This window comes from Choloepus didactylus, chromosome 3, assembly GCF_015220235.1.
Source record: "Choloepus didactylus isolate mChoDid1 chromosome 3, mChoDid1.pri, whole genome shotgun sequence".
Lineage (NCBI taxonomy): Eukaryota > Metazoa > Chordata > Mammalia > Pilosa > Megalonychidae > Choloepus > Choloepus didactylus.
In genome coordinates this window covers 153,854,244-154,430,959 of record NC_051309.1, presented here as the reverse complement: position 1 = coordinate 154,430,959, position 576,716 = coordinate 153,854,244, and the positions used below count along the sequence as shown (strand labels likewise).

The following is a 576,716-nucleotide window of genomic DNA, read 5'->3' as shown; positions in this document are numbered from 1 at the left end:
CCTGCAGCAGGCGCCTGCCTGGGTCCTTGGGGTAAGTAGTGCGAACGACTCCAGTGGTCTTCTTCAAGGCAGCTGGAACTTTGTAGAGCTCAGTGAATAACAGCAACTCGAATGCTTAACCAGCCTTGTCAGGCATGGATGAAGCTGCGGCGGCTGCCAAAGTGACCATGGGACTGCGAGTGTGAAGAGCGGCCTCGGGAAGTGATTGCTCTCCCTTAACAGGTCAGGGGCTGTTCCTCCTCAGTACGAACAAACAGTGCCCTCTCCTGACCGACGGAAGAGCTTCTCTAAAACACAACAGGCTTATGGAGCCTTATGGAGCTTTCATTAGTCAGATGTGTTCCAAAATGGGCCAGAGAGAATGAAAAATAACACCGATGAGCCAGGGACCTGTTTGTAGGAAAGCTGTCATTCTGGCTTTGCCCTAAATGCATGTCCCAAATTTTCAAGCATCCTATTTTATCTACAGAAAAATGATGAAAAGATTTAAATAACAGGGTAAGTCCCGTCTATTGAACTGACAAAAAAAAAAAAAAAAAAAAAAAAAAAGGAAAGTGCTTAAATTTTATATTGCTGTGATAAAGAGGAGATATTATCCATGACAATGAACATCACTTCAAATTATCTGAGAAGCAATCTGGCAATAAGTTACAGCTTTTTAAAAATTTATTACCTGTTAGCCTAGTCATTTGGGAACATTTCCTAAGAAAATATCCCCAAAGTAAATAAAGTAATTTATAAGAAATATGTTTAGAGTAATGTCATATTTTATTATTATACAGCAAAAAACTGGAAAAACTTAAATACAAATGGAAAGTAGTAAAGAATTGTTATTTGAAGTACAGCATACTATTACAACATGTAATATAAAGTCATTAAGAAGTGTAATTTCAGGGACTAACATATGTATTGTGTGCATGATGCTATAGGAAAAAGAGCACAGAGTGATGGTCATACTATGAAAATGGAATGGTTAATAACTATACTAACCACCTTGATTTGCCTAAGCTTCCACTTTATCCAGGGAACTATGAAGAGAAGGAAGCTGGCTGAGTTGATGTATCTACTATCCTTTGCAGTGGCAACAGAGACCTCTGCCCCAATGAGAGAAACAAGTCAAATTTGGCGACAGATGGCCCAGATTTTGCCCAAATGTCCTGCTCCTGGAGCTTGCTGATTAAGTGACTATTTGCCCAAAGACATTCTGCCCTGAATGACTCATACCTACCCCTCACCACTCCACCCCCTGAGCGGCCGTATAAGCCATCCCCAAAATGCAACTCGCTGAGCAGGCCTCTGTTCTGAAACTGCTCCAAATGCATGTTGCTTTCATTCAATAAAACTTCATTCTTGCCTTTACGGCAAGTCCCCTGGTTATTTCTTTCATCAAAAACACTCTGATTACAATGCAAGTGTGTGCAATAGCAAAGTTTTTTAGAATAACTAGTTAGGATTTAGTATTCACTCTTATCTATAAAGATGATTAAGTATGAAAGAATAGAGAAATGTAGGAGAGGGAAAGAAAGCAAGACAGAAAAAAAAAAAAACCTATTAGCTGTTGTTTCATGCCCCATTCCTCACTGCTTCATTTCGAAGAATCATTGTCTCTGTTTTGGAAGCCAAGGAAATATATATTTTCTGCATTAATAGTTTGTTAATAGAAAGTTTGTCATTTAATTAAAATATAATAAAGCAAAATAGCTTTAGAGAACTATGACGAATCCCCTTTCTCTTTTCTTAAACCTACAGTTTCACACTTTTGGCTCATATAGACGCAAGATTAAGAAAACTCTAGGTCCATTTGTTAGCATCTATAATCACTAATCTAAGGTTAAAAATCAATGTTATGCAGAAAATTCAATGATAAGAAAATCAGTTTCAAAATGATAGAATGTTTCACCCCTGACAAGGCTGAAATGTGACAGCTTGCTAGAAGCAGCACATCTTCAGGGTTCAGAGAAAAAAAATTTTTTTTTTGTAACTCTCATTACTAAGTTCACAATATGTTCTTAATTCTGGCCTGCAGGGATTTAAAGTGTAGGCTTGAAATGGCTAACAAGACACAACCTTTTCAAGGGCTTAAATCTCTCTTCTATAAGGGCCAGGCAGTGGTTCCAAATTTATCCTGCATAAGAAACACAAAAGGAGTGTGGTAAAACTTCATGTTCCTGGGCCTCCTTTGCCAGAGATTTTATGCAGGTCTAGGATGAATCCCTGGTGATAAATCCCTGGTGCACCAACTGATAAATACTAGTTGGTGTTGATAAATACTAGTGTAACAGAAGTAGGATTCCTTGAGTTGACTTCCATTAAAATTTGTAAATAAGCCTCCTTGGAGATGAAATTCCAGACAATGTGTGAAAAAATAAAGACTCCAACCAATCTTTACCATCCTCATTACCCAAACCCTAGCCCCAGCCTCCACTGTCTCTCACCTGGGCTCTTGTGATAGCCTCCTACCTGGTATCCCTGATCCCCACACCCCCTCTTCATTCTACACAGCAATCCAAGTGAATCTGAAAATCCAAGTTAGGTCTTAGCCCTTTTCCTGCAGATGTTACTCATCTGCTCAGAACCCTCCCAGTTCCTGACCATGGCTTATAAGGTGTAGAGAATCTTGCTCTCCTAGCTACCTCCCTAACCTCCTTACCTCTCCCTTTCTTCCTCTCTATTCTAACCACAGTGACCCCCTGCTGTTCTTCTACGTACTGAGCTTCCCCAACCTCAGAACTTTGCACTTGCAGTTCCTTTGGACTAGAATGTTCCTCCCCCCAAATACCCGCATGCTGATGCTTTCATTTCATTGTTGCCTTAACAAAGAGGCTCTCCTTGATTCCCTAGTTCCAGTCAGGGTCAGTCTTTGTCTTCTTTACTTTACATTATGGCACTTGCCACATGACATGTGGTATATTTAATTATTTCTTTGTGAGAGCAATGGCTTTATTGTTCTCTGCATTAGTCAGTCCCAGCAGCTAGAGCAGTGCATGACACAAAATAGGTGCTCAATAAATATCAAAATATCCAAATTGAAAAGTAGAAGTAAAACCACCTCTGTTTGCAGATGACATGATCTTATGTAAAGAAAATTCAAAGGAATCCACAAGAAAACTATTAGAGTTAATAAATGATTTCAGCAAAGTGGCAGGTTATGAGATCAACACACAAAAATCAGTTGTGCTTCTAAACACTAGTGATAAACAATCTGAAGAGGAAGTTAATAAAGTAATTCCACTTACAATAACACCTAAAAGAATAAAGTCTGTAGGAATAAATTTAGACAAAGATATAAAATTCTTGTATGCTGAAAGCTACAAAACACTGTGGAAAGAAAATAAAGACGACCTAAATAAATGACAAGACATCCTATGTTCATGGATTGGAACACTTAATATTGTTAAGCCATCAGTATTACCCAAAATTATCTACAAATTAAATGAAATCCTTATCAAAACCCCAGCAGCTTTTTTTGTTGTTGCATAAAAAGCATATGAAATATAAAAGCATAAAAAAAATAAAATAAATGCACATGAAAAGATGCTCATCATCATTGGCCATTAGTGAGATGCAAATCAAAACCACAAAGAGATACCATTCACACCAACAGGATGGCTATTATTTTTAAAAAGTGATAATTAACAAGTGTTGGAGAGGATGCAGAGAAATTGGAATGCTAATGTATTGTTGGTGGGAATGTAATAGTATAGCCACTGTGGAAAACAATATGGTGGTTCCTCAAAAAAGTTAAATATAGAATTACCGTCTGACCCAGCAATTTCACTTCTAGGTATATACACAAAGAAAGTGAAAACAAGGTCTCAAACAGATACTTGTACACCAATGTTTATAGCAGTATTATTCACAATAGCCAAAAGGGGGAAAGAGCCCAAGTGTCTATCAACAAATGAATGGCTAAACAAAATGTGGTTCATACCCACAATGGAATATTATTCAGCCATAAGAAATAATGAAGTTCTGAGACATGTGGCAACATGGGAAAACATTGAAAACATTATGATGAGTGAAAAAAATAAGACATGTAAGATCAATATTGCATGATGTCACTTAGAAAAGATATGTAGAAAGAGCAAATTTACAGAGACAGAAAGTAGACTGAAGTCACCAAGGGACAGTGGGGAGGGGGCATATATAGAAAAAAAGTAACAGCTGACAATGCATTTGTCAAAATTCAGTGAATGTACATTTAATATTTGTGCATTTCATTGCATGTAAATTTTATCTCATAGAAAAAAACAAGCATTTATTTAACTCTTGTTAATGATATTTACTCTGAAATACTTAGGGGGAAGTATACTGATGACTGCAATTTACTTTGAAATGCATTTTAAGAAAAAATGGAGCAATGGATGATAATATATAAGTTAAAGCAACTGTAGTAAAATGACAATGGTAGAAACTAGGTAGTGGGTATATTTTAGAGTACATATACCAAAGATAAGTAAATACTCAAGTTCTAAAATGGTTACTCTTAAGGCATTTTTCCCAGACACTCTAGTAAGATAGAAAGACTGGTTGAGTTTTAGGTCCTTTCTAGTTTGGGATAAATCAGATCACATCATCTATATAGAAGACAATACAGTACTTATATTTTAATTCTATATAGTGGGAGCATATGCATCCAACTGATCCCAAAGCAGTTTTAAGTCATTTAGAGTCAAATTTGGAAGAAAAGTTTACTGAATCCATCTCTGATTCTTTATGTGAGGCTTGCTCCTGATCCTAAAAAGATAATGCAGTTACAAGGCAGATTCTGGAGAAGTATTAGTAACTGGGGTTCAGTTATAAGTTCATGAAGCTTAGACTACAGTATACTGTCCACAAAGTTATTAGCTCTGTAAATATCAATAAATGGTGCAAAAATCTGTCCATTCTGCCGGATTTCTCCACAAGGTGATATGGGGCATAGTAATAGCAAAATAACTGTGACTAACTTTCTATAAACTTCTCATGCAGACAACCATTCTAAGAAACACATATTGGCAATCTTCCTAGAAACAAACTAACATATATTTTAGGTGAAAATATACTAAATTAATGGATCAATAATCTGGGGAAACCCTTTAAAATATTTTAGAATGATTGCACAGATTCTATCCTGACTGGACCACACATACCAAGGAACTGATGAGAGGAAACAAATGTGTAGCGATGAGGAAACCCCAGTCAGAGATATGGTAGCAAAAATCTTCACTGGCTGTTTTACTGAACTTCAGTGTTCAGCCTGTATCCTATGAAAGCACATTACCAGGAGATAATTTGAAAGGACCTGGATCATAAAAGCTTGGAGCAGTTGCTGTTGGCTAATCACATTTTGAAATGAGAGCCTCTCCGATGACCATAAAAATCTTCATTCCACATCTTCATTATTACATTCAAGTCAAAGGTATCTTTGATTCAGTTTGCCCTTGTTACTGTGCCTATTACAAGGGCTTCCCAAAGGTTTTATTTTACTGGAGGGTTTGGAGATGCAATAACAAACATATAACATTTGTATCTCATAAGACGTCTAGTGACCTCTTTAATATTTCCATCTGGCATCTCTCTCTATAACCTAGCCAAGGTGTTCACCTAATAGTCTTTTCAAATGAAGAATTATAAAAGCAATGCCTGTATTTGTTAAATACACAGCTAAAAAATAGTAGTTTTCATTATTCAACAGTCCTCTGCTGTGGGGGTGTGCGTGCTTGTGTCTGTGTGCACATTCAAATGTGTGCTTCTCAGGAACAAAGTAACTAATGGAATTGGACTATCCCTGCTCCATCTCACTCTTTTCAATTACAGAAATTCATTAGCCAAATTGTAAGGCTAACATGGCTCCAGAACGACTTTGTCAAAGATTAAAGTGAAGGTGAAAGATTATGTTTTACCTAGCTGAAAATACTTATCCAGAATTGATAGTGGGTAGGAGAGGCTAACTAATGTAATACACATCTTAGAGGTTGTTCTGAATGAAAACTGAAATTTGAGTCCCCATAACAAACTGAGGAAGGGAAGAGTTTCACATATTATGCCATGTAATGATATGAGATTGGCTCTTTCTGACAATCTTTGATGGTATCCTATCCCTTGCCACCAAGTGTAATTGGTTATTTTCCTCCATTTTCTCTCATCTTGCTCCTTCTCCCATCTCTCTTTTCCTAATTCAGATCCCTCACTTAATTTTCCTTTCCCCTCTGCATTGGCAGTGCCTTGGCATCCACACCACCATGAGGCCTGGCTGACAGTATTCTAGTTCTGAAATGACTGGATGAGTCATTTTCAATCCTTTTCCACCCTCAAACACCTGAGGGATTTACCAGACACTCCCATCATATTTGTGGCGCTCTTCAACACTGATTTTAGAGGTGGAGAAGGCATATCAGATACTCTCAGGAAAGGGAAAATTCTGTAGGCTGAAAACTTTTGAAAATGTTTTTTCTAAATGCTTCACTAAAAGCCTCTGAGCAAATTTCCTAGTTTAGTTTTCCTTCCCCCTTTCTGTGGGGCATCCCGGCTGTAAGCCTGGCCATTCACAGCAGTGGTCCACAGACTAATGCCACCAGCATCACCTGGGAGCTTGTCAGACATGCAGAATCTCAGGGCCCTCCCCAGACCACTGAATCAGAATCTGTGTTTGAAGCAGATCCTCACACTAAAGTCTGAGAAGTATCACTCTAGCATAGTAGGAGTAGAGTGAAACACAATGTACCTAATGGTACAAATGTTATTCCACTAGCAGTTGCAACATATGTAAACAGAAATATGATTTTTGGAGCAAAGCAAGCCATTTCTTATTTCTCATACTTAATAGCCTGTGGAACCTTTTGCAAATTATTTAACCTTCTGCAACTTCAATTATTTAATTCATGTGTAAAATGGAAATAATAATACAACATTGCAGAAACAATGCATGGAAAATGTAGCACAGAGCCAGGCATAGAGTAGCTGTCCAATTATCATTTAATTTTTGCTACCAATTGTTGCAACTATTATTAATATCATTATTATCATCATTATTTAATCTAACCTGGCTTTGTGTGTTATTAGAAACTATTCAGAACAAGTCACACAGACGTGATCCTCATCTTCCCAAAGTTCAGAACATAAAAGTGGGAAAAAATTATATGGGCATTCATACACATTAAAAAGCAATGTGTTGACAAGAAAACACATTCTGCGGTAGGAGGCAGTCCTAGCATGGCCTGCCTCCTTTCCTTGGGATCCACAGATACATCCTGTGCTCCAGACAAGGTGTCAGCCTATTGAGATACAATACCATTCCCAGTATATAAAGGAACTGCTTGTACATTCCTTTCCCTCTTGTCCCCAGCATGTGTAAATATCCACTGGAGACAGTCTGATTCTGGTGGGCTTGTTTTATGACATCCAGTTCACACCCTGATTGTTTTTCTGTCCCTGGTGGGGAGAGAGGGAAGTTCTGGCACACCAGGGCACAAACATGAGACAGGGGAGCTGCACACAGGACACCTTCCTGCATTGGCCACAGATTGAGACCTCCTGACTGTGGGAAACCAAAGTCCACTAGTAAAGCTGATCTTGCTCTGTCTCCTCTCTAGGTGAGTAGAACATCTTTCCATCAGAACCAGTGTGAGTCTTGCTTTTGCTGACGATTCTGACACCTGTATTGGCATGGTTGCCATCTCTTTAAGCGTCTCTCCTTCTGACCAACACATTCATTCTATCTGTTTATCTGTTTATGCTGAAATCTTAGTGAGCATGAGCTTGGGTTTATTAGTCTGACCCATCAATTAAATACCATTATCTGAATCGTCAACTACAAAATCAGGAATCCACTAAGAGATGAGATTAAAACATTCACCAAACAAAAATTATGTCAAAGAAGACCTGAAATTTTGGTGACAGAGAGGCTTTGTCTTGCTAGATATACTTTTTTATCAAAATGTCAACAAAACTCTGTAATGGAATTTTTAATGATCTACTGCAATTTGAACTGATTAAACAGAAGTTCCTTATAAGCTCAAACCAAACATTTAATTAAATGTACCATGCACAAATGGCATACTTTTAATCCAGTCCCCCAAAGCAAAAAATGTCAGAAAAGGGCTTTTACTCATTTTTTATTGAAAAATAAACAGATTTCCAGAAGAGCCGAGCCAACATTTTTTTTTTTTTTTTTTTTTGACAATCTATCCACAACGCAACTGTGCTGTTTATACCTATTCTAGGTATGAGCACCTGTCATTGCTGAGCCTCAAACTTAGGAATAAAAACTTGAAATAAACTTTTAAAAGTTATTTTTTAAAGTCACATCAAGCTCAAGCTCTTCTTTATAGTACTTGGTATTCAACTCTCAATTCCCAACATGCCTTCATTATGTTTCAAACAGCATTTAAAGAAAAATTGCTTACATTGCCTTGATAAAACCAAACGTCCTTTTGTAGCTGTTTTACCAGTAATTAAATGATACCTATCAATCTTTTCCTCAATCTTTTCCCTTCCTAAATGTTTTCACTCACTTGAGTGGAACTTAGAGGTCCAAATAATCAAAGTCCATTTCCAATTGGCTTTTACCAAGACAATGTCTCTCCTTTCTCAATAGTTCTACTAAAATGTCTCACATCCTTTATCTCAACTAATTTTGAATATTGATAATTTTAATTAATTTATCTAAGTCAAATAACATTCTGGTTCATAAAAACTGATTTTAAGCCAAATTCTTCATATTATCCATATGGCCTGGAGCCTTGGCATTCTCTTGGTCCTCATCTCCTACTTCAATCCCCATTTCTCACTCTACTCCACAATGCTTCTTTGTTATGCCTCTGATACATCAAGCACAATCTCACCTTAGAAATTTGCACTGGCTGCTCTTTCTGCCTAGAATGATCTTCTACCAAATTTCTACTTGGTTAACTCTCTCCCATCCTTCAGGTCTTTGCTCAAAAGTCACCCTTTATGAGTCCCACCTTGGCCACAGGAACCCCCAACCCCATGCTTCCAATTCTCTTTACCCTGATCTATTTTTTCCATAGCACAATCATCATCTATCCTCCAACTTATTTATTATGTTTATTCTGTTTATTATTTATTGTCTGTCTCCCCTCACTCATTCACTGGAATATAAATTCCGTGGGACAGAGGTTTTGGTTTATGTAAGCCACTGATAAGTCCCGAGCATCTGGAACAGTGCTAACCACTCCCTTTCTTCTCAAAAGAACATTTTTCAATAAATAAATGAGTGAATAAAGATGCATATTTGTAAGTTAACTCAGGAATCTGGTTAAGGTCACCTTTAAGGTGACCATGTGTTCTAGTTTGCTAATGCTGCCAGAATGCAAAACACCAGAAATGGATTGGCTTTTATAAAAGGGGGATTATTTGGTTACACAGTTACCATCAAGGCCATAAAGTGTCCAAGGTAACACATCAGCAATTGGGTACCTTCACAGGAGGACGGCCAATGGCATCCGGAAAACCTCTGTTAGCTGGGAAGGTACATGGCTGGCATCTGTTCTGGAGTTCTGGTTTCAAAATGGCTTTCTTCCAGGATGTTCCTCCCTAAGCTTCAGCTCCTCAAAAATGTCACTCTTAGTTGCTCTTGGGGCATTTGTCCACTCTTAGCTTCTCCAGAGCCAAGTCTGCTTTCAATGGCCATCTTCAAAATGTCTCTGTAAGCTTCAGCTCCTCTCTCAGCTCCTGCGCATTCTTCAAAGTGTCCCTCTTGGCTGTAGCAAGCTCTCTCCTTCGGTCTTAGCTTATATAGTGCTCCAGTAAACTAATCAAGGCCCATGCTGAATGGGCAGGGCCACACCTCCATGGAAATTATCCAATGAAAGATCTCACCCACAGTTAGAGTGATCACATCTCCACGGAAACATCCAATCAAAAGTATCCAACCTAATCAACACCAATACCTTTCCTGCACACACAAGATTGCATCAAAGATAATGGTGTTTTGGGGGACATAATACATCCAAACCAGCACACCATGCAAACCATGTATTAGAAAACCTAAAATAACTGTAATAGCTGAAAACATTCTGCTGGAGTATTTGGAGTTTCACTACCAAATAAATATTCAAATTGTTACATGGTATCTATCACTGTCAGCCCTAAGCTCAGATCTTGCATGGTAAAATTAGTTTTTAATTTGATATCTAGGTTTCAGTTTCCTTTTTTGTAAGATGTGGGGATTGCACTAGATCATTATCATCATGATCTGCTCTAAAATGTTGCAATTTCACAGGTATGATTTTCAGGTGTTTGTTCCAATATTACAGTCCGACATTTTGCCAGTCCTAGTTCCTCACACAACATGATGACTGGCCTTTAATTGTATAAAACTGCCTTTGATTCACCTTTTTAACTTCTCTGGATTCTTTGACAAAATATGAAAATGTAAGTTTATATTTATAAAGCAAAAAGTTTGAGAGGCTTTTCTTAATCAGAGAAAATCTCTGAATTTTGGAAACATTAAAAAAACTAAGATGAAGAAGCAGAGTCTACTGATAATGACCACTAGTAAAACAAGACTGTAAAGCAAAGTGCATTTAGTGAATTTGAGAAAGGAGGTATTTCTCCTTATTTTTTTCTTTTTCAATCTTTTTTCTGAAAATAAGTACTTTCTCTTTTGCATAACATGGCAAGTTCACAAAAGCCAGTATCGATCATTATTTCCTATTTTTTACTATTACTAAAAAAGTAGCTTTTATTCTCCAGTTTTGAAGACTTCACAAAGGTTGGTAAAAAATATGAAGAGATACTAAATCCCTAAGTTCAGCAGTTTGTAGCTCCACTTAGGATTATTTCAAATTCATTAAAATAAAGCAAAGCCAAGTAACCAATCTGTAAATTCAGCATTGTTTAAATTCACTTGGATTATACATTTAAATTTAATGTACCAGAAAATATGATTTTATAAGTAAACCATACATACATAATATACCTTCTGCATTCCTAAACCAAGGAAGTAGCCCCCTAGGTTTAAAAGGGGGGGGGGGGTAGTAAGTTTCACATTTATTTATTTATTTTAATGTACACCTTCCTCTGTCTAAACTTCTCAATCTATCTAGGAAAAAGAGTATTTTATTTCATACCTTCAAAATTGGAGGAAATAGTACATCTTTAAGTAAGAACATTTCACTGTTACTGCTTGATCAATGAACAACTAAATCTGTTTAATATGTTACAATGATCTTCACTTTAATTTGCCCTAAATAAAAACAGCAGCTCCACACAAGATTGATCAAATGACTTTTAAGTCACCAATGCTACATTCTTTCAGAATACAAATGCAAGTGCATTATACCCTCATGAGCACTCAGTGAATTCCTAATGAGCAGGTGCCATCATGGTGATTGCAATATATAATGACACCACAGCAGATTAAAGTGCCCAGCATTCTGCATTTGAAGACCAGGTACTTCACTTACATTGCAGCAGGATCAATTCAAGCCTCATTAAGACTGTAAATGAATGTGCTCTGCAGGAATGTATTTTATAAATGGACTAAATGGATAGCTTTTGGTTTTTGGTTTTTGTTTTCCCAGAATTCTCCAATATCCCTGATTTTCCATTAGAAATTATCCTTTCCTTGGCTGGGGAATGTCAGGCTAAGAATTACAGAGATCTGAAAAAGAGTTCCAGTCAAATGAACCACCATCCACCCTCCTCCTCCATGAAGTACCTTTAGTACAAAGGTTATAATGGCATAAAATAAGTGCCAAGAGAAAAAGAACTTTAAGGAAGTCTCCACATCAAAATGAGTACTTCCTCCCTCACCATACTTATTCAAGAACAAGGATTTCTGGGGAAGAGAGAATGTCATTTCCTCAGTCATTTTTATCAAAGTTAGGCAAGCATGCTGTTACCTAACAGTTTCCAATTTTTCAGCAGTTCCAAAGTCCTTTTCTGCTATCCAGGTGGCATCCCATTCACTGTTTCCATTGTATACTGTGTTCACCCATAAAATCAAACAAATGGAAAAAAATGTCCCCCCAGAACTTCAAGAAATTCTCCTTGCTGAAGCCAATGCAAACGAATTAGAAAGCATTGTACCTGTAAATTATGTCCGGTGTACAGCATTTGAAATGGTACTAGTGAAAATGTGTAAAGCCTTCAGAGCTTCACACGCTGTAGAAAAAAAAAGTCATCAAAAAGCAGTCAAATTTTGGTAATAAACACACAACTATATAATGGTACTGTGAACAACTGAATGTACGCTTTGTATAACTGTATGTGACTATATCTCAATAAAAATGAATTAAAAAAATAGCATCAGGAAACAACTTCCCTGAATAGATGAGAGTTTTCAAAGTTGGCTTAAAGCTAACAAAGCAGATACTTAAATTTTTGTTATAAAACTAATTTGGCTAACCAAAATTTATGTTACCAAAATATCTTACCCCCATTTTTTTCTCCTGTAGTAATTGCTGAAGTTCAGATTCCTTTGGAGAACTTTACTTTATCCTGGCAATTGAAAACCATTAAAAATGCTGGATGAAAATTGCCAAATATTCCAATAATAAAAAAAAAAGCAGTCAAAGACGAGTACACAAGGAAAACCAGAATGACTGCCAGTTAAAGAACAATGTAATTAAAAACAAAAATGGTATCCACGTATGTCAGTCAGGATTGGTTAAGGCTGTTGTGATTTTGACAAAAAAGAAAACACCAACATATCAGGGATTTAACACAACAGAAATGTTGTTTTTCACCCACCCAAAGTTCTCTAAGGCCTGGGAAACTGTTTTTCTTCCAGGCGTAAGCTCAGCATTGCTGACTGCTTTGATGTCAAAGCAGCCCGGTGCTCACAGGCTCTCCACAGCAGGGACAGTGTTCTGGGCAGTCACATCTGGCTATGACACTTCTACTCACATTTTATTGGCTGAAACAAGTCACAAGATCACATCAAACTTCAAGGGGGTTTGGAAATACAAGCCCACCTCTGCACCCCAACCATGTGTGCTTGGAAAGATTAGAACCAGAAGCACCAGTAAGCAACCCAAATATCTTACACATCGTGGAAAGTCAATGAGCCAAATTTTCCTTCTGGATGTCAACTCATCCTCCGCCTACCTTTGTTCCTTGCCCTAACCTGTTCTTTTTGTTTTCCCCCTTAAACTTTACCAGTAATGTATGTGGAGAGAGATGTACCTAATCACTGTTGGTCAAGCAAAATCTATATTTTCTGTAGCACACTATATAATTTAACTTGTAAGGTCAGTTTATTCAAACACCTGAATTACATGGAACTTTGAATAGGAAATGAGATCTGGTTGGTTTGTACATGTTAGTGTGAAGGCCCGAAACATCCCTGAGTAATCTGGGCAGAGATTAAAAATGTATTTGCAAAGCTCCCTTGAAGGATTGTGGGAAAACGTGGAAATATTACACTTCTCCACGTGGGGAATTACTGATATTCTCAGAAGCATTGGGGATAACCAATTTAGAAGACCGAGCCCTCAATCTTGGGGCTTGCCCTTATGAAGCTTGTTACTGCAAAGGAACAAACTTATAATTGTGCCTAAGGGTCACTCTCAGAGAACGTCTTTTGTTGTTCAAATGTGGCCTCTCTCTCTCTAAGCCAACTCTGCAGGTAAACTCACTGCCCCCCTACATGGGACATGACTCCCAGGGGTATAACTCTCCTTGGCATTATGGGACATGACTTCCAGGAATGAACCTGGACCCAGCATCATGGGATTTAGAGTGCCTTCTTGACCAAAAAGGGAAGAGAAATGAAACTATATAAAGTTTCAGTGGCTGAGAGATTTCAAATGGAGTCAAGGGGACATTCTGGAGGTTATTCTTATGTGTTATATAGCTAACACTTTTTAGTTTTTAGTGTATTGGAATAGCTAGAAGGAAATACTGAAACTGTTGAACTGCACCCAGCAGCTTTGATTCTTGGAGATGATCATATAACTATATAGCTTACATGGTATGGCCATATGGTTGTGAAACCTAATGGCTCATACTCCCTTTATGCAGCGTATGGACAGATGAGTAGAAAATGGGGACAAAAAGTAAATGAATAATGGAGGGCAGCAGGGGTATAAGATGTTTTGGGTGTTCTTTTTTACTGTTATTTTTATTCTTATTTTTATTTTTATTTTTGAGGTAATATTCAAAAATTGTGGTGATGAATGCACAACTCCATAATGGTACTGTGAACAACTGATTGCACACTTCAGATAAGTATATGATATGTGAATATATCTCAATAAAACTGAATTAAAAAATAATGCATGTGGCATTAGGGAATAAATTGTTTGGAAAGTTGAGTGGAGCAGATAGATGGGTAAATTAATATTGGTGGGAGAATATTTACATAAAAGATAGTATATCATTTTGCTCTTTATACCAGGACAGATAAGAAAAAAATAAATTGAAAGATTTATATTGAAAAAAATTGATACTAAGATTATCCTCATTTACAAAAGCAATTTAAAGAATGAATGAATGGAAAGGATATGGAAATAAAAATTTAAAACAATATTCATGCTTCAATTCCTATTTCCAAAATTGTTATGATTTTTGCTAAAATATTTAACCCAATTTTAGATGTTCATAAAGACAGACACATGACACTTAAAAAAAAATCTAAAGTGTATCATTTTACCACTAGCTCTGGCTGGATGAACAAAGATTTTTTTAAATCCTAATTAACAACCACAAATAAAAAGCTTTTACATATTTCCCTATATCATCCAGCAAAGCACAACTGATTGCTTTTATTATTCAATCAACTATTGAATATCAAATTATTCCATTCAATCAATACCAGAAATATAAGCTGGGTCCATAAAATGGACACATTTTAATAAATCTACCAAACCTTCTCTATCCAAATGAATGTTTATCCCTCTATGGTAGTCACATTGTGAGACAGTATATTCACTCCAGATGCTTCAATTTCTCAGAGCCATTTTGGATTCCTCTGCTGAAAATGTCAAGTCCAAAGGAGGCAGTAGTATCCCCAGGCCTGAAAATCCCACATTTTCTCAGTCCTGATTTCATCATATTAAGAAGGGCACTGATAAGTGAAGCTCAAGGAGATGGGTGTAAGTAGGACAACACAGGATTTAGAGAAATACTCTTATAAAGAATGCATGAATTTCCTAGGGATATTTAATCTAGAAAAGAAAAGCCACAGGAGTAATATAACTCTCCCAACAGTACTTCTAGAGCTATATTGTATAAAGAGGATTTCATTTATCTTCTGTAGTTGGAAAAGATAGACAATGACAGGAATATGGGTAAATATAAGAAATATAGGTAACAGTTACAACTGAACAAATAACTATTATATGGTAGTAAACTTCCTTTCAAACCATAAATTGCAAAGATCGGAAGCTTCTCTTTTGGAGATGATGTAAGAAAACATTTATATTGAATGGGAATATAGATGAAGGCTACCAACCCTGGGAAAAAAACAAGCCTTCTAGCTTCTGAAACCATGAGCCAATAAATTCCTGTTGTTAACCCCAGAGTCCTTCCAATAGTCTGATTATTACAATCTATGCATCTAGAGTTTTGGCACTTTTCTTAAGTATAAGTATAATTTTGGGAAAAGTCATTGATTCAAATCTGGTGATTACGGTGGACAATCAAGCTGAGTAATGTCAAACAAAACAAGGACTTTGTTGTTTATTTTTTAATGAAGTAAGACAAAGTATGAATTAATTTTTGTGTATTGCTTTAAACTAATTCTGAACAGAATGCCAAAAATGTTTTCCTCTGTTTTGTGGGTTTTCTTGATTTGTTTGGTAATTTTTTTTACTTTGTTTTGAAATAATTTCAAACTTCCGGGATGCAGAGACTATCAGTATACCTCTGTGGTGGCCTGAGTTATGCACTCCAAATTTAGATATGTTCTTGGTCTTAATCTGCATTCCCATGGGCATGGACCCATTGTAAATGTTATCTCTTGAAGATATTATTTTAAAAATGTGGCCCAACTGTATGAGGTTGGGCCTTAATCCAGATTACTGGAATCACTTATAAGCAGAATAAATTCAGACATAGTGAGAAAGCCACAGGTAGAAACCACTGCCAGAAGTCAACAGAACCCAGAAGATAAAGGAGAGGCATAGCCATGTGATGGGGAAGCCAAGGATTGCCAGCCAGCCAGAATGCTACTAACCCCAGAAAGAAACAAGCCTTTTAGCTTCTGAAACCATGGGCCAAAAAATTCCTGTTGTTTAAACCATTCTGTTGTGTGTATTTGTTTTAGCAGCCTGGCAAACTAAGACAGCCCCTCATCCAGATACCCAGATTTACCAAATTTCTACATTTTGTCACTTTTGTTATATTATTCTACCTATCATCTATCTATTTTCCTATCTATTTTCTAAACATTTGAGAGTAGGTTGCATGCATTATGCTCCTTTATTGCTTAATACATCAATGTATATTTCCTAATAACAAGGATATTCATTTATATTACCACATTAAGTACAGTTATCAAGTTCAAAAAATATAACATTGATATAAAACATACAGTCTCTATTCCATTCTTTCAATTGTCCCAAAAATGTACTTTTGGCATTTTCACTTTCATTATTAGAGTCAGTTCAGAATCAGTGATATGTTTAATTCTTATTGTCTCTTTAGTTTCTATCTTTTTAAAATGATAGTAACATATATGCAACATAAAATCTCCCATCTTAACCACTCACAAGAGTACAATTCAGTGGCATTGCTCACCTTCACATTGTTGTGTTACCATCACCACCATCTGTTACTGAAAATTTTTCGTCACCCCAAACAAAGATCCTGCACCCATCACACAGTAACTCTCCACTCCCCCTCCCCACCACCCCTGGGAACATGTATTCTGCTTTCTGTCCTATGAATTTGCATATTCTAGTTACTTAAAATGAGTGGAATCGTACAATATCAGTTTTGTTTCTGGCTTATTTCACTCAACATAACATCTTCAAGGATCATCCATGTAGTAACATATATCAGAACTTCATTCCTTTTTACAGATGAATATGCCATTGTATGAATATAGCACATTCTGTTTATCCGTTCATCTACTGACATTCATTTGGGTAGCTTCCACTTTCTGGTTGTTGCAAACAATGCTTCTATGAACATTAGTGTACAGACATCTATTCGAGTTCCTGCTTTCAATTGTTTTGAGTATATAACTAGAAGTGGGATTGCCGAGTGATATGGTAATTCTGCATTTAATTTTCTGAGGAACCGCCAAACTTCCACAGCAGCTGAACCATTTTACATTCCCACCAATGATGTACAAGGGTCCCTAAAACTCCACATCCTTGCCAACATGTTATTTTTCATTTTTTAAATACTAGCCATTCCAATAGGGGTCAAATGGTGTCTCATTTTGGTTTTGATTTGCATTTTCCTAATGATTTATGATGTTGAGCATGTTTTCATGTGCTTATTGGTCATTTATATATCTTCTTTGAAGAAATATCTATTCAAGACCCTTGCCCATTATTAATTGGGTTGCTTGTCTTTTTGTCATTGAGTTGTAGGATTTCATTATATATTCTGCATATTAAATTCTTACCAGATATATAGCTTCCAAACATTTTCTCCCCTTCTGTATCTTGTCTTTTCACTTTCTTACTCTTTGATGCATGAAAGTTTTTAATTTTGCTGAGGTTAAATTTATCTATTTTTTCTTTTGTTGCTTGCACTTTGGGAGCCAAGTCTAAGAATTCATTGCCTAATTAAAGGTCCTGAAGATGATTCCCTACATTTTCTTCTAGGAGTTTGATAGTTTTCTATGCTTGAGAGTAGGTTGCATGCATTATTTATATTATATTTAGGTCTTTGATCCATTTGGAGTTAATTTTTATATATGATGTGAAGTAGGGGTCTACTTTCTTTCTTTTAAATATAGTTATCCATTTTCTCCTGCATCATTTGTTGAAGAGACTATTCTTTCCCTATTGAGTGGATTTGGCACCCTTGTCAAAAATCAATTGGCCATAGATGTATGGGTTTATTTCTGAACTCTCAATTCTATTCCACTGGTCTACGTGTCTGTCCTTGTGTCAGTACCATGCTTTTTGGATTAATGTAGCTTTGAAATAAATTTTGAAATAAGGAAGTGTGAGTCTTCCAACTTTGTTCTTTTTCAAGATAGTTTTGGCTATCTGGGACTCCTTGCTCTTCCGCATGAATTTGATCATTAGCTTTTCCATTTCTGCAAAAAACAAAGTTGTTGGAATTTTGATTATGATTGCTTTGAATCTGTGAACATTCGGTATAATACTTACATTATCAATATTTTAAGTCTTCCAATACATGAGCATAGGATATCTTTCCATTTATTTAGGTCTTCCTTAATTTCATTCAGCAAAGATTTGTAGTTTTTCCATTTACAAGTCATTTACATCCTTGGGTAAATTTATTCCTAGATACTTTATTCTTTTAGTTGCTATTGTAAATGGATTTCTTTTTTTTTTTAATTTCCTTTGTGGATTGTTCATTGCTGTTATATAGAAGAAGCACCACTGAGTTTTTCATGTTAATCTTGTGCCCTGTCATTTTACTGAATTCATTTATCAGCTCTAGTAGTTTTCTGGCAGATTCTTTCAGATTTTCTGTATACAGGATCACATCTCCTGTGAAAGGAATAGTTTTACTTCTTCCTTTCCAAGTTGGGTGTCTTTTATTTCTCTTTCTAATCTAACTGCTCTGGCTAGAACTTCCAGTACAATGTGGAATAACAGTGGCCATCCCTGAAGCAACCACAGTGACCAGGCAAATCTGACATTCTGATGGGTCACGTGTACCACCTCTAGAGGTGGAGTGTAGTCACGTCATCAGTTCACATTGATTCAGGGTGAGCAGGTACATAAACAGAGGGTTGAGGACTGAGGTTATGTGTTAAGAATCAAAGCAAGAGATGTCCACTGGAAGAGTTCTTTATTTTTCATTCCTAAAAATAACACTAGTATATTTTCATTTTTCCTACCCATGCCTAGCACTGCCAGATGTTTAAGTGGTGTTATCTCCTGAAATGAACCATCAGCATAGCCTAAGACTGTGTAGAAGTTAGTTAGTTCTACCATAACTCTGCCTTACTGTTTTCCTCCAAGCAGTAGGCTAAGCCCTTCCTTCAGAATAGAGGTAATCCGTTTTATTGGATTTCAGGATTTTGCAAATTCTAGCTTCATTTTTCCTAATAATCTTACATGATAATAGATATTATGTATAGTTTATTCACTGTTTTATCAACAGTACTTAGAATGAGCCTGATAAAGAGTAAATTTCAAAAGAAATTTTGTTGAATTAATTGTATTTGTAGTTGTATCTAATTATAATTATTATCAAAGTTACCATTCTGTATTCATACCTGGTTACGTGCTCTCCCTTGCATGTTTTATGCACTTTACATATTAAGCCCTCCAGGTATGCACTTGTTTCTTTTCTAGATACATACAAAAAAAATCATTTACTATAATAAAATGTTATATTCTATTCAATCTTAGAAACAATGGTTATAGAGCACTATTTGCAAGAAACTACATTTAAAAACAAAACAAGGACACCCTTGCATGTAGCATAATATACAACATTGCAAAAGTTTCAGGGAATTCAGATTTTGATATGTTCATCCCTCTGTCTCTGCATATTTTTACAAACTTTTAAAATGCATAATGAGAAGGGGCATGGTGGGTATTTTATACCATAGTTAATACGACACAAGTGTGGAGTGTTGTACTTGTTTTGTGGATTAGGAACTGCATATTCAGAGCAATATCATGGCTTCACCAATGTCACACTGGTGAAGTGTGACTGAATCAGGGTTTAAAACCAAAACTGAGGTAACTACAAAACCCATGCTGTTTCCTCTTTGTTGCATACATCTCGTGTTGTCAGGAATTTGCACTGGGACCTTACATAAGTTAAGACATTAACGAATATGGCTTAGAGCTGCTTTGTCTCTTCTTATTATGTATTTTTAAAATCTGTCTAAATAGGGATCAGTTGAAATGTAGAAGGCTTATCAAAGTCTAAATAAATTATGAATATCATCAGAAAATTAGCCATATTTTTTAAAAGGCTGCATAAAACATGAAAGACGTGATTAATCTCTCATTTGCAATTCACTGTTAAAAGGCAAAAATTACCTAATTTCAAAGCTTTGCTCTACAGGAAAGACAATGCAAAAAATTTCTTAGCAATTTTAAAAGAATAGCTAGAAAATGGGTTGATCATTAAATCCTCAGAAAGTTCCCTCAAGTCCATCTATATAAACATCAGAATATTTTAAAGCAAATGAATCTAAAGGGGGATTTAAATTGAGCCCCACCTACTCTTAAACTTGGCTTCTGTCCTTTGGACATCTTTTGCCACAGAGGAACACACAATTTCTTTTCTATTATTAGATCAACATTCTGATGTTGATTTTCCTCCACTTTCTTCCTGACTTAACCAGTATGATAACATTTATTAGAAGCTCACCATGGTACTCCATGCTTTGCAATCATTCCCAGGATCTGGGAGGCCACAAATACCAGCCTGTAATTTACACATGGTTGACATCTCTGGTCAAGAGAAATATGGCACAACTGAGACATAAGAATGTTTACTAACATGGAAAATTTAGCCTCTGGCACCAGGGCACATCATTAATTTGATGGTTATCATTACCTTCACTGCCATTATATTACTCAGTGTTGAAAAGGACAGTATTAGTTTCCTGGAGCTGCCCCCTTCCCCCCATCCAAACACACACATAAAAGTACCATAAATTGGGTGGCTTAAAATAATAGAAATTTATTCCCTCACAGTTCTGAGACTAGAAGTCCCAAATCAAGGTGTCAGCAGGGTCATGCTCCCTCCAAAAGCTGTGGAGAAGACTTTCCTTACTTTTTCCAGCTGTTTCTTGGCTTATGGCAGCAAAACCCCAATGTCTGCCTTTGTCTTCACATGGCTGTCTTTTCCTTCTGACTCCAAATCTCCCTCTCTTGATAAGGACCTCATCTTAACTCAATTTCATCTGCAAAGATCCTAATAGGGTCTCATTCACAGGTTCCTGAGGTTAAGATTTCAACATAACTTTTAGGAGAACACAATTCGACCCACAGCTGAGGGTTCTTGGTTGACATATATACATGAAATAGTTCTAATGTGCCTGTAACTTCTACCAAGTCAGCTCTGTGGAACCTTATTCTCAGAAGGCTACCTTATGGGCATCTCAGTGTGACTCCTTAATTTTTAAATAATTTTTAATAATTATGACAATCTCATTTTGGTTACAAAGCTGTAGTTCTCTCCATTGTAAAATTTCAATCCACTTTATGGACTCTGCCAACAAAAGACCCAATCACAAGCAGTTTTCCTGAGTACTGGAAGTCCCTTGCAAGACTTGGCTATAACTTTTGGCTACTGCCCCTCATTGTCTCATCCATCCTCTATGTCTCCCCAACTCGGGGCCTTCATGAATTTCAAGGAATCTCCAAGTGTCTCCCTCTTGGAAAAGAAATTTAAGAGGATACCCCACCCCACCCTACCCCACTCCGCTCACAGCCTAGATGTTATTACCATATATGTCTTAGTTTTCCTATGCTAATATTAAAAATGCTACATATTGGATTGGCTTAAACAACATAAATTTACTGGATTATGATTCCAGTGGCTAGAAGGCTTGCTTTCTCTGGGGGTCCGTAACCTTCTAATTGGATGGCAATCCTTGAGATCCTGGGCTTTCCTGTCAAATGGCGATGGCCTCCCCTCCTCTCTCCCAGGTTCCCGCTGACTTCCTAATCCAGCTCCTCCTGGTTCTTTCTCATTATGTCTGAATTTCTTCTGTTTATAAAGGATCCCAGTAATCTGGATTAAAGCCCCAGCTCATTCAGTGGGGCCACACATTAAAGTAATATCTTCAATCAATCCTATTCACAAGGGGTTCACACCCACAGGGATGTGGATGAAGACCAAGAACATGCCTAAATTGGGGTACATAATTCAATCCACCACACCCTCTCTTCCCATTATTTTTTCTCAGTCTCTTGTGGTAGCAGAGCAGGTTTGCAAGTTTGGAGGCTTGGCAAACATCTAATCAACGAGAAAAACATGTTTACTCTTCTGCCCACGCAGAGCTTACAAACAATTGCCTCCAACCTCCACTGATGGAACCAGTGGAGAAGAAAACCCCTACTTTCCCTGTCACCTCCCAACACAGTATCTTCCCTCTTGCTCCCATTTCCCATCTTATATCAAAGGCCATCAGACCAGTGTGGACTCTATCTATCCAGAACCTGAGGCAACTGGGATTCTTACACCAGCAGGCAGACAGATGTCTTTGAACTCAACCCTGGAGCACTGGCTAGATAGGTCACTGTGGTGGCCAGCCTCTAAGTAACACCACAATAATCCTTACCTCTGAGGTTTCACGCCTTTGTGTGCAGGCCTCTCACACAATGAATCAGGATATTCTGTGTGACCAAAGGGACACAAGAATTGCTGCTTTTCCCTTGGTCTCTTGGATTGCTAGTTCTGGAACACTCAAGATTTCTTTCTTGTGGGAAGGTCCAGCTGGGGAGGGACTGAGGCCTCCCACCAATAGTTAGCACCAATTTTCCAGCCATGAGAATGAGTCACCTTTGAGGTGGATCCTTCAGCTCCAGTCAAGTCCTCAGATGAGGGCAACCCCAACTGACATCTGAGTGCAGCCTCACTGAGTTAAAAATACTCAGGCAACACACTTTAGGATTCCAGATCCATGGAAGCTGTGAGAGATAATAAATGCTTATCTCTTTGTTGTAATCCCTATCTTCAGACTAACCTCCTAGGGACAGGAAAAAATGTTCCATCAGTACCTTACTTCACTCCATTAAGTTTGAAAATGCTGTAAGCATTTTAATCATGTTGGCCTTTCATACCATCTGCTTTCCCACCTCCATTATAATAACCAGCTTGAATGCATCTGATGCATGTCTATTACTATCTCTTTGCTATACTCCAGAGGCAAAGCACTGGCCCTTAGAGCCAGTGAATTTGTCCCCCTGACAGTACCTAATGGCAACTATATCTGATTTCAGAGACCCCATGGGCTTGCTTAATGGAGAGAGACAAGTCTCCACTGTCTGCAAGGCCAAGAAGCCATCACTCCCTACCATATGTATACTCTTAAGAGGAAACCTAAGTCACTCCGCTCTTTTCCATGGCACCTCTACAGAATGGATAAGTTGAGGTGGAGAGACTCAGTACTATAGCACTTCCCTCCTTCTCTGTCAGGCTTTAATACTTGTTCTTTTCAAGACACGTAACTAAGAAGGACAGTTAAACCATTGGCATATTATTTATCAAAGCCATGTAGGGACACTATCACTATATGGTACAGGATAATTCTGTGTTGTATCAGACTGTCCAATTCATTACAGGATGGTAAACATACCTGATCACTGCATAGTAAATAGTAAACATCAGGTTCCTCCTCTTCCTCTCTCTCTCTCTCTCTCTCTCTCTCTCTCTCTCACACACACACACACACACACACACACACACACACACACATACAAACATATGTGCACATTTCCAAACATCCCCTAGGGGAGTAGAATTTCCCACATTTGAGAAGTACTGCTAACAGATGGGCTATGTTTCTTGCTACTACAGGATTTCTAGTCTGAATGGGACATTCATTTATCAAAAAAATATTTATCATGTGGCAGTCATTGTGTTAGATGAACACTAGGCATATATTGATTATCTCTTTCTTTGACCTTAATTATAGAAAGGAAGCTAGACAATAAATAAAAACAAATAAGTAAGATAATTTCAAATTGTGAAAAACGCTTTGAAATAGAGGTATGTATGCTGCTATTAGAGGCTAGAATAATACACATAGATAGTACTAATTTTGAAGGTCAAGAAAAACTACTTGAAGAAGAAACACCAGAGCTAAGGAAAGCAGAGAGGAAGGAGCATTCCAGGCAGAAGCTACAGCCTTGGCAAAGGCCCCAGGGTGTGAAGGAATGTGGCCTAGCTAAGAGATTAAAACAGTTTGACTGGAACAGAAAAGGCAGGGAAGAACAAAGTACAAGATGAGAGTGGAGAAGTATTTTGGGGGCGGACTATATCATGAATTTGGGGTTTTGCTTTAGAACAAAGGTGCAGGAGTAAAGTCTGGTAATGTGGGGCCATTAAAAAGAAGGGAAGATGATGTCTCATGTAGAAGAACAGTTGACTGCATAAATGCAGCTAAGGAGTCAAGTCCATCCGTGTGGACGTAGTGACTCACTTCTAAGAACAGAATGCAGTGGAGGTGATGCTGCATGACTTCTGAGAGCAGGTTAGAAAAGAAGATTCAACTTTTGCCTTGCACTTTCTTAGGATGCCTGCCCTTGGACCCAAGACATCATGCTGTGAGGAAGCCAAGCAACCCCAAGGAAAGACCATGTGTAGATGCTCTAGCAACTACCCCAACAAGTGAGTGAGCCTTCAGATGACTGTACACCTCAGCCTTCAAGCTCCTCTAGCAGTTGCTGAGTGAAACAGAATAAAAACTGTATCTGTCAAGCCCTTTTCAAATTATGGACTCATGAGCCAAATAAATGTCATCATTGTTTCAAGCCACTAAAGTTTTGAGTAGTTTGTTATGCAGTAGTAGATAGCCAGAACAGTGATATATTTCATATGGCACAACCACAAGATGGAAGGAGTCATCTGACCAGCATTAGACTGAATGTGATTGAGAAAGGAACCTTTATGATATTGTGCTAAGCTACTGATATTTTGGGGTTTGTCTATTGTGAAAGCTTGCATTACTTACCCAGACTAATACAGATGGGAACTGAAAAACATCAGCAGGGTTTAGTAATAAAGAAGTCATTGGTGATCTTAGAGAGAGTTATTTCAGTGGAGAGATGAATGAGAAAGCCAGATTTGAGAGAGTTGAATATGAGGATATTGAGACATAGACAAAAATATCCAGTGATTGGATTATGAAGAGTGGGAGAGAAATAGAGTGGAGACTGATGGGGATCAAGAATCTACTGATGCTTTAGTTTTTATTTTGCATATGTAAATAGGAAATAATTAGGCTTTAAAGCCAATGGAAAGAACCAAGGTGGGAGAGAGAGGTTGAAAGGAAAAGAGAAAAGGGATTTGTTTAAGGCTCCTGGGAAGGAACTTAGATTTAAAGCAGGTGGAGGAATTAATCTTCTATAGAAGACATCTGTGCTATTTCCATGGAAGAAAAGAAAAGCAGATGGTTACATATAGGTAGGCTGCTGTGCTTCATATTAAAATATAAGAATTCTTTTTCACTGTAAAGTATAGGCATGCTTATGTGCTGAGAAGAAGAATGGAGGAAAGGGCCCAAGAGTTGAGGAGTAGAGCCAAGAAAGGGAAACAATGCAGCCTCCTACAGCTCCAACTGTAAAAATGTCCTCCTGCCACAATTCTAAAGCCAGAGCACCTATCTGTACTCTCTGAATTTTTCCAATGAGACAAAACTTTCTTCTGCATTCACACCCTTATCCCAGCTCAATTTACCTAAATCTATTCTGTCAAGATCCTCCCCAGGCCACCAACCCCTCTTCACCCACAAACACCAACATACGCAACCTTTTAATCCAGGACAGGCAGAGCCAATAATGATTGCTTGAAGTTTCTGACAACAGGGAAACACCCTTTTTTATTTATGCTCATATCTGTCACCTTACTAGGTTATGCTATCCTGGAAAAGCAGACATCATGCCTTTTTCATTTTGTATCTCCCACAATACCCACTTCTTAGTAGATATATAAGTATCTACTTGATATATTTGTTAACTGTCTAATTTTAAGTTATTCTATTTAAAATATAGGAGTTGTCCTCTCATATACATTTAAATGTCACTATTTTTCATTCCTGCAACTAGAACCAAGGAAGTAAAAGAAGTATTGATAACAAATTATCCCCAAAGATCATTTGTCTTCTACTCATGAAAAGAGAAGCAATTTCTTCTCTGGTTGTATAGTCAAAGCCAGGCCAGTGGTATGGTAAAACAGAAAAAGAAAAGAACAAAACAAAACAGGTACTCTGGGATCAGAGAGTCCTGGGGTGAGAACTCAGATCCAGAACCTACTAGCTATGTGTTTCCTCAAATTTCCTATCCTCCATTTTCTGGACTATATAGTGGAGAAAATATAGCATACATTTCAGGACTACTGTGCAAGTAACAGGAAAAAAATGCATAAACTGCCCAACACTTAGTGGGACTTAATAAATCATAGCTATTAGTATTCATTCAACAAACATTTAATTGCAAATCAATATGTCTCAAGTCCTGTGCAGACTATTGCCAAGGAAAGGATTCTTGCGGGACACTGTTATCGAGTTCCGACTTGGCGGGCCTGGGCCAGGGGAACTGATCAGCCCCTAGGAAAGGTAGTGGGGCACGGGTGGTAGCGCCCTCCACGGCCCCCCGGGCCTGAGAAAGTGGAGCCGAATGCAGGCCCCATTTCCTCACCCCAAAGTACAACCGTTGGGGAGGGCTTGCTGGAGAAACACCCCCCCCCCGTGCCTTACCCGCACCCTCCACCCTCTTCGTTACCGGAGCAACTCCCGCCTCTTTTCAAACAACCTCCGCGCCCTCTCAGAACCAATCCAAGCCTTCAACCCCTACAGCTACCCTGCCCTCTAAACCGCCCGATATAAGCTTGTACTCTCCCCTAATAAACTCTCTTGGCTTCCTCACCCTAAAAGAAACGTGTCCCGCCTGTTCCTTCTCGCCGCCCTCCACACCTTGCACGCCACCGCCGGGGACCGGGCCCAGTCCCCCGCCTCGCCCTCGCCTCCGGGAAAGAGCCCCCGCCGCCGGTACCCTCCGAGCAATCCCGAGAGTATAGGATTTAGCAACCGGCCGCCACCCCCCCCCCCCAGAAGAGTCAACAACGACCGCAGATTCTCATCTGGAGAATTGTATTTTCCTCAAGAGCATAAAAGTTACATAAGAAATGAGAAGTTAAGGAAATGATTTCTTTACAACTTAAATTTATTTAGTAAGAGCCATATAAATTGTGAAATAAATGTGGAAAGAACTGCTAATTCTGTCAGTTTTGCATGTATATACACAGTGTGAAATCAAACTCTTGCTCTCTTTGGCACTGTGTATGGTTACTTAATTCAAATTTCTATTAGGGTTCTTATTCAGGAGACATTGCCCTGAGGCTTCTAGAGGAAAAAAAAAAATTTCTCAAGACCACGGCCCTGAGTTTTAAGACAGCCTCTGCGATAACCCTGGGCTATGTTATTAATTAACTCACCCTAATCTTGATGGCCAATCTCTTAACTGTACAGGTTGGTAATGACCATGAAGATAGATGTCTGGAGCACAGCATTGCTAAATGTCTTCATATTTTAAAAGTAGACAAAATGAAGTGTAGATTTTCCAGCAACTTCCGATTAATTGAAGGAACCTAGAGCAGAGGAAAACAGTCTATCCCAATTATTCTAAACCTATCTGCTTGCACTAACAAAATTAGCACTCATAAGGCTAAGCTTTTTAAAAAATAAAGAAGATTTTTTGGCTAGAAACAGTGATCATTCCAGGAGCAATAAGCACCCCAGCACCAAGAATGTAGTCTTGAAATACCTCTTCTCCAAAAAAAAAAAAAAACGGGTTTCTTGGAGAACTAGGTAATTCTAGGTCCAGGGAAGGACACATACAGGAAGAGCCCGGAACATCTTATCATTCCAGATAGCAAGGAAGTTATCAACAACAGCTAGGATCATGTCCAAAGACCTCGAGCTCAGGAGCCACATCAAAGAGGTTCGCATTGGCAAAGGTGGATCAATTTGAGCTTCAACAAGAATAAGAAATGTAATAGTTTAAAACCTGCAACATGTGTAAAAGCAAAATTTCACAATGATATTCAAAACAAGAAAGAAACTAATTCATCAGCTTCAAAGGATAAAGAGAAACAATCAAGTATTTAGCATGCATTTCTTTTATGAAATCGATAACTAAATAGTAGAGAAGGGAAATATCTCTTTATGAAAATGTTCCAGTTAATAAAAGAAAAAGAACTACAATGTCACCACGATGCAACTTCCAAAGAATTAATGGATCTAGGCCATGGACATCAATGACTGTTGATATCAACCAAAAGAGAGATAACTGGATATTATGTACTTTCTGGTAAGAGAACACAAAACCATCTTGCTAAGGAATCAAACATGAATTGAATAAAACCTTTCAATTCAGTTGCCTATTTCCAGGAAATATAGAGGACAAGAATATATTGAACCTCAACAAGGTTATGAAATCAGCAAAATACAGACTATATGAGACTACATGTCACAAGGACTGAGTTCAACAGATAAATCATCAGGAAATAAAAAGTATGTTGGAGGGGCCTATAGATTAAAAGGCACTTAAAAGATATATCAAAATATTTTTTAAGGAAAGGCTAAAATATAACATTTACATATTCATATTGGGATAATCAAATTAATTTTAAAAATATATGGAAGTGATTACTATAAAAGTTATGATAATTCTTTTGAGGGTAGGAGTGGGTTGTGATTGAGATGAGGCACATGGAAGGGTTCTAAATCTTGACCTGGTTGTTCATTTAAAATAATTCATTAAGACATATATTTTATTTGTGTGATTTTCTAAAACTATGTTTTATTTTACAATAAAAAGATTTTTTTTTTAAAAAACAGGCCTTTTGAATGGATGTGAATAATAAAGAAAGAAGGAGTCTCCTACCCTTGCTACCCATATTAGATACTCAAAAAGAACAAGAGTCCTCCCTAAGGATTTTGTAGACTACATATTGCTTGCTCACATGAGGGGCTCAAGTTGACCCCTTAGCTGCATGCAAACTTCTTGAACTGTTAAGCTACAGTCAAAGATAATCTCTAAGAGTGTATTGATGGCCAAATATTCTGATTCTAAAGGATAGGCATCTTGTATTCACTCATTGATTTCTCTACTCATTCATCTATGCAAAAAATATTTTAGAGTGTCTATTATGTTCTATAAGCTGGAGATATAGAGATGAAAACTCAGTGAATTCAAAGAGATGGACAAGGAAATCATGAATTACAACTCTATAACTAATGCTAAAGCACATATGTGTGTGAGGGTCCATGAAAGCATAGAAAAGTCGTAACTAACCCCAAATGAGGAAGCAGATGACACAAGTTATCTTACAGAAAGTGATATTTTAGCTAAACTTCAAAAACGAGTACAAGGCAGTTCTGTGGCTGAAAAGGAAAAGGAATTTCCAGGCAAAGGGAACGTCTGAAGCAAAACCCATCAGATATGAGAAATCATAGCATATTTGGGGAACTGCACATAGTTCAATGTACATGAAGGCCATTTGGAGAGTGAGTGGTGGAGTGGAAAACCCTGAGAATAAATAAGGTTTTATAAATAGAAATGGCAGAGAGATAACGGAATGCCCAGCACTGAGTAGGATCTCCTTAATGGATGGATAAGTGAATGAATGGATTTCTGAATGAATGGATAAGAATGCCATGCTACAAAGTTTGTACTTAATCCTGAAGGTTACCTACATCTATGAAGGTATTTTAGGCAGAGTGGCATGGGAAGATTTGCATTTTAGAAACATAACTTTGGTAGATGTGCGGAAGGCTTGGTGGGTTGAAAAGTTGTGGAAAAGAGCAAGGGTTCATGTGAGAAAAAATAAAATAAACAGATATTATAGCAGTGAGAATGAGAAGGGTGGCATGAATTTGAGATCAAGGGTAGAATCAAGGTAAGTGACAATTTTGATATGGGAAATTTTGATGGAAAAAGCAAATTTATTTTCAGGTGTCTGCTATGGGGTGATATCACTAACATGGCAGAAATGAAGTGAGAAAAATTTAAAATATATGCAGAGTTCAACCAGACAACAATTAAATATCTTAGAAGACAATGAAAGAAAAAATCCAGTGCATGCAGAGAAGAAAATTAGCTGCAAATCTTGTGGGGGGTTGTAGATTCATCAGACTTAAGTGTTAAGTAATGTGTAACTTGAATCCAGGGAAAGCATTTTAAGCCCATCCCATTTGGTAAGTGCTAACACCATGGCTAGAAAGCAGAGCTCAAGCTGACAGATCTAGAGACAAAAAAACAAAAAGTTCACCATGCATATTTGCAGTATTAAATTTCACATACAGCCAAAACTGCTTATTGATATGCAACTTCAGGCAGCTAAGATGTTATCCCACAAGGCTCTTGGGATGGCAACTCAAAAGTTAGATGAGCTAGTATAATTATAACCTCAACACCAGGAAGAGTTAAATTAAGGATCAAAATGTTGAAACAAATAAAATCTATAATATTAATATTTTGGTGTTAAGGAAAATATTTGTGCACATTACATATTTTAGTTTTAAGAGAATTTTCCCTCTAAGATTAATTTTGTAACTGTAATATAAAATGTTTTAATGACAGTTGTTTACACTTGTAATTTTAAATTGAAATTTTCCTTGGTTTATAAACACTGGAACATTTCAGAGAATCTAAGACTCAGTGCATCAGTAAGTTTAATTTACTAGATTTACAAGATTTGCTTAAGTACTTGAGAAGATTTTACTTGTTAAACAAATGAAGTACTTCTAAAAGAAATCTAATATAGTAAATATGTAAATGTAGTTTACAATGTTCAAAGAAATTTAAACAACTGATCAAAACAAACTTAAAAGTGATGAAAAATTACCATGTTAATAAATATAATAATTAAATTTGTAGATTGAGCTAAAAATATAATATTAACTTGGAGAAGATGTGGCCTCTTAATATCTTTTTCGGGTCCTCAAGCCATCCATGAAGGCATTAAAAAAATCACCTTACTGGTCTTGTCACTGGGGGATACAGGACAAAGAACAATTACGGAGTTAAATGATGAGGTGCCTGTGGGATATGCAGATGGGCATTATCAGTGGACATTTTGAAAGCTGTATTTTATTCTGAATTTTGTTCTTTTAAAGATATACACTGAGTGCCTATCAAATTACATAAACACTGGCAGCATAGTAGTAAAAAAAATGTACCTATTATTGGAGAGATACATAATGAATATGGAAAAAGCAAGTACCGATAAGGACAATGGAAAGAATTAGAATAGTATGAAATGATAGAGAGTGAATAGAGACTACTTTAGATTGGGTGGACAGGGAGGGCCTCTCTAAAGAGGCAAAATTTACATTGAGATTTTGATTATCCAGAAGGAATCAGTCCTCCTTCAAAGAGAGGACAGGGCATTCTGTTCAGAACAAAGGGCTAAGGAAAAGGCCCTGCGGAAGAAAGTTCAGTGAGTTTGAGGAAGAGAATAGGACTGTCTGGGTAAGGAATGGGGTGGGGAAGTCAAATAAATCATCTGCAAAGATCATATCTTGTAAGACAAGGTAGATTTTGGATTTTTGGAGTTGAAAGCCCCCAACTCCAAAAGTTAATTAATTTGTTAATTAATTCTGTGATTGAGGCTGCATTGAGCCCCTCTTCTTGCTCCCAGCAGATTGTTTGTTTGTTTTTTCCCCTCAGGGAGCCAGCTGTAAGATGGTCTGCTGGGTTTGGGAGGGGAGGGGCACAGAACCCTGGCCAGAAACTTACAGGTTTCTCTATGACCTTATCTGTTCCACCTGGTAAGAAACATTTTGAGAGTTTTGGGTAGGGCAGAAATACCTGATTTCAGTTTTTGACAAAATCACTGTGTGAAGAATAGATGGTAGAGGGCAAAAGTGGAAGCAGCAAGACCAATTACAGGACACTGAAATTGTTCCATTGAGAGATGACAGTGGCTGGGACAAGGGTAGTAAAAAGATGGAGAAGCAGATGGATTCAAGATATATTTTAGAGGTTGAAGCAACAAAACATGATGATTGGGGTAGGGGAGTGATGGGAAAGGGAAAGAGAGGAATCAAGAGTAACTTCTATATTTTTGACCTGAGGACATGGATGAATGGTGGTGGTTTTGTACTGACATAAGAAAGACAAAGGGAGGAAGAGGTGGGAGTATAAACATCAAAAATCCAATTTTGGGGGGGCAAGATGGAGTGGTGAGGTGTGGAATTTAGTTACTCCTCCAGGGCAGCTGTAATTAGCCAGGAACACTATGAAACAGCATTTTCCAGGTCTCTAGTGACCAGTCATGCATCGTGCAATAGTTGGAAACAGGTGGAACAAATAAGATCACAGAGAAACCTTTAAGTTTCTGGCTAGGGTTCTGTGCCCCTCCCCTCCCAGACCCAGCATACCACCTTACAGCTGGCTCCCTGAGGAGAAAAAAACAAACAACCTGCTGAGAGCAAGAAGGGGGGCTTGACCCAGCCTGAATCACAGAATTAATTAACAAATTAATTAACTTTTGGAGTTGGGAGTGTTCAGGGTGCTGGAAAAGGGCTGGGCTCCAGGAAGGGAGGGAACATATAAGCAGGCACCCAGTCGGTCTCTCACTACGTGGCTCCAAAATGGCTTGTTTATTTTTTGTTTTGTTTTGTTTTGTTTTGTTTTTTACAGTTTGTCTCTTTTCTTTTCTTGCTCTCTGACTCCTTATCTTTTTACACTTCAATAGCCCCCTGGCAAGAGCGGAACTAAAGGTGTTAGAGGGTAACTATCCAGGTGAAAGACTTAATAGCCTAAAGCACATCTCTTTAAATAATCTATGCTAAGACTGATAAAACTTGGTGGCTGGAGAAAGACTTAAAAAGGGATTTTTTTCCCTTTTCTTTTCTTTTTCTTTTTTCTTTTTAAAATAACTATTCAAAGTAGCTCCTTACAGAAAGCCTCAGATATCTGCAACTAGCCTCTAGAACCAGGCAACAGAGAGCTGAGATAGGTCTGACTGGCAAAGCAATGAACCTAGTGGGGGAGACAATTCCTAAAAGGGCATAACTTCCTCAAGAAAAGGGGGACATAGTCCAGCTCGAGTGGCTGCCCTCCTTCAAGAAACTCAGACTCCAGGGGCTGGAAAACAGAAGCCAGTTTCAGTCAGCCACAACCTGGACGGGGACCAAGTCTGCAGAAAACTAAAGGCACTGCACCTCTTTGAACTGATGGGGAGCTGCAGGCTGACAAGCACCACCAACAAGATAGGGTATGAAAAGTACAGAGTCTAGAGACCTTACAGGAGGGTCTCATTCTTAGGGAAACTCCATATCCTCCTCCTGAGACCTGGGCCTCTCTGGACTGGGAAAACCTGATTGGGGTTGAACATATCTGAGGACAGCCTTTCACTAAAAGGTTACATAGAAGAAGGGCAAGAGATAGAAAAATAAGAGGTGAAAAATCCTGACCAACCAAATAGAAGCCAAGTTAGAGGTTGAGAATAAGCTGAATTGAAAGCAAAGGATAGAGGACAAAGACAATCAACAAGAAAACCCTACGTAAAAGATTGAAAACAAGCTCCAGAATAAACTAATCAAGAAAGTCAGATGCCTAGACAGCTTAACAAAATGAGCCATACTAGAAAATACAAAAATATGGACCAGCAAAAAGAACAAACTAATAGTTTAACCAAGAAACAGAAGTTGAGACAACTAATTAAACATGTTCAATCAAATCTCCTAAATCAATTCTGTGAACTGAGGGAAGATATGGCAAAAGAGATACAGGATAAAAAGAAGACACTGGGTGATCATAAAGAAGAATTCATAAGCTTGAAATAATAAATGGCAGAATTTATGAGAATGAAAGGCACAATAGAAGAGATGAAAAACACAATGGAGGATACAACAGTAGATTTGAACAAGCAGAAGAAATGATCAGTGAGATGGAAGACAACACATTTGAATTCATACATACACAAGAACAGGTAGGGAAAAGAATGGGAAAATACGAGCAGGGTCTTAGGGAGCTGAATGACAACATGAAGTGTGTGAATATATGTGTTAAGGGTGCCCCAAAGGAGAAAAGAAGGGAAAAGGGGCAGAATAACAGAAGAAATACTCATTGAAAATTTCCCAACTCTTATGAAAGACAGAAAATTACAGATTCAAGAAGTACAGCATACCCCAAACAGAAAAGATCCCAATAGAACAACTCCAAGACACTTACTGATCTGATTGTCCAATGTCAAAGACAAAGAGAGAATTCTAAAAGCAAGGGAAAAGCAATCCATCACATACAAGAGAAGCTCAATAAAGCCATGTACAGATTTCTCTACAGAAACCATGGAGGCTAGAAGGCAGTGGTAAGATATAATTAAGAAATTGAAAGAGAAAAAGAATTTTCTGTATCTGGTAAACCAAGAATTCTATATCTGGTAAAACTGTCCTTCAAAAATGAGGGAGACATTAAAATATTTTTACACAAACAGACACTGAGAGAGTTTGTGAATAAGAGACAGACAGTACAAGAAATATTAAAGGGAGTGCTATAGGCTGATAGGAAAAGACTGGAGAGAGAAGTTTGGAGAAGAGTGTAGAAATGAAGACTACCAGGAAGGGTAAAAGTAGAGAGAGAAAAAAATAAGACATGACATATAAAATCCAAAAAAAAAAAAAAAAAAAGTGGCAGAAGAAAGTACTCCCCTTACAGTAATAACACTAAATGTTAATGGATTAAACTCCCTGTGTTAGTTAGGGTTCTCTAGGGAAACAGAATCAACAAGAGATATCTATGAATATAAGATTTATAAGTGTCTCATGCAACTGTGGGTAGGCACGTGTCCAAATTCCACAGGGCAGGCAGCAAACTGGCAACTCCAATGAAGATGTTTGATGAAATCCTCAGGCAATGAACTGGCAACTTTGATGAATGTGTTCAATGAACTCCTCAGGAAATGAACTGGCAACTTTGATGAACTCCTCAGGAAATGCTTTGCTGGTCAGTCAAAGAAGAAGTGAAGGTCCTCTATCTGTCTCGCTTAAAAGCCTTCAACTGATTGGATTCAATCTAGCTGACTGCATTCTCTCATTGTGGAAGACACACCCGTCATTGATGTCACCAGTCACAGCTGCAGCCAATTGACTGATGATTTAATAAACCAGCCTGTTGGTTTATTAACCAGCCACAACTATCCTCACAGCAATAGCTAGGCCAGTGTTTGCTTGACCAGACAGCTGGGTACCATCACCTAGCCAAGTTGACACATGAACCTAACCATCACAGTCCTCCCCTTGTCAACTTGGCAGCTATACATATCACCTAAAATCATACTTTATCTCTAAGTAGAGAACAATAACAGACATATATTTCACCTAACAATACTCTGCTATCCAGTGTACAACTGGAAATGTACTAAATCTCTCCAGAAGAGGGTGCAAGTCCTTGGGTGACATTAACTCTTAAAATTGATTTCCTTTAGCTTAAATACAGCAAAATGAACAATACATCTTATGCCATATAATAAGGGGATAAGACAGAGAAGAAAACAAATATATTTGCTCTAAAGACAAATAAAAATATACTCACAGCAAAACAAGGAGGATATATTCATGCCATCATAGTCTTCATTTCTGTAACTGGTCATGTGGCTGTAGTTCATATTTATCACTACCTTCTTCCACTATCCATTCCATGTTCCCTTTAGACTCAGCAAATATTTCGGCTGGCCATGTTTCTTTGCCTAATGGGGTGATCCAAACCTTCATTCCTGAAGTTTCTTGGTCATTGGTAGTCCTGCCTGGATTGGGTTGTTGTGGTTTTCCATTGACTTTAATCATAAGACATGGTAGTACTAAGAGATGCCCTAGGGGATCTCCTATATTCCAGGGAAACTCTTCTTTACTTCCATTGTGTAGTTGCAGTGCTATTTCCCCTTGATAGTCAGGATCAATTACTCCAGCCAGTACAGTAATCCCCTTCCTTGCCTGTTGATTTAGAGGCATAAGAAGCACAAAGGGGCCAGGTGGCAACCTTAACTTCCAGTTCAATGGGATTGTTGTTGTGTTTCCTGATGGAAGCACTCCTCCTTTTGGAACAAAGACTTGAAGACAAGCAGAGCTTAAGCTTGCAGGGACAGGAAGCAAAACTTTACCTAGTGGATCACTAGGAGTGATAGTGAGTGATGCCACTCCTCTTTCCAACCCTTGATTCCTGGACCCATGAATCCTGGCTATGGGAGAAATAGGACCATAGAGTGGGTGTTGATTCAGAGCATACACAGCCTCCTGGAGAACACTGCCCCAACCCTGCAAGGTATTGCCACCTGGTTGTCACTGTAAATGAGTCTTCAACCAACCATTCCACCATTCTATCAACCCAGCTGCCTCTGGATGGTGTGGAACATGGTAATACCAGAGAGCTCCATGAGCATGTGCCCATTCCCTCACTTCATTTGCTGTGTAGTGGGTTCCTTGGTCAGAAGCAATGCTGTGTGGAATAACATAATGGTGGATAAGGTATTCTGTAAGTCCATGGATAGTACTTTTGGCAGAAGCATTTCATGCAGGGAAGGAAAACCCATATATGGAGTAGTCTATTCTAGTAAGAACAAATTGCTGCCCCTTCCATGATGGAAGTGGTCCAATGTAATCAACCTGCCACTAGGTAGCAGGCTGATCATCTCAGGAACTGTTGCCATATCGGGGACTGAGTGTGGGTCTCTGTTGCTGGAAGATTGGGCAATCAGTGGTGGCTGTGGCCAGGTCAGCCTTGGTGAGTGGAAGTCCATGTTGCTGAGCCCATGCATAACCTCCCTCCCTACCACCATGACCACTTTGTTCATGAGCCCATTGGGCAATGCAGGAGCTGCCGGGGAAAGAGGCTGATTGGTATCGATCAAACAGGTCATTTTATCCACTTGGTTATTAAAATCTTCTTCTCCCGAAGTCACCCTCTGGTGAGCATTCACATGGGACACAAAATCTTCATGTTCTTTGCCCATTCAGAAAGGTCTATCCATACACACCTTCCCCAGACTTCTTTGTCACCAATCTTCCAATCATGTTCCTTCCAAGTCCCTGACTATCCAGCCAAACCATTAGCAACAACCCATGAATCAGTATATGTGCCGGTTTGAATGTATTATGTCCCACAGGAAAAGCCATATTCTTTGATGCAATCTTGTGGGGCAGACATATTAGTGGGGATTAAGTTGGAACGTTTGGATTAGGTTGTTTGCATGGAAATGTGCCCCACCCAACTGTAGGTGATAACTCTGATGAGATAATTTCCACAGAGGCATGGCCCCACCCATTCAGGGTGGGCCTTGATCAGTGGGTCCATATAAATGAGCTGACAAACAGAAGGAACTCAGTGCAGCTGTGAGTGACATTTTGAAGAGGAGCTACAGCCAAGAGGGACACTTTGAAGAAAGCACAGGAGCTGCAGATGAGAGACAGTTTGAAGACGGCCATTGAAAGCAGACTCTTGCTCTGGTGAAGCTGAGAGAGGGCAAATATCCCAAGTGCAACTAAGAGTGACATTTTTGAGGAACTGCAGCCTAGAGAGGTACGTCCTGGGAGAAAGCCATTTTGAAACCAGAACTTAGTAGCAAACACCAGCCACGTGACTTCCCAGCTAACAGAGGTTTTCCAGACACCATTGTCCATCCTCCAGTGAAGGTACCTGATTACTGATATGTTACCTTGGACACTTTATGGCCTTAAGACTGTAACTGTGTAACCAAATAAACCCCTTTATAAAATCCGATCCATCTCTGTTGTTTTGCATTCGGCAGCATTAGCAAACTAGAACAGTATACACTCACCTCTGGCCAATTCTTGTTTCCAAGCGAAGTGAACAACCAGGCACACTGCTTGAATTTCTGCCCACTGGGAGGATTTTCCCTCACCACTGTCCTTCAGGGACATCCCAGAAAGGGGCTGCAGTGCTGCAGCTGTCCACTTTTGGGTGGTGCCTGCATATCGTGCAGAACCATCTGTAAACCAGGCCCGAGTTTTCTCTTCCTCAGTCAACTGATTGTAAGGAAAGCCCCAAGATGCCATAGCTGTGGGCTGGGAAAGAGAAGGTAAGGTGAAAAGAGTGGGGGCCATGAGCATTTGGATCACTTCCTCATATAACTCACTTGTGCCTTCAGGACCCGTTCAAGCTCTATCTTGTATATACCATTTCCATTTTATAATAGAGTGCTGCTGTGCATGCCCAACTTTATGGCTTGGTGGGTTGGACAACACCCAGCTCATGATAGGTAACTCAGGTCTCGTGGCAACTTGTTGGCCTATGGTTAAGTGTTCTTTCTCTTCTAAGGCCCAGTAGCAGGCCAACAGCTGTTTCTCAAATGGAGACTAGTCATCTGAAGAGGATGGTAAAGCTTTACTCCAAAATCCTAAGGGCCTTCATTTTGATTCTCCTATAGGAGCCTGCCAAAGGCTCCAAACAGCATCTTTATTTGCCACTGACACTTCCAGCACCATTGGGTCAGCAGGATCATATGGCCCAAGTGGCAGAGAAGCTTGCAAAACATCCTGGACCTGTCGCAGATTCTCATCTTGTTCTGGTCCCCACTCAAAACTAGAAGCTTTTCTGATCACTCAGCAAATGGGCCAGAGCAGCACACCCAAATGAGGAATATGTTGTCTCCAAAATCCAAAGAGGCCAACTAAGCATTATGCCTTTTTTTGGTCATAGGAGGTGCCAGATGCAATAGCTTATCCTTCACCTTGGAAGGGATATCTCCACATGCCCCACACCACTGGACAACTAGAAATTTTACTGAGGTGGAAGGCCTCCATATTTTTGTTGGATTTATCTCCCATCCTTTTCGACACAAATACCTTACCAATAAATCTAGAGTAGTTGCTACTTCTTGCTCACCAGGTCCAATCAACATGATATCATCAGTATAATGGACCAGTGTGATGTCTTGTGGGAGGGAGAAATAATCAAAGATCCCTGTGGACAATATTATGACATAGGGCTGGAAAGTTGATATAACCCTGAGATAGCACAGTGAATGAAAACTGCTGGCCTTGCCAGCTGAATGCAAACTGTTTCTGGTGGTTCTTACTAACAGCAATTAAGAAAAAAGCATTTGCCAGATGTTCTAGTTTGTTAATGCTGCCAGGATGCAAAACACCAGAAATGGATTGGCTTTTATATAGGGGATTTATTTGGTTACACAGTTAGTCTTAAAGCCAAAAAGTGTGAACAATTGAGTATCTTCACTGGAGTATGGCCAATGGTGTGTGGAAAACCTCCGTTAGCTAGGAAGGCACATGGTCTGCATCTGCTCCAAGTTCTGGTTTCAAAATGGCTTTCTCCCAGGATGTTCCTCTCTAGGCTTCAGTCCCTCAAAAATGTCACTCTTAGTTGCTCTTGGGGCATTTTTCCTCTCTTAACTTCTCCAGAGCAAAAGTCTGCTTTCAACAGCTGTCTTGAAACTGTCTCTCTTCTGCAGCTCCTCTCTTTTCAGCTCCTGTACATTCTTCAAAGTGTCCCTCTTGGCTGTAGCTCCTCTTCAAAATGTCACTCTCAGCTGCGCTGAGTTCCTTCTGTTTGTCAGCTCATTCATATGGCTCCGGTGACTTAATTTAAACCCATCCTGAATGGGTGGGGTAACACCTCCATGGAAATTATCTAATCAGAGTCATCACCCACAGTTGGGTGGGGTGCATCTCCACGGAAACCCTCAAAGAATTACAATCAAATCAACAATGATACACCTGCCCACACTAGATTACATCAAAGTCAATGGCAATTTGGGGGACACAATACATTCCAACCTGCACACCAGATCACTAGCTGCATACCAGGTACCAGGGGATGTGTTGATTTGCTCAAGCAATGATACCACAGCTGAAACAGCAGCTGCAATTGGAGTCACCACCTGGTTAAGTTTACAATAATCCACCATCATCCTCCAAGACCCATCTGTTTTCTGCACAGGCCAAATAGGAGAGTTGAATGGGAATGTGGTGGGAATTACCACCCCTGCATCCTTCAAGCCCTTACAAGTGGCGTTAATCTCTGCCATCCCTCCAGGAATACAGTATTGCTTCTGGTTCACTATTTTGCTAGGCAGGGGCAGTTCTAGTGGCTTCCACTTGGCCTTTCCCACCATAATAGCCCTCACTCCATGAGTCAGGGAACCAATGTGAGGATTCTGCCAGTTGCTGAGTATGTCTATTCCAATTATGCATTCTGGCACTGGGGAAATAACAACAGAATGGATCTGGGGACCCACTGGACCCACTGTGAGAGGGGCCTGAGCTAAAACTCCATCAATCACCTGACCTCCATAAGCCCCAACTTTGACCGGCAGACCAAAGTGACATTTTGAGTCTCTTGGAATTAATGTCACTGTTGAACCAGTGTCTAATAATCCACAAAATATCTGATCATTTCCTTTTCACAATACACAGTTACCCTGGTAAAAGGTCACAGGTCCCCCTGGGGAAAGCTGGGAGGAAGATTAATAGTAAAAATTTTCGGCAGTGTAACAGGGTCCTTCCCCAAGGGTACCCAGCCTTCTTGTCATTCAAGGAGCTCTGGATCTGTAAACTGTCTCAAGTCTGGAATTGATTAAGGGGCCATGAGTCCCTCTTTTTGTAATTCAAGGGAAACGTTTGTTCACTTGACCTAGAATTCTTCTGCTTATATAGTTCAAACAAGAATTTAGTTGATTGCCTATCTATTTTACCTGGTACTCCATGATCTACTAGCCAATGCCATAAGTCTCTGCAAGTCAGATTATTCTGATTGCTGCTTTGATCCTGTTTTCCATTATGGTAGCCATGCCCACTTTGTCTGTGGTGATTAACTGCAGCTACATGGCTTCTGCTGACTTGGGATCTTCATTGTGTTTAAGGAGTCCAGCTCAGTGACAGCAGTTCCTACAGTAATATCTGACCTGCAGAGAAGGGCAACTACAGAGCTCTTCAGGGATGATGGACCTAGTCTCACAAATTTATTCCTCACAATCCCAGTAAAAGGTGTGTCCTCTGGACATTCCAGGGGTGTGTGAGGAGATCTTCCCTGATAAATCCACTCTAACATACCAATATCTCTAAGCCTTTGAATCCCCTCCTCTACATTACACCAGCACAGTTCTGGGATTTCAACCTCCCATAATGCTGGCCACCTTTTGATCCATGTTTCAGCCAACCACCCAAACTATTAACACCCTTCTTACTAACCCCTCGAGCTACAATATTGAATACAAAATCTCTGCTTAGTGGGCCCATATCAGTAAATTCAGCCTGACCCAACCTTACATTACTTCCACCATTATTCCACACCCTTAATATCCATTCCCACACATATTCCCCTGATTTCTGTCTGCATAAGTAGGAAAACTCATACAGCTCTTTTGGAGGATAGTGTACCTCCTCATGGGTCACACTTTGTACCACACTCTTCAAGGCCTGTTGGGACTTTAGTTATAGGTCTTGAAGCTAAGACTGGTAGTGGGGATGGGTCAGGAAAAGAATTAGAAGTATCCCTCAAGCCATTTACCTCAGGACATTTTGTTGCATTTTCATCTCATAAAACCGGATTAATCTCTCCAGACAGAGGAGTGAAGGCTGCTTCCTCAGTGGAGGTGATTACAGGATTAGCAGGCACTGAAGGGTTAATCTCTTTAAATAGAGGCTGTATCACAGGTTCCTTAGGGCAGACTGGAGGTGGGGAAACTGTTTCCTCAGGGCAGACTGGAGGTAGGGGTGCTGTTTCATCAGAACAGACCACTACAGGTATATCTAACAATGACTCAGTAGAATCCAGGGTTCCAGTGTACTCACTGACAGTATTCTCAATCCATATGTCTTCATCCCAAGTTTCAGGATCCCATTCTTTTCCAATCAATGCCTTTACTTTAACAGCAGACACCCTGTGAGGTTGAGATTTTAGTTTACCTTGTAAATCTGCTATTCGTACAATGAGACTTTGAGTCTAATTTTCAGAAATTTCAAGTCTGTGGCCACAAGAAGTAAGATTTTTCTTCAGGGCACACATAGAAAACTTTACGTCTGTCATACAGTGCCTAAGTTTCAAATTTGAAGACTTTGGCTCTTTGCTTTCTCTTATAACTTTATCCAGCATATCTAAGATCAACCAGCCAACATCATTATACTTCTTACCTCTGCAAAACTCTGTGTAGATGTCAAAAACACTGTCACCCAGAGCTTTCTTCATACAAGAGTATGATTAGGAGAAGCAAATGGTGCTATTTTGCATATCTCCTTTGCCAACTCATGCCATGGACTGTCAGTGCCATCTTGATTATTGGAAATGGAGTCATTAGTGCCTTTGAATCTAATCGGAGTAGAAAATAAATTGTAAAACCCATTTCTGTTTCTCAAGAACCACTCCTGATACCAAGTTGTATGAGTTAGGGTTCTCTAGGGAAACAGAATCAACAAGAGATATCTACAAATATAAGATTTATAAGTGTCTCACACAATTGTGGGTAGGCACAAGTCCAAATTCCATAGGGCAGGTAGCAAACTGGCAACTCCAATGAAAGTATTTGATGAACTCCTCAGGGAATGAACTGGCAACTTTGATGTATGTGTTCAATGAACTCCTCAGGAAATGAACTGGCAACTTCAATGAACTCCTCAGGAAGTGCTTTGCTGGTCAGCCAAAGAGGAAGTGAAGATCCTCTATCTGTCTTGCCTGAAAGTCTTCAACTGATTGGATTCAATCCAGCTGACTGCATTCTTTCATTGTGGAAGACATGCCCTTCATTGATGTCACCAGTCACAGCTGCAGCCAATTGACTGATGATTTAATAAACCAGGCTGTTTGTTTATTAACCAGCCACAAATGTCCCTGCAGCAATGGTTAGGCCAGTGCCTGCTTGACCAGACAGCTGGGTACCATCACTTGGACAAGTTGACACATGAACCTAATCATCACACTCCCCACTAAAAAGACATAGACTGGCAATATGGATTAAAAATCAGGACCCATCTATATGCTGTCTACAAGAAACCCACTTCAGGCACAAGGACAAAATAGGCTGGAAGTGAAATGATGGAAAAATATTTCACACAAACAACAACCAGAAAAAAGCAGGAGTAGCTACATTAATATCAAAAAATTAGACTTCAAAAGTAAAACAACTATAAGAGAAAAGGACACTATTTATTAATAAAAGGGTCAATTCATCAAGAAAACATATCGTAAATATTTATGCACCAAGCCAGAGTGCCCCAAAATACATGAGGCAAACACTGAGAACACTGAAAGGAGAAATAGATACATCTAGAATAATAGTTGGAGATGTCAATACACTTCTCTCATCAATGGATAGAACATCTAGATGGAGGATCAATAAGTAAACGTAGAAGCTGAATTGCACAATAAATGAACTAGACTTGACAGAATTTTATAGAACACTACACCCCAGAACAGCAGGATACATATTTTTCTCAAGTGCTCATGGAATATTCTCTAGGATAGACCACAGGTTGGGTCACAAAGCAAGTCTCAACAAATTTAAAAATACTGATACTATGCAAAACACTTTATTGAATCATAATGGAATGAAGTTGGAAATAAATAGGCAGAAGTTCATAAAATTCACAAATACATGGAAGCTAAACACCACACTCTTAGAAAACCACTGCATAAAGGAAGAAATTATAAGAGAGACTAGTAAATACCTTGAGGCAAATGACAGTGAAAACACAACATACCAAAACTTATGGGATGCAGCAAAGGCAGTGCTGAGAAGAAATTCATTGCCCTAAACACCTATACTAAAAGAGAAGAGAGGGCAAAAATTCAGGAATTAACAGCTCACCTTGAGGAATTAGAGAAAGAACAGCAAACTAACCCCAAAGCAAGCAAAAAGGAAGAAATAATAAAGATTAGAACAGAAATAAATGAAATCAAGAACAGAAAGACAGTAGAAAGAATCTACAAAACCAGAAGTTGGTTCTTTGAGAAAATCAATATAATTGATGGACCCCTAGCTAGGTTAACAAAAAATAAATAAATAAGAGAGAGAGAGGATGCAAATAAATACATTCAGAAATGGGAAAGGAGACATAACTACTGACCCTGCAGAAATAAAGGACATAATGAGAAGATACTAGGAGCAACTATGAGCTAATAAACTGGACAACTTAGATGAAATGGACAACTTCTTAGAAAAGAATAAACAACCAAAATTGACTTGAGAAGAAATAGACGAAATCAGCAAACCAATGACAAGTAAAGAGACTGAGTTAGCCATTAAAAAGTTCCCCCAAAAGAAAAGCCCAGGACCAGATGGCTTAACATGTGTATTCTACCAAGCATTCAAGAAAGAATTAGTACCAATCCTGCTCAAACTCTTCAAAAAAGTTGAAGAGGAGGGAAAGCTACCTAACTCATTCTATGAAGCCAACATCACCCTAATACCAAAGTCAGACAAAGATGCTACAAAAAAAAGAAAATTATAGACCAATTTCTACAATGAATATAGATGCAAAAATCCTCAACACAATACTTGCAAATCAAATCCAACAGCACATTAAAAGAATTATACACCACAACCAGGTGGGATTTATTCCAGGTTTGCAAGGCTGGTTCAACACAAGAAAATCAATTAATGTAATACACCACATCAATAAATCAAAGCCAAGGAACCATATGATCATCTTGATTGATGACGAAAAGGCATTTGACAAAATTCAACATCCTTTCTTGATGAAAACACTTCAAAGGATAGAATAGAAGGGAACTTTCTCAATGATTAAGGCAATATATTAAAATCCAACAACTAACATCATTCTTAAATGGGGAAAGACTGTAAGTTTTCCCTCTAAGATCAGGAACAAGACAGAGATGCCCACTGGCACCATGGTTATTCAACATGGTGCTGGAAGTTTTAGCTAGAGCAATTAGGGAAGAAAAAGAAATAAAAGGCATCCAAATTGGAGAAGAAGAAATAAAAATTTCACTGTTTGGAGATGACATGATTCTATATGCAGAAAATCCAGAATAATCTACAAAACAGCAACTGGAACCAATCAAGGAATACAGCAAAGTGGCAGGCTACAATATCAACATGCAAAAATCTGTAGTGTTCCTATGCACAAGTAATGTGCAACAAGAGGAAGAATTTTAAAAAATTCCATTTACAATAGCAATGAAAAGAATCAAGAATTTAGGAATACACTTAACCAAAGCCACAAAATAAACTGCTAAAAGAAATCATACAGGACCTTTCAAAACTGGAAGAATATATTGTGTTCATGGATTGGAAGACTAAATATAGTTCTCAATTCTACCTGTATATAAATTCTGAATCTATAAATTCTGAATCTATAAATTCTGATTCATAGATTCAATGAAATACCAATTAATATCCCAAGTACTTACTTTGCAGAATTAGAAATACTTTACAGAAATAGAAAAAATAATCACAAAATTTATTTGGAAGGGCAAGGTGCCCAGAATAGCCAAAAGTATCTTGAGAAAGAGGAAAGAAGTGGGAGGTCTCACACTACCTGACTTTGAAACATATTACAAAGCTACAGTAGTCAAAACAGTATGGTACTGGAGGGGGGCAAGATGGCAGCATAGCGAGGAGTGGAACTTAGTTAGTTCCCTAGAGCAACTCATAAACAACCAGGAACAACTAGTAAATAAGTTGGAATAACTGCTGGGGACAACTGTGACTGCCCACACATCGTACACCACCTTGGATTGGGAAGAATGCCTGAGATCGCAGCATAAAATCTGTAAGTAAAAACTGCAGAACCAAGCCGGGAGCCCCGTCCCCCCATGGCAGGTTGACCTGCAAAACCTTGCTGTGGTAGAAAGCAGCACTCTCTGTCCAAGTAAATATAGCTCAGTCCAACTCCAACTGGGGTTTTAAATAACAAATGTGGACTGTTGAATACAAGCCACAAACCCCTAACAAGCAGACAGAGGCTTTTAGTGACTACTGACCTTAAACAACCAGAGGACTCCTCTGTCCTGGGAGGGGGAGTCCAGAAGACCAGGTGTTACCTCTGGTCAGTGGGTGAAACTGGGGGGTTGTGAACTGGCTCTGAAAGGGGGCTTTCTGCTGCTTTTTCTCTATCTCAGTGGAGAGAGCCTCAGCTATTTTTGGTTTGCAGTGCTCTGACCCAGACAGGGATAGAGATAACAGAGTCAGAGAGACAGAGGAGCTATTCAAATGCAGATGATAACTCCCTAGGGGGTGTATCTTCCCTATGAGGAAGGAGGTGGGGCCCAGCTCTACTATCAGTCTTCCCTTCAGAACCAGACCCCAGAGCCTGGGGGAAAATTGCCAGAACAGAAAGTAAAGGAGACACACCTCCTTACACCAGTTGAGCAACAGACTGACAGGTGCCCCCTGCTAGGCAGGTTAGGAAAAGCACAACATCTAGAGACCTCACAGGAAAGTCTGTCAATCTCTAAGACACACCTGCAGGGAGACTTGAAACTGAATATAACCCGATTCTGAGACCTGAACCTGTTCTGGTCTAGGAAAATCTGACTGGGGTAACCAAGGAAACCAGATACCTAGACCACAGAAAATAACAAAATTCACTAGGAAAAATGAAGATATGGCCCAGTTAAGAGAACAAACTTACACCTCAATCAAGATACAGTTGAGATATTGTTTCACTTAAATGAAAAAAATCTATTAAAGATTTTCAAGGAAATATGCTAAATCAAATCAAAAACCAAATCAACAAGTTCAGGGAAGATATGGCAGAAGAGATGAAGACTATAAGAAAACACTGGGTGAACATAAGGTAGAAATCAAAAGTTTGAAAAAACAACTGGAAGAATCTATGGAAATGAAAGGTACAACACAAGAGATGAAAAGCACAATGGAGACATACAACAGCAGATCTGAAGAGGCAGAAGAAAACACTCAGGAACTGGAGAATAAGACACCTGAAATTCTACACACAAAAGAACAGACAGGGAAACAAATGGAAATCAAACGAGCAATGTCTCAGAGAATGGAATGACATGAAGCACATGAATGTACATGTCATGGGTGTCCCAGAAGGAGAAGAGAAGGGAAAAGGGGCAGAAGCAATAATAGAGGAAATAATCAACAAAAATTTCCCCTCCTATGAAAGACATAAAATCCACTTCTTGGATCTGCAGCGTACCCTAAACAGAATAGATCTGAATAGACTATGCCGAGACACTTAATAATCAGATTATCAAACATCGAAGACAAAGAGAGAATCCTGAAAACAGCAAGAAAGAACCAATCCATCAAATACAAAGAAAGCTTGATAAGACTATGTGTGGATTTCTTAGTAGAAACCATGGAGGCAAGAAGGAAGTGGTGTGATATATTTAAGATATTGAAAGAGAAAAACCGCCAGCCAAGGATCCTATATCTGGCAAAACTGTCCTTCAAATATGAGGGAGAGTTCAAAATATTCTCTGACAGACAATGACAAGAGTTTGTGAGCAAGATACCTGCCCTACAGGAAATACTAAAGGTGACACTACAGACAGATAGGAAAAGACAGGAGTGAGAGGTTTGGAACACAATTTTGGGTGATGGTAGCACAGCAATGTAAGTACACTGAACAAAGATGACTGTGAATAAGGTTGAAAGAGGAAGCTTAGGAGTATGTGGGACAACAGAAGGAAATAGGAAAAATAAAGACTGGGACTGTATAACTCAGTGAAACTTAGAGTGCTCAACAATTGTGATAAAATGTACAAATATGTTTTTACATGAGGGGGAACAAACAAATGTCAACCTTGCAAAGTGTTAAAAATAGGGTGGTACGGGGGAAAAATACGATCAATGCAAACTAGAGAGACTATATTTAACACAAACATTGTACTATGCTTCCTTTATTGTAACAAAGGCAATATACCAAAGCTAAATGCCATTAAGAGGGGGACATAAGGGAGGGATATGGGACTTTATTTTAATTCTACTTAAGTTTAATTCTATCTTTCCCTTTGTTGCTTTTTAGCTGTCATGTTTTGTTTTGTTTTTTTCTTTTTTTTTTTTTCTCTTGTCTCTCTACCTTCTTTGACTCTTCCTCCTGCTTTGTGGAAGAAATGGAAATATCCTTATATAAATAATGGTGATGGTGGTGAATACATAAATACATGACTACATAGGGATCCATCGATTGTTTACTTAGGATGTAATGTATGGTGTATGAACAAAACCATCTTAAAAAAAGAAAAAAAAACGTGTTGATGAAGAAACCTTGAGGGCACAATATTGAGTGAAATAAGTCAGACACATAAGGACAAATATTGCAGGGTCTCACTGATACGAACTAACTGTAATTTGCAAACTCATAGATATGAAATATAAGTTACTAGGATGGAACAAGGCTAAAGAATGGGGAGTCGTTGCTTATTATGAGCAGAATATTCAACTAGGTTGAAATTAAGTGTTTGGAAATGGACAGAGGTGATAGTAGCATGTTATTGTGAGAATAACCAACAGTGCTGAATGGTGTGTGAATATGGTGGAAAGGGGAAGCTCAGAGTCACATATGTCACCAGAAGGAAAGCTGGAGGTTAAAAGATGGGAATATATAAAACAATGAATCTTGTGGTGGACAACGTCTGTGATTAACTACAGTTAGTAGTATTTTAACATTCTTTCGTCAACAGTTACTAATGTTCTATACCAATACCATGAGTCAATAATGGAGCGGAGGGGGGAGGGGCGGGCAGGCAGTTAGGGGTATGGCCAGATTTGAGTTTTCTTTTTTTGTCTTTATTTCTTTATTTCTTTTCTGGAGTAATGAAAATGTTCTAAAAATTGAAAAAAAAATTAATTGTGGTGATGGATGTGCAGCTGTGCGATGGTACCGTGGACAATTGATCATGCACTTTGGATCTTTGGTTAAGTGTATGGTATGTGAACAACCTCAATAAAATTAAATTTTAAAGAAGTGTCAAGGTCATGAAAGACAAGAAAAGACAGAAATTGTCACAGAATGGAGAAAAGCAAAGAGACATGATAACTAAATGTAGTGTGGTGTCCTGAAAGGAATCTTCAAACAGAAAAAGGACATCAGTGGTAAAATTGGTGAAATAAGAAAAAATCTGCAGTATTGCACCAATGTTAATTTCTTACTTTTGATGATTAAACTATAATAATATAAGAAGTTAACTTTAGGGGAGGGCTGGGTGATGGGTATACTGAAACTCTATACTTTCTTTACAACTTTTCTGTAAATATAAAATTATTTAAAATAAAAAATTAAAACTAAATAAAGACATAAACAATACTATTTCCTATGACCACACATGAAGTTTGCAAAAGATTTTTTAAACAGGATTGTATGGCTACATTCCAAACACATACCAGTGAGTATCTCTAGGGATAGGGGTGAAGGGCTAGGATTGGGGACAATGATCAAAGGAAGTATTAGCTTTATTTATAATACATTAGAAGGTAAATGTATTCATGTATCACTTTTGTAATCAAGAATTATTTTTAAATGCAAAAGAAAGCATTTTTTATATTTGTTTATATGGTAACAGAATAAAAAGAACTGTGTATATGGTAACAGAATAAATTTTTTTTTTAAAATAAATTACAAATAAAATCCATGGAACTACACTACACAAACAGTGAACCTTAAGTTAAACCACACTTTAATTAATAGTATAGTTATAAAATGTATAAAATTGTAACAAATGTTCCACACCAACACAAGGTGTTAATAATGGGGTGGTATATGGGAATCCTGTATTTTATGCATGATTATTTTGTAAACGTATAACTTCTCTAATTTTAAAAAAAGTGGAAAATAAAAAGGAAAGCAAAAGGAAACAAAAAACAGCAGCTTGATACTGACACAAGGATAGCTATACCGACCAATGGAATCAATTTGAGTGTTCAGAAACAGACCCTTGCGTCTAGAGGCAATTTATCTTTGAAAAGGCAGTCAAACCAAAGCAACTGGGACAGAGCAGCCTCTTCAATAAATGGTGTTTGGAGAACTGGATATCCATTTCCAAATGCATGAAAGAAGACCCCTATGTTCTGGTTTGCTTATGCTGCTGGAATGCAAAACACCAGAAACAGGCTTTTATAAAGGGGGTTTATTTGGTTACAAATTTACAGTCTTAAGGCCATAAAGTGTTCAAGGTAAGTCATCAACAATCGGGTACCTTCACTGGAGGATGGCCAATGGTGTCCGGAAAACCTCTGTTATCTGGGAAAGCACATGGCTGGCGTCTGCTCCAGAGTACTGGTTTCAAAATGGCTTTCTCCCAGGACATTCTTCTCTAGGCTGCAGTTCCTCAAAAATGTCACTCTTAGTTGCTCTTGGGGTGTTTGTCCTCTCTCAGCTTCTCCAGAGCAAGAGTCTGCTTTCAACGGCCATCTTCAAACTGTCTCACAGCTTCTGTGCATTCTTCAAAGTGTCCCTCTTGGCTGTAGCAAAGATTGCTCCTTCTGTCTAAGCTTATATAGTGCTCCAGTAAACTAATCAAAGCCCAGGCTGAATGGGAAGGGCTACACCTCCATGGATATTATCCAATGAAAGATCTTGCCCACAGTTCAATGATCACATCTCCACAGAAATACCCAATCAGAAGTCTGCAACCCAATCAACACCAATACATTTCCTGCCCACACAAGACTACATCAAAGTTAATGGCATTTTGGGGGACATAGTACATCCGAACAAGCATACTCTATCTCACACCTTATACCAAAATTAACTCAAAATGGATCAAAGACCTAAACATTAGTGCTAAGACTGTAAGACTCTTAGAAGATAATGTAGGGCAATATCTTAAAGACCTTGTGATAGGAGGTGGTTTCCTAGACCTTACACCCAAAGCGTGAGCCACCAAAGAAGAAATAGACAAAGGGGATCTCCTCAAAATTAAATGCTATTGTACATCAAAGAATTTTGTCAGAAAAGTAAAAAGGCAGCCTATGCAATGGGAGACAATATTTGGAAACCACATATCAGATAAGGATTTAATATCCCAAATATATAAAAGGGTCCTACAACTCAACAACAAAAAGACAAACAACCCAATTAAAAAATGGGCAAAAGACATGGACAGACACTTTTCTAAAGAGGAAATACAAATGGTTCAAAAACATACCAAAAAATGATCAACTTCATTAGCTATTAAGGAATTGCAAATCAAAACCACAATGAGATATCATCTCACACCTACCAGAATGGCTATTATCAAAAAAGCAGAAAATTACAAGTCCTGGAGAAGATGTGGAAAAAGAGGCACACTTATCCACTGTTGGTGGGAATGTAGAAGGTTTCATCCACTCTGGAAGACAGTGTTGTGTTTCCTCAGGCAGCTAAGAATAGATTTGCCATATGACCCAGCTATTCCATTACTAGGGATATACTCAGGAACTAAAAGTTAAAACGCCAACGGACATTTGTAAACCAACGTTTATCATGGCATCATTCACAATAGCCAAGAGATGGAAATAGCCCAAAAGTCCATCAACAGTGGAGTGGATAAACAAACTGTGCCAGTTTAGATATATTATGTTCCCCAGAAAAAGCCATTTTCTTTAATGCAATCTTGTGGGGGCACATATATTGGTGTTGATTAGGTTGGAAACTTCTGATTGAGTGTTTCCATGGAGATGTGACTGACCCAACTGTGAGTGACACCTTTGATTAGGGTTTGACCTCTTGATTGAATGTTTCCATGGAGATGTGGCCCCACCCTTTCAGGGTGGGTCTTGATTAGTTCACTGGAGTCCTATAAAAAGAGCTCACAGGGCCTGAAGCTGTACTGCAGCTGTCCCTGTCGTTTGAGGGGCCTCCAGGTGCCATGTGCCTCCCATGGGCACCTCCAGTGTCAGACATTCAGGTCCCTTGTTTGCACCAAATCGCTGCCAACCACCGCATGCATCTCAATCATGACGGATGCCAAGTACCTCCTCTGCAAATGGAAAATGGATTATGGCCTGCAAAGGTTTTGTTCAGAATGGAGACTTCAACAAAAAAATAAGAGGAAAAAGGAATTTTTTCTAGACATTCAAATACTCTCTCTAGATGAAAAAGTGAAGGTGAAAAGCCTGGAGGTCGACAGCCTGAAGAAGTCTCAAACTGAAGACCTCACCTCCTTGTTAGCCTCACAGAAGGAGGTTACTGCTGCACTCCTCGAGGAACTGGCCTACAGATGGTCACTGCAAGTGGCCCTGATTGTTTTGAATAAGACAACCAGCTCAAGTCAAGGAAGCTCTTCGGGAGAAGAAACAACGGCCCTGTCTCAAAACGAGAAGCCTGCAGCACCAGCTCCCTTGCTCTGTGATTCCAGCATGTCCTCCTTTTGGCGTGAGGACCCATCAGGCAGTTCTGGACCTGAGGGCAGTGAAAGTGGACGACAAAGTGTGTCACGTTCACTGACTCGTACAAAGGCTCTCAGGTGCAGAGCGGACCGGAGGAAGGAGCTGGGGAAAAGTGACAGCCCCCAGAGCCCTGCTGGTCTCTTCAGCCGGAGTCCATGCGAGAACACTCCAGAAAAATTGGAGTAGCCCAAGTAAAAAGGAAAGAAATTCAGCAGAGAAGTCCGACTTGTGCCAGAATGTGCCCTCACTTCCAGAGGGAGCTCCTTGGCCTCCCCCAGTTGGGGAGGAGGATACACGTGCTCAGGCCCAAGGGGACGACCCCGTCCGGCTGCTTGGTGGCCTTGCTGTACTCCTGCCCTGGCAGAAGAGGGTGGATGACGCCTGCCAGGGACCAGGACCCGTTCCCGCTGGGCCTGCCCAGATGCCAGAGGATGCCCCGCCAAGAAGCTGTGCCCGGAGAGCAGCCAGAGCGCACCTGCCTCGGAATTCACGATGGGGGTGGTGTGGTCCCCCAGGTGGGGGCCCAGGGGGCACATGACATTGCGCAGTGCCTCTAAACGCAACTTGCCCCTTCTGCATGCTCCTGTGGACAAAACCAGGAGGCTTCATCTCCCAGATTCTGAGAAGGCGGAGGAAGACTGTGCGTCTCACAGGGAGCCGGTGGAGTTCAATTCCCTGAATTCTATTCTGAAAGAAGATGAGGACGACAAGGAGCGTCAAGAATACACTTATACCACGAACCACGTTCATTTGAAGTAGGAATGCTAGTCTGGCTTAAATACCAAAAATACCCCTTCTGGCCAGCAGTGGTCAAAAGCATCAGAGGAAGAGATAAGAAAGCAAGTGTACTCTTTATTGAAAGGGACATGAATCCAAAAGGGCGAGGTATCACAGTGTCTCTTAGAAGATTAAAACACTTTGATTGTAAAGAGAAACAAATACTTCTGAAGGAAGCCAAGGAATCTTTTGACCAGGCCATCGGCTGGTGCATCTCTCTCATCACTGACTAGAGTCCGGCTGGGCTGTGGTTCTTTTGCCGGCTCTTTCCTGGAATATTACGCTGCCGATATCAGTTACCCCGTGAGGAAGTCGATCCAGCAGGATGTCTTGGGGACCACGTTTCCCCAGGTGAGCAAGGGGGACCTGAGGAGCCCGAGGAGGGGACCTCCAGTGGGAAGGGGAGATGGCCCTGCAGGAAAGCCAAGGGCGCCGAGAGCCATCTCCGGGCGATGTTGAAAAGCAGGAAACCGTCCAGGTGGCTGAAGATGTTTGTGAACTCGAGCCAGTATGTGACCTGCGTGGAAACATACCTGGAGGGGGAGGAGCAGCTGGACCGTGTGGTGAAATATTTACAAGGAGTCTACCAAGAAATGCACAGCAGGATGCTGGCGCGGATAAATGGCGACAGGATAAGATTTATTCTGGACGTGCTGCTGCCAGAGGTCATCATCTGCCCGATTCCTGCAGTCGATGCAGTCGATTACAAGACAGCCAACGAGAAGTACATAAAAGGATCATCGCTCAGTTACCGGGAAAAAGAAATCTTTGATAACCAGCTGCTGGAAGAAAGGAACCGGCGGCGACGCTGAGGAAAGCCGGGGCCTCGGTGGAATCGGACGTGTCTGGGCTGCAGGAGGGTCTCAGCCGCGCTGCCGTGGGAACTTGGTGGTGTGGGGTGGCACCTGCGCCCTGCCGTGCCGGAACAGCATCTGGAAAACAGGGGACTCCGGGAACGTGTGGCTGGATTTTGGATTTATCTCTGGGTTCCCTGTATCCTGATTTCCTATTTCCACATTTGTGAATAGTCACTTTCATTAACCTCTTGGGGGCCAGGACTTTCTCAACTGTCTTTTGGGAAAGTGCAGCCCCTGGAAAATTTTTTAAAAGGACAAAATAGTATTTTATTTTGTATCATTACTTGAAATTGTACTCACAGTAAATATGAAATGTACATTCTTTTTTTATGTTAAAAAGCAATGCTATCAGATAATAAACAGCAGGACTTTTAAGAGTGTGATTTAAACACAGAGGGACCTCAGCAACTGAGAGTGCCATTTTGAAGAGGAACTGCAGCTAAGAGAGGACAAAATGCCCCAAGAGCAACATTTTGAAGAACACACAGGAGCTGAGAGGAGCTGAAACACAACCTAGGAGCAAGCAGATGCCAGCCACGTGCCTTCCCAGATAACAGAGATTTTCCAGATGCCAACAGCCTTTCTCCAATGAAGGTACCCAATTCTTGATGCCTTACCTTGGACACTTCATGGCCTCAAGACTATAACTGTGTAACCAAATAAACCCCCTTTATAAAAGCCTATCCATTTCTGGTGTTTTGCAAAATGCAGCATTAGCAAACAAGAACAGATACCTTAATACTTAATACATTCTTCCTAATGGTGAGTATGCAGTTGGAATGGGCTTTCTGCCAAAACACAAGCTGATGGACTAAATTGTTTGATTCAGAATATTCTCACTTCTATTTCAACAAAAATTGAGACATTAGAGGCCTCCTGCTGAGAGTTACTCCTGAGCCAAGGAAGATCATTCAGGGAGGATTGTGGGAAGATGGTGGAGGTGGAAGCTCTAGGAATCAGTTCCCACAGCCGAAGAACTATTAAACAGGCAGGGACTTCTGAATCAACTCCTTCAAAACTCGAGGGAAGAGTGGGAGGAAGAAACTGAAAATTGCAGTAAATACTAAGGAATTGCACTCCCCAGGCAGCAACTAACAACACCCATCTGCCAAACCAACAGCAGGCACAGTGAAGTACTGTTGCAGCTTGCTGGTGCCAGAGTCAGACATAAAGACCTAGTTCTCCAAGATCCAGGGGTGTGTGCTCTGATCACTGTTCACTGTTTTTGACTGGCTACTTCAGATCACTGAAGATCTGTCTCCGAGGGCAGCCATTGTTCTGACCTGCCCCAGACAAAGGTGGTGGACGAGACTTAAAGACAGTGAGCATCCTCAGAGCTGTGGAGGACAGTTGAAGGGCTCCATTTACTGAGCAGTTGCTGAGACAAGAAAGTACAGTTTTGGGGAACTGTGGTAAAGCTCCTGCTGCCCTTCCTGGCCCCTTCCTCCACCCCACTCCAGGGCAGTTTGGAGCTGGCCAGTACTCCATTTGTGGTCCCCGGCCTTGTTCCAGTAGGAAAAGGCTGACTTGGGAAAGTCCCCTCTGACATGCTCCCCCAACCCAGAATCTGTCTTCTAGGCAAAAGCAGGTTGGAACGGTAAAAGCAAAGTAAAAAACAATTGAGGTGGAGGGACTGGGACAAAGGTATACCTGTTTTGTGCCAAGCAGTAGAATACTCAGGAGAAAAATTATCTCTGTTTCCTAGGGAGTAAGGAAGCATTCAAAGTCCTGTAATCAGGGAAAGTCCTAAGGGCACTAGCTAGCATAAGCTCAGGAAAAGACACAGGCCCAGAAAAGACAGGGAGGACACTGTACTTCGAATTCACGTTAGGCTGACCTTCTTCTTAGGAGGGCTGAACTGTAAAGAAGAGCACCAGCCAATGCAAAGCCAATTTGCAAAGACTATGAACACCATTTTTTGCTTAGATTTTCTTGATTTTGAAAGCTCCTGACACTAAAGAAAATCTCTGTCATAAACTAGCTGAATACAAATTCAAGAAATAGACGTCTCAGGGAATAAATCCCAGAGTTAACATTTTAAAATATTAAAAAATACAATGTACAACAAAAGATTACAAGACAAATAAACAGGAAATGATGGCCCATCCAAAGGAATAAGATAAAAAATACAGAAAAAAAAATCAAAAAAGAAGATCAGTCTGTAGAAATACCAGATAAAGAATTGTAAAAAATGATCTTCAGCATGTTCAAGAAGATGAAGGAAAATGCAGAGAAGGAACTAAAGGATATAAGGAAAACAATGAAAGAACAATATGAGAATTTAAAAAATGAGTGAAATCTTTAAAAGGAACCAAATAGAACTACTGAAGAAGATCACAATAACTGAAATGAAAAATTCCAAGAAGGGTTTCAACAGAAGAGGGGAGCTGGCAGAAGAATCATTGAACTTGAAAACAAGACAGTTGAAATGAGTCAGGCTGAGAAGCAGAAAGTAAAAGAATTATAAAAAGAAAAATAGCCTAAGAGACCTGTGGGACACCTTCATGCATACCAATATCTGTAGTGTGGGAGTTTTAGAAGGAGAAAGAAAGAGAAAGGGGCAGAAGGAATAGTCAAAGAAATAATGACAGATAACTTCCCAACTGTAGCAAAAGATGAAAATATGCACATCCAAGAAGCCCAGAGAACACCAAAACTTGAAGAGAAATATGCACTATCACATACTGGTCAAGTTGTTGAAAGCAAAGGACAAGGAGAGAGCCCTGAAAGCTGCAAGAGAAAAGTAATGTGTAATATACAAGGGAGTCCCAGTTAAATTAAGTCCTGATTTCTCATTAGAAACCATGGAGTCAAGAAGGGAAGGGGTGGCTAAGAGAAAACAATTACCAACTAAGAATTTTATATCTGGTGAGACTTTCTTTCAAAAATGAGAGAGAGAGAGAAAGACATTCCCAGACAAACATAAGTGGAGGGAGTTAATTACCCCTAGACCTGCCTTACAAGCAATGCTCAAGTGAGTTTTTCAGACTGAAAGGGAAGAACGATAGACAATTCTTCAAAGTAGCATAAAGAAATAATGTCCTCTCATAAAGGTACCCATATGGGTGATTATAAATGCCAGTATTACTGTATTTTATTTTTTGGTATGTAATTCCATCTCTTCTTTTAGGTGCTACAATGCAAATATAAAAAGTAATGACAAATCTATGGTACTAGACATAAATGTATAAAGATATAATTTGTAACAAGTACAAAAAAAGGTGGGGGGACAGAGAAGTATAGAAACAGTGTATGTGTATGCTATTGAAGTCCAATTGGTAGCAAATCAAATATGACTGTTACATATTTAGGATGGTAAATTTTAACCACAAAGAAAATACATGAAAAATATATCCAGAAAGAAATGAAAAGGGAATCAATATAGTAGAACACAAAAAAAATAAATATGAAAGTAGACATTAATGGAAGAATTGCAGGAAAAAAGTCTAAGACTTAAAAAGATTAAATAGCAAAATGGCAGAAGAAAGTCCTGCAGTATCTGTAGTTACTTCAAATGTAAATGGATTAAACCTTCTAGTCAAAAAGCAGAGATTGGCAGAATGAATTTTGTAAAAGGAAAAAAAAAAAAAGCATGATCAAACTGTATGCTGTTTTTACAAGACTTACCTTAAATTCAAAGACATAAATGGTTGAAAGTGAAAGGGTAGGAAAAAAATATACCATGCAAGTAATAATCAAAAGAGAGCTGGGGTAGGTATACTAATATCAGATAAAATAGACTTAAATCAAAAATTGTTACAGGGGGCAAAGATGGTCATTATGTACTGCTAAAGGGGTCAATTCAACAAAAAGATGTAACAATATTAAATATATATGCATCTAACACCAGAGTCCCAAAATATGTGAAGCAAGTATTGACAGATATGAAGGGAGAAACAGTTCTACATAAATAGTAGGAGACTTTAGTACAGCACTTTCAATCGTGGATAGAACAACCAGACAGAAGGTCAAAAACAAAATAGAAGACTTGAATAATACTCTAAATCATCTAGACCTAATTGACATTTATAAAACACTTCACCCAACAGCAATAGAATACATTTTCTTCTCTAGTGCACCTGTATCATTCTCCAGGACAGACCATATCCGAGGTTACAAAACAATTCACAACAATTACAAAAATATTGAGAGCATACAATATATCTTCCCTGACCATAAAGGAATGAAGCTAGAAATAAATGTCAGAGGGAAAAATAGAAAATTCACAAATACATAGAAATTAAAGTCACTAAAAAAAAAATAGGTTAAAGAGGAAATCATGCAAAACTAGGAAATATCTTGAGGTGAATGAAAATGAAAACACAACATACCAACACTTATGGCATGTAGCAAAAGCAGGACTGAGAGGGAAAAATAGCTCTCAATGCTTACATTAAATAAAGAAGATTTTAAATCAGAGATATAATTTAAAAACTGGAAGACCAAGAAAAAGAAAAGCAAACTAAACCCAAAGTGAGTAGAGGAAGCAAATAACAAATATTAGAGCAGAGAAAAATGAAATAGAAAAAAAAAGAGAATCAACAAAACCAAAAATTGGTTCTTTGAAAAAATCAGTAAAATTAACAAACCTTTAGTTAGACTGACAAAGAATAAAAGAGAGTGGATACAAATAACAAAAATCAGAAATGAAAAGGGGGACTTACTACCAACCCTGCTGAAATAAAAAGAACTATAAGAGGATACTATGAAAAGCAGCATGACAACAAATTAGATAACCTATATGAAATGGACAAATTCTTAGAAACATACAAACCACTTACACTGACTCAAGAAGAAAGAATTTGTAACAAACCAATTACTAGTAAAGAGATTGAATCAGTAATCAAAAACTTCCCAACATAAAAAGCCCAGGACCAGATGGCTTTAAAGGGAAATTCTACCAAACATTCCAAGAAGACTTAACTCCAACTCTGCTCAAACTCTTCCAAAAAATTGAAGAGGCAGGAACATGCCTTCATTCATTCTACAAGGCCAACATCATCCTCATACCAAAGGCAGATAAACATTCCACAGGGAAAGAAAACTACAGACCAATATCTATTATGATTATAGATGCAATAATCCTCAACAAAATAGTTGCAAACCAAATACAATAGCATGTTAGAAAAACTTTGAAACTCCTAGAACAAAACCCAGGGAAACATCTTCAGGACCTTGTATTAGGCAATGATTTCTTAGACTTTACCTCCAAAGCACAAGCAATAACAACAAAAAATTGATAAATGGGACATCATCAAAATTAAAAACTGTGCATCAAACAACTTTATCACAAAAGTGAAGACAACCTAGTCAATGGGAAAAAATATTTGAAAACCACATATCTGATAAGGGTTTACTATCCAGAATATATAAAGAAATCCTACAACTCAACAAAAAGACAAACAACCCAATCAGAAATGGGCAAAAGTCTTGTATAGACATTTCTTCAAAGGAGATAAACAAATGACCCAAAATCCCATGAAAAGATACTCAACATCATTAGTCATTAGGAAAATGCAAATCAAAACTGCAATGTGATACCATTTCACATCCACTAGAATGGTTGCTATTTTTTAAAAATGGAAAATTACAAATGTTGGAGGATGTGGAGAAATAGGAAGACTCATTCATTGTTGGTGGAATGTAAAATGGCGCAGTGTGTTGGTTTGAAGTTGTTATGTACCCCTTTATGAGATGATAAAAGAAAGAAGAGAAGCACCAGAGAAGCTGAGAGACATTTAAAAGAGGATCATAGATCCCTTAATGTATAACCTGATTGGTCTCTGGAACATTGGGTATCTGTGTTATACCTGAAACTCAGAGCTAGAGCTCAGGAGGTATGAATATCAGTACAGATATTGATATAAATTAGAGATATCAATAAAGCAGATCCGGTTAAGACTAGAGCAAATTGGGCCAAAGGGTAAAGGTTGAAACTGACTGTGCTCAAACTTCAACTTCCATGTGAGACCAAGGGAAGAGATGTTTATTTGGTATAGGATCTATATTTTCTAAACTGTAACTTCTACAGTAGGTTTGTTCAAACACTACAATTACATGGAACTTTGAAAAGGAAGTGAGCTATGGTTTGTCTATATAGATTAGAATGAAATAGCAACACATCCTAAAGTAATTTGGGTGGAGAATAAAAATATGTATTCAGCCACCCCCCCAAAAGAGCTAGGGGAGAATGCAGAGGTGTTGGATTTCCTCATCTGGCTCATTGCTGATGTTCTCACAGACATTGGGGACTTATGGCTTGATGTGTTGAGCCCTCTGTCTTGGGGCTGGCCCCTAAGAAGCTTGTTGCTGCAAGGAGAGGCTAAACCTGCTTATAATTGTGTCTAAGAGTCTCCCCTTGAGTGACTCTTTGTTGCTCAGATGTGACCCTCTCTCTATAACTAAGCCACCTTGGCTGGTGATCTCCCTGCCCTCCCCTCTATGTGGGACCTGACTCCCAGGGGTGTAAATCCCCTTGGCAATGCAGGATATGACTCCCGGGGATGAATCTGGACCCAGCATTTTGGGATTGAAAACAACTTCTTGAACAAAATGGGGATGCAAAATGAAACAAAATAAAGCTTCAGTGGCTAAGAGATTTCAAATGGAATCAAGAGGTCACTCTGGTGGACATTCTTATGCACTATAAAGATAACATTTTTTAGATTCTAACATATTGGAATAGCTAGAAGTAAATACCTGAAACTACCAAATTCCAACCCAGTAGCCTTGACTCTTGAAGACAATTGTATAACCATGTAGCTTACAAGGGGTGACAGTGTGACTGTGAAAACCTTGTGGATCGTATTCCCTTTATCCAGTGTATGTATGGATGAATAGAAAAATGGGGACAAAACCTAAATAAAAATAGGGTGGGATGAGGGGGGTGATTTGGGTGTTCTTTTTTATTTTTATTTTTTATTCTTATTCTGATTCTTTCTGGTGTAAGAAAAATGTTCAAAAATAGATTGGGGTGATGAATGCACAGCTATATGATGGTATTGTGAACCGTTGATTGTACACCATGGATGACTGTATGGTATATGAATATATCTCAATAAAACTGAATTTAAAAAAAAAAAAGAGTGGATCATAGAGAAAAGCCATGTAGTAGCTAAGAGGGGACCTAGAGAAGCTTGGAGAGGAAACCACTGGAACAGAAGCTGAAAGTAATGAAACCTGGGAGCAAAGGACCAGCAGATGCTGGCAATGTGCCTTCTCACGTGACAGAGATGTTCCAGTTCCAGTGGCCTGTCTTCAGACAAAGTAGCATCCTGTTGATGCCTTAAATGGGACATTTTCACAGCCTTAGAACTGTAAAATTTTAAGTTAATAAATCTCCATTTTTAAATGCCAACTACATTCTGATATATTGCATTCTGGAAGCTTTAGCAAACTGAAACATGCAGGCACTGTGGAAAACAGTTGGCAGTTCCTCATAAAGTTAAATATAGAATTACTATTGACCCAATAATCCCACTTCTGGGTATATGGCCAAAAGAATTGAAAGGAGGGACTCAAACAGATATTTGCACATCAATTTCTTAGCCACTTTATCCACAATTGCCAAAAGATGGAAGCAAACCAAGTGTCCATCAACTGATGAAGGGATAAACAAAATGTTGTATATACACACGATGGAATATTATTCATCCCTAAAAAACACTGAAGTCCTGATACATGTGAAAACATGGATGAAACTTAATGACATCATGTTGAGTGAACTAAGCCAGGTACAAAAAGAGAAATATTGTATGAGCTCACTGACATGAAATAATCAAAATAAGGAAACTCATAGTCAGAATCTAGAATGTAATTTACCAGAGGACAGGGTTGAGGTAGGGAATAGGGAGTTAATGCTTAAATTGCACACTTTCTATTTGGGATGATGAAATAGTTTGGCAATGATATCACATCATCATGAATGTAACTAACAGCACTAAACTAAGTATTTGAATGAGGTTAAAAGGGGACATTTTTAGTCATACATATGTTATTAGAATAAAATTTTTTGAAAAACCATGGGACTGTACAACACAGTGAACCCTAAAGTAAATCATGGACTATAGTTAATAGTACAATTATTAAATTGTGCTTTTATCAATTGTAACATATGTACAACACCAATGCAAGATGTTAATAATAGGGTGGTATTTGGTGCATGATTTTTCAGTAGACTCACAACTTCTCTAATAATAAGAGATTATATAGAATAAGGACTGTGCTATTCTTGCTATTCTATGTAGACTTATGTGACACATATTTTAATAAATTACATTTCTTTCCTGTATTGTTCTCTATCATGACTATTTTAGGTCCTTATTGTAGCTTCTTTTCACCTCCATCTAAACTCCCTACTTTCAGGGGGGAGAGATATTGAGTGGGCATTTCAGACTGGTAGGGTTTAGGGAAGCATATTTTACAGAGCGTAGCCTAAGTAACCAGGTTTCTGCATTGAATTAAAGGAAAATCTCTACTTGGGAAAAAAGTATAAGTTTGCCTTCACTTTTTGCTCTATATATTTATTTCATTCATTGAGGGGTAACTATTATAGGGCTGGATTCTGCTATTCTTTTGTCATTTGACCAAATACTATCATAATTAATGGCAACAATTATGTTTTCTTGTCCCAACAAAAGCATAAATTTTTAATCCATGAATCCCTTTTAGTCTTCTCTCGTATCAACCACAGAACTTAATCATACTGGCTATGTAAGCTAATCTTTCAATAAACATTAACTTTTACCATGCAGAAGGGCCTGAACAGATATTTTCAGAATGGAAATAAATGTTATTTTGAGAATTTTTACTTTTTAAAGCCTCTAAGTTAACAGGACAAATCCAACACTTCCCACTATTACTTCCAAACCAATCTAGGAAGGAAGAATAAGATTTTAATGAACAATATTTCTGCAGTCCACTTGGTAGGGTAGACACTTAGGTGGGTGTTCAAAGGTTAAACAAAAAAGACACCTATCTTGCCCCCAAAGGCTTTACATTTCTAAACACATTGACAAGCATATATAAAACAAAAAGGGGATTTCAAAGAAGAAGGATATATTGTTAAGTTGAAAGATAAGGCAGATCAAACATTTTCTTTAGACTGAAGTTCAAAGCAGTGTTGGGAGGCCTGTGTGGCATTCCAGACTGAAGTTCAGAGAAAAAATATTTTCTTTAAACTTTCTTTTTATCCCCACCCCAAAAAGAGTTTCCAGGTGAATATAGCTTCAATAACAATGCTTCTTTTTCTATTATGATTATCTGGTACCAGTAATTACAGCATTTCCTTTTTAAAATAAAGATACTATCAGCAAAGCAAGATAATTTGATGAGCTCATATTTAAATTCCAGTATATTAAACACTCATGGTCTTAGAAAGTAGTTGGTACCAGATACCTTAGAGGTCAAAACTATATTGACTATTGCTTCCCTTGTGTGTGAGTGCATTTTAACATTGATTTCTTGTCTTAGAGACTAAATAAAATTTGATAGCTAAGATTTGAGTAAATAAATGTTATATATATTGGATTGGTTCCCCCTCCAAATTTTATATGTTCAAGTCCTAATCTCCAGTCCTGTGAATGTCAACTTATTTGTAAAAAGGATCTTTGAAGAAATTATTAGTTAGGTTGAGGCCAAATGGGAGTAGGGTGGGCTGTAATCCAATATGATTGGTGTCCTTATAAGGAGAGGAAGTTTGGACACATAGAGACAGAGACAGAGAGAGTTATGGCCATGTGGCAGACATTGAATTTTGCCACAACAAGCTAAGAAATGTCATGGATTGACAGACTCCCACCCAAAGCCAGGGGAGAGGCATGGAAAGGAATGCCCACTTTAAGAAGAAGTATGGCCCTGCCAACACCTTGATTTTGGACTTCTAGCCTCCAGAACTATAAGACAATAAATTATGTAGTTTTAAGCCAACTAGTCTATGGTATTTTGTTACAGCAGCCCTGGCAAACTAAGACAGACCTTTATGCTAAATTTGTATAATAAGGAATCTTGAGAATCATCGACAGATGACAGATTAGGCAGATGATAGATAGATATCTAAAGATAGAGAAATAGATATAAAGAAATTGATAAATTAGATATATGATAGATATAGATAGATATCAAGAAATTAGATAAACAAATTAGATAGCTAGATATATGACTGATAGATGGAAAGATGATGGATAGACTATAGAAAGAAAGCTAGGTAAGATGGATAAAATATGTAAAATCATTTTTTACACTTTAATTATCAAAAAAAATTAAAAAAAAAAACATTTCAAACAAAACAAAACAAAGGAATAAGAAAAAAAACAAATAACCTAAAATAACTACATTGCTTCCAACATGTTCCTACCATACTCCAAAAAAACTAACAAACCATAGTCATTACTGAGCATTCCCATATCGTTAAGATTACCCTCAATATCTTATCTGTTCTTATTAGATTATCTTTCCCCCTTCACTAGTTGCTGTCTGTCTCTAGCTCCCTACCTTCTAAAATACAAGACACTCATATTATATTTTTCATGGGGTTCACATTAGTGGTAACATACAATATCTATCTTTTTGTGTCTGGCTTATTTCACTCAGCTTTCTGTCTTCAAGGTTCATCCATGCAAAATCTTATAGAGATGTTAAACAGCACCATGTAAACCTCAAACTTTAAAATGCCAATATCTATATGTGTGTATGTATGTATGTGTGTCTACCCTACATATTTATAATGGTGATTCTACTGTTGGTAGTCATTTCCTTGCATTAACTATGTAAAAATTAATTTTTGCTTTACAGTTGCATGAGCTGCTTAGAGAATCTACTGCTGTTTTTACTCTAACTTTTATACCTGTGTGTAGCCCAAAGATTTTGCTCAGAAAAGAGCTACACCCTCTAATTGGTACATCCATGGACACCTGGAGTCACAATTGCATTCTCAGGGCTGTGCAAGCACTCAAGGATGAAAAACAATGACAGAGCCTTTCTTCTCCTTCCTTACGTTTCCTTAAACTAACTCAGTGTGAAATTCTCAACATATATATCTAATCCAGGGAAGTTGTATTGCAATGAAATCTTACTTTTCCATTGTTTAGAATGAGATTGTTTTGAGGTTTCATTAATGTGTTAGTCCTTGTTGGTCTACATATAGCTTATAGGTTTATGTAGCATTTAATAAAGAACTCTGGATGCCAAAAAGTGTCTAAATACTGTTTTGACACACAAGGGGAGCAATAGTTGATATAGTTTTGACCTTTAACAGCCCTGAGACTGTTTGGTACCTTTAGCTTTAAATTTAATAGCATTCTAGGGCTAGTATCCCAGAGATTATAGAGTTTCATGGATCAGTTTTAAATTTCCTTGTTAGTGTAACATTTTTGGACAATGTGCTAAATTCTAATGTTGTAGGTGACTTTGTGTTTTCCACCCTCTACTTCCTTTCTTTGAGGAATTCTATTGCTTGAAATTGCTGCACTTAACCTATGGGTTAGCTAATACATGCTCACAGTAAATTCTGGGAACATTTAAATTTTGTTTGGAAATAAATAACTATTTTATGTAAAAGCATTTGATCCTATAATCACATATAACAGGCAAAAGTGTTTACACCTTTGTTTGAGGTTTTGAAGAAAAATAAGTGTATTAGCATCCTATTGCTGCTATAACAAATTTCTGTCTAGTTAGTGGCTTATAACAATACAAATTTATCATCTTTCAGTTCTGTGGTTTAGAAGTCTGACATAGGTTTCACTGGAATAAAATCAATGCGTTGGCAGGCTTGTGTTCCTTTCTGGAGGAGCTAAGAGAAAATCAATTTCCTTACTTTCTCCAGCTTCTAGAGCCTGCTCCATATTTCTTAACTCATGGCTTCCTTCCTCTAGTTTCAAAGCCAGCAATGGCAGCTTGAGTCCTTCTCAACTGCATCACCTTGACCTTCTCTTCTTCCTCCCTCTTCTACTCTAAAAGAACCTTATGATTATATCAGGACTATCCAGATAACTTCCCTATCTTAAGGTAAGTTTATTAGCAAATTTAATTCAACCTGCTACCTTAATTCCCCTTTGCCATGTAACTCAACATATTCAGTTTCCAGGGATTAGGATGTGGACATCTTTGAGGGGCAATTATTCTGTCTGCCATGCTAAGATATTTTTAATCCTGCCAAAAAAAAAAAAAAAATCCAAAAATCTGTCTGTAGGTAACAACCTCATAATTTATCTATTTAAACCTCAAGAAAAAAGAGTTTGTTATGGATAATAATATTCATTTCTTGTTAAGATACAGAGACAACTATGTAGTTCTAAAAAGCACAGTTTTTAAATGTCAGAGAAAACAACTCAGTGATGACACTTAAACTAGATGACATTTAAGGGTCTTTATAACTTTTTAAATCTGCTAAGGATCTGAAGAGTACTGTGCTTTCTATTTATACCTTCCTCTCAGTCACCATGGAACATTAACACACTTAACTTGTTTAGGGTATGTAAATTAATAAAAATAATATCCTCTCCAACAGATTCATCAAAACTACAGGATTTTCACCAAGTTATCCTTAGGACTTTTATTTTCTGAATATGGAAATATACCTTTTAAAAATTAAGAATAAAATCAAGGATCACCAGTTGCAATAGCAAAATCAAGGATCACCGGTTGCAGTAGCTCCTCTTGAGAAGTAAAAAGTTATACTTAAATTAAAACTTCAATAAATATACATTTAAAAAATATAAATATCAAATAAATGTAACAGTAGTAAGAATTATTTATATTATACGGATGGAAAACAGTATAAGTAGGGGGTGCCCACATCAAACCTAGCAGACTACCTGAGTTGAGGAGAAAGAACTCAGTTTGGGTAGGCTTACAACCAGAGTATTTAAGATATTATGGGCATTATAACATATGTAAAAGGAAAATTCATGACAATAACACAAAAATTGAGAAGAAAGAAATGTCTGTATACTGTTGTAAGGTTCTTATACTATACATGAAGATGTAGATTGTGGTAAATTAAAGATGTATACTATAAACTCTGAATCTATCACTAAAATAACATATCAAGTTACAGCTAATAAGTCAACAAAGGATATAATATAAAATCATCAAAACTATTCAATCATTCCAAAAGAAGTCAGTAAAAGAGGGGAAATGAAACAAAGAACAGATGGGACAATTAGAGAAAACAATAGCAGGATGATAGATATAAACCAAACCATATGATAATTACATTAAATGCAAATGACCTAAACACTCCAATTAAAAGGCAGCAATTGTTAGACTATATGAAAAAGCAAGATCCAATTATATGCTGCATAGACAAAACCCATTTAAATACAAAGACACAAATAAGTTAAAAGCAAAAGGCTGGAAACAGACAAGCTGTGTAAAAAGTAATAAAAGAAAGCTAGTGTTGCTAAATTAATATCAGAAGAAATGGATTTCAGAGGAAAGAATATTCCTGGGGGTCCAATCCATCATAACACCATAGCAATTCTAAATGTTTATTACCTAATAACATTTAACAACACATCTATTAGAATGGCAAGGACTGACCAAACCAAGTGTTGGTGAGGATAAGGAGGAATTGGGTGATGATGTAAAATGATACACTGCTTTGAAAACAATTTGGCAGTTTCTTACTATGATTCAGCCTTCCCACAACTAGACTTTACCCAAGAGAAATAAAAGCATATGTTCATACAAAAACTTGACACAAATATTTATAGCAGTTTTACTTGTAATAACCCAAAACTGGAAATAGCTCAAATATCCATCAACAAGAGAATGGATAAACAAATTATGGTATATCCATGCAATTGAATGCCACTCAGCTATACAAGGAAATGAATGACTACTACTCAGCTATACAAGGGAATGAATAACTGCTGCACACAACACAGTTTCAATCTCAAAAATAAAATTAAGCTGAGTTATAAAGTAAAAAAATACAGAGTATAAATTGTATGATTACATTTAAATAAAATACTCCTGTAAATCAGAGAACTCCAAAAAACTAGCAAGCAAATTTTCAGGACAAGACAGAGGTCCAGAAAGACAGGGAAAACCCTGCACACTGCATTTTCCTTGGGCAGACCTCCCTGACAGGAGGGCTGAAGCTAAAGAAAACCTCTGTCTTATCACCAGCTGGTTACAAAATCACAAATAGGCATTTCGGTAAGTAAATCCCAGAGTTAACATTTTAAAATACCAAAACGTGTATTTCATATGTGCAAAAAAGAGTACAAGACAAAGAAACAGGAATTGATGGCCCAACCAAAGAAAGAGGATAAAAATTCAGAAAACACCAATGAAGAAAACCAGGATGTGGACATACCAAACAAACCCTTTAAAAATATGATCTTAAAAATGCTCAAGGAGAAAGAAAATACAAGAAAGAACTAATGGATATCAAGAAAGCAATGAATGAGCCATATGATAATCTTAGTAAAGAAATAGAAAATTTAAAAGGGAACCAAACAGAACTACTGGAGTTGAAGACCACAATAAATGAAATGAAAAATGACCATGAGTGTATTAAGAGCATATTAGAGATGGCAGAAGAATCAGTGCACTCAAAGACAAGATACTTGAAATGAGTCAGGATGAGGAGCAGAAAGAAAAAAAGCATATAAAAAGCAAAAATAGCCTAAGATACCTCTGGGACAACATCAAGCATACCAATAGACACATTATGGGTGGGAGTCCCAGGAGAAGGAAGAAAGAAAAGGGCAGAAAGAATATTGAAAGAAATAATGGCAGAGAAATTCCCAAACTTAGGAAAATACATGAATATGCACATCTAAGTAGCCCAGAGAACACCAAACAGGATAAACATGAAGAAAAATATGCCCCGTCATATACTGATCACACTATCAAATGAAAAAAACAAGTTCTGAAAGCTGTAAGAGAAAAGTAATGTGTTATATACAAGGGAGTACCAGTTAGATTGACTGCCATGCTCTTATCAGAAACCATGGAGGCAAGAAGGCAATGGGTTGAAATACTTAAATTACTGAAAGAAAACAACTGCCAACCATGAATTTTATGTCTGGTGAGAATTGCTTTCAAAACTGAGGGAAAGGTTAAGACATTCCCATACAAACAAAATTTGAGGTAGTTCATCACCTCTGGACCTTCCCTACAAACATGCTAAAGGGAGTTCTTTAGACTGAAAGGAAAGGACACTATAAAGTGCTTCAAAAAGGCATAAAGAAATAAAGACCTGTGGTAAAGTTTAGCCATTTGGGTAATTATAAATGCCAGTATCACTGTAGTGTATTGTTTGGTATGTAACTCCAGTTCTTAATTCCTATACATGCTAAAATGAAAACTCATAAAAAGTAATGATATATCTATGATTTTGGACATACAATATACAAAGATACAAGTGGTAACAAGTACAAAAAAAGGTGTGGGGACAAATGGGTATAGGAAAAACATACATGCTACTGAACTTAAATTGTTATTAAACCAAATATAATTGCTATATATTTAATACATTAAATTTTAATCCCATGATAACTTCAAAGAAAATAGATGAAAAATATATACAGATATAAAAGAGAAGACACTTGATATGGTACAATACAAAAACATCAAATAAATATAAAAATAGGCATTAATGGAAGAATTGAGGGACAAAAAAAAAAAAGGTATATGACATACAAAGGCAGAAGACAGTCCTGAATTATTACTAGTGACTTTAAATGTAAATGGATTAAACTCTTCAGTCAAAAGGCAAAGACTGAAAGAATGAATAAAAAAGCATGACCCAACTATATGCCATCTGCAAAAAAACTGCCTTAAAAATTCAAAGATACAGGTAGGTTGAAAGTGAACAGAAGGAAGAAACTATACCATGTGAACAGGAACCAAAAGAGAGTTGTCAGATAAGACAGATAAGACAGATTTTAAATCAAAAACAGTTATGAGGAACAGTCATTATATGCTGATAATGGGACAATTCAGCAAGAAGATGTAACAGTTATAAATATATATGCACCTAACAGCAGAGCCCAAAAATATATAAAGCAAATATTGACAGATTTGAAGGGAGAAATTGACAGTTCTACATTAATAATAAGATTTTAATACACCATTTTCAATAATGGATAAGATATCTAGTCAGAAGATCAATAAGGAAATACAAGACTAGAATGATACTCTGAACCAACTAAACCTCTAGACATATACAGAACACTACACCCTACAAAAACAGAATACACATTCTTCTCAAGTGCACATGGATCATTTTCTAGAATAGACTATACGTTAGGTCACAAAACAAATCTCAATAAATTTAAAAATACTGAAATCACACAATATATGTTCTCCAACCAGTGAAATGAAGCTACAAATCAATAACAGAGGAAGGAATGGAAAACTCACAAATACATGGAAATTAAATATACTCCTAAAAAAAATGGGGTAAAGAGGAAATCACACGCCAAGTTAGGAAATGTCTTCAGGCAAATGAAAACTAAAATACAACATGCCAAAACTTTTGGGATGCAGCAAAAGCAGTGCTGAGAGGGAAATTTACAAACTTACAAACTGGAAGCACTAGAAAAATAAGCAAACTAAACCCAAAGCAAGCAGAAGGAAGGAAATAACAAAGATTAGAGTGGAGACAAATGAAATAGAAGTAAAAATGGAGACAATCAACAAAACCAAAAGTTGGTTCTTTGAAAATATTTTAAAAATTGGCAAACCTTTAGCTAGACTGACAAAGAAAAAAAGAGAGAGGATACAATTAATGAAAATTAGAAATGAAAAGGGGGACATTACTACCAACTCTGCTGAAATAAAAAGGACTTTAAGAGGATGCTATGAGCAACTGTATGCCAATAAATCATATAACCTAGATGAAATAGGCAAATTGTTAGTAAAACATACACTACTTACACTGACTCAGGGAAAAATAGAAGACCTCAACCAGTCAATTACTACTAAAGAGATTGAATTAGTAATCAAAAAGCTTCCAACAAAGAAAAGCCCAGGACCAGATAGCTTTACAGGGGAATTCTTCCAAACATTTCAAGAAGACTTAACTCCAGCTCTGCTCAAACTCTTCCAAAAAATTGAAGATGAGGGAACACACCCTAATTCATTCTACAAGGCCAATATCTCCCTCAAAACAAAGCCAGGTATGCTGGTTTGAATGTATTATGTCCCCCAAAAAAAGCCATATTCTTTGATGCAATCTTGTGGGGCAGACATTTTAGTGCTGATTAGATTGGAATCCTTTGAGTGTTTCCATGGAGATGTGACCCACCCAACTGTAGGTGATAACTTTGATGATACAATTTCCACGGAGGCATGGCCCCACCCATTCAGTGTGGGCCGTGATTAGTTTACTAGAGCACTTTATAAGCTCAGACAGAAGGAGCAAGCTTGCTACAGCCAAGAGGGACACTTTGAAGAATGCACAGGAGCTGAGAGAGGAACTGCAGTTTTCAGAGACATTTTGGAGACACCCTTTGAAAGCAGACTTTTGTTCTGGAGAAACCAAGAGAAGACAAATGCCCTAAAAGCAACTGAGAGTGACATTTTGAAGAGAAGCTGAAGACTAGAGAGGAACATCCTGGGAGAAAGCCACTTTGAAGTCAGAACTCCAGAGCAGATGCCAGCCACATGCCTTCCCAGCTAATAGAGGTTTTCCAAACACCATTGGCCATCCTCCAGTGAAGGCACCCAATTGTTAATGCATTACCTTGGACACTTCATGGCCTTAAGACTGTAACTGTGTAACCAGATAAACCCCCTTTTATAAAAGCCAATCCATTTCTGGTGTTTTGCATTCCAGCAGCATTAGCAAACTAGAACATCAGGTAAGAATTCTACAAGAAAAGGAAACTACAGACCAATATCTCTTATGAGTATAGATGCAAATAATCCTCATCACAATAATAGCAAACCAAATACAACAGCATATTAAAAGAATTACACATCATAATCAAGTTGGATTTATCCTTGGAATGCAAGTTTGGTTCAAAATGAAAAAAAAGAATAAGTATAATGTACCACATTAACACAATGAAGGAAAAAATCACATGGTTATCTCAATTGACGCAGAAAAGGCGTTTGCCAAAATTCAGCACCCTTCTTGATAAAAACACTTAGAACACTAGGAAGAGAAGAAAGCTTCCTCAACATGATAAAGGGCATGTATGAAAAGCCCACAGATAATGTCCTACTTAATGGTAAAACACTGCAAGCATTCCCTCTAAGATCAGGAACAAGACAAGGATAACAGCTCTCATCAATATTATTCAAATTGTACTGGAAGTTCTTGACAGAGCATTAGGCAAGAAAAGAAATGAAAGACATCCAAATTGGAAAGCAAGAAGTAAACTTCTCTATTTTCAGATGAAATTATTCTATATACAGAAATAATTTCTGTATTATTTGGCCATCCTCCAGTGAAGGCACCCAATTGTTAATGCATTACCTTGGACACTTTATGGCCTTAAGACGGTAACTGTGTAACCAAATAAACCCCCTTTTATAAAAGCCAATCCATTTCTGGTGTTTTGCATTCCAGCAGCATTAGCAAAGAAAAAAATTTTTAGAATTTTTGCATTCCAGCAGCATTAGCAAACTAGAACACCAGCTAGTAAATGAATTCAGCAAAGTGGCAGAGTACAAGATCAACACCCAAAAATCATTAGTGTTTATATACACAAGCAATGAACAATCACAAGAAGAAACAAACAAACAAAAAAATCCATTCACAATAACAACTAAAAGAATCAAATATCTAGGAGTAAATCTAACCATAGGTGTAAAGGACTTATACACAGAAACAACAAAACTTTCCTAAAAAAAAATCAAAGACCTAAATAAATGGAAGAACTTTCTGTGTTCATGGATTGGAAGACTAAATATTTTTAAGATATCAATCATACCCAAAGCAATTTATAGATTCAATGCAATCTGGATCAACATTCCAACAACCTTCTTTGCAGAAATGGAAAAGTCAATCAAAATTTGTGGAAATTGATTGCAAAGATCCAGAAACAGATAGCTCAATAGTATGTGATGGTAGCACGTTATTGTGAGTATTAACAAAGCTGAGTGTGAGTATGGTTGAAAGAAGAAGGCTAGAGGCATGTATAACAGCAGAATGAAAGGCAGAGGATAAAAACTGGGTCAGTAAAACTTAGCAAAACCTAGAGTGGACAATGATGGTGAGTAATGTAGAAATGTAAGAAAGTTTTTACATGAGGGAGGACAAGTGAATGTCAACATTGCAAGGTGTTGAAAATGGGAAGTTACATGGAAAAAATATAAGCAATGCAAACTAGGGTCTACAGTTAACAGTAACATTGTAATATTCTTCCATCAATTGTAACAAAGGCAATATACCAAAACTAAATGTCAGTAGAGGGGGATATAATGAAGGAGTATGGGATTCTTGTGGTGGTGGTGGTAGTGTTTCTCTCTTTTAATTTTTTTATTCTTTATTTTTTTCTCTTCTTTATTCATTGTGGAAGAAATGGAAATGTTCTCATATATATTATGGTGGTGAATGCATAACCAAGTGATTATACCAGGAGCTATTGATTGTTCACTTAAGATGGATTGTATGGTGTGTGAATAAAAGTGTTTAAAAAATAGACAGATACGAGTGCTGGAGAAGATGTGGAAAGAGAGATTTACCTATTCACTCTTGGTAGGGAAGTAGAAAAGTGCAGCCCCTCTGGAGGGTAGTGTGGTGGTTCCATAAGAGAGTAAGTATAGGGTTGCCATATGATCTGGCAACCCCATTATTTGGTATACATTTGAAAGAACTAAAAGCAGGGACACGAATAGGCATTTGCACACTGGTGATTATGGTGGAAGTATTCACAATTTGCAATGGATGGAGGTGGCCTGGGGTGAACGGAAGGGTGAACTGTGTTGTATACATACAATGGAATATTGAGTGCCTGCAAGAAGGAATGAAGTTATGAGGCATGCAACTAGATGAATGAACCTTGAGGACATTATGTTCAGTGAAATAAGCCAGAAACAAAAGTACAAATATTGTAAGGCCTCACTATTATAAATTGATTATAATGAGTAAATGCTGAGAATTGAATTCAAGAGCATAGGTTATCAGGGGATATAAAAAGAAAAAAGATTGTGCAATCAGTGATGCAATAGTACAGAATGTTAAATAAGGCTTATTGTAAATGTTCCTAGATTGTAAGCTCTTACAGCAGTTACATCCATTCCTGAGTTTTAACTCTTCTTTAAGAGATGTTTATTTGGTACAAAATTTATATTCTCTGTAGATACTATCTAATTATACCTGTATCATCAGTGTATTTAAACAACATCATTACATGAAACCTAGAATAGGAAATGAGATCTTATTCTTCTGTACAGGTTAATGTAATACCCTGATACATCCCAGATTATTTTGAGCAGAAAATAAAAAAGTACTTGCAAAGTCCCCTTGAGAGACTGGGGGAAAATGTGGAAATATTAAAATTCCCCACCTGGGGAATTTCTAATCGTCTAGCAAGCATTAGGGACTCACAATTTAATAAGTCAAACCATTAATCTCGGGACTTGTCCTTACAAAACTTATTGCTGCAAAGGAGAAGCTAAGCTTACTTATAATTATGCCTAAGAGTCACCCCCAGAGAATCTTTTTTGTTGCTCAGACATGGTCTCTCTCTCCCAGCCAATTCTGCAATAAACTCATTACCTACTCCACTAGGTGGGACATGACACCAAGGGGTGTAAGTCTCTGTCAATGGGGGACATGACTCATGGAGCTAAGCCTGGCCCTGGCATCATGCGATTGAGAATGCCTTCTTGACAAAAATTGGAAAAGAAATGAAACAAAATAGTTTCCATGGCTAAGAGATTTCAAATAGATTTGAGATGTCATTCTAGAGATTATTCTTATGCATTATATAGATATTCCTTTTTTGTTTCTAGTTTATTAGAGTAGCTAGAAGGTAATACCTGAATCTGTTGAACTATAATCCAGTAGACTTGGTTCTTGGTGATGATCATATAACTATATAGCTTTTATCATGGGACCATGTGATTGTAAAAACCTTGTGACAGACATTCCCTTTATCCAGTGTATGGGCAGATGAGTAATAAAATAAAGACACAAAATATATAAATAATGGGGGGGGTGAGAAGGGGTATGAGATGTTTTGGGTGTTCTTTTTAATTTTTATTTTTTCCTTATTTTGGAGTAATGAAAATGCTCAAAAATTGATTGTGGCAATGAATGCACAACTATATGATGATATTGTGAGCCACTGATTGTATACTTTGGATGGATTATATGGTATGTGAATATATATCAATAAAATTGCATTTAAAAAAATTTATATGGAAAATTAAGGGGCCCTGAACAGCTAAAGCCATCTTGAAAAAGGAGAATGAAGTTGGAGGACTCACACTTCTGAATCTTAAAACTTATTACAAAGCCATTATAATTAAAACAATATGCTACTGGCACAAGGAAGACATACAGACCAAAGGAATAGAATTGAGAGCTCAGAAATCAACCCTCATATTTATGGTCAACTGATTTTTGACAAGGGCAGAGGCCACTCAATTGGGAAAGAATAGTTCAACAAATGGTGCTGGGAAAACTGGATATCCATTTGCAAGGAAAAAAAGGAGGAGGAGGAGGGGGAAGAGGACCCCTACCTCACACTATATGCAAAAATCAACTCAAAATGGATCAAAGACCTAAGTATAACAGCTAAAACTATCAAACTCCTGCAATGGTTTCTTAGACTTTGCACCTAAAGCACAAGTGAAAAAATAGCTAAATGGGACCTCATCAAAATAAAAATAAAAAAACATTTTTTTCCTTAATGGACTTTATCATGAAAGTAGAACAACAATCTATACAATGGGAGAAAATATTTGGAAACCACATATGTGATAAAGGTTTACTATCCAAAGAAGACAAACAAATGGCCAGAAAGCACATGGAAAGATACTCAACATCATTACCTATCAGGGAAATGAAAAGCAAAACCACCATGAGATACCATTTCACACACATTATAATGGCTGCTATTAAAAATACAGAAAATAAGTGTTGGAGAGGATGTGGAGAAATAGGAACAATTAATTCATTCCTGTGGCAATGTAAAATAGTGCATCCACTTTGGAAGATAGTTTGGAAGTTCCTCAGAAAGCTAAATATAGAACTACCATCTGACTTGGCAATTCCACTACTATGTATATACCCAAAAGAATTGAAAGCAGGGACTGTAACAGATATTTGCACACCAATGTTCATAGTGGCATTATTCACAATTGCCAAAAGATGGAAGCATCCCACATGTCCATCAACTGATGACTGGAGAAATAAAATGTGGTATATCCATATAATGAAATATTATTCAGCTGTAAAAAGAAATGAAGAACTGATACATGTGACAACATGGATGAACCTTGAAGACATCATACTAAGTGAAATAAGCCAGGCAGGCACAAAAGGACACATACTGTATAATCTCACTGTTTTGAATCTTATAGAGTCAGTCTAGAATAAAGATTACTAGGGGATGAGGTAAGGACAAGGAATGAGAGGTTAGAGCTTAAAATGTTCAGGGTCCTATTTGGAATGATGGAAATGTTTTGTGAATGGGTAGTGGTGATGTAATTTTGGATGTAATTAACAGCACTGAAATATATATCTGAATATGATTAAAAGGGGGAAACGTTAGATTATATATATCATAACAGAGTAACATTTTTTTAAAATCCATGACTCTACACTACACAAGTAGTGAACCCTAATTTAATCTGTGGACTATAGTTAATAGTATAATTTTAAAAATATGCTATCGTCAATTGTTACAAATGTTCTATACCGATGCAAGGTGTTAATAATAGGTTGGTATATGGATATGCTGTATTTTATGCATGATTGTTTTATAAACCCACAACTTCTCTAATAAAAAAAATAGAAAAAAAAAGAAAACAAAGCACCCAGCCTTCTATATACATTGTGTTTTGATTCTGATTCCCTACTGAGGATATTAAAATTTGTCTAATTTATCATTGTACTACATCTGATTCCACAAAATAAGTTTAGAGTTTAATATATTGTTTTATCCTTTGAATTATTCCCATTAGGTAAATAAGTAACCTGGGTCATCTGTAAAGCACAGGTGTGCCTGATACATGATCTGTTCACTTTCTGAAATGGACTAATACATTCTGCATGAGCAGAAGCTTTTAGGTGACTTGTACAGGTCACCCTCATGAATATAATTACAATATTCCAGCATAGAGTTTACCAAACCATGACCAAAAATACAGAGGAGGAAAGTACATTTACCCCATATTATTAAGTGTCAGCTATAGAGATACCAACTTAATAGCTCTTTTTCATAATTGGGCCATGTTGAGTCAAAATCACTAAAACACTCAGTCAACAGATGGAGTTTTTTCCCAGGGATAGGACTGATTTCATCCAAGGCAGCTCTCTGGAGTTGACGCAGACCCTGAAGCTACCTGACAGCTGCCACCTTTATTGGCCTTGGTGGCTTATGGGGTGGCATGCCCTTCATCTTCCAGGAATCCAGTCACCATGCCCTTCACAGGCTGGAGTTGCTGGCCCTGCCCATTTACAGCCACAGGTGGGAAAAAGTGCACCAAGAAAGCACAACTGGATCATCTGGATTCCACTCGTATTCCTCCCTATCCCCACCAAAAAAAACACAGCCCTACTTTCCCCAACGAAAAGAGTCAATTATCTCTGGTATGGCTGATATCTCTTCTTGCCTGCTTGGACCTGTACATAAAAAGCCAAAAATGCTAAGTTTGCAGACATACCTTATAATTCAGTAGAGTTCATTTTGGGTCCCTTGAAGAAAGTGTGCCCCCTTTGAGAACATAGAATTCTAATCATGCAGAATACAGAGTTGCAGATGGTAGCAAAATGCCCCTTGTTAATCATTGGGAGAGATGGCAACTCCTGCTTCCACCATTAATCAACATGGATTCTTCCTATTGGGAGCTTGATAGAATAAAAATATCTTTGATTCTGTGCATATCTGTGACTTGAAGGACAGTATGAAAAACCTTTAAGATTATTGACTTTGAATGGTGCTTCAGCTGTGCACACTAATGCAACAATTCATCAGACTGAAAATGTCCAAGTGGTGTAGTATGTGATACAACCAGTGAATCCCATGGTCACAGGCCTGTTCCTGCAACTCTTTGCCTATAAAGAAGATCCCCCAGAGTGAAAAAGTGGAATACCATGACAGTAAATCAAACATTCCATAGCCCTCAGTTACCAATGCTGGAGGAGGCCCTGCAGGAAGGAAAGGCTATCCCATACTGAAATCCCTGATGAAGTGGAGGCTCCCCAAAACAAAAAAAGATGCAAAAAGTAATTATAAAATTATGTTTGTTAAATCCAGTGGTTCATAACTCCCAAACACTTGGTCTTCGTATGAAAAGCAAGCCTTAATGTTATAATGCACAGTGGAGGACTTTGTATTATAAAGGAGAACAGATCTTTGTATTACAATTTTTTAAAAGGCCTTTTTAAATTACAAAGAGTGGTTGCTTTCAGATGCCATGGTTACTGTTTAATGGGCATGACTATAACCATTTTTGTAAAGAGTAAGTGTTGTGTAAAATAAGAAATGAATACAATACTCAGATTCCTTTCATTTTAGCATCAACCCTGTAACCTCATCTTTTACCCCTCTAATGCAGTTATGAGGGAGACACTTTAGGAATAGGTAATGTTTTGAGACTCTTTGTGATAGCTGTTTCAGCCTTTTTTGTTCCTTCATATTTTTCTCTTATAAAACGTTTATTTGATATTGTGATATGTTCACAAAAAATATTCTTTTGTATATCTTTTAGAATAGAACTGCACATCATGTATATTTCTCCTGATGGTAACAATCTAAACTAACATTGGCAAAAGATTAGGTAGTTTACCACTACTGATGCAGCTCTACAATTTTGGACCCAAGCAACATAAGAGCAAGTACTTTGACACCTGTTAGGACAACTACAACTGTCAAATGTTTGGAAAGTTATGACCCCAAGTTGTCATTATACAATTTTAATTGTATCATATGTTAGATTTTTTATAAAATTTGGTCAGTTTTTACATAAAAATTATTTCTCTGATTATTTGGTCCTATCTATTTAGGATTTTGTAAAACTGATTTTTTTTTTTTTGAGATTATATGTGACCAAATTTCATTTTCTCCATAAGACCTAAATAAAGATAAAGCAATTTCCAATTGAAAAAAAAAAAAAGAATATAAAAACAGAGTAGAATATGTGTCAATTTTACTGAGAATACATCACTGACCTTTCTAGGATGGCTGGCTTCGTCTTTCTCCTTAAGTAATGATGCCATATCAGGGGCTCAGCATTTATCTTTGTTGCTGGAAGGTTTAACATTTGGCAGTGGTAGCAACTAGACTGGCCGTGGTAAGTTGGAATCCATGTTGTTTGGCCTAGGAGTAGTCTCAGTTTCTGCTCCATGGCAACTTCATTTATGTGCTCATGTGTCAGCAATGGCATGGCCAGTGACACGCTGCTGACCTCAATTGTCTGTCATTTCATCCTCTTGGATGTTTGGTACTTTTTCTGTAATGAATGCTCTGTTGGATGTTCTGTTGCAGATGTTAACCTGTGATACAAAAATCTTCATACTCTGTGCTCCCTCCCATGTCTAACCATATGCCTCTCCAACAGATATTCCTGTGTCTCCAACTTTCCAATCTATGTTCCAGGTCCTGGCCAGCCAGCCAAGCCATTAGCCACTGCCCATGAGTCCAGATACATTGTAACCTCAATCCACTCCTCTATCCATACAAAGGTGACCAAGTGAACTCCCCAAAGCTCAGTCAAGTGGGGGGATTTTCCCACCACTGTCTTTCAAGGCCACCTAAGTGGCCTTTTTACTTGTACCTATATACAGAGTCAACTCATTCATAAATCAAGTTGCCCTTTCAGTTTCATTCTGCCATTCAATCAAAGATGTGAGCAGAGAGGCACCAGTACAACAGAAGTGGATGTCATGGGGGTCTGAGCTATCTACTTATGCAGCTTGCTTATGCCCTTTGGTCCTGCTCATCCTTAATCCCTAATGAACCACTTTCTCAGGTGATTTGGTGGGATGACAGAACCCAACTTAGGATGGGTAGTTCTGGTCACATAGTCATTTGATGTCCATGATCTAGTAGCATGCCAGGAGCTGTTTTTCAAAAAGTGTTTCAGTCCCTAAGGCAGATAGCATGCAAACGCCACACAGCACCTTTTCCCACCATTCCAACACCAGATCATCTACCTATGGCTCAAGGAGCAGAACTGCTGCCTCTGAAGTGTGGACTTGCTGCAGAGCTTTTCAAGCCTTTCCTGCTGTGGGCCCCCCTCATCAACCAGCATATGGGCCAGAGCACTATCCTTGGTTGGAATTTTGCTGCCTGCAGAACCCAAGGAGGTTCATCAGGCATGTGATTCTGTCTTCATGGTAGGAATTTGTCTTCTTTTGAGGTGATGCACCAGTATGCCTCTGACCATTGGATCCCTAAAAATTTTATGGATGCAGCAGGTTCCTGAAAGTCCATAAAGTTTCTCTTCTACCCTCTGGAACACATGTCTTACAAAGGCCTCAGTGTTTTAGCCACTTCTTGCTCATTTGCCTCATCAACACCTCATAGACATAAACATTCACATTCTTTAGGATAAGCTGGTAGAGTTAACAGAGTTGGAGCACAAAACAATAAATGTATATTGCTGTCCATTCCATGTGAATGCAAACTGTTTCTGATCCCCTTTTTTGATTGGGAGAGAGAATGCATTTGCAAGACCCAAAGTTACATTCCCTATACTTGGGATCATGTTTATCTGCTCTAATAAAGACACTAAATCCAGCATAGTTGTTGTGATCCGTGCTACTACTTGGTTGAGCTTATAATTTTCTTTAGTTATTTTTCAGGCTCCATCCAATTTCTGCAGGGGACAGATTGGTGAATTAATATAGGATGTGATGGCACCTCTATCCTTGCATCCTTTAGATCTCCTGCCATCACTCCAGGCTATAATAATATTTTTTAATTATCTTGGCTGGGATGATAGCTCTTATCCTACAATCCCCAATTGTGGGAGTTGCACCAACTGCACAATATGCCCATTCCAATTATATATACAATTGGGGGGCCTGGGAAATGGACACTGGATGGATCCACAAACCCAGTGGAATCACTGTAAGCCAAAATTTGGTCAGGACTCCCTTTTATTACTCAATTCATCCCTCACTCTAACAGAGAGGCACAATGACATTTTGAGACTCTAAAAATCAATGTTATTCAAACTTTGTACCCAACCATCCTTGAAATATCTTGCATTCACTTTTCCCAGAGAATTACCCTAATAAATGGCTGCAGGTCCCAGGGAAGCTCTAGGGGAATCATTACAGATGCTGTGATATTACAGAGTCCTTCCTCCCAGAACCTTCAATCAGTGGGGCCTGAGTCTGAAAACTGACTCAGTTCCAGAAACTGAGTGAGGGATGGTGACTTTTATTGGGGTGACCATCATCAACCTCCATGTTATCCATTCTTTGTCTAATGGTATAAGCAGAATAGTACTCTTGTTGACTTCCTAATAATTTTGCCCCTAAGAGTGCTGTAGTCCATTAACATTCTTCATAATTCTCTGCAAATCAGGTCTCCCTTGGCTACCACTCCCACTTGTACTCATTATTTTGTCACCCCTGACTTTGGCAGTTAGATAGCAGCATTTGGCTTTTATTTTTTGGGGGTCTTATTTCCATTGCCATCAGCAAGCTAAGATATGTATTAGGCTTCTCCTACTGGCAGCCCTGGCCTATAGAGCTACCTCTAAACTTTTTAGTGATACTCACGCTCCTGTCTTCAGCACCTATCTTATGGCCTTTCAGCTAAATGGTGTCCTCTGGGCCTTCTTGTGGAATATAATCACTTGATGGATCTTCCAGCCAAATTACATCTATACATTCCAGCATATCCACTTCCCTCAATATTTTTCTTTTTTTATTGTGATTGTTCAAATACCATATAATTATCCAAAGATCCAAAGTGTACAATCAATTGCCCCAGTACCATCATACAGCTGTGCATACATCACAATTAATTTTTGTTCAATTTTTAGAATATTTTCATTACTCCAGAAAAAGAAATAAAGACAAAAAAAAAAAAAAAAAAGGAAACTGAAATCCTCCCATATCCCTAAGCACCCCCCCTCCATTGCTGACTCGTAGTATTGGTATAGTACATTTGTTACTGTTTATGAAAGAACGTTGGAATACTACCAACCGTAGTATATAGTTTGCAATAGGTATATATTTTTTCCTACATGCCCCTCTATTATTAACTTCTAGTTGTAGTGGCATACATTTGTTCCGGTTCATGGAAGAGATTTCTAATATTTGTACAGTTAATCTTGGACATTGCCCACCACAAGGTTCACTGTTTTATACATCCCCATCTTTTAACCTCCAGCTTTCCTTCTGGTGACATACATGACCCTGAGCTTCCCCTTTCCACCACATTCATGCACCATTCAGCACTGTTAAGTTATTCTCACAACATGCTACCATCAACTCTGTTCATTTCCAAACATTTAAGTTCAACTTAGTTGAACATTCTGCTCATACTAAGCAACCGTCCCCCATTCTTTAGCCTCGTTCTGTATCTTGGTAACTTATATTTCATGTCTATGTGTTTACATATCATAATTAGTTCCTATCAGTGAGACCCTGCAATATTTGTCTTTATGTGTATGGCTTATTTTACTCAGTATATTGCCTTCAAGTTTTCTTCATCAGCCCATTTTTTTTTTAAGATTGTTTTGTTCATACCCCATACATTTCATCCTAAGTAAACAATCAATGGTTCCCTGTATAGTCACATATTTATGTGTTCACCACCCTCACCACTATCTATATAAGGAGATCTACATTTCTTCCACAAAGCAGGAGGAAGAGTCAAAGAAGGTAGAGAGGCAAAAGAAAGAAAGAAAAAAAAAAAACATGACAGCTAGGAAGCAGCAAAAGGAAAGACAACCTTAATTCCAAGTAGAATCAAGAGTCAGACAACATCCCTTAACCTTTTAATCCCTTCCTCCCCCACCTGACACATCAATCCTGGCATTTCAACTTTGCTTGGGGCGAGTAGTTACTTTTTTCATGCTTCAAGAAACCATCCTCATAGTGAATTCACCCCATCTCCTGTGATCCTCGCCAGGGTTACACCCTTTAACTCAAGAAAGCTCTTAATTTACAGTCCAAAAACCCAATCTGGGGGGTCTAACATCAAATTCTCCCCTGATTTTATGTTCCAGCCCTCTTGATCAGACTCCAGTCCCAAGCATACTTCTTCACCTCTTGCCAGCACATGTGGCTAATATCTAGCTCCTTTAGGGTACAGTCTTACTTCCCTCTTCAGGTCTAGTACCTCCCCAGCTGAGTTTTGCTTAATTCTAATTTTAGGCCTAGTGTTAGACTGGGAGGTCCTGAGGGGACACATGCTGCCTGGTGAAGGAAGCCTGTGCATTGTCTTCCTACTTGGAGATAAGGTGGAGAATCCCTGCCCTTAACAAGGAAGCATGTGCAATGACTGTAGGCTCAGAAAGTCAGGAGTTTGGGGAGTAAAAATCTTCAGAACATCCACTCAGATATCTTCATCTCACTTCTCAGGGTTCCTAGTTTCCCAAGCAGTCTCTGATCTTGGCGTAATAGACCTGTCTCAGTTGGCAACTGCCTTTGAAGTTTACCCATTCAGACTATTAAGTCCCAGACTTGGTCCCCAATTTTTTCAATCCTCCTGCTCCAAGAGATGACAGCTTTTTTGTTATGTACCAGAGACCCCTCTGGCTTTCACACCTTTTATTTGCCTATTGTTGTCTTCAACTGTTCATTATCTTTCTGCTGCACAAGAATGGCTTTAGCAATAGCCATCAGATCCTGTTATCCTCGTAAGTATAATTTCTTCCATACATCTCAAATGCCAACCAGCCTGCTAAGACATCCCCTTCTACCACTATACCATCCCAATCCATTGCTAGTGTAAGTTGTAACAACTGGAGCACATGGCAGGGACTGTGTTCTTCACCTAACATTGCCTAATATCAATGATGGGGTCTGAGCAGCACACCTTTGTATCTACCGCACTATTGATCTCTGCCACCTATTTCACATATTAGACAAACAGTGAAGCAAATAGTATATACAAGAATATCTAAATATTTTCCAAAATTAGTTTTTAAAAAGTGAGGACAAGAAATTAAATATCAAAAGTATTTAAGCGAAATACTAGATTTATTCAAAAAAAAAAGAGATTTCCTAGGTAAAGCCTCTGTGTAATACTATTTCTGACTTTGTGCTGAAAAATGACTGAGTAGTCACTTTTGTCTGTACATACAGGAATTAATAATAGGTACTGTTCAGGAGATATACTGTAAAGAAAAAGATGAATGAGTCAATTGCTAAAATATACATATCATGATTATTCAAGATAACATGAATATTTAATGAAATTCAGAATGTAACAACATATGACTTTTATACTGTGAACATAAAAGGAAAAATACAGTAATCTATTTTACCCATTACATTTTTAAAAAATTAGACAGAATGAATTCATAAGCAAAGTGTTTTCATTTTCTTTCAGCAAAAACAGCAATTTAATTTCAAACAAATATATTTCCATTCTATTCCTTTATTCTATATGTGTATCTAATTGGCAACTTCCTAGATTACTGAAATCTTTATTCATGATGCTTCAAATTGCTTAGATCAATAAACATTTTTTATTTGAAAATCATTTTTCTTATGCTATAGGCCTGATTATCAGTTCCCGTAATAATACTATGCCCCACTCTTTGTCCCACTAAGTATGACTACTCTTTTGCACAAACAAGGCTAAGTGACGGTACTTTTGAACATCCACACACGATTCACCAAGCACACACATTCCTCCCCCTCTCAAACGCTGGGCTGCCAGTGGGCAAGCAGCTCTCCTAGCTCTCTTGTTCCTCATAGTGAGCATAGCCACTGGCATAGGTCCTTCCTAAATTCAGATTAGTAAACAAATCTGATGACTCAGCATCTGAATCCTTTCCACCTTCATCTTCTTCCTCTTCATCATCCTCTGCTTCATACTCATCCTCCTCCTCATCCTGGTAGCTGCTATCACCATACTTGTCAGAAGAAAGGTTCTTCCAATAGGCATCATACCCAGAAGCTCCATCTCCCTCTTCACCTCCCGTTTGTCTGCCAAATTTGAGGGAGCGTGCTACAAAAGACAAATGTATATTTGGCACTTTCTTAGTTCCAATTCTCTAATCCTCACTTTACTCTGTAATATATATGATTACATTAACTTCACTGGATGCCTTTCATTTCCAAAAAACAAAGCCCATATCACCCTGATTTCCTTAATATTTAGTGGAAAAGAAAGGAAACCTTAGAAACAATAATCAGCTCTAACCTTCTAGTCAGAGTCTATATATAAGCCATAACAAATAATAAAGATTACAGTGCCATTTCATTAAATCTAGAAGAAGTATGAAAATAAAATTAGAATAATAGCAATTCTCCAAAGATAAGTTAAATAAGGCATGTTAAAAAATAAAATGCCCTTAATTTGCACAATTAAAAGTTTATTTTCAAATCTCATAAATCACAGGCTACAGCTGAGTTCATGTCACTACATTTTTCTTGTGACATATTTAAACCAAAATCCAGACGTCCTGAAAAACAAAGCCTCTCATTCCTTCTGTCTTACTAGCAACAGAAAGTTAAGTGCAGAAGTTCAGCAAAAGCATCATCTTACCTGATCATACAACTGTATCTTTGAGTACACAAAGTACTGTCAGAACTATTTAGAATTTTGGTTCCATTCTGTTATGTTTAGTAAAGAGTTGAATTTCTCTTTAACAAAATTGTTAGCTGCATTACTATAAGCATGTTTGTAGTAGCTTTATTCCTTTAGAGAAGTTATATAAAAAAAACATAAAAACAATTTCCCACAGTAGTGATGGATTATATAATAAACATAGCTGCTCAACTACCACACATCTAATAGCTTCAGAATGAATTCCAACTTCTACGTACTAAAGATAAGCACCACTTGGACATCAAGGATTTATAGCTACCTAATTATTTAATAAGGACACCTCAGCAAAAACAGAAGAATGGGTTTTTTTGGTCCTAAATTTCAATATATTCACTATGTCATTAACTGAGGCAAATGCCAAATATCAAAGTGAATGAAGGTACATTTCTTAAGTCAAACTGAAAAATTTTATCCACATGATTTTCAAGGCTGTATAATTCCATTTGCTCAAGTGAACACATTCCTCTTGTTTATTAGGAAGGAGGCAAAAGAAATATAGAAAAAGAAAAAGAAATGTGCTAAGCATGAAAGTAAAATCATTCCATTGTTGAGAGAGCCTTACTTGACATGCTAAGATCCTTAGTTTCCTGAGTTTCATGTCCACATTTAGGGCAGGGAGGCTGTTTTCCTTTTTCTTGCTTAAACACCTTGCTCCTTGTATGATCATCACAGAAACAAGCCTATACAGAAGTAAATATAAGGAACTAAATAAATAAATTTAAAGATATATAAAAATACACCATACACTATTTCAAGGAAATTTAAAGATAGTTTTGTTAGGGCAGAGAGATTAAGAGTATTGTTGGGACAAATCACATTCCTGATTTTTATTTCTTTAGAGAAATAGTTTTTGCCAGGACTCCTGAACCATGACCTGATATAAGGTAGAGACTATACAGGGTTTGACACACAATTTATTCAGTCATAAATATTTTGAGTATTCACATGGTAAATGGTGAACAGCCTATCTACTCTCACAGAGTATACACAGTCTAACTGAGGACAGAAACAAAAGGAAAGACAATTAAAAGACGCTATGATAAAAAAGTGCAGAGGAAGGCCACTAAACCAGACATGGGCTTCAGGAAAGGTTTCTTGAGAGACATTAAGTCTTAGCTGAGATCTGAAGGAGAATGGGAGTGCACTAAGCTAAGTAAAGATGGAAGAAGAATGTTGGCAGACGAAATAACATACAAAAGTCTGAAGGCTTAAGACCATGAACACCTTCAACAAACTCAAAGTCATTTGGTAAAATCAAAGGAGAGCTGGCAGACAGATAAGAGATAGGATTAGGAATATAGGTAAGAAACAGAAAAATGATTCTGAGAGAATTTGAATCAGCTGGATCTGTTTAACAATCTGGGACAGATAGAAATGCTAGAAACAAGCTCTAAGACAACAGAATATTATGGAAATTTTTTACTTTATCCAAACTCTTCCAAGCAGGTGCATTTTGACATTAATTAAAATATGCTTCCATCATTTGGTCAGAATGTTCTTCATACATGAAAGGTGTGAAAAAAACACTGAACCAAGATTCAGGAAACAGGTATGCTAGTGTCAGCCCTACTACAAACCAAATACATGACCTCTGGAAAGTCATATAAGTTTCTCAACTTCAACATCATAATGTATAAAATAAATGAATTAAACTAGACAATTTTTAAGGTCCCTTGCAGCTTCATTGTAACTATAAATAATCCAAGGACTGGCAGAGAAGTATAAGGATTAAAAACAAAATCTAAAAAGAAAAAATACACAAGTATACCTTACAACGGAGACAGGAATGCTGACCAAGCCGATTGCATGAAACACCTGTGGGAGAAAGTTCATAACATGCATGCTCAAACTTGGAATGGAAACTATTTTCCACAGACTTGTATCCAATATACTATTCTCAGAACTATTATTAACATTTTTTCTGCCTTATAATACAGCCTAGAGAGAACATAAAAATGAGATGGAATCTCCAACCAGAAGGAAGTATAACAACAACTGTACACACCTAGCATTCTTTTTACTATTATTGCTCTAATTACTCCCAATTTAGTTCTATTTCTCCAGATCTAGGAGATGGGACGTTTCCATATTTTTAGAAAGTTGATATGGCAAAACATAGTTTTTCTATGACATAAGCTGAGCTTCCATTAATCATATAATGGTTGAAATTTTAAAAGAGTAATTGTCCCCATTACTACATATGCTCTTCTGGTAGCACAGGTGTTGGCCATTTTCTGCATAACTTCTGATAAAAGAATAGAACACTCTGGGTAAAAAGGAGTGATTATCAAGAGAAAGAAATGTTCAAGTGGGCAATGTTTAACAGATGGAAAAATCCCAAAATATTTTAGTTAGTAAGCCACATTAATGCTGGTCATTATCAATAATTGATGAAAAAAAGATAAAGGCAGAGTATAAACATTGGGTTTATTTTTCCCTTAAAACTGCCTTCCCAGTGATTATACAGGTAAACATGCATTTTAAAGAATATCTAAATATCCCAATTCAGTTGTAAGGTCTAATCCATGAATTATGAAACACGACCAATTAAGAGGGTGGTAACATACTCTATCTGTAGATCTTATATGTATCATCTGGATAGCATTTCAGAGAAAACATTTCAGTTTCTTCTCCATAATGGTTTCTCCTATTTAATAGGGTGTTCTAAGTGCCAGGTACCACACTAAATGCCTTAGAAGCACTTTCATTTAGATTAACCGTTGAGGAAGAAATTAGCAATTTTTTTCACAGATGAAGAATCTGACGCTTAGAAAAATTCAGTTATTTGCCCAAGATCATACAGCTAATAAGCAGAATTCAAGTAGTTTGACTCAAATACGTGAGCTTTTGAAAATCAATACAGTAAAATAAAAACATACAATCTATTTGTAAAGATCATACCATTGACCCAGTAAGTAATATTCTTAACTGGGAGATGCATGAGAATTATTTGTGGAGGTTTAATACAGATGTCTAGCACCCACCACAGACTTAAAGACAGGTTCTCCAAGGATGAGGCCTGGGTACCTGTATTTTTTAAAAACCTCCACAGATATTTTTGGTGCACACTCCTGGAACCAACTGACAGGAACCAACTAGAGGTTGGAGAATTTATAAATGAAGGGGGGCGGAATTTGGTTGTTACAGTAACTGGGAGGTAAAAATGACATTTAGTATTCAAAACAAGGAATGCTGTCCGTCCTGCAATGCCTGGTCAATCCCACAAAATGAAAAATTAACCCCCCAAAAATGTCACTGGCACCCTTGTTAAAAAGCAATGGACTATGTGTTCCAATTTCTGTAGAAAAAGAAAACAGATGCTGAGTTAAATTACAGTTCCATAAGAGGACGTATAAAAAACTAGATAACTTTTTCATTAAGATTAACACTTATAATATTAAGACTCTTGGATACATAGATATCTAATATGAAAACACTTACATTTAAATGTTTCTGCCTCCAAAACCTGGCAGCTGGCTTGATGTTCAAATTGATCATCTTCACAGAGAAAGTTATGGCAAAAAGAACAACTGAATATCCTGCCTCCTATTGGATTAAAAAATAATACACACACACCCACATAAATATGATACATCCTTATTTTTAAAAAATTCATACCTGTAAAACTCCTTGAAAAGATGGCAAGTTATTTCAGTGGTATCACCAAAATGGCAAAGCAATTTTTGTCCTGGTAAAAGCTAAAATTAATTGCCAAAAGTATTTAATTGAACCATTAAAAAGTGGACTTCCACCATCACCTGGCTACTCACATAATTCTCACAATGCTCAAAGAGATCACTTACTACCCCCAAGTCACCTCCCTCCCTAGCTAAACTATATTAGCATTGACTATTAAAACTAATAACCAAAACAATCATAGCAGTTAGAGTTGACAGTCAACATAATCTGAAAAAATCTTTAAAAAATAGCACACATATGTTTTAAAGTCAGCGTTCACTTCTAACAAAGCAGAGTGGTTCAGTTCATTGCTTGTATCTCATCACTCACCATGGTCCCATACACCTCGTTCACATTCAACACATTCAGCATCAGTGAGAGGGCAGGCACAGGCATGTGTACTGAGACACTTCCTACCATGGCAAACCCAAGCTTCACAGAAGTCACATATTGCACCCTGCAACCAAAGAACAAAAATAATTAACCTTCGAGACATGACCGGCTGCAACCATGATTTAACCAACAGCAACCATCAAAATTTTATACATTTAGCAATTTATCGACCCTCAGTGCTGACAGGTGACATGGAAAATATTTCACTATTCACTTTAGGCCAAAATTAAAGAGGATTCCCTGAAAAATAAACTACTTCAAAGCTATCCACAATATACAAACCCAAGCTATAAATCAAAAGAAAAAAGGCAAAAGGGAAATGATAAACTTATCCTAATATCAATTGTTAAAATAAGTCAAGGAGCTGGAAGAGTTGCCCTCAAAATGAATTCAAATTCAAATGATTTTTGGAGTCCACAATTAAAGCATTCTTGTCTACAGTACTTCGTAAAACTAAAGACATTTTTTTTCAAATACTAAATTTCTTACTTAAGAAAATTCCTTATCCAAAATAAAAGAGAAATCACTAAACTACTGCCAGTTTTCCTTTTAAGGCAACTTATGTTTAAAATCATTATTACATTCCTTTGTGGAAAAAAATTAAGCAAAATATATGAACTAAACCACAGGGGAGGACTCTCTAATTCTGTATCAAGACAAGACAGTAAGAACATACCTTTAAAAACAGAATGACACCCACAGAATATTAAGAGTCAGAAAGAATCTTAAGAAAGTAGGAATAGCTGTTCTTTACAAATGAAGCACATGAGGCCTCAGACTAAATCCAAGTCCTAGGGCTAGATTATAACTGAGATGAGATTTAAATCCAGGTTCTCTGAAACTCATTCAGTATTTTACTATTGAAGGCTCTAAAACAAAAGCAGTAAACAGTAAACAGGAAGAATGGTTTTTTGACTTGTAAAAATGGATGTCAAATTCTCAAATATAGTTCTTTACTCAGTCAAGGTCCTAGCAAGAAAGAGATGGCACGCTCAAACTGGGTAATCAAGGAAATTTTAAAAGAAATAAAATACAATGAACAGGGCAAGGTTTAGGAAAAACATCAAGTGATGATGCAGTTACAACACCTAGGCATGAAGACTGAGAAAGAACTATATGGAGAGGACTACCTGACAGGGGTTGTGGTCTTTATAGGAAGGATACAACCAAACTAGAACAACCTCACAGGGCATTAGCTGGGCACATAAATACCCAGATCTTATTCTCCTACCATATTCAGTTCTCCTGCCAGTGTCTTCCAGTTACGAAACCCAAACAGAAGCCATAAAGTTAAGAAAGCCATTGAGAAAGTCCGTACAGGTCAGCCTCCGAGGGTAAAGCAGGGTGGAAAAGGGGTATGAGAGGGTAAGTGTGTGTGTGTGTGCACACGCGTGCACCGTATGGATATTTATGTCCCCCAAAAGCCAATTTCTTTAATACATCTTGTGAGGGCAGACATTAATCTTCTGATTGTTTCCATGGAGATGTGACTCAATCAACTACGGGAGAGACCTTTGATTAAATTATTTCCACGGAGATATGGACCCTGCCCATTCAGGGTGGGATTTAATTAAAATCACTAGGGTCCTACAAGAGAGCTCACAGATAGCAGGAACAGAGAGTGGCTGAGAGAAACATTTTGGAGAAAGTCATTTTGAAACACAACCCAGGAGCAAAGTATCAGGAGATGCCAGACACATGCCCTCCTAGCTGACAGAAGTGTTCCAGACACCATTGGCCATTCTTCAGTGAAGGCATCCTCTTGTTGATGCCTTAGTTTGGACATTTTTATGGTCTCAGAACTATAATACTGTAACTTAATAAATCCCCTTTATAAAAGCCAATCCATTTCTGGTATTTTGCCTAACAGCAGCACTAGCAAACCAGAGCTGTGTGTATGTATAGATCTGAAGAGGTAAATAGAAGATATCCAGAAAATCACTTTTCCAGATATAGCTAATGATATATGATTCTACTTAAATACTACCTGTATGTAAAAAGGGACCATTCATATTCATACAACTCAGTAAAATAAGAAGAATTTGGTAAATTTTAGGCATGAGCAAGCCACCAAGGAAAGCTGCAAGGGTTTCTGAGTAAAAACAACATTGACAACTCTACTTTATATTTAAAGTAAAGAAAGAGGGATTCATTAAATGATTATGAACAAATCTGGCTCTTGGCATCTATAAAATATGCACATATGAAATATATCATGTAAAAGTCTGCCTCATTATAGAGAATTATATGTTCTCGGAAAGTTACAAAGAAAATATTCTGCTTCATATACAAGTAGCATTACTTTGCTCATGGAAGAAATTTAGACCTGAAGCATAAAATCACACAACAGAACACAGTAAAACTGTAATATTAATCCTATTGTGTGTACCATTGTACTACTGTACTATTTATTATTCCTAGGCTCTTCTGGAACTAAGTTGCTTATATAACAAAGGCTTGAACCTTGATTAAGCCAGGGCTTCAGTATAGTAAATGCCTAACAATGAGGTTTTGTGAAGTCTGATTAAAACATATTAGACAGGTACCATGAACAGAATAAATACAATTACAAATGAACTTTTGTTTAGGCCAACATTAAAATAAGCTTCCATTCCATGTACATTTCCCAGTAAGAAAGAGGGAAGCAGCCAGAAACAAGTGGGTCATAAGGAAAAACCATACCAATAACATGTTATGTTTCCTTAATAATCCAGATAACTTAATAAGGAATCCAGACTCCTTAATAATCCAGATAATTGCAAGTTGATTGATACAAGGGACAAAGCACTGCTATTTAGAAAAAAATAACCACTGATGAGAATGCTTTTTCTTATCTTTGGAAACCTACTAGACTAAGAGATAAAGACAAGAAGCTTACCACCATTGCAAGGCCAGTACTATATACACCAGCATGCTTTATGACACAGTCTGAAGACTTCATCATACACTTTGTTTTCCCTATTGAAGAAAAACATTTGCATCATTAGTCTTGAGAAGTAACACATATAAATACTCACAAATTCTTCTTACCTAGTCCATGTTCATATGAAAATACACTGAGAGTAAATGGAATGAAATCAGCATTGGTCACTGCTTTCATAACTAAAAAATAAATAAAAACACATATAACTGAGATCTGATAACCTGAACAAGATATTCTGAGACTAGAAATCTCTTAATAAATTTGTAAAAATGTATTTCACAATAAAGACGTACATCTAATTCACGTTTGTACTCAAATCAGAAACTGCAGGTTCTGCTTTGCAATCTAATGATTATATCAGTTAAAACTCTTATGGCTTTCAAACAAATTAAAGCAGACTTTAAAAAGCCATGCATAAAAATGAATTTTACATTTTATAATTCACAATAAAGCAAGTGTGTTTTTGTTTGTTGTTTCTTTTCACAGAATATCTCAAACCAAACCAAATAATGGTTATGAAATTTATGTTTCATTTTTAATGTTTATTCCTATGTAAAATTTTACAAACATAGCCCCCAGGTAAACATTCTTCAATCAGAATTTTAAAATAGTGCCTAAGAGCACAAAACACAGGAATATAGTGATAAAGCTAAAAATCACAATACAGTCACAAAAGCTCTAATCTAGCAGCAAATTACCAACTCAAAGCACTGTCAGGAAATTCATTTATCACATACTATGTGAGGAATAACACTGACATATTAATCACCCATATGAGACTATCCAAACAGTGGAATACAAAAGCAATAGAAGATGCTCAATTTTCCATTATCTTGATTACCTAAGGAGCAAAGGTAAGCAAAAGGAAATGAGAAGAAAGAGAAACAGGAATTGAGAAACAGCAGCTACCCAACTGCTCCATATCTAACACTGGGTACAAGAATTAGTGAGAAGCATACTCATGTATAGCAATATAAAATTCAAGCCCGTGATTCAAACCCAGAGACAGTGAAAATATGGGAAGGTCCTAGCAAGAACTTACCTATTAATCTGCCCCATAAACTATTTTTTCACCATACTTATTTGACTTTTGTAAAATAAGGATAAGTGTTCCAACCAGTCCAGTATTATCTCTTTTTTAAAACACAATTTTATTGAGATATTTTCACACACCATATAATCCATCCAAAGTATACAATCAATGGCTCAATATTATCTCTTTCATTAACTGTAGAACTGACAGATCTCCTCTTTGAAAGCTAAAACTGCACTAGAAATATTCAGGAATACAGCCCTAAAAACCCCTAACTTTTTGTAATTTTATCATACATAAACGCATTTAAATGATTTAATCACAAACTTCATCCTACATGAAACTATTATCCCATAAACAAAGGAAATATTTGCTCAAATGAAAGATTGGTTAAATCTGCAGTGACTAAAGTTAATTAGGTTTCTCTACTGCACAACTTCAGAACCTTTAAAACATAAAAATGTAATATAAACCTCCCAAATGGGGATGAAGCAAGCAACATTTCTCAAATTTATACTTCTTTTCAATAAATACTTATATGTCGACTATTCTGTGGAATACTATTTGGGAAACACCAATCTTGCTGTTCTCTGAACTTTTAGTTTTAGTCTGAATAAACACTTTGGAGTACACTTGGGAACTGGGTACATGATGTATGAACTCTTAATCACTTGGGGATACATTTGAGGAAACTAAAGGATTATATGCTAACCACCAAACAGTAAAACTGATCACAACAAATGGCACCAAGCAAATATGGAATCAAATTATTTTCAGTGGTCTAACAGACTGCAAGCAGTATGAGAAGGAATCAAAATTTAGAAGGTAAACAAAAGGATACTGACAAGACTAAGCTGCTACAGTGAAAAATTCAGTAACAATCTGTAAAGGTTGTTAGGCCAAAATCTGATCTTTTAATGTTTAAAACAACTTGTTGGTAACCTATATCTAAACTATGTCTTGAACATTTTCTAGCATTATATCAAAGAAGCAAAACCAAGACTTGATAGTTTCTTATCAGGCCAAATAACATTCTGTGTGTGTTACTTAATTTAATGATAAGACATGACATTATTGTAAGCCATAATAATGAACCTACAGGTTCAAATTGATAAAATGCCAACCAAATGTTTGATAAAAGACACATGTCCTTAGTTATCAAATACTTACCACACTGTGCACAAATTGGCAACTTCTGTACAGAATTACAAAAATAGCAAAACGCTCTATTCTTCTGCCGCCTTGTCATGTAAAATAAAATTTAAAAATAAAGTTAATATCAGATAAAACGTCAGAGATCCCATTTTATTACCACATGTAGGTATAAAAAGTAAAAAATAAAATTTTACCTCTGACACTTGTCACATTCCTGTAAAATATAAAGACACAGCATTAATTTTTCTGGCTGAAGATGCAAAGTAACTTGCATTATAAAAATGAGAATCCTGGTTTTCATATTAAAATTTAAATCCCCACCTTACTCATGTATATAAGCATCTTTACAGAATTAAATAACAAAGGCTCTGCCTATGTAGTACCACAGTATAGGAAGTGGCATTCTCACAAAAGAGGCTAAATACAATGTTTTTTTTTTAAAGGAATCAGACAAATAGTACAGGATAAATACAACAGGAGAGAGTATAAAATGATGAAGCTCACAGAAAATCCAGATTCCTAAACATGACATTTAAAGCTCTCCACAGTCTGTCTGTCCCTAACCACTTTTGTAATCTTGCTGGTTTGTTCTCTTTAGATTCAAATCACTATTGTTAAGCCATTCCCCAAATATATCTTCTACTCTCTCATCTCCATGTCTTTACTTATTCTAATACCTTTCCCTGAAAAGTCCCTCTTCAAAATCTCTATCTACCAGACATTCTGTTGATGATCTGATCACCAACAGTATCTGAGGCAATATGCTAGGTTTTATAAGTAACGTGAAATCAAACAAAAATCTGTTGCGTTAGTGAAAACAACAGACATGCCTCTAAAACATTTCAAATGCAATAATAAAATACATATTGTATATTTATGATAACTACTATATAGTTTTTCAACTATCAACTGATAACAGAAAAAAAAAAGCTGTTACCATTGAGGCATTACATGGGTGTTTAGCTAAATCTATGGTGCTCCTTGAAGCTCTCAATTGTTTTTCACGCTCCCGACGGTTCTCAGCCTTCTTCCTTGCACCAGTCTTTTTCTTAGGCATTTTTCCCTCTTTCTACATAAAATAACAGAAGTGATATAATTGCCTGGTTGCATTTAGTATTTTAAATTAACCAAGAAATAACATAATGAAGTGTTCTTATTCTGGTTAAATTTTAAACTCAACCATGTGAATTTGATGGTTAAGTACATTTTAAGGCCTTTATGAAACATTAAGCACACATTATTCCAAATAAGGTACATGACTTTTAAAATAAGACATTGTATTACCCAACAATGCTAAAAAAAAATGTAAACAACAAAAAAACTTATCCTAAAAACCAAAATAGTTTTCTTTCCCACTGAAAAAAAAAGTCTTTCATATTAAGTATTCTTTAAAACTACTCAGCACCAGTTAGAAAAAAATTCTTTATTAGACATATATCACTAAAGAAAAATAATTTACATTACTTTTTTGAACTACATATTCAGGTGACCTGTATGCTGCCAAGACCTGATGCATACCAAAGTTTAAATTTCCTACGTAATATCTAAATAAAACATTTAATAGTCAAGTCGGGTAACTACAAGCCAAACCACTCTCTCTAAACTGATACTATATGTATTATAGTTGCTTTGTTTGAAAGCTACTATACCTGTGGTAAACATGTAACTTTAACAGGGCTTGAATTTATGTGTAAGACTAAGCTTACCACTTCTATGTCAAAGTAAGGAATTTAAAACCTACTTTCAACATTTAGTTCAAATACTATACCTAGAAAAACAAGATATTTATTAAAAAGCTTATTTTTATTTAGTTTTTCATCCAATCTGAAGACTGCAAGTTCTCTTAAGGGTCCAAGTCTATCTCTCTTGATAGTTTCTGCATCCTAGCCCTGCCTGGAATATATTAAGCACTCAATAAATGCAAAAATATGTGACTAAATGAGTCTGTGTGCTTGATTTGAAACATGGATCTCAAAATTATTAATATTCTTCAAAAATATATTTATCTATATTTATGAAGTCTTTTCCAAGAGTGATTCTCAAAAACTAACTGTAGAAATTCTTAGAAACACAAGTTTAGACTTCTAGGCCCTACCCAAGATCTGAAATTCTAAACCTCCATGGATGAGCTCAAGCCTCACAGGTCACTGTGACGCACAACCTCCCTGAAGATACAGTTATCTTCACATTCAAAGAAACCAAAGCAAGTCCATGATACACGGAGAGTTCCAAGAAAGCAAACTTCGAAGAAATTTTAATTTCTCATTCAGAACGGCATAATCATAATCATGTATCAGCTCGTACTTTTAACAATACTAAGGTCATTAATCTATTTATAAAGGTTTCTTACTTTCTAGTTTTCAATTCTTATGTTACTAGAATGTCCAATTGAAAACCAAGTGGTAGCCAGGCTGGTGGCGACTCAAAACTTTGTACACGGCAGACAAGAGATTATTTAGTAGGTGGTTTATTAAGCAAGATCCAAGCCCACTAGGGTGCCCTTCAGTTATTTACAATAACAAAACGTACAGGGTGAAAAAAAAAAAAAAGGATGCCTTGGAAAAGGATCAGAAAATAAACACATGATGATCACTGGGATGAATTTTCTGCATCCCCAGGAGTGTCTTTTGAATCCACTGATAAAGTTGAGCTTCAATTGTTTTTCTTCACTTGTTTTGGAAACTTAAAAGAGTGTATTTCTTTTCTCATCCTCATGTGAGTTTAAGCCTTTCTCCATTAACGCTCCGATTTCTTGTGGACATGGCCCGTATCACAACATAAGGAAACTGACACAGGGTCACTGTGGCTTTAGAAGCAAACCCTGGAGTCGGAGGACCCAGCGGGGTGAAGGGGACAACCGGAGGAGACACGGCAGAGGCGCCACGCGGCTCGGGGAACTGGCACCCGTCACCCGCACGCGGGACACCCTACCTCGCGTGCGTTCCAGGCCGACCTCGCTCACCCTCGCGGGGAGGCCGGGCCCACTCCGGGAGCCGAGGAGCAGGGAATGGCGTGAGGCCTGCACTCCGCAGCCGTAAATTCAATTCGTGGACGTAGAATCCAGGAAATACACCACTAAGAACCGAAGAAGTCAGACCCGGTTTCGGACAACCGAGCAGGACCGGATGTCCTCTTACGTCAGGGAGGGCCTTACGTCGACACGTCAACGGAAAACGGCTCGCGTATCTCTGTTCGCCACGCCCCTGTCCCGCCCATACCCGTGGGGGGCGGGGGCGGGACTTTGAGTCCGGGACTGGGAACCTGGGAGGGGAAAAGAGGGTGTCTTCGGGAAAAGGGAAAATGGGGAAGCCGGAGAGAAGGGGACGAGAAAGCCCCTAACATTTTTGTTTCTTCAGAAACAAGAGAACTCTAAAAGGAAGAGAAAAATATAAAGAACAGGAAAATGGCTTCACAAACTTAATACTGGATCTGTTGACTCAAACAAGCTATTAAATACTTGCCTAATTCTTTTGGAGACATTTCACCTCCCTACAGGTTTAGTGCCTCACATCCCACCTTTTCTTGGTTGCTGCACAGGCTGTACCTTCGAAATTTCGTGTGAAAATTCACTCCTCCATATGCTCTTTCCCTGATATTCCCCTAGAATGCCGTTCCTTTGTAAATAAATTCTCCCACATCCTCTGCCTTTATTGTGTACCTTGCCTGTCCTTAACTGAAACCTGACTACACTTTCCTCTGCAAAGGCTGCTTGCTTTAAATTCTTCTTAAGTGCAGGTTGCTCATTTTCTCACATTTTTTACATCTCAGGACAGGGATCAGAGCCCTTGCTCCCCAGTGCCACCGCTAGACAAATACTTTTTTCTATATCTGGTCATGCCACACTTTATCTTTCATTGTAACTGTACTATACTGACTTCATATTGTTGGAAAACTTGGGAGCCTGACTTCCAACTTCTGCCACCATTCAGTCTCTTAACATCCAAATGGCAGGTCCATCCTTTCTGGTATTTGATTTCAATTTCTTCATCTCCAACCCACCCTGGGTCTTGTCATCAAATGAAACTGCTCTACCACTGAAATGTTAAATTTAAACATCTTATTATTGAACCTCCTACCTTGCCAAATTTCTCACTCAATTTTTCCTCCAGCTGGAGACTTCAGATCTTTTGACTCCTCTCCTTTCTCTCTACAATTATCCTTCTGCTTCCCCACCCACTGCCTTCTTCCCCCAGTTTATGAAATGCAATTCAGCATATCAGCCACAATTGACCATTTTCTCTTTCTGAGCAAAACAACTAGAAAATTCCCAATTCTGTTCATTCAGCAGTTTGACTTTTCTTTCCTACATTGGACTTCTGAGTGTTGTTAAGGGAAAAAAAAATCACACAATCATGATTTTACTCTAACTCTGTGGTCACCAACCTAAACAAGCTGTCAAAATTGCCCTTCAACCCTTCTATATTTTCCTAATCAGCTCTATTCGTTCCCTTTCTCCACAGTGGTTTTATCAAATCTTTTTCCTCAGTCTTCCAACCCTCCCTCCAACAATTTCAGCAGATATCACCTCCTATTTCACAGAGAAAATAGAATAATATCAATAATAGCTAACCGTAACACTTTGTGCTCCTGGATTTCTAAACACTTCAAACGTGTAACATTGACTCCTAATTTTATACAATGAGGAAACTCAGGGGAGAGAAATTATGCAACTTGTTCCAAAATTACAACGGTAGTTAGGCTTGTGGTATACTCTAGTATAGCAGTTTTCAAATCTTTTGGTCTCAGGATCTAAAGGAGCTTTTTTAATGTGGATTATATCTATTGATATTAAACATATAAGAAATTAAAACTGATTAATTTAATCAGTGAAAGAATTTAAAGATACTTACTTCTTGATTAAAACTACCCATTACATGTTAATATAAATAACATTTTTATGAAACATTGCTATATTTCCCCAAGCAAAAACCATAGAAATGTGGTAGTGTTTAACAGGTTTGCAAATTTCTTTAATGTAAGGCTTAATAGAAGGCAACTGAATTTGCCACTCTGTTGAAAATGGTTTTGATGTTCCCCTTTTCCTAATGTATTCTTTTTCTACCCCTGTGGATTCTTCTTTTTTTTGTGGAATGTAATATATTTACATAGAAGTAATAACTTTCCAAGAGCAATTTAACAAGGAGTTAGAGGCAAATTTCAAAGTATGCTATGGGTTCAGTTCCACAGTTTCAGTTGTTTCCTTACTGTGAAATATAACATATATACAAAAAGGTGATAACTTTAAAATTACAATTTAGCAAGTAGCTATATAGCAAATTTCAAGGAATGTTATGGGTTACAGTTCTCCTATTTCAGGTCTTTCCTTCTAGCTATTCTAATACTCTAGCAACTAAGAAAAAGAAAATTATATAGAGATTCAGTATTCATAATCCTTTGTTAAATTCTATCTTCTCTGTTGCTACCCCTTCCTCTAGTTTAATCACTTTCCTGATCTTCAGGGATGTCTAGGCAGTGACCACCCTAACTTATTCATGTTGGAAAGGGGTGTTGACATTATGCGAAAGGGAGACGCAACTGGTTGATGTTCTTGAACAGGCTATTGCCTCTGGGTTTTGCAGCTTAGCTGGTACAGAAGCTCTCTAGAGGATTTAAATTTCTAAGAATAAACTTGAGGGGTGAAACTTTTATAGAGTCTCAGATAGGGACCTGGACATTCTGTAGGGTTCTGGGGACTACTGTTGACATGAGATTATCATACTGTGGCCATTTGGGCTATCTAGTGGAAGCTTTCATAGCAGTAACCTCCAGGACAGCCTCTCAAGTCTATTTGAATTCTCTTAGCCACTGAAACCTTATTTTGTTGCCTTTCTTTTCCCCGTTTTGGTCAAGAAGGCATTCTCAACTCCTCAATGCCAGGATGAGACTCATTTCCAGAATCTGTGTCCCTTGTTGCCAGGGAGACTCACTCACATGGGGAGTCCTGCCCCACTTTGGGGGAAGGGTGATGGATTTATTTGCAGAGTTTGGCTTAGAGAGAGAAAGTCCACATTTGAGCAACAAAAGAGTTTCTCTGGAGGTGGTTCCTAAGCATAATTATAAGTGGGCTTACCCTCCCCTTTACAACCATAAGTTTCACAAGATTGAGGTCTTGACTTATAAAGTAGGGGGTTCCTAATTTCATATAGCATATGTTCTGTTCAGAATAATTAATCAATATCTCACATTATCATCACTTAGTTGTCTAATCCTCATAACTTTCCATTTTAAACAATTCTAATGGCCCAAAACACCCCATAGTAATCTTTACCAAGTAAGTTGCAAAGGGCCCCCTAAGTAAAGACTGGAGGATCATTACCAAAAACACTTTATGGTATTTCCAGATCCTTTCTCCTGGAGACCTGGTCTTTTCTCTGTCACTGGATTCCAGATCCAGAAACAGGCTCAAATGTAGAAACTTGGCAAGGGATTGTGACTCATTATCAGAGTACTGCTCTCAGCCACCTGATCATACACACCACTGATTCCTTTTGATTATAAAGACTGAGCAGTATCATTGTTTTATGCCCATCCATTTTGCACCTAGAGATACTGTGTTCTGTTAGCCATCTCCTTAATCTTCTGAGGATTGCCTTGATGCTAGTCTGCTCTTGCTGCTCATTGCCATAATTGTGCCATGATATATTGTAATTAACCCTCTGTATTGTTTTCAAGCCAGAGGGGAGCACTAGCCATTTATTGGGAATATTGAACCATGTGTAGACTCAGAGAGTTCAGGAGAATCTGAAGATTAAGAATTTTCATGTGTCACAATCAGAAGTCCCAGCCCATTGCCTTTGAGTCTCTTTCCTATCCAGCACACTGACCTTGACAGAGCAAACCAAGCTGGGCTGAGTGGTTAATCTTTGGAGCTCTGCCGCATTTAGGACTATGTGCTGGGCCTGTTCCTCAGCTTTTTCTCTCCTCCCACCATAGGAGACAGAATTCTCTTTATTTGCCACCAAAGGGGACTTTCAGACTTTACTCTGGATTTTAACAGCCAATTAACCACTCTCAACTTTTTGCTATCTTTTCACAAAGCATCAATTTGCTTAGCAACATCAATTCCACTGACCTTAAGGTTACTATTCTCTTTGCATTTCTGAAATGCCTGATACACTTGCACCCGCTAGTAAATTGCCTTCCATTAGAAACCATCCCAGTTCACTACTGATGAACTATTGCACTGTTACCTTTACCAGGGTCTATCTGTGCCCCAGCCATCAACAATGAGGGAGTCCTCATGACAGGTGGATGGTGATTCAACTCAAAAATCTCATCTTCTCTTCTACTCTTTTGGACTACTCCTGGAACTAACCATCTTAGGTTAGATTCCTAGGAAGTATGCTCTAAATTAGAGATGGAAACAAGGTTACTAGGAAATATCTTTGGGAAGAACACCAGTGGAATGGAAAGTAACAGGATTGTACAGAAGGAGAATTTGGGCTGCAATGAAATCTCAGTGAAGTCCTTGGCTTTGAATCTGGAATGTCCCTTCAGGGTTTTCTCAAGTTGGTCAAGCAGCCTGTGCCTTATACACCTGTTACATTCAGTCATTTTTCATGTGCTTCCAAGGGAATGGCATGGATCCTTGGGCTAGACTCCTCATGAACAGGACTGAAAACCAAAAGCTGTCAGTTTTCCATACTCCCAGCAGCTCAGAGAATAACCCCTTCATTTCAGAACGACCTGGATAGTGCCTCCCAGTATCCATGACAGAGTGCTGGGAAAATAAAGAAATCTTCAGATAAGGCAAAGAAACATTATCATTCACAGAAACCCACTGAAGAACTCCAAAGGATATACTTCAGGAAGATGAAAATGGAATCCAAAAGGAAGGAGGGGATACACAAAACAATAGTGTAGAATCAATTCATTTAATATATGGGGTCAAATTTAAAACATTTGTATAAAACACAAAAACTATGCTCAACAATTTTGGAAATGAAAATTATAAGGATCTGAAATATTCTATAAATTCAATGTGATTCAAAGAAAAGTCCTGAGAGTGATTTTTTCCTTTTTTTTTTTTTTTTTTTTTTTTATTACTCATCTGCCCATTCCCTGGATAAAGGGACTGACAGCCAAAAGGTTTTCACAATCACATGGTCACATAATAAAAGCTACATATTTATATAATCATCACCAAGAATCAAGTCTACTGGATTACAATTCAACAGACTGTGGTATTTCCTTCTAGCTATTCTAATACTAGAAATGAAAAGGGGCTATCTCTATAGTGCATAAGAATAATCTCCAGAATGACCTCTTGACTCTATTTGAAATCTCTTAGCCACTGAAACTATATTGTTACATTTCTTTTCCACCTTTTGGTCAAGAAGGCATTCTCAATCACATGATGCTAGGGCCAGGCTTATCCCCATGAGTCATGTCCCACATTGTCAGAGAGACTCAAACCCTTGGCATCATGTCCCACCTAGCAAGGAGGGTAGTGAGTTTATTGCAGAATTGGCTGGGAGAGAGAGGCGATGTCTGGGCAACAAAAGAGGTTCTCTGGGGGTGAGTCTCAGGCATCATTATAAGTAGGCTTAACTTCTCCTTTGCAGGTATAGTTTCATAAGGACAAATCCCAAGATTATGGGCTTGACTTATTAAATTGGGAGTCCCTAATGCTAGCAAGACTATTAAGAATTCCCCAGGTGGGCAAGTTTAATATTTCCACATTTTCCTCAGTTCCTCAAGGGGACTCTGCAAATACATTTTTTATTTTCTGCTCAAAATACTCTGAGATGTATTGGAGTATTACATTAACCTGTCCAGAATAACAAGATCTCATTCCATATTGTAGGTTCCCTGTAATTATGTTTTTTAAATAAACTGATGATACAGGTTAAATTAGATAATGTGCTACAGAGAATACAAATTTTGTACCAAATAAACATCTCTAAAGTAAAAGTTAAAACTCAAGAATAGATGTGTCTGCTGTAAGAGCTTAAAATATAGGAACTTTTACATTTAGCCTTATTGAACATTCTGTACTCCTGCATTACTGATTGGCCAATTTCTGCCCACATTCTATTCCCTGATATCCTATGCTCTTGAATTCAATTCTTAGCATTTGCTCATCATAATTAGTTTATATTAGTGAGACCTTACAATATTTGTCCTTTTGTTTCTAGCTTATTTCACTCAACATAATGTCCTCAAGTTTTCTTCACCTAGTTGAATACTACTGACACCATAAATACCAGTGTGAAAATGCCTATTCCTGTCCCTGCTTTCAATTCTTCCAAGCATATAACAAATAATGGGATTACAGGACCATATGACAATCCTATACTTAGCCTCCTGTGGAGCCACCACACTGCCCTCCACAGAGACTGCACCATTGTACTTCCCTACCAACAGAGAATAGGTATTTCTCTCTCTCCACACCTTTTCCAGCTCTTGTATATTTCTGTTTCTTTTCATACAGTTTTATTCATACACCATACAATCCACCCTAAGTAAACAATTTATGGTTCCTGGTATAATCACATAATTAGGCATTCACCACCAAAGTCTATATGAGGACATTTCCATTTCTTCCAAAAAGAAAGAAGAGGCTCTGGCTAAGCCAACTTGCAGAGGAAATCACTGCTGTCCCCACTACATGGGATCTGACACCCAGGAGAGTGAATCTCCCTGGCAACGTGGAACATGACTCCTGGGGAGGAAAGTAGACCCAGCTTCATAGGATGGAGAACATCTTCTTGACCAAAAGGGGGATGTGAAAGGAAATGAAATAAGCTTCAGTGGCAGAGAGATTCCAAAAGGAGCCAAGAGGTCACTCTGGTGGGCACTCTTATGCACAATACAGACAACCCTTTATAGGTTCTGATGAATTGGAAAAGCTAGCACTAAATACCTGAAACTATCAAACTACAACCCAGAACCCATGAATCTTGAAGACAATTGCATAAAAATGTAGCTTATGAGGGGTGACAATGTGATTGGGAAAGCCATCTGAACCACACTCCCCTTTGTCCAGTGTATGGATGGATGAGTAGAAAAATGGGGGAAGAAAAAAAAAAAAGGCACCCAGTGTTCTTTTTCAGTTTAATTGTTCTTTTTCACTTTAATTTTTATTCTTATTATTTTTGTGTGTGTGGTAATGAAAATGTCAAAAATTAATTTTGATGATGAATGCACAACTATGTAATGGTACTGCAAGCAATTGAATGTATGCTTTGTTTTGTATGACTGCAGGGTATGTGAATGTATCTCAATAAAAATGAATTAAAAAAAAAAAAAAAGAAGACGAGAGGGGTTGTCAATGCCATATGCTGCAGCCAAGTAAGAGATGGACTGAAATAATACTTGAATTTGGCAAGTAATTCATCATGAATGGTCTTCACAATCCTGGGGGACTGGGGCAGAAGACAGACCTCAGGGGCTGGAGGAGCAAATGGGAAGGGACAAAGTAGAGACCTAAGTCTGGGTTATCTTTTCAGTAAGGTCGACTCTGAAGGGACTGAGTTCACAAGAGGAACACCTTGCCTCTGTTGTGAATATTAGCAGAGGATCCAGTGGAGGAGAGGTTGAAAATGCTCAGAGGGGTCTCTTGGGATGGAGGGACCATGGGAAGAGGTGGGCCAAGGGCTCTGCCCTGCCTAGCAGGATGAGCCTGGCAAGTAATGTGACTTGTCTGTGCTTTCACATCTTCAACCATCAGATATGGACAATTCCAGTGCCTCCCTTCTAAGGGTGTGATGAGATTACACAAGAAGTAACCCACTGTGGAGGTTTGAAGCTGTGTGTACCCATTCCAGTGGGTGTGGCCCATTGTGAGTAGGGTCTTCTGATGAGGCAACTTCAGTTAGGGTGTGACCCACCTCATTCTGAATGAGTCTTAATCCTATTACTGGAGTTCTTTATAAGAGAAAGAAATTCAGACAGAAAGAGAGAAAGCCATGGAAGCAAAAAGCTGAAATCAGCAGAACCCAGAAGAGAAGGGAGAGACCAGCAGATGCCATGCCAAGAATTGCCGGCAGCCCATCTTCAGGAAGATGGCTTTGCCTTGATGATGCCTTGATTGGGAACATTTTCCTGGCCTCGAACTGTAAGCAAATAAATTCCCCATTATTTAAGCCAAAAAAAAAAAAAAAAAAAAAAAAGAAAGAAAGAAAAGAAAAAAATAAAGAATAAAAAAAGTAGAAACAACAAAAATCCTACACCCTTCCCCTATTTTACCCTCTATTGACATTTAGCTTTGTTATATTGCATTTGTTACAATTAATGGAAGAATACCACAATGTAACTGTTAACTATAGACCCTAGTTTTACATTGATTGTATTTTTCCCATATATCATCCCATTTGCAACATCTTGCAGTGTTGACATTCCCTTGTTCTCCTTCATGTAAAAACTTTCTTATATTTCTACATTTAATTACTATCATTGTCCACTGTAGGTTTTGCTAAGATATACAGTCCCAGTTTTTATCCTTCCTCTTTCATTCTGGTGTCATACATGTCATTAGCTTTCCTCTTCCAAGCTACTCACACTCACCTTTGTTCATTATACTTACAGTATTGTGCTACCATCTCATAGTATTGTGCTATCCACTTCTGGATCTTTACAATCAGTCCTGTTGAACATATGTATTTCTTCAGCATCAAGTGCCCAATCTTTATCCTCTTTCTACCTCCTGATCAACTGTGTTCTTAACTTTAACTATCAGTGTTTGCTCATTATACTTACCTCATATTAGTAAGACCATACAGTATTTGTCCTTTTTTTTTCTAGCTAATTTCTCTAAATATAATGCCCTCAAGGTTAATCCACATTTTTGCATGTGTCTTGACTTTATTCTGTCTTACAGCTGCATAATATTCCATTGTATGTATATACCACAGTTTGTTTATCCACTTGTCCATTGATGGACGTTTGGGATGTTTCTGTCTCTTGGCAATAGTGAATAATGCCACTATAAATATGGGTTTACAAATGTCCATTTGTGTCCTAGCCTTCAGTTCCTCCAAGTGTAAACTTAGTAATGGGATTGCTGGATCATAAGGCAAATTCTATACTTAGCTTCCTGAGGAATTGCCACACTGCCTTCCAGGGTGGTTGCACTATTCTATATTCCCACCAACAGTGAATAAGTTTGCCCCTTTCCACACATCCTCTCCAGCACTTGTAGTTTTCTTGATAATGACCATTCCAGTAGGTGTGAGATGATACCTTATTGTGGTTTTGATTTGCATTTCTCTAATAGATAGTGAAGTTGAGCATCTTTTCATGTTTTTGAGCCATTTGTATTTCATCTTTGGAAAAATGTCTGTCCATGTCTTTTGCCCATTTTTAATTGAGTTGTTTGTCTTTTTGTTCTTGATTTGTAGGATCTTTTTATATATTCTGGATATTATCCCTTATCTGATATGTGGTTTCCAAATATTGTCTCACATTGCATAAGCTGCCTTTGTACTTTCCTGACAAAGTCCCTTGATGCAAAAAAGTATTCAATTTTGAGTAGATTCCATTTCTCTATTTTTTCTTTCATTGCTTGCACTTTGGATGTAAGGTCTAGGAAACCACCTCCTATCACAAGACCTTTAAGATATTTCCTTCCATTTTCTTCTAAAAGTTTTATGGTGTGAGCTCTAATGTTAAGGTCTTTGATACATTTTGACTTAATTTTTGAATAGGATGTGAGAGAGGGGTACTCTTTTATTCTTCTGGATATGGATATCCAGTTCTCCAAACACCATTTGTTGAAAATGCTGCTTTGTCCCAGTTGAGCCAGCTTGATGCCTTATCAAAGATCAATTGTCCATAGGTGAGAAGGTCTATTTCTGAACACTTTATTCAATTCCATTGGTCAGTATACCTATCTTTAGCCAGTACACGTTGTTTTCACTACTGTAGCCTTGTAATATGCTTTAAAGTCAGGTAGTATAAGACCTCCCACTTCATTTTAATATCTCAAGATATTTTTAGCTATTTGGGGTGCCTTGCCCTTCTGAATAAATTTGATTATTGGTTTTTCTATTTCTGCAAAGTAAGTTGGGATTTCACTTGCTATTGCATTGAATCTATACATCAATTTGGGTAGATTTTAACTATATTTAGCCTTCCAATCCATGAAAACAGTATGTCCTTCCATTTATTTAGGTCTTCCTTGATTTCTTTTAGCAATGCTTGTAGTTTTCTGTGTATAGGTCTTTTATGTCCTTGGTTAAATTTATTCCTAAATATTTGATTCTTTTGGTTTCTATTGTAAATGGAATTTTTTTCTTGATTTCCTTCTCATATTGAGCCTTACTATTGTGTAGAAGCACTACTGATTTTTGTGTGTTGATCTTGTATCCTGTCACTTTGCTGTACTCATTTACTAGCTCTGATAACTTTGCTGTAGATTGTTCAGCATTTTCTATATATTGGATCATGTCATCTGCAAACACTGAAAGTTTTACTTCCTCCTCTCCAATTTGGATGCCTTTTATTTTTTTCTTGCCTGTTTGTTCTAGTTAGCACTTCTAGTACAATGGTAAATAACAGTGGTGACAGTAGACATCCATGTCTTATTCCTGATCTTAAAGAGAAAGCTTTCAGTCTTTCCCCATTGAGTATGATGTTACCTGTGGGTTTTTATTATCTTCCCTTTATCATATGGAGGAAGTTTCCTTCTATTCCTATCCTTTGAAGTGTTTTCATCAAGCAAGGATGTTGAATTTTGTCAAATGCCTTTTCTGCATCAATTGAGATGATCATGTGTTTTTTCCCCATTGACTTACTGACGTAGTGTATTATATTAATTGATTTTCTTGTGTTGAACCACCCTTGCTTACCTGGAATAAAACCCACTTGGTCATGGTGTATAATTCTTTTAATGTGCTGCTGGATTTGATTTGCAAGTATTTTCTTGAGGATTTTTGTATCTATATTCATTAAAGAGATAGGTCTATAATTTTCTTTTCTTGTATCTTTGTCTGGCATTGGTATTAGGTTTATGTTGGCTTCAGAGACTGTGTTAAGTAGCTTTCCCTCCTCCTCAATTTTTTCGTAAGAGTTTGAGCAGGATTGTTACTAATTCTTTCTTGAATGATTGATAGAATTCACATGTGAAGCCATCTGGTCCCGCATTTTTCTTTTTTGGGAGCTTTTTGAGGTCTGATTCAGTCTCTTTACTTGTGATTAGTTTGTTGAGGTCCTTTATTTCTTATTGAGTCAATGCTGTTGGTTGCTCATGCTTTTCTAGGAAGTTGTCCATTTCATCTACGTTATCTAGTTTGTTAGCATATAGTTGCTCATAGTATCCTCTCATTATCTCCTTTATCTGTTAGGGGTCAGTAGTTATGTTCCCCCTCCCATTTCCCATTTTATTTATTTGCACCCTCTCTCTTTTTTTCTTTCTCAGGCTAGATAAGGGCTCATTAATTTCATTGATTTTCTCAAAGAACCAACTTCTGGTGTTTGTTGATTCTCTCTATTATTTTCATGTACTCAGTTTCATTTATTTCTGCTTTAATCATTGTCATTTCTTTCTTTCTGTTTGCTTTGGAGTTAGTTTGCTGTTCTTTCTCTAGTTCCTCCAGGTGAACAGTTAATTATTCAATTTTTGCTCTTTCTTCTCTTTTAATATATGCATTTAGGCAATAAATTTACCTCTCATCACCACCTTTGCTGCATCCCATGAGTTTTGATATGTTACGTTTTCATTTTCATTTGCCTCAAGAGATTTACTAATTTCTCTTGTAACTTCTTTCTTTACCCTCTGTTCAGGTTTGCTAATGCTGCCATTTTGCAAAATACCAGAAATGGATTGGTTTTTATAAAAGGGATTTATCAGTTTACAAATTTACAGTTCTAAGGCCATAAAATTGTCCAAAGTAAGGCATCAACAAGAGGATACCTTCACTGAAGAAAGGCTGATGGCATCCAGAACACCTCTGTCAGCTGGGAAGGCATGTGGCTGGTGTCTGCTGGTCTTTGCTCCTGGGTTCTGGCTTCAAATTGGCTTTCTCCAAAATATCTCAGGACTTCTGTCTCTCTTAGCTTCTCTCTATCAACTGCTGTCCATTCTTACTTGTTCTCTCAAGGCATATCTCTCTAAGCATCTGGGGGTCCTCTCTTAGCTTCTCCAGGGCAAACTCTCAGCTTCATCTATTAGCTTAGAATCTCCAAATATCCTTCTGTCTGCATTTCTAAGTGTCTCAAAGTATCAGCACCTGTGTTGGCTCCTGAGCTCTTTTAAGTACTCCAGTGAACTAATCAAGACCCACCCTGAATGGGCAGGGCCACACCTCCATGAAAATAATGTAATCAAAAGTTCTTACCCACAGTTGGGTGACTGTTTACTCAATCAAAAATTTCCACCTAATCAAAAGACTAATAAGTCTGCTCCCATAAGATTGAATTAAAGAACATGGCTTTTCCAGGGGACATAATATATCCAAACCAGCACACCCATTGGTTTTTTAAGGGTGTGTTGTTTAGTCTCCATATATTTGTGAATTTTCCAAACTTCTGCCTGTTACTGATTTCCAACTTAATTCCATTATGATCAAAGAAAGTGTTTTTTATAATATAAACATTTTCAAATTTATTGAGACTTGCTTTGTGACCCAACACGTGGTCTATCCTGGAGAATGATCTATGAGCACTTGGGAGAAATGTGTATCCTGCTGTTATGGGGTATAGTGTTCTACAAATTTCTGCTAAGTCTAGTTCATTTATTGTATAATTTAACATCTCTGTTTCCTTACTGAGCCTCTGTCTAGATGTTCTAGCCATTGATAAGAGCAGTGTATTGAAGTCTCCAACTATTATTGTAGCGGTATCTACATGTCCCTTCAGTTTTATCAGTGTTTGCCTCATGTATTTGGGGGCACTCTGACTTGGTTCATAAATATTTATGATTGTAATGTCTTCTTGATGAATTGTCCTTTGTATTAATATATAGTGTCTTTCTTTGTCTCTTTTAATTGTTTTACTTTTGAAGTCTAGTTTGTCTGACATTAATATAGCTAACCCTGAACTTTTCTGGTTGCTGTTTGCATGAAATGTCTTTTTACAACCTTTCACTTTCAACCATTTTCTTCCTGGTGTCTAAAGTGTGTCTCTTGTATACAGTACATAGATGGGTCCTGTTTTTTAATCCATTCTGCCAGTCTATGTCTTTTTATTAGGGAGTTTAACCCATTAACATTTAATGTTATTACAGTAAGGGCAGTACTTTCTTTTACCATTCTGTCTTTTGGATTTTAAGTCATATCTTATTTTTTTCTGTCTTTCCTTTTGCCCTTCCTGATACTCTTCATTTCTACACTCTTCTCCAGATCTCTTTCTTGTGTCTTTTCCTGTTAGCCTGTAGCATTCCCTTTAGTATTTCTTGTAGAGCAGGTCTCTTATTCATAAGCACTCTCAGTTCTATTTGTCTGAAAATATTTTAGTCTCCCCCTCATTTTTGAAGGACAGTTTTTCCAGATACAAAATTATTGGTTGGCAGTTTTTCTCTTTCAGTATCTTAAATATATCATACCACTGCCTTCTTGCCTCCATGGTTTCTGTGGAGGAATCCACAGTCTTATGGAGCTTCCCTTGTTTGTGATGAATCACTTTTCTCTTGCTGCTTTCAAAATTCCCTCTTCATCTTTCACATTGGAAAATCTAATCAGTAAGTGTCTTGGTGTATTTCTATTCAGATCTATTCTGTTTGTGGTACACTGAACTTCTTGAATCTCTAAATTTATGTCTTTCATAAGAGTTGAGAAAATTTCCATGATTATTTACTCTATTATTCTTTCTGCCCCTTTTCCCTTCTCTTCTCCATGTGGGACACCAATGACATGTATATTTATATTTTTTCGCTTCATATTGTCATTCAGTACCCTAAGACCCTGCTCATATTTTTCTATTCTTTCCCCATCTGTTCTTTAGTTTCTATGATTTCAAATGACCTGTCTTTTAGTTCACTGATCATTTTTTCTGCCTCTTCAAATCTGCTGTTATATGCCTCCATTGTGCTTTCCATCTCTTCCATTGTGCCCTTCATTCTCATAAGTTCTGCCATTTGTTATCTCAAGCTTACAAATTCTTCTTTATGGTCATTCAGTGTCTTTTCTACATCCTTCATCTCTTTTGCCACATTTTTCTTCAGCTCATTGATTCGATTTAGAATATTTGTTTGAACATCTTTAATTAATTGTTTCAACTCCTGTATCTTGGTTGAAGTGTCAGTTTGTTTTTTTGGCTTGTCCATATTTTCATGTTTCCTAGTCTGGTTCATGATTGTTTGCTGTCTAGGCTTCTGATTTTCTTGATTAGCTTATTCTGGAGCTTGTATTCACTCTTTTACCTAGGGTTTTCTTGTTGGTTAGCTTTGTTCTCTGTCTGTTGTTTGGCATTCAGTTCAACTTATCTTAGACCTCCAGCATAGCTTCTGTTAAGTTTATCAGAATAGTTCAGTTCTTTTTTTCTAGTTTTAGCCCTGCCTGTATGTAACCTTTTTATGAAGGTGTCTCACTAGATATAACTGACCCCAATCAGATTTTCCCAGCCCAGACAGGCCCAGTTTTCAGGAGGAGGGTGTAATACATGTCATGTTTCCCTGAGAATGAGACCCAGCAGGTTGTCAGACTCTCCTGTGAAGCCTCTAGACTCTGTGCTTTTCCTATCCTAGCCAGCAGGTGGTGCTTGTCAGTGCACAGCTCCCCACCATGTAAACAGGTGCTGTGCCTCTAATTCCCAACAGCCACTCTCCCTGCCAGGGGCATGACTGATTCAAGCTGTTTCTGTTTTCCAGCCCCTGGAGTCTGAATTCTCTGAAGAAGGGCCACCAGTTGAGCTGGGCCCTGCTGCCCCTTTTCTTGGGGAAGTTATGCCCTTTAGGGAATTATCTCCCCCCACAAGACTCATTGCTTTGTCTCTCAGACCTATCTTAGTTCTGCCCTTGCCTGGGTCCAGCTGCCAATGTCAAATATCTGAGGCTTTCTCTAGTGAGCTACTTAGAATAGTTTTTAAAAAAGAAAAAAGAAAAATAAAAAAGAACAAGCTAAAAAAAAAAGACCCCTTTTCAGAGCCTTTCCCTAGCTCTCAAGTGTTACAAGTCAAGAGCTGGAGTTGGTACCTGGCTCTGTGCACCCCTCTTCTTTCCAGCCTCTTTCCAGCACTCTGAGCTTAGCCAACTCCAAAATCCTCCATTTTTATTCTTCTATATTTTATGTCATTTTATTTTTTTTTTGTCATCCCCATCTCCTCTTTGCCAGGATTAAAGCCACAGTTATTAACTTTGCTGAGGTAAACTTTGCTCCTGGTAGAGACTACTTAAAGACATGCTCTTCAATGAATTATCTCCTTCACCTGACTAGTTATTCTCAGAAAAGTTTAATTCTGCCCTTGCTGTTGGCAGTGCCAAAACCTGAGAGCTCTGGAAGCTCTAAGGGGCTATTGAAAAGTAAAAAAATAAATGGAGAGAGGAAACTAAGATGGCGACTAGGTGAGACAGAGAAAAAAACACCTCCGTGGAAAACACTAGATAAAAAACCAGAAAGGACCCAGAACACCACTTCCAAAGTAGCACCAGCCGGACAAGTTCTGCTAAAGCCATAGGGAACATGCGTTTGGTGAAACCAGGAGTCTGCATTCTGAAACGAGTGAGTGAGTAGGCTGAACCTTCGGCCATGCTGCAGTGGGGGGAGACGCTGGGCTGGCATTTTTTTTTTTTTAAAAAAAGAGAGAAGCCTGGGAACAGCTGCAGATAAGACGGGAGCAGTCTGGACTAACGCCTCGGTGTCTGGGGTGGAGGATACCCCTTCCCACACCCACTGCAGATTGTCTCGGGTCCAGGGAAACAAAGGAGAGAAACCCAGCCTCATGGCCATCACCCCAGCGGGCGGGGCTGCTCCTGCCTGGGGCCGAGCACACAGCGCAGAGCCGAGCCAAGAGGCCCAGCCTCGCAGCCATCACCCCAGCGGGCGGGGCTGCTCCTGCCCAGGGCCGACCACACAGCATGGAGCCGAGCTGAGAAGCCCAGTCTAGCAGCCATCTCCCCAGTGGGTGGGGCTGCTCATGCCCAGGGCCGAACACACAGTACAGAACTGAGACAAGAAACCCAGCCTGACACGGAGTCTTTCCCACAGCTCTGCTCACACAACACAATATCAGCCATGGACAGTGGCCTTGAACACACCCACGGCTGATAGTCCCAGAGCTGGGAGAGCAGAGCTGTGCAGAAAGGGGGAAGTTAACACATCCCATTCAACCATCTTTGAAGTGGGCTGGGAACACCCCTACACAGCCAGGTGGTGCAGGGCTTCCCTGGAGGCTGGCACTCACTTGTGATGTGGCACGGCCCTCCCCCCCCCAACAGAGGTCCTGGAAAAGCACAGCAGGGAGGGGGGAACCGCTCAGAAATCCCAGGGAACCTATGCCAATACCAAGGACTTTTGTGTCAGTGGCAGAGAACAGCCTTAAATCTCTAGGAACACCTGGGAGGTTTGATTGTTAAACCTGCCCTTCCTCCCTAACCACTCAGGCACACGCCCCTCATTGAGGGCAGACAGCACCGACAACACACCCAAATTAAGTGCAACAATTGGACCCCAAAAGAATCAGATCCCCACATAACACAAAGTTGGGGAGAACTGACTTGAGGGGAATAAGTGACTCATGGACGCCATCTGCTGGTTAGTTAGAGAAAGTGTATGTCACCAAAGTGCAATTCTAACAAATTAAAGATCAAGTAAAGCAAATGCCAAGAGGCCAAAAACAACAGAGAATCTTAAAGCATATGATAAAACCAGACCACATGGAGAACCCGAACCCAAACACTCAAATCAAAAGATCTGAAGACACACAGTTCCTGGCACAGTTAATCAAAGAACTACAGACAGGCAAAGAGAACATGGCATGGGATATAAAAGACTTGAAGAATATGAAAGACATAAAAAAGACCCTAGAAGAGCATAAAGAAGATATTGCAAGAGTAAATAAAAAAATAGAAGATCTTACGGAAATTAAAGAAACTGTAGACCAAATTAAAAAGACTCTGGATATTCATAATACAAGATTAGAGGATGTTGAACAACAACTCAACCTCCTCGAGGAACACAGAACAGAAAATGAAAGAACAAAAGAAAGAATGGGGGAAAAAATTGAAAAAATCGAAACAGATCTCAAGGATATGATAGATAAAATAAAACATCCAAATTTAAGACTCATTGGTGTTGCAGAAGGGGAAGAGAAGGGTAAAGGTCTAGAAAGAGTATTCAAAGAAATTGTTGGGGAAAACTTCCCAAACCTTCTACACAATATAAATACACAAAGCATAAATGCCCAGCGAACTCCAAATAGAATAAATTCAAACAAAGCCACTCCAAGACATATTCTGATCAGACTGCCAAATACTGAAAAGAAGGAGCAAGTTCTGAAAGCAGCAAGAGAAAAGCAATTCGCCACATACAAAAGAAACAACATAAGACTAAGTAGTGACTACTCAGCGGCCACCATGGAGGCGAGAAGGCAGTGGCATGACATATTTAAAATTCTGAGAGAGGAAAATTTCCAACCAAGAATACTTTATCCAGCAAAACTCTCCTTCAAATTTGAGGGAGAGCTTAAATTTTTCACAAACAAACAAATGCTGAGAGAGTTTGCTAATGAAAGACCTGCCCTACTTCAGATACTAAAGCGAGCCCTACCGACAGAGAAACAAAGAAATGAAAGAGAGATATAGAGACTTTTAACAGACATACATAGAATATTACATCCCAGGTCACTGGGACACACGTTCTTCACTAGTGATCACGGATCTTTCTCCAGAATGGACTGTATGCAGGGACATAAAAACGAGCCTCAATAAAATAAAAAATATAAAAATGAATTTGTTCAAAGAACATTCTCTGCCCACAATGGAATACAAATAGAAGTCAATAACCATCAGAGACTTGGAGAATTCACGAACACCTGAAAGATAAAAATGAGGGGGAGATGAAAACATTCTCAGACAATCAAAAGCTGAGGAACTTCATCACCAGTAGATCAGTCCTAAGCAGGCTGAAAGGAAGGGACACTAAACAATTGACTAAAACCACATGAAGAAATAAAGATTTCCAGTAAAGATCACATGGTAGATATAAAGACCAATACTACTGTATGGTTGATTTATAACTCCACTATTTACTTCCTACAGGATCTAAAATACATAAACTGTAATGATAAATCGGTGGTTTGGGACTCAATGTGAAATACGTAATTCTTGACAAGAACTACATAAAGTTGGGGGGATGGAGGAGTATAGGAACACAGTTTACATGTCCTATTGAAGTTAAGTTGGTTTCAAAGAAAAACAAGATTGTTATAGATTTAAGAGGTTAAATTTAAGCCCCATGGTAAACACAAAGAAAGTATCAAAGAATATGACCAAAGAGATGAAAAGTAGAGTAGGGGTTCCAAGAAGTGGGGGAAGGGGCAATGGGGAGTTAAGAAATGAGAGTAGGGGTTTTGGTTTGGGGTGAAGGGAAACTTCTAGAAATGGATGGTCAGAAGGTGATAACATTGCAACATTCTAAATGTGATTAATCCCACTAAGGGAATGCTAGGGAGGGGTGGAATAGGAAGATTTAGGCTATATATATCTTTCCAAAATTGAAAAAAAAAATAAGACAGTCTAAATAGATGACAATTAAATGCCAGGGATGATCCTGGACGGGATCTGAGGCCAGAGGAGAGGAGGCTCAAAGGGACACAGCTGGGACACAAGGAAAAAAAAAAAAAAGGAAATATAGAATGTAAGCTTTATATCAATGCTTAATTTCTTGAACTTCTTAGCTGTGTTTAATGAGATTGCATAAAGTAATGTTCTTGCCCATGGGAAAGGTATATGTGAATTATATTGCCTGTTCAAAGATATGTGCAGCTTGCTCCCATATGTTCAGAAGATAGAGCAATAGATGATGGGTGTTAGGGAGGGAGGGAGGGAGAGAGAGAGGGAGGGAAAGAAAGAGTGGTGTGACAGGATCTTAAAGGTGATGGATCAGGGTATTGGGGGAGGGGGGTCAGGGTATGATGGAATTCTATGTAGGGGGTTTGTACTGTTTTTACAACTGCTCCTGTAAGATTGAAATTATTTCAAATTAAAATTTATTATTAATAAAAAAAGGAGAGAAAGAAAAGAAAAGGAAAGGAAAGGAAAGGAAAGGAAAGGAAAGGAAAGGAAAAGAAAAGAGAAAAACAACTCTTTTCAGAGAAGGGCCCTAGCTCCCCAGTTTTGCCAATCAAAAGCTGGAGTTGGTACCTGTTTTTATGTGCCATCTTTTTGCAAGACCCAGCCCTTTTCCAATATTCTGAGTTCCTGCAATTCCAGAAGTCTCTGTTTGTTTTTGTTGTGGTGGTGTTGGTGGTAGTGGTTGTTAGCCCTGCCTCCTCTCTGCCAGAGAAAAACCTCTCAGTTCTTTTTGTGCTTGCTCTTGATTTATCTCTGCTTGGAGCTTTTATTCAGAGGTCCAAATTTGTTAATTAATTCCACAATCTGAGCCTGGTTGAGCACCCTTCCTTGCTCCCAGCAGAGACTGTTTCTTTTCCCCTCAGGGAACCAACTCCATGAGACTCTGCCATGCCTGTGGGGAAGGGGCACCAGCCCCCTTGCTGGGGAAACTTACAGTTCTTCACTGTGATCTCAGTCATTCCACCCATTTCAGACTAGTGTACAATGTATGTCCAGTCACAGAAGTCCCCCAAACAGTTGCTTCAGACAGTTTCTGGCTATTTACCAGCTGCCTTAGAGGAGTAGCTAAATTCCACACCTCACCACTCCGCTATCTTGGCCCACCCCTCTGCCTGTTCAGATTTTCTGAGCTGTTTTGCACCTGATTCTTTCCCTTGATATGCAGTACAATTTTTAAGATTGCCCTTTTGTGTGAAATTGCTCTACCTCCAGAAGAAAGCTTCCTTTCCTCTGTTCCTTCTCTGTGAATCTTGATCTGTTCTGTTTGTTTTTATGCAGAATTTCCTCACCAGCTCCTATGATTTGTTCAAATTCTCCTCCTCACTCAGTGTCCCTTTTTAATTACACTTTTCAGTTCTGGGACCCATCCTGTCTTATAGCAGTTTACTTGACTCCCTTTTTCTTTCTGTGAGACTTTTTGGCTTCTGGGTTAGGGTATCCTTCCCTGGGGGTCCAGGTGGTGTCAATCCAGAAATATTGTTTTGCAATTAGGTAGTCCAGCAAACAGATACTAGAATAAGTGTGTTCACCTCTTGCCAACAGTTCTGCCATTGTCCGTTTTATTCTCTGGAGGCTCTTTTGTATGCATTCACTGACCAGCCACTTGTGTTCTGCCTGTGTCTCTGGGGACTTGTGTTCCTGTGCCTGATATGCATGGGGTTCTAACTCACTGTTGTGAGTGACTCTATGGTCTGCATCCTGGTCATGCTGCCTCTGCGAGGCTCCAAAGCTATGCAGAACCAAGTGATGGGGAGGGATCCAGACTGGCAGGTCTGAAGCACAAATATCCCACCTGATTTTGGTACTTTTTTTCTTTTTCTTTGATTCAGCATTTACAGAGTCCTTCTCCAGGCTGTATCATCCCCCAGAGATCCAAGCAACTGGGATTTGTCCTTTTATCAGTTGATTGTGAAAGGAGACTTTTCCAGGGGAATGTCTTATGTCACCATGTTGGTGGCATTACTCTCCGCTTCCTTACTTTTAATACTGCGAACAAAATTCAGTTTCTAGCTCAGAAAATTACTTTCTAAATCCAGCTTGCTATGTTGTCTGTATTTTGTATATTCCACCATTTTCTTATGAGTCAGAATACAAATAATTGTGTTTCCCAAAATAACTGTATGACTGATTCTACCACAATTCTTATTTTTACAGCATCACATTTTTTTACTTAGGCTGATAAATTATCCTTTAACAAATGGTTTGTGCACTACTGAAAAGCCTCTGTTCCTGGCCTTTTTATAACCTTTTAGCAACTTATTTCTCCTTTTTTCTCTAGTTGTCACACCCTCTTATCCACTGGCCTAATGCATTATTAGTAAGGCTCTAAGTACCTCCTTTGTCTGCCCAATTAGTTTGGGGAATGGGGAGTGTTTTATAGCTGATTAAGATTTTTCACATTCATTATAATATTTAATGCCCACAAAAACTCTGTTGTAAAGTATGTATTATCTCCAATGTACAAATAAGAAAACTGAAGTTTATCTGTATCAGTCAGGCCAAATGATACATATTCAAAACTGCATTCATTTTTTCCCCTAAAGCTGATGACTCCTTGTTGTCTTAACTGAGTGAACATAGGACACTGATCCACCTGTGTAAGACAGAAATCTGAGAGTCAACCAGACACTTCCATCTCTAAAACCCACTGATCTAATCATTAAGCCTATGCATGTAATGTGTTCTCTAGATTATCTATTCCCTCAATAAAGTCCAGATTTTTATTTCTGGCAAGATGTCTGGAGAAAGTCTGTAAGAACAGACCTTATACCACTCTGAATAAAACAAAACAAAACAAAAGCAAATAAATAGCTTTTTTTCCAGTGCATTACTAAAAGTGATAGGAAAGTAACAGAAGTTCAGGAGGCCAGGAAGAATGAGAAAATTGGAATCCAGACAGAAAATAATCTTTGAAGCTGACATTTGACTGGGAGCATCTGTAGATCACCAGTGACCTAGAACTTGGATTTGAATGGTTGACATTTGCACTTGGGCCCTGTGGTTAAGTGGAGGAGGATGCTGGGTCAGAGACTTGCATAAAGCCAGAACCCACAAAGGACAACAATCTCAGTGCAAAAACAAGGTTCAAAAACAATCTTGACACATAGAGGAAGGTGGTAGGATAATTCCGTGTCACCTTTATCTCTTAGACAAGTGGGGTTAAAAATAAAAAGAAAAGGCTCCTAACCTCAAGCTCACCATCAAATTTTTTTTAGTTTGTTTATTTTGTCTTTACCACTACAGTGAAATAGGGATAACAGCTATGAGGAGGTTGCAAAGGCTCAAGAACTTTTCAAGAAGCTTCATGGGGCTGGTCTGCAGCCACTAAGTCCCTTGTTCCCAGACTTATTGGAGTGAATATATATAATAACATACATAAAACACCAAGCACAGTGCTTGGCACATGGGAAATATTACGTGTTAGTTTCCTTTTTCCTCTGCTATGTGGCTCTAGGAGACCCACGGTCACCTGCACATCATTTAGTCCTGCCTCTCCACTTCTTGAGCAAAATCTTCTGGTGACCTCCAGTGGGTCCTGCAGGTGAGTTCATTGAGTGATTCTTTGTAGTACTTGGGACTCTGGGAGCACTAAAGTGAGACATTAAATCAGATTGGGCATTAACAGGTGATACTGTGAAGGCATCACTTAGAAATAGGGAAAGAAGCCACTATTTTCTAGTCTACTCTCCTGTTGATTTCTTTCTCTTCTCTACTTTAGAAATAATCAGCATTACAACTCTTCCTGAATATGGAGCTTTTAAGGGAATGAGTTTTTTTAATTGATTAAAATATTGGCAATAAATATTTTAAAACAAAGTCAAACTACCCTATCTTCCAAATCTGAAATGTCACTGCTTATTTTGAAGATAGAATGTGATTTTTATCCAACATAACCATCTGGATGACAATAATTTATCAGATGTCCAAAAATAATAATAAATCAAAATAAGCTAAAACAAATAAAAATAGCTCAAGGGTCTGTCAATTCTATTTCTTTTCTAACTTGGGAGGTAGTGGAAGAACAATGTATAGATAAACTTAAATGCCTTTAACAGAATCGATATGATAATTGAGTTCCGTTAATGGTTGTATTTAGAAAAAGCAACAGGGCATTATTATAAATGAAATCAAATAATTTTCTGAGAGTGTAAAATGTGTTGATTGCAATAAATATCTAATGTCAGATAATAACTGTTGACTTAGATCACAGTTTCAGTTTTCCTTGAATAGGATCAAATCACAACTTCAATCAGAATTCTTTGAAACATAAAGTATAAAAGCATGTAGTCTTTTGCTGTTTCTGTAATTAACCACATAAAGCAAAACACTTTAAATTGTCAAATATATAAAATAAATGCAGTTTTACTGTGATATTTTCTACAGCTTGCTACTAAAAGACACTAAAAAATTAAAAATCCACATCAAAATTATAATTTATCTATTATACATATACATGTTGGGATTTGCATTCTGCTGCATATAACTGAAAACCTAAATAAAAGTGGATTTTATCAAGATAAGATTTTATTTTTCTCCTATGCTACAATAAGTCCAAGGCTGCTGCAGTGGCCCAAGAACTTTACCGCTGAAGTCCTCGGGATTCTTTTCGCCATGTTCTCCAGGATAAACACCAACAAGCACAGTTTTAGACAGGAAAATTGCAGAAGGAAAAGGGCAATAGGACCCAGGACAGTTGAACTAACCTCTGCCAAAGAGCTTTCCTGAAACCTCAAACAAATGACTCTGGCTTCAGATAATTGACCAGTATTGAGTCACATGAGCATGCCTAGCTGTCAGGAGGGCTGGCAAATGTAGCTTTAACACTGGACACATTGCAACCCTGAATAAAATTGGGGTTCTTTTATTAAGGAAAAAGTGGAGAATGGATGTTAAGCAGGAAATTAGCAGTCTGGGCCACCCTTGATTTTTTTTTATTTTCCACAAGACATGAAATTTGAAAGTTATAAGGATGGGTTTTAAAAATGTGGGGAAAAGAGAAAATGATGTCTTTTTAAAAATCTCTTCCAGTACAAAACAGCTTGATCCTGCATAAAAATATAATTTTTAATGTATTCTGAGCTCACAGGAAGTAAGGAATGTCTCTAGTTCTCTCTCCCCGAAAACAAGGTTAAGCTGCAACAGAGCATTAAAAAGTAAACTAACATGTAAGAAGTATGCCTCTGAGGCCAAAGCCAGGATCAGCCCTGCAAATAGGCTACTAAGCCTCTTGCGAACAACCAGTACAGAGAGCTCATCAGAGGTTCAAGGACCAACCTGAGACCCTGAAGGCAGCAAAGTGCTCCCTGGTCATTGGTGCCCCCTGACTCCCACTAGAAGCAAATGTAACTAATTGCTGAAAGAAAGTATTTTCACCTTAGGCCTCCAGGTTCTCTACAGATTAAGATGAACCAAAAATGAGTTTTCAATAAAAGATCATCAAATACACAAAGAAGTGATCTAATACAATAAAAAAATCTATAAATGTAACTCATTATTTTAACAGCTTAAAGAAGAAAAAAAGACACAGTCATCTCTTAGATGCAGAAAAACATTTCACTCAAATTCGTCACTCATTTATAATTGTAAACTTATCCATACAACTTCTAAATTCTCTTATCATTGCTAATAATTTTGCTGTAAATAATTTTGGCTTTTCTGTGTGGACAATTAAATCATCTGGGTTTAATGACCACTTTCTACTTTCCCAGCTCTGTAGTGGCTTGGAGCTATGTACCCCAGAAAAAGACGCCCTTACACTTAACCCATTCCTGTGGGGGTGGACCCACTGTAAATAAGATCTCTTTAAAATATTACTCTAGTTCAGGTGTGGCCCGAAGAATCAGGTTGGGTTTGATCAGATTACTGGAGTCCTTTATAAACAGATGAAAGACGGGTAGAAGCCACAGAGGGAACAGACAGAAGCTGAAAGTCAATGGAACCAGGAAAGAGCAGAGAAGCCAGGAGAGGCCACCATGTGCATTGCCATGTGACAGAGGTGCCAAAGACCAAGGATCACCAGCAGCCAGCCCCTGAACTTCATGGTCTTCCGGGAGAAAGCATTGCTTTGATGATGCCTTGATTTTGGACTTTTCTTAGCCTCAAAATCATGAGCCAATAAATTCATGTTGTTTAAGCCAACTCATTTGAATGGCATTTGTTTTCAGCAGCTAGGAAACTAAAACAAAATTCTTATACCCTTTATTTCCTTTTCTTGCCTTGTGAACTGTTTAGGACTTCCAGTACAATGTTGAATAGAAGTAATGATAGAGGGCTTCTTTGTCCTGTTTCTTGATTTTAAAGAGACTACTTCTATCATAGTGCCATTTAAATGATGTTTGAAACTATAGGTTTTTACAGATACCCTTTTTTATGGGGGCAGGTAGGTTTTAGGATGTTCCTTTCTATCACTAAGAAATTTTGTTTTAATCATGGATGGTTAACAAAATAATGAACCCTAAAAATAAATTTAAAAAGACAAGCAACCCAATAGAAAAATGGTCAAAGGATATGAGCAGGCAGTTCATAGATAAGAAAACACAAGTTCTGAGTCTGGTGAGCTGTATGTTTTAGTTACTCCTCCAGGAAAGTAGGTAAAAAGCCAGGAACTGCGTGGACTGGACACCACAGAGCAATCTGTCTTTGGGCATACTTCATACAACACTCATGAAAACGTGGAACTGCTGAGATCAGCGAAATCTGTAAGTTTTTGCGGCCAGGGGACCCGCGCCCCTCCCTGCCAGGCTCAGTCCCGGGGGAGGAGGGGCTGTCAGCTCCAGGAAGGAGAAGGGAGAATTGCAGTGGCTGCTCTCATCGGAAACTCATTCTACTGATTCAAACTCCAACCATAGATAGACTGAGGCCAGACACCAGAGACTCTGAGAGCAGCCAGCCCAGCAGAGAGGAGACGGGCATAGAAGGAAAACAACACGAGAAGCTCCAAAGTAAAAGCAGAGGATTTTTGGAGTTCTGGTGAACACAGAAAGGGGAAGGGCGGAGATCAGGCCTTGAGGCGCATATGCAAATCCCGAAGCAAGGCTGATCTCTCTGCCCAGGGCACCTTTCCTTAATGGCCCTGGTTGCTTTGTCTATTAGCATTTCAATAACCCATTAGATCTCTGAGGAGGGCCGTTTTTTTTTTTTTTTTTTTTTTTTAAATCCTTTTTGCTTTTTCTAAAACAATTACTCTAAGAAGCTCAATACAGAAAGCTTCAAAGAATTGAAATTTGGGCACGTCAAGTCAAGAGCAGAAATAAGAGAGCTCTGAGACAAAAGGCAATAATCCAGTGGCTGAGAAAATTCACTAAACAACACAACTTCCCAAGAAAAGGGGGGTGTCCGCTCACAGCCACCATCCTGGTGGACAGGAAACACTCCTGCCCATCGCCAGCCCCATAGCCCAGAGCTGCCCCAGACAACCCAGTGTGACGGAAGTGCTTCAAATAACAGGCACACACCACAAAACTGGGCGTGGACATTAGCCTTCCCTGCAACCTCAGCTGAATGTCCCAGAGCTGGGAAGGGGGAGCAGTGTGAATTAACAGAGCCCCATTCAGCCATCATTTGAGCAGACTGGGAGCCTCCCAACACAGCCCAGCAGCCCAGAACTGCCCTGGGGGGACGGCACTCACCTGCGACATAGCACAGTCATCCCTCAACAGAGGACCCGGGGTGCACAGCCTGGAAGAGGGGCCCACTTGCAAGTCTCAGGAGCCATACGCCAATACCAAAGACTTGTGGGTCAGTGGCAGAGACAAACTGTGGCAGGACTGAACTGAAGGATTAGACTATTGCAGTAGCTTTAAAACTCTAGGATCATCAGGGAGATTTGATTGTTAGGGCCACCCCCCCTCCCCGACTGCCCAGAAACACGCCCCACATACAGGGCAGGCAACACCAACTACACACGCAAGCTTGGGACACCAATTGGGCCCCACAAGACTCACTCCCCCACTCACCAAAAAGGCTAAGCAGGGGAGATCTGGCTTGTGGAGAACAGGTGGCTCGTGGACGCCACCTGCTGGTTAGTTAGAGAAAGTGTACTCCACGAAGCTGTAGATCTGATAAATTAGAGATAAGGACTTCAACTGGTCTACAAACCCTAAAAGAACCCTATCAAGGACAGCAAATGCCACGAGGCCAAAAACAACAGAAAATTATAAAGCATATGAAAAAACTAGACGATATGGATAACCCAAGCCCAAGCACCCAAATCAAAAGACCAGAAGAGACACACCTAGAGCAGCTACTCAAAGAACTAAAGATGAACAATGAGACCCTAGTACGGGATATGAAGGAAATCAAGAAGACCCTAGAAGAGCATAAAGAAGACATTGCAAGACTAAATAAAAAAATGGATGATCTTATGGAAATTAAAGAAACTGTTGACCAAATTAAAAAGATTCTGGACACTCATAGTACAAGACTAGAGGAAGTTGAACAACGAATCAGTGACCTGGAAGATGACAGAATGGAAAATGAAAGCATAAAAGAAAGAATGGGGAAAAAAATTGAAAAACTCGAAATGGACCTCAGGGATATGATAGATAATATGAAGCGTCCGAATATAAGACTCATTGGTGTCCCAGAAGGGGAAGAAAAGGGTAAAGTTCTAGGAAGAGTATTCAAAGAAATTGTTGGGGAAAACTTCCCAAATCTTCTAAACAACATAAATACACAAATCATAAATGCTCAGCGAACTCCAAATAGAATAAATCCAAAAAAACCCACTCCGAGACATATACTGATCACACTGTCAAACATAGAAGAGAAGGAGCAAGTTCTGAAAGCAGCAAGAGAAAAGCAATTCACCACATACAAAGGAAACAGCATAAGACTAAGTAGTGACTACTCAGCAGCCACCATGGAGGCGAGAAGGCAATGGCACGATATATTTAAAATTCTGAGAGAGAGGAATTTCCAGCCAAGAATACTTTATCCAGCAAAGCTCTCCTTCAAATTTGAGGGAGAGCTTAAATTTTTCACAGACAAAGAAATGCTGAGAGAATTTGCTAACAAGAGACCTGCCCTACTGGAGATACTAAAGGGAGCCCTACAGACAGAGAAACAAAGACAGGACAGAGAGACTTGGAGAAAGGTTCAGTACTAAAGAGATTCGGTATGGGTACAATAAAGGATATTAATAGAGAGAGGGAAAAATATGGCAAACATAATCCAAAGGATAAGATGGCCGATTCAAGAAATGCCTTCATGGTTTTAACGTTGAATGTAAATGGATTAAACTCCCCAATTAAAAGATATAGATTCGCAGAATGGATCAAAAAAAATGAACCATCAATATGTTGCATACAAGAGACTCATCTTAGACACAGGGACACAAAGAAATTGAAAGTGAAAGGATGGAAAAAAATATTTCATGCAAGCTACAGCCAAAAGAAAGCAGGTGTAGCAATATTAATCTCAGATAAAATAGACTTCAAATGCAGGGATGTTTTGAGAGACAAAGAAGGCCACTACATACTAATAAAAGGGGCAATTCAGCAAGAAGAAATAACAATCGTAAATGTCTATGCACCCAATCAAGGTGCCACAAAATACATGAGAGAAACATTGGCAAAACTAAAGGAAGCAATTGATGTTTCCACAATAATTGTGGGAGACTTCAACACTTCACTCTCTCCTATAGATAGATCAACCAGACAGAAGACCAATAAGGAAATTGAAAACCTAAACAATCTGATAAATGAATTAGATTTAACAGACATCTACAGGACATTACATCCCAAATCACCAGGATACACATACTTTTCTAGTGCTCATGGAACTTTCTCCAGAATAGATCATATGCTGGGACATAAAACAAGCCTCAATAAATTTAAAAAGATTGAAATTATTCAAAGCACATTCTCTGACCACAATGGAATACAATTAGAAGTCAATAACCATCAGAGACTTAGAAAATTCACAAATACCTGGAGGTTAAACAACACACTCCTAAACAATCAGTGGGTTAAAGAAGAAATAGCAAGAGAAATTGCTAAATATATAGAGACGAATGAAAATGAGAACACAACATACCAAAACCTATGGGATGCAGCAAAAGCAGTGCTAAGGGGGAAATTTATAGCACTAAACGCATATATTAAAAAGGAAGAAAGAGCCAAAATCAAAGAACTAATGGATCAACTGAAGAAGCTAGAAAATGAACAGCAAACCAATCCTAAACCAAGTAGAAGAAAAGAAATAACAAGGATTAAAGCAGAAATAAATGACATAGAGAACAAAAAAACAATAGAAAGGATAAATATCACCAAAAGTTGGTTCTTTGAGAAGATCAACAAGATTGACAAGCCCCTAGCTAGACTGACAAAATCAAAAAGAGAGAAGACCCATATAAACAAAATAATGAATGAAAAAGGTGACATAACTGCAGATCCTGAAGAAATTAAAAAAATTATAAGAGGATATTATGAACAACTGTATGGCAACAAACTGGATAATGTAGAAGAAATGGACAATTTCCTGGAAACATATGAACAACCTAGACTGACCAGAGAAGAAATAGAAGACCTCAACCAACCCATCACAAGCAAAGAGATCCAATCAGTCATCAAAAATCTTCCCACAAATAAATGCCCAGGGCCAGATGGCTTCACAGGGGAATTCTACCAAACTTTCCAGAAAGAACTGACACCACTCTTACTCAAACTCTTTCAAAACATTGAAAAAAATGGAACACTACCTAACTCATTTTATGAAGCTAACATCAATCTAATACCAAAACCAGGCAAAGATGCTACAAAAAAGGAAAACTACCGGCCAATCTCCCTAATGAATATAGATGCAAAAATCCTCAACAAAATACTTGCAAATCGAATCCAAAGACACATTAAAAAAATCATACACCATGACCAAGTGGGGTTCATTCCAGGCATGCAAGGATGGTTCAACATCAGAAAAACAATCAATGTATTACAACACATTAAAAACTCGAAAGGAAAAAATCAATTGATCATCTCAATAGATGCTGAAAAAGCATTTGACAAAATCCAACATCCCTTTTTGATAAAAACACTTCAAAAGGTAGGAATTGAAGGAAACTTCCTCAACATGATAAAGAGCATATATGAAAAACCCACAGCCAGCATAGTACTCAATGGTGAGAGACTGAAAGCCCCCCCTCTAAGATCAGGAACAAGACAAGGATGCCCGCTGTCACCACTGTTATTCAACATTGTGCTGGAAGTGCTAGCCAGGGCAATCCGGCAAGACAAAGAAATAAAAGGCATCCAAATTGGAAAAGAAGAAGTAAAACTGTCATTGTTTGCAGATGATATGATCTTATACCTAGAAAACCCTGAGAAATCAACGATACACCTACTAGAGCTAATAAACAAATTTAGCAAAGTAGCGGGATACAAGATTAATGCACATAAGTCAGTAATGTTTCTATATGCTAGAAATGAACAAACTGAAGAGACACTCAAGAAAAAGATACCATTTTCAATAGCAACTAAAAAAATCAAGTACCTAGGAATCAACTTAACCAAAGATGTAAAAGACCTATACAAAGAAAACTACATAACTCTACTAAAAGAAATAGAAGGGGACCTTAAAAGATGGAAAAATATTCCATGTTCATGGATAGGAAGGCTAAATGTCATTAAGATGTCAATTCTACCCAAACTCATCTACAGATTCAATGCAATCCCAATCAAAATTCCAACAACCTACTTTGCAGACTTGGAAAAGCTAGTTATCAAATTTATTTGGAAAGGGAAGATGCCTCGAATTGCTAAAGACACTCTAAAAAAGAAAAACGAAGTGGGAGGACTTACACTCCCTGACTTTGAAGCTTATTATAAAGCCACAGTTGCCAAAACAGCATGGTACTGGCACAAAGATAGACATATAGATCAATGGAATCGAATTGAGAATTCAGAGATAGACCCTCAGATCTATGGCCGACTGATCTTTGATAAGGCCCCCAAAGTCACTGAACTGAGTCATAATGGTCTTTTCAACAAATGGGGCTGGGAGAGTTGGATATCCATATCCAAAAGAATGAAAGAGGACCCCTACCTCACCCCCTACACAAAAATTAACTCAAAATGGACCAAAGATCTCAATATAAAAGAAAGTACCATAAAACTCCTAGAAGATAATGTAGGAAAACATCTTCAAGACCTTGTATTAGGAGGCCACTTCCTAGACTTTACACCCAAAGCACAAGCAACAAAAGAGAAAATAGATAAATGGGAACTCCTCAAGCTTAGAAGTTTCTGCACCTCAAAGGAATTTCTCAAAAAGGTAAAGAGGCAGCCAACTCAATGGGAAAAAATTTTTGGAAACCATGTATCTGACAAAAGACTGATATCTTGCATATACAAAGAAATCCTACAACTCAATGACAATAGTACAGACAGCCCAATTATAAAATGGGCAAAAGATATGAAAAGACAGTTCTCTGAAGAGGAAATACAAATGGCCAAGAAACACATGAAAAAATGTTCAGCTTCACTAGCTATTAGAGAGATGCAAATTAAGACCACAATGAGATACCATCTAACACCGGTTAGAATGGCTGCCATTAAACAAACAGGAAACTACAAATGCTGGAGGGGATGTGGAGAAATTGGAACTCTTATTCATTGTTGGTGGGACTGTATAATGGTTCAGCCACTCTGGAAGTCAGTCTGGCAGTTCCTTAGAAAACTAGATATAGAGCTACCATTCGATCCAGCGATTGCACTCCTCGGTATATACCCAGAAGATCGGAAAGCAGTGACACGAACAGATATCTGCACGCCAATGTTCATAGCAGCATTATTCACAATTGCCAAGAGATGGAAACAACCCAAATGTCCTTCAACAGATGAGTGGATAAATAAAATGTGGTATATACACACGATGGAATACTACGCGGCAGTAAGAAGGAACGATCTGGTGAAACATATGACAACATGGATGAACCTTGAAGACATAATGCTGAGCGAAATAAGCCAGGCACAAAAGAGAAATATTATATGCTACCACTAATGTGAACTTTGAAAAATGTAAAACAAATGGTTTATAATGTAGAATGTAGGGGAACTAGCAGTAGAGAGCAATTAAGGAAGGGGGAACAATAATCCAGGAAGAACAGATAAGCTATTTAACGTTCTGGGGATGCCCAGAAATGACTATGGTCTGTTAATTTCTGATGGTTGTAGTAGGAACAAGTTCACTGAAATGTTGCTATATTATGTAACTTTCTTGGGGTAAAGTAGGAACATGTTGGAAGTTAAGCAGTTATCTTAGGTTAGTTGTCTTTTTCTTACTCCCTTGCTATGGTCTCTTTGAAATGCTCTTTTATTGTATGTTTGTTTTCTTTTTAACTTTTTTTTTCATACAGGTGATTTGAAAAAAGAAGGGAAAGTTAAAAAAAAAAAAAAAAAAAAAAAGAAAAAAGACAAACAAGGGAAAAAAAAAAAAAAAAAAAAAGATGTAGTGCCCCCTTGAGGAGCCTGTGGAGAATGCAGGGGTATTCGCCTACCCCACCTCCATGGTTGCTAACATGACCAAAGACATAGGGGACTGGTGGTTTGATGGGTTGAGCCCTCTACCATAAGTTTTACCCTTGGGAAGACGGTTGCTGCAAAGGAGAGGCTAGGCCTCCCTGTATTTGTGCCTAAGAGTCTCCTCCTGAATGCCTCTTTGTTGCTCAGATGTGGCCCTCTCTCTCTGGCTAAGCCAACTTGAAAGGTGAAATCACTGCCCTCCCCCCTACGTGGGATCAGACACCCAGGGAAGTGAATCTCCCTGGCAACGTGGAATATGACTCCCAGGGAGGAATGTAGACCTGGCACCGTGGGACGGAGAACATCTTCTTGACCAAAAGGGGGATGTGAAAGGAAATGAAATAAGCTTCAGTGGCAGAGAGATTCCAAAAGGAGCCGAGAGGTCACTCTGGTGGGCACTCTTATGCACACTTTAGACAACCCTTTTTAGGTTCTAAAGAATTGGGGTAGCTGGTGGTGGATACCTGAAACTATCAAACTACAACCCAGAACCCATGAATCTCGAAGACAGTTGTATAAAAATGTAGCTTATGAGGGGTGACAATGGGATTGGGAAAGCCATAAGGACCAAACACCACTTTGTCTAGTTTATGGATGGATGTGTAGAAAAGTAGGGGAAGGAAACAAACAGACAAAGGTACCCAGTGTTCTTTTTACTTCAATTGCTCTTTTTCACTCTAATTATTATTCTTGTTACTTTTGTGTGTGTGCTAATGAAGGTGTCAGGGATTGATTTAGGTGATGAATGTACAACTATGTAATGGTACTGTAAACAATCGAAAGTACAATTTGTTTTGTATGACTGCGTGGTATGTGAATATATCTCAATAAAATGATGATTAAAAAAAAAAAAAAAAAAGAAAACACAAGTTCTGAATTTTTATGAAATTAATTTTAATCTTACTAATAATCTGGTAATTTTACACCTTGTCAAATATTTTAGAAAAATGTCTGCAAATATGTACCAGGATATATACAAGAATGTTCATGGTAGTATAATAGCAAAAAATTTGCCAATCTGTTCAAATGTTCATCAATAGAACAATGGATTAATACACTATTACAGCTCACCAGACATAATGTTTGTTATACAGTAGTGAAAATGAATGAACTATAACAATACACAGAATCATGGATACATTTCAGAAATAGAATATTTACCTACATATCATACATATTGTTTTGTATGTAGCAAATAGTAAATATTTTAACTATAAATGTGAATAATTGCTTAGGTACTCTTTCAGTGCTTCCTAACTTGGTAGGGGTTGAAAAAGTAATTAAATTTGTCATGAATGCTGAGTATCTTTGCATATTTTCCTGGGTGTGCCAAGAATGCTTTACCAGGGCTATTTCTCAGGGTTATATTTACTGTGAGCAACCTTCAGAATTGAAGTAGTGTGTCTCACCAGACCAAGAGCAGACTTGATAACACTTGCAAAAAGAAAACAGTAAATTCCTAAGTCTTGGTGTTCTTTAACTATAATGCAAACCAATCATGTGTGTAACATCTACTTGACCCCTCTGGAATGCTTGTATGAGATTTGAGAGACAAGGGGAACCAATGTGACTGTGCTGATATTCTGCTGTTAAATCATGAGAATCGTCCCTGGCCAAGAGTCTCATGTCTTCTGCCAGCGCCCATAAATCAGTAAGAGGCTAGCTAGTTAGCTTGGAAATAGTGAAACATAATTCTCCATAGAATCAGTAGCTTGGGAGACTCGAAGGGTACCAAAGGACTGTTACCCTGTTTAGCCACTAACAAGCTATCTTGAGTTGGACTATTTAGCAACCTCTTGTGTGATATATACCTGACGGAGGAATGACCTTTTCCCTGCTCCCCTCTTCAGACATCTCCCCGCCCCAACTCCCTGGAAGCATGCTGAGCTTTGGCTACAATAGCCTTGAAATCTGCCTTCCCTGAGCACATCTTGTTTTGAAAGAGGAGCACATAACAAGATGTTTTCCCAAACACTAATTTGTACAGTGGTTGCCGTTGGTGCAGACACTTGAGTTAACTTCTTGCCATCTGGCTGTCTGTCATGAGGTAGCTGCAGCTTTCTGTAGGTAAGTTCTCTAATAAATGCTTTTGGAATGATCACCCTGATGTTCAGTGCCTCTTTCTCTGGAATCCCAACAACGCCCACTTTAGAGTGTTTAGGGGCAGTCCCAGCTGGGTCTCCCCTTACCTCTTCTTTCAGGGGAAGTCTTGTTGCTGGTTCAGTGGGATACAACAATTGGCATAGTCAGCAAGATTCCAAGGAAATAGACTGGGGGAAAGAGGAACCAACCAGGAAAATTCTGGGCAGTCTGCAGGGATCTATGTGGGTCTATGCTCCATCACATGTCTCTTTGGTGTCTGCAGGCTGCCCCAGGAGTACAGTGATGCTCCCCAAACTGTGACAGGTCTTGCTTCCCTGCAGGAAGGACTAAAGTTGCACTCAGCTGACAAGAAGGTGAAGTGGCTGGGGAGGCTGGGGCAGAGTGGTCCTAGCTATGGGTGGTAAGAAAGGCTACTGAAGCGTAGTTAGCAACTGAGGCCAGGTATGTAAACTAGAGGAAGAGGCACAATTGTAGCAAGGCATGATGTCAACTGCAGCTTTGCTGGTAACTGATATGGCAGAGAAAGTAGAGAAGGGTAGGCTCCACTGAACACCTGGGCCTGCCAGCTTGCACAAGCCATGGAAAAAGGCTCCCTAAAGTGAAAATACAGACTATAGTACAGTACAGGATCCTGATTGGGGTACAAAGACCTGTAATCCTTTAGAAAGTGAGAGTGAGTCTGATGAGTTAGTTGAGATAATCAATTCAGACAACAAGGGAGGGGAAGCATCTCTGCATGCTTGTACCCTTAATACAGAATAAGGTTAAACAGACTAGACCAGCAGGAGCTCAAGGACCTCCTCTACTAGCAAGTCAAACATCTGGGAATATACCCCAGCAGAACTGATTGATATTGCAAATCATTTTGCCAGAATTGTAAGGAGACAGTGAAGGTGTGGCTAGTAAGGCTGTGGGAAAGTGGAGCTGATGGGGTGGTCTTATCAGGGAGTGAAGCAGGAAAGATGAGCAATGTTACCACCCACCCATAATCAGACAGTGCTTACACAGAGTGAGGGCAGTGCAGGGCAATCATACCTCAATTGATCAGACCACTTATTCCTGCCAAGATGCTGGCCATCAGGGAGAGAAATGCCAGGAGATGCTGCCACACCCTGGCAAACTATTGAAAAAGTGCAAGCACTACTGAGAACAAGCGATGCACATGGCCATTTATGCCCCGCTTGTCTGAGGCTCTGACAATGCCACTTTTACAGCAGGCACAAGGAATATATTATTAAAGGCAGCACCTCCCAGTTGGAAGGTGTATTAGTTTGGGTTCTCTAGGGAAACAGAATCAAGGAGAGGTGTCTCTGACTATCAAATTGTAAAAGTGACTCACGCAACTGTGGGTATGCATGAGTTCAAATTCTGTAGAGCACTCAGCAAACTGTCAACTCCAAGGAAGATGTCCAATGAACTCCTCAGGAGACGAACCAGCAACTTCAACGAACTCCTCAGGCAATGAACTGGGATCTTCGATGAACGTGTTCGATGAACTCCTCAGGAAACGAACCCGCAACTTCAATGAACTCCTCAGGAAATGCTTCACTGGGCAGCCGAAGAAGAAGTGAGGGTCCTCTATCTGTCTTGCTTATAAGTCTTCAACTGATTAATTGGATTAAATCCAGCCAATTGCATTCTCTCATTGTGGAAGACACACCCTTTGGTGAGTCACCAGTCACAGCTGCAGTCAATTGACTGATGATTAAATAAACCAGCCTCAAACGTCCTCACAGCAATTGTTAGGCCAGTGTTTGCTTGACCAGACAGCTGGGTACTATCACCTGGCCAAGCTGACACATGAACCTAACCATCACAGAAGGCCACACTCTCCCTGTTTTAAGCCCTTTAACCAGGATATCATTGTGTATGATGTAGGACAAGCCCTTGCTGAGATAGGAGAAATAGGGACAGATATAGTGACATCCAGAGTCCAGAATGTCAACAGGAGAGTACAATATGGAGAAAAGGAAAATTGCCTCCCCCAAAATCCTATGCAAAGAGGGTTTCCCATAGCCAAATGTGGCAGGACCTGCTGACAACTGGGGTGACACAGGAGAAAATCAACAAATAATCCTATGCGGTTCTGCCGAAACACTGAAAGGGGCTGAAGCCAGAACAACAAAACATTAGAGGGTTCCATAGGCCAGGGTTAGAACCAACTATCCCTCCCACCCCCCACCCAGGAGGAGGAGAGAGAGAGAATGGCAACCCTCATGCTCCCTCCCCTAAGCAGAGGGCCAAGGTCCCTTGAGTTGCAGGGACATCCCAGGGGACTGGAGGCCCCACATGGAAGTAACTATATATTGATCCCCATGAATTAAACAAAAGGTGCTGGCCCTAGGAGACACTGGAGCAGAATTCACCCTCATACATGGGAATCTCCACCAGTTCTCTGGACCACTGACATCCATTGATGAGTGGGGGCACATCCATCACAGTGAAAAAGCCTCACCTCCTTGTTCAAATAGGGCAAGGTCCTCCATCCCACAGGTGGGTGTGCATATCTCCTACACCTAAAAATATACTGGGAGTAGATATTCTCCTGGGAGCCACCTTAGGTCCCTCTATAGGAGAATTCCATCTAAGGCTGGGGGTTGTGAAGGTGGTACTGAGGGGCATGCCAGGTGGGACCCCTTCCTCCTACAGCAACCAAGGAGAACACTGGCTATTTAACAATATCCTCTGCCTGGGGGGCACAAAGAAATAACTATCCAAGAATTGGAAAAGGTGCAAATGATCCAACCAGCACGGAGTCCTTTCAATAGCCCAATTCAGCCTGTACAAAAGCCAAATAGAAAGTGGAGAATGAATATAGATTATCAGGAACTGAACCAAGTGACTCCCACCATCCACAGAGCCATGGCCCAAATATTAGAGAGATTGACATCTTATCTAGGGACCTATCGTGCTATTGTGGATTTGGGCAATGCTTTCTGAATATACTAACAGATGAACAGTCACAGAACATGTTTACCTTAACATGGGAAGGATGACAGTCAACATTCCAGGCCTTCCCTGAGGATATACATATACATATATATATATATATATATATATATATATATATATATATATATATACACATAGCCCTACTATCTATCTTGGAGTAGTAGTCAGAGACCTTGTTGTCTTGGGTCCACCTTCAGGAGTACATGTAGAACACTATGTACATGATATTTTGCTAACTTTTGTAGACTCAAGTCTTTTATAGAAAGCCATAGAAAAGGCTGGGCAGCACATTCAGAAAAGAGGATGATCTATCCCCAGAAAGTACAAGGATCAGGAAACAGCATCAAGTTGCTGGGGGTGGTGTGATTGGGAAAGACTCATGTTTTACTAACTACTGTGATAAGATCCAAGCTTAACTCTGCCTACAAATGGTTAAAGAGGTGCACACTTTTGTGGGTTATTGGGATATTGGAGAACATTCCTCATTTGGCACAATACCTGTGTTCTCTGTGTAGGATAATAAAAACAGGAGCAACATGAGATTGGGGGCACAAGGAAGAGGAGGACTTTTCCAAAGCAAAACTTATAGTAGCCCAAGAAGAAGTCCTGCAAACCGTGACTACATTTGAACCCATCTCCATCACAGAAGATGGAATGGGGTGGGCCATATGGCAAAGGGGTGGGAGACACTGATCTCCATAGATTTTTGGTCCCAACTCTTTAAAGGGGCTGAGCAATGTTATACTATCCTAGAAAAGCAATTCCTAGCTATATACCAAGCCTTGCTACAAACAGGCTATCACAAGAGATATGGCATTGGAAATAAAAACAGCATATCCCAGTAAGGGATTGGTAGAGGAGCTGTTTGCAAAGCTTGCCTCTGTGGTGGCCCAGAATGACACATTATTGAGGTGGCATGCATATCTACAGCAGAGGGGACACAATATCTAGTCCCATCTCACTGAAGTTACAAGCTATTCTGGGGTCTATAACATACACCACAGAATCAGAAGAGGTCTCAGAAACTTCATCTAGAAAAGCCCTGATGGATAAGGGAAGGAGAGGGACACCTCCACAGAATGCTTGGTATATGGATGGCTCCTGCTCAGGGCAACTCCTTTCTTTGACAGAGGTGGCCATTCCACCAGCAACAGATACCTTGTGGGTGAAGAGAGGAATGGGACAATAGTCAACGGGCAGAACTAGACCATCTGGTTGGTTTTGATGAACAAGCATTGCCATTTGCACTGATTCACGGGCAGTTATAAAAGGGTTAACAGCATGGATTGCCCAGTGGGAAGCTGAAAAACAACTTACAAACAGGCCTCCTTTGTGTGGTGCTGAACTATGGCAAGATATCTAGGACTGCCTACAATGCCCAGGGTCAGAGGTTACTAGCTTCCATATGACTGCCCATCAGACAACCGCCTTCTCAGGAAACACAGAAGTAGATATCTTAGCAAAAATGTGGGCAGTGGAAATGACTGACAAGACAGACTAGCCAACTGGGTACCCCAGAAAGGGGGGCACAGTGGTCGTTACACCAGGAGGCTAGCACAAATGGCTGGATTGCTTATCTCCAGAGAGGACACTGAGATAGTCTGTCAGGACTGCTCCACTTGCAGCCAAGTGCAACCCCAATCTCTGCCTGTGATGTCTGGCCATACAGCAAAATGTCTGGCAGGTGATTATACACTGTCTTTTCCAAGGTACTGAGAGTATTGCTATGCACTTACCTGTATAGACACTGTTAGTAGTTCCATGTAAGCATTCCCCTGTTGATGTTCCAACAAACATCCACGATGAAAGGACTGCAGTGTTTACAATGTATGGCATGCCCAGTGTCACTTCTAGTGACAAAGGGTCCCACTTCATTGGCAGCCTAATACAAGAAAAGAAGGGATATTTGCCTTATAACCCTCAAGGGGCTGGCTTGATAGAAAGAAAGCCTACTAAAGGAGCAGATCAAATTCCTCACTAGGCAGATGTCATTAAAAGGATGGGCAGTGGTCCTGCCAGAGGCCCTCACAAACCTTAATGAAGTTCCCACCAAAGGAGATAAGCCAGTCTTTAATAGGATCCTAGCACCAAGCTGTGCAGGTATGGAATCAGACAGAGGAAGCCTGGATCCACATGCTAATTGCCACCCAAGATGGAATAACACTGTAAACTCCTCTCCTATCACCCCAGGTACCGGAACAATACCTTGGAGTCTGGGATGGACAGTGCTCAAGGGATGGATTAGGATCTTCTTGCTGATAAGGCAGAAGGGCTCCACCACCCTAAAGCTAACCCTGACATTCCTGAAAGAGAGAAGACCGAGGGACATGGTGACAATGGGCAAGCGAGCATCCACTCTTGAAGGGCAAGGCTGTGGCAACTATTAGCTGGATTATTGTTAATAATATTAGCATAGAGGTGGAAGCCCCTCCCATGGTGGGATGAAGGTATGATCTAGTCAGCTGGGCGAGTCTCTGCTGTGGCAGAAGTCATCGCCAAAGGAGGAACCAGCTCTAGTCTCATTAATAGAAAGATGAGATAGCTCAATCTGTGTGTCTAACAATCTCTTATCTTTTCACTGTTGTTTATGCTCTTTTTTATGGCAAACTGCTTATGCTAACAGTTGAAGCACCACTGAAAATGTGTTTTTATCCTAGACTCATCACACAACAACTGAACACACAACAACCGAACAGACTGTTGGGTTTGCAGCCTCAAGCCTTTCAGCAGTTATGGAGGCACTCCCTGCTGGGTCAGTCTGCTTTGAGGTTGTGATGGGGTGGCCATTTGATGTTGGTTCCAAGAACAACAGAAGGAAGTGTCAAACTTGAACACCCCTGAATCACAGGTGATACCGTCAGTCCATTGGGAGTGTAGCTCAACAATCTGAAGCAGCAAGGTCTCGGAAAGAGAAGCCACTGGGAAGGTGCACAGTATTTCAAAGAATACAGCCTTCTGCCAGTGGGGGTCCTATGCCCAATTATAGGTTGGGTTTACTTGGCTTAATCCTAACACAGGGATACTATTGCTAGCTGGCTTCTTGTATTGACAACAAAGAAACCACACAAAAGACCACGAGCCAATTTAATATGAGATATCAGCATTATGCGCTTCCAAAAAAATGTTCCCATGCCAATTGTCCTAACTAGCAGTGACTGGTTTACTACTGACTGGGGCTGACATCCTGCTATCTGCTGGATTTTGGTAATGGTACAGAGAGGTTATGTGGCACAAACATGTGACTCTGGCAGCCCCCCAGGGTGGAAGAGAGATGTGCTCCTGGCTTCCCCTGCATGTACTCTAGGACATCAACCACAACCTTCATGCCTTTAAACGAGCCTATTTGGAGAAGGATGTGGAGCAGTTCTAAATTCTCTGGGTGGGATTATTTGATTTCTCTTTTGTTCCCTGAGGAAGTGCTGTTGACATGATCAAAATAGAAACCTTCTGAAAGCTTATAACCATGGTCCTTGATGATACTAAACACATCTCTCCACACTAAATGAAGAAACTGCAGCTATGTGCACAGTGGTGCTATGAAACCATATGGCCCTGGATATTCTCACTGTAGCACAAGGGAGAACACGCACCTTATTAGAAACTGAGTGCTGTGTCTACATTCCAGATAAAAAAGCCAAAATAGATAAGACCTTAGCTCACTTGCAAAAACAACTGCAGTTTATAGATCAAATGAGTGATGACTCATGGTGGTCTCAAATAAAGATTGGTTTGCAGAGTGGGGTGTATGTCAAAAACACTGTTGATGAGCCTTCTAGGCATTGTGGCAATTGGACTTAGTCTATACACTTACGTATTTTGTTTGTGAGAGTTCTGTCTCCAATGCACCTTAAAAATGGGAAAAACAATTTTACAAACTATTCGCCCACCATGCCCACAGCTCAGGTACTCCTGTGGAAAAGGTGGCATGTGAGACTGTAAGAGCCGGTCGGGGAGGTGGATTGTGTGGCACATATGGCATCTCCCACCCGACTGAGGATTGCTGTTGGCCCCATGCCCCTCCTCAGGCATCCCTTCCTGGTAATTCCTTGTATGCATGTTGAACTTTGGTTGCTGTAACTTTGAGCACTGCCTGCCTCAATAACATTTCCCTTTTTTTTTTTTTTTTTTGTAATTTTGTCATATAACATTTTATTCCATCAATTTCAGCTAAACTGTCTCATGGAGCTAAACATATAAAAATTTAAATAAAAAGGCAATAATCTGTATATACACAAAATGAGCATTCTGTAAATATTTACACACACAATAATGGAGAACCACTAAAACTAGAAATTGCTACAGATGTGATCATTCTTTCTCAAGACATTTTTAGTTAGGAATCATCTAAGCTGTTAGGAATCATCTAAGCAGAAGCACAACTAAAATATTAATTTTGGTTTTCAGTTTCTTACTATTGAAAAGAGTCAGTAGGTCATAAACAGACCAAGATTTCAGGGAACAACTATTCAGTTCAGTTTTTAGTATCAAAGCTTTTCCTTCAGCTCTCATGACAAAACTGAATTTACTTACAGAAAAAATAAAGAGTTCACTAAAATTTGTAAGTAAAAGTTCCCATTCATCCTCCTTTATAGATACTGGTCAGCCACTCTAATTCTTTACAAGTGTCCATGCTCAAGGCGTCTGTCTTCCTTTAGAGTCGGTCATCACGGTATACTTTTGCTGCATATTGCATATCTGTTTTTTGCTTTCTTTCCAGCAATTATTTCGAATATTAGTCACATAATCTTCTTTGACACTCTTTTCTATCTTTTGTAATAGCATTCCTTTATATTCATTTTTAAAGTCCTTGTTGACATAATAAATGACACCCAAATTTTCTGTCTGCATTTTAGTGATTTGCCCTAATCCAGATCTGGGAAATAAGAAAGGAGGAGGATTAGAGACCTTCAGATGGCTTAACAATGACACGGGATCAATACAATAATGGGCATCAGCTGAATAAACACAGAAAAGCCTCCATCTCCTCTTTCTTCTTCTCTTTCATGCACACTCTGTTGACGTTGATGTTGATGGCTATAACCAGCTCACCCATTTGAAAATGAATGTATACTACCTGAAGGAAATCCACCACCAAAGAATATATTAAACAAGCCTTCTGGAGTTATATCAGCTTCATAACCTCTATGGAAATTAAATCTGCCATTGTTTTGATGATTACAAGCTTGTTCTTCATTGCCTATAAGGTCACACTGTTTTTGTTTTACTGGATTGCTTAAAACAGCATAAGTGTTTCCAATCTTTTTAAAAGCATCTGTTGCTCCAGGTGCATGGTTTTTGTCTGGATGAAACTTCAAAGATTTCTGTAAGCTTTTTTCAAATCTTCCTAGCCTGCATCTTTCATACTCCAAGTATTTCATAGTAATTTTTACAAGTGCATTTCATTTTGAAGAAAGAGTACATATCAAGATGTTTCCCCAAAACTTGCACACAAGCCCCTTATATATAGCCACTTTCTTTCCCAACCACATGTAATATGAAGAGCAGTTGCCGTGGATGTGGACAGATTTCTATGAACTTCTTGCTGTTTCACTGTCCCTAGTGAGGTAGCTGCAACTTTCTGTAAGTTCCCCTAATAATGCTTTTGGACTGATTGCCCTAGTGTTCCGGGCTTCTTTTCTTTGAAATCTCAACCAACCACACAGTAGGGTGGTTTGGAGCAGTCCCAGCTGGGGTCTCCTGGTATTTCTTCTTTCAGGGCGAGTCCTGCTGCTGGTTTAGCAGGATGCAACATCTCTATAAACATCATGTTATTTGAATTTAAAAGGAGAGAGCTGAAGTAGATGGCCTCTAACATTCCATGATTCTTTATTGTGTGAGTATAGAAAAAAAGCAATGCAGGCCGAGAGTAATGACATTTGTCCAAATGAAATGGAGCCTGAGGGGAAGAATTGAAGCTCTTTTAAGTGTCTGAATTTTAAATCATTAAGGGTTTCAGTGGGCACTATTCCTTTCCACCTCTAATTTCCTTTTTCATTATTTTTTACACGGAAGTCTTGTTGCAGTGGCAGCAATGAGGTAAAGAAATGTACCTGCCTCACAGTGCTCTTTTCCTCCTTCTTTGTGCTTATCTGTATTACAGGGCCTGGAAGCCTGGGTTCTGGGTTCGATTCCACCACCGAGAGGCAGTCACATGAGATTTGGGAGGAATTGCTCTTATTCTTCTAGCAGTGGAAGGTGGGCTCATGGTCTCTAGCAGAAAGCAGAGATGAAGTTTTGCCAATGGCTTCCAGACATTCTTTTGAGAATTACTCATTTCGGTGCCACAGGTAACTGACATCATCAGTGGTGGTTGCCTGTGGTTCCTTCAACTTCCATATGTCTTGGGACCTGGTTTTCTGAACATTTGGTCTCCCAGCCCTTGTTTTGTTGTTGTAATTTTCTTAAGTATAATATCTTGTGTTACATCCTTTCTGTTCGAAAGACCTGCAATGGTTTCTCTTGTCCTGAGTGAACCCTGCCTCATAAAAGAAGGTAAAAGTTGAGAAAAACCTATCTTAAATAGGTTTTATTTTTTCCTATTTGATTGTCAAACACATGTGCTAGCTTCTATTGTTGTCATAACACATGACAGATTTAGTGGTTTAATGCAACAAAAAATATATTATAGCTGCTGTAGGTCGGAAATCTGGGTGAGTACTGTGCTTAGGGTTTCATGAGCTAAAATCAAGGTTTCAGTGGGTCTGCGTTCCTTTTTAGAGGTTGTGGGGAAGAATCCTCTTCCGAGTTCATTGAGAGTATTGATCCACTTCCGATCTTTGTGGCCGTAGAACAGAAGTCTTCATTTCCACACTGGCTACCAGCCACAGGCTGGTCTTTGCTCCTGGAGGTTGTCTGCATTTTTCCTCTTGCTTCCCATGTGGCTCCCACCAGCAACAGATTCATGGGGTTCTCCCAAACTTCTCATCTCTCTGATTTCCTTTTCTGCTGCATCTCTGACTCCAGCTGGAGAAAGTTCTCTGCATTCAAGGGCTCATGCAATTAGATTTGGCACATCCAAATAAACCAGGATAATCTCCCTCTCTGAACATTAATTATATCTACAAAGTCTTGTTTGCCATGTGATGTAACATATGCACAGGTTCCAGGGATTAGGACACAGACATCTTTGGCAGGCCATTCTGCCTACCACACCATCTAAAAAAAAAAGGTTATTATTTATTATGTCTTCTTTGTCTAATATCTTCATTCAAAATCTCTATGGTTGACCCTATCTCAATTTCTTTTAATTTGGTAGTTTATATTTTGAGATACTCCTCTAAGTAAAAGGAGGGGAGAGTGAGATGGAAAGGAACTGCAAATGTAAGGAGATGACACCAAAGCAGAGCCCAATATTACTTAGGAGAGCAAGTACTGCAAGAGTTATCCTGAGTGGATCTGGAAAAAGAGGGCATTGTCTTATAGAGGTACCACCTTAATGACTTCTTTTTAAAAAGTTAAGGTACTAGATCTGCTTTTTCTCTATCAAGCAACTGCACTTGTTAATATGTTTTAATTGGGCAAACTCCTTTCACACACACACACACACACACACACACACACACACACACACACACACACACACAAAGTGATCCAAATAGGGAAACATAATAGTTTCTGAAAATCAATTTCAGCCAAAATGCTTCTCTGAGATAGAGAGGGAATATTTGGGATAGCTCTTTAGGATCTACATATTAAGAAGTTACTCTGTGAGGTGTGAAAACAGCACTAATTCTCTTGTCAAATAAACAAAATGTGTGTGGTTTATTACCTGCTACTTGGCTTCCAAGAAAGAATATATCTCATGATGATTATGCAGACCCTGGAACGTATTGTGCTTTAATATGGACCAAAAAATATTATTAGAAGAACAGCTGTCTCTTTTGTCCTGCTTCTATAAATCCTTCATCTATCTCAATTATAGAAACTGTATTTCTTCAGTAATTTTTTCCTCCAGGATCCAATTCTCATTCTTTTTGTTTCCTTTATTACCTATGAAGCATAGTTCAGAAAGGAAAACATTAAATATGCAGAGATAAATAATAGCTTGTAAGAATCTTCTGTTTTATCATCTCCGTTCCTTTGGTTTCTGAACGTCTATAGAAAAAATAGATAAAAAAAACATTCTACAAGCATTTTATGTGTATAGCCTGTGTACCTCTACTCGACACTTAGAGCTTGATGGGGGCAATAGAAATTCAAGATGAGTTAATATGGTTTCTTAACACTTGAGGTTTATATGATAAAATAAATGTAGTGAATTTCAATTCCACCTGTTGGTGAGAAAACATGCATCAAATCTAGCCTCCTGTTAATATTCTAGTTTTGTGTCAAATGACCTTAAAAAGCATGCCAATATTTATTTGATGTAAGATCATTTTATTTTAAGAAAGGTTATCCCAAATGGGTTAACTATGTTCAGAAAAGACCTCAAGGCATACATTTATAGGAATATATCAGCTGACCTTGCCAAAAGTCTACACTCTAAAATAACCTGGGTTTGCTTATTATGAGAAAGGACCTTTAAAATAATAAATAAATAAATAAAGGACCTTTAAATAAATAAATAATAAATGCTGAGATTAGAACATATGTGTCTCTGACCCTAAAAACATTTATTAATATTCTTCCAAAGTATGAGGACCAGCTCAGCAAATGTAGAATGTGCAAAAGAGCAAAAGAATACAGTTTATATTTGTATCACAATTTATAGTTTATTGATACTTTTATGTTTATTATCTTATGTGGACTAGATGTGTGTGAAGTTTGGCAATGTGAGTCCCAAGATTTGATCTTCCACTTCCAGCTTTGCCACTGACAATAACCTCAGTTTATTTTCTCGAAAAGCTCTCCCCACCATCGGGCACAGAATAGATTAATTTGAATGGCATATATTCATAGAACAGGGAGAAGATGGGGATGGAGAATATTTCTTTACTTACTATAAATGTTTAGTTCAGTCCTCATTCATTTATTCATTCATTCACTAAATAAGTACTTATTAAATGTCCACTATATATTAAATACTAGAGATGCAAAAGAAAATGGATAAGGACTTTTGCCTTTTTGTCTAAAAACAACAGGAAGCCACTGAATGCATTTTGAACAAGCTAAGTGAATTATCACAATTGCTTTTTGCAAAGATCTTTCTGGGTGCAGCATGACGAATGTCACCCTCTCTCTCATTCCTCCTCCTTCTGCATAAAGTGCAGGTCTTCTGCCTATTCTCACATGGAATACTTTTAGCTGTTGTCCCTGCTCCGGTCACATCTTCCAGCAGCCATTCTCAGGGTGCAGCAAGACTGAATCTTTAAAACTGCACCCTGATTGCATAACACCTCTTTTTTCAAATGGACTCCATGATTTATAGAGAGAAGTCCAAATTCCTCTGGTCTTTGTCCATAGTGAACTTGTTCTGGTTTCTGGATGTTTGTATTTTTGCACAGACTGTTACCTTGGATTTCGATTCTCCCCGTTTTCACCTGTCCTTTTGCTGAGTCTATGCATCCTTCCAACCTTATTAACATAAATATCACTTCCTATGATATAGTCTAGTAAAGAGGTATGTGTCTCTTTGCTGTGCTTGGGAGAGCACATTTTTATTCCTCTTATAATTAGAAGCCAAGGAAACCTGAGCTCTTTTTTCAGCTCTACTCAGAGCTACTCTTTTCCAATGAATAAGCCTTTTCTCTACCCACTGCAGAACCCAAACGGCATTGTTGACAAAAACAAAACAAAACAAAATCTCTCCCTTTAAAGATGTCCCAAGCTAATTAGCAAAGACATGCACGTGAAAAAGACCCTGAAAGCTTCAAGAGGATTCAGAACAGCCCTCCAGAACTGGTGCCTCTGGGATCTCAAGTAAATTGAAAAGAAGTGACCTTTGTCTACCCAGCAGCTAAGGGAAGAACAAATGATGACTAGAAAATACTAGTTCTCAGTCAATCACACAGAATGATGACAGTTCACATTTTTTCATTAAAATCACATGTTTTGTCTGTATAAATGTGCCCTCATCTTTTTTATTAAAAAAAAAAAACAAAACTTCTGAAGACAGATCCAACTGTGTGGTCATATAGTCAAAATGCTTATTATGAAACAAAATTGGAAATAAATCTTCCAGCATTTCCACAAAGAACATGGATTCTCTTTTTATATGTCTCCCAAATGGCATATAATACTAAAGATGTATTGCCACTGTATTCTCTATAGCCAGTATTCCATTTTATGGAACAGTTTGCAGTTGGAGGGTAAAATATTATTGTTTGTTAATTTTGTAGTGGTCTGATGCCTAAAGGCTTAAAATTATTTTTCTTCCACTATCTATTTAATAACTTTTAGAGTTTTCTTCTAAGACAAATGCTAATGATAAACATTTGACTGCAGACAATAAAATTTAACATATTGTTGTAAAATGAGTAATTTTCTTCCATAATTTACAAACTGGTTTGAAAGCATTTTCATACACAATTCAAAGTCTTAAATATTTGCAGAATGTTTTAAATGAGTATAGCCTCTCAAAGAATTAATATGAAAAATCATTTTCTATATTCATTCAGTGTGCTATTTTTAAACAATAGTCTTACTCTAAACTCATACTTAGTAAAACATGGATAAAAGTATCTTTAAAAATATGTTTATTAACAAAATTCTAGACTTCTGACCATACTCTTGTGTTTAATACAAGAATGGAATCAGATATTATGGTGGACTCTGTATTATTCTTTTTATCTTTTCTTAAATAACAGAGCTTCCTCCCCTGAAACTACTTGATCCAGGACCCACATCCCCTCACAACAGTTAGATGGCACATGAACCAAACAGGAACTACCAAGGATTTCCCAGGGAGGAAACAAATTAGAAAAAAACAGAAATTTTTTCCATTGAGAATGCTAAAAAAAACTCTTGGTAACTGTCTTTCAAGCTATAAGGAAAGAACCTATTGTAAAATAAAGCCAAGCAGAGACTGAGAAAGAGACTGAGAGCCACAGAAAAAGAAAAAAAATCTTGGCAATTGAAGAAGCCCTTGAGGCTTTGGTTCCAAGAGGAAATAGCAGCAGGACTGCAATCCCTTCCCTCACTCTCCTGGGGGCATTGGAGAGGAGACATTACCAAAGACAAATGAGGAAGGTGTGCTGTCAAATCTCCTTGTAAACAAATGACTGAACTACAACAAACACTTCAATAATATTTACTAGCAGATGATTCCTTATCTATGCAATGTCTTTAGAAGGAAGTAGTAAACAAATCTGGAATCCACAATTTATGGGGTCTGGCTCCCTGGAAAATCTCATGTCATCTGTGTAATTATTTGATGATGAAAGAGGGATATTTCACAACCAAAACAACTTTCTTTTGTGTGAGTGATGTCGCCCCCTGCATTACTTCATATGTTAATCTGGGCTAGAATATCTCAGATGTGATAAAAAAGATGTGTGGCCCTATATTGATGGTTCTGGACATTTCCCTGCTTCACCAGTACCTCACAATTATTTGTACTCCTTAATTATTAGAAAAGTTTGAAAGGGTAAGGCCTCCAATTCATGTGACTCTGATTTGATATTCTGAGCCTATGTATTATCTAGGTTTCCTACACTTTTTTCTTGTATTCTCTGCGTTCTGTGGGCCAGTAAATTACCCTCTGCTTAATATAGATGAGGTTGAGTTTCTGTCATTTACAACCAGGTAAGTCCTGACAATATAATCACTAAAATATTTGATCAACCTGATTTCTTGGGAATTCTCAGTACAGATGGTAGTAGAACTTTCAGGTTCCTACTTTTTTCAACTTATTTAAGCCACCACTGAAGGCAAAGCTGCTTCCAGATGCCAAGAGTTGCTCTCTCACTATTTGTAGATTTTACTTAGTAGTGCCTTTGTACCTCCAATATTTATTTTCATGAATTTTTGCTGAAGAGCCTAATCAGAAATTTAATGTTTTTAAAATTCATTTTCTGTTCATCCTTTTATACTTTGAATGTTTGACCTAGATTTATGAATTTATCACTTTGAATTTGAAGATTTTTATGTATATTTATGTAGCTAAATACTCTATACTCTGTTTACCCACTATTAATATTGAGAGCATTTTAATAAAAAAAGAAGTTTCTTATCTCCTGACTTATAATTTTGGGCAAGACACTGGATGGTGGAAACACTATTTTTTCATTTTTTAAATAGATTTTTAAATTTACACTCAGTAAAATTCACTCTTCGTACTGTTCAGTTATATGGTTTTGACAAAAACATACTCATACTTACCACTACAGTAATGACACAAAACAGTTCCATTATCCTAAACATTTCCCTCGTGTTTGCCTTTCATAGTTAGCCCTCTGCCCATCCCCAGTCCCTGGCAACTTCTGATCTATTCTCTGTTCTTAGAGTTTTTCCTTTAATAAAATGTTATATAAATAAAGTCAGACGTCATGCAGTCTTTTGGGTCTGACTGCTTTTACTCAGCAAAAAACATTTGAGATGCATCAACATTATTAAGTATATCATAGTTTGTTTCTTTCTATTGCTGGGTAGTATTCCATTATATGAAAACTTCATAGTTGGTTTATCCCTTCATCAGTTGAAGGATAACTTTGATTGTTTCCAATTTTTGGTGATTCTGAATCGAGTTGCTATAAATATCCATGTAAAGGTTTCTATGTAAATATGTGTTCATTTCTCTTGGGTAAATATATAGAAGTAGATGGCTGGGTTATATGGTAAGTGTATTTTTAACTTTATAAGAAACCCACAAATTGTCTTCCAAAGTGACTGTACAATTTTGTAATCCTTTAGCAATGTATGAGAGTTCCAGTCAATCTGTATCCTCTAGGTATTGTCAGGGATTTTTATTTTAGCCATTCTAGCAAGTGTGTAGTGGTATCTCATTGTGTTTTAATTTGCAATTCCCTAAATGAATAATGATGTTGAACCTCTTTTCATGTGTTTATCTTCCATCCATATTTCTTTGTGAAGAGATTGTTTAACTCTTTTGTCCATTTATTGGGAGAGAGAGTATTTATTTTCTTTTTGGGGAATTTTGAGAGTTCTTTGTGTATTCTAGATATAAATCTTTGTCAGATGTATGATTTGCAAGTATTTTTTCCCAGTATGCAATTTGTCTTTTTGTTCTCTTAACAATTTCTTTTGCAGAGAAAATTTTAAAAATTTTGACAAAGTCTAATTTATCCTTTTTTCCTTTATGGATCAGGCTTGTAGTCTTGCGAAACCCTACTTTTTGTCAAGCTGTCTAATTACTCTTATTTTACCTTTATCTGATAGAATTTCCTTTGATGGTAAAGAGAGGTATACTTGAAGTGTTCCTAGCACCAAACTAAGCAAGAAAATGTTTCTTGGCTTTTTGACACAGATTTGAAATCTCCATCCTCATTTTCTATATTTTCTATGAATCTGTTCCTAACCCCAGAAACCTTTCTGTTGTTCACTTCTGATTAGTCATGGCCCTCTGAAGATGCCAATAACAGCAGTTTGCTCTCATCACCTGTTTACTTTTCAACCCTCTCAAACTCCCTGAAGGCAGGGATGCTGTGCTGAATTCTGTGTCAGCCCAATGCCCAACCCAAAATAGCTGCACAACAAAAACTTTATGTAATGAACAGATCTCATCTCATGTGAACACTTCCGACAAGCCTGGGATCATTTCTGTATGAACCTTGTAGGAACAGACATAACTGAAGATCTGTGAGTTTATCCCTCATAACCCATGAAAAGCAACAAATGAAGAATAGTAGTTTAATATTCTGTAAGGTAGTAAATAGTGAATAAAAATAAATCGAAATTTCCTTGTCCACTCATTCAATAAATATTTAATTAAGCACTTACTAAGTATTATGTGCTCTGCTTATTTGGATCATTTATATTTATATGTTCACCTGAGTCTATAAAAGACAAGTTCAGAAAGATCTGATAAAAGTCAATTTAGAGAGGAAATGCAGGAAGGAAATCTTTAGCTTAATTTCCTTTGTTATTCTGAAAATGGTTTATCCAATAAGTTAACAAATACAAAATATTAGGAATTAAAAAATGAATATACCAGATATCTTTTACACCTATATTTTTATTATAGTATGTATTGAAATATTAAGATGATTAAATCACAAAAATGGAGGAAATAGAAGCACTTAAAATCAAGAAAATATATACCCATCATATAAAAAATTAAATTTATTATTGGATGATACAAAACCACACTGATCTATACTCACATTTTTGATAAAAAACAAATGAAAATACTTAAAATTGGTGTACAATTGTGAATTCACTATGTTTTGGGATGAAAAAGACCTATATTGAAATTTTATTTTGGCATTTGTATAGCAAACAAAAGCTACAACTCAGGTAAAAAGAAATGACATAAATGGGTAATAGAAAAATCACTGAAACATTTTGGGATAAAACTTCATCCAGCTCTTGATATCAGCCATTGATCAAAACAAGATTAAATCATGCTAATCTTTTGATAACTAAATATTAATCAAACAGACTTCATATTGGACACATACTGAGATACATGGGCCATCATCTGATTGATCAGAGGATATCGTATCAGCTGGTTCTCTTCTAGTCCTCCTACTGTAAAGCAGATTCTGGGAGAGGGTTAGCTGAAGGTATCATTCACTTGCTCTGAGACAGGAGAAGGGGAAGGACACCTCTACTAGAACAGTCAGTTCATGAAGCTAAAGGAGATGCCAAATGCATATTTTGGTGAAAAGTCAATGTCAACTAAAATTGCAATACATCACCAGTTCCTCAATCCAAAGCTGTATACAGTGAGATGGTATAACAGTTATTGCAACTGTTGGTGTTAGAAGTTGTAACAAAAAATACCAATTTTTTCTAACTTACTATTTCTACTAAAAGCCAATTTGAAAAGGAATGTCTTACAAAGGTAAGGAGCAATTCTCAGAATCAAAGGCAAAACTGAAGAATTGGATTTGGAAAGTACAGAAAACAGGGCAGCTCTGAGGATCGAGGTAGCAGGCATTGATTACTGTTGAATCTGGATCAATCCTATCCAACAATTCTTTGTTATTCGAGGCATCCCTTCAAGACTCGAAGTCCAGAAAGGGAGAGTCCATCTGGCCTAGGATAGGTCTTGTGTCCCATCTACCCTTTGCTACAGGAAGGCCGGGAAACTTGATCAATACTTTCAACAAATTTGAGGATTCTATTAGCAGATGAAAGGGTAAGGACTGCTGCAAGGTAAAAATATGTCTACTCCTGAAAGGAAGCCAAAACAGAGGTGATTCAAGCTACCAGGAAAGTTAATGGAGCAATTATGACTCAAATTGTAAGCTTGCCTACCAGAACCATTAACTCTTTACTTTTTATACATAAAATTTATTTCTATTTTGAGCCCCATTTCACCAGACAGGTGGGAAACTTTTCTTGTCATTTCTTAGGGTTGCTCTGCACACAGGCATATGGCTGTGGTTGCAGAAATTTGTGCAGTAACAAGGCCGCAGAGGGTGGAAGACTCTGATTCCTGTGGGCCTCGTGGTCTGCAATAGGGGTTTGGATTTATTCTTAGGGCAGCAGGGAGCCACTGAAGATTTTAAATAGATAAGACTTGGGTTTTAAAGGGATTTCTCTAGCTACTGACTAAAAGTGGTTTCAACAAATACATTTTCAGCACTTATTCTGTGCCAGGCACCACACTAGATGCTGAGTGTAATATTTTGAATGAAGCAGCACAGTCTCAGTCCTGTAGCGGATATACACACAAAAGGTATGTCCTCCATGCTGTGTGACCCTGGCTAAATTGCTTGCCCTCTCTGGGACCCTGGTTTCCTTCTCCTTGTCTTAGGTGTAATGCTCTCTCCTCTGTTCTCTCAGGTCATACTCGTTCCCTCTGGCTTCAAGGTGAGTCCCAGAAGGACAACAGGACACTCTTGCCCTCTTCAGTGACCCTTGCCTCTCTGCAGTATGTGACTCTGTGTCTGTGTATTTATATCAGGGCTACCTGAAGCTGTGTATGGCTGTGTGTGGGGTAAGGATGGGAGTTGGGTGTTGGAGAGAGCAAAGGGTTGTGTGTCTGCAAGGATGTTAAGAGCTGCTCTTTTCTGCGCCCTACTCTGCACCAGGCTCTGGGCCACATATGTGCACACCTATTATCTTCCTGAATTCCTGCAAGCACTCTGTGAGCTGTGTACTATCACCTTACTGCATGTAAGTGAAAAAGAGACCCAGCTGTGCCATGTGTGCGTGACTGGGTGCATGAGAGTGATTGTGTGTGGGCATGGTGACACACACCTCTGGTGTACTGTTTGCATGAATGCCTTTGCACATGTGCAGTCCACTGTGGGGAGGTGAACACGTACATACCTGTGGGCCTGATAGGGTTGCAGAGCTTCTGAGAAATGATGTAGGCAGCTCGTGTGCGAATGCGAGGCCAAGCACTTGTGAATGCCTGTGAGTATGTGACATAATTATCAGAGTTCAGAGCTGAGCACCCTACAGGCAGCATCACACTTCATCCCCACCACAATCCCTCGAGCCAGGTAATGGGCAAGGAAACTAAGGCTCAGAGAGGAGACATGACTTGTACTAGGTCACATGCTTGCACATATGGAGGCAGGATTTGAACTTGGTAGTTCAACACTCAGCCATCATGAATCCTGCCTCCCCACATGTGTGTTTCCCTGTACATATGTCTATGTGCCCTTAGGTGTGCTGTGCATGAGCTAGTGTGCTTAAGTATGGGTGTGGGAGAAGAGATAGCCCCTGTGTGACTTGCAGGTTTTCCAAATATAGCTTATGGGAAGAGGGGCACTGGAGGACATGTGGAAGAATGCACATGGAATCCATATGCTGTGTTTAGGTAAGCAGTGAGTGGGGACTGGGCAGTGCCAGTGTGTGTGCACATTTACATACCAGTGTGTTATGTGTGGGGGAGAAGATGGTGCAGGGAAAGGGTGGGCTTCCTTGAGCTCCCACATGTCCTTCTGGTCCACTCTGTCTCTGGTCTCACCCACAGGGACAGAAAGGCAAGTGGGGTCTGCCTCATCCATCAGGCCCCAGGGGAGAAAGGGGAGCATGGGTAAGTAAGTGCCCCAGCTATGTCCACTGCAGGACTCTTCAGCCTGGTCCAGAGGTGGGATGATGTCCAAGGTCTTTCTATGGGTTAGTATGAGGAAGCATCTATTTTCCAGGGACACCTGGGACTGTGGGATTCCTGGGTCTACCTCCCAACACAGGTCCAGGGTGACTCCCCAGGAGGCACCACCCCTTTTCGCCCAGGGACCCTCTGGGTTTTGATCTACTGTCCACATAAGTTACTTGGAGAAGCCCATGATCTTTGTCCACCTGGCCCTTCTCTGCTGGCCCTTTATCTCTTCCATGGAAATCTTTAAAGAGGTGCCCATGATTCCAGCTTCCCAGCATACCCTGCGGCCAGTGCTGTCTGGAGTCATGCTACATGCTGGAGACTTTCTCAAGGAACAACGTTCAGTTCCTCAGATTGCAAAACCTATCACAGTATAGAACCTTTTAAAAAATAGCAGGATATCCTCCCTTCAGGTTTCTTCTAAGATATTCTGCCCCCACAAATCCACTTGCATTTCTGCCAAATTTCTGAACCCTCTAAATTATCCTATGGGCTCAGAGCATGAGCAAAATATATCAGGAAATTTGCAGCTTACTAATGCTTTCCATCCAATAACATGCCTGTGTCCTGGCCCTCACCCCTCATCCCCAGCGAAGCCAGAGAGCAGAGAGTCAACTGTCAGTTTAAATAGGGATAGGGGAGGTAGGGGGAGGGAGAATAGGGTGGTCAGGAGCATGGAAAAAGGAAAGAGACAGGGTGAAAGCCACATGAATTAATATCTGGAAAGATTATCTAGTCACCACAAGATCAAGGATCACGGCAGATGGAAAAAGATCTGGAATTATTCCAGGGGTAGAACTTGGAGGCCCAGCAGGGGCCTTTTACATAATCCCAGCTCAGACTTGCTAGGGCAAATTGGGTTCATTTAAAGGGGCAGACACTCCATCAGAAACCCCAGAGGAGAATTAAGTATTTTTCCTGATAGCCTGTTAAGGAATCTCTTCTCTTTTCATTTTTATGAGTGATTTGTGCTTATGTGTACACATGTGCATGTACAAATGTAAGTGTGCGTGTGTGCATGTGTCTGGAAGCAGGAACAAAAGGGCAGCAGAGGTGGAAAAGTGCTTATTAGCCCTGTATTTTATATTCCAGGTATCTCTGCTTATCTTACATAATAATGGCCAGTACTTATTGTGTTGTTCCTACATACCAGGCACAATTCTAAATGCTTATGTGCTTTCATAAACTCATTTAATCCTCACAACAACCTGATACGGTAGGTGCTGTTAATGTGCTCATTTTATAGCGCAGAGAATTGAGGTGCAAGGTCAAGTAAGTAGCAGAGTTGGTATTTGAACCCGAGCATCTTGGCTCCAGGCTCGATGTTTATCTCCAATACACTGGACTATCTTTCATGTGAATTGTGTGAAGAGTAAACCTTCATCCTCTGTTCCTTTGTCCATCTATTTACACACTAGCACTTTGATTACATCCATGCACACTATCTCCTATATGAGGCTTCATACTTGTGGTTCTGGCATTGTATGAGGATAAACAAGCATGAATAAGATACTTGCTCTGACTCCAAAGGCGTTTACAATTATAGTACTGGGATAGCACTAATTTTTATCAAACAGTCTTAAAAAGGTCTGTGATTCCCCTTTATACATAAACCAGGATTTACCATTATTGTGGAAAACCCATGGTATTCATTAAATAAGAAAATGGTATTAGCTATTAAGATTGAGTTTTGTGTGAAAAGACTGTGTATTTCATTAAAATGTAATACTAAATAACTGAGTATCATATATAGAGTTTCTAATCTTTTTCCCATAAACAATTATATACTAGTAAAAATTTTAAAAATACTTTAGCTATGTTTCAATACTTTGGATATATAAAACACGTATTTCCAATTTCATTCATAGTAATTGTCCCAGTACATCGCAACCCCCACAGAAAGGCTTTAGTAGAAGCTATTAGTACCTGTCAGATTTTCCTATCAATGATTGCAGTTACATTTCTGTAGACGTTTGCCACATTAGAAGAGTGTATAGTAGAGTGTACAATATGTGTGTTTCTAATGGCATGTCCAAATGTGAGCAATCAAGGTTTGTAAAACCATGTGCTTATGGGAATCAGAATGACAATGCTCCATTGCTTTTTATGGCCCACCCAGATGTAGCCATTCTTCCTCAGTGGCCATTCTAATTTACCTAAGAACAAATTTAGAATAAAATAATCTTCTTTATCATGTAATGAGGAAGTTAAACAGTAATGGGAAATTGGATGGCCAGCTGACATTTATTCAGATAGGGAATTCATGTCACTGTCTCCTCCCAGTGAAATAATTCCTTCTGGGGTCCACTTCCCAGACATCCCTGTATCCCTCTGGGAGATTTACATCTGACAGGCTCAGATTTCCTTCTTCACTTCTACATCATGCCGCACTGTTCCGCCATTGGCGACTTCAGCAGGGGATGCCCTGCCAGGCTGGCTGCTGATGTTACTGTGGCTCTGTGGCAGGTAGAGGCAGGAGAGAATCACCAGGGCTGAATCTCTGAGAAAAAAAAACAAACAAAAACATTTCATATCTAAGCTCCATGAAGGCAAGAATATTGTCTTCTGAACCCCCATATCCCCAGTGCTCAGAATAGTGCTTGGCAGATAATATGTGCCCTGTACATATTTGTTAAAAGCATGAAGGAAGGATCAAAAATGGAATCACCGGAGGGGCAAGATGGCAGCATAGAGAGGAGTGGAAGCTAAGTAGTCCCCCTGGAACAACTACAAAAAACCAGAAACAACTAGTAAATAATCCAGAATAACTGCGGGGGGACAAACGAGACCATCCACTCATCATACATCAACCTGAATTGGGAGGAATGCCTGAGAACACAGCATAAAATCTGTAAGTAAAACCTGCGGATCCAAGTCGTGAGACCCCCTCCCCCATAGCCCAAGCTGCAAAGCCTCATGGTGCCAGAGAGAAGCTCTCTCCCAGCAAGCAAATATAGCTCAGCTGAGCTCCAACTGGGGTTTCAAGTAGCGAGTGTGAACTGCTCACTACAGGTACGCATCCCCAAAAAACAGAGGCTATGAGTGACGACTGACCTGGGAGAGCCGGACGGTCACCTTGGACTGGGTCTGAAGGGGACTATCTGTTTCTTTTTTGGCTCAGTGGAGAAAGCCCCAGTCATTTTCAGTTTCCAGGGCTGTGACTCGGGGAAGGGTGGAGACAGCACAAGCAGAGAGTGAGACCATTGAAATGCTAATGACCTCCACCTGGGGGCTCTGTCTTCTCTAGGAGGAAAGGGGTGGGACCCTTTCCATTCAGAACCAGACCCCAGAGCCTGGGGGAACACGGCCATACCCCCTCACACCAGTCAAGATTTATAGGCTAACAGGCGTCACCTGCTGGGCAGAAAAGCACAGTGACCCGAGGCATCAAAGGGTGGAGCAATTTTCTAAGACACACCCTCAGGGAAACCAGATACTGAATATTTCTTCCCTCTGGGACCTGAGCCTGTTCTGGTCTGGGAAAACCTGATTTGGATAACCAAGGAAACCATGCCTAGACAACAGAAAATTACAACCTACACTAAGAAAACAAAGTTATGGCCCAGTCAAAGGAACAAATGTACACTTCAACTGAGATACAGGAATTTAAACAACTAATGCTAAATCAATTCAAAAAGTTTAGAGAAGATATTGCAAAAGAGATAGAAGCACTGGGCATGTATATGGCAGAAATCAAAAGTTCAAAAACACAACTAGTAGAATCTATGGAAATGAAAGGCACAACACAAGAGATGAAAGACACAATGGAAACATACAACAGCAGATCTCAAGAGGCAGAAGAAAACACTCAGGAACTGGAGAACAAAATACCTGAAAGCCTACACGCAAAGGAGCAGATGGAGAAAAGAATGAAAAAATATGAGCAACGTCTCCGGAAACTCAAGGATGAAACAAAATACAATAATGTACGTATCATTGGTGTCCCAGAAGGAGAAGAGAAGGGAAAGAGGGCAGAAGCAATAACAGAGGAAATAATTAATGAAAATTTCCCATCTCTTATGAAAGACATAAAATTACAGATCCAAGAAGCGCAGCGTACTCCAAACAGAAGAGATATGAATAGGCCTACACCAAGACACTTAATAATCAGATTATCAAATGTCAAAGACAAAGAGAGAATCCTGAAAGCAGCAAGAGAAAAGCGATCCATTACATACAAAGGAAGCTTAATAAGACTATGTGTGGATCTCTCAGCAGAAACCATGGAGGCAAGAAGGAAGTGGTGTGATATATTTAAGATACTGAAAGAGAAAAACCACCAACCAAGAATCCTGTATCCAGCAAAGCTGTCCTTCAAATATGAGGGAGAGCTCAAAATATTTTCTGACAAACAGACAATGAGAGACTTTGTGAACAAGATACCTGTCCTACAGGAAATACTAAAGGGAGCACTACAGGGTGATAGAAGACAGGAGTGTGTGGTTTGGAACACAATTTGGGGAGATGGTAGCACAACAATGTAAGTACACTGAACAAAGGTAACTATGAATACGGTTGAGAGAGGCAGGTGGGGAGCATGTGAGACACGACAAGAGAGGAGGAAAGATAAAGACTGGGACTGTGTAACTTGGTGAAATCTAGAGTATCCAACAATTGTGATAAAATGTGCAAGTATGTTGTTTTACGAGGGAGAACAAGCAAATGTCAACCTTGCAAGGTGTTAAAAATGGGGAGGCATTGGGGGAGGGATGCAATCAGCATAAACTAGAGACTGTAACTAATAGAATCATTGTATTATGCTTCCTTTAATGTAACAAAGGTGATATACCAAGGTGAATGCAGATAAGAGGGGGGGATAGAGGAGGCATGTTAGACACTTGACATTGGTGGTATTGTCTGATTCTTTATTCTACTTTGATTTAAGGTTATTTTTCCTTTTGCTGCTTCCTAGGTGTCTTTTTTTTCCCTCTTTCTTTTGCCTCTCTACCTTCTTTGACTCTCCCTCCTGCCTTGTGGAAGAAATGTAGATGCTCTTATATAGATAATGGTGAAGGTGGTGAACACATAAATGTATGACCATGCAGAGAACCATCGATTATTTACTTGGGATGGAATGTATGGTGAGTGAACAAAACCATATTAAAAAAAAAATGGGTTGATGACAAAACCTCAAGGGCAATATACTGAGTGAAATAAGCCAGACACATTAGGACAATTATTGCAGGGTCTCACTGATAGGAACTAATTATAATATGTAAACTCATAGACATGAAATATAAGGTACCAAGATATAGGACGAGGCTTAAGAATGGGGAGTGGTTACTTAGTATGAGCAGAATGTTCAATTAGGATGAACTTAAATGTTTGGAAATGAACAGGGGTGTTGGTAGCAAGATGTGAGAATAATTAACAGCGCTGAATGGTGTGTGAATGAGGTGGAAAGGGGAAGCTCAGAGTCATATATGTCACCAGAAGGAAAGTTGGAGGTCAAAAGATGGGAATGTATAAAACTGAATCCTATGGTGGGCAATGTCCATGATCAACTGTACAAATACTAGAAATCACTTCCATGAACCAGAACAAATGTATGACAATACAATTAGAAGTTAATAATAGAGGGGCATATAGGGAAGAACTATATACCTATTACAAACCATATACTACAGTTAGTAGTATTTCAACATTTTTTCATAAACAGTAACAAATGTACTATACCAATACTACGAGTCAACAATTGAGGGGGGTTGGTTAGGGATAGGGGAGGATTAGAGTTTCCTTTTCTTTTTTTTCTTTTTTCATCTTTCACTTTATTTCTTGTCTGGAGTAATGAAAAGTTTCTAAAAATTGAACAAAAATTAAGTGTGATGGATGCACAGCTGTATGAGGGTACCCAGGGGCAAGTGATTGTACACTTTGGATCTTTGGATAACTGTATGGTATCTGAACAATCTCAATAAAAATGAAAAAAAAAATTAAATGAAAATAGGGTGGGATGGGGGGATGGGATGTTTTAGGTGTTCTTTTTTACTTTTATTTTTATTATTTTTTTTGGAGTAATGAAAATGTTCAAAAATTGTGGTGATGAATGCACAACTATATGATGGTATTGTGAACTGTGCACTGTGGATGATTGTATGGTATATGAATATATCTCAATAAAACTGAATTAAAAAAAAAAATGGAATCACCAGCTAAAAACCAAGGAGATGTGTCAGATTGCTGGAGAATCTGAAGCGAAGAGACTGAGGTGTCACAGAGTAGGTTAAACCCACAAGAGAACATGGATGACTAAGGTAGAGCAAGCACCATCACACAGGGAAGAAAATTAACCAAGTGGACCAAAACACAAACAGATGTGTCAACCATTCATTTATCCACTCAACAACTATTGAATGCCTACAATGTGCCAAGCACTATTCTAGTTGCTAAGGCATAAAAATCCCTGCTGTCACAGCTTATATGTAGTGTGGGGCATGGGAGTGGTGGACAGACAATAAATAAGATATAAGCATAAGAGATATATCAAGCTGGATAGCAAAAAGTGCTAAGAAGAAACCCCAAAGCAAAGATGACGTAAAATGTCAGAGCGGGAGGAATTGAAGTTTTAGTAAGGTGGCCAGAGCAGATCTTATGCAGAGGTTGCCTTATGACAAAAATCCTGAAGAATGTAAGAAAATGACCCCTGCAGCTGCCAGGCAAAGAGCCTTCTAGCCAGAGGAAACCACGAGTGCAAAGGCCCTGAGACATGGGCTTGCCCGGTGTGCTTGCGGAACCATAAAGGAACAAGTGTGGCTATTCCAAAGAGAATGGAGAGGAATGAAATGGGAGATGAGGTTAGAAAGGTAATGGGAAACGACACCATTCAGCCCTGTAGGTGATGGGAGGACTTTGGCTGCTGCTCTGAGTGGCGTGGGAAGCCCTTGGAGGCCTTCACTCACCTCCCACCTCCGGCCTGTCCCTCAGGTTGTTCCCCTGTCCTGGAATGCTTTTCTCTCAATGCTTCGCCTAACCTCTCTTCATGCTCAGGTCTCCATCACTTTCTGAGAGAGCCCTTTCCTGATGATCCTATCGAAACTGTTTCCCACTCATGTTAACCCAAGTCATTTTCTCCCCTACAGGGGTTTTCTTTCAATGCACTTATCACAGATTAACATTATGTGTTTACTTATATAATATCTGTCTCCCTCACGAGGCTATAATCTCCACGAAGCAGAGATTGTGTCCATTTTATTAACTATTGAGCATTCTGTGTACTTAAGTAATAGCCTACTGGATGTGGGGTGAAGACATTAAGACTATTATATTAAGAATAGCAGGAGGGATAAAGAAATAATTTTCATTTTCTAGCATTCAAAATCGGGTTTTTGTGGTAAGACAACAGGCCTTGAAGGAAGTCAGAATTTTCTAAATTCCTTAGCAAACCAAGAAGCCAGCATTTCAGACTCAGATTACTGTTTCCCTAGAAGAGGAAGCAGTTGTGAGGTTGGAGAAATCCTGACTAGAAAGTGAAAAGACTCCTGCTCCATCTGCAACATTAGGGCTCAGGGGTGGGAGGAGTTGGAGCCAGGGACGTGTACAATGCCGATGAGACTTAAGGTAGAGCCAAGGCAGCAGGGAGGATGAGAGGCCCTGACCAAGCAGAGTAAGAAAACTGGCATATACACGTACTTTAGGCTTCAGGGACAGACACCTGCCAAATGCCTGGGTACAGCACCCACCAGACCTCAGTGGTCACCAGGCAAGGGGACAATCCTTGCCAAAGCCATTCTGGGAGCCACATTGTCAAAGGCCCAGAATATGCCTTGTGGATCCAAACACTCCATCTCTCCTCCATTGCCCAGCCACCCCACACCTCCAAACGCACAGATGTCCCTTTGAACAAAAGCAGTGTGCAGGTGTGGAAATAGGAGGTAATGAGCTTGGCTGAGTATCTAAAAGGGTTGTTTAAGTCATAACATCATACAAAGTTCAGGCTTTTGAAGAAAAGCAGGTCACTTAGTGAAAAATAAATGTTACATTATTTTTTTCCACATCTGAGGGAGAAAATTTGAAAATCTGCTACATGAGGGAGCCCACGCAGGATTCTTAAGATGTGTGAAGTACATATTTGCACAACTGACAAGTTACAGATATCCAGATAAGAATTTGAGAGTTGAATCGTCTTGACACTAGGACAATGATGCTGAAAGAGAAATGAAGAAAAACTATTTACAGAGGCAACTACATATAACTAGCATATTAAGGAAAGGAAGAGGGGGTGGGGATTAGGGCCCTTTTATCTCTGAAAGGACTGAGTCACATTTGGGAGAGGGGAGCCTTACCCCAGCAGCTCAGACCTAAGACTGATTTCAAAAAATTACACTTTGGAGAAAGAGATTGGACTCCATATCTACATTTAGGCCAGGAAGGGTATCCACAGCTAACAATTCTGAAGCAAAGATTGAGAAGACTATGAAGACAGAAAATGAAGTCAGGCTGGTCTCAAGGATATCAATTTGATTGTCACCCTTTTCCCTCTTCAGTTACAGAGCAAGGCCAAAGAGAACATGGAGGTAAACTTGGGTTTACAAGTGGCATCTCACATAATCTGTTTTCTTTAAACATGGGAAACATCACATCCCCAGATAAGCAAGAGCCCCTGAGACTTATTTTTTGTTCAAGAAAAGCTTTACCTGCCCATTTCACTGAGATCCCTGCAAGATCAGTATTGGGATGAGTTCAGATTTTCTTGGGGTCCAGGAATCTGTCTCTTAACACAGAACATGACCAGTTCCCAGAATTATCCATCTACCGTGGGAGAACCTAGGGCCTAGGCAAATCAGAAGGAAAATTGAAGGCAAAGCTTTAGCTCCTGCCATTTGGAAAAAAAACGGAGAAGTGATCCCTAAGGGAGTAAGTATCTTATGAGATTGGTGAAGTTTAATTGGGCATGTTTTTGAAATTTCTTCCAGTTTTGACTTACTTATTGGCAAACCAGTGTTTCTCCACCACTCCCACCCTCCTTTATCACTAAGGAAATAGCCCAAAACCCTCCTTTCTGACCCAAGACTACTCAGAGAGTTCATGCGAGGAGAGAAAAGAGAAATACAACAAAAGTCAGCTTTCAGCATCAGAGGAGAAGAGGCAGAAGATGAGATACAAGTACCTACATCTGTTTTCTTTAGGCTTCAGTCTAGGTTGGGGAAATGTGACAGAAAATTTCGTGGGAATATTGCCAGTTTGGGGACTTTGCCCTTCCTTCTTCATACCTAGGATTCTGGAAGGCAAGACTGCCTTGCCTCCTTGTGGCAGGTGGAGTAGAGATGGGGGGCAGGGGGAGGAGGGTCACACTAAAAGAAACTCAATGGAATATATTGTGGTCAGGCAGAGAGAAGGCTGGATTTTGCTTTTGGAGATGGCAGATGTGGAAGAAAACTGAGTTAGAACTAGAAATTCTGCCTTTGCACCAATTAGGGCAAAGAGCTAAGGTGGGATATCCAAACCAAGAACAAGTGGGCAGGGCTCAGAGGGGGAGCCAGTGAGGCTGTGTGAGCCAAGGAGTCCCTGAGGCTTCGACCAAGTCAAGAGAGACATGACCATAAGCGACACTAACTACAGCCTATACCTTCCACCTTAGTGGTGAGCTCTCCATAGAGCAGTCCAGACTAGCCATTTCAGAGCAGAAACCAGTAAGGAATCAGAGGTGACAGCATGGATGTAGTGCCGCCGCTCCCCCCACCCCCCACCCCGCTCCACTGTGAGTATACAGGGTGGCAGTAAGTTCCCAGTGGAACCCAGATGCCAACTTGGGAAGTGGGCTGGGGACAGGTAGGGGGTGTTGACACCTCCCTAACGGAGTTAGACTTCAACATGACTGAATATTTACATGAACTGAGAAAGTTTAAAATTAGAAAGGGCTGAAACAATTTTATTTGACAAGTTTAATTTTTTTTCTCTCTGCTACTTATCTCAGCTGATGAAGGCCCAGGAAAATCACATCAGTTATAGAAAATACAAGGACACTTAATTTTCTCTGCAAATCCAAGTGAAGGGTGGATTAACAGGAGAGGAGACATAATAAGTGTTCAATAAATGTTTGCTAAATGTATGAATGAATGAAGCCTACTGTACTTGCTACTGCTGCCTAAACAGTTACCACAAACTTAGCAGCTTAAAACAGCACCCATTTATTATCTTGCAATTCCTGTAGGTCAGAAATACTGTCATGGCTTAACCAGATTTTCTGCTGGATTTTACAAGGTTACAGTCCAGGTGTTGACTGGGATACCTCCTCTCATGTAGAGCTTGGGGTCCTCTTCCATGCTCATCCTTGTTGATGGTACTTGTTTATAACACTAAGGTCTGCATTTTCTGGCTAGCTATCAGTGGAGGTTGCACTCAGCAACTAAAGGCACCCTCCGAGCTTAGCCACATGGCCTTCTCACAATATGGCAACTTATTTCTTCAAAGCCAGCAGGCTTTGAAGCCTCGTCTTTAAGGCTCATCTGATTAGGTAAGGCCTACCCAGGAAAATCTCCATTTTGGTTCACTCAAAGGCAACTAATTAGGAACCTTAATTGCATCTGCAAAATTTCTTTACCTTTGCCTTATTGTGTAATCTAATTACAAGAATGATATCCCATTATATTCACAGGTTCTGCCATTGCTCAAGAAGAGGGATTATTCAAGGCATGTATACCAAAGGGTAGAAATTTGGGGGGCCATCTTAGAATTCTTCCTACTAACCTACTGAGTCCTTAAGGGTTAAGGAATATACCACTATGATTACCTAGGTTTATGAAGTGAGTAGTTTCAACACCTCAACTTGTCCTAAATAGCCCTTGAGAAGCAAGGACATAAACCCTATGACCATAAAGGGCCACTGCTTCTTGGTATCTTATGCTAAGATAATTATATATAATTATATATGGAAAACATTTCCTTTCCTGCTTGTTCTATTAATAGTTGTCTGATGCCTTAGTCCTTGGTTCAGTTTCTTTTCTTTCCAAAATGATTGACATAGGAGATCCTCATTTAGGTGCTTGAGAAGCTCCAACTCAGATTGACATGTTAGTCCATCTTAAATCCTGGGAAAATCAAAATAGGAAAAGACCCTGAGATGCTAAGTACATTTCCTTAAGTTTAGATCTGACAGAGCTAGGAGAAAACAGATAAATATTCACTCTTACATGGCAGGTGAGAATCTTATGTCCATGGACTACCTCTCCATTCTCACTACCTCTCCACTTCCAACTTCTTCCCAGTGCTAATCATAAAAATGTTAGGTCTAGCTGTATACATGTATTTTTTCATTGCTATGGCATGAGCAGTTTACCACTTATGCTCAATTATCACGCACAATAACCATAATGCTCATCATTAAATATGCATCAGATTAACTTTGCTATGTATTTTATTTAATTTAAACACTGAACTCTGGATGAACACAGTCTTCAAATTTGTGGGTCATGTCGCATGGACATTTGATGACAGCTAAAAAAGTCAGAGAGAACATTTGAATGCAAAAGAGGAAGTGTCATTGAGTGAGTCAGCAGGAATTTCTATGCAGGAGTGATTGTTCATGTCCAAAGAAGCAAACAGAAAGCAGAACTGCAGGGTATTTTCAAAGAGGTTGAATCAAGACTATCAAATTAATGAATTGCAAGAAAAAAAAATTATCAGCTTGCAGAATTCATTTCATTATTAATTTTGTACAGATGAAATAAAAGTAAATAGTTCAGGTCAATCAATTTCTTCACCTGATCACAATTATAGGAAGATTATGGAGATTCTATTTTCTCTCTTTCATGTGAAAGGTTGGCACATTAGGTAACTTTATAGCATTACATACTGAATTATCAACAATTACAAAAACACTTGTCTGTTTTTTCTTTTCATTCTTGATGAAATAAAAAGTGAACCCACTTGCCCTACAGGTAGGAAATCAGTGACCAGTTATGTTCTATGACTTGATGAATAAACTGAAAACAATGTGATTGAGTGGTGAGTTACTAGCATGTGTTAAAATGTCTAGCATGGACAGAATTTGATTAAACTGTGTACAGAAAAGCTGAGAATCTTCTACCTTATATTACCTTTTCAAAAAATAATAACTATAGAGAAACTCACCATAACGCATCACTTAAATATCACAATTCACAAAATTACTGGGTCTTACTTCATTTATATAAATAGATTTACTACAACTTGGTATCAACCTATACATTTTTTACTCTAGTGCATGAGAAAGTTCCAAAGAAAAAGGAAAAGAGGGATAAGGCATTTGAAAAGAAAAAGCAACAGTGTAACCTTTTGAAAAATCACCTATGTTCTGCCAAGATGCTGAATTTACTGTGTATGTGATTTGCTGATTCTGTGCTGAACATTTTTTTTCTTAAGGAAAATTAATATAAGGGGTAGAGCACCGAACAGAGAGGGAGTTGCAGAGACATCTCCAGGTGGGAGGATGTCACCAACATGATTCCATTTCAGTCCTGTAACAAAGGAGACAAAGAGGGCTAAGTGGTCTCTGTCATTGGCCTTTGTGAACGTTGTACTGGGTTGAATAGTGACCCCCACCAACCACCCAATTCATGTTCACCCAAAACCTTAGAATGGGACCTTATTTGGAAATTAAGTTCTTTGCAGATGTAATTAGTTAAGATGAGGTCATACTGCATTAGGGTGATCCTAATAAGAACTGGTGTCCTTATAAGATGAGGGAAATTTGACCCAGGCACAGAGGGAAAATGGCCAAGTGAAGGTGGAGGCAGAGACTGGAGTTATGCCACTACAAGCTAAGGGCTGCCAGGAGCTGCAAGAGGCAAGGAAGGATCCTTCCCTAGAGCCTGCAGAGGCATCACAGCTGTGCCAGCACCTTGGTTTCAGACTTCTACACTCTAGAACCTTGAGCAAATGCATTCTGTTGTTTTAAACCACCCAGTTGGTGGGACTTTGTAATGGCAGCCATAGGCGACTAAGGCAGGAGGCTAATTCAAGACAACATTTCCTGTCCCCTGCTCCATTATCCATTGTGTGCCCCAAGGGCTGGAAAACCTATTACTCTTTTTTCCCCCATCTAGGGCAGCCATGTAACCAGTCTGGCCAATGAGATGCAAGGGGAGGTCTGCTGGAAAGCTTACGAGGAAGGCTTCTTTCTCCTGGTTCCTCTCCCTTAAGAGAGAGTGAGGAGTAAACCTCTGCTGCTTGTGGCCCTAGCTGCCTGCCTCTGTACACAAGGCATGTGAGCTGAGGCTGCTGGGAGCATGACAGCCATATGGGTAAGACCTAGAAAATCACAAGGAGATACCAACCCAAAGACCAGATGGTGTCAGTCACTGATCCCACGTCAGCAGCCACCTACAGCCAGATTTCTTGTGATGTGAGAAAAATGATCTCCTGTTTAAACAACTTACCGTCAGACAGCCAATTATTTGGAGTAGAAGTCATTCCTAATGGAGATGGAATTATTTGAGATGCTTGTGAAAGAAAGGAAAAAGGAAACCTGGATGGTCACCAGAGATGACAGCAGGGCCAAGGAACATCTGCTTGGTCTGCTTACTTAGCTTTGCTTTGTTTCCCATGAAAAAGAACATCAGAGCAGACATCTGGGCCGTGGAGCCCCATTTTCTGTCCTGTTGAGCAAACTGTGTGGTGGATATCGTTATATTTTGTCACACCAAGAAGAGATCTTCTGGCTCAAGAGTGATTTGTGCCTCACCCTTCTCCAGGGGTTTGGTAATGCATGTTTGAGCAGTAACTAGAGGGCCCTGGCCTGACAGCTATTGCTCTTCCAGAGACTACAGAAGGTAAAGTTCCTGCCTGTGGCCATCCAGAAGCACAAAGAAAACAAATCTCCCCAAACCCCATTAACCTGGGTTGTGAGGGTAGCAGAAGGAGAAAGTGTCCAAAATGGAAATATGAGTAGGTTTAAGCAGTTGTGAAAGGACACTGCCCTAGTAGTGAAAACCCCATAAACAAGCAAGTATTTGTGACAAAATAAGCTGAACCTTTAAAAATGTGGAATATTTACACAATCAAATGAGTCTTTTCTTTACAAAACAGTTCACTATTGAACTCCTTTAAATATTACCTCCATTGGCAATGAAGCAAGAACTACGAAACTCTTAACCTAAGATGGTAAGCAATAATGCCAATAGAAGATTAATGAGAAATGAAGACAAAGAAATTCACAAATAGTGATATAACAAAGTGAAAAAATATTTACTGATTTATTCACTCAGGAAATATTGATTGGTGGTTACCGTGTCTCATGTCCCATGCTGCCCAGATACAATCCCTGCCCTGCTCTAGCAGGCAATCAAATATAGTGGAAGAGAAAATTTTAACAAAGAAGAGCTCTTAATACATAAGTAAACAGTTTAATGAGTTTTCTGCTGGAAGGGGACAGGGTACTAAGAGAGAAAACAGAAGAGGACCCTAATTTAGATTTGGGGGTAAAGAAAGGCTCTTTGGATAGCGGCACCTGAAGAATGAGGTGGGGGGTACAGAGCACATTCCATATGGGAGGAGCATGTATCCCAGCTATACTTTATAGGAATACTTATACTGTTGTGAAAATACATGAATAAACCTGAAAAATATTAAACATGACATTAAGAAGGAGTTGGAGAACCTAAGCCTGCATTCACATGAATCCATTTGGTCTTGACCCTTGTCAGTGCGAGTTCCAAACTTCGGCTGTACCTCCAAGCTCTTGCCTTCTGGACTCCTCCCACTCCCAAAAAGCTCATCTTCCTTCAAGCTAAAGACAGTAAGTGAATGACAAGTGGGGCTGTCAGCTGAAAATTTAGAGCAACTGTGAAGTGATGCCCCCTCTTTTCTTTAAGAACTTCCTCAGACTTTTTCTTCCTGACACACCTCTCACATGGGAATAATTAAAATAAAATAAAGAAAATGGAAGAGAAAATGAATTCCTTTGAATCTGGTAAGCAAAGACTACTCTTTAACCACTCATTTAAAAAATTGCCAGTCTTAACCATGGTACAGCTTTGGACCTCAGCCCAGAATCTGGTAAGCAAAGACTACTCTTTAACCACTCATTTAAAAAATTGCCAATCTTAACCATGGTACAGCTTTGGACCTCAGCCCAGAAGGCCTCCAGTACACTAATATTGTTAATTCAGGTCTAGAAAAAATAGCGTGGACATGCACATACACAACAAACATACACACACTGAGACTGCAACAAACATTGAGAAAACATTCTAAGGTTCAGCCCTAATCCTGCTTAAATAAAGTCTGTTTCAGATACCTTCAAAAACAGAATTTCTATAGCCTTCCTTAGTACTTTTTTTCAATTTACAAATACGCTAAAAAATTTAATGAAACCTAGAGATATTTAGTTTGCTTCTCTATAATCAGCTGACCAGTTTGGTCAGTTCTATAAATAAACTGGGACAAAATATTATAGTTCAATTTGAAATGTTTAAAGTTGTCTATTCTCCCCAAACTTTAATTACCATACTTGCTATTGTATTAATGATTTATAAGGCACCATTACAGTATGAGATTCTTTATGGTAAATAGAACATAAAAGCAAACAAAAACAAACAAAAAGCCTTTTGCTCTAAACCAGTTATCAGCTAACACCACCTGATCTCTCCAGGGTATCAATTAAATGAGCTGAACAGTTAAGATGACAAAGCACCAGGACTCTTCATTTATTCTGTTCCATTAATTTCTTCTATAACACCAGTGAAAACAGCGCAAGACATGAGTGTGACAAATAGTATAACCAGAAAAGAGAATGCCAGTGCATGCTTCAAGATTGTGGAAACTCACTTAAAGAAAAATTGTCTTCCGAGGAGAGTTTGACATTCCAGGATAACAAAGTACCCTAAGCCATAGTTTCTGCCCTGATATTAATGCATATTCAAGACTGTATTGAGAGACAGGCAGGGGGTGGGGAGGGGAATCAAATTTACTTTCCTACACCAACACACCTCATCTGCATTTCTGAAACTATGCACTGCACACCCTGCTATTCTCAGTAGCAACGTGGACTCGGATTTAGGATGTATCAGAATACAGCAGCAAGGAGCCAGGACTAGCTTTTCCCATCTTTATACTGGGTACACTAAAGGGAATTAGAAACTTATTTCAAAGTGAGTGTTATAGCCTTCCTTTTCACAGGAGCATGCACTACTAAAATCTAGGATACTATCACTTTTGTGACATTTCTTGTTCCGTTTATAAATTTATATTGTTATTAAAGATATTTCAGAACTAAAACTTTTGTATCTTGATTTTTTATTAGTCCTTGATTAAAATTAAAGTCAAATCAGCGGCATGAGAGCTTTTAGTAGAGAAAACTTGAGAGACTAAGAAGCTTTGAGCAAGTGATGCAAAATACTGGATGAGCAATTTCCCTTGCAATAAAGATAAAACTAGAAAATATTTATACATTAGATTCCTTGAAGACACTAAAAATATAAGTTGTGCCATGTGTAGTGAAGGTAATTTGTCATCAGATTTTTACCTATTTTGTGCTTTCTTGTTCAATTGGTGCTTAGATTGCAGTTTGTTTATAAGAATAAACTGTGAGATTGTTCTTTAAATGTGATCATTAATTTTTATACCACTATAGTACTCATCTACCTGATTATCAGAAAAATATTTATTTATTGTTTTTATATGAAACTGAACTTTAAAATATTTGCCCCACTGACTATGATTTCCCTTATGTATTTTAATCATCATATACTATAGTTACATTATTTCAGAATTTTTAAAAGCACCGCTTTTCCCCCTTGTATCAATTATGGACCAAGATAAAACAAATGAAAATTGTTCAAGGAAATACTTTTCTCCCATTTAAAGTTACTTCGTTTATGGACGGATATCTATCAATATAATGACCACCCCACCCCCAACCTCATCCCCACCCCACACACATTTTTTCCTTTCACTCACCTCCTATGAACCAGGTGAAGGGATTTACCTACTTGGTGAATGTCACAAGTAGGTGAGCATGTACAGCTTGGCCCCTGCCTCCTCTATTCCCTCTGGGACCCAGCTTCCCAAAGGGTCACACATTCTGTTGCAATTCTCCATGTTATAGGTCTTAGAGAGCCAGATCTCCATGTTGGAGGTGGTGGGGTGACAGGTCTTCAGTATCGTCAGCAACTGGATGGGAAAGTTAGTCCAATTCTGAGGCTCAGTATCCCAAGTTCATTTTTGTAAAGGACCAAGCCATATATTCAAACTTGGCTTTCCTCATAATAGATCTGACGTTCTGAATGGGATCAGACTTGACTCCTTTGTCTTATCTCTTGGATGGTTCTAAGCTCAAGTGAGGAAAAGGGCTGCAATATATTTGGTCCCCTTAAACCTTGACAGTGGTTAAAGCAGAAATGTGTTAGAAGCAATGTAGAATCTGAACTTTTCCTTCTCAATGACCCTACTTTAGTCTCTCACCAGTTTCCACTACCTGAAATTATCTGAAATTATCTTATTAATTTATTTGTTTACTTGGTAATTGTCTTCTCCTGTCACTGGCATCCATGTTAGCAGGGACATTTTTTGTCCACTTTCTGCCATGTGTCCAAAGCCCAAGAATAGTGCCTGGCAAAATAATAGAAGCCCAAATTTGTGATGAATGGAGAGATTAAGCAATTTCCTAAACTTGCACAGCCAGCAGATTTAACCCAGGTAGTCTGGCTCCAGACTGAGCTTTATTGCTTGAAGATGGTAATGCTTTAATTCCTACCTTTAGTTATCTGCCCAGGCCCCTTTCAGTTTGATATTGGCCAGCAGTTTCTGAAGGAGCTCTTCTAATGTGGGCTGACTACCATCATCATCAAGCAGAAAACTCTTAGCAGAAGGTGATTTTTAAAGGACCTGGCTACAGTGTTATTTCCTACTAAGACTGCTGTTTCAGAGCCATTGCTTGTAACTTCTCCATTTGGGGAAAGACATGTTGACTTTTCCCATATATCATCCTAGATAACCACTCAGACGACTTGATTGTAGATTCCCCTCTGAAAGGGCTATTCTTAGTACAGCTGTATTCCCTTCTATTTATCACAGACTGGATCATTTTGACCTGAGTTCATCTCTGTTGAGTTGGATTTTGCTGCAGGCAGCAAGAAACTCATCAACATTACCCAATTTCTCTTTCATTCTTCCAACCCTGCAGCCTCTGTCAGTTTAGCTTTCCAAGATACAGCAGGGACCATTGAACCAAGTGTTTTGCCAACTACATAGCCAGGGTCATGAACTTTTCAACCAACAAAATTTGATTCCTTGCTATTCACCACCCAACCACTTCAACCAAATCAGTGTCACATGCTCTGGTTCTGTTACGTGCTACAGCTCACTTACTGTTTCAGGATTAAGTCCAGTTGCAAGTAAAAGAAAATGCCAAAATAAGAGTGGCATTTCTCTTTCAAGCCAAAGAAGGTAGACCAGAGCTGATGTGACACTCCGTGGTGTTGACAACTGGACTTCTGTATCTTATTGCTCTGTCACACATTGTCCCAACCCCCTGATTCATGTTGGTGTCAACTGCATTACAGATAGCAGGTTGGAGTAGGACAAAGAAGAGTGGCACAGACAGCACATGACAGCTGTCTCTTAAAGAAGGTAACTAGAAGCGCTCACAAAATACTTCCATGTGCATCCTTATTTAGTCAGATGGCCACACCTAGCTGTCAGGGAGAGGGTAGGAAATGTAAGTTAATTCTGGGCAGCATGTGCCCAGATAACAATCCTCTCATTATTAAAGAATAATGGGCAAATGGATACTGGAGTCAATTGTAAATCTGCTGCACAAGTATCTCTAAGATATAATGTTAAGTAAGAAAAATAACTTGTGCAAGAATATTATATGATTTTTCATCTGTATGGCACACACACACATATAGAGATAGACCCCAAAACAACAAAACTACATTTATAAAATCATAAGAAAAGGACTGAGAAAATCTATACCAAATAGATAACAGTGGTTGCCTCTGGGGAGAGAAATGAGACAAAACATTGGTATTTGAAGGTGAACTTTCACTTTTTGCTCTAAATATTTCTAAATTGTGAAATTTTTTTTATAATGCAAATGTGTTTATTATTTGTGTTAAGTAAAAATGCAGAGAAATAAAGACATCATGCAGTTCCAAGTGGAAGGCTTGCCCACACTGGATAAACTCACTGTAACAGGGCACAATGGTTAAGAACTGACTATGGAGCCAGATGCTCCTGGCAATCACTGACCAGTTGGCAAATTCTTTAACCTCACTGTTCCTCAATTTCCTCTCCAGTCAAATGGGCCCAACAACATCTATTTTCCAGAGTTGTGGTGGGGCATGTTTAAAATAATGTTTGCAAAATACACAGTACTGGTCCCTCTTCACCTATCTGTGTTTTCACATTTTTAACAACAAGCATACGGAATATGGGTAATGAAAACAATCACATAATTAAAAATTTATAAAAGACATCCACTATAAAGTAAGTACATAAGCCATCACTCTGAAAGTAATAGGAGATAACTGCTTGAGGAGGAAATGACAACTTCCACATGAGGGATAAGTTGAAGATAAGGGAAAGCCATTACAGACAGAACACCTAACATCCAGTACAAAGAAAATAGCCATGGGGAAGTCTCAAGGCAATGTACTAGTGGAGGTAGCCTCTCTTCTGCAAGCCATGCCCTCAGCATCATTTTGCATCCAGGTAAAATAAATCCGATCTTCATAAATCCAGATTTTGAGCCCAGTACAATTAATACCCAAGTAAGTATCATTTTCTTGTGCCCATAGGGAAGCAATTCCAACTCTGAAAGTTCCCCTAGGTGACTTGGCATCATGAGCACATAGCTCAGTATCTTGGTGTAGATGCAGTTGGGTCACATCTCATACCGGGAGCAGGTTTTAATGGCAGCTGGTGATTCTACATTGCCTTGAAAATCCTTTTAATTACCCATAAAGCATAACAACTATGTGTGCAGGGTAGGAGAGGTGACTTAGTAGATTCAATGTTTGGCCACAATCTTTCATGCCTATCCACAACCACACTGTTATCACGGTCTCATTGTGGGCACAGTTATTTTCCTGCTACTTGACAGGGGCTTGGCTATGTGACTTGCTGTGGATAATAAAACATGGACAGAAGTGTCTGTGCCAGTTCCAAGACCAAGAGGTCTCCTGAGTTTCCATTTGTCCTCTTGCAACCCCAGCATCACCATAAGGAGCACAAGTCCCCAGTTAGCTCATGGTCCCAGGAGAAGGACAAGAAGTTGACTGAGCAGAGTCACCAGCTGACCCAGAAGCCCCAAATGACCAACAAATTCATAAGACAGAAAGAAAAGCTTATTGCTGCATGCCATGGAGATTTTGTATTTATTTGCTATGGAGCATTATTATGGAAATAGCTAATTAAAATATTAATCTTATAGTAAAGCTTATATGCAATTGTATAGTGTTTATAATTATATAGTATTATAAGTGTATACTAAAGAGCAAATAAGAAAAATATAATTTAAGGATTTTAACTCACTCTAGGCAGGGCTAGATGCCCACAAAAGAGGCACCCGGGCATGGCTGGCACAATTCCCACAAGTAACATGTTTTGCAAGGGGCATAGGGGAATATCTGAAATCTGAAAAAAATTATTGACTCCAAAATATGGAAAAAATTTGACAACATTTAATTAAATGTCTACAAAATAAACTTCACATCAACTAGCCAGCTGCAATTCACTTCAATTCTTTTATAGTTATATGTAAATTGTATTTAAGGTGGGATGGGGATATATTTTATTAAATTTGATTTGAGGTGGAATATTATAAGTGTATAAGTATACACCTATAATACTGTGCTCAGAAAATGTCTTAAAGCAGCCCTGAGAGAAACATGGAAACTGACATCAATTGAGGAAATAGCAGATTGAATTCTCCCATTTCCTGCTCACTTACTAGCAAGCATTGATTGAATGGGCAGGATCCCCACTTTTCTCTCTCTCTCAACTGCTGTCTCTCTGAATTCACAGATAAGATTCCGATATAAGGTTCCACTCATGTAGACCTCTGTAAAAGGGGATAATCTCTCCCAAGAGGCATCATTCTTAGTGGATAGAGCACTGAGAGCCTTAGAAGATCTAGGGCAAAGTCCAGCTTACTACTGGGAATGACCCTCGTCCATGAATTCACAGGGATGGCGGGCAAGGGGGAGTCTTCCTTTTATAACCCTTCCTCCCCCAAATGAGTCTTTACAGCCTTGTGTTGAAAACTCTTTCTCCTTTCTTCCTAAACCGACTAGGCATGTGTTTATCGTAACATTTATCAGACAATATTGAAATTACATTTTTATTTGTGTGTTTCTTCCAGTAGACTGTTGCTTCCTTGGAAAGGATCCTATGCTATTCTTTGTGTTCTCAGCTTCTCACATACTAGTCAGTACATAATTGACATTAATAAGTGATTATGGACTAAAAATCAGCCTTGATGCCTCATATCTTGGATGTAAATTTATCCAACTATCACAGTGGATACATTGCTGACCCTTTGACACTCCCATCCCTAACAATCAGGTCCTTGTGATAGTGGATGTTTGATATCAACCTATCATTGGTGATTTTCCATTTGCTTCCAATGGCTATTTCTGAAATGAGAGTGTTTAATGACTGCTTTAGTATCCCTGTATGTAACTCTACCCAACATTTCTACTATGAAGGATGTACAATTTTGGAAATCAAAATTTAAAACTGTGATCTTATCTTAGGAAAATATTGAGTTATTTTTTCATTGCTTTAATGAGAGACTCTTTTTCACAGATACAGAAAAACAAAATCCTTATAGATTCCGCTTTCCTAAGCTGAAGAGAAGCTGTATTAGAATAAAGAAATAACAAGTGTAAATTAAGGGAGTTATTTTTTATTATTTTTAATCTGTAGTGCAAAAATGGATGTTGACAGCTCTTACAATCTAAAGGCAACCTTCAGCCATTCAAGCATTATATAGCAATTCGTGTCACAATAAAAAATCATCAGTAGGTGCCCCAAGACATGGAGTAAATGTCCTCTATGTGTCAAGTTCCTTGAGGTAACTGAAAAAATTCTGGTTCCTTGGTTCAAAGTGCATTCATCAACATATTATATATCATCTGACTTCTAACCGTTACAAAATTTATAATAATGGAATATATTGTTTAACATGATGAAGCCTGAAGAGGCTCATTAACTCTAAATTTGATTCAGTATCTCCATTTCTTTTCATTTGCAGACTCATGATTGCATAGTTCTGTGACATTAACTTAATTATAAGACCAGTGAATCATCCCTGAATCTAGATTCATGTTTAGTTTAGTGCAAAATAAATATTAATGTTGGAATTCTTGTTTCCAAAAGGCTTTTCTGAACAAATCCATCCATTTCCTTTATTTTTCTTTGCAGGATTGCTAGCCTACAGCATCCATTGCAAGTTGCAGAGTCATGGAATTTTAAGAGGTGAAAGGACCTGTGAGCTCACAAAGATCAGAAAAATGTGTTAAATGTCTCGTGACTGTGATAGGCCAAATTGTTCTTGTAAAGTTACCAAAACTATCATTACCTTGATAAGCATCAAAAAGAAATAATGACAAATATTCCTATCATGCTAAGACTAGACCTACAATCTGAAAATGAGTAAAAGAATAAACAATTAGTGGGTTAGATGTATAGCTTGAATAAAGTAGATTCAAAACTAAATAGATCACCAAAAGGAAAATGAGAACATTACTGAGTATAGGGGGAAATTTACTTTAAAGTTTCTCCATGCTCACTCAAGCCACGTCATGAATCCCATGCCTGACTTCCTCCTTTAAAATTAGACATTAACTTCTTTATTGTGATGCTTGGAACTTTTCCTGCTAAAAGTACTCAAGCAATGAGTCTTTTGTTTTTCCTTCCTAAGTGAATTACTCTGCTTCCTTACCAAATAACAGCAACCAAAAAATTGCCCAAGAAATTCTTATCTATTGATTACTTTATTTTATTTTATGTTCTTCCATGAGTTGATACACTTTTAGGTTATCTGTACAGTTTTATTATTATTCTTGTTTGCAAAAACGTCTTATACAAAGTAATATACTTTCATATTTTTAGCAGTGTATAACGATGACACTTGGGATAAGATTCATCAGCATACAAAACAGCATTTCCCCTGTAGTACAGGTATCTAATTACTTCAGTTATTTCCTTCCAGCAGGCTTCTTTCCATACTTATTCCTATAACAATTGGTTTGCCTTAGTCAGGTAATCTATGGCAGCTTTCAAACTTTCTCTTTCCTTTCTTTATCTTATAAGTATGTTAAAGTTCTGACCAGTGGTCATAGAACAGTGATTTTTCAAATTACAACTTGTATCAAAATAACCTGGAAGGGTAGTTAAAGCCCAGATTTCTGGGCCAGCTGTGTAGGTCTGGGGTGGGGCCCAAGAATATGCATTTCTAGCAAGATGCCAGATGTTGCTGCTGCTGATCTGGAACTAAGCTTTCAGAATTACTGCTGGGGAACATTTGGAATCAAGGAGCTACACTACCAAGGGTTGTTGCAGAGGGTTCACAATTGTTGCAGATTGGAACAGATGAAAGTAGTGTGGAAGTTAAAAACAACAGCAAATTGTGTTTGACCAAGGCTGAAATAAATGAAAAAATCAAAAATAAGAAAACACAGAGTTGGAATAATTTTCAAATTCTGAAGACTAAAACGTTGAGAGGTCTTAGGATTCCTGGAGCTGCCATCAAAGCTATCCCTCACAGTGTCTGCCACCTTGACAGCCCCAAATATGGCATATGTACTTTTTTCTACTACTTTTCAAAGTTGTTTTGATCAGCTTTGACCTAGCTTTTCTAGACTGCCATTTTAGAAGCTCACATTCTTTTATTAGACTCACTTTCACTGTTTGCTTCCTTTTTATTTCAAAGGTATAGTTGGAAATAAAATTTTAAAAAATTAAAATTCTGTGCCCAGTATTAATGTTGTTTTCCCCAACAGAGTACAGCCTTATCAGAATGATTTGTGATCAGATCCTTGGGAGTATTTCTGCCCTTATATTCTCCTTTCCTTACTCAGAGCCTCTGGAATAGCTAAAAGAATAAAGTGTGAAGTCTGGATGAGTTTGTTTTCCCTGTTCCCCTTCATTGCCAATGTCAAGAACACTGAATTAGCTAACAGAGAGTAGAATATTCTCTGTCCAGAAATAGAGGCAAAACCATAGAATTCCTTGAATTATGTGCATTTACCTCAATTGTCCCCATTCACATATTGGGTCATTTGTTAAGGAAGTGATATATTTAAAAAGAGATCTAGGATTATAACCAATGGATTACAGAATTATTTATAATATTAAAAATTGAAAACAGCCAAAATGTCAATCAAGAGGAGAATGGTTAAATAAGTTATGATCTATCTATACGTTCTATCCATGTTATGGAATAAAATTAAAAGAATGAATGGCATCCTCATATATTGACATACGATACTGCCCATGTTTTATTTTTAAGTGAAAAAAGCAAGTTAATGAATACACACACATTCACACACACATTTGTCAATATATGAGGGTTTGGAGAGAAAAGACATAGAGATCTGGTGGTTTGTTGGTCATGGTTGACAAGGACACACAGCAATAAACAAACAATGCCCCAAATGCAGTGATCAACAATAGCAAGGTTTCATTTCTCAGTCATGAAAAGTCTGATGTTCAGGGAATTCCCAGGGAGGAGCTCTTCCATGAGGTCACTCAGGAATCTAGGTGGCTTCTATTGGAGGTTCCCTATCTGACTCTTTGGTCTGTGGAGTAAGAAGATAAAGATGGAGGAGGCCACTAGATCTTAACTGCCTTGATCCAGAAGTTACTCCAGGTCCAATGGCAAAGCTTAGTCACATAGCCTCAATCAAGTTGCAAAGAAGGTTTGTAAACTTAGCAGAGCATATGGATAGCTGGTAAGCATTATCTCTGATACAGGAAGGCAGCTTACCATATAGTGAAGAATTACCTTTGGGGAAGGAAGCACTGTGGTAAAGATGAGAAAGCAGAGCTTTCTTTTTTCTATATATACTTCCATACAGTTTGATCTTTACAAATAAAATCTATAATGTTTTTAATCACTCCCTTCTCCTCAAACACCAAAAACTGATGGGGTAGGGGATAGTTGGAAATAGGATCCAAATAATTTGCTTTCAGTTCATTTTAGTTTGCTTAATATTCCTTGATGTATAACTTTTATTTGGTACATAAGAATTTGAGAATCTTTTAACTATAAAAATAACTCATGGATGGACTGAAAGAAAATGAAAGTGAGGTATGTGCCAGTTTGAACGTATTATGTCCCCTCAAATGCCATTATCTTTGATGCAATTTGTGTGGATAGACTATTAGTGTTGATTAGATTGCAATTCTTTGATTGAGTGTTTCCATGGAGATGTGACCCACCCAACTGTAGGTGATAATTCTTATTGGATAATTTCCATGGAGGTGTGGCCCTGCCCATTCAGTGTGGGCCTTGATTAGTTTACTAGAGCACTTTATAAGCTCAGATGGAAGGAGAGAGCTTGCTACAGCCAAAAGGGACACTTTGAAGAACACAGGGGCTGAGAGAGCAGCTGCAGCTGAGAGACACATTTTGAAGATGGCCATTGGAAGCTGATACTGACATTTTGGAGAGCACCATTTTGAAACACAACCTGGGAGCAAGCGGATACCAGCCACGTGCCTTCTGAGCTAACAGACATTTTCCGGACACCAACGGCCATCCTTCAGCAAAGATACCTGATTGTTGATGTTTTATCTTGGACACTTTACAGCCTTAAGACTGTAACTGTGTAACAAAATAAACCCCCTTTTCTAAAAGCCAATCCATTTCTGGTGTTTTGCATTCCAGCAGCATTAGCAAACCAGAACAGGTGTTTTTTAATACTAAGAGGTTGTCATGTGCCAGGTTCTAAGTGTTTTGCATGTATGAAATTTAATTTTCCCACCAATCCTGTAAGACATGTTTATTATTATACAGATGAGAAAACTGAGGTACAGAAATGTGCAGTAACTATCCCAAAGTTCCGAAGCTGAAAATAATAATGTGAAATGGCAACCTGTAAAGATAATAAGTTATGTGAGACAGAAGATATATTTATAGTCACTGTATTAACTATAAAAACTGCCCAAATCCAATGCAATGCACTAAAAGGGAAGTCAAGGGCTCATCCATGTATAGGCAGATTTGAGTGGTGGTGACAGAGACCCAGGATGGCCAAAGCCTAAAATATTTACTGTCTGACCCTTTACAGTAAAAGTTTGCTAACCTCTGATCAAAAGATTTGGAAACAGCTAGTTGAACATAGTGATGCCCAGGGTTAATTTGCTGTTGAAGTCTCTCCATTTGAAATGCAAATGTGGTTTTGCAGCTCCAGAAGTGGGCTGTAGTTTGCAGCATTTCGTAAACTTACTTGACTGAGGAAGACTCATTTTTATGGGATATTTCATGATATACATATTTTGAGGAATACCAATTTGGGCAATGCTTTCCTGGAGCTGGCACTCAAAGTGGGGACAGAAACTTAACAAAAAGGAAGAAAGAATTAATGGTGACTGTGCTGGTTTGAATCTATTATGTACCCCATAAAAGACTATGTAAAGACTATGTTCTTTCAATCCACTCTTGGGGCAAATCTATTGTGGGTGGGACCTTTCTATTAGGTTGTTTCCATGGAGATGTGACCCCACCCATTCAAGGTGGGTTTTGATGAATTTACTGGAGTCTTTAAGAGAACTCAGGGAGAGAGAACTCAGAGCTGACACCAACCCAGATGCTTGGAAATGCAGACAGAAAGGCGTTTGGAGATGCTAAGCTAAGAGATAAAGCCCAGAGTTTGCCCCAGAGAACTTAAGTGAGAAACCACAGACTCTTAAAGAGATAGCCACTGGAATCAGAAGCTGAAAGCAATGCAATCTGGAAGGAAAGGACCAGCAGATGCCAGTCACTTGCCTTCCCAGCTGACAGAGGTGTTCTGGATGCCATCGGACTTTCTTCAGTGAAGGTATCCTCTTGTTGATGCCTTAGTTTACACACATTTATGGCTTTAGAACTGTATAGTCGTAACCTAATAAACCCCCTTTATTAAAACCAATCCATTTCTGGTATATTGCATTTCAGCAGCTTTAGCAAACCATAACAGTAACATTTCCAATATCTGTGAATGAATTGGAAGGGCAGTCCTGGGACAAAGAGGGTTTGAGTTCTAAATGTCTCTCAAATTATGTCCTCAGCTCTTCCTCAGGAATACAGCAGTTGGGAAAAAAACCAACAACTTTGAAGAAGGAAATTCATGAGCTAACTAAATAATCCCACCAATTTTATATTATAAACAAGAAATGGCAATTATAATTAAGGGGGCCATCACAGAAAAAAAATGGCTTTGTCGTTTCAGCAGAGTGTCCACATAAGATTAACATTAATACACCATGCTGAGGCTCTATACTTGTAATTCCCAAAGCTTCAAAAATAGTCAGTAAATGTTATATAACAGAAACCATCACCATTTCACTTGGAATTTTAAACAGGGTAAGGCTATTCTCTCTGATTAACAAATTCTCCTTTTATGAAATAATAGTGACCTCCAGTGGCTGACTTGCCACACTGCTTTATACTTTCTCATCCTCCCTCGCAAAAAAGAATACAGAAATGATATGCACACTTTTCCAGATTTTAAATGTTAGCCCATGTATTTAACAAAAGTCTGTATTGAGTGTGTATGATGTTGTTGGTACTGTTCTAAGCATTAGGAGGGGGAGAATGGAAGAGCTGCACAAAGAGTCAGAAGACCCATGTTGTAAAGCAAATACAATAACCTAAAAGGTATACATACAATGGAATACTGAGCGGCAGCAAGAAGGAATGAAGTTGTGACATATGCACTTAGGTGACTGGACCTTGAGGACAATATGTTGAGTGAAATAAGGCAGAATCGAAAATACAAACATAATAATGCCTCACTATTATGGACTAACCATAATGTGCAGACTCTGAGAATTGAATCTGGGAGCATAGGTTACCAGGGGAGGGCTATGGTAAAGGTTCCTAGATTGTAAACTCTTATAGCAGTCACATCCACTCATGAGTTGTAATGGTTATCTCTAAATTTTGAGATGCTGAGCTGTTTGTATATAACCTGGTTGGTCCCTAGAACTTCAGGTACTTGTATGACACGTAAGACTCAGAGCCAGAGTTTGGCAGCTATGAATGTCAGTATTACTCCATACAGCAAATGTTAAAGAGGCTGAAAAGAGTTCAGACTTCAATTAGAGAAATGAACGAAATGGACTTGATTAGAACTAAGGTAAATCAGACTAAAGGGAAAAGGATGATATTGACTGTGTTCTAAAACCTCAACTTCCGTGTGAGACAAAGGAAGAGATATTTTTTTGGTGCAAAATCTGTATTTTCTGCAGCGCTCTATACAATTTAAATTGTGTGGTCAGTTTATTCAAACACCATAATTACATGGAACCTTGAATAGGGGATGAGATCTGGTTGGTTTGTACAGGTTAGCATGAAACCCCAATAAATACAAAGGTAATTTGGGCACAGAATAAAAAGTATTTGCAAAGTCCCCTCAAGGAACTGGGGAAAATGTGGAAATATTAAACTTCCTCACCTGGGGAATTCCTGATATTCTTGCAAGCATTGGAGACTACCAGTGTAGTAGGCCAAGCCCTCGATCCCAGGGCTCACCCTTATGAAGTTTGTTACCGCAAAGGAGAGGCTAAGCCTACTTATAATTGTGCCTGAGAGTCACCCCAGAGAACCTCTTTTGTTGCTCAGATGTGGCCTGTCTAAGCCCACTCAGCAGATAAACTCGCTGCCCTCCCTCCTACATGAGACATGACTCCCAGGGGTGTAAATCTCCCTGGCAATGCAGGACATGACCCCCAGAGGATTGAGAAAGACTTCCTGAGCAAACGGGGGAAGAGAATGAAGCAAAATAAAGTTTCAGTGACTGAGAGATTTTAAATGGAGTTGAGAGGTCATTCTGGAGGTTATTCTTATGTGTTACATAGCTATCCCTTTTTAGTTTTTAGGTTATTAGAATAGCTAGAAGGAAATACCTGAAACTATTGAACTGCAATCCAGTATCCTTGATTCTTGAAGACAATCGTATAACTATATAGCTTACACTGTGTGACTGTGTGATTGTGAAAAGTTTGTGGAGACACCAAGGATGCATCCACCATGAGTAGAAAAAAAGGGCAACAAAAAGTAAATGAATAATAGGTGGGGGGAAGGAGAAGGAGATGTTTTGGGTGTTCCTCTTTACTTTTATTTTTATTCTTATTCCTATTCTTATTCTTAGTTTTTGGAGTAATGAAAATATTCAAAAAATTTATTGTGGTGATGAATGTACAACTATATGATGATACTGTGAACAACTGGTTATACACTTTAGAATATGTATGGTATGTGAATATATCTCAATAAAATTGCATTAAAAAAAGAAACTTAAAAGGTTTTCAACCCTGGGCAAGACCATTTTGACTTGGTGTTCTCAGCACTGTTTTGAGAAATCATGACACTAAACTATATATAGGAGTACTCTTTATATTATCACACACTTGGCACATGTGATATGATAATATACTATTATCATGTATGGTTCCTGCCTTAGAGTTTTAAAAACATACCAATAAAGTGAAAGTATATGGGACCAGTATGGAAATGGGCAAAAGAGTCTCAAGAATAGGAGAAATAGACTATCATCTGAAAGCTGAAATATGAAGTCTACTCTTAACGGTCTGGAAAAAAGAAACACAAAATCCTCCTAGAGTATGGCGAACTCATGGAGGCAGACACCATTGGTCACTAACTTCCTTCCTCATTCTTCTTACAGGCAGAGACTTAGGTTTTTTTTTTTTTTTTTCTGGGGCTCACTCTCTTAAGGGAAAGTAACCTCTTCTCCAAGCCAGTTCCATGAAACATCATTGGCTAATTCAATCTTAATACCCATTCCCTTCTCAGTGACTGGATTTAGCCATGGTTCTATGACCCAACCCCAGTCAATGGGATCTGAAGTCTTCCTGGGGGCAGTGCATGTGTGGCCACTCTAGGGAAGGTTTCTTCTAGCTATTTAAGGGGAGTTTATAGGAATTCACACACTTATTCTGTTTTGAATCTTGTCATGTTTGCAGGTGGCACCTGAAACTGCTGCAGCTATGTGTGACCATGAGAGGAGACATGGAGGACAGCCTGAGGGTGGCAGAGCAAGAGCTGTGAAGCAGGGGGGTTCTGGATGACAGTGTTGCACTATGGACTTAGCCAACGTTAGAACTGTCTACCTCTGGACTTCTTGCTACATAAGATACTAAGTCCATTGTTTGTTTGACCATGTTTAGGTAGGAATTCTGTAACTTGCAGCTGAAAGTATCCTTACATAGTCCATAAGGTGTTGCCATTGTGTGAGGCCTCTAGGCTTGGGTATGCCTGGACTTCTATGGACTCTTTTCTTTGGAATATCATCAGCCCATGCTCAGATAGCCACAATTAAATTTCCAAAGCAGAGGAAAGACAAGACTTCAGATAAAAGAGGCATCTTTACGGAGGATATCGGTAAAATATCAGAGTTTGATGAAAGATGACATCACCCAACATCTTTGTGTGCATGTGAATAGACACACAGTCATTTTGTTCCAGGCATGGAGCTAGTTACCTCTACTCACCTTTAGGGTTATTGTTAGAATTAAATGAGATACTATGTCTGGAACGTAGGATCTCATTGAATAAAGACTTCTCTCTTTTCCTCGTTTCTACCAATTTATATCTATTCATCATGCAAATCTTACTGATGCTTATCTTCTCAGACAAGCTTTCTCCTGTTTAATCTGTTGTGTGTGTGTGTATGTGTGTGTGTGTGTGTTTATGTCAACTTTGCATTCAAGTCTATGGTCAGCATTTTAAGTATAGCTGCTTAAGTTTCAGATATGTTGGATGTGAACATATTCTTTCTCTCTAGGTTCACACCAGGATTGTAAGGTCAATCAAGGCAGAGAATTTGGCCTCCATTTATTTGTCAGGATGTCTGTTCTCTGGCTATTCTCAACCCTTTCCTAACTCCTCAGTATTTATCCTACTAATCTAAATACAGTCATTACCCAATAAATTGTGAGAACTGCTTGCCTTAACAAACCCTACTAAAAAAAATGGGTTGGTGCTACAGGCAGGCAGGCTAAGGAAGGGTGCAATGACCTCTCTCTTTATTATGTAGGCTACAAAGGACCGCTTTAGTTTTATAAAAGCCAGTTCCTCTCCCCAGAGTGAGGGGATTTGGCTACTTATGTGGTAAGAACACAGTTGGAATTTGGCCAAAGAACTGATAGCACTATCATCTGGACATAGTCTTTCTGCTTTATATCAATTATTAGGGCAAGGCTTCCCCCGTTGCATACTCTCTGGACATTTTTTAAATGATTAATTTAATAGCAAAGACTTCCCAAGTGCCTTTTATGTGCCAGGAACTATTCCAAGTGCTTTTACATGAATGAACTCATTTAATACTCACAGCAAACTAATGAGGTAGGTATAATATGATCTCTGTTTTACACACAAGGAAACCAAGGCATAAAGACATATGAACTTGCCCAAGAGCAGACAATAGTACCTGGCAGATTTGGGATTCAAACCCAGGCACTCTGACTCCAAAACCTCCTTTCTTAACCAAAATTTATTCCACAGTGTGTGCTTACTGCTACATACCCCCCTAACTACTGATCCATCCATTAGGCATGCATGAGAACCTCCTATGCTCAAAGAGTAGTGGGTTCAAAGGCAAATTAGACGTCATCTCTGTTCTAAGGGATCCCACAGTCCAGCAGGGAAACAAATACAAAAATTGGTAATGAACACCCTACATCCCTCTGGACCATTCTATACCTTCTTTGTCATCCACCCACTCACTCTCCTCTTTACTTGGAGAGGCAAATGTTCATGTTCAACTGAAGACTTGCCATTATTGTTTCAACTCCCCTCCCCACCAACTTTTCCAAAAAGTGTTTTTACATTTTAATGACTATATAACACTAGTATATGCAAGAATTAAAACCCTTTCTCAGCTTCGGGCAGGGAAAGAAGAACATAATTATGTATATTATAAGCAAAGTGTATAAAAAAATAAGGAATTCCTGGGGACATTCAAAAACACTGTCTTGAATTATAATCAAGCTAATAATTTAATATTCTTCTCATCGCAAGATATTACATCCATGTTGCAGGATGAAGCGAAGTTTAGCCTCATAACAAAAAATAAATAAATTGAACTCTCATTTTTGTTCCCCAGAAGTGGTTAATATATCTCAAACATTCTCTGGGGCAGGATGGAATTAATAGCCAATCCTAAGAAAGGGGAGAAAGTCAATAGAAGAGTCAAGAAGATCTCATTACATCTTGTGTATAATTTTCACCTGCTTTATACAGCAAATGGGTAGCACTTTGTCATTTGAAATGTACTATATTAAGGTATCAAAGTCATGTCACAGGCCAAAATAATATCCAGATCTTCCATATTCATTTTATTAAGAAAGTGGAATATTCCCTTCCAACACTAATTATGTAGCTACAGTCATCTCACAACTTAAAAGTTTTGAAAAGAACTGCCCATGTTTTCTTTCCATTTGACTGGATAAAATTTCACGGTGTGTATTTAATCCACTCTGGGGTACATAAGCATAATAAGAATAAACTAAATTCTTAAGTGGATTTTATTCTGGCCATGTTTTATTGAAGAATCCCAGTGGTAAATATAACTTCACAGCACTAGCCTTCACATGTTTCTAATTGATTCATAATAGTGTTTCCAAAACTGCTTGGGAGGGGTTAACAAGTTACATAAAGACCATTGTTAAAATTGAGTAAATGACAGTTTTATCATTGTTACTAAATTCCACATTTTCTTTGGACATCAATGAAAGATTTGTGAAAGAACACATGGCAGACTTACGTCATGAATTTTTCCAAGAAACAAATATTTCCCAACAATCATTATCTGCTAAATCAATTAGAACAGTTTTTCCATCTGAATGCAATTTGAAGCTAGGCATAGTAAAAGAAATTTCTGTGAATAATTTCATTTTATCATGGGAACACATTGCCTTCCTCAGGGAAATCTGAATTATTTATAAATACAAATGTTATAAAGTTTAGGAACATCATTTTCTTGCCCAAGAAATTAAAAAAAAAAACAAAAATTGGAAAACAGAAGACCCAGAAGAATAAAAAACAAAATAATCTCCCATAATGCCAGGAATTGTTCTATTCTATTTTTAAAGGAAATGTTAGATTAGATACTATCTAACTTTTCTTCCAAATCTAATATTCTTCCAATTTTCTGATTCTTCTTGATTACGAACAACCAATCTAGAAAAAGGTATCTCTAAGAGTAAAGTGTAATAATTATGTAAACCTCTTTTACAATAAAACATTCTTAATGGCTCCCAATATCGACTTAGATTATTTTTGTAATATCACTTAAATACGTTCAAACACAAAGCTAGGTTTATTCTTGTAATTCTTATTGACCATAAAAAAACAAAAGTATTTACAAATCAAATAACAAACCCCAAAATTAATTTAACATACCTGATTCATTCATTCATTCCAGAATTGTTTATTGAGTGCCTGCTGTATTTAAGGAACTATTTCCAGTGCTGGAGTCACCATGGAACAGAACATAGATGAAAATCCAACCTCACTGAATTGAAATTCTAGTGAGGGAAAGAGAGAAAGACAATAAAAAGTAAACTACACAGTATGTTAAATGGAGAACAGTTGGGGAAAAAAAAGAGCAAGGAAGGATGTAGGGAATGCAAATGGGGAGTGTGTCAATTTTTAAGCGCATGATCAAGAAAGCAGAGATTTGAACAGAATCAAAGGAGGTGATGCGGTGAGCCATGCAGAGAGCTAGGAAGAGCTTTGAAGTGAGAGCAAATGTGGCATGTCTAAGGACCGGCAAGGAGGCCACTGCGGCTACAGTGGAGTGAGCAAAGATGATCTTAAAGGGGCAACCAGGGAGATGTAGGGATATTGGATGGCGGAGCCAGTTCATGAAAAGTGTTAGAGGTCATTCTAAAGCCTTTGGCTTTGCCGCTGAGTGAGATGAATGCTACTCAGGGGTAAGTGAGTAAAGGAGTGACATCACCTGATATGTTTTCATGGGGATTGCTCTAGCTGCTCCGTAACGTGGGCCAGGACAGAATAAAGGACCTGGTAGGAAGCTATTTGAACAACACTGGGAGATGGTTGTGGCTCAGACCAGGATGACAGAGTGGAGATGGTGACAAATGGTCAGAATCTGGTGTGTTTGCTGAGACATTTGATATGAGTATGAAAGGAAGGAAGGAGTTAAAGATAACACCAGTTTTTCCCTGAGCAAGTGAAAGGAAGAAGTGGTCATTAACTGATGATATTGTTCTGCTGAAACTAAAACTCTGCTTGCAATATGAATATGGTACCAATTGCTAAAATGCAAGTCCTTTGAGAGTGCTATTTTGTCATGTAAAGACCATTTTTCCACTCTTTTTCTTCATAAGAATTGTTGCAAAACTTTATTAGTGAATCATGTTGTGATTTAATTTGACTTCTTCTTAGTGCTAATTCATCATTTATGTGTTATATATTATACCCATCTCCATTCTTCTGTCATTAGACTGTGACAGTTCAGGAGGATTTATATAGCACCAAGGCAATCAGAAATACTGATGAGGGACCCTGAAATCCTGTATCAAGATTTCACCCAGTTGATACAGAATTTGCATATAATTATTTTTACATGGAATAAAGGAAAACATAATTTAAAACGTTTCAGGGAGAGCTTCAGACCCTAGAGAAAATATGTTGAATTAAATGCTTAATGCGGTGTCTCTCTGTACTAAGACATTAGCTTCATCAAGGCAGGCCTGTTCATTTTTGTTTCCCTATTCGATCTCCAAGAATACAGAGAGTTTCTGTAGGTGGACCTTTGAAAGCCAGGGGCTGAGGAGGGAGAATAAAACCACCAGCTGGTTGGATATGCAATATGGAAATGCAGAAAGAGGATCCTGAGTGGATCAAAGCAACCAAAGGAACCAAAGGAACCAAAGCAACCAAAGGAGAAAGAGCCACGAGCGTTCGACACAGAGTGTGCTGATGGTAGGTTGCAGCCTCCGCATTCACTTTAGATGCAACCACTATATTAAGGTTCCTCTAAACTCCCTTCTCCCCTGGGTACCTTACTCAGAGTGGGTGGGAGGAGGTGGACAGTGGTGCAGAACAGCAGCTAGCAAGTAGGAAAGGGGTGCAGCAAGGAAGAGAGAAGAAAGTCACCATGCCTTCCCTTTTCCACTGCAGCTTCTGAGCTAAACAGATGTGGGCTGGGATGGAGGAAGGAAAAAGACCAAAGATTTGAAAACAGACTGGGTTGGACTTTTTCAGTACCAGGAAAAAGAAACAGCAGGAATTTGTTACCATCCAAGAGTGAAAAGCTATGAGGACCTGACAAAGAGAAAAATTAAAAATGGTTTTTAATTTCTCCCAACCAAGTCTAACGTATTCAATAAATTGTACGAGGTTTTTTTTTTTATGGAAAGCAAAAATAGTATATATTCTGCCTCCAGAGTACAGACAATTGATGACCTGAAACTAACTTTGTTTGCTTATACTGTGTCTTGATTATTCTCCTTTTTTTTTTTTTTTTTTTTCTGTACTACAGAAGTTGTGGGTTTACAGAACAATCATTCCTAAAATACAGGATTCCCATAGACCACCTATTATTAAAACCTTGCATTGTTGTGGAACATTTGTTACAAATGATCAAATGATAACTAGTTACTAGTTACTATAGCTTGTCTTATTCCAAAAAGAATTTCAGAAAATTTATGCATGTGTGTATACATAAAATCTGGCAAAGTTATGAAGATAGTATTTCAAAAGAAATTCAAGACTCTCAAAATAACTGAAATTAGTTTTCTACTCGAAAGGTTTTATTACATTGCATCCCCAAATTAAGAAAAGACATAAGAAGATGTTTTGGGGACATCACCAACCAAAGTATGGTTTTGAAGAAGAAACCAAGGAATCACACATCTTTATAGGTTCCAGTGCTTTTATTCAACTTTTTGAGCTTTTGTTCAACTCCTTATGTTTCCAAGTGAATTTTTTCCTAAAGTAGCACTCCTGGATTCTTTCCTCTCCCTCTCATTGATTGGAGAAAGGAATTAGTCATGTTGAATCAGCCTTTCCTCCCTCTCTCTGGCATTTTCCTACCTACAGAGAGAGTGTACTCTGAGCCTCTCTCCCAGCCATGCTATAGGGTTAGTGATGTAAGTTGTACCCTTCAGGAATGTTCTGTTGTTGTTCAGGAATAAGTTTGCTTAAATCAAGAAGGAAATATTAGCAAGCCCTCTTGGCATGCCTCTAGTTACTTTGGCCCAGACTCACATGTTTTCACATAAGTACCTTTCCTCTACCTTGCAGGCATAGAGCTAGACTAAATTTCCCAACCTTCCTCACAGTTAGTTAGGTTAGGCCATGTAACTGAATACTAGTTAATGGAATGTGTGTTAAACTTATGCATACTACTTTCAGGGCTGGCACATAGAAACTCCCATGCAATTATTTTACAGTCTCTCCTCTCTAGTGTACTGACCAGACATGCAGAATTCAACAGAAGGCTCTGAAGCCCTACAAAAGGCCATTGAATGACCATGTTGAAGGCCACCTGCCAACTAGGGGCATCATTATTGGACTTTACATGAGAAAGAAAGAAATTTTGTTGTAGTAAACCACTGTAATTTTAGAGTTTGTTAAAAAACAAACAAACAAACAAAAAAAAGCATTAGTCATTGTGCCAGTTTGAATGTATTTTATCCCCCAAAACACCATTATCTTTGACATAATCTTCTGTGGGCAGACATATTAGTGTTGATTAGATTGTGATTCTTTGAGTGTTTCCATGGAGATGCGACCCACCCAACTGTGGGTGATGACTCTGATTAGATAATGTCCATGAAGCTGTGGACCCACCCATTCAGCATGGCTTTGATTAATTTACTAGAGCACTATATAAGCTCAGACAGAAGGAGCGACCTTGCTACAGCCAAAAGGGACACTTCGAAGAATGCACAGGAGCTGAGAGAGGAGCTTCAGCTTACAGAGACATTTTGGAGATGGCCTTTGAAAGCAGACTTTTGCTCTGGAGAAGCTAAGAGACAACAAACGCCCCAAGAGCAACTGAGAGTGACATTTTGGAGAGAAGCTGAAGTCTAGAGAGGAATGTCCTGAGAAAAAGCCATTTTGAAACCAGAACTTGGAGCAGTTGCCAGCCATGTGCCTTCCCAGCTAACAGAGGTTTTCCGGATGCCAATGGCCTTTCTCCAGTGAAGGTACCCCTTGAAGATGGACACTTTATGGCCTTAAGACTATAACTGTGTAACCAAATAAACCCCCTTTATAAAAGCCAGTCCATTTCTGGTGTTCCGCATTCCGGCAGCATTAGCAAATTAGAACATAACAGATATAGCTACATTCTCCAAAGAGCTTTTGCCAGTAATAAAATTAATACATTACTTCCATCTATCTGACTCCATGTCTATATCTCCATTTGTTCTAATCTTGGGAATGGATAAATGGTGTTACTTATTGACACCTTAAACCTCCAACAGATTGTATAGTACTAACGGTATGGATAATAGAGTAGCCTTGAGTGAGATGTAGGAACTACAAGATGGTTTACCAGTAGGGCCATTTGGTGGGCTTCATATTTGAGCATGCTCCAGATTTTGGCTACTGTTCAATGGCAACTTTGTGTAAGGAGCAGTGTACAGCATCATCAAAAATGTTGACTTATTTTCACCATTGCACTCTCAACAAGTTTTTCCATGAGCCATATTGTTGTCAATTACAGAAGTTGATATACATTATTCCTAATTATTCCAAGGTGGAAGCCCAGTTTCATGAATGAGGAGAATGTCTAAGCTGTGATTTAAGATAGCTGATTCATGATATGTGATTATACTCATAAGCTGATTGTCTTTTCCCCAAAAAAAAATGCAATTAAAATTCTTTGAATGATCTAGTGAACAGTCCTTAAATTAAGTGAACAATTATTATTTCTCTAGTCATATAATATTGGGAGTTGGGAAAAATGGTGTCAAAGAAGGTTTCAATCTCTATAAGGAACTTTTCTCCTGCAGATGTTTTTCCTTCTTAGGAAAATAGGGTGAGATTTTCTATCATTAGGGTTCAGAATGTGACATGAATTAAAATATTACTGTGACTTAGTAAACAGGACCAACCATCTTTCTGATTCATTAAATGTGTATCCCCAAGCAACATAAAGAAGTAGATCCCATTGTTGGTTAGATAAAATTTCCTTTTCCTGGGTCCTAGAAAGATTTAAGCAGGAAAATTAAGTGCTCCCTTTTGATATAATAGGAAAAGGGGCCAAGGAGATGCTGGTTATGCCCCAATGAGCAGTAAGTGAAAAGTGGGAGGATACTGAACCCTGGACATACGTGGAGGCAGCTGTGTTATATCCATCCTGACGCAATGATACCTTGAGACATAACTTGACTCGTCAAAGTCTCCACAGTACATAAAAGTTGGGAACCTGATCACTGGTGGAAACTGAGCGTTGGATCTTCCACAAGATACAGTCTTCCACAGATGCCCTGACCCATGAAAAACTTCTACCTTGGTGAACAGAGAGGTTGGGCAATTGGTAGGATTTATGTCTTTTTTTGTCTATAAACCAGAAAAATAGATTTTTTAATACCTTGTATTAACAAATATTTAATTTAGTGCCAAATAAAGCAAGATTTGAAATAAGGTATAAATCATTGTCTAGCCCTCAGAAGTAATTCTGTGATAAATGGTCAGATGCAGTATTCAAGCAAACACACATGCATGCACATGCACGCACACACACACACACACACACACTCCTGCTAATTGGAAATGTATAAAATGTATATTTTAGCCATAGATCCTCTAAGTTCCTTTTTATAAAATTGTCCTTATAACAGTTTTATATTTCCTTACTGATACCTCATATTAAGTAGAGCTTCTTAATTTTCTGTATTTTGCATATTTTATTAGTTGTAATCTTATTTATATTAAGCAAAAATATTTCTAACTCAATTTGTATTTATTTCTTGATAGGCCAGTGTTTATTTCTTTTTTTATCACCTTAGTAATATTTTGTAACTGTTTAATTCTGTGTAGTTTGATTTTCCATTAAAAAATTATGACAATACAACTAATAATAGGTCAAGTTTAGGAAATTATTTAGCCAACTGTGAACACTGACTACTGTAGGAATTGATGTATTACAGTTATTATCAAGTAATGTTTTTAAAAACCCTGACTTTTTTTTTTTGTTTTTCAATTATCCAAACAGTTCTCAACCTGGTCACACATTAAAAGTACCTGAGGAGCATTTAAAATTATCATTATCAGAGCCCCATCCCAGATCAATTGAATCCAAATCTCTGCATGTATTTGGCTTTTAAACATTAAAAGAAAAAAAATTTATCTGGGTGATTCTAAAGTGTGGCCAAGGTTGAAAATATTGACTTATTCCAAAGTTTGGTATCCTGACTCAAATAAAGTGCTTTGACTGTCCTTCCTCCTGCATCCATCATCAGTAAATCTAAGGATGGAAGTTGAGAATTCAGGATGAAGCGACTCAAAATCTGAAATCTACACACATTTCGTACTGTCACTTAGTTCTGATTAAATACCTATATCTGAATGTAAATTTTAAAAAATTCTCAAGATCTCTCCTGCAGCTATGTGTATGTATATGTGTATATATATATATATGCATATATGATTATACATTGCTATTCTCTATCTCTTGGGCTTTGTCAACTATTTGTTCTACTATAGAGCATTGAACATTTAGGGTCCTCATTTAATGCCTGATAAGTAGCCGTTAGAGTAGGAGTAAGTTGTAACAGTAATAGCTAATACTTACTTGATGCTTACTATGAGGAAGCACCTAACTAAATACTTTACATAAATGAGTTTTAGCCTTTCTATTTTTGAGGTACCTTTATTATCTCCATTTTATATGCTTCTAAGAAATGCCTCTATTGTATAATGTTTTAATGCTCTGTCTTTGAATTTCTTTTTTTTAAGGTGTACTTCCTTTTTTTTTTTTTATTATTAAATTCAGTTTTATTGAAATACATTCACACACCATACAATCATCCATGATATACAATCCACTGTCCACAGTATAATAACATAGTTATGCATTCATCACTACAATGTATCTCTGAACATTTTCCTTACATCAGAAAGAACCAGAACAAGAATAAAAAATAAAAGTGAAAAAAACACCCAAATCATCCCCCCATCCCACCCCATTTGTCCTTTAGTTTTTATCCCCATTCCTCCACTCATCCATACACTAGATAAAGGGGGTGTGATCCACAAGTTCTTCACAATCACACTGTCACCCCTTGTAATCTACATTATTATATAATTGTCTTCAGGAGTCCAGACTGCTGGGTTGGAGTTTGGTAGTTTCAGGTATTTACTTCTAGCTATTCCAATACATTAAAGCCTAAGAGGTGTTATCTATATAGTGCATAAGAATGTCCACCAGAGTGACCTCTCGACTCCATTTGGAATCTCTCAGCCACTGAAACTATTTCGTCTCATTTTGCATCCCCCTTTTGGTCAAGAAGATACTCTCGGTCCCATGATGCCGGGTCCGCATTCATCCCCGGGAGTCATACTCTGCGTTGCCAGGGAGATTTACACCCCTGGGAGTCGGATCCCACATAGGAGGGAGTCTGCCTTTGAATTTTACAGTCAGTGCAGAAATGGCCATTTTGAACATTTTTTTTTTTTTTTACAAAAGAGATAGAGAATTGATTATTATTCTACAATAATAATCACAATGAATAATATGGTGAATATATATTGAAATAAGTTATAAGGAAATATGTATCTGTAGAGACATACTGTTTCCATTCTTTTACCAAACAATAGTTTTTAAATTATATAAAAATATAAAAATAAATTTAAAAAGACAATACAACATATTTCTTTTTATGTCCTATAAGGAAATTGAGCATGTAAGAGAAGTAATTTATTCATTCTTATTTGTTCACATTTTTATTTCTACTCCTTTTAATTGATTTAATTTTCTTTTTTTTTTAATTGTCCTACTTTCTATTATACTTGATTTTTTAAATCCATACCAATTGTTCTCTGTGCAATACAAATGTGAAGTAAATGCATTAAATGACCAGTGCTATACTTCAATATGGACCTTAGGGAAATGTCCATATGTAATGTCCAGGCTGGGGTGCTCTTTTGTCTTTCCTTCCTCCCTCTCTCCCTCCTTTCCTTCCCTCTTCCCTTCTTTCCTCTAATTTATTCTTATTAAGCACCCACTTATATACCAGCTCTTTCTAAGCCTTGGGGATAGAGATTGGGTCCCTCCTTTCATGACACTAATTTCAAGTATTTAGGAAAGAACCATGAAGTTCTGTAGAAAATATCATCCAAAATAAGTATTTTTCTTTGATGAAAAAAAATATAACTAATTAGCCCATCTTTACCTTTTCTCACTGAGAGAAAGAATCATCTCTGTTCTAAATTTTCCAGCATCTGAGAGCATTCATGCTCCTAAAAGTGTTAATGAACATCACATAACAGATTGAGCTAATCAGTCAAAAGGTCTGAGATGGAGGCTATTCTCCCACCTAGAATTCACATATCACCAAACAGGTGGACTAGTCTCCTCAAAAGCAAAAATCACTAAGAATCAGACATTCAAGCAACTGGGTGCAGTATGACTATTTAAATTGTCGAATATTTCAACAAAACGGTCTTTATCAGTGTGGTATAGCTGCTGGCAAGTGGATTGGAAAGAATGGTCTCTCATGCATTGTAAGGATCAGAATTGTGTTTTTGGAATACCAGCTTTTGAGCAAATGCATTTCAAATTATAGATCACAAAGTTTTATCTAGTCAAACAGTGGTTATAGTTCCAAACAAAAGGTTAAACCCCACATAAATCCAATATAGTAAGGATTTTTGGCTTTTCTCCCACACACTTTGTTTTTCTCCCAGCAACTTCTGCTAATTTTTAAAAATACTAATACAAGTTTATTATGTGCCAGACACTGATCACAGAGCCTAGAACTGAGCCTAGAACTCTGAACTCTGATGTCAATGAACATCATTCAAGTAGCAGAGAAAAATTTTTTGAAACTTACACATTGTAATTAAACCCTCAAAGAGAAACGAATTTAGAAGGCAATACTTGAGGGTGGATTTATTCTAGAGAAGGTGGTTAGGGGCAAGTGCCTCTGAAAAGACATCATTTAAAACTAAAGGAAAAGGCATTGGCCCTATGAAGGGTGAAGGAAAGAGCATTCCAGATGTAGGAAATACAATGTGGAAAAGCCCTGAGTTGAGTGGGATCAAAGTTTGTTGAGTATGAGGATCTAAATGAAAACCAGTGTGGCTGGAGCAATGGGAAGAATGGCACCAGACTAAAGTAAGGCAGGAGGCAGACCACAAAAGTCATGGACTTATTTAATGGAGCAGAGGTGGCTAACCCAACCAGATTTACATTTTAAAAAGTTCACTTTAATCGCAGTGTGGACACGATGGAGGATGGAAGCCCTCAGTCCAATGACGAGATTGTATTCATCTTGATGAGGGCTGGGTACTGGACAGGGGAGATGGACAGAAGAGAGTGGGTTTGAGATATATTCTCAAGATCGAATTAACAGAACTGGCTGATGGAATAGGTAAAAGGGGAGAGGGAGTGATGTGATAAAGCGAGGAATCAAGACTGATTCCTGACTTGAGGACCTGAGTGGACGGTGATGCCATTTATTAAATGATGAAGATAGGCATGGGAGGAATTAAGAGCACAATATTTGACATATTAATTTTGTGGTAGCCGTAAATCATCAGTATGGACATGTAAATTAGGCAACTGGAAAAGAGAGTTTGTGTTCAAGGAAAATAAATTCAGGAACCAGCAATTTAAAGATGATATAACTAAAATTAGAAATGAAAAGATCACCTAAATAGAGTATACAAGGAAGAAAAGATGGCACAGCAACCTTTGTGTTCCTTAGGAACCTTTAGGCACAGTGCTCCAAAGAACCCCAGCCTTTATATGTTGGGTGGAGAAGCTAAAAGAATAGTACTGAGGAATTTAAGTGAGGAGAGTATGTCAAGCAGAAGGTTATGGTCAACCCTGTCGAACATTGCTGAGAGGTTAAGTTAGATGAGGACAGACTATTTCCACTGGATTTGTCAAAGGGGTGGTCACTAGGGACCAAGGAAGTTTCAGTGAGTGGTCTGGGCAGATGCAAGAATATAGTGGGTGGAGGACGGAATGGGATGACAGTTACTAAAGCTAACTCTTCTGAGAAGTTTTGCTATGAAAAAGAAGAGGAATGAGGTAGTAGCTGGAGGAGAAGTCTTGTTGTTGTTTTAGGTTATACTAGAGCATGCCTGTGTAATGATGGGATTATTCCAGTTAAAAGGTAGTGATAAACCAATTAAAAACAACAATCTGTGCGTTAAGTTGGAAACATTACTGAGGCTGAGAAATTATATTTATAATTATAATTACAGTGTCAAGGCCACACAGCTGATTTTGACAAGAAGCAATGTGCCTATCTCTGAAACTAAACTGCCCAACTTCGCTTGCTGCTGAACGTGACCATGGGAAACCTTTCTATCCAATGAGACATATAAATGGAAGTCTGCTGGAAATTTATTTGAATTATTTTTCTTCATAGACTTTTCCAATACAATATTTGACACAGACAAAAGAATATGTATGTAATGTAGGTAAGTTTTAAAGTATAATAATAGAATTAATACCTGTGACCCACCTATCCCAAGGATTAGAACATCACCGGCAACATCCAGATGCCTGTAAGTTCTTTGTCCATCCAACCACTTGTCATCTTCTGGAGGTAATGCTATATTGACTGTTGTGTTTATCATACCCTTGCTTTTTAGTCTTGCCTTAACAAAATATTATTTAGTTGGCTAGTTTTAAGTTTTATAAAAATGGAATTATGCTGGGTGTGTCCCTATAGGACTTGCTTATTTCACTGAAAATTATGTTTTGCAAGATACTCATATTGTTTATAGATGTACTTTATTCATTTTTTAAAATTTAATTTTATTGAGATTGTTCACATATCATACAATTATCCAAAGACCCAAAGTGCACAATCAATTGCCCACGGTACCATCATACAGCTGTGCATCTACCACCACAATTAATTTTTTTCAATTTTTAGAACATTTTCATTACTCCAGAAAAGAAAGACAAAAAAAGAAAACTCAGATCCTCCCATACCCCCAACCACACCCCCCTCCACTACTGATTCATAGTATTGGTATAGTACATTTGTTACTGCTGATGAAAGAATGTTAAAATACTATTAACTATAGGGCATAGTTTGCAATGGATATTTTTTTTCCCTATATACCCCTCTATTATTAACTTCAAATTACAGTGTCATACATTTGTTCTAGTTCATGAAAGAGATTTCTAATATTTGTACAGTTAATCATGGACATTGTCCACCACAAGATTCACTGTTTTATACATACCCAGCTTTTAACTTCCAACTTTCCATACGTGACTCTGAGCTTCCCCTTTCCACCACATTCACACACCATTCAGCACTGTTAGTTATTCTCACAATGTGCTACCATCACCTCTGTCCATTTCCAAAAGTTTAATTAAGTTCATCATAATTGAACATTCTGCTCATAATAAGCAACCGCTCCCCATTCTTTAGCCTTGTTCTATATCCTGGTAACTTATATTTCATGTCTATGAGTTTATAAATTATAATTAGCTCATGTCAGTGAGACCATGCAATATTTGTCCTTATGTATCTGAATTATTTCACTCAATATAGTACCCTCAAGGTTTCTTCATTAACCCATTTTTTTTAGATGGTTTTATTCACCCACCATACTTCCCATCCTAAGTAAACAATTGATGGCTCCCTGTATAGTCACATATTTATGTATTCACCATCATCATCACTATCTATATAAGGACATCTCTATTTCTTCTGCAAAGAAGGAGGAAAAGTCAAAGAAGGTAGAGAGACAAAAGAAAAAAAAAGAAGAAAGAAAGAAAGACAGAAAGAAAGAAAGAAAGAAAGAAAGAAAGAAAAAGAAAGAAAGAAAGAACATGACAGCTAAAAAGCAACAAAAGGAAAGACAGAATTAAACTAAAGTAGAATAAGAGTCATACAACATCACTGATGCCAAGAGTCCCATACCCCTCCCTTATGTCTCCCTATTATAGGCACTTAGCTTTGGTATATTGCCTTTGTTACATTAAATGAAGCACAATACAAAGTTTCTGTTAACTATAGTCTCTAGTTTGCACTGATTGTATTTTTTTTCCCCAATACCACCCTATTTTTAACACCTTGCAAGGTTGACATTCATTGGTTCTACCTCATGTAAAAACATATTTGTATGTTTTATCACAATTGTTGAGCACTGTAGGTTTCACTGAGTTGTACAGTCCCAGTCTTTATCTCTCCTCTTTCCTTCTGGTGTCCCACATGCTCCTAACCTTCCTCTTTCAACCATACTCTCAGTCATCTTTGTTCAGTGTACTTATATTGCTGTGCTACCATAACCCAATATTGTGTTCCAAACCTCTTACTCCTGTCTTTTTCTATCTGTCTGTAATACTCACTTTAGTATTTCCCGTAAAGTGGGTATCTTGTTCACAAACTCTCACTCTCTGTTTGTCAGAGAATATTTTAAACTCTCCCTCATATTTGAAGAACAGTTTTGCTGGATATAGGATTTTTGGTTGGTGGTTTTTCTCTTTCAATATCTTAAATATATCACACCACTTCCTTCTTGCCTCTATGGTTCTGAGAAATCCACACATAGTCTTAACAAGCATCCTTTGTATGTGATGGATCACTTTTCTCTTGCTGCTCTCAGGATTCTCTCTTTGTCTTTGATATTTGATAAACTGATTATTAAGTGTCTTGGTGTAGATCTGTTCATATCTATTCTGCTTGGGCTATACTGCACTTCTTGGATCTGTAATTTTATGTCTTTCATAAGAAATGGGAAATTTTCATTGATTATTTCCTCTATTATTGCTTGTGCCCCTTTTCCCTTCACTTCTCTTTCTGGGACACCCCTGACATGTACATTTATGTGCTTCATTTTGGCATTCAATTCCCTGAGACACTGCTCATATTTTTCCATTGTTTTCCCTATCTGTTCTTTTGTGTGTAGGATTTCACGTCTTGTTCTCCAGTTCCTGAGTGTTTTCTTCTGCCTCTTCAGATCTGCTGTTGTATGTCTCCATTGTGTTTTTCATCTCTTGTGTTGTGCCTTTCATTTCCATAGATTCTGCCAGTTGTTTTTTCAAACTTTCGATTCCTACCTTATGTTCACCCAGTGTTTTCTTTATAGCCTTCATCTCTTTTGCCATATCTCTCCTGAACTTTTTGATTTGGTTATTGATTTGATTTAGCGTATTTCTTTGAAAATCTTTAATAGATTGTTTTATTAAAGTGAAACAATATCTCAACTGTATCTTGATTGAGGTGTAAGTTTGTTCCTTTGATTGGGCCATATCTTCATTTTTCCTAGCGTAGATTGTAGTTTTCTGTTGTCTAGGCATCTGGTTTCCTTGGTTACCCCAATCAGATTTTCTCAGACCAGAATGGGTTCAGATCTCAGAATGGGGTTATATTCAGTTTCAAGTCTCCCTGCAGGTGTGTCTTAGAGATTGACAGACTTTCCTTTGAGGTCTTTAGCTGCTCTGCTTTTCCTAACCTGCCCAGCAGGTGGCACCTGTCATCCTGTTGCTCCTGATTGGTGTAAAGAGGTGTGGTCCCTTTAGTTTCTGTTTTGGCTGTTTTCCCCCAGGCTCTGGGGTCTGGTTCTGAAGGGAAGACTGGTAGTAGAGCTGGGGCCCCACCTCCTTACTCTTAGGAAAGATTCACCCCCTAGTGAGTTATCATCTGTGTTTGAATAGCTCCTTTGTTTCTCTGACTCTGTTATCTCCACCCCTGTCTGGATCACAGCACTGCAAATTGAAAATGGCTGAGGCTCTCTCCACTGAGCCCCTCAGGTTGAGAGAGAGAAAAAGGGACAGAAAGTCCCCTTTCAGAGCCAGCCCACAGCCCCCAGTTTCACTCACCAGCCAGAGGTAACAGCTGGTCTTCTGGGCTTCCCCTCCCGGGACACTGGTTCTTTAAGGTCAGTCATCACTAAAAGCCTCCGTCTGCTTGTTAGGGGTTTGTAGGTTGTATTCAGCAGTCCAGATCTGTTAATTAAATCCCCAGCTGGAGCTGGGCTGAGCTATACTCGCTTGGTCAGAGAGTGCTGCTTACTACCACAGCAAGGTTTTGCAGCTCAGCCTGCCATGGGGAGAGGGGGCTCCCAGTGTGTTTCTCCAGTTTTTACTTACAGATTTTATGCTGCAATCTCAGGCATTCCTCGGAATCCAGGTTGGTGTATGATGTGTGGAGTTACGGTTGTCCCCAGCAGTTTTTCCAAATTATTTTCTAGTTTTTCCCAGTTGTTTATTAGTTGCTCCAGGGGACTAACTAAATTCCACTCCTTTCTATGCTCCCATCTTGCCCCCTTCTACTTTATTCATTTTTGCCACTATGAGATATTCCATTGAGTGAACAAGTCACCATTTATTTATCCATTCTCCCATTGGGCAGAATGTTTCCAGTTTTCTCACTATTAAAAACTGCAACAGCGGTCATTCTTGTAAATGTCTCATGGCATGCGTATGTAAAAAGTGTCTCTAAAGTACATGCCCAGTAGTGCATTTTATGTGAATTTGGAAGTTTACATTTACAACATTATGCAATATTGCTTTCAAAATTGGTGGTTTACATACCCACCACCATTGATCCATATCCTCTATAACACTTGTATTGTCAGACCTCTTAATTCTTGCAACTCTAATGAGAATCTGACAATGGTCAAAATATGCATCTTTATTATTAATGCTATTACTAATAAGGATGAGCATATTTTCATATTTTTAATCACCTTACATGACTTATCTTTTGCAAAATGCCTTTTCATGACTTCTGTATATTTTTCTACTGGATTGTATATCTTTATAAAAATTGATATATTGGGGGTCTTTTATATTCTGGATATTAATCCTCTGTTGGTTATTTGTATGGGGATTATCTCCTCCTGATATGGATTGCCTTTTTCCATTCTTATTATATCTTTTATGAAGAGAAGTTCTTCATTTTAATTTGTGTGTTTAGTTTTTTTCTAAAAAAAAATGGTTCATTTTTTGGGTATTCTTTAATAAAAAGTTTCTCTAATTAAAAAAAAAACAGGAATAAATGATGCAAGTAGGAGGGGGTAATTGTAAGAGCCAAGTCCTTGAGAAGAGGGGACAAGATTCTAAGCAAAAGTGAAAGAGTTGACTGAAAGATGTTTTCCCTGATTAAACAATAGGGAAGGATAAAATGAGTGTAAAAGTAGACTGGTTTTAGATCAGATGATATGGAGATGGGATTTTGGTTCTGAAAGCTTCCTTTTTCTAAATAAAATTTGAGGTGAGAACATAAGCTAATAGGAGGAGACTAAATGGTGTGTGGAAATATGCGAAGAGAGGGAAGATACCAAATATTCAAAGCAGAGAGAATCTACTAGAGAAACAGTAGGGTTGCCTGGCGGTGCTAGTGTGAGGTTTATAATCATAAACAAAGCAAAACTGGTCAGCTCAGTAGTGTCATCTTTGATTTTAAAATAATAATAATAATGGATGTGAGGGGAGCTGTCCTTGAGCTTTGTTGCCCCAATGCTCCCCACAGTGGGTCTGGCTGACCTGGCTGGCCGTGCTGCCGTCACCTTCCTCCCAGTTTTATTCTTATCATACTCATGCAAAGAGGAAAGCATTTCCAGGGAAAGGAGGCCTGTTTTCTCTGTCAACAGTATATGCATGGCTAGTTTCACCAACTAGAAATTCTGAGGAAGTTCCCCAGGTCCAATTGGAGACTCTGACATAGTCAAGCCGAACAGCAACAATAACAGAAAAGGAAAGAGAATTGTATGTGACTTGATAGAATCATGAAATCCACAGAATGTTCGAGATGGAGAGGTCTGTAAAAATCATCAATTCCAACACCTGCATTTTACAGAAGAGAAAATAGACTAGGAAGGGCCTGATCTGAATTTCCCGTTAGTTATTTGTAGCATTGTGGCAAGAATCCAGTCTAGATAACTTATCTGAAAACTAGCACAGAGCCTGGCTTCTGGGAAAACCTAAATAAATGTTATTTTCTATCCTTTGTTCTTTCCCAGTGTTCTTACCATGTGGTGAGAGAATCAGTCAATGGAAATGCGTTAATGCTGTAATCTTGTGACCAGTCTGAGTGACTACAGCTAAATGGATGTTTAGGCATTATTACCAATGGTAAGGTCTGCCAAAATGAGTGATTAGTCATGCCGCAGTCTTGACCTAAATAGCAAATTAGGCACAGAGCTGGGATGAAAACTCCGACACCTGTGCCTCTCAGGCCTCAGGCTGCCTCTCTCCCTTGTGCTTTATTGCCGTTTACCAACCCTGTGGGAATGGGCATCTTCCCAATATAAGGGAAGCTATTTATAACGACAGCTTTCTAAACAGCCAAAAAGAAAGGGCAGGAAAAGGGCCTGGTTTCTCTCCCCTCTGGTAACTTTGACAAAGCAGAGTTTAAAGAAACTTGTGTCTAACAGCTGTCATGGTCTGTCAGCATGCAACAATCTGTGGATCTTGGCTTAGAAATACATTTTCCCCAATTCCAGCTTTCTAGAGAAAGAGGATAAGACAACCTTAAAAATAATAGAAAAGAAAAACAGTCAGTTTTATAAATGTACCCAATGAAAACTAATGATTTAGAACAAAATTGAAAAAAAAACAATGTAAAAAAAAACGAATAAGGAAGAAAAAGAGAAGTATTGAGATAAAAACATTTTCTGTTGGTTTTGGCAAAAGTCCCAAATGAGTTTTTCTAAGTTGACCTTCCCTATCTAGCCTCTCAAATATTTTCACTATATGAAGTTGTTTGGAAGTGATCTGGTTAATAATAAGGGCAAAGAAGGGCCAAATTAAATGTCAAAATTGTATCAAAGATTCAAATAAGAATTCATTTGATAATTCAAGGGAGCAAAAAAAGAAAAAAGGTTATTTCTAGCAAAGTATCCTATTGTTCTAAAATTTGAAAAGTTAATAAGGGAACAAAGAGCAGAGAAATGCATCTCAAAAGCTTCATGCGCATTCTCCAAAAATACTTTTCCATAACCTTCCAATTCCATCTGCAGTACTTGCAGCAGAAGTTACAGGGCTCACTGACCCCAGGAAGTTCTTTTACCTTGCCTGCACGGTTTAGTACATGGCCTCAGAGAAGCAAAACAGCTCAGCAACAGTAACAAAATTAGTTGATGATGAAAGCAAAAATGAGGTAAAAATGACAGCAGGAGAGCTGAAGTGAATGATTAGCCAGAGGCAAAAGAAGTGAAGTTAAAAACCAGAGTCCAGGTAATGAACAAGATGGATACTATCTCAGATAAAAAGAATATCAGTGCACTGGGATAGCCAGTAAGACTGTAGATCGATCGAGTCAGACTTCCACTTGGAAGCTGAATGACCTCGGGTAAGTATCTCCACCCCTTCAAGGTTTGATTCGTTGTTCATATAATAGGAATAAAGATACCTACCACATAAAGGCATCCTGAGAGTTAAGTAGTGCAGTCTATGAAAAGTACTTAGAACAAACAATGCCAACATATATATTAAGTGCTCAAAAATTGCAGCTACTCATTACTACTCATTATTCAACAGATTTCCTCATTTTCCTCATTTTCAGTCATGGGGATGGTTATTTAGGAACTTATTTTGAAGAAACAGCACCTAGGTTGAAGAATTGAATAGGCATCTTTTTTTATAATTGCAATAAAAATGTAGTATGAAAATGTAATATGGATCAAACCCTATATTTTGAAACTTTGCCACATAAAACTTGTTAAACCCTTAAAATCTGGATGTGTAGGAGGAATTGTACTTGTAAGTGTTATTCATAAAAAAAGTGTAAGACGGTAAAATAGTCTTTGAATATGCAGTGAACATTATCAGCAAGATGCAAAAGGAGTGTCAAGATTGAGAGCTTCTTAAGGAAAATCCAATTCCCTGATACTCAGAAATATGGGGGCACTGCCATTCTCTGATGTGTTGATTTTTGTTTCTGACACAGACACATGCATTTAATGTCTGCCTCTACCCTTTATGAAAATATGAATATCTCCCTGCACCAAATATCCCTGTAGAAACCTAATTTAATATGGCCTAGCTGCTTGACTGGGAGAGAATCAGTCTCCTCAAGCCAGACTCACCTTTAAGTTGTCTTCTTGGTGACAGCTCTGAAACGATTTTAGGGAGCTCATTTTACTTTGGTGCATAGTATATTAAGAGAAGCCAGCCTTTGGAAAAACAATTTGGCAATACTGTATGTGTGAATAACTTGAAAACTGTTCACGTGCTTTGATCTGGTCACTTCCTTTTTGGGATCAATGCTGATGCAAACTGCCTGAAATTGCCACTTGGATATCTGAATCTCTCTAGGCTCCTTGAACATAAAATGTCCAAAACTCGATTATTACCCCAACCAGCTCCCTCAACAATCTTCCTCATCTGAGACAATGACAACTCCATTCTGCCAGTTGCTTAGGTCCAAAATTAAAGAGTCCTTGACTCCTCTCTTTCTTTCATACTCCCTATCAAATTTATCAGAGAATCCTGTTTGTGCCTCCTTCAAAATATAGTAAGAATTCATGTTCATTGCCACCTTCCTGGCATGTTACTGTCTGTTTACCAGACTATTGTCATAGTTCCTAATTATTCTTCTTGCTTCCATAGTTTCCCTGATACAGTTAGAATAAACACATCAGATGATGTCACACTCCTGCTCAAAGTCCTCCAGAGGTGTCTCTTCTCACTCAGGATGAAATCCCACTGTTCTTACCCTGTACTGCAAGGTCCTGTATGATCTGCCTCCCACCTTTCTGATCTCATTTCCCTCATTCTCTGTTGCTCTAAAATCTCTCCACCCTTAATGGTTTCTTTGCTTTTCTTCAAGCACCTCAAATACAATTTTGCCTCATGGCCATTGCACTTATGTTTCCCCCAAATGTCCACATGGATCTCTCACTTCTTTCAAGTTTCTATTCAAAGTCACCTCATCAGAGTAGCTGACCCTGACATAAAATAGCACTTTATATAAAATAACTCACCTTTCCTTATCTTGCTGTTTTCTTGCTTCATAGCACTTGTTATCATCTGACATAACTGAAAATGTAAAAAAAAAAAAAAAAAAAAAAATTTGATGTTCTCTTCCACCCCAGAACATACATTCCAAAAGAAAAAGAACCTTATATGTTTTGTTCCCTATTGTATAACCAATACTTGGAATGCTGCCTGGCACATAGTAGGTGCTCAATAAATGTTTGTTAGATGAATAAATGAAATAAAGAGATGTTTTACCTATAAGCATGTTATATATTTGGGGGAGAGGGTGTAGGAAGACTCTTTGATTTCCCCAAACAGCCACCAGCTCAGTGGTACAAGTAGTGCTGCTGATAAAGAGAGGTTGTACCAGAGGAAAATCATTGGCACAACGCTGGAAACATTAATGTTCCAGAAAAAAAAAAGGGGACTTTTGATTTTTTTATCATGATTGGGACCCAGGGTCTCTGAAAGACTGGCTAGTGGAAACCAATATTTTAGAGAGAGATAGATAGATAGAGACATAGATATATAGACATATAGAGAAACCCATTATCATCCTTTTTCTGAACCATTTAAGAACAAGTTGCAGAAGAATGACTTACAACTACTAAATACTCCAGTATGCATACCTCCCACCCACCCACAAGGACATTCTCCTCCATAACTACACTACAAACTCAAACAGGAAATCAGCATTGATAAAACATTACCTTCCAATTCACAGACCTCATTCAATTTTTGCCAACATTTATTTTTCCTTTCTGGTCCAGAGCCAATCTGGGATTTTTTGTTGCATTTAGTTATAGTGTCTCTTTTGTCTCTTTCAAACTGGATCACTTCCTCAGTCTTTCCCTTTCATTTTATAGGATGCATCTCACCTTGAGACCATCCAGTGTTTCTCCAGGTGCAGGCTCAGGCCACACATTCTTGGCAGGAACAACACAGAAAGAATGCTGTGTTCTTCTCACCATATCACATCAGGAGACACATGATGTCCATTCGTTTCACTTCTGGGTAGGTTCACCTTGATTGCCTGGTCAGCTTGGTGTCTTCTAGGGTTATCGTCAATAAATTCACCATTGATAAATATTTTGTAGAAGATACTCCAAGTGTAGGCTAATATCTTGCTTTGCATCAAAAATCCTTCCACTAGCCTTAGTACCTACTGGGGATTCCTGCCTGAATCAAATATCACTGATGGCTATCAAATGGTGACTGTCTATTTCCATCAATCGTCCTATATTTATTAGCTGGTATTCTACCACAAGAAAAAGCTGTACCTTCTCCATTTATTTATTCAGTCACTTATTTATTCATTCATTCATTTATACTAGCATGGATATATATTCTATTCAATAGGTTGTAATCAGTTACTATCATTATTTATTTTGATGTTCAAATTGTCCCAGACTTGCACAGTGGAAGCTCCTTTCAGCTGACTCACGTATCCTTTTGACAGGCTCCCACTGAGCTATGATCACCTCTCTACAAGAGGTTCTGAGTTCACCTTGTACTTTCCCAGTCCCAGCCCTGGAATCAGCCATTTCTCTAAATAGTGGAGGATATTTAGAAACTAAGATCTTCTGGACATTTGATGTGTTAATGGAGGATATTTAGAAACTAATATCTTCTGGACATTTTATGCGTTCCTTGCTTCTAGGTTCTCTGAGCAGAGAAAACTATGGTCAATATGGTGTGTGTGTGAATATGTATGTATATTTACATCAGCACATATTTTTAATGAGTTCACGTTCATTTAAAATCTAATCCAACACTTTAGGGTTCTTTATAGCTCTCTTTCTCTCCATATTTGTAAGTCCCTATTCCAATAGTAAGGATCCTGACTCCTATTTACTCAACATTTTACTAATTTGGCCAATACCCCTGTAATTAACCAATCTCCTGGCCATGCCATTGCCTCCTTGGCCCTACCATTCTTCAGCCCCTAACATGTACTAAAATCTCCAAGGGAAAGAAAAAGGCATCCTGTCATACATTTTTAATGGCCCAAACTCCCCAAGTTTTGTGGCTGGAAACAATTTGCTAGGATAAGAAAGGTCTGGGGAACCATCTGGTTTGCTAAAGGCATGTGTACAGAAACTAGCTGTGGGTTTCAAGCTAATAGATACACCTTCAGATCAGGAACCAGCAGCCAAGCAGTCTCTACTTTTGCCTCCTTAGCATCAAACAATATAAAAAGCACTATCTCAATTGCCTGGAAGCCTATTATCTAAAATGAATAAGCTAGGAAAACATACAATTCAGCATATAAAATATCACAGAGACAAATTCTTCAAACTAGTTCTCCTTGTGCCTCCTTCTAATTTGGGTATAGCTGTGGCTCTTTGCTTGCCCGAAACAGCCACCAGTTGTTTGTAATAGTGCCAGAAAAAGAGAAGTTAAGCTGTGGGAAAGTCATTAACAGAAAGGTCCTAGGAAAAAAAGTGGACTTTTGTGTTTTTTTAATTTGTTTGTTTGTTTTTTTAATCATGAATTGGTGCTGAGTTCTCTGAACGAATGTCAGGTGCAAAGCACAATGTAAATAATTGAGAACCATCATGCATATTTTAAAGGAAATTATATGGCAGGTATCCCAAGCTAAACTGGTGTAAAGGGATGCTAACAACTACCTAAACATTTAATTGGAAAAGAATTGTGCTGTGTCACAGTTTTAAGAACATTATTCTAGAGGGACTGTACTCTCTGCTGACTAGTTGTGATCTCTATGCACAACTAGAGAACACACCATAAACAATAATAACCCAAACAAACCTCCCTTGCCTGTTGATGCCATGAGTCCTCTGTTACCAGTCATGACAACGAGAATAAACACAGTGGAGAAATACCTACTCAGTTTCTTTTCTTACAAAAGTAGAAAATACCCATCCTTTAAGAAAAAATAAAATACCACAGGTTTGCTTCCGGAAGGGAGGAAAGAAGTTCATTCTTTCACCCACCCTAGATCAGTGATTCTTCAACAGGGGTCCCCAGTTTGACCTCTGAATGTGTTAGAAATGTAAATTTTCAGGCCTGACCCCAGAGCTATAGAAACAGAAATTCTGCAGTGAGGCCCATCGATCTGGGTTCTAACAAACCCTCCAAGTGATGCTGATGCAGGCTAACGTTTGGTAGTTACTGCTCCAGATATTCCATGAGTGGCACTAGAAGATGGACTCCGCTACCAACCAGCCTTTGGCCCTAGGACGGGTAATTAGGGAGTTCACTGCAATTCCTTCACAAATGGGATCCCAAAATACGTGTCGGGTTGTTTACAAGAGGCATACATATTTTGCTGAATCTAAGGAGCAGGAAGTTGTTCCTGTTCTCATAGGTGAAGGGGTTGCTTCCCATAGGGACGGAGTCGCAGACTGGGGTTGAATCTGAGACCCGGCAGGGGTCGCTGCTGCCTGTAAAGACAGACCGAGGGAGCGAGGCAAGCGAAGCCCAGAAGCTTTGACATCACACTAAGCTCCTCCTTGCACGCACACAGTATACACACACACAAACATACAGACACACACCCAGACCGCGTACTCCTCTCTGACCGCTTGCTCCCATTACCCCCAGCCTACCCCTCCCGCGGCAAGAGTGTACCCCTGACGCAGCCCCACCGCGAGGAAAGGAGCTCCGCGCCCACAGTCGGAGCAACCCCGCGCGCAGCAGGAGCGGCCGCCGCGACTGCAGTCGGACCTGCTCGCAGTTGCCTCGTTCCCCGACGCTCGGCGGCGGTGGCCAGGACACCTTCGGCAGCACCCCAGGCTGCAAGCAGCCGCGCCCGCCCCCGCTGGGACTGGAAGGCGTAGAGCTGCCACCTCGCACGCTCCTGGCCCCCCTGCCACCCCTATGAGAGAAAGAGAAGCCGGGCGAAGGAGCAGGACGATTGCCAACCGGACTCCTCAGCAAGCCGCGAGCGCCCCCTCCTTCCGTGCCCCCCAGGCGCCTGTAAACCAAAATGCAACCGCCGCGCTCGGGCTGAGTGGGGAAGGGACCAGCGCAATCGGCTTGCTTGGAATCCGGTCCCCGAGGCTGCTGCGCGTTCCAGCCGGGGCTCCTCGGGCCCAGGAGTGAGGAGGAGGAGGACGAGGAGAGGCGGCCGACCCGGGGTTGGCCGGGGGTGGGAGGAGGGACGGGTCGGGAGGAGCGCGCGGGGGGCGGCGGGGAGGGGACCCCGGCGGATAAAGATGGCAATGTCTCTCATCCAAGCGTGCCGCAGTCTGGCTCTCTCAACATGGCTGCTTTCCTTTTGTTTCGTGCATCTGCTCTGCCTGGACTTCACCGTGGCCGAGAAGGAGGAATGGTACACCGCCTTCGTGAACATCACCTACGCCGAGCCGGCGCCGGACCCCGGGACTGGGTCGGCCGGCGGCAGCGACGGCGCGGAGCTGCACACCGAGAAGACCGAGTGCGGGCGCTATGGAGAGCACTCGCCCAAGCAGGACGCCCGCGGAGAGGTGGTCATGGCCAGCTCGGCCCACGACCGTCTGGCCTGCGACCCCAACACCAAGTTCGCCGTCCCGGCCCATGGCAAGAACTGGATAGCCCTCATCCCCAAGGGCAACTGCACATACAGAGATAAGATCCGGAACGCGTTCCTGCAGAACGCCTCTGCCGTGGTCATCTTCAACGTGGGTTCCAACACCAACGAGACCATCACCATGTCCCATGCAGGTAAGCGGCCCCGGCGGGTGCGGGGCGGGCGCGGGGGAGGGGAGACCGAAGGGCTGGAGGAGCCGAGAAGAATCTAGTGCCTGCCTCTCCACTCCTTTCTGGGAAGTCCACACTGCGCGGAAGACGCGTTTCCATTCCCTGGAGCTGTTCAGTTTTGCTTCACGACACTGCGAGGGGTTTACAAAGAGGAGAGGACTAACTATATTGGGAGGGATATCGGAGTGTGTGTTTCGCTTGTCATAGCACGAGTCTGGCGAACCTCACCGAGATGGGCTAACTTTTCCAATGACGATCTGGAGGATAGGGTTTGGAGAGCTGGGCTCGGACATTGTTCTCGGTTAGTGACCCGCCCCGCACCTGTTTGGAACCGGTAGATCTGATAACTCAGATCCGCACTCGGATGTGTGCATCAGGTATACCCCTGATGCAGGCCTTTGTGTATCAAGTGGAGAGTAAGATTACCTTCTGGTAGCTTGACACCGCGAACTTGCTCCTTCAAGTCAGGTTTCAGCTCTTCGTGGGAGACTTCAGTCCCTCCCTGCTGGGCTTACGCACACCATAAATAATATTAAAAGTGTGCCCTGCCAATGTGTCATCCAGAGAAGCTGATAGGCAGACTCAACGGTAAATAATCATCGTCGACAAGCCAAGAAGAGCATGGTGGCCACAAAGTTATATCCGCTTTTCCAGTATTGCATGATGCTTTGCCTAATTGGGAAGTTAAATATGCTAAAATTTCTTCTTTCTGGTGAGAATGAGCCAATTTTAGGGAGAAAAAGAACAAACTTTTGTTAACGATGATAGGGTGACAGGAATAGAAATACTTTACTCCATATATACATAACATATATAATACATACATGATACATATACCCCAAACTTCATATTTACATATATGCCTGAAATTTACATATATGCCTGAAATACATATAACCCAAACTCTATATCTCTATATTTACATATATGCTTGAAATGAGCAATGCTTCCATGGCAGAAACAAAAAAAAAAAAAAAAAAAAAAAAAAAAGAAGTGAAGAGGACAGAGAGTGAGAGAGAGAAAAGACAATCTTTAGGCTTTTCAGCATAAGCAGCCTAGTGTAGCCGACTCACCTCCTTGAGTTCAGGGTTACTAGTTGTTACCAGCACCTGAGAAGTTGGTGCTATTTCCCTGCAGAGGGGTCCCTGTGCTCAGGTTTGGGGGAAGGAGGGAATAGAAATGAGAGCAGCATTTTCTGACTGGAGTCACCTAATGAAAAATACTGTTTTCTTTAAAAGTCAAATTTTTATAAGTAGTTACACTACTGAGATGGAACACCAAGCTTTGGCTATTTTTTTTTTTTTTCCTTTTGCTTTTTGAAAGGGATGTTCTCTTCAGGAACAGGTTTCCATCCAGAGCTCATGTCACCTATTAGTGAAATATTCAGTTGGTTTGCCTGCAATAATTGACACCAGCTGTTTTAGTCAAGGAACTTGGTCAACCGTAACACAAACAGGTTGATAAGGCTGGGGAACTATTTAGAGCTGAAACACACAGGCCAGAAAAATGCTGTGAATTGTTTAATAAAGTGGAGAGCCAGTTGACTTCTTAGAACAGTTACAATATAGCACTTTAGAGACTTTTAATGTATTTTCTTGAGAGTAACTCTGACCCTGAGTCATAAGAACACTACTAAGTGTTATGATATTTTAGGATTTTAAGGATTATGAAAGAGCATTTGAGTCATGCAAAGTATCTTTGAATAAACATATTATTTAATATCTAAAACCTTTTAATAAAGGGTTGAAGGGTTTTTTTTTGTTTTGTTTTTTGTTGTTTTTTTTTTTTGTTCTTTAAACCCCAAGAAGATTGTTAACAAGCTTTGCAGGATTCTTTAAGCATTTCTTTGTGACTATGCATGAAATCTTAAACTCAGCTTCTTTCAACACACACCAAGAGGCATTATTTTTTCCTGCCCAAAAAGGTTCTCTAGAACTGCCAACATATTGGATCAATTAATGGCTAGCCACATTTAGAAGAAAGGAGTAAACTGATTTCCCATACAATGTTTGATTAGAACATAGTGGAAGAAAAATATTTCGTTACAGTTTAAAAGTTAAAGGCCAAAAAAATGTAAAGGAAATCCTTTACTACCTATTGTTCTGTTTCCAAAAATACATTAATACAGTATGTACTAACAGTCATGAAAATTCCATATTATTATCTGACATATTGCCACATTAGAGGCTCAGTTCACTCTAGAGACTGCCTTGACTTCTGTTAAAATCCCATTGTAAGAATATACAGCCTTTCACTTTACTCTGAAACCCATCTGCCTGAATCTCAAACAGTGCCAGCTCTGCTCTCTCTGTCAGTCTTAGCTCCCGAACTTGAAGGAATTACTTTTTCTGAATAAATTTGAGTCAAATCTCTAAATTCACTTCAGGAAACAGTACATTTTAGAAGATAATCAAATATCCTTATTTTGTGAACTTGGGATGCAATATATATTCATGCTTTCCAAAATACCAGAGCATTCTTATATATGTGAGCCTTTAAATTCAGAGTCTCCAAAAAGGTTTTCAAAAATAAATGCAAAGGCTGATATTTCTTTCTTCTAGAGTGTTTTTGGAACTGATGGCTTTCAGGTGAGAAGAAGGTATGACAAAGCTATGTAAACCATCATGTAGTATCTATACATTTGGGATAATATGAATTTCAACATCTTAAAATTCATATACTTTGTAACAGTTACTTTTTACTTTTTATCTTTTTTAAATATTCTAGGTTTATTGAGATATAATTCACAAACTATACAGTGTGTTCTTTTAAAGTGTACCATTCAATGTTTTACAGTATATTGACAGAACTGTGCAACTATCACCACTATCTAATTCCAGAACATTTTCATCACCCAAAAAGAAACCCCGTACCATTAGCAGTTACTCCCCATTTTCCCCCAATTCTCCAGTGCTAGGCAACCACTAATCTACTTTTTGTCTCTATGAATTTGTCTACACTGGAATCATATATTATGTGGCCTTATATGTCTGACTTCTTTCACTTAGAATGATGTTTTCAAGGTCCATACATATAGTATGTATTAGTATTTCATTCCTTTTTGCTGCCAAACAATATTCCATTGTATGGATATACCACATTTTATTTATCCCTTGATCAGTTGATGGACATTTGGATTGTTTCCACTTTTTGATTATGAATAATGCTGCTCTGAATATTCACATACAAGTTTTGGTATGGATATTTCTCTTGAGTATCTATACCTGGGAGTGGAATTGCTGGGTCACATGATAACTCTATGTTGAACCTTTCAAGGAACTGCCAGACTGTTTTCCAGAACAGCTAGACCATTTTACATTCTTTCCGGCAGTGTATGAGGGTTCCAATTTCTCGACATTTGTACTAACGCTTGTTGTCTGTCTTTTTAAAATTTTAGCCATCCCACTGGGTGTGAAGTGGTATCTTCATCATGGTTCTGATTTGTATTTCCCTGATTACTAATGGTTACTTTTTAACATACTCAATTGTTTTTGTACGTTTTCATTTTGCTCCATTTCCCTTTTGTGCCAGCCATTATTTGCTTTTTCCTGGACTTGCAGCTCGTACTTTTTTTGCCCTAGGGGAGGAAAAGAGAGATAAAGGAGAGATTAAGAGAGAAAATAGAGCCACAGCTTCTGGGGTGGGGGAGGGGAGGGGAAAGGAGGAAAGTCAATGACTAAAGATTTATATTTCCCCTATGAAAGGACATGAGGAACTGTGTCTTTGGTGCTTTAGAGAGCCTTTGCCTGAGTTTGCCTTGTGAAAGAGCAACAGGGGGCTATACAGGGATGCAGCCTAAACCTGGTGAGAGCCCAGAAGTGAACTCTCAGGTGCAGGTAAAGGCAGTGAACCCCTATTTCTCTCCCCAGGGCTGGTCAGATGTCTGTGGACCTTCTTACAGCGAATTCTGAGGAAAGTGATGATATCAGAAATTTCTAGAAGCAGTTTAGGGAAGTGGTTAATTAGAAGTGTAGTCTTCAGTGCCAACTGCCTGGGTTTGTGTCCTGGCTCTGCTACTTTCTTGCTATGTAACTCTAAGCCATCTGAGGGCTTCAGTTTCCTTTTGGGAAATAGTAATATCTACCTTGATTGGTTGTTATATGAATTAAATGAGTTAATACATATACAGTGCTTACATCTGTAGCACATAGAACTCCTTAAATGTCAACTCTTATTTTTAAGGATTGAACTCGGTGACACACAGGGACACGTGGGAACCTCAAACTGAACCGTCACACTCCCTGAGCTCACTGAGGCCCTGACGGTCTTGGGAAAGAACATTTATTTACCCTTTCATGACTTGGAGGCCAGAGCAGTCATGCCAATTTCTGTTTGTGACGTCAGTGATTTGAGACTGTTGTTTCAGCTCCCTCTGATGGCCAGTGAACATTTTAGGATTCTCTGTTGCATTTGTACTTTGTTTTGACTTAAATTGAAACCTCATCATAAAAAGGAGCAGTATGATAAGCATGGTAGATTTGTAAGTGTATGTAAGCTGTTTTTTTTTTTTTTTTAATTTTTATTTTGAAATAAATTCAAACTTACAGTAACAGTTGCAAAAATAATACAAACCCCATACACAGAACTCCAGCATACCCCAACCCCCCTCCACTGATACCTCGATTTACCAACTTTAATATTTTGTCACTTTACCATTTCTTTCTTTCCCTCCCTCCCTCCCTATCATCCATCATTTATTGCTTTGCCTTCTGAACATATGAGAGCAAGTTGCACACATCCTTGAACAAATAATATAGTTCACATATACATTTCCTATGAACAAGAATATTCATTTATGTAATCACATTAAGTGTAGTTAAGAAGTTCAAGAAAGTTAATATTGATGTAAAGTTTACATTCCATATTTCATTTTTTTCTTATGTCTCAGTTGTGTCCTTTTGAGCCTTTTCTTCTCTATTCTTAGATCTCATCCAGGATCATCTATGGCATTTAATTATCATTATCTATTTAGACTGTCTTTTTTTTTTCCATTGTGGAAACATATATACAGCCTAAATCTTCCCATTTCAACCCCTCCCAAGCATTCCATTTAGTGGGATTAATCACATTTAGAATGTTGCAATGCCATCACCTTCCCACCATCCATTACTAGAAATTTTCCTTCACCCCTAACAGAAACCCTACACTCATTTCTTATTAACTCCCCATTGCCCCTTCCCCCACTTCTCGTAACCCATACTCTACTTTTCATCTCTATGGTCATATTCTCTGATACTTTCTTTGACGTAAGCTGGTTTTGACTGAGTTTTGAATGTTGAAAAAATGATAACATTTTCATCCCCCCGCCCATCACACACACACACTTTTTAAGAGTGTGTTTGCTGTCTTTCCGTTCATTTATTGCTAGTACATAGTTAAGGGGAAATGATGGAATCAAACATCTAGAAGTATGGGAAGGATTTCTAAGAGTAACTTTGAGGGGGCAGGGAAGAGAGGAGATTGTTGGCAGTAAATATTTAGCATACAGGTTGAGCCCTTGGAAATGGGGATCCCAGGAGGGAGTATATTCCATGTATCATAAGAAAAAGGAAGGAGATTTACTGAGACTCTTTCCTTTGTAGGTGAGTACTAATTCATGAGCTCATGCTACCTTTATCACCATTACTTTAATTGCTAAAGTCTACTTTCTCTCCAACCTCTGTAAAGGAACTATCTGCTTTAATTTAAATTAATTTCTTTTGCAGGACTTATTATATTTTTCTGAATATTGATGTGCAGTTTTGTTTTTCATTTTCCTTTTAATGATATGTTTAGTTAACATTCTGATAATATTGGCAGTTAAGTACTTACTCTGTGCCAGGCATGCTCTAAGCACTTTATTTGTATTAATTCATTTAATTCTTACATCTACTCTCTGAGATAGGTAGCACTGTTATCTCCATTTTACAGATGAGGAATGTGAGGTGACGTGACTTGGCCATAGTCACACAGCTGTGTTAGATCTGGGCTTGCAGACCTGGGCAGTCTGTCTCCAGGATCTGTGGCTGTATCCACTGCTCCACATGCTCTCTAAGCTTGAAAGTGTACCATGAAGACTGGATGTGGAGAGTGAGTTCGTAATGATGGACACAGGGAACAGTCAAAGGCTAATTCCCGTTTCAGAATTCTTTAACAAGGCTATTGGCCAGACGCTTTGTTGACTGAGGGAGCTGTGTCTCTGCGATGGAAGGAGCGTGACCTTATGTCTAGGCTTCTGCTCCAGACCTGCCAGTGGTTCAGTGTTTGGTTTGGGGCCATTTACTTTTTCTATTCTGGGTCTCTGTTTTCTCCTTTATAAAATGAGAGGTTTGATCTCCAAGGCCTGTTTAAAGTCTAAAATTTAATCCCTGTGTATCCCTATGAAAAAATTGGGATATTTCTACTAAAAGTCCACATTTCTGGCTTCTCAATCAGACAATCCGGACGCTGGCGGTCTGCATTACTGTGAGGAACAAGAGGCTGGAGCGGAGCAGTGGTTGGCACTTAGATAAGCTGTGTGCCGTGTGCCCTCTAATTGGCCTGTGTCCCCATTACTCTTTATGGTTTGGCCCTTAGCCTGCTCCATGCATTTATGTTCCCCACTTCAACCTCAAAGCCAATGGTTTGGGACCCCAGCTTTATTAAAGACATCGAATAGGGCTAGTGGGTAGAAGTTTCAGAAAACAGACTTGGTTCAGTAAAAGGAAGGAATTCATAAGAATAGATGTGTTTAGAAATGGAAGAAGTTTCCTTGGGAGGTTAACTTTTCTTTAGCATTCAGGTTGAGACTGAATGAGAATGTTGTGGAGCGCAGGATCCATGCATAGGGTTCTCTGGGTGATATCCTGAGGGCCTTCCCAAGCCTGAGAGCGCAACATGTGCCTTCCTTTAGGTATTTGAGAAACATTTCTTAAGAACTTCAGTTTCCGCTTCATTTTTCTCTACAGACACATACAGAAAAACCATTATTTATGCTTGGCTTTAATCTCCCACTCGAAAAAAAAAATAACTTTCCTCTCTCTACCTTTTTTTTTCTTTGGGTTTCACCGATCTCAAACTGATATCCAACAGCAAGGAATTCCAGAAAAATGTGTGGTCAGTGAGATTAATGTTTCTCCAGAACTCTGTTACTAAAAGCCATAATTCAGCATAAGTGTTGAGTAACTTTCTTGGCAGTATAACAATATGTCCTGGGCATTTTAAGAAAATGTGTGGCTGGTTTATGGATTTTAGGCCATAGAAATACATATTTGGGAGATTTGGAAGGATCCTACCTTCTACCTTCTGTCCTTTAGTAAGAATTTCTTCTGTATCTCCCCTAATGCCTCTCTTCTTAAAAATTACCTTGTTTCTCAAATGGAGGGAATTTTATGACCAAGAAATCTGGAAAGGTCCAGAAAGAACTAGGAACTTAATGGCTAGATCTTCTAGTTTCTCAGAAAGCAGTGATCCTGATTCTGATGTAAAGGTAATTTGTTTAGAAACCACTCTCAAGGTTTAAAAAGCAGGAGCTTAACCATTATTTGTTGCATATCTAGAAATGAAGCCAGACATATAAAGAATTTTGTATTTTGATAGTCCCTGAATGTCTTCAGTTTATCAGTAGAAGAGACCCTTCATCTTCATTATACCCTAAGGATCTACCTTCAGACTGAGTGATTGAAGTGATGCTAGAGTTCTGTGTTTTTGATTATGTAAGTAGAAAAATGCTAAATTTGACTTAAAATGAAATTCAAATCCTATTCAGGTTTTTTCGGCTCTTCAGAGTTTTGTTGGTGATGGAAAACCCAGAGAAAGAAGGTGGCATTGTGCCATGTGATTTTTCTTCTAGCAAGCCACTGGTGGTTTTATTAAATGGAAACCTTGCCCACAGGTGTAATATAACCTTTACTTTTATTTTTAACATTGAGGGATTAATAACTTGGCAGTTTAATTTTTGGTAGATAAACATGCTTTATATACTGAAGCCCAAATATTACTATTTATGGTTAGACCTAGTGTTTATTTTTCCTAAATAAAAGAGGAAAATTTACTTTTTTTACTTTTTCTTCTAGAATATATAGTACTAATTAGAAAAAACAATTTCAGTGGAAATAAGCATCACTTGTCATAAAATTTAAGTTTATGCATCGAATTACTAGGTTTTTTCATATACAGTATATAAGTATATATTTCATAATAGAGATTTTTAAAAACAGATTTTAGAAATCACTTTATATTAGAATGCATTGTGCATTCATATCCAGGCAAAGATGTAAACTGAGTACATGGATTAGATAAGAGGGTCTCCAAGAAATGTTTGGCTTCTTAACTAATTCAGCCTGGTTTCTCCCTATTTTGAATGGCTTTGTCTTCTCACAGTTTACTTGAGCACTATTGAAAATGTGAAGATTTGAGATTTTTTTGGAGGTATTGTCAGTGGACACACACAAATTCCATTGTTTTCCCTTAAATTTGTTTGGAACCTCTCTTGCTCCCTGTCCCTATTTTCTTCAGAAGCTATTCATCTGGCCTTTCTGCAGCTATGAACTGCCTTAACCTACAGCAAAGAATGTAACTCCAGATGACCCAAAGAATAGGGGAAGAACAAAGATGTTAATTTACCAGAAAGATGCTTGGAATATTCTTCCTCCCAGATACCCACAAGGCTAGCTGCCTCTTTCAGGTCTCTTCTGTGGTGTGATCTCATTAGGAAGGCACCCTGACTATCCTATTTTAAAATAGCAACTTCCCTTCCCCACACCCCATCCCAGGCACACCCTACCCCCTCCCTGCTTCATTTTATTTATCAATAACTTGTTTATTGTTTGTCTCCTCCCACCCAAATGTAAACTCCAGAAGAGCAGGGATTTTAGACTTTTTGTTCACGGTTAAGTAATCAAAGCCTAGAACAGTCCCTGGCACATGGGAAGTGCTCAGTAAATATTGTTAAATATCTGTGAAATAAATAACCTGGAGACTGGAAAGATGGATTGATATGTTAGTCTATAATGTCATGGAAAAAAATAATGTTACGACATTAAATTTTTTTTTTCTTAGCTTTTGCCTCATATAATGAAAGTCAGAGAGATTCTAATTTGTGACTCCCACTACAATTGTTTATTTATCTTGTCAAGTGTGGCAAGAAGTGGTTGTGGGAATTATATCCTTGGTCTAAGAGGAAAAAGACATACTGGTAACAAAGTAGAAGGACATCAGATAAAAACAAAATGTCTAATAAAAAGCAATTCTCTGTATGTGTTTATTGTCCTGCAGCTCTTAAAAATATAACTTCTTTCTCATTTGAAATGAAACACATGTGCCTTATAGAGAATTTTGAAAATACAAAACATTTAAAAAGAGCAAATGAGATAGTAAAAAGCATCCAGAATTCAACCACTCTGAGACTTAAAATTTTCTAGTAATTTTCACTTCATGGATACAAATTTATTTTTACCAATTTGGAAATATTTTGCATATATATTTTTGTAACTTTTAAAAATTTAATGGCACATTTCGAAATTTCCTTGATGTTCCCATGATGTTTCTATGATGGTTTCACTTTTCTCCTACGTAAACAATGCTGTAGTAAACATCTTTATATAGCTAAAAATGTGTGCAGATGCATGATTCCTTTCTTCAGTCAAGTTCCTGAACATAGGATTGGTTAGTCAAAGCTATTCGTATTTTCATGTGTTACTGTATAGCACTTTTATTATAGCTTGTTTAGGGAAGTCTTCAGACGTGTACTCACTGCACTAGTTAACCCTTCTTTGGAGGAGAAAGAACATCTGCCAGTTATTGGTCTGCTGCTTTGGTATTACTGCTGTGCAGTCACGTCACAGCTTTTCAGCATCACTTTGCTCCAAGCTAGGCTAGTTTAGCAGAAGGGGAAAGGCACAGCAGATGGAGAATTGGAAGAAACGAAGCCTGGGTGATAGAATCACCAGCAGTACAACTGGTGAAACTCTTGCCTGCCTGTTCCTGTCACTCCTCAGTGTCTTGAGGATGCTGAATATAAATTGCACTAGGAGTGAGGAAATTCAGGTTTCAGGTGTGACAGTGCCTCAGACTAGCTTTACCACTGACAAGTCACTTTCCCACTCTGGGCCTCATTTTCTTTCATCTTAAAATGGTGATCAGGAGGTACCTGGAGTGGGGCTTGGTTTAGATCAGTGGTTCTCCACCCTGGCTGCACACTGGAATCACTTTGGAGTTTAAAACTTACTGATGCCTGGGTCTCACCTGCAGAGATTCTGATTTAATTGGTCTGGGGTGGGGGACCTCCCAGATGATTCGAATGCTCAGCCATTATTGACAACCCTAGACTGATGAATCTAAAGTCCCCTAAAGTTCTTATGTCACATGATTATTATTTCAAGGATGAAAGATATCAAAATCCTACATACAAACTTTTTACATTCTAAGGACTATAATTATTAAAACTACTATGAGGGTATATACAGTCACTATTACTTCAAGATGTGAATTAATGATTTACTAATAATAACTGGATTAGGGGACCAGTAAGGAGGCAAACACACCAAGTATGGAAAAGTATACAAACATCTGTGAAATAGAGTAAAAAAAGGGTGCAATAATGGTTCAGAAGTGGTTATACATTTTAATTAAGTGGGTGAAATTTCACTCATTATCTTGATTGCAGTCTTTTGCAATAACAAGTAAAGATACCAGATACCATGTTATTTTTACCAACTAGGAAGTTCCCATTTTGTTCATAGTGGTGTCATAACCTAGTTTTGGAGGTAGTATAGGGTAATTGTGAAAGAAAGGATTCTGGATTGCAGCTCACCTGGGTCTCAGCTCTGACATAGTCACTTGCCTAGGAAGGCAGGAAGCAACATGGGGCTGCACAGAGAAGTCTGAAGTCGCTTATTTGGTGAGGATGAGATTCCACCATTCTAGGATGTGAGCAGCACTGAGAAAGGACCAGCCAAGAACTAAGAGACTTGCTGAGCAGAGAGGGTCTGGAAGCTCAGCAAGCAAGAGTTTAACCTATGCAAGCCTTCATGTCCTCACCTGCAAAATTAGCGTCATGTATTATCTTTCAGAGCTGTTGTGAACTCTTATAATTAATAATCCAGGAAAGGGGCAACTCTGAGCATTTAATAAATGTAAACTATGATTGTTGTTAAAAGAAACATTCTGAATCTGTCCACATCTTACCATCTTTATTATCATCAACATACTCCAAGCCTTCATTGTCTCTGTCCTGGACTGCTGCTGTCATCTCCAGCTGATGTCCAGCTTCCTTTCATGCCCCCTCCGGTCTGTTCCCATACAGCAGACCTCAATTCCCTGTTCAGATATTACAGGGGCTTCCATCATATTTGGAACCAAATTAAAATTTTTGCCATGGCCCTCAGGGCCCTCTGTGATTTGGCCCCTGTCCAATTTCTATTCCTACCATTCTTCCCATCATTCCCCTAACTTCTTTCCAGCCTCTCTTGCCTTCTTTCTGGTCTTCAGTCACTCCAAGCTCATTCCCACATTGGGGCCTTTGAACTTTTTTCCCTTTTTGGTAGAAGTATTCTTTATTCACACAGAAAACCATCATTTAACATCTCTTTCTATTTCTGAAAATGTGAGAATGACTCACAACCAAGAATATATAGTAACCATTTATCTATTTCCCTCATATTTAACCAAATTATTATTTTTTAAAATTCAGCTTGCTTTAATGCCACCTATCCTTTCAGAAAAATATCTTCCCGCCAAGTACAATTAGATAGCATTATGGAATCATGGGATTTTATTGCTCAAGTGACCAGGGAGGGTAACCAGTTACCATCCTCAATTTTTGCACATTTCCCACTGTTTTCGATGGCTAAGCAGCTCAAAGCAATACCATAAAATGGGTTGGCTTTTAGTAATGGGAATTTATTAGCTTACAAGCTTACAGTTTTGACATTGAGAAAAATGTTCAAAATCAAGGCATCATCAAGGCAATGCTTTCTTCCTGATGAGCGGCTGCCAGCTATCCTGGACTCCTCTGCCATGTGGCAAGGCACATAGCAGTGTCTGCTGGTCTCTCCTTTCTCTTCCAGGTTTTGTGGCTTTCATCTTCTTGCTTCCATGGCTTGCTTTCTTATTGTCTGAGTTTCATTCTCTTATAAAGGGCTCTGGTAAGAGGATTAAGACCCACACCGAATGAGGTCGAACACAGCTTAACTTAAGTAGCCTCACCAAAAGATCCTACTTACAATGGGTCCACACCTACAGGAATGGATTATCTTAAAAAGCATACTTTTCTGGGGCCACATACAGCTTCAAACCAGCACACCCCCAGATATTTGCAGGGCTCACTCCTTCACATCATTCCAGAATCAGCTCAGTTGCCACCTTTATTAGAGAGTTTCCTCAGCCACGTTGAAAATATTTCATCTGCTCCTTCATTCTCTCTTCCCTTATTCCACCTTATTCTTCTTCATAATGCCTATTATACTTGAAATTGCTGTATTATTTCTTTCATCAGTTTATTTGATTATTGTTTATCTACTCTATGAGAATATAAGACCCATTAGGGCAAAATTTCTGTCTTCTTGTGTCATGTCAAGTTTGGCACATAAAAGGCATCCAGTAAATATCTGCTGAAAATATGAATGAATGATTGAATGAGTGATATAATATGTATCCTCCAGAATTTTCAGGTGTATTGCTCACTTAAGGAATGAAGTGATGACTTTGTATTATACATACCTCATTTGCCTTATGTTGAAGGCAAGAGTTAGTTTCAGAGATAAAAACTTGATTCTGTGTCCTTGCCCATGAGAGCTATTTTTGCTGAGCCTGTGCTCAAGGATTCAGCCTAATCTGAACTTAACCCTTGAGAAAGTACCTCCTGATAGGCCCTTTTCAGATGCTGAAAATAGAGAACTAGGGAATGGGAGAGGAAATTCTTACACCTTAACTTTTGGCTTCCCTTTAGAGGCAATGGGAAGCTGGAGCAGGAAGCCAGGCATTATTCCTGACGTCTTCTATCATCATGCCAGGGTTTCTGAAGAGACATGCATGCCTACTCCCCAGTATCTACATGCAAGAGCTTCTCTGACTGTTCTGAGGAGCTTTGCTTCTGAAGTCTGCTTGGGGCCTTTTTATAGGTAATGGAACAGAAATGTCCCTTTGAGTCAGCTGCTGTCAAACACAGAAAGAAATCTATCTGAAAGAAATAGCTGGGCATAGTACTGCCTACATGGTTTTTACTGGGAATTGGGCATCTGGTAGACCCCATGCCTCAAGGGGCCCTGAGTGTTACTAGAAGGAAATCTTAGGTTGATGGTAAACCTTACCTGTTTAGATGTATATATGTGGTTATGTATAGACCTGTTTCTCTTTGTATACACTGCTTTATTTCAGAAGAATTTAAGGTTAATAGGATAGGAAGAGGGATAAAATTCCTTCCAATGAAGGAAATAGCCAAAGACAAATGACCAGTGAGAAGTCAGATTGTGACCTTTGGGACAATGAAAGGACTATGAGAGAAAGCTCAAGCTTTCTCAAGTTAGAATAAGAAAAACGAATCATTGGTTGAAGCAATTATTTTGTTACAGCAATTGAAGTTTGGTCTAGAATGAATTTAATCCCCTACATAGCTGCATGCCTTTGCTTTTTAGCTCTGAAGAGTGTGTGTGCACAATTTGAAGTGATTAGGTTATATGCTTCTTGGCATTTTAATAGTTTATTTCTATAGACAATACCACACACTCCATCATTACTTTGTTGTTCTTCCTCCCTTTTATAAATACATTTATATATGACACTCATTCCATTTTATTGTGGTTGATTCTTTACATGGCTGTCTCTCCTGCTAGACTGTAAGTTTCCTGAGTGAAGGTTCTTTATGCACCTAGCCCCTGTAAGTAGGCAACCTTCACAGATTTCTTGAGTGATGGACCATATGTGGCAATATTAAGGAATTGGTCTCATTAACCAATATCACACTAGGTGTAAAATATCTGAATTCTAGACCAAGTGTTTAAGGGAAATAACTAGCATCTTGCAAACATGAAACCCACACAAAAGAAGTAAATGTCACTTTCTCAGGGCTTTGCCTAGAGAAAAAGCATAAAGTGCTGCTTTATTAGAGTCCAAGTTCTGTAGATTTAAAGTCATATACCTGTTTCATCTTGTTGATCGTTTTAACTATCTTGAACCACCCCCAATTAAAACTGCATTCTTTTAAATAAGAATGTCTTTTTCTTTGGGCAGAATTAAATTACTCTTGTAATTTGGCTTACTGCTCTCTGAAACTAAACAACATTCTCTCTTCTTTTCTATTGAGATACTACATTGTCTTAGCTTATTACTCACAAAAAGCCTGTTGTGTTTAAGTTTATGAATTTAGTCATATTGTGAAAAATGCATTAGGCAAGGAAAAAAAGCCATTTTCTTCAGCGCAGCTAATTAACACTCATTTTGAACCATGGCAAAACCATGAACCTCATTACCATTTTGATATTTAGTCTTCGAAAAGGTGGTACATAATTACTGCAGTACAGTTTGCGCATTCCAGAATTAGTAGCATTTTGGGATTAAAATGAAATGTGTGAGTCAGTTAAGATGTTGGAACAGTTCAGGCTGTCACTGCTATGTTGAAACAATTGTGGTTCATTGACTCATGCAAATATATTCTGCTATGTTTTCTGTTTGCAATTCATCACATTTACCACTAGAATGATTTTAAAAAGAAAACAGAAAAATACATAGCTCAGATGTTGGCCCTTGATTGATTGATTGATTGATTTAGTAATAGAAATGTGGCATCACTTTTTAAAGGGACAATAGCCCTGAAATAGACTATTTCTTTACCTGGCCTGTTTGATAATCACCATATTGCTAAAAGAAGGATATTGTCATGCAGGGAGATTGATTGAAGGTAAACATCATCGAGCATCCCACTGCCATACACTGTTGTGTGACACCCAGCCCTGAATTCCGTCTGTCTTTTACAGGGGAATGGGAATGTCTGATAACACAGACACCCTATGCTTCTGCAGATAATAGAACATTTGAATAAGATACTCTCTCAACACCATGGAACTAGTCATCAGTAAGCCTACAGTGTTTGCAATTACTCCAAGTGCTCCAGACTGACAAAACCCAAGATACAAAGAACCTAGGATGATCCAGAACATGTTGGGTTCAATTGCCAAGGCCACGGGGCAGCATGGTGCACATGCTTCTCCATCTGCCAGTGCCTTATTGACTAAGCAACCCAGTTTTGGACAAATTCGGACCAAGCTCAGTATTCATGAGCATAGAGCCATATAGCAGTCCTGACAGTAGCTGCCCAGGTACCAGAAGCCTGTGTAGCTCTGACAAAAGGGCTTCAAGTGGAATGACCAGATGACAGCTGTGAACAGCAGATTGGTCGTTCTAAATGGCCACTGGGCTCAGTTTCTCATATAGCTTTTCTTCTCTTCCCTTCGGAGAACACACTACTGAGAAAAATTCTCTCCTCTTTTGATTAAGCCAAGGTATCCTTCCTGAAAATAGCCTCTTTTGGTCCCAGACTTAGATCCTAAGGTCAGCACCTTGTTTATTAGAGAAACTCAGCACATCTTTGCAGAATTGAATAAATATTAGAGAGAAGAGAATCGACACTCATTCTGAACATGTGAAGGTATCTTCCATACTTTACTCCTTATGCAGACTCTGTAAATGGGAATCTGTGAGTCACAGATGGACAAAAGCAAATGTGTGATTTTAGGACAAATCTATATTATTTTTCAATTGTATCATGAGGTGAGTAGGACTTGTTCAGATTTAAATTCCACTCATTTTTCTGTTTCAGTGTATTTTTCCTGAGAAAGACTGAAAATCTCTTAAAGATAATAAGTTGAAAACATTGTTTCCACAAAAATTAGGTAACTATAGTTTGCCATTGTTATTAAATTCATTGTATATTTATAACAATGCAGTTCTTCCTGTTGTATGAGACACTTCTTATTGAAATATAAGGTATAAATTACTATGAATTTAATTATTCCACAAGTCAAACCTTGTCCCCTGTGGATATGGTAATATTTTTGGCATGTTATAGACCTTAACTGTATATTTTCACTTAAAGAATAATTCTAGTTTTCAGAGACTGATTTATTCCTGTTAGTTAAAAAGGATCATATTCTTAGAGAATTGAGTTAGGTTCTTGCTTGCTAATGCTATAAATTGAGTCCCTGCAAATTTCTACCATTAAATGTTGTTCTTAGTTTTATACATAAATCATTTCCCTTTAAATTTATCCTACTGTCATTTTCCTAAATTTGTAGATCACTATTGAAATTTACAAACCAATACCAAATTGTGTTTCCCTGAAAATTATTATTTCAAGGTCACAATAACAGAATGACATAGTTACTGTCATTATGGGAGTTAAAAAAAGTGTATGTGTGTGTGTGTGTGTATACACACACACACACACACACACACACACACACACACAATATAGTTAGCCCAGAATTTTAACTGGGCTTGGATGCCTGATTCATTTAATCCCAGAACAGTTTTGCTTGCTCATTAAATTGCTACAGCCTTGATTTTAAATAAGATTTCCTTTAATTGCATTTGTGGTTCCTCATGCTCAGTAATTCATTTGTCTATTTTTAGTGTTCCATTTTATTGGTTATTTTAACATAAATCCTAGTACTTTTGCTTGTAAGATTCTAATTAGTAAGCATTAGTATTCCTTTTTTTTTTTTTCTGAACATATATACTTTGTTTTACCTTTTGCACAAATTTTCCCAGATGGAAGTAGGCCAAAAAGGACCCTATGATGAAAGCTCTGCCTATAGGTCAATTGATTTATAATCTTTTTTTCTCTATATTATCAAAATGTTGCTTGTATTATACTAATCACAAAATAAAAACAGAACATACTTAAGGGAAAGATTTTTAGACCAAGTTTTGTCATTTTACTAATGAAAGTTATGAATTAATCATTTTATTTTATCAGTGAAAAACATAAAGCCCTGTGAGTTTATTGCTTTGCTGAAGACCACACAGCAGATGAGAAGTATAGTTGGGAGGAAAAGTGACTTGGATGTTATCTGTGAAAGATTTAGGGACCACTTCCTCTGGATAAGGGTTTCTCAACCTCGGCACTATTGACATTTTGAGCCTGATAATTATTTGGTATGGAGGGCCCTCCTGTGCACTGTAAAAGTTTAGCAACATCCCTGGCCTGGCCTGTACCCACTAGATGCCAGTAGCATTCTCTGAGTTGTGACAAGCAAAACTGTCTCCAGACTTTGCCAGATATCTCCTGCAGTGAAGAATTCCCTGACACCTCCACCATTTGAGACAAGACCCTTCACCAGAGGACACAAAGCAACTTCTTTTCCGCTAGTCAAACCAATACCCGACTGCTGGCATAATCTTTGGAAAGGTCATCTTTTAATGGTGCCGCTCATCATTCTGCTTTCCATTAAACTAAACAGTTATTAGTCCTAAGCATAGTAATCAGAGGCCTCTGTAATATAGCTCCAACCTGTTATTCAGGGTGTTCTATCATATATACATCCAAAGTGCATTTCTTATGATTTCCCAAAACTGCCAATGCCTGTCTGTTTACTATTTTTGTAAAACATTTTCATTAAAGGGCAGCATACATGGTGTGCAGCTTGATAAATTTTCACAGTGAAACACTTTAATCGACCATCCAGATCAAGATATAGAATGTTACTCCAAGTCACTACCCATCTCCAAAGGCCACCATAGATTACTTTTGCTAGTTTTGAATTTGGAGTCATAAGTGGATTCATAAAATTCATGAAATGGATTTATGCAGTGTGTACTTTTTTGTGCCTCGCTTCTTTCTCTTAAAATTATCTGTAAGAATCATTCATGTTCTTGCATGTAGCAGTAATTCTTAACCCCATTGCTATGTTACATTACTTCATAAAAATAATACATTCTTTTTTTAGCCATTTTTGTGTTTGGGGGCATTTGGGTTATTTCTGGTTTTGGACTGTTACAAATTATGTTGCTATGGACATTCCTGTGCCTATCTTTTGTTGCACATATATATTCATTTCCATTGGGTATCAAACTAGGAGAAAATGGCCAGATCATAGAATATATGTGTGTTCAGATTTGCTGAAGACCAGTTTCCTAAAATGGCTGTTCCAAAATACAGCAATGAGAATTAGAATTGCTCCACATCATTGTCAAGCCTTGGGATTGCCCTTTTTTTGTTGTTTCTGTTTTTTCCTTTGCTTTGCATTTATATTTTTTACCATTCTGATGGTTGTGTAGTAATATCTCATTGAGGTTTTAATTTTAATTTCCCTAATGACTAGTGATTTTGAGTGCCTTTTCCTATTCTTTTTGGCCTCTTGAATATCCTCTTTTGTGAAGTACCTTTTCAAATCTTTTGCCCATTTTTAAATTGGGTTGTGTGTCTTTTCCTTATTGATATATATGAATTTCAAAAATGTATCTAGATAATTTTCCTTTATCAAATATACTTATTAAAATAGCTTCCTCCTTTTCACGCTCCTAATGGTATATTTGGATGATAATTACCAGTCTCTTCCTTTTTGGTTAGTGCTTTTTTCTCTTATTTAAGAAATCTTTTTCTACCCTGAAATCATGAAATATTCTCTGTGTTCCTTTGAAAGTATTATTGTTTTACAATAATGTGTCATTTAGGATTTATCTGGACAAGTTTTTGTGTACAAAATAGGGGGTCAAGTTTCATACTTTCCATATGGAGATCTGATTAACCAGGAACTATTTACTAGAAAGACCATTCTTTCTTTACTGCATCGCATTGGTCCATTTGTCATATATTGGTTAACTTTATATGTGTGGGCCTTTTTCTGGATTCTATTCTGTTTTATTGCCTATGAACAGAGTATGTATTATACAATTATTGATGCATCTTTTACACGTCCATTAGGTCAAATTGTTCCAATCCCTACCGAATTGAAGAAGGAAGTCTTCTTGTTCTATCAATAACTAAAATAAGTATGTTAAAGTCTCCAACTAATATTGTGGCTTTGTCTATTTCCACTTTTACTTTGTGCAGTTTTTGTTTTTATATGTTGAGGAAATATGAAGTGCATACAAATTTAGGATCATTATCTTTCTGCCGAATTGATCCTCTAGGATTATAGAATTTCCATCTTTAGTTCTAATAATATTTCTTGCCTTAAAGTCTACTTCTTGTGTTATTTTAGATACACAAGTTTCTTTTTATTAGTGTTTGTGTAGCATACATTTTTCTATTTATTTATTTTCAACCTGTCTTCCTATATTTAAGGTTGTCTTTTGTATGCCACATATAGTTGGTTTTTCTTTCCTTTTTCATTTAATCTGAGAATCTTTGTCTTTTAATTGGCATTTTAGTCTGTTTATATTTAAAGTAATCACTGATGTATTGGGATTAAGTCTCCCATCTTATTTGTTTTACTGCCTTGCCTGTTCTTTGTATCTTTTTCCTTCCTTCTTACTTTCTTTGGCATTAATCAAGTATTTTTAAAATCCATTTTCCTCTATATTACCACATTAGTAATACATTGTTTTATTGTTCTTTTAATGGTTTCCCTAAAGATAACTGCATTGTTCGTTGACTTAGTGCAGTCTATATTAAATGAATATTTTTACCACCACCTCATGTTATGCAATGACTCTAAAATATTTTTTAGCTAATTCCCCTTCAGCCTTTTGCTATTGTATCTATTTTAAGTTTGCCTGTATTTAAGCTCCATAAGACCTTGTTATTGTTTTAGATAGTCAACATTTATTAAAATTATCCATATAATTGCCATTTTTTATATTTGTTATTTCTTCTTGCATTCATGTTTCCATATGGATTTAATTTCCTTCTATGTAAAGTATTCCTTTTAGAATTTCTTTTAGCATGATTCTGCTGGCAATAAATTTCCTCAATATTTATTTGAAAATCTATTTCAGCTTCATTTTTAATGCAGTTTTATTGAGATATATTCACATGACATATAATCAATCCAAAGTATACAATCAATGGCTCATAGTACCATGATGTAGTTGTGCATTCATCAATACATTCAATTTTAGAACATTTTCATTACTCCAAAATAAAGAAAAAATCAAGATAAAATTAAAAAAAAAAAACACCCAAAAAATCCCATACCGCTCATTCCCCCCCTATTATTTATATATATATTTTTGTCTTTATTTTGTTACTTGGGATAAAGGGAGTGTCAGTCACAAGGTTTTCACAATCACATGGTCACACAATAAAAGCTATAGCTATATAGTTATACAGTCATCACCAAGAATCAAGTCTACTGGATTACAGTTAAACAGATTCAGGTATTTCCTTCCAGCTATTCTAATACACTAGAAACTAAAAAGCAATATCTACACAATGCATAAGAATAACCTCCAGAATGACCTCTCAACTCTATTTGAAATCTCTTAGCCACTGAAACTTTATTTTGTTTCATTTCCTTTTATCCTTTTGGTCAAGAAGGCATCTCAATCCCACGCTACTGGGCCAGGCTCAGCCCTGGAAGTTAGGTCCCATGTTCCCAGGGAGACGTACACCCCTGGGTGTCATGTCCCACGTAGGGGAGGAGCATAGTGAGTTTATGGCTGAAAGAGAGAGGGCACACCTGAGCAACAAAAAAAGGTTCTGGGGGTGACTCTTAGGCTTAACTATAAGGGCTTGTCTTATTAAATTGGTAGTCCCTAATACTTGCAAGAATATCAGGAATTCCCTAGGTGGGGAAGTTTAATATTTCCACATTTTCCCTCAGTCCCTCAAGTGGACTTTGTGAATACTTTTTAATTTTCTGCCCAAAATACTCTGAGGCATTACATTAACTTGTACAGAATTATAAGATCTCATTCCCTATTCTGGTTTTCATGTAAGTATGTTGTTGAAGTAAACTAACCTTACAGGTTAAATTAGATAGTGTGCTACAGAGAATATAAATTTTGTACTCAGCTTCACTTTTGAAGCATGTTTTTACAGGATATAGAATTCTAGATTGGAAGTCATTTTTTTTTGAACTTTAAAAATGCCATTCCATTGTCTTCTGCTTGCATCATGTCTGTTGAGAAATTAGCTATCAGTCATATTTTTGCTCCTTTAAAGGTGATGTCTTTTTTCTTTATCTAATTTTAGGATTGTCTCTTTGTCTTTGATGTCAGCTATTTTAATACTACTTGCCCACCTATCTATAGTTTTCTTTATATTTACCCTTCTATTTTTCATAGATCATTTAGAATATATCTCTTGAAGTCTTTCTTCAGTTAGAAAATTCTTGGAAAACTCAGTATTTCTTCAAACCTTGCTTATTGCCCATTTTTTTCTGTCCTTTCCTTCTGGGACTCTCATGCATATTAGAATTTTTCTTTTTTTTTTTTTTAACTATGTCCCATGTTTTTTATTCTTCTGTATTTTCCATATTTTTCTCTCTGTAATTCAATTTAGATACTTTTAATAGTTTCTTTTTCTTCATCAATTCTCTCTCCTGCTGTGTTTAATCTCTTGTGAAACCCCTCTTGAATTTTTCATTTCAGTTATTTTATTTTTTCACTTCTCACATTTCCATTTTGTTCTTTGTTATTGAATCTAGTTCATTGATGAAATTCTACAGCTTTTCTTCTATTTCATTGAAAACTTTAATCATTATTTTTTTTAAAGTTCATTTCTTATAACACCAGCATCTGGATCAACTTTGGGTTTGCTTACATTGTCTGTTTTCATTCTTTTCTTGATGTTTAGATAATTTGACCTTTTTTTTTTTCCATTCCTGGCAATTTTCTGAATGTATGTTAGATATTGCATGTGAAAAATTGTAAATGCTGTGGATGATGAATTCTTTCTCCAGGAAGGCTTTAGTTTTTGTTTTGTTTTGTTTTGTTTTTCTTTCTGGTAATTAAGTAGAATATAGGTGTATCATGTTCATCATTCCAAACAGAGTTTCAAGTTTTGTGAGGGTTGGTTAATTCTGGTCTAACCTTACTCCTATGGCATAGACCTTCAGATTTTTTTTTTGACCAGATAACCTCCTCTTTGGTGGGTCCTGAACACTATGAGATGGCTGAAATCCTGATTAACTTTTTAGCCTCTTAGTGATTGCTTTCTGATTGGTTTCAAGGCCCCTTGCCCTATCATGAGCAGCCTAGGAAACAGCAATGCCTCAAGAGAAAATTGCTTCTGGAATATTCTCACTACTCCCTGTTTCCCTTTTATCCTGGTTCTTGGTCTCCACCTCCCTCCAGGTGTCTTGGCCACTTTGGTGGCCTGAAATCCAATGTTTACCTCTAGCACAATAAGACTGCTGCAAGCCCCAGGCCACTGTTTTCTGTTTGGCTGCTGTATTCTGAGGATGAAATTGGCAAATTTCCTGGGGCAAAAAAAGCAGCAGCAAATATAGAGCTCACCTCAGTATGTTTCTCTTCTTTTTAGTATCTTGACTGCCTTGGTTGTTCTTTTATGATTTCAAGTAGCTTTTTGCTTTAATCTAACTTCTTTTGTTGTTTTTAATAACTGGCTTATTCTGATGCAAGCTGCTCCATCATAGCTGGAAGAAGAAGTCAGCCTATTTGCTTTTGTTTTGACAGTTCTATATTCCTGGAATTGCTCTTAAGATCTGTTATATATTGTCTTGCCTTCAAGGCCCACCTAAAGTGATATTTTCTGAGGCATCTCTTTTTGTTCCTATCTAGATATGAATTCTCTACTTGTTATCTGATAGTATTTTAGTCTGTACTTATTTTAAACACATACCACATTTTACCATGAATCTCAGGTTTGTGTATGCTCATCATTGCCCATTAGATTTCAAACAACTGAAAGGCATGAAAATTCTTTATTCATCCTTGATTCACTTGGCCCACCTAGCACAAAGAACAGAACAGTACTTAAATTAGATGCTCAGAAAACACTGGATAGAATTGAAGTGACTCTAGGAAATGAGCTAGAATACTAGTGGATCTCTCAACAAGGTTGGAACTGAATTTATTCTATACAAAATGGTCTTGGTGCAATAGGAATGAAGGGATCATGGTAAATGGTACTCTATTATCTGGAATAAAATTGAGCTGGAGATAAATAGCAAAACAAACCTAAAATTTTCTTAGCTCCTCTTCTTATATTTTGTGAAATTATCATCATCATCACCACCACTCATTGACCACTATGCGTCTCACATTGTGCCATGAGTTTTTACATAGATTGTCTCACTTAATCATCTTAGAAAAACTTTGGGGTTGGGTTTATTATCCTGAGTTGACAGGTGAGGTTAGTAAGTTTAAGCAGCATGCCCCAAATCACACACTTAGTTTAGTGGCAGAATTGAGACTCAAGCTCCAGCAAAACTCCAGAGCCCGAGCTACTGTGATTAAGGACATACATCAGGAGGTTGATAATCAACTGTGGATTATCAACAGACCACAGTCAACAGTTAAGAGGAAGATAAGTCAAGAAAGTTCAATCTGTTGACATACATCTGTGTTTGTTTAACTTGTCATGTAAATCCAAGGAATCTTGGGCAAACATACAGAGGCTCAGTTTTTTCATCTTTAAAATGGGGATAAATATGGTACTTGCCAAATTTCACTAAATCTAAAATTCCACTGATTTTATGATGTAACGGTATTTATATACATTGAGGGAAAGATGATATCACAACCTTGACAAGTTATTAGTTGTAAAAAGCTTTCTGATTTCAGAAATGTTAAAATGTGAAAAAGAAAACTTCTTAGGCTTAATGAAATACAATATGATATAGATTTGTTTTGAAGATTTTATGAGTTAATGCATGTAAAGTACTTAATATAGAAACTCGGCACATGGTAAGCACTAAATAAATTATTAAATTTATTACTGCATAAAATACTGATAATGCACCAGTACATAATCTAAGAATCCCTGTGTAGCTGACAATGGAAAGATAAAGCATCTATTGAAATAGAATGCAGTATTAAACTGCAAAAAAACATTTTTTTAAGAAAACAATTAAAATCATACTGGTATCAACTGGAGTATGTAAGAATTAACACAGGTGGAAAAGCTGTGAAGAACTTTGGCCTGCCCCAATAGTTGTAATCAAATGGGCTCCTCCAGGTTTGCAGCAGGTTTAAGCCTAGGGCACTGCAGAGAAGATGTGAGCTATATTTGGAGAGAGTGTTTTTCACACCACTCCTCCCAGAATGATATGCTAAAGACAGAACTGCAATAACTTCACTGTAAGAGAAGTGCTTCTGAGATAATCAGAGGTAAAACTGGAACAAATTAATACAATGCAAACCGTGCAGATTGTAATAGAAAATGTAACTGATGTGCAGGGATTTGTCAAAAGAACCAGAAAATCTGAACAAAATTGCAAACCTTTGCCTGAGCCCCAGTATTATGACACTTCAACAATACAACAAAAGAAAAAAATATACATCCCATTTGAGTGGATGGATATAATAGCTTGTTAAAATGGTTCGATCTTTTCCGAATTTTCTTGGAAATACTTGTTCATGTGGAAAGGAGGTGAATACAGACAAAATTCTCTTTTCACAGAGTCCATATACCACATGAGTATTGGCAGGAGATGATGTAGCAGATCTCATAACCACTTGTATATATTATCTTTGTCGCCTGAGTACTTTATGTAAAAAAGGAAAGAAAATGAAAATTTGATGAGAATTTACTGTGAGTCAGGCATTGTGCTAATGGTTTAGTGTTAGAGCTAGACTCTAGAACTAAATTGCCTTCTAATAGTTTTGCTACCTGGGACAAGTTCCCAGCATACCTGCCTCATAGATGTTTCCTCATTTATGAAATAGGAATAATAATCATAGGTCCTATTTCAAGGGGTTCTAATGAGAATTGAATGGATTTCTTTAAATTAATACATGTAAAGCATTTAGAACATATAAGTGCTATAAATCATTTGCTAACAAGAAAGTGAAAATAATTTGTACTGCTAAGACTTACACCTGTATTAATCCAAAGCATATGCTTTTTCTTTTATAGTGCTTCCTACATGCTAATTCACACTTAATGTCATTATGCTATACAGCTCACATTAAATTGAAGATGCCCTTGGTTTCCAGAAACACTAGAATGCTAAGATAGATAAAATGTCTATTTTTCATTGTGTTTATATTCCTCCCCAATTTGCGCATTGGCCTTAGACTTGCTCAGTGTTTGGTGTATTTCCGGTAAAAGAATAGACGCTAAAAGATTATAGTCTGTGATTATACTTAACATAGCAGACTTTATTTGACATAGTGCTTTCCTCCATGTGATTGCATTTGATCTTTATAATAGCACTTTATAGGTGGGAGAGGGACTCATAAATCATCCTAAAGATGTAGAAATTGAGGCTTACAGAGTTTAAGAGCCATAGCCAAGCCAACACTCAAACTCATGTTGTCTTTTTCTTTTTTTATTAAAGAAGTTGTGAGTTTACATCATGCATAAAATACTATATTCCTTTACCCCACCCCACCACCAACACCATACATTGGTGTGGAACACTTTTTATTATTAATGATAGCACTTTTTTATAATTGTACTTTTTTTTGTAACAGTAGTTACCTTTGTTACAATGGATGAAAGATTATTAAAATAGTTCTATCTACCATTCATTGTTTACACTGTATATATTTTACCCGTACACCAACCTATTATTACTGCCTTGTATTGGTATATGTTTGTTATAACCAATGAAAGAACATTCTTACATGTGTACTTATAACTATAGTGCATTCTCTGCAGTAGAGTTTGCTGTTCTGTACAGTCCTATGCTTTATCTTTTAATTTTTATTCTAGTGATATATACATCCTAAAGTTTCCTTTTTTTAACTGCATTCACCTATCTAGTTCAGTGCTTTTGATTATGCTACAATAATGTACTACTATCACCACCATCCATTTCCAGACCTTTACCACCAGTCTAAATAGTTAAGCCTGATCAGTTAAGCATCAGATCCCCATTCTCTAACCCAATATATCTCCTAAGCTTATATTCTAGATTCTAACTCTGTGAGTTTGCTTATTATAATTAGTTCATAACAGTGAGATCATACAGTATTTGTCCTTTTGTGTCCAGCCTATTTCACTCAACATAATGTCCTCAAGGTTCATCATGTTGTTGCATGCATCAGGACTTCATTCCTTCATACAGCTGGATAATACTCCATTGTATTTATATACCACATATTGTTTATCCATTCTTCAGTTGATGGGCACTTGGGTTGCTTCCATCTTTTGGCAATTGTGAATAATGCTACTATGAACCTTGGTGTGCAAAAGTCTGTTCGAGTCCCTGCTTTCAGTACTTTTGGGTATATGCCTACTAGCAGGATTGCCAGATCGTGTGGTAATTCTATACTAAGCTTCCTGAGGAACCGTCAAACTGTCTTTCTCAGTCACTGCACTGTTTTACATTGTCACCAGCAATGAATGAGTGTTCCTATTTCTCCACATCCTCTCCAACACTTGTAGTTTTCTGTTTTTTAACAATGGCCATTCTAGTAGGTGTGAAATGATATCTCATTGTGGTTTTGATTTGCATTTCCCTAATAGCTAGTGATGTTGAGCATCTTTTAATATACTTTTTGACCATTTATATTTCCTATTTAAAAAAATATCTATTCAAGTCTTTTGCCCACTTTTTAATTGGGTTTTTTTTTTTTTTATTGTTGAGTTGTAGGATTGCTGTATATATTCTGGATATTAAACCTTTATCAGGTACGTGATTTCCAAATATTTTCTCCCAATGAGTATGTTGCCTTTTCATTTACTTGTCAAAGTTCTTTTAAACACAGAAGTTTTTAATTTTGAGGGGGTCCTGTTTATTTTTTCTTTCATTGCTTGTACTTTGGATATAAAGTCTAGGAAACCACTGCTTACCATAACATCTTGAAGATGCTTCCCTACATTTTCTTCTATGAGTTTGGTGGTCCAGGTTCTTATATATAGGTCTTTGATCCATTTGGAATTAATTTTTGTAAGTGGTGTGAGGTAGGGGCCCTCTTTCATTCTTTTGCATATGGATATTCAGTTCTCCCAGCACCATTTGTTTAAGAGACTATTCTTTCCCAGTTGAGTTGATTTGGCAGCCTTGTCAGATATCAATTGGCCATAGATATGAGGGCCTATTATTTCTGAACTCTCAGTTTGATTCATTAGTCAATATGTCTATCTTTATGCCAGTATTATGCTGTTTTGAGCACTGTAGCTTTGTAATATGCTTCAAAGTTAGGAAACGTGAGTCCTCCAACTTCCTACTTCCTTTTCAAGATTTTTTTTTTTTTTTTTTTTTTTTTTTTGCCTATTTGGAGCCCCTTACCCTTCCAAATAAATTTGATATTGGCTTTTCTATTTCTGTGAAGTAAGCTGTTGGAATTTTTATAGGGGTTGCATTAAATCTGTAAATCAATTTGGGTAGAATTGACATTTTAATGATATTTAGTCACCCATTCTATGAACATTTGAGACTTCTTTGATTTCTTTTAGCAATGTTTTGTAGTTTTCTGTGTACAAGTCCTTTACATACTTGGTTAAATTTATTCCTAGATATTTGATTCTTTTAGTTGATATTGTAAATGGATTTTTTTTCTTGATTGCTTCCTCAGATTGCTTATTACTAGTATATAGAAACACTAGTGATTTTTGCATGTTGGTCTTGTACCCCACCACTTTGCTGAACTCATTTATTATGTCTAGTATGTTTATTGTAGATTTTTTGGGACTTTCTAAATATAGGGTCATGTTGTTTGCCAATAGGGACAGCTTTGCTTCTTCCTTTCCAATTTGGATGCCTTTTATTTCTTTTTCTTGCCTAACTGCTCTAGCTAGAAATTCTAACACAATGTTGAATAACAGTTGTGACATTGGGCATCCTTGTCTTGTTCCAGCTCTTAAAGGGAAAGTTTTGAGTCTTTCACCATTGAGTACAATATTAACTGTGCATTTTTCATCTATGCCCTTTAACATGGTGCAGAAGTTTCCTTCTATTCCTATCTTTCAAAGTGTTTTTATCAAGAAAGGATGCTGGATTTTGTCAAATGCCTTTTCCTGCATTAATTGAGATGATCGTGTGGTTCTTCCCATTCAGTCTGCTGTATTACATTAATTGTTTTTCTTATGCTGTGCTACCCTTGCACACCTGGGATAAAATCCACTTGATCATGGTGTGTAATTCTTTAAATGTGCAGTTGGATTCTATTTGCAAGTATTTTGTTGAGGATTTTGTATCTATATATTCATTAAAGAGATTGGTCTATAATTTTCCTTTTTTGGAGTATCTTTGACAGACTTTGGTATTAGGGTAATGTTGGCTTCATAGAATGAGTTAAGTAGTGTTCCCTCCTCTTCAATTTTTTTGAACAGTTTCAGAGGATTGGTATGAATCCATCTGGTCCTGGGCTTTTCTATGTTGGGGGGTTCTTGATGACAGATTCAATCTATTTACTTCTATTGGTCTGTTGAGGCCTTCTATTTCTTCTAGAGTCAATGTAGGCTATTCATGTTTTTCTAGGAATTTGTCCATTTCACCTAAGTTGTCTAATTTGTTGGCACACTGTTGTTCATAGTATCCTCTTATGATCCTTTTTATTTCTGTGGGGTCAGTAATAATGACCCACCCCCACCTCCCCATTTCTGATTTTATTTGCATCTCCTCTCTTTTTTTCATTGTCAGTCTAGCTAAGGATTTGACATTTTATTGATCTCCTCAAAGAACCAACTTTCGGTTTTTTTTAATTCTTTCTGTTGTTTTTTATTCTCAATTTCATTTATTTCTGCTCTAATCTTTGTTATTTCCTTCCTTCTCTTTGCTTTGTGACTAGCTTGCTGTTCTTTTTCTGGTTCTTCCAGGTGTGCAACCAGGTCTTTGATTTTAGGTCTTTCTTCTTTTTAAATGTAGGCACTTAGGGCTATAAGTTTGTCTCTCGGCACTGCTTTTGCTGCATCCCATAAGTTTTGATATGTTTTTTTCTTGCTTTCATTTGTCTTGAGATAGTCACTGATTTCTATTGCAATTTCTTCTTTTACCCACTGATTGTTTAAGAATAGATTGTTTAACTTCCATATATTTGTGAATTTTCCAGTTCTCCACCTGTTATTGATTTCCAGCTTCATTCCATTATTATAGTCAGAGAAAGTGGTTTGTATATTTCAATCTTTTTAAATTTATTGAGACTTGTTTTGTGACCCAACATGTGGTCTATCCTTGAAAATGATCCATGTGCACTTCAGAAGAATGTGTATCCTGCTTTTGGGGGTGCAATGTTCTATTTATGTCTGTTACATCTATTCATTTTTCATATTATTCAAATTCTCTGTTTCCTTGTTGGTCTTCTGTCTAAATGTTCTATCTATTGATGAGAGTGGTGTATTGAAATTTCCAACTATTATTATTGTTCAGGGAAGGCAAGTTGGCCAGAAAGTTTAGTAGATGGGTTATATTGTGAGTTGAGCCTGGACTAGCAGACTGAGATGGGAAAGGTAGTGAAGGAATTGGGACATTTTCTTGTTGGTGATGTGAACCCATTAAAGTTTTATGAACAAACCTTGTCAGAGCTCTATTTAAAAACAAAACAAAACATAACTGTGCTAGCTGTACTGAAGCATGTATATAGGAGTTTCAGCGAATGCAATTAGTAGGCTCATTACAATAGCCTAGAGGTTTTGTAATTAATTTGTAGAAATTAGTGTTTGAATACAAGGGTTGATTAAAAAATAATTGTGACATTTTTGGACCCGTGAATGATGGAAGATGATGTTGTAAAAAGAAACAGAAGAAAAAGAAGAGCTTTGGAAGAGAAATGTAGATTCCGTGTTTAGCATGTCATGTTTGAGATTTCCAGGGATGGACGCATAGATGTGGGTGTCTTAATAAAGTCCCAAGATGAAACTATGAATGTGGATGGTACCAGTGTGAAGAAGATATAATCTGAGGACAGGGATCTGGGTGAAAGTCTGGGGGGATGGCATTTTGGGGATTCATAGTAGAAAAGGTTTTCAAGTATGATCAGAGGAAAACCAGAAAGAATCAAATTATGGGAATCTAGGAATGAGAGAATTTCAATAAAGGGGTGCATAATGCCAGATGGTGCTAAGAGGCCAAGAGACTGAGGTTATTAGATTTGACATGTAATGATGCACTTGGGCCAGATGATATCCAATGTCCTTTCCAGTTATTAGGCTTATCCTTAGTTTGGAATTTTCATTATAGATTTGTCCAAATGAAAATAATAATAAGGAGGCAAATTTGTTAAATTCTGTAATTCACAAAATTGTCTCCAGAGGCTTTAATCCACTTTATCCATGGTACTACCATTGCTAATCCTGGCATTTAAATCTCCAGTAAGAATTCTGCCAGTGGTTTGTTGTACAGAATATGTAGAATTCAGGAGACTCTAAATTTAAACTAACCTTCTAAACAATTTGCGTATAGGGTTGGGATTATAAAAATGAGGGCAAAGCACAGTTGCCCTTTTAATATTTGGACACCAAATTTTGAAAGAGATAAGCAAGGTCTGGGGGCTGAAGTTGGAGAAAAGCGTGTGTGAGAGAGAGAGAGAGAGACAGAGTTGGGAAGAGACCATCAGATAGACATACCCATAGTTAGTTCTGGAAGTGCCTGAGTTTTCTATTTAGGCCTTACTCTAAGGATTTCAACTTAGATATCTCTTCCAAACTTACAGTGATATAAAGTGGAGCTTTAGAGTCCTCACTTTTTGATCATCATTGTTTATGCCATTGAACATACTGCCATTTCAGCAACCATTACTTTTTTTTTTGCCAAAGGAAGTTGATGATTTGGTATCCTCTTATGACTCCAGTCAATTTGGATTTGGGACATTGAATGGAACCTTCAGATTATTACTGTTATTGTTATTGTACATTGTATCGTTTGTTGAAAGCCTCAGAGAGGGGGAAGCAATGTTTTCCACAAGCTTGAATGTATCATTCTTAATGTGAAAGAAATCTAAAGGTATAATCTAGTTATTGGATACTTGTAATCTGTTAGTTAACTCTTTTCTCCCTTAAAGAGTGATTGCATTTCATAGCTCTTCTGCTGCCATTGTTGGTGGAAAGTTGCTACTTGGCTTCTCTTCCTCCCACAGCTGGTAGCTTTATTGGAGATATTTCAAAATGGATAAAAGAATGAAGTTTCTGCATTGAGAATTTTGCCTGGTGATGTTGTTGCAGGCAGCTGGAAAGATGACACTTGTGGTTGGGCTTGGTACCCGTGTAATAAAGATGAGCAGAAACTTCCTGAATCTTTACCACTGACCCCTGACCTGTACTGTAAGAATCTTCATTCCCCTCTGTGCTCCCAGCTGTAGAGGCCGAAATTCTCCACCAGGCTCAGGGGTGAGCCAGTTCAATGATGTGCGCAAAAGAAGAAAACTTGACCTTTACTCCTTTCCTCTACTGCCCTCAGACCTCATCACTCTTGCTTCCCTTTACAATCCCTTACCAGACACACTGTCTCCATTAAGTGTTTCCTTATTGCAGGGTAACCTTACTAAACTGATACGGGTTTATTCAGAATTAAAATCAAACTCACAGCTTTTTTCCTCCAAAGTCTTAATGCCTTGTCCTGTAATAAAAATTAAATGAGTGTTCCCAGACCTTTGTGTTTTGAATCTTGTGTAAATGGAACAATCCTAGTACTTAAGGGAACAGAGTTTCACACCTAAAACTTCCACACTAGTGTTTCTGAGATTTCCTATAAATAGATCAATTTAATTATATTTCCACCTGTCTCATTAACCTTTTTTATTAGTTTTTTTTTAACCATGGCTCAAAAAATAAATTTAGGTTATACAACATTTTTGTAAATGGGAATAGAATGGAAAAATATCTCAGTTCATTTTATGTAACCGGGGTAATGATTGTTTTGTGAAACTTTTATTGCATAGCCACATATGTGTGTATGAGGTCACAGTGGAATAAAAGTGACTCTCAGATAATAATATCCCAAGGATTCCTGGAGTTTTTTTTCTCTACTCTGTAAAAATGCCCACAGTGTCAGGCATTATTACAAGGTATAACATCCCAGGTTCACAGCAAGTAAGTAGCAGACTGATCCTTACTGCTACTAAGATGTTTGCAGGGCCATATAGGGGAGGGGTCCTGAGTAAAAGAGGGAAGTCTCCATATCTAGGGGGCTAGTCTTTTGTGGCCTAACGCCAGGAAGATCTATAGCACTCCTCCCTCAATAGTGCAGATGGAGGCTTTTATAGTTTTTATAGGAGACAGAGAGCTGTCTTTTCCCATTGGAGAAGGCTGACATTTCCTGCAATTTTCTCTCTCATGTGAACTAGCAAATGGGATCCAGAATCTGTAGAGCAATATGAATTCAATTGATCACGCGTAGCTTCTATACTTCAGTCTCTGAACCATACTGCATGGTTAGACGAGGATTTTGCAGTCGGTATCTTCATTTTGAAACCATACGAGAAATGGAAGTGAGTGCATATATTACAGAAGATCAGGGACAAGAAAGTAAAGCATGTGGACCAGAGCCCATCACCACAGCAGTCCTGCTGGCTGTGTTTTAGTAGCACCTAGAGAAGAAGCCACGCTGTAATTATCTACTGTTGTTTTTGTAATTCATTTATTTTGCTTAGGGCAACTGCTTAGTAAACAGCGTACAGCTCATTCTGTGGAATGAGTTATGTTTTCTCAAGCATGGCTTTGCAAGTTCAGAAGTTAAAAGCCTCTTCTTTGTGAATCATCATCAGACCTAGGAGCTGTGGTGAATTCACCTATTGTAAGCACCGCTTTGATGCCTAAGGAAGCCAGAAAGCAGGACAGTCTATAGAGTGGTTTCTGGATAGGGGTATTCTTGTTTGTGAAAAATAACACAGCGAAATGTCCCAACTACTGGGTGAATGTGACATTATCTTCTTTTTAATTTGAAAACAGCAAATTCCCAACTGCTCCCTGGCATTATCAGGGAAGGTAGAAGGTGCTTAAATGACTGAGTATTGTGCTGTAAGGCTAAAATGTTAATGGCTTTAAGAAATTAAATGATCAGGGAACAATTATCTGATGTGTGGCTTAAATTACTTTTCCTCCTCATTTCATACACTCCATGTTTTTTGGAAGGGTGAACTAGCAGTGAAACTCAAATCAATATTTTTTCTATTTGTTAGCAGCATTTGTATAGTGTTGTGAGAGACATGGTTTGAAGAAAAGACTAAAATGTGGCTTGATTTATACTCCGTCTGTGGATATACTTGAAAGCCTATCATAAATCTTTCCATTTCCCTAGCATGCATCCTTGTGCTGTACCCTAAACCTGATGGATCCCAGCTTAGATATTGCTGAGGCTAGTAAATGTCAAAAGTAAAAGGGTGCAATAAAATTATGTCCTTGTACTGACTTTGTGTTACATTGGACCAATCTATAAAATGAAGATCTGTATATTCCTGATGCCATTACTTATTTTTAGTAGTAGATACGCTGTATTTTTTATCAGAGCTATGAGGGTTTATTGTCACTTTGGACATAGTAGAAGAAAATACATTAGCCTTTTCCATTAGTGAAAAGATTTCAGAATCCACTCCGGAATTTCATCTCTGATTGTACTTGAAAATCTCTCACCTTGTTTCTTCCAATAGACTTATATAGTTCTTTCTGGAAATTACTGCTTTCTTAGGAAATATTTTGAAAGAACTTGAAGATGTTCATCAGTATATAAATACCAGAACATAATTAGCACACAATAAATAGTTAAGAAAACAGTATTTGGGTAAAGAAGTTAAATAGAGATAGTAGTTACGGACTCCTAGTCCCTTGAGGTCAGCATTCTATTAATTTGAATGTTCATTCTAAGCCTATAAAAGTTTAAGTTCTTATCCAAGATTTTTTGAGCTTTCAAAGGGCCTTGTATTTTCAAGGTTATTGTAAGACCTTTGCTGATGTTTCTGTTTCATAAGATTGATCTAAACCTAGTCAGGTTTCAGATACACACACTCTCTAAAACAAAAACCCTACTAAAACACATACATACAAACAATCACAATCTTGTTTTAGTAGACAGAATTTTACTGAAAAATCTCAGGATCTCACATTTCATATTGTATGATTCATTATTCAACTTTACATTCAACTTAAGACTCTTAGTACTCATGACCATGCCCACCATGCCAGCAGACATGCTGCACTCTGACTTTGGGGAGGCTCAGCTGTGTTTGTGGGTTAGAATTCCATCAGCTGTGTCTGACCTGCTGCAGGATTTGGAATTCCGTGTACTGCTAAGTGCAAGGCTGAAATCTGGAGGACTCAGAGGGGTGGCCGTCAGAAGCCTTTTCATGAGCCAGGCTTTGTGCCATCTCTCCTAATCCTATTATCACCAGGCAGAATGTGAAGCGACCAAAAGTGAATGCTGGCATGGGAGAGACATAGAACATGATTATTTAGGAAAAATGCAATCAAAGACAGGAAATTGGCTGCAGATTTCCAGTGTCTTATAATTTTGAATTTGTGCTGATGCTGATTGGAGTTATTTTAGCTATGTGACATGTTTATATTTTTTGTGGGATTTCTAGTCTATGAGAGACATTCATGAGGAAAGTATCAGAAGGAGACTGGTAAAATTTGATCTAATCTGAAAGATTTCTCACTAGGTGAATGTGTCTCTTAATAGCTCAAAACACTATTAACAAAGTTAAACATGACAGATAAACTGAGAAAAATGGCTGCATGGTATATGTTATATAAAATTTTAATATTTTTCATATGTGAAGAACTGGCACCAAAAGTAAGAAAATGACAAACATCTTAGTAGAAAAACATGCAAAAATTTTAAACAGGCAGTTCAGAAAAGGATTACAAATTATAAAAACATAAAAAAAGCCCATTCTCATTATTAATCAGAGATACAAATTAAAATGTGACATTTTTGTATAAGATTGACAGAGATTAAGAAAAAATAATATTGGATGGGAGTTATAAAACTGGGTTCTCTTGTGACTCTAGTGCCATCACTTTTAAGCCCCACCATCATTTTATGTATTATTGTGCCAGTTTGAATGTATTATGTCCCCCCAAATGCCGTTATCTTTGATCTAATCTTGTGTGGGCAGACCTATCAGTGTTAATTAGATTGTAATTCTTTGAGTGTTTCCATGGAGATGCGCCCCACCCAACTGTGGGTGATGACTCTGATTGGATAATTTCCATGGAGGTGTTGGCCCGCCCATTCAGGATGGATCTAAATTAAATTTCTGGAGCCATATAAATGAGCTGACAAACAGAAGGAACTGAGTGCAGCTGATAGTGACATTTTGAAGAGGAGCTACAGTCAAGAGGGACACTTTGAAGAAAGCATAGGAGCTTCAGATGAGAGACAGTTTGAAGACGTCCATTGGAAGCAGACTGTTGCTCCGGAGAAGCTAAGAGAGGACAGATGCTCCAAGTGCAACTAAGAGTGACATTTTTGAGGAACTGCAGCCTAGAGAGGAACGTTCTGGGAGAAAGCCATTTTGAAACCAGGACTTTGGAGCAGATGCCAGCCACGTGCCTTCCCAGCTAACAGAGGTTTTCCGGACACCATTGGCCATCCTCCAGTGAAGGTACCCAATTGCTGACGTGTTACCTTGGACACTTTATGGCCTTAAGACTGTAACTGTTTAACCAAATAAACCCCCTTTATAAAAGCCAATCCATTTCTGGTGTTTTGCATTCCAGCAGCATTACCAAACTAGAACAATTATTAAGAAAGAAAAAAATGCCACCAATTAAACTATCTCACAGTGCTTTCTTATTATTTAAACAATTTTTATTTATTATTATTGTAAGATATTCTGTATACTTATTTAGACATAGGTCACTTCTATGCATCTATAAGAAGAAAATATAAGCAAAATAAATTAATTAAGCCAGAATTTAAAAAAAAAAAAAGCTTTTTCAGTCAGAGTCCAACTCCTCTGAACCACTTTTCAATGTAGAATATTCAGTATCCCTGTGTTTTCATATGATGTTATCATCTGTGCCATCAAGAGCTTTGAGAATGCAGCATTGCATATAGGAGAGCCCCACTTGCAATCTGGGATTTTTTTCCCAAGTCACTGGCACCTGTCGTGTGAGATTTGATGCTGACATTTTCTGGATCTTAAAGAAGGTATCAAAATGTTTTCAGACAACAGATAGCACTTATATCCCTTCCCGATAAGGTCTTTAAGTGGCTTGCTGGCTGAGATGTCTGGGGAGTGGGGGCAAGGGCAGTGATAGCTGCGTCATAACTGCCAACTTGCCAAAGAGTGATTGTGAAAGGTCACAGATTTTAAGGAGCATTCTCATTCCAATGATGTTAAAATATGAAATCAATGACTCGATGATATGTGGAGTATGCTATTTAGAATTACAAATTATTGCAGTTTTTTGGATGACCATTTGACAATATGTAACCCTAAAGTATCCTTTATAATGTATATACTTTTGACCCAGAAAATAAACCTCTAGGGATTGACCCTGAAGTGGTTATTGTGACTGAACAATAATTTTTTATAAGGATATTCACTGTTTTTAATGGTAAAAAAATTTTTAAATAACCCAGATGTCCATAGATGGAGAGTGGTTGTGCAAAATAGAACACATTCTTTTAGCATGCAGTCATTATGGCAAACCTGGGCATCCCTCTCTATTCCAGAATATGATGGACTTCAGTAAGAACTACATTTGCAGACATGAAAAGATATAAAAAGCAACTTATAAAACAACATGTATGGTAAATTACTAGTAACCTTTAAAAGTTTTCTTTATGTTTAAAATATTTTGTATTACATTCATAATTAGAATGAAAGAATAAAGCTATTTTATTTTTATTGTGTCTATGCCGTCAGTCAGAAGGGTTTCAGGTTTATTGACATAACGCCTAGATTAGGTTCCCACAGATTATGCAGAAAATACAAGGCTGAATAAAAGGACAGATTACAGGGCACTAAGGAAGAGACCTTCTGGAGCAGTGTAGACCATAGAATGTTAAATGTTTGTTTGCTTAACAGTTGAGTATCCAAAATATCCAAAGCACTGTGAAGGGTGGTACAAACTTTCACATTGCCTAGAGTTAAAGACAGTAAGGAGATCAGTAAACCAATGCTATGGCAATTCTGAGGAGGGAAAAAATTAGTTCAAGCTTGGGGATCAGAGAAGACATTCTGGAGGAGGTGGCATTTGTATTAGAGCAAGATAGGGAAAAGTGTTTAGAATGCTATTGAACTGTGTGAACATTAAAAGAAATCCACTTATATAAAATATAAACTATACTTTTTAAAATTATTATTCATTTTAAAAAGTGAACTTCTTATTAAAGCATGCCATGCATATATAAAAGTGCACACATCATAAATGCACTGCTGGTGAAATTCCAAAAGCAGACACACGCAGATTAAGAAACAAACACTAATAGCACCCCGCGAGCTCTCCCCATGCCCCCTCCAGTCACTAATCCTCTCAAGGTAAACACCATCCCTACCTAGAATTCCATAGATTAGAGTTGCCTGTTTTTGATCTGTATATAAACTGAGTTGCACAAAACATAGCCTTCTGTGTCTAGCATCCTTTGTCCAACATTGTGTTTGTGCAATTCATCCACATTTGTTGCACCAGATATTGTTCCAAACCAAGCACTTACCATGTGGACTTAACCTCCTAAAAGGCACAGAGGGATAATGCTCGTGATTGCTATCTCAGTATCTACTACCATACAGTGCCATTAGAGTTGGCACTAAATAAAGTTTTGTGAAAGGCGTGGATGGATGGCTGAAAGAAATTAATTTCCTAAGTTGCAAAGCAAGCAAGTGCACTCAACAGTTATCAGTACTAGGGTGTTCCTGGCACGTAACTAGGCTTTGACAATATGAGAGGTATATAACAAGGTCTCTTGTTGAGTGGAACTCACATTCTATTTGAGGAGAGATAAAAGAATTCCAAACAGCACAGCTCTGTAGTCTGTAGGCTATTTACCTGCTTTGGTAAATAATACTTTTGTATTCTGGCCCATCTCTGGTAAAGCCACACGAAAAGAGTCTAATTGCATCATTATTTCCCAGTTGCTGAAGACACAGCTGCAGTTAAATGAAGTCCAAAGGATTTTAGACCTGGAAAGCATGTTACCAAGCGTTAAGTTCTGCATAAAGATCTCATTCTGGTTATCGGCCATTGTTAACCAAACAAAGGAATTTTGAAGTCATTTAGGGATGAAAGAAATACAGCACTTAAAATTCTTGAAGACTTTTGGAATTTCAGCCAAGTGTTCAGAGTACTTTCTCTATTTGCCTAATCAGGACTTCAAAGTTCCTTGTCTGTGTAAGGGAATATGCAGTCTTGTAAATCACTATGTGACCTTGTCCAGAATTAAAAAAAAAAGGATTATTTGATCACACAACACAAAATAAAAGGATTATTTGATGCCACCTTTTCTGAAGTGAAAAAATATTGCAAAGAATACTTTTTAAAAGGATCATTAAATATGGTATCTTTCTTTTAAAATTTATTATTTGACATAACTTAGAAATGTGAAAATTCATAAACCTGATGTTCCTGCTTTTGAGGTAATTTTAATGCACAGCAGAAAAACATCTTCCTAATATGGCTATAATTCATTGTTTTAGAAGCCAAAAATTATCTTAACTGCTTAAAAAAATACAAGTAAAGCATGAATGCACACTATTCTTTGTGTTACAGGCGATGGGTCTGGGTGGAGAGTAGGATTTCATGCCTTTGCTAGAGAATGTAGGAGGCCCATTTTCTAGTATTCTAGTTCTCTCTGTATACACATTTTTAGGTTTACTGATTACTTTTTTCTTGTGAAATATAACATTTATACAGAAAAGTGATAACTTTCAAAATATGATTTAACAAGTGATTAGAGAGCAAATTTCAAACAATATTATGGGTTTCAGTTCTACAATTTCAGTAATTTCCTTATTGTGAAATATAACATGTATACAGAAAGGTGATAACTTTCAAAGTACTATTTAAGAAGTAGCTATGGAGCAAATTTCAAAGAATGTTATGAGTTACAGTTCCACCATGTCAGTTATTTCCTTCTATCTATTCTAATACCCTAGAAAGTAAAATATATATAACATATATATTTATATAAAAATTCAGTGTTCATAATCCTTTGTTAAATCCTGTCTTGTCTGTTGCTACCCCTCCCTCTCATTTGATCACTTTCTCGATCTTCAGGGATATCTGGGCAGTGACCACTCTAACTTGTTCACATTGAAAAGGGTGTTGACATCATGGAGAAGGGGGATACATCTGGTTGATGTTCTTGAAGAGGCTGTTGCCTCTGGATTTGGGGACTTATCAGGCATAGGAACACTCGGGAGGATTTAAGTTTCTGAAAAATAAACTTAGTGAGTGAAATTTCTATAGAGTCTCACATAGGGACCTAGGTGTTCTTTAGTATTTTCAGGACTGCTGTTGATCAGGGCTTGACTTACTGTGGTCATTTGGAATATCTAGCTGGGGCTTGCATAAAAATAACCTCCAGAATAGCCTCTTGACAGTATTTGAAATCTCTTAGCCACTGAAACTTAATATTTTGTTACTTTTCTCTTCCCCCTTTTGGTCAAGAAGGCACTCTAAGTCCCTCGCTGCCAGGGCCAGGCTCATTCCTGGGAGTCATGTCCCACATAGGGGGGAGTGTAATATATTTATTTGCAGAGTTGGACTTAGAGAGAGAAAGGCCACATCTGGACAAGAAAAGTGGTTCCCTGAAGGTGACTCTTAGGCATAATTACAGGTAGGCTTAGCTTCCCTTTTACAGCCATAAGTTTCACAAGAGCAAGTCTGAAGATTGAGGGCTTGACTTATTAAGTAGTGGGTTCCTAATTTCACATAGCATACATTCTGTCCAAGATAAACATTCAATATCTCACATTATCTTCACTTATTTGTACAGTAATCACCCTCAAATTTTAGACAATTATCATAACACAAAACATCCCAAAGCTCTTATTAGCTCGTAATTATTCATCCCTAGTATTAGTGTAGTACTGGTAAGGTATTCCTATTAAATATAGTCTATAATAAGTAATGGGTAGTTTTTCCTATATACTACTCTGTGGTTAACTCTTTGTATCAGTGTCATGCCTTAGAAGTTGATCATGCAAACACTTATTTATATTTGTAGTGCCAATCTGTGGAAATATGCCTTTAAACAAACCCTTTCAATCCTGTTTGCCTTCAGTGTGGCACTGATACTTATAATCCCATTAACAAACTATCATCAGCCCTCTCCTTTTCCATACTTTTAAGTTCATCCTCATTAACATGTACATATTAGGTACAAAAACTAACCCCCTCCACTACTTTCTGTCTATCTCTAGGTCCCCTATATTCTACATAATAAGACACTGATTTTACATTGTTCAGGGAGTTCATATTAGTGATAACATACAGTATCTCTTCTTTTGTGTCTGACTTGTTTCACTCAGCATGTTTTCATGTTTCAGGACCTCATTCCTTCTTATTGCTGCATGGTATTCCATCATATATATATATATATATATATATATATATATACACACACACTCACACCATATTTTGTTTATCCGCTCATCTGTTCAAGGACACTTGGATTGTTTCCATCTCTTCGCAATTGTGAAAAATGCCACTGTGAACATCAGTGTACAAATATCTGTTCATGTCACTGCTTTCCGATCTTTTGGGTATATGCCAAGAAGTGAAATTGCCAGATCATAGAGTAACTCAATATCTAGTTTTCTGAGGAACTGCCAAACTGTCTTTCACAGCAGATGTACTATCATACAGTCCCACCAGAAATTAATAAGAGTACCGATTTCTCCACATCCTCTCCAGCATTTGTAGTTTCCTGTTTGTTTAATGGCAGCCATTCTTATTGGTGTTAGGTGATATCTCATTGTGGATTTGATTTGCATTTCTCTAATAGCTAGTGAAGATGAACATGTTTTCAAGTGTTTTTTAGCCATTTGTATTTCTTCTTCGGAAAAATGTCTTTTCATATTGTTTGCCCATTTTTTAATTGGGCTGTTTATACTATTGTTTTTGAGTTGTAGTGTTTCTTTATATATGCTGGATATCAGTTTCTTATCAGATACATGGTTTCCAAATATTTTCTCCCATTGAGTTGGCCACTGTTCCAGTTTGCTAAAGCTGCCAGAAATGTAATATACCAGAAATGGATTGGCATTTACAGTGGGGGGTTATTAGCTCACAGATTTACAGTTCTAGGCATCAAGTGGTAGATGCCTTCCCTGAGGAAAAGGCTGATGGCATCCAGAACACCTTGGTCAGCTGGAAGGGCACATGGCTGGTGTCTGCTGGTCCTTTGCTCCTGGTTTGTGTTGCTTTTACCTTCTGATTCCAGTGGCTTTCTCCTTAAGCATCTGTGGGTTCTCACTTAGATTCTTCCATGCAAACTCTGGCCTTCATCTCTTAGCTTAGCGTCTCCTGGTTCTGGTTTTAATAGCTGTCTCCAAAATATCTCTGGGCATTTTCTCTCTAAGCGTCTCTCTTAAGGACTCCAGCAAACTAATTAAGACCCACCTTAAATCGGTGGGTTCAAATCTCCATGGAAATAATCTAATTGAAAGGTCCCAACCACAACTGGGTGGGTCACATCTCCATGGAAACAACCTAATCAAATGTCCCACCCACAATAAGTCTGACCCCACAAGACTGGATTAAAAGAAAAACGGCTTTTCGGGGTATATAAAAGATCCAAACCAGCACACTGCTTCTTCACCTTTTGACAAAGTCCTTTGAGGCAAGAAGATTTTGATTTTGAAGAGTTCCCATTTATCTATTTTTTCTTTTGTTGCTTGTGCTTTGGTTGTAAGGTCTTAGAAGCTACCTCCTATTACTAGGTCTTGAAGATGTTTCCCTGTATTATCTTCTAGGAGTTTTATGGTATTGTCTCTTATATTGAGGTTTTTGATCCACTTTGAGTTAATTTTTGTATAGGGTGTAACTTAGCAGGTCCTCTCATTCTTTTGGATATGGATATCCAGTTCTCCCAGCCCTATTTGTTGAAAAGACTGTCCCAGTTCAGTGGATTTGGGGACTTTATCAAAAATCAGTTTACCATAGATCTAGGAGTCTATTTCTGAAGTCTTGATGGTGGAATGCCCATAGTATTCTTTGAAATTTGCACTATAGCTACTTGTTGAGTTGTACTTTGAGAGTTGTCACCTTTCTGTATATATCTTATATTTCACAATAAGGAAATGGCTGAAACTGTGGAACTGTAACCCATAGCATTCTTTGAAATTACCTGTATAACTACTGGTTAGATTGTACTTTGAAGGTTATCACCTTTGTTATGTTTCACAATAAGGAAATAGCTGAAATTGTGGAAATGTAACCCATATCCAAACATTCTTTGAAATTTGCCAGATTGTACTTTGAAGGTTATCACCTATCTGTATGTATGTTATGTTTCACAATAAGGAAATAACTGAAATTCTGGAAATGTAACCCATATTCAAACATTCTTTGAAATTTGCTCCCTAACTGCTTATTAAATCAAACTTTGAAACTTATCGCTGTTGTGTGTATATGTTAAATTTCACAATAAATAAATTTATTTTAAAAAATCAGTTGAGCATAGATCTGAGGGTCTATTTCCAAACTGAATTTGATGCCATTGATCAATATGTCTATTTTGTGCCAGTACGATGCTGTTTTGATCACTGTGGCCTTAAAATAGTAGGCTTTAAAATTAGGAAATGTAAATTATCCCACTTTGTTCTTCTTTTTTAGAATGTTTTGGCAATTTGAGTCCTCTTTCCCTTCCAAATAAATTTGATAACTAACTTTTCCAAGTCTGCAAAGTAGGTTGTTGGAATTTTGATTGGAATTGCATTGAATCTGTAGATCGGTTTGGGTAGAATTGATATCTTAACCATGTCTAGCCTTCCTATCCATGAACACGGAATATCTTTCCACCTATTTAGCTACTCTTTGATTTCTTTTAGTAAAGTTTGGTAATTTTCTGTGTAGAGGTCTTTTACATCCTTGGTTAAGTTTATTCCTAGGTACTTGATTTTTTTTAGTTGTTATTGTGAATGGAATTTTTTTTTTTTTTTTTTATGTGCCTCTTCAGTTAGGTCACTACTAGTCTGTAGGAACATTACTGACTTTTACACATTAAGCTTTTATCTCACCACTTTGCTGAATTTGTTTATTAGCTCAATAGCATTGTTGTTGATTTCTCAGGATTTTCCAAATATAAGATCATATCATCTGCAAATAATGACAGTTTTACCACTTCCTTTCCAGTTCGGATGCCTTTTACTTCTTTGTCTTGCCAAATTTCTATGGCTAGAGCTACTAGTACAAGGTTGAATAATAGTGGTGACAGTAGGTATCCATGTCTCATTCCCAATCTTAGGGGGAAGGCTCTCAGTGTCCCATCATTGAGTACTATTCTGGCTGTGGGTTTTTCATATATGCCCTTTGTTATATTGAGGAAGTTTCTTTCAATTCCTATGTTTTGAAGTGTTTTTATCAAAAACAGATGCTGAATTTTGTTGAATGCTTTTTTAAGCATCTACCGAGATGATCATTTGATTTTTCCCTTTTGATTTGTTAATGTGTTTTATTATTTTGATTGATTTTCTTATGGTGAATCACCCTTGCATGCCTGGAATGAACCCCACTTGATTGTGGTGTATGATTCTTTTAATGTGCATTTGGATTCGATCTGCAAGTATTTGTTGAGAATTTTTGCATCTATATTCATTAGGGAAATTGGCCTGTACTTTTCCTTTCATGTAATATCTTTTTCCGGTTTTGGTATTAGAGTGATGTTAGCTTCATAAAACAAGTTAGGTAGTGTTCTTTTTTCTTCAGTTTTTTGAAAGAATTTGAGCAGGAATGGTTTCAATTCTTTATGGAAAGTTTGGTAAAATTAGCCTGTGAAGCCATCTGGCCCCAGGCTTTTATTTGTAGGAAGGTTTTTGATGACTGATTGGTTTACTCATGTTTGGTTTGTTGAGGTCTTCTGTTTCTTCTTGGGTCAGTCTCGGCTGTTCATGTGTTTCCAGGAAATTGTCCATTTCCTCTAAGTTGTCTAGTTTGTTGGCATACAGTTGTTCATAGTATCCTCTTATGATTTTTTAAATTTCTTCAGGATCCACATTAATGACCCCCCCATTTCTGATTTTGTTTGAGTCTTCTTTCTTTTTTACTTTGTCAGTCTAGCTAAGGGTTTGTTAATCTTGTTGATCTTCTCAAATAACCAAATTTTGGTTTTGTTTATTCTCTCTCTATTGTTTTTTGTTCTTCAGTTCATTTATTTTGATTTTAATCTTTGTTATTTCTTTTCTTATACTTGCTTTACGGTTAGTTTGCTGATCACTCTCTAGCATCTTCAATTGTTCAGTTAAGTCTTTGGTTTTAGCTCCTTCTTTCTTTTTAATGTGTGCATTTAGAGCTATAAATTTTCCTCTCAATACTGCCTTCAATGCCTCCATTGGTTTTGATATGTTGTGTTCTCATTTTCATTTGTCTCTAGATATTTATTGACTTCTCTTGCAGTTTCTTCTTTGACCCACTGATTGTTTAGGAGTGTGTTTTTTAACTACCATATATTTGTGAAAGTTCTGGTTATTTGGTGGTTATTAATTTCTAGTTGCATTCCATTATGGTCAAAGAATGTACTTTGAGTAATTTCAATCTTTTTAAAATTTATTGAGACTTGTTTTTTGCCCCAGAATACAATCTGTCCTGGAGAATGTTCCATGGGCACTAGAGAAAGATACATATCCTGGTAATTTGGGATGTGACAATTTATATGCCTGTTATGTCTAATATATTTATCACATTTTTAGGTTCTGAATTTCCTTATTTGTTCTCTGTCTAGTTGTTCTATCTATAGAAAAGAGTGGTTTATTGAAGTCTCCCACTGTTATTGTAGAAATGTCTATTGCTCCCCTTTGCCAGTGTTTGTCTCATGTACTTGGAGCCCCTTGACTGAGTGCATAAACATTTATGATTGTTATTTCTTCTTGGTAAATTGTCCCTTTTATTAATATATGGTGTTCTTCTTTGTCTCCTATGACATCTTTGCAGTTAAAGTCCATTTTGTCTGATATTGGTATAGATACTCTTGCTTCTTTTTGTGTGAAGCTTGTGTGGAATGTTTTTTTTTCCATCCTTTCACTTTCAATCTCTTTGTCTCACTTGGTCTAAGATGAGTCTCTTGTAAACAGCATATCGATGGGTCATACTTTTTTAATCCCTTCTGGCAGTCTGTAACTTTTAATTGGGGAGTTTAATTCATTTATATTCAAAGTTATTACTGTGAAGGCAGTTCTTGAACCAACCACTTTGTCCTTTGTTTTTTATTTGTCAGGTCTATGTTCCCCCTTTCTCTTTTTTTCCTTTAAGTTACTCTTACTAATAGTCTTCAGTTCTATGCTGTTCTCCAGACCTCTCTCTCCTTTCCTTTTTTCTCAGCTGGTAGAACTCCCTTTAGCATTACTTGCAGGGCATGTCTTGTTAACAAATTCTCTCAGTATTTTGTTTGTGAAAATTTTTTAACTATCCCTCAAGTTTGAAGGAGAGCTTTGTTGGATAAGAATTCTTGGCTGGCAATTTTTCTCTTTCAGAATCTTAAATATGTCATACCACTGCCTTCTCGCCCTCATGGTGCCTATTGTGTAGCCAGTACTTAGTCTTATGTGATTTCCCTTGTATGTGGTGCATTGCTTTTCTCTTGCTGTTTTCAGGACTTTCTACTTCTCTTCAGCATTTGACAATCTGATTATTGTCTGTCTTGGAGTGGATCCCTTTGGATTTATTCTATTTGGAGTTTGTTGGGCTTTTTAATTTGCATATTTATGTCTTTTATAAGGGCTTGGAAAGTTTTCCCCAACTATATCCTCAAAAGCTCTTCCTAGCCCTCTACTCTTCTGTTCTCCTTTTGGGAACCAGTGATTTCTACATTTGTGTGCATCATGTTGTCCATCATTTCCCTGGGATAAATTTCAAGTTTTTCAATTTTTTTCACTATTTGTTTTTTTGTCCATTTGTATTCAATTGTTCTGTCCTCTAGTTCACTTATTCTTTCTTCTGCCTCTTCAAATCTGCTCTTGTGTATCTCTAGTATATTTTTAATTTGATCTGCACTATCTTTTATTTCCATAAGACCTGCTACTTTTTAATTTACTCTTTAAAATTCTTCTTTTTTGCTCTTCTAGAATCTTCTTGATGTCCTTTATGTCTTTGGCCATCCAACTGAAGTTTTTTTGGAGATTTGTATGTATTTCTTTGATTAATTTCTCCAAGTTCTGTGTCTCCTCTGGATTTTTAATTTGGTCATTTGGCTTGTCCATATCTTCTTAAGTCTTCATGTTTTTGTGGTTTTCTGTTGACTTTGGGGCATTTGCTTATCTTGATAAGGTTATTTTGGGAAATGCAGGACTATCTCAACATTTATTTAAGATTTGGCAGAACCACAGCTTGCTGGAGAGCACTTTCCCTGACTTCTCAGCACTCTTGAGCCACCTCTTACCCTCCAGCAAGCTTTTCCCCACTGCGCCTGCATGGTGGGTGGGGTCCAAACCAGGTTGAAATCCAGTTAGCACACCAGTTCTCCATATGCACTGGGGACTGTCAGCCCTGGGGTGGGTGATGGGCCCTGTGCAGTTCGACAGGGAGTCTGCTTAAGGGCATTTACTTTGGTAATTCCTGGGCCTCTGAATGGATCACTCTCAGGCTGTGGGGATGCACATCACACTCTTTAGCTCAAACATGCCCTGGTCCCTGCCCCCCTGTGCCCACAAGTCTCTGGGATGGAGGAGAGGCTCCTGGTGCTTCTGTGTCATGTCTTTGCTTATCCCCACCTCTCACCCATGCAAACCGCAAACTTCCATGGAAGAAGAGTCAATGGGGTCAACAGCCAGTTTGCTGTTTCTTGAGTTCCCTCACAGGAGCTCCTGACTGTGGGGCTGAGGAGGATTATCTCCCCAGCTAATTGCTGAGATGTGTGCGTGGGAATGAAGAGCTGCTCCCTTCCCTGCTTGGCAGGTGGCTTAAACTTACCCCTATTCTCGCCACTTTTTCATCCAAGTCCCCACTATGTATTGTAGATGTTCTTCTCTGACTGCTTGTAACCTGGAACTGCTGTCCAGGTCATTTTCTGCCTTTCTCTAGTTTTTTTTCACAGAGAAGTTTGCTGTGCCTCTCCTGTTCCATCACGTTCCCAGATTCAGTATACTTTTTACTACACACATTCGATATGGTTTTTGTTACTTTATACAAACAATGTTTATCTGCATTTTCGCAGATATTTGCCAATATGCTGCTCATTACTTCTTCTGAATCTCAGATTTTTGACATCATTTTGTGTCTTTCTAAAGTAAATTATTTTGAAATTTTAATGAGAGTCTGTGGCCATTGTCTTTATTAAATTGTCTTTATTTTCTATCTAAAAGGTGATTCAGTTGTCTTTCCCAGGGAGTGGCAAACTGGGGCAAAGTGAGCTAAATCCAGACTGCAGCCTGTTTTTGTACAGCCCCTGAACTAAGAACAGTTTCTACAATTTTAAAGGATTGTTAAAAAGCACAAACAAACAAACAAGTACCATTAGCATCATCAGTAACAACAACAAACAAACAAAGAAGAATATATGATAGACTGGCCCACCAATTCTAAAATATTTACTATTTGGCCCTTTACAGAAAAAGCATGCTGACCCCTACTCATATTCCGTAGGACAGTTACATTCTCTTAGCATTTTAAGGTAATATTCTATTGTTTTTTAACTTCTGTTGTTACTATTGATAAATCAGTTGAAGGTTAATTGTCTCTACTTTGTACTATTATGTCTTCTCCCTTGCTGTTTTTAATATCCTCCTTTTTATTAGGTTTTCTTCAGTTTCATTGTGAGTATAGATATGGATCTGTTTTTATCTATTCTGTGTAGGATTTGTAGGCCTAGCTTTATCTGAGGATTGGTTTCTATCACTGTTTCTGGGAAATCCTTAGTTATTATCTTAGGCTATTACCTCTCTACTCATCTCTCTGTGAATTTCTTCCAATGCTCCAATTAAGTCAGTGTTGAATATTTTCATTTTATCTTCTGTGCTCCGAACCTCTTTTTTTACATTTTCTATTCACTGCGTTCTATGTAAGATTTCAGATCTGTCTTCTAGTTCACTAATTATATCTTCAGCTGTGTTTATTTCATCTACTGAACCTTCCCACTGATCTTCAAGTATATTTTTTTCATTTATGAAGTGTGTTTGGTTCTTTTACAAATCTGCTCAATTTTTGTAGTCTCTTGAGTTTTCTTACTTTCAGTCTCTTTTTGCTGTCTCTTAAAAACAATACACCATTACTTTTATATTATTAATATCTGCAGATGTTGCATATCTGATTCTGCATTTTGTTTCTTCTGAGTCTCATTCATGGAGGCTCATTCTTCATTTGTTTAGTGAATTTTATTGTGAGTTTATGCTACTTAGGTATCTGTCTATGGAAACTCTTCAAGGCATGTGTTTATAGAATTCTCCTGCTGAAAGAATGTAGATTTTCTTCTGATGAAAGCCTGAGAGCACTGACCCAGGGCCACTACAAATTTTGGGTTGAGGTGTTAGGGGTCACTCAGGAGAGTGAATTCTGCTTCTGGCTGTGTAGATATGTGTTTGTGGAGAGGAATACCCAAGGGAGATCTGTTTTTTCCCCTATCTTGTTAAGGACTGCCTTCAGGGTTCCTGTCTTTATACAGGAATTCTCCCTTTTGTTCTCCATTCTACTGGGTCCCCAGGTGTTGTCTTTTTTTCCCTAAAGGTATGTAATTTTACAAACTCTAATTCAGGGCAGCAGGAATAATATATGCCCTAGGGCGATGCCCTTCAGTGCTAGTTTGCCAATGTGGAATCATATCTTTTTGTTGTTTCTTGCTTTTTTATCAAGTCAGACATGCTTTACAAAATATGTTTTTAATAATTTATCCTGCATTTTTAGGTGTTTTGCACTGGAAGTGGCTTCTTTACCCAACTATTACAGTAATGGATAAACCAGACCTTTTTCTATTTATGTACATATGCTTGCTTTCCTCTTCAGAAAAAGAAAAAAGAAAAGAAAAGAAAAGTTATTTGGTCCTTGAAAACTATAGTGTGGAATACTGAAGAGACGGGATTTGGAATTAGGAGAGCTTACACTGCCATTTCTCACTTTATACCCTACCTAGGACCCAATTTTTTGGTGTGTAAAATAGGAATGTAGTCTTTGCTCTGTCTGCCTCATAATGTGTTATAAGGAAAAAGAAGATAATTTATCCTTCTGGATGCAGTTGTAAATCATTGTGGAATCCATAAATGTGTTGTATTATGGCATTATTCTTAAGAAATGGTGCTAAGAATAAACATTTTGTGTACCTGATATCAAAACCTTTAAAGAAAAAATGATAAATGCAAGTTCTCATAAAATGTTGCATTCATTTCCCTTTTCCTTGATGCCTACTAAAATAAATTAGATCCTAATGCTTTTAAGACAACACGAGTCTTATTTTAAAAGCCCAGAGTTAAGATTTAAGGCATGCATGTTCTCCTTGAATCAAATCGTGTGTGTGTGTGTATATGTGTGTGTCACAATCAGTAGAACTGTTTTTGGCATATTTGAATGATGTCCCTTTGTGTATTGGTAGCTTATGTTTCAGATGAGTCAGTGTATCTATCTCAGGAGACACCTGAGAAACATATCAGTGTCACAAGAGTCTCAGGTTGGAAGAGACCTTAAAGGTCATCCAGTTTACCTAATCCCTTCACCCACCCTTGTTCAATACATCCTCCTGCTGTACCTGCCTAGCGACTGTCTAATTTATCTGTTTAATGATCTCCAGTGAAAAGGAAATAATCATGTTGTGTTTGGAGACAACAGAGTCCATGTGATGATTTGATTGTTACTTTTACCTAATCCAAATATGTCTCTGTTTAACTTTCACCCATTGTTTCTTTCCAGTCCTGCCCTTGGGCCTCATGAATAAGGCTAAGCTGCCCACATGGATATTCACGTATTTGAAGACAAGTATCAAGTTGCCATTTGATCTTTTTTAATCTGAGAGAAAATGTCTAGTTCCTACATCTCCTTATAAAACCTATTTTCAAGTTTGTTCATTTCCTGTTTAGCTTAAAATGCATCAAGCATGGGGCCAACTCTTTAAAAACATTAGTTGACTTAATCTTTACAACAGTCCTAATGAGGTAGGAATTATGATCAACCCCCATTTTACCTATGGGAAAACTGGAGCTCGTAAAGACTATGGAAGTTGCTTAAGACTACATCTTTAGTAAGAAGTGGAGCTGGGATTTGAGCCTGGTCTGGCTTATTTCGGAGCCAGACCTCTATTACACTCCCTGATTTTCCACTATTCCTTCTTATTAGTTCTCTTTCAAGTTGGAACCCAGAACAAACACAGTGTTCCAGGTGTGGGCTCACCAAAGTAAAACAGAGTGGGGTTGTCATCTCCTGTCATCCATCTGCAAGGTTGCCCCAAAACAAGCAGCCAGCAGACCTAGTACGGGATTTGGCTATTTTTGGTGTGGGTAATGGTTTGTTTAAGAGTTTTAAGTAAGCAGCCAACATTTAGAAAAATTGAAGCTGTCATGTAGAAACCCAGATTTCAAGTGTCCCTGGAAAGAAAATCAGAAAGTCTGCTAATCCTTAGCCCTCATTCTTAAAAAGGTAACTGTTGTCTGCTACTGAGCAATGGCTCCATCTAAAGATAGGGCTTGTGTTGTCCAAGTACATAGTCCCTGCCTGTCCTGCTTTGTTCATTGATAGACCCTGTAAGCCATCCAAGGTCACGAATTCAGCATCTAGGTGTTCTGCTTTTATGTATTTAACTTAAGGACACATTGGCTTTTTGAGCTGCTGCATCACTATTATTTTGTATTGAGGTTATAGGCCTCAAAAATTGCTAAGTGTTCCACTCCAGATATGTTTCTCTTATCCTATTGTACGCCAGTAAATGTAGAGATTTTTAAAAAAATTATCCCATGAAATTTTCTTTGGTTAGATTATCTTATTTTTTCTACTACTTAAAATTTGATGTCTTTTTGTATCCTGATTGTTATCCACTATATTAGTTGTTAGTCTGTTAAGATTAGGTATAGCTGCTAGTAACAGAAAACCCAAACTAACATGGGCTTAAACCAGGTAGAAACTTCCCTCTCATGTAGATGAAGCTTAGATTTGAGCATTTCAGGGCTAGTCTGGAAACTTCATATCTTCCGGGACCCAAGTTTCTAATATTCTTGCTTTACCCTTTTCAACTCGGATTCCAGCTCATGGTAGAGTGCTGCTCAAACTGTGGCCCTCACCCCCACTTTAGAGCCAGCAGGAAGAAGGAAGGTACAAGAGATTCATGCTCCCTCCCTCTAGAGTACCCCTCAGAGGATTCTCAGAAGTCACATGATAATAGCAATTTTGCCTACCCTTGACTTATGTCAACACTCAGCTTCAAAGGAAGCTGGAAATGTGGACTCTATTCAAGGTAGCCATGTGCCCAGCTGAACGTCAGAGTCTATTGAAGGAAGGTATTGGGGGACAACTGGCAGCCTTGTCTCCTAGTTTTTTGTCACCTACAGATTCCATTGCAATGACATCCATGTACTTCCCTAAGTTACTGATAAAAACATTAAATAAGACAGGGTGGAGAACAGATCTCTAAGATATGATGCTATAGACTTACCTTCAGGGGTCCTGGGTAAAATGAAACAAAAATAAAAGAGCTTAACAGGGAGACAAAACATGTGCCATGTATAATTTAGTAAGTCTTCCAAAATGAGAGAAAAGCAGATTAGATATCTCCCAGTGATTTTTCTGATAGTGCAAAGAGCATTCTGGGTGGCCTTCTGGTCTGGTTTGCTAATGCTGCCAGAATGCAAAACAACCAGAAATGGATTAGCTTCTATAAAGGAGATTTATTTGGTTACAAAGTAACAGTCTTAAATCCATAAAGTTTCCAAGGTAAGGCATCAACAACAGGTGCCTTCACTGGAGAAAGGGCGTTGGCATCCAGAAAACCTCTGTTAGCTCAGAAGGCACATGGCTGGCATCTGCTTCCTGTTCCAAAATGGCATTCTCCAAACTGTTGCTCTTGGGGCATTTTGTCCTCTCTTAGCTGCAGCCTCTCTTCAAAATGTCACTCTCAGTTGCTCTGAGGTCCTTCTGTCTGTGAAATCCTTTATATGGCTCCAGTGATCCAATTAACACCCAACCTGAATGGGTGGGGTAACACCTCCATGGAAATTGTCCAATCAAACATTTCAATCACAGTTGATTGAGTCACATCTCCATAGAAACAATCAAAGGATTCCAATCTAATCAACACTAAATACACATGCCCCAACAAGATTGCATCAAGGAACATGACGTTTTGAGGGACATAATACATCCAAACCAGCACACCTTCCTTAACTCCAAACGTGCATGTAAGATGACTCTTCATCACATATTCATAGGGTCCTCTACATAATAGGCCTTATGTTAGTAAAATTAGGCCAGAAATGCAGGCGGTTTCTAGAGAATTAGAAGGCCCTTTCTACTCTTAAATCCTCAGAACACTTTTCCCTGATCACTTTTTCTTCTTGCCACAAGCCCCAAGTTTTCACCTAGTTTTCTTTTCCTTTCAGAGCTATTACTGCCCACTTTCTTATTCAGGGTCCCCAGACCCTTCTTCGATGCTGTTCTCAACATGCACACAGGTCCTCAACTAAGCTTAGAGGATCCTCCCAGCCATAGTCCCTGGTCTGTGGTTTTTGACTCTTTTAGATGCAGTAGTATCTGAAATCCTATTTGTACTGATTCTCTCCGATTTTATGCATTCCTAGAGGCACAGAGCTCACCAGATTCCAAGGTGGCAGGGCTCGTTATCCACTCTCCTCTCAACCAGTACTACAGACTTATTCTGTCATGAGAGTTCCAGGATCCAAACTAGGCAGAAAAATAGGTAGCAGTTAGTCTTTCTGTCTTTGTGTTTTTGAGGGCTTCCAGATTGCAGAGGATATTGGATATTGCCTTCCTAGAGAACAATCTTCAAAGATGCTGGATCAGCAGGAAAATTCATCTGAGCATTCTATAGAGACTTTGTTAGCAATCATGTAAAATATCTTAAGCTGAGGTGTGCTTTTACCTCTTTTATCTGAGAATTATAGAGTATGTGATTCTGGTTATGTGTAAACATGTTTTACTCGTGACCAGCCTAGAAGTCTGGCAAAAATGTACTATATAATAGTAAAAAGAACAGTCTACCAAGAAGATAGTACCACCATGAATTTGTGTTGTACCTACTCTCTATGGGTTTCAGAGGAATAAAGAAAACTTAGTGGACTTACTATGAAACCTTTAGAAATCCACACTTGTGTCAAGAGATTTTAGCACACATTCATGAGAAACAGGTAGCTCAAGTAAAATAAATAATTTGAAGGATATAGAAAATTTGAGCCACACATTTACTAAGACTATAGAGAGAAAGCATGGACATACTGAACAAAAGAACATATTTTAAAGAGTAGAAAGGGATTAAAAAGTAGTGATGAGACTCAGGTTGGCCAGATCTTTTGTAAGGAAAAGAAGAGAGACTTTGTGGGTAAAAGTTGTGATGGGAAAGGGGCCTTTGGAGAGAATGAAGTCAAAAGAGGATCTTTAGAAATTTCATGGGTTTTATGGTATAATTATGCCTTTGCTACCTCTTCAAGAGAATTCAGAAAAGATTTACGTTGTTTTTCCAAAGAAATATCTTGCAATTACAGTTGTCACTGTTCTTGTTGTTGTTTTTTTTCTAATTAAAGAAGTTGTAGGTTTACAAAAATATCATGCATATAATACAGAGTTCCCACATACCACCCTACTGTTAACACCTTGCATTAATGTGGTACATTTGTTACAACTGATGAAAGGACATTTTTGTAATTGTCCTATTGACTACAGTCCATGGTATATTAGAGTTCACTGTGTTGTGCAGTTCCATGGATTTTTTAAAAAAAAATTTATCCTAGTAACATACATGTATATAAAACCTAAAATTTTCCCTTTTAACCACATTTAATATGTAATTCAGGACTATTAATTACATTCACTATGTTGTGCTACCATCACCACCATCCATTACCAAAACTTTCCTTCACACCGAACAGAAACTCTACAATTTAAGCTCCCCATTTAACACCCCATTCCCTACCTTGTTGTTGTTTTTTTTTTTAATCATCATTTTATTGAGATATATTCACATACCACGCAGTCATACAAAACAAATTGTACTTTCGATTATTTACAGTACCATTACATAGTTGTACATTCATCACCTAAATCAATCCCTGACACCTTCATTAGCACACACACAAAAATAACAAGAATAATAATTAGAGTGAAAAAGAGCAATTGAAAAAAAAAAAGAACACTGGGTACCTTTATCTGTTTGTTTCCTTCCCCTACTTTTCTACACATCCATCCATAAACTAGACAAAGTGGAGTTTGGTCCTTATGGCTTTCCCAATCCCATTGTCACCCCTCATAAGCTACATTTTTATACAACTGTCTTCGAGATTCATGGGTTCTGGGTTGTAGTTTGATAGTTTCAGGTATCCACCACCAGCTACCCCAATTCTTTAGAACCTAAAAAGGGTTGTCTAAAGTGTGCATAAGAGTGCCCACCAGAGTGATCTCTTGGCTCGTTTTGGAATCTCTCTGCCACTGAAGCTTATTTCATTTCCTTTCACATCCCCCTTTTGGTCAAGAAGATGTTCTCCGTCCCACGATGCCGGGTCTACATTCCTCCCCGGGAGTCATATTCCACGTTGCCAGGGAGATTCACTCCCCTGGGTGTCTGATCCCACGTAGGGGGGAGGGCAGTGATTTCACCTTTCAAGTTGGCTTAACCAGAGAGAGAGGGCCACATCTGAGCAACAAAGAGGCATTCAGGAGGAGACTCTTAGGCACAAATATAGGGAGGCCTAGCCTCTCCTTTGTAGCAACCGTCTTCCCAAGGGTAAAACTTATCGTAGAGGGCTCAACCCATCAAACCACCAGTCCCCTATGTCTGTGGTCATGTTAGCAACCATGGAGGTGGGGTAGGCGAATACCCCTGCATTCTCCACAGGCTCCTCAAGGGGGCACTACATCTTTTTTTTTTTTCCTTGTTTTTCTTTTCTTTTTTTTTTTTTTAACTTTCCCTTCTTTTTTAAATCAACTGTATGAAAAAAAAAGTTAAAAAGAAAACAAACATACAATAAAAGAACATTTCAAAGAGACCATAACAAGGGAGTAAGAAAAAGACAACTAACCTAAGATAACTTCTTAACTTCCAACACGTTCCTGCTTTACCCCAAGAAAGTTACATAATATAGCAACATTTCTGTGAACTTGTTCCTACTACATCCATCAGAAATTAACAGACCATAGTCATTTCTGGGCATCCCCAGAACGTTAAATAGCTTATCTGTTCTTCTTGGATTATTGTTCCCCCTTCCTTAATTGCTCTCTACTGCTAGTTCCCCTACATTCTACATTATAAACCATTTGTTTTACATTTTTCAAAGTTCACATTAGTGGTAGCATATAATATTTCTCTTTTTGTGCCTGGCTTATTTCGCTCAGCATTATGTCTTCAAGGTTCATCCATGTTGTCATATGTTTCACCAGATCGTTCCTTCTTACTGCCGCGTAGTATTCCATCGTGTGTATATACCACATTTTATTTATCCACTCATCTGTTGAAGGACATTTGGGTTGTTTCCATCTCTTGGCAATTGTGAATAATGCTGCTATGAACATTGGCGTGCAGATATCTGTTCGTGTCACTGCTTTCCGATCTTCCGGGTATATACCGAGAAGTGCAATCGCTGGATCGAATGGTAGCTCTATATCTAGTTTTCTAAGGAACTGCCAGACTGACTTCCAGAGTGGCTGAACCATTATACAGTCCCACCAGCAATGAATAAGAGTTCCAATTTCTCCACATCCCCTCCAGCATTTGTAGTTTCCTGTTTGTTTAATGGCAGCCATTCTAACCGGTTAGATGGTATCTCATTGTGGTCTTAATTTGCATCTCTCTAATAGCTAGTGAAGCTGAACATTTTTTCATGTGTTTCTTGGCCATTTGTATTTCCTCTTCCGAGAACTGTCTTTTCATATCTTTTGCCCATTTTATAATTGGGCTGTCTGTACTATTGTCATTGAGTTGTAGGATTTCTTTGTATATGCAAGATATCAGTCTTTTGTCAGATACATGGTTTCCAAAAATTTTTTCCCATTGAGTTGGCTGCCTCTTTACCTTTTTGAGAAATTCCTTTGAGATGCAGAAACTTCTAAGCTTGAGGAGTTCCCATTTATCTATTTTCTCTTTTGTTGCTTGTGCTTTGGGTGTAAAGTCTAGGAAGTGGCCGCCTAATACAAGGTCTTGAAGATGTTTTCCTACATTATCTTCTAGGAGTTTTATGGTACTTTCTTTTATATTGAGATCTTTGGTCCATTTTGAGTTAATTTTTGTGTAGGGGGTGAGGTAGGGGTCCTCTTTCATTCTTTTGGATATGGATATCCAACTCTCCCAGCCCCATTTGTTGAAAAGATCATTATGGCTCAGTTCAGTGACTTTGGGGGCCTTATCAAAGATCAGTCGGCCATAGATCTGAGGGTCTATCTCTGAATTCTCAATTCGATTCCATTGATCTATATGTCTATCTTTGTGCCACTACCATGCTGTTTTGGTAACTGTGGCTTTATAATAAGCTTCAAAGTCAGGGAGTGTAAGTCCTCCCACTTCGTTTTTCTTTTTTAGAGTGTCTTTAGCAATTCGAGGCATCTTCCCTTTCCAAATAAATTTGATAACTAGCTTTTCCAAGTCTGCAAAGTAGGTTGTTGGAATTTTGATTGGGATTGCATTGAGTCTGTAGATGAGTTTGGGTAGAATTGACATCTTAATGACATTTAGTCTTCCTATCCATGAACATGGAATATTTTTCCATCTTTTAAGGTCCCCTTCTATTTCTTTTAGTAGAGTTATGTAGTTTTCTTTGTATAGGTCTTTTACATCTTTGGTTAAGTTTATTCCTAGGTACTTGATTTTTTTAGTTGCTATGGAAAATGGTATCTTTTTCTTGAGTGTCTCTTCAGTTTGGTCATTTCTAGCATATAGAAACATGACTGACTTATGTGCATTAACCTTGTATCCCGCTACTTTGCTAAATTTGTTTATTAGCTCTAGTAGCTGTATCGTTGATTTCTCAGGGTTTTCTAGATATAAGATCATATCATCTGCAAACAATGACAGTTTTACTTCTTCTTTTCCAATTTGGATGCCTTTTATTTCTTTGTCTTGCCGGATTGCCCTGGCTAGCACTTCCAGCACAATGTTGAATGACAGTGGTGACAGCGGGCATCCTTGTCTTGTTCCTGATCTTAGAGGGAAGGCTTTCAGTCTCTCACCATTGAGTACTATGCTGGCTGTGGGTTTTTCATATATGCTCTTTATCATGTTGAGGAAGTTTCCTTCAATTCCTACCTTTTGAAGTGTTTTTATCAAAAAGGGATGTTGGATTTTGTCAAATGCTTTTTCAGCATCTATTGAGATGATCAATTGATTTTTCCCTTTCGAGTTTTTAATGTGTTGTAATACATTGATTGTTTTTCTTATGTTGAACCATCCTTGCATGCCTGGAATGAACCCCACTTGGTCATGGTGTATGATTTTTTTAATGTGTCTTTGGATTCGATTTGCAAGTATTTTGTTGAGGATTTTTGCATCTATATTCATTAGGGAGATTGGCCGGTAGTTTTCCTTTTTTGTAGCATCTTTGCCTGGTTTTGGTATTAGATTGATGTTAGCTTCATAAAATGAGTTAGGTAGTGTTCCATTTTCTTCAATGTTTTGAAAGAGTTTGAGTAAGATTGGTGTCAGTTCTTTCTGGAAAGTTTGGTAGAATTCCCCTGTGAAGCCATCTGGCCCTAGGCATTTATTTGTGGGAAGATTTTTGATGACTGATTGGATCTCTTTGCTTGTGATGGGTTGGTTGAGGTCTTCTATTTCTTCTCTGGTCAGTCTAGGTTGTTCATATGTTTCCAGGAAATTGTCCATTTCTTCTGCATTATCCAGTTTGTTGCCATACCGTTGTTCATAATATCCTTTTATAATTTTTTTAATTTCTTCAGGATCTGCAGTTATGTCACCTTTTTCATTCATTATTTTGTTTATATGGGTCTTCTCTCTTTTTGATTTGTCAGTCTAGCTAGGGGCTTGTCAATCTTGTTGATCTTCTCAAAGAACCAACTTTTGGTGATATTTATCCTCTCTATTGTTTTTTTGTTCTCTATGTCATTTATTTCTGCTTTAATCCTTGTTATTTCTTTTCTTGTACTTGGTTTAGGATTGGTTTGCTGTTCATTTTCTAGCTTCTTTAGTTGATCCATTAGTTCTTTGATTTTGGCTCTTTCTTCCTTTTTAATATATGCGTTTAGTACTATAAATTTCCCCCTTAGCACTGCTTTTGCTGCCTCCCATAGGTTTTGGTATGTTGTGTTCTCATTTTCATTCGTCTCTATATATTTAGCAATTTCTCTTGCTATTTCTTCTTTAACCCACTGATTGTTTAGGAGTGTGTTGTTTAACCTCCAGGTATTTGTGAATTTTCTAAGTCTCTGATGGTTATTGCCTTCTAATTGTATTCCATTGTGGTCAGAGAATGTGCTTTGAATAATTTCAATCTTTTTAAATTTATTGAGGCTTGTTTTATGTCCCAGCATATGATCTATTCTGGAGAAAGTTCCATGAGCACTAGAAAAGTATGTGTATCCTGGTGATTTGGGATGTAATGTCCTGTATATGTCTGTTAAATCTAATTCATTTATCAGATTGTTTAGGTTTTCAATTTCCTTATTGGTCTTCTGTCTGGTTGATGTATCTATAGGAAAGAGTGATGTGTTGAAGTCTCCCACAATTATTGTGGAAACATCAATTGCTTCCTTTAGTTTTTCCAGTGTTTCTCTCATGTATTTTGTGACACCTTGATTGGGTGCATAGACATTTACGATTGTTATTTCTTCTTGCTGAATTGCCCCTTTTATTAGTATGTAGTGGCCTTCTTTGTCTCTCAAAACATCCCTGCATTTGAAGTCTATTTTATCTGAGATTAATATTGCTACACCTGCTTTCTTTTGGCTGTAGCTTGCATGAAATATTTTTTTCCATCCTTTCACTTTCAGTTTCTTTGTGTCCCTGTGTCTAAGATGAGTCTCTTGTATGCAACATATTGATGGTTCATTTTTTTTGATCCATTCTCCGAATCTATATCTTTTAATTGGGGAGTTTAATCCATTTACATTCAACGTTAAAACCGTGAAGGCATTTCTTGAATCAGCCATCTTATCCTTTGGTTTATGTTTGCCATATTTTTCCCTCTCTCTATTAATATCCTTTATTGTACCCATACCAAATCTCTTTAGTACTGAACCTTTCTCCAAGTCTCTCTGTCCTGTCTTTGTTTCTCTGTCTGTAGGGCTCCCTTGAGTATCTCCAGTAGGGCAGGTCTCTTGTTAGCAAATTCTCTCAGCATTTGTTTGTTTGTGAAAAATTTAAGCTCTCCCTCAAATTTGAAGGAGAGCTTTGCTGGATAAAGTATTCTTGGCTGGAAATTTTTCTCACTCAGAATTTTAAATATATCGTGCCACTGCCTTCTCGCCTCCATGGTGGCTGCTGAGTAGTCACTACTTAGTCTTTTGCTGTTTCCTTTGTATGTGGTGAATTGCTTTTCTCTTGCTGCTTTCAGAACTTGCTCCTTCTCTTCTGTGTTTGACAGTGTGATCAGTATATGTCTCGGAGTGGGTTTATTTGGATTTATTCTATTTGGAGTTCGCTGGGCATTTATGAGTTGTGTATTTATGTTGTTTTGAAGATTTGGGACGTTTTCCCCAACAATTTCTTTGAATACTCTTCCTAGACCTTTACCCTTTTCATCCCCTTCTGGGACACCAATGAGTCTTATATTCAGACGTTTCATATTATCTATCATATCCCTGAGGTGCATTTCGATTTTTTCAATTTTTTTCCCCATTCTTTCTTTTATGCTTTCATTTTCCATTCTGTCATCTTCGAGGTCACTGATTCGTTGTTCAACTTCCTCTAGTCTTGTACTATGAGTGTCCAGAATCTTTTTAATTTTGTCAACAGTTTCTTTAATTTCCATAAGATCATCCATTTTTTTATTTAGTCTTGCAATGTCTTCTTTATGCTCTTCTAGAGTCTTCTTGATTTCCTTCATATCCCGTACTATGGTCTCATTGTTCATCTTTAGTTCTTTGAGTAGCTGCTCTAGGTGCTGTGTCTCTTCTGGTCTTTTGATTTGGGTGCTTGGGCTTGGGTTATCCATATCGTCTGGTTTTTTCATATGCTTTATAATTTTCTGTTGTTTTTGGCCTCGTGGCATTTGCTGAACTTGATAGGGTTCTTTTAGGGTTTGTAGACCTATTGAAGTCCTTATCTCTAATTTATCAGATCTACAGCTTTGTGGAGTACACTTTCTCTAACTAACCAGCAGGTGGCGTCCACGAGCCACCTGTTCTCCACAAGCCAGTTCTCCCCTGCTTAGCCTTTTTGGTGAGTGGGGGAGTGAGTCTTGTGGGGCCCAATTGGTGTACCAAGCTTGCGTGTGTAGTTGGTGTTGCCTGCCCTGTATGTGGGGCATGTTTCTGGGCAGTCGGGGAGGGGGGGTGGCCCTAACAATCAAATCTCCCTGATGATCCTAGAGTTTTAAAGCTGCTGCAATAGTCTAATCCTTCAGTTCAGTCCTGCCACAGTTTGTCTCTGCCACTGACCCACAAGTGCTTGGTATTGGCGTATGGCTCCTGAGACTTGCAAGTGGGCCCCTCTTCCAGGCTGTGCACCCCGGGTCCTCTGTTGAGGGATGACTGTGCTATGTCCCAGGTGAGTGCCGTCCCCCCAGGGCAGTTCTGGGCTGCTGGGCTGTGTAGGGAGGCTCCCAGTCTGCTCAAATGATGGCTGAATGGGGCTTTGTTAATTCACACTGCTCCACCTTCCCAGCTCTGGGACAATCAGCTGATGTTGCAGGGAAGGCTAATGTCCACACCCAGTTTTGTGGTGTGTGCCTGTTATTTGAAGCACTTCCGTCACACTGGATTGTCTGGGGCAGCTCTGGGCTATGGGGCTGGCGATGGGCAGGAGTGTTTCCTGTCCACCAGGATGGTGGCTGTGAGTGGACACCCCCCTTTTCTTGGGAAGTTGTGGTGTTTAGTGAATTTTCTCAGCCACTGGATTATTGCCTTTTGTCTCAGAGCTCTCTTAGTTCTGCTCTTGACTTGACGTGCCCAAATTTCAATTCTTTGAAGCTTTCTGTATTGGGCTTCTTAGAGTAATTGTTTTAGAAAAAGAAAAAAGGATTAAAAAGAAAAAAGAAAAAAAAAAAAAAAGGGCCCTCCTCAGAGATCTAATGGGTTATTGAAATGCTAATAGACAAAGCAACCAGGGTCATTAAGGAAAGGTCCACAGGGCAGAGAGATCAGCTTTTCTTCGGGATTTGCATATGCGCCTCAAGGCCTGAGCTCTGCCCTTCCCCTTTCTGTGTTCACCAGAACTCCAAAAATCCTCTGCTTTTATTTTGGAGTTTTTCGTGTTATTTTTTTTTTTCTATACCTGTCTCCTCTCTGCTGGGCTGGCAGCTCTCGGATTCTCTGGTGTCTGGTCTCAGTCTATCTATGGTTGGAGTATAGATCAATAGAATGAGTTTCCGAGAAGGGCTACCACTGCATTTCTCCCTTCTCCTTCCCGGAGCTGGCAGCCCCTCCTCCCACGGGACTGAGCCTGGGGCGCGGGTCTCCTGGCCGCAAAAACTTACAGATTTCGCTGATCTCAGCAGTTCGACATTTTCATGAGTGTTGTATGAAGTATGCCCAAAGACAGATTGCTCTGTGGTGTCCAGTCCACGCAGTTCCTGGTTTTTTACCTGCTTTCCTGGAGGAGTAACTAAAACTTACAGCTCACCAGTCTGCCATCTTGCCCCGCCTCCACCTACCCTGTTGTTTTTAATGTCTCCTTGCCTTAAGTCAGGAACAAGAAGTCCCATGTTAGGCTTATCTTTTATAACATCACTGTTTCCTACCACATAATGGGATTCATGCCCTAGGAAATGTGATTTATTTATCTTTTTTGAAAATACCTTGCAAAAGCCTGGCACTTAGTGCTTCTTAAGCCTGTATTGACTGTTAAAGGGATGAACAAGAATGAATGTGTGAAAGAATAAATGAATGAAAATCTGGATAATTGTGATAGAAAAGTTCCTCCCTCACCCTAACTTTAGTGGGTGTGGGGTAGAATGTTGTGGGGAGGGGCAGTTAAGAAGTCCCGAGAGATTAAGTGGAGGGATTTTGGATCAGGTGCTCTCAAAGACGAAAAATTTCTAGCAGGTATTGGTCTGTTATTTCCCTACGGTTTGTGATTTTTAGTTTTGATTGTCAGTGTTTGTATATTGAGAAAGGTCAAGATGGAAAATGGCATTAGAAGCCAAGCCTCTCTTCAGGAACCCTCAGTCATACTCCCTTTGTGCCAAATGCATGTCCTGTTTCTCCGATTAGTACAAGTTCATTTCCAGGTGTCCCCGCTTATAGCATTTTTTTTCTCCCGTTCTTTGGAGATGCTGTCTACACAGCTCTAACCAAATAACATTCGTAAGTACTTTTTTGTCTAATTATATTTACATAACTAAAAAAATTTAAACACAGTGGAAGATTTTAATAAATAAAAGGAGCAGGGAAATGTAAAAAAATGATCTTTTCTTACTGCAAATATTTCCGTTGGCAATTTAAATGTTTTGGTTAATGTGAGGGCGTCTCTCTATGATCTTAGTCACTTCATACCTGGCCCGCACAGAAGCTGTTTTGGTGGCAAGATTGGAGGAAGACACAAAAGAAGTACTGGATCAGGGAGGAAATGAAAAGGAGGAAGAAGAATGATGGACATAGTGAGAGAAGGATTGCATGATGAAGGAAAGGGGGAGCGTGCAGAATGGGAGGTCTGGGATGGAGGGTTGGGACATTAAAAGGGGGTACTAAACAAAAAAAAAAACATAAAATTAAAATGTTAAAAAAAAAGAAAAGGGGGAGTACTGCCTTGGAGTTAGCTAAGGAGCTGGAGAAATAGGAAGACACTGGAATGGTGAATGGAAAGGGACATTGTTTAAATCGATTTTCTTCTTTGAAACTTCTATTCATGCCCAGAAATTATAGATGCCTTGTAAAGCTCGTGTATTTGCTCTGCTAAACAATGGCTCCAGAAGGTGTGTGTGTGTCATTTCTCTCACACCTGTATTTTTCAAACCCTATTAGCATCAAATCTTACTGATTATTCCATATAAATATATCTTCCCTCTTTTGCCAAAAAGGCATTAGACCAAGCTAATGTTAGCAACTTTTTAAATGGTTTCTCTTCTTACTGATCAACCTCTCTAGTGTTTAAACTCTAATACAAAATCACTTTGCTTGAAAATCTCCAATGACTTCCCATTAAGCCCCTTAGTCTGGTCATATAGAAATTATAGTGCTTGACTCACAACCGGTGTCCTTCGATGCATTTTTTTGAGTATGGTTATTAATGATGATTTTTCTGCTTGTGGAAAAAGTCATTGTCTTAGGATCTCATTTCCTAGTTATGCAAATTCAAAAGAATTGGTTATTTCTATGTGCTTTTTGAATTTTTGAGAAATCACCATATGGTATGATGGGAAATTATACGGTATTGTTATTTGATTCACAATTTTTATGAACCATTCTGATGATTCCTTAGGATTACACCTTTTACTACAGAGGGATCTGAATAATCAGTAAACAGAGGGTAAACTTATTTTTAGACAGTATATTAGGTATACTATGGAGGGTCTAAAAAAGTTTAGAAATGCAAGGAAAATGGTGTATTGCTGTATTTTTTTTTCCAGATTAACTATTGTACCCATTGGTTTAAATGCTAGAGGTCCTTTAGCTGGAGGTTGAAGAAAACTGTCGTGAGCTTGTCATATGTGAAGTAGCTAACATACTGCTTATAAAAGTAAGTTTATCCTACATGTCTTAACTTTTCAGAACACCCTGCAGAACTGGGCCACATTTTCCCTTCCTGCATAACTTAGAAGGGCAGAGGCAAAGAGGTGGAAAGTTGGGGTCAGGAGCAAACTCATTCATCTCAGGACATAAAGACCTGAACAATCAGGAAATGCTAGGGAAATCAACACTTGTACAGCTGACTACTGGACAGGAATCAGTTGAATCTCTCAGTTACCCTGTGCATTGGTTTCAAAGTTGTATTGTTGTTGCGCAGAAATGTGCTCAATGATGTGTACAGCAGTGATGCAGGAATCACTCATTACTCACATCCATCAGTGATTATGTACATTGCTTTTAGGATTTTTAATGAATGTTCAGGGAATATAGTCAATAATATGTACAACTACTTTGGATTATTTTAGTCCCTTTTCTCTGAAGAGTTCAGAATGGCAGAAGCACTGGAAAGTCAAATTGTGGTTCTGCACTGGTGCCTCTAGCTCATGTATTGTGATTGAGCAATTAACCTAAATGGCAAAACCCAAGCATGCTTTTGGGAGTCAAACTGCATTCTTTGAAACAAACACATAATTATACTTTGACAGTGAAACAGTACTGACTGCAGAGTGACTGTAAAGATCTCAGAACCCCAGGGCACAAGTGGAACAATTACAGTTTCGAAAATTAAGCCGAAGCCTCCACAGGGAGTCTAAATCTAAAAGAAAACTAAAAGCTGTTCTTTTTCATTGGTATTGAATGGGGGTGTTAGCAAACACTATTGGAGGAATAAAGTTAAGTGGCTCTTTGAACACATATGAAAATTGCCTGACTGTAAAGGAATAATCTTTTACAAATAATCTATCAGTTTATTCACTCTCTAAATATATGTGTATACATATCTATATTTATCATTTATATATGTAACATTTACATATTCAAGAAGAGTTCAGTTATTATTATTACCCTGTTTTTAAAAGTCTTGAACCTCACAGATCTCTATTTTGTCTTTGCATATATATACATTACATTTTTAAGTGGTATTCATTATTGCTTTTCTTTTTTCAATAAATTTTGGAAGACAAAAATTTAATGCTCTATATAGGAACATTTCATGAACCTAGAGTTACTAAACATGGAACCCACCATGCCCTCTCCATTCTAAGATTCAGTTGGAAATTCATTTTTGTCTCTGACCAATCAGAATGGTGGTCAGTCATTAGGTGCTTCCATTTTGGACAACATGGGTTTCATTTTGTCTCATTTATTTCCTGTTCTCTATTAATAGACATAAGAAGGTATTTTTGCTCTTTGCTCTTTTTGCTTAGAGTGGGTTGCTTGGCAGATGAAGTTAAAGGAAAGCTCGGAGAAGACATAGGAAGAAGGTAGAGAAAATTTGCCTAGCCCAAAATGGCAGCTTGACTAACGTCTAAATGCCCTTATTTCAACGACTGATAAGACAGTCTGTAAAATAAAATACAAGTGCCCCAAATTCTGGTATGTCCTTGCCCCTGGCCTTATTATTATTTTTTTTTAATTTGAGCATCAAAGATGTTACAACAGTAATGGTTGCTTGCATCTGGAGGGCCCTGTACTCACAGGGCTGGCAGTGTTGAAGCCAAGAGTGGAGAACTGCAGATGCTCTTGATGGGTAAAGGCGTGTTGTGAATTAGGATGGCTACTTATCCAAGTGTAACCTTTTAGAGATCCTGCTGTTTCACAGTGGTGAGGACCGCATTTGTACTCCATTCCAGCAAACATTTCCTCTACCCAGGGTGAAAGTAGAGCCTTATGTGCAGATCTCGTTTGAGAATCAGACTGCAAACATTCAGCCCTGGACTTCTCCACCCTTGTGGTTGCACCTCATGACTTCTGATTGATTCCTATTGACTTTCTGTCACAGTCTCACCATCCTTCCACCTTCAGTCTTGCTTTTCCTGCGGGATGCGTACAGGGCCAATATGCTAGGATCTCCAATTACTGTCAACCTGTCTTAAGGACTAATTTCTAAAGCCTTCCATAGAGCTGCTCTTAGATTGGAACAGCTGATACATATTCCCCTTGTCCTTTCTCACACAAGTAATTTCCTCAGAGTTTCATTTAGAAGCAGAAAGAAAAAAATACAATTTCTGATATGCAATAGATATTTCACAGAATAGAACTTTTCCTAGGAGATATTGTGAAGAGAAGACATATCTGAGATAAGTAAGGAATGTAAAATGAAGCTAATTAAGAAATTAGAAACCATATTTTAAACAGTCACAGTGCTACATTTCAGCAATGAGAAAAGGATATTTAAATTGATTATAAATTTGGATTGGGTAGTGACAGCAAAGTGGCCAGAATGCAGACAAGTAATTTCAAATTTGATGATGAATCAGAGGTTTTCTTTTATATTTGTCTTTGGGAGCAAAAACAAACAAACAAACAAAAAGTAATAATCTGGGCTATTAGTGGAGGGGTGTGAAAGGACAGATTTCAGAGATTACTAAAAAAAAGAGGAAGTTGGATTTTATGAAGATTAAGAGGAGATTTAATGTGCTGCTGAGGCCAAATCTTCCTGGTAGCCCTGGGAAGAGATGTTTTTTAAGAGACATGTTGTTTTCCTTTTACTTTTTTGTTTGTGTAAAATATTACCTAAATATATCTTTTTTGAATTAGGGATATGTTTTCCAGTTTCCAGTGTAAGGTACACTGTTTGTTTGGGAGGAACATCTGTTTTACAATTTTGAACAATGTGTATTGAGTCCTGACTATGCTTTACATGTCTTATTTCATGTAATCAGCACAGTAACACCATGAACTTGGTACTACTTTGATTGTCAGTAACATCTAAGGAAACTGAACTTCCCGGGGGTCAGCAGTTTGTTCAGAGTCTCGCAGGCGGTCACTCCATCCACACTCCTGATTACTACCCCACAGGGGCAGGATGCTAGCTAGCCACATGCCAGGCATTCCATCTCTACATAACAGCCCTGTTAGTTATTATTAGTCCCATTTTACAGATGAGGAAGCTAAGGCTTAGAGAGGACATTCAGCTGATAAGTGATAGAATTTAAAGTCAGGTCTTTCTGGCCCCCAAAATCATTCTCTTTCAGCTGCTGTAGGTGATGCTCAGCAGATGTTGACCTAACAAATAGCAGCAGCAGCTACTTACACTTTTACAGTACTTACTCTGCGCCAGGCAGTGTTCTAAGCTCTTTACATATATGAACTCATTTTTTTTAAGAACGGTGTTCTAGTGTGCTAAGTACTCATCTTCCCCGTCTTTCAAATGAAGAAATTGAAGCTCGGAAACCACATGACTATTAAATGTTGTAGTTGGAATTTGGGACCAGGCAGTCCAACTCTAGCAATTGATCACTATACACACGCTCAAAGAATGAAAGTGAAAGTAAGAAAGGAAAAAAAAAAACACAGCCGCATTTTGGTTTTGTTAGGAATTAAGGCCTAAGTTCATTGGGAATTAAGCAGTGCCTATTTGATGATTGAAAACATGATAGGTTTTGTTGAATGCAAGTAGCTGGGTTGGGAGAACTGACAGCCAGAAGAGTTGACCTCTCCAAGCAGTCTCCATAATAAGAATGCTAAATACTCCTATCACTTTCTACAAGGAACTAGGTGCAACGAATTGTCTCCTTTGGAACCTGAACAAACTGATACAGATGATGAAACAAAATAGCTCTTGATTAAATAGCACTATCTGGCCTAATGCCATTGCTGTGAGTTCTGCTGAGATTTTTTGCATTCAAAATGATAAAGCCTTTTTATAAATATATCTTTTATCTTAAACGACTTTTAAAATTAGACACAATATCCCTTTTGATTTTGAAAGCAAACCTGATAATAGTTTAATATGGGATAGAGTGAAATGTTGTTTCCCTTGGGAAACAGCAAGGCCTTCCCACCCACCCACCCACTTTCAAAATCGCACAGTCCCTTTCATTCTTTGAAGTTCCTGTTGGACTAGGGACAGCCCTGTTGCCTTTTACCATCAAACCCACCAGGAATGGAGAGTCAGGATCCACCCACATGAAGGTGCTGAAATTTAATGGTAAATCACATGGAGGAGGAAGAATAGATGGAGAAGAGTAAAACAGCTAGTTTGAATCCTTGATAGAAAAACACATACCGAAAGGGGGGAAGCCGTATTTCAAGTGACCCATTAAAACAAACAAGATGTGCTTATATTTTGTATCTGTGGCTTGATATTATGCTCTAGGTCAAGGAAGAGATAGAAGACATCTGGGTTAAGAGACAAGGAAAAGCAATATGGAATCTGACTATGAGGTAGTTTGCTATTTAAAAAAAAAGAAAAGTTTTAATATAGAAATGGGAAGTAGGCCTAACTGAAAGTTGTAGAGAGGAGAAATTGGTTTGGTACAAGTGGCAAAGGGAATTTAAGCTAAGTTTGCAAGGTCTTGAAGTGACTAGATGTGATTTAACTTGGGCATGTCAGCTTATTTTATGTGATTTTAGAAAATGTCAAAGAAATCTTTAGTTCTTGTTTGCAGTTTTATAAGTGATTTGTAATCTTTTAATGGATAATATCTTCATACATCATTATGAATACAACTAACTGGATAGTGACATCATTTCTGTATCAGATCTAGGAGTATATTTTTTTAAAGGAAATATGCTTATGTTAGAGGTTTTCTTACAAAGACTCATGTAATAGTTAAGAAGGAATTACATAGGAGATTTTTTAAGTACAAGGAATGAATATATCCTGAAAAGCCCAATGGAAAGGTTTTTTAAGTAACATTTTAATTTTAATTAGATGCAACTCACATCATATAGTAAAGCAGTAAGTTAAAAGTCATCTTGAATATGTTAAAGGAAAAGTAAAACTAAAGAGATTTTCTAAGTGATTTATAATAAAGGAGCAGTTCAGAGAAAAATATAGTAACATTGAGAACTTTTGCATATTATATTGGGATTAAAAGATCTAATTCTAATAAGTAAAAATAAAAATACATATTGGCCCTACCCTAAAATTTTTAGCTACTTATTGCTTCTTTTTGAGAGCTCCTTCAAGATGAGATTCCCTTAGTTGGACGACATTGGTCAAGACCAAGGGATGGCAAACTATGGCCTTGCCTGTGGGCCAAATCCATCCCACAGCCTGCTTTTTACAGCAAGTTTTATTGAAACAGTCATACCCATTTGTTTGGGTATTATCTATAGCTGTTTTCACACTATAGTGGCACAGTTGAGCAGTTGTGATAGACATATGGCCCAAAAAGCCTAAAATGTTTTCCATCTGACTCTACAGAAAAAGTCTGCCCAACCCTTTCTAGAATCATTCCTGAAACCAGGGCTTCCTTTAGCTGGGTGACTTTGATCTAGATTCAGTACCCAGTAACATGATCTTGATTTTCATTCAGGTGTATTAATTACACTAACAAAACTCACGTGAGACTATACTTAAGACAGAAGAGTGCCACTTCGTTACTTTACACTCTGAAATTTAGCTGCCAAGAGAAATAGAATATTTACGTGCTGATTAGTGAATAATGTCTATTCACTAAACCAGTGGTATTGAGAAGGTTGTTGAGTTAGCATGAGGTCAGTGTAAGGTGTTAATCAGAGAATCCTAAGGGCTAGAGTCATGGTCCCCATCATTTGCCGGTTTGCTCAGACCCATCCCTGGCTCTTCTGTGTCACAGGGAACATTTCAGGCTCTCTTACCAGCTGTTTGAAGACTGGAGGTGAGGACGACAGGAGCAGCCAGAATGTTGCTTTCCCTTTCGTTCTGCTTTGGGAGACATCTCCCTGTTTCATGGCTCAGCTCCTTTGATCAGTCTTCGCTTCGGGGTCTAGATCCTATGGCTCAGCCCCAGCCCCTGGGCTTTAGAAACACAATTTCTTCCTTTTATTCCTCCTGTTCTAGGGATGGTAGCAGCTTCCTACTGATGCTAATCTCTGGGTTGCCGTAACCTCCCTTGTGAGTAAGTTTCTTGGTTTAAAATACTGAGAGTGGTGTCTGTTTTTCTGACTTGAGCCTGATATAGGCTTTGAGCCCTCCATCAAGAATAACCCTGGAAGTAGCCCTTCACAGTCTTATGCCAGGATTCCCTGTTTTCTACCAGTCATGCACACCTGTCCTCTCTTGTTACTAATCTGCTGTCATTGCTATGCCGTAGTGAGGCCAGACTTGCATGTCAGTCATCATGATCATGGTTTGGATGGTGCCAAAACTCTCTCAATCCCCTGTTTGCAGAGTACTGCTTACTGCCAGCGACCTTTGGGGTTAATAGATTTGATTCATGTTGCATTATTTTTAAATAATTTATTCTTAGAATTCAAGTTCAGAAATTCCATTACAGTAAACCTTGGTCCCTATGCGTTGGCTAGGCCTTCCTCCTCTGCCTTCAAAGACCAAATTCTTCTGCTTGTCTCCTTAACCCTCTGAGGCATCCTAAGAACAGAAAAGTTCTGTGTCCTCTCCAAATAAGAAGGTGTTTTGTCTGGTCCAAATTTAAATTTTGTATACTCAAGCAAAAAATTTTCAAAGGGTCTCTTATCTGTTGCAAAATGTGAAATAACAGATTTTTCAAAACAACAAGAGTCATTCATTTGGTTGTCCCCTTGCGTCTGTTTCCAAATAATGACTTAAAGTTAGTGATAATAAATGATAGATACAACCACAAAACATATCTGAGATTTTACTGGATATAAAGTGCAGTATTGAGGGAATGAGAACATAGTTACGTTCTTTTACACAGGTTCTCTAATTCACATTTCAATGGCAGTTAAGAAATCACTTTTTTTAATATTAAAAGAATCATGGGGTCAAAATAGGATAAGACTAATTAACAAAACAAAACAAAACAAAACTGCTAAATATGTCTTTTTTCCCCCAGCAGAAAAGGAAGTTACTTTTAAAAATAGCTTTAAAATGTTTGTTTTTAATTATATTAGGAATTATTACAGCTAAGAGCTGCTTGCTTATCCTGATTATAAAAACAATGTGTAACCATTTTCCCATAAGAGCAAGACCAGAATTATTAACCCACACAAGTTAATTAAGCAGCTACTAATTCAGGAATCTTGGGGGATGAAAGAATGAATCAGAGCAGGATTTTCCTTTGGAAAAAATGGACTATATGCTAAAATAGAAGGCATATAGAATGTATTGGTGGTTCCAGAGGAAAGGCATTACATAATGATGATGACCAAAGTATATTGCGTGTTTACCCTAAGCCAGTACCATTCTAAGTGCTTTACATATATCCACTCGTTGAATCCTCCCAGCAAACTTCAAAGGGAACTGTTATAATCGTATTACAGCTGAGGAAACTCGGCTCTTGCCACTCAGCACCAGCTCTGCACCACTGCGCCATGGTGAGCCCTTCATTGTGGGGAAGAGAAGGTTTGGAGCAAAAGATAAGAAAAGGCTTTGTTCTTATTTTACACACATATTTATTTTTCTCTTTCTCTGCAAAGAGTTGGCACTTTGCTGAGATAGCTGGTAAACAAGATGGTCCTCGAAAATATAAATTTAGATTGCCTGAAAAGTACAGGATGGGGTGAGTTCAGGAACAATCCTCCACTTCTTTGCCCGCCCAATATTCCCCCCTCCCCCACCACCTTGTGCCTGGTACTACAACCACCTGAGCTTCTGCACTCAGGCTGAATGTACTGCTAGGCCCCACCCACCCTCCAGTCCTTTTCTTGAGCCCTTTCCCTATACTTCCTTAGCCTGGGCAACCCTATTCATCCCTCTTGTCTTAGCTGAGACTTCATTTTACCAGGAATTATCTCCAGTCTTCCTTGTAGCTAGGATTGTAGAGATGGCTACCAAGCCTGGCTGGTCAGGCAAAATACAAGAATTACATGGAATCTGAATTTGAATATTAGACTTCCCTGACATTTTCCTTGGACTTTGCCACTGAGCACAATATTTTAGTTAGTCACTTAGATCAATGCAACCATCCAAGTGATAAGTTTAAAAAATAGTAGTAGTAGAAATAACAGTAAGTATTATGGAGTAATAATACTTTGTACTCTGCTATGACATTGTTCCTTGGTTATAGGTAGAAAATGTTTCCTTGTTAATGCTCCAGAATCTTGCAACTGAAAGTGTTTCCATGCAGCAGCAGCACGGGTCACCTGGGAGCATGTTAAAAAGGCAGAATCTCAGGCCCCACTCCAGACCTACTGAATCAGAATCTGCGTTTTTGACAGGATCCCCAGGTAATCCATATACATATCGAAGTTTGAGAAACACTGCCCTAGCAAATACTTGAAATTCTAGCAGAATCTCCAATCTGAATTTGACTTAATTTCCCACAAAGAATTAAAAAATAAGTGATACCAGCATTCAATACTATAGCTTCCAGTCTTAGTTGCTGTATAAATTCAGTGCTGGCTAGATTTTGGTACTAGCAATTGGCCTTTATTCTGAAAGAACAAGAGCTCCCATCATGATTTTTTTTTTTTATTCTAACATCTGTACTTCCTAAAACTGTGTAGGTGGCTCTGTTACACATAGTTATCTCTGTGCCTCTTAACATACGTCCTTTCAAGGGCCATAGCATGTTGCATTTTCATAGGAGAAGGTTATCACATACAGACACATATTTATATTTGTACCATATGTTAAATTAATTAAACTCTAAGCCAAAATGTTTCATATTTTTCCTGGCAATAAGTATCTTTTCTCCCTCCCTTTCTCTGCCTTCTTTTTTTTCCTTTTTTCTTGTTGATAATGCAAAAAATATTAGCAGTCTTAACTTTAAGGATTAAATTAGAAACATTTCCCAGTTTTCTTATTCCATATTTTAAAAGGCCACAAAATTTACCAATAATAAGCTGAGAAATATATTTTTATTTTTCCTCAATCTCGGTGCTAAAATTTGCCATAAAATTTGAGTGATAGAAGCCAGTTTAGTTCACTGAGAAGAGTGTATCTTGACTCTAGTCCAGTGCTTGAAAAAGACATTTTATATCTGAATTTTTCCATAGAGATTTTTAATTTTTCATTTTTACTTGTATTTTCAGATGATTGCAAAACTCTTTTACATGTCTTCTTCTTTGGGATTTTTGAGACATTTCCTATTTCAGCATAAAAGACCTTTGTGAGAAATTATCCTCTCAGTAGAAATCAAAGCTGAAAGCTCTAAAAGACCCCCTTTTAGTAATTCATAGTTACATCCTTTGGCAAATAACCAAATAATTATGTGGTGGTAGCAACTGATAAGGAAAGCCAATCTAGATCATTAGCACCCAGCAGATTTTTCCCTCAACAGTAGGGAGATACTATGCCCTGCATTTAATCAAAGTGATCCCCATCTGATTTTGACCATGTCAAGACAGGCATTGACTGTTTCTAGTTCTTGCATATAGCCTGAATGTTTCTGCCATCTAGACATACACAGCCACAGGCGTTGACTTGGTGAACCCGAGAAACAGCCTGGCACCTTCCTTCAAGAGCAGCCTGAAAGCTAATCTGTTTGAACTCTTGGTAACTCCCAGTTTGCAGAGCTTCTAATGGGGCTGACCTGTGTTTATCTGTTTGCTCTCTGCAGAAAAGTTTGACTTGGGATTCTAATAGCTTAAGGATGATTTCAAATTTTTGCAAAGGGTAATTTGTAGACTTCCAGCACTCTGAAGACATTCTTTTAAATGTAATAAGCAATTGATACTAAAAAAAAACAGATTATTTTATCTGTTGTTAGAGCAATTCTACATAAAAACTGAATTAAGCAAGCCTTGATGTATTTGCAAATAATTAATCCAAAGTTATTTAAAAATATGGTATGCTATGGGTACTCACTATTAATAATTCAGACCTTACACTAATTTACATTAGTAGTCAGCAGATATTCTACATTATGCTTTGTGGTTTTGAATATCTTTCGTGTTTTGAAGAAAAAGATACGCTTTGTGAAACAATTGGTAAAAATTTATCAGACAGAATTAATTTTACAAAGACTTTAAGTTTCATAAACTTACTCAGGTGCTGCAACTCTGCTTAGAAAGATTTAGAACATGTATGCTTGACTTAAAATAATTTTTTAATCTTGTAAATTCTTGATTTGGATAACTGGCTTTGTATCAAGACATATTTGCATTTGTTTTTAAAAGATTTTAGAAGTTTTTAACTTTTCATTTTTAAATAGAAATGAAATTAAGTTGTTTTGGGTATCTTCTTTTAGATTAAGCATCAGTGTCTGAATTCCTATTTGATAATTTGTTCATAGAACAATGATCCTTTTGACACTGGCTTTAAACTGATCATCCCCATGGAAAGGAAACGTTGCTACTGCTGGAAATAATAAAGTGACACATTTTGGAATAAATTGACTTTACAGATTATGAAGATATTCTTCTGAAATATAAGGCATAATGCATAGGAATGGATTAATTTTTTAAAATGTACTGTATAGATGAAAGCATTTGTCAATTGTGCCCTGCTCTGCTGCTCTTGCATCCAAAGAATCCTAAGGAGAAAGAATTCAACAGCAGGAGGACGAAGTTCCTGCTGATTCATCCCTCTCCAAGTTGAACACACTTTACATGAGATGAATCAAATAACATTGAGAAGGGTTAGAAGACAATCAGAATGAAAAGGCTGAGGATCTGAAACTACCCATCCAGAGAGAATGCCTGCAGTGTGTTATCTCAACATGAGCAGCTTCAGGACAGAAACCTCTACCTAAGGTTACTGGATAAAGATACAGGATTCAAGCCAATTTCAACATCAAAATAGAGATGGATGTGCTGGTTCTACATTACCTCTATTTTGGGGGATCATATGCAAGTTGTATGATTTTTGTGTGGTTAGGTGGGCATATAAGTTGAAGGAGTTGTAGTTCAATAGACAAAGAGTGGTGAATGTTTATATCATAGCTCAGTGGAACTGAGATATCTAGGTAAATTTTTCCAATATCTGACCTGATGAGCAGAAATATTTATTATTATTATTAAATTGCTGAGTTCAGGTGAGTCTTTTGAGGAGTGAATCATAATGATTTTTTCTTACAGTGTATAAGAAAATGTACACTATAAGAATTTATTGTTATTTATGTATTGTTTTTTAAAATTTACCTTTGTTTAAGAAGCGTCTCTTAAATGTTACCTAAGGAGTTAGCAGCTGGTATAGAAAATTTGACATTTATTACAAACAAAGTTTTTTTTTTTCTTTCCTATATTTAATTCTGGTAACTTGCTGTTTCCAATAGTTTCAAAACTGTTTTTCCTATTTTGAGAGGGGTCAGACCCATTCAGATATCCATGATCTCAAGAAATTCTTTCATACCATACTGTTTGTCCTTAACCTTCTCTGCCTCTTTGCTTCTCACACATTGATACCACGTTTGTTTGTAGCCACAGAACATTCTGGGATGTAAGAATTCATTTCTGCTAGTAGAGAAGCAAGTCGATCTGGAGACAAGAGGCCTTGTGATATGCATAGAATTTATTTAAGAATTGTCAGACTATTAGACTTACAGCTTATAAAGCCACAATCACAGTATCAAACCTTTTGCCTTGGCTTCAATTTAACAAATAATGTTTGAGGGACACTACCTCTAACTTTATTGATATGCACCCCACAAGTTATCGTTTTGTTTTTGCCTTTTTTCTGTGTGTCATTTTTGTTGTTTTTTACACTTTATGTTGTTTACAGCATAATGTAAACATAATAAATTCATTGTCTTTTTAAATGGAGGGCAACCATGTGCAAGGCATTCTAGCTATTATCTTTGTTCTTATATTCGCTAGCTGCAGGCCAATACAAAAACATAGATGCAAGCCAATAGTGGTTAAGATTTTCTGAGTCCCTTCCATATACTAGGCAGAGTAAATTACATTTACTTATTTAGTCCACAAAGGTTCACATCCCACCTCTACCACTTTCTAGCTGTATGGTCTACCTGATAAGTTGTTTGACTTTTCTATGTTCCAGTTTCTCAGATATAAAATGAGGGAATAATATGTTCTTTAAAGGGTTGTTGTGAGCCTTAAGTTAGTTAAGGTATGCTAAATGCTTAGAATAGTGTCTGATACATAGTAGATATTCCATATGTTTTATGATTATTAAGTTTTAAAGGTAAAAAAGAAGGAATGAAATGAAATGTTGAATTTGATTGATCAGGGTGAATTTTTTTTTCACAATATCTCTTTTTTATGATTATTTTTAGAGAAGTAGATTTATAAAAAAATTATGCATAAAATGCAGAGCTCCCATGTAACACCCTATTTTTAAAACCTTGCATTAGTCTGGTACATTTGTTAAAATTGTTGAAAGAACATTTTTTCTAATTGTGCTATTAATACTAGTCCATCATTTACAACAAGGTTCACTGTTTGTTTTGTATAACCCTATGTATTTTTTAAAATTTTTATTCTAATAACATATATACAATCTAAAATTTCCTCTTTTAACTACATTTAAATATATAATTTGGTGCTGTTAATTATGCTCGCAATGTTGTGCTGCCATCACTATCACCATCGATTACCAAACCTTTCTGTCAACCCAAGAAGAAACTCTGTACAATTGGAGCATTAACTCCCCATTCTTTAACATTCATTAATTTTACTTATGTAGCCACCAGTCAGTTGCTTAGAAATTAGATTCATAGGTCTTTTTATTGTTGATTCATTTATAAATGGCTCTTGTAGTGCAACAGGTGAGAGAGGCTAAAGCCAAAAACTTCATCTAGAATAAGGGTAATGACTGTTGGTTACTTAATTTTTGTGATTATAATTCCCTAACATCACAGATGCACACACACACACCCACGCCCATACACACATATAGGCATACACATGCTAAACTGTAAGAGTCTGTAAAATCTACAGAGGAAAGGATATTGTATTTATTTTTGTTTCCCAGAGCCTAGCATAATGACTGTGTATTCACTTGTGTATGCTCTGCATAATTGACAGGTTCATAATCATAGCCCAAGTTCTGTCAGGTCCTTCTTGAAGAGCTAAATTAAAACAATGCCAGTCCTAAGCCACCATTTTAATGTATGGCTGGTGGAAATGTAAAGTGTCACAATTTTTCAGAAAAGCAATTTGCTTATTCTTATTAAGACCCTTAAAAAGGATTTATATATTTGTCTTACCAATTTAACTTTTGAGTCTCCATCTTAAGGAAAGAATAATAGCTTTACACACAATGATATTTTTACCTGCATTTACATATTTAAAAAAATACTTGACACAACCTTCATAACAGTAAAGGCAATTCGAAGAGGATGATTAAGTAAATAGTGGATGCTTCAGTAGAATTCAAAATCTATGTCTTTCTTTAAAAAAATCAGTTTTATTGAGATATATTCACATACCATACAATCATCCACAGTGTACAATCAGCTGTTGACAGTACCATCATATATTTGTGCATTCATCACCACAGCCAATTTTTGAACATTTTCCTTACTCCAAAAAAAAAGACTGAAGTAAGAATAAAAATAAAAGTACAAAAGAACACCCAAAACATTCCATCCCCCATCCCACCCTATATTTCATTTAATTTTTGTCCCCATTTTTCTACTCATCTGTCCATGCATTGGAGAAAGGGTGTGTGAGCTGCAGGGATTTTGCAATCACAAAGTCACACCATGTAAGCTACATAGTTATACAATTGTCTTCAAGAATCAAGGTTACTGGGTTGCAGTTCAAAAATTTCAGGTATTTCCTTCTAGCTATTCCTGTACACTAAAGACTGGAAAGGGACATCTAGATAGCACATAAAAATACCCTCTAGAATGACCTGTCAACTCCATTTGAAGTCTCTCAGCCACTGAAACTTTATTTTGTTTCATTTTGCTTCCCACTTTTGGTCAAGAAGATTTTCTCAATCCCACAATACCAAATCCAGGCTCATCCCTGAGAGTCATGTCCCCCATTGCCAGGGAGAGTTACACCTCTGGGAGTCATGTCCCACGTAGTTGGGAGGGCAGTGAGTTCATCTGCCGAGTGGGCTTAGAGAGAGCGAGAGAGGCCACTTCTGAGCAACAAAAGAGGTTCTCTGGAGGAGACTCTATGTACAATTATAAGTGGGCTTAGCCTCTCCTTTGCAGTAACAAACTTCATAAGGGCAAGCCCCAAGATTGAGGGCTCAGCCTACCAAATTGGTAGTCCTCAAAGCTTGCACATCAACATCCTTTTGAGAAAGCAAAATTCAACCAATTTTGAAATTTGGTTTATTTATATCAATTGAGGTAGCATCTGCTTAATTCACATCCTCTCATGAGTTGGTAGAATATGCTATGAATACATTAATTTTCCAACAATTCATTTAAATATGATATTTATATGTATGAATTTATGAATATGTATGCATCATTACAATTATCTTTATAAAGATTTTTTAAAACAGCATACATAATGTTACCTGAAAAAAAAGAATACAAAAGTGCCTACATTGTAGAATCTCAACTATTTAAAGAATGCATTAAGACAAGTCTGGTTGGCTGTCTGTCCAGTTGTTCAAATGATAATATTATGAGTGATCCCCCTCCCCCAGGTTCTTTGTACAAACATATACCTCCCAAATGAATTAAAATGGGTATATATAGATATATAAATGTATATTTATTTTAAAGACAAAAGAATTTAAGGCAACAACTTTACACGAAGATCCAAAGGAAAAACTCATTTCATGCATGTAAAATAGATTTGAATATAGTTTTTCTTATTTTAAATTTTTTTTTTACTTCATCTCCATATCTTACTTTACCTTGGGCATAATAGATTTCACTTTCTTTTTTATCAGTGTTATTGAGCTTGTTTTTTTTGCTCTAATACAAAAATGAGCTTTCCAAATCTTCAAATCTGAAGAAAACATAAATCAACTACAGGTTGTTTGGGAAAAGTATTGAGCAGGATTAGAATAATCCTGCTTTAAATTCTGCATCTCATAATTATTCTCTTTTTTTTTGGATGCTTCTGTAGATTTCAAAATCTTTGTACTTTTGTGATGCAATTCCTTCAATTTTGAAATTTGGTATATTTAAATCAATTAGGAGAGCCTACTTAATTCAGATCCTTTTGTGAGTAGGTAGAATGTGCTATAATAAGTTAATTTGCTAATGACTCATTTAAACTATAATAAAATACTTTGCATTATCATGAGTATATTATTTCTTAAATTTTTTCATATATGGTCACCACTATGTTCTCTAGGCAGCCTAGAGTTAATTTGAAACAATAAGAAAAAAATATGAACATTTTTCTTTGATATACTATAGCTAATTTCTTTTACAGTGAACTTGATGGCATTTTCTCATTTGTGTGTATTATCTTCACTTCTACCATCTTCTAGAAGAGCAGATACTACATTTTGTTTCTAGTTGGTGACTAATCTGATTATTTTCAAGAATTATTTCTGTGGCTACCATATAAATATTATGTAACCTCTAACATCCGTTAATGAATTCCTCTTTCCAAGCATAATTTTCTTTAGGACTATATTTTATTTATCCCCGGGGTGTGAGCGAAATCTACTCCAATAGATCAAAATTTCATTTTCAGGAAATGGTATGGAAAGAATAATGAAGCTTCCATGTAGTAATAAAAGATGAAAATTTAGTCCAATATCCCTGTGGGGTCTTATGTGAATGTACATCCATGCAGTAATGATATGATAGGCAATATGAAGTATGATTTCTTTCCTTTGGATTTCTTATATCTTGGCATAATTTATATTAGTAGATTATATAAGTGTAAAGCAAAAAACTACCTCTTGGTTATATTTTCTCTTGACATCTTTATTTAATTTCAGATTTGGTTAGTGACTGTCTCATATTTTATCATAATCCCTAGTAACTGTTATTACACAGAATTCACTAAGCTAAAGTAGGTTTTATTTAATAGTGTTTTAGGCTGGTTTTTTCAATCAAGAACATCAAATTTTGTTATTAATTTTAGCCAAAGTCTTTTCTTTGCTGAACATTTAAGAAAAAAAAATGGCCGACAATATTAGAAACCAAAAGTATAAACATTTAAGACTGTTAAAGTTATCTATTTTATTCTAAGGAGGGATTACATAGATAAAAGGAGGTGATTTGTGATTATCTTGTGAATTTTCCCAAACTAACGAGAGATTCAACAACTAGCACACAGCTAGTATTTGGATAGTCAAGATATGGCTGAACCCGTCACTCTTAAGCGATTATGCTATTGTGAATCATGCATAATTTCTAAAATTCAGTTATGCACTTTATATAGCCGGATTTTCTTCTTTCCTAAAATCCTGAGCTCTGTCTACTGTAATCACCAAGTAGAGCACAGGGATATATGAGTTGATGGAAAGGAAGAAAGGCCAAGAGGCCTTAATATTTTATGATGGTTCAGCCTTGTCCAGAGATCTAGGTTCTCTGATGGAAGAGGGAGAGAGCTGAGAAGAATGGAGAGGCTTTTTGTTTGTGTGTGTGTGTTTTCCCCTCATAACTTTGACTACTAAGGAAACAGTTGGGGAGATATAGATGGGGGAAAGGAATGCAAAGGTTATCTGTTCCTTCTCCTGTTGCATGTTTTTGAGATTTGCTAAGAAGTCCTCAGGCAGAAGAAAAATTAGAGGAAAAACGGACATAGACTCTTTGAAGTGTGAAAAGACCTTGGATGATCTAGCAGATTGTCTGTGCTGAATATTCAGCCACAGCTCTCTCACTGGCCCACTCACCCCTGCTTCCTTCTATTTAGGGCTTTGGCAAGGTGTTTTAGCAGTATTTGGAAATTTGTTAACAAAAACATCTGTAAAAATAGCTGTTTTCATAGATACATGTTTATATCTTCTTTATAGAAAAGGTAATATGTGAAAAATTATGATTTCTTAATAATATTTGTTTTATAGAAAGATTCCCCTCTTTATAAAGGGCTATATTATAAGATAGTTTAAAATAGTAATATGTATATATAGTCTATCTTCAAAATGAGTCAAAAATAATTTGTGCAAAATGTGGGGTCAACAATTACATTGTGTAAAGAGGGCTGCCTAAATTAATGAATTGCTCTAGAACATTTGTGCCTAAACCAGTTCCTGGCATATAAGTATTTATAACGCTGAGTATAAGATGCACCAGATTTTCTTCAAAATTCCCATCTGTACATGGGATATGTAAGTAAAACATTTTTTGAAGTGTGAATTTCTGAATCATTTTAAAAATAAGCACACTCCCTGTATCTCTAGATTCTTTCTTTTTATTAATCAGTTATGGAAAATCCTCAGACATTTTACATCCAAATATTGCCTCTTTTCCATTCCATCTGATTTCTCTGAGACTCTCATTAGATATATATTATCTCTAGCTTCTATGTCTCCTTACTTAATTCTCTGTTCCCCATGTCTCTTAACCTCTTTTGCACATTTTCCATCTACAGGTCTCTGTGCTGCAACATGGGTAATTTCTTCTAATCCATCATTCAGCTTACCAATTCTGTCTTCAGCTTTGTCTATGGCTATTTAATCCTTGGTGTTACCATCATGGTCCATTGTGTCCAATGTTAGTATTTCCAGTTCTTTTTTGAAAAGTTCAACTGTTTTTAAAAATTGATATCTCATGACTTTTATCATTTCTTAAGGGTCTTCCAAAAAACAAAGAGAAAATTTACTAATTTTTTAATAGAACTTGAAATGATTATATTGGTCCATTGGATCATTTATAAATCTAAGATACACTATGGGATTTTAGGGTTTTTGGTCTTATTTTTTTCCTATATCCTGAAACATTTTTCAATGCATTGTCTTAGGAATTATTTCAGCATTACATAACAAGTATTCTCCATTATGCTTAAAAAGGCTAAAATAAAAATAAAATGGATGAATGATAGAATCTGCTAGAAGCATGAAACAATAGTGAAATAAATCATGATTGTATCATTCTTCAATATGCTTTAGCATTACACAAAGTAGCTTTCAAGAATATGTAAAAGAAGTCTGGAGTCTTTTTTTCCCTTTGATTAACACAATTAAAAATTCAGAATTTTTTTCATTTTCTGCCCATAATGGCAAAGAGAAAAACTGACAGAGGACAATATTTCAGTTATTAGATGAATAAAAACTGCACAGACAGACAGCAGTGCTCAAAACTATAACAATAATCATATAAGCAAAACCTCACATAGTGAGTCATCATACAATGATATCCTAGATGAATTTTTTTAAACTAGAATTGATGAGTGAAAACGTACTTCTAAGGACAAAAAGGAAATATGGTGTCTTCATCTAGTCCTTCACCAGGAAGGATTTCATCATGTAACATTTTGAGATAAGAACCTGGATCATATTTTTGCTAAAGAGACATGAAAAAATATCCTTTCATCCACTACTACGTTTGTTTATTCAAATATACTTGATATTTGTAAGTAGAACAGTGCTGAAGGCAAGTGTGTGTGCCAAGGTTATTAGAAAGAAATGGATGTAAAAATGAAAATAAAGCTTTTGATCCATCATTCTGATAAGTATTATAAATCTAAAAGTAAAAATGTTTTGCAATTATAGAGCAAACAAAATGGCTATCTCTCTTAAACAAAGTTATGAACTGTCAAAGTTGTCAAAAGCATTCTTTTATAATAATACAGGTACAAAGAAAGGAACCAGAAGTAATTGAAGAGAGCAGTGAGTTGAATTCAAAAGACATTGTCCTTTTTGAGTTTTATTTATCTTCAAAGCCAGGAAAATATAGAATAAAAATTGGGGTTTGCTATGTTTAAAATATAATTTCTGTTTAAGCTTTTCATTATCACCTTATTCTTCTATAAATTATTTATAAAAGTGATTTCAAAATATAAAAAATAAATGGTTCTGTTGAACCCAGATGATAAGTAGTAATGAGACTTTTTCTTGTTGTAATGAAGTTAAACTATCAATAGAGTATTTTTTCATTTCAATAATTGTGTATTTTTAAAGTTTCTATTTTTCAATGTCCTAAGCATTTTTGGTTGTCTTCTACTGCTTGCTTAGTTTTGTGATTCAATTTTTAAAAATGTCTTTAAACATTCCATGACTATCTTTTATTCCAATATATGAAGACCTTGTTGTCTAACTCTGTTCTTTATTATTTCTGCTTACTCTCTCTCTCATGATGGTGTGCTTCTTTGATGGAGTGTTCAAAATCAGTTGATGTTAAACTGTGGAAAACTGGAAGGCCTAAGTTAAGGATGTTTTTCTCCAAAGACACTTTGTGTTTGTCACTGGGGTTTGTTGTCTAAGAGCCACTCTAGCCCCTCCCCAGCATCCCAGACTTATTCTAGGAATCGCTGGCTCACCTCCACCACCGTGGTACTGCCTCAAGTCTTAAGCTCCCATTGTAGTACTAATAATAGTATTTGCTCTCAAGGAAATTTATTTGAGCACCCAGGCATTTATTTGTTTGAAATTTCCTCAGAAATTTCTCTTACATCCTGTGATTTCAGCAATGCAATACCACTTTTTAATGGTAGTTGTTTTGAATTTGAGAAGAATCTTCAGGGCATCCAAACTACCACATTGCTAGAAGTAGAACTATATATCCTTATATCATAATATGACTTTGGACATACAAATTCCCTAGAAAGTAGTTTGAGATAGAACTTCAAGTAACCAGTGTGACAGGCAAATACAAACCACCCATTAAATGTGACATTCTTGGAGTTTACTCCATATCTAAAGAGGCTACCTACTTGGCTCATGGAGTGGATGGCCAAGGGAAGCAGAGCTGATCTTGCTTTCATCATGTTCTACCCCATTTGACTACAGAAATGGGATCTCAGTGTGTCTAGTGCCAAGGGAGTTGGACACCTGGCAATAAATGGTTATGTTTGATTAATCCAAACAGCCAAATGAAATTATGACGCTCCCAGAATCGGTTCTTTGACCCTGATGAGATTAACTAAAAAACTAACCAATCTTCATTTCATGTTGCCTGCATGAGGCCAGATTTAGAAATTATTCCCAAGGCTCCTTCCATCTTTATTGAAATATACCACAACTCCTTCCAGAGCATTTTTTTTATTACCAATACACAATTAAAAACTCTAGCTAAACTTGTTTCACTTTAATTGTGCTCTTCAATAAGAATAAATTGACATTTCTTTTTTTTGTATTTTAAATTACTGACATTTCACAAGTTGTTGCAGGTTTTTTAACCTTGATTTTCTTCTTCATTATCACATTTGCATTAGCAGTTTCTCTAGTACTGTGTATGATTTATAGTTTCAATTTTATATGTGCACTCACCTCAGCCTTTTATTATATTAGTACCTAATATAATTCAGAGCTATGCATTGCTCACATTTCTCAGTATAGGATAATTCTTGTTTATTAGATTCAGAGGCCTGCATATTCACTCTCACATCTCTTCTGGGCAATTTGTCTTAAAGAGAGAGGGTTGCTATTTAATGTCTTTACTATCAGCACATTAACTTTGTAGGAGAAATTAGCAAAAAGAAGACATGGCTTGACTTCAGTTGTCCTCTATTAAAAGATTTTATGAGGAAACGGAACATTTTTAGAACCGAAGTGTGAGTTAGTATATATCACACTCCAGGCTAAGTGATCTAGTCTTTGATTATGCATCCAAGAGTTCCCCAGTTCTCCTATGATAATGTTATAATCCTTTCATGCTCATCTATATATTATGTATAGATTAAAAGAAATAAAAATGTCCATACCCGGTCATCACACTCCTTAAAATTTAGCCTAAGGAAATAGTCCAATAGAATGTTTAAAAAAATAAAAACTTTGTTTGTAATAATGCATATCATAGCATTTTCTGTGACAGAAAAGAATGGACATTTAAAAATGGCTGATACTTTATTAAATTAAGAGACATCAACTTGATGAACTATTATGCAGACTTTTAAGTCATAATTACAACCAAATCTAGGAAAATCTTTGACACATGGCAAATGAATAAAATAGGTAATGGAATTAAATATACACAACGATTACATCTTGACAAATCTGTAGACTTTTGGATATAGATTAGTCAGGAAAACAGAAAAATGAAAAAAAAAGGTGTTAGCTCTGGGAATTAAAGGTAATTTTATTTTTCATTTGAAATATTTCCCTTAAATGTCATTATGTAGTTTTTACAGCTAAATGTGTGATTTTTTAAAAAAGGAAGGAGGAAAAAAGTGTAGATAAAAATAGGACATCGCAATTGGATCACAGTCCAGGTGCCTGAAGACTTTTCATACTCCCTAGTGAGAGAACGGTTTTCAGTGTGATATTAATAGGGGCAAGGTTTTAAACCTACCGTCCTTTGAGGAGAGAGAGCATTCTGAAGGGGCAGTTTTAGCAGAGGAAATGAGGCTGGATCAGTTATCTCATTTTCTGTTTTGTTTGTATCACTGTTGACAGGTTCAGTCTCTCCTCAAGACATCTCCCTATAGCCAATTTACCCACACTCTTATTCTCTTTCCAGACCTCTGTTTCAACCAGGGACACCTATTCAATATACATGCTTTGCACACTTTGATAACTTCTGTGTTACCTTCTTTCAATTCCTAATCAGTTTTCTTTCCCATCATTTCTACCAATTTTAGTATCTCTTGTCCTGTTTTGAAACTTTCCTAAATGCTCATTTTCCTCAGGAAACCATTCAGAATAGCCTTATCCCACTGCCTGCCCTACCTTCTAATGCACTAACTCACATCACTTTCTTGTCTTTAGGCTCCCTGTTTTACTAACAATTTTGCTTATATCCATATTATGAATTTTGCTACATGTTTTTAAGTCAATTTGGTGTATCTCGATTCCTAGTTCTAATGTGACAAGGGCAAATATTATGCTTTGTTTTCCTTGCCTATTTTGCATAGCCCTCTAAATAGTGATGTACATAGAGTACATATTCAGGAAATAATCTCAATTGACTAAACGATGTTGGTCATTTTAAATAGGAAGATGCCCCATGCTTATTTTCAGTGGAAAGTTGGTTCTGAGAATGGCCACATGTTTTGAGCATTTACTATGCATCTAGTGCTAAGTTAAACACTTTTCATTCATTATTTTTTTCCTAACTGGAACCTTTTTAAGTAGGTGGTGGTATTATTATCAAATTTACAGTTAAGGAAACTGAAGCATAAAGAAGTTCAGCAATAACTTTTGGGCCTTACAGACTCCAAAGCCATTCATCATATGGTGATAATTGCTTTAGCTGGAGATGAACAGGATTGTGAAAAGATCTTAATTTTTTCAATATTTCAAATATTGGAAGATTTTATATAAACAGCTAAGTTTCAACTTTTCCTGAAAATTAGAAAGATTCAGTGGAGTAGAAAATGTCCCTTTAGAGAGGGAATAGGGTCCCAGTATGCCAAAGTTCCTGCCCCCCAGGCTTACACTTGGGCTCACTTCACTTAATAATTTCATTGTACTATTTAATATTTAAAGATTTTCCTGTTAATATGAAATCCCAAGTGGGTTAAGAATTTATATGTCTCATTGGCAAATTTGAAGTTGGTCATTCCTTTGAAATGGTAAATGGAGAGCTACCACTAAAGTGTAAGGTTATATATGCCCTCAGAATAACAAATATAAATTTGAAACAATTTAACAAAAGAGAATATTAGGTTTGTTTGAAAACTCCAAGAAAACTCACTGGATCTCCTTATCATGCTATAATTCAATATTCTCTATGCTTTGTTAAAAAAGAAAATCAGTTCCACCAAAATAATCATTTTAAAACACAACTTATGGTATCATGTCCGTGCCATCAGTGGCTCCTAAGGCCCTCTGGGAGAGTCAGAAGCTTGGCTTGGCTTACGAGGGCTCTCATGATTTGGCCCATCATGATTTGGACTTCTTCTCGAGTCTCATCTCCTCCTTGTGAATGCTTTATTAAACTAAGATGTCCAGGTGACTCTTCACCTTCACTGGGAATGTGATTAAAGTAAAAACATTGAAGTGAAATATTTTAGACAGAGCGGCCAGGTAAGCCTGCAAAAGGAAGTGACTGAGTGAAGTGAGGTAGCCAGCCGCGTGAGTATCTGGGGAATGGCAGTAGAGGCAGAAGAAAGGAAGTGCAAAGGCCCGGGGGCAGCAGCATTCCTGAGTTGCTTGAGACCCAGAGAGCAGGCCAGTGTGGCTGCATCAGCAAGCAAGGGGAAAAAAATAACAAAGTCTGTGAGATAACAAGAAGCCAGATCATATTGAGTCTTTAGGTCATAATAAGGACGTCTAGATGACACAGTAGCCGTTGGAGGGTTCTGAGCAAGGGAGTGACACGATCTCACTTAAACTATTAATGAGATCATTCTGACTTGGATGCTGTTATAAAATGAAAACAGCAAGGAAAGAAGCAGAGAGACCAGTTAAGAGGGTTTTGTAATGATATACGCAAGAGGTGATGTTGGCTGGGACCACATTGGTGGAAATGGAGATGGTAGAAGAGATCAAATTTGGGGTGTATTTTGGATCAAAATAATTTGTCAACAGGATGTGGAGTATGACAGAAAGAGTTGCATCCAAGATGACATTAAGGTTTTTGGCCTAACCAGCTTGAAACAATGAAGTTAACGCTAACTGAGCTAGGGAGGATTGTGGGAGGAACATGTTTGGAGGACAAGCCAGAAATTCATTTGAGACAAGTAAAATTTGAGGAAATGAGGAAAGTGCTAAGTGATTTGAATAATCTAAGTAGTCAGTGGCTTTGACAACGTTATACATATCAAAATTACGAGGGGAGACACCTTACTCATCACATATTTGCAATGGCCAATTCTGTCTCACACATACAGTTCTGACCTGTTCCGGATGGCTGCATGCAAGGAAGGGTCTTCTGTGCCCTTTGCTTCCCAGTGGTCCATTGCTACATGACCTCATATTTGTAACATTTCTTTACAGCATAGCTAAATCATGACCTTCCACTTCATTGTACTTATTACATCTTATTTTTTTTAATTCATTTTATTGAGATATATTCACATACCATGCAGTCATACAAAACAAAGCATACATTCAGTTGTTTACAGTACCATTATATAGTTGTGTGTTCAACACCAAAATTAATTTTTGACATTTTCATCACCACACACACCAAAATAATAAGAATAAAAATTAAAGTGAAAAAGAACAATTAAAGTAAAAAAGGACACTGCGTGCCTTTGTCTGTTTGTTTGTTTGTTTCCCCCATTTTTCTACTCATCCATCCATAAACTAGACAAAGGGGAGTGTGGTCCATATGGCTTTTCCAATCACGTTGTCACCCCTCATAAGCTACATTTTTATGCAATCGTCTTCAAGATTCATGGGTTCTGGGTTGTAGTTTGATAGTTTCAGGTATATACTGATAGCTATTCCAATTCATTAGAACCTAAAAAGGTTTGCCTATATTGTGTATAAGAGTGTCCACCAGAGTGACCTCTCGGCTCCTTTTGGAATCTCTCTGCCACTCAGCTTATTTCATTTCCTTTCACATCCACCTTTTGGTCAAGAAGATGTTCTCCATCCCACGATGCCAGGTCTTCATTCCTCCCCGGGAGTCATATTCCGTGTTGCCAGGGAGGTTCACTCCCCTGGGACGACAGCATCTTTTAGCTCACTGTGTAGCAGTTGCCTGTGAAACTCCCTGCCGCTTCTTCCCCACACATCCTCAGCCAGGTGGTAGTGTGATACAGCAAGTGGTACTTCACTGGTTCCATTCAAGACTTTGTTTTCCATGAACCAAAATAATGTGGGCGCAAGTGCCTATGAAGGTGATGTAAGGGAAAGTAGACCCTGGTGTTTAAGGACCCTATAGAAAGTGGGACACAACCCCTTTTGTTAACTTTTGGTTTGTTTCTCGTTTTCTTTGTGATACCTTGATAGCGTACTCACAGAGGTGTTTCCCAAGCAGCATGTTTTTTATTTTTTTTACTTTCTTCTGGTTAATTGCTTTACCCTACTTAGGGACTGTCTACGTAGATCTTAAGTGCATGGAAAAGCTTTGATCACTTTTAAGTGGCAAGAGAAAAAAAGTTGTGTAGAAATGCCTGACACATTAAATTCACTGATGAGAAAACAACATAAAGCTTTAAAAGGAGGAGGGATGAAAGGAGAGAACCTAAGCTAATGAGCATTTAGATGACTCTTCTCAGGATCGGCCGGTAATAGGTTTAGTTGTCCTCTGAGTTGTGATCCCTGGAACCTCGTGCATGTGATTCAACATAGTCAACTGTGTGGAGAAGTTTCTGGTGCTCGTTATATTCTAATTTGATGAGATTTTTTGCATATTTAAAGACGGGCATATTGGAATTAAAAAAAAATATTTGGTCCCTATTTTCTGTTTTCCTGTAAAATGATGTATAACCAATATCCTCTCTTATATTATTTGCTTTTATTTATTTATGACAAGAAGTTTAGCCTGTGAGTCACCAGTCGTGTGTGTGTCTTGAGTTTCTTCCATTCCTGGAATGTGCCCGCAGTTACACAAGACCGGATTCTTGATCTGAACCAGTCTCTGCCTTTCTCTGTTATGAATGGAAATCCGTTGACTGTGGAAAGCTGTGGGGGTGCAGGAAAGGGTCAAAATTCCTTCATGAGGAAAGGTTTGAAGGCTCCTGAGAGATTTCAAATACAGTTACAACATTTTAACATTTCTAAAAACTAGCATTTAAAGCCAGAACCTCGCACATGTTTTTTTGAACTTTCTTCAGATGTAGGCAAGCTGTGAAATATTGAAGCAGGGAAAACATACACACGCACGCACGCACACACACACACACACGGTGCTCCCATAAGGCTGGGGAGGTTAAAACTGGACTTCAAAACTGAACTTCAATACGTTTTTTTTAATTGGTGACAAGGGCAAATGTTTAGCCTTAACAGGCAGAGAAAATGATGTGATCTAGAACCATACTGCAAACAAGGTGAAACATGCAAGTTCTGCCCTTTTATTCCTACATCTGTTTCTAAAGAATGACATACATACTTCCTCTTACCGAGGACCAGTAATTGTGAGGCCAAATGACACACTATCTGGCAGTAATTCCCTCAGCAGTGGAATAAATGTGGGGAAAACTGAGCATGATGAATTGCCTTTTGGTCTGAATTCATCTTCATCTGGCAAGAAAACAAAAGTAAAATAAATGGTCATAGGAAAATAGCAACACAGATGTTCAGATGCTTAGGAAGCAACCAGCAGTTTGAAAAGAATCTCCCTGCACCATGTTTCCAAAGATATGGAACCAATGACTCACAGAGCATGAACTTCAGTTTTGGCCTTGGTAGGTGTCAGTAAATAGAAGTTGTATGAAAGCAAAGTCTACTCTGAAACTTCATCCCAAACTTGTGGTTGTGTATTTCCTAGAATGCACCACTAACAAGTTTATAACTTGTCTCAAGTATTGGCAACTGAAGAATGTGCTCTAGTCCAGTCATGAATGTGACTAACAGAAAAGAACACACTCTATTTAAAGAGTGCTCATATCTACTTAGGTAGGAGACAGAAAATTGGAAAGGTTTGTAGAAATAAAGTCCCACTACCTCCTCCCATCCAAAGTTATAAAAAAGAGATACAAAATTTTATCAGCTGTCCTATCAGACCAGGCTGATACTTGACAGCCTTTTGCCTGTTGCACTGAGTTCCCTCTTAGGATAATAATTCATTCCACAATTTCTGTAACTTTACAATGTTCCCATATCTGTCTCTCTCCTATAGTTTCCCCTATATAATTGGACCCTTCTCTTTGCCTTTCCTATTAAGCCATTTTTCCTTTGTATTTATTTCAATTCAGCCTTTCATGTGGAGACCTTGACCCATCATGTAGAAATTACAGTTTATTGTAAAATGTATTGCAAAGCTATTTATACCTAAGGACAAGAAGAACATTTTATTGGTATTGTGTTTGAAAAAGTGATCAGAATAATTGAGAGGAATGTGTTCCTAAATAAACATGGATCAATAAACTTCTGTAGGTTATGATATAAGCAGAATTTCTTGACCTGATATATAAATGTTAATATACCAGAATCCAAAGCAAAGTGCATTGAATAGAGTAAGAACCTAGCAAATGTTCACTGGGTCCAATTCAGTATTTGTTGTATTAAAGAAAATGGATGGTAGTGCTTATCAAACTTCTCTGAAACACACTAATAGACATCAGAGACTAAAAGGATTGGCGTGACCCTTTATTTAACATGGTGTTTATGTGAACTATCCTATTTTGATTTAAAATGTTGCATTCTACCTCCACGTATCAATGTTGGGAGTTACTCTATAGCTTAATGATTCAGAACATGACTTGGGAGTCCTGGAACCTGCGCTTTTTACCTAAATGCCTTTGCATAGAAGCTTGAAGCTGTCATTTCTCTCGTCTATAAAATGGAAATGCCATTGGAATGTATCTCATAGGATTATTGCTAAGATTAAAAGAGATAATGTTTATAAAATGCTTAGCTCAATGCCCTGGCATGAGGTAAATGCTCCTTAAATAATCTCTATAAGTATACATTAATATATTAACAAGTTACTCCCATCCCCAAATCAAAAGAAATATTGAGACCAGCTAATGGTCCATTAAGATGTGCCAGGTTTTTCCCAGAATTTCACAACTCACTGGCATAACGCCTGACACTCCAAGTGAAAAAAAATCAGTGAAAAGAACCAAAATCTGAATAAATTTCAAGTAATGAAGGGAGCCACCTGGCTTCTTGAGACTCAATGGCTTTAACTTTCTTAATCTACAACTGGATGCAAAAACAATGTTTTCCACTCCAAGACAAGATCTTTTCTGTACTTCTCTTTGTCAACTATCAAATACGCATGCCATTAAAGCAAAGGGAATTAAGAGAATGAGACTGACTATAGAAATTTTATGTATCCATTTTTCATATAGTAATGATTACAGTACACAAAATTGGTCATTTCATCTCCTTTTCCAGGATTCGGATGTAAACTCAAAATAGGCTGAGGTCTTCCTTTAAAAAGAAGTATAAAATTTGCTCCTGGAAAGTGCTATAAATTCAGTTCTGATGGGTTACTAAGTGATCAGGAGTGTGATTATATGTGTTGCTCAAAGGATGTGATTTGGTTAAAATACTTAAATTTAAACATTAATGAGATATTTTATTCACATTATATGTTTGAACACATCTTCCCCTTTTGGATCCTTTAAAAATATAGAGGGTGACTTTGTGTGTGCTTGGGTGAGTGTGTGTGTGTTTAAATTTCATAAAGAGAGGCGATCTTGGTAGATAAGAATAGCATTCCTTTACTTCAGCTCAACCACAGATCTACAAGAATATTATGAGAGTTAACTGAGACAATAAAGAATCTAAGTGCTTCATAAATGTTAGTTGCCTTGGATTTTCCCCAATCCTTCCAGATACTTTGAAGTGTCAAGTGTGTAGTATCAGTGGGGACACAGTCAATTATGGGATCTGAAATCAGGGAAGTAAGAATCACTACCTTCATTAGAAGTTACCAGTAACCACTGATTTCGAGCATTCAGTTTATATATTCTGGTATTTATTTTTCTATTTGGTGCAAATAACAATTGATAGTATCTTTTGTTTTCCTAAAAATATTACATTTTTTTTTCTTTAGGACCTACTGAAAAATTATGGATGCAGTAATGGAGTCAAATTGCACTTTTTCAAACTCATCTCATCTTGAATAGAAAAGGTCCCAGGAAGGAAAAACAACTTGAATTAAACTAGCTAAAATTTTAGAAAATAGCTGTTTTTTAATGCCTCTTTGGGAATAGTTTGTTCCTTCATAATAATGTCAGAAGAATTTGATGATCAAGTAGAGAGACCTGAAGGTGTTCACCTGCCTTTTATTTAATTTTGTTGAATTTAAATTGTGTTTGTCTCGAGGAACCTCATTCCTTAAATGAAATGAGGCTCACATTTTATGCATGAAGATTTATGATCTCCAAATGAAAAATGTTTCCTTCAGTGCATTAAGTAAATCAAATATCTGATTCCCTAGAAGTTGTTTGTTGAGGTTTATTGGTTTTTCCTTCACTTAGGCAGTTGAGCTGCAAATGTCAACAGTCAGAACATGCCCAGTAAGGACATGTTTAATTTTTACTGAATTCCGTATTCTTGAATCATTAACTTTTCTTTAAGAAATGGCTATCTTTCTAGTGTTGGGCCCATCAAGACCAGCAATTACATAATAATTTTGTTATCAAGATATAGATTCATGAAGCATTCTTTGAAAATAAGTTAGATCTTATATTTTCTCCAGGGCCTATCATTTCATTAAAGCAAAATGCATTTACCAGATGGTTGGTTCTTTAGAATTTGAAAACTTAATCAAATTATTTCATATTTTCTTATGCTTAATTCAAAGCAAAAACATCTTATTGGCATCTCATCAAGAGTAGTAGTATACTTTCCATTAATTGTGGAGTGTTCTCTTTCTTTCTTAATTTTTCTTTCCAGTGGGAAGCAAAAGTAATCCATGGAACTCTTTTTTTTCAGCCGTAGTGCCTCACAGAAGAAATATATTTGAAAAATGCTGCTCCCAGTCTTAATTTGTATTTAACGACTCTTGTGTTCTGGGGAATTTGCAAGGTGCTGCTCTGTGTTTGTTAGAAAAGTGCTGTTTTGGGTAATTTAGATTTAAGTGGGGATATTATTTCTGAATGCAGTTGCTTTGTGCAGTTGCTTTGTCTTTTATTTGCACGGGATGCTTTTTTCCCCCCTCACCAGTGAATATCCTCTTCACCCTCTCACCTTTCCTCATCCCACCCTAGAGCCACTTCACTCTCTATTGTCTCACAACATTTTGTATAAATTTCACGATCAGCTTTGCCTTGGAATGTTGTGCTTTATCTGTTTAGATGAGCCATCCATAGAACTTGCTTATTCTTATATTACAGCACTTATCACAGTCAGTTATAGCTATTTGTTTGTTATCTGTTTCCCTAACTAGGCACTGCGCTTCTCAAGGATAGCAAGCACATTCAGATTTTTAGCTGTAGACTTAATGTTTTTTGGATAAAGGAATGTTTAAAATAATAATCAACATTTACTAAACAATTTGCTAAATGCTGTGGATAACAGTGACCAAAACATGAGGGGCAATGCTTTTGAATGATAAAAATTTTCTCAGACTGGCACATGAGGTTCATGGTCTTTTTAGGAGCCATTGATTGAGAAAATTAATAATTTTAAAAAAAACTATGAATTTTGTAGCATTGAAATGCACTTGAATTTTGTAAAACATAATAATGTCTACAGGAATTTGAAAATTAATACTACCTACATGAAATGTATATGGTGTTTCCATCTACTGGGGGTCCTTGTTGGGTATGTGGAATTCCGTACTTGTTATAGTAGCTCTGTGCCCCATCCCACTCCTAGAGTTTGCAGTTCATACGTAGGAAACCTCCGATGCAAGTGTTATTTAACCACCAGACTCTCCGGTTTGCTTAGGACTGTCCTACCTTGTGTCTGTTGTCCTTGTGTAATTAATGACTCCCTCTTTTACTCTCAAAAGTCCTGTGACTTCTCCCCTTTTTACTCTCAAAAGTGCCATGACTTGGACAATATTTTCTGGTCAGCCTGCCTATACACAGATATTTGTATTGCATTTGGTTTATCTTGATCCAGAAAAGAATAATATAAAAAAAGAATATAAAAAATATATTATTTTTTCCGTCTCAAAGTGATTCATCCCCACTAATATAATTTTAATTTCAGTTCTCCTCCTTATTGAGAAAAAGGTAGTACACATTTTGCTTTATCATTTCTAGCCATTAAAACTTTAGTGCTTGATCATGTTGTGTGTGTATGTGTGTGTGTGTATCCATAATTATAGTAAATTGGAAAATACCAATTCTGGGGTTGCCTTTAGGAAATCCTTACTTCCGTCCTCTGGAGTAGCCTGATAGTCAATAAACCTCGCCGGTTGCCTGATTTTTCTCTGCACGGTTCATGTGTGTGTTGTTGGCTGGGTGCAGATTTTAAAAACTGCTACAAAGTATTCATCACCTATTTAATTTTACAATACATTTCTTCTTTTGCCATGGCCTGTTTTCCTAACAGTATGTCTTTAAATGAATCTGTGAACTCGGTGCTTTCTCGCATGTGTGTGCTCTCTTTCTCTGCTCTGCTGAAGCAGATTTTTCACTAACCTTAACTATTTAACCTGGTCTCAAATTATCTCCTATTCCACAGCAGTGTCTAAAAAGTTGTGTTCCCTACTAAGATTTCACTTTCTTTTTACTAAAGAAACTCTTATGATTCTTAGATCTTTCTCCAATACCTATTCTCAACCACCTGCTTGTCAAGTATGTTTTCCCCCTAAGATCTTCTACCTTAATTTTTGAAAATGTTACTCCCACACGTTATTCCCCACCCCCCACACAGGCATGAATTGAGCCTTTGTGCACTTCCTGAGGATAGACAGTGTCTTTGGGGTGCTTGAGTAGCAATTGCAAGGAGGCCTCAACCTCCTGAACCCTGAATCTATAATCCGCATTAGCATCCAGAACCTCCTCCCGTCTCCCCTTCTGCTTTCCTATGAGGGGCTGTTGCCCATAGCTTGCTGCTGGTGATGTTCGCCCATTTCTGTTGTGCATGTGACAGAGCAGGGTCCTCAGTGGCAGACCTCAGCCTGTGTTAGGTAAAGATGGCCTCCACTCCTGTGAATTCTTTCCGCTTCTGTAGCCATTTCACTGCATCTCCACATCATCTTGCCACTTCTCACTATTCCAAGTCATTTCTCTGCTCTTACTGCCATCAGCATAGGAAAGAGATTCTTTTCTATAGCTGTTATTAGGCCCTCAAAGAGGCTGCCAGCTTCGCTGATTTTTCAACCTTCTCTTTTGATTTCTTGATTAAATCCTCGAGACTGGGCTGAAGGATATTTATGTGGGAGCACCCAGTATCATGTTCTGAGCAGTATCCCAGAGGGTAGCATGCACCCCAGCTGTCTCCAGCACTTTCCCCAGAGGTTGAGGGTAGTCTTTGTCATCTCTCTTTGTTTAGGAGTCTTGTTGTAGGACTCACAATTCAGCCCCATAGTCTCATCACCTGGAGCCCTGTGGGGTGCACATGCAAACAGCACTGGAAATGGATAACCTGATGCCCTGAACTTCTCAGGGGGATGGGAAGGGGCAGATACAGAATGGGGTCTCCCTTTTCTCCATTCATTATAATTTATTTTGTGTACAATTTTAATTATACGAACTGTAAGTACTTTAATCTACTTAGTGAATAAATAATTGTTTATATTTCAACATATTAGTATATATGGTTGTATATTGGCTGTTTTAAAATGCAAATTCTTCTAGCATAGGCATATCTAGATGGGAGTTTAATGTTTCTCTGTTTTTTAATGATCATAGTTTATTCTCCAAGTATGGGTCCATACCAACTAATGTGCATTGTTAATCTTCCATCGATTGCCTTTTCTTTAATATTATACAAATGGCACTGAATTCGGCTACTACCAGCTTTCCCAGGAAAAAGTGAAATCTACTTTTACAGCTGGAAATAATTTGGTCTTTGGCATTGAGCTCCTTAACCTTCTGTGTTGGGAGAAATGTTTTTTTGATCCAAAAGTTTATTGCAAAAATGGTTCAAGCTTCTGTGTACATGATGAGAAAAGAAAATAAATGATATTATTATATTGGGAAACCGGGACTAAAATGCCTTCAAAGTAATTTGGAAATTCCAAATCTTCTTGAGCTATTTCATTTCTTTCAGAATAAAATGCAGATCTAATGTTCTCACCATTTCATGTTTGTTTTCTGTCTGCTTCCAAATTCTCTTAATGAAGTTTATTTCCCTTGTTGTCATTAGCTTATCCTCACATTAAAATAAAATTTTCCCAGTAAATATTCATAGGTTTCGTAAAGGTCTTATAACTGATGATGTAGGAGAGTAGTATAATTTACACTGCATGTTTGAGTGATAATGCAATAAATTCCTGGTGCTGCATTTTATGCCTTCTAAAATGCCAAGTGGTGATTTAGTAAGAAAATGAGCAATAGTGATCTTACTTTCTAAAAAAACAAAAAACACAAACCTTAAATGGAATACCACATTTTTAAAAAAGAAACACAATATTGTATCAGTAAAGTAAGTAAGGACAACCAACTGGTCTCTAATTTTCGCCTACAATCCCCCCCATGTATCTTTTATTATTCCCTGTTTAAGAGTAGCACAGAAGAAATTAATAAAGGGCTTATAAATCTGTGCTAAATACTGGGTCAAGACCAGGCAGAAGGGAGGGTGAAGACCTGGAACACAGACTGGTGAAGAACAGAGTACTTTGTTGGAAATGCTCAAATCAGTAGTCCAGGACTTGCAGCAGTTTTGAGCTAAGGACCTTTTAGAGAAGATAAACAGATTATTATTGAAGTATATATCTATCTGGAGCTATGCTGTGCTATTTGATATTAGGAAATTATTTTGAATATTTCTTATTTTTAAATTAACTTGAATGTGGCATGATCAAGCAGAATTTTTTTCAGATAAATTTATATATCAACAATTCTAACAAATACGTTGTAATTGGGGTTTTCTGTGGCAAAAAAAGAATATAGAGTGGCCAATTCATTATAGAGATTCATTAACCTCCCAAAGGTTTTCCCTATATGCACCCCATTGCTTCTCTGACACACCTTAGCCTTACATATAGGTTACTTCTCTAAATGCAGAACAGCCTTTCTCAAACCTTTCAGGACCTGTTATTGCCTACAGAACAAAATCCAAATGCTAGGCCTAGCATTCCAGGACAGTAGTAGCCTGACTGTCTTTCCAGCCTCACCTTTTTGTTCATTCATTCAACAAATCTTTCCAAGCAACTCTTATATGCCAAAAACTTATTTAAAGTGCAGCAATGAATGTGACAGGCATAGCCCCACATGCAGACTTTTTAATTAAATATTGGAAAGATCCACTACTATATTTGCCCTTATTCCTTATGCTTTTGCCAGAGATATCTTTAGCATTCTTCAAGCACACTTCACATTTCTATACTATTAAGACTTTGTTATGGTACCCTAATGATAGCTTCCCACCCCACTTCTCAATTCCTTATTCTTTGTAGACAGATTGATGGTGCTTTATCTATTTTTTTACATAGATTTTTTTGTGCTTTGAAATACTTTCAAACTCACAGGATATTTGTAAAAATAATATATAATTCATATAGAGAACTCCACACACTCTCCACCAGGTATCCAGATCCACCAACATTTAACATTTTGCCACATTTGCCATATTCCTTCTATCTTTTAAGACATCATTCAAACATGACCTCAGGGACAAACTTCTTCCTTTGGCTGTGTGCCGGTTTGAATGTATTATGTCCCCCAGAAAAAGCCATATTCTTTGATGCAATCTTGTGGGGCAGACAGAATAGTGGGGATTAAGTTGGAACGTTTGAATTAGGTTGTTTGCATCGAGATGCGCCCCACCCAACTGTAGATGATAACTGATGGGATATTTCCATGGAGGCGTGGCCCCACCCATTCAGGGTGGGCCTTGATCAGTGGAGCCATATAAACATGCTGACTCAAAGAGATGAGACGGAGTGCAGCTGTGAGTGACGTTTTGAAAAGGAGCAAGCTTGCTAGAGAGGAACGTCCTGGGAGAAAGCCATTTTGAAACCAGAACTTTGGAGCAGATGCCAGCCACGTGCCTTACCAGCTAACAGAGGTTTTCGGATGCCATTGGCCATCCTCCAGTGAAGGTACCGGATTACTGATGTGTTACCTTGGACACTTTATGGCCTTAAGACTGTAACTGTGTAGCCAAATAAACCCCCTTTTTATAAAAGCCAATCCGTCTCTGGTGTTTTGCATTCTGCAGCATTAGCAAACTAGAACAGGCTGTCATATCATGTTGTGTTTTTAAGCTTTATTTAACCCCCAGCATGGCCCTAGTGTTTAGCAGAATGTTTTGTATGTAACACACACCAAAGAATGTTTGGTAAACTGAAGTAACACTATTAAAAATATCTTGAAAATTCTTTTCCTTAGTTTGTTACCTAGTTACCTAGTTACCAAGACATGGAAACTGTAAGCTTACATTGAAAATTCCCATTATATACTAAAAACATACCAAAACTTCATTAATTTTCTTTTTTTTAACTCAAGTTTTATTAGTTTATGAAGTAGTTGGAAACAGTTTCTCTAAGTCACATCCCAAAATATGCTCATTGGGTTATCAGAATTTAGCTTTAGGAGGAGTTACATTAAATAGCTCTCACCTTACTAGGTATAAATTTGCCTTTATGACATTGTTTGGGATTTCCTACGTTTCTGACATACCTATGGTCATTTCCATAAATGTATAGTTGACACACATGGTGTTAAGTTTTTTTCTGCAGCCTACTTTTGTTATTTTACTCTATTGTAGTGATAATCCTGTACATCATTTGCATTTTTTTCATTGTTCTAATCATAATCTTACCTTTCTCTTTTGGCTCTGAAGGTTCACTCACACAACACTGAATATCATATGTATCATGTGTACTTAGACTCACTTTCTTGTGAAGGCAATGAATGAATGCAAGGACATCACCTTGACTAGAGTAATTAATGAAGGATCACTGCCTTGTTATGCCATGTTCTGATAACTAATGTTGTTTCTTGAAGTAATAGTACCATTTTATGGGATTAAGATTTACTTTGCCATCTGGGGCTTGAGAACACATCAGTTTTTTTCTTATTGAAATTAAAAACATAATTAACTTCTGTTATACCCTCATCTCCACTCATCCACTTAGCGTTCCATGGCATTCTGCTTAGAGTAAGCTGCAATGAGGTCTCTCGTGTTCATGATATTGAAGGCCATGAAGGTGCAACCATTAGCAGCAGCAGAAAATAGCTCTAGTTTGGAGACTTTTGCATTCTGGCTCACACCAAGAAGACTTATCATATGAGCAAGTGCTGCTCTTTCCATTCCTCAAAGCTAGAGTAAACACCTTATTTTATGATAAGTATTCCCAGGGTGTCTCTTCATTCCTCACTTAGCTTTGGAAGAAAGACTGCCTAACACCCTTGAAGTCATTAAAATATGTTGGAGCTATGGCTGTCTGGGTTATGTTGTAGAAAGCTGGTGAAAGTCAAAGATACTTCCATTATACCTTAAAGTTTGCTTTAATCAGTTGAAAAGGCTATTTAACTTCCATAAAATTGAGGATAATATTTTTAAACTTTCTGTTCAGCAAAGTTTTAAAAAAATAAAACATATTCCTTACTGTAATGTACTAATGTATAAAGTGCTAAAGGGCTCTCTGATTTAAATTCTTCATAAATTGAACAAAGGTTTGGGGGGGGTGGTGGTACAGAGAGGCTGTATTGCATAAGTCTGGTATGGCTGATCCTGAGTTTGTGAAGAAGGTTTGTATGGTACTTGAGAAAATACAAGCTAGACCAGTACGGACAACCTGGATGTTGGAATTTCATGGTGATAAAGTGTGGTTGTATAAATCATCCAGGAAACGACATCCTAAGTAACCAGATAGAATCCAGGGAAAATGTTTGCTCCTTTTTTTCATGAAATATGTGCGTTCTGTGGTTTCTAAAAAACTTTTCATCTCAGAGAATATCAGTGTGTTCATAAGCTATATATAGTCAGCTTCTCCATTAAAATGCAGCTAGCTCTTGGGTGACTGCAAGGATATCTGTGAAAATATCTAGGCCACCCATTCTTAGAATCAAATAGTTCCTAAATACTCACTGAGAAAGCAAATAATCATTAATGATTAGAGCATATTTTAATAAATGATGTTGGAGTTAGTGAATATGAATGCTATTTTTGATTGCTGATTTCAGAAACGCTCCTGAATTAACAAGATTGTATCCAAGAAAATACAATAAATAATTGGCTATCTTTTAGGAAATGAGCTTTACTGACAAGGCTTATTTTTCTATTTGACATGAGATTTTCACTGTTGGAGAACATATGTAATAAAGTGAGGTGTCAAGATTACCTTTGGAAATTTTATAGTATTTTAAATTTAAGAAGCATGTTATTTTCACCACAATCCCAGAACCAACTAAAATTCAGAGTCTTAGAATACTCAACAGTACTTATTTGAAAATAAATTGCAAAACCATAATCAATATTTAATTTTAAAGAAGGATATTAAAGAGCATGATACTGCATTGTTGCTTTCTTTTATTACTTTGTTTTTTAGTGTTCTTTTCTAGCAATGAAATTCATACTCCATTTGTCTAAAAATTCATAAAGCTGGAATTTCCTAAGAGCACTGTCTATAATGATTATGGCAAAATTCCAAAAATTTCCAGGAGAGAACCAGCTTTTATTCTTTTTAAACTGTCAAGCTGGTGGCAAAAGCAAGCACTCTAGTTAAATGACTAAGCAAATGGTTTATGAGACATGCTCCGGTCATTCAGAAGGATCCATAAGATCTGGCTAAGTGACTGAACCATTTGTGGCCATGCATATCAATGATTAATCATCATGGATTCTGACTAATTCCAGCCACTATCTCTTAATGAATGTGAAATGTGAACTCATCAGCCTTTTTTTTTTTTCACATGACATCAGGAACATTCGAATGGAACAGTGGTCAGTGCTCTGCACAGCAATATGATTAATTCTACAGAGGGAATTTTTGGTTCCAGCTTGTCCCAATGCTGTCTGTATGCAAACAGTGAGATTTCAACAGTGTAGCCATCAGTAGCAAACTATTCTCAGCTGTGTGATCCCATCGTCTGTCATATTCTAGCTTTAAATTCCTGTCAGATTTATTCTGCACTTGATATACGTCTTGATCAAGTAGAATCAGACAAAAAAAAAAATATTCCAAGTTCAAGTTCTTTAGCTATCTAATAATAATCTTAAAAAAAAAAAAAAAAAAGACTTTAGTGCAAGGAAGATTAAAAATCAATGTCTACCCCAAATGTCCATGGATAAGGGACTGGTTACATATACCCGGGTACATCCATAAAATCTGTACAGTGGGTGGGGAGTGCCCTGCTCCATTCAGTCATTCAGAGGCTGAGGCTGATAGAGACCGTGGCTTTCCAGGTTACCATAGGTGTCACCCTTCAACCAGCAGATGGGAAAAGAGACAGATGATGCACCATGGGAAGTTTTTGTAGACCAGGATGGGAATTGGCACATATTTCCCTGACCAGGACTTAGTCACATGGTCATATCTAATTGCAAGAGAGACTGGGAAATGCGGTATAGCTGAGTGCCAAGGGAAAGAGAAAGCAGGTTTATACACCAGCTAGCCAGTCCTTGCTTCAGAGGTGATGGGACGTGGGTAGAGAGGGAAACAGGAGGAGGATGGAAACTTTTCACTTTATAAATATATGTACATCTGTAATTTCAGCAATGTGAATATATGACCTATTCAAAAAATAAATTTTCGGAAAAAAATAAAGTCACTGTCTATGTAACTCTTAAAGCCTCCATCCTATTTATAGATCATATACTCCAGATTTTTGTGGTGTTTATCATTACTTTTAAGCATCCTCTATTCCTTTTGAACCAAGCTGTCCAGAATCAGGGAAAACCTCTCTGTGACCTGGATTCACTGCATTTGGGGGACACTTTTTCTCCTCTCCTCAATTGCCTGGGACTCCTGGCGCCTCAGCAGTCCCACTGAAGAGGAATGATTTTGTGTTCCGCTGACAAGAAAGAAGTTGGCCTTGCCTGTGTTTAAGACTGGGTTAAAGCATCCAGCCGAGCTAGAAAAATCACTATAAAGACACCCCCATCCCCAAATCTGGTCTAGGCAGATGGCACCTCACAGCTTCATATGGCCTCATGTGAGAGTGAGATTTAGTCCTCACTCTGCTGCTCAAACATCTTCAAAGCTTCGCATCGCTTATCAGGCGAGATCCTAACAGACAAGGCTTTCCCTGATCTGACGTTCGCCTGTTCCCAACCTTACATCTTGCCAATTCCTATGACTGAAACTAGTTTTCCAAATGCTGTTCCATGGCAGATTTTTCTAGGAGACATTAACAAGTGCACTGTAGACAAAAAGTACTCCATGAAGAAATACGCTAGTGAAATATTATACCACATACCAAATTCCCTCTTGGGAGTGTTAGTGTGTATATATATAAATTTATTTTTTGAAATAGGTCATATATTCAATGTATGTATTGAAGGATCTGAGAAGTTCCACAGCTTAGAAGTTTATTTAATTCCATTTGTCCTAGTGTTTACCAGACTCAGCTGAGTGCAGAAAATGCATGCCATTCCCCGCCAAAATGTCCTTCCAAGCACTGATACACAGAACAGCAGGTTGGGAGCTGCTGCTCTAGACCTGTATGTGGTCAAGACACAGTAGCCTTTTGCCACATATGGCTACTAAGCACTTGCAACGTGTCTCACATTGTATTTTTATTGGACAGCACTGACCTAGACACATTTCAAGAGCCAACCAAAAGGTATCCTCTTGTTAATTTGAATGTTCTTTGCAGAATAATTCACTCCCTCCAAAGACTCTCACTTTGTGTCTTTCCTCAATGTACCATAAATACTTGCTTATACAAGTATTGTTTATCAGCTGCATGATTTGTTTCTTGATGTTTGTTTTATTCATTCTGGGGATTCCAGTGTCTCCAGTATAGTGCCTGGCATAAACTGTGTCCCCTCTTTCCCCTCTGCATGTTTTTAAGATAAAAATATTTCTATGCTCTTATCTTGCGCTTAGAATTTTAACATGCTGTACCAGTTTGGATGTATTATGTTCCCCAAAATGCCATGTTCTTTAATCCAGTCTTGTGGGGGCAGAGTGATTGATCTTTCTAATTAGGGTGTGAACTCTTGATTGAGTGTTTCCATGGAGATGTGACCCACCCAACTATGGGTAATACCTTTGATTATATTATTTCTGTAGTCATGTGGCCCCACCCATTCAGCATGGGTCTTGATTAGTTTACTGTACCTATAAGAGCTCAGAGAAAAGGAACTCAGTGCTGCAGCCAAGAGAGACATTTTGAATATGGCCGTTGAAAGCTGACACTGACATTTTGGTGAACATCATTTTGAAACACAACCTGGAAGCAAGCAGATGCCAGCCACTTGCCTTCCCAGCTAACAGAGTTTTTCCAGACGCCATTGGCCTTCCTTCAGTGAAGGTATTATTTATGTTGATGCCTTAATTTGGACATTTTCATGGCCTTCAGACTGTAAATTTGTAACCAAATAAACTTCCTTTATAAAAGCCAATCCATTTCTGATATTTTGCATAACAGCAGCATTAGCAAACCAGAACACATGCGTATATGACTTCAAGTATAAAGCTAATAAGCATCCTACTCTTAGAAGAAACAGAACACTTTAAGGCCTGTCATCTCCCTCCCATATTTTTGGACTTTAGGTCCAGTTTGTTTTATACTTTCCAAATAAGTAGTTCATATTATTATGATTATATTGGTTTTAAACAACTAATGAATGTTTAGATACAAATCCATTTTTTCTCAACTTCTCCCTTCTTTCTTGTTTCAGCTTCCTTTTTCCTACATAATTTATTTTATTAGTTTTCTTAGTACTTTTCAATATTTGCCTGAAAATGCCCTCATTTAAACATAATTCTTAAATGATAGTTTAGCTAATTATGGAATAATAAGTTATTTTCTTCCAGTTGACTAGTCCTTTCTTCAACTGCGTTTAGTTTAGTTTTTAGCTTATTACTTAGGGTTTTTGTTGTTTTTTTTTTTTAAATATGTCTTGAGTCATCATTTCAAGCACAATTTGGTTATTTGTTTTAACCTTTCTGGTATTTTCTCATGGTTTTTGTTCTTTTCTCATGCTTTTGATGACTCCTTATATATTATTTTACAGTCTCCCTTTGATAGTTGTATTATTGAAAGTTCTTGAGGAGGTCTAATCTTGCTACATGTTTTGTCAGTTAACTCTCGTATAAGAGGCATTGTTTTCTCATTTGGTTTACAATTTGGGATCTTTAGCTCATGTTTGCTGGTGCTTAACCAGTAGTAATTCAATGTGCCCTACGATGAGTGTATATCCCCTAGGGGATGTTTTGTATTTTCTTCTGTCAAGTATTAGTGGTGTTTTGGGGGGCTACCGGAACATACTATTAATGTAAATTTGAAACACAAGCCAAGTGAGGACAGGCCCAGGGATATGAATTCTAAGAGGAGAAATTTTTTCCACTTGGAGGTCAGGCTAAGACAGTTTAAATTTATCTTTGTCATCTTCCCCTATACTAGAGGGAATATTTTTTTTCCTGGTTCAATGTTTCACTGTAGGCATAACCATTCTGTGGTCTCATTGCTATAGACAGATCTCAACTCCAACTCCTGTCTTGAGTATGGGCCCAGGCCTTTCTTCTTATGTGGAAGCCAAGCTTATTGTCTAGGACCAACCCACTGCAGCTCAGGAGCCACCACCTCCACCCCTGTCTGGTTTTTAGTTCTCTCTTTATTTTGACTCTGGAAATTTTCCTTAATGTTCCTTTAATCCTACCTGTGCATTTCAAAGACCATTATATTTTAGCAAGCATTTATAACAGGAGGGTTTTCAAGCTAACTGTTCTGCCATATTGCCATAAACTGGTGTTTAGTAAGTGTGAAATGAGCAAATGAATGTATGGATAGAGTATAAGAATATTCCTGCAGACAGAACAGAATAAACAAAGGCAGAAGAGCACAGAGGTGGTTTGTTATTTTTCAGTTTGTCAAGAGATGTGCTGTCCAATATTTTACCTACTAACTACATATGGCTATTGAACACTTGCAGTGTGGCTAGATGAATTGAGATATGCTAAAGGTGTAAAATGCCTACTAGCTTTTGAAGACTTAGTGTAAAAAAAAAAAAAGCAAAATATCTCAACAATTTTTTACATTGGTTATATGTTGAAGTTATATTTTGGATATATTGGGTTACATAAAACATATCAAAATGAATTTCACCTGTTTCTTTTTACTTTTCTAATGGCTCCTACAAAAATTTAATTTCTATTTGTGACTCAGGTATTTCTGTTGGACAGCCCTAGATTGTATTTTTAGGTAAACAGTAGATGAATAAATATAAAAAGAAAGACACTGAATACACTCAAATTGTCTCTTATTATTCCTAAATTTTGAATATGATAAGTCACCACTTTTGCTACAAACACTTCCCAGATGGGTTCTACTAAGGGTCAAATTCCTATATCTATGGGAGTGTGAGTCTGACAAATTTAGATGGAAAGTAGCTGAGGAAATGAGTTCAGGTAAATGCTTTTGATAATCACTTGAGAATAACACACTAATCTTCACTAATATTCTGCCAGAAAATTTTGTCATACTTTATTTAGGTGATATAGAAAAGTTTTGATGCAATGTATAATGAAAAGCACTTAAGAAAAGGAACCTCAAAAAATGCAATAAAAAAACTTTCTGAACTTGATATTTGGTTTTCCTTTAACATTTTAGCCAATATAGTTCCCCAAATAAGCTTTCATTCATTCACCCTTTGAGTATACAGAATGAATAAAAGAGGCTGTTAGCATGAGGAAAACACCATAAGCTCAAAAGTATTTCTTTTATGTTGGAATTTTTAAACTTGCCTGGTTAGTGAATGGTATTTTGCCGTTGGGTTGAGAAATGAGCTGTAAGCGGCAAAGTCAATCAAACACACAAAAACTTTCCAAAGGCATCACCTCACTCCCATCTGTCCAAAGACATTAAGCTAGTAATTTAACATTTTTAGGTTGCTTTGCCATATTTTGCCTTTGTCACTCTATAAATTCCACAACCACCCTCTAACAAAGTCCATATGTTCTTTTTCTAAGTAGGGGGAAGAAAAAGTAAAATCATGAAAGAACATAAGCTAAAAGATCTGAGGCTTCCAGCGAACTGTTATTCTAACAGCCTACAAGAGAAACCCCAGTGCAAAGGGATCATAAGGCTTGGTTCCAAATTGCATACCAGCGGACTGTCCACAGAGACCTTGTCTGCTGTGTGTAGAGACCTTTCTTTCCCATTGCCCCTTACTTCCTAAAATTGCACATTTGCTAGGCCTTCAGTTGTCACTGCAGCTGCCATCGCAGGATTCTGCTCCAATGAGGAATGAAGCATGCTTTGCAATGCAAATTATTTCTTGTTCACAGGTTGCAGGGGGAGTTACCAAGCTGTGCTGCTCAGCTAAGGTCTCCTGTTTTCCCTTTTAGTCCTACTGCTACAAAAGTTTATTTCATTCACAATTTTTCATGCATAGAGTTTTGGCATGGGACGCTTGGGACATATCGCTTTTGGCATGGACATAACTACCAGCCAGATTCCCACTTCTTGGGCTTTTACCTCTAGCAGTGGAACACATCTGTTCCCAAGGGCTTATGTTAGGGAGGCAGGCATATGGGCCAAATAATTAAAGCATTTGGAAATTGAAAGCACATCTATCTTTGAAGGGGAATTATCTGTAACTGAAATTATCTGTGACTTTTATCAGATGTCCTCGTGATACAACCCATATGTTTAATTTTTTTGGTTTGCAGATAAGAAATTGTTCACAGATCTCCATTGTTAACCGTAGGAACAAAAGCCAAGCAGAGGGGCAGAATTAGTAATTATGCCTCTTTCTCGCCTTTACCTCCAGATCGTTTGGATTTCTTATGCCACTCAAAGGGAATTTAGTGTCTGTGAGCAGGATTGCTGTGGTTTGCTGGAGTGTGCAGCCAATCTAGAGAGGATGAAAAAGTGTTTTATCTGTTCAGTGCAGCTAAACTACAGTGCTTTTTTTTCATGTCCAATGTGAAGGGTCTAGTCTAGCCAAAATCTATACCTCAACCCTTATGGAGCTTGCTCGATAATCTAACCAAATGAAACAGTGTAGATCCCTAAGAGCGTCTTAGGAAAAAAAAAAAAATGGGAAATGATGCATGCTCTAGCTTTAGGCTTACTATATTTGGTAGGCTGAGCTGAATAGGTAGGAACTACATGGTCAGAACTGTATGGTCAGTTCATAGGGCTTGGAAAGATTGGGGTAAAGATGTCTCCTGGGCCATAGGAAGAGGCATTGCAACCAGGCCAAACAAAGGAAGGGTGGTTTCCAGATCCAAGACGCCTTGGAAGCTGCCCTTGGGGGAATTGGAAAAATTCCCTGAGCAGACCCAGCTCCACGGGCACAAGGCTCAGCTAGCAGAAAATATGCTGGATTCTGGCCCCCATTTGCCTCTTGGAATGATGCCTTTGTGCAGAGTATAACATGTAATGCCTATTACAGTGGCCTTACCTTAGAATGTGGCGTTGCATCACATGTGATAAAAATTTCCCAATGAAACTACTTGCTGGGGGAGTGGAGCAGAAGAAGAAGGAGATAAGTATCTTTAAAATTTCCCACTGACCAGATATTCAGGGTAAATACTCCATAGGCAATAGAGCAGTCAAGCATAACACAGTTGGAAAAAGCTGCAAAATGTATATGTAAAAAGATTTTAAGGATTTTCCTTGCCATTGACCAATTATACAAAATCAAATGAAAACAAATAAACTAAAACATCTTTAATAGCAAAGGAACCAAGAAGAGAGTGCTTTGTAAATGAATAAGCTGGATAATTAAGAGTCTAGAGAAGCACTGACTATCAAAGAGTTTAAAGAAGATGATAAAGTTGCCAATCAGGTGGTACGGTGTACACAAACCAGCTGTTTATATTGTATTTTACGAATGATTCAAGGATTTTGCCTTACAAGCTGAATTTAGATCCTAACCATAAAATGCTAAATTATTGTGTTTATGTATTTAAAGCTCTCTTCTTTGTCAACTTGAGGGATTCACTCAAAGGACCAAAGACTTAACTTTGCTGTTGGGACTTATATAATTTACATACCTGTTCAGAAAACCATTTGAATTGGTTAGCATTAATGACACATGAAAGAGACATTTGCTTTATAGGACTTGGGAGTGTGGAAAAATTTTCATATGTATTTCCAGATGGCAGATATTTAAATCTGAGTTTAGTTCTTAAATATATATACTGGGGAATTTGACTTTAGGATGGGGGAGATGATGGTAATGATAATGAAAATTTGGCACATATTTCTAATCCTGAAGACAGCTAATTTGAGAAGTCACATTAAACACCACATTTTGTTCTGGGGTCTTCTTACAGTAAAATTTCCACTGAAATCAAAGAAACCTGATTGTTAAATGCAGCCTTTTAGTCAAAGACTTTTACAAGGCATGATAGCACTACTTTAAAAAAACTTTTTTTCATACCCGGAGAAAATATTTTTAAATCAATTGCATAGAATTAGAAAGACAGGATTCAGATACAGTTTCCTAAAATTGTTTTCTTGGTGATAAGGTATTTTACATTTGACATGGATCTTTATCTCTGGACTGTTGATATTGTTTACATCCTGAATTTCAAGAGTATGTATCTTTCTTTAGAGAAGATTAAAAATATTGATGTAGTTTAGAACAAGCTGGAAACTGATTCAAGAAATTATGAACTCATTTTATTCATTGCAGCACATCTCTTCTAACATTCTTTGGGTAAAGTTCCTTTTTGATGTATCTTTGCTGCAAGGTTGCCTTCAGAGGGTTTTTTTTTTTTTTTTTTTTTTTTGTAACTCAGCTCTATAGATACATAAGAGGAAAAAAACTATCAGAGTGATATAACTTTGACAACTCTTGGGAACAGAACCTACATATTATTTTAGTAAATTTACTACCCTTCCCATTTTCTTTCTTTGAATCAGAAAATATAAGGTTGGTAGTTTTAGAGGTAGTTTCTAAAAATTTATATGTGAATACAGCTGAAAAATGCTGGGAAAGGTTTTCACCAGCTGAGGGGTGATGGTATTGTTTTACATACTGTACAAAGTGGTAAATGGGGTGAAGTTCAGAGGTTCTGGTAGACCTGAGAAGCACAGCCAATTAGCAGAGCATTGTGAGAGTTCATGCAAAAGATGAGGAGGTCCTTTCTGAGCCAGACTGATGAAAGTGGGCATGAAAAGGAAACAGTGGGCTCAAGACGCAAAAAGTTTAGGATTTAGTAATTTAGAGGGACTAGAAAGATGTTTAAAAGAAAAAAACCCTGGACTCAATTCCTGTTCTCCAGTCTCCATGCTATATGGCCTTGGATGAGCCCTTCTCACCATAAGCCCATTTTTCTATTATTATTTAGGAAATCATAATGCCGGCATCAAATAAGATAGTGAAATTGAAGTGTTTTTAAGCCCTAAACATTACACACAGTTTTATTATTATTGGATGTGAGGTTTATAGAGGTTTAGAAAAGAGTCAAAGATGATCGTAAGTCCTTAAACCTGTGACCAAAATAATGGCGAGTCCTCCATGGAAGTACGGGTGTTAGGAAAATAAAGATGATAAATTCCCTTTGGGACATTTTAAGTCCAAGGTACTTGAATAACAATCATATAGAGATGTCTAGCAAGCAGTTGGAAATACAGGATGGGATCATAATAGTTAGTACTTGACGTACTTTTCCACTGACAAAACACTTGCACACATGTTGACTTCTTTTGCATAATCAAAAGAATTCCCACTTGGGTTAAAGGAGACTACAAGATTTCAAAAACTTGTAACAACTGTGAGATTGTGTGCGCTCCAGGAAAAAGGTGGAACTGGGATCACCTCAAGGTGGTTGTTGAGACTTTGACAGTGGAGGGGATTTTCAAAGAGGACAGACATGGGCTTAAAACAGAATCTAAAAGAAGCCCTTGGTGTATTGGGTGGAAGAGATTCAGGAGAACAGTCAGAGATGGAGAGGAGAGCCAGGAGAGCCCAGGGACAGGAAATGCAATGGTGCCTAGTGTTTCAAGCAGAAGTACGCTGTCGGCCAACTGCAGAGATGTTAAACAGAGTGAACTCTGGGAAAGGCCCAAATGGTTTGGAAGTTAGGTTGGATTTTAACCTTTGAGAGACATGCTGTTTTGAGTGGTAGGGACAGGAAGCACCTTGTAGAGGATTGAGGCAACAGAGTGAAGGAGGCAAGCAGAAGGCAGGGACTAAAGAGATGAGAGGGTCGTCAGAAGGTGGTTTTATGATGGGAAGACCGTAAATATAGGAAGAAGAGACTGGTGGAGAGGTCGCATTCACGGTACTGGAAGCAGGAAGAAGGGAATTAAGAATTCAGGGTGTTTCTGTGTGGGTTGAGTATTGGGGGGAGGATGCATTGGAAAAAGGAAAACTTCACAGTGACTGGAGTGAAGAAAGAACAATGAGTTGAAGATGCAGAGAAATGTTGCTGTAGGGAGAAGAATAGCATAGAAAGCTTAGAAGAACCCCTCTTGGAAATGCGATTCATCATTAGTTCAAGAGAACTTCCAGTACTGACAGCCAGTAGGCAAGTTACTTAACCTACAGGAGCCTCAGTTTCCTCATTTGTAAATGAGATACCTTCTTTAAAATAGCTTTTCATTCTGGAAGTTTTCAGACACACAACAGATGTAGAAAGAATAGTACCACATTTTCCCATCATATAACATCAAACATTATCAGTACAATGTCAATATTGTTTCATCTGTTCACCACATACTTTTGGGGGGTTGGAGTGTGATCCTCATAGAATTTTACCTGTAAGCACTTCAATATGGATCTCTATCTGATAAGGCATTTTAATAATATATTACCACTGTGCCATTATCACACTTAAAATTAACAAAAATCCCTAACTACCCTCTGACTCCCAGCACATACTCCAGTTTCCCCAGTTGTCTCAAAGATGTCTTTTTATACTTGTTTGCCTACTTTATATCAAATTAAAAATTTAAATCTAAATACAAATAAAAATCTAAATACAAATAAAAGGACCCTGTAGGGCTTAGTCAAGAAAGGTCATGTGAGATCAAATGACATTAAATACCAAAATAGAGAGTTTGACCAAGTCCCCCAGTAAAGCAGGAGGTGCAGAAGCAGGTATTGCAAGAATACAGAGCTGGATTTTCAAGAACTAGGAGGTATGGGAGTGGTGGGCCTGTGTGATTGCCCTCAGCCGAAGCTGGTGCCTGCCTGCTCACTGGGTGGGGTCTGTGGGCGAGGCCAGTGGCACTTAAAGGGACATTCTGAGAAGGATGGAGTCAAGTTTGTCCAAGGTGTGAGTGTGGTCAGCTCAGCCTGGTCCAGAGAGAACTGGGCTGAGAAGGAGAGAAAGCAAGGAGGGGCAGAAAAGGGGGTGAGGTGGGGGTGGGTAGTTACAAAGGGTGTCTTAAGTAGGAAGAAAAGCCAATACTATGCTTAAGATTGTGGTTCCTCTTCCCTCTGTCTTGTCATTCTTGCTTCTAGTAACCATTCTTACCAGGTTGTTTTGTTGAATATTCCAGTATTCTTCTTCTGAAATTGAGTAATTTTTTAAACATGAGTTTCTCTGGTTTATTTCACCAATGAATTTTCAGTGTTACTGCCCCTCACTTCCAAAAGTCCTTAATTTTATTGGGAAAAATCAAACTTTTCTCCCAATAAGCCCCACCTATTTTTTTTTTTTTTTGCATTAAATTATATTTTTAATACATTGAAGAATATTTTCAGCCTGTTTGTAATCAGAAACTGAAAATGTGTCATGTGCTTACCTCAGACAAAGTATGATACATAAAGAGCTCAGTACCAAAAGACTTGTTTTATGCATAAGGTATTGAATATATTAGTCTATAAATCAGATATTTTAATTTGAACAGTCCCTAAAAGTTTTTCAAATATCCTAATGAATACATACCTACTTAACTAAATGTAAGTGAAAATTTCTGTACCATTCTTACAAACCAGTATCATAAGCGCATTATAACAAACCATTGAACTAAGATGGCTTGCCTTTCAAAGTTAGAGAGTTTAAAGGACCAAGGCAGATTTTTTAGCCTGGTTATTTGCTCCTGTATGTATTGTACATATTTGTATTCTCTGCTATTGTAATCAATTCCATAGAGTCACATTAGTTGTAATGTCTCATGGATAGCTCAGCCTCTTTAAGATTCACTTTGAATTTAAAAACAACAACAACAAAAAAAACAAAACAGAAACTCTGATTACACTGTGATAGTTTTCAAATGTTTTTAGTAATGTTTTAAACTTTAGTGTGCTCCTAATGGCCAGGTATTCCATTTATTTAAAATATATATATTTCCTCTGGAACTTCTATTACAGTGCTTAGGAGGGAGTAGTCTCAGAAGTTGCTGTGACTTGTTCATGGACAAAAAACAATAGAAATTTACATGTCTCCACACGTATTCCTTTAAATGTAACTGGTGTGTCTGTGACAGCAGATTTGTGTTGTTTTCATTTTTTGTGTGAAGCAATCAGAGCATCCTTGACATATAAAGGGAAAAAGCTGTAACAATTATTTGTATACCTATGTGTACCTATTCTCTCCATTTTTCATGTGAATCTTTATATTTTGCTGAGTTGGTACACATACATACACACATACACACACACACAAATCAAAATAGTGTAATTGTACACAGAAAAGGGAGAAAGGGAGGACAAAGGCAATGTGCTTACCAATCCCTGACCAGCAGTTACGTTGAGGGACAGGGAAATTAATTTTTGCATCATAACAGGTTCTTACAGTACAGCAGCCAGCTCAGGACCCAGGAACCTCCACTTCCGCCTGAGCAGGAAGTACTTGACTCTTCCTTTGTCTGGAGGCTGCTTTCCAGCAGTTCTCCAAGAGAAGCAGATGCTTTTGGTGCTTTCCTGACTCTTTATAAGGCCCCATGTTAGAATTTGAATTGCAGGTTTTTGAAAGAAAAGATCCTTTATTTTACAATAAATTCAGTATATTGTCAGTGATTAGTTAAAAGTAATTTCTGAAAAGAGTAGCTATATTCAGAGATCAATGGGTTAAGCAGAATGCAGCTTTAAGTGGAGAATATCAAGTCTTGGAACTCAATTTAGTGTCAAGTGTTCTTTGTTCTTCAGAACCACCAAGTACGTCCCTTGATAAACTTCCAAAATTCCTTGCACTTGAAGGAGATTTTTGTGCATGAGAATCTGAAATTTGATGTTATATGTTCTGATACAGAATGTTATAAATATGGAGACAATGGAAGTCATTTATGTTCCAATTTATCATTATCAATCTACTTTTTGTGATGACTTAAAAATTTGAGTTGAACACAGTGGAGAGAAATAGAGGGGAAGGGAGAAGATAACGAACCTTTATTGAATGTCTCAGCACTGTGCTAAGTCCTTTTATGTAAATGATTCTGTTTAATCTGTGGAGTTTGTGGTGTTACCCAAATCCGTGTGACCTAGTGAAAAAGTGACAGAGCTAAAATGTGGATCAAATATATTTGAACCTAAAGCTTATTTTTGAGTTATTTAGACATGTTGTCTGGGCAGGAGCTATCTAGGATAATATGTGTTTTGGTTTGCTAAAGCTGCCAGAATGCAATATGCCAGAAATGGGCTGGCTTTTTCGATGGGGTCTTATTAGGGTACAAATTTACAGTCCTAAGGCCATTAAAATGCCCAAATTAAGGCACCAAGAGGAAGATACCTTCTCTGAGAAAAGGCTGCTAGCATCTGGGGTTCCTCAGTCACATGGGAAGGGACATGGCAACATCTGCAGGTCCTTCCTGTCTGGTTCTGGTTTCAGTGGCTGTCTCCAAATGTCTCTGGACATTTCTGTCATCTCTCTGGGCTTTTACTGCCTTTTATCCTCTTCACAAAGGACTCCAGTAAAGGAATTAAGACCCACCTTGAATGGGTTGGGTCACATCTCAATTAAAATAGCCTAACCACCTACAATAGGTCTGCCCCCACAAAAATGGATTAAAAGAACACAGTCTTTTCTAGGGTACATAACAGATTCCAGATTCCAGCCAGCACAATATGTTTTTGTTTTCTGGCTGCTAAAACAAATACCGAGCAATGGGCTGACAAACAATGGGAATTGATTGGTTCACAGTTTTGAGGTTAAGAGAAGTCCAAAATGAAGGCATCATCAAGGTGATGCTTTCTCCTAGAAAACTGTGGAATTCTGGGGCTGGCTGCTAGAAATTCTTGGTCCGTGGCTTTTCTGTCCCATGGCAGCACACATGGCAGCCTCTCCTGGCTTCTTTCTCTCCAGGGTTCCATTGAATTCCATCTTCTGGCTGCTTCTGTGGCTGCCTCTCCCTGCTGTCTTCCATATAAGGCCTTCAGTAATAGGATTAAGACCTACCCCTTTTCAGTTTGGCCACGTCCTCACTGAAGTAACCTCATCCAAAGGTCCTATTTACAATAGGTTCACACCCACAAGAATGGATTAAGATTAAGAACACATGTTTTTGCTTAGCTCCAAGCCACCACATAGTATAAAATAGCTTTTGTTTGTCTCAAAATAAGTACATAAATAAATCTGATGTTCCACAAGCTGTGCTTCTGAGTGAAGGTTAGAACCCCTGAGAGGCAGATCTGGAATGGGGTAGACCATTCAATTCGGCTGCAGTGAAGGGAGTTTGTGATGAACTGCCACCAATGACAAACCATCCTCCAGTAGACCACAGTCACCCATTGTGGGATGGTTTTAAAGAAAATCCACTAAATTTTCTCTTTTTCTTTTGAATTATTCTGAATATGGTGGAAATGGCACCAAGTACATGGCTTTCAGAATTGTGGTGGGTAAAAGCCCAAGTAAAATTGTTTGCTTCCCTGTAAGTTATTTATGTTTCAGTATTACAGTGAATTTTTTAAAGTTTAAAGCTTTTCATTGTTGAGGAGAAAAAAATACCAGAATTCTGTTTGATACCATAAAATAGGTGATTATTTTAAATAAGCATGTAAAAATATTCCATTGTTATTTGTTATACAATAAAATCACTTTATTTGGCATGAGTACTGCTCTTAGACCTGGGCAAGAGGGTGCCACACTTTAGAAAACCTTGTTTTAGCCTCCTTCTACCAAAATCTCTCCCCACAAAGCAAGGGAGGAGCCCCGGAGAGCCCACAGCCTTCCCTCCCAGCAATACCATGCTGCAGTGCTGTGCACCTCGGAATTCCCACTTCTGGGGTCCCAGCAGCCTTCTTCCCAAGGTTGTCTCCTGAAGGGTGGATCTTATTGTTTCTGTGCACAGCCCTAGGCCCAAAGGGCAGTTCTTTGTAGGCAGATGTGGATGGAATTGTGACATATGGACTGGGCTGTCCATATGTGCTCTGAGGCCACTCAAGATCAGGGACAGAGCTGAGGTTGGGAAGAGAAGGAAAGCCCTGTGCCACCAGGTACCAGTTGGGACTCCAGGAGTCTGAGAATAATAAATGTGAACCTGGCTTAAGGTAGGACAATAAAACACATTCCTTTTTTTTTTTTTTTTTTTTTTTTTTAAAGCAGTTTGATGCCTTAATGTATATCTTATAAATATTTGCATGTATGGTTTGGGGCCTCCACTTGTCCTCTTGTCCTGGGACCTGCAAACTGGATGACCTGACAGATGTAATTTCATCCACTGAAGTACTTCAGAGAATTTTGTAAATAAGACTCAATGCAAAATAAATAAAAACCTTGAAGGAACTGATCTTTAGATTCCAATTCAGTAAATCAAAACTCTGGGGTTAAAAACCTGAGGCTTCCTAGCCACAATTCAAAACTGAGCCCAGTGTATGAAAATTTGATTCTCCTCTATTAAAAATGCAAGCATTTTAATATCCCCAAAGGCAGTTACTGCTTTTAAGATCATTTTTGGAAAGCCTCTCATAATAAGGACAGATTATACCCCAACCACTTGTTCCAGTCAGTCCAAGTGTTTTCATGCCAGTGTTCAAACTACTAATACCACTTTCCTGGTATTAGCACAACCACTCATTGTTTTGTGAGTGGATCACTGATAAACTGTCTGTCCATTGGGTTCAAACATTTGTTTAAGAGCAATTCCAAATAGCAAGCTTCTTTGAAAGCAAACACACCCAGTAACAATTACGCAAAGGCACCCAGCAATCTCCCTTCTCTGATGCAATTCAATACAATGTATCTAATAGCTGCTGAGTTTGTAAGTGGAGCTCACATAGCCCAGCAGGGAAGATTTCTACCCATGGGGTTCTCACAGACTGGAAGGGCAAACACCAACACAACCACCCACAATTAAAGTCAAATAGATAAGTATGAAAATAAAAGGATAAAATAATGTGTGTGTGAAAAAGAGAAAGAGACAGAGTCATAGAGAGAAAGGTCTATCAGAATTGTTTCCTTCCTCTTCATGGGCTGGAAGAAATTTCATAGAAGAGGAGCAAATTGAATTAAATAGGGCTTGAAAGATAAATAATATTATAATAGGTAGATAATAATTATAATATACTAGCTTTTATTGAGTTCTTACTAGGTGCCAGGCACTGTTCAATATGCCTTGGAGATTATCTCATTTAGCCCTCTCCAAACAACAACCCTTCAAAGTAGGTTAGTACTATCTACCCTTTCCCTCATTTTAAAGATGAAAATAGTAAATGATAGGGAGATGGCTTATCATTTCATCTGCAGAAAGGCACCGTGAGGTTAAGAAATTTGCCCAGAGTCACACAGCTAGTAAGGTGACGCAGGGATATGAACACCAGCTGTCTGACTCTAGAACCTGTGCTATAAACCACAATTCTTTAGAAAGAAAGGCATTCCACACATAAGAGGAGGAAAGGGATACCAGACATGAATAGCAAGAAAGATTGGAGTAAAATCACCAAGGAATTATAAGCATATGGCTAGCTTTGGCGGGTATTGTGGGCCAAATATTTGTCCAAAGTAGTTGGATCAATTTGTATCGTACCAGCTATGTAAGAGAGTTACATTTGCTTCACATTGTCACTGACATTTGTATTATCTGTTTGTTTGTTTTTTTTATAAATTTCAGCCATTTTTGGTAGATATGGAGTTCTACCGAATAATGATATCAATTCTCTCAAAGTTGCTCTGTAGATTTAATAAAATACTAATTAAAATACCAGCAGGTGGTGCATGTGTATCTATGTGTGTATAAATTGACAAGTGGCTGTTAAATTTGTAGGAAAATGCAAAGGGCCTAGAAAATCCAAGCTCATACTGAAGAGGAAGAACAAACTAGGGAAACTGATCAGCAGACATTAAGACTTAGGATAAGATCACAGTAATTAAGACAACGTGATATGGGTACAGGGATAAATAGAACAATGACATAGTAGAGTCCAGAATCAGACCAAAACAATCACTTAATTTACAAGTCTCCAGTGAAATTCAGAGGGGAGAGAATTGTCTTTTAAATAAATGGTGCTAGGTCAATTAGATTTCCATGTGGAAGAAAAAGTTCTTTAAACCCTGCCTCAGGCCATACCAAAACCAGAACAAAGCAAAATCATTTAATACAGATCATGGATCTAAATGTGCCAGTCAAAACAATCAAAATTTTAGAAGAAAGCAAAGGAAAATATCTTTATTTGGAATAAACAAAGATTTCCTAAATAAGAAAGAAAAAGCACTAACTATCAAGAAAAGATTGATATGTTGAGCTTCATTAAATTAAAAACTTGTGTTCTTTAAAAGCCATTATTAAGAGATTGAAAAGACAAGCCATAATGTTGGAGAAGATATTTGTAATACATGTATCCAATAAGAGACTCCTATAAATCAGTAAGAAAAAGACAGAAAACCCAGTTTAAAATGAACAATTTAAAATTAGCTAAGGAGTATATTTACCTTCTAACAGGAGTACTTACTTAGTAGATAAGGTTCTTTCAGATAATTTCAAATCCAGCCATGATTGTTTAGGGCTACTGGAATTTGTGCTAGAAAATGACTGCAACTGTGTATCTCCCTGCTTCTTTTTCACAGGCTTCATTGCTTGGGGATTTTACTTCATTTTTACAGCATTCATTTAGGTGTAATTTCAGTGATAGAAGCAAGTGAAAATGTACTTATACTTACAGAATTTGAGGACCCCTTCTTGTACAGATGCTGTTTGGAGGTAGGAATGGAGATGGTGATTATATATTTTGCTGGGGATCAGCTCCGCATACACGTGCACACATGCACACACCCCACACAAAAATCTGGAAGGCTCTGAAGCTGGAATACCAAGAATCTGCTGCTGGAGCACCAAACATTCTAAATACCAAGATGAACAGAAATCATTTTTGTCCACATATACAAAGACCGCTAAGAGATAATAAGCAGGGTTGTAATTGATCCAGTACCAGCCAGAAATTTGCACAGCGTAAGTCTATGACTTTGGCAGTGGAAATCTTTTGCTTGCATGGTCCTGTCTTCCCAAAGTTGAGAGGCTCCTGAAAGATTGAAATTGGGCTTCATGTTCTTTGCTTTATTCAAGGTACATAAAAGTGTGCTACCTACAAAGAGTATTTATTTATTCATTCAAAAATCATTGAGTCTTTGTGTTAAGAAATGGGGATATATATAGGTAAAAGTGTGCTATTTTCCCTTTAAAAAATTCCAGGAATTCACAGTTTTGTAACTGGTTTTTCCTTAGAGAGGTGGAATATCAGAAGGAGATATGATTTTGAATTAGCCAGCCCTGAGTTTGACTACCAGCTCTGCTAAAACCCACAAAGTCAACCCTTTGCTTAATGGAGAGGGCATTCTCATGTTCCTACCTTGAGTTTTATCTTGAATTTTTATTTCTAAAGCCTATCAGGGAATAGTAATATAGGACCAAAGATGCCTTTGAAGCTCAATTCAGAAGTGTGGGGGACAGCACCCAGTGGGAAGGTGTGGGATTGTGAAATGGGCAGATTACAATGAATGGCAGCTCATTTCTGTGAATCCTATTACATCAAGGACTGGGCGCCATATCAACATTTTTTATTGTATTTTTTATTGTAGAATATAACATATATACACAGAAGTGATAACTTTCCAAATGCAATTTAACAAGTAGTTGGAAAGCAAATTTCAAAGAATGTTATGGGTTACAGTTCCACAGTTTCAGTTATTTCCTTATTGTGAAATATAACATATATGCAAAAAAGGTAATATCCTTCAAAGTATGATTTAACAAATAGTTATATGGGAAATTTCCAAAAATGTTATGAGTTACAGTACCATAGTTTCAATTATTTCCTTATTGTAAAATATAACATTTATACAAAAAGGTGATAACTTTCAAATTACAATTAACAAGTAGCTATAGAACAAATTTCAAAGGATGTTATGGGTTACAGCTCCACCATTTCAATTCTTTCCTAGATATTCTAATATAGTAGCAACTAAGAAAAAGAAAATTATATAGAGATTCAATATTCATAATCCTTTGTTAAATTCCATCTTGTCGATTGCTATCCCTCCCTCTAGTTTAATCTTCAGGGATGTCTAGGCAGTGACCTCTGAGTTTTGGAACTTAGCTGGCATAGGAGTTCTCTGAAGGATTTAAGTTTCTGAAGAATAAACTTAGTGAGTGAAACTTTTATAGAATCTCAGATAGGGATCTGAGTATTCTTTAGGGTTTTCGGGACTACTACTAACTTGGGCTTATCATACTGTGGCCATTGGCATTTCTAGCTGAAGCTTGCATAGGAGTAACCTCCAGGACAGCCTCTTGACTCTGCTTGAATTCTATCAACTTTTCAGTCTGTTTTTGGTCAAGTAAAACCTATAGGTTTTTATTTTGGTGAAATAGTTGGGGAATTCCACTTCAACATCCAGTTATGTTTTTAAAAGTAAGAACATGTCAGTATGTGTAAAATAGGTCAGAATGTCTTTCAAGGGCCCAAGATGAGTGGGTACACTAAGATTGCCAAAAATCAACTGAAACATAAAATGATATGATTATGGACCTGACGGAAATTTTAAAGGTTATATATTCAGTCCAACCACCTTATTTTAGAGAAGGAGAAGTTGAATTTCAGAGACGTTTACCAGTTTGGCCAAAGTCACACACCTAGCAGAGGCAGAACCAAGACATGAACCTAGGTCTCTTAAATCCAAGCCCAACAGCCTTTCTCTTTTCAGGGAGAGGATTTTTAAAGATTTCTTAGAAAAGACTGTCACCACCACTATGCCATTTCCCCTCTATGAGATTAGCTTTCCAACTCATTCTGTATATCAGGTGGATATGAGCCAGTGGGCTGTTTGAGGGATAGACAATAAAAAGAAGTGGGGATTTAGTAATTCAATTCCTTTCTGATCTTTGTAAATTAATATTTAGCATTGAAAAGCAAAGAGTAATAAAATGGGAAACAATCACAGGTTGGAAACTTCGAAATGCCTTTTAGGAGCAAGCCTAGAATATAAGCTCTTTTTTTCCCATTAAGGATTAACTTTCCCAGACATCTGTTGTTTTCTTATAATCATCTGTATTTAGGCCCACACTATTTTCAGTACAGTATAATCTCAGGTATATAGATACATTTTTCTTTAAAGGAAGAAATATTTAATTTGGTTTGTTGCCATGTTTTATACTCTCAAGTACAATTCTGAAACTTAAATATACAGATTTAAGAAAACTGCAAAAAAAAAAAAAAAATAGATTTGTTAATCTCCCAAACACTTCTTCATATTTAGGAATAATGAGCTATTTAAATAGACTGTTAGGTGTGAATGAAAATTGCAGCTGGGAATCCAGGGTCTGTGCTATTTTGATGCACTTCCTTGCCTCCCTGAAATAGATTAGAATTTGGTGGAGCCACGATTTTAAAATTTCCAATGTCAAATAAAACAAACAAGTGTTTGTTGCCTAATCAATCATGTTCGGTTCATTTTGCATTACTGAGAGGAATAAATTTAAAGAACTTGACACTTGTCTGTGGTTTCAGCTGTGTTTCCTTCCACACCTCCTTGCCAAACGTAATTTTACCAGGGATTGTGTTGGTCAGTTCTTACTGGTGTCACACAACAGGGAGGTTTAAATAGTTAATAGGAGATGACAGAGCTGACAGCTGAATTGGGCAGCCTGAGATAAAAGAAAAATTCACAAACAACAACAACAACAAAAACAGAGAAATGTGTATTTGTCTCATTTCCTTCTTATTGTTCATTCTGGTTCTCAAAAGCAGAAATTCACATTATAGCAAATTCCAGGAGTAAAGTGCTGTTAGAGAAAAATAGTTCTGTTCACTCAAAATACTTAAGATAATGGCTAAAGTAAAGCACACTCGTCTATTGATGTACCCAAATTACAAATGGGTTGTGTTCCAAAAATTAATCTGTAAAGTGGGTTAGTTAACAACCATTTTACTGTACCTGTATTTCCCAAGTTTCACCTGCAATTCAGGAAAGAAATTCTAGTGTAAGTATTTCTCACAATGCTCAGGCTCTCACACCACTTTACAGAATGTACCTGGAAAAATACCTCCTCTCTTCTCAGGCCTAATGGCAGCATTGGTCGTTCCTGGTTTTCCTCCTGCCTCTTGGCTGATACTTCTCTGACTCTTCTACCAGGTCCATTCCTCCACCCAGCACTAAATGTAGAGTTCCTCACCACTTAATCTTAGGCCTTCTTGTCTTTTCACTTTATACCATCTGCGTGTTTGTTTTCATCCACATACATGCTTCAAGTACTGTCTGTACGCTGATGGCTTCTAAACTTATATCTGCACTCTGCACCCTCTCAACAGATCTGTCCACTCAATATCTGCCCTTGGATTTCTCACAGGTACCTCAAACTCAGCATGTCCAAACATGTCTTCTCCCCAAAACCTGGCTTTCATCCATGCTCCCCAACTCAAAGAATGGCTCTACCATCTATCTATCCAGAGTGGGTCAGAAATCTTAGAGTTATTCTTGACCCTAACACCTCCCTCAGCCCTCAGCCCTCTTCTTCCATCTATCTCCAAGACTTATCAAGTTTATTACTACTCTGTCCTCTTCTCCTCAACTTTCCTTGAACCCTCTGTCCTCTTTCTTACCCAGAGCCCTTGCCTGTGTTGTTTGTGGAAACAAAAATCCTTCACTTGGGCTTTTATTTTGTTTTAAAGTGGCAATCTGCTGTAGTCATTGGTTTATTAATTCATTTGGGCCTGGAGGGAGAAGACTAAAGGGGGTAGAGTTTTGAAGCTTTTCTGTTAAATACCAGGTTGAAAGCAATTTCCTGTGATGGCCAGGAAGACCAGTAACTTTTGAAGTCCATATGACTCAAAGACGACTTCGAAAAAAGTAATCTAGCAAGGATGATGTTGTAGTTAAAAAATACAAAAAGGGGTTATTTTGTAAGTTGTAAACCGGGTGACATAGGGTCACTGTTCAGAATCCTGTCCCCATACTCACCTGGGTCTGTAGCCTCTTACCTTACCAGAGTGTCCTCACCAACAATTGCCTTTTAGAAAGTTTTCAGACATAATTCTATTATCCAAATCTGAATAAGATAATACAGAAAATTATAGTCTTTGCTTGAAAGTTCACAAGACTTATAATTTCCTGCCTCCTCATTTTCCTTCTGCCCCCACCTCTACTTTTGCTGAGAAACCTCCTACTCATTCTTCAGAGCTCAGCTTTAGTGTCAGTTCTTCTAGAAGGCCTTTCCTGATTCCGAGTCCTAAATCAGGCTCCTCTTTAGAACACTGTCAGGGAATCTCATTCCTTTCCTTCTTGACAGTTATGCCAGTTTGCGATTGTACTTTTATTGGTAGAGTTTTTTTTTTATTAATATCCATATCTCCCACTAAACTGTAAGCCCCACGAAAGTAGGAACCATGTCTTTTTTTTTGCTCACCATTGTAGCCCCAGAACCTAGCATGACACTTAGTAAATGCTCAATAGATACTTGTTGCATGCTGTTGAATGAATGAACTGCAAACAGTATAGAACCACTCTAGTTAGTACTACAATGTTTCTTTGAGAAATTGAATTCAGAATCTTGACTGGGGGTTTCTGGGATACAATTCCAAACCCAGCTCCTTCCACTAACTTAAAGCACTGCCCTTTCTCCCCTGATGCTGGTGGGATTCCCCCCTCTGCAGGCCAGTTGGAGATCTAAGCAGTTAACAGCAGCATTCTCATGAACTAAATCAAGGGCTCACTCAGAGCTAAGGCTGGAGTAGGAGAAAGGTGGGAGTGAGAAAAGACCTAGCAGGGAAATAGAATGGAAAAAGAGGGCTAGACTAGAGTGGAGATAAGATCTTTGCCTGTGGAGGCTGCGTAATTCCACAGAGAACCTTGTAGGATTGCTTTCTGTGTTTCTAAAGGCCCCAGTGGTTGAAACACCCTTTTGCTTCCATCACCTGTTGTCCTAACCAGGATTCTCCTCTCTGTGAAGTGGAAGAAAATTCAAACTTGCAGCTCACCTTTTGCTTTTACACTAAGCCGTATCTCTTTTAGGAGGTTTCCCCAGTAGCCAGCAGTTACACCTGTGATCTTCGTCTTCTTCAACTGGATTTTGGGGTGTTAGGAGAAAAACAAACAGGTATGCATTGAGGATTGTGTGAAAGTTGAGGTTTGGCATGTGACACATGTTACTGAAGTAGAAAAACACAATGGAAAAAGTAGGAGAACAAGAAAGTAGATGCTGTTTACCCTCTATGTCTCAATTTCTTACTCTCCATGCCATCAGTTCCTTCAGTGGACTTCAGTGAACAGTTTTTCCTGGTGGCTTATGAGGGTTATAGCTCAGTCCAATATCAATATGTGGGGTGGGAGGGTACTGCCTAGGTCTGTCTTTGAATAAATCTCCTAAGAGTGTTTTAGCTTCCTGGGCTGCTCAAGCAAATACCATGGAATGGGTCAGGTTAAACAATGGGAATTTATTAAGTCACAGTTTGAGGCTGGGAAAAAGTCCAAATCAAGGCATCATCAAGACAATGCTTTCTTCCTGTAGGCTGTGATGTTCTGGGGCTGGCTGCCGGCAATCTTTGGTCCTTAGCTTGTCACATCGCGTGGCACATGGCGGTGTCTCCTGTTCTCTCCCTTCTCTGTTGGGTTCCGTTGAATTTCAGCTTCTTGTTTCTATGACTTTCTCTCCCTGTCTGAATTTCATTCTGCTTATAAAGGACTCCGTTAATAGAATTAAGACCCATCCTGATTGGGTTGAGCCACACCTTAACTGAAGTAATCTCATCAAAAGGTCCTACTTGCAATGAGTTCACACGTGCCACAGAAATGAATTAAATTTAAAAGCATGGTTTTCTGGAGTACAAACAGCTTCACACCACCACAGAGAGTTATACCATATGGTACATAACTTTTACTGTAATGTAAATTAATCCTGAAAGCTAGGGTTTATTGTAGCACTATTTTGTTTGGCCTGTTTTCCACTAAAAATATTCCTATGGCCCTTTCTCTTCTTGTTTCTCAAAATTCAGTCCTTTCTTGATTGTTTATTTTTGCCTTTCATACCTGGCCCAATAAGTAATATAAGTACTTCTGTGTCTTCTCAAGAAATGCAATTCTGTCGAGGCAGAAGAAACTGAATCTCCCATATTCATTACAATCATTGTAGAATGGTACCCCTGCCTGGTACTACCTACTTAATTCATTCTTTCAACCAATATCTTTTGAGCACCTCCTGTGGGTAAGCCCTGGATATACAGCGGTGAATACTACAGGGAACACTTTCACCTTGGAGTTTAGATAGCTGTCCTCTAAGATCATAAAAGTCAGAGAACTGGAAGATCAGGTAAGCTGACTTTCTCCTTGAGAAAACGGTGACTCGGAGAGGGAAGGTGAGTTGCCCAGGGAGGCAGAGCCAGAACTGGAACAAGAACCCAGGTCTCTTTGCCTGGCCTTCCGTCTACAGCTCATCTCCTCTGTTCTACATCTGGCTTGGTTATATGCTGCAGGCCCCATTTACATTGTTTTCAGGTCACTTGGTGCATGCAGCCACCCTGCTTAAAAGGTTTAGGAATTTGTCAGTGGGATCTGGCCTCATGGTACTATTTTCAAGGCCAGGTCTGAGAGGAGATGCATATTCTAAGCTGAGAAACATATTGAGTAATTCACAGGAGAAGCTTTACGATAAGACAGAAATAGTGGGTGTTTATATAACCACATCATTTTTTTACCCAAGCTCTTAATCATGCCGTGGGGCACACTTTAAGACAATGAGGAGGGGAAGGAGGTGGGGGAGGGAGGCAGATTAAGGGCTGACATCATAGGTCTGTTCTTAGAATTAGAGGTTGTTATTAGAACTGTGATAGGAGTCAAATAACCTCTCCCCGGTGTGAGCTTAATCAAAATAAGCTCATGCTACATGAGATTTTGACAATTTAAAAAGTTTAAGAAAAACACTGGTAAAAAGGATTTTTAATATTTTTAATATTTTCAATTAATTCTGTTTTGATGTGTAATAATCTGTAATGAAATTATTTGCTGTCTCTGAGCGTAACTGAGATACTGTGTTTCCCCAACCCAATGTGGGGGTCATATAACATGAAATGATTTCACATGATGTGTGGACCAGCATTTTATACACACACACACACACACACACACACACACACACAAATTGTATATACATACACACACCCATCAATCATATCAAGCCTATTATTTCACAAATGTTCATTAGTGTGAAGGTAAAAACTAAAATGAATTTAAAGAAAAATAAAGTATATGTCTTTTATTTTAAACTACTTCAATTCTTCTTGAGAATTAGTATGTAATAAAACCCAAATACATTTAAATTATTGATATTATTTTGATAATTTTGAAACATGCCTTTAAAACATTCTGACTTTTCAAGAAAGCCTTTACTAATAAGGAAGGCATATTGTTTAACTTATATTTCCTACAACACCTTCCGTATTTATTTCCTCCATTAAATGTACTTACTTTTTTGCTTATATCTAATGCAAATACCTATTCATTTATTTTGGATATTAGTTCAAATCAAAGGGAGGAAAACATATTCTATAAAAGACTGAAATAAAATTCATGAAATTTTAAAAACTGAAAACAAAAACCATCATTAAATTTAGTTTTATTTTTAATCCTCCTAAGAGATTATATAAATTATTCTGTTTATATTCTTTTATAGTTAAGAACAGGAAACACAAGTCTCTATTTGATAATAATCTGAAAAAAACAGGAGAAAGGTGTAGAGAAGACAAATGAAGGAGTTTTACAAGAATGGGCAAGAATTGGAGAAATATGAGAAGATAGAAAATGGTCAAAGTGAGAGATATAAATAAAGCAATATCCAGAGGGAAGAGAGATAGGAAAATATACTCAGAGATGTATGTCTAGTGGAATGACACAGAATTTCCAATTAGACTTTTAAAGATATGTTGCATTTTTACAACCTTAGACGTAAATAGGAGTGTAATATCTTGAACGTTTCTATAATCCTTATCAAATATAGATACTGAAAATATCTGATCTGTAGCCTAATGAGTTAAGTCTGTGCATCCTTATTTGATTATATGTGAAGTCGCTAATTTATTTAATTGCTTTTCAATGCAGCAGTTTTCAAAGAGCCACCGGTAAATTAGTGCTTAATGAGTCATTCTGATAGTAATTACTATGACATAAGAGTTGTAAAACTCAGCTGTAAAGGTTATGTATTGTCATATTTATTATATTTGGTACCATCTGTGATTCTGGCAAGTTGAAAAACCTTTCTAATGAGAATGCCTGTCTCAAGGGGTTAACATATATGGGGACTCCCAAACAAAATCCACATTGAAATATAACATTTTAGGCAACAACTCATTTGGGGTGAGGGGGTGGAGGCAAAATTTTAATAAATCTCGTAACCTTTGTCTTGACCTAAGTGTGTGCCAAGAACAAAATCAAAATTCAAAAATCAGTGTAGTCAATTACATTCATCTTGAAGTTGATATACCCTCAATCTTCTTTGACTTTTTGCATGAAAATTTTATTGCACTTACTTTTAATATTCTAAAGGATTTATTAGTCTATCACCTGCATGGCAATTAAGTGTTACTCAAAATTGAATTTGCTTGTTGAGAAACCAGTATGTCTTATGTACTTATAGTATATAGTGATGTTTCAAACAGGAAACCACTCTTCCATCCAGAGTTCTAGAGATTTTCCAGCATTTAAAAACTATATAAACAGGAATCTTGTATAGATTAAAATCTATACAAACAGACTGACTCAAGGAATATGGAATGAATTTAAGAAAATTTGTGTTTAAACCTCTTTTCATTCTTGTTTTGAACTACTTAAGCAGATAATATTTTTTTAACAGAAAGTGTATTATGCTTCCTTTAATACAACATGGGCAATATACCAAAGCTAAATGCATATGGGGGCGTGGCATAGAGGAAGGGCATGGGACTCTTGGCATTGGTGATGGTGTCTGACTCTTTATTCTACTTTAATAAACAGATAATATTTTGCAGCAGATAATATTTTGCAGGACATTCAGAATTATGTACTTGGAGAGATTTTGAGGTAGCATTTCTCTACACTTATCCCTTGAAGAGGCTTGCTGTGCCTCCCAAAACCAGTTTTCAAGTCCCTTTTAGCTCTATTGGTTACAGCACCTTCTTCACCCTTGCTAAGAATGAGTATGACAGAAATATGTTCTGTCTGAAGTTCAGGATGACTTCAAGAATCTGAAATAGTTATGATCTTGGGTCATATTTTTTCTTGATACCACATACCCCAATAGATTGTAATAAATGACATCACCATTCCCCTAATCCCATTGTTATTAAAGAAATTATTCCATGTCCAAACAATAAGAATGTCTGTTCCTAGGTATTGTTACATCATCTATATCCTTGATGATAAGATTTCAAACCTTGGACAGAAATAAAATGTCAGCACTTTAGTTAGGCTTCCAAATACTGCTTTTTCACCGTGCTGTGAGGATGAGTACCAACCACAAGAGTATTCCTGGGTCTTTCTCTTTCAAGTGTTGGTTCAGCCCATCAGCAGAGTCACTGCCTTCTTTGGTGTGTGTTGTGGATAGAATCACGTTCACCACAAAAGGCATGTTCAGGCCCCAACCCCTGGACCTGTGGATGTGGGTCAGATCCTCTGTAAACAGGGTCTCTTGAAGATGGCACTTCAGTTAAGGTGTGGTCTAACAGAGTCAGGTTGGCCTTTAATCCAGATTACTGGTGTCCTTCATAAACAGAATGAAATTCAGACAGAGAGAAAGGGAAGCCTGGGAAGCAGCCAGAAATGGGAAGTCAACAGGATGGAGGAGAAAGGAGAAGACATCACCATGTGAATTACCAAGTGTCAGAAAAGCCAAGGATCAAGGATCATGGGCAGTCAGCTCCAGAATGTCACTGTCTTAAGGGAGAAAGCATCGTCATGCTGACACCTTGATTTGGGACTTCTAACTTCAAAACGCTGAGCCAATAAATTCCCGTTGTTTAAGCCAACCCTCTGTATGGTATTTGTTTTAGCAGCGGGGAAACTACTTGAGTATGAATGATACCTGAGCAATGTGTATTTTAGTTGTTGGCTTAGCACCATTTCTCTTCTCTGACAATAACAGGAATTGTGATAGTTTTCTCTGTGTGATGGAGCACCTCTTCACTCTCCTTTTTTAGAGTGTCAGGGTTTCTGACAGGTGGATTCTCACAGTAAATGCTCAGAGTAGTTATGGTCTGCCTTCCCAGCAAAACTGAAAGGGATAGTGTGAAGAGGATTCTTGTTTTGCAGCAGCTGCAGTCTGCTTTGGGAGGATGTGAGGTCCAGAGTAAATCTAGTCTCACAGACTGGGAACTCCTAGGTTATATGCTGCTATTTATCTTTCACAAATATGAAGCTGCACTATTTTTGGAAGTGAAGCTGACTCTTGGCAATGGCGTGGCGTATTTTGCCATCTGTGTGTCATAGATCCTGGAGCACATGAGCTGGAAGGAACTTAGAAATTCTTGAGACAAATCCAGCAGAGGCTGCTTGTTGAGGGTCACACAGGCAGGGCTCCTCATGCACTTTCTTTCAGCTTTGCAGCACCCCATGTTACAATTTTACAGCAGTGCTCCCCTGAGCCACCACTTGTGTACAGCGTACCTCTGCTGGAGCACAGCAATCACAAGCCTTGAAGGCGCAAGTGCTGCTCTCCTCCAGAAGAGTCTATGATGATAACCCAGCCATTCAAGAATGCCCGCAAGGACTTGGACTGGGTTTTGTGTTGGGTAGTTTAATTTTGCATTATGTGCCTGGAAATTCAAATAGAGGCTTCTCAGGGAATTTTGTTTATTGGGGCTTCCAAGCATGCAAAGTTATCTGGAGTCTCTGCAAGCACTGGGCTACCAGACAACACTTTTTGAGTAATTTTTGAATGGGTGATACCTGAGTACTCCATGAAATTCAGAAGTGTATACAGTGAAAATTGTGTCTCCCTGTCACTCCTTTATCTTAATCTGTTACTAGTGACCTCTTTATTTTTTATAGACAGAATATGCATTTATAAGCAGTTTGTATATACTCTTAGGCAAATAGTGAATGCTGTATGCACAGAGACTTCACTTTATTAACTTAATAAATCTTAAGAGATATTCAAAATCAATGCATATAGAGCTAATACTTTTTAGTTTACATTGTATAAAAGCTATGAAATAGCTCCTTATGGATGTACCATAATTTCCTAAGTCATCCCCCATTGATGGCTTCTTGGACTTTATTTCTATTTTTTGTTATACAAACAGGGCTGCACTGAATATCTGTATAAATATAATTTCAAACATGTGTATTTTGTATGTAGGATAAGTTCCTAAAAGTGGAATTGCTGTGTCAAGAGAAATGTACATTTTATATTTTGATAGAGATTACCTATTGTAATCTACCACACATAGAGGTTATAGGAGAGGATTTTAAGTGGGCTTGAAATGTGGCAGGGTTTCCTAGAAGCAGGGAAATCACACAGATTTACTTACATTGTCTCTGTGTATTGGCCCATGAATCTCTCACATTCTAGAATGTTCTCCCAGCTCCTTTCTGCCTCATTATCCCCAGTGCACATTTCTTCTCTTCCATGAAGTTTTTCCTGATGACTGCTTTTCTCACTTTTGCTCTTGGTCAGTACCATATATTGAACCTTTCCTACATGGCATCAGGAAATCTGATGCAGGATTGACTGCAGGATTCTGTAACACCTTGCTAAATACAGTTTAAATATCACTGTAAATATCTCTTGTGTATTTATCATTTCCCTAACTAAATTATAAGCTAAAAATTAAAACTCATTTTGCTTCTCTAGGAGTAGTATATAGTTTTTATAATATTTTATAATGTAAGAAAGAACCTTTACATTTGTATTTCATCCTCTCATCAACCTTATGAAGTAGTCAGAGTAAGTATTATTATTAATTATTATTATTATTACCACCTCATCATGCAGGTGAAGAAACTGAGGCATGGGAGGATAGATGCCCAAATCACACAGCTATTAAATAGTAAAGTTAGGATTTTAAGCCAGTTTTAACGATACCAAGTTGATAAAATTATATAGAGAAAGCTCTGGAGTCCCCTCAGAACCCAAAAAAACAAAAACAAAAACAAACCAACAACAAAAAAAACCTTGCCCTACATACAGTTTGAACTCTTCCTTGAGTTTCCCCTTGATGTCTTTTGAAATTTGAAATCCCCACCAAGGCAGCTGACACACTCAAACACCTGGTTCATTACATTTGACCCAATATAAAATAAAGCCCACTTGCCCTAAACCTGCCCCTCTAAAATGGGCAAACCATTGTCTATGAATCAAGCTAACTTCCTTTTTATGTCTCTGAAAGTCATTTGCCGTCTCTAAAACCCCAAAGCAACCTCCGTTCGTGCAAGTGATCTGGCTTCCTTCATTGCAGCAAAACTTTGGTGTCTTGAATAAAATGCTGTAGTCTGCAAACTCCACTCCTATTTGTCTTTCGAGAAAGTCTAGTTTTCTTTCCACTGTATTATGCTACCTCTTAACATTTAGTGGTGCCAAGCACTCAATATAGGGTTGTAGCTTGATTGAACATAAACTTCCACACAGGTGATCCAGGTGAAAACCAGAGAGCTGACAGCCTTGAGTGAAAAAATACACCCTGCTCTCTGGTAAACCTAATGAATGGCAGTCTTCAAGAACTATGTAAAAAACACCTCTTTCCACTTTTTCATAGCCTAGGTTTCCTCACTCTCAGACCTTAGTTTCAGTCTTGATGCTTTTTAAATGTGCTTTTTGTTGTGTGTCTAAAGACCACAATAAGGTCACTGTTCGGTATTAGCCTCTGACTTTGGTTTGCTAGGACTGGCTAAATAGATGGTGGAGTGCATGGTGTGTGTGTGTGTGAGAGAGAGAGAGAGAGTGCGAGAGCATGTTGGAGCCACAATGGTGCTGGTTTATGATAAATAAGCCTTCTGAGCAGTTTTGTTCTTGTCTTCAGCCTGGGCCCTTGGACTGATCCACACACAGATCAGCTAAATTCCCTTATCAGATCCTGTGGGCTTTCTTTTTCAAGATAACCTGGTAACTATGGGTGTGGGGAGATGTTAATCTGCCAACAGCTTTCAACACTTTGCCCTTTTTAAAATGTTTCAGGATTTGGCTGGACTGTTTTGGAGCAGGCATGACCCCAAACATGGTTTATCTGCTAGCTGTTGTTTTTACCCTTTCCACGAGCGGTTCTCGTGGAGAGCTTGAAAGCATGCATGTGTCCCAGAGGCAGACAAAGGTCTGCAAGGAGCGGAAATGAAGTGGGTAATTATTTGGAAAGTTGTTACATTCTCAGATGCTGGTGGCAGCTATTTTTAGGCCCTACAAGGCAAATTATCGTTCTCATGCCAACACCACCCCCACATGCAACCTCTTTTCATGCCAAAATAGTTTAAGTGTCATCCTTCCTGGCCAGTGTTTTACCATGAGGAAGTGCCACTGCCTTACTGAGAATTCTCTCCCTGAGTTCTCCCTCATGGCTGAACCCCTGATGGTTGCTGGGATTTTGGTTATGGTGGGGGGGGGGGGTGAGATCAAACTGTGGGGAAGGGGGAAGGGAGGAAGAGGAAAGAAAGGGGATAAATATCTTTCTCAACCTGAAGAAATATGGCTTTAATATTTATTGTAATTAGCCCCTGGCAATCAAGTCTGTCTATTCAAGAAGCAGGAAGACTTTGGGGAAATCATAAACCATCTTAATTCCCCAGGCCATGTAAATAACTGGGAAAACCAGGGGCCCACACCATCATCAGTGAGGGCTTGGCTGCAATCGCATACCATGAGAGACCAGAAGTACATCCTTCTGCCGCCTGCACTGTGGTAGGCAGAATAATGGCCTCTGAAAGATGTCCACATCCTAATCCCTGGAACCTATGAACATGTTAACTTAAATGGCAAGAGGGACTCTGCAGGTGTGATTAAGTTAAGGATCTTGAAATTATCCTGGATCATCCCATGTAATCACAAAGATTTTTATAAGAGGGCAGCAGGGGCATCAGAGAGAAAGAAGGAGATGTGATGATGGAAGCAAATGTTGGAGTAATGCAGCCACAAGCTAAGGGATGCAGGCAGCTGGAAAAGGCAAGGAAACAGATTCTGCCCTAGAGACTGCAGAAGGAACACAGCCCTGCTAACACCTTGATTTTAGCCCAGTGAGACCTCTTTTGTACTTCTGACCTCAGTAACTGTAAGCTTTGTGTGGTTTTTAGCCACTGAGTTTGTGGCAGTAATGAAAGGAAACTAATATATCCACCAAGATAGATTTTGATATCCCAAGGGAAAATGCACCCCCCCTGAGAGCATCCCTTCCCCATCGTCTCTGCTCCCCATGGGCCTCAGGGTGGAGGGCAATGTCACTATTCTTAATCACTGCTGTGCTGCTCCAGAGTGCATCCCTTGACTCTGGTGCAGGGGAGGAAACTTGTCCCATCATTGATGTTAGATCTCAGTTGGCCTCTTCTGCAGCCTCAGAACCCTTGGCATGCCACTGAGTCCCAGCTCTTTATCCCAACAAGCAGACACTCTCCATATAGGATAGCCAGCTTCAGTAGTTGGCCCTGATGTGGAGGAGGGTAAGAGGGAGAAGGATTGCTCATTAACTTTTCCGGCTCACCTTTTGAAATAGGAATTTCTCCCCACAAAGGACCAGGGTAAGAGAACCTTCTCATGCCCACAAAAACTTTACTCACAGAGATAAAGGTGGAACACACTACATCTCTTCTCCCTGCTTCTTTTGCTTAGAACTTAGCTCCTTTCTTGCTCACAGCAGCGGGAGCGAGGCTGAGGCTGGGCTGTCCATGCCACAGCCTCCCTTACATCTCCCAAGCCCAGCCCCGAATCAAAGCTCTACTGCTAAACCTTCTACTTTCTCTTCCTTTTTTCCTCCCAATCCTGGCTAACTCTTTATCTAATTAACCCTAGCTAGTTTGTCTTGAAATTCCTGTTATTCATATGGAAATCCTGAAGGTTGAGGATGAGGTATATGAAAACAAACCCAAATATACTAAAAATTTAAGTAAAGATAATCAAGTTGGAATAATTATTACATATTCTTTTGTGACAAGGAGTCAGAGAACTATAAGAATTTTTCAAATGTTATCAAAAAAATCCCTTCTTCCTAGGAAGAAGCCATGTTTCCTATATTTTATGGTTTCTGGGAGATACTTTGGCATTACTTTAAAAATTTCAGTTCTTGAATGGCCCCATTAAGATTTGGAATATCAGTAGATAAGAGTATATTAACATGATCCCAACCTTTCTGTAAGCTTTTGTTTAATTATTCTGCCATTACACTGGGGAAAGTCAACCATGCTTGTCTCTGCTTTCTAAATTTATCACTTACTCATTATTATTCCCATATAAATTATAGTTGTTAAATTTCAGTTAGAAAAATGTTTATTTGCCTCAGATTTGGAAAGATGCTTTATCAGTTGCTCAGCAACCCAAATATGTAGCTATCCTTTGCCTTAATTAGAATCTTATTTAAGGTTGAAGTCTAAGACATTCAGAGTTGCATGTTTCTAGTGATAAAATGGAGTTTTATGATGGTAATCTGTTCAAAAGGTTCTGGGGATCCAGAAATTAATACTTGCAAATGATTTCCCAAATGAAAGTTGGTAGTGTGGCGAAGAAAGCCATCATTTTATTTCACTTCAGAGTTGTTTACGAGAGAGAAAACAATTAGTAATTTCTAGAATAAGCAACAGGGAGCAGTTAGCACCAGATAATGAACACTCTGCACTGGCTGTGAAAGTAGCATATAGAAAGTCTGAGCTGGGTGTCAGAAAAGGCCTTTAGCTCCTACATGTTTAAATGCAGTCTGTGGGCATGTGTAAGCCAATGAATATAAATTATAAAATTATGGTGCAATAGCAGGGATGTCTAAAATATCCTACCCATAATTTAGAAAGTTAGAATAGATGCTAAAAACCAGATCCAAAAGAAAGAAAGAGCAATTCTTCATTCATTCCTGACTTTTTGGAGGCTACTGATCAAAGTGTTTTTACACAAATAAAGGAAGTCTGTGATTTCAGCGGCAAGTCTGGGGACTTTGGCAAGTCTTTCTCTGAATGGTTTAATTTCTTAATTTCTCTGTTTAGTAGCCTGTGGCATTGGCTGGATCTTTTTAAAATCAGCCTGTCAGCATATACCTATAATATGTTTCAAGCACCTATCATCTCCAAAGCCAAACTATAAATAATTAATAAGTCTTCAAGGTTTATATTTCATGTGGTAAAATACATGGTAGAAGGATTGTGATCTGGTGCTTCCACTCACACATTTAGTAGTTGTAATATTACAGGATAAATGCCCAAGGTTAGGATGATTTTGCTTCTTCCAGGAAGCTTGGTTTGTATAAAATGGCAACATCCGTCTGTAAGAATATACTTTATCTGTTAGCAATCAATGTTTTCATCTTTTAAATGTTCTTAACGCCTCCACAGAGCTGCTGCACCACCTTTTTGTCTTGGGTAAGTCTCTAGGCCTAAGTATTCTCTTGTGCAAAATATGTAGGTTGGACTTGCCAGGTGTTCTTCGGTGGCTCCCAGAAATAGAAGTCTGTGGTTCTGAAACAGCTTTTCATAACACTGTCCACATCTGGAAGCACTTCAGTGGTCAGTTTAAAATTAGCGCTTTTTTTGGATGAGCTAGCATATCTTTACCATGGCAACAATACGGTGATGCTTTTAGATTCCAGCTGTATCCACATTACCTTCATGTAAAGCCATCTCCATCCTATTTTCCAACACTGAAGAGCTAAATATTTAGGAGTTAAGCATAGAGTAACCCTGAAAACATCATGGACATCAGTATGTATATACTCCAGACCTTTGAGACCATTTTGGAGGCAACCAGGTTTTAGCAACGATGAGGCTAAAACTCTACAGCTAGTGGTAGGATAGGCTGGCGGGGCAACAAAGATGCTTCCAATAAGGACACTCTTTTTTTATATTAAATATTTATTTAAAACAACCAATTAATGTTTTAAATGTGTGGAGTATTTGTTTGTGATATTGGTAGTACTATTTTGCTGCCACTTAATATATGCCTGTAAAATACAAATAAGAGATGTATTTAAAGTTGGCTTGGGTAATAAAATTTTCCCATCTCTAGATTATCATCTAATTAAGCCTCATAGATGCATATTGGACTTAGAGAACAATTAATCCATATTGGAGCAGAACAGTGGGTTCGGGAGGAAAGTGTCCTAGGAAGAAAAGACAAATAGAACTATGTGTTGGAGAATATAGAAAATGTTATTGTTAAACACATGGCACAGATATAGCAGCATTTGGGAAAAATAGCAGAAATATGGAAAACCAGGCAAAGAATAAATGATACAATTATTAACTACAGGAAAAATGAAGAAAAGGTGCATGGCTATGGTATATACTACTGGCTCTGTGATAAACAGTATTTGCATTGAATGACTATTGATCTATTTCTTGAGTGGTTAGGAGGGAAAATAGGGACAGTTCGGTGAATGTGAGTTAAGTCCTCATCTACCATGGCAGAATGTCAACAGAAAATGTCTAAAATTGATAAACCAAGAGATATGCATGTTGATAGAAATATGGAGCTAAATATGGAGGGAAGTATTGAGAAGAGTTGGTGGTAGGTACATGAAAACAACTGCTGAAACATATGAGCTTTGCAGCAATGTAAAGTGTTTTTACTAATGGGAACATAAATTATATTTGAGAATTAAGGTTTTCTCTTTAAGAAAGAACAAATCATGTCTAACATATCTTTCTAACCTTGAGCAAGTCTCCTAACTTCACTAGACCTCATTCTCCTTACATGTAAAATGAAGTAAGAGTAGATAATGAGATCCCTCCTAGGACCCTAATTGCCTGATTCCATTATTCCATTCAGGTTCTGAAAATCTGCCATAGACAGATTTCATAAAACTTGCAGTAGATACAGTAGATTCTCATATTCAAATTATTTTTAACATACTTAAAAGTTTTCCAGTAGATATAATCAAGACTTCCAGGGAAGGTGGCAGAGTAGGGAGCTCCAGGACTCAGTCCTTCCCCAAAACAGCTAGTAAACAGGTAGGAACTATCTGAAACAACTCTTCTGGGGTTCAGGATGCCAGAACACTGTACAGAATCCAGAGAAGCATGGGAAGAAGAGACTAATAAATTACTGTAAAGAACTGTGAGTAGCTCTCTTTTATGGTGGCCACCTTGGGGTCCTGTCCCTGGCAAGCTGCTACTGACAGTAAGGGACATAATCCTCTTCCACAAAAATGGGGGTGGGCATGGCCAAGCACTAAGCACAGCTTTTGATTTGCAAATTTGGATCACTAGGTCCCAGCTCGGAGCTATTGTTTCAAATTACCCTTGATAATGGCAGTGGCAGCCATTGTTTCAATCCCACCCAAAAGGGGTGGAGGTGGTGGTGATTTAAAGATGTAGGACATCCTCAGACATAGTTCCTGAATGGCACCATCTGCTGGTCAGATCAGAAAAGCACAGCTTCAGGGAGCCATCAAAGGTGGATTTTGGTGTCCATCCTGGTCCCCTCCCCAGACACTTTGGAGCTGGCCTATGTCCCCTTGGTGGGTCCCTGGCCCTGACTTGACTGGGAAAGACTGACTTGGGAAAATCTTCTCTGGGGTGACCATTCTCCCAGAATTTGCCTCCAGACAAAAGCAATTAGAGGCAACAAAAAAACAAAAACAAACAAACAAAAAACTGTAGAGGCAAAAAACAAAAAACAAAAAAAAAAAACAGAACAGATCATGATTCCTGGAGAAGGAACAGAGGAAAGGAAACTTTCTCCTGGAAGTGAAACAGTTACCCAAAAAGTGCAATCTTAAATATAGTACCACATATCCAGGACAAGAATCAGATGAAGAAGAGCTGAAAAAAATCTGATCAGCTAAACACAGGCTATTCTAAAGATCCATAGGTTGACCCAAGTATCCTAGAAGAGCCTTAACACAAAGCCCATCAAAAATAAAACTCTAGGCAAAAGAGAAAAACTGATTTTCAGAATAAAACCATCAAGACAGTCAGATGCCTAGACATCAGCAAAAAAAAAAAAAGAAAAAAAGAAAAAAAAAAACAAATAAAAAAAACCTACAAGCCATACTAAGAAACAGGAAGGTATGGCCCAGGAAAGATAGCAAACTAAAAGTTCAGAGGAGACACAGAAGTTGGAAAAGCTAATCAAAGATGTTCAAATACATCACCTAAATCAATCAAAGGAATTGCAGGAAGATATGGCTAAAGAGGTAAAGATATGAAGAAGACATTGAGCATAAAGAAGAATTTGAAAGTATAAAAAGTAACATAATTTGTGAGAATGAAAGGCACAATATAAGAGATTAAAAATACACTAGAGGCATACAACAGCAGATTTGAACAAGTGGAAGAAAGAATCAGTAAAAAAGAAGACAGGACAATCTAAATCTTACAGACAGAAGAACAGATAGAGAAAAAAATGGAAAAAAATTTGAGCAGGTCTCAGGGATTTGAATGACAGCAGGAAGCACACAATCATGTGCATTTTAGTTGTCCCTGAAGAAGAGAAGGGAAAAATGGCAGCAAGAATATTTGAGGAAATAATGGTCCAAAATTTCCCAACTCTTTTGAAAGAAATAAATATGCATGCCCAAGAAATGTAGTGTACTCCAAAGGGAACAAATCCTCATAGACCTACTCTGAGACACAGACTAAGCAGAATGTTATCTGCCAAAGAGAAAGAGAGAATCCTGAAAACAGCAAGAGAAAAGTGACATATAAGGGTTCTGCAATATGAAAGTGCCAATTTCTCAGCAGAAACCATGTAAGCAAGAAGGTAGTGGTATGATATATTTAAAATACAGAAAGAGTAAAACTTCCAGCGCAAAATTCTTTATCTGACAAAACTGTCCTTCAAAAATGAGGGATAGTTTAAAATATTCACAGTTAAACAGAAACTGAGAGAGTACATCAACAAGAGATCTGCCCTATAAGAATTACTAAAGGGAGTTCTGCAGGCTGAAAGAAGAAGACAGGAGAGAGAGACTTGGAGTAGAGTGAAGATATTGACTTTATCAGTAAGGGTAAATAAAGGGGTAAAAAGAGAGACAAAAAAATGACATATAAAAACCAAAGAATAAAATGGCTAAAGTAAGTACTGCATTTACGTAATAACATTGAATGTTAATGGATTAAACTCCCTAATCAATAGGCACAGGTTGACAGAATGTACAAAAAAAAAATATGATCCATCTATATGCTCTCTACAGGAGCGTCACCTTAGACACAAAGAAACAAACAGGTTGAAAATGGAAGTTTGGAAAAAGATATTCCTTGCAAAGAGTAACCAAAAAAGATCTGGGGTAGCTATACAGGAAAATAGACTTTACATGTAAAATTGTTATAGGAAATGTTCTATGTTGCTAATGCTGCCAGAATGCAAAACACCAGAGATGGATTGGCTTTTATAAAAAGGGGGTTTATTTGGTTACACAGTTACAGTCTTAAGGCCATAAAGTGTCCAAGGTAACACATCAGCAATCAGGTACCTTCACTGAAGGATGGCCAATGGTGTCCCGAAAACCACTGTTAGCTAGGAAGACACATGGCTGGCATCTGCTTTCAAGTTCTGGTTTCAAAATGGCTTTCTCCCAGGATGTTCCTCTCTAGGCTGCAGTTCCTCAAAAATGTCACTCTTAGTTGCACTTGGAGCATTTGTCCTCTCTTAGCTTCTCTGGAGCAAGAGTCTTCTTTCAACGGCCTCTTCAAACTGTCTCTCATCTGCAGCTCCTGTGCTTTCTTCAAAGTGTTCCACTTGGCTTTAGCTCCTCTTCAAAATGTCACTCACAGCTGCACTGAGTTCCTTCTATTTGTCAGCTCATTTATATGGCTCCACTGATCAAGACCCACCCATGGGTCCATGGAAATATCTCATCAGAGTTATCACCTACAGTTGGGTAGGGCACATTTCCATGCAAACAACCTAATCCAAATGTTCCAACTTAATCCCCACTAATATGTCTGCCCCACAAGATTGCATCAAAGAATATGGCTTTTTTCTGGGAGACATAATACATTCAAACCAGCACATTCCACCCCCTGGACCCCAGAAAAACATATTCTTTCCAGATACGAAATACATTCATCCATCACAATATCACAAAAACTTAAATCATTTGAGTAATGATAGTTAAGTACAAGATCCCATTAAATCATTTACAGGTGTGGTCTGTCCAAAAGCAAAATTCCCCTCTGACTGTGGACCTGTAAACTTAGAACAAGTTATGTGCTTCCAATATACAAAGGAGGGACATTCATAGGATAAACTTCCCATTGCCATAAGGAAAACCTGAAAGGAAAACAGGGTTCACAGGACCAAACAGTCCCTAAAACCTGCAGGACAAACTCCATTAGATTTCAAAGTCTGAGAGTCATTTACAGAATGATGTTGCATCCTTGGGACTTCAGAGAGCGGGAGTCTAACCCTTCCCAAGGGCCTTTGTGTCAGCCCTTTCTTCTCCAAATGCTGGGGTGAGTGCTCCAACATATCCACACACTAGGGAGACCACCTTCTCAGCCCCACCCTCCTCAAACATTGGGGCAGGACCCAGAGTGGTGGTGGCCAGGCTCTCCCCAATTCCCTGGAAATGTGCTCCACCCTCTTCGTGGCTTGGGGTGGCAGAACATTTCCTGAGCATTGAGGCAGAAGGCCCACCCTTGACCTCCAGGGCAAACTCACCCTTTCCATGCATGTGGGCTTCTCCGCTCTCCCAGACCTAGACCTCTTGACTCCAGACCTCAACCTCCATGGCTCTGTCTTTGAAGAAATTTTTCCTTCAATTTGTTCCTTGTCTGTCTCCTCCAGTCCAAACTGGAAACAGCTCTGTCTATAAAGATCTCACAAAAATTCTGTTGGCTTCTCATGAAGTATGCAGGGGTCAAAACCGTCAGACAATAGGACTTTCCACAAATCCTTTCTGCTTAACTCCTTTTCCAATCTTGGCTTGTACTGAAATGGCGTCTGGGTTCCATGTTTGGTTACATCGTCAGGTTGGGCTGTAGCTTCTGCGATTCCACCCCCTGGAAGCTCATAGTTTTCCAAGCCATCAACTTCTGGTTTATTTGAACCCAAGAGTTCAGTTCTAAGTTTATCTCTCTCTGCTCACATTTTACTATAAGCTGCAAGGAGAAACCGGGATACATCCTCCACATGTAGTCAGGAGATCTCCTCATCTAAGTATTCCAGGTTGTCGCTTTCAAAATCTTCCTTCCATCTCACACAAGGACTCAATTTTGCCAAATTCCCTGTCACTTTAAAACAAGGATCACCTTTCTTCCAGTTTGCAACAACACATTCATCACTTCTGTTCAAGGCCTCATCAGAAGTATCTTTAGAGTCCATATTTCCACAGTCTCTTCAAAGCAGTTTAGGCCTTTTCTATCAAGCTCCTCACAATTCTTCCAGAATCTTCCCCTTATCCATTTAAAAAGCCGTTCCAACATGTTTGGTATTTGCAAACACAGCAGCACCAGCACCCCACTCCTGGTACCAAAATCTGTTCTAGTTTGCTAATGCTGCCAGAATGCAAAACACCAGAGATGGATTGGCTTTTATAAAAGGGGGTTTATTTGGTTACACAGTTACAGTCTTAAGGCCATAAAGTGTCCAAGGTAACACATCAGCAAGCGGGTACCTTCACTGGAGGATGGCCAATAGTGTCCAGAAAACCTCTGTTAGCTGGGAAGACACATGGCCAACATCTGCTTTCAAGTTCTGGTTTCAAAATGGCTTTTTCCCAGGATGTTCCTCTCTAGGCTGCAGTTCCTCAAAAATGTCACTATTGGTTGCACTTGGGGTATTTGTCCTCTCTTAGCTTCTCTGGAGCAAGAGTCTTCTTTCAACGACCGTCTTCAAACTGTCTCTTATCTGCAGCTCCTGTGCTTTCTTTAAAGTGTCCCTCTTGGCTGTAGCTCCTCTTCAAAATGTCACTCACAGCTGCACTGAGTTCCTTCTATTTGTCAGCTCATTTATATGGCACCACTGATCAAGGCCCACCCTGAATGGGTGGAGCCATGCCTCCATGGAAATATCTCATCAGAGTTATCACCTACAGTTGGGTGGGGTTCATTTCCATGCAAACAACCTAATCCAAACATTCCAACTTAATCCCCACTAATATGTCTGCCCCACAAGATTGCATCAAAGAATATGGCTTTTTCTGGGGGACATAATACATTCAAACCAGCACAGGAGACAAGAGGACACTATGTGCTAATAAAAGGGACAATCCATTGACAAGAAATAATAATCATAAATATTTATGCACCCAACAATTGTGTCCCAAAATACAAGAGGCAAGCTCTGGAAAAATTGAATGTAGAAATAGACACCTCTACAATAATAGTTGGAGACTTTAATACACTACTTTCATCAATAGATAGAACATCTAGACAGAGGATCAATAGGGAAACAGAGAACTGGAATAACAAGAAAAATGAACTAGACTTAATGGTCATGTGCAGAATACTGCACCCCAAAACAGCAGAGTATGCATTGTTCTCAAGTGCACGTGGATCATTTTCCAGGATAGACCACATGTTGGGTCATAAAACAAGTCTCAATAAATTTAAAAAGGTTTAAATTATATGAAGCACTTTCTCTGACAAAAATGGAATGAACCTGGAAATCAATAACAGGTAGAGACTGGAAAATTCACAAATATATGGAAGTTAAACACACTCTTAAAAAATCAGTGGGTTACAGAAAGAAGAAAATGCAAGAGAAATCAATAAATATCTTGAGATGAATAAAAATAAGAATGCAACATACCAAAACTTATGGGATGCAGAGAAGGCAAGACTGGGAGGGAAATTTATAGTCCTGAATGCTTACATTAAAAAAGAAGAAAGAACTAAAATCAAGGATCTCGCTGCACACCTGGCGGAACTAGAAAAAGAACAGCAAATTAATACCAAACCAAGTAGAAGGAAAGAAATAGGAAAGATTAAAGAAGAAATAAATGAAATTGAGAATAAAAATAATAGAATTAACAAAACCAAAAGTTGGTTCTTTGAGAAGATCAATAAAATTAACAAATGCTTAGCCAGACTGACAAAGAATAAAAGAGGGAAGATGCAAACAAACAAAATTAGAAATGAGAAGGATGGCATTACTACTGTCCCCACAGAAATAAAAAGGATCATAAGAGAATCTATGAAAAGCTGTATGCCAACAATTAGACTTAGATGAAATGGGCAAATTCCTACAAGCACATGAATAATCTACACTTATTGTAGGAGAAATAGAAAGCCTTAACAGACCAATTACATGTAAAGAGATTGAATCAGTCATCAAAAACTCCCCAACACAGAAAAGCCCAGAACCAGATGGAGTCACAGGGGAATTCTACCAATCATTCCAAGAAGAATTAACACCAATGTTGCTCAAATTTTTCCAGAAAATTGAAGAGGAGAGAACACTATGTGACTCATTCTATGAAGCCAACATCACCCTAATACCAAAGCCAGATAAAGATACTACAAGAAAACAAAATTACAGACTAGTTTCTCTTATGAATATAGATGTAAAAATCCTCAACAAAATACTTGCAAATAGAATCCAACAGCTCATTAAAAGAATTATACACAATGATCAAATGGGTTTTATCCCAGGTGTGCAGTGGTGGTTCAACACAAGAAAATCAAGTAATATGATACACCACATTAATAAATTGAAGGGGGAAAGCCACATGTTCATCTCGATTGACACAGAAAAGGTATTCAACAAAATTGAGCATCCTTTCTTGCTTAAGACATTTAGAAAGATATGAATAGTAGGAAATGTGCTCAAAATAATGCATATATGAAAAACCCACAGCTAACATCGTATTCAAAGGTGAGAGACTGAAAGCTTTCCCTCTAAGATCGGGAACAAGACAAGGATGCCTCTGTCACCACTGCTATTCAACATTGTGCTAGAATTTCTAGCCAGAACAGTTAAGGAAGAAAAAGAAATAAAAGCATCCAAATTGGGAAGGAAGGAGTAAAACTTTCACTATTTGCAGACAACATGATCCTATATATAGAAAGTACTGAAAAATCTACAACAAAGCTACTAGAGCTAATAAATGAGTTCAGCAAAGTAGCAGGGTACAAGATCAATAGGCAAAAATCAGTAGTGTTTCTGTATACTAGTAATGAGCAATATGACTAGGAAATCAAGGAAAAATTCCATTTATAATAGCAACTAAAAGAATCAAATATCTAGGAATAAATTTAACCAAGGATGTAAAGGGCTTATACACAGAAAATACAAAACATTGCTAAAAAAAATCACAGGAGACTTAAATAAATGGAAGGACATTCCATGTTCATGGATTTTAAGACTAAATATCATTAAGGTGTCAATTCTACCCAAATTGATTTACATATTCAACACAATCACAATCAAAATTCCCACAGACTACTTTGTAAAAATGGAAAAGCCAGTTATCAAATTTATTTGGAAGGGCCAGGGGACCCAAACAGCCAAAAACATCTTGAAAAAGAAGAACAAAGTTGGAAGGCTCACACTTCCTGACTTTAAAACATATTACAAAGTGACAGTGCTCAAAACAGCATGGTTCTAACATAAGGATAGGTATATTGACCAATGGAATCGAATTGAGAGTTAATGAATAGACCTTCACATCCAAGGCCGATTGATATTTGACAAGGCTGCCAAGTCCCCTCAACCTGGACAGAAGGGTCTCTTCAACAAATGGTGCTGAAAGAACTGGATATCCATATGCAAAAGAAAAGGACCTCTATCTCCCATTGTATACAAAAATTAATTCAAAATGGATCAAAGACCTAAATATAAGAACAAAGACTATACAAATGCTAGAAGAAAATATAGGGAATCATCTTCATGTTTTTGTGTTAGGCAATGGTTTCCTAGATTTTACACCCAAAGCATAGGCAAGAAAAGGAAAAAATAGATAAATGAGACTTCATAAAAGTTAAAAGCCTTTGTGCATAAAATGACTTTGTCACAAGTGAAAAGAGAACCTACTCAATGGGAGAAAATATTTGGAAACCATATATCCAATAAGGGTTTAATATCCAGAATAAATAAACAAATCCTACAACTCAACAATAAAAAGATAACCCAAATAAAAAATGGGCAAATATTGAATAGATATTTCTTCAAAGAGAAAACACAAATAGTTAAAAAGCACATCAAAATATGCTCGACGTCACTAGCTATTAGGGAAATGCAAATGAAAAACCACAATGAGATATCATTTCACACCTACCAGAATGGCCACTATTAAAAAACCAGAAAACCAGATGTGTTGGAGAGGATGTGGAGAAATAGTTACACTCATTCACTGCTAGTGGGAATGTAAAATGGTATAGCTGCTATGGAAGATGGTTTGGTGTTCCTCAGGAAGCTAAGTATAGAGTTGCCTTATGATCTGGTAATCCTGCTACCCAGGAGATAGCTGGAAGATCTGAAAGCAGGGACACAAACAGACATTTGGACACCAATGTTCGTAGCAGCATTATTCACAATTGCCAAACAATGGAAACAACCCAGGTGTCCATCAACATATGAATGGATAAACACAATGTTGTGTATACATACAATGGACTATTATTCAACAGTAAGAAGGAATAAAGTCATGAAGCATGCGATAATGTGGATAAGCCTTGAGGACATTATGTTAAGTGAAATAAGTCAGACACAAAAGGACAAATATTACATGATTTCACTGTTATGAAATTAGTATAAAAAGCAAACAGAGTAGAATCTCAAACATAGATGACAAGGAGACGGACTGGGGTTAGAGAATGGGGAGTTGATGCTTAATTTGTACAGATTTTCTATTCAGGCTGATGGTAAAGGTTTGGAAATGGATGGTGGTGATGGTAGCAAATTATTGTGAGTGTTATCAGCAGCCCTGAATGTGGTTAAAAGAGGAAACTTTAGGATGTATATATTACAAGAATAAAAAGTAATGATAAAATATAGGACTGTGCAACACAGTGAATTATATATGTAGATGATGGACTATGGTTAATGGTACAATGGAAGAATGCTGTTTCATGAATTATAACAAATGAACAATCCTAATTCAAGGTGGTAATAATAGGGTGGTATATGGAAAAAAATACACCTAGTATAAATAATGGATGATAGAACTATTTTAATGATCTTTCATCAATTGAAATAAAAGTGACTACTATTAAAAAATACAATTAGAAAAAAAGTTCTATCAATAGTAACAAATGTTCTCTACAAATGCAAGGTATTGGTGGTGGGGTGCTGCATGGGGACACTGTATTTGATGCATGCTTGTTTTATGAACTCACAATTTATCTAATAAAAAAAAGAATATTTTAAACTAAAAAAAGTTTTCCAATAGCTGAAATGAATAATATTTTTAAATTTAAATTAACTAATATTAACTAATTAAAAATTCAATTATTCAGGCATACTTGCCACATTTCAAATGCTCCATAGCAACATGTGGCTAGTTACTACCCTATTTGAAAACAAGAATCACAATGTTTAATATTTTTTGTGATTGCTGTCTGCTCCATATCCAAAGAATATCCTTCCCCACCAAGGGCAGAGGTGAGAGTTTTGAATGGTGTTTTGTAGTAGCTTTATGTGACTGCAACTATCTTTAGGGCAATTGGCCATGGGAAGTATTCCAGTTTGCTAGTGCTGCCATTACGCAAAATACCCAAAATGGATTGGCTTTTATAAAGGGGATTTATTAGGTTACAAATTTACAGTTCTAATACCATAAAAGTGTCCAAACCAAGGCATCAACAATAGGGTACCTTCACTGAAGAAAGGTTGATAGCATCTGGAAAACCTCTGTTAGCTTGGAAGGCATGTGGCTGGCATTTGCTGGGTTCTGGTTTCAAAATGGCTTTATCCAAAATGTCTCTGGGCTTGTCTCTCATAGCTTATGTGGAGCAAACACTGGGCTAGCATCTCCAAATGTCTCCAGGCATCTGCTTTCAACAGCCATCTCCAAAATGTCTCTCTCAGCTGCTCTGAGCTCTTTCTGTCTGTGAGCTCTCTTACAGGACTCCAGTGATTTAATTAAGACCCACCCTGAATGGGTAGGGGCCACATCTCCATGGAAATAATTTAATCAGATGTTTCCACCCTAATCAATACACTAATCAATCTGTCCCCACAAGATTACATTAAGGAATATGGCTTTTGGAAGGACATAGTATATCCAAACCAGCCCAGGAAAGTATGAAATAAAAGATTCCAGTGCTACTTCTGCTGTATGATCTGGGGGGAGGAAGAATTAAAAAATGAGGAGGGAGGCAAGGTTCATGTTTTCACTTTCAATGTTTTGTTTTGTTTTTTTCTGTTTGTGAACCATTAAAAATGAGAGTGATTTTTAGGAAGCAGTGTAGTTTCATTGAAGTATCAGTCATTATGGCTAGTATTTAGGAAGTCAGAGAAGTATGAAACAAGGGAAAAAATTTTTGTCACAGTCTTAATTTGGGTTTTCCCGGAAGCAGCTGCAAGATAAGGATTTGAGTAAAAGTAATCTGTTTCAGGGTTGTTTTCAGGAAGCACTGGGTTGGAAATGGAGAAATGAAACAGGGAAGTTAAGGAGCCAATAAAGGGTTTGTGATCAAGCAAGTGGCCAATGAGTAACTGAGGCTCAGTTCCACCGACAATGGTATAGAGAATGTGCCACAGAGTTTTGCCAGCACAGGGAGAAGGGAGCTGAGGTATGTATACGCCAGCTTACTTCAATTCTTTGTTCAGGACTGCTCCCAGGTGATATTACTTCCTCCTTTCTCCTGGCCCATGCAGAAAGCAGAATGATATCTAGTGGTCAAACAAGGCAAATTTAGGCAAAGAAGTCCAGGTGCTGGCAGTTGAAAGCCACAACAATATGCACTAAAGTGGTGTGGTCCAGGCGATATGGACAGATAACAACATTTGCTTTAGACACTTTGATTTGTGGTGTACAGTGTATACAACAAAGGATAGGGCGGTATGTTTCAGATCTGTAAAACTTTTTCAAAATGCATACTCAATTGTCAAACTCTTCTCTTCCTGGATCTGAGCTCTTGTAAAACAAACCTTATTTCCCCTGCCCTGAGAACTTCTGTTGGAGAGTAGAAAGACCAAGGAGGCTTATAGACTATCCACTTACATGTTAGTTTAAAAGAATTTCATGCAATGTTTGTCTCAACTAGTGGCTAAAATTTGTGTCAGGCCAAAGATATACAGAGTTTTCTACTCCAGAGTTTGAGCTCTAATCCCTGAGAAAACTGTTTACTGTCCTCCAAAGTATATCATCAAGTCTGTCCCTCTTTTGGCACAAAGGAATGGTAAATTAGTGGTGTTTTTGCTGTTCGCATTATCTATATTTTCTCAGTATGATACTAATAATTGGTGTTTTAATGGACTAATATTATTTGTTGAATGTGTAGTCTATGTGGGAAAGTCCAAAGGGAAAACTACGTGGGGATTCCCTCTTTCTAGAAACCCAAATAGTGAAATATAAAATAGTAAAACTCAATTGGTCTTAGGAAAGGGATTTTCCAGTCTGGTCTTTTAATGAAGGAAGTTCTTACATTAATTTTCAAAGACCACTGCAGACAGTTTCAGTGAATACTAAAAAGAAATAAGGAGATGAATCAAGTAAAATAATGAGACATTAAATAATTATGCAATAAATTGGGAACTCCAGATAACCTCTGTCAAGCAAATAAATGAAAATCATATGAAGAGGTGCTTCATGTATCCTCTTTTCTTTACATTGGTATAGTTTAGCACAATGTAAATATCCCAAATTTTATTAGATCCAAGATGATGTGATTTTTTAAAACATAATTCTGGGTCCTTACCATGCATTGTTAAAAACAGTCTTAATAGGGAATCATTGGTGTAATTTTTTTTCCTACTAGTTCAAAGCAAAACAAAATACCAATCCACATTTGTCTTATGTGATTGTTTCAGACGAAAATTTGAACACCTTTAAATTTCATTACTTTAAGAGAGTAGCATGAATTGGACCATTAACTGCCAACCTGGTTATGATCATTTTTACTTTGAAGATTAAAAAATAGAAAATTAAAGAATAGAAAATTAATATTAATCTGCCTTGGCATTTCCTTTCATTGAGCAATGCGAAGTAGAAAGTTAACCTTCAATGTTTCAGAAAGGGGAGCTCACTGGCAACTCACCCAGCTTAGGTTTCAAGACCCCTAGCTGTAAGGAGGGGACCCTGTAGTCAGGTACTCTGGGTGGTCTGGAGACTCATCCATCTTTTCTGGGTTCAGTAGAAGTGTTCTCCTTCCATCCCCACCCTACCTCCAGGGCTCTAAATACAGGCTTTACACTAGCTGGAATGTTTTTAATAATTTTTTGATAGATCATGTTAAAGAAAATAATAACAGTTACTTTTATTGAGAACTTACTATTTTCTAGGCTCTTTATATGCATTATCTCATTTAATCCTCATTTAACCCTTTGGAATAGATAAGTTATTCTTAGAGTTTTGGAGATAGTGAACCTGAAGCTTAAAGATTTAGTAAGTCTTCCAAGATCACCCAGCTAGAAGTTGTGGGAGATTCAAGCATTTAATTTCATTTACAATTATCAGGAAGAGAGAAATGCTGGGAAATTTTGTTCTCTCATAGACTTCTTCTATTCTTGATTCCACTACTGTGTTCCTTAATGAGACTTACATATATATTGCTTTTGTCTAAACCAAAATTAGAACTTAAAATATTTTATATGTAAGCAGAAGAGTTTTAAAGCATGAGTATATACCCTGATAAAAGCTGAATTACTTGTAAAATCAATTTAGTAGTCTAAGATTTATTTTATTTCAGCCTATACTCTCATATCATCTTTAACCACTTCTCATGAAAACTAGAAATAAATTATTTTTAGTCTGATTTACTGAATATGTTCCAAGAAAATGTGATAGGTGGAGCTATATTTCAAATACCTTGTCAAATATTCTCCCTACAGTTATTACAAATTCATGGAAAATTCTATGCTCTTGTAGGGTAGGCACATATATAAATTTCCAAAAGGTATGAGTTATTGATCATCTCAAATGCAACTGAGGAGCCAACACCAATTAAGGTTATTAACTTACTAGAGCCATTCGAAAGAAAACAAAATTGCCTAATGTTAGCATCTCCTTTAAGATTTTTTGACCTCATAAAAAATAGTTGTTATTGAGTGTGCCTCTAACTATACTGACATATCTCCACTTAGCAGGTTTGGTGCATAATTAAAATTCACTTCAGTAACATTCAGCATTTGGCACAGTTCAAGTTTGCAGCAAAATGTTCCCTGGTTAGTCTAGTGGTTAGAATTTGGCAGTCACAAGTTTGCGGCAGAGTCGAGGGAGCACAGATTAATCAGTTTTTACCCAGCAACTTGGGTGAATCTTTAATATTTTAAGTTTAGAGGTCTACTGGAGAAATCATGTCAATTGGTTCACTCTCCAGGCTATCACTTTGGTTTCTGAATAGTAATAATTCAAACTCCTGAATGAGTCCTACTGCAGAGTCCAAAGGTATCTAGCTTCAGATGTGGCTTGATCAGGCTCAAGTAATGTCATCAGGTTATTTCTGCCCCTTTTTGTTGTTCTCTCTCTGTGCCAGCTCTGTTCTTAGTGTTTTTCCCAGATGGTGCTACAGTAACTGCCACAGCTTAGCCTCACAGATGTTCCTATTTAAGACCAGCAGAAAAAAGAGGACATTTGCTTCCCTCATGACTCAAATCAAAGTCCTGCCTGCCTGCGCCTTCCTGAGCCAACGACTGTGACTGTTGGGGCAAATTGCACTGATTAGCTTAGGCCTTTGGTAGCAGAAAGGACATTTACTGCACTGTAACGAGAGGAGAAGGGTGGGCCAGATGCAAGTCAATTTCTGTGTTTGCTGGTGGTGAAACAGCAGTAATGATACTGATAAAAGTTAAGTACCAGTTAGTGCTTTTTAATATGGCAGCCACTGTGCTAAGTGCTTCACTGTGCATTACCTCCCATATACGTTTTCTTCAAGGACTTCTGAGGTAAGATCACTAATTAAGAATGTCGGATGTTGGTGGGGTTAGAGAGTGGGGCATCTGGCTTCCAAGCAGGGACATTCGTGTCATGCGCCACAGGAAAGCGAATTAAAAATGGGTGATGTTGAAAAGGGCAGGAAGATTTTTGCTCAGAAGTGTGCCTGGTGTCACACCATGGAAAGGGAGGCAAGTGCAAGACTCGGCCAAATCTGCATGGTCTGTTTGGGAGGAAGACAGTCATACCTCCAGGTTCTCTTAGACGGATGATAGGAAGAACAAAGTTATTGCTTGGAAAGAGGAAATGGAATATTTGGAAAATCCCAAGACGTGCATCCCTGGAACAAAAAGGATCTTTGCTGTTATTAAGAAGAAGGCAGAAAGAGTAGACTCAATAGCTTATCTCCAAAAAGCTACTAATGAGTATTAGTTGTCCACAGCATTATTTATTACAAAACAGAGATGAGTTGTGACTTTTACATGCACCGTATTTAAATTGATTTCATACACCAGAATTCAGATCTTGAATGCCTGATAGTATATTTTCGTTGGACAGTCCTAAGTTAAATAAGATTGGCTTTTAGTTAAATAAATAAGAGCAAGCTTTTTGAATTTTGTTAATAATTCTGGTTCAGCAAGTGCTATCACTGTTTCCCTCCTTTTAAAGATTCAATTGGACTTGAAGCTAGGTTAAATTAGTAATATTCCACTTTTCACAAAGATGGTAAATGCCAACTCATAACCTATAGAAAATTGGTTTTATATTTAGAGTTGTATAACTGGTTTTATGAATATATTTAAATACTAGGAAAATCCTTTCACTGTCTAAGAACAGAGCAAAACTCCCTTGGTTTTCAGTTGGTGTTCAGCAGCCTCGTAAAAGGCATGTGCTAAAATTAAGGTGGCCATGTCCATTTTATCTTTTTGGTCTTAACTCTGTCAATCTAATTAAAATTCCCTGTATATGAAATGTTGTCTTTTAATTAACAAAAGCATTTTGGTGTGGTTTATGCATACTACCAAATAAAGAATGCTAAACACTTCTCATATTTTATAGATGATCCATAAGGTTGGATGTTTTTAAAAGCCAGCGTAACAAGATATAGTAGCAAGTTAAATTTTGCTTTTAAATTCTTTGCTATCTAAGTCAGACTAAGTTGTAATTCAGGGTTGTCTTTAAACTACTGTTAAAAACCATATAAAGTTGTAGCACCACTGAATTATGTGTGGTCGGTCATGGAGCTTTTGCCAGTGCATTGTATGGATTTAGGTAGAGGAGATAGACTATCAGCACAAGTTTATAAATTATGTGATCGTAAGGCTTAAGGTAATTAAACACACACACAAAGAAGGTGGTATGAGAGGTTTGAGGAGAGACGTGAAAGCAGAAGGTAATCATTTGGAGAAAGGGAATATGGGTCTAGAATACAATAGAATGGGGCAATATTAGATTTTCCTTAGGGGACACGGATCATAAATGTAAAAATGAAGATACTCAGATGACTTGTGAGATTTTTCTTTTAGGAAAGTTCACATGATCAAGAGGAAGCATAGATAAGGTGAATTTTGTAGAGCATGTTCCATGGAGAAATAGAAGAGCAAGGGAGCTAAGAATGCTTATAATTATGGACCATGTGATTTAGGCTGGGTAAGGAGAGAAGTGAAGCCAGGAGAGGGCTGATGGATAATAAGAATGTAGAGGGCTTAATGGGTTGGACAGTACCTGAGCAAGAGAGCCAGAAGAATAAGTGGCACTTGGAAAGTGACATCTTTGAAATCAGGATTTTAGAGATGGTACAATTTCTAGTGGTGACAAGGTCCAGGGTATGGCAATGAGAATATGTGCCTGAGATAGAGTGAAGGAAAAGGTCAATGGAACCACTCACAGGCCTGGGTATTGGTGGCTTATCCTTACATATATTGAAATTCTGAGCAGGATGATAGGAGTTTGGATAAAGATGAATATTATGAGCTGGGAGCTATAGAGGGAGAAGGTTGGTAGATGACGGCCATGAGAGGGGAGAGTTATAAATCCAGGTGGAAGAATCTCAAAGGATAATTAGTTTGTGAAGGAAAATGGTATGGGGCTGGGAGAAATGGTCTGGAATTAGCAAGATGGAGCAACTCATCAAACCATCTTCTGGCCTAGAGGAGGGTGGTTTAAAAAGAAAAGAAAAAACACCTCCCCTTGACCATAATGCAGAAAAAGCAGTATCTTCATAGGGCAACCAAATCAATCCAAACAAGGAGATAAAGGGATTATTCCAATAAGAGACTGAGGCTATTGGAGAAATTGTTGACGATAGACTTAAGTTGGGCAGCAGGAGATGAGTAGGAATTTAGGTGGATAGATGATGTGCATACAGAGAAGACAGCTTTAAGGATCTGGGTGATGGTTAATGACCTGATTAATGACCTTCAGCAATGCTTCAGGTCAACAGGAGATGGGGTTCATCTGAGAGGAGGGTGAGGAACTGGTAATATTTCAGGGAGCCTCCCTAAATGGAGGTGCTGCTGTGTGGAGCTATCCAAACTTCCTCATCTCTCTCCTTTAGCTTCTGGAGGAACAAGACTAGGCCCTGGCCTTGACCGTAAATATGACCAGGCAGAGTAGCTGATTCCACCAGGGCACCCCAGATAGAGGTAATGAAGTCATTGAAGAGTCCCACCCTTACTAAAGAAAGCACAAAATGATTAGATACCTCCTAAGAAAGAATGAAAAGATGACCACAAATATAAAGTAAGGAAAGATTCTATACAGCAAAAGCTAAATGTTGAAACAAACAAACAAACAAACAAACAAAGAACTGATGGAAATATTTATTATGAAGACTACAATACTCTAAATAAAGAACATGAAAGATGGGATAAAATAACAGAATGGATACAGTTAAAGACACATTTGTGAACTGGAAGGTCTGCTTGAGAAACCCTTCCACAACTCAGCCAAAATGGATAAGGAGAAAATGTAAAAGACACAATGAGATACCACTATGCACCTATTAAAATGGCTGAAGTAAAAAAAAAAAATAATAATAATAATAACAAATGCTGACAAGGATGCGGAGAAACTGGATCTCTCATACATTGCTGATGGGATGTATAGTGGTGTCCTAGTCTGCTAATGCTGCGGAATGCAAAACACCAGAGATGGACAGGCTTTCATAAAACGGGGGTTTATTTGGCTATACAGTTACAGTCTTAAGGCCACAAAACGTCCAAGGTAACACATCAGCAATCGGGTACCTTCACTGGAGGATGGCCAATGGCGTCCGGAAAACCTCTGTTAGCTGGGAAGGCACGTGGCTGGAGTCTGCTCCAAAGTTCTGCTTTCAAAATGGCTTCCTCCCAGGACATTCCTCTCTAGCAAGCTTGCTCTTCTTCAAAACATCACTCACAGCTGCACTCTGTTCAGTCTCTTTGAGTCAGCACATTTATATGGCTCCACTGATCAAGGCCCACCCCGAATGGGCGGGGCCACACCTCCGTGGAAATATCCCATCAGTTATCATCTACAGTTGGGTGGGGCGTATCTCCGAATCCAAACATTCCAACTTAATCCCCACTATTATGTCTGCCCCACAAGATTGCATCAAAGAATATGGCTTTTTCTGGGGGACATAATACATTCAAACCGGCACATTCCACCCCCTGGACCCCAGAAAAACATATTCTTTCCAAATACAAAATACATTCATTTCATCACAATATCACAAAAACTTAAACCATTTCAGTAGCAAAAGTTAAGTACAAAATCCCATCAAAATCAAATACAGGCGTGGTCAGTCCTAAGGCATACTTTTCCTTTAGCTTTGGATCTGTGGACTTAGAACAAGTTATATGCTTCCAATATACAAAGGAGGGACATTCATAGGATAAACATTTCCATTGCCATAAGGAGAAACAGTAAGGAAAACAGGGTTAACAGGAGCAAAACAGTTCCTAAAACCCGCAGGACAAACTCCATTATATTTCAAAGTCTGAGAGTCATTAACAAAACAACGTTGCATCCTTGGGGCTTGAGAGAGCGGGAGTCTAACCCTTCCTAAGGGCCTTTTCGGCAGCCCTTTCCTCTCCAAACGCTTAGGTGAGTGCGCCAACATACCCACACATTGGGGAGACCACCTTCTCGGCCCCACCCTCCTCAAACATCGGGGCAGCTCCCGGATTCCCTTCCATCTCCGGGGCACACGCTCAACCCCTTCAGAACAGTGTGGTGGCAGCCAGGCTCTCCCCAATTCCCTGGGAATGTGCTTCAACCTCTTTGGGACCTGAGGTGGCAAAACTCTTCCAGAGCATCGAGGTGGAATGCCCACCCTCGACCTCCAGGGCAAACTCACCCTTTCCATGCATGTGGGCTGCTCCGCTCTCCCAGCCCGAGACCTCCTGAGTCCAGACCTCAACCTGCATGACTCTGTCTTTGAAGAGATTTTTCCTTTAATTTTTTCCTTGTCTGTCTCCTCCAGTCCAGACCGGCAATGGCTCTGTCTATAAAGATCTCGCAAAAATTCTGTTGGCTTTGCATGAAGCACACAGGGGTCAAAGCCATCAGACAATAGGACTTTCCACAAATCCTTTCTGCTTAACTCCTTTTCCAATCTTGGCTTGTACTGAAATGGCAGCTGGGTTCCATGTTTGGTTACATCCTCATGTTCGGCTGTAGCTTCTGGGATTCCACCCCCTGGAAGCTTGTAACTTCCCAAGCCATTAGCTTCTGGTTTCTTTGAACCCAAGAGTTCAGTTCTAAGTTTATCTCTCTCCGCTCGCATTTTACTATAAGCTGCAAGGAGAAGCCAGGTTACATCCTCCACAGGTAGCCTGGAGATCTCCTCAGTTAAGTATTCCAGTTTGTCACTTTTAAATTCTTCCTTCCATCTGACACCAGGACTCAATTTTGCCAAATTCTCTGCCACCTTAAAACAAGGATCGCCTTTCTTCCAGTTTACAACAACATATTCATCATTTCTGCTCAAGTCCTCATCAGAAGTATCTTTAGAGTCCATATTTCCACAAACAGTCTCTTTAAAGCAGTTTTGGCCTTTTCTATCAAGCTCCTCACAATTCTTCCAGAAACTCCCCATTATCCATTTAAAAAACCATTCCAACATGTTTGGTATTTGCAAACTCAGCAGCAAAAGCACCCCACTCCTGGTACCAAAATCTGTCCTAGTCTGCTAATGCTGCGGAATGCAAAACACCAGAGATGGACAGGCTTTCATAAAACGGGGGTTTATTTGGCTATACAGTTACAGTCTTAAGGCCACAAAACGTCCAAGGTAACACATCAGCAATCGGGTACCTTCACTGGAGGATGGCCAATGGCGTCCGGAAAACCTCTGTTAGCTGGGAAGGCACGTGGCTGGAGTCTGCTCCAAAGTTCTGCTTTCAAAATGGCTTCCTCCCAGGACATTCCTCTCTAGCAAGCTTGCTCTTCTTCAAAACATCACTCACAGCTGCACTCTGTTCAGTCTCTTTGAGTCAGCACATTTATATGGCTCCACTGATCAAGGCCCACCCCGAATGGGCGGGGCCACACCTCCGTGGAAATATCCCATCAGTTATCATCTACAGTTGGGTGGGGCGTATCTCCGAATCCAAACATTCCAACTTAATCCCCACTATTATGTCTGCCCCACAAGATTGCATCAAAGAATATGGCTTTTTCTGGGGGACATAATACATTCAAACCGGCACAAGTGGTATGGCCACTCTGGAAAACAGCTTGGCAGTTTCTTAAAAACATAAACATGCAACTACCACATGACCCAGCAAGTGCACTCCTGGACATTTCACCCAAAGAAATGAGAACTTATATTCATGCAAAAATGAGTACGCTAATATTTATAGCAACCTGAAACTAGAAATAACATATATGCCTATCAATGGGTGAATGGTTAAACAAATTATGGTATATCCATACCATGGAATATGCTCAGCAATTAAAAGGAAAAAAACACTGATATGTGCAACACTTGGCTGGATATTAAGGGTATTATTCTGAGCGAAAAAGCCATCCTCAAAGGGTTATATGCTATATGATTCCATTTATATAACATTTTAGAAATGACGTAATTATAGAGTTGGAGAAAAGAAAAGTGGTTTCCGAGGTTAAGGAAGGAAAAAGGGTGTGACTATAAAGGAGCAGCATGAGAGAGGTTTTTTTGTGGTGATAGAATATTTCAATATCTTAATCATCATGGCAGTAATATGACTCTGTACATGTGACAGATTGTCATAGAATTATTTACAAAGATGTAAAAAAAATCAGTGCATGCAAAAACAGGTGAAATCTAAGCACATTCTGCAATCTAGTTAACTGTATTTTGCCAATCAACTTCCTGGTTTTGATAATGCATTATAATTATGTAAGTTGACACCATTGGGTGAAGCTTGGAGATAGGTCCATGGGATCTCTCTGTACCACTTTTGCCAGATTCTATGAGTTTATAATTGTTTCAAATTAAAAGTTTTTTAAAATTAGGTAAAAACAGTCTAGAAATATGGAGGATATGGTAAGTGCCACCATATTTGAATAGATTATGAAGACAAGTATTTCAGAGTTAAAGAAAAATGAAATACCTCAGATTGAAAGAGTCCATGTAGTACAAAACTAAATGATTAAAAACTCCTAAATAGGCATAGCAACATTTAAGAACATCAAAGGCTGTTGTTCTAAAAGACAACTCCAAAAGGTTACAAAGAGAAAGAACAGATTAATTCCAAAGAACAAGAATCATGATGATAGCAGATTTCAGCAGCAACAATAATGTAAGTGATACAGCATCATGAAAACATATGCCGTTAACTATACAAACTTAAATACTTCAAGCTGCAACTGACAGAACTTCAGAGAAAGACAGATTGATCAGCAGTCGTAGTTAGATATTTTAACACACCTCTTTCAGCTGATTGACCAAGTAGACAAAAATAAGCAAAGATATGGAAGACATAATACCATTAATAAATTTGATCAATGACATATGTATATCCAGCTAACAATTTGCAGTATATTTTAATACAAATGTATTCGGTGATTAAGAATCAACATAGACTTAAACAATGTTTATTAGGAGGTTTATTCTTACATATTTTATGACTTCTGTTGCTACTGCACATAGATAATTTTTTTCTAGTACATTTTCTAATTAGGCAATTATGGGCATACAGGAACCTCTTCATTTATTTAAATGCAATTTTATTGAGATATACTCACACACCATATAATCCGTCCAAAGTATACAGCCAATGGCACACAGTATCATCATATAGTTGTGCATTCGTTGCCACAATTTTTGAGCCTTTTCATTACTGTAAAATAAAGAAAAACTATATTAAAAATATTTTAAAAATTAAAAAATTAAACTGATAAAAAAGAACACCCAAACCATCCCATCCCCCCTATTATTTATATATATATATTTTGTCATTATTTTATTACTCATCTGCCCAAACATTGGTTAAAGGTAGTGTCAGTCACCAGGTTTTCATTATCACACAGTCACCTGATAAAAGCCATATAGTTTCACAATTATCATCAAGAATCAAGGCTAGTGGATTACAGTTCATCAGTTTCAGGCATTTCCTTCTAGCTATTCCAATACACTAAAAACTACAAAAGGATGTCTATATAACGCCTAAGAATAACCTCCAGATTGACCTCTTGACTCTAGTGGAAATCTCTCAGCCACTGAAACTTTATTTTGTTTCAATTCTTTTCCCCCTTTTGGTCAAGATGGCACTCTCAGTTGTCCGGCGCTTCTCCGCCCCGCCTCGAGTCCTCGGTCGGCCGGCGATGGGGACCAGAGAGATAAGGGGAGAGAGGGTGCGGACAACGTCTTACCCGGAGCACTTGTGATCACTCAGGACTCGCGGTGGTAAAGCAAATAAACTTTTAATGAGACTAGGCAATCATCATCTTTACAGGTTCCACCCGGGGCGAGACACCTCGGGGGAGAACAACCTCGATGCGGCCGTCAGGTACGGCTCCTTGTGGGCTGTCTCCCCGAGCTTTGCCCGGGAACTTTCTTATAAACCTTGCGTGTATCCAATGGGCTAACGCCACGCACACAAGCATGATTGGTGAATACAGCGGGTGGTTACATACATCAGAAGCCGGAAGCAGGATGTGGGCGCCATCTTGGCACCACTCGATGGGCGGGGGGACTTTGGAGCAGGTTTACAGCGCATGCGCTATGCCCGTCCCGGGAGACGGCTCTCCACATCTCCCCCTTTATTATTTATATCGACCCAGTGTCCCCAGTGATGAGTGTGCTCCCGTGAACCCAGATGGCTCACAATTTGTTCCGGTGCTTTGGGGAGTCTGGACTAGGTCTCAGCCATTTAGCGGCGGAGCCTCTAGCACCGACCAGAATGCTCACCTCATATGGAGACAGGAGAGTCCGTGAGCTGGAAACAACATGACTCTCCCTGCAGTGCTTTGCCTTGCAACTGGGGGACAAAGGCGGGGGCAGGGATAGCATTAACCAGAGTCGGAGGCGTCACTAGGCGTCCCTATGCATTGGCTAGAGTCAAGTCTGGCCACAACTATGACTCTGCCTTAGGGACCTACCTGAGACAAAAATTATGACTGCTGGCGTCGCCCGTTATACCCGGGACACAGCTGCGCGCTTAGCTACAAACCTCGCTCCCGAGTGCCCCGCCCGAGGCGGCCAGGATGGGGTATGGCCATCAGAATGGTCGCTGTTGGGGGTATCAAAGGTGGAGGACATAGCCATCATAGTGGTAACACGGTACTGCCGCGCTTGAAACAGGCGTTCTAGCAAAGATTTAACAATGACTAATCCCACCAATAGTCCCACCATCAAGAGAATCCAATTAGTCAAATTGGGCCAAGAGAACCAAGAGGTGACTTGGTCCCACAGATTTTTTACAGTCTCGCCCAGTGCGGAAAGGTCGAAACTAACAGGCTTCAATTCCCTAATGTTCTCAAGTCCCTGAAGGCCGGAGGCTTGGTCCAATGGCCCAGGCCGTATATTCGTTGGCGTTTCTGACAGCTGCTCCCCGGCCTCCCCAGGTGATGCCACGGTTCCCACCAGTCTTTCCGGAACCCACACTGGTTGACGTCCTGGTTCCTGGGGAAAAACACAAACAGAGCCTTCTCGCGGTGATCAGTCGCGGAGGTCAAACCACGGATCCCGGGAGCACGTCTCCGTCGGGGCGAGGGGAACGCGAATGAGTTCCCCGTACGGGCCACCACTTGTCCGGCGCTTCTCCGCCCCGCCTCGAGTCCTCGGTCGGCCGGCGATGGGGACCAGAGAGATAAGGGGAGAGAGGGTGCGGACAACGTCTTACCCGGAGCACTTGTGATCACTCAGGACTCGCGGTGGTAAAGCAAATAAACTTTTAATGAGACTAGGCAATCATCATCTTTACAGGTTCCACCCGGGGCGAGACACCTCGGGGGAGAACAACCTCGATGCGGCCGTCAGGTACGGCTCCTTGTGGGCTGTCTCCCCGAGCTTTGCCCGGGAACTTTCTTATAAACCTTGCGTGTATCCAATGGGCTAACGCCACGCACACAAGCATGATTGGTGAATACAGCGGGTGGTTACATACATCAGAAGCCGGAAGCAGGATGTGGGCGCCATCTTGGCACCACTCGATGGGCGGGGGGACTTTGGAGCAGGTTTACAGCGCATGCGCTATGCCCGTCCCGGGAGACGGCTCTCCACACTCAGTCCCACAATGCCAGGGCCAGGCTCATCCCTGGGAGTCTTGTCCCTCATTGCCAGGGAAATGTACACCCCTGGCAGTCATGTTCCACATAGAGGGGAGGGTAGTGAGTTTATTTCCAGAGTTGGCTAAGAGAAAGAGGCCACATCTGAGCAACAAAAGAGGTTCTCTGGGGGTGACTCATAGGCATAAGTATAAGTAGGCTTAGCTTCTACCTTGCAAGAATAAGCTTGATAAGGTCAAGCCCCAAGATCGAAGACTTGACTTATTAAATTGGGATTCCCTAATGCTTACAGGAATATCAGGAATTCCCCAGATGAGGGAGTTTAATATTTCAACTTTGCAAATTCTTTTTATTTTCTGCCCAATGTACTCTGGCCACTTTGTTTTTGTGTTGATCTTGAATCTTGTATTTTACTGAATGATCTTCTAATCTTATTAACTTGGCCTTTTTAGATGGTCATGGCCCCAAATAATGAGTTTGCACTCTTCCTTTCCAAAATGTACCACCCTAATTTCTTTGTCTCTTTCTACTGGGTATGGCTTCTGCTATAAATGTTGGCACATCCTTGTCTTATTCTTGATTTTAATTAGAAAACTTGTTTTTTTTTTCTATTTAATGTAAAATTTCTGGAAGATACTCTTTTTCACATTAAGAAAATTCTCATTTACTACTCTTAATAAGATTCAGAAATGGATGCCATCCTCAACAGATGATGGCTTCCTTCTTTAGGAAACTGGCTACTCCACATCTTTACCTGAAGTCAGAGAGAAAGAAGATGGGATTCAGGTAGCACACACTCATTCCTTTTATGGATAAGACCCTGGAATAACAAACATCATTTCTGCTCACATGTCATTGGCCAAAAATTAATCTCAGAGCCACATCTAGTTGCAAGGGAGGGTGGGAACTGATGCCTTTCACTGGACATCCTATGCCCAACTAAAACCCTAAACTGTGGAAGGAGAGACCAGATATTGGAGAACAGCAGGCCAAACAATATATTCGTGTGTTATATTCCTTTAGTTTGTTAATGCACTAAAAAGCATTAATGTATTTTTCTAATGTTCAAGCATCCTCACATTTCTAGAATAATTCCCACTCAATCATGAAGATTTTCTTACTAGATTGTGGGCTTCTATTTGTGAGTGCTTTACTTAGGATTTTTACATCTGTGTTAATTAAATATATATTTTAGTTGATGCAGAAAGTAATAACACTTTACATTTATATGGAACTTTGCAGTTTTTAAAATCATTTCACACCCATTATCTCACTTGAGAATAGATGATATTCAGGAGCTGACTATGTAATTTTAAAAGTAGATAAATGTATAAATAGAAAATATCCACAAATGGAATACTGCAGGCTTTTCTTATTATTGTCTGAATTCTGGAGTTCCATCAGTGTGCCTAAAGTAAAGACTAGGGTAGAGAAAGGATTGGAAAAAAAGATTTTTGATCATGTGTACCCAAGAGAGGTTGCTAGAAAACTTCAAGATGCATGGGGAATAGGGCTGGGGGCTCTGTAAAACACCTAGCATTCTGCAGGTGTTCTAGACACTCTATTAGTGCAACATATACATAACCTGCTTTTGAATTTACAAGTGAAGGATTTCCTGGTTATCAACATTCTTTGGCTTTCTGAACTTTTGGTTCCTTACTTATCTGCATATGCCACTTTAGATTATGGTAATTGAGCACTATCATGGGGAAAGGAAGCACTAAAAATACAGGATGCTCCTGCTCTTTTGTCTGACAGCCAGGTCATATGTGTCCTAGTCATACATTCTCTCATAGGCTGAATAACTCTTTTCCTGAATACACAATAATTACATAACTGTGATCATTCAGCACTCAGAAGTATAAAGTGCCTTGGTAGGAAAATAGATAGTAGGCTGAAATAATTTTGCAAAAAGAGGCCCTTGGCATTTGTGATTAGGTATCATGATCAAGATAGAATTGCCCAAATATTAGATCCTCTTTATAGATTTTACCATAGAAAATAAGCTCTTTGTTAACATCTCTTCCCTGAGCCCTGGAGCCTCCAGGGTATCTTAGATCAGACACTTAGGGCAACATTTAATTCTAAGATTATTCTGCTAGTTGCTAGGCTTTCAGTGTCCCCTACCCCACCCCCAGCCCTCATTCCCTCCCTCAGTTCCTCTCTCTCTCTGTCACCCCAGTCCGCATCTTCCATCTCTCCCCTTCTCTTACTTTCCTCCTCACTCCCACATCATACCCACAGGTGCAGTTACACCACAGTATCTCTGGGGATCTGCCAGCTTCTCCCTGATACTGTAGCTGCCCATTCCCAAATGAAGCAGCCATCAGAATTGTCTGATAACTCACGTTGGTGGACATGTTTCATTTGACCAAATTATATCCTGTGATAGCTTTTTTGCCCTAGATTTTATGCATTGAGCAGACTGATCTGATAATTCATCCAAATCCACTTTACTTTGTACCATTGTTAGATACTCTAAGTACCTAAATTCTCATGAATATTGCTATTGGGATAGTAATATTCATAAGAGTATTACCAGCATGCTTTTTCCCATGTACAGTACAGGGACTGAAGCACACAAGATAAATATCTCCGAATCCCATCTATTTTTAGTATTATCAGCCCTAGAAATTCATTATGAATATTGAAAACAAACAAGGTGGAAGTCCAGATTAATAGAACTGCCCCAGTGCTGTTTGCACTCTGACTTTCCAAGTGGAGCTCATAGTTTATGAAGGCACAAGAACATATGAACAACACTAGTACATATGCACTTAGGTTTAAAATAAATGTTTTAAAATAGTTAATTATACTTTACCCTACAGGAAAAGAAAAATGTTTTCTCAGGTCACTGAAAATGGATGATGTGTAATTTAAAACTTCGTGTATATCTAAAATTTGTTTACCTTGTTTTGTTTGCTTACATATTTTTAAAACTCAGAACTGGGCTTTGAAGGAAATCTGTATGGTCTCGTAAGTATAAGTAGATAATAAGATAATTGTGGGTGGGGGTGGAGGTAAAATAGAGAGGGAAGATTTAGACTACCAGATAAATGAATACATTAAAAACTTCACAACTAAAACAGCCTCATACGGGTTCAGGAAAATACAGCCAGTACAACCTCACAGAAAAAATACTACAAACGTAGACCCAAATAAATCCTTGATTTAGGGAAAAAAATAAAATTGTATCCTAATCTCTCTCCTCTCTGCCCCTCATAATATAAGAGCTCAATAAATAATGTGATGTTATTAAAACACATTCATGCTTTCCAAGGTTTAAATGTCAAAAAAAAAAAAGCATGTGAAGTTTCTAGAAGCAGTGATGGGTGAGTATTTCTATAATCTTGGGTGGCCAAGAGCTCTAAGCAAATTACCAAAATTGGAAGCCTTAAAGGAATATATTAATAAATTTGACCACTAATAAATGTAAAAACTATGCATGTCTGAGCATACAAAGTCTCACAAATAACCCCAAATCCCTCCCTCAAAAAATCTAATTCTAGAACCTTGAATAGATATGTATAAAAATATAAATAAGGGAATAAATTAATGAAAAATTATGATTCTACCATTAGTTAAATATTTACAAAATAGCTACAGCGGGGAGATGAGTCCCACCAGACCAGATTAGTCCAGAATACAAAGAAGATCATGTTTCTGTGGAGAACAAAACCTGACAGCAGCCTTAATCCCTCACAAAACCTCAGAACACAAGCAGCCATTAGCCAGAGTAAACATGAAAAGTGAAGGGCCATCAGAATTGTCAGTAAATCCCGCAAAATTGAAATTCAAGCCATCAGATTTGGTAATTCCCAGATATAACAGCCAAGGCAAAACACAAAATGGCTTTATGATTTTACAATTGGACCAATGCAAGTTTTAAGGAATTTTAAATATATAATTGATGTAGCACATATAGACACCTTCATATACAGTTAAATTTTAAAGTATTTACCCAGCATAAGTGAAACAACAAGGAAATTTGGATTGAAAACCTGCATAGAAGTCAAGGTCAAGTGAAATCCCTAAGTAACTTCTATAAGACTTGCAAAACCCAGAGCATATGTAGTCTGGTACTTCCTTCTAGCTGACTGGCCTCAGAATGTAAATAAGATCAGCTTGAAGCAGCAAGAGAGGTGTTTAATTTTATCCTGAATCTACAACATTCAGATTTGCCCCCTTTAATTTATAGTCATCTCAGGTGTCGGCATATTTCCCTGTGGAAGTGGGCCTGTGGACCCTAATCATCTTGTATCTTTCTGCATGCACAGCCTTGCGGGCATGGGTTTGAACCGGGCTGATCCCTGAGAACCTATTCCAGTGATGGAGCTCAAATTTTGAAATTGATGTTCTATTCCGTATGTCATTCGCAATGACACGTTGGGTTGGTTCATTTGGAGCTGGTGGCATATCCTTACTAAAGGCCCCTTTTGTAGAGTCTCTGTGGCCTCACTGGCTGAGGATACTGCCCCAGGAATCCTCACCGAGAGGCTGTGCCCCAAGGTCGCATGAAAGACAGGGACAGTGATCCAGGTAACTCAGCCCTAAGAAAATTTCCACCTTTGCTTCAGACTGTCCAGGAACAGGATCAAAATGGTGGGAATATTTGAGAGTGGAGGTAAAAATGATCCTGGATAGATCCATAAAACTGCTGCCATCTTCCTTTTGTTTGATATGAGGATAATACAAGCTGTTTCCAATGAATTAGGTAAGATAAGCAGAAAGTCATTCTGAGACTGTTATTTCATGTTGGCAAAATACAGCTTCTTAAGAAATCCTTTTAGAGTTGCTTGGGTACTCACTGTAGGAGAAAATTGCCTAGGGAATGATAAAAGAGAGATCTGTAATTGAGTATTCATACTGTCTGTGTTGGGTTGAGGGAGGGAGCTCTTGGCAGGAGGAATTAATCTTGGCATTTACCTTTTGGCCATGGGGTTGTGAAGTGCCTTTAACTCTTCCCATGGGGTCTGCGGAATGCAGCATGTAACTGTAAATGGGCTAGTTCAGAAAGATCTTCCTTTGCCAGACTCTGAACCCAGGGCAGGCACTGTAGAGAGCTGAAAAGTAGTTGGACAGGGCATGATCATAACCTAGCTGGTGCCAAAATTATGAATTAAATTTGGATTTTTTTCTCACATTCAGAAGAACAGCATCCCTAGGTAGCTGAAGACAGAGAGCATTTGACTCATTTTCCTGCTGTTAGGCCTTGCTCCTCTAGCACAGAATTATCAAAAGTAGTGTCATTGTTGAGTTGCATGTTTAGTCCAGACATTTTGCTGTGGTTTTACCCTCTCGTCCCTTATCCTCATTGCCCCTGCCTTGTCCCTCTCACACCAGGTATAGAAGACATAGTGGCAATAATGATTCCTGAGCCAAAAGGGAAGGAGATAGTAAGCCTGCTGGAAAGAAACATCACCGTGACGATGTACATCACCATCGGAACCCGGAACTTGCAGAAATACGTGAGCCGCACTTCAGTGGTGTTTGTCTCCATCTCCTTCATTGTCCTGATGATCATTTCCCTCGCATGGCTGGTCTTTTACTATATCCAGAGATTTCGATATGCAAATGCCAGGGACAGGAACCAGGTGAGTAATGTACTTTAAAAAAAAAGTTTAAACTGTATTGCAAAAGTACTACATATTGTTTTATAAACTCTGGAAATTCCAGAAAATACCAAGAGAAAAACAAAATTGCTTATAATACCTCCTTTCCAGATAGACACTGTTAACGTATGTTGTATAGTTTTTCAGAGGTTTTCCAAATATACCTGTTTTGATCTTTTAATAGTATTTTTGTGTGATATGAAAGTGTCTCATCCCACATCCCTATTGCTCATTTGTTTGGACAATTATTTGTTTACATAGTTATACATTAAAAGGGGAAGTGAGTTGAGTTTATGCTGAGTGTCAATGTGATTTGGAAAGAGCCAGGATTTCCTCTTTATGAATAGAAGAAGAAAGGAAATAAAAATTAAATACTATCTGAAAAAGCATTTGATTTTTGAAGAGATGATATAAACACATGGTATGTATTGCAAAAGGCACAAATTAGTATATAAGGAAAAGTAATTGCCTTCCCATCACTGTCCCCAGATGCCTGTTGTCTCTCCATATGTCCCCTCTTCCAGGGATATTTTTGCTCTTACAAACACATATAGTTACATATATATTTTTAAAACACATATATATGTACACTTATATAAAATTTAAACACTTAATTCTGTGCCCTTCTTTCTCACTTAATCTTGGAGATTGTCTTAGAGATTAACCCATATCGGCATATAAACCAAGTATCTCATATCTAATGACTATATAGCATTTCATTGTCTCGATGTGTCATGTTATATTTAACCAGCCTCCTATTGATGGATATATTTTCTCTTACAAAAAAAAATTAAAAAAACAAAACAAAACATGTACACATGGCACTTAGCACATTTGTGAGTGCATCTGTAAGGTAAATCCTGGAGGTTTCATTGCTGGGTCAATGGAATGTATATTTTACACTGTGATAGATACTGCCAAATTGTCTACCAAAAAAAGGTTGAACCAGTTTACACTTTAATCAATGATATATGAAAATTGCTGTTCCCATATCCTCACCAAAAGGATGTTACAGCTTTTGGGAGTTTGCCATTTGCTTGATTAAAACTGGTATCTCATTTATCTATTCAACTATAACAGAAAATGTCAGTTTTTTTCTTCTATGAAGTATCTTCTTATATTATTTGACCACTTCTCAAATGAGTTGGTCATTTTCTTATTGTTGTGTATATATTCTTTTAGGTCAAGGAAAAACTTAACACCTTTTTTGTGATATAGGATTCAATTTTTCCCCCGTTTGTTAGTATCTATTATTTTATTATGATTTTTTTTGCCATGCAGAAATTTTTGATTTTCACATAACTAAATCTATCAATCCTTTTATATAGCTCTGAGTTTTGTATAAGATCTCCTCCAGGCCAAGACTACAGAAAAACATTCAAGTTTTCATCCATTACTTTTTAAATTTAATGTTCATGGTTAAATTTTTAACCTATAGAGAATTCATTTCAGTGTAAAGAATGAAGTAGGCATTATTTTTCTTCAGATGACTTACCAGTTTGTGTAACTGATAGTATTTGTTGAATAATTCATCTGATATACGGTGTCCCATTTAGCATGTGTTAAATTCCTATATGTGTCTAGTTCTATTTCTGTCTCTCTAAAGTACACCATTAATCTATTTGTTTATTCATATGCCAGTAACATATTATTTTAAGTACTCTAGTGTTGAAATATTTCATATTGGTATGCTCATCTTCCTTTATTGCTCTAGGTTTACAGGATTTTTGTCTCTTTATGTGAATCTTGAACCAATTTATGTAGTTTATAATCCTTACTTATTTTACTTATGAAAGTATTAAATTCCTAGAATAATGTGGGAGGAATTTATAACCTTACAATGCTGAATCTCCCTATCCAAGTATAACATATAATTTTTTCTTTAGTCAATGCATGTTATTGTAGCCTAGTAGTAATTTTAATATATTTTTTATTAGATAAGTTTTAGATTTACAGAAATATCATGCAGAAAATAGAGTTCCCACCCCCTTCCCATTATTAATACCTTGCATTGGTGTAGTGTTGTTTTACAATTCCCTAGTAACATTTTAAAATATTCATATTAAATCTTGTACATTCTTCTTATGTTTATTCCTAGGAATTTAATCATTGTGTTGCTGTGATAAGTGAAATCCCCTTTTTCATATAAGAAGGCTTTTGGTTTTATATATTGATTTTGTACCTGAGTGCCTTGTTATTATTACCATAACAATAATAATAATAATAATTTGTAGTGCTTATTATATGCAGGCATGTTCCAAGTGCTATATATATTTTTACATACTCGATCCCCTTACTAACCCTATAATAGATCATTACATTGTCCCCATTTTATGAAGAAAATTGAACACAGAGAGGTTAAGTAACTTGCCCAAGGCCACACAGCTAGTTACTAATGGAGGCAGCATTTGAACTAGCAACAGTGCTCCAGAGTCATGCTCTTAACCATTATAGAGTAGTACTTGTGATTGTTTATATTAGCTTATCAGGATTATATTGATAATACCCATAGTTAGTGGTAATTCTTTCAAATTTTTAAACCTGTCTTTTTTTTGTTGCCTAATTTCTTGAGCTTGTAATGCCTCCAGAAAAATCTTAAGTAAGAGTGGTTATAGTGAACATATTTCTTTTCATTCTGAATTCAATGGGATTGTTTTTATTATTTCCCCATTTTATTATTTCCCCATGCTGTATTCTAGGTTGAGATATATAGTTTATCATGTCAATGATGTGTCCATTTTGTGCTATTTTATTAAAAGTTTTTAATCAAGAGTGGATGTTTAATGTTAACTAACACCTTTTCAACAGCTATGGTAGTTTCTCTTTTGATCTATTAATACCAGTGGATTATATTAGTGGATTTTCCAATATTGAACTTTCCAGAATTTCCAGTGTGTACAATAACATTCCCTTAAAGTGTGCTGAATTGTAATCATCAATATTTTATTTAGAACTTTTTGTCTTGATGTTCATATATGACATTTGTCTATAGTTCATGTTTTTTTCATGTTTAGGCAATGATTATACTAGCTCTATAAGAAAAATTTGGAAACTTTGCTTGATTTGCTGTAGTCTAAAGCTGCACTATCCAATGTGGTAATCACTACCCGTGTGTGGCTATGTAAACTTGAATTAATTAAAAATTAAATAAAATTTAAAATTCTGTTCCTGAGTGGCTCTAGCCACATTTCAAGTGGCTAGTAGCTACTATATTGGCAGTATAAATAAGACATATCTAATATTACAGAAAGTCCTATTGGACAGTTTGCATTGTAAATAGCACTGAAGTTACCTGATTCTAAAGTATTCATGGAAATTTTTTGTAGACCAACAAGGGTTGTTTGTTTTAGGTCAATGGCTCATTGACTTTTTCTATTTATTTTCTCACATTTGGTCTGTTTAAATATTTTATACCTTCTGGAACAATTTTTTAAATACATTGCTATTGCTTTTTTTTCTCATTCTCAAAGTGTATGTTCATTTCTAAGAAATTTTGGAAATCATTGAAAAATACTAACAGAAAAGTGAAATCACCTATGCATTACCCCACAGAATTGTTAACAACTGAGTACATTCCCTTTCGGTTTTGTAACCTCTTAAATATAGAGCCATTAAATTTTCATTAAATGTGCATCTATGTATGTGTGAGATGCAAACACATATAAGTTTTGTGTTCTACTGAGCATTTCCTCCTGTCATTAAATAATCTTTGAAAACATGATTTTTAGCAGCTACATAGGTTCCACCACTTACTAAAAGTGGGCAAGTTATTTAACTTCTTTATATTTAAATTTTCTACATTAAATAGGAATGTACCTTCCTGTTATGGTTATAGTAAGGATTGGAGGAGTTAATGTGTGCTATTTCTTAAAGCCACTGAGCATATTGCTAATCACCTACTAAGCTCTCAATAAATGGTATCCATTATTACAATCTAATTGCCACTTTCACTGATATTGTGGAACTTAAGTGGAAATGTAATACTTTTTAGACACAAAGCACTGAAAATGGATGTAGAGCTAATATGTTCAGGTCCAGTCTTTCCTATGGGGTTACATATGAAGAAATTGTACTGTAAAAATTAGTTATTTTAAAGCCACCCACCCAGTTAATAAGACAATGGTAAGTAGAAATGGCTGCCTGTATTTTTGAGCCAATAGACAATTCAAGCAGTCATTAGGTAATTGAGGTGAGGATTAAATTTTAAGCTTGAATTAATTGAGTAATAATTTCAGTCACCATTTCACTTGGTGCAGGTAGATATGTCTTACACAACTATCTAGACATATGCATATTCTGTGATGTTTGAGAAAAACAAATTGGAAATTGATGGTATGGACATGATTCAAGAGATTTAAATTTTTACTCTGCTCCCATTTTATTAACCTTCCCCTTGAATTGTAGGTTGTTACCCTTAGAGTCACCCAGTAAAATAAGATCATGTTAAAAGTTAGCACTGTTTTCTGACCAAAATGGATACTGTTCTTTAGCCCTCTGATAGAATAGGAATGTGTAATTTCCCTTAGAAAAATATTTCTGTTTTGATGGGCAGCGCTCCACTCCATTCAATAGAAAGGTACAGCCGTGCAAGCTGTATCTATAAGTTTTAGTTTAACTTAAATCATTTATTTTTATTCCAGTATTATTGGCAGTTCAAAAGAGTGATTCTCAGGTTAGATGTAGGCTCACAGCCTGAAATGGAAGATCAAAGCTGTTAATTTCACATTGGTTAAGTATCCAACTGTTCACGTATGTGAAAGGGAGACTGAACTTGAGTTAGCAGATAAGCACCTCCCTCAGCCACTCCTTGGCCTTGTGCAGACTGCAATGAAAGAAAAAGTCTCCAGCATCTTACATGCTCGTTACCCCTTTCATGTCACACTCTACCTGGAGACCATCATTTTGATGCAGTTTCCCATGGAGTAAGATCTCCTAGGTGTTCTTTGCATTAGTAGCCTCACAGCGAGGCTCTTCAGACCATGACGTGGAGAATAAGGCTACAACTAAAAAGTGGAGAAGGGGGTTTGGCTGGTGGGTCATGTTTCCTAAAGTGATTATACCAAGATAAATCTAGTGGCAGGTGGTAGTTACTGTCACCAGTTTTGGAGTTAGATGGGTCTGGATTCAAATCTTTGCTCTGGCAGTTCCTGGTGGTGGGACCTTGGGTGAGTTACTTAACCTTTCTATGCCTTGGTTTCCTCACATGTAAAGTGGAAGTAATAATGTGTCAGTCTCATTCATAAGCTTGCTGTGAGGGTCAAACAAGAAAATGTGTGACGTATTAATTAGAGGATTATTAGCTGGATCATCTTTAATGGATGAAGCAATTTTTGGAAAATAGTTTATTTCCAAAAAATAATGTAAATGGTGTAATTCTGATATAACTCACATACAGTTACATCCAGATATGGGCTTTTTAGCTGAGGTGGCACAGTTTGAATACAAAATGGGATCTTTGTTCCCACTTTTCTCCCGAGTTATGAGAAAAGAAGGGCATATAAATATCATTTTCTACAGAAAAATAATCTGGCTTTGTTGGAGAATAACCTTCCATGTAGTACTGTTTTTTTAATTAACAATAGTAATGGAATGAAGTGAGCAAGGTGAAAAAGGTAAGATGGAGTCAGATTAGGGCAATATTTTAAGATCCTGTAGATAAGGTGTAGAAAATAAAGTATGTGTCCTGGTTTATACCAGTGTGCCAGCCTAATTGTTAGTAGATCCTCATTTTGCTCCCAAATTATTCCATTTGGGATGATAAATCATATGGTCACCATATATGTGAGGGAAAGAGAGGAATCAAGGATGCAGTTACAGAGATGGGTTAGGGTTGGGGAATCAGGAGTTTGGATTTGGAACTGTTAAACATTAAAAGCCTATTACATATTCCAGCAGAGCTGTCAAGTAGGTATTTTGATATGCAAGTCTGGAGCTCAAGAGAAAAGACACAGCTGGAGATAGAAATGCTGGGGTCATCAGTATGTGGATATCATCGGGACAGGGTGAGCTCACCTGGAGAACAGATATTCTAGGAGAAGGTGAAGACTGAGCTTGGCTTGCTCTAAAGTGGCCATGCTTCCTCCCCAGTCTCCCTCCCTCTGCATATTATTTTATGGATTTGTTTGGTTTCCTCCCAGTTCTTATCACTATCTGATATTAATCTGCCTTGCCTTGCACCTTGCCTTCCAGTGCACACAGGCACTGTGAGAAACGGAAACAGGGAGGCTGGTTTGCCCAAGACAAAGCCTCACATTCCCTGTGGTTCCACCACTCCTCTCTTCAGTGTCAACTGCTTTGCAGTCCTCTTCTTCACTCGTAATGTTTTTATTTTGTTTTGTATTGTCTCTTCTTCCAGTCCAGCCTCCTTTGCAGACTTTGGTCTATCTGTTAGATCACCTGTATGTGCTGAGTCCTAGTGACTGATTGTTTCAAGTTCTCTGTCCACAGAGCTCAGGGAAGTGACTGAGGGCTGTCAATTCAGCTGGGCCCTGCCTCCCCTTTTTGGGGGGAAGTTATATCCTTTAGGGGATTATCTCCTCCACTAGATATATGCTTTGTCTCACAGACCTATCATAGCTCCATCCTTGCATGGGTCCAGCTACCATTTGCAAATATCTGAGGTTTTCTCTAATGTAAACATAGGATAGTTTTTTTGTTTGTTTTGTTTTTTTTTCAAATGCCTTTTCAAGTCCTTTTCCCCTGTCCCCCAAGTTTTATCAGTCCCAGGATAGACTATTTAAAAATACACACTTTACCTGACTTGTTTTTCTCAGACAGCTTTAATTCTGCCCTTGCCCAGGGCAGTGCTGAAGCCTGAGGTTTCCAGCAGCTCTAATGAGCTATTAAAAAGTAAAAAAATAAAGAGTCAAAGAGAAAGAAAAGAAAAAAAAATTAAAACCCTTTTCAGAGCTGGACCCCAGCTCTCAGGTTTGCAAATGAGTGCCAGAGTTGGTACCCGTTTCTATGTGCCCATTTTTCTTGGAGCCCAGCCCTTTCCCAGTATTCTAAACAAAAGTCTCTGTTTTTTGTTGTTGTTGTTGTCAGCCCCACCTCCTCTCTGCCATGCTGAATACTCCCAGTTCCTTTTGTGCCCACTCTTGCTTTATCTGTGCTTGGAACTTGAATTCAGCAGTCCAAATTTGTTAATAAATTCTGCACTTGGGGGCTTGTTGAGTCTGCCTCCTTGCTCCCAGCACATATTGTTCCTTTTTCCCTCGGGGAACAGCTCCAAGAAAGTCGGGTATGCCTGTGGGGTAGAGGTGCCAGCCCCCTGGCCAGAGAAACTTACAATTCTTCACTATGATCTCAGCCATCCCACCCATTCCAGACTAGTGTACGATGCGCCTCCAGTCACAGAAATACCTGAAACTGCTGTTCTGTACAGTTCTTGGCTATTTACCAGCTGCCCTGAGGGAGTAAGAAAATTCCACACCTCACCACTTCACCATCTTGCTCTGCCTCTGTGGCTTTCTTTTAAGAGAAAGTCCCCATAAAGATTATGAGAAAATGTGTTGCTGGCCATGTAACACATGTCATGATAACTTTTCAATACCATGACAAATCTCTCTTTCTCTTGTCAGAAGTCCTGATGCTTCTGATAGAGTGATCTAAGAAAATAGGCCATGGATGTCACCAGTGTGGACTTCCAGACTTGCATAACCTGGTCACCTCTTAGATCAGCTGAAAGAACCTACATACCCAGAAGGGCTGCAGGTGGGAAACCACAGTCATAGGAAATGGGAGGCAGGAGGCACCTGCCATAATTCTATCGAAGTATTTGAAAATATTGACTGCCTGATCCCAGCATCGTAGTTTTAGAACTTGAAGGGACGTTCGGTATAATGAATTTGGGAGGTAAACGTGATTTGTTTTCAAAGGCACACAACCAGACAAAGTGGTTTCTGCCAGACCAAGCTACCTCAGGAGCACCGAGATACTGAAGAAACTTAACCCAAGGGCAAGGCTGCCAGTTCCCACCTGACCATTCTGCTTTTTGAACCTTGACCCTTTTTAGCTTTGGACATAAGGGGCACTTGTTAAGTCCTTCTTAGTATCCAGTTTAAGATTTCCCACTTCAAAGTGCTTCAAAGAGGATTCTGAAGATGTATCTTCATTCTACCCATCTCTTTTCAAGCCTTACCATCTAATGACCTCTTGACCTCTGAGTTATGGGGACGGGTATTTGCAGACTCCCTGATCCCGGACACCAGTGCGCACTGTGGACAGATTTTTCATTTCTGGGAGCTTAAGGAGGAAAATGGCTCTTACTTCCCAGATGTGCCGCTCACCTACCCTTCACTAATTCTTACCCTGCTTATAAAAACTCTGTAGGGTATATACCGAGAAGTAGAATTGTTGGATGGTAGGGTAATTCACTATCTAGTTTTCTGATAAACCACCAAACTATCTTCCACAATGGCTGTACCATTATACATTCCCACCAGCAATGAATAAGCGCTCCAATTTTTCCACATCCTCTCCAGCATTTATTGTTTCCTGTTTGTTTAATGGTAGCCATTCTTACTGGTTTGAGATGGTATCTCATTGTGGTTTTGGTTTGCATTTCCCTAATAGCTAGTGAAGATGAAAATTTTTTCATGTGTTTTTTACCCATTTGTATTTTCTTTTTGGAAAAATACCTTTTGCCCCTTTTATAATTGGGCTGTTTGTAATATTGTTACTGAGTTGTAAGATTTCTTTATATATGTAGCATATCAGTCTCTTATCAGATGTATGGTGTCCAAATATTTTCTCTCATTGTGGTGGCTGCCTCTTTACCTTTTGACAAAGTTTTTAGAGACACAGAAGCTTTTGATTTTGAGAAGTTCCCATTTACCTATTTTTTTCTTTTGTTGCTTGTGCTTTGGGTGTAAAGTCTAAGGAGCTAACTCCTATTACTAGGTCATGAAGATGTTTCTCTATATTATCTTCTAAGAGTTTTATTGCACTGTCTCTTATATTGAGGTCTTTGATCCACTTTGAGTTAATTTTTGTATAGTGTGTGAGGTAGGGGTCCTCTTTCATTCTTTTGATTATGATTTTCCAGTTCTTCCAGCTCCATTTGTTGAAAGATATTATTTTTTGTATATATGTTATATTTCACAATAAATAAATAACTGAAACTGTGGAACTGTAACCCATAATATTCTTTGAAATTTTCTCTCTAATTACTTGTTAAATTGCACTTGGAAAGTTATCACTTCTATATATGTATGTTATATTCTACAATAAAAAAAATATGATTAAAAAAACTCTATAGAATGACAAAGCAAACCCAGAAAGCAGCATTCTTGCATGCAGTAGCAGGTAACACCTGTCCTCTGGCAGGGCTCTAGGATGTTGTCTCACTGTCTCCTAGGACATTCCACCTGAGACAAAAGTCTGAGTCTGTGTCATGAAAACCACCAGACTCCAATAGAGGGTGACCATTACAAATGTCAGATGAGATAAACTAAGTAGGGTTTTGTTTTGTTTTGTTTTGTTTTGTTTTTCGTAAATAATATTGCCTTTGAGGCTAATCCAAGGAAACTAGAGTTTTGTTTTGTTTTGTTTTGTTTTATGTGAGGCCTGGTAATGATATTCAACAACATTTTCTTTGGAAAACCAAGAGTTACCTCTCTCTCTCTCTGAGAACATGTTTTCCTATTATTTGTGTGCACATGGCAGATGTTCCTTTGAATTCTTTTGCACATATTGGTGCTGAAGGTAAAGAAAAGTAATGGAATTGAAAACCTGATAGGGAAAGAGAAAGGGAAGGGAAAGGAGTGTGTCAAGCTTCAGCTATCAAAGGAGTCTGCGGGTAGAGATTCCTCTGTCTCCTGAAGAACAAAGAACCAAAATTGTCTCTGATATTGCTCTGGAAAAAAGTGCAAAGCCCTCAGGGGAACAGAAAGGCAAAGTACATGTTGTGCCTGTGAATTGTTCAGTGAGGTAATTAGCCATTGATTTGCTCTTTTAGATAATTCAGGTCTCAAAGGAGCTTAGTCTCCTAGTTCTGTTCTGCATGGATGAAGATCATGAACTGTTCAAGCTGGAAATAGTGTTACTTTACAGACTTTATTTTAACAATAAGGGAAACTAAGCCCGGAACATTTAAGTGACTTGGCCAAAGTCACACAGTGGCAGGAGTAGGATTGGATGCTGGATCTTTTAACTTCCAAGCCATTGCCTTCTCCTCTGCTTCTCCCACAAAAATGACCTCAGTGTTTCTGCCTCGTGTTGTGTGCACATGAGGAGCTTTAATCCATCCCTCTATGAGGTTATCATGGCCATCAGTGTAGTAAGCCTAATTCTTTTATCCATTTCTAGATTTGTGGAGTGACCATCTGCATTATAGAAATTGGTTGTAGTGGCTCTAGGATGATTTCTCTCATATCCATCAGGGCTGGAAGGAGCATTATCATGTATTAGAACGAGTGAGGGAAATGTCTGAGTCACCCATGGCCTTGTGCAGCTCCAGACAACTGGAACCAACTCTGTTTTCTTTTACAGTGTCCTCCTCTCACCCAGAGCACAAGGACACTTAGTTACTCTTCTGCTTGGTGATGTGAGGATGATGATGTTCATAAAAAATAAAGACAGCTATTAGAAAAAAGGGACAAATATGGCACAGAGTCATCCAGTCAAATGAAATAGGGAAAACATAAACTCAGTTTTCATGCTGTTTCAGCATCCTTTAGTTCCTAGTTTTTGTCACCACTACTGCATTTCTGTTTATAACATAGAGGAGGGGAGAGGGAATGTGTCCTATTTTTCTGAAGTTTCTTACATATTTAGAATACCACTGGGGTCTGTCATTGTTTTACATCCTTGTTGGCATTTACTTGGGACTTTATACTTGTATGAAATGGTTCATATTTATTTTCCATAAAGCAATTTATCTTAACTGTTGGCAGGAAACCAATTATCTTGGTATCTATATTTTCTTATAGCTGTTTATATCTAATTGATCAATAAATCAAATTACCTTTAACCAAGATGTCCCTGACATCTTGTAAAAAGCATGATTTGGGTCTTGTTGGGTTAGAAAAAATCCATATGACCACTCTGGAGAAGGGGAATGAATCCCTAATCGAAACAAAAGTCCACGCAAAACTGCAGTGGTCCCTGACTCTTCCCATTGGTATCACTTTATTCTGCATTTCTGAAAACCACAAAGGAAAGAATTCTCTTTGCCAATATGTAGATGCTCTATGCAGGCTATGGACAAGATGCAGTTTGAACAGAGCCTGTAGTTTTCCCTCCCCTTTATACTGGATGCTGCTAAAACCCAGAGACAGAATGGACCAACTGCTTTATTTGGACTATTTCATTGAGAATGTTTATGTTTTTACCCACTATCTCTTTATTGTGCATTGTGGAAATCCAATAATACTAGTTTGAAAATTGTTGAAAATGGGGCTGACAACTTTTTTTTATTCAGAAGTCATTATCTCTATCTGTGATTTTCATGTTCCTGAAAAAGAAGTACAGACACACGTATGCTGATAAAATTTGACTACATGCAAGTACACATAATATTTTAATCATTTTTGTGGCGCCTTTTTCCCTTATTTTGTTAACCCAGCACTTCTGTAGACAATCTAATACTATATGGTTCCCAAATCATTATTTACATCAGAAGCTGAGTTTCTGGCATTCTCGGGAGGGAAGACTATTTAATATCCTTCATCTGCCACTGCCAAATGCTATCCTCTTCAAAAGAAGTACTGTATTCTTTATCAATAATATATTGAATCAGGCAGGCTTGACTCAAAGGGATGTGTTTAACCCGTGTTTCAGAATTATTAAAGAAAACTTATCTTCCTATTTTTGTGAATTATCTGACATTTCGGGACTTCCTGGGACAAAGGCCTCCTACACTTGATGTTGATGAGGACTTTATTGTTTTCTCTTTCACTCTAGTGTCCCAAAGAGTTTTCCTTCCTCGGATCTGTTTGTTTTGCTCATTTGGGAAGCCCATCTCCCAAATGACTTTATCTTCTGCTGAACTCTAACCTCCCCTGCTACCAGCTGTCAGAATGCCAGCAATGGGATTTGTCTTGCCAATTCCCTAACCATTAACTCTGCTGTTAGCCCTAAAATCAGATACCTTAACATCAGCTTGCTTTACAGTTCCTGAATGGGCATTCCCTTTTATTGTTTTTTATAAAGGTGGCATGCATTTCCTTTTTTTAAAAGGCATGGGGAGAGCTTTATTTTGTTTTTTTTTTGTTGTTGTTTTTTTTGTTTTCTTTTCTGCTAGGAGAGAAAGGGGATGTTTTTAAAACCCACACTATTTTTATTCAGATATCGCTGCCAAAAATCAAGTCCAATACATGGCCAAAGTTTAAAGTAGTCTTTGGACTAACCTTATATGCTCACATTTAGGAAGGGTATGTTTTGTTTGCTAGAGAATTGTTTTCAGTGTGATTAAATTTTGAAAATATTACTTCTAGTTCACCTCCTTTTAAAAAAGTTGTTCTTCCTTTGAGTATAATCTGTGATTATTGTTTGAAAATAATTTTTGCCTCTTAATTACTCTATTCAGCCTTTGAAAAGTAAAAAAAAAAAAGAAAAGAAAAAGTAAAGAAAAACAATTTAAGAGATTAAATTGGGGCCAAATAGTATATATTACCAATTAACCACAATTACAAAAAATATCTGAGCTCTTGACTTAAAAACAATCAACATTTGTTTACTTTATAATATGAGGCAGGTTTCTGGCTTCACTTGCTTTCTCAGTGCCCTTCAATCCTTGCTCCAGGCTCCTGCAGAAAACAGCCGTTAGTTCAGCCTGGCTAGTTTGACCCAGGCCAAACCACAATTCTGTTTACCTTACCACATGTGGTACTTAAAATTTGTCTCCAAATTTTCCTAACTGGCTAAATTTCTCAGCTTGTTTTCCATGATTAAAATAGCAAATCTGTTGCCTTAAAATTTTATTCATTCATTAACTGTTTATGGAGTTTCCATGTAGATTGTAAACTCACAGAAGACAGGGATTTGTATATACATTTTCACCACCATTTTTCCAGAACCTAGAGCTGTGCCTGGCAGAGAACAGGTGATCGAAAGGTGTCTGTTGAATGACTGAATGCCAGTTATTGCAGCCAGCTTTATTCTTGGTGCTGATTGCACAATGAGAAGTGAAAATAAACACAGTCCTGTCCTCAGAGAGCTTACTCGAGGGAAATGTAACAGGGATTGATTCAACAATCGTAAACATAAATGTCAAATTGCAGTTGTCATGACAGTGCTGTGAAGCAGAGATACAAAGTGCTGGGAGGGTGAACACCAAAGGGACCACTCTCCTGGGAGAGCTCTAGGAAGGGCAACTTGAAGAAATGGCTTGAAACCCAAGGGGTGATCAGACAATAACTAAAAGAAGAGACGAGTGAGTGTTCTGTCGTGTTTAATTTCACCTTCAATTCTTTTCTTTCCCTCCTGCTCCCATGTTCCCCCTTTGTATTTATCATTATCGGCTCTTATTATTTTCCCTGCTGCCTTAATTTGCCAGCTTCTCACCGACTTCTGCATAAATCTCAAGTGTATGTTTCCTTTGAGGAAACAGCCAAAGTTTACTCCTCTGTTAAAAATACCGGTATTATTTTAGAAACTATGGACAAAATCTGAAAAGAGAAAAGAACTAAAAAGTAGAACATCTCCTTTTCTATTTGGTATTTACTTTTAAATGCTGTGTGCCTAGGAAAGTGCCTCGTGATAGGTACTTAATCATTTTGATTGATTGGCTAGCTGGTTGGTTAGTTGATTGGCTGGCTGGTTTGTTGATTGGGTGGTAGGTTGGTGGATAAAGATGAAGGTCATAGTTTAACTTTGGTTTTAAAGACGGACAATTTTTTTCAGATTCTGATCAACATTTCATTAACTCTATGATAGTGAACAATCTATTCATGCTCTGTAAGTCTCAGATCATTCCATAAAATAGCATCCTTTTCATAATAAGGTCATTGTCAAAGTGAAGGTGATATTGCATACAAAGCTTTAGAACAATAAGGAGGATATGTTAACTATTCGCTAGTATATGTTTACTATTTTAAAGAAAGGAAAGATGCTTGAGTATTATTTCCAAAAGGAACAAAATTAGTGAAAGCAAATTATTATTTGGTGTTTAAATGTTAGCTTTGTTAAATTTAGTCTTCAAATATGTTTCACTGCTGCAAATACACTTCTATTACAGACCAGAAGTATGTTTCCTAAGAAGGAGATATAACAGGTAGAAAACTACAAGCAAACCATTTTTCCCTTTACAGATTAAAACTCAGTTATCTCCCTGCACTCCCCGTCTCCCATGCTTTCTTGTTGCCTTCTCATTGCAATATTTCAAGGCTCATGAAGATAGTAATTTTCTCTATTTAAAAATGGAGGCATGAGATATTATTTCTTATCATGGGTAGTGATGGTTACACAGGTGTTTGCTTTCTAATTATTTGTTAAATTGAACATGTACACTTTAATTTTCTGAGCACACTCACTCATACACATACACAAAGGAGGTATAATTGTCATGTGAGAATGTGATGTGATAGAGATAGTACAGACCAAATTTAATCCTAGGTTGGGTCTATAGAAGCAAATTGAAAGGAATATGTAAGCAATGAACCCTGATTGTGAAAAAGAGGAGATGAAGTTTATTCCCTCTGCTCCAAATTGACTATCTCCAAGTCACAAACTGGCTAATTACTAAACTCCCTGTGTGTGTATGTGTGTGTGTGTGTATGTGTGTTTCTAATCCGTGTAGATCTAATCTGTGCCTGGAATCACTGAAGGGCAGGATCTTTCTGTGTCGTATACCAATTGCTCAACATAAGGCACAACGAACTTCTCTCTGGCAAAGCTCTCTTATAAACCTCAATTAGTTAGAGCCTCTTTGCACGAACACCACTGCCCCATCTCTTTCAGCCATTATCGTTTATATTCATGCCACTTCTGCATGAGTTCAGAGATAGCCACCCTGGTTTATTAAATGACGTAAGATATGAAGTCTAGAATTACACACTTTTATTGCTAACATGCAGCTTTTGGTTTTGCAGCGCCGACTGGGAGATGCGGCAAAGAAAGCCATCAGTAAGCTCCAGGTCAGGACTATCAAGAAGGGTGACAAGGTAACAACCCTCTTTTCTTTTGATGAGGAGCTATTCAAAGAAGCTCCCAACTTTTCTGGTAACCAGGGTGAAAGAAGAGTAAGGATGGGAAAGGGGAATACATGCTAATGGTCATCCTATAAGTGTCTGTTACCATTCCCTTCTTTATTATAGTTTAAAGCAATTTGTAAAATGCATACCATAGGACCAACAAAATAGTTGGATAGAAAATATGAGGAACTGAAAAGCAAGTGTAGGAAAAATAGATGAAGCCAGGATGAAATTAGGACACAAATGCATTCCATGTAATGTAGAATACAAATGGGTCCCAAATTTAGGTTCTTTCTTTCTAGTAGCCAATGCAAAGGAGGAAATAATATTCATTATTCAAATAATATTTAATCACCGTATTCCAGTGTCACAGAAGAGAAAAACACATGGTTGTTCCTGGTATGACTTTGAGAAAGCTTTTCCGTGAATCTTCAGAAAGAAGGTGATGTTATGTGCTAAACTATGCCCTCCACTAACTCTACAGTAAATGCAGAGGGCATATCTGCTCCCCCTGAAATCTAGTGTCTAGAACTCTAAAGTCAGCGCAACAGCCTCCCTCCCTGTTGAGAGATGGCTTAAGGCCAAAAGCAGAGGCAAATCTTAAGGAGGGACAAAGCAGTGCAGCTCAGGACGGCAGGCCTGTGAAGGTCTCACGTATTCCCAGCATTTTGAGAGCAAGGGATTTCAGCACACGGGCTTTGTGTGGACACTATAAGACACTCGCAACTCTATGTGTACAACAAGTGTTGTCTCTTGTCTGAATAATTAAATTGTTTTACAAGTTATGTGCTACTATTTTTCAACTATATGAAAATGCTCTGGGACTTAATAGGATAAAATTCATTTAAAAGCATTACTGTATTTAAAGTATATTTTGTTTGTTACTCCCCACCCTACCAGAGAATTTTAAAAGTACAAGTTCTATTATGTAAGTAATATATTTTAGGGCAGTAAAAGAGGTTTATATACTTGAAAAAATTTGAAACCATTATTTTAGAGTTCTATATGCTAGATTCCAGAGGAATGAATAGATCAAGTATCATTCAGACCCTTCTCCATAAAATACTATTTCTCATCCTCGAGATTTTCATACATATCCTCTAATAATAAGAAATTGCACTATTAGTAAAAAGTGCACTAGAAAATTGTTTTCCTCGCAAAAGCACTTGCAGTGGAACCTAGAAACAAAAAAGCGGAGGTTGGAAGGAAAGGAGACTAAGCCAATGTACAGTAAATTATTGATTAAGTAAACTGGCTTCAGGACGGCTGAAAGCCTTGCTGCAGACAACCTCACCATGAGTCTGTTGTGTGGGTATTTACCCACGAGTTTAAGCTAAGAAAGTAGGCTCACGGGTGCTTTCTCTATTGCAGGAAACAGAGCCTGATTTTGACAACTGCGCCGTTTGTATTGAAGGGTACAAGCCTAACGATGTTGTCCGGATCCTGCCCTGCCGGTGAGTCACCAGGTTGCCTGGCTCAGACTGGGTTCTGTGTGCAGAGGGCCCCGTCGGCCTCACGGGTTCAGACAGGCTGGGCCTAACCCTGCAAGGTCAGTTTGCCTGAACGTTTCCATATTTAAACAGCAAACAACCAAAACTCTCACTTTGTCTTTGAATGTACTTTGTCCCATGAAATCAGAAATATTTAGCTGATCCCCAATGATGTGGCTCCAAGTAAGAGCTTTGTTGAACAATGAATCTATGACATTCAGAATCATTTCTTGCTTTTACAAGTGCAACTTTAATTAAAATAATGAACTCTTAAAGATATTTTATGAATGGTCATGAAGGGCTAAGCAATCAGAATATGGTTAAGAATGTGTAGGAAGCCAAAGACAAATTGCATTTCCCTTTACTTGCATTTTACTATCAAGAAAAGAATGTGTCAATCACCTCCAAACTTCTAGAATTTAGGGGAGAATGCCAGTAGTTGGAAAACTCCCAGGTGATCATCTTATATCCCCAACCCCTGTCCCTAATTGAAACTCACTGTTAAGGTGTATGAATTTTTTTAATTGTTAAATTAAATAAATTTAAACATTTTGATAAAATTACATATTTTAAAGTTACATAAAAGCAGTACTCCTATCACTGAAAATCCTTTTAAGTGTTTTCTGCATCTGTATCCTAAAAATAAACCTTAAATTATGCTTTGAAGAAAGGATCTTCAACAAGACAGATTGGCTTTAAAAATTCTTAGAGTGTTTAAAAGTAAATAAAGTAGAAAAACCATTTACAGCAATCCATTCATTCATTAAACAAGACAATGTAAGGAACTATTTTTTTTAGAAATACAGGATAAATAAAATGTGCCTCTAGAGATTTGGATAAATAATCCCAAAATAACAAAGAGGTAGCAAAGAAGGACAGGATACTGAAATAGACGCAAAGGGAATGGATCTTAGTTAAATGGTCTTTGGCAAATTGAACATTAGGAAAATGGGCCTTAGGAAAGGGAACCCAAAGTCTTCCAGTGTGACTCAATTCTCTAAGTTTATAGATGCTTGACCTTTAGGAAAAAATTGTAAATCAGGACACATGAAACTTGGCAGTTTCCTTCATATGAGAATTCTATGCATAAATTCTCTTCCTGGATTTTACACTCAGTGTATACTCAGTGGCTTCTAGAAAAACTGCCAAGCAATGGCAGTATGTGAACTAGAGGGCCTCCAGGCTAGCGTCCTGCAGCTCTGCAGTATTTTATTAAGAGTTTTTTTTTAAGCCTCATAGTTATTAGCAGTAACAGTGGTTTCCTTTACTTTTCTACTTGCAGATTGTTCAGAGCCCTGTGAGGCTACTACTACTTAAAAACAGCCAAAGCAAATTAAAGTTAAATAGCATTTTTTTTTTCCTGAGGATCCAAGGAACTTTTCAAATGTAATTAAGAAAATCTGTTTTAAAAGTTATAAAGTGCACAACAGTATAAAACAATTTGTTCATTTAAGTTCTATCATGAGTATTTTCCACATTACTACATATTATTGCAAGAGACCACAAAATATTTAAGCCATAGATGCACCACAGTTTGATTTACCATGCCCTTTTTTGGAACATTTGGCAGATTCCATGTTTTAATTAAGAAAAATTGCATTGCTTTAGCAGTATTTAGATTTTCATGATGTATTATTCCAAAATAGTAGCCTTTTAATATTTATCACAAGAATAAAAGTCTTTAGGAACATATATTTATGCTAGCTGTTTCCCTAGGCCAGTTCAGTTTGGCTTCAGGCTCTTCCTTTTTTACATGATTATTTTAGTTCTCAATATATTTCTTGATTCTTTTAGCTCTAAGATCCTTACTGTCCATCCTACTTTTTGTTCCATATTGTGGATCCTGCTTTAAATAACAAATACACGAAGTATTACAAAGCACAGGCTATATAGTTAATGACTGTTTGATCTTATGCTAGCCACACATATCTACTCTTTGAATAGCTCATAGATTTTTTTTCCATGCTCATTTTAAAATCAAGATATTTTTATGCCTGTTGCTGGTCTTTGCCAGACAGTTTGCACTAATGGATGTTATCAAACAAATGCACTGACATTTGTTTTTTGCTAGATAATTTCCTCTTTGCCCCTATGAATTTCATAGACTCTCTTTCCCATTGTTTCTGGGCTGACTCATCCACAGAATTCTTTGCATCTCCTTGGAGTAAAAACTGTTTCAAAAAATGTTCCAGTTTGTCTTCTTTCTCTCATAACTCTTCTGTGGCCTTGTAACACTGGACGTTCCCAGTGCATCTCTTTCCTATGGTTGCCATATAAGATGTCTTTCCAAATCACCCAGGCATACGCTTGTCCTAGAACTTTTTAAAAATCACTACATTATTGTTTTTCTCTTTTAGAGATCCTTGCACAAATTATGATGAGTTAGTAAACGCCTTCCCCCCTTTATTTGTAGTCATGGTGATTATTAAAGGTAAGTCGTGCACATGCACCTGCCATCTCTTCCCCATCACTCTTCCTTCATCCCTATGTGGTAAGCCTGGGCCTGCAGCTGGGGAGGGAGGGAGAGCCCACAGCAGCTCACAGAGCCTCTCAGGGCCGTGGAGGGCTAACTTTTGTGATATGGATTTGGGCCTAATACACCACTAGGGTATTTTCCAAGGAATTTTGCTTTTGCTACAGCATACTTATGCCAAAATACACATTATATTTCAGGGTTGGTATTGGTAAGTAGGGTTTGTGCCGGTTTGAGTGTATTGTGTCCCCCAAATGCCATTATCTTTGTAGTCTTGTGTGGGGCAAAAGTTTTGGTGCTGGTTGGATTTGCTTGGAATGTGCCCCACCCAGCTGTGGGAGATGATTCTGATGAGATGTTCCCATGGAGGCGTGGCCCCGCCCATTTGGGGTGGGCCTTGATTGGTGGAGCTATATAAATGAGCTGACTCAAAGAGAGAAAAGAGAGTGCAGCTGGGAGTGATGTTTTGAAGAGAAGCAAGCTTGCTAGACAGGAACGTCCTGGGAGAAAGCCATTTTGAGGCCGGAGCTTTGGAGCAGATGCCAGCTGCCTTCCAAGCTAGCAGAGGTTTTCCGGACGCCATTGGCCATCCTCCGGTGAAGGTACCCGATTGCTGGGGTGTTACCTTGGACGCTTTGTGGCCTTAAGACTGTAACTGTGTAGTGAAATAAACCCCCGTTTTATAAAAGCCTGTCCATCTCTGGTGTTTTGCATTCTGCAGCATTAGCAAACTAGGACAGGGTTAATATTCATGACTGCAATTTTTTTGCCAGACACACAAAGATATTTTATTGAAGTTGTATTTTCATCTCTTCCCAGACAAGAAGTTGGATTATCTGATTCTTCCATGGCTTTTGTCCTATCGTGTCCCTACTGTGCTTCAGGGGTTATTCATTCCAGTCTTTTTCAGTACCCAATTTCAGACATACAGTGTCCTAGAGAGAATGTGAACTTGGGCAGGACAAAATTCCTTATTTTCCATTGTTTAAAAGCAAAGCAAAGGATGCATTATTTCCCTACATGCCTGTCAGTTTCTTTTATATCTCTAACTTACACATATGGTATCATAGTCAACTTTTAGAGGACACTAGTTTTTACTGCAGTCTGATTTTGCAGCCTCATCTTTCCTCTACATACAATTTAGGAAAGAGATTTAAAAGCTGCCTGTTAACAAGCAGAGCTTTGCCATAAGCATTTCAGTAACTAAATGCTTCATTTGGAATAACAAACATTTATTTTGCAGCGATCGTGTGCCAGGAATTGTGCTGAGTACCAGAGATGAAAAGATAAATGTCATGGTCCCTGAACTAAAGGAGACCAGTCTGTCTAGTGAAGAGAGACAATCATTTAAATAAGAAATCACAATACAGCTGATACGTGCAACAATAAGAGCAAAAGGACTGGTTTGAAGGTACAGGAGGAAAAACTAACACAAGGCTCAAGGGAGTTGAGAAAGGCTCCACAGAAAAAGTGTTGTCTTCATATTTTCTAACAGTGTTTTTGTTTTGTTCATTACATTCTCATATAGGGAATTTGAAAAATGAATAGAATATTTAAATATATGCCTAACTCCCTTACCAAAAGAACTACTGCTATATTTCCTTCCTTTTTTCCTGTGCATATTTTCTACAAGTTTGCAATACTATTGCCAACATCATTTTATGTCCTGCTCTTTACACTTAGCCTTACAAGAATTTGCTAGAAATAGTACTAGATTGTTTGTGGCTCATCTTAACCCACCCTTGACTCTGAAGGCAGAAGCTGGTTATGATATAAGTTGAATAACCCAACCAAAGACTGGAATGTGGTGCTTTTGTAGTCCTCAAGGGTCAGGGTCAGGGTCAGGGTCTTTTCATGGATCAGTCAGAATTTTCCTCTGAGGTAAAGCAGGAATGTGTCCTGGCCTCCTTTAGCTTATTTCTTGATGATCCATTAATGAGCTGTTTGCATTCCTCCATCCCAGCCCTACTATAAACGAGAGAAAAGCAGTTTTTCTCATACAGACGAAACATCTGGATAGTGTCCTGTAGAAGAAGCATGTCCTGTAGAAGAAGCTCGTCCTGCTGGCTTATTCTCAGATCAAATCAAATCTTCTAAACATCGAGTTATTATCTTTGGCAGATGACCCCCACCCACTTTAAACTTGGTCATAAATAAAATTCCCGTAAAACAAATTACTTCATGTAGTTACATTTTGTAAATAATATTTCCTGGAAGATACTGGATCCCAGACTGCCTGTGCTTTTACAGGGGACTTTTTATTGTGGAGCAGGGGGAGGTGGTTGGATAGAGCAAGAAACTAAAAAACACCTATCCTGTAATAGCTCTGGTCTGAAAGGGTTGCACTTGCGCCCTTAGGGGCCTGTGCACTGAAGCAAGTCCAAACAATGTCTAAAGGAGAGCAGCCACCCTCCCTGCCTTCAGCTTCCCTGAGCACAGATCTGCTGATGGGCCATCCAGAGCCAGGGCTTGGTGGCTCTGCACCTTCAAACAGGTGTCACCTTTGCCCTGAGAAGGATTATCTGTTAGGTCAGATGAACCTAGAGTTTTTCTGTGTATAGTTTTGTTTTGTTTTTAATTTAGGCTTGACTCATTAACAGAAGGGAATGCCAATGAAGGAATCTAAATTTTGATTTAAGAATTCTGTCTAAGTTGGCTGAGAATCGTTTTTTACATACTCTATTCGAAACCTGACAAAAAAGATAATTCCACATGTCTATCACTATTATTATTGCTGTTATTACTGATGCTAACATGATGTTATTCTTCTCATTATTAGCTGTACTATCTTTTTCCTGTCACCATTGGTAACACCATTATCTCCAATACTTTGCTGGTTTTCTGCCATGGGCTTCTCCTAACTGTCCCTCTTCTACTCCTGCCACTTAAGAATCTATCCTGATAAGTGTATTTTAAATTGTCAAGCTAGGGTAGTTGGATTCGAGGTACTTTATCAGGAAGCACATCTTCAAACTCACCAAGTGTATGAGAACTGTGACTAAAAATATAGATATCATATTCTTTGAGGAAATTAGTTGAACTTTAATTCAGTACTCTTATTTTTCTGAAGTGTACTTCTGTATCAAGGTAGAGTCACAGAAAACGAAAAACATTTACTGTTTTATAGTAGCTTCCTGCTGTAGAATGGAGTTGTCTGGTGCAATTGCCATCAGCTTTTATTGGGGATTACTGTAAGAAATCATCGTAGGAAACTTGCCATTGTGTCAGTTGTTAGGATCTTGTATTCTAGCTTCTGCATGAGGATTCACCAGAGCAATTCATGTTGGAATAATTGCTTCTCCCAGGCAAGTGGAATATTTTTATAACGTGGATGCAGAATTGAGGTACTGTCCAGAATTTTTTTTTTCCTGTGTTGGTTGATAGATAGCTGGGAGCCAAATTTGTGGCCCACCCATAGCCAAAAGGTATTCTATTTTTCTTAGCCTAATCCCTGCCTCCATTTGATGTCCCTATTCTTACTTTGTTACTTTCCATTCTTTTTTTTTTGCTTTGATGGCATCTTTTTGCATTTTTGCATCCTGGAAGTCATCTTAAGTCCTTTCTAGAATGAATATTTTCCATGTCTTCAAAAACTCTTTGTCAGCATCATTTTAATTGATGCATAATATTCTTTATGCTATTTTTTGACTATTTTTGGACATCTAAGTTATTCCCTCCTGCCTTCTTTTTTTTTTTTTTTTGCTATTATAAATAAGGCTGTGATAAACAGCTTTGTGTATAGATCTCAATTCACATTTCCAATTGTTCTCTTGTTTCTAAGGTTATGAATTCAAATTGCCAAATTGTTTTACATGAAGTTGTACTTACAGAGTTTTCCAGATGGTCAAAGCTGAGAAGAACATCACAAGCAAAGATAAATAGTAGTAAACTAGAACTGTGAGAGTGTAAAGCACGTGTCAAAGATGAGGCTGGAGAATTCTGCAGGTCCCAACCTATAGGACACTGAATGCCCAGCTAAGGGGCTTAGATTATAGCCTGGCCTGGAGGGATCTGACTAAACCAGTTAGGAGACCACTGCAAAGTCCAAGCAAGAAATAATTTTTCTAATTATTTAATTAATTAATTAGGCCTAATTTGGAGAGTTGCATTGGGATGTAGAGAAATGGATCTACTAAAAAGAGATTTAGGAGGTAAACTGCCATAAATCTTCATTTGGAGTAGTTGAATATGGCTGCTTGTTTCTGAAGTTGGTGACTGATGGATGCATTTGTATTTGTTCACATTTAAAACATGCTCATGTCTCTCCATTCAGATTCTAAACAATATTTAAGAATCCTGCAGCTAGGATTTTTCATTCAAAAAACCATAACAGAAGAAACAAATTTCAAGCACTGAAACATTTTCTTCATCATTTAAAAATTACTGAGGACCTTGCTTTGGCTCATCTGCTACAAAGACCTTCTTCTGGAGTGATCCAGCTACCGAACACCCCAAACCTGGGTCATTTACGCAAAGTTCCAGTTTGGATAGATAATTGTTGATACTACGCTGCCCTTCCCCTTTTTCTTCTCTCTCTAGGATTGAGGATAAATGTTATTTTTATCAGTTCAAGAATTCCCTTTTGTAATTTGGGATATAAGATATATCAAATTTTTTCCTTTGAAATTTAAGGTTACATTTTCACCAAGATCACAGCATGACTAACAACAGTGGTGGAAGAGATGAAGTGAAGATTTAAACACAATTATATACCAGACTAAAAATTAAAATAGATAAATAAATAAAAGCTTCCTTTTATAGTACAGTACAAAGTAATAAAGGACAAATGAAGCTTGTATGTACAAATTGGGGCAATATGTACCTTAACTTGCAAAGGAAGTTCTGATAACATTTCAGTATTTGAATCAGATAGTACCGGCCTGGAGATTTGGAAAAGGCATTTTTGGAGTGCTGTTGAAAAATCAAAGCCTAAGCTTGGTTTACAGGTTTCAAATTAATGTGAGTCCTCTGAAGCTCTATTACATACCACGTGTCTGCAATTGACAAGACACTAGTAAATCATTTCTGTCCCTCTAACCAGCCAGCCAGCCAGCTACTTTTCTTTCACAGCTGATGTGACTGACATGTATTTTTTAACATGACCTCAATATTAACTGACTCCTCAAATACTACATTCCATGGACTACTGTCCCAAAACACCAGTGACATTTTCTTCCACCAAAGAAGCAGCTCTGAGAGACGTAGTGTAAAGTACATAGGAAACAGTAAAAAGATCCATTTGTAAAGTCTTCTGGATAAGCACATATCCTAAGGTTTCCAAAGTGACTTGGCTGCTAAGGCTCAGCCTCCTTAAATTGAATTAATAATATTCAATGAGCTAATGTATGTGAGAGCTCAGGGCCTACACAAAAACACTGTACAAATGGTGGCTGGTGTCCAATGGGCCTCCTAGGAAGGCTATTTGTTCACTGTGTCCCAGGGAGTTTTCTTTTCTTCACCGAGTTGATTCCAACCAAACCCACCTGGGCTGTTTGTGGCCTCCTGCTTCTCCCGAAACTCTGAGGTGGGATTCATGTCTTGGGCAACCAGACAGGCTCGGAACTGGGCTCTGGTATTCATTCGTGAAGGTCTGTAGAGGAGGCTCCCATTCACTCTCCCTGCCAGACATGACCAGAGCAGAGCAAACAACATGGCATTAGAAGAATTAGAGCCAAATGTAAACATGAAGATCATTTTAATATCTGAAAACTCAGCAAATCACAATCAAGAGTTCTTAAAATAGACACTAGCCCCTTAATATTTGTAAATCCAGAAACCAGTCTGATTTTAGAATGAGTCAAACATGAGCTGAATGTCTTTGTGGACAGAAAATTCAAGCTCCTTATGACTAAAAAAAATTTGTAAAATTTTGTAATGTGATCAGGATTCCTATTACTCATGAAGTGGGAAACAAAGGAGTCCTTTCTAGCCCAGGCAGAAGTAGTCTGTCCTAATTTTACCCTGCTGTGTCTTTTAGAAATGCTTGATTAGGAACAGATTTTTTCCAAATTCTTTTTTTATTATTATTATTTACTTGAAAAGACTGATGAATGCTGGCTGATTTTCATAAGATTTGACTTACTGTTTCATGTCCATGTTATGCAAATTAAGTTATTGCACATTTTATATACAGCTGTCTATTGGTTTATAGGTGTGATTTTTTTGTAACTATCAAGGTTTCATTGCTAATTGTAGAAAATATGGACAGTAGAGAAAAGTATAGAGAAGTAAACAAAAATAATGATCTAAGCACTCAGAAGTAATTGTTATTAGTTTTGGTATGTTTACCTTCTATAAGGCGTATATGTAAATTTCGCACATCTTTTAACATTGTAGAGCCAGACACTTACACAGCTTCTATTCTGCTTTCTCATTTTACATTAAAAGTAAGCTTTTTCTTATAACTTTAGAAATTAATTCAAAATATTTTAGTGGTTGCATTGTTGGAATTTATTTAACTGCCCCCCTATTGTCCAGCATTTAAATTGTTTCCAGTTTTTTCATCATTATGAAATAATGACTGCATTAGTCAGGGTTCTCCAGAGAAACAGAGCCAGCAGGATATGTGTGTGTGTGTGTGCGTGTGTGTGTGTGCACGTGTGTATGTGTGTGTGTTTAGATATTTATTTAAAGAAATTGGCTCATGCAGTTGGGGGGACCAGCAAGTCCAAATTCCATACGGCAGACCTAACTCCATAGGGCAGTGAAATTCTGGTAAGAATGATGTTGAAGTATTGAATCTGAAATCCATAGGGGAGACCAATAGACTGGAAACTCAGAGAGAAATAGAGTGTCTTGTGACAGAAGTTCTTCTCTGGGACCGTAAGTTCTTTCTCTTAAGGCCTCCAACTGATTGGGTGAGGCCCATCCACATTATTGAGGGTTATATTCTTTTTTTAAAGTCAACTGATTATAGATATTAATTTCATCTGCAAAATACATCCACAACAACACCTAGGTCAGTGTTTGACAAAAAAAAAAAAAAAAAAAACTGGGCAAAATAACTTAGCCTGACACCTAAAATTAACTATCACAATGATATTAGTTGTTTGTAATTATTTTCTCTATTTATCCCTTAGCATACATTCCTAAAAGTGAATTTACTGGTCAAAAGTGATTTTAAAGTGTCTTGATAAGTTCTGTCCAGCTGCTTTCCTGAAAGAAGGTAACAATTTACACCTCACTAGCAGTATATACGAATGAACTGGAACCTTTTTGAAATTTAGCCAAATATAAAGGTAGTGCTTAGTTTTAATTCACATCTTTGATTTTTCTGAATATTAGTGTTGACTCACACAAGCTCTACATGTCATCATATCTACTGCAAATTGTCATTGATTGTAACATGATTCCTAATTTCAAAGATGTTAAAATGTGAAAAAAAGTGTATAGCCTAGAATTGATAAAATGGTATTATGACTTTTTAACATCTTGTCTTCACAATTTGGTAAGCAGCATTTTTCCTCAAGTATTTTTATTTTGTTTGATTAACTGAATTAAAAAGTTTAAAATAAAATTTATGAATTTCAGCTTTGTATTATCTCTTTCTCCTTACTTTAAATCCTTCCCCATCAAGAAATAAGATAACTGATCAATTAACTACTTTTTCCAGATTTATCTGAAATTTATTTTTGGTATTTGGCATCTCACCAAATAGTCATTTTTATTAAAACTATTTTTTTTAAAGTCCATTCTTTGAGGAACATAAGTTAGCATACTCTTCCAAATTAAGAACTATGCAGAGTGGTGTGGGTATAAAATGACATAACCACTTTGGAAATTTATTTGGCAGTCTCCACTAATGCTAAACAGATACTACCCCTGGCCCAACAGTTCTATTCTTGGATGATATATACCCAAGAGAAATAAATGCATATATTCATTTAAAAACTTGTATAAGAATGGATATAGCAGATTTATTCATAATAGCCCCCAAAATGAAAACAACCCAAATGTCTAACACAGAAAAATCTGCAAACAAATTGGGGTACATCCATGCAATGGAATAATACTCAGCAATAAAAAAAAACAAATTATTGCTTTATTACACAGCACAGGTAAATCTGAAAAATGATGTTATGTTGTGAAAAAGAAGCCAGAGGAAAAAATACAAAGTATTTGTATGAAAGTATTTTAAGATTCCATTTATATGAAATTCAATAATAGGCAAAACTAATTTATAATAATAGAAGTCAGAATGGTGATTATGTGGCAGGAGAGCGGGTACTGACTAGAAAGAAACATAGGAGAAATTCCTGGAGTGATGGAAATATTTCATATCTTGATCTGAGTAGAATGTACATAAATATATACATATTTGAGAATTCATTGAACTATGTACTTAAGATTTATGCATCTACTGTATGTATATTATACTTAAGTTTTTTGAAAAGGGGGAAATTTTTTAAGCACCAAAGAGACTATGCTGCAGACTTAAAAAAAAAAAAAATAGTTCCCTTTGTACCATCATAAAAATTATATAAAATTTAAGTTGAAAGTTTTGCTGATGCTGTTTTATGATATTTTTTCTTGATTACTTTGGATTTTCATGGGTTCAACATAGCATGTGGAAACTGCCAAACATTAGATGACATCACTGAATCTAAGGGATTGAAAGAAGGAAGCAGGAAAGGAAATGACAATGTTAGTAAATGATGTCTGATTTGTGTTTTATTTTGTTTGTATTTTTGACAAAGCAAATGCTGCCTTAGGAAAGAAGTCTTGAACTGTGGTAACCTTATAATATATGGCATTCTGACTTCAAGTGTCCTGAGCCCCAGTTACATTAATCAACTGACATATGGGAAGAATGCCAACCAACTCTGCCACCCCAGTCAAACAATATAATTAGACTGGTGTCAGATTCTAAGTGTAGAGTCTCCATCTATCAGAACCCCAAGGAGTCAGGCACACCATAAAACGAGAATCCTGAAATTCCCTCATACCTTGCATTCTCAAAGGATCAATTTCTTCCAAGGAAGCAAAAAAAGAAATTGAGTTTAATAACAAGAGGTTCTTAGACTTTTAGTTTTATTGATTTTTCTATAACGCTGTTTTAAAACAGGATGGAATAAATGGTTGTTTACTGTAATACTGCAACTTTGAAAAGCACTGTACTCTTTACACAACACTTAACATATAATGTCGTATTTGTATTTTACAAATACAGATAGGGCAAGTAAATTATCACTATTTTATTTTGCTAAAAGGAAACCTTGCCTCTGAGAGGTTGGTTAGAGAGTCCAAAGCAAAGCCAGCCGTTTTGATTTCTAAACCAGTGTTCCTTCCACTGTATGAGGTGGCTATTGTTTTCACACCTTAGCCCCACCCTCATCCCTGCCTTGTGAGTCAATGCTCTGGGAGTATGATTTTAGCCAAAAATCTGCCTCAGAAATCCTCATCTCTCTCAAAGCCAAATGTCCAAGAGCCCCAAGGAAACCAAATCAAACATAGCCCAGTTTTAAAGATTTTACTTTCTCTGTAATGATTCAAAGCTTGTTTCTTGGGGACGTGAAAACAGACCAGCCTCTTTCCAGAGGGTCAGAGCTCCTGAGGTGAGCAGCACCTCACTGATTGCATTTTCTTTCTTGTTCCTCCGTTATATGAAACGGCTAGCAGACTAGCTCGACAAAACAAAGTCATTATGTTAAAAACAACAGCCAGGATATGGTTACTACTGGGTCTGTGTTACAGCTCATTTTTTCCTTTTCTTTCTTCTTTTTCCTTTTTTTTTTTTAAATGATGTTTGCATAGCTTAAATAGGGAGAATCAGGGAAAAGCAGTTTCTCATAATTGTTCAAACCATTTCAGAGCAAGTCTAATAGCAGCATTCTTCCCACAATGATGCACTGGGCCAGTTGGACAGAGTTTATGATAGGAAGAAGTATCTGCTTAACTGGCCCAATGAGCATCAAACACCAAAACACTGAATTGTCACCACTGAAAGAACTTTCTATATAGGAAACATGAAAAGATGAGACAGCATAGAGGAAAATAAAGGAATGTCTGGCTCAAGTTCATGATTATTTTCCTACTATTCAATCCATCTGGACTATTTTCAGGATGTTGATTTAGGCCCATCCTACCTGTAAAGAGAAAAACTTTTCATATAATTTAGGATCTTACAGCTTTATTGAATGAGTCACGAGTAGGATACTATCCCATTCAGAAAGCAGAAGGGAGCTCCACTGAGGGGATGGAAAGGAGAAGCGCATATAGGATGAATGCAGAAGCAAGTGAAGAAATTGATTGATTGGCTGACATTAAGTTTCCATTTTGCTTAAGGGGGATCTTACAAAGTGGGGAGCAGGAAGTTAGCTAGAATGAGAATGAGGAAGTTAGCTGGTGTAAACTGATCAACTGTATTTAAATTTGATTTTTGGAGCAAGCCAGGCCTTTACATCATAGGAAATAGAAACTAGCTTAGATTTTTGGTTTTGCTGATGTGGGGCTTAGCGTGGGTGCCCGCATGTTGGGCCTACTAGATTTTATTTATCAATTCCTCCCTTTTAATCTGGCCCTCTGCCAGGCCTAGGGCTGAGATCAAAATTGAAGGCGTTAACACTACTCAGTTACAATGTGCTGGCTCTAGAGGGCACAGGGGACTATCCCAAGGTTGCAGATGTCGAGGGGTTGACTGTTTCTATTCTCTTCATATTTCTGTTCTTCTAGACACCATTTGACGAGACTTTAGTTAAAACTTTAGTTGTTTAGAGCATACCAGGGGAACTACTATGACTACTATGAGTGGTAAAATGCCCAATGTTTGCAAATGCTTGAGTCAAGGGCCCCAGGACCACAACCAACTGAAATCAAGAGACCAAAGTACAGTCCTAAGGAAGAACATACTTGCTTGAGCCATCAAGCTTGTTTCACTACTTCATGTAACTGTGCTTTGACTTCCCTAGAATTATTTATTCAGGTATAGCCAGTGGGATTGATACAGCACACACCACACTACTCCCTGCTCAGTCAGCAAGAGTCAAACAGAACTCTATTATCTAAAACAATTCTAATAAAGAATCTAAAGATTTTTGTTGTGCAGCAATAGCTTTTGCAGTGGACTCAACAATTTCTCCTTCTGTTAAAGATATGTTTCTGATCATATTCCAATTTATATTAACTCCGAGCCAAGGAAATAACAGTCCAACAAAAGAGGCCTATCCGGCGTGAGGGACACTCCCAGGCAACTGACGTTTGGCCTGGAAGTGTAAGTTAAATGAGGGGTCCAGTGTGAAGCTTCAGATTTGCTATGAATTTCAAAGGGAACTTCTATGAGAAGAGGCCAAATCCACATTGTCCTGATGTTCGCCAGCCATCTAGCCATTGAAATGCTTGAGCCTAACTGGTATCATGAATCACCTTAACTTGATCCTTTAAAATATTCAGGTTATTTGTCACTGTGCCAGGCTTAATAACATAAATGCAGTGTTGTTCATGGCAGTCAGGGAATCTAGAGCCTGTCTGCTTGGGAAGAACTCTGATGCTAAGCTGCCAACTTCAGCCTGGAGGGCCTGAGGTGCCCTTAGGGTGGTATCAAAGCTCTGTTTCATAACCTTAGTTATATCTGTAACTGCTGGCTTCAGGTCACGTGTTCTAGGGAAGGTATGATAATGCACACGAAAAGTGAAGCCCATGAAGAGTGGAGCCCTGTATTACGGTAGGGCGAAGGATTGAGGTATTAACCCTCTTTTGTCAGTTTGAGGCCCAGTATACAAGAGATACTAAGTTAGCTTTCTGACTGACATTTAGGGTGGACAATATATGCAAGATCATAGGATCCAGTCCAATTCGCAGGTAGATAATAAAACCATGCAGTTATCTGCAATTTACCTCTTTTGTTGGGCTGCTATTTCCTTGGCTTGGAGCTAATATAAATTGAAATATGATCAGAAACATAACTTTAACAGAAGGAGAAATTGTTAAGTCCACTGCAGAAGCAATTGCTGCACAACAACCTGATAACCCATAGGAATGTGCTATAGTTTTCCATTGAAAAATAATTTCTCTATAGTCACCCCTTTTCTGACCAAAGATAACCTCAAAAATATTATTCTTAATAATAAACTAAGGCTGGCTTTGTTAGATTTGACCTCATTATTTACATAAGTACAGCAAGAATTGCATTTTACCATTTAGCCTTTTTAAAGTTTGCTCTGCTGGTAGTTTTTATTTATAAGGAATCTCTGAATGGACTTTTTTTAAAGTACAGTTTTATTGAGATATATTCACATACCATACAATCATCCACAGTGTACAATCAGTTATTCACAATACCATCATATAGTTGTGCATTCAATTTTTGAACCGTTTCCTTACTCCAAAAAAAAATAAAATAAAATAAAAACAAAAAACATTTCATCACCCCATCCCTTCTGTTAAAGATATGTTTCTGATCATATTTCAAGTTATATTAACTCTGAGCCAAGGAAATAACAGTCCAACAAAAGAGGCCTATTTTTCATTAGTTTGTGTCCCCATTTTTCTACTCATCTGTCCATACACTGGTAAAGGGAGTGTGAGTCACGAGGTTTTCACAAACACACAGTCATAAAATGTAAGCTACATAGTTATGCAGTCGTTTTCAAGAATCAAGGCTACTGGGTTGAAGTTCGGTAGTTTCAGGTATTTCCTTCTAGCTATTCCAATACACTAAACTAAAAAGGGATCTCTGTATGGCACACAAGAATGCCCTCCAGAGAGACCTCTCAACTCCATTTGAAATCTCTCAGCCACTGAAACTTTATTTTGTTTCATTTTGCTTCCCCATGTTGGTTACAAAGATTTTCTCAATCCCACAATGCCAGGTCCAGGCTCATTCTGGGAAGTCATGTCTTACATTGCCAGGGAGATTTACACCCCTGGGAGTCAGGTCCCATGTAGAGGGGAGGGCAGTGTGTTTACCTGCCGAGTTGACTTAGGCCACATCTGAGCAACAAAGAGGTTCTCTGGGGGAAACTCTTAGATACAGTTGTAAGTAGGCTTAGCCTCTCCTTTGCAATAACACACTTCTTAAGGGCAAGCCCCAAGATTGAGATCTCATCCCACTAAATTGTCAGTCTCCATGTTTGTGAGAACATCAGCAATAACCCAGGTGGGGAAGTCCAACATTTCTGCATTTTTCCCCAGTTCCCAGGGGGGCCCTGCAAATGTATTTTTATTCTCTGCCCAAATTACTTTGGGATGTATCAGCATTTCACACTAACCTATACAAACCTACCAGATCTTACTTCGCATTCAAAGTTCCATGTAATTATGGTGTTTGAAGAAACTAACCATACAAATTAAATCATTTAGTGTGCTGCAGAAAATATAGATCATGCACCAAATAAACATCTCTTCCCTTGCTCTCACACAGAAGTTGAAGTTTTAAAACACACTCAATATCATCCTTTACCCTTTGGCCTGATTTGCCTTAGTCCTAACCATATCTGCTTCTTTGATATCTCTGATTGAAGTCTGAACTCTTTTTCAGCTTTTTTAACAGTTCCTACATGATACAAGGTAATACTGACATTCATAGCTGCCGAACTCTAGTTCTGAGTCTCAGGTGTCACACAGATACCCAAAATTCCAGAGACCGAGCAGATCACCCACAAAGAGCTTAGCATCTCAGAATTTAGAGATAACCATTACAACTCAGGAATAGATGTGACTGCTGCAAGAACTTATGATCTAGGGATGATTACAATAAGCTTTCCCCTGATAAGCTGTGCTTTAAGATTCAATTCTCAGAGTTTACACATTAGAGTTAGTCCGTATTAGTGAGGCATTATAATGTTTGCCTTTTTGTTTATGGCATACTTCACTAAAAAGGCTCTCCTCAAGATCCATTCACCTAGTTGCGTGTCTCACGGCTTCTTTCCTTCTTGCAGCTGTTCAATATTCTATTGTATGCATACACCACAGTTCACCATTCTGTTCATCAGTCAATGTGCCCTTAGGCTCCTCCATCCATCGCAAATTGTGAATATTGCCACCATAAACACCAGTGTGCAAATGTCCATTTGTGTCCCTGCTATCAGATCTTCCAAGTATATACCCCATAATGAAGTTGCAAGACCTCATGGCACCCATATGCTTAGCTTCTTGTGGAACCACCACACTGTCCTCCAGATAGGCTACACCATTCTACTTCCCCACCAACAGTAAATAGGTACATCCCTCGCTCCATGTTTTCTCCAGCATTTGTATCCCTCTGTTTATATTTTTCCCTGCAATCTTATAAAGATACATTCACATACAATGCAGTCATCCATAGTATGCAATCAGTTGTTCTCAGAATCATCATATAGTTGTGCATTCATCACACAATCAGCACTTGAACATATTCATTACTTCAAAATAAAATTTTTTAAAGAATAATAAAAAAGAATTAAAAAATTATAATACCATATAATACAATATAATCATAAAGTCAGACAACATCACCACTACCAAGAATCCCATACCCCTCCCTTATATTCCCCTCTGATAAACATTTAGCTTTGGTATGTTGCCTTTGTTACATTGAATGGAAGCATATTACATGAATGGACTTTTAAAAGCCTCTCGAGACTAGGAAGCCAAGTCAAGAGCTAGACACCAGATTTTACCTGCAGTCCAGAATGTAACTTTCTTTATTGACCTGTAAGGCTGGGAACCCTGGATTCAGGTATCAGACTGGTTTTTCCAAGAGGGTTTTGTAAGCATTGGTTCCATAAAGTCAAACTTAGCTCTTAAAAGTATCTGGTCGTGTCTGATTGAATGAGCATCATTCTCAACCTGGCATTCAAGTCAAAGCCTTGGTTATATAATTAGTAGCTCCAGTTATGTCTTGTTAACAAGGAGAACAAGTTCTGACTGAATCTATGCAAATATTTATTTTTCCATAAAAATAAGAAGATTCAAAAAGTTTTCAAATTCTGTAGGGTCCAGGCAAGGAAAAAAAGATGAATATTTTATGAATTATAGATAGTTTGAAGCACCTACCTATAGCTGATTTCAAGTGTTCTCAAGGAAGCATATGAATAAAAATTGTCTGTAGATGACAAAGGACTCAAAATGCCCATGGTTAACTTATCACTCTTTTACAAAAGTAAAAGTTCTGATGAAAGTTCAATACAAAAATAATGTGATTGAAAAGGAAATTTGGTTGTTTCTGTGACATGTAACATTTTTGAAGAATAACTGAAATTATATTGTCTAATATCAGGCAGATCAGTACTTGGACAGCTTATAGGCAGTGGGGACATTGACAAATCTCTAAGAACTTTGTGCTGTTTCTGAAATGTTTATATTAAAAGCATTTTACCCATACAAATTTAACTCATAGAGGGTTAGAAAATTCTGTTTAACTTGATAACACTTCACATGTAACTTGTAATATATCAAATAAATCTATTTTTAGCACCTTTCTTTTTACCAGGGGAAAGAACAAATCCTTTGCCATTTTCCAAGGGCCCTCTGGAAAATCCCAAAGACAGTTTGAGATCAATAAGACGTCACTTATGATTTGATTTGGGGAAGGCAAAATGTCAAAAAAGTTTTCAGGTTTGAACATTTTGTTAAATAGGAAAATGGGTCACTGTGAAACAATATTTGGTTACCTATTTAACCAAAGTGACAATGAAACAGTAAATAGGAGCTAATATGATTAAAAAAAAAAAAAGAATTAGTTCTTTTAAAAGTGAAAAGGCATGTTTTCTAAAACAATAAAGGATGATAAGGTCAGTACATATATTAATAAGGATATTATTCTGAGAAGACATAGAAGCCTTGCCTTTTTTTTACTTAGATGGTTAAGAGAAACCTTTTACAACCTCTTACTAAGAGCTGACCAATAATCCAAGAAAACTGTCATTTTAACAGAAAGAAAACCAAATTCTAGTTTTGCATGAGGATACTATCTGATAAGTAAACTCTTTAAAAATTTTTTAAATCTATCAAATCTTAGCCAACCTGGACCATGACAAATAAAATTCCTTTTCCACAAACCTTTTACAACTTTCTGTATCCATTCAGGTTTTGTCCTACACATTTCTCCTCATTCTCGGAGAGCCAGCTATTTTACTTTAGGACATAGATGTTTTTCCTTAACAAACAAAACACATTTTTTATACTTTACATACCTGCATACCTTAAGTTCCCAAAAAGATCTTTGAAACTGCCTTCAAACATCTATGAAAAACAATTATTCTTAAAATAGTTTAATTTGTTTAAATACAAATTTATGTTTCTCATTATTTGAAAGATCTAGTAGATATAATGCTAGCTTATTTTATCAGTAAACCTGTATAAATTTAGGAAAAATATGCCCAAGTAGAATAAAATTGTAATTGTATTGTGCTTAAGACTGATAATTTAGAAGGCATAGCTGTTCTTATTTAACTAACAATATTTAACTGTTCATGTTTGACAATGGTTTATCTGAATTATGTGAACATGCATTTTTTTTAAACATTTTGTTTTAGTTTTATGAATACTCTTTTCATTGGAAATATTAGAAGTTTGGTTCCCTTAATTTCTAGGACTTTGAGTATTGATTTATATAAGTGCTTATTTATCTTTAAGCCAATATAAATAGAGCTCTTTTAAGGCATTCCATACGTTAATTTGATAATACCATCCAGAAGTAAGAAAATATCATATGTCAAACATATAGACAGACACAAAAATAGAGAGCTATATCTTTAATTTAAAATTTTTCAGCCATGGGTCACACATAAAAACACAGAAACACAGAATTCATAGAAATACAAAACTTACTAGTTTCTATAAGCTATTTTTAGAGTCTTGCCATTTCTTATATACTCTGAGTACTGATTTGAAACAGGCGTTCCATTTGGCCTGATTCTAGAGAACTTTTTCTCTAGTGCACCACTGAGACAAGTAAATTTGTCTAATTGGAACATTCCCTATAATGGCCATTGCAACTCTAGTTTGTCTTTTGTGAGATTTTGCTGTTTGATTAGATAGGCACAGAACATGTGATTGGCTAAGGTGCCGGAGGTAGAGAGTCAAAGTTTTTAGAATTTGAGGATCTCATCTTTGTCATTTCACTTCTTACCTTGTGCACAGGACAAAGAAATCAGCAGAAGCAAAAAATGAAACTGTCGACTGAACCAGAGGCTAGTGACTTGGACTCAAAATTTGAGCCTTCTCGTCAGATTCCCGCTAACCTGAACAAAGTGCTTTTTACCTTGTGCACAGGGCAAAGAAACCAGCAGTAGGAAAAATGAAACTGCAGACTGAATCAAGTTCTAGGGACACAGACTCAGAATTTGAGCCTTCTTGGCAATTACAATTGACTCACTAACCTATGGACTAAAAGCTAGTAAGGTCAGAGTGGAGAGTAGAGCTCAAATTCAAGAGGCACTCACCCACGAGGGAGACAGAGAACTCAACAGCTTCAATGGCACCTTCACCTGTCTTTCTCATTGTCTCCAGAGCCATTAGCAGTCGCGTCTGGGTACCTTGGTGGTTGCCAAAACTGTTAGAGAACTTTTTCATGCAATTTAGTGTCTAAAGCTTTGTTGAGTGATTCATGAATAGAGCAGCATCCCATTCAGAAAATAGAAAGGAGCTTCACTGAAGGGTGGAATAAAGAAGCTCATATAGGACGAATGTGGAAGCAAGTGAGGAAATGTTGTGATTGGCTGACATTACGTTTCCATTTTACTTAAGGGGTGTCTTACAAAGTGGGGAGCAGGTGGTTGCTTAGGAATGAGTAAGTTAACTGTTGTAAGAATGAGGAAGTTAGCTGACTACAACTGATCAGCTCTACTTAAATTTGGTATTCTGGGCTGGCTGTACATTCATAGGAAATAGAAACTATCTTAGGTTTTTAGTTTTGCGATCGGGGGGCTCAGCATGGGTGCCTGCGTGTTGGGCCTACTAGATTTTATTTATCATACCTCTCCAACATTATTTTTGTTCTTACTTTTAAAATAGCCTATACTGCAACCCAAATGAGTTTCTCATACCTATTACCATATTTTCCCTATAACTTTATCATGTATATTCCTTCTCTTTGGGTATATTTCCTTCAATCTCCACACTTCAAATTCCTTCCCATCCTTTAAGCTGAGCTCCAGGCCTCACTACATAATAAAGCTTCCTAATTTCCTCCCAAAGAAACTGGTCCCTTCCCTAACTCTTGTGACTCTATTTGTGACTTGTTATTTGCATAATGTAGTATAACATCATTTAAATTAGTTAATATCACTGTCATTCCCTGAACAGTTGCTAATTAAAAGGGACTTTGCAAATAAGTATTTGATCTTCGTAACAACCTCATAAGGTGTTTTACTAATCAGGATGTACTAGGTTAAACTGCACTAACAAAAGAACCCCAAATCTCTTTGACTTAATACAATGAAGATTCCTCATTGCTTTGTGTCTGTCATAGGCCAGCAAAGGGAGTCAGGCTTATGGAGCAATCGCCATCTCAAACAATGTTCACTGACAGGAGAGCAATTAAATGTCGTGGCCCAAAGTGTAATCTGTCATTTCTGCTCATAATTTATTAGCCAGAATTAGTCACATGGCAATTGCTACCACCAGGAGAGCCCATAATCCTCCCATGGCCTAAAAGCTGGAGAGACAGCGTTTTGGATGAACACTGTTAAGGAACGCTTCAAATAGGTATTACTGTCTTCATTTTATGCATGAGGACACTAAGGCTCAGGGACTTGCAAAGGTTATCCCAGGTCAGTTGGCCAAGACTAAAAATGAAATCTGGTTTACTCCTGTGCCTGAGCTCTTAAACTCTACGCTATATGGACCATACATGTTCCTATCACCCTGTCTACATTAAAAATACCACACCAACAGGGTACATGTCTGATTTATCTTTGTACCCCCAATGCTTTCCATACTGCTTTGCATGACATAGTACTGCATAAACACTATGTTTTGATTAATTTATTATTCTATGTGTATTTTCCTGATTTTTTTCCAGAATTCAGCATCCCTAGTGGTTGGAAGTTTTGGTATCAATTTTGGTGTCTTTTTCACAAAACACAGAAATATCTCCTTTTAGTCACCTGCCATAGCATAATTCACTAGAGTACCACTGTGTCAACAAAACTGTTTTCTCATTAACTGGGATGAAGATTAAGCCTACTGGTTTGCATAATACACCACAGTAGAAAATATAGAGAAATACCCTGATGCATTAAATGTCTGGGTTTATGGTTATTGGATGATTGGTTCAGCATCTGGGTTGGACAAAGATAATATACAGAAAAAAGCAAATGACTTTGGTGGTATTTTTCAAGCCATGGCAGTCAAGATTCTGTCTTGTTTAATACACCTGATTTTAGAGCAGCTAGACAAATGGGATCCTACTTAAGAAAATCAATGACAGCAATTTAGATTTCTCTTGTCCTCTGGGTAGGAATGGAACTCATTCCTCCTGTGAAACATCCATTACACTGTCTGGGCTAAACTGACATTCTGTAAGCTTCGTTACCACCAACCATTTTGGTCATGCTAAGTATTGACTGTGCTTTGATTTTCCCCAAATGAGACTTGTGTAGAAGGAATGGCTCTGCCTTGTAAGGCTGTTTGATGTCTACTAGGTAGTCTCAGCAGAGCAAGGACCCATCAATGCCCATAATATCCTCCTTGGGAACCACAGGCCCCCAGAAGAAGTCCTTGCTTGCAAGGAATATAAACTAAGTTACTATTAATTAAATAATGATTAGAGGAAAATGGACTTTCAGAATCCATTTTTTTCCGCAAACATGCCTGAGAGTGTATTCCACGTACTCTACTAGGCCTTAAAGGTAGATAGGAGCACTTCATCTCCACCCTTCAGGAGGTCCCAAACTAACTGGGAACATAGATGAGTAAACCAAAATCAATATTCAGCCTTTAGGTCCATGCTCATTGTTTATAGCTAGCATCCTTTATGATTGGCTGGTGCCCATTCTGTACCTGTTATTAAAATATTTTGATTTCCCCCATAATTGAACAAATGATTGTCCAAAACAAAAATACCATAATACTCTAGCTTCCTATATGCAAGATATTATCCTAAATGTTTTGTGTCTTCTAATTGTCCTAACACCCCTCTGAAGTGGTATGACTGTTATCCCAGTTCTACAGAGAAAACTGGACCACGGGCAGTTTAAATTACTTGCTAGGGAGTGATCTTCAAATTCCGAAACTGGAGCACACAATCAACTGCTACAACATATGTGGAAGGGTCACAAAAGGGAGAAAAGGAAAAGAAAACGTCAGCTCTCCTTGGCAGAGCTTGGAGAGAGGAACAGGGTATTCAGAGAAGGCATTGCTGACATTGAACTATGACTTGAAATATGAGCCGTGGTTTGCCAAGCAAAGGAAAGGGGAGAAGGGCATTACAGTTATGGCCAGAGTATCAGACAATGTGGGAACATGTCAGAAGATGTGACAAAGGCCAGATTGGGTGGCCTTCTTTGTACAATGTGTTCAGGCATTTTGACTTTGTGCTCTAGGCAGTGGGGAGCCACTTAAGCATTTTCAGCCTGGGGAATGATACAGTCATATTTGTGGTTTAGAAAGCTAAGGCAAGAAGAATAAACCAGACATGACTGAGAAGAGCCTTCTAAAATAGTGGATATTACTTTCAATGCAAATTTGAAAATTCTGTGGAAAGCTGGTATGGCTGTCAACTGAACACTAGGCAGCAGAGAATGGGGGGGAGTGCAGCAAATCATTTAGAGTCTGGAGTTATCCTCCTCACAAATAAATCAATTAGACTAATATCTAAGTACAGGACTGATAAGGCCAATATTTGACAGCTTTTGAGATCTGCAGCCAAGTGACTATAGTTGAGGCAAATCACTTTTCCCTTTGGTTTTGCTTGACCCTCTAACCTCTGTAACTAAGAAACTGCAGACATCTCATGGAATGTTGCCTTCTTGAAGCTGCAGCACAAAAATACATTTGGGAAAGAATGAAAATTGGAATACCTCCAATTATCCCCCTTGTCCAAGAGCTCATGGGTGAGAGATGGGTATAGAGTTTGATAAAGAACACTGTAAGACTGGGCTTGGGTCCTAGCTCTGCCACTTACTAGTTTTTGGGGTAATTTAATTTTCTTTAATGTGTTTCAGCTTTCTCCTCTATAAAAGGGGAACAATCATGACATCCTCATAAGGCTGTTATGAATTTATAATGTATTAACATGCCTGGCACATAGTAAGCATACAAAAATGGGTAGATATCATTAGTAGTGTTTCTTAGTTGAACCTCACTCTTACTTCATTGGCAACTTTCCAAATTAGATTCAGAGACTGAAGAAACATTTCTGGTACCTGTAAAATCACTGGAGATCTTTTTGAAATGGTTGCTGTTGCCTGGGAATATGGTATTCTTAGGTACCTGAGTGACTCACATTCTTTAATAATCTTTTCACCAAGAGGAATAAAGCAGCTTACATTGGTGCCAAAGGGGAAAACCACAGGATCCTAATCTCAGTTGCAAGGTGATAGGGTTTAACAAAACGTACAAGAGTGAAGGTGTTGGAAAGGCCAGACCAACTGCCTTCCTCCTACAGGTAGAGAAAACAATGTTCCTTAATTGGGGAGGAAGTCACACACTTAGATGAAACAAGAGATAGCAAGCATGAGTAGGTGTGGAAGAGTTTAGCTTGTTTTGCCATTACTCTTAAAAAGTATCAGAACTTATTTTCTAGTTCACGATCATCTCAGCATCAGTATGCAGTTGTTGGCATCCTATTTTGTTAGGTGTTTGAAGAACTTTTATGGAACGTTTGCTAACTTTTGGTGAATGCAAAAGAATAGTTTCGGTCAACACTTTGTTGTATTTCCAATTTGTCAAGATTGTTAAGAGAGAGAATATCTGGTCCCATTGTTCTTGGTATTTACTCCTCACACAGTGTTTGTTAAACATGGGAGAGTGTTCTATGGAGATTTGTACATATAAAATGAGTTGAGATTAACTTTTCCTTAGAAATGTGTACTAAACTGTTTGTGCATTTCACTAAACTTCAGATTCCCTGTTCCTTTGCTTATTTATTTAGTTTAGTGACTTATTTTTCTTTCCATTTCAGAGGGAAAAAAATTGTTTTGCAATTCCAATGATGGGATATAGTTTTTAATGGTCAACACAAGAAAAATGGTGCTAGAAATAAATGAATGTTAGTTAATAAGTATGATCATCCAGAGTGTCATTTCAGCACCTTTTTTTCTTTTGCCCTTAGTTCTCCCTTTGATTTTTTTTCAAATTTGTAGTTACTTGCTTGACACATTCAAAAGGTTACACTAAAGAGTAGAAATCATGGTAATAATATAATACCCAAAAACAAAATAATACAGTAGTATTCATAAGATTAATAATAGCTTACAATTAAGGGGTGTCAGGACTTAATGTTTTAAGCCTTGTGTGCATTATTTATTCTCTCTCTCCCATACTTGGGCACACACTCTTTCACTCACAAACCCCATATACAAACACCATATCTATAAGATAAAATCTCAAAGATAAGGAAATGGAGTCTTAGAGAACTAAGGTAACTTGCCCAAGATCAAACAATCAGAAAATGATGGATCCTGTATTGTGGTCTGCTAACAGCACTAAACATGGATGTTAATAGGGAAGCAGCAGAGGATTGTGGCACTGCCTTGGCTTTGGGGGCAGGGACCTTGTCTTACTCATCTTTGTACCCAGCTCCTAGCACAGAACAGAATGGAACAAGGGGATGACGTAACTAGAACTTTATTTTAGGAAGATAAATCTGGCAACAATGAGTGGGATCAAAAGAACAGGAAAAGACTGGAGACATGGAAAGCAGTTTAGCTGTTATTGCAATAATACAGAGAAAAATATAATGGGATTGTGAATGAGGGAGGAGGATTGAGAAAAGAAAAGAAGCAATGAATGTGAAAAAGATTTAGGAAGAGAAAGTGAATGGGACTTGATGACCATATGCAGGCAGTGTGGAGAATGATGGGAAGGGACAGAGTAGAGAGACCAAGTTTTGTCTCTGCAAATCGGCCTGTCGTCATCTTCCAAATAGTCAAAATCTCCTCCCCACTTAAACTAAAGCAAAGCTTAAAATCCTCACACTTTCATAATCAATAACTTATTTTCAATTAGAAATAATAAAACTAACATATATCAAGTGCTTTCTATGTGCCAGTTCCTTTGATAAATATCCATTCATGCAGCAAATGATTCTTGAGCATCAGCCATGTGCCAGGAACTATTCTAGATGTTGGGGATAGAACAGTGGGCCAGAAAAACAAGGATCTTGCTCTCATAGAGCTTATACTCTAGAGGGAGGATGTGTCAGTCAGGGTTCTCCAGAGAAACAGAACCAGTAGGATAGGTAAGTATAAATATAAAGAGATTTATTTCAGGAAATTGGCTTACACAATTGTGGGGCTGACAAATCCGAAATCCATAGGGAAGACCAGCAGGCTGGAAACTTGAGCAGGACTTGTCTTGAGGCAGAATTTCTTCAGGGAAACCTCCGTTTTGCTATTAAGGCCTTCAGCTGATTGATGATGCCCAACCACATTACCAAGGGTGACCTCCTTTACTTAAAGTAACTGAATGTAGGTGCTAACTGCCCTCCAAAATGCCCTCACAGTAACACCTACATTAGTTTGACTGAATAACTGGGAACCATAGCCTAGCCAAGTAGACATAAAACTAACCATCTCAGAGGAGATATAAGAATAACCAGTGCATATGGAGAATTTAGAGTGCAGGGAATAGTGACCAGCTTCTGTGGAATAGAGACTTCAGGAAGGATATACTCCATCTTACAGATGAGGCAACTGAAACCTGAGGATAGTATGTGACTTTTTAAGCTAAAACAGCTCATGATTGGTCCTGCTGTGATTCTGTCGCCAGCCTGTGTGCAGAAAACACCGTGAAGGCCTGCTTTCCAGGAACAAAGGAACCAAAATATGTGACTTTTATCCCAAGAGAACTTCACTTGGTGAGCAGGTTCAGATCAGGGACTTGTTTCCTGAGTGTAAAAATTGAACATAAGGAGGTCGATGTTACTTTTTGGTAGGGGGAGGCAGTGGTCTCATTCAGCTTCAGTGCCAGACGCCCCCTTCTCCTTATAGCCACTCCCTCCCCCTGCTGCGTGGGCCCTGGCCTTCTCAGCTCAAGGCTTTTGCACAAGCCGTTCATTCTGCCCAAAACACCCTTCTTTTCCTTCTCTCCTTCAAGTGGATAATATCTACTCAGCTCTCCAGCCTCAGCTTTGTCACTTCATCAGGGAAACCTTACATGATTACCCACTTAGAAACCCTCCAAACTCCCTGTACTTCTACTACTGTTGTCATTAAGTTGTTTATTTAAATATTATTTTGTTGATGTCTGCCTCTCCCACTGTACTCCGTAAGGAAAGGAACCAAGTCACTATCGTGGTTTACTGCAGATGCCGAGTGCTGATTATAATTCCTGGTATATACATGTTGAATGAATGCATATTCAAAGGGTGAATGAATGAGTGAGATACATACCTTCCAAGCAGTAAATCTGCAGGACATCCTAAACAATGATCTGGAAAGATAATGACACCTCCTGATTGCTACTCTCCTTTTTCTAATCCTAAATCTGATCATATTCCGTAAACAGCTAATCCCATCCTTGGCATATGGGTTCTTCATAATTTCAATTTAAAATGTGGCATTTCCTGAATTCATCTCTAATTGGGGGGTTGTTTTTAAGCATTTGAGCCCAAAGCCTTCTAACACAAAGGAAATGAAGTTTTGAGAACTGTTAGAACAAAAGACAAAAAAAATAAGTGTTCAAAGAATAAGTGCACCACTGGGGAGAGGGAGGGGGAGAGAAGGAGGGAAGGAGAGACATGAGTGAAAGAGTGGAATGCCCTATGAAGCCCTCATACTTAAGAAAGACAATTCTCTCTCTTCTTGCCCCAGGCAGGAAATTCTGACTGCTTCTACTTCTTCCAGGGCCTTGTGAGTGAGAAGAAAAGCTTCTGACTTGAAGAGCCCCTGATATCTCTGAGTGGGCTCTTGGGAGTCAAGTTTACAGAAAATTCAGTTCTGAGGCCCTTCTTCACCTATTAAATATTCCCCCTCATCCTTACAGTCAGATGAAGGCTCATGATGATAGTGCATCAATTGTACAGACAGTAAGGGTTGCTCCAGGTGTGCTGCCTTCGATAGGAAATGTGCAGTCCAACTTCTGATTTGACAATATGTCATTTGTGTTGTTCATCCTACCAGAAGCTCTTCTGACCTTTTGTGTCACATCACAAATGTTAATGGACATCAGCCTTTACTTTGCAGTTGCCTTCTGACCATAGGAAAAGAAATTTGGGATTTATTTAAAAGTAGCATCTATCAAGACGTCCACCAGTGTCTCTGCAGGTTTCTCACTCACATTCTTTCCATTAAACATTCTTCCTACTGAAAACCATTCATGCAGCAAAACAATCTCTCAGTCTGTACATTCTCTACGTTTTCTGACACCTGGAAGACTTAGTAACAAATTGGATATGACACTCCTGGGATCCAGACAAATTTTGACTCTCTCGCCCCAGGGTATAAGAGAAAACACATTGACCCAGGACTTAGGAGGGCGAGGTCCGAGTCTTGGTTCTGATTGGACAGGTCACTGGGCTTGTAGTGGACTAGGTGATCTCTGCAGTTTCCGCCACGCTAAGATGTATGGTTCTCATTGCAGGCATCTTTTCCACAAGTCCTGTGTTGACCCCTGGCTTCTAGACCATCGCACCTGTCCCATGTGCAAGATGAACATTCTTAAAGCCCTAGGGATCCCGGTAAGCACAGCACAGCCTACAGCATCATCATGTCTGTCTCTCCACATTACCCCCAACACAGGGAGAAAACATCACACCTGGATTTTCTGCGTCCTCTCGATCACACAGCAGTGGCGGTCATCTGATGAGGTCCCAAGAGAACTCCCATGTATGAAAACATTTCTCCTCTCCCTTTTATCTCAATCTGAGAACATCACTACCTTGTCACCGTGTCTGTTTTGTTTGTGAGAAAGGATGCTGCTTATGCAGCTCATAGGCTTCTCTTCTGGAAGGCTGGGTGTGAGTGAAGGTAGAACACGAAGAGGCACGCAGGCCAGTTGCACATTGATTACCTCTTGTGCCATTGCCCCCTGTTCAGTCATCAAGGCGATCTTCATGCTACACTCCTGATATAGCCCATGATAGCCAAGCTTTCAAAGGAAGCAGCTCTTCCCAAGAAGATGAGGGAGGACAGCTGCTGGGAATCTGGCTCAGAACCTCTGCTTGCCTGTTAAACTCAGAGCTCTGTAGAAACCTTGAGTGAACTGGAAACCAGAGCCAGAGCCACTCCATTCTAATGGAGCATCAAGCTGGTTCCCTCAGTTACATGTTTTATAAAACTTAGTCTCCTTTCCAGTGCAGAGAGCATCTGCCAGCTGGCTTGACACTCCAGAGCAAGACTTTCCCAGGACCAGATCAAGTGAAGCCCTAAACTAGTGGTTGGTGAGACACCAGCTGCTGTGTGTTATCCTCCCTAAGCAGATGAGGGCAGAAAGCAAGCCAGGCCACCAAATCCAAGGACAGCACAAGAGAAATGTGAGCAAAACAAAAGGCACTGTCTAAAAGAAACTAGACTAATAGAATACAAATACCAATCTTCCCCACTTCCTCCCCCCACTATGCAGCAACCTCCCTATTGTCACTCCTCATTATTAATGACAGATAATAAAGAGAATATTAACAGTCCCAAGATGTTACTGAAGAATCAGACTAGATATCAAAGGTTTTCTTTAAGGTCAATGTGCTAATTATCTTAGGAATCTCAGAGTGTCTCTGATGGAGAGGGTACACCTGAAACATTGTGAGGACATGCATTGACTGAATTTTCGACCCTTGTACCAGCTGTCCTCGTGTCAGCTGCCTGCTGATTTGCATGACTGACCCACCAAACTCAAATCAACTTGAGCTAGATTTTGAAAGGCAACGTGCTGAATTTTCAGACCAGAGTTGTGAATGTATAATGCATTAAAGGTGAAAATCAATTACACTGAACATAAAATAGTACTAAAAACCCATCTCTACCAGTTACTGGTGACTTACAAAAGTTTATTCAGGTTTTTCCGCTTTTCACATTTCCAGCTATAACTGGAACTTACAAGGGAAAGGGAAATGTATGTGTGTGTGTGTGTGTGTGTGTTTGTGTGCCTGTGTGTGTGTTTGGGCTCTAAAATCTTTGGAATGCTCACATTTAAGAAAAATATTCACATCATTTGACCTAGTTTCTATTGCTCAGTATATTTTCAAAGTTCCTGGCTCAATTCCAGTACTCCTCACTCAGGACAATGAAACCAAACAACTGCCTGGTAGTTTAAATAGCATTTGACTCCACTTTTCCCATTGAGGTATAACTTTTCTAGATGCTGTTTGTAATGATGAGAGAATAGAGCTATTAATTGTTTTTATAATAGAATCATTGGGTGACCTTTGAGCTTGTTTCCCAAACTAATAACATTTTAACTTGTAGCAGCTTAGGATTCTGGCCATGGTTTCATGTCTATCAAGTCTTGATGGGATTTACTTAGCACACTTGACTGCCAGAATAATAACCATGGGTAGCATCTTTTGGATTTTGCCAAGGAATTTTAAAGGCCAGCCGAACAGGAACATGACACCCATCCAAGCATGCCCCACAGAACAGAACATCCTCCATGAAGAATAAGGCACATGTAATGTGCTACTGCTCACAAAGCACTGAGGCATATGGCTTACCCTCCTTGCCTTCTCAAGCCTTTTCTAGTTTTGCCCCACAGGATGATACTGAAGTCTGGATCTGGGAGGAATTTTGGATGTTGTTTGACTCCATCTTCCTGCCATTGGGTAGCACCATATCTAAATTATGACAAAGAGATGGCGTTGTGTTCTTAAAATTTGCAGTCTCATTGGACAAACTTACATCCATCTCAGTTAGCTGAAACCCTTTATATGCTCTTTGAAGAAACTCTCTTATGTAGAGTTCCTTACACTCCATATCTTCTTATTTAAGGAAAATTGAAAAGAGCTTGTCATTCTCTCTGATATTTGATTCCTGCTGGTCCTTCATCTCTGAATCCCTTATGTATGTATGCTAAGTGCTCAATAAATATGTGGCATTGTAGCCCTTCAGGTTCTTGAAGGCTGCCAGGCATAGAATCATATTTATAAAATTCACTCTGAACCTCCTTTGAATGTGTCCACTTACAAACAACTTGGTTGTGATACTGATCCACTAAATTGTTCAATACAGGTGGTAAATTTTGTTTTTTGATTTTTGTTTTCATTTTTTACTGAGTATCCTGACATCTGCCTGTGCTACTAAATATAAGTTGAAAGCCAAGAGCTGGGTACATTTTCATTTTGTAAGTGGATTCTCTAAAATGAGCTGGAGAATGAGAGCACAGATCTTGGATCATGAAATTGCCATTACAGGGGGTATCTTTTTCCATTATATTTTGCCAAGAGAAAGAAAATACTGAACTGAAAGGGGGAAAATAAGTCGTTTATTGTCAGAAGTGCTTTTATCCTTTTATCTACCTTCCAGTGCTTCATCCTATTTTCTTTCTAGCCAGTCAGGTCTCCGTATTTCTAGGACAACAATGCAGTGCCAGTGAATGCTTCTATAAAGTACTATATAACCTGGGTTCTTCACATCCCTGCAAACACCTTCTTCTTCACTGTTACCATGACAGGAACAGGATGATGACTATTGGGTAGGAAATCCTGTGTAGCCGGTGTATTCACAAGTCCTTAACTATTTAGCTGTTGATTTATTTGAGGGAGTTTCCCTCACTAACCTAAATTGGAATACCTATAAAGTGATCACTGCAGATAATATTTGACTTGTTTTTCTAAACTTTATGATTGTGACTTCTCTTGGAGTTATATAAATTAGGTTTCTTTTCAAAATATTGTTCTATTTGACGGACTTTGTAGAGTGGATATAAACTGTGAGCTTCTGTAAAGTTGGTCTATTAAATATTGTATCTAAGCCAGATAATTCACTTCTGATGCCGTCAACAGTCTCACTGAGCTAATTCTGTCTCCCCTTCTCCTTTGTTAAAGGTACAGTACTGTTCTCACTAGTGCACAAACCAAGAACAAAGAAACACCTTACATCCAAAATAAGGAACAATGTTGCCAATCAAGATAAACATTTTGAAAAATGTGGCAGTTGTTACTGCATATGTGCATTGCATTCAAGTGCTTATGGCTGAAAGAATAACTAGCATGATGTTCTCACTGTGAATCTTTACCTCACCTATAACCCACCCACCCCCACCCCAGAGAGCTGATTTTGCTTATAAGCATCTTTACATAACATACCTTAACTTTGACAGAATTCTAAAGGTTTCTAAGTATTTTCTCAAACTCTCCCTTAATTGATCTAAGGCAGATTCTAATATTCTCAAGTTTTCAGAGCAGAAAATTGTGACTCAGATAAAATTTTCAAATCAACATTTACTAAGCACCTAATAATGGTTGGGGGCTAGGTGGGGGCTTCACTTTGGAAAGCTTGTGGACTAGCGAAATGAGGCAGACACATTAACAAACAGCCAGAGCCCAGTGCCATCTAGAATGCTTCAGGGCAGAAGTGATTCCCTGGAAAGGGAACACTGTTTAGAACAAGTGCCATTTGAGCTGGGAATCGAAGGGTGACTGGGAGTTCACCAGGAGTCCGTCTGAGGATTTGGGGTGGCAGAGGGGGGTGATTAAGGTAAAAGTCATCCTGGGCTGAAGCGCAGCTAAGCAAAAGCATTGAGCTGGGGGAGTGCATGGTCTGTGCTGTGCTTCCCAGGCTGGAGGTGAAGCCAGAAGGGAAGGCTGCACCCTGGCTGTATGGCATGTTTGCCGTGCTAAGGAGCTTGATATTTGTTCCTTAGAAGAGACTATTCATGCCTATGTTTTTTAAAAAAGAGTGCTCTAGTGAGAGAGCAGAGAAGGTAAAAACCCAAGGCAGAGAATGGAGGAAGACATAGAGACTGGAAGAGGGGAGAGAAATGTTCGTAAGCATCCACACTCAGGTCCAAGATCACAATCAGTACCTTCAGTAAACGTGGTAACTGGTTATACAGTGAATTAATTGACTTTTGGTAAAGAGGTTTCAATGAATCGGCCCAGTTCCAATGGAGATAGAGAAGACAAAAAGAGGAAAAAATACAGAGAAGAAAGGAATGAACTGTTGTTGAGAGTCGCTGACTTTGAGGATTTTGTGGGATGAGGGAGATTTCCAGTTGACTGTTGGAAATACAGGTGTGGAGCTTAGGAGACTGGTGTTACACAGCTTGAAAGTGGAAAATTAGGACAAGAGCCCAGAGCTTTGGATGTCTTGCCTTGAGTTCACAAGGGATCCACGAGTTGTACATTTCCTCTTTTAATGAACTCTGAGTGCAACATAGTCATTGTATTGTTAATTCCATCAATGTCAACCCAGAATTCTCCTCACCTAAGCCTGCCCATCCTGATCTGCATACATTAGGAGTGTAAAACCATGGAATTAGCATCCCTCAAGGCAAAGTTGAAGTTCAGACCAGAGCAAAATATAAATTAATTAATAGCTCTTCTCAATATTCCTCAAAAACATATCTTTCCACCACCAACTTTTTAAAATAATTTTTATGGGTTTGTATAGAGGCAAAAGAACTGAAATTTAAAAGCTGTTATAATGAAAAAGATACAAATATATTCAATACCACTTCAAACAACAGAACTAAGACCACAGAGTGAAAATGCAGAGTAAGATTTTGCCCAAAAAAAGTGGTCTAACAGAGTTGGCCACCATAGTCTGCCTCGCAAAGAGTTTCTCATTTCTATGTTGTTTGACTGGAGCTAGTGATATTGGGGGAAAAAAGAGTTCTGCAAAGAGTGGGTGATTGAAAAAGACGGCTTCATCCTAGTTTAATGATTCTAAGATTTTGATGTAAAGGGTTTGACTAATGTATAATCAATTGCATGCAAAGTAAAATAGTGATATCTTTCTACAATTAGTCTTTTTGACTTGTGTGTTTTTTAAAAAAAAAAAGTAAACATTGTGCTTTTGCATGTGTTTGTGTGTATTTACGTATCTCTAAAGAATAATTTATGAGTCAGATTCTATCCTCTCCCCCCGCCCGTGTTGTTAGAATATTTGTAAACAATGCATGGGTCTTTGGGGATAATTATCAGCCTGCCAGCTACTTCCTATATGGGAAGTAAACACTATATATAAGGAAGTGCTATCATTATAAATAAACACCGTGTTACCCCCTAAATAATTAGTGTAAGTGTAGATAGACATTGCTACTCCTGGAATCAAACCTTTGGAAAGGAAATTTTGGAAGATGTTTTATGTTAAATTTATAGAAACTGCATGTGGGATATTTTTTAAGTGGTTCAGGAGGAAAACAGTAAAGAGCTTAATTTTCCATTGAGACAAACAAAATGTTTAGGCTCTAGACATTTTGATTGCATTCACTGAGACTGAATTCTTTTTCACTTCCACCAGCCCAATGCTGACTGCATGGACGACTTACCCACCGACTACGAGGGCTCTCTGGGAGGTCCACCCACCAACCAGATCACAGGCGCGAGCGACACAACCGTAAATGAAAGTTCTATCACATTGGATCCTGCAGTCCGGACCGTGGGAGCCTTGCAGGTTGTCCAGGATACAGATCCCACTCTCCAGGAGGGAGAAGTCATCTTTACTACTAACAGTAAGTTCCTGCTGTGCTTACGTGTCATGTTCAAAGGGCTGTTGCCTTGTGCAAATTGGGAAAGAGACAACTTTCCTCAAGAAAAAATAAAATTAAATCAAGTGAGCATTTTGCCAGGCTTGACGATGATACCTGTCAGGTCTTTAAATGTCCAGCTCTTTCCAGAGCCAGCAGGGCAGATAATAGACTTGGCTCTTTGTGCCCTCCCTCTTGCCTGCTCACACACTGACATCAGGGCAGACACCCCACAGCACTGACTACCCTTCCTGCCACCTTTCCTCGACCCATGGCAGGTAGGGTGGTGGATCTGGCTCTGAAAGTGGAGGGCAGGTGGGAAAAGCAGCCACAGGGGATGCTCAGTTTGAAGGTCAGTACACAACCCCACCCACTGTGCACTTGAGCCTTCCTGGGTGTGCGTGGCTGGATGAGCTGGTCTGGATGGATGGTGTGCGAGAGGGTACACTCCTGTGTCTCTGCAGCACACAGATATATAAATGGCACCTCTTTAGATGGGTGATTTTGAGTTCAACATGAACCCCTGTACACAGTTGGTCCTGCCTGTTAAAATATCCTTTGGATATTCTTTACCCCACCTCCTGCACAGATGGTAACTAATTACTGTTCTGTTTGAAGGTAGTTATAAAAATATTTAAACATTGGTATTAGCTTCAAGATTGAAGCTTAACTCTAAAGTACCTCCTATTTAGTCTAATATAGTAGAGATAAAATTGTCAGGAGTTCTAAGAACATCAGCATGCAAATTAACTGAGGTTTAAAGTTGAAAGAGTGGGTGGTTATTGTGATTTTTAAATAAAGTGTAATTTTTCCCCTTGTTAGAAGTAACCTATTTGGTACAGAAAAATTGGAAATATAGAAAAGCAGATTGAGGAAAATCACTCACAGTCTCTCTAACCAGCTATAACCACTATTATAGTATTTTTAAGTTTCTTTTTAAGTCTGGCCTTCTTTTTACATATTTGTGATTTTTATAAAATCATACATGATGAAATTTAAAAATATACATTTTTCTGGTAAAGAAATAGTCCACATTGTTGAAATATTGAAAGACCAAGAAAAGGATAAAAAAGAACAAAAATCACTCAGTGCTCCACTATCTGGAAATAATCACTGTTAACACTTTCATGTATTTCTTTATAATCGTCTATTAAAGAGTGAGACCATACTGTGGCTGCTGAGTATTGTAATTTTCACAGCATCTAGACAGAAGGTGACTTGAAGAGGAACTTGTGAAAAATATCAACCCATGCAAAGGTTATTAGTTTTTGGTGGATAAGAGTTTTAACATTGAAAACTTGACCTTTAAAGGTGTAAGAACCTTAATATTGAAATATCGGCCATTATACCTTTCAGGGCCCTTAAAGATAGATTTTGATCCCCTTGTTTTGAAGGTCTAGAGTGGTGCTGTCCAACATTAATATAATGTAAATCATATATAATTCAAAATTTTCTAGGTGCTACACAAAAAAAAAAAAGAAAAAGAAAAGAAAAAAGGAGGAAGTTCATTTTAATAATATATTTTATTTAACCCAATATATCCAAAATATTATTTCAGCATGAAATCAATATTAGAAAATTATTAATAAGACAATTTACATTCCATTTTTAGACTAAATCTTCAAAATCTTGTATGTATTTTATACTTACAGCACATCTCAATTTGGACTAGCCACATTTCAAAGGCTCAATATCCACATGTGGTTAGTAGCTACTGTACCGGACAGTGCAGATCTAGAATCTCAGTATTTTGGGGACAGAAAAACCTGAAAGGTCTTCTAATTTTTACCATAAGAAAACTGTAGCCCAGAGAAGTAAGTAGCTGATCTAAGTCAAACAATAAATTCTGTTTCCAGAGTACCAGATTTTTCCAATTTTTCCCATTTATTGGGCTTCTTTGATTACCTTGAGGTATATCACCATTAATGGCCCAAGTTAAGCATATTGGAAGGCATGAGAAAATCTGTCTAGCAGCTCAAAAACATTTAAGGCATGAACTTTTCTTGAGCCCATAAGAAGAACTAGATAAAAAAAAAACAGGTCATTATCCTTGGAATAGAACAGTTATTTCATTTTCAAGAGAAAATGTGTCATCCATTAATATCTTATTTTGAAAGTGGCTACATACCTCAAAGGTCTCAGTAAAGCCCAGATGACAAGTAAAAAAGCAAAGGTTGTGGATTAGTATACACCCTAAAAATGAAGGAGAAATCATGATCTGTGTCCAAATAATTCAAAATCCCTAAACTATTTTTGCCTGAAAGACTCTCAGAACATCTAGCTCATAGCAAGCATTGAGGTGAAAGTGCCCAATCTTAGCTCAAAACAGGGAGTTTCTGTTCATAATAGAAAAAAAAAAAAAAAAAAAAAGCCAGATAATCCTGATGAAATTGTTGAAAAAGTGAAGAGGCAAGAGAAACAAGACCATATCTAGAGTCAAAAGACTTATGATTATGTGGATGTGGCTAGAGATAGCACTTTCTTAATACAGAAATTGGATTTCACTCTCAAAATATTTTTCCTACAAAATCTATTACTGGCTAGCTTATTTATTGGGATTTAACAGAATTTTCCAAGCAATCATTCTGATTAGATGTTAATAGTTTACACCAGGCCATAGATTCCTTGAGGGGAAAATGCTCTGCTCTATGCAAATGTGTAAGTTGTTTAATGCCTTACTTACATAGAGAATCAATAAATGAACAAAGACAAATGTGTGATTAAATGAGTGAAAGAATTCATTTTCATCAACATGATTGTAATCAGCTCTCTAATTCTATGTATGGACCACAGACCCATGAATTTACCAGAAAATAAAGAAATAACAGTGGCTAACAAATGCGTGGCACTATGTACCAGGCACCCTCTTAAGTCCTGTATGTATATTATTAGCTCACAACAACCCTTATGAGTTAAACAACCTTTATGAGCTACTTTTATCCCCATTTTTAATGACACAGAAACTGAGGCACAAAGAGATTACAGTAACTGACCCAAGGTCATAAGCTAGGCAGTGGTGGAGCCAGAACTCAAACAGGGCTGCTGGTTCCAAAGCCCCATGCTTAGCTCCTCTATGCTCAGAAGACGGACAGGGGGAGACAATGAATACCGGTACTCACTCACTTCTCATTTCATTTATTTGTTCTTTTCCTCCATTTTTCTAAATCTCTGAGATCCAACATTACTTGAGGTCCTACTGCACTGTCATCCCTCTCTCCATAGTCTTCCTCTCCTGGCAAATAGTGCTGGTGTTCAGCAGATCAGAGGCATGGTAGAAGTCATTTGAGCACCCAAAGGGGGAAAGGTATAGAACAGATTGCCTTTAGCACGAAGATGGAAAGATCTGGCATTTAAGGATCATTTTCAGCTCTCGGAAAAAGAAAAAAAATCATTAACAAAGCAAAGGATCTCCAAACCATTGCAAGTCTGACATTTGAGAGAAAGATGTTCTTGTATGTATATCTTTAATGTTTCTGACATTTCTTCTTTTATAACCTCGGGCTTGCACAGCAATCCTGGATCACAAGTGATCCAAAAGCCACTCACTGATCTTTATCTGAAGGTCAATCACACCAAAACATACTTTGCCTTCTGACTGCCCAAGCTCAGGCTATAGATTGTTGGGTTTGCTTCCTCAGGGAAACAAGTTCCTTTGGACCAAAGGAAAAGACAGCTGAACAAACAGCCCCATGTGTTTGGACACCCAGATAGGAGCTGGGGAAAGACACAAAAAAGGGACTCTATTGCCCCTTTGCCCAAAATATTCAGTGCTACTCTGCATCTCCTCAGAAGGATATGAAACCTTCCCTTTATTGTTCAAGTGGGTTGTTGACACCACCATCCATTTCCATATTTCTCTTATTCAGTCACTGCACAAGTATTCTAGCACTACCTTAGACAGAGTATTATCTACTTGCCACTCCAACCTCAAACTAGAAGGAACCAAGAGTTAGCCCATAGGTAAAGGGGGGTGGAGTGTGAGGGGCTGGTAGCTAGAAAAGGATGTGGAGGTGGGCAGGATAGAGACATCTCAAATTCTGCCTCAATATATTCTGAGGAGCCCTTGACAAAATGTGTTTGGACAGGTGGCCTGGTCTGCAAACTTTACAGAAGGAAGTAATACACATGAATTAGTATGAAGTAAAAAATTTGGTCTCTTCAAATGAAATGTGGTATGAATTTCCTCTGCGAAACTTCCTTGACAACTTGTTCTCAATCCTGTTCCATGGAGAAAAAGTAGTATATCCAGTGTGTTGAACAAACATGGCATGTAACTTATTCAGAATGCATCTTTATTTTGGCTACACTGCCATTTTAAATGGCATTTAGTGAATGTAATTGTCCTTGTCCCTGGAGGAAAATTGCAGAAGGCCCAGGAATTTTCTGCTCACTCTTAGCTAACTCACAGTTCAAGAGTCCCTTTAGGTTCTGTTCTGTTTTGCTAATGCTGCTGTTTTGCAAAATACCAGAAATGGATTGGCTTTTTTTTAAGGGGGATTTATTAAGTTACAGATTTACAGTTCTAAGGCCACAAAAGTGTCCAAACTAAGGCACCAACAAGAGGGTACCTTCACTGGAGAAAGGCCAGTGGTGTTTGGAAAACCTCTGTTAACTGGGAAGGCACGTGGCTGGCATCTGCTGATCCTGGGTTGTGTTCCAGCTCCTCTCTCAGCTCCTGTGCATTCTTGGTTCTTTCTCCAGGACACTTCTCTCTAAGTGCCTGGGGGTCCTGTCTTAGCATATCCTGGGGCAAACTCCGGGCTTCATCTCTTCTGTCTGCATCTCCAAGCGTCTCCAAGTGTCAGCGTCAGCAAGAATCTGGGCCTGTGTGGCTCTTTTTAAAGAATTCCAGTCAACTAATCAAGACCCACACTGAATGGGTGTGGTACACCTCCATGGAAATAATTCAATCAGAATGATCACCTACAGTTGGGTGAGTCACATCTCCATGGAAACTCAATCAAAAGTTCCCAACCTAATCAACACTAATACGTCTAACCCCCACAAGATTGCATTAAAGAAAATGGCTTTTTCTGGGGGACATAATATATCCAAACCTGCACAGGTTCCAAACACAGATAAAAATTCAGAAATTAGAATGCCCAATCTAAGATATTACTCATTGTTGATCCAGCTGTATTTCTTTACCCTTCTCTTAGCTCCAACCTGCTTCCGAATCAATCCCTACAGGGAAAGGGTTGAGGGTAGGGAAAGGGGTATAATTTGCTTTGCTATCCCCAATACCCACACTAGTGTCCGTTTTAATCCCCACCAGGTGAAAAGGGTAGGAGTGGTAGTGGGAGAAAGAGTCAAGGACGGTTCTTATCCAGACTGGTCCCTTGGTCATCTAGCTTCATGCTCTCAAATCCTGGCAGTTGTTTAAATGTGTTTCATAGGACACTTACATGAATTCTTCAAAAGTTTTCTGCTAGGCCTTTCCTCTTGAAATTCACATGACTCAAGATAGGTGATGAGTCTTTAGAAGTTCCTTGCAAGGCTTTCTGCAGCTCCTCAGCATCCAGCAGTCCACTTTCAGCCTCTGTCTATGGACATCCCCTCACCCCTCCAGCAGATCCTTTTGGATGGACCCAAGATGTCCACAGTTCAGCTTCCTCTCCCATGTGGCCACCACCTTGGGGACACTCACACATCATTTGCCTGACTGTTTCTGAGAGCACAGGCCTGGGCCAGTGCAGCAGCTTTCTCAGGCCTCTGACTCCCCACGCAGCCCACTGGCCTCCACTCTCCATATTTCAGGCAGGAAGGACACCTGAGTACACAGTCAGCTTTCCGCTCTTCCTAGGCTTGAGCCAATTCTCTGAGTCCCACCTACAGGGAACCTATTTCAAAATCCCCTGAGGGATAGTCCTTGCAGCAGCTCCTCACTGGGACTGGAGTTGGGAGGTAACATTTCCCCATCCATCACCAATCTCCCCACCTTCCTCTCCTTCTCACCCCCTTTTATTTTCTCAAAATGGGTGATAGGTCAAGAACCATGGAGCAGGTTTCCCTTCATATCGACTGTACACCCAGCAATGGGGACAGAGGCAGAGGGGAGGGTAGAGGTGGGAGAATCTGCTCCATGCTTCTTTGGTGACAACATCTCTTCAGTAGAAACCGAGGCAGGAAGAGTCCCATGGCAGAGCAAAGGAATTAGCCCTGAAACTCTTGCTAACCCTCACCTGAGGATCACATTGTTAGATGCTGTCTCCACTAAACTTTTAAAAGAACCTTGAGATAGGTCATCCTTTTTGGAATAAAATGTGCTCATACTTTTCAAAATGAGCTCACGAAACAAAAATAATTTTCAAGGCATGGTTGAAGGTATGGCACAGAAACAGCAGCTTTTATGCCAGCTGTAACAGCCACCACTACAGCCACCCAGTAGCTCTCCAGGGACACATATTCCATCCTAATTACGGGGAAAAAGAACTCCCAAAAAGTTCATTCTGAGACTTGTGTTTAGTCTCTGGAATGATTCACTTTCTCTGACTTGGGAAACTCCATATAAAGCTCTCTGGGGGTTCTTCACTCCTAAAGATACATTTCTCTTACAATTAGGCCAGAAGTGGCACTGACTCTTTTAAATCTGGGTTTTTATTATTTAGGGAACAGTGTATAAAGCATTCAGAACATCTATAGTCAAAAGTTTTTTCATCCAACAACAGCTGAATATACATTCTTTTCATGTGTGCACAGATCACTCTCTGTGAGCACACAGAAGTCTAAGTAGATTTTAAAATATTGAATCATAAAAAATCATAAAAATTAACTTCCCTGACCACAATGGAATGAAGCTACAAATCAAAAACAGAAGTAAAACTGGAAAGTACAAATGAGGAAATTAAACCCCACACTCTTAAACAACTGATGGGTTAATGAAGAAATTAAAGGGAAATTAGAAAATATTTAGAGACAAATGAAAATAAAGACACAACATACCAAAACTAATGGGATTTATTGAGGACAGTGCTCAGAAGCAAATTTATAGCTATGAATGTCTATATTTAAAAAGAAGAAGAAAGTTCTCAAATTAAGAACACAACTTTACATCTCCAGGAACTCAAAAACAAAAGCAAAGTAAGCCCAAAGTTAGCAGAAGAAAGGAAATAATAAAGATCAGAGCAGAGATAAATGAAAGAGAATAGAAAAAACAATTGAGAGAATTAACAAAAAAAAAAATTGATTCTTTGAAAAAATCAATAAAATTGACAAACCTTTAGCTAGATTGACCAAAAAAAAAGAGAAAGTACACAAATAACCAAAATCAGAAAGGAAAATAGAGATATCCATACTGACCTTACAGAAATAGAAATGATTGTAAGAGAATGTTGTAAATAATTGTGTACCATCAACTAGATATTCTAGTAGAAAAGGAAAAATCCCTAGAATACATCAATTACCCAAATTGACAGACGAAGAAATAGAAGTTATAACAAATCTTTGACAAGTATAGAGATTGAATCAAAAATCAAAAACTTTCCACCAAAGAAAAGTCCAGGACCAGGTGCCTTAGCAAGTGAATTCTCCAAACATTTAAAAATTAATACCAATCCTTCAAATTCTTCCAAAGAATTCAAGAGGAGGAAGCGCTTCTTAATTCATTCCATGAACCCAGCATAACTCTGATACCAAAGCCTGGTAAAGATAGCACCAGAAAAGAAAATTATAATTTCCCTTGTGAATATAGATGCAAAGATCCTTAATAAAATACCAGCAAACCATATCCAACAGTATTTTTTTTAAAGATTATTCACCATGACCAAGTGACATTTATCCCAGGAATGCAAAGGTGGTTCAACGTATGAAAATCAATTAATATAATACACTACATAAATAAAATGAAGGGAAGAAACCACATAATTATATCAGTAGATGCAGAAAAGGCATTTGATGAAATTCAGCGCCCTTTCTTGATAAAAACACTCAGAAAATCGGGACTAGAAGGGAAACTTTCTTACATGATGAAGGACATTATGAAAACCCACAGCTAACATCAAACACAATGGTGGAAGTTTTCAAGTGTTCCCCCTAATATCAAAAATGATACAAGGATGGCTGCTTTCACCACTGTTATTTCATATTGTACTAGAAGATCTTGCCAGAGCAGTTAAGCAAGAAAAAGACATAAAAGATATCCAAATGGGAAAAGAATGAAGTAAAACGATCTCTATTTCCAGACAAATGATCTTAAATATAGGTAACTTAAAGGAATCCACAAGAAGACTATTAGAGCCAATAAATGGATTCAGTTCAAGTGGCAGGGTACAAAATCCACTTAGTAAAATTATGTTTGTAGATTGAAAGTGTTGACAATGTTTATTTCAATGTTACATGAAATGATAGACAAATTCAGTGCAATTCCTATTAAAATTCCAGGAGCCATTTTTTGCAGAAATGAAAAAAACAATCCTCAGATTTATGTAGAACTACAACAGGCCTCAAATAGCTGAAACAATCTTAAAAAAGAAGTGCAGAGTCGGAGGACTCACACTTCCCAGTTTCAAATCATTTTACAAAGCAACAATAATCAAAGCAGCATAGTTCTAGCACAAAGATAGACAAATATATAGGTGGAACAGAAATGAAAGTCCAGAAATACACCCACACATGTATGGCTAATTGATTTTTTTAATTTTTTTTAATTGAGATTGTTCACATATCATACAATTATCCAGAGATACAAAGTGTACAATCAGTTGCCCATGGTACCATCATACAGATGTGTGTCCATCACCACAATTAATTTTTTTTTCAATTTTTAGAACATTTTCATTACTCCAGAAAAGAAATAAAGACAAAAAAAGGAAACTCAAATCCTTCCATACGCCTAACCACCTCCCCCCTCCATTATTGATTCATAGTTTTGGTATAGTACATTTGTTACTGTTGATGAAAGAATGTTAAAATACTACTAACTACAGTATATAATTTCCAATAGGTATATTTTTTCCTATATGCCCCTCTATTATTAACTTCTAGTTAAAGTGTCATACGTTTGTTATAGTTCATGAGAGAGATTTCTAATATTTGTACAGTTAAACACGGACATTGTCCACCACAAGATTCACTGTTTTATACATTCCCATCTTTTAACCTCCAACTTTCCTTCTGGTGACATATGTGACTCTGAGCTTCCCCTTTATACCACATTCACACACCATTCATCACTGTTAGCCATTCTCACAATGTGCTACCATCACCTCTGTCCATTTCCAAATGTTTAAGTTCACCCTAGTCAAACATTCTGCTCATAATGAGCAACTGCTCCCCGTTCTTTAGCCTTGTTCTATATCCTGATAACTTATATTTCATGTCTATGAGTTTACATATTATAATTAGTTCATATCAGTGAGACCCTGCAATATTTCTCCTTAAGTGTCTGTCTTATTTCACTCAATATTGGCCCCCAAGTTTTCTTCATCAACCTATTTTTTAAGACAGTTTTGTTCACACACCATACATTCTGTCCTAAGTAAACAGTCGGTGGTTCCCCTGTACAGCCACATATTTATGTACTCACCACCATCACCACCATCTATATAAGGATAGCTCCATTTCTTCCACAAAGAAGGAGGAAGAGTCAAAGAAGGCAGAGAGACAAAAGAAAAAGAAAAAAGAAAGAGAAACAAAACAAAACATGACAGCTAGAAAGCAACAAAAAGAAAGATAGCATTAAACTAAAGTAGAATAAAGAGTCAAGCCACATCACCAATGCCAAGAGTCCGATATCCTTCCCCTATGCTCCCCACCCCATATGCATATAGCTTTGGTATATTGCCTTTGTTATATTAAAGGAAGTGTAATACAATATTTCTGTTAATTATGGTCTCTAGTTTGCATTGATTGTATTTTCCCCCCAATCCCACCCTATTTTTAACACCTTGCAATGTTGACATTCATCTGTTCTACCTCATGTAAAAACATATTTGTACCTTTTCTCACAGTCGTTGAGCACCCTAGGTTTCTCTGAGTTATACAGTCCCAGTCTTTATCTTTTCTCTTTCCTTCTGGTGTCCCACATGCTCCTAACCTTTCTCTTTCAACCATACTCACAGTCATCTTTATTCAGTGTACTTACAGTGCTGTGCTACTATCTCCCAAAATTGTATTCCAAACCTCTCACTCCTGTCTTTTCCTTTCTGTCTGCAGTGCTTCTTTTAGTGTTTCCTGTAGAGCAGGTATCTTTTTCACAAACTCTGTCATTGTCTGTTTGTCTGAGAATATTTTAAGCTCTCCTTCATATTTGAAGGACAGCTTTGCCAAATATAGGATTCTTGGTTGGTGGTTTTTCTCTTTCAGTATCTTAAATATATCACACCACTTCCTTCTTGCCTCCATGGTTTCTATTGAGAAATCTGCACATAGTCTTATCAAGCTTTCTTTGCATGTGATGGATCACTTTTCTCTGGCTGCTTTCAGAATTCTCTCTTTATCTCTGATGTTTGATAACCTGATTAAGAGTCTTGGCATAGGCCTATTCAGATCTATTCTGTTTGGGGTACACTGAGCTTCTTGGATCCATAGATTTATGTCTTTCATCAGAGATGGGAAGTTTTCATTGATTATTTCCTCTATTACTGCTTCTGCCCCTTTTCCTTTCTCTTTTCCTTCTGGGACACCAATGACACATACATTTCTTCATGTCATGTTGTCATTTAATTCCCAGAGATGTTGCTCATATTTTTCCATTCTTTTCTCTGTCTGTTGTTTCATATGTAGGCTTTCAGGTGTCTTGTTCTCCAGTTCCTGAGTGTTTTCTTCTGCCTCTTGAGATCTGCTGATGTGTGTCTTCATTGTGTCTTTCATCTCTTGTGTTGTGCCTTTCATTTCCATAGATTCTGCCAATTGTTTTTTTGAACTTTCACCCAGTGTTTTCATTATACACTTCATCTCTTTTGCCATATCTTCCCTAAACTTTTTGAATTGATTTAGTATTAGTTGTTTCAGTTCCTGTATCTCAGTTGAAGTGTAAGTTTGTTCCTTTGACTGGGCCATAACTTCGTTTTTTAGTGTAGGTAGTAGTTTTCTGTTGTCTAGGCATCTGGTTTCCTTGGTTATCCCAATCAGGTTTTCCCAGACCAGAATGGGCTCAGGTCTCAGAAGGAGGCAATAGTATCACGTCTCCCTGAGGGTGTGTCTTAGAAGATTGATGCACCCTGTAAGGCCTCAAGTCACTGTGCTTTTCTGACCAGCAAGTGGCACTTGTTAGCCTGTAGCTCCAGACTGGTGTAAGGAGGTGTGGTCTGTGGCTGTTTTCCCCCAGGCTCTGGGGCCTTGTTCTGAATGGAAGGTGGGTAGTAGAGCTGGGCCCCACCTCTTTCCTCTTAGTGAAGATACCCCCCTAGGGAGAGGTCATCAGCATTTGAGTAGACTCTCTGCCTGTGCTATCTCCACCTTTGTCTGCATCAGAGCACTGGGAACTGAAAATGGCTGAGGCTTTCTCCACTGAGCTGAAAAAGGGACAGAAACCCCCCTTTCAAGGCCAGTTCATGGCCAGCCTTGGTTTCACCCATCGGCCAGAGAGAGCACCTGGTCCTCTGGGCTGCCCACCTCTCCAGAGAGGTTCTCTGGCTCTCCAAGTTCAGTTGTCACCAAAAGCCTCTATCTGCTTTTTGGGGATTCATATCTTGTATTGAGCAGTCCATGCTTGTTAATTAAAACCCCGGTTGGAGCTCAGCTGAGCTATATTCACTTGGTCAGAGGGTGCTGCTCTCTAGCACACTGAGGCTTTGCAATTTGCCATGGGGGTGAGGGCTTTCAGGCTTTGTAGTTTGCCATGGGGGAAGGGGCTCTTGGCTCAGGTCCGCAGTTTTTACTTACAGATTTTATGCTACGATCTCAGGCATTCCTCCCAATTCAGGTTGGTGTATGATGAGTGGACAGTCATGTTTTACCCCCACAGTTATTCTGGATTATTTACTAGTTGTTCCTGGTTGTTTATTAGCTGTCCCAGGGGGACTAACTAGCTTCCACTCCTTTCTATGCTGCCATCTTAGACTCCCCCTGGCTAATTGGTTTTTGGCAAGGGTGCTAAGTACATGCAGTTGGGAAAGAATAGTCTCTTCAACAAATGTTGTTAGGAAAACTGGATACCCACTGGCAGAAGAATGAAGTTAGACCCTACCCCACTGTAAAAAAAAAAAAATCCATTCAAAATGGATCAAGGACCTAAATATAAGACCTAAAATTATAAAGCTCTTAGTTTATAACGTATGGGCAAATTTTCATGACCTAGGATTCAGCAATGGATTCTTATGGCACCAAAAGTGCAAGCAACAAAAGAAGCAATAGATAAATTTGATTTCATCAAAATTAGAAAGTTTTTTGCACTGAAGGAAATTACCAAGAAAGTGAACAGACAACAAAGAAGATGGAGAAAATAGTTTAAAAGCATATACTGGATAAGAGTTTAACATCCAGAATATATAAAGAACTCCTACAACTCAACAACAAAAAGACAAACAACCCAATTAAAAATGGACAAAGGACTTGAAGAGACATTTATCTAAAGAAGATATACAAATGGGCAATAAACACATGAAAAGATGCCCAGCATCATTAGCAGTTAGGGAAATGCAAATTAAAACCACAAAGACATACTGCTTCTGTGCTGGTTTGAATGTATTATGTCCCCCAGAAAAAGCCATATTCTTTGATGCAATCTTATGGGGCAGACATATTAGTGAGAATTAAGTCAAAACTTTTGCATTAGCTTGTTTGCATGGAAATGTGCCCCACCCAACTGTAGGTGATAACTCTGATGAGATACTTCCATGGAGGCGTGGCTCCACCCATTCAGGGTGGGCCTTGATCAGTGGAGCCATATAAATGGGCTGACAAACAGAAGGAACTCAGTGCAGCTGCAGCTGTGAGTGATGTTTTGAAGAGGAGCTACAGCCAAGAGGGACACTTTGAAGAAAGCACAGGAGCTGCAGATGAGAGACAGTTTGAAGATGGCTGTTGAAAGCAGACTCTTGCTCCAGAGAAGCTGAGAGAGGACAAATATCCCAAGTGCAACTAAGAGTGACATTTCTGAGGATCTGCAGCCTAGAGAGGAACATCCTGGGAGAAAGCCATTTTGAAACCAGAACTTTGGAGCAGATGCCAGCCACGTGCCTTCCCACCTAACAGAGGTTTTCTGGACACTATTGGCCATCCTCCAGTGAAGTACCCAGTTGCTGATGTGTTACCCTGGACACTTTATGGCCTTAACACTCTAACTGTGTAACCAAATAAACCCCCCTTTATAAAAGCCAATCCATCTCTGGTGTTTTGCATTCTGGCGACATTAGCAAACTAGAACAGCTTCATACCCACAAAGGTAGCTATTATTTTAAAAACAGAAAATAACAAGTGTTTGAGAGGTTGTGGAGAAATTGGAACTTGAGAACACTGTTGGTGGGAATATAAAATGGTGCAACCACTGTGGAAAGCAATATGCTGGTTCTTCAAAAAGTTAAATATAAAATTACCATTTGACCTGGCAATCCCACTTCTAGATATATAACCAAAGAAAGTGAAAACAAGGTCTCAAACAGATATGTGTACAATAGTGTTTGTAGCAGCATTATTCACAATAACCAAAAGCTTGAAACAACACAAATACCCATTAATAAATAAATGGATAACCAAAATGTGGTACATAGACACAATGGAATTTTATACAAAAATTGAAGTTGTGAGACATATTGCAACATGGAAGAACCTTAAAAATATTATTCTCAGTGAAACAAGCAAGACACATAAGGACAAAAAATATATGATATCACTTATAAAAGATGACTAAATATAGCAAATTCACAGAGATGGAAAGCAGATTAGAGGTTACCAGGGTGGATGAAGAAGGAGAGAGGAAGAGGAAATGATTGTAAAAATTTTAAAAATTAAAAATGAGGCCTTGGGCAAAAAAAGAAAGAAATTTATTTAGAAGAAGCATACTTATATCTGCAGTTTACTTTGAGATGCACCAAAACCGGGATGGATTAATTGATGAATATAGGGATGAATAGATGGATAGAGTTACAATAAAAAGTTTGAAAAAATGTTAGTGGTAGAATCTAGGTGCTAGGTAATATGGGGTGAAAAGTTTTAAATCCCCCTTGGCTTACTCTGACCACAACCTGAGCCTCAATACAAGAAAAAGCATGTGCATTCAGAATTTTTCCAGGAAACCTGATTATGACTTTCTGTGAGTCAAGACAATTGAGAGAGAGAGGGAGGGTTGGTGTGGGCATCCCATTTTTGTTTCCAATGTGCAAAAAATACTTCACTACATTTTCAAAACAGCAATTTCAGGTTTTATGCGGCTGCAAAACATACTGGTGCATCCAGAAATAAACACATTTAGATAACACATGCCAGCATTTTTGAGGGGAGTACAAGAGTGAGCAGTTACGTCTGCTTTTTCAACTTCCATCACAACCTGAGATGGCAAAGTAGCTGCCCTTGACTGGGAATAAATATGCTGGATGGAACCAGTCCTGAAGAATGATCTCCCCTGATACCCCTAAGATTCACATCAGTTCCGGAAAGATGATTGCTTTCATTTTTGAGCATATTCCATTGTAGAAGTCGAAAGACTCATTCAATTACTTAAAATTTTAGACCCCACTGTCATCTCCCTTTCAACAAATAGTTAAGCCACAGCAGACTAATTCTAGACTAAGTGAAGCATTTGCAGATTGCAATGCTGCTCCAAATAATCATGTCCATGTTTCTTAATGTGCTGGGTCCCTGGAGCAACATCACCCCTTGTTTCTGAGCCCTCCAGTTCTTTGGCTCAGTGACAGTTTCTATGGGGGGATAGCTGTTCTGAAGATCAAAGATCTTTGTGGTAAGCACATGCCTTGATCAAGCTACTCAAAGAGCAGTGATCCAGTCCACCATGCACCTGGTTGTCCATGATAATATTCCTCCTCCATTAAAAACATTTGCCAATCCAAGAAAGCCCACTAGGGCCAAGTTCCCAGGGTTTTCCTGTCTTTGTGCATCTGGTGCCCCTGACGGGGAGAACTGAGAATCTGCAGATTCACAAACAGCCTGTAAGAGAAGTGATCAGTTTAGACCTCAGAGCTGCTATCACTTGGAGTACTCAGCCTGGGTATGACACACACTACACCTGGAAGAAACTTGTCTTCCTGAGAAGTAACTCAGCCAGCAGATTAAATCCATTCATTGCTGGGAGATTGTCTCGGATGTTCTGAGCTACTCAGGGATATCCCCATCTCCAATTTGGTTAATGCCCCCAAAATGTTTTTTCCCTTTTGGTAAGTGTCGTGGCTCTGCGATTGTTACAAGAGGGAGCTGGGGAAGGGACTGTTAAGACCTGCACTTTTCCAGACATTTATACACTGAATGTGAATCTCAGCAGTGAGGTGGCAGCTGATGGCAGAAAATACAGTTGTCAGGTCCGCACTTTTTCAGTGTTTGAGCAGCATCAGGTATAAATAAGATGACATTTCTGGTTGCATTTCAATTCCAAAGCAAATCACTGGGATGTTTCTATCATTCAGAGATTAAGAAAGCAGGAACTGCTGAATATGCCTTTTGGATGACGTAAGTATTGTCTCTGAAAATTCATTGTGAATGTTCTGTAAGTTAAAATATTTCAGAAATGAAATCCAGTGGTTCAGAAGACAGAAAAATGTAGCTACCAGAACTTAACTGGAGCTATGTAAGCTCAGAGTATGTAATGGAAACACCACTGGCCAGAGGCAGGGTATTTGGGCTTTAGTCCTGATTTGGTCTCCAATTAGCTGTGTGGTCTTGGGCAAGTCACTTACTCTCTCTGCACTTCCATTTTCTCAGTTGTCAGAAAAGGCAATTGCACCAGCAGATGATTTCTAAGATCCTTTCCAGGTCCAGAACTCCATCTAATTCTTATCATGACACCCTTAGCAAGTCTCACCAGAAAAGACACAAGAGCTTGCATCTTCACTTACAAGCTTTTCTTGCCACTCTTCTCCTTCCAGCACCAGTAAGCCAAATTAGCAAGAAACTACCCTCAATTCTCTCCCCACTGCCACATTCTGTGACAATATAGAGCATCACTGTGAAACTCCAGCATCTACCCATCTTCCTATCAAAGCAAATGGTTGAGAAGCCAGTGGGTTGTAGCAGCTGGGACAGTTGCACAATTGACATAGGACCACAGCAGTGGCAGGTCTCATTCTGGGGTTCTGATACACAGTGAACTGTGTACTCAGAATATTATAGCCCTTCTCTTGGAAAAGGTTCTTTCTTACGCAGTATTCATTTGGTTTCTACACAGCTTTTAGTAATAGCAGTACTAGCTATGATGGCATGTCATTTAACATAAAATGATATGAGATCAACTTTCCTTTTTCTCTTTTGACATTGATGCTAGAAAGTGGGCAAATGATACTTAGAAAAAAAGCGTACAACAAAGAGTAGTATGAGTATAAAGCTTGTGTTTATGTATTTGTATGCATATGAATAAAGTTTGGTATTTAGTCCCAACATCTATACATATAATTTTTGCATATTTATAATGCTTTTTAACTTTAGAGTAAATGCCACATATTTTTTCTCATTTTCTCTTCTCATGCAAGTAGTTAAAAAATTAAAATTAAGATTAAAAAAACAGTGGAGTCTTTTGGAATTGGTATTATCTCCATTTGACAAATGGGAGCACTAAAGCACAAGTATCATGTTCAGGGTTTGTTCCGGTTTGCTAATGCTCCCATCTCACAAAATGCCAGAAATGGATTGGCTTTTATAAAGGGGGTTTATTTGGTTACAAAATTACAGACTTAAGGCCATAAAGTGTTCAAGGTAAGGAATTAACAATAGGGTATCTTCACTGAAAGATGACCAATGACATCAGGAAAACCTCTGTTAGCTGGGAAGGCACATGGCTGGCGTCTGCTCCAGAGTTCTGGTTTCAAAATGGCTTTCTCCCAGGACGTTTCTCTCTAGGTGTCTGGGGGTGTTCTCTTGCTTCTCCCAGGCAAACTCTGGACTAGTAAAAGTCTACTTTCAGTGGCCATCTTCAAAATGTATCTCTTGGCTGCATCAGCGAGCTCTTTCTGTCTGAGCATTTATAGGGCTCCAGTGATTTAAGACCCATGCTGTGTGTGGGGCCACACCTCCATGGAAATAATCCAATCAGAGTTATCACTTACAGTTCGGTGGGTCACATCTCCATGGAAACAACTTAATCCAATGATCCCAACCTAATCAGCACTAAATAAATCTGACCCCAAAAGATTGCATTAAAGTACACCGTATTTGGGGGGACATAATACATCCAAACTGACACAGGGTTGTTGGTTCCAGTTGAGGAATAAAATGCCTCTCACACAAGGCTGTTCATGTATCAGTCACGTAATCTTAAAGGAAATTACATGATAACCACCTAAGAATAGCTTCAGTGCATCTAAATATTTTAAAACTTACTTTTTTCTACTTGTCACCAAAATATTTAAACTCCAGACATTTTATTAAGGTTTCAGTTTAACTGGTTAACAGATGAATGCCAAAAAGTAAATCTCTCTCTCCCCTTATTACTATAAAATATGAGCCAGGAAATGTTTCTAAAGAATATTTAATTTAATAATGTCAAAATCACTATTAAAGTAGCAGGAATAAGAAATCTCAACATCATCTCTTAGGAATTCAAGGCTTGCTTTCTGCTAGCAGATAGTAATACCTTGAATTCACTGATTGATCTTCCTTCCTAAGATCTAAAAGCATCATCCACCCATAATATCTCATTCTGTCTTCATAACATTATTGCATAATAGGAGTAGACTGTAATATCTATCTCAAAATGAAAAACTGAAGCAGAGGGACTAAATCAAATTTTCTGCCCTAGCCTAATTTCCTTTCCAATACTGGAGCTCACAGTTAAACTGTTTTACTATAAAGAAATGCCAAAAAGCACACTTGCTGTAGTAGCCAAGAGTTAAAAATAGAATTAAACATATTAATATGAGGTGATTTAACACTCAGGGAACATCAGGACTGGTGTTCTTGGTAAAGAAACCATCTAGAGTCTACTCAGGATTTCTGGTTAAACATGGTAGATTGAGCCCACAGATTTATTTTCTCTTCTACCTACCAAAGTCCCACCAAAAGACTTATAAAAGGCATAAACCTACAAGGAAAAAAGGAATGGAGAAAAGATTATAGCAAAACGGATGTCAACACATTCTGGATGATGAATGAGTGGAAATTCACTTGGTAAAGTAGAGAAAACTGAAATCTTTGTGCTTCCTAAGGGAAAAACCAGTCAGTAAGGAGCTAGCAGTTTTGTACTCAGAGCCCTGGAGAGCTTCCAGTTCTAAGGGCATCAGATCCCCTTGAAGGCTGTGACACAGAGAGATGCTCAAAAGAAGGCTGGTCAAAAGACTGTGGCCCCTCAGGTTTCCTCCCCCATCCTGAGCCTTCTGGTAGATGCTCTAGGCCCATGTTAAGGTCCCTTCCCCAACTGACAAGCCCCCCACCCAGCCACACACACTTAATCATAGGCCTTCATTTGTAAATATGAATGGAGAGCAAGGATGGCTAGATGACTGACAGAAGCCACTAAATTTAAAAAGGGAGAGAGAAAGCCCAGCAAACAGAGGAGAAAAAAAGGAACTCCATGGCAACCAAGACAATTCAGAATGCAGATTTATGTAAACTGTAATTTATATCCTTACAGAGACATGAGACAATATTTTATTCATGAAAGAAGAAAGAGATGCTATGAAATTCAGAAAATAATAAAGAGCTCTTGGAAATTAAAAAATTTAGCAGAAGTGAAACTGATTAAAAGATAAAGTAGAGGAGATTTCCCAGAATTAGAAAAAAAAGCAGAGATCTAAAACAAAAAGCAACAGAAAAATAGAAATTCAAACAGAAGGAGAAAATTGTCCAAAAAGTAATAATAATGCAAGAAAATTTCCTAGAACTGAAGGACTGAGTTTCTGGATAGAAAGTATACTGCCTGATAAATAAAAAGACCCAGACCAAGGCACATTACTGTGAATGTCAGGGATAAGAAGGCAAAAAAAAAAAAAAAAAAAAAAATAGTTCCCATGTAAAGACTCAGGAATCAGAATAGCAGCGAGTATGTCAAGAGGAACATCAGATATTAAAAGACAATGGAATGCTTTCAAATGCTGAAAGAAAATTATTTGCAACCTAGAATTATATATCCACCCAAAGTATCAACCAAATGTGAAGGTTCACAAAGGCTTTCTCGGACAAGCAAGATCTTAAAATGAAAATTTACCTCTTGTGCACCCTTTCTCCAGATGTGTTTCCCCAAAATGAGGGAATAAACCAAGAAAGGGAATATTATAGGCAGCCACCTCAAAAGAGAGAGAGGGAGAATTCCCAAGATGATGATGAAGAAAATCCAAGGAACGTGGCTGTACAGCAACCACCCCAGATTGAAGTCGGAGAACATACAACCCCAGAAGGGGTGTCTTTAGACACAGAAATGCACCTACAAATGTGCTGAAATGTTTGGAGAGAAATTTTACAATTTTTTGGTTGAGTTAGTGATACAGACTTATAAAAAAATACTAAACAAATTTTAAACGAGGTAATTATCAATTCCAGGAAAAAAAGCAGTACAAAAACTATGTCATCAGAGTACTCTGTTTGGCTTAACTATGAAAAATATTGACATGGTCATAATGTAAATTCTAAATATTGAGTTAACCAAAATTTGAGATAATAACTATTGGAGGATGTGTGAACAGTAAGTCATGTGGAGAGAGGAGAGCAGACAGGTTGAAAGATAGACAGATATTCATATTTCATATTCAGAAGTCCATGGATAGTATCTTTAAAGATGATAAGAAAAAATAGACATAGCAATATGAGTGGCTTATTCAGAAAAGTGGAAGTAAATATGAGAAGAAATAGTTAAAAGAGTTGAAAGTGACTACCTAAGAGAGCAGTAATCTGAGAAAGGAGTGTGGCACATGATTGCTGTTCTATTGTGTTGTGACCCTCATGATACTATTTGTATTGTTCAACTGTGTTCTTGGTATGAAACAAAAATTTCAAAAAATTAATTTGATTTAAAAATTACTTTAAAAAAAGGAAGAAAAGAGAGTCATCTGAAATACAATTGAATTCAATATACATTTTGTATTAACTTACCCCCAAAATATGCTTTGAACGTCAGTGAAAATTGCAACCTTGCATGGCGTACTGGCTCCAGGAGACGTGTATGGTACGTTTTTTTACAGGTGTTTGCTTTTTGCATGCTAGATTTGTATTACGTTTGCAATATACTCATGTGTAAGTTAATTTATAAATTGCTTCCCAGTGCTCAAGCCAATAACTTGAAGTTTTTCTTATATTCTACCCTCCATAGTCAAACACCACCCAGCCCTGTTCCTTCTCCCTTTCCAAGTGCCATGTCCCTCTGCCACCGCTATCATTCAAGACCTTATCATCTGCTGACTGATTTTTTTTTTTTGCCACAGCTGCCGTTTCAGTCTCTTACCAGCCTCCAGTGCATCCTCATCCTGCTTCCTGGGTAATCATCCATAGAAATCTGATTTTGTCAGTGTTTTGCTCAAAAAATCCCAGCTTGGCTAATCCAAACAAAGCATTATGCATTTGGCCTCAGCCTGCCTCTCCACAACTTTTCACCACTCCTGCCCAGCAATTTACACTAAGGCAGTTCTAAGCCATTTGTGGTTCCACACATGCTGCCTCCTGCTCTTCTCTACCTGCCAGTTCCTGTGCAGCCTTCAAGTGCATCTCCTCTGCTGTCTCCTCCAGGGTATCTTCTCTGCTACTCCAAGCTTAATCTGTCTTCCTTCTATGTTTCCACAGCATTTTGTATCTCACGCCCTTGCAAACACTTATCTCAGAGAAATTGTCTGTCACCCCACTAAACGTGTAGATCATGAAAAGGTTTACATTTTGGCTTTCCGCCTTTGTGTCCAAACCCCAACACAGTTTATGGCAGTCAGTTAGATTCAGTAAACATAGGTTGAATGAATGAATGAACGACTATGTGACTTTTAAGGAAAATCAAGAATAGTAGTAGTTAGAAGGTGGAAGAGACTGTATTGTGATATATATATTTGTATTCTGTTAGCTAATGAAAAGAAATATATATCTATATATATGTATAGATATATATATAGAGAGAGAGAGGGAGGGAGGGAGGCAGAGGGAGATATCGATCTTCTACGGACACTTGAGGACCAGCAGATGAGTCTTTCTAAAGACCAGTCCATCAGGGATGACACTGTGACCCTACCCCTGGGTGAGGAGGAGCCCAGTGCTAAAATGGTCCCCATCACAAGGAAGGAGGGAGACTAATGCCTTGTGGAAATGGACTGGCAATTTATTATTTATCATTATTGGTAATTGCACTACACAGCAGAAGACAGGGAATTAAAAGCAGCAGAGAGAGACGAAGTGATGGAAACAGCAACATCCAAAGGGAAATGTTATAGAGAAAGGTTCTAACAACCAATTGTGCATAAATTTCTCTAAATATCCTGGTAATGTCATAAAACCAAGTTCCCCAAAATCAGTATAGGCTTAAATAAAGTTTTTCATTTTTTTGTACCATCTGCACCACTCTTATTGTTTTATGTTAAATCGTTAAAAATGAAGATGAGCCTATTGAGAGATAATATAGGGTTGGGAAAATCACATGGCTTTGAAATCATACAGACCTGGGCTCAAATCCTAGCCCAGCCCACTTCTTTCCTAGCAGTGGCCAACTCACTTAACCTCTCTGGATCTCAATTTCTTCATCTTTAAAATTGTCAAAATAAAACTGACCTCACTGGTTTGCTGTGAGGACTAAATGAACTGATGCATCCGACACTCAGGAAATCCTACATGTTACTTCTCTCCCCACCCCTCACACCGTCTCCCCATGAGAACATACGCTGGGCAGCCACATCTCAAAAATCTATTGGTGCAATTGAAATTTCTTGATATTATAAAAATATCTGCAAAAACACTGTTCTTGAGTAGAAGCCAAAGAATATTTCCAAGGCCTGATATCTTTTGCTTGTATCCAAAACCATCTATCTGAGGTTTACCTTGCTGATTTTACCTTGTCTTCTTCAATTACCAGAATTACTTTAGTTTCTAAGCAAGAACTGTATGCTTGCCTGTAGTTATTTATTTTTCAGTAATTGATCATTTGAGTGCTACCAAGTTATAAACTGCAGTCTCTATTACCATGATCTCATATAAAATAATGGCTTCCCTTATAACACCATTTACAGAGAAACCTCTCCAGTTATCATCATCAGTCAGCCCATTAATCAGTCAACAACCCATTAGTGTCAAATCCCAGAAAGTTGTAATTAAGCCTTTCTGCACATGTCTGTGTATTGGTTATATTGAACAGACAATAGAACTACCAGGATTCCTTACGGACCTACAGAAAACTGATCTGTGGATAAACTAGTACTTTAAGATATGCTAAGTCTTGGTGTTCTTCTCATGTTTATAAGTTAAACCTTAGGGGACAGCTTGAAAACACCCACCCATTTAAACCTCCAAGAGTACAGCAAATGGGCCCCACATCCCTTGTAGAAAATCCACTAGGAGACCTTTTAAAATACAGAAGTACCTAACTCATTGGCTTCCTCTGTGTTGATCTTCATTGCAGTTCTACTCCCTCTGGGGGAAAAATTTGCAAAGAAAACTGCTGGGGAAAAGAAAATATATTGTGTTTAAGTGATTTAATCATACTCCCCTGCCAGTTGTGGTTACCAGTTAGGACACCAGCACTTTATGTGGATAAGTCTCAGAACACAAGGATGGTTGGGAGACCGTCCTTCCTCCTGGCTGTGGAGACTTCACACACCAGGATACCCGGGTGAGGGTCAAGCCTGGTTCCCTCTACACACACGCATGCACACACACACACACACACACACACACACACACCTGCATGCCTGCACCAATTCCTAGTGCCTTGACTTATCATCCAAAATAACTAGATATTAGATCTCTAGGAATTTCAAGGGATTACTTCAGGCAGAGGTAGCAAACTGGTGCCACGCGGATGAGTTGTGTCTGGCTCTCAGAATGCTTCTTATGGAGTTCAGTTAGTAGCCGACATTGAATGATGGCAGGAATTTGCATACAAATTTGAATTTCCATCTTCTCTTGAAAACATGGAAGATGATGCAGTGATATTGGGCTTCACTCCCTTCTGGCGACAGTTGGCTGGACCTGAGTCAAGCCCCTGGAGACAGGCATGCCCTCTGCAGTTCACCACAGCTGCTCAACCGCTAATTTAGGGACAATTTGAGGGCAGTGTTACTTCCTTCACATGCACTAATGTCTAAGCAAGAGTAATGTTTTGAATCTTCCTATCAGAGCTCATTAAAAACAATAGCTGTTGGTAAAATCATGCACTGAAATTGTGTGTGTGCCTATTAGGCGATAACATACAGTGTATGTTCTCCTGGGTAACTAATGTTCACAGCAGGGGAGAACAATTAGTAGATTTAATCTGCTAAAGTTCCATCTAAATTTTTTTGTCAAACAAATCATTCATTTATATAAACAAAGACTTATGCCTTAATCGGAGCTGTCAGCACAAGAAAGTATTGGCTGTGCTTAAACTCCTGCTGTGCAACAAAAACTGTGGAATGAATTTTTTTAGGAAACATAGTACTCACCATAATAATACTGCAACTGCTATTTAAGTAAGAAGTTAATTAGAAAATTGGATTTGGAAATCAAACTTTAAGCAGGAACGCAATGAATTAACAGAAGTGTTCCCTGTTACAAACTTGAGGTAAAATTTGTGCAAGGGGATACATACACACTTGCATACACAAATACACACATGCATACGTATTTACAAGCATACATCTGTGCACATATGTATGTCAAGCATGTATGTGTGCCTACCTACACACAAAATGTGTACATACATACATGTTCATATATGCATGTCACGTGCAGCAGGTTTTGGGGCCTCAAACCGTAGTCAAACATAGACACCTGTGCCTTTATACATCATGCATGCCAGCATATATACATACTTATTACTCAGGACCAACAGCTTTATGTGATAGTAGTTAGCCTTATCTCAGCAGGGATGATTGAAATTTTGGGTCATGACTCAATTTCTTACACCTGGAAATGAGATCATAGTTCCAAATTAGCTTATCAGAGAGAGAACAGCTCACAGAACAAAGTTATATATCATTCTGCTTCTTTAGTGAACCTCAAGGCTCTGTCATGTCTGGATAAACCAAAAGTGCTCCAACAAGTAAGGCAGCCCCTGGTTTTAGGTATGATGTGTCCCTAGCATCTTTGTCTGCAATAGAACAGTATACTTTGCATAGACATCCCCATAGCCCTGTCTGTGTCCACTTGAAGCCTGAGTGCTGTTTTCATCTGCTGAGGCAACTGGGAAAATGGTCAAATGGTAAAGGCACTGGGAAGGGAAGTGTGGGTCCTTATTAGACAGCAGAGATGAAAAGTATTGAAATTTTCTTTCCCTAACTTATCCCCTGAAAATAATAGAAGTTCTCAGTAGAAAAGCTAAGGCAAGTTTCAGCCTTTTTACATGCTGCCTCTGTAACCTTGAATCGTTCAACCCCACAGTACATCAGCCTCCTCACCTGTAAAATGGAAGTAATAAGAATACCTACTACATGAGATTAAAAATAGTGAAACTCCTTAGAAAACTGCCTTGTTCATAATAAGCATTCAAAAAATGTTTGCTCTTGTTAATGTACAGAGGAGAAGGTAGAGAGAACTTACACATGATTAAGCATATCCCATGTGCCAAGGACCTTGCAGAGAGTCTTATGTATTTAATCTCTACAGTTATTATTACTGTTTCACACATAAGGAAACTGAAGCATGGAGCAGCCTAGGAACCATAGCAGTAAAAGGCTAGAATGAGAACTCTTTTGTTACTCAGTCCAAAACATTTCCAGAGGTGGGACTGGGAATTTTAACTTTTTATTGGGCTTCCCAAGTGATTCTTCCTAAAACCAGAGTTTGAAAGCTTGTACTGCTGCACCAGAATGCTTTGCACAAGGAAAACAGAACCAGAGGTGACTCACATAGCCTAAGTGTTTCCTTATCCTTACAGTTCACTTAAATTTTATCTAGATCTACCTGGATATTAATTTTGTTCAGGGGCACTGCAGTTTGAATACTCAATTCAATCAAACTAACTTCATCTGGTTTGTCGGGTGTTTTATTATGATTACTATTATTATGATTATTACTATTATTGATGTAGCTTTGAGAATTTCACAAGCAAGTCCTTCATTGCAATTTTATGTGCTTGGTCCTCACATGGAGACTTCTCAGTAGATCTCACCCCGTCTATCCTAGATCTCACCCCGTCTATCCTAGATCTCACACCGTCTGTCGTTGCATGCAATAGAAATGACCACTGGATCCTTGTGACACTTATCCAAGTTCCCAAAGAATATCCATACAAAGCACAAGTAGACTTTTGTTGTCAGGCCTTCTTTGTGATCTTGATGAAAGTTTAATCCTGACAACCAACATTGTGATGCGTGGCAGAAGGCCTTTCTATTCTTATAATAATTGCTCCTTTGCTCATGAAACATTTTAAAACTGACATATGACCCACAACACTGTGGAGCAGGCATTCATTTACGTTTTTAGCATAAGCAGTAAATCCAGAATCATCTACAGGTAACAGGAAGTGCTTTTTGTAGAGAAAATATTTTTAAAATTAGAGATACTAAAATAAGTCCTTGACCCAGTGGGGCAAAAGAGGAATTTTGAAAGAATTACAATTGGTTTTCTCAGATTATATCATTTTAGTGAGGAAAGAAGTCTTTCCTGCCATAAAATTAACTGCTAAAAGAGAAAGGATAAGGCCACGAGGTTACATTTTATAGCTCCTTTGGATTCATGTCAGCTAGGATCTGCAGCATAGAACTCATGTTCTGGTAACTGCTCAACAGCATTATCTTCCACCAAATATAGGGTAGAAAATATGTTTTGGGAGCTTGCTACTTTGAAGGATGTAATAATTATAGGACCTCATTTCTTTATTTATGCTTATTTTTCTATTTTGGTGAGCAATTGCATTTATGGAACATACGGAATCATGATTTATCTTCCATAGTGTATATAGCTAATTGCTTTCAGAGTCAAATATATGCTTGTCCTCTGAGATATAGCATTGGGACTTTGACTTTACATTGATATATGTCTCTGCTTGTGATATGCTCGTCTTCTACTTCCACAGTTCTTCCAGTACCTGAATATGCATCCTCCTCTTAGATAACCCTTATCTCTAAAAATACAGCCCTAAAATGGAAAAAAATTATACTCCCCTCTGATGCTGGAATTACACTCAAAGTTTTGAGAGACAATGTTCAAACACAATGTCAGAGACCCCAGTCGGGCTCCCAAGCCGCCTGAGACCCTTGACCTCCTTGAGGAGGTTTTCTCTTAGGGGTAGTGGGAAAAAAATCAAACGGGACCTGGGACTTAGTCTTGAGTGGACTACTGAGCTGGAGCTGCAAAAGTAAAGTTACCAGGGACCCTCACTTCTTTTTTCCAGGCTTGCAAATCCACGGGGTTGAGGAAGTCAATTCCCCGAATTGAAGATATTCCCGTGGTTTCCATAGAGACAGTCAGCTCAGCACCAGATGAACAATGAGATGTGATTTGGAGATTCATGGATTTTTACCATTCTGTGCCATATTTACCATTTTTGACAAAGAATCTCACATTACAGGAAACTTTAGAAATAGTCTCAGGCAGGTATCCTTCTGTGCCAATGTAGTATAAAGTATTTGCAAGCAGAAAAAAAGTGAACACTGAAGTCTGAATAAAGAATAATGTCAATTCAGCAATACAGGATCTGCTTTTTGGCAGGTGGGTTCTGCTAGTGGCTACAGATTTTAAAACTTCAGCAGTGTGCTTTGGTTGTGGACCACTGGGAAACATTAGCAGAATGCTAAATGTGGCATTCAGCGATCAAAGGGGGATGGGGCAGGAACTCTGTCTTGGATAAATATTTCAGACCAACTATGGGGTTAAAAAAAGGGTCTCACTATATACATCAGTAATCATTCTGAATAATAGCAACAGGATCCTAAAAAAATAAAATAAAATAAAAATAAAATAAAATAAAATAAAAAATAAAATAAATTCAGAATCTATATGGGCCACATGTTGAAAATGACTTTCTGTTGTGTAAAAGTCATAGAATATGTTAAGAATAACTCAAGAAAGAAGACATTATAAAACAATGAAAATATGTAGATGACCTCAACCAGGAAATCAGCAAGTCTTTTGCACTAAAGTCATTTTGCTAAAAGTGCCATTGATTTGCTATAATATTCATTAATGCCTATTTTGAGCTAGAATGAAATTGCCCCTCCTGTGAAGGAATTTAGATTTTAACAGATGTAAAACAGATGTGCACAAAGAAGTTACTTTTCCAAATGCTATCTTTTAAAAATAGGTCTCTAGTGCCAGATCTACTGAGGGCTTTGTCTACATAAGGGATTTATACAGCTCTCATTTGTTTAAAAGAAAGAGAGAAAAGATGATCACTCTTGTGTTGGTAGAGGAAATGCTAAGACCTTTACCCCAATGTTAAATTCCAGGAACTCCCCATGGACTTGTTCGGGGGATTTAGCCTTTTGAATACATGTTAAAGAATATTAGGGTAAAATGTCTCTGTCTTAGGTTTTCCATTCTCAGTACTAGAAATTGCTGGTCTTTAAGTCATTTTCCTAATTCTGTGTTCATCATGGCTATGTTCACCCAGTCATGACAGTCCAACCATGAACGATGCCTTTTCAGTGCTCCTCACTTCTTCATTTGTTAATCTTCATAAGCCCCTGGAGGTACAGCTGACCAAGGGACACCTCCACCAATGCCTGGGGCAGGGGCAGGGACAGGATTGCACACAGGCAGCCCTATTCTCCATGAGGTACTGAGCATGTGCTAAAACCCTTGGAAGGAAACAAGAAACCAGGAAATGGCCTTAGAAGATACCTATTAGAGGGGAGATGTTAGGAAAGCATAGGAATAAGATTCCTGGTCTGCATAAATATGTGAAATGTGATTCGCTTACTCTGTAGTCTAGATTTTGTTTTTCCTAGCCTATTCTGTGGGCTTGCCTTGATGCCTTACTGTGATGCACTCTACAAAGAATTGAAATCAGAAGAGTAGGAGACCCCCTCCCCAATGATCTTAGTCTTTCACATCTTCCCACCTATTTATGCAATACATTCAAGTGATAACCATTGCATTTCCCTTGTTTGCATAGCATTGGGGATGGAGGCCTGGGACTTGCCACATAAAATAAGCTCCTGCCCTCTGAGAGTTTACAGTCTGCTCAGATTAGAAGTAAAACCATCTATGAGTGGAATATTTAAATAATGAAATAAGGTGGTGCTGTTTGGCAAGTGTCAGGAATATTATGAATTATAAGTGCTCTTCAGAGACATGGGGAATCAGGGTGGCCAGCACCATCTCAGACCTTGCACTTTAGGGGTCACTGTTCTGGCTGAACTCCCTCCCCAGCATAAAGAACCTGTGGGGCCAAGGGAAGAAGCCCACCCAGAGCCCATGGCCCACAGAGTAGAGACCCAGAGAGCAGGATGCAGATTGCATTGTGTGGGAGGCCTCAAATGGCCACACCCTTTCCTTCATTTAGGTTTTTGGCAGTAAAACTCTTTCTTCAAACCAAATATTTGTGTCCAATGCAAATGCAATAAAGAGATGCGTTTTAAGCTATTTGGTTTTTTAAGCTAATATGTGATAAATTTCCAGCACAGAATCTAGTGAAGCACAGGTCCTTGCCCTTTCCCCTCCTCTTGCTGTTGTTTCACCCTGAGAAGAGGCATTTGGGGGACTCGGTTTCAGCTACAACACCCCCCCCCCTTTTTTTTTTGGTTTTGTTTTGGCTTTTCAGGAAATAAGATCAGATAAACAAAGGAAGTGAATATCTGATTAATGAAGGAAATGAGGGCGGCTAACAAATGGCCTCGACTAAGATTCATTACACTATTAATTAGTCATCTGCCTCTGTATATTGCTCTACTAAATGCTTAGCAGAAGGAGAGGGATGGGTAGGTTCGAGGTCTCCTTGCTCTGGCTACTGCTGTCACCTTCTTTATCATCACCGCACCTCCCCTGCCACACTCAGCCCCCCGATCCTTCCCACAGCAGTATCTGCAGGGCCTGGGACTTCACCTAGTACCAGGAAATCCACCAGCCCAGAAACCAGAGAGCTGGGTTCAAAGTCTAGTTCTGCTAATTACCAGATTTTTGGGGAGATTTGGGGGGAGTGACTTTGACTTTCTGAGAATCAAGTTCCCTGCTATAAAATAGAGATCAAGTATGCAAAAGGACATTATAACTAAAGCAAATATAATGGATGATGATGATGGTAAAATAATTGTAAATAGTTATGAAATAGTTATGAAAAAGTTTTGAAAATAGTTATGAAAAAGTATATTAGAACAGTTCTGGAACAAATCTCCCCTTTTCTACCAGTGTCATTACCCACTGGCAACTCCCTCCCTCACTGCCCACTGCCTTAAGCATGGAATACAATGATGGATGGGGGCAGATGACCAGCTATTATTACAGTTAATCTTATTGGGACCAGTGATTAAATATGGTGCTTTATACTTCTTCATTTCTTTTATTAACCTGATATTTATTTTCTGGAAAGTCAAAACAAATGATGGCATCTGACAGCTGCATTAAACCCCTAAGAATGCCTAGAAGAAGCAAATAATCTTGTATTCTTAGCCCTGAAAACAAGGAAAGGACAAGGAAGCTAACACAGAGAGCCTACTCATTTTCAGCAAGGAAAATTGTTAAAATAGTAAAAAAATTCTAAATAATTGAATTGTCTACCAGTGGGTAAAAGACAAATAAAATACAGCAAATTCTTAGATAGACTAGTTGGTTAATAACAATTAAAAGGAAAGAAATATATAATGAATTCTGAAAAGCAAAATTCAGAGGAAAAATACATTGCACAGTAACATTTAGCAAGCTAACATTTGTAAAACTTTTAGTACTTATACGATATAGTGCTGTAACTTGTTCATGGATTTATTTGCCTGCACACACAACACGTGTACATGCATCTGCACAAACACGCATCCACATACATACATATGTTTGAATACAAATGTTCTGTAAGGATTCATATCAAATCATAAAAGTAGTGGCTTTCTTGGGGATATGGAACTAGAAATGAGGAACAAAAGGAAATAATGTGGTTTTGGTGTTTTGTTTGTTTTTATGCTTTTTATTAAGACAAGAGACTTGAATATAACATCATTCATACAAAGAGTATTGATTCAGAGCCTGCTATAAACCCAGCCCTCCCTGTGCTGGGGATTCTGGGTGTTGCAGGCAGTCCCTGACTTCATGGAGATTACATTCTAGTGAAAAGGATGGAAAAAAAAGAAATACAGAACATTCTATCAAGATATGACTATAAATATTTAATAAAATAAATCCAGACAAGAGTTAGAGAGTCCAAGAGGCTATTAGGTGACATTGTCAAGGAGAGATTCTCTGGGGGGTGACGTGGAGCCGAGACCTGAATGTCAATAAGCATCAACAGTTGGTGACAGATGTACAGTAGCTCAGTTTTCTGTATTATTCCCTGTATTTTTGTAGCATTTAAAAATTTCTCCAAAAATGAAAAATCAGCTTCAGAGTTGCGTGAGTTTTTTAAAGAGGTACCAAACCCAAATGAAGCATTTAGTGGTTTCCACCTTTTAAACCAGTGATTGAGGGTAGGGGACAATATGTATGGAAAATTAAGTAATGACTTAATTTTATCTCTGAAAAGCAACAAAATGTAAATCATAGTTTACATACTGACTCTAAAGTTCAACAAAATCTTCCTGACTGGTAGGGATTCAGAAAAGAGAGTAATGATTCTCAAGAAGGAGGGGGAGATATCAAAACCTTCATGGGATAAGGTTTTTATGTTTATCAAAAGAGCATGTGGCTCTTAAAAAAAGAAGTTTGAGAATGTGCTCTAAAAGGGGAAATAGACTGCTGGAGGGAGCTGGGTAAGGAGTTAGCAGACCTAATCTCAGCACTGACATGACAAACACTGTAGCATTTGACCAGGGCATGATTTTGAGTTCCTTGGTCTCTATCTTCATCTGTAAAGTGGGTAGAATGGGTTCTTTTAACCATGAACAGCAGCATAACAGCAGCTCCAGTTTTAACATCATGGTCACTATAAGCCTATGTGTTATTAAATGTGTCTCTGAACCAGAAACTGGGCTACATGCTTTATATCCATTATCTTATTTGATTGCCTGAGTGATTAATTGGTTAAGTGATCTCTAAGGCTCTTCCAGCTTTATCAGCCTGCTTATGAAATAAAGAGGAAAAAGACAAAGAGGACAAAAAGAGTAGTGCTTGCCATCCCCTGGGGGCAGAATGCAGCGCCCCCCTCCCCTCTCTTTGCCCTTTCATGTCCCCTAATTTTGCTGAAGAGGTCACCTCATTTGTATCGCCTTTATTTTCACCCTTAACTCAGAGCAAAGAATTCTCATTGCAAAGACAAATATTGGTTACAAATTCTGTTTTCTATTCTAAACACAAATTGCTGGAATTTGGATTCCGTGCACCAGCAGACTGGGTTGGGTTATGATTGTATAACCTAAAATATGACTGGACCACTGGTCTTGCTAGTATATTCTGTACACAGAATCCATTATGTTTTCCAGGAAGGCATGAAAACGTATCCGTCTGGGTGAATTTCAGTAATTTATTGTTGAGACATAAGCCCATGCCCTGGGTCAGAACATCAGTCCTCTTTTCTTTAGCTAAGAGTAGCCTCTTAGTTTTTCAGTATTTATGCATGCAACCGCTCTGGGCCCTCCCCTTCTGCCTCATCCCCCAACACACTACCTTGTGAAATGTTCTCAAGCCAGCCAAGGATGAAGCATGTAAAATGTTTTTTTTTGGGGGGTGGGGGTGAGGGCAGAAGGTGGAGGCAAATGAGTTCTTCTAACAAATGACTCTGTATTCTTGAAGTTTTTTAAACAGTCTTTACCATGTGCTTTCTGGGGATGCACTGGTAGCCAGAAATTACACTGTATTAAAAAGTTTAACTACTTTGTGTAATAGAATGGGTTGATATAAAATGATGCCTGCACATAGACAGGCCAGTGTACTCATGCCAGTGCCTAGTCTCCAGTTTAGCATTTAGCTATTTACCCTGTCATTTGGTTATACACATCCAGAGGACTGCAGATTGCAGCAAATTCAGCATTTAAAATGCTTCTTTCTCTTTGAAAATGTGTGTGCAAGAGAATGTGTTCCTGCTTCTGTCTCCCACCACCATCCACTTCCCCAAAACCCTCCCCAAGCAAAGTAAAGGCTACTTTCTGCAGCTTGACCTTTAAATTAGACCTTGTGTTTCCATCAGAGCCCTGTACTCTAGTTTCCTCTGGCGCTTGGGTTGGGCTATCTTGTAACAGGGTGACACTTGTACAAGCAGGAGAGATAAGGCTGTCACATGGCCAGGGTGAAATGTTGATGCACTGACCTATATCCAACAATGCTGAAGAAATAGAAAATTACAGAAACAGTGCAGTAGAGACCAGGGAAAGGAAAGGCATCCGTTGTCCATCAGCACATTACTAGGCAAGGAAGGAAGCCAGGAGGTTTGATGGAAATTGTTTAAAGTAGGTTCTCAGTAAAGATAATAAATACAATAATAGCTAAGTATTGCCTGACATAGCACATGCCAGACATTCTGTGAAGCACTCTGCTTATATATTACCAAATCTCCTTCCAGCCTGCAAGAAAAAATGTATTATTATCATCATTTTACTGCTAAGGAAACTCAGATTATTTATTTTTCTACAATTTATCAAAGCAAGTACTTCTTAAGCACAAATCTAATTGTGGTGGATTGAATTGTGTACCCCAGTTTGGACATGTTCTCATCTTGTTTTGCATTCTGATGTGTATGGACACCTTGTAAATAAGACCTCTTTAGGATGTTCCTTCAGTCAAGGTGTGGTGCAACTGAATCAGGATGGACCTTAATCCAGATTACTGGAGTCCTTTATAAGCAGAGTGAAATTCAGACAGAGAGAGGGAAAAAGCCAAGGGGCAGAGCTGGAAGTCAACAGAACCTGGAGGAGAAAGGAGAATACAATGCCTTGTGTATTGCCATGTGACCGAAAACGCAAGGATGAAGGATCGCTGGCAGCCCCAGAACACCACAGTCTTCTTAGAGAAAGCATCGCCTTTCTGATGCCTGGATTTTGCACTTCTCCTAGCCTCAAAACCTCGAGCCAATAAATCCCCATTGTTTCAGCCAACCGATTTGTTCTGGTTTGCTAATGCTGCCGGAATGCACAACACCAGAAATGGACTGACTTTTATAAAGGGAGAGTTATTTGGTTACACAGTTATATTCTTAAGGCCATAAGTGTCCAAGGTAACACATCAACAATTGGGTAACTTCATTGGAGGATGGCCAATGGTGTCCGGAAAACCTCTGTTAGCTGGGAAGGCACATGGCTGGCATCTGCTCCAAGTTCTGGTTTCAAAATGTCTTTCTCCCAGGACGTTTCTCTCTAGGATTCAGCTCCTCAAAAATGTCACTCTTAGTTGCTCTTGGGATATTTGTCCTCTCTTAGCTTCTCCGGAGCAAGAGTCTGCTTTCAAAGGCCATCTCCAAAATGTCTCTATAAGCTGAAGCTCCTCTCTTAGTTCCTGTGCTTTCTTCAAAGTGTCCCTCTTGGCTGTAGCAAGCTTTCTCCTTCTGTCTGAGCTTATATAGGGCTCCAGTGAACTAATCAAGGCCCATGCTGAATGGGCGGGGCCACATCTCCAGGGAAATTATCCAATGAAAGATCTCGCCCACAGTTGAGTGATCACATCTCCATGGAAACACTCAATCAAAGAATTACAATCTAATCAACACTAATACGTCTGCCCACACAAGCTTGCATCAAAGATAATGGCATTTTGGGGGACATAATACATCCAAACTGGCACACCATTGTATGGTATTTGTTTTAGCAGTGAGGAAATGAATGCAGTAATCCATATTAATTAAATAAAGTCCCAACACTTTTAGCCTGGCATTCAAATCATTCTATAGTCTGAGTCCAACCTATCCTTCTAACCCCAGAGCCTGTGTCCAATGAGACCAAGTCAGGAAAACAGAAATTAATCTAGGTACTTCAAAATAAAGAAATTTAATGCAAGAAAATTGATCACAAAACTGTTGGGAAAAAATTAACATCATCCTTACCTTGTGCCATCCATAAAACTCACTAGAAATGGATCATAAATCTCAATGTGAAAACTATAGCTCTAAAACTTCTAGATGAAGACACAGGAGAAATGTTTGCAAATTTAGGCAAGGCAAAAGTGTTTTAGATAGGCATCAAAAACACAAGACTATAGAAAAAATTTGATACATTGGACTTTTACCAAAACTAAAACTTTTGCTCTTTGAAACAGATCTTTAAGAAGACAATCAAGCCACAAGCTTGGAGAAAATATTCAACAATATATACATATATATGGCAAAGAACTTATATTTAGAATATAAATAGAATAATTACAAATCAGTAAGAAGGCAAACAACCCAAGAAAAAATGGCCAAAGTCTGTTGGTAACTTACCCTATGTCATTGTGGGAAATGTGGAGTTCTGCTTTATTTATCCATTCCTTTATCCCTACTGCCATGTGCACACACACACGTACTCCTCTATTCTCAAAAATGGTAAGGTGTGAACAAATAAATAAAAGCTAACATTTACTGAAATAAATGGGCAAAGGATTTGAACACTTTACAAAAGAAGATATATGCAAATAGCCAAAAAGCACTTGAAAATCTCAGTGTCATTATCATCATTGAAATGCACATTAATACCACATGAGATAACACTGCACACCCACTAGAATGGATGGAATTAAAAGACTGGTGATACCAAGTGTTGGCAAGGATGTAGAGGATCTAGAATCCTCATATATTGCTGGTAGGAATGAAAAATAGTATAGTCATATTAGGAAAGAGTTTGGCAGTTTCTCATGAAGTTAAACATACACCTTCCAAATGACCTAGCAATGCACTTCAAGGTATTTACCCAAGAGAAATAAAAATGTATGGCCTCCAAATTACTTGTACACAAATGTTTATAGCAGTTTTATTCACAATAGCCAAAACTTAGAAATATTCCAAATGTTAACCACCTTGTGAATGGATAAGCAAAATATGATATATCAATACAATGGAATATATTCAGGAATAAAAACAAATGATCTCCTGATACACGCAGCATAATGGATGAATCTCAAACTAGCAATACTGAGTAAAAGAAGCTAGACGCACAAGAATACATGCTATTTGATTGCATTTGTATAAATTTCTAGAAAATGCATCTTAATCTAGAATCATGGTTCTCTACTGGGGGTGATTTTGGTCCCCAGGGGACATTTGTCAATGTCTAGAGACATTTTTGGATGTCATCATTTGGTGCTACTGTCATTCAGTGTCATTCCAGAGATGCTGCTAAAGAAATTGCAATCAATGCACAGGACAGAGCCCCACAACAAAGAATCATCCAGCCTAAAATGTCAGTAGAATGAGTATGAAAAACCCTAAAAAAGAAATACAAAAAGTAGATCAGGAGCCAGGGACAGAGGAGCATGAGAAAACTTTAGAGGGAGATAGAGATGTTAAACATTTCCAAATAAACAATCAAGATACTAGCGATGGTTTCATGAGTACATACCTTCATCACGTCTATCAAAGCTCATGAATCATATGCTTTAAATAGATGCAGTTTATTGTACATAAATTAAATCTCAACAGTTTATTAAAAAAAGGAAAAAAAAAGCTTTTGGAAGACTGGAGGAGCAAAAAAATGTTACCCAAAGCCTCCAAAAACACATCTACCATTCTGACGCTGCTGGAGTGCTGCTGCTGTTGCTTCTGCTTGTTCCAAGTAGTAATCCAGGATCCCCTCCCTCTGATTCCGTTGAAATCACTTCGAACACTTCTGAAGCCCAGGGTGAACTGCCTGAACTGGAAGCAGAACGGTTTCCCATTTTCCACCTACCTTGCAATCTCATGCAACTGTCTCTGCTTGGCAGGACCGAAGAGGAAGCCAGATTGCAAGGGAGTCTGGGAAACGCAGTTCCCAGCCTTCTGGCTTTCTAGGAAAAAGAGGATAACATAGAAGGGCAGGAAAGGGGTGGAATACCTATGGTTACATCTAGTATACAGCATGTCATTCCTCATACGCTAAGCTAAAGCCAAATCAAACCATCCACACACCTTTAGGTTGCTCTGAGGGCTCCTCCAGTCATGCTGCTTCTCCCAAAAGGAATGGCATTCTCCTCTCCATGCTCACCGGTACTAATAAGTTCCTCACCACTGGTTTATGTGCTACTTTACAACCTACTTCAAGGATCTGCTTGGAGGTGGAATTTCCCGCATCCTTTTGTTTTCTTAGCCTTTTATTTATACCTCTATTTTAACATAAATCACTTGCATTGAATTTATTTAGATACAAGTCTGATCTCTTTTACTAGATCAAATGCACCTTAAAGACAGAGCTGTGTTTAGTTCATCTTTATTCCTCTACAGTACTCAAAAGTGCTGTGTACCAAATAGGTATCCATAAAGACCTGTTGAATAAATGATTAAATGAGGTTTGTGGGTAATTTTATACAGTTGTGGAAGTGGATAAATCTTCATGATCTCTGCCTATCTCCCTAAATCCATCTGGCAACTTCACCTTTTCCAGTTCTTTCATTCTTTTTTTCATCCTAACTCCATTTGCATTTATTGAGGGCTCCCTGGTATTAAGTACAAGATACTGTATAATGTTTATGGTTCTCTGTGGGTGGTTCTAATGGAGATTGTGAAATAGCCATTGTGGTGGTTTGAAGCTGAATGTACCCCCAGAAAAGCATGTTCTTAAGTCTAATCCATTCCTGTGTGTGTAAAACCATTTGTAATTAGGACTTTCTGTTGAGAATATTTCAATTAAGGTGTGGCCCACCTCAATCAGGATGGGTCTTAATCTTTTTAGTGGAGTCCTTTGTAAGAGAAGGAATTTCATACAGAGAGAGAAAAGCACAGAAGCAAGAAGCTGAAATCAATGAAACCTGAAAGAGAAGGGAGAGCAGCAGACACTGCCATGTGCCTTGCCATGTGACAGAGGAGTGAAGGATCGCTGGCAGCCAGTCTTTGGAAAGAAAGCATCGCCTTGATGATGCCTTGATTTGGACATTTTCTCAGCCTCAAAACCGTGAGCATAAAAGTTCCCATTGTTGAATATGACCCATTTAACGGTATTTGCTTAAGCAGCCTAGGAAACTAGAACAGCCATTGACAACATAAATGCTCAGTAGATTTTGCCTCCTTCCCTGCAAAACTAATGCAAGAATAATTCTGGCTCTTCTGTTGGCACTTAGTAAGGGATGATGCAGTGAAGGGACTGCCAAGGAAATCAGAAAGGAGTTTGAGCAATTGGAGAAAATTTTTGTCTCCTGCTGGGTGAAGTGTTACAGGGAAAGAAAACCAACGATGAAGAGATACAGCAAAGTGAAATCCTAACTTATGTGATCTAATTTAATATAAAAGATTCCAGGGACTTCTCCACCAAGTCCAAATCAGAACAGTGCTTTAGACCTCCCCATCTGAAAAATGAGAAAGAATGTTTCTGATTTGAGATCATCACACATATAATTATGGAGCAAGAATTCAAGAGGCAAGAGTGCCAGTTATATTTGAATGATTCTGCAAGTGCCTCAGCCAGTAAATGTATTTACATCATAAGCCTGGAATGCTTGGTTCCCCAAGGTGCCAAAGTGTTGTCTGTAAGAATAACTTAGTGGCCAAGTAGAAATCTAGCAGCTTTGCCATACCAGTATAGCACAGCAACAGCACTGGTTTGGGTTGAGATTCCATTTCTGCCACTTGCTATCTGCTTGATTTTTGGCAAGTTGGTTTCACCAACTTCCTCTGTAAAATGTGAAGTGAGGGAATAAAACCAAACTTAGACATAAAAAAAAAAAAAAAAAAAATGTGAAGCGACCATGGGGCTAATCATACACCTACCTCATAGTGCCATCGCAAGCATAACGTACATAACATGTAACTGCTTAGCACAATGCCTGGCACATAAGAAGGAGTCAATACATTCTAGCTACTATTGTCAATATTATTGCACAGCTGGAGGAAAGCATTTGCCCAGGGGCCTGCCATTCACACAGCAGAGGCCACTCATCAGAGGGAAAATTCAAACCAAATCAGAAACATAGCCCCCCAGAAATGCTTGTTGAGTTCCAAAAGGATGCAAAAGACACATTTGCTTAACAAAACACTCTACATTTGAAATCTAACCGACTTTCCCACTAAGAATATGACAGAGGATATATAGGCAGTGCCCCAGCCTGAAGGAACCTCAACATTCTGAGAGGATATGAAAAGACAACAAGATTATAATTCAGCCAGCATGGTTGAAAGAGTCTCCCCTTGGTGATCTTGTACAATACAGGGTGGATTGGAAATGATGTCCTATTTTCAAGAAGATAAGCATCCTTAGCAGTGGATGGAAGGATGTCATTTTTCTTTGAAACCTTCTTTTTTCAAGTAGAGGGGGAGAGTATGCTTCTATAGAAGCAGAGCAGCTCTCAGCACATGAGTATCAACCCTGCTGGAGAATCAGAACACCTGGGAGATTATATTCACCACCGTCTTGTTTTCTCTCAAAACAGAAACCACTTATTCTGAGGGCAATGTTTGTTAATTCCTAACAGAGAAGGGCTTATTCCAGCCTGCCACTGCTCTGTGCCCTCTTTCAAAAGACAGGCGGTGGAGTAAATACCAAACCTCATTCTGAGAAGGATGATTTTCTGCTTTAGCTCTGAGTAATTGTCATCAAGAAACAATTAAAGTGGGGCAGCAGTGACTTCATGTGAAAACTATCATGTCATTAACACATACCCAGTGGAATGTAAACCAAAATATGCTTAAAAGAAAAAAAAAGCAATATAGCTAAATCAGCCAGGATGCAAAATCTCTTGAGTGAATGGTTCTTAGCCTTTTGTGGGTCCTTAGAGAATCTAGTGAAATCAATCCTCACACCAGAAAAATGCAGATATTCATATAGCCATAAAAATATGTATGTAATTTTAGGTACCAGGACACCCCTGCAAGTTGATTGCTCCTCTGAACAGGAATCTCAGCTCTGACGTGTAGATTATGGCCAAGTTCATGGACCCCAGAGTCAGACAGATTTGGGTTCCAATTCTGATTCCAACCCTTACTGCCACAAAATCTGGATAAGTTTTTAACCTTTCTAAGTTTGAGTTTTATCACCTAAAAATAGAAATGATAATACCTCCCAAGTCATAGGTTAATTGCGACTATTAAATTAGAGAATATTTTTGAAAACACTTAGCATGGTCCCTGGCATAATACTAAGTACTCAATAAGCATTAATATTTTTATTAGCTATGAAAATGCAAAAGCTGGGTCCTACATGGTCAGAAAGGAGCTTCAATTTAATTTCAATTCAATAAGCATTTTTCAAGTGCCTCATATTTATGAAGGAGTGTAAGAGGATCCTAAAATGGGAACCCCCACAAAGACATGTTCACATCTTTATCCGTGTTCCTGTGGCTGTGAACCCATTTGAAAATAGGATCTTTGAAGATCCTATTTAAATGAGGCCAGATTGAATCAGGGTTGGCCTTAATCCAATGTGACTGAAGTCCTTGTTAGCAAAGGAAATTGGATACAGAAGGAGAAGCCAGAAGTCAGCAGAAGCCAGAGCAGTAGGCACAAGGAAAGAGACAGCCTCATGACAGAGGAGTTCCAGAATGCTGCAGACTCCAGGAGAAAGCACGTCCTGCCAATATCTTGATGCTGGACTTCTGGCCTCCAAAACTGCAGAGCAATAAATTCCTGTTGTTTAAGCAACCAGCCTGTGGTTCTGCCATACCAGCCCTGGCAAACTAAGACCATTGACAATGAAACGGCCTGAACCAGGGAAGTGATGACTGCCCAGATCTGCCCAACAGCAGACAGGGCAGATCTCAGAATTTCATACTCACAGAGTTAGAAGGAACTTTCATGGTCATCCAGGCCCACAGTTATAGACAATTATATCAAACTCACAGCATCTACAGCTGCAATGTCCATTTCACAAGGGGAAATCTGCAAATCTCTAGGTAAGATTTTATATATTAAAGAGGAAAGATATCAACCCAGTATCTTAATGATTTATTGGCTAAATGGAATTAATAAAACAAACCCCACCACTAAGAATTTTCTGGTTAACTGCACTTAGACTACTGATGGATTTTACTTAGATGTGGAAATATATTAAAGCAGTAGTTATGGGTTATCAAAATAGGGAGCAAAGCTCTGTTTAGAATAGAATATTGTCTGCTTACTATCTAATCTGATATTCATCAACACTGTGATAAAGAATGAAGAGATTTGCTCAAGACACAGAATGAGATGACTTAGGAGCAATCTTTAAATCCATCCCAACTAAATCAGTAATACTTATAGTATCTCATTATCTTGGGTATTGATTTTTAATTGTGAGTCAGTGCCTATAGAAGAAGTTAAAAAAAAAAAAAAAAGCAGAGCTGCATATTTAAAAGAAAAGAAGTAAATTAATCAATGACACAATATTCTCCTAGTTTTCCGTTTACCACCCTGTCCATTTTTCAGGCTCTTTAGGCACTTATCCTCATCTACTCTTCTTTTGCCCTTTCCCTAAATCTGCAGTTTCAAACTCAAATGTGTGCCCAGACCAGGCAGGTGACATGAACCAGTGAAGCCGATTATTTGGTGACTTACTAGGAATGTGTGCTTGGCTAGATGGGGCAGCCCTGGCTCAGCTGCCACCAGTGATTTCCATCTGAGAAACAGCCATGTATTGGCAGATCTTTCTTTTTTCAAGATAAACTACAAATATAAATTTTTATGTAGAATATCCTGACTTTTAAATATTGCTAACTAATTTTTAAAAAAAAGACAATGCGGACCAAACAAACATATTAGGGAGTCACCAGTTTGAGTCTTTGGCTCCTCGGAGTCTGCCCAGGGTTTATCTTCTCATTCTACAGTCTCTTCCCAGGGAACCTCATCCATTCCCATGGTTTAAAATACCTTCTCTATGCTGAAGCCTACCAAATATATTAATAACCATGGCCTACCTGAGTCCTCTAAATTCCAGAATTATACATCTAGCTGCCAATTTCACATTTCCCTTGGATGTCATACAGGCATCTCAAACATAACATATGCAAAACTGAACTCTTGGTCTATCCCCAACATCGGTTCTATTTTGCGTTTCTCTGGCTCAGTAAATGGAACCTGCATTACTCAAGAAACGTGAGTTATTCTATGCTTTCCCCTCTCTTGCTGCCCTTCTCCAATCCATTCCTTTTCTGTAGATTCTTCTGCTAAAATATTTCTTCTGTTTGTCCTCTTTTCTTCATCTCCATTGCCACAGCAAGCCATTATGTTTCCTCTCTTTTCCTGCAGCGGTTTTCTAAATGGATTCCCTCCACCCTCTCTCTGTCCCCTGCAATCCATTCTTCACCTAACAGCAAGGGTGATCTTTTGGAATGTTAATTGGATCATATCCTCCCTGTTTAAAATCCTTCAGTGTCTTTTCAGAGCACAAAAACCAAAAGAAAAGTGTATCAATATGTATCGTACTATCAAATGCTCCTAAGAGTGTTTTTCTTCTGTAATATAGGAATAAAAATACCTATATCAAAGGGTTGTTGTGAGAATTAGATAAGGACAATGTTATTTTTTCATTAGTCTTACATTAGCTTTTGCAGGAAAGGAGGCACAATCCAGTGAATATTTACGTTGTTAATAGCTACTTTACAATCCCCAATTAGCACCACCTACAGAGATCCTTCTAAAAATTTTAGTAACATTTTCACTTGTATTATTGTGGCCTTAAAGTAAAACATCTGCCTTGGTTAAAGGATGAAACTCTGTTTTTAAAAATATGGAACAAACTAAATTCAATTAAAAACAGGACATACCAAATAATAACTTTAAATGTCTTCAGATACTTTTTTAAATGTAATGTTATTGAGATATATTCACATACCATACAATCCATCCAAGGTGTACAATTAGTGGTTCACAGTATCGTAACATATTTGTGTAAACTCTTTTAAAAGAAGTTTTTGAATAGAAAACATTTAGATCATAAGTTAGGTACAATGTTACCTCATAGAAGTTGAACCATTTTGTGCAAATCTTTCTATTCTTATTGACTTGAACTCACTTTTGCCTTGAGTTGTGCAGGGCAGTTTTAATTTTCAAAAGAGCATCATAAATTCAGCAGCCCATAATTATGATAGTGCCTATTCCTTTCAATTCACACGTTCCTATGACGAAGAGACCAATGTGAGAATGTGTCTCTGAGATCTGTGGGTGATGGCTGAGAAGCCAGGAGTGAAGGTGAGAAGCTGCTTTAGGTAGCAGTGAGCTCTATCTGCATATAACTATAACTAAGTAGCTCATTATCTGTAATGTCTTTTTTTTCCACTAGATCCATATGAAAGTATAAAATGCCTCCATACTCAGCAATTTGGTTGACTCCCAGTTTGTGAGCTGAAAATATTGGCTTCTTATGAGATGAATTGGTTGATAAGCCACTGGTGAACCTCCTCTATAGGGAGTTTAATCTCCATTTTTCTTCCTCTAATAATAAGACTATTTCTATGTTCATTACACTTCCAAGTAGTGAATTCCCCTGTTAATGCATATTTGTATTGAATATACAATAAGCAGGCCTTCTTTTTGGTCCAGAATTTTTTTTAAAAAAGTCAACTTGAACAGTTGAGAAAAAAGAAAGACTTAAAACTTTCTCAGTGGTAATTCTATTAAACAATTATTTTTTGAGAACCCACCATGTATGAGGCACAGCACTGGATTGCCATGGACACATACAGGTATAGACTGTTATAACTGGAAAGGACTCTAATTTATCTAGTCTAAACCCTCTTTTATAGATAATTAAACCTTAGCCCTCTAGGAGGAAAGCACCTTACACAAAGTAACCCCTGCAGTTAGTAACAGCTGACACTAGAATATGATCTCCTACAGTGAGGTGTGTTCCCAGTCCTCATAAATATAAATTTAAGTATATATATATAATTCTCATTGCAAAAATGCTGCTTAACCATAGCATTGAGTGAAAAGAGTGGATTGAACACATGGAACTGTTTCCAGTCTCCTGAAACCCTATGAAAAGGGATTTTTATGAAGCTATATATATGTGTATCTATATCTATATCTATAAATATCTATAAATGTCTATAAATATCTATATCTATATTCAGCTAGTTGGTTGATTGCTTCATGTTCTTAATCAATTCTTTTGACTAATTTCTTAATTTCAGGAAAATCTAATAGCAACTCTTGAATATATGTCCACATAGTAACATAATTGATTTTGGATCAAATTAGTCTGGGACAATATCAGGCAAAATAATACTGAATAACAAGTAGGGACGATCTTCAAATACATGAATTAGAAAATTGTGAATAGATTATTGCCTATTTTAACTCCCAGATTATGTTTCAGAATGCTCACAATCTTTTTTCATTTTCTATTTTTTAAAATAAATCCTTTGATCATTTATTTCATTGTCGGCTAGTTAAAACATATTCAGCCATATGTTCATATTCTTATAAAGAAAGAATGGACAACTGTGTTCTGAAAACAGGTCCCACAATATAGCCTCAAGCAGGGCTTCCAGAGTAAGTTCCAGTCTCCTGAAACCCCATGAAAAGGGACTTTTTAAGGCATACATCAACATGGGCAGGGAGAATGGAAGAAGGGATGAGAGCACAAGATTTGTGCAACTGGAGAAAATCGGATACGTGGTCATTGACATCCTGGACCTGAGAAGCAGAGCCCTTGTGCTTGAATCTGCAGGCTGCGTCCTGCCCAGCTCCAGGGGACACCACTCAGATTCCAGAGGGGAAAACTGTTTGGGGAGTGGGTATATGGAAACTTTGTACTTTCTGCATGATTTTTCTATACTAACAACTACTCTAATAAGGGGAAAAACAAAAGAAAACAGAGGAAGTGGGGTGGAAACCTTCTGTCAGGAACCCTAGAACTTCCCACTCCACTATCTTTTAAAGTCACCATTTGTCTTGCAGTGATAATTCTTGTTCAGAGCAATGGAGCATTCAAGAACTTTTGGTTTTAACGCTGCCTGAATGCAGCTCGCCTCTCCAGCCTCCCTCTGTCCATACTCCACATCTTGACGCTACACGTCAATCATATTGAAACACACTCTGTTGTCCACCTGCACAGGCTCCCTATTACTTCCAGCCACCTATCTGTACCGATTATTGCTTTTGCTTAAAAGCTGCTTCCTTCCTATTCATCTGCCTAAAATACAATGTACCACTTCAGACTCAATTTAGACATTGCCCCCTATGAGAAGCTTCTCTGACACAGCATATAACTTTGTAGCTCTCTGACCTACTGCCTTAATACCTGGCACATCCTCCATCAAAGTGTTTATCCCATTGCGTTGTAATTGCCTAGTTAATGGTCTGCCTGCCTACAAGACAGTAAGTTCCTGGAGGACAGATCTTCTGTCTTATTCCCACCTATACCCCTAGCATCTAGCATAGTACTTAGCACAGAGTAGGGACTCAATGAAAATGTCTTGAAAGAATGAATGATATATGCTCATTGCAGAATATTTGGGAATAAAAATGAAAAAAATTAAAATAAAATGAATATAAATCCCACCAATTAAGCACAATTCTTGCCCTTACTTTTAGTTAACTCTTTCTGTAGACCTCATCGCATATAAACTTTGAATATTTCTGTTTTCACTTAACAGTGTACTGTGAACATTTCTCATGTAACCACAAATTCTTTGAAAACATCACTTTAGTGACTGTTACAAGATTATCCTTTAGAAGTAACATAATTTATTCAGCCATTCCTCCACTGTTGGACTTTCAAGTTACTTGTGATGTTTTGCCACTAAAAATAAATGCTTAAATGAATATTTTTGCATCTCTGATTATTTCTGTATAATATGTTCTAGAAGCAAAATCCTGGGTAAGAATTTTAGAGTTCTACATGCAATATATCAAAATACCTACCTCAAAGTATCCTTAACTATAGTATTATCTTTTTAAAGAATGAAAGTTTCATGAACAAAGAGGACTATCTCATTTTTACCATGTGTTTATTGGTAATTTACACTACATTCTTCTGTGAATTGTGTACCATTAACCTTTGCCCATTTTTCTATTGTACTGTTAGTTGTTCTTGCTGATCTAAAAGTGCTTGATATGTTAAGATAATCCTTTGATGCTGAAATTATTGCAAATATCCCAGTTTGTTATATACCTTTCTATTTCATGTATTTTAGTTTAATTTTATGCACATTTGTCAGTCTTCTGTGATTTGCACAATTGCTTTTCTATGTAGAATGTCTTTTCTCACTTAGACAGATATATAATTCCCTACTTAGATACATACTTAGAAGATATATTTTCTAGTTTTGCAGTATTATTTTTACATTTAACTTTGTCCCATTTAGAATTTATTTTTGTATGGGGTGAAATGAGGCTCTAACTAGAAATATTACAAAGTAATGTATTCTTCTAATACATTCTCTTGCCTTTAAATAAATCTTATTAGAGGCCATTGAAATAGCCAGCATCCAAAGATGTGGTTCAGTGTTTACCATGAAGTTTGCTTTTATCTCACAGGTGAACAGGAACCAGCCATAAGCAGTGATTCAGACATCTCGCTGATTATGGCAATGGAGGTTGGACTGTCCGATGTAGAACTTTCCACTGACCAAGACTGTGAAGAGGTGAAATCTTGAAATGGCAAATATACCCAAAAGGGATGGTAGGACCCAAGGATAAGGAAGGGAGGAGTGCCTCAAGACTTGGACTAGGTGCACACACCTCCAGAACACCTTGGCAACTCCAGGGCACTCCATTCAAGAATGGTAACGAAAAGCAATATCCAAAGTCATGTTAATCAAGATGCAGTTTCTCCATCTCTACAGCAGACCATGGCGTTGGCAGCTTGGAAGTTGAAAGCTGATGTCCCCTCCCATGTCTTTGAAAACAGTGTATCAGAAGCTCCTAAAACAGTGACTAAAAGGACACTTTTAGGGTTTCTTAGTTTCATTTCAACTTTTTCCAGATCTTACTGTTATCTTTCTGGAATGTTATTGGATTTCTTTGGCAGTTTCTTTTTAAAGACTATTTATAGTTTATATCAACCTCTTTGTTTTTTCTTTTATTCACTCCAGCTTTTACGTAAGTTCTGTTTAGAAGTGCCTGTTCCTGCTACGATCGGTTTGTATTCCATCTCTGAGATTTATGGCCTTGACCTCTCTCAGCATGATGCGTGCATAGGGCTTTGGGAAGTGCTCCTGCACCCTGAAACTTCCTAAAGCTGGCTTTCATTAAGAATCTAAATTCTTTTACTTGGGTCTCAAAAATCCCAGCTGCCAGAGACCCCAACACTAATGTCTAAGTCTGCTGAGGCCAGTGCTCATTATTGAAGCTATGTCACCCCACATTGCTGAGCATTACAGGAGCCCACGTGACATGAGAGGAGACCCTTCAGGGGAGGCACTTCAATTCATCTGGTTCCTAGAGTCTTTCACTGAAATTCTGAACTCAGAAGTCCCCTGCAGGGCATTCATGCCAGCCGTTGCAGCTGGAGGGCTTGTAGCTGGGGCTGCAACCCTAGTTTTAAAATGAGGTACCACATAGTCTTCCCACTGAAAGCAAAATGCCCATTGCATTGGTTTCTGTAGGGCTGAATGAATCTTTTGTCACCTTCTTCAGTTGATTCTGCGGGAAGCAGAGGGTTTAGAAAAGATCCAGTCATCTTCAAGCCCAATGGCAGACCCAAGGGTAGCTGCATTGGCTGCCTAGGTTTTATCTTAGTTCCAACACACTTTGTGTTAAACCTTGCCAGACTGTAGGGCAGGATTTAGGTGAATCCTTAGCAGATTGCTTTCTAGGGCTCCATGAGTTTGTCTGGAGATCAAGTAAGGAATGAGGTGCGATTTTATAAGCATTTGATCCAAAGAGTACAGTGATGGAATTTGCTAAATCAAATTTATCCTGGCTGAGAGAGACACAGTAAGAGGGAAAAGAAAAGAGGCAACAGATAAACACTAGAACCTACCAGTATTTTTAAACTGTTTATGTTTTTGTTCTTTTTTTTCTAACTATGACCGAGACATGCTATTTTATTCAGTGGGCAATTTTGTAATACATTCAGACTATCCGGGGTGCAGAGAGAACTTCCAGTTGCCTGACTAAGAAAGTGAATGCACCCTCTGGACAATCAGATGGCTCACCTTATTATCTGCAAGAAGATGACAAAGGCCATGCCCTATGCTGCTGCTTGGGTTAACCATGAAGGAAAGCGTTTCTCACTGAGTTGTAATTTACATATTTGGTCAGTGATTTCCCACCTCATTACACTAATACTCATTCAAAAACAGAGTTTGGTTGTGCTGGAAAACCTTGCTGCCTTCTGAAACATGGGGAGTACATGTCAAGGGAGACCACTGGTTGCTCTTTTCCACCACTTTTAAAGATCTCATATTTGATGGTTTATTGGTAAGCCACAAGGCGAGGAAAATGATTACTGCCTTCCAAAAGGTCACATTTCTCTAAGAGTCCAACACTTCCTGTAATGGAATCCAATGTGCACATGGTGGAAGGCAGGCAGGGAGGAATGAAGAGAGCTGGGAAGCAGGAGCCAGGAGGCCTCACTTGAGCCACGCATGTGCTCAGCCTTAGTTTCTCATCCATAAAGTGAAGGAGTTTGGCAAGATGATTCCAGATGCTCCTTAGCACCACTGATGAAGATTTTGCCAGGGGTCCCATTTTTCACAGATGGTGATGACACAGAGCAGAATTCATAGCTTAGGGAGGCAGAATTCCTTGACACGAAACACACAACAGCCTTTGAGATTTGGCGTTCCTGTGCTGCTGAGAATGGATATCTAAGTGATTGGAGTTTTAGGTCCAAGTAGGAGTTGTTTTCTTTTGCCTTGTTTTGAAACTGCTTTTACTTACAGAGTTTGCAGTCTGTGGATGAATGCAGACCTTTACATCCTAGTTATGGGTGTACAGTGTCTGTGGGGATTTCTTAACTTCTAAGATGTTTCTTTCTCTCGGTCAGCATAGTCCTGCATCACCTACCCCCTCTTCAGTCAGCTTTGCCCCAAATAAATGTTGGTATTAACTTAAGTGAAATTAGAAGGATAATCCAAAAGCAAAAGGAAAGTAAGTATAGTCCTGTTTGTTCAGTGTCATCTCTTCCTGCCCGTGGCCAGGTAAATCGGAAATTAATTGCATATGCAAGCCCTGGCTACAGCACCCCCTTATAGGATGCTGCATAGACAATAAGGGGCTGAAGAGGCCAATCTCTGGCTTGCAAATCTGGACCCAAGGAGGTCCTGCTGCAAACCTACTGAGCCTGGAAGGGTTGCCCTTTACAAAAGTTTGTTTCTGGAGGATTTCCCTGTGACTTTAGTAGTTAAAGGGAAGTTCAGCGACATGGAGGAGTTCAAAAGAAAGGGAAATAGCCCTGCCCTATGGTCTTCATCATCACTTCTCCCCAAAAAGAAGGACCCCATGGGTCACAGATGAGTGTCAAAGGGTTTTTGAACAGTCTGAAAGTATATGCAGACTTCATGCATATTTACAGATGTACAGTTTTCTTTAGTGAGAGTCGAGACCAGCTCTGCCCAATAGAAATATAATACGAGTCACAAAGGTAAATTAAAATAGTCTAGTGGCTGCCACATTTAAAAAGAAACAGGTGAAAATCATTTTAATAGTATCTTTTATTTAATTCATATTGTTTTAACACGGAATTAATGTAAAATATTTTACATTCTTTCTTTATAGTGAGTCTTCTAAATCCATTGTGTGTTTTGCACTTACAGCACAGGCAGGCTCAATGAGGAATAGCCACATTTCAAGCACTCAATAGTCACACATGGCAAATGACTACTGATTGAGCAGCACAGGTCTAGAGCATCTCCAGATTCTCACAAGATTCCCTGGCACTTACAAAAGAAAAAGGTTAAAATCTTAATGACCTCCAGAGAGTACTGGATGTACCAAGTTGCCTAAAGAGGGGCCCATTCACCAGTTTATTTTGTAATGAACAAAAATTTGGGCAGCCTTTCTGAAATTTCTGCTTGAGCTTTCCAACCACACCACTGATGTCCATTATCCTTTATTGTTACTGCTCTGACAAGTTGTGTTTTTTGAAAGTCACACAAACCATGTTGATTTGGTGCTGAAACAAAATGATGTCCCACACGTCTATGATGAACCCTTAGCCTGGTGATATACAGCACTTAGGAGCCGAGGGAAATGCACACTTGGGTCATCCAACTTTACCTCCACCCTTAGTTCTGCTGATTTGGGAAAAGGTGATTTCCCTGACCCAGTGCCCGCTAGCCCCACAGCTGCAGCTTGTACTTGTGGATATGGGAGGGAAGAGTGGGCAGGTTCATACTGACTCCACATACACAACTTCATGTGGCCTTATTGAGAACGAATCTTTGGGGCTGTTGAACATCCATCCTCTACTAGGTGAATTGTGACCAACAGGCAACTTTCAAATCAGAAGTCAGCATCCCCCTCTCTCCAAGCCTGCGGGGGATGAAAAGGAGCATTTTCATTCACCAAGAATAAGTTAGGCTCACGTGTAGGCATTGCTACCTCTTGTGTGGCTGGTCCGGTTGGGAATGACTGAGCCCTGGTCACGAAGAGAGCCTCTGAATACATTGAATGCAGCATACTTAGATTTGTTCTCTAGGGTTTGATCACCAATGAAATGTCAGCTAAGGTCATCTAGGCAGGGAAAAGATTTGAAGAAGGTAGAGAGTTAAATTTGGCAAACACACCTACCTATTTTGTCATCACATGGTAATGATTACAACCATGGAGGCAAATCTCTGTCCAAAGAGTTTATTTTCTTGGCATTTCCCACAATCTGGTGGAAACATCCCTGACCATCCTGGGTTTGGTCATATCAGAAATCGCAGTGTCCAGTGGCCAGTTCAGTTACTGCTCTAAATCCCTGCAACAACCACACTTTCAGAATGAAAAATGAGGATAGATAGCCTAACACAGGATTCTTTCCTATTAATAAATTTTGCTTATATGAGAGTTCTTACAGAGCATAAAATTAAATGACATTTAATTATGTATTGAATGCATCACCTTTACTGAAAACAGTGCAATCTCATTAAATCAAAATCCTTCCAGAAAATCTGAGATACAGAGTCATCCCCACTATAGAGCCTTCTTCCATACTGATGCCACTGAGGCAATTTCTAGTAGCAGTTTTCTGGGGGGTTGGGTTTTTTTTTTAATTCTATCACTTAGGTTTCTTTCTTTTTTCTGCCTGTTTCTCTGTTTTGATCTATCTCTGTTTTTCTCTAACAGCCTGTCTTTGTCATTACACACATGCACACACTCATTCTTTGCCCATCTTCCTTCTTTCTTTTTTGTTTTTTTTTTGTTTGTTTGTTTTTCTCCTTATTTCTCTGTTTTCTTTTCTCTCAAATAGCATTCAGGACAAAAAAACATTAGTGGCTCCAGATGTATAGAATTATTGTGATTATTATTGTGATTGTGTTGTTGTTATTCTTTAATTGTGTAGCAGTATCTGTATTTGTACTTCTGATGAGAAAATCACTTTGTTATAAAGGCAAATTAAGTTCCTCCCAAATGGAGTTAGCCTGATTTTCACACTTTCTCATATGACTAATTTTATCTCAGACCACCTATAGCTCTTCCTCCTTTTTTTTTCCTTAATTTTAGCTTCCTTGCGGGGGGGGGGGGGGGGGGGGGAGTCCCCGAGGCAAGTGAAGGCAGGGTAGCAATCGCCAAATGCTAACTAGATTCATTATGTGTCACCCCAGCAGTGTAAACTCCCTAGTTCACCACGTGCCCCAGGGTAAGGGCACCTTGTAATACCTTGTGGGTTATACTGGCTCAGAGGTCTACTCTTGTTTCTTGACATCTTAGCACAAGAGCTTGTTCTTCATAAGTGATCCAAGAGGCTGCTTCTTCCCTAAAACGGGGAAAGAGGCACAGAGAGATCATCTTCCTATGGCGGGTGATACACAGCTTCTTGTGCATGCTCTGCTCCACCGAATTCCCCTTATGGATGCTGTGGCATGGCCGGAAGCAATGAACACATCTGATGATGGCAATGAGAGGGGGTGGGAGCAGCAGCCTGCAGGAAGTCAGAACGGGGTGGCAGGGTGCCACGTCAGGAGGGACAGGGCAGGAAAGCTTCTGCAATGAACGGATCATGGGTGCTCCTCCAATAAATGCTTATCCCCAAGATTTAGAACTGACCCCTCCCCCCCTTTTTCTTGCTTTTATGTGTTGGGTGTGCGTGTTTTTCTTGAGGATTTCAACACTCATGAATGGCACAGAAAAAAAAGTTGGGATTGCCTGACAAAGAAACTCATGCTGAGGAGCAGGTATCAGTTTCTCATCACCACTTACCTCTTCCCTTTCTCTGCTTCTCTCCTTAATTCACAACCCCCCACCCTCTGTAATAGTAACAGTAAATTTTAAAGACCCACAGATCAATAGTCACACTCGTCCGCTTTGTGTCTTTCGATGGCACTAAATTATTATCTGCAGAAATGACGAAGTGATTCCACATCCTAGATATGAATCCAGAATTACCGAGCCATTTCATTGCAAAACCTGCTTGTTCTTCAAAGAGCACGCTGAGGTCAGTCATGTCTCTCTTCACTGCCCTCTGAACTACATCTGTCTCAAGTGCTTCATATTCTAGTGGCTTTTTCAGGAACATCAGTGATCAAAGACCTTCTGGTCCTTGTGTACTATTGAAGCTTGCACTTACTCCAAAGCCATTTGCTCTATGGCCACTGGATAAAGATTTCTTAAAGAAAGAATGTACATCTCTTCAGAGTTCTACAGAGCTGAACAGAGCAAGGGGAGAAATCCATTGAAAAGGAGCCTTGTTCTGAGTTACCCTAAGCCATTGCTCAGCACTGCCTGCAGCCTTGTCATCCTACTGAAGCCAAGGGTTTAGAAAGCAGGGAAAATGTGGGGACCATGTGTGCTATATAAACCAAAGACTGCTTACCATCCAAATGAGCATATGTTTTTCCCATTGACCAGTTTAATTTTATCCTTATGTTCTCATAAGTAAAAGTGAAGATGAGTGGCATGGTTGAATGAAGCTCTGAAACTTTAGGGAGGTTTCCCTTACAGGCGGGTGATTGAACCTTACTAAAGCCAGAAAGCAAAAATGTACAGTAGCGTTGGCACCACACCGTCTTTAGAAGTAGTGCTCAGACCCCCTCTCCCTCAAAACTTTCCCACAAATCTAGCGCTTTATTGAACTCAGAATATTGTTCTTTTTGAGAATGTACAGATTTTAAACAGCCAAAGAATTTTCATTTATAATTTTGATGTGTAAGAACTAGCTAATTATGGTGTATCCCACTCTTTAAACTGTTGCCTGTCCTAATAGTAGAGCAGTTGAAGAAGGACCGACAGATGGACTTTTCAATCTGAATTTGCGTTGGCATAAAGGGAATTTACTGTTCAGTAGGATTTTATTGCAAGGGAGCAGGGTGCCCTCTGCTGGAATAATCACCATCATTCTTTCGGCGAATTAATTTGACTTGGGTCACCATTTCCTCACCAACTAGTTATTTGCCTTTCAATGTACAGTTTCCCCAGTACTTGAGAATTTGGTCCATGATTATCAAAAGGGAAAAGTATGTCACGAATTCTGAAAATTTGAATGGGGATCCCCCACAGAAGATTTTCTCACTATCAGTTGCCCTTTCTTCTGCAAAATGTTGACATGTATCATCTGCTCTGTTTTCAAAGAAGATGCATCTGATTAGAATGTTTATGCAGAATTATAAGGACCTGATTCTTTTGTAATTTATCTCAACTTTATTCTTGTGAAATTGCAAAGGAAGATCAATAAACAGACTTCTTTCATATGAATGTAAATGGTGTGAAATACTGACCTGTTTTGTATATGTATATAATAATATATTTACTTTCTGCTTTCACATTACTGATCTGAAATGGTTGTACCATTTTATAATTAGAAAGAGATGTAGGGGTAGGGGCCAGGGAGGGTGGCTGTTATTTTTATAGTGGGATGTCCCTTATATTTAGAAAACTTGAAATAATTTTGTACTTGTGAAAAGTTACATTCCATCCATTTCCTGAAAAAAAAAAAAAGATTTTGTTCTTTAAAATGTTCATGAGCTGGGAGATAATTATTCTAGTATCTAGGGAAGGCTCCCAAGCAGTATGTATGTGACACCTGAATTTGTAGACTGCAGACCATTACCAGCAACTGCCACTTTTTAAATCTAAAAAAAAATTCCTACCTATTTTAACCCCTTTGTATAGCACATTATTATTTCCCATTGAAGAACCATCTGCTGCAAAGAAATAATTTACATGGCATCATTAAATGATCTTTTGTACCTCCCTACAGCAAGAGGAAAATCCAAGGGATTTATTTTCCCTATAAACACAAATCTTATGTTTTTATGGTAAAATGAATAATGTCACGGGGGAATTTGGGCTAACTTCCCCTTTTCTGGCCATTTCTGCTGATCATATGTTTGAAGGTCCCCTCATAGCCATTACCTGCGGTCTCCAGATTGAGATCGTGAGACTAAGCTTCCTTGATTTATTTGTCATATGACTCAAAATCATGAAAGTCACTCCTGTGGCCTTTGCATGAGTGGTTTTTAATTTGGACTTTCATTAGCTCTTAAGTGACAAAATACTGTAGTCCTGGATTATGTAGCCATTTTACCCAAATGTCATTTTACATACAAAGTCACAGGCGTATTTACATGGTTATTTAAGGCAGTGTGGTTTTGTTTGTTTATTTGTTGTTGTTTTTTTTTTCTGTATAAATCTTTTTCTCTTCCCTGCTTCCCCACCTCAGGCACCTATTCAACTCCTTCCAAAGCACTTTATATCTCTCTTCAAATACACGAAAATCAAGAAAAATGGTCTTTGGGATTTGTCTTCTATTAGGAGACACAGACTTTTATTTTACTTTGTTTTATTCTCTATGTGCTTGGAGAGCATAAGCAGATTGTCTCATACTGGGCTAGTGATGAAATGTTAAGGATGATAGTTGGAAACATTCAATCGTACAACATGGCTATTTTTGTTATATACAAGATTATAATGTAAATAAGTGCAATCGTGTTATTATGTACTGGTAAAAAATATATATATTGTAACTATAAACATTTTAAGACAGGATTGTGAATTCCAAGAAATTTCATTGCAAAATTTTGTTTGGTTTTGTTTTTTAATAAAATGTAATCAGACGCTTGTGTTTGTGTCATTCATATTTCCTAACTGTGCTGTCTACTCCTGAGTTCCAGAGGATTTAAAAACACTGGCTCTCGGGCCAGTTCACACTAAATTTGTAGGTACAAAGATATTCTAAGGGAATATTTAGTAAGGATAATGATTGTGCCACAGGATAAGGCACTTTAAACTACGTTTATGCTACCAATATGTCACTCTTTATCTGCACAGAAACCTATTGTCAGCAATGAAGCTGACATCTGAGGGTATTAACCTATCACCGAGGATTTAGAAGCCATCCATCAGGACTCCAGCCTCGGAAATCTTTCCACTAAACCAGAGGTCCCTACATTGAGAAATGCGTTCTGTGGATCCCCTTCTGGGATATGTTGGAAACTATAGCACAGAGTCCCAAGGTCAACTAAGTTGGGACAATGCTTCATGCAATACATAATAGTGATTAAAAGTCACCTATTTAACTTTGTATAACTCAGCTTTTCTGGAACCTGGTTAATGATGGAATCCTCCTTTTTCAAGGATCATATTTTTCAACCCTGCACTGGACTAGACCAGTTGTGCAAAACATACTGGTATTAGAACTGGGGAAAAACCCTGCTAGATTTTGTATTACACATCTCAATCTTGCATATCCCATGGACTCTTGCCTCCTCTCTTCCCCGCTCCTAGTTTATTAGGAAAAGGTCAATCAGCTTCACCTCGAGTGGAAATGTCCCAGGAAAGAGGTCACTGGGTCTGCTCATCCAAGCTCAGGGAGCAGCTGCAGTGACTTCCTGTCCCTTTGCCCTGGGAGGTAGAGGCCGCCTCCTCCCCCACCCCAGAAACTCCACTTTACAGGCTTTGGTTTTGAGAAGTCAAGTGGCATATCTGTCCCTTTGAGAATGGAAAATTAAAAACTCCCCAGAGCTTTGTAATAAGCCAGTTGGCCAGCTTTTCCACTTGATTACTACTCCTCTGTTAATATTTATGCTTGGGGTAGTATGAGCCAAACCACTAACCCTATTCAAAAAGTACAAAAAATGTGTTTGGTTCTCTTATAAGTCTAACAATTCCTTCTAATGTTAGCATTGCTACTCAGCTCCTTGCCTTGGCAGAGGGATGCTTTGTGCCAGATTTGGGAGGGGGGGTGTGAATTATTTATGCTCTGTGATAATTACTGTCCACGGAGGAGCGAGAGCACCACCTGATTAGACATTCAGGTGGGCTGAGAAAGGTTTCACATTTATGAGACTTTTTAGAACAATAGTTCCATCATCCGTAGTGACCCAAGAATAGAAATTATTTGTCTTCTTATTTCATCACATTCACTGGTATAGAGTCTCCTTCAGGTCTCACTATGACTGTTTGTTCTTGACAGTGAACAGAATAAGGGACCTCTCCACTGTGCAACCAGAGGCCAGGGGACCCCTGCCCACTGCGATCAGATCGCCCTTCATTGATTTCCCCTTGCAGGGGCCTGGCAGCTGTAGGATGCAGCCCTCAGGCTCCAACCCATGCACGTCAGTATTCGCGGACACACTGGCAGGTGCAAATTAAGCTTCCCAATCCCCTCGAACCTTTCTGTTGTGAAAGGCATTCCCTACCCTCTCCACGTGGGAACATCCATCAGGTCTGATCACGGCCATGACCCCTAACCTAATTGCTCCCTCTGTGCCTCTCTCAAACATTCCTACCTTCTTTGTTCCTAAGGATCATTTACTAAATAGTCAAGGGAGAAAGCAGAGCCAGCTTTCACTGGTGGGCAACTGCACTTGGTTGCTAGGGAGCCGTATACACAACACAGCTGTCATTGATATTATACATCTAATGGGAGCCAAAGGTCTCAAATTCTCTAAGAAAAAAAAAACATAATTCAGAGCTTTGGAAACAGCATCAATATCTGCAAGTAAATGTGAGAGCAGAGAAGTTAATTACAGAATTTAAGCACACTATAGAGTAAGACATGAGAATAAGTTTACATCACTCTGGGCCCCAGGCCTGATGCTTTGTCCACCAGCAAAACACCAAGTGAGTCTAATTTCAGAGGACTATTTCCTGGATAGGGGATAAATGCCATTACCTAAACACACATAACTCACAGACCCTCCTTCATTTTATGGAAAATTAAAAGTGGTCCATTTGCCTCTTACCACTATGTCTTTCTCTCTTCCTTATTCCCTCTGTTCAAAACCAGGATATGGAGAAGGAAGAGGAAGAGGAAAGAGAGGACATCAGTCAGGAACAGAGTCGGGGCTAGAGCTTTGGTTTCCTGACCCCAGTGCTGGAGCTCTTTGGCTGCACCATGCTGCTTCCACCAGTGGGCAGGAATCTCCAGACTGCTCAAAATCTCAAGAATGGAAAGCAAGAAAATCTGAAACTTGGAATGTACTATATTGACTATCTATTATAGGAATATTGTTTTATAGTCAGGAAACACTCCCTGAACTGGGACAATTCTAATTCGGATGCAGAATCAGATGGAGGCAACGACAGTACACACGCAGGGCCACATGCAAACACATGCACTATAGTCCCCAGTGACAGAGTCCCCACTGAGTGCCAATTTTAGCCATGTTTGGAAAATGATTGCCTTAAAATCCCAATTGTGACTTGAAAGCGGTTAAAATGGGACATTTTTTGTTGTAAATAAACAAATGAATTACCACATGTGTTCATTTGTGATGATTACTGCAAAGACTTTTTTAAAAGTCAATTAAATATTTAAAGCAAACTTAAGGGAAAAAAAATCCCAATGTGTATTATTACCTTTTTTTGACTCACCCTTTGAATATAAAATGTCATTATATTGCGCTTTCCAAAACTGGCTCACAGGCAACAACAGCCTGTCCTTCTTATAGACCCTGTTATGGCAATGAACTTGCTTTGACAGGAAGTGAAGGAGAACTTCTTTTTCATACATTATAGGGGACTAGATGTCCAGAGAAAGCCCCAACTACAGAGCAACTAAAATACTGGATAAAATATTTAAAATCTCTTCTAAGATACATATCTAAACTGGGAGGAAAGTAAGAGACATTCTTGGAGGCCAGAAACTATGAGAAAGTACAAATCTATCCTAGGGGAAAATTAGCACATAAACAGGGTTTGCCCTGAGTTCATCTGCTGATCCCTGGTAGTCCAGGGGCCTGTGAACCTTTTCAGTGAAGAGACCTATTATTAAGATTTTAAGCTCTGTGGTCTACACATGGTCTTTATCACTTACTGTCCTCATCCTCCTCCTACTCCTCCTTCTTTTTAACCAACGACTTAAAATGTAATAACCAGAGGCGGGGCAAGATGGCAGACTAGTGAGCTGTATGTTTTACTACCAGGAAAGTAGGTAGAAAGCCAGGAACTGCGTGGACTGGACACCACAGAGCAATCTGACTTTGGGCATACTTCATACAACACTCATGAAAACGTGGAACTGCTGAGATCAGTGAAATCTGTAAGTTTTTGCGGCCAGGGGACCCGCGCCCCTCCCTGCCAGGCTCAGTCCCGGGGGAGGAGGGGCTGTCAGCTCCGGGAAGGAGAAGGGAGAACTGCAGTGGCAGCCCTTATCGGAAACTCATTCTACTGATTCAAACTCCAACCATAGATAGACTGAGACCAGACACCAGAGAATCTGAGAGCAGCCAGCCCAGCAGAGAGGAGACAGGCATAGAAAAAAAACAACACGAAAAACTCCAAAATAAAAGCGGAGGATTTTTGGAGTTCTGGTGAACATAGCAAGGGGAAGGGCCCTGAGGAGCATATGCAAATCCCGAAGAAAAGCTGATCTCTCTGCCCTGTGGACCTTTCCTTAATGGCCCTGGTTGCTTTGTCTCTTAGCATTTCAATCACCCATTAGATCTCTGAGGAGGGCCCTTTTTTGTTTGTTTGTTTGTTTGTTTGTTTGTTTGTTTTTTAATCCTTTTTTCTTTTTCTAAAACAATTACTCTGAGAAGCCCAATACAGAAAGCTTCAAAGACTTGCTATTTGGGCAGGTCAAGTCAAGACCACAACTAGGAGAGCTCTGAGACAAAACGCAATAATCCAGTAGCTGAGAAAATTCACTAAACACCACAACTTCCCAAGAAAAGGGGGGTGTCCGCTCACAGCCATCATCCTGGTGGACAGGAAACACTCCTGCCCATCGCCAGCCCCATAGCCCAGAACTGCCCCAGACAACCCAGTGTGACGGAAGTGCTTCAAATAACAGGCACACACCACAAAACTGGGCGTGGACATTAGCCTTCCCTGCAACCTCAGCTGATTGTCCCAGAGTTGGGAAGGTAGAGCAGTGTGAATTAACAAAGCCCCATTCAGCCATCATTTCAGCAGACTGGGAGCCTCCCTACACAGCCCAGCAGCCCAGAACTGCCCTGGGGGGACGGCATTCACCTGTGACATAGCACAGTCATCCCTCAACAGAGGACCCGGGGTGCATGGCCTGGAAGAGGGGCCCACTTGCAAGTCTCAGGAGCCATACGCCAATACCAACGACTTGTGGGTCAGTGGCAGAGACAAACTGTGGCAGGACTGAACTGAAGGATTAGACTATTGCAGCAGCTTTAAAACTCTAGGATCACCAGGGAGATTTGATTGTTAGAGCCACCCCCCCCTCCCTGACTGCCCAGAAACACGCCCCATATACAGGGCGGGCAACACCAACTACACACGCAAGCTTGGTACACCAATTGGACCCCACAAGACTCACTCCCCCACTCTCCAAAAAGGCTAAGCAGGGGAGAACTGGCTTGTGGAGAACAGGTGGCTCGTGGACGCCACCTGCTGGTTAGTTAGAGAAAGTGTACTCCACGAAGCTGTACATCTGATAAATTAGACATAAGGAATTCAATTGGTCTACAAATCCTAAAAGAACCCTATCAAGTTCAGCAAATGCCATGAGGCCAAAAACAACAGAAAATTATAAAGCATATGAAAAAACCAGACGATATGGATTACCCAAGCCCAAGCACCCAAATCAAAATATCAGAAGAGACACAGCACCTAGAGCAGCTACTCAAAGAACTAAAGATGAACAATGAGACCATAGTACGGGAGATAAAGGAAATCAAGAAGACCCTAGAAGAGCATAAAGAAGACACTGCAAGACTAAATAAAAAAATGGATGATCTTATGGAAATTAAACAAAATGTTCACCAAATTAAAAAGATTCTGGACACTCATAGTACAAGACTAGAGGAAGCTGAACAATGAATCAGTGACCTGGAAGATGACAGAATGGAAATGAAAGCATAAAAGAAAGAATGGGGAAAAAAATTGAAAAAATCGAAATGCACCTCAGGGATATGATAGATAATATGAAACGTCCAAATATAAGACTCATTGGTGTCCCAGAAGGGGAAGAAAAGGGTAAAGGTCTAGGAAGAGTATTCAAAGAAATTGTTGGGGAAAACTTCCCAAATCTTCTAAACAACATAAATACACAAATCATAAATGCTCAGCGAACTCCAAATAGAATAAATCCAAATAAACCCACTACGAGACATATACTGATCGCACTATCAAACACAGAAGAGAAGGAGCAAGTTCTGAAAGCAGCAAGAGAAAAGCAATTCACCACATACAAAGGAAACAGCATAAGACTAAGTAGTGACTACTCAGCAGCCACCATGGAGGCAAGAAGGCAGTGGCACGATAGATTTAAAATTCTGAGTGAGAAAAATTTCCAGCCAAGAATACTTTATCCAGCAAAGCTCTCCTTCAAATTTGAGGGAGAGCTTAAATTTTTCACAGACAAACAAATGCTGAGAGAATTTGCTAACAAGAGACCTGCCCTACTGGAGATACTCAAGGGAGCCCTACAGACAGAGAAACAAAGAAAGGACAGAGAGACTTGGAGAAAGGTTCAGTACTAAAGAGATTCGATATGGGTACAATAAAGGATATTAATAGAGAGAGGGGAAAAATATGACAAACATAAACCAAAGGATAAGATGGCTGATTCAAGAAATGCCTTCACGGTTATAACGTTGAATGTAAATGGATTAAACTCCCCAATTAAAAGATATAGATTCGCAGAATATATCAAAAAAAATGAACCATCAATATGTTGCATACAAGAGACTCATCTTAGACACAGGGACACAAAGAAACTGAAAGTGAAAGGATGGAAAAAAATATTTCATGCAAGCTACAGCCAAAAGAAAGCAGGTGTAGCAATATTAATCTCAGATAAAATAGACTTCAAATGCAGGGATGTTTTGAGAGACAAAGAAGGCCACTACGTACTAATAAAAGGGGCAATTCAGCAGGAAGAAATAACAATCGTAAATGTCTATGCACCCAACCAAGGTGCCACAAAATACATGAGAGAAACACTGGCAAAACTAAAGGAAGCAATTGATGTTTCCACAATAATTGTGGGAGACTTCAACACATCACTCTCTCCTATAGATAGATCAACCAGACAGAAGACCAATAAGGAAATTGAAAACCTAAACAATCTGATAAATGAATTAGATTTAACAGACATATACAGGACATTACATCCCAAATCACCAGGATACACATACTTTTCTATTGCTCATGGAACTTTCTCCAGAATAGATCATATGCTGGGACATAAAACAAGCCTCAATAAATTTAAAAAGATTGAAATTATTCAAAGCACATTCTCTGACCACAATGGAATACAATTAGAAGTCAATAACCATCAGAGACTTAGAAAATTCACAAATACCTGGAGGTTAAACAACACACTCCTAAACAATCAGTGGGTTAAAGAAGAAATAGCAAGAGAAATTGCTAAATATATAGAGACGAATGAAAATGAGAACACAACATACCAAAACCTATGGGATGCAGCAAAAGCAGTGCTAAGGGGGAAATTTATAGCACTAAACACATACATTAAAAAGGAAGAAAGAGCCAAAATCAAAGAACTAATGGATCAACTGAAGAAGCTAGAAAATGAACAGCAAACCAATCCTAAACCAAGTACAAGAAAAGAAATAACAAGGATTAAAGCAGAAATAAATGACATAGAGAACAAAAAAACAATAGAGAGGATAAATATCACCAAAAGTTGGTTCTTTGAGAAGATCAACAAGATTGACAAGCCCCTAGCTACACTGACAAAATCAAAAAGAGAGAAGACCCATATAAACAAAATAATGAATGAAAAAGGTGACATAACTGCAGATCCTGAAGAAATTAAAAAAATTATAAGAGGATACTATGAACAACTGTATGGCAACAAACTGGATAATGTAGAGGAAATGGACAATTTCCTGGAAACATATGAACAACCTAGACTGACCAGAGAAGAAATAGAAGACCTCAACCAACCCATCACAAGCAAAGAGATCCAATCAGTCATCAAAAATCTTCCCACAAATAAATGCCCAGGGCCAGATGGCTTCACAGGGGAATTCTACCAAACTTTCCAGAAAGAACTGACACCAATCTTACTCAAACTCTTTCAAAACATTGAAGAAAATGGAACACTACCTAACTCATTTTATGAAGCTAACATCAATCTAATACCAAAACCAGGCAAAGATGTTACAAAAAAGGAAAACTACCGGCCAATCTCCCTAATGAATATAGATGCAAAAATCCTCAACAAAATACTTGCAAATTGAATCCAAAGACACATTAAAAAAATCATACACCATGACCAAGTGGGGTTTATTCCAGGCATGCAAGGATGGTTCAACATAAGAAAATCAATCAATGTATTACAACACATTAACAAGTCAAAAGGGAAAAATCAATTGATCATCTCAATAGATCCTGAAAAAGCATTTGACAAAATCCAACATCCCTTTTTGATAAAAACACTTCAAAAGGTAGGAATTGAAGGAAACTTCCTCAACATGATAAAGAGCATATATGAAAAACCCACAGCCAGCATAGTACTCAATGGAGAGAGACTGAAAGCCTTCCCTCTAAGATCAGGAACAAGACAAGGATTCCCGCTATCACCACTGTTATTCAACATTGTGCTGGAAGTGCTAGCCAGGGCAATCCGGCAAGACAAAGAAATAAAAGGCATCCAAATTGGAAAAGAAGAAGTAAAACTGTCATTGTTTGCAGATGATATGATCTTATATCTAGAAAACCCTGAGAAATCGACGATCCAGCTACTAGAGCTAATAAACAAATTTAGCAAAGTAGCGGGATACAAGGTTAATGCACAGAAGTCAGTAATGTTTCTATATGCTAGAAATGAACAAACTGAAGAGACACTCAAGAAAAAGATACCATTTTCCATAGCAACTAAAAAAATCAAGTACCTAGGAATAAACTTAACCAAAGATGTAAAAGACCTATACAAAGAAAACTACATAACTCTACTAAAATAAATAGAAAGGGACCTTAAAAGATGGAAAAATATTCCATGTTCATGGATAGGAAGACTAAATGTCATTAAGATGTCAATTCTACCCAAACTCATCTACAGATTCAATGCAATCCCAATCAAAATTCCAACAACCTACTTTGCAGACTTGGAAAAGCTAGTCATCAAATTTATTTGGAAAGGGAAGATGCCTCGAATTGCTAAAGACACTCTAAAAAACAAAAACGAAGTGGGAGGACTTACACTCCCTGACTTGGAAGCTTATTATAAAGCCACAGTTGCCAAAACAGCATGGTACTGGCACAAAGACAGACATATAGATCAATGGAATCGAATTGAGAATTCGGAGATAGACCCTCAGATCTATGGCTGACTGATCTTTGATAAGGCCCCCAAAGTCACTGAACTGAGTCATAATGGTCTTTTCAACAAATGGGGCTGGGAGAGTTGGATATCCATATCCAAAAGAATGAAAGAGGACCCCTACCTCACCCCCTACACAAAAATTAACTAAAAATGGACCAAAGATCTCAATATAAAAGAAAGTACCATAAAACTCCTAGAAGATAATGTAGGAAAACATCTTCAAGACCTTGTATTAGGTGGCCACTTCCTAGACTTTACACCCAAAGCACAAGCAACAAAAGAGAAAATAGATAAATGGGAACTCCTCAAGCTTAGAAGTTTCTGTACCTCAAAGGAATTTCTCAAAAAGGTAAAGAGGCAGCCAACTCAATGGGAAAAAATTTTTGGAAACCATGTATCTGACAAAAGACTGATATCTTGCATATATAAAGAAATCCTACAACTCAATGACAATAGTACAGACAGCCCAATTATAAAATGGGCAAAAGATATGAAAAGACAGTTCTCTGAAGAGGAAATACAAATGGCCAAGAAACACATGAAAAAATGTTCAGCTTCACTAGCTATTAGAGAGATGCAAATTAAGACCACAATAAGATACCATCTAACACCGGTTAGAATGGCTGCCATTAAACAAACAGGAAACTACAAATGCTGGAGGGGATGTGGAGAAATTGGAACTCTTATTCACTGTTGGTGGGACTGTATAATGGTTCAGCCACTCTGGAAGTCAGTCTCCAGTTCCTTAGAAAACTAGATATAGAGTTACCATTCGACCCAGCAATTGCACTTCTCGGGATATACCCGGAAGATCGGAAAGCAGTGACACGAACAGATATCGGCACGCCAATGTTCATAGCAGCATTAATCAAAATTGCCAAAAGATGGAAACAACCCAAATGTCCTTCAACAGATGAGTGGATAAATAAAATGTGGTATATACACACGATGGAATACTACGCGGCAGTAAGAAGGAACGATCTCGTGAAACATATGACAACATGGATGAACCTTGAAGACATAATGCTAAGCGAAATAAGCCAGGCACAAAAAGAGAAATATTATATGCTACCACTAATGTGAACTTTGAAAAATATAAAACAAATGGCTTATAATGTAGAATGTAGGGGAACTAGCAATAGAGAGCAATTAAGGAAGGGGGAACAATAATCCAAGAAGAACAGATAAGCTATTTAACGTTCTGGGGATGCCCAGGAATGACTATGGTCTGTTAATTTCTGATGGATATAGTAGGAGCAAGTTCACAGAAATATTGCTCTATTAGTTAACTTTCTTGGGGTAAAGTAGGAACATGTTGGAAGTTAAGCAGTTATCTTAGGTTAGTTGTCTTTTTCTTACTCCCTCGTTATGGTCTCTTTAAAATGTTCTTTTATTGTATGTTTGTTTTCTCTTTAACTTTTTTTTCATACAGTTGATTTAAAAAAGAAGGGATCCTCAACATGATAAAGAGCATATATGAAAAACCCACAGCCAGCATAGTACTCAATGGTGAGAGACTGAAAGCCTTCCCTCTAAGATCAGGAACAAGACAAGGATGCCCGCTGTCACCACTGTTATTCAACATTGTGCTGGAAGTGCTAGCCAGGGCAATCCGGCAAGACAAAGAAATAGAAGGCATCCAAATTGGAAAAGAAGAAGTAAAACTGTCATTGTTTGCAGATGATATGATCTTATATCTAGAAAACCCTGAGAAATCAACGATACACCTACTAGAGCTAATAAACAAATTTAGCAAAGTAGCGGGATACAAGATTAATGCACATAAGTCAGTAATGTTTCTATATGCTAGAAATGAACAAACTGAAGAAACACTCAAGAAAAAGATACCATTTTCAATAGCAACTAAAAAAATCAAGTACCTAGGAATAAACTTAACCAAAGATGTAAAAGACCTATACAAAGAAAACTACATAACTCTACTAAAAGAAATAGAAGGGTACCTTAAAAGATGGAAAAATATTACATGTTCATGGATAGGAAGGCTAAATGTCATTAAGATGTCAATTCTACCCAAACTCATCTACAGATTCAATGCAATCCCAATCAAAATTCCAACAACCTACTTTGCAGACTTGGAAAAGCTAGTTATCAAATTTATTTGGAAAGGGAAGATGCCTCGAATTGCTAAAGACACTTTAAAAAAGAAAAACGAAGTGGGAGGACTTACACTCCCTGACTTTGAAGCTTATTATAAAGCCACAGTTGCCAAAACAGCATGGTACTGGCACAAAGATAGACATATAGATCAATGGAATCGAATTGAGAATTCAGAGATAGACCCTCAGATCTATGGCCGACTGATCTTTGATAAGGCCCCCAAAGTCACCGAACTGAGCCATAATGGTCTTTTCAACAAATGGGGCTGGGAGAGTTGGATATCCATATCCAAAAGAATGAAAGAGGACCCCTACCTCACCCCCTACACAAAAATTAACTCAAAATGGACCAAAGATCTCAATATAAAAGAAAGTACCATAAAACTCCTAGAAGATAATGTAGGAAAACATCTTCAAGACCTTGTATTAGGAGGCCACTTCCTAGACTTTACACCCAAAGCACAAGCAACAAAAGAGAAAATAGATAAATGGGAACTCCTCAAGCTTAGAAGTTTCTGTACCTCAAAGGAATTTCTCAAAAAGGTAAAGAGGCAGCCAACTCAATGGGAAAAAATTTTTGGAAACCATGTATCTGACAAAAGACTGATATCTTGCATATACAAAGAAATCCTACAACTCAATGACAATAGTACAGACAGCCCAATTATAAAATGGGCAAAAGATATGAAAAGACAGTTCTCTGAAGAGGAAATACAAATGGCCAAGAAACACATGAAAAAATGTTCAGCTTCACTAGCTATTAGAGAGATGCAAATTAAGACCACAATGAGATACCATCTAACACCGGTTAGAATGGGTGCCATTAAACAAACAGGAAACTACAAATGCTGGAGGGGATGTGGAGAAATTGGAACTCTTATTCATTGTTGGTGGGACTGTATAATGGCTCAGCCACTCTGGAAGTCAGTCTGGCAGTTCCTTAGAAAACTAGAGATAGAGCTACCATTCGATCCAGCGATTGCACTTCTCGGGATATACCCGGAAGATCGGAAAGCAGTGACACGAACAGATATCTGCACGCCAATGTTCATAGCAGCATTATTCACAATTGCCAAGAGATGGAAACAACCCAAATGTCCATCAACAGATGAGTGGATAAATAAAATGTGGTATATACACACGATGGAATACTACGCGGCAGTAAGAAGGAATGATCTGGTGAAACATATGACAACATGGATGAACCTTGAAGACATAATACTGAGCGAAATAAGCCAGGCACAAAAAGAGAAATATTATATGCTACCACTAATGTGAACTTTGAAAAATGTAAAACAAATGGTTTATAATGTAGAATGTAGGGGAACTAGCAGTAGAGAGCAATTAAGGAAGGGGGAACAATAATCCAAGAACAGATAAGCTATTTAACGTTCTGGGGATGCCCAGAAATGACTATGGTCTGTTAATTTCTGATGGATGTAGTAGGAACAAGTTCACTGAAATGTTGCTATAGTATGTAACTTTCTTGGGGTAAAGTAGGAACATGTTGGAAGTTAAGCAGTTATCTTAGGTTAGTTGTCTTTTTCTTACTCCCTTGCTATGGTCTCTTTGAAATGTTCTTTTATTGTATGTTTGTTTTCTTTTTAACTTTTTTTTTCATACAGTGGATTTGAAAAAAGAAGGGAAAGTTAAAAAAAAAAAAAAAAAGAAAAAAGACAAACAAGGAAAAAAAAAAAAAAACGATGTAGTGCCCCCTTGAGGAGCCTGTGGAGAATGCAGGGGTATTCGCCTACCCCACCTCCATGGTTGCTAACATGACCACAGACATAGGGGACTGGTGGTTTGATGGGTTGAGCCCTCTACCATAAGTTTTACCCTTGGGAAGACGGTTGCTGCAAAGGAGAGGCTAGGCCTCCCTGTATTTGTGCCTAAGAGTCTCCTCCTGAATGCCTCTTTGTTGCTCAGATGTGGCCCTCTCTCTCTGGCTAAGCCAACTTGAAAGGTGAAATCACTGCCCTCCCCCCTACGTGGGATCAGACACCCAGGGAAGTGAATCTCCCTGGCAACGTGGAATATGACTCCCGGGGAGGAATGTAGACCCGGCATCGTGGGATGGAGAACATCTTCTTGACCAAAAGGGGGATGTGAAAGGAAATGAAATAAGCTTCAGTGGCAGAGAGATTCCAAAACGAGCCGAGAGATCACTCTGGTGGGCACTCTTACGCACACTTTAGACAACCTTTTTTAGGTTCTAAAGAATTGGGGTAGCTGGTGGTGGATACCTGAAACTATTAAACTACAACCCAGAACCCATGAATCTCGAAGACAGTTGTATAAAAATGTAGCTTATGAGGGGTGACAGTGGGATTGGGAATGCCATAAGGACCAAACTCCACTTTGTCTAGTTTATGGATCGATGTGTAGAAAAGTAGGGGAAGCAAACAAACAGACAAAGGTACCCAGTGTTCTTTTTTACTTCAATTGCTCTTTTTCACTCTAATTATTATTCTTGTTATTTTTGTGTGTGTGCTAATGAAGGTGTCAGGGATTGATTTAGGTGATGAATGTACAACTATGTAATGGTACTGTAAACAATCGAAAGTACAATTTGTTTTGTATGACTGCGTGGTATGTGAATATATCTCAATAAAATGATGATTAAAAAAAAAAAAAAAAAAAAGAAAAAAAGAAGGGAAAGTTAAAAAAAAAAAAAAAAAAAAAAAGGAAAAAAAAAAGATGTAGTGCCCCCTTGAGGAGCCTGTGGAGAATGCAGGGGTATTCGCCTACCCCACCTCCATGGTTGCTAACATGACCACAGACATAGGGGACTGGTGGTTTGATGGGTTGAGCCCTCTACCACAGGTTTTACCCTTGGGAAGACGGTTGCTGCAAAGGAGAGGCTGGGCCTCCCTATGGTTGTGCCTGGGAGCCTCCTCCCGAGTGCCTCTTTGTTGCTCGGATGTGGCCCTCTCTCTCTGGCTAAGCCAACTTGAAAGGTGAAATCACTGCCCTCCCCCCTGCGTGGGATCAGACACCCAGGGGAGTGAATCTCCCTGGCAACGTGGAATATGACTCCCGGGGAGGAATGTAGACCCGGCATCGTGGGACGGAGAACGTCTTCTTGACCAAAAGGGGGATGTGAAAGTAAATGAAATAAGCTTCAGTGGCAGAGAGAATCCAAAAGGAGCCGAGAGGTCACTCTGGTGGGCACTCTTACGCACACTTTAGACAACCCTTTTTAGGTTCTAAAGAATTGGGGTAGCTGGTGGTGGATACCTGAAACTATCAAACTACAACCCAGAACCCATGAATCTCGAAGACAGTTGTATAAAAATGTAGCTTATGAGGGGTGACAAGGGGATTGGGAAAGCCATAAGGACCACACTCCACTTTGTATAGTTTATGGATGGATGAGTAGAAAAATAGGGGAAGGAAACAAACAGACAAAGGTACCCAGTGTTCTTTTTTACTTCAATTGCTCCTTTTCACTCTAATTATTTTTCTTGTTATTCTTGTGTGTGTGCTAATGAAGGTGTCAGGGATTGATTTGGGTGATGAATGTACAACTATGTAATGGTACTGTGAACAATCGAAAGTACGATTTGTTTTGTATGACTGCGTGGTATATGAATATATCTCAATAAAATGAAGATTAAAAAAAAAAAAAAAAAAAAAGACATAATGCTGAGCAAAATAAGCCAGGCACAAAAAGAGAGATATTGTATGTTACCACTAATGTGAATTCTGTGAAAAATGTACAATGTTTTATACTGTAGAATGTAGGGGACCTAGAGATACCAATTAGTGGAGGAGGAATGATAATCTAATAAGAACAGATAAACTATGGAGGGTAATCTCAATGTTATGGGAATGCTCAGGAATGATTATGGTTTGTAAACTTTCTTGGATATAGTAAGATCATGTTGGAAGCAATAGAGTTATTTTAGGTTTTTTTTTTCTCTTATTCCTTTGTTTTCTTAGGGGTTGTTAATTTTCTTGGGGTATGGTAGGAACATGTTGGAAGCAATGTAGTTATTTTAGATTATTTGTTTTTCTTACTCCTCTGTTTGGACATGGTTTATTAATTTCTTGGGGTATGGTAGGAACATATTGGAAGCAAAGTAGTTATTTTAGGTTATTTGTTTTCCTTAATCCATTGCTTTGTTTGAAATGTTGTGGGGTTTTTTTGGTTGTTGTTTGCTTGTTTGTTTTTAATTTTTTGATAAACAAAGTTAAAAAATTGAAAAAAAATCAGTAGAAAAATGGGAGTAAAAACTAAATGACAAATAGGGTGGGATGGGGGAATGGTTTGGGTATTCTCTTTTCACTTTTATTTTTTATTCTTATTCTGATTCTTTCTGATGTAAGGAAAATGTTCAGAAATAGATTGTGGTGATGAACGCATAACTATATGATCATACTGTGAACAGTTGATTGTATACCATGGATGACTGTATGGTTTGTGAATATATTTCAATAAAACTGAATTTAAAAAAAAAATTATATCTAAAAAAAAAAAAAAAATGTAATAACCACTCTTAGCTTGAGGACTACACAAAAACAAACCACAGAAAGGATCTGTGCTTTCTACAGTGACAGGGACAAACCCCAGGGCCCATGAACATGGGAGATCAGAATCAAACACCACACACAAAACAGCATCCATGAAAGCTGACACCTTCAGTGGGTAAATCAGAAAAAAAAATGTATGCCTACCAGATGGAGTTGGTACAGATGTTTACCAGTGTTGGCCTTGGTTCTAGGTAAGAAGGAAAAAAAGATAAAACCTCCCTTGAGTTGCCCTAACCATAAACAAGGCTTCTCAAAGGCCATGGACCAGAATCCAACTACCTGTGTGACCAGAATATCTAAGGAAAAACTTGAGTTTAAAGTGGTCCCAGATTGATACTTATACAAAGTGCTTGGTAGAATCAAACCATATCCTCTCTGAAAGAAATCATTACACCCAGGCTTCAAAGAAATTTCCAAAACCAAGTTGCAAAGAATATAAGCTCACCACCAAACATCTTAAAACACACAAGGAAGCCAGCCACAGGAAGGAAGAGTGCAGAATCAGACTCAGAAATATTGGTGATGTGGGAAATGTCATGTATAGGGTATAAAATAAGTGTTTTAAGGAACCCTCCAGATGATTATGATACACTGTAAAGTTTGAAAACCATCATTCTAGTCATTTCAGAGCTCGATAGCAAAACAGCTCAAATCAGAATGGGAATGAGGGAACAGGAAATATCATTAGTTTCACTGGGTTACTTTGTTCTTCTGATGATTGTGGTGGCTCAGTTATGTACCCCAGGAAAAACGTGTTCTTAATTTCAAACCATTCCTGTGGGTGTGAACCCATTGTAAGTAGGACCTTTTGATGAGACTACTTCAGTTAAGGTGTGACCAACCTCAATCAGGATGGGTCTTAATCCTATTATTGGAGGCCTTGTAGAGAAGGCCACACACAGAGAGAAAAAGCCAGAGAAGCAGCCAGAAGCTGGAAGTTGGCAGAACCTGGAAAAGAAAGAAGACAGCTGCCATGTGAATTGCTATGGGATGGAAAAGCCAGGGACTGAGGATGGCCTGCAGCCAGCCCCAGAATGGCACCACCTTCAGGGAGATAGCATAGCCTTGCTGACACCTCAGTTTTAGATTTTTCCTATCCTCAACACTATGAGCCAATAAATTCCCATTTTTTAAGTTAAGCCACTGTATGGTATTTGTTTTAGCAGCTGAGAAACTAAAACAATGATGGATCTGGAGGAGGCTGAATTTCTTCCATAAAATTATGTTTTATTGCTTCAAGTTATTTGACTTGCAGGTAGGGAAGAAATAATCAAGGTCATTCTTATCCTTGACCTGCAGAGTCCTATATGATCTTACCCTCCTATGTCTCTAATTTCTGTCTGAACACTCTCCAACTGACTCACAGGATTACAGCCACACCACATCTGCTGAATCAACAATATATCCCCACAGCCTAGAAAGAGCTCAATAGATATCTGCTAAATTAATGACTAAATGCATGTACCAGGCTCAGCCTTTCACCCAAAGGCACCAAGTACAGGCAGGCATATTAGTGGAAAGAATTGCATTCTGAAGAATTACTGCTACTGACTCTGAAGAATAAACTTAACAATGACTTAAATACTTAAACTTTGATGATTCCTGCTATCATATTGATGTTAGCAATAAATGCAAGCACGTGAATGCTTCCTAGGCACTAGGCAATAGGCTAAGAGCTGTCTACCCATCATGCCATTTGACCCTCACAGTAATCCCTTGAGGAAAGTGCTATTATTATCCCCATTTTACAAAATGATACTGAAGCTTAGAAAGTAACTTGTCCAAGATCACACAGCTAGTAGGTGGGAGAAATGCTCACAAATCCAAGTCTTTCCGGCTACTAAGAGAGGTTCTTTGCCACCACGTTATGCTAACCTCCTTCTTCCAAAAGGAAAGCTAGCAAGTTTTTCTAGTTATCTGAGTAAGGTGAAAGGGATTTAAATTCAAAGGAAATACAAAAAGAACAAAAACCAAACTCATAATTTCACAGTGGAGAAAGTTGACAAACACTCCCTCCCATGTGATCGAATTTAGCATCGACAGTGGTGTCACGTTGTACCTATGACATAATGTGGTGAGACTGGAACTTTACCTCTGTGGTTTTATTCCCTCACCTGTAACTCCAGTCTAACCACGGGGAAAACACCACACAAACTCAAACTAAAGGCCATTCTAAGAAAAAAAAATACTGACCAGTGCCCCTCAGAATGGTCAAGATCATCAAAAAAAGGAAAGACTGAGAAACTATCACAGCCAGGAGAAACCGAAGAAATACGATAATTAAACGTAATGTGGTATCCTGCATGGGACCCTGGAACACAAAAGTACATTGGGGAAAAACTAGTGAAATCTGAATAAAGCCTGGAGTTCAGTTAATAGTAACATGAAATGTTGGTTCCTTGGTTATGATAAGGTACCATGGTAATGTCAGGTGTCAACAATAGGGAGAACTGGGTAAACAGCACATGGGAATTCTGTACTATCTTTATAACTTTTCTGTAAATTTAAAACTATTCTAAGATAAGCTTATTTTTTAAAACACACTTTTCTAAAATATAGGGACCTGTTGGATTACTAGAAACATAGAAATTTGTTTCTGACGATATTGTGCAGTGCCCTTCCCTGGAAATTTTAGTAATAGAACAGAAAACTCAGTAACTTGAATAGCTCAGATGTTCTTCTTGAAGCAAGAGACCAGACCAAATATTTCCCAACATCAATTCCTGTTTTTTTTTTCAGGTTAAAAATTCCTGATTTTTACTAATTTTTACAATGGGTCGTCAATCCAGAATAATTGAACAACATACTGAGAGAGAAAGTAATAATTAGTAATTATATTTCAAAGTTATTGCAAAGATTATGGGTAGGTTTCTTAGCTGGTACACAGCAGCTGCACTTGACGCTGGATGGGTAAACAACATATTCATAAAAGCACTAAGTGTTGCCCTTTGTTTTGGAATTTACGTAGTTGCACTGTTTCTCCCAGTAGAGGGCTCTGCTGACCATCAGATAGAAAAAAAGCCCTGGCCTTGAAAACTAGAGGTAGATTTAGTCTACCTCAAAGTTGTAAGATAACTTTAAGGAAGAATAACCATTCAGAATCTTCTCCAGTAATACTTGTACAGTGAAAAAGGGAGGTTAGACAACACCAAGCAAGGTAGTTGGAATAGGGGATATTTCCTACACTAGGAAACAGACCCCTTGAGGATATTATTAGGCCCATGTATTCCTAAAATGGTATCTCCCCAAGTGTAAAGCATTGTAGAAGTGACAAAACTAGAAATGGCATACCCCAAACAAGGTTTATGCTCCTTAAATAAACCTGTTTTTAATGTTCTTAGACTATCATTCACACACTCACTAATCGACCACAGATGTCTTGTTCCACATTCCATTTCCCAAGATAGCTCACACCCTTAATTCTTTATCTAAACTCAGCAGCAAAAGCAACCTTCACTCACACACACACACACACACACACACACACATTGACCCAATTAAAATCCTCTACTGACCTCCCTTTTCTATTAAGTCCAAGTACAGAATCCTAAACATGACTTCCTAAGTCCTGCATGATCTAACCCTTAACAATATCTCCAGAATTACCTGATACCTCTCTCCCCGTCCCTACATGTGCCCCAACCCAGCTGGCCTTCTTTAACATCTAATTGTAATGTGCAGGGTGCTTTTCCACCACAGCGACCCTGCACAGGCTCCTCTCTCTGCCTGAGCAGTCTTACTCCAGTCTCCTTCTTCTGGTTAATGCTGATTCATCCTTTGGATCTCAGCTGAACAGCTTTCACTTGGAGAAACCTTCTCTCACCTCTCCAATAAGGTTACGTAGCCCTATTAAATACCTATGTAGCACCTTGTAATTTGCCTTCATAGCTCCAATTATAGATCTACTCCATGAATTAGACATAACACCAAACAATTGTTAGCATTGATCATTCAATTATATGGTTGTTAGATTAATGTCTGATCTCCTTTCTAAACAGCAAGTTCTTTGAGACTAGGCCCATGATTTTATTCTCCATTGTATCTCTGTGCCTAGCATAGAACCTGGCTTAGAGGAGGTTTTCAATATGAATCTATAAAATAAATGATTTAGGGAATGACAAGGTACCTGCAAGTTGTGCCAGTCCATTCCTACCTGCTTTACTCTTGTCATCTAAAACAAAACAAAACAAAAACAAACAAGAAACTGGAATATTAATATTTGGACATTATACCAACCTGTTTAGGAGATCTTGAAAAAATAATGTAGCAAGTAAAATATTTAAATGTAAGTAGTAAATCACTGAGAAAAATAATAGAAAAGAAGAAGAGTTATGAGGACATAAAACAAAAATTAAGAGATTGTTTCAGGGATGAGGTCAGTCATCCGGGGGACGTTTTTCCTAAGGATGTATCTCCAAGGATGGCTGAGTTACTGGGGAGCAGTTTACACTGACACTTCCAATTCAGAGTTAGTACTACAAGGTGTTTGTTGTTTTTTTTTTAATTAACCACCTTTCTATCCCATGGGCTTGCATGTCCTTTATTCTGATAAAAATCCTGAATCTCAAGGACACAGGGACTGACAGAATTAAAACATTCAGGGTCTATGCTATTTATTCTTTCAAAAAAGTCCACCCTGTTTCCAGAAATGCAGAGTTTGGTCATTCAGACCAATCTTTCTGGCAAAAAACTTTTTTTTTAATGGAACAACAGGTAAATAAATAAAAGTAAAATATATATGTAATACATCTTAGAATCAAAGAACAGAAAAGAGTAAGGAATTACTAGATCTATATTTAAGGGAAATCTAGATCCCAGAGCAGCAGATGAAGACAGAAGCTTCTTTTGCCTCGAGAGTAGTTCTCCACCCTAAAAACTTTGGATTATCATTTTGGAGGCTTTGAGGGAGAAGAAGGAAGAAATCAAATCCCAGAGGGCATCTAAAATAGGGAATCTAACAGGTGATCCACCTCACAATAATCTGAACCTACAGGGGCTGTGCCCTCATGTGGACCAGTCCTGCCACAGAATCTGCTGCATTTCGTGCACTTTTCCGATAATTTCAAGTCTTAAATTTAGTTTGAGGTTGTCCTGAACTGGTAGTACCCCAAGGGTCTGGCAGAATCATATGCAAATCCTCCCTGGAAGAAGGCAATTTTACCTAGGCCTCAGATAATTATCCCAATATTTTTTTAATTTTTATTGTGTTATACCTGTAACACAAAATTTGCCATTTTGCAATTTTTAAGTGTACAATTAACAAAATTTTTTCATCACCTAATACAGGAACTCTGTACCATTTAAGCAATAACTCTCTGTGCTGGTTAATTTCATGTGTGAACTTGGCTAGGTTACGGTGCCCAGTTGTTTGGTGAAACAAGCCCTGGCCTGGTTGCTACTGTGAGGGTGTCTTCCAGGTGGATTTACATCCACAAATATTGCCTTCGGCAATAAGAGGAGTCTTCTCATCCAGTCAGCTAGAGGGCTTCAAGCAAGAATTGAGGATTTCAGCATTCAGAAAGAATTTCTATCTCTACTTCAGCCAGTCCACTTCTGAGGAATTTAATTTCAACTTCATTCTGACTTGTGGCCTGCCATAGGGAATATGAACTTGCCAATTTCCATAGTCACATGAGCCAATTCCTACAATAAATCTCCTAATATGTATGTGTATATATATATGTAAATATTATATGAGTAAATCTATATATGTAAATGTTAAGTGAGAAATATTTATATATTGATAAGTTATATATAATATTTTATAAACCATGTATTTCTAGACCACTGGTAATCTCTAATCAACTTTCCACCTCTATGAACTTGCTTATTCAAAATATTTCATATAAATAGAATCATATATTTGTCCTCATATCTGTCTTTTTTCACTTAGCGTAATGTTTTCAAGATTCATCCATGTTGTAGCATGTATCAGAATTTTGTTTCTTTTTATAGCTGAATAGTATTCCATTGTATGTATATACCACATTTTGTTTATCCACTCATCTGTTGATGGACACTTGGATTGTTTCCACCTTTTGGCTATTGTAAATAATGCTGCTATGAACCTTGGTGTACAAATATCTGGTCAAGTGTCTGCTTTCGTTTCTCTTGGGTATATGCCTACAAGTAGAATTTCTGGGTCAAATGCTAATTGTATGTTTAACTTTTTGGAGAAACACCAAACTTTTTTCCACAGTGGCTGCAGCATTTTACATTCCCACCAACAATGTATGGGGTTCAAATTTCCCTGCATCTTTACCAGCACTTATTATTTTCCTTTTTTTAAAATAATAGCCATCCTAGTGGGTATGAAGTGGTGTCTCGTGGTTTTGATTTGCATTTCCCTAACAAGTAATGATATTGAGCATCTTTTCATGTGCTTATTGGCCATTTGTACATCTTCTGTGGAGAAGTGTCTATTCAAATCCTTTGCCCATTTTTTTAAAATTGGATTATTCATCTTTTTGCTATTGAATTGAAGGGGTTCTTTATATATTCAGGGTATTAAACCCTGATCAGATAAATGATTTCCAAATCTTTTCTCCCATTCTGTAGGTTGTCTTTTCACTTTCTTGATAATGTTCTTTATTGCTCAAGTTCTTAATTTTGATAAAATCCAATTTATCTATTTTTTTCTTTTGTTGCTGATGACCTCTAATATTTTTTCAAGTCCAAGACTAAGTCAAAGATAACCATATACACAGAGACGTTAGAAGTCACAAATGATATCCAGAGGAAACTTCAGATCATCCAAACAGGGTTTCGTTTTGTTGTGGGTTTTTTTCTTTGGTCTCTTCGAGGTTTGTTTTGTGTGTGTGTGTGTGTGTGTGTGTGTAATTAAAATGTTCTAAAATTGGTTATGGTTATGATTGCACAATTATATGATGACACTGTGAGTCACCGTATACTTTTGATGGATTTATGGTGTATGAATATATCTCAATAAAACTTCATTAAAAACAAACAAACAAAAAAAGCAAGGAGTGGATTGGAACAGAAACACTGAAATGCATGATTAAGATATCGGTTGACTTTGTATCACTGGTATAAGCGGTATGATCTTGATAGCCACAATCAAGAATCATTACCCTATGAGTACCTTAGTTTGGGTAGGTGGTTGTGAAGGGGTGAATTGCCAGGGAAGATGCAGTTTCCTAACATATTTACTTTTTGCTGAAATGGGAGCAAAGAGCTCACATATAATTAAAATCACCAATATTTATTTAGTTATAAGGAAAAAATATATACAACCATGCCAAATATGGTTTGCTCCTACTGTATTGGGAACAAGAAGTTCCAATATGATTAAAACCACCAATATTTATTTAATTTTAAAGAGAAACATGTAACTATAACAAATATTGCAGCAAACAAATATCAGAATAGAGCATCTGTTGTGAGTGCCCTGCCTCAGAGGCAGGTGGGGGGTTGATTAGTTTATCCATTTATGTACAGCCTGCCTTGTCCCAAAATGGATATAAGAGTATTTACAGAGGTCAAAAATTATAGCAAGATAACAGAATAAGAGAAGCAATCACAAAACACCATAACCCAATTTATACACACACACATCAAAATCTTAACAATACTATGTATGCGAAATTATGGTTATTAACATTTTTCCTTATGCTTTTTTTCATTTCTCAACTTTCAATAAATAAATTCTTTATTTTTGTAATGAGAACAAAAGTTCATTTTTTATTAGATGGAAAAGAAGAAAAAAAACAGGATGGAAGAAAAAATACTCCTTCTTAGCTTTTTCCAAGGATAAATAAATGGAGTTTTGGTGTACTAAAATGTATAAGTATACCAAAAAACATGCCTATACTTGCTAGAAGACAATACAAATATGGTTCTAAGCTATAAAGAAAGGGAAACCTGGTCAGTTATAAAATTCACTTTGTTCATAACATAAATGTAGCCAATTGTTAAGTACAACTATTTCCAATACTAAATATGGGCAGAAATCGCTCTCAAGAAATATTATAAACAGTAACCTTGCAAAGGAAACAGAGACTCATGGGTGCTAAGTAGCTTGCCTGGGATGAAGCAGGTCCCGTCAGCCTGCTCCCACTTAGAGTGTCCTTCCCCTGCACTTGGGGCACAGGAACCGTTTGCATGCAGCTTTGCCTGCTTTCTGTTCTCTTTTCCCAATTTCAAATAACAGTGTTAACAATCCAGACAAGCAAATGGAAAACAAAGTTACCAGGGCTCCACACACTGATTACAAGTGCCTAAGGCACAGAGCAGCCTTTTTTAAATGCTCAGGGGTGAGGAAGTGAGTTTCCATAAGGCTGCATGTTAACCCTTTATCTAAAACCTCTTCTGATGACTGATCACGCTGTTGTTTGCCTGCTGTTTGATGAAATTTTAAGAAGACTGCCTCCCAGAATACAGGCCTCAGAAAATTTTTAGTAAAGGGAACTGCTTTTAAACCTGCATTACACAAATCTTGACAGTTAAATGTCAATGGCTATAGCCTATCTCTTAACCTCTGACACTAAAGTCATGATAATGACATGAACCAAATTTACTTTGTTTTTTGCCTATTTTGGGGCATTTGGGTTGTTTCAAATTTTCCACTATTTAAAAAATTACTCTGAGATGAATGCCTTTGAATATAAAACCTGTATCATTTCCAAACTCTTCCTTAGATAAATTTGCTAGGATTGGAAGTATAGCATATGAAATATGTGAAGATTTATGATACTTTATATATATATATATATCATCTTTCAGAAAGAGTCTGACAATATTCCCTCTCACTCCTCTGATAATGCCTCAGTCACTTTGCTGCTGCGTCCACCTTTGCCCTGTGTGAAAGCAAATCTCTTTCACAAATACCTCCTACAACTGATAAAACTTAGTCTGTCTAGAGCACTATGGGCAAAATGTGATATCAAGAACTTTTTAAAGAAACAACCCAGAAATTTGAAATGTGTGAAGTATAAGACATTCGAACTCAATGGATTCTCTGAGGGCCTTCACTGGCTGTGATCTTTATAATCTTCTATCCTGCCTTGACCTGGTTAGGTAGGGGGTTAGGAGTAAATAAAAGAGGAGGAAAGCACCCTGGCACCCAGGCCTCTAGCCTTAAGCAGGGGCAAGTGCACTTTCAGAGACTATGACAGCTTCCCAGGTTAGGGGCACAGGTGATGACTTCATTGAAGTTGGAAGCAGTCTCTTCCTGGAAGATTTGTTATTTTCTGGACATGGTTATGTCAATGTCACGCAAGAGTATAAACATTTTTTTGCAAGCTTTTTTCCTTTCCATGGCCTCTCTGTAACTGATACATGGATTTCCTCATATGCACATCAAAGCACAAAAGCATAAACTGTTTACTAGAAGAAAGAAATTGAAGTTCTCCAGATCTTGCCTGCAGAGTCTTCATTATGATAGAACCAGAACAAGACTAACCCTACTGCCAAGATATCAGGGAACGGCAGGTACACAAACCAGGGATGTCAGCTCTACAGAGGAGGGCAGCTGCAGTGCACAGGCAGCCCTGGCTTCAGGGCTTTGAAAGGTTCAAGCTCTGGTTTTTAAATTCTTGGGTTAGTTCCTTGGGAAACATGCAACAACACAGCCAGTTTAACTTTTCAGGTCAAATGACCAAAGGGAACACTGGTTGTGTTTCTATGATGCTTGTACTGATGCGTGTATTATGTTGTGTTGTGTTGTGTTGTGTTGTGCTGTGTTACAGGGTAATATTTTAAGACAGGTGACTAAGAATAAGGAGGAGGAGTTATAGCCAAGGATAAAACAATCAATCTGGATGTTAAATGAAGGGACAGTTGCCTTTGTTTTATAGTTGAGAAGAGGGTGGAAAATTAATGTTTCTCACCCAAGGTCACACAGCTACAAAGTGGGTAGAATTGGGACCAGAATGCAGTCAATCCAACCATTAACCCTGTACAACCAATAACCCTGTTTTCCTTTCTGCCATTGCACAAAGATGCCTTTTCAGCAATTTCCCACCATTTTATGGCAGTGCTACACCCAGAGAGAACTTTGTTCTGACTCCTCATTGTTTTGGCATCAGAAGGGCCTCCTTTCTTCTAGAAACTAAATTGTTGCCCATGTTGCTAATTACTATAATTTTTTACCCTTAGCCTGCTTCACTGTTCGTAAAAATATGCTGCTTATTGCAGATTCTCTGGGAGCTCAGCCTGGCCTGATTTACATCCTGAGGGGCTCACATACTCCTAAGGAAGCTTAAAATGTAAGCATATCCAGGACCTTATCTCAACAAGACTTTTTTCCTTATGTAAATCCTGTCATGAATTCTTTGTAGGTGGCCTCAACTTCAAGCACAAGGGCTTGGCTCAGTTGTATATCAAAACACTATAGATTCATATTCTGCCATGAGGATAGTAGTGCCTGAGCATCCTTCAAACCAACTGACAGATGCTGAATCAGCTCTGAACCTGCCGCAAGACTGACTTGAAGAAGCCTGAGGATGATCAACAAACATTATCAGGTTCCATCTTGGTTGAAATGACTCCATCAAGCTTTTGCTCCAACCAATATTTATTTGATGTTCACTGTGCCCTTATTACTGAATATAAAAGAATCAAAGTTCAACCCTTCTTGGAATTTGAACCCATGAAGATGAGTAAGATCTATATGCACACACTGCCCAAACAGTTCAAGAAAGAATGTGGTGAGCAAATTGTAAAGTTAAATTTAAAATGCTAAGATGGTCAAGGAAGAGCAAAATCACAGATCCTTTGTTTCCTTAATTAATCCTAAATGTGAGCTGTGTTTGTTTGCTTGCTTGTTGGTTTGTTTACTGTGCGTTTTCCCCACCAGAATACGTGCTTTATGAGGGTAAAAGCTTTATTTGCTGATGTATGCTTATGCATAGCACCTAGATTTGCTATTCAAAAGGAAGAAAGGAAAGGAGGAAGGGAGGTAATAAGGAAGAGGAGAAAGAGAAGGGGAAGAGGGGAGAAAGAAAGAATACTTAGCAGTTAAAAGCATGGTATCTACAGACTGCCCAGGTTTGAGTTCAAATCTGTGAAGTATAACTGTGATCTCAGGCAAGTTATTTAACTTCTCTGTGCCTTTGTTTCCTCATCTTGAAAATAGGAAAATAGGAAAAATTATAGTACCTACATACATCACAGTATTGAATAGGAGAAATGAGTAAATCTTTGTAGTTTTAGGATAGTGCCTGGACAGATTAAGTACCTTTATAAGCATTCATTAAATTTTAAAACTTGTTTAAAAATGAAATGTTTGTTAGGAAAAGTAAAAAATAATTATTGGGGGAGCTATCATTTTAGGTACTAATTGAAAAAATAAATAGGAATTAAATAAATATTAATGGTAGAAGAAAGTCATTTAGAGTTAATAAATCATAGAATATAATAAAAAAAAATAGCAAAAAGAGTGTTTGCAAGAGAGAAATGGGAGATAAGTCTGGAGAGTCATTTGCAGCCAGCTCATGGAAGGCATTGACTGATTCTCTAAGATACAGTGTTTGAACTTAGTTATGTCAGCAGCCCAGAAGCATTGACAGGTTTTGAAGAATGATATGATCTTTTCCCCATTGTAGGAAATCTAATATGGCTGTGGTGTGAATGGTAGACTAGGAGAGGGGAAAAAACAATGAGGTGGGCTAAACCAGGTCATTGAACTCATCTTGGAAAGAAGGTCCCAAATAGAGCGAGTGTGGGAATAGAAAGGACAGATATATTTGAGAGCTATTTTGGGGCTGGAATGTGTGGAACTCAGCAGTTGATCTGATGTGGGGCACTGGGAAGAGCAGAGAATGAGTGCAGAGGGGCTATAGCTGCTCTGATGTCCTGGTGGGTTGTTTCTGCCAAGAGCCAGGAATGGGAACTCCAGGCCTCTGGCCAGAGCCAGCCTGCCTTGAAGGAACAAACTCTCTGATCTGGACTCCACTGGGGGAAATCTCCCAGTCACCCCCATCCAGCCAGTTGGGCACCCGGCTCAGGGCTGCCTCATGCATGGCCCTGCCCCAGTGTGTCAGGTTAGGTATAATTCTCCACCATTTGAGTGGCAGCTCCTTGAGAAAAGCAACTGCCTTCTTCAATGCCATATTCCCACTGACTCGCTGTATGACCTTGGAAACATTACTTGACTTCCTGTTACTCAGTTTCCTGATGAATTTAAAGGGGATAATTTAAAAAGCCATCTCACCATTCTATTAGAAGTGTTAAATGGGATGATGTATTTAATGTGACCTTGAAAACGTTAATTGACTTCCTGTTGCTCAGTTTCTTGATGAGTTTAAAGAGGATAATTTTAAAAGCCATCTCGCCATCCTATGAGAAATGTTAAATGGGATAATGTATTTATTGTGCTTTGTACAATGCCCAGCACATTATAAACACTCAGTAATATCAGCTAATATTACTGTAGAAGCCAAACATATTTGTGAAACCAAAAAAATTAATGATATAAAGAAATTTAAAGCTGAACTGTAATTAGAGTTCATCCATATGTCCATCAGCAGCAGAAACAGAGGTAAAATTCTATACAGCAGTACAGAAAACAGCGAGGCCTACAATAGTGTTTGAGAGCAATCTCAAAAATCTAATGTTGAGGGCAAAAATAAGCAGAAAGTTTTTTCATGACACAATATCACTTTTTAAATCTCAATTTTTAAATATTAAGAAAGTATAAACACAACCACACTACGTATTTTAAAAGGACATAAATATATCAATCAGTGTTTGAAAGATGGACTGGAAGAAAACACATTAAACGTGCAGGGGTAAGTGTTTTTAAGTAGGGGATGAGAACAGTGGAACTGGGAGATTATGGCAGGCTGGAAAAAGGCCCCCCAAAGAGATCAGGTCTTAATCACTGGAACCTGTTGCCTGATTTAGAAAAAGAATCTTTGCAGATGTGATCGGATTAAGGATCTTGAAATGGGGAGATTGTACTAGATTATCCAGGTTGGCCCTAATGTCATGAGTGTCCTCATAGGAGAAAGGCAGAAGGTATTTTTGCACACACAGAGGAGAAGGCAATGTAAAGATTAAGCAGAGTGAAATCTGAAAATGTTGGATTTGAAGATTAGAGTGATGCAGACACAAGCCAAGAATTGCTGGCAGCCACCAGGAACTAAAGAGGCAAGGAATGTATTCTGCCTTAGAGCCTCCAGACAGGCTGCCGTCCTGCTAACACCTTGATATATCAGCCCAGTAATGCCGATTTCAGACTTCCGGCCTCCAGAATTTTGAAAGAATAAAGTTCTGTTAAATTTGTAGTTGTGCTGGTTTGAATCTGTTATGTCCCCCACAAAAGCCATATTCTTTGATGCAATCTTGTGGAGGCAGACTTACTGGTCTTTTGATTAGGGTGGAACGTTTTGATTAGCTTGTTTCCATGGAGATATGACCCACCCAACTGTAGGTGAGACCTTTTGATTAGATCATTTCCATGGAGGTGTGACCCTGCCCATTCCAGGTGGGTCTTAATTAGATCACTGGAGTCCTTTAAGAAAGCTCAAGGAGAGAAGGAGTTCAGAGAAGCTGAGAGAGACATTTTGGAGAGAGGCAAAAATCCATAATCCAGAATTTGCCCCCGGGGGAAGCTAAGAGCAGACACAGAACCAGCTGTTTGGAGATGCAGACAGAAAGATGTTTGGAGATGCTAAGCCAAGAGGTGAAGCCCAGAGTTTGCCCCATAGAAATTAAGAAAGGACTCCCAGATGCTTAGAGAGAAATGCCTAGGAGAACCAAGCAGAGAGCTGAAAGAAGCTAAGAGAGACAGAAGCCCAGAGACATTTTGGAGAAACCATTTTGAAACACAACCCAGGAGCAAAGGACCAGTAGATGCCAGCCACGTGCCTTCCCAGCTGACAGAAGTGTTCAGATGCCATCAGCCTTCCTTCAGTAAAGGTATCCTCTGTTGATGCCTTAGTCTGGACACTTTTATGGCATTAGAACTGTAAATTTGTAACAGAATAAATCCCCTTTATAAAAGCCAATCCATTTCTGGTATTTTGCATAATGGCAGCTCTAGCAAACCAGAATAGTAGTCATTTCTTACAGCAACCGTAGGAGACTAATACAGTGATGAGGGGGAAATAATAAGAGAAAATTAAAAATAAAATGATATGTAAGATAAAATAAAATTAAATTAAATTAATTTTAAAAGTTGCTTTGTATGGATCTATTACAGATTGCCATGAGCCAAGGCTTATAGACCCCTAAATTCTGTCTACCTGTAGCCCTAAAAGAACAATAAAACAAGCAAAAATTTGTAATGGCCACTGAAATGCCATTGTTAATTATATACTAAGTTCTATTTAAACATTCCTCTTAAAATGTACTTAGGTAGTTTCAAATATTGCCTTTGAAACTGATTAAACATAGTTAAGTGGAACAACCAGATACTTCTAGATCCTAAGTGAGAAAAGATAAGCAAACATGTCAACAAAAGTGGAAATACAATAGATTCTCAAACAGGTGGGCAAAAAATTCAGCGTCTAAGAAATGTAGTTTAAATCAGTAATGGAAAGGGCACCACTTATGTAAAATGCTAATAATAGGGAAAACTGGGGAGGGGGTGTTGTACAGAACTTTATACTTCCTGCATAATGTTTCCGTAAACCTACAAGAGCTCTAATAAAAAAAAAAAAAATTTGGAAAGGATGGAATTCATTATTTTGCCTATCAAATAGAAGATTCTTTTATTCACTTATTTTTCAATGTTCCCCTATACTTTCTGCAAATGTTTTCTAAGGAAGCAATCCTAAAGGGAAGGGGGTGCATAATATTCATGATAGAATCTATAATAGCAAAAAATTAAATATACCATAATAGTTCAGAATGGAAGTCAGCAAACTACAGACTAGCAGCCAAATCCAACCCACTGTCTCTTTTGTAAATAAAATTTTATTGGAACATAGCCATGTCCATTCATTTGCATATTATCTGTGGCTGCCTTTGCTCTACAATGGAAGAGTTGAGTAGTTGTGACAGAAACATATGGTCTGCAAAACCTAAAATATTTACTATTTGGCCCTTTACCAAAAGTTTGCAAACTACTAGTTCAGAATGTGACTATTAAGTAAGCTGTGGACCATGTACTTCCTAGACTGTTTTGCAGCCTCTGATTGTTTGCAACTCTTTGTACTCCAGAAAAACGTTCTTAGACATAATGCATTCCTGTGGCTGTGAACCCATTGTAAGTACAACCTTTTGGTGAGGTTACTTCTATTTAGGTATGGCCCAAGATGGGTCATAATCCTGTTACTAAAATCCCTTATATGCAAAACGGAACTTACACAAAAGAAAGAAAGCTGAGGGAAGTAAGAAGCTGAAATTCAACAGAACCCAGAAGAGAATAGAGAAGCCAGGAGAGGCCACCATGTGCATTGCCATGTGACAGAGGTGCCGAGGACCAAGGATCACCAGCAGCCTCAGAAAGCCAGGCTTTGGGAAGAAAGCATCACCTTGATGACACCATGATTTGGACTATTTCCTGCCTCAAAATCATGAACTAATAAATCTCCATTGTTTAAGCCAACCCATTGCATGGTAATTGCTTGAGCAGCCAAGGAAACAAAACAGACATTGGAAATAAAATTTCATGGAGAGTTTGCAAAAATTGGAAAAATGCCTCATGCTATGAGAAAATAAGAGAATTCAAAATTTTAACAGCTATATAGTTGCAATTATGTGAAGAAAAACATCTAAAAAGGGAATGGAAGGATCTATAACAAAATGTTAACATTATTTTTCTTTGAGTGATGCAGAATACATGTGATTTTAATTTTTCTTTCTATTTTTCTTCAATTTATGTAAATAAGATATTTTGCTTTAAAGTTTAAATATAACAATCAATTTAAAATGGAATATATTTTTAAAAAATGAAACTAAAGAAATAAGCTCCCTAAGTGTATACTTCTGTATTATAATGTCTTCACCAAGCACTTCTTGCTTTTTTAAAGAGAGCTCCCACCCACTAGAATTAGAAATTTTATCTCCATCCAGATTTATATGGCTGGAGGGATTTTTTCCCCCATTTTCTCCTCCTTCTTGTGGAAGGACACACCTGTCTTTTTGGACACTGACCCATTCTAAAGAGAAAAAAAAAGAAGAAGAAGAAGAGGGTCTGTGATAAGACAAAGGGAAGAGAAAAGGGCAAAGCTTGGAATTGTGCTAAGGTATGGTCAACTGCACCAGGACCAAGACTGGACCTCAGAGGAACTCTTTCCTACATTCCTTTATTATCTGCATGTGACTTGAAGCCACTTCCACGGGAAAGCCAAATGAATCTATTTTGATGCATTTATTTATTTTAATAAATGGCAACCTACACCAGAGAGGAAGAAACAGAAGTGAAACCTTGAGGACAGAGATGAGAGAAAAGATGGGGAAACAAAAGTGACCCCTTCGCTTCCTTCTGAAGCAGATTCTATGTGGACTAGAGCTACTACAGGAGAAAAGCAATCTGTTTTTCATCCTCCTCTGGATGTGCATGCAAAATATATTTAATAATGAAGTAAAACTTTTGTAAGGGACTTTCCACCCATCTAAATGTTAAAGGCTTAGCTAAAGGATTATGCTTAATTCAAAATCATCAAGCATTAAGAGCACAGCATATAAGACACAAGTGAGAACAAAGTTAAAAAAGGTGAGGTCAGCCAGAGTAACTTCACCTCCCATATTACTTCCCTATTATTGTAAGACCTGGAACTGCTTGGAGAATGTGATGGTTGCTTCCCAGCATTTCTTCATTCTTTGGGGATAAAGGGTAAGACTTGCTGATCCTATTCCAGTTGGACGCGTCTCTCTCCAAGTCACCAGGCAACACCAGATTCTCATTCCCCAATCTGCTCAACCCATGTGTGCAAAGCTTATTAAGAGGATGAAAACCAAACAGCTGTGGGATTGGCCACATAGAAGAAAGAGTGAGCAGGAGAAAAGGATGTCTGCACATCCATATTATGACCCATTTGTCAAATGCCTGGCCACATATCATTTCTCACCCCATGAATGAATTAAATCTAATTCCCTTTTTTGGAAGCAACAAAAAGCAGACACAGCTAAGCCGTTGCAGGTTTTCTCTACATCTCTTATTTCTTCATGAAAATGTCTCCAAACTACAATGTGGGGCCTGACCTGGAGGGACTTGATTTATTCATCCAACAAGTACTTGTTGAGCACCTACTACATGCCAGGCACTGTTCTAGGCTTTGGGGATACAGCAGAGAAGGAAGTCGATGGAGATCCCTACCCTTAAGAAACTTAGAGTCAATCAGAGGGAAGAGAGACACGAAATGAAAAAGATAAGTAAATTATAATATGTTGGAAGATAAGTGATATGGAAGAAAAGAAAAGTAAGAGAGGATAAGAGGTAAGAGGGTGAGACTTAGGAGTGCATGTGTGAGGGCCCTGCATTATCACACAGGATGGCCAGGCTGGGCTTCACTGAGTAGATGAGCAAAGACTTCAAGAAGCTTGAGAGAGTTAAGGAAGTAGTAGCTCTGTTGCTAACAGTTAATATCTTTTCGGATATTTCCCCCAGGGCCTCCATGAGGGCACAATAAAGTCTGGCTTCTTTCAGTAGAGAAACTGTTCCAAGCCTAAACGGAAGCCCACCCCGCAGTGCAGTCCCCATGAGAGCAGGGACTTTCTTCTTTTCACTGTGGTATCCCTAAGGCCTGGACCATGGAAGGTGCTCATTTGATATCTGTGGAATGAATGACTAAATGATCAATACTCTACATCAGAGAGGGCATAATTCAAGACAGAAAAAGAGGAAAGGCATTGGAGCAATGCCCCAACCAGGTTGTGTATACTTCCTTAGCAGACACCCACTTTCCTGCTCTGCCTATCAGGGGACCAGGGTGCCCAGCACAGAAGTTGCAAATCCTTGGCAATGATGGACAGGAAGGCACTTGGGAAAACCTTCTCCAGGTGGCAGCTCCTGTTCTACCTCTGGGGTGTCGGTTCAATAACACTTCTGGAGCACCTGCTTTCTTAAATTGGCCAGGGCTAAGCCCTACGTGGCAGGGGGGCTCTACCCTGGTGTTTAGCATTTCACCTCCCAGATTTCACGCCCTTGTGCAATCTCCTCCCCTTGAGGGTGGGCTTGACCTAAAGACTCACTTACATGAATAGAATAGGGTAAAAGGGATGGGATGTCACTTTCACTTCCAAGATTAAATTACAAAAGGACTGTTACTTCCATATTGCTCCTAGTCTCTCTTGAGCCCTTGCCCTGAAGGGAGCAAGCTGCCCTGTGGTGAGGGGCCCTCTGAGATCTTGAGGACTGCCAGTGGCGAGGTAAGGAGCTTGGAAGCAGATCCTCACACAGTGGAGCCTCAAGACGACTGGAGCCCCACCTTGACTGCAGCCTCTGAGAGCCCTTGAGGCAGGAGACTCAGCCAAGCCATGCCTAAATTCTTCATCCTCAGAAACTGTGAGATAATAATAAATGTTTGTTGTGTTAAGCCACTAAGTTTGGGGGTAACCTGTTATACAGCAAATAGGTAACTAATACACAAGACCTGCCCTCAAAACAAGGTAGAGGAAGGTTAAGTGGCATATGAGGGCTCAAAACAAAGTATCTGGGACAGGGAGGATTGAAAAGAACAAGAAATTGTTGATTGAGAGTTAGAATGAGTCTAAAGTTTGCCAAGTGCTTCCACCACAAGTATCTCTTTTGATCTGTACAATAAACCTGTGCTAAGGATGATATTATTTGACTTGCCAGTATTAAATATTACTTGATATAGTCATTTGGTAAAAATTTAATGTCAGATATGTGCCTGTGATAGGTACAAAGGAAGCCTATGTAAGCCATGGTAACTGCCCCAGGGAAACCAAAATAGTAGAGTATAGATGAATTAAATAAACAATCAATAGACCTTGCAGTGCAACTTGTTAGAGACAGGAATGGAGGGATGGGCAAGGGAAGTGCTGACTCTAAGGAAATCTTCCAGAGGATCTGAGAAATGCAAAACTAGAGATTCTCAAAGGGTGAGTTGGGGCTTACCAGACTATTAGATCACAGAAAGGGGGAGGGGAAGAAGATATCTCAGGCAAAGAGATGGCACACATCTAGTGGCATGGAGATTTGAAACAGTATAGTCTGTTGCAGAAAAGTATAATTCAGTATGGTGGAGATTGTGGTGCATATAGAGAAAATGGGAAAATGGAACATGGAAGAGCTGGGTTTCGGAACGTCATCTGGCCTTTTCTAATCTTTCTCAACCCCCTTCCTGATTTCTCTTCCTCTATCATGAGGTTTATGATCATTGTAGATCATTGGAGAACAAATCAGAAGCCAGAAAAGGGCTCCAGCCAAAAGGCAAGGTCAGTGACTGAGGGAGGAAGGCACTTGAGAGAAGAAACTGGCTCTGCCTGAACCTGCTAATGTGCCTAATGTGCCTAATGCTGCAAAAAAAAAAAAAAAAAAAAAAAAAAAAAAAAAAGACCTGTGGCTCCCAGCCAGTGCAGACACCATCTGTCTGGCCACAGAGATGGGTCTAAGGCATGGGCCCTGACCAGTCAGGGACATCAGAGGCTCTCCATGAAATTTCATGCTTTTAGAGTGACTCACCCTTTCTCTAGGATTGGGAACTGCCTAGATCTATCCAGGCCTTAGAGAGAGCCTAGTGAGAAGGAAGATAACCCAGAGGAAAGCAGATATGAAAAATGGAGTCTTTCCTTAAGATCTACCCATGACCTTTCAGGAGTCTGAAATAATAAATGCCTTTTAGTTGAAATCATTTTGAATTGATTTACAATGAAAGATCCCTAATAGAACTGCTTGTGCTTCAAGCCCTGCCTGGGATAATAATATTTCATACCATCCCCTTCTTTCTGATATGTGCTGTTCAATGTGTATTTGTTTAAAGAAAAAAAAAGCAATTAAAATTTCTGTGGTTTTGAGAATGTCCTGACTTGAGATAATGGGCTGTAAATTTAAGTGCTAACAAGGCACTTTAGGAATCATTTTTTACAGAACACTAATTACAGTAGAGAAATCCAGGTGTGTGAGAAAGGCAAAGAGGAGAGAAATACCAATAAAGTAGACTATATGCAGAGATATCAATGTAATGGAAAGAAAACTGGACTTACAGTCAAGCGCTTTATTTACTTTGAGCAAATCACGTAAGTGTGATATGATAGAAAGACCCTGGGATGAGGAGCCCGATGATCATGGCTCTGGCACTTACTATGTTGCCTTAAGGCAAATAACAACCTAACTGACCTCAGATTCTTATCTGTGAAATAGAGCTAAGGATGCTCGTTGGCAGGGTTGATACACAAATCAGTGTATGTGAGTATGCTCTACACTGTGTGTGCTCTACACTGAGAGTAGAGCAGTTGCTACCACACCTGGCATATAGCAGGCACTCAATAAATGATAGCAATAAGTCACCTTTGTTCTTGTTGTTATTATTTATTCCTAAGGTCCTCAGTTTCTCCATCGGTGGACTCTGGCTAATAATCCTTGCTGGTAATAAGATTCTCCTGGAGATAAAAAACTTGGAAGTTCTTTGTGAATGGATAACAGATACAAAAGTAAAAAATTGTAATTAATATAAGACACGTGACTAGAAAGCTCATGGTACCCCCATTTCCTACAGCTAAATATGGTTCTCAATAGCACCAGCTTCATTTGAAGGGACCAGCTTTGTTTGAGCACCCCCTTAAAAGCAAGCTGGAGGCAGCTCCAGGCAATGGCAGGTCCTGCCCATCAGGCCAAAGCTGTGGGTGAGATCCCTGCAAGATCCAGGCTACCAGCTAATTCTCAGGCTTTCTCTTCACCAACTGGAACTGAATAAGGGGAACTGAGCCAACCACTGTCAGAAAAACAGAAGGTGCTCTAAACAATAAGCAAATATGCCCTTTCCATACATTGGCCCTGCTTTTGTATGTTAGAAACTGAAAACAGCACAGTTGGTACTAAAATGACATATGCAGGAAAACTGCACCTAGCCTCACTTGGTGAATGTCTTGAATATTCCTGGTCGCCTCCTGACTAGTAGGAAATCCCCCCACTATGCCTTGCTATGGAGCCCCCAGGAGTTCTCAAATATTGCTGAACTGAGAGTCTGAGTCATTCCTCCAAAAATAGCTAGGGAGAAGTTAGCTTGCCAAAGTCCAGAAGTGATCAGTAACCAGGTGACATGGTTTCAAACACTTTAATCCACATCAATCATATGAGTTTTTTACCTTGAGATAATATGGAAGTCAAGTGGTTTTTTAAAGGTAATATATTTTAGGAGGAACATGCATGATCTGTCATTCCACAAGAGAAAAGGTAGTTGTTTTTGTGCCTAAATGGGGCAGCTTAGGGCATGTGAAATCACTGGCCACCTCAAACATCTTCAAAAGAGGGTCATGTGGTTAACGTGAACACCACAAATGGTGTTTTAAGGAAAAATAAATCAGTAAAGGCAGTGATTTGCGGGGTGACTACGAGAGATGGGAGACTATGTCCCTTTTGCCTTGTTGTATTTAACAGGGTGATGGCTTGTACATTTAAGAGCTTCAGATGTGTTGCTGTTTTAGCACCAGGTAACCCAGCAGCTTCCTCCTGGGTTTCCCAGTAACATGCCCAACTTTTAGATGAAGAGGGCAGGGACAAAGAAAGACAGCCAAATTATGCAAAGTGGGAACTAGCCCTATGCCATGTACTTTATAAGGAATACCTGCGCACTAACAAAAACAGTACTGCACCACCACAACATTGTATTGGCATACTTCTATCTGAGAAGTATACACAAAAATTACAGCCTGAAGTTTCTCAGCTTCTTTCATTTTCCTGCTGGAAGCCTTTTGGTCTATTTTCTCACCTACATCAAAGAAAGGAAAAAATCAATCATTTTTTCCAGCTCATCAACTTGGTTAATAATGGCTGGATAAAATTACCTTTTAGAAATGATTCATGAATAACACTTACTTGTAATATAATATTGCTCTAGATAGAAAAGAGAATACAGGTTGAAAGCCATTAGCAGCTAGTCTTTAAAGAAGATACTCAAGTCCTAGTTTCCTAATCCACATTGTGTTGCAACACACACTGACCCACACGTTCTTGAGAAAAGAAAATACATTAATGTGTTAAATCAGTGTGCTCTGTGAGCTTATGAACATTACAGAAATGTACAATAGCAAGAAATGTACAGTAGCAAAAAAGGATTCTTGGTGATTGCTGGCAATGATATCTGAGAAGTCCAGATGACAGCAGATGCACAGATAAAATGCTCCTTTCTAATATCACAGTGAGAAAACATCCTTCTTAATAAGACCAAAAAAAAAGTCAGAGCCAAGAAAATATGAACTTCATCTTTCAACAGCTTTGAAAGAATATTCAGGAGAAAAACAAGATGCATCTTTGCAGTCTTTTCTTGGAAGAGCAAATTCACAGTGGCATGTGGAAGCTCTGTTGATATCTAACAGGATCATGTCAAATGAAATCTGCAAGCCTCCAAATTAAATTGGTAAAAGAACAGCAGTCTCTTTAGTGATGTAATGACACTGGACTTGGCACAAGGCAAAGGATATTTGGAATATTTTATTTTGATGATTTGATATAACACATTGGTCTAATTCACCTCAGCATACTTGGGTGGGACATCTGGCTCCCTTCCTTTAACCTTCCTGGGGTAGAGGAAGAACCCATAAACAAACACTTTATAAAACTCCTGAACATTTGCTCTTTCCTTTTCTTCTGCTCTGGCTCCTTTCCAGAGTTTTGCTAACAAAGCCAAGTGGGGATGCCTCACCTCTACCACTGGGGATACCCACCAAAGTCACACAGAGCCAGCACAGGTCTGCTCTAAAACAATCCTGTAGAAGTGGGAGACCACTTCTCTGTCACCATGATCCCAGAGGAGACTTACTTTCGGTTTCCAACACCTTACTGTGATCTGTGAGTGAAAACCACCTTTTGCACTTTTGTTTGTCATCCCTCCCACCCTGGACTTGGGTACAAGTCTAAGGGAATGGCAGGAGAACCAAATTCTCAGACAGACTGAGTACTGTCCTCCAAATCTTCATCCCTCCTATGCAATTCCTCCTATTCCAACTGCTGTCTCTCACTTCGGATCAGCTGTAGCAATGTCTCTTTTCTACCATCATTCCGTCAGCTCACTCTAATGAAGTTTTGGGTTTCACTTCAAAGCTTTCCCTGCAATGATAGTTGCTAACTATTTAGTAACATTCATAGGCTATCACCCTGTATCAAAGTACATGAAATGGGCAGACAGAGGCAGCATAACCAGTTTAAGTGTCAAGTGATAGCGCGCTAACCTCAGTTCTAGCAGTTGTCCTCCCTTTTTAGCAAAACTGGGACAATTCCATCAAATGTGTAAGATTTCCATTATTTGTCAGAATTTTTCCAAAGTTTCTCCTCCTAGTGCTAAAAATTCCAAATGAGCCATAGTTCACTGGTGTTCTGAAAACATTTCTCTGTGCACACTTAACCAGATGACTCTATTACATCTCTTTCCCAGACCAAAAATATTACGCTCTGCAAACCAAAATGCCCTGGCTGATCAAATAACCCTGGCATTAGGATAATGCTCTGAATATAATGAATAAATTGTTTTGTGAAAACAAGTTAGAGGTATACATTTCATCATGACTAAAAGATAAAGTAAGCCTTAGGAAAAAGGTTTCATGTAAGGAAACATCTCCTATAGGCCATTCCATTGTATCCAGATATCGAAAGACACTTCATATGTGTGTAACATAAGCTGCTTTCACGATTCATGTCCATGATTTCACGGACGTTTGCAAAGTGCTCCATCATCATTTTCCCATGCTGTCCCTCGCCAGCAGGGTGTACTGTGGGAACCATCCACCGCCTGGGTAAATGCTGACTCGGCTGCTTTCTGGAAGAAACAGTCCTTCAAGAAGATGGGAGGCTTCTCAGGTGGAAGGAGCAGCATTATCCAAAGAAAAGGAAGAGAGGCACCAAGGGCTCACTTGGTCCCCACTTTTCACTTGCTGCCCGTTGTGGCTGACAGTGGGCGCTAAGCACAGCACAGTCCAGCCTGCCTAAAACACTGATTTTGGTAACTCTTTCAGGTAAAATCCTCAATGGCAGGGATTAGAGTTTTGTTTGGTTTTGTCTTGCATTGTTTTCCATTTAGCATAAACCATCAGAAAGCCTAGCATACTATCACTTCTCAGTCAGCAAAGCTGAGGTTCTATGAGGCAAAGGAGTTTGCCCAAACTCAAATGGTCAGAAATGGTGACGTTTGGGTTTGCAAACTCCTCCTGATATCTGGGGCCATCTGTATCCTTTCCCACCATGATGCTCCAACATCATGTGTCCCGTTATCCCCCCACAGATCCATCCCTCCAAAAGAAACGTTCTGCCGATGATATCAGACAATAGGGATCACACTTGTTTCCTTATCCTTTACGGGATTTACGTGCTTCTTCTGTATTACAGGTAGAGGGGACAGCATGAGTGAAGATGCAGAGAGAGGATTTTATAAAATGCTTTGGGGAAATGGCAAATAGGTGAATGGTTAGAAAGTGGTTTACACAACAGGTAACAGTAGGAGATAAGATTGCAAAGAATGAGCCTGAATGAAGGTTATTAAATCTCTTGCCAAGGAATTTACACAGTATCCTAATGGCCATGGAGAGCCATTAAATGTTGCTGTTGCTTTAAACGGGGAAGTAACAAGCTCCAATAACATGCTACTGCCAGAGATAATTTTTTAAAAAATAATTATGGCAGTCATAGAAGAAATGGAGAAGAGAGAATGGATTCAAAAGACATTGCAGGTGGGAGTTGGCGCTGCGGGCCGGGCGGGGGCCGTGGAGCTGCGATGCGGACGGGACCGAGGCAGTGACCCGAGGTGCCGCCCGACATGAACTCGCTGGAGCAGGCGGAAGATCTCAAGGCTTTTGAGAGAAGACTTACGGAATATATTCATTGTTTGCAACCTGCCACTGGACGTTGGAGAATGCTTCTTATAGTGGTATCTGTCTGTACAGCTACTGGTGCATGGAACTGGTTAATAGATCCCGAGACACAAAAGGAGTCACAAACTCAAAAGCCAGTGGCTGGCTGGAAGAAACCAGGGGGAGAATGAATATGGCAAACTGGAAAGTGTCCTTCTTCACATCATTGTGGAACCACCCATTTTTTACCATTAGCTGCATCACTCTTATAGGCTTGTTCTTTGCTGGAATACACAAGAGAGTAGTTGCACCATCAATTATAGCCGCTCGATGTCGAACTGTATTGGCAGAATATAATATGTCTTGTGATGATACAGGAAAACTAATTTTGAAACCTAGGCCTCATGTTCAATAACAGTCTGCATTCATTATTATGGGACCTAAAACAGCCTTTCTTCAAATAAGTGATACAGCAAAAAGCCATAATGGATTCCTTTTCCAATTGGATATGTGAAGGTCATAGCAACAATTGACAAGAAGTGTGCAATATTTACCCAGATTATCTTGATGATGATGACTTACATTATCAGTGCTTTTGGTACCTTTGATTACCTGTGTTTCAGTATTAGTGTCACTTTAGTACTTCAGATTCTGCAAATATTTTTGCAGGTGAAGTATGTATGTATGTTACTAAGTTAAACTTAGAAACAGAACCTCATTCAGTTTTTATAATGTATTTTTGCAAACTACTGTAAATAGCAAATCAATGCCAATGTTAAACAAAGAGGGAAAGGTTGTGTGGACTTGGTTCTCTTGCACCAGTATTTCAGGAACATCTGCTTGACATCCCCATAGTTCTTTAAAACCGGCTATTGTGCATAGCTGTGCCTTCCATTCTTGTACTCCTCTCTTTTAATCATACTTCAGGAAAAACATCGGATTGAGCTTAGACTGAGGAAAACTCATCTCCATTATGTTGTAAGAAATTGTAGATGTTTTGAGAAGTAATTTTTGTTAAACCAGATAATGAACTTCAGCCACTATTGTGGTTATATTTTTCAGTTCCTTGTTTTCATTTAATGCTAAATATACTTTATATTTTTTTAATAATTTTAAGAACACTCCAAAGGCTTCTGAATATACAAATTCAGTTATAAATTATGTATTGTCTGGGAATTTGATAGTCATATTATTTTAGATAATTGGATTTTATACTGTAGTAGACATGCTGTTACCCTAGTATTGCACAGGTGTAATCGAGCATCCTACTCCATCATGAGGATAACACGGAGTGGTGCCACAAACTAGAGTCTACAATTCTCACTGTTCAGAGAGTGTTAATGACATACTGTGTATGCATAATAGCCACGTGTACTATTAGAGCCCTTAAAATTAAACTGTTGGGATTGCTGTAAATATTTTAAAGTACTGGAGGTGCCTTTTTACCTGTTTATGAGAAGATTTTGAAAAGGTTTAAATTATTTCATGAGCAATCTTTTAAATTTCATTTAACATAAAGCTGAAAATCCAGTAACAGGACAACAATTTTTTAACAGGGCTGCCATTTAACTTAAAATGTGTCTGTCTTGGCTTCCACATATAAAAAATTCTATTCCTTGAACTGCAGCAATAAAAACCCTCTGCTCCTAAGAAGTTTTAAGAGGGTATTCTATATATTCAGCATTGTTTTATTTTCTGTAAATTTTGTAGGTAAATGTGCGCATACAAATAAATACTTTATATATAATTAGTAAAAAAAAAAAAAAAAAAAAAAAGACATTGCAGTCTGAAATCATAGGTATTAGTAACCAATTAGATTCTAGGGAGGAGGGGTAGAAGAGCAAAGGATAGCAATTAGTAAGTATGACTCCAAACTCTCTGGCTTGGGGAGTAGTGTGGATAATAATGTTCTTAACTGAGATAGATAATACAGCAAAAGGAGAAGACTGACATAGCAATCTCAATTCTAGGTACATTTTGATGGAGCTATCTGTAGGGCATTCGGGTGGAGACACCTGATTTGCAAATGGTAATTTTAAGATGGAATTCAAGAGAGAATATGAGTCTAGGTATACAAAATGTGTGACATTAAAGCCATAAGAATGAGGTTTTTTGTTGTTTCTTTTTTAATTTTTTGATAAACAAAGTTAAAAAAAATGAATGAGGTCATTGGGAAAGAGTGTATAGAGTAAGAAAAGGAGAAGATGAATGATAAAGACTTGGGGACCACTAAAAAATCTCAGTAGGGAGGGGTACAAAAAAAATAAGTGTTAAAGAAACTGAAAAAGGGTGGTCAGAGACATAGAGATAGAGAGGTAATACTTGTTAATTTTATTGCTGACCTATTTTTAAAATCGTTTCATGTAAAATATCATATTTTTAAAATTATTACTTATTCTCAACAAAAGATACTTTTCATATCACATAATTCCCAAAGTGTTCCTAAGCCTTAAATTTTCTTTCCTAATCAGATTGGTTTATTCTCTTGAGAACACCTCTCAGGTTCTGTAATGTAAGCAAATCAGAAAAACGATATTTACTTTATGGACAACATAGTTAGAAGCCATCTTTTCCAAAAAATAAGAGTCATTATTTTGAACTATGGTTATATTAACACTATGTTACTTAATCCATGCAACTAAGTCAAAGAGTTTATTAAATAAACAACCAGCAAAATGCATTCATGGCTTGGCTCAGATGTAATGAGAGGAACTAAAGTCACATGAGACACCCCTATTTTCAAGGACCAAGAGTACAATTATGGTAGTAAGATATTGGAATGCATGCCAATTTTGTTTTTAAACCATGCGGTAATAATACCAAACTACTATGGCAGACATCTTATTGCCAACCCCCAAAATCTGTTTTCCTCTTCTTCCAGAATAACAGAATTCTGACCTAGCACAGGCTGCCAAGCCAGAGACGGTATCTCCCAGCTTCCAGGGCAGTTAGGTAGGGCAAAGTGATCAAGTTCTTAACAAAGATGAGAGAAGTGATGTAATAACTTCCTAACTTCTGTGTCACATATTTAAAAGAAAGTCACATTTTGTCTTTCCCTTTCCCACAGGCTGGAACATGGAGCCCGCAGCAGCCCCACCTTAAACTTTGCAGATAAGGACAACACTTTAGGAGGGCAAAGCAACAAGGGCGAAGGGGGCTGGATGCCAAATGATCTTGTGAAACAGAGCAGCCTGGTCAGCCTGGGGGGCTCAGCTCAGACTGTTACATGAGGGTGAAATACGCCTCTCTCTACTTTATTCACTGGGTTTTGAGGTAGCTTCCTCATTTGGTGAATGTCTAATGTGTTTTCTATACATTAACTCAATGTATCTTTACACAATTCTGTGAGGTAGTTATTTTATATTCCCATTTTTACAGATCAAAAAAGCAAGACAGACAGATTGAGTTGTTTGTCCCAGATCCAAAAGCTAGAAGGTGCTGGAGCCAGGAATCCACATCTACATGACTCCAAAGCACACAGTTTTAATCTAGCATTCTTCTTATTAATGATTCTTATTTTTAATAAGAATACTCCTAATTATTAAATTATAATAGTCTTAATAATTGTTAAAATGAAATAACAAATAAAATATTAAATGAAATAATATGATTATTTAATAAATAGCAATAGCCATTATTATTAAAATAATAAGAAAAAATGAGTGATTCTTAATAATAATTCTTACTTTTAAAACAACTGCCATTAATTGAATGATTGGTGTACGGTGAGCTGTATGCTAGTTTCTTTGCATACACGAACTCCTCTCATCTCTACAAAAGCTTTCTGAGATAGTCATTATTATTATCCCCATTTTGCAGGTAGGAAAACTGAGACGTTCAGCAGCTTGCCCCAGGTCACACAGAGAGGAAGCAGAAAGTGCTGAAGGGAGGCACTGGTAGCTGAGAGCAAGCTCTTGACAATTTCATGGAGGAGAAACAAATTTAGGCTTTGAGACTTCAGTACAAATCTCACGGTGTAGATGGCAGTTCAGCAGAGCCCTGAAGAAGCATAGAAGTATCCTAGGAAGTATTTTCGAGGATGAGAACGACGGAAAGGGAATCTGGAGGTGGAGGTGGGGATGGGGTGGACGGGATCTCCAAAGGGTAGCGCCGCTCGGATCTGGGCGTGGGGCTCTGCAGGGTGCAAGCCTCTCTGCACAAAGCCTGCTGTCTGGATGGATGCCCAGAGGGAAGGCAAAGGGGACCCGCTGCGGGGCAGCAGCTGAGGGCAGAGGAGAGCCACCAGCACGGACTGGGGTCGCATCGGCGGGAACAGGCAAGAGCAAGGCGCCCCTTGGCTCCCTCAGCATCTGCCTCCGGGAAACTCGGCCGCCTGAGTAGGTGCCTTATGTTCTCACCCGGAGGTTCCCATCTGTTCACCATCCTGTGAAGATCGACCATCCTGGACCGGCATAGCGTCTCCTCCTTTTGACCTTTTCCAATTTAGAGAACCTGTTTATTTTTATTGTTTTCTTCCTTAATTCTTTCTAAGAGTCTTGCCCACTAAAGCCTCTGTTTGTCTGTCAATCCGGCAGTTTGTGAGGCTCCCCTGTTCTAAAGGAAAAGTCTTTTCACCTCTCCCCTTTCTCCCTACCCACCCCGGTTAGAAATATTCCCCTCTGCTTATGAGGTCTATGAAATCGCCATTGAGGGCCTTAACATAAAAGCATGGCAAACAGGGTCTGCTGAGCCAGCGCATGTCCCACCCCTGACTAGCTTAAGGGTGGTACCGAAAATAAACTCACTGCCCCCCCACCCCACCCCCACGTGGGACATGACTCCCAGGGGTGTAAGTCTCCCTGGTAATGTGGGAAATTACTCCTGGGGATGTGCCTGGACCTGGCATCATGGGATTGAGAAAACCTTCTTGACTAAAAGGGGGAAAAGAAATGAAACAAAATAAAGTTTCAGTGGCTGAGAGATTTCAAATAGAGTCCAGAAGTCATTCTTATGCATTGTATAGATAGCTCTTTTTAGTTTTTAGTGTATTAGAATAGCTTGAAGGAAATAGCTGAAACTGCTGAACTGCAACCCAGTAAGTAGCCTTGATTTTTGAAGATGATTGTATAACTATATAGCTTACCCAGTATGACCATGAGATCGTGAAAACCTTGTGACTGACACCCCCTTTACCCAGTGTATGGGCAGATGAGTAATAAAATAATGAAAAAAAAATCTAAATATAAGGGTTTGGAGACATGGAGTATGGGATGATTTGGGTGTTCTTTTTTATTTTTATTTTTTCTTTATTTGGAGTAATGAAAATGTTCTAAAATTGATTGTGGTGATGATACTGTGAGCCATTGACTGATTACCAGGTGTGTAAATATATCTCAATAGAATTGCATTAAAAAATAAATTTGAATAAAATCCATAGAAGAAGAAGAAAAGAAAAAGAGTGGCACTGAGGAAGGCATGAGAAGAAAGCTACCGTCTAAGGCATCCTCCCTAGTCACCACTGAACACTTGTTTGGGGCCCATACTTTTGGATTTTGCACAACACAAGGAACCTATTTCAATCAAGTCTTCTTTGAAGAGGACACTATTTACCACATGAAATGACTAAAGAGTACTGTAAAAAAAGAAAAAAAGGTCTCTCTCTGTATGTGGTATATAATGGGTGGAAGACAGATGATGAGAAGATAAATGAAAGGAGTTCAGAGCAAGGCGGGAAGAAGCCCCTCGGGGCTGGAACAGCGGAAGAGCTTTCTTAGAAGAGTTGACACTGCCCTGCTCCTGCACAAAGGGCCTGTTCGACCGTGTGGAGAGAAGCCAGGAAGTGAGCTTTTGCTCAGTCAGGGCGGGAAGAGGTGGGACGAAGGCAAGGGCATCTAAAACGGCTGACCGCCAAGCAACACAAAGTGTCAGGTAAAACTTGTTTGAAATTTTGATTTAAAACTATTATTTATTCCCATGGATTCCAATTTCCTATGCTGTAGGTCATGGAACGTGGTGTTCCTAGAAACTCAGAGGGAACACTGATCTTAATACCAAAACGTGGATTTCCTGGCCCATAGATATATGAAGTCTGTCCACAGTAGACAGCCTCTTTAAGAACAAAAAGCAACTGGATAAAAAAAAATCTACCCTTTTAAGATGGCTTTTCTCTTCATAGAAAATTGTATATGTAAAAAGGTACATTTAAATCTATGACAGGAGAGATCTTCAAGTGTATCACAATAGTTTCTCCCTACTTCCCCTTTGAAATGCTAGTTGTGATATTAAGAGCTCTGTCCCTGCCCCTTTAAACTTAGCTACCCAGCTCAGACATCACAGGACAGCGGCTAAGGTTAAGTTTCCTTCTATTATGTGACCTTCACTCCAAGATTCCTCTGTCTCCCAGCTTCATATCCTGGCTCCTGAGCTAAAATCTACCTCATGCTCTTTTTCTCTGTCCTGCTGACTTCATTCCCCAGCTCTCCCCCAGATCAGTTGGTTTCATTGGGTTTTCTTGTCCCTACAGTTACAAATAAGGAACAGCTACCTCCTTGTTGGCAATCAGGAGCTGGAAATATCTTATATTCATATTTAGTTCTGTGTCTCTTTCCCTCAGCTCTAACAATTTAGGTTCACCTTGCTGTGGGTTGTGAATCTTACTATGATAGATAATCAAGAAGCTGTGGTACTGCATACTGGGAAGAGAACAATGAGATAAAGTGGAGGATAGAGCTAGAGATATCTGCAGCTTAGCTCTGAGAGATGTAGTATAAGCAAAGTGGACACACACCCTTCCTCGTGCACCCCAATGCTCTTACTCTCTGTGATTCACTTAGTCCTCCAAACCCTGAGGCTCCTGTAAAATGCTGTCAATGTCTTTCAGGGATACTGAACTAGGTGAGTGAAAACGTGGTATCAGGAGACCCTGAAAGAAGCAGAGGAAGATAAAAGGGAAGACAGGGGCTGTTGAAGAGATTTAGCCACTGAGACATCACCAAGGAGAAGTAGAAGAGAGAGTTGTGTTTCTGCATTGTTTTTAACTAAAATTAAGTTACCAACAAATCAACCACATGTGATCTGTCAAAATAGATGACGACCAAAGGGGACTGAGAAATCTGATAAAGATCTATGCAAATATCAGCGTGAGCAAATAACATGTGGGTGAACAGGGAGAAAACTGGGTAGGTAGGATGGTGTTCTTAAAGTGGCATTGTCTTCTAGTTTATACCAAAAAGTACTATTTAAAAATTAAATATTTTCCACATTACTGGTGAAAAAAAAAGTTTACTTTTTTTTTTTTAACTCTGAAACAGAAGAAATAGAGCTATGACATTTCTCACAATTTCTGCAGCTGATTTCCTGTATGATCAGTCAACAATAATTTTCTCCCGGGAAGTTTCTGGGGACAGTGACAAAGTTCCTGTATTCCTCCCTGTCCTCCCCCATGATGCTAGGTTTGTGCTGAAATATGTAATGAAAGCTGCAGGCAAGCAAACCTCGGCCTCTTGCCACTTTTTGGAGCAGTGCTTAAGATTTAGGGCTTCAGGGTGTCAAACCTGGGTTCCAATCTGTGTCTAGCACTGACTGGTGATACTACCTTGACCAAATTACTTTAGGCTATGGGTCAGTTTCCCCGTCTGTAAAAAGGGGGTAATACCTGCCTCACAGTGTTAGTGTAAGGATAAATGGCATGACGCAGGTAAACACTGAGCCCAACTCTTGACATATAAAAAATGTACAAGAAACGTTTATTAAACTATTAACTGTTATCTGCTGGGAAGAAGAGAACTGAAACCAATCAAGGAACTGACAAACCCAGGTTGCAATGCTCCGCTCTCTTCTGATGAAGTTGTCATGATCCTGTGCATAAAGAGAGGGGTTTGAGATCTACTGTTATACAAATGTTCCCTCACAAACATCCAAGTTCCTCCGGGAAGAAGGAAAAAAACTCCAAATCAGTAAGTGCCTCACATTTGAGCAGAAAATCAGAGACAGGATGAAAGGAATATGTCTTAAAATGAAAATAAACATCATCTGCAATAATGCACAATGAACTTGTAAGTAAGTAATTAAATGAGTAAGAAATCCTGAAGGTGTCTAGCAAGTAGGAAATGGTACATGAAAATTAATTGTGCAGTGCTCTTTATTTTGGGCTGTGTTTAATGTCACGACAGTCTATTTAGTTAATGTGCCCTCCACTGTTTGATTTTAGAAAATGTGATAATATTCATAAGGTCTTGCAAGCTTGTTTCTCCCATCCTACTTTTGCAATGAGGTTACCCGACCATAGAATTTCTCACTATGAAGTTTTTAGGAAAATAACTTTTAAATTGGAGAGGGAATACTGCTCTCTATCATTGGTTATTACCTAAGTGATTGTTTATTCCCGGTGTGTTTAATTTAACTGTCACTAGTTACAGTTGAGCAATAAGGAAATTCTTTCCTATCTAATCAAACAATGCCCCTTCTAAAGAATTCTTCCATAGTTTATAACTCCAAGCTCCACCCTCCATCCTAATCAAACAATAGTTTGCCATTTCCACTTACCTGTTCTAACATCTACAGATGAGTGGATATTCTGCCTACATGTAAATCACACCATGACCCTAACTGAACCCACCGTTCTCCTTCCTAACGAGTCCTCCTCCTATGCTGCCTAGTTCTCCAGTTTCCAGGGGGTGAACCAAGACCACCACATATGGCTGCGTAAGGGCAGCTGGCAGAGGAGCTGGTGGGGGGCTGAAATACAGCCTGTGCTCCACTTACCAAGCCCTGTGCCCAAAGCAGTGACTCACAAAAGCACTGCACAGGTAGTAAAGGACCTGGTAGATGAGGGCAGATACCAATAACTATGAAACCTCTTTTCTTTCTGTGTCATGTCCAATCAGTTGTCAAGTGGTGTAAATTATACGTCCTTATTAATTCCCACATCTATATTCCCAGCCAAAACCTTATTCAGGACTCAGTACTTCCTGCTATAGACACAAAGTTCTTAATCAAAGGGTATCAAAATCATCTGGAGACTGTGATTCAGTAGACCTGGGGTGGGGCTCTGGCATCATTATTTTTAGAGTTTTAAAGACAAATGTGATGCACAACTCTTGCTGAAATTACAATCTCCAGTCTCTGGGCCCTGAGCCCAACTCCCCAAGGTTGACCATGTATAAAATGCTGCCAAATTAATCTTCACTGTGGAGATGACATTGGTGGCTTGACTTTTAGGACATAGCTTAGAATCAGAGCGATACTAAGCCACGTAATCTTCCCTTACAAAGATCACTAATGATGAGATTAATGATTCAGTTGGAGAAAGTTTTGTTCTAACTAATACTTTAATCAGGAACTTGGTTTATCTGCTTAGTTGGTCAGGCATTTCTTTCCAAAACTTCTCTCATCACTGCCTGTTATCGTCTGTCACCTGGATTATTGCAATAAACTTCTAACTGGTCTCCCTTCTTATAACCCAGTCTTCTCTGCACTGCAGCTGGTGAAATCATTCTGGGTATAAATCTTAGGTACACTCTAATCTGTTTAAAACCCTGCAGGGGTTTCCCGGTGTCTTGGGATAAAGTCATACTCCTAACAAAGCTCTCTTAAAGCTGGCCAGTGCCTCGTTCTCAGCCTCATGGCTGTCCTTTCTACCTCGTCCTGCATGCTTGAATCTTAATGAAGTTCTTGTAGGTCCTCAGATGCTTTCAACCTTAAACACTTCCCTGCAGGTCCCTATCTGACCTTTCTTTTGGATTTTTTCTCATCATTATATTTCATTTTGTCATAATGGTCTTTTAATGCCTGTCTTTCCCACTAGACTCTAAACTTCTTGAGCACAGGGACCATGTGTAAATTGATCACCACTATATCCCCATGACCAATTCTTGGCACATGATTAGACACATATTAACTGAAAAAAAAAAAAAATGTTGAGACCAGCAGGGAAGTAAACTATGGGGGTCAGCTATAAATGTGAAATAATTTAAGGAAGAGTGTTACATATATTGAGCCATAGTATGTGCTGGACATTTTTTCTAGGGCCTTGGAAAACTAAAGAACAAAACAGGTTCTCCAGTCTACCAAGTTGACAGTCTAATAGAGGAAATCGATGGGTAAATGGATAATTATGATTCAGTTCCAAGGTAGCTTTGGTAGAGATCATACAAAGTGCTTACAAGTTTATGCATCAGCTCCGGCAAAAGCAGTATTAATCTAAATGTCTGTGGTGGTTTGAAACCATATGTACCCCAGGAAAGCATGTTCTTAAAGTTGATCCATTCCTATGGGTGTGGACCCATTGTAAGTAGGATCTTTTGATGAGGCTACTTCAGTTAAGGGGTGACCCACCTCATTCAGGATGGGTTTTAATCTTTTTACTGGAGTCCTTTATAAATGGAATGACTACAGATGAGAGTGAGAGAGAGACAGAGAGAGACAGAGAGAAAGCCACAGAAGCAAAAAAGCTGAAAGCAATGAAACCCGGAAGAGAAGGGAGAGACCAGCAGACTCTGCCATGTGCCTTGCCATGTGGCAAAGGAGTCCAGGATCACTGGCAGCTGGTCTTCAGGAAGAAAGCATCACCTTGATAATGCCTTGATTTGGACTTTTTTCTCAGCCTCAAAGCTGTAAGCTAATAAATTCCCATTGTGAAGCCAATCCATTTCATGGTATTGGCTTTCAGCAGCCTAGGAAATTCAAAGTTGCTAAAACAATGATTCTTGAAGCCTGGCCCAAACTATTCCATACACTTCTGTTTCCATTTTTACTCCTTAAGGGCTACTTGGGTTCCTCTCCCAGCTCCACTAATTTTAGCTCTATAACTTGGACAAGTTAAAATTACTTAACTTCTCTGTGCCTCATATTCATGTTCCCTTCTAGTATGAGGATTGAGAAATCAATGCACTAGGAGTGTTCAGTGCAGGGCTTGCCACAAAGTAAGGACTCAAAAATGTGAAACATCATCATCATTATTATCATAACTGTTTGGCTACAGTACATTTCTAAGAAATAATAAAATTGGTGTTTGTAGTGAAAATGCAGCATATTCAGAGTTTCTAAGGACTGTAACCAATAGAAGACTGGCTGTTAGACAATGCCCGTTGATGTTTCAAAGTTCCTCTTGCCCATGCTGCCACATGTGTATGGACTAGAATTCCTGCAGTTTTCAGGAAAACACCTGTCACCAGTGTTGTCCTGAGATGATTGCATTTCCTGCTACGGCTCTTTCTGTTCTTTTAGCTATCAATTCCAATTAGGTTAACAATGAACTAATTTAACCAGTTTGATGGTGGTTTTCTGATTTAATTGTGTTAAAAATGCTTTTTTGGATTATAACTTTCCAGTAATAACACTTTAAGATAGACATACATTATAGTTCAAGGTTAAATTATTATACTCCAATTAAAAATACAAATGGATAGACAATTCTTCCACTTCTCTCTCCCTTCCAAATGCTTTATAATAACTCTTTGTCACTATCAGAGAAAACACTGAATTCCTTTACTGGTGGGAAATTGAAGTGGGTGATATAGGTGTACCAAAGGGTATCTTGTACTTGTACTGAGTCAAAATTTCTCAGATTAAATAGCAAATGATTAACATACAGGCAAACATGTATAAATATGCTTAAAACAGTGCATGGTACATAGGATGTACTATATTAATGTTGGCTGTTGTTATTATCATCATTACTATTATTTTTATCTAGCACAATAGTTTTTAAACATTTCTGAAACAATGGAACCCTTTCTTTTCCTTCCTTAAATTAAATCTTACTTGAAAGATTGTTTTATATTACTATGTTTTAATACATTTTAACAATAACAACTACAACACTTCTTTAAAATAAAGAAGCATGACTGGGCTCTGGAAAGAAAGTTCAGAACAGGACCCAAACTGGACAAAATGCTGTGCCTTTCTTTTTCTCTATAAAGGTCCTAGAGATGTCTTTAGGAAAAAAAACTTCAAATTACAGTCAACACTTTTTGGAGGAGTTGTGGTGGAGGAGAGCAATGCAACTTCTTGCTCCAAGAGCCATGCACTTGTGCTTCAGTATTAAACTCTGATACAAGAATAGTTTACACTCTACAGCATCACTTAATAGATTATAAGTGTTGCATATTCTTGCATAGTGCTTTTATTAAAATATAAATGAAAATATTATGCATTTTCATATCTATAAAATACTATTATCTCATTTAGGAAATCTTACAACACTAGACAGCAAATAACACACCCATTTTACAGATGAAGTACATCTGTAAATGAGGAACCCATTTTTACCAAAAGAAAAAAAAAAAATGATGTGATTGCCCAAGATCATAGAGCAAGCAAAGAGTGTGGCTGGAAGTCTCCTTGTGCCGAAACACTTGGCTCCCTCTGCCAAAAAGCCTTCTCAGAGAGAAAGAGCACCAGTTCCTACTGTGAAAAAGGAAGTAGAGGCTTCTCAGAGTAGATGGGTTTTCACTTCCACATTTTGGTTGATGTAAATGAGGAAGGAAGCCTGCACAGCAGGCAGTCTGCTGCTCTATAAAACAAAATGGAAACTCATTGTACACTGTGAAGGATTGTATGCTATGTGAATATATTTCGATAAAATTGCATTTAAAAAAAAAAAAAAGAAACAACAACAAGAAAAATGAAGATACTCAGCTGGGCTAAATCCTCACTCTTAGTCCCCGCTTTCTCCACCTGCAGCCCCAGCTTAAAGGTGAACTGATTTCTGCATTCATTTTGACCTGAAAGAGAAAAGGGAACTCATTTTTATTGGTTGTACAGTCTGTGAGGAACATGGCATGGGTTTTTGTACTCAGTTCTGCAAGGTCAGGCCTCATCACAGCAGGTATTTGAAAATTCAGGACTGGAAACTGAAATACTGGATTTTGTAACAATTAGCATAGAAGAAAAACATAAAGTTGTGAAACTGTTTTTAAGAGAGAAAAGCAAATGAATGCAGTGTAAAGTTGCTACAGAGAAGAAAAACAAATGGTGATTGGGAAAAATCAGAGAATTTGGAGAATGAATGCAATCTGAGGGGCCTAAACCCCATCTGTTTTACAGTATGGTGTATAGTGGGTTAAGTGCATGGGTTCTTTTTTTTCTCTTAATTTTATTTTATTTTGAAATAAATTCAAAGTTATAGGAACAGTTGCAAAAACAATACAAACCCCATACACAGAACTCCAGTATACCTTGACCCTCCTCCCCTGATACCCCAATCTACCAACTTAACATGCTGTCACACCAGTATTTCTTTCCCTCCCTATCTATCATCCATCATCTATAGTGCATGGGTTCTGAAGTCAGATATCCTGGGTTCACATATGTGTTCATTCATTCAATGAATAATTATTGGGTACCTATTATGTGCCAGTCTCTGTGTTCATGGTACTTACGTTCTAGTGAGGAAAGATAGGTAATAGACCTACACTAATATATCCAGAATAAGTGCTATTGATTTATTCATTCTTTCAACAAATATCCCAGTTATCTTTTCTAATTATTTAGGAGATAAAGTCAGAAAGGTAATCAAGGCCTGAGAATACAGGTCTAGTAGTCCCTTGAGAAGTCTTTGGCTTTTAGTCTGTGATAGGAACCTCCTGGAGGGTTTTGAGCAGAGGAGTGACATGCCCTGACTAATGTTTTAAGGATCACTTTGGTTGCTCTGTGGAGAATAAACTGAAGAGAACAGGGGAGAAGTGGGGAGATGAGATAGGAGACCATTGCAGTAATCTCAGTGAGAGGTGATGGTGGCAGGCCAGGTGGAGATGGTGAGAAGGGGTTGGAATCAGGATCCAAACTGAAGACAGTATTCAGGATTTGCCAATGGATTGGACAGGAGATGCAAGCAAAGAAGAGAAGTCAGAGGTGTCTCTAAAGTTTTCCTCTGAGTAATTAGATAAATAGAGTTGACATTAGTTGAAATGAAGATTGTAGGACTAACAAATTCAGGGGAAGAAGAGCGGGAGATCTGAAGATCACTTTTGGATATGTCACCAGTGAGTTGGAGGAGCTTGTAGACATCAAAGTGGTGATGTCAAGTGGGCAATTGGTTAACGCAGACTGTAGTTCAGGGTCGAGGTTCAGGTTGCAAATATGATAGCTAAAAGGAAAAATAAAGCAGAGTATTAGAGATAAAGTCTGGCAAGGGTGGGGGGTGCTATTCCAGAAAGGAGAGTTAGAGACCTTACTGAGGCATTTAAATTGAGACCTGGGTGAAGTGAGGGGCAAATCCACATGGTTATCTCACAGAAGAACAGCTTAGACAGGAAACAGTATGAGCTCAAGTTTTGAGGAAGAATGTATGTGACTTTTGGAGGAAAAGCCAGAAGCTGAGGGGTGTGAGCAAGAGATGGCCAGGTTAGAATATAAAATCAGAGAGATGGAGAAGGATCAGATCATGAGTTCAAGTCCCTGCTCTGCCACTTGGTAAACTTGAACCCCTAAACAAATTACTTAACCACTGCATTTTCTTTAAAAAGCATTTAGCATACTGCCTGAGGCATAGTTAACACTTACTAGGTGTTTACCATATGCTTTTTTAAAAGTCTTAAAGTATTCCCTAGACTTAATTGTGGTTTCTGGATGAAGAATTTTGTCCCACTTGGAAGTTTAAATATTGTTGTTGGCATTACATTCCTTAGCCTCTGATTGCTGTTCCTGCTGGTGGAGGTGCTGTTTGATAGTTGGTCCTTGATGATCACGGCTTCCAGTGGGCACAGTAAGTATGAGTGGGGTATCCTGGAAGAGCCACAATTTCTAACTTGAATTGCAGATAGGGTCACCCTCCAGCTACCCAGCAAAAACACTGGGTTTCCCTTCAGCAAGGGGCCTCTCCAGGGTTGGCAAGACATCCAATCAAGTCATCCCAGTCCTACTCTGGTTTTCAATAAACATTCAGCAAGAATAGCCCAGTCACTTTTGGCCTTGACTGACAATATTGGTCCTCTCCCTGAATCTCAAGTGGAACAATGTCCCTGGAAGTCCCTGGAAGTTCTTCCTCTGGACCCTCCTTCAATTTTCCTGAACTGGCATGAAAAGAGGAAAGTTAGAGCTCAGAAAGTTTGCAGAGCAATGGAAAACGCATTTCATTCCATACATGGAATGTAATTTAAGACCCCCAAAATTATATTCTGGGTTAGCCCTGATACAAAGAGAATAAGCAGTTGAAGAAAAGAGAAAGAGAAGTGTCCCAAGAAAACTGATTTTAATTAAGTCTTATCCAATATTTGAGTCAACCATTCAGAAAAATATCAGATAATATGCTAATGACTGTAACCTAGTCAAGGTGAAGTACTGAGCACAACCTTCTATTGTGCCTCAGCCTCAGGGTGAAGCATGTTGATCCTTTGTCAGGAGAGTCTGGAAACTGCATTCCAATGTTCAACACAAAAGAAAGATTAAGATGTGGGGAGGAATGAGAACAAGTCAAGGGCATGCTGAGATCAGGAAAAGCTAAATGTAAATAACACTGACAAAGCTACAGAAAGTTTTCAATGGCCTTGGTTTTATCTCTTTAGGCCTATAACTTTATTCAGTGATTTGATGCGGAAGAAAAGTAGAGGAGGAAAAAATTAATCAAAAGGGAAAATGACAAGTGGAATAAAAGGAAGAAGCAGAAAAGACCCTTGAATAACTGGCTGGCTCTGAGGTGAAGGCAAATTCCATTCTGACTCAACTCTGAACCATTGTCTCCTCTGGACAAAACTTCCAGTCCTGGGGCTCTTGAGTCTCTTTCGATCTTTCTTTCTACAAAGGTCCAGGGTGCATGTCACAGGTAGAGTGTCTCTGGTGTCCTCATGTCAATCCTAACAGAGTACCGAAGACCCAGTTGACCCTAGATCCCATCTAGGGTGTTCAGCAGTGTCTCTCCTAGATAGTGTTAATTCCTTTTGTTGCTCCATGTGATGGTTAGGTTCATGTGTCAATTTGGCCAGGTGACAGTACCTACCCAGGTGTCTGGTCAAACAAGCACTGGCCTAACCATTGCTGTGAGGACATTTGTGGCTGCTTGATAAACCAGAAGGCTGATTTGTTAAATCATCAGTCAAGTGGCTGCAGCTGTGACTGTTGACATCAACGAAGGGTGTGTCTTCCACAATGAGAGAACACAGTCAGCTGGATTTAATCCAATCAGTTGAAGACTTTTAAGTGAGACAGATAGAGGATCTTTACTTCTTCTTCGACTAGCCAGTGAAACATTTCCTGAGGAGTTTGTCGAAGTTGCCGGTTCGTTTCCTGAGGAGTTCATCGAACACGTTCATCAATGTTGCCAGCTGGCTACCTGAGGAGTTCATCGAACATCTTCATTGGAGTTGCCAGTTTGCTGCCTGCCCTACAGAATCTGGATTCATGCATACCCACAGTTGTGTGAGACACTTTTATAAATCTTACATTTATAGATATCTCTTGTTGATTCTGTTTCCCTAGAGAACCCTAACTAATATACTCCATATTAGCTCCCTTCACGACCTCACGGAAGACAGTTGTACTGCCCAGGCAGATGCTATGAACAACTGAACATCAACATATTAGATAATCTAGATGAAATGGACAAATTCCTAGAAACACGCAAACTACCCACACTGACTCATGAAGAATTAGAAGATCTCAACATACCCATAACAAGTAAAGAGATTGAATCAGCAATCAAAAATATCCCCAAAAAGAAAAGCCCAGGACCAGATGGCTTCCCAGGCAAACTTACCCAAATACTCCAAGAAGAATTAACAACAATCCCGCTTAAACTCTTTGAAAAAGAGGAAGGAATACTCCCTAAACTCATTCTATGAGGTCATCACCATAATAACAAAGCCAGATAAAGATACCACAAGAAAAGAAAATTATAAACTAGTATCATTTATGTGTATAGATGCAAACATCCTCAATAACAAATAGCAAAATGAATGCAATTGCACATTAAAAGAATTGCACACCATGATCAAGTGGGATTTATCCAGGTGTGCAAGGGTGACTCAATATAAGAAAGTCAATTAGTAATACACCACATTAATAGAAGGAAGGGGAAAAACATGTGATCATCACAACTGATGTAGCAAGCTTTCTAGATAGTAATAAGAAACTAGAATAGAAGGAAGCTTAGTAAACATGATAAGGGCCATATATGAAAAACCTACCACTAATATACTCGATTGTGAAAGACTGAAAGCTTTCCCTCTGAGAAACAAGACAAGGATGCCCTTTGTAACCCCTGTTATTCAACACTGTATTGGAAGGGATAGCCAGAAATTAGTTAAGAGAAAGAAAGAAAAGTCATACAATTGGGAAAGGAAAAAGTAAAACTTTCCTTATTTGCAGATGGCAGGATCATATACACAGAAAATCCTGAAAAATCAACAGCAAACTACTAGAGCTAATAGACAAATTTAGCAAAGTGGTGGGGTACAGGATCAAGAGGTAATAATCAGTATTGTTTATGTACACTAGTAGTGAACAATCTGAAAAGTAAATCAAGAAAAATTTCCATTTGTAACAGCAACTAAAAGGATCAAATATCTAGGAATAAATTTAATCAAGGATGTAAAGGACTTACACATGGAGAGCTACAAAACATTGCTAAAAGAAATCAAAGAAGGCTTAAATAAATGGAAGGATATTCCATGTATATGGATAGGAAGAGTAAATATTGTTAAAGAATGCAATCCTAAACAAAATTTCAAAAGCCTTCTTTGCAAAAATGGAAAAGCCAATCATCAAATTTATATGGAAGGATACAGGGCCCTGAATAGTCAAAATCATCTTGTCAAAGAACTAAATTGGAGGACTCAAACCTCCCAATTTTAAGACTTATTATAAAGCTATAGTAATCAAAAAAGCATGGTACAAAGACATACATACAGACCAGTGCAATAGAACTGAGAGTTCAAAAATAAATTCTCACATCTATTGCCAATTGAATTTGGCAAGATGATCAAGTCCACTCAATGGAGAAAGAATAGTCTTTTAAACAAATGGTGTTGGAAAAATTGGATATCCATTTGCAAAAGAATGAAGGTGGACCCCTACCTTTCACATTATATAAAAATCAACTCAGAATGGTCAAAAACCTAAATATAAAAGCCAGAACTATAAAAACCCTAGAGGTAAACATAGGGAAGCATCTTTAGGACCTCACATGAGGCAATGGTTTCTTAGACTTTACACCCAAAGAATCACCAACAAAAGAAAAAATAGATAAATGTGACTTCATCAAAATTAAAAACTTTTGTGCACCCAAAGACTTCATTATGGAAGTAGAAAGACAACCTATAGAAAGGGAGAAAATATTTGGAAACCATGTAACCAGTAAGGTTCCATGTAAGGGTTTAATATCCAGAATATGTCAAAACTCCTACAGCTCAACAACAAAAAGACAAATAGCCCAATTAAAAATTAGGCAAAGGGCTTGAATAGACCTTTCTCCAAAGAAGGTATACAAATGGCCAAAAACACATAGAAAATCACTTGTTCATTGTTGGTGTGAATGCAAAATGGTGCATCTGCTGTGTAAGTCCATTTGGCAATTCCTCAGAAATTTTACAGTAGAATTACCATATGGCCCAGCAATCCCACTTCTAGGTATAAACCTCAAAGAATTGAAAGTAAGGACTCAAACAGATATTGGTACATTGATGTTCTTAGTGGCATTATTCACAATTGCCAAAAGATAGAAGCAACCCAAGTATCCGTTAACTGATGAATGGATAAATAAAATGTGGATGCACATAACAATGAAATATTACTCAGCTGTAAAAATGAATGAAGTTCTATGTATGCAAAAACATGTATAAACCTTGAAGACATAATCTTGAGTGAAATAAGCCAGACATGAAAGGACAAATATTGTATGACCTCACTTAAATGAAATAATTAGAATAAGCAACTTGGTAGTCGGAAACTAGAACACACGCTACAAGGGGCCAGATGGGGGTAGGGAATAGGGATTCAATGCTTAATTGGTACAAAATTTCCATTTGAGGTGACAGAACATTTTTAGTAATGGATGGTGGTGATAGTAGGACAACACTATGAATGTAATTAACACCAATGAATTACATATTTGAATGTGGCTAAAAGGGAAAATTTTAGATTGTATATATGCTGCCAGAATAAAAATTTAAAGGAAAAAAAGCCATAGAGTTGTCCAACACAAACAATGAACCCTAATGTAAATAATGGACTGTAGTTAATAGTATAAATTATAATAATATTCTTTCATAAATTGTAACAAAGGTACCACACTAATGCAAAATGTTAATAATAGGGAAAGCTACATGTGTGCAAGAGGGGTGTAGTGGGAACTCTGTATTTTTTGCATGATTTTTCTGTAAATCTACAACTTCTCTAATTTTAAAAAGCTAATATGGTACACAGCTGGTTGGAGTGACATTGTTATAAACACTTTCGAAAGCAAATTAGCAATATTCTGTTCAGCTATGTTATATGTTTTTATAACATAAATTAGCTCATAGATGATTGGTAAATAGGACACTGATGTATATAGAATGTGGAAGATTGGTTGGTTCTTACACAATTTTCTGCAGGCAAGAAAAGCTGGAAGAATGGGAAGATAATAAACTTGTACAGGAAAGAAAAATGTTCTCAGATGAGTTGTTGCACATAAGCCAGAAGCTCTATTCAAATAGTCAACAACAAATGAATGAAATGAGCACCTGCACCCTCCCTCCTTCCCTGGTGAGGTGCATAGGCATGCACTATTACATTACTCTCAACTGGTGACAGATTGCATTTCTGTGTCCATCTTAAAGACAACCCCATGGGCCCAGAGCCTCACTTTCATCCACTTCTTTGGCAGCATTTATAATCCAACATTCTATTCTAGTGCTTTTGTGTATTTTTAATATCCCTTTTAGGCAGCCTCTTGCCCTGATGAGCTAGCTGCCTTCCTAGGCTGTCCAAGTTACCTCCCAAGGGACTTCTATTTTTTTCCCCTGGTGCTCTGGTTACAAAGTTGCACAAATTTTCAGCAGTCTGCCCTAGTTTAGTTTTTGCCATAAATCCCTCTATTTTGAGGGCATGGTTTTGCAGAAAACAATGTATCTCAGGAATGCCTGTATCTTGTTCCATACACGCAAAGTGCCTATTTTATTAAAATTTTAATAGTATGTGACCCAGCACATTTAGTTTTCAGAACCTATCTTTGAAAAATATTTACATGCATGCACAAGGTGATATGTACAAAGATGATCATTACAACATTGTTTGGAAGCATATGAAATTGGTGGGAAAATTCTTGACAATCCAGCCCCTATTGAGGAAATGCTTAAATAAAATATGGTATGTCCATACCATGGAATATTATACAACAATTTTTAAAATGCAGCAGTGCCATATGTACACCTAGAAAAATCTCCAAGATACATTGTTGAGTAAAACAAAACAAAACAAAACAAAACAAAAAACACATACACACAAACAATATGTTTATTTTCTACAATTGCACATATATGTGTATATGGGTGTGTATGTATGTGTATGTATATACATATATACATACACACAGATACACACATGCACAGATAGTCACATACATACAAAGGCATAGGACATGAAAAATCTTGAAAGATATGATTATCTCTGAGGAGGAAAAGAACCAGAATTTGAGGACAGGGAGTGGTCCAGTATTGATTTCACTTATTTGTAATTATTGAATATTTTTTTAAAAGGAGACTAGGGAGGCAGGGCAAGATGGCAGACTGGTGAGCTGTATGTTTTAGTTACTCCTCCAGGAAAGTAGGTAGAAAGCCAGGAACTGCGTGGACTGGACACCACAGAGCAATCTGACTTTGGGCATACTTCATACAACACTCATGAAAGCGATGAACTGCTGAGATCAGCGAAATCTGTAAGTTTTTGTGGCCAGGGGACCCACACCCCTCCCTGCCAGGCTCAGTCCCGTGGGAAGACGGGCTGTCAGCTCCGGGAAGGAGAAGGGAGAACTGCAGTGGCAGCCCTTATTGGAAACTCATTCTACTGATCCAAACTCCAACCATAGATAGACTGAGACCAGACACCAGAGGATCGGAGAACAGCCAGCCCAGCAGAGAGGAGACAGGCATAGAAAAAAACAACACGAAAAACTCCAAAATAAAAGCGGAGGATTTTTGGAGTTCTGGTGAACTTAGAAAGGGGAAGGGCAGAGCTCAGGCCCTGAGGCTCATATGCAAATCGCGAAGAAAAGCTGATCTCTCTGCCCTGTGGACCTTTCCTTAATGGCCCTAATTGCTTTGTCTCTTAGCATTTCAATAACCCATTAGATCTCTGAGGAGGGCCCTTTTTTTTTTTTTTTTAAATCCTTTTTTCTTTTTCTAAAACAATTACTCTAAGAAGCCCAATACAGAAAGCTTCAAAGACTTGCAATTTGGGCAGGTCAAGACAAGAGCAGAACCAAGAGAGCTCTGAGACAAAAGGCAATAATCCAGTGGCTGAGAAAATTCACTAAACACCACAACTTCCCAAGAAAACGGGGGTGTCTGCTCACAGCCCTCATCCTGGTGGACAGGAAACACTCCTGCCCATCACCAGCCCCATAGCCCAGAGCTGCCTCAGACAACCCAGTGTGACGGAAGTGCTTCAAATAACAGGCACACACCACAAAACTGGGCATGGACATTAGCCTTCCCTGCAACCTCAGCTGATTGTCCCAGAGCTGGTAAGGTGGAGCAGTGTGAATTAACAAAGCCCCATTCAGCCATCATTTCAGCAGACTGGGAGCCTCCCTACACAGCCCAGAAGCCCAGAACTGCCCTGGGGGGATGGTACTCACCTGTGACATAGCACAGTCATCCCTCAACAGAGGACCAGGGGGTGCACAGCCTGGAAGAGGGGCCCACTCGCAAGTCTCAGGAGTCATACTCCAATACCAAGGACTTGTGGGTCAGTGGCAAAGACAAACTGTGGCAGGACTGAACTGAAGGGTTAGACTATTGCAGCAGCTTTAAAACTCTACGATCACCAGGGAGATTTGATTGTTAGAGCCACCCCCCCTCCCTGACTGCCCAGAAACACGCCCCATATACAGGGCAGGCAACACCAACTACACACGCAAGCTTGGTACACCAATTGGACCCCACAAGACTCACTCCCCCACTCACCACAAAGGCAAAGCAGGGGAGAACTGGCTTGTGGAGAACAGTTGGCTTGTGGACGCCAACTGCTGGTTAGTTAGAGAAAGTGTACCACACGAAGCTGTAGATCTGATAAATTAGAGATAAGGACTTCAATTGGTCTACAAATCCTAAAAGAACCCTATCAAGTTCAGCAAATGCCAAGAGGCCAAAAACAACAGAAAATTATAAAGCATATGAAAAAACCAGACGATATGGATAACCCAAGCCCAAGCACCCAAATCAAAAGATCAGAAGAGACACAGCATCTAGAGCAGCTACTCAAAGAACTAAAGATGAACAATGAGACCATAGTACGGGATACAAAGGATATCAAGAAGAACCTAGAAGAGCATAAAGAAGACATTGCAAGACTAAATAAAAAAATAGATGATCTTATGGAAATTAAAGAAACTGCTGACCAAATTAAAAAGATTCTGGACACCCATCGTACAAGACTAGAGGAAGGTGAACAATGAATCAGTGACCTGGAAGATGACAGAATGGAAAATGACAGCATAAAAGAAAGAATGGGGAAAAAAATTGAAAAAATTGAAACGGATCTCAGGGATATGAAAGATGATATAAAACGTCCGAATATAAGACTCATTGGTGTTCCAGAAGGGAAAGAAAAGGGTAAAGGTCTAGGAAGAGTATTAAAAGAAATTGTTGGGGAAAACTTCCCAAATCTTCTAAACAACATAAATACACAAATCATAAATGCTCAGCGAACTCCAAATAGAATAAATGCAAATAAACCCACTCCGAGACATATTCTGATCACCCTGTCAAACACGGAAGAGAAGGAGCAAGTTCTGAAAGCAGCAAGAGAAAAGCAATTCACCACATACAAAGGAAACAGCATAAGACTAAGCAGTGACTACTCAGCAGCCACCATGGAGGCGAGAAGGCAGTGGTACGATATATTTAAAATTCTGAGTGAGAAAAATTTCCAACCAAGAGCACTTTATCCAGCAAAGCTCTCCTTCAAATTTGAGGGAGAGCTTAAATTTTTCACAAACAAATGCTGAGAGAATTCTGCTAACAAGAGACCTGCCCTACTGGAGATACTCAAGGGAGCCCTACAGACAGAGAAACAAAGAAAGGACAGAGAGACTTGGAGAAAGGTTCAGTACTAAAGAGATTTGGTATGGGTACTATAAAGGATATTAATAGAGAGAGGGGAAAAACATGACAAACATAAACCAAAGGATAAGATGGCTGATTCAAGAAATGCCTTCACGGTTATAACGTTGAATGTAAATGGATTAAACTCCCCAATTAAAAGATATAGATTCACAGAATGGATCAAAAAAAATGAACCATCAATATGTTGCATACAAGAGACTCATCTTAGACACAGGGACACAAAGAAATTGAAAGTGAAAGGATGGAAAAAAATATTTCATGCAAGCTACAGCCAAAAGAAAGCAGGTGTAGCAGTATTAATCTCAGATAAAATAGACTTTAAATGCAGGGATGTTTTGAGAGACAAAGAAGGCCACTACATACTAATAAAAGGGGCAATTCAGCAAGAAGAAATAAGAATCGTAAATGTTTATGCACCCAATCAAGGTGCCACAAAATACATGAGAGAAACACTGGCAAAACTAAAGGAAGCAATTGATGTTTCCACAATAATTGTGGGAGACTTCAACACATCTCTCCCTCCTATAGATAGATCAACCAGACAGAAGACCAGTAAGGAAATTGAAAACCTAAACAATCTGATAAATGAATTATATTTAACAGACATATACAGGACATTACATCCCAAATCACCAGGATACACATACTTTTCTAGTGCTCACGGAACTTTCTCCAGAATAGATCATATGCTGGGACATAAAACAAGCCTCAATAAATTTAAAAAGATTGAAATTATTCAATGTACATTCTCTGACCACAATGGAATACAATTAGAAGTCAATAACCATCAGAGACTTAGAAAATTCACAAATACCTGGAGGTTAAATAACACACTCCTAAACAATCAGTGGGTTAAAGAAGAAATAGCAAGAGAAATTGCTAAATATATAGAGACGAATGAAAATGAGAACACAACATACCAAAACCTATGGGATGCAGCAAAAGCAGTGCTAAGGGGGAAATTTATAGCACTAAACGCATATATTAAAAAGGAAGAAAGAGCCAAACTCAAAGAACTAATGGATCAACTGAAGAAGCTAGAAAATGAACAGCAAACCAATCCTAAACCAAGTACAAGAAAAGAAATAACAAGGATTAAAGCAGAAATAAATGACATAGAGAACAGAAAAACAATAGAGAGGATAAATATCACCAAAAGTTGGTTCTTCGAGAAGATCAATAAGATTGACAAGCCCCTAGCTACACTGACAAAATCAAAAAGAGAGAAGACCCATATAAACAAAATAATGAATGAAAAAGGTGACATAACTGCAGATCCTGAAGAAATTAAAAAAATTATCAGAGGATACTATGAACAACTGTATGGCAACAAACTGGATAATGTAGAAGAAATGGACAATTTCCTGGAAACATATGAACAACCTAGACTGACCAGAGAAGAAATAGAAGACCTCAACCAACCCATCACAAGCAAAGAGATCCAATCAGTCATCAAAAATCTTCCCACAAATAAATGCCCAGGGCCAGATGGCTTCACAGGGGAATTCTACCAAACTTTCCAGAAAGAACTGACACCAATCTTACTCAAACTCTTTCAAAACATTGAAGAAAATGGAACACTACCTAACTCATTTTATGAAGCTAACATCAATCTAATACCAAAACCAGGCAAAGATGCTACAAAAAAGGAAAACTACCGGCCTATCTACCTAATGAATATAGATGCAAAAATCCTCAACAAAATACTTGCAAATAGAATCCAAAGAAACATTAAAAAAATCATACCCCATGACCAAGTGGGGTTCATTCCAGGCATGCAAGGATGGTTCAACATAAGAAAATCAATCAATGTATTACAACACATTAAAAATTCAAAACGGAAAAATCAAATGATCATCTCAATAGATGCTGAAAAAGCATTTGACAAAATCCAACATCTGTTTTTGATAAAAACACTTCAAAAGGTAGGAATTGAAGGAAACTTCCTCAATATGATAAAGAGCATATATGAAAAACCCACAGCCAGCATAGTACTCAATGGCGAGAGACTGAAAGCTTTCCCTCTAAGATCAGGAACAAGACAAGGATGCCTGCTATCACCACTGTTATTCAACATTGTGCTGGAAGTGCTAGCCAGGGCAATCCGGCAAGACAAAGAAATAAAAGGCATCCAAATTGGAAAAGAAGAAGTAAAACTGTCATTGTTTGCAGATGATATGATCTTATATCTAGAAAACCCTGAGAAATCGACGATACAGCTACTAGAGCTAATCAACAAATTTAGCAAAGTAGCGGGATACAAGGTTAATGCACATAAGTCAGTAATGTTTCTATATGCTAGAAATGAACAAACTGAAGAGACACTCAAGAAAAAGATACCATTTTCAATAGCAACCAAAAAAATCAAGTACCTAGGAATAAACTTAACCAAAGATGTAAAAGACCTATACAAAGAAAACTACATAACTCTACTAAAAGAAATAGAAGGGGACCTTAAAAGATGGAAAAATATTCCATGTTCATGGATAGGAAAGCTAAATGTCATTAAGATGTCAATTCTACCCAAACTCATCTACAGATTCAATGCAATCCCAATCAAAATTCCAACAACCTACTTTGCAGACTTGGAAAAGCTAGTTATCAAATTTATTTGGAAAGGGAAGATGCCTCAAATTGCTAAAGACACTCTAAAAAAGAAAAACGAAGTGGGAGGACTTACACTCCCTGACTTTGAAGCTTATTATAAAGCCACAGTTGTCAAAACAGCATGGTGCTGGCACAAAGATAGACATATAGATCAATGGAATCAAATTGAGAATTCAGAGATAGACCCTCAGATCTATGGCCGACTGATCTTTGATAAGGCCCCCAAAGTCACTGAACTGAGTCATAATGGCCTTTTCAAGAAATGGGGCTGGGAGAGTTGGATATCCATATCTAAAAGAATGAAAGAGGACCCCTACCTCATCCCCTACACAAAAATTAACTCAAAATGGATGAAAGATCTCAGTATAAAAGAAAGTACCATAAAACTCCTAGAAGATAATGTAGGAAAACATCTTCAAGACCTTGTATTAGGCGGCCACTTCCTAGACTTTACACCCAAAGCACAAGCAACAAAAGAAAAAATAGATAAATGGGAACTCCTCGAGCTTAGAAGTTTCTGCACCTCAAAGGAATTTCTCAAAAAGGTAAAGAGGCAGCCAACTCAATGGGAAAAATTTTTTGGATACCATGTATCTGACAAAGGACTGATATCTTGCATATATAAAGAAATCCTACAACTCAATGACAGTAGTACAGACAGCCCAATTATAAAATGGGCAAAAGATATGAAAAGACACTTCTCTGAAGAGGAAATACAAATGGCCAAGAAACACATGAAAAAATGTTCGGCTTCACTAGCTGTTAGAGAGATGCAAATTAAGACCACAATGAGATACCATCTAACACCGATTAGAATGGCTGCCATTAAACAAACAGGAAACTGCAAATGCTGGAGGGGATGTGGAGAAATTGGAACTCTTATTCATTGTTGGTGGGACTGTATAATGGTTCAGCCACTCTGGAAGTCAGTCTGGCAGTTCCTTAGAAAACTGGATGTAGAGTTACCATTCGATCCAGCGATTGCACTTCTCGGTATATACCCAGAAGATTGGAAAGTAGTGACACGAACAGATATCTGCACACCAATGTTCATAGCAGCATTATTCACAATTGCCAAGAGATGGAAACAACCCAAATGTCCTTCAACAGATGAGTGGATAAAGAAAATGTGGTATATACACACGATGGAATACTACGCGGCAGTAAGAAGGAACGATCTCGTGAAACATATGACAACATGGATGAACCTTGAGGACATAATGCTGAGCGAAATAAGCCAGGCACAAAAAGAGAAATATTATATGCTACCACTAATGTGAACTTTGAAAAATGTAAAACAAATGGTTTATAATGTAGAATGTAGGGGAACTAGCAATAGAGAGCAATTAAGGAAGGGGGAACAATAATCCAACAAGAACAGATAAGCTATTTAACGTTCTGGGGATGCCCAGGAAGGACTATGGTCTGTTAATTTCTGATGGATATAGTAGGAACAAGTTCACAGAAATGTTGCTATATTAGGTAACTTTCTTGGGGTAAAGTAGAACAGGTTAGAAGTAAAGCAGTTATCTTAGGTTAGTTGTCTTTTTCTTACTCCCTTGTTATGGTCGCTTTGAAATGTTCTTTTATTGTATGTTTTTTTTTTTAATTTTTTTTTCATACAGTTGATTTAAAAAAGAAAGGAAAGTTAAAAAAAAAAAAAAAGAAAAACAAGGAAAAAAATATGTAGTGCCCCCTTGAGGAGCCTGTGGAGAATGCAGGGGTATTGGCCTACCCCACCTCAATGGTTGCTAACATGATCACAGACATAGGGGACTGGTGGTTTGATGGGTTGAGCTCTCTACCATAGGTTTTACCCTTGGGAAGATGGTTGCTGCAAAGGAGAGGCTAGGCCTCCCTATAATTGCGCCTAAGAGCCTCCTCCCAAATGCCTCTTTGTTGCTCAGATGTGGCCCTCTCTCTCTAGCTAAGCCAACTTGAAAGGTGAAATCACTGCCCTCCCCCCTACGTGGGATCAGACAGCCAGGGGAATGAATCTCCCTGGCAACGTGGAATATGACTCCTGGGGAGGAATGTAGACCTGGCATCGTAGGACGGAGAACATCATCTTGACCAAAAGGGGGATGTGAAAGGAAATGAAATAAGCTTCAGTGGCAGAGAGATTCCAAAAGGAGCTGAGAGGTCACTCTGGTGGGCACTCTTACGCACTCTTTAGACAACCCTTTTTAGGTTCTAATGAATTGGGGTAGCTGGTGGTGGATACCTGAAACTATCAAACTACAACCCAGAACCCATGAATCTCAAAGACAATTGTATAAAAAATGTAGCTTATGAGGCGTGACAATGGGATTGGGAAAGCCATAAGGACCACACTCCACTTTGTCTAGTTTATGGATGGATGAGGAGAAAAATAGGGGAAGGAAACAAAAAAACAAACAGACAAATGTACCCAGTGTTCTTTTTTACTTCAATTGCTCTTTTTCACTTTAATTATTATTCTTATTATTTTTGTGTGTGTGCTAATGAAGGTGTCAGGGATTGATTTAGGTGATGAATGTACAACTATGTAATGGTACTGTGAACAATCGAATGTACAATTTGTTTTGTATGACTGCGTGGTATGTGAATATATCTCAATAAAATGAAGATTAAAAAAAAAGGAGACTATATTCACTTTTACTTTTAATAAAAATTGAATGTAAAAAAAGGAAGAGAGGCAACATAACAATGACTAAGATCACAGACTCAGAGCCTATGTTCAAGGCCCAGAATTGTTTCTTTCTACCCTTGTGACCTTGAATTTTTACCCTCTCTGTGCTTCAGATTCCTCAACAATAAAGTAGGGATAATTGTACATACCTCACATGGGTATTGTGAAGATTCAGTTATTTCTAAGTCACTTAGAAAATACCTGGTGCACAGTAAATGTATTTGTTGGCTATTTACAAGACAGTTTCCAATACAGAAAGAAAGAAAAATAGTGTGAGATTTGTTGAATGAGAGTAATGAGGAGACAGCCTTCTGTGGAGGGGATTGCAGATCATAACTCAATATACAGCAAGACCACTGTACTGGGCTGGTGAGTGTCTCCCCCCAAATTCATGTTTACCCAGTAACTCAAAATATGATCTTCTTTGGAAATAGGGTCTTTGCAGATTGATTAGTTAAGATGTGGTCATACTGGACTAGGGTAAGACGTAAATCCAGTGGTTGATGTCCTTATAAGAAGACCATGTGAAGATACAGAGACAGAGAGGAGACTGCCGCATGAAGATGGAGACAGAGAGTGAAGACGTGTGTCCACAAGCCAAGGAGAACCACAGATTGCTTGGCAATCCCAAGAGCAAGGAGAGGCTTGGAAGAGATTCTCACTCAGGGCCTCCAGAAGTAACCAACCCTGTGAACACCTCACACATCCAGCCTCCAGAGACTGTGAAAGAATAAATTCTTGCAGCCCAGTTTGTGGCAACTTGTATTGGCAAACAACCGTCTAAAAATCTTTTTACACACTTGACTTGTTTATTTTCCTCTCACCCTTCTTCCTTTCTGGATTTTTCTTCATATGATTTCTCCTTTGTAGAGGGATCTGTTGCCTACCTTGCCTTCTTCAGTTTGGCTTCTCCACCCGGTATCCTGAAGGAGAGAACAAAGCTCTGGTAGCCAAGGAACCAACAAAGGATCTTCAGTGGAATTAAGGGGAAGAAAGGGGGGAATATGTAAATATACTTCAATTTATTTTTTTCACCTTGCCACACTGATCATCCTTTCTCTTTCCCAAGAATATAGGCAGTTACCTCAAGGCCAAAGGTAACAAAGCTGTTAACGGAGCTTCTGCAAAAGCCCAGGGCAGTTACAGAATTCAGCTTTCTCCATACCCTACCAAACCTGCTGGTTGACCCCCCCAGGGTCCACCTGGGTTGCCTCACACAACACAGCCTCATCCCAGGGAAGGGGAAAGGCCACTCCCTGCCCCTCATCCCCTCTCAATTCTCAAACAGTGGCGGGGGAGAGGAGGAAGGCAGCAGGGGAGGCTTTCTCTGCACGCTGCTGTTTAACTAGAACAGGAGGGTCCCTGTCCCGACCCACCCTGGGTCACAAGCCAAGCAGATGCTCCTCCCAACCCTCCTATCTACTGGAGAGGGGCTAGGGGAAGGGATGCAGGAGAGAGATCCTGAAACTGAGAGAAAAGAGTCAGATGTAGACACCCTTCCTTACTCTTCATTCTCTCCAAGCACTTCCCATATACTGGTCAGAAACCAGCCTTTGCCAGCAGTGATGAGAAGCTGTTTCCTTTAATCCTTTATCTGTAGGGTTTGTTTGTTTTCTCCTCTTTTGACCGTTAGGGAATAATCTCACCCTATTTTACATAATTTTATTTTACTATTGTTATATCCATATGATTTATTTTAGCTAATTGTTTATGTCAGAAAACACTATTAAGATTATCTTAATTATTATTTAATCTTTAACTTATTGGGTAAAACTTTTTCTTTAACTTTTGTGTGCACTGCTTGATCATCTTTATCAACTCATGTAAATGTTTTATCTGTTTTCCATATTGAGAACACAAAGGGTTCTCTTTAGAAAGGAGCATATACCAATCTGTGCCCCAAACCTGGAGCTGTGCCTTCCCTTTACTGGTTGACTTTAAACAGGCCCTTTTCAGACCTCAAAACAGATTACTAATGTGACCTCAATGAAGACCCACTACAGTAAGACAAGAGACACTGAATGCTCCACTTTGAGCTGTTTAGTTTACTTAGCAGAAACTCAGATTAAATATCTTCAACCAAAATCCATGAAAACCATTTAAATGATGTTGCCATTTTGTTCCCCAAGATCATTCTTTCTCCATCTGTTGATTGTTCTGTGTAGCCAGGCCAAACCTACATCATCACAAGGTGAGGGTCAGATCTGGGACAGCGGTGGCTGAGGAAAGAAAGGAGAACAGAAATTGGAATGTCCACTTCTGATATTTGGTCTCCAGTGGCTTATTGGCTTTGGGGAAGTACTGATTCTCTGCCAAGCCAAGAACCTCACTCTTCAGATTGTCAAAGTGGCAGGAGACCTGGGCAGGTTCAGGAAGAGATCTCCAGCATCCTCTGCCCATCATGGTTGACAGTGCTCAGACATGTCTTTGAAAAAAAAAAAAAAAGAACCTAACAAAGAGAAGCAGTTCATAAGGAGAAGTAAGAAATGAATTTCTTTGTTAACAACCAAAAGAGAAAGAGGAGAAAGAGAGAGGGTGGGAGTGGACGGTGGAGGGTGGGGGTGGAGGGACACTGCCCCTTACTGGATGTCTTCTTTTCTGAGTCTTCAGTAGTTTGGTAATTAGAGGTAATTTTTTTAAAATCTAAAAACTAGTATTGAAAATGACTTACGCATAAATCCAATTTATCGTCTTATTGGGATCAACAAATATTTCATGAATTTTCCATGCAACCGTGAGAGTTTTCTCTTTCTAAACTTGCCTTGTTGTCACATTCACAAATCTTAAGTTAAAGAATCCTCTAAGTGCTATATAACAGAGTTGTCTTTATTTATTGGGCTTCAAATAAAGCACAAATAAAGAGTCCTCCAAACAGAATAATGGGTGAGTGAGATTTATTTCTGGTTGGGTGTGCTGCGTGTTACACACTCCCTTATCAGGATGCTGGTGGCGTTTTGACTTGGGCAGCTGCAATGACATCTATTACCAGCAGCCAGGATTTGCTCTTCAGATAAATCAGAAGTACATGGCACCCCTCCCCTTCTCACCCACCCCGTATTACCCTCAAAGAGGAACTGAAAGAGGAACCCATAACCCTGGTGGAGCAGAGTCCAGACCTGAGAGTGTATACCCAGCCCTAAATACCCATATACAAAATACCGGTGTGCCCTGTACATTTACTGGCCTCAAAGCAGGGGCCTGAAGACCTCATATGTGTTCCACATCCTGGCTGCTCAAGACCAAGCAGTAAATGTATTTCATAAAGAGGGATACCCGTCATTTCACAGACTCCTGACCATAGCTGACATTTCCATGCCCTTCTATATGCCAAGCGACATTCAAAGTTCACCACAAGTCTCTCAAGAGAGGTTAAATAATTTGCCTAAATGGATATGGCTAATAAGTGGCACAGCTGGGACATGAATGCCAGCTGAATTACTCCACCACCCAGATGTGTTTAACCTTTACACCATTCTTCCTACACTGATTTCTCTTTACCTCAAGTTCTTTGACTGTAAAATGGAGAAAAAAATAAGATGTGAATATTTAAAAACAAAGAACAATGTAAAACACATGACACAGTGCCTGGTAGAGAGTAAAAGCTCAGAGCGTCAGTGGCTTGCCCAAAATCACAGTAGTAACTGGCTGAACCAGGGCTTGACACCCAGGGAACTTGCTTCCAGAATCCCATTCTTCACACTGCCCCGTCCTGCTGCTCTGAGCCAGTAACCTCTTAGATGTAGTGCCCAGCACAGTTGCTGGCACAGAATGAACACTGGGGAATATCGGTCTTGTTTCTCTGCCAAGTCATCTTCCTTCTCCTCACTGAGAGGTAGACCAAGACACAGAAACACTTTCTTATTCAAGGTAATGACCAACCTTGAAAAGAGAAGCCTGGTTCAAATTCTGTCTCATACAGGGGTGGGGGAAGGGAATGGGGAGGGAATGCTTAATTGGTACAGGGTTTCTGTTTACGGTGATGGAAAATTCTTAGTAATGGATGGTGGTGATGGTAGCACAACAATGTGACTGCAATTAACACCATGAAATTGTATACTTGAAAGTGGTTAAAATGGGAAATTTTATGTTGAATATATACCAACACAATAAAAAGATTTTTTAAAACCATAGAACTGTACAACACAAAAGTTAATGTAAACTATGGATTTTAGTTAATATAATAATATTGGCTCATCAGTTGTAACAAATAGACCACACTAATGCAAAATATTAATAATAGGGAAATCAATACATGCGAGGAGGAAGTATACGGAAGTCTGTACTTACTGCATAATTTTTCTGTAAACTCTCAACTCCTCTAAAAATTAATTTAAAATAATTAAATTCTGTCTCATACTTCTTTTCTTATCCTTATGTATAAGACAAAAAGTAAAGTACATGAACTAGAAGATACAGATTAAAAGTATATACCCTGGAATCTGGCTTTGTCTTCCTTCCCCATTATCATCTTGCTCCATTCTATTAAAATCACCAGGACAGAATATCTCCCAAGTTAGTCATGCTGCATCATCTGCCTCGTGTCAAACATAAAACTTAGATTACTCACATATTCACAGTTGGATGTGATAGACACTCTGCCCATTTAATTGTGCAATGACAGCATTTGCTGTATGAACAGCCAAGTTTCAGTTTTGAAAGAAGTTGGTAATCACCCTTCATGTCTTTAGCAAGAAAATAATGCACTTTAAAATTTTTCTCGTTAAAAATTCCTGAACCCTACATATTGTGCAACGCAATCACCTGACACAGACAAGAAACCATTTGTCCATGATCTATTTCCTCTCATTTTCCCCCCTGCTATGGCACATCTTTAAAATCATGAGATCACTCTGGCCTTCTTGGCTTATCTGGATTGCAAATCAAACCTTAAATATATCCACAGAAAACTTTTCATAGCTGATTCCTCTCAGGACAAAGTAAGAAAATAGCACATGGTTCCCTTCTTCACCACTTTCTCATCTCTCTTCCCTCCTTCCTTCCCACCTTCCTATGTCTAGTCTGAAACATGTCTGGCCCGTAATGATCTTTCTGGCATCCCCCATCCCCACCAACCCTGAACACCCTTGCTGCCAGGGGAATATTTTAAAAGCATGAATCTGGTGTAAAACTTTTTGTCTAGTACATCTTAGTACCCAGAACATTGTTTCACTTATTGCTTATATATATCATCTCTATTTCTAGACTCATGCTCTCTTGAGAGTGGTCACCCTCTTCATCTCTCTATACACAGATCTTATACTGGCCTAGCACATGGTAAACACACACGAAATAGTGTTGAATAAATGAGCTCTATACCCAGAACCCATGTGGCTCAGTATTGTATCATGTTCAAGAAATACAGTTCAACTGCCAGAGGTAATAAAAAAAGTTAATTGCTTTCTTTACTCAAAAATCTTGAAGGACATTAAAAGGAATCCAAACACAGGATCCATAGCAACCCTGATTAAACCCCCTTTTTTCTCTTATTCATCTCTTTCATAACCACAATTGCTCCAACTTACCCCTTTTTAAGCCCCCCTCTTAAAAAAAATACTTTCTCTGCCCACAAAGTGCTAAGCTTTTTGCCTTTTCCTCTTTCCTCTTCCTGTCTTTCTCAAGAATTTGATATAGATGGATTGAACTTCTGTCTTACCAAAAGGAAATCCCTCCCTTTTTGAAGGGGAAGACAAGAAAATTGGGCTAAAAACATGATAGCATTCTCATTAGGAACCCAAGAAGTGGGGAAATATGTGAGCAGTCCTACATTCATAATCATATCCCATCACAGTTATCATAATAAAAGAGTTTGATGATCAATTAAATGGGGAGAGGCAGTAGGGGAGGGAGGTCATTCATCTCTACAACCAGTGAAGATGTAGTCATGTGATTTGCCCATGAATATGTACAATAGCTTCAACAAAATGACTCTTCTATAAATTTTTGTCAATGCATATCTCTTTTATATTTTCTTGGAGGTATTTTAGTTTTCTAGACTGCTCAAGCAAATACCATGAAATGGGTCGGATCAAACCATGGGAATTTATTCGCTCACAGTTTGAGGCTGAGAAAAAGTCCAAATCAAGTTGTCATCCACATGCTGCTTTCTTCCCAAAGACTGTGGCATTCTGGGCCTGGCTGCAGGTGATCTTTGGTCCTTTGCTTGTCACCTGGCAATGTACATAGCAGCATTTCCCGATCTCTCACTTCTCTTCTGAATTCCACTGATGTTCAGCTTCTTGCTTGCTGTGGCTTTCTCACTGTCTGACTTTCACTCCATTTATCAAGAACTCCAGGAATAGGATAAAGATCCACCCTGATTGAGCTGGGTCATACCTTAACTGTAAATAACCTCATCAAAAGGTCCTGCTAACAATGGGTTCGTGCCCACAAGAATGGATTAGATTTAAGAACATGTTTTTCTGGGGTACCTGCAGCTTCAAACACCACAGAGGAGAAAATGCTTCTTCAGTCCTCCTCAAAGGGGACATTTCCAAGGGTAAGAAAGTTCAGATTGATTGACACGTTGTGTTCCATATAAGCATTTTCAACTAAAAGAAGATTCATTTGTTCAAGAAATGGGACAACATTTGTGTTTATCTCCCACCTCCCTGTTTGACTCTCTGAACATTTATTGAACTGGGATCATTACCACCATATCACTGTTGGATATGACTTTTGGTTAGAATGGAATAAGTGTGATGGGGGTGGGGCTGTGTGGCACCTAATAAAATAGAAAAACTATTTTGGCGTTACATGGACACAGGCAGTGTTAGGTCTCCAAGTCTTAGAATTGATATATAACCATATACTATGTAATATAGAGTCTGTGCAGTATAGCAAATTTCATTTGAAAATACCAGTATACTTCTACTAAGCTAAGGGGAGGTAGGGGGAGGGCTTTATTTTGCTTCTGCTTGAGCCAGGCAGAAAAACGAAAGTACTGGTATTTGGGAAATTTGTAAGGGCTTGGGTATAGAATTAAAACTATAATCAATATTAAGTATAATTAAAACATTATGCTTAAATATATGTGATGTGTCTGTATTTCATGAGAGAAAAAGGGAAAATGAAAAAAATTAAAGAAAAAGTTATCAAACAACACCTTTCCCTGAATTTTTCTAGAGAGAAATCTGCCTTTCTTACCTCCAACTTTGCTACTCTGCATAAGCATCTCATCAATGCTCTTGCTACTTCCCTAGCTTTCTTTATTAGTTTCCTATTGCTGCCATAACAAAGTATCACAAACTTAGCATCTTAAAACAAAAAATATCTGGTCTGGGAGACCAGTAGCACTTGCAAAAAAAGGAAAAGAAAAGAAAAATTTTACAGTACGGAGATAAAAAGTCCAAAATGGTAATCACTGGACTGAAATCAAAGTGTCAGCAGGGCTACGTTCCTTCTGGAGGCTTTAGGGGAGAATCCATTTCTTTGCCATTTCCAGCTTCTCCAGTCGCCCTCACTCCTTGACTTGTGTCCCCTTCCTCCATCTTCAAAGCCAATAGCATGTCAAATCTTTCTCTGACTTTGACACTCTGCCTCCCTCTTTCACTTTCTTAAGGAACCTTAAAAGATTGGACTGCTCTGGATAATTAAGAATAATCACCCCATCTCAAGATCTTTAATTTAATCATGTCCACAAAGTCCCTTTTGCCATGTAAGGTAAAATATTCTCAGGTTTTGAGGAGTAAGACATAGACAATTTGGGGGAGCCGATATTCTGCCTACTACACTTTCTTTAACTCTTGATGTTCTACACTTTTTGCAACTCCCACTTAGCCATTTTCCAAAAAGATATTGATATGTTAAACAACAACTCAAACCATCAGCTTTTCCCACCAACCCACAGTGCTTCTGGACATCAAAATTCTGAGCAAGCACCCTTCCCAGATCACAGGACAAATCTTTTGACTTGCAACTGCTTTTCCTCTTTTCTTCTACCCTTCATCTTCATCAGAGAGCTAATTTTCTGAGTACAAATTCATATCACACTTCCTCCACAAAAACTTATCAGATTCTTCTAAAGATGAATCAGGTCTTCTCTCTCCTTTGAAATCCCATCACATTCTGTTTCCCTTTAAATACATATATAAAATATGTATTTAATATTATCTATGTATATATATGTACATAGGTATACATATGTATATATGTATGATACCTACACATATATATGTTTGCATATATGATAGCAAGTTTTTGTCAGGCTATATTGCATGCACATTTCTTTCATGTATGCTTTTTCTTTCAATCCTTACAGCAATGTAAATTTGATATTATTAGCCAATTTTAGATCTAAGGGAACAAAATCAGAGAGTTTAAGTTAACATGCCCAAAGTCATAATCTCAATTCAAATGTCCTTTCTTCTATACCATGGCTACTGCGTTCTCTGTTTCATTGATACGGTCATTCTAACCCTTGCTGCTAAGCTGGAACTAAAGGTAAATACTGTGTTTTATCTGTCATGCCTTCTGTTATGTTCAGTGCTCAATATATATTTCTCAAACTGTTCAATATGATTAAGCCTCCCTCCAGAATTTTCTATGCTATCATAGATATATCTGTCTAGTTGAATCTTGAATGTACCCTGTTATCCTGTTAATTCACTTTAACAAAGATTTACATGTCTTCAGAAATAGAAAATAAATTGTTAGAGATGGAAGACATCATTCTCAGTAAAGAGTTAGTTCATCTCTCTGCGCCACTGGGAAAAAAGAGATGATTAGTCATGGGATGCTAGTTGATGAAACTTCTAAAATGTTCTGAAATTGTTAGCCAAATTGACCAATTTCTTGATTGATGAGAAGGGACTTCATGGTGCTTAAAAGACACTGGCATTTAATAGACTAAACGAAAATGTTAGCTTCATTAATAAACTTCTTTAGTTGCGACTACTAAATAAAAAGGCAACAAATCAATTTAGCCAAATGATTTAAGAAATCAGTCAACTCAATGAAAAAAATATCAGCCAAGCTAGTTATTTATTTGAATCAATTTGTTGTTAGATTGACAAGAATGAGTTTATCAGTCAAAACAGCTGATCCTCATGTAAACTCAAACATTGTTTGAAAAACAAAATCTAATTCAGAGCAAATATCCTTCCATAAATTGTTGACATATTTTGCTAAAATAGATGCTTTAAGCTTACTTAAAAGGTATGAAGTTAACACCATCAATTTTAGGAATCAAATTTTTACTTTATGAGGTATTAATTTTTAAAATGAAAAGCAGATTTACCATTTGAATTATTCATGGAATATGATTACCTAGATTACATTTCATTAGACCAGTCTAACCTTAGAGTTTGTTGAATGCAATGACTATTGGTAAGGAATTTTTCTAAAGCCAGGAGAGCATATTAGAGTGAAGTCAGTATTATTCAAGTGCACAGGATGTTCAAAGGGATAACAGCTATGACTGATTTAATTGTAAGGTAGAATTTACTGACATTGATGCTGCCCTTTCTTATTCATAAACAAAGCATGTGAGTGTGACAGTTCTCAAACACTCAAAATGTTATACATGCTGAACTGGGCCAGTTATCAAACACTTAAAATGTTATATATGCCTATATATACATGTTCAGTTTGCTTTGTACTCATGAATTGCCTAGTTGAAACCATTCAAGGCAAAATATTCTCACTCTGTTCCCAAGGGAGAGTAGGTCAAATGGCATTTTTTGTAAGGTCAAAGATAATACCCTTATTTATGCTTTTTAAAAAATGCAAATATTCTCATATATGCTTTGCTTAAAGAAAGGTATGGCAATGAAGATAGAGACTGGTCAGTGTTGGGGAAGTAGAATTAAAAACAAAATCTTCTCCTAGCCCAGAAAACCATTCTAGAAAGGTAGGAGAGAAAGAAAAACAATTTTCTTATTGAACCATTAAAGCAGAATGTGATGCATCACAGGCAGTCCAATAAAGAGACTGCAAAGAAAGAAAGAAATCTCCCCCTTCTATATAGCCAAGCAGATACAATCCATTACAGACATGTTCTCAAGACAACTAGTCCACAAGTAAGAGGACTTGACAGAGCATTTATCACACATAGTTCATCTTAAATTCACCTGGTAATTGGTGTGGCCTTTGTGTTTGCTAATTGCCTTTATCCAGAGGAATAATAAAACTTTGCATATCTCTATAATAGATAGTTACAATTTGGAGCAAGAAGCCTAAGTTAAACTTCCAAGGGGAGATGGGGGCTATCTTCCTTGATGTTTCCTTTTCAAAGAGAGGGCTCCCAGATTCTTGAGAAACACATTCATGGATTTTAAAGCTGGCAACAGGCTTATTTAACTTTTAAAAGATTTACATACATCTCAAAAGGTCAGAGAAAGAATTTAGGATTACAAATTCTCTAAAGAATGCTCTAAGAATAGGGAAGGGAGGTGGGGGGGAGGGGGGACTCTTTCCTTTTTTGCACCAGGGAAAACTTTTTTTTTTTTTTTGGATGTGTATTTACACTTACATCTGCCCTCGACAAGCGGAAAATTTTTAAACAGAGGAAGTACCTGGAAGCTTGGTCCAAGTGTCTTCCCCTAATTTCACCACCCTCAGTACAAGCTGCCAACTGGCCTATTTTTCCCCCTCCCAGCTGCACAATGGAGCTTTCCAGGGACAGGCTTCTGATAGAATACTCAGGTTGGGTTACATTTTTATTCTCTAGAGTCAAGAATGTGTTTCTCGAAGAGGGCGTGCCCTAGATGTTAGGGCTAGATAGCTACTGTTCACACTGTGGAAAAAAAGTCCCCAATATTTGCATTTGTAAGTCCTGTTTTCGTAAGTCAGAGCTTTTTAGACAAAACAGAGGAAATGCTTTTTGTGCTGAATATGTGATTTTCTCTTTAATTGCTGTTTCCCTCACAGCATCTCTACTACCTCTATACCCCTTCCCCAGGGACAGCCTGAAGAAATTCAAAGATGTTGTACTTATCACAGTGCCCAGTTATTATAGGGACATGTTCCAAATCTCCTTTACAAATCTCCACATTCTCAAAGTTAGTACAGAATATGTTATATAGTGACAATTTTAATTTATTTCTCTCAGGCACTTATGAAATATTTCTGCATTCTAAATTTTGGGAAGAGAATAATAAAGAAGATTAAAGCCAATATAAGCTTAGATGCCGAGCTGTTTTTTTTTTGTTGTTTTTTTTTTTTTAGGAGTCAACATGCTTTATTCGATCCACTAAGTGCCAAGGGAGGTGCCCTGGGCCCTTGAGCCGGGTTTCAGGGCTTATCCTTAGAGCCAGTGTGGTCTTTTCCCCATCAGGCCTCTCACTTCCATCCAGGCTTCTATGATGGAGTGCTCCTTCCTTCTGGCTCATCCAGTCTTTGTCTCGAATGGAGAATCTTTCCTCCTTCCAGGGACACCAATGTTCAGGAAGAGGCGTATCCATCAGCAGTATAGCCTGCTGATGCCAGCAGTCTCCTATCAGATGCCCTGAGGCTGAGCCCAGAGGTGGGTTCACCGGCCTGTAGAACTGCCTTCCTGGGGCACTGGCTCTTAACTGGCTGCCTAAGAGTTAATTCTCTCTTCTACACTGGCCTCACACTGAAGGCATCTGAAATAGGGCCTCAGCTTGAAGAACAAATCACTAGCTATTATCTGCCTTCAGGTCAAAACAGTTAACTTTAACAGGCTTGAGGAGACTGATCAGCAGTGTTTGTGTACACATCTATCAGCCCAATCAAGACTGAGCTCCAAAACAGCACAGCCTGTGTCTCTCTTGTTTCCTGCTATAACCCAGCACCTAGAGCAAGGCCTGCCTCAAGATAAGGCTTCAATAATGGACAAATGGTTGAGCCTTTACCCAGATTCTAGGCTCTTGGTTCTTCCAACTTCTCTCTTACTGCTCATTTTGGAAATGTCTCCCTCGTTTTACCTCCAGAAACCAAGCGGGAGGCAAGCAGACAGGCACTTTTGTGCATTGAAATACTAGTGAGCAATATATTGTATATGGAAAATCTAGCTCTAATCCTGAAACCACACTTCTCCAGTCAGAGATTTAACTAGGAGAAAAGTCTGTGATTGTTCCAAACAGGTATCAGACTCCTTAGGAGATATATTTGAACTGTTCAATTCAAATGCTTTTATTAAAGGCCTACTATGTGCCAGGCCCTGTGCTAGCAGCTTAGGATACAAAAATAAGTTATATACTTATAAATAGATTAGATAGATAGATAGATAGATAGATAGATAGATAGATAGGTAGAAAGAAATAGATATAGATACAAAAAAAAGAAAGTGGTCAGAAGAAACACAGAGGAGAGGTACTTAGCCTACGAATCTGTAAGGAGCTTCTCAGAGTTTATGATGCTTGCACTGAGTATTGAAGGGTGCACTAGAATTATCTAAGAAAAGAAATATGGAAAGGAAATTTCAGGTTAGGGCAACAGCTTGAGTAGAGGTAAGAATCTTGAGCCACATGAGGCAGGTGGGTGTCGGCAGTGAGGGCAGCTCTGCATTGCCAGAACCTGAGAGGCCATGGAGGGGGATGAGGCTGGGAGGAAGACTAGAGCCAGATCGTGGAGGCCCTTGTAGACCAGGCTAAGGTTGTGGATTTTATTTGGAAAGTTGTGGCAAACCACTAAAGGAGTACAAGCAGGGCCAGTTGGACCCATCTAAGCACCAGTTATGACCATGGGATCCTTTCCCAAAAGCCTCAGAGGATGACTCTGCCAGGCCTGGCCTATTTTGCATGGATACCTTTAGACACAGACCAGAAACTGATGACTCAGCAGGCTGTGCCCCAGCCCCGAGTAAGCCATTTTGGGTGCTGGGATGGCCCTCTCACAATGACAGCAGGCCCTGCTCTCTTATGCTCCCTCTAATAGCAGTGGTCCATTTCCACCTTGGAGCTAATTAGAGCAAGCTTCCAATTAAGAAAAGTCCACACAGTTGTTTATTAGCTGGAGTTCTCAGCCTGACTTTTCTGCTGAGTCACCATGTGACCTCTGACTACTTCTTTGACCTCTCTTTCTCTGCATCCTTCCCCTCTGTGCATGCTGGGGGGAAAGTACTACTATGCTTTGGAAAGTACTGCAAGCAAAACCGCTGCCAGGTTTTGGGAACCTGGTGGTATATCAGAACACTATAACATGTATTTGATGCATGATTTTTCTGTAAGCACACAACTTCTCTCATAAGCAAACAAACAAACAAACAAAAAAAAAACAAATACACCACTGCCAGCTTAGGCAATCAGGTCTTTTCCCCAGAGACATTTTAAATTATTATATGGGACAAGATAACTTACTAATGCTTTATGGTGCACAGGCTAGAATTCTCTGATAAGACCAAAGAGATTCATATGGAAGATGCCAAAGGCCTTAAACATTAGATTCACTCAAATCCACTCAAGTCCACTCAAGTTGAGATAATTAATTCTTTCAGGACACTGATTTATTTGATCAATTACTTTGTCTTAGATAACCTTGTACATTCTGGAAGCAGTGAAATCAGAGGTGATTTGTGATTATATGTCCTCAGGCTATTATTTTTAGACCTAGGGGAGAGAGTAATGGAAAAAGAAGGCCACAAGCAATATTAGCTCCAGGGTTAACAGTTAGCATCTTCCCCCAAACTCTGTCTTGCTCTGGGTCTTGCTCCAGTTCTTACCTTTTCACCTGCTTCTGTTGGTGCTCAAAGGGGCACAAACTGAGGGCTGCTGGGTGTGAGAAAAAGCGAGGATGACTTCAAAATATGCTGTTGCTCTGAAATTCACTTACCAAGATAATCAATGTATTTAAGATAGCCTCTGCCTTGCAGAATTCATAGAGCCTACCTATGCTGGAGTAGGTCAGTGGTATACAGAAGCAAGCTCTTTCTCCTTAAAGAAGCAAACAAACAAACAAAAATCCAAGAGCAAAGAAACAAACAAAAAGCCTTTTTATTAATTGTATAAGAAACAATTATTTTATTATGTATAATAAAATATTCATACTGTGCACAAGGATTTGAGGAAGTTTAGGTCTCTTCTTCACCCCAAACACTTACTCCTGCAGTCCTCCTTTCCCAAGGCAATCACTGTTGCCAATTTCTTACATGAATTTTCAGAAATATTTCTATTACTGTACTGGAATATAGATAGATGGATAGACACAAATAACTGCCCTTTGTATACAAATGCGAACATTCTACATAGATGGTCCTGAATTTTGCTCTTTTGTTAGTATTTCAGAGAAACTTATTTTATATTAGATATGCACATAAAAGTGTCATCTTTTTAAAGCCCTGAGTTATACTATTTGTCATATATAACACAATTTATATAACCTGCTTTCTGTTGAAAGGATATTTAAGTTTTTTCAATTTCTGTGTTTCAACACAAATCATGATGCAATAATACAGATTCACCTGTGGCACATGTACAAGTACATGTGTAAGATAAATTCTTAGAAATGAGAGTTCCGATACAAACTGTATTTGCATTTTATTTAAATTTTAAGTGAACTTTAAAATTTCTCCAAAGTTTCAGGGAATTGGGGGGCATTTAGTTGGCTACATGGCTACACCTCTCCATGATGCCATTCCGAGGTCTTTCCTAAGCAATGACCATATGTCTAAAAGCCATATGACTAACCTCTTCCTGAGTGTCCTCCCTTGACCCAGGGAATAATCCGTAAATTCTGAGGCATCAGAAAGTCTCATGATCTGATGAACAAACAAGCTTTTCCTCCATTATTACACATGCTCCTGGGATCCTTTTCCTCTCCCTACTGCCACTGGAACTTTCTGTACCTGGAACTGGTTTTGACTCAGCTTTTCAGATTCTTCCTAGTTCCTACTGAGGAATGGAGGAGGGAGGAAATAGTAATTAAAGACTGTGATTTACTACCACACACTGATGAGAGTGTTTAGATTTCTTTAACAAGCCCTCAGGAGAAGGGTTATTTTCTTGAGAAAAAATTCAGAGTCTTCATGGACACTTTGATCAGGATTGGGCTACTTCAAGTTTGCTCAGGTGAGTTGAAGGAATTTTAGCTTTTCATTTTCTTTACTCCCTCAGTGGAGGGGAAGAATAAAAAGAACCTTTTGTGCCCATGAGTTCTGCCAAAAATCTGAGAGTATGAGGATTTCCCCAACTCTAGCTGGATATTTTTCCTAACAAAAGGGGATTTACTGGATAAGTGAGACATAAACCCTGATCTACTCTAACTAGTTTCACATAATGTTTTAAACTGTTAGAGATTTGGTGTGGGGATTCAAAGTACAGACATGTCAGGAAATTGTTAGGTTGCTAAGATACCATACATTCTAGTCCACTCAATAACCCATAGTGATTTCATGTGGTTTTGGTACTGTAGCTGAACATTTCTCCTCATTCTAAAGCTAATTTTTAAAATTGAAATATCTTCTGGTGGATTTTTCTCATCCTTTGGCTGTCAGCTTAAGCATCACCTCAAGGAAACATTTCCCCAATGAACAGTACTAAGTCAAACCCCCTACTTTAAGATTGCAGAGCCCTGTTTTTCTCTTTCTTAGCATTTATCACAGTTAAAATTTACATTTATTTTATTTGTTGATTAGTATTTGATTTCCTACCTACAGTAAGCTTCATGAGGGCATAAATCATGTTTCTTTTTCTCCATTAGTGCATCCCCAGCATCCAGCACAATGCCAGGTATCTAGCAGATTTTCACCAACTATTTAGGGAATTAATTTTTTGGCTGTATGTAGAATCCAACAAGTGAATACTGCTTCCCAAGAGTAATTTGGGGCCCAAAGTAGAACTGAGAGGTGAATTTTGATCATTTCACTATTTCAGAGTCTGGTATCAAGGGATAAGTAATCCAGGACTGAAGCCCCAATACCTAGATCCCACACATATATTTAAGTAAATCTATGGTTTATCTAAGAAAGATAGCCTCAGCTAAGTCAGCCTCTTTCACCAAAACCAATGGTTCTCTGATGTGTGGCCCCTGGGTCAACAACATCAGCTTCACTGAGCACCGGTTGGAAATTCAGTAGGGCCTCAACCAGACCTACTGAATTAGAAATTCTGAGAGTGGGGTTGTTCTGATTTGCTAATGCTGCCATTATGCAAAATACTAGAAATGGGTTGGCTTTTATAAAGGGGGTTTATTTGGTTACACAGTTACAGTCTGAAGGCCATAAAGTGTCCAAGGTAAGGCATCAACAATTGGGTACCTTCATTGGAGGATGGCCAATGGTGTCTGGAAAACCTCTGTTAGCTGAGAAGGCACGTGGCTGGCATCAGCTTACTCCCAGGTGGCATTTCAGAATGGCATTCTCCAACATGTTGCTCTTGGGGCCTTTTGTCCTCTCTTAGCTGCAGCTGCTTTGAGTTCCTTCTGTTTGTCAGCTGCATTATATAGCTCCAGTGATTTAATTCAGACCCACACTGAATGGGTGGGGTAAAGCCTCCATGGAAATTATCCAGTTGATGGAGTCACATCTCCATGGAAACACTCAAAGATTCCAACCTAATCAACACTAATATGTCTGCCCCCACAAGATTGCATTAAAGATAATGGTGTTTTGGGGGCTGGCCATAATACATCCCAAATGGCAAAGAGGTCTAGCAATCTGTTTTAACAAACCCTCCAGGTGATTCTGGTACATACCAAAATTTGAGAAATGCTGACCAACACAACTCTTATCACTTTCAAATGATGGAAAAGGAAAGCTTTGAAAAAGTAGAGTGCAAGATTCTTAGTGGAAATATGAATAAAAAAATTAAGGCAAGAATTGGAGACCAGAGTCTGTATAAGATTTCTTAGCTGTGTTCAATAGTTTCCAGCTGAAAGTATCTTGGAGAGAATAACTCCATCACATTTTCATTCTCACCATCATTTCACTGTTTTTGTAGAAGCTCATTTAAAGCCTGGCCTACCTTCATACTAACCACTTAAAAGTCCCTCATAGGCCAAAGATGGTCTGAGGATAATTCTGTTACTTAATACAGTTTGCTAAACAATAATATTGAGACAATTATAACACAAAAAACAATAGACAATATTTAATAGAAAGGAAGTAGCACAATGATTAATGATGCAGGCTAAATTTAGGCTACCCGGTTTTGAATTCTGAGTCTACCACTTCTTAGGTGTGTGACTGTGGGCAAGTAACTTTACCATTTTGTAAATTGTTTTCCTCATCTATAACATGAAGTTCAAAAATAGCAGTCCCTCCCTCATTGGGTTGCTGTGAGAACTAAATCATGTAATGTATATGGCCTTGGCACATAGTTCATGCCTAATAAAAACTAACCATATAATATGCAGAATGTGTGCATATATACACATAAACACCCATACACACACACATACGTATAAATTGTCTTGCCTCCAGCTCCCTCAGGCTGAATCTCAAGTAGAGATGGTGACAGAAGGGACTGCTCTCAGTTTAAGATAAATAGGAAAGGGGACTTGGATCTCTTGTCCAAGAGAAAGTTTATGCATCAATGAGAAGATCCCTATCCCACCCCCACCACACACATACACACACACACACACACACACACACACACACACACACCTTCATGTTGAGGCAGTGCTATCTCAGAACTAGCGTTGTGTTATATCTGCCATGAAAGGGCTAACCTCCTAAATGGGAGAGTCAGAGATGAGCACATATTAGAGGACCCAACCTTTCTACTTTCAGGAATCTATACTACGAAAATAATGAGATAAACATGCATTGACATACAAACATATTTATCATCTATTCCTTTAAAATACTCTAAAGACGCAAATAATTTATGGCAGATGATTTAAATGAATAAAGGTACATCATATAATTAATAATATGCAGCCAAAAGAAGAAATGATATAAATATACATGTTTTTAAAATCCAAAAATGTGTTTACAATATTGTTACGTAATAAAACCAAGTTACAAAATTTGTGTGTAGTCTGAGCTCACTTCTGTTTTTGTTTACCTGCATTTTCTAATTCTTCTACAGTCTACATGATTAACTTGTGTGATTAAAAATTAAATATCAGGGGGAAATGGAGTTATTTAAGTTTGTAAAATATTTTATGTAAGGCCCCCATCCCACCCCACTTCACTTAATATAAGTGATTACATGCTCACAGTCCCGGTAAAGCCTTTACATTTGATCTAGCACTGGCTTCATGGGGTCCCATTGCAGCCTTAAGAATGGCTATCTAGAATTAAATTAAATCTCATAAAATGATAATTTCTGATACAGCCCTGTTTTATTTAACCACCAATCAGCTATCTTTATCTAAGCATTCTAAAATTCTTTGATCTTTCATTGGACAGTTGAAATAGATTTTCTCATTTCTTTCAAAAGGCTTCTTAATTGAGACTTCATATTAAAATCCAAAGGCCACAGTTTGTAGACAAGAATGTATTCGATGGCTATTTTTGTTTTCAGTATGTGCCTTCCTCTTCAGGATTCTTTAGGCGAGTAAGGGTTTGCTTTGTGTAAAGGAATAAAGAGGAACTTCTGATTTAAAAAGTTTCATTTGAGTGACAGAATGTCCAAGCTTCCGATCCGACTGACTCATTCCAACTAAAAGCAAACCATAATTTTCACTGGAATGGAAATCAGTGTGATTTAACACATTCCCTTTTTATGGAAGATTGCTTTTCACAGCCTGTAAGAGGATCTCGAGTGACAAAAAAAGCAAAATTCTAACCAGTACAATTTTATGATAAAAGTATCTATTTAAGTCTGAAGAAATAAAAGACGTCATTGAAGAGCAATACATTTTGTTAAATAAAATTCAGTGATAAATGCTTAAAGATAGAGTGTTGAGAGTTTGCCTTGAGGACAAATAAAATTTGAGTCAATTTTTGCCTTTTCCTTAATTCTAATAGACAGGATAGCTCAGCAGCCAATTCCCATGCTATTCTTTTGGAGAAGTGACTGAACTCAGATATTTCTACTTTTGTGCAGTGAATAAAGTAGTTTTCTCACTTAGAACACACAAAAAATTTGTCACTAAAATTTTTCTGATTGTATTCTGTTCTACAGTCTGCAATCTTGTTTGGAAATTCTGAAAGGCTGTGTATCAGTGGGTAACAAGAAGTAAAGTGTTTGCATCAAGTTGATGAATTAGAGAATTTGGGTGGAATATTGTTATTGTGTGTTATTGCTGATACATAAATATCTGTTTTTACTTTAAATCATTTAGTCAAACACATGATAAAAGTATTTTAAAGATTTGAGATTCAAGATAGAATTTAGTTTGCTAACTATGAATTTATTCAGTATAATAAAATTCAATATAGTAAATAAATTCAGTATTACATTCAGTATAATAAAAATTTTAAAAAAGTTCAGTGTAATAAAAAGAAAACTGGATTGCTTTTTCTGAAAAATAAGCTGCCTATTTTTCCCCCTGACGTCCTGATTGAGAGAACCTGTGCAAATTAATAAAACATCTTCTTATATAAATTCACATTTATGAATAAAATTATTTTAGTTCAAAAATATCAGTAAAAGTTCTTATCCTCAGAAGAATAGTGCTTGTAAGCTTTTCTGTATTAAAAAAAACTGTTTATTAGGTTATTAGCATATGTGCAACTCAAAGAAAATACTAGTTACCTTGATATCAGTGACCTAAACTGCTTTTTACTAGTTTGTTTGGTGCTAGTACTTGTGGTGATTTAAGAAATCCTATTGGTAGTGATTTTGTTCATATTTGTTTGTCTTTTAATGAGAGAGCAAATTGCAAATGGGTCACTGGAAAAAGGCTAGGATGACTGTTAAAAAACTATTTTCCAAAAAGGAGGCTATTTCACAATCACTGACACCCACAACTATATACCAAATTAAAGAGCTTTTGCCTTTATTGACATGGCTGATTGGCTTGTATAAAATGGGGCAGACTTTAGACATTTTTTTATCTAATAGGGTATTTGAAGGTAGGTTAATTTGTCAACTCTGAACAGCTTGTTTTATTTTAAAAAAATACTAATTTTTGTGAGAATTTATGAAGCATCAGTTTTCAAGCTAAGATCTTTATGCATTATCAAAATAAATTCTCTGAGGTAGATGTTTTTATAGAGGAATAAGAGAGATTAAATACTTTATACCAAATAACAGTAATCCCAAATAACAGAGCTGAGATTCCAACTCAGGTCTGAGTGGTTTCAAAGCTATTGTTTTAATGATCCAATATCTGCTCAGGCTTGACTGAAATCCTTGGTGCTGTCAAACTGATTAGTGAGGACAAAAATGTCTCTGTTTAGAAATGACTATTAAATTTCTCTAAATTAATCCATAGTATGCAAACAAAATTTGCATCTTATCAAATTTACTTACAACTGAGTTAAGAACCAATATAGTATTTGTGATCCTCACATCCCTAAACTCTCTTGTGCTAATTCGTGGCATCTTCTCACCTTATGATAAACAGAAAATATATTAAGACATGGAGTATTTAAAGATAAAACTCATGCAGCCTTTCTATTTTTTATACTGTGTGCACCATTCCCACGTAGGTTTATTCTAGAGTCTTTGCTAACCAGCAGAAGTAAAACTAATGATGACTAAGAAGGCGGGAGGTTACACCCCAAAATGCCAAAGAAAAGGAACCAGGAATGTTCATGTATATTCTTACTCTTTGATTAATTGTGAATTATTTTTAAAGTTTGGTTTTAAATTTACATACAGTAAACTTCACGTTTTTTGGTGCACAGTTCCAGGAGTTTTGACAAATGCATAGAGTTATGTAACTACCACAACAATCAAGATTCTGAACAGTTCCATCATAATCCTCTGCCACCCTTTTACAGTTAAACCCTTCCTCCACCCTTTAACCCCTGGCAGCCACTGACCCTTGGATATTTTTTTGAGATACTAATTTTGTTTTTCTCCCATACTCCCCTCACATGCATGGTATTTCCTTGACTCACAGATTTTTCCCCTGATGGAAGCTGAGCTTTCTTGAGGGTGAATGCTCTTATAGTTTTTATAAAAGCCTGAACTCATTGAAGAGGTGAGGCTGAGGGTCCTGACAGGAGAGAAGAGAGGAAAGAGGGAGGAGTGACCATCAAGGAGGTAGAACAGTTTCCTTGGGAAGAAGACAAAGCTTAGAGGCCCCAGCCCCTAGAAAAGTGCAGGGCATATAGTGGGTTGTTAACTTTCCTGAATGAATGAAAAAAGTGGTGGTGACCTCTGACCCACTCCATTGCAAGGCTGGAGGAGGTGGGTAGACATCCAGGGGTTAGCTGCGTGGTCCACCAAGGGAGACTGGACATTAGCCCAGGGGTCACCAGCCTCTCAAGAGATCCTTGTGCCCAAACACGGCAGGAAAGTAGCAGAGGCACCTCTGGACCTGCAGGGAGGCAAGCATCAATAAACACAAAGATTAAATTCCTTGCTAATCTGAGAGAAGAGAGACAAAATTAATTTTTTAAAACTTAGCTTTCTTAGTTACCAAGTTTGCACATTGAGACTCATACTTACTAAACAACCAGCTTCCTAGTCATTTGTGACACCTACTATGTGCTAGGTGCTAATCTTGAGTTTATCCCACTGCCTCTCTGTTTTGCTCAGGAGGCAGGGCACCTGAAAGTCTGTCACATTTTTGCAGAAGACAGTGAAATAGCTCTGTATTTTATTCCATCAAGTGACATAGTCTCCACGATGTTCCTGTGGTATCAGCCAACTCACAGACACCTTTTTAGAGAAATGCTCCCACCACAGTCCCTGCTGAAGGAACAGACCTGGGCAGCCATGTTTTGTACCACAAGACCTGCCCTCAGGCCACAGCTGATTAGCTGATCGTGCAGGGTTACAAGGACTTGCAGCTCCACGTGGCAGATCCACATCACAGTCTACGTGAATAGAGCCCCTGGAGTTGCGTTTTGCACAAAATATACATCCATACACAGCTGCTTTGTCCTGGTGATTAAAAAGAAATGGCAGAGGAGGCGGGGCAAGATGGCAGACTGGTGAGCTGTATGTTTTAGTTACTCCTCCAGGAAAGTAGGTAGAAAGCCAGGAACTGCGTGGACTGGACACCACAGAGCAATCTGACTTTGGGCATACTTCATACAACACTCATGAAAACGTGGAACTGCTGAGATCAGCGAAATCTACTGGGAGCCTCCCTACACAGCCCAGCAGCCCAGAACTGCCCTGGGGGGATGGCACTCACCTGTGACATAGCACAGTCATCCCTCAACAGAGGACCCGGGGTGCACGGCCTGGAAGAGGGGCCCACTTGCAAGTCTCAGGAGCCATACGCCAATACCAAGGACCTGAGGGTCAGTGGCAGAGACAAACTGTGGCAGGACTGAACTGAAGGATTAGACTATTGCAGCAGCTTTAAAACTCTAGGATCACCAGGGAGATTTGATTGTTAGAGCCACCCCCCCTCCCTGACTGCCCAGAAACACGCCCCATATACAGAGCAGGCAACACCAACTACACACGCAAGCTTGGTACACCAATTGGACCCCACAAGACTCACTCCCCCACTCACCAAAAAGGCTAAGCAGGGGAGAACTGGCTTGTGGAGAACAAGTGGCTCATGGACGCCACCTGCTGGTTAGTTAGAGAAAGTGTACTCCACGAAGCTGTAGATCCGATAAATTAGAGATAAGGACTTCAATTGGTCTACAAATCCTAAAACAACCCTATCAAGTTCAGCAAATGCCATGAGGCCAAAAACAACAGAAAATTATAAAGCATATGAAAAAACCAGACGATATGGATAACCCAAGCCCAAGCACCCAAACCAAAAGACCAGAAGAGACACAGCACCTAGAGCAGCTACTCAAAGAACTAAAGATGAACAATGAGACCATAGTACGGGAGATAAAGGAAATCAAGAAGACCCTAGAAGAGCATAAAGAAGACATTGCAAGACTAAATAAAAAAATGGATGATCTTATGGAAATTAAAGAAACTGTTGACCAAATTAAAAAGATTCTGGACACTCATAGTACAAGACTAGAGGAAGTTGAACAACGAATCAGTGACCTCGAAGATGACAGAATGGAAAATGAAAACATAAAAGAAAGAATGGGGAAAAAAATTGAAAAAATCGAAATGGACCTCAGGGATATGATAGATAATATGAAACGTCCAAATATAAGACTCATTGGTGTCCCAGAAGGGGAAGAAAAGGGTAAAGGTCTAGGAAGAGTATTCAAAGAAATTGTTGGGGAAAACTTCCCAAATCTTCTAAACAACATAAATACACAAATCATAAATGCTCAGCGAACTCCAAATAGAATAAATCCGAATAAACCCACTCCGAGACATATACTGATCACACTATCAAACACAGAAGAGAAGGAACAAGTTCTGAAAGCAGCAAGAGAAAAGCAATTCACCACATACAAAGGAAACAGCATAAGACTAAGTAGTGACTACTCAGCAGCCACCATGGAGGCAAGAAGGCAGTGGCACGATATATTTAAAATTCTGAGTGAGAAAAATTTCCAGCCAAGAATACTTTATCCAGCAAAGCTCTCCTTCAAATTTGAGGGAGAGCTTAAATTTTTCACAGACAAACAAATGCTGAGAGAATTTGCTAACAAGAGACCTGCCCTACTGGAGATAATCAAGGGAGCCCTACAGACAGAGAAACAAAGAAAGGACAGAGAGACTTGGAGAAAGGTTCAGTACTAAAGAGATTCGGTATGGGTACAATAAAGGATATTAATAGACAGAGGGGAAAAATTATGACAAACATAAACCAAAGGATAAGATGGCTGATTCAAGAAATGCCTTCACGGTTATAACGTTGAATGTAAATGGATTAAACTCCCCAATTAAAAGATATAGATTCACAGAATGGATCAAAAAAAATGAACCATCAATATGTTGCATACAAGAGACTCATCTTAGACACAGGGACACAAAGAAACTGAAAGTGAAAGGATGGAAAAAAATATTTCATGCAAGCTACAGCCAAAAGAAAGCAGGTGTAGCAGTATTAATCTCAGATAAAATAGACTTCAAATGCAGGGATGTTTTGAGAGACAAAGAAGGCCACTACATACTAATAAAAGGGGCAATTCAGCAAGAAGAAATAACAATCGTAAATGTCTATGCACCCAACCAAGGTGCCACAAAATACATGAGAGAAACACTGGCAAAACTAAAGGAAGCAATTGATGTTTCCACAATAATTGTGGGAGACTTCAACACATCACTCTCTCCTATAGATAGATCAACCAGACAGAAGACCAATAAGGAAATTGAAAACCTAAACAATCTGATAAATGAATTAGATTTAACAGACATATACAGGACATTACATCCCAAATCACCAGGATACACATACTTTTCTAGTGCTCATGGAACTTTCTCCAGAATAGATCATATGCTGGGACATAAAACAAGCCTCAATAAATTTAAAAAGATTGAAATTATTCAAAGCACATTCTCTGACCACAATGGAATACAATTAGAAGTCAATAACCATCAGAGACTTAGAAAATTCACAAATACCTGGAGGTTAAACAACACACTCCTAAACAATCAGTGGGTTAAAGAAGAAATAGCAAGAGAAATTGCTAAATATATAGAGACGAATGAAAATGAGAACACAACAGACCAAAACCTATGGGATGCAGCAAAAGCAGTGCTAAGGGGGAAATTTATAGCACTAAACGCATATATTAAAAAGGAAGAAAGAGCCAAAATCAAAGAACTAATGGATCAACTGAAGAAGCTAGAAAATGAACAGCAAACCAATCCTAAACCAAGTAGAAGAAAAGAAATAACAAGGATTAAAGCAGAAATAAATGACATAGAGAACAAAAAAAACAATAGAGAGGATAAATATCACCAAAAGTTGGTTCTTTGAGAAGATCAACAAGATTGACAAGCCCCTAGCTAGACTGACAAAATCAAAAAGAGAGAAGACCCGTATAAACAAAATAAGGAATGAAAAAGGTGACATAACTGCAGATCCTGAAGAAATTAAAAAAATTATAAGAGGATACTATGAACAACTGTATGGCAACAAACTGGATAATGTAGAGGAAATGGACAATTTCCTGGAAACATATGAACAACCTAGACTGACCAGAGAAGAAATAGAAGACCTCAACCAACCCATCACAAGCAAAGAGATCCAATCAGTCATCAAAAATCTTCCCACAAATAAATGCCCAGGGCCAGATGGCTTCACAGGGGAATTCTACCAAACTTTCCAGAAAGAACTAACACCAATCTTACTCAAACTCTTTCAAAACATTGAAGAAAATGGAACACTACCTAACTCATTTTATGAAGCTAACATCAATCTAATACCAAAACCAGGCAAAGATGTTACAAAAAAGGAAAACTACCGGCCAATCTCCCTAATGAATATAGATGCAAAAATCCTCAACAAAATACTTGCAAATCGAATCCAAAGACACATTAAAAAAATCATACACCATGACCAAGTGGGGTTTATTCCAGGCATGCAAGGATGGTTCAACATAAGAAAATCAATCAATGTATTACAACACATTAACAAGTCAAAAGGGAAAAATCAATTGATCATCTCAATAGATGCTGAAAAAGCATTTGACAAAATACAACATCCGTTTTTGATAAAAACACTTCAAAAGGTAGGAATTGAGGGAAACTTCCTCAACATGATAAAGAGCATATATGAAAAACCCACAGCCAGCATAGTACTCAATGGTGAGAGACTGAAAGCCTTCCCTCTAAGATCAGGAACAAGACAAGGATGCCCGCTGTCACCACTGTTATTCAACATTGTGCTGGAAGTGCTAGCCAGGGCAATCCGGCAAGACAAAGAAATAAAAGGCATCCAAATTGGAAAAGAAGAAGTAAAACTGTCATTGTTTGCAGATGATATGATCTTATATCTAGAAAACCCTGAGAAATCGACGATACAGCTACTAGAGCTAATAAACAAATTTAGCAAAGTAGCGGGATACAAGGTTAATGCACATAAGTCCGTAATGTTTCTATATGCTAGAAATGAACAAACTGAAGAGACACTCAGGAAAAAGACCATTTTCAATAGCAACTAAAAAAATCAAGTACCTAGGAATAAACTTAACCAAAGAGGTAAAAGACCTATACAAAGAAAACTACATAACTCTACTAAAAGAAATAGAAGGGGACCTTAAAAGATGGAAAAATATTCCATGTTCATGGATAGGAAGGCAAAATGTCATTAAGATGTCAATTCTACCCAAACTCATCTACAGATTCAATGCAATCCCAATCAAAATTCCAACAACCTACTTTGCAGACTTGGAAAAGCTAGTTATCAAATTTATTTGGAAAGGGAAGATGCCTCGAATTGCTAAAGACACTCTAAAAAAGAAAAACGAAGTGGGAGGACTTACACTCCCTGACTTTGAAGCTTATTATAAAGCCACAGTTGCCAAAACAGCATGGTACTGGCACAAAGATAGACATATAGATCAATGGAATCGAATTGAGAATTCGGAGATAGACCCTCAGATCTATGGCCGACTGATCTTTGATAAGGCCCCCAAAGTCACTGAACTGAGCCATAATGGTCTTTTCAAGAAATGGGGCTGGGAGAGTTGGATATCCATATCCAAAAGAATGAAAGAGGACCCCTACCTCACCCCCTACACAAAAATTAACTCAAAATGGACCAAAGATCTCAATATAAAAGAAAGTACCATAAAACTCCTAGAAGATAATGTAGGAAAACATCTTCAAGACCTTGTATTAGGCGGCCACTTCCTAGACTTTACACCCAAAGCACAAGCAACAAAAGAGAAAATAGATAAATGGGAACTCCTCAAGCTTAGAAGTTTCTGCACCTCAAAGGAATTTCTCAAAAAGGTAAAGAGGCAGCCAACTCAATGGGAAAAAATTTTTGGAAACCATGTATCTGACAAAAGACTGATATCTTGCACATATAAAGAAATCCTACAACTCAATGACAATAGTACAGTCGGCCCAATTATAAAATGGGCAAAAGATATGAAAAGACAGTTCTCTGAAGAGGAAATACAAATGGCCAAGAAACACATGAAAAAATGTTCAGCTTCACTAGCTATTAGAGAGATGCAAATTAAGACCACAATGAGATACCATCTAACACCGGTTAGAATGGCTGCCATTAAACAAACAGGAAACTACAAATGCTGGAGGGGATGTGGAGAAATTGGGACTCTTATTCACTGTTGGTGGGACTGTATAATGGTTCAGCCACTCTGGAAGTCAGTCTGGCAGTTCCTTAGAAAACTAGATATAGAGTTACCATTCGATCCAGCGATTGCACTTCTCGGTATATACCCGGAAGATCGGAAAGCAGTGACACGAACAGATATCTGCACGCCAATGTTCATAGCAGCATTATTCACAATTGCCAAAAGATGGAAACAACCCAAATGTCCTTCAACAGATGAGTGGATAAATAAAATGTGGTATATACACTCGATGGAATACTACGCAGCAGTAAGAAGGAACGATCTCGTGAAACATATGACAACATGGATGAACCTTGAAGACAT

At 38.3% G+C, this 576,716-nt stretch overlaps 3 protein-coding genes and 2 pseudogenes across 4 annotated transcripts; 3 read left to right on the top strand and 2 right to left on the bottom strand.

Annotated features, from left to right (window-relative positions):
- Positions 1-51,642: 51,642 nt before the first annotated feature.
- Positions 51,643-53,663, top strand: LOC119530493 (annotated as a pseudogene).
- A 29,166-nt stretch (positions 53,664-82,829) lies between these two features.
- Positions 82,830-97,924, bottom strand: ZNF330 (zinc finger protein 330). Its single transcript, XM_037830714.1, has 10 exons — positions 97,705-97,924; positions 95,711-95,842; positions 94,968-94,987; positions 94,789-94,859; positions 92,541-92,620; positions 89,600-89,726; positions 89,033-89,137; positions 87,360-87,406; positions 86,154-86,271; positions 82,830-84,988 (listed from the first exon to the last, which is right to left on the bottom strand). The coding sequence occupies exons 2-10, from the start codon at positions 95,828-95,830 to the stop codon at positions 84,714-84,716; spliced, it is 963 nt and encodes a 320-aa protein (XP_037686642.1). The 5' UTR covers positions 95,831-95,842; positions 97,705-97,924; the 3' UTR covers positions 82,830-84,713.
- A 41,739-nt stretch (positions 97,925-139,663) lies between these two features.
- On the bottom strand, positions 139,664-140,415 carry LOC119530492 (annotated as a pseudogene).
- Positions 140,416-208,528: 68,113 nt separating this feature from the next.
- RNF150 (ring finger protein 150) lies at positions 208,529-483,209 on the top strand. 2 transcript variants are annotated; one of them, XM_037830712.1, is made up of 7 exons: positions 208,529-209,052; positions 375,147-375,397; positions 390,448-390,519; positions 391,921-392,003; positions 420,175-420,271; positions 425,988-426,198; positions 482,811-483,209. In XM_037830712.1, the coding sequence occupies exons 1-7, from the start codon at positions 208,566-208,568 to the stop codon at positions 483,011-483,013; spliced, it is 1,404 nt and encodes a 467-aa protein (XP_037686640.1). In that variant the 5' UTR covers positions 208,529-208,565; the 3' UTR covers positions 483,014-483,209. The 2 variants fall into 2 exon arrangements, with proteins under 2 accessions (XP_037686640.1, XP_037686641.1); XM_037830713.1 differs by lacking the exon at positions 482,811-483,209 and adding an exon at positions 471,971-477,095 and having other exon boundaries at positions 208,531-209,052.
- Positions 483,210-520,737: 37,528 nt separating this feature from the next.
- LOC119528855 (nuclear envelope phosphatase-regulatory subunit 1-like) lies at positions 520,738-522,490 on the top strand. The gene is made up of 2 exons (XM_037829081.1): positions 520,738-520,955; positions 521,003-522,490. The coding sequence occupies exons 1-2, from the start codon at positions 520,783-520,785 to the stop codon at positions 521,229-521,231; spliced, it is 402 nt and encodes a 133-aa protein (XP_037685009.1). The 5' UTR covers positions 520,738-520,782; the 3' UTR covers positions 521,232-522,490.
- The last annotated feature ends 54,226 nt before the right edge of the window (positions 522,491-576,716 follow it).

What these genes read in the sequence shown, in the direction of transcription:
- ZNF330 (XM_037830714.1), bottom strand. Translation starts at nt 95,830, where the DNA reads ATGCCTAAGAAAAAGACTGGTGCAAGGAAGAAGGCTGAGAACCGTCGG. An exon ending in GTACTGGCCTTGCAATGGTG is followed by an intron (nt 89,727 to 92,540) that starts GTAAGCTTCTTG and finishes CTTTGGTTGCAG; the next exon opens with GGTGCAATATGTGACTTCTG. An exon ending in ACGAGGTGTATGGGACCATG is followed by an intron (nt 89,138 to 89,599) that starts GTGAGTGATGAG and finishes TTAATCCAATAG; the next exon opens with GAGGCAGGATATTCAGTTGT.
- RNF150 (XM_037830712.1), top strand. Translation starts at nt 208,566, where the DNA reads ATGGCAATGTCTCTCATCCAAGCGTGCCGCAGTCTGGCTCTCTCAACA. An exon ending in CATCACCATGTCCCATGCAG is followed by an intron (nt 209,053 to 375,146) that starts GTAAGCGGCCCC and finishes CTCTCACACCAG; the next exon opens with GTATAGAAGACATAGTGGCA. An exon ending in ATGCCAGGGACAGGAACCAG is followed by an intron (nt 375,398 to 390,447) that starts GTGAGTAATGTA and finishes TTGGTTTTGCAG; the next exon opens with CGCCGACTGGGAGATGCGGC.
- LOC119528855 (XM_037829081.1), top strand. Translation starts at nt 520,783, where the DNA reads ATGAACTCGCTGGAGCAGGCGGAAGATCTCAAGGCTTTTGAGAGAAGA. An exon ending in GATCCCGAGACACAAAAGGA is followed by an intron (nt 520,956 to 521,002) that starts GTCACAAACTCA and finishes AACCAGGGGGAG; the next exon opens with AATGAATATGGCAAACTGGA.